We start from the raw sequence: 573277 nt of genomic DNA on the forward strand, positions 1-573277 counted from the left end.
AAAAAAAATATTTAAAAATTAAAAGTCATTTTCCCAAAAATGCTACCCCTCAGATTTGCTTGATATTTTTTCTCATGAAAGGCAATATAATTACCTAACTTTTCTTCATACATCGCAAAGTGGGCGCTTTTAAGGAAAAAAAGTTGTTCGAACAACAACTTTTTCATGTTAATTTTTTTTTAGCGTGTTTCACTCAAAGTCGAATAGTAATACGCGCACAACCTTATTAAAATCCGTTGAAACTTAATGAGCATAAAGATTTTGACCTTTTGATAATCTGGGCGTGCTTAAAACAAAAATCTAGCCTAACATTTGAAAGGGCCTAATACAGAGGATTTTCCTGCATTTCGAATGGTGTTTTAATAAATGAAAACTCTAGTGTTTTTGTTTAGTGCATAATTTATTTTCCTATAATTCTCCATACATAATTTGAGTTTTTCATTGATTATTAGTCTATCGGAAACAGAGTGAAATTTTTCGGAGTTTCCTTTGAATGTGAAAATCGCTTAGTAGAAATTATGTTTTGAGAAATAGGTACAAAACAATGAAATTTTTGTGTACCAGGTATAGTTTTTACATGACTGAACAGCTCCTTGAGTTCATCGGACATCTTTGTGTATTGATCATTTGATATGAAGCAGAAGTTTAATTTTGTTATGCTTGTATCTGTTTGTTTAACTGCCCAGTCATACAGTTCTTGTGGAGTTGTGATTGTGTTACCATAATCTCGAGCAAGACTTGCTCTCTTTGCCATTCGTTTGAGAGTTCCTCCAATTGCGTCACATGGGCCTTTCCCATGAGACGTTGCGAAGAAGTGCCATTCTGCTTCCAATCCATACTTGGACTTGAAGTTGCACAAACTGGCAAAATTCTTTTTATTTTTGTAATGAGCCGCTGCTCCATCTGACATGAAAGTAATTTTTGTGAAACTAATAGATTGTTTAATGAAATCTAACAATTTTGATATAAATAATTGAACTGCTATTGTATCATGGGTCAATACTTCTGAAATAATAATAAAGCTTAAATTTTCCAACTTGTTTTCTTTTATGTAGTAAATTTCGAAAGGATGTATCGTAGCTTGATTATTGTTCCAATGATACCCCTGTGCTGAGTTTTGAATAATAAATGAATAATTTTCAGAAAAGTCGCAAATCACTAAAATTTCACCGTTTTGAAGAGAATTTTTTTTATTACTTAGGTAAGATGATTGCTCTTTATGAATAAAATCATGGGTTAAATTACGTAAATTATTGCGGCTGCAATTGGGATTGTTTATGTTGGCACTACATTGCACCCTTTTAATAATCAATTCAGCAGATTTTTCCATTGTTGTATATATAAACACTTTTTCGTTTCAACAACTATGCAGCACTACACTTTCAACAACTATGCACTACAGCAACTATGAGCATTGTTGTGATATCACCAAACTTAAATATTAGATTATGTCGGTAGAAACAGACTGCGGTGCTTTAAGTTTATACCTTATATCTCTCATGTGACTACCTGCGTTGTTATATAACCAAATATGAATACTAAGATGAAACTGTCGGAAGAAAAACTTTCTATTTTAGTGTCTTCTTTCACGGTCCCTTTCATCCAATGAGAACCCCCTTGTATTCAAGGTAATTTTGTGGTTTTGCTGCCCCCTCGGAAGAGATGAAATTTTGCGCTCATTTTTATCAAAACAATCAAACCAAAATCAGAGATGTTCTATTTTTTAATTACTCGAGTAACAACTAATCGATTATTTTTTGTACGCTGTGCTGCAATTTTTCCACCAATGAGAGTGCAGCACATGTTTGAAACGATCGGTGATGATCCTGTGGAGATGTTAATGCTTATATCGGCATGATCTAACCGATTATAAATAGTTTACTTTTCGGTTCGTTAATCGATTAAACGATTATTCGAATGAAAATCGGACATCACCAGATGAATGTGAAACGTCATTTCAAATAAAAGGCCGTTCATAAATAATGATACAATTTGAAAGGGACCGGGGCTAATCACAAATTACGTCTCCATGGTAACTGAAATAAACACGAGTGGTCACCGGTTGATATAACTGCTATATAGCAGGTAACTTAACGATTATTTTAGGCATGCCTTAAATAATCGTTAAGTTACCTGCGCTATTATATGTATTCACTTGAGAGATGAGGTATAAACATATATGCATATTGCTTACTAATGGACACACCTAATACATAAAAATAAATGAATGATTATTTTTCTAATTAAATTAATCACAAATACATGAATTGAAATCTTTTCATGAATAAAACATACTAAGTGATTTTTACTTAGTTTACCTGTTGATTTGGAACAATTTGAGGGTGGTTTTATAGAAGTTGGATAGAGTGTATGCATATATTATAATACAATCCATCACAGGAAAGTGCAAACCATGCTGAGATGGCTGTTCCTCATTAGAACGTTTTGTTCTGAACTCTTATTGGACGATTTGCAGGTAACTTCTCTGTACCCTTTTCAAATGTTAGGCTAGATTTCGCCCAGATTATCGAAAAGTATACCCATAAAGTTTAATCGAATTTTAATAAGGTTGTGCGCGTATTACTATTCGACTTTGAGTGAAACACGCTAAAAAAAAATTAACATGAAAAAGTTGTTGTTCGAACAACTTTTTTTCCTTAAAAGCACCCACTTTGCAATGTATGAAGAAAAGTTAGGTAATGATATTGCCTTTCATGAGAAAAAATATCAAGCAAATCTGAGGGGTACCATTTTTGGGAAAATGACTTTTAATTTTTAAATATATTTTTTTAGAGTGTAGAAACCGATTTTTTATTTTATTTAAATTTTTTTTATAAAATTTCAGATTATTTGCTAAAAGTTCGCTATACATCACTTTTTTGTAGGGCTTGTCATTTTTAAGCTATATCGATTTGAAAAAAAATCGACAAAAAACTTTGACCCTTATCAAATGTTAGGCGAGATAAATTTTGAAAAAAATAAGTACACAAAGTTGCTTAAAATTGCTAAGTCTCCACACCCACAAAGTTCCATAAGGTTCTGAGAGGGTGCTGCCAACCACTGGATGAGTTGGCGTGAAATCCGTCAATGGCATACCTCGCATTATGTTTAAGTTAAATCGTATAGATTGCAAATTTCCGACTTATATGCGATGACTCATTTTTCCGTCGTACTGTATCACAAATTTAATCGGATTACATCGTAAGACTTTTCAAAATGGATTTGTTATTACAGATCAAATCGCATATGATGTTAAATCAACTCGTTTAAAATTAAACGAAAATATGCACGTATATGGCCTCCACTTTTGTACGTATAAGCCATTTCTTTGCATTCTTTACGACTTGTTTGTTTGTATATATGTTTGTATATCACGAAAACAACTTTGAATATACGTGCATTCTGGTTGTCTGGGTATGGTTTTTTAGAACTGCTCATAGACACATTTTTTTTATTTATTATCATGGATGATTTCTAGGTGGTATTTAAGTAATTAATAACTTCTAGACACTTTTAATGGAATTTTTGATGATCTTCCGAATCTTTAAATGGACCATCCCGTGGTCCCCAGTATAAACTGTCTGGTCAAAACTCCGATTTTATTGTGATAAGATGTCTATGAGTGCTTTCTAAAAAATCGTGGAGCTCAAGGATCAATTTCATGAATTGAGCACTTTTAGGGATGTTCCGGATCTTCCGGTGGACCATTCTGTAGTCTCCATATTCTTATTTCTGAACACAACTCCGAATACATTCCGACAAGACGTTTAGAGTGGTTCCGAAAAATCCGTAGAGCTCTAGGATCAGTTTAATGAATTGACCACTTTTACGGATGTTCCGGATCTTCCGGTGGACCATCATGTAGTCCCTCCGAATACATTCTGATAAGACGTCTATAAGTGGTTTGAAAAATCCACGTAGCTCTAGGATCAGTTTCATGAATTGACCACTTTTCTGATGTTCCGGATCTTCCGGTGAACCATCTCGTGGTCCGCAGGGTCCATATTCCAGTTACATATCCGAATTCATTCTGATAAGACGTCTATAAGTGGTTTGAAAAATCCACGTAGCTCTAGGATCAGTTTCATGAATTGACCACTTTTACGGATGTTCCGGATCTTCCGGTGAACCATCTCGTGGTCCGCAGGGTCCATATTCCAGTTACAATTCCGAATTCATTCTGATAAGACGTTTATGAGTGGTTTTGAAAAAACCACGGAGCTCTAGGATCAGTTTCATGAATTGACCACTTTTACGGATATTCCGGATCACCCACAGGATCAGACTTGTATCCTACCGGAAACTGAATCGTCCCAAAAGGTGGCCAACTTTCTGCTTAACAACTTCTCAGAAGACATCATGAAGTTATCTTTTCAAATCAGTGAGATTTTCAAATTTTCCACGAAAAAATTTCAACAATGTTATTGTTTTGTTGACATTGTTTGACAGTCCACTTGACCGAATAATGTCAATTTCTTGCGTGGTCTATGCTTCGAATTGTTAAGAAATGTCAAAGTGCATCTGGTACCACTAACACTGTTTATTTTCGAAAAAGCTTGCGTTCGAACGGGTTCGTACGAAAACTAGAATGCCGTTTTCGAACTCGTTCGAATCGTTCGTTCGTACGAACGAACGATTCGTACGAAAACGGGAATAGAGGTGATTATTTTGGCCAGACCTGGCATCATGCCATTACGCGCGATCGACGTTGGATTGGTACAGAGACAATAACGTTGTTTTTGTACCAAAATCCACCATCCCCCCAAATTCACCAGAGATTCGTCCGGTGGAAAGATTTTGGGCCATAATGAAGGCCAAAGTTCGAAAATCGTCCAAAGTGTTTAAGAACGAGCTGGAGTTGAAGAAAGAATGGATGAAAGTGACCAAAAAGGTCGGCTCCACAATTGCACAAAATGTAATGAGGGGTCTTAAGGGAAAGGTGCGGGCTTTCAGCGATGGAAAAGAAATTTAATAAAGTAATTATGCCGAAACATATGTATTATAGTTCATTCCCTGAAAGTTTCAAGAAAATCCGACTTAACATAAAAAGTCGTTAAATAAGACAATTACCGATGGAAATTGGCAAAATTTTCAATGAAAAATTCTATAATTTGCGTGTGTAAAATCGTTATTCTGATGTAAATAAACGGTTTGGTTGACGTTTCCTCTCGAACCCGCCTGCCACTCTACGTTGGTGGTGCATTAAAAAGGCCTATAGTAACATGTAAGACACAAATTGATCAGTGTTTGATACAGTATTTTATGTATTGGAAAGTCTTAATTTATGGTTGAGCATGAGAGATCAATGAATAGATGTTAAGAACTCTTCAACTTGGGTACACGACGTTAGGCATACGGACGTTAGGCATAATGTACGATAGGCATAATGGACGTTAGGTATAAAAGACGTTAGGCATAATCTACCTGATGAATTCCAGAAGGATGATAATGGGGACCGTCTATTGATTGCTGACATCGGTAACAATAATGAAAGAGCTTCAAGTTTTGGGACTCATGAAAACTTGCGACGCCTTGTTTGTTTCGGCAACTCGTCACTGTTCATGGAAGTATTGCTCCCTCACATCCGCAGACGGTTCCAGCTAGTTTTCATTTTGATGACAACAAAAACGTTGTATCGAAAAGTATGAGAGTAAATCCTTCAAACAGCAGGTATGTTTTTTGTTATTGAATGAAAAACCACAGAATTCACCATTCTTCATTTCATGAGCCGTTCTTTGAGGAAAAACTTGTCTTCTTTGACAATTGCAATATGTTTGTAAGAATTGATTTTTTTTATTTCTTGATGCGATTGATTTCAAAATATAGTTCAAAACTATGCTGAGTATTTATTGCCATATTACTTAACCGCTATCGCTACTAATTTTGGATCTAAGTACGTCACTGATGATAGATAATGGATTTCAAACTGTGCTTATTAACTAAACTATGTTTGTATAACTTGTATCATCTTTTATTCAACGCTTAGCTGAATTTAAGCATTGTTTACCATGCTCGAAACAGGCTAGAGTTGCACAGCAGCATGGTATGTTATGCCTAACGTCCATTATGCCTAATGACTTTATGCCTAATGACTTTATGCCTAACGTCCATTATGCCTAACGAATTTATGCCTAATGGGGTACACTCCTTCAACTTAGCCGTACGATAATGCAATTCGTTAAGATTATTACTAGTGTAATGTTTTCAGCCACTAAGTAATATTTAAATTTGTTAACACTGCATGACAATTATTGTAGGTTTTATCATCCCTATTTTTTCCATCAAATATTATTTAACACAGTAAGTCATGAGAATGAATCTTATTAAGAGGAAACGGTAAATAAATAGCCCTCATAATTTATGACTTTCGTTCATTCAAAATGCAATATCTCATTCATTCAAAATGCAATTACTTTGTGTCGCTAGGTGTTTCCTCTGTAAAAAGGATGAGAAACACGATGGTGTCCTTAAAATTAAAATTAAACGACACGTGTCATGAGAAAACTGCATTTAAAGTTTTCAAACAAAAAATATATTTGGCAACACTGTACAGAAATAAATATTACATAGGGGAATTTACGTATTCTCGGCAACCTAAGCAGCGACCTTCTTTCTATAGCCTTTTTCTCCAAGGAACGCACACATATGCAGTATTGGTTTGTTTACAATCTTTTGCTGCCAGCTGCTCTAACAATTTCAGTCGAAAGAATTGTCAAAAACTGTTTTGAAACGCATTTAGAAAGCACCAATCTTCTCTAGTGAGAGCGAGTATTGTCGGCAACCAGTTTTTCTTCGGCAACCGTTCCATTTGAACTGCATGTAAATCTGCTGTTCTATTATCGGCAACTCGCAATCAGCTACAATTTGTAGTGCGTGTGTTTCATTTCAAGAAAACCTTGCTAGATTGCTTTTTCTCAGTGGTGAAAATATAGTCAAATTGAAGCTGAAAGCATAAAGAATCGTTTGCATGCATTCAGCGAAGTGTTTTCGTAAGAAAATCCAGTGAAAATAGTGTTTCAATTTGGGTTGCCGAAAATAGTCTGGCATGCCGAAGCCGTCATTTCCCCTATTTAGATTCTTTGTCTAATTTCCTTATTAAATCAATACAAAATGCAATTTATAGCTGTGATATCCTGGAATTTGCTTGGTATTTCTTATATATATATAATGAAGATTATGAATCCTTGTCAGCAATTACAACGTCTATCTTTATTCATCCTCTTATACACACTGAAGTAAAACATATCTTCAATCTTATGGATACCACATCCTCCCATTACACAAATAGTATTGAAATAGTAAACTATAACCATAAAAATAGCAACTTCGATTACTGATTTATTTGATACCGTCATCTCCTAGAATCACTGAATCGATGTACCGCTTTGGTGGTCTAATCTGCCGTGGAACCCTACGCCGCTCTTCCTCGGAATTCTCCTTGTGATATTGTTTTGCTGATCCCACTTCCGGTAATTCCTGAGTGACGTGATCTCGTTCAGTTTCCACCGCTTCCTCTGGTAAATCAGATTTGTCATTATCCTCTTCCGTGCGCTGAACAAACTTTTTAAGAAATTTAACACTACGATCGAAAGTTTTGTTCGTTGACGTATCCATAACTGTCGCTCGTCCAGCCCCGACCAAATCCACAACCTTATATAACACGTTCTTATAAAAAGTATCTGCTTTATCTCTCTTCTGCTGCGCAACTAACACAATATCTCCAACCTTAATCTCGGATTCCTGAGCACGGCGACGATTGTCTTCTCGTGTGTTGCGATCAAACTTTGCAATTTGATCTCGGTCGCGAAGTTCTCCATCATCCTTATGTCTGATGTCCGTACGGAAATCTGGTAGAAAACCTCTGACTACTCTCCCAAACATTAGCTCAGCAGGTGGAACCTTCGTCACATGATGAGGCCATGAGTTGTATGCAGCTACGTAGTCAGCAAGGGCTTCCTTCCAGTTCTGCTTTCCAAGCTTTGCTATTGCCGTAATTTTGTTTATGCCTTGCATGCTTCTTTCAACCAGTCCATTTTCAGTTGGATTCAATGGCGTGCTGTGTATCATCTTCACTCCCCATGTTTCTTTGAGCCAAACCTTAAGCTCCACACTGTTGAACGGTGGGCCATTATCCGCCTTCAGCGTCTTGGGAATATAATATGTGTTAAAAACTCTTTTCAAAACCCTCTTGACAGCCTCTGTGTCAGTTTTTTCCATTGGGATAGCAATTAGGAAACGCGAATAATTATCAGTTAGAACCAATGCCTTCCAGTTGTGTAAATCAGATGCCGATGAGAAATCTATTGACACATATTCCCACGGATTAGTCGGCAGCTCTGTCATCGTAATAGGCGGTGGATGGCTGTACAACGTGACCAACTGACATTCAGGGCAACTCTTCACAAACTCTTCCACTTCACGGTCCATACAAGGCCACCACAAACCTTGCCTCAAAATGTGTTTCATTGTAGACATGCCTGGATGGCTTCGATGAGCTATGCGCAAAGCCCTTGTACGTAGTGCTGATGGTAACACCATTTTCTCCTCCTTCATCAGCATATCTCGCTGCAGGTACATCTTCCTTTGGAACGGTTGGTATTTCGTTATATCAGCAGGCCACTTTTCACCTTTGTTGAGCCAACTAATTACTGTCTGAAGTTCAACATCCTTCAGCAACTCGTCTCTAACCTGTACGTTGGTCAAAGCTAAGAGCTGATCACTGATTATGCCAGGATTCGCAGTAACCGAACACAATTCGTGAGCTTCTGCATCTGCACCGTATTGGGGGTCATCTCTTTGAATACCAATCCTCGAAGCGGCATCGGTTATATTATCACAACCTGCTACGTGCTCAAAATCATAACAGAAATGGTCTGTCCGGAGAAGCCAGCCCTCCGCTCTGGACATAATTCTTTTTCCTACATCTTTACAACCTTTGTTCTTCTTCATGAACATCAAAGCTTCACTATCGGAACGCAATATGAAACGACGGCCAAGGAGGTAATAGACAAATCGTTCCATGGACCAAACGATGGCAAGTGCCTCACGATGTAATTGAGGATATCTACACTCTGCACTTGTCAAGCTTTTGGATGCGCACGCAATGATGCGTTGTTGTCCAGAATTTAGATCTACTTGGACTAGGACAGCTCCAAGGCCCCAAGGCCCCAAGGCCCCAAGGCGAAGCATCCGTATAAAGAATAGTCGTATCTTTTTCATCGAAATATCCTCGTTTGACCAAATGCTTTTCGGCTTCATCTTTAAGGTCATCGAACACTTTTTGATACTCCTCATTCCATTCAAATCTAGAATTTGATGTTAGAAGATTTCACAATGGCTTGGTCCTGTGAGAGAAATTCTTAATGAATGGACTAATGAACGTTAGCATACCTAAAAAGCTACGTACTTCCGACGAGTCCTTTGGACTCTTGAAAAGCTTGATATCCGAGATTTTATTGTGCATCGGTAGTATACCTGAACCATCGATCGTGAACCCAAGAAAATCCACAGAAGTCTGGTTATACACCGATTTCGCCTCATTGATTGTCAAATTATTCATCATTAAAACATCTTTGACGTCAGTAACACAAATTTCCAGTTCTTCCAAAGTACGCCCGAAGATCAAAATATCGTCAAGATAGACGACGATATTTTTACAGTTCAGTAGAAGCGTCTTCATTACACGTTGGAATAACTCCGGAGCACATGACAGTCCGAAAGGTAATCTTTTGAACCGCATAAGGCCGTTTGCCGTCATGAACGTAGTAAAATGCCGTACTTCCTCGAGAGTCTCGACATGAAAATATGCATCCTTTAAATCCAACTTTGTAAAGAACAACGTACCACCTCCATTCGGAATTTCTGCCCAAATCTTTTCCAGGGAAGGCATTGGATACGGTTCTCGAATGATGGCCTTATTAACCGCTCTATAATCCACGACGATACGAAAATCATTAGCACCCTTCGGAACTAACACTAGAGGCGACACGTATGATATAACATCCTGCTCTTTATCCGCTCTCTCGATAATCCCCTTAACCTTCATGTCGTGTAGCCTCTCGTTCATGGCGTTCTCAAAAGCTTTTGGTATATTGTATCTTATAATCTCCTTCGGTGCTACGGAATGGTCGATTCTAAAACGAACTCCAGTGATCGGAATTTTTGGAAACTCCACGTCATTAGCGATACTTTTCTTTGATAAATCATTATGAAATCGTTCCCCAAAGTTTACAGATGATGTTGTACTGAATTTATCATGTTCAATACCATTGATATGCCTGTCATTCACCTGCGCATATCCAATACGAATCAAATTCAACTGGTATGCGGTTTCGTAGCCTAGAAGGGATAGCTGCGTTCCCCTGACCACGAAAAACTTAGCCAAAAGTGCAGTTTGATATCCGTTTGTTACTCCAATGAACGCTCTGAAGGAACATTCCACTTCCAAAGGTCTGCTATTAGCATAGCTTTTGAGGACCTCTTCCGGCTGTATCACAACGTCCTGAATTACAGTCCGGCAATTCCGTTTTATCGTTTCCCATTCATAGGTCGTGATTGCATTAACAGTGGCACCTGAGTCCACCAAAAACTTGAAATTTTCCGATCCTATCGTACACCGAACAAATCTCTGATCATCCGTTGCGTTTATGGCCTTCGCTTTTCCAGTGATTAACTGTAACAAGGTGAAAATCAAAAAAAAAAAAAATTTAAACAAACATGATTTTGTAATTCCATCACTTTTGACAATATTCTTATTTCGGTTGTTAAGTAATCATGCTATGCTAAAGTCATTTTATTGAGTTTATTACTGATTTAATTAAAAGATTGCTCGTTATCTACCTGATTTATTATTCCAGTTTCATGCTTCAGCTCCTCGTCCCGTCCCGTTCTCATTCGGTTACCTGCATTGGTCGAACTATTTCTCGACGAAAAGCACAGTTCTGCGAAGTGGCCCACTTTTTTGCAATTGTAGCACCTGACCCTGAACGCTCTGCATTCTTTCGGACCATGAACTCGTCCACACTTCAAGCAGCTACGATCTGAATTTTCTCTGGAACGGGCATTGAAATTGTTCGACCTGAATCCTCTGGACATATTGCGTGACCGTTCACCGATATCCTGATTACCATGTGTTCCTTGCTTCCGATAATGCAGCGCATTGACTGGTTTTACTTCAATAGCATAAGTTCCTTCCTGCTGCGATGTATTGGAACCCTGGCCTTCCGGCATCGGCATTTTAACCTCGTTCGCTTCCGCTCTTATGTAATCCAAATGTTTACCATAGTTAATGATACGCTCCAAATCATTTCCCAAAAAATCCGACATTTCATACAACTTCTCTGCAATTCCTGGTTTTGAGCGACGCAATAGCGCTTGAATAAATTCTTCCACTCGCTGTTCTTGTTCGAAATCACAGAACTTAGCTTGATTCTCCAAACGTAGTACCCAATCGATAAACGATTCCACACCATCCATACGCATGTCCCGGAACTTGATACGTTCCATCGTTGTGTCACAAGTCTGGTTGAAATATTTGTTGAGCGCCATCACCGTAGCCTGGTAAATATCTCCAGCAAAATCAAACACCGTTTTCTGCTGCATTTCAATAACGCTTAGCAGATAATCTCCAGCAAAAATCTTCAACCCCGTAAGTTTCATATTTGCATCATCCTGGGCCTTACAGGAAACGATACGCTCAAATTGATCCCGATATCTGATCCATTCTGCCTTTCGTTTGTTTGTCGGCAGTGATCCATCAAACTGCTTTAGTGGCCACGACCCTGTGAGAAATTCCGATTTTTCTTTCACGTTGTTCTGTCGGGAAGCAAGCTTAGGAATTTTTGCTGCTCTCACATTAAGTTCACCATCGGTGTCATCGGCTGACGAAACATCGGTCTCTTGCCAAACTCCACTCATCTCTGGAAAACCAAAAACAATCAACTTAGTTTGTAAACGTTTAGGAAGCACATGACTTGAGCATTACTTTTCAATGCTTTCAATCAAACCCGATTAACAATATTTCTCGGCACACCGTGAACAAACGAATCGAAAAAAAAATAACAGAAAACTTAACTCCGTCTGAATGGCTTCACACTCGACCAACAATTATACAGCAACCACACCGCATGCTTGCGCCTGCTCTCGCCTTCATTACTTATGACTGTTGCTTTCTCTTTCTACTCGATATGGATGCTATGTGGTTCGTTTCAACACGTTCCATTCTGTCAGATACGCATCGCATTTGTTTACCCCAGTGTTGTTAGCTTATGCCTTGTTCAGACTACAGAGTTATAACATGTTATAGCGCTATCTTGATAGTGGTTTCTGTGTTGCAATTATTTGACAACCGTTATAACATGTTATAACTCTCCAGTCTGAACAAGGCATTAGCAAGTGTTGCCAATTGATATTCCGCAAAAATTGTATAAAGTTTTTTTTTTATTGTTTACATATATGTATATATATACTTGGCTTGGAACTAAATTCAGCGCAAGTCTCACTTTCTCGCTTGGAGCTAAACTCAGCGTAAATCTTTTTTTTTTCACTTGGCTTGAAGCTAAACTCAGCACAAGTATCCTTTTTATTTACTCATTTGGCTTGGAGCTAAACTCAGCGCAAGCATTATTTATTTTTCCACTTGGCTTGCAGCTAAACACAGCGCTATTTTTTTACCAATTGGCTTAGAGCTAAACTCAGCGCAAGTATCTTTTTATTTATTCATTTTTCAACATACCTTTCTTTGGCTTGGAGCGTGAGCATATTGATATTTGATGAACTGGCATCCATGTCTGTGTTATTTCATAGCTTTTTTTATTTTATTTTTTTCACTATTAGATTTATTTTCGGAATATCGAATCACTTATAGATCACTACTTTTGATTTCAAAACCTTATTCTCCATTAGATGGTTCATATATCAGTGCTAACATTTGAAAACGGCACAAAAGCCATTTGTAAACAAATGGTTTGTGGGCCCTTTACTCACTACTTGAAGTACACCCACGCGACACAACAGCAACATCGGGTAGGGGAAATTTTCCCCTTCCTGACGATGCTGTTGGTTTGCGTGGGCGTTCTTCGGGTAGCGAGTAAAGGGCCCACAAACCATTTGTTTACAAATGGCTTTTGCGCCGTTTTCAAATGTTAGCACTGATATTAAGGCAGGATCGCCAATGTGATATCCTGGAATTTGCTTGGTATTTCTTATATATATAATGAAGATTATGAATCCTTGTCAGCAATTACAACGTCTATCTTTATTCATCCTCTTATACACACTGAAGTAAAACATATCTTCAATCTTATGGATACCACAATAGCTTCATTCGTTCCAGAGATACCTATGCACAAAAGAAAGTAGTGCTTTCTAAAAACATAATGAAAAATGGAAAATGTGCCCCTTGATCGAGGGATTTTGGTTTTTTAGAATTTGAACTTAAATGAAAATTCTCTCCAAATTTGGTCCAAATCGGAAGGGGTAAATTTCACCTTTGCAATTTTTGTGACCACTTGGCGCGGAATGACCCATTAAGACAAGCTACGATGAGAGCTGATATTGAAACCCAACTGGCAGAGAGTAAGCAGATAAATTAGTACACTTTTTAAAGTTTCGACATTGCTATAACCGGAACTCGCAACATGCTACCTGTGGCAATAAGGGCCAGGTGTGTTCCTGTAATTATTACAATGCAAGCTTTATCGCACATAAAACATTGAGGGGTCCTGCAAATCAACCACCCGTGACGATGAGGACGCCAATGACAGCAGCGCAAACCGGAGGGAGAAATTAAATCGTTTAACTTTCATCACCTTTCCAACCGGTTGCAACCCCGCAGGTCCGGTGGAAAGTCATTTGGTGTATAAATTGCCTCATCCTGTTTTCTTCCGAATCACTTCCATGGATTTTCTCTATTTGCCTTTAATTGTTATCTAGAGCTTGTGGGAGAGAGGAAGACGGTACACGCGAATGTATACTGTTCTCATCATTCAATTAATAAATTCGTTCTTATATGGGACTAATTTGATGAGGAGAGTTAAGACGGAGTCTACCAATTTCGAAAGCATCGCGTAGGTGGCATAGTTGAGTGTTCACTTCTTTTCCATCAACGGATTCAATTATTTGTCGTCAGTTGGACACGATGGAGAGCCGGGTTTTAATCACAAATTTCCTGACTTGGGTCGTCTACTTTTATTGTCTTACACGCTGCTTATAGTCAAAACACAATACAACTTACTCAGTAACTACACACACACATATATAGAGTGGTCTTCTTGAATTCGGTCGTAGATACCAACCAAATATTATCAGCTAAACTCCATTCCCGTCAGCAGTGCATCGCCGGTTTGGTGCAGCTGTTGCTGTTGATGGTGTTCGTTAATGAAGAAGTAGAACGTTGTCATTAGAACCGCGGTCGCCAGCAGGAATCCGGTGACCAAAAAGATCAACAGCACTAAGGTCAATCCAATCAACACTAGCCATACCACATGACGCGTAGCACCGCTGTTGATCAACTGTTCCAAATCGTCCCAAATATCCGGTGGGTGCTTCGGTTCGACGTGTAACTTGATATGTTGTGTTTCTTTGATTTCGTCAGTTTTCTCCTTCGAGGCTTCCATGCTGAAATATTGAGCAAACTGTTTTTTTTTTTGGAGCTTTGAATCAAAAAATTCTCACCTACCTGCCTGATTAAAGCAACCGAATGCAACTCACTGATCGTTGAGCTGGGAACGCCGCAACATGATCTTTTCAGAATACTGTTGATCAACCTCTCGTCAAATGAAACAGAACAAAACAACAAACCGAAGTACTTTGCTCCGAAGAATGCAATGTTTTATTTCGGCTTTTTGTTTACTACATGGTGGATTCAAAACAGTTGGTTCGTTGAGTTCAGATTAGATAGAGCAAAGCTGCACATCGGTCGGGTGATGCTGATAGCGTGGATTGGAAGCAATAAATTCGACAGTGAGAATTCATAAGGGCGTAAACGCGATGATCGATTCTCTTGGTCTCGCTAGAACTAACGTTTATCGGTGTGTTTGCTGCTGCTTTTGATAGCCAATACAACCTGTTACAACTCTGCATTGAACAAATTCGAGAACATTGTTTCACTTAGCTGTAGCTATGCAAAGAGAAAATCGATCATCGCGTATACGCCCTTATGCATGCTCACTGTCGAAATATTATAGGGAATTCTAAAACTGCGCCGTTATGAGTGAAGAGCCTCCTAGATGCAGGCGCACATTGAAATCACCACTTTGGAAACTAATTCTTGATGAACATTTCAAATGGTCCTATCTGCTTTGATCGGTTCTCTTCATCGACTTTCTCTTTCGCTAATATCTCAGCTGCAAAACCTTTCCCTGCTGTATTTGACGTTTTGGACGCTAGATAAGAACCTCCTTTATCAAACTATGTGGTAGAATTAGCGCGAAATCTGTTTGCATAGCAGTGGTTATGAAAAGAGAAAGTCGATGAAGAGAATCGATCAAAGCAGATAGGACCATTTGAAATGTTCATCGAGAATTGTTAAGCACTATAAGGATAGGCATAATATAAGAACTGTAGAATAGGAAAAATAAATTATAGGTAGGGGAAATGTTGGCTTCGGCAATACCTTAACCTATTATCGTCAGGGGGGTAAACAACGTCATTGAGAGCTCAATTTTGGCATGTGGATACATTGTGTTTTAGAGCATCTATTGGCTAAATTTGAGTGCTCTAGGACTTTGTTTACCCCCCTGTCGATAATAGGTTAAGGTATTGCCGAAGCCAACATTTATACTATCAAAATATGCTATAGGCTATAACAAAGTTGAACAATCACACTTCTCTACATGTTGACAACTTTCTAAAATTATCTTTTCTGCTCTTCACCTGCCGCATATTGAGCTTAATTGAATGCTTTGTATCTCTCGTAGAGAATCGTCTACCAATTGTAGTAATATGATTACACAAGTGTGAAATCAGCTAGGAAGCGTGCTCTCGTTCATGCAAATATGTACAACGTAAGGTCCCTTTGCAGTATTTATTATAAATTGCATATGATCGAGGCTTCGATTCGAAAGTGATTATTATTATTAAACCGGTACCCACTGTCTACGTAGACGAGGTGGCCGAGTGGTTAAGGCGTTGGACTGCTAATCCAATGTGCTCTGCACGCGTGGGTTCGAATCCCATCCTCGTCGAGTTTTTTTTTGTGTGTGAGTGTGTTCACTAGCGTTGCCAGATTGTTTTCTTCCAGCTTATCGGTATCAACAGTTTAACCACAGACAAACCGACATAACTCTTACAAGGAAATTCTTCAAAAATATCGTTAAGCGTATTTTGCATGCACACTAGCACCCTCTACCATGCACATTCCCAAGTATTGATTTGCAAACCGGAGCATCCCTCGTTCATACATTTGTTTCACCAGTTGCTTTTTCCTCGATCTGACAACAAGTCAGCGATGTCGGTTTGAGTAAATTTTGCAGAAATACGGATTCGTACACCCAACCAGGGGATGGGGGACGTCTAGTTCACCACCGTCTACTGCCCTCGACAGTGTGCCGCCAGCAGTGGACTAGCGGCTAAATTCAATCTGTCCACCATCACCCGTAACGGTTCCCGCTTCGTAGTAGGAGGATATCTAAACGCTCGCCATGTGGCCTGGCGGAACTACCAGCAGAACCAGAACGGTCGTCTGCTGTTCGACCACTCACAGCATGGGCTGTACTCCGTTTGGTTTTCGGATGAGCCAACATTTATCTCACCGGCGGGCAACCCATCGACGCTAGACCTGTTCCTGACAAATATCGGCTTGTCCAAGCCGGTAGCCTTGAACGAAGTCAGCTCCGACCACCAACCGGTGGTGGCTGAACTGGACTGCAACGTGGCTCCTGCTTCAAGCCTGCGGAAGGACTATCATCATCGCGTAAACAGGGCCCAGTTTATACGCGTGGTAGACAGGCACATTATCGACAACCCACCGCTTGATTCCGTGGAGGACATCGACCGAGCGTTGGAGGGACTCCACCAAGCCAACTTTTGATTCGCATGAGAAATGTTAGTAGACGCCATTTTCAGAGGACTGGATATCTGGGCAAACAACGTGAAATGGCCGATCTGAACAGGCAGATTGCTTCCAGAATGGACTCACTCCGAAATGAAAGTTTCGGGCGTGTTGTCCAGAATCTGGACGATCGCTCCAGACCATTCTGGAAGGTAGCCAAGGTCCTGAAAACTCATCCCAAACCCGTTCCACCTCTCAGAGTCGAAAATGATGACGATCGGCTTTTAATCACCCCACAGGAGAAAGCAAATGCGATCGGCGAGCATGTCGCTTCATCGCATTTGCTTGGCTCGACTATCCAAAGTCCGCTCGATGCACAGTGGCGGGCCTCCATACAAAAGTCGGACAAAACCTCATATGTTAACCGAAATGGCTAAAACTCACAGGTTAAGGTGATTTTGGTATCCTGAATGTATTTATGATATGAAACTTTTCATATATTTTGGTTTTATTATATTAGGGTGGTTCTAAATTATGAAAATCAGCTCATTTTGGGTTAAGTAAAAAGTAATCAATAATAAGCTATCACGATGTGTTAGTTGAATGGAGATTTTGATTTAAAGGGTTATTAGGGGGTTCTGAAATCATTATTGACATTGAAATTAACTTTAATTGTGTATTTTTTGCTCTTAGCGTGTGTGATGATTGCACTTAAATGAAAACACTCAATTTACTACCAGGATTAATCTTACACTTTATTTCAGCTTAAAAACCCCATCCGTCCGTTCACTCCTCGGCAACGACACTCTCTCCCCCTCTCTCTCCTTCCAACCTCCTCTCTCTCACACACCACACGTTCAGCCCTCTCTACCTGCATGAGGGGCAAGACCCTACATCCCACCCTTCTTTTAATAAACTGTTGAATTCAGTGAGGAACGTAATCCATAAATCTTCTTGGTTCCACTCTCAACCGTTTCGTAGGAGGCAATTCCATCTGTTTTCCCTCTTGTGCATCTTTCAACGGCGATTCGTCCGTCAGCAACTCTTCTCCACTCTGCTGCTCTCGCTCAACTTCCTTGAAATTCCCTGTTGATCCCTGCTCTTGATCCGTCTCTGCCACCTTAAGATGTACCACGTTACGTTTCAGTTTCTTGCCAGATATAGTTGACCGCAAGCTAACTTCCGCTCCCACTCTATCTGTTACCTCATACAGTTCCGGTGAGAAATCAGTGGATAGCTTATTGTCCTTTCTCATTCGTTTAACAAAAACCTTATCGCCAACCTTTATTGCATTCGGACGGGCCTTCCGTCTCGCATCTGCGTACACTCTCCCTTTCTCCTTCCACAACCGGTCCCGATCTCGTATTTCACCATCATCATGCATTATCGCTGGAAGCGTCGGCAATTTGCTTCTTATGCGGCGCCCGAACATCATCTCTGAAGGTGACTTCCCAGTAACAGGGTGATCCGTTGCGTGATATGCCAGCAAAAACTTCCTTAGTTCCATGTGCCAATCCTGACCTAATTCTTGAGCGATGCGCAAGCGTTTTAGAATAGTACGGTTCTGGCGCTCCACCTCCCCATTCGCCTGAGGCCAATATGGTATGGTATTTACTAATTCGATCCCAAACTCCTGACAAAATTCTCGGAATTCCTCGCAATCACCGCTAAGCTGTGGTCCATTATCTGCCCTTAGAACTCGAGGAACACCATATCTGCTGAACATTGTAACCAGTTCACCAACTGTGTCTTTCGCAGTAATCGTCGTCATTTCAGCCACTTCAACAAAACGACTATAATAATCAACTGCAACCAACAAGTATTGGCCCTCCGGCAGTGGCCCCAAGAAATCTATCGCTATTTCCTCCCACGGACCCGATGGCAGCTGTTTTCGACGCATTGGCTCCGGTGCATCGGGCGTGGCTACCAGAGTACAGGGCTGACATCTCTTCACGTACACCTCAATCTGCTTGTCCATTTTCGGCCACCAAACCACTGCACGCAAAAATGTCTTCATCATGCGTGTACCCAGATGACCCTCGTGCGCTATCTGCAGCACACGGTTACGCAGTTTATGTGGCACCACCACACGATCAACACGCATTAAAACCTCTCCAACACCGCATAGCTCATTCGCAAAGATCCGATAATCGATAGGCAACTCCTGCAGACTGTTGTTTTGAAGACTTTTCATAACCTGTTGGATTTCAGGATCTTGTTTAGTAGCATCCACTAACTCTCCCCATTCGATAGCCACAGCATCAGCAGACAAATTTGCAATTTCTCTAACCATCACTTCCTCCAATTCATCAAATGCAACCGGTTGAAGAGTGGTCAATCGAGAGAGAACATCTGCAACATTTGATTCTCCGGGAATGTAGGTAATGGAATATTCAAAACTTTGGAGCCGCAGGACCCACCGCTCTATTCTAGCGCATGGTTTAGAGCGTAGAGTGAAAAGATAGATCAAGGCCTTACAGTCAGTAAGCAACTCAAATTCTTTCCCGTATAAGTAAATGTAAAATTTCTCCACGCTCCATACTAGGGCAAGGGCTTCCTTTTCTGTATGGCAATACCGCCGCTCTGTATCTGTTAATGATTTGGATGCGTAACTAATTATGCGATGTTCTCCTTCCTCATCAACTTGTATAAGCATAGCACCCAAGGCTGACGGGCTAGCATCTGCCATCACAAGTGTTCGATCACGTACGTTGAAAAACCCTAGCGCGGCTGAATCAGTCAAAGCCTTTTTAATTTCTTCGAATACTGTGTCGTGTTTGACCGTCCACTTGAAAACCACTCCCTTCTTGGTTAAGTCCCTCAAAGGTTCGTCAATAGTGGCCAAATTGGGAATATAGCGATTTAGATAATTCGCTAGTCCCAAAAAACTACGAGTTTCGTTTGCATTCTCTGGCTTCCTAAATGAAAGCAGAGTCTCAACCTTTTGATGCGAAGGAATTATTCCGTCCTTGGTAATTTTGTGTCCCAAAAATTCAAGCTCAGTTACCCCTATAATACATTTGCTCCAATTTAGTTGAACATTCCGCTCTTTCAGCCTATGAAGTACCTAAACATGAATCAAATAAAATAAGTAATAGATGTTATCTAGTTTCTTTTATTTCAAACTCTGAATAAATTTCATATCCAATCGAATTTAATTTGTTTCAATATAAAAGCAAATTGGATACTTGACCAAAAAACAAAAACAACTGATCATCCTAACTTATCAAGGCGACTATCATGCTCCGATTTGTTCCTTCCCTCGATATAAATGTCGTCGATGTACCACCAAGTCCCGTCACAACCGGCAAGAATGGAGTCCATGGTCTTTTGAAAAATCTCTGGAGCTGTGACCAGACCAAAAGGCATTCGCTTAAAACGTAACAGTCCTCGGCTAGTGATAAACGACATAATATCTCGGGACTCTTCATCCAGCTCTAACTGCAAAAACGAATCCATCACGTCCAACTTACTCCGAATCATGTTGCCACCAACTCGAGCCAGAAAATCATCGATCAACGGCATGGGATGTCGTTCACGGAGGACTGCCTCATTCACCCTACGCAGATCCAAGCAAATTCTGGGCTCACCATTAGATTTGCCAACGACCACAAGAGGCGAAACCCAACTGGTTGGACCCTTCTTTTCCTCAATTATGTCCCGCTTAATCAAGTCGTCCAATTTCCGATTAACCGCGTCCTCAAGTGCCACAGGGAGTCTTCTCACTGGTTGGAAAACCGGCTTTACAGCGTGATTCATGTGGATATGAATCTGCAGCCCATTGATCTTAGAGAGTGCCTTAGGTGTAGCATCAACTTGACTAATGTTTACTCCAATCTTGAGTACTCCAAGTTCCTTGGCCATGGAATCACCCAACAAGCAACGTTGGCCGCTCTTGATCACAAAAAACTTTGCTTCAGCTTGCTTTTGTCCGATTACAATATCAGCTACAAACGTACCCAAGATCACCAAAGGCTGATCACTAGCATATCCTTTCAACACATGCTTACTGCCTTTCTCCGAAACTTTAACGCGCACCCCTTTTGCCTTCAGCACCTCCCATGCCGCTTCCGATACCAGGTTAACCTCTGCCCCCGAGTCGACCAGCATATCTATGTGAACACCGCCTACTTCGCATTCAATTATGTTCGAATCGTTTCCTGTGTAGAACGCATAATATGTTTTCTTGGAATCCTCTTTCTCCGATGCCTCTACCGAATAAACATCCTCCGACGATGTAGAATCCACATTCCTACCAGTAGTTTCAACATAGCGTATTTTCTTCGATGTTGGCCGTGTTTGTGTTTGATCCCCAGACTGTGACTTTCGAATACGGCACTGTGACTCAAAATGTCCCAAGCGCTTGCAGTGGTTACATATCTTACCTCGTGCCGGACACTTCGCTTCCGAGGAAATATGGCCACTAAAACCACATTTGAAACACTTCAAATGATCCTTATTCATACGAGCGTACGCCGCATTGCTCGACGCCGGAGTGTATTTCCTCTGCTTATGGGTCTGAATTTTGTACACCCGTCCTCTCTCGTGTTCTTCTTCGCGAACCATAGTGAAATCTTTAATTTGTTGTTCCACTTCTTCCAGCGATTTTCCGATTTCTTCTATCTCCTCCACCGAACGGTCTTTCTGCAGAATGCGCTTCCGTAACTCCTCCGAGCGGCAGCCTTCTGCAATCGTATCTATCAGCATAATATCGGATAAGATGCATCGCACTTTTTCTGGATATTTTTCGAACCCGCATTCACCAATCTGCTGACGCACACGGACAATGAACTCAGCAAATCGTTCTCCTTGTAGCTGCTTCAACCGTCTTAACTTGAAAAACGCGTCAAATGCTTGAATGGCCACATCGTAGTACTGCTTTTCCGGCGTCACATAGGAAAACTTCTCCGCATCTGGTAAGTTCTGGAAGAGCGCTTGCAGTTGCGGCCCACCGAAGTGCAACAGCTTTGACCGCTTTTTCTTCTGGTCAATAATGTCTTCCGATTCGAAATAGCATTCCAAGGAACGCTTCCAAATCACCCATTCTCTATGCAGCTTTCCTTTATCCACATCATTACATCTGAATGGAGGCAAAACTCGAGACTGTTCCATCTAGAACAAAATTATTCAAATCCATATACATAGGTATTAGTTTTTTTTTTTTTTAAACAAGCGTTCTGAGTTGAATTTAACTCGATTTGATTACTAAACCATCTAAAAAAATCAAAGTCAAAACTCAAACCGATATTACAACCCTGTCAGTATTCGAGTCTGTTATAAGCACCTAGCCAATTCTCAAACCACACTATATCGATTCCCTATCGAGCGCCTGAACCTTGTCAAAGTCCAATTCGATTCCCAAATCGATCATATAAACTCAGTCGATTCCCGAACCGACACTGCATCGATTCCCAAATCGATTATAGCAACACTGTCCACTAATTCGATTGCCATATCTATTAAATGACCTCGCTCAACTTTCCAATCAACAACAAATCGATTCCCAAATCGAATGCCTTATCATTGTATTCATCCAGTTCGATTCCCAAATCGATTCAATTTTAACTTGGTCGATTCCCAAACCAACACCGCATCGATTCCCAAATCGATTTCATCTAGTTTGTTTCGATTCCCAAATCGCACACATGAAGCTTCCGTTGTTTTTATAGCTCTAAAAATTCCAATTGGATTTTTTTTTCCGATTGCCACTTCCATTCTACAATCTTCATCACCTACTTCATTATAGATTCACATTTCACCCGATCTTAAACCAAGACAACTATTCCACCTCGATCATATTCCAAAAAAACAACAACAAATATTCGCACGTTGAACACGTCTCTCAATTCTGCTGCCACAATCCTCCTTTCCTTTCAGTTTTCAGAACACTACTCCTTTCATCAAAAACCCTCCGCACGAGTGTCAGCCATTTTGAAGAAAAATGCGTTCATCTCTTGCCGTATTCGGAAATTTGTTTTCCCAAACGTTTAATCACTTCTGGCTAATAAAACTTACCATCCCCTGCTTTCTCCTCGTCGCCAATTGTGATGATTGCACTTAAATGAAAACACTCAATTTACTACCAGGATTAATCTTACACTTTATTTCAGCTTAAAAACCCCATCCGTCCGTTCACTCCTCGGCAACGACACTCTCTGCTCCTCTCTCTCCTTCCAACCTCCTCTCTCTCTCACACCACACGTTCAGCCCTCTCTACCTGCATGAGGGGCAAGACCCTACAGCGTGGTCCAAAAGCTATAAAATCATATAAATTATTAAAAAAGTTCGATTACCTACGTTTTTCATTCAATGGATCGATTCAGCTACACACACATGTTAGCTGACAAAACTGATTGGTATTCTTAGGGACCGTCCATTAACCACGTGACTTTTTTAAGGTGCGAACTCAGAGTTAAGTTAATGCTGAAGTTGATGTTATATAAGGATTCATTTATTTTACGATTTACAATGGGATCAGATAGTCTCAAAATGTGAACTACGTAAAATGTGAACTGTCCCTTACCAATCTCATTTCAACGCTTTCATACATGCTCCTCTGAGTGTGGGCTATAATATACATTGATCTTTTTTTCTCACTTGTCGAAGAGATACCATACAGCGCGCTGCAGCGAACAAAAGAATGATGATACCTCATCTCATTTTACCTGTCGAAAGTGAAACAAATGTCAATACACATTCGCAATACCGAACGGAGTTGCTGATAAACAATCATCAGTGATCGGTGATCATATTGATAAAAAGTAGAGTTCCAGCAAATACTTTCAAATTGTTAATCACTCTTTGTGTGGTTTAGTGGAAATGTGCACAATGAAATTTCTAGTTATATTAGAAGTAATATTTGTTTATATTTTATAGAAGTTTACTTAAAAAGAAAAGACGTATTGGAGGGTGCTCTGAACTGTAGCGATGTACGTGTAGAGCAGAAACGCAAAGCTGTCGACCAATATGTGTCGCTATATGTTGGATGTGCGGTAGAAGGTCGTGATGAGATCGTTTCCAAGCTTTTTAAGGAGTTTCAACGAAGATGGCAGAGTGCGAATCGAAAAAAGGATCAGTTTTTGAAGACAATGGTTTGTAGTTATTGTTTCATGTTTTTTACGGTTGATTATTTTTTGCTTTTATTTAATTTCTTAGGTTAGAAGAGTTCGTCGTTTTTGGTGAAGCAACATCATCTTCAACAATGCGGAATGTAGGTGGTCGTCCTTCAAAAGATTTTGAAGACGTTTGTGATCGAACCAAGCGGCGAAAAACAGAAATGTTGCGTAAATCATTTACTCCGCAAGAACTGAAATTTGCTGCAGGAATGGATTTGCAAGCAGAAGGAAATGCGGAATCGTTACTAAAGAAAGGCACCTGCACCTGCACGACAAGCATTCCGATTGAGCATGCTTTGGCAATATATATCGACGCAAAACATTCGAAAAGAAAATAGAATATCATTCGCGCACCCGTTAAAATTTTTTATCCATTTTATGAAAAAATATCTTCTTCGAAAAATAAGTGCTTTCCATCACTTGAGCACTTTGAAATTACGAAGACTGTATGTAACATTCAATTACAAGCATTGCTGAACCACACTTGCTCTTGGTTGATTGTACTTGTTAAAGATAAATTTGAAAATCTAGTTCGTGAAGGTTTCAACGATTTCAGCCTTTTACTAAAATGGGGCTGTGATGGAAGTTCTGGTTTTAACGAATACAAGCAAAAATGTATGGATCCTAGCTGCTCCGACGCTCACATTTTTTAACATCGGTGGTACCATTAAGATTAATTACCGACCGGAAAGTAGTTTGGGATAACCCTCGATCGTCCTCTACGCGATACTGTCGCCCTGTTTCATTGAAATTTGTAAAAGAAACTGTCGAGTTAACAAAACAAGAATTTGAGCGCATGAATGACGAAATTTCTAATTTAGAACCATTCGAATTTGAAATTTCAGGCATGAAGGTGTTAATCACATTTGATCTTATGTTAACTATGATTGATGGAAAGACTGTTAACGCCATCACCAATACAAAATCTTCTCAGAGATGCTACCTTTGCTATGCTACGAGATCCAATTTTAACGACATTGAAGAAATGTTCAACAGAGCTATCATCTCGGATAATCTGGAGTACGGTATGTGTAGCTTACATTGCTGGATCAGAACATTTGAGTTTCTGTTACATATAGCATACCGGCTTAGCTTCCGAAAATGGATTAAATCTGCACATATGGAGGAGTACAACAATGCTAAAGCTCGAATTCAAAAAAGTTTTTTCCAGCAACTTGGATTACACGTCGATAAGCCTCGTGCTAAATTTGTAAATAGCAACGATGGTAAGATGGCATTTTATAAGACTGACTTTCTTTGATTTGCACGCTAGGATTCTTCAATATTAATTCCTTTTACCTGTTAATATTCTAATCGTATCGTTCTTATTATCTACAGGTAACACCGCGAGACGTTTCTTCAAAAATGCTGAGATTTCATCTCAAATCACTGGAATTGATCTTGATCTTATCATTCGATTGAGAACGATTTTGCAAGCCATTTCATCTGGAGAATCCGTTGACCCAGAAAAATTTCACCAATATGCAAAAGAGACAGCCAAACGCTATGCTTCTTTATATGGATGGTATTATTTCCTTTATTTAACGTCGGTCTCTGTTCCGCAATCTAGTGCCAATCACCGACGGACATCGATTGCCATCCATTGACGGCAATCGAATGTGCAGGAAGGCAGCTTCCACACCTGCGTAGGATATCGCACCCATTCAACACACATGGGCCGGGACCAACGGCTTTACTTCCCTTCCGAAGGAAGACGTAACCAGAGATTTTTATGCCTCAGAAAAATCCCACCGACCTCGGCTGGGATTGAACCCAGACCCATTGGCTTCTTTATATGGATGGTATAATATGCCTACAACGCTCCATAAGTTGTTTGTCCATGGGTATCAACTAATAAATAACGCATTGCTTCCCATTGGTCGTATGTCCGAAGAAGCCCAGGAAGCAATTAGAAAGAAATTAGGCAGCTAAGAGAGCATCACGCGTGGAAAGGTTCACGGAAGCAAACAATGAAAGATATATGTTGTGGATTGCTTGTTGCATCCGATCCCATTGTTTCAAGTTATCGCCATGGGCAAACGGTAGTGGCAGATGAATTGCCTAAAGAGGTGCAATATTTGTTGATAGTTGAAGATTGCGATGAATAAATGTTAGTTTGTTTAATAACTGTTTGTTTATAGAAATAAAAGTTAAATTTTAATAATTTTTTGGTGTCCCAAATTGATTACGTAATTGACTGTTTAAACGCTACTCAAACTGTTTATCAAAACTCTCAAATCACTTTTTTTTTCTGGAAACTTCTCCAAAAATAAATGGCTTAACAAATAAAGGCTAAATCATTCTTAGTCATCACTCTCCTCCTCTCCACCTTACTGTTTTTTTTTACCTAATATGTAACACTCACCTCCTTGTGGTCTTTTGTCCGTAGAAATTTTTTAAAATTTGTTAGGGCCGTGGTCATGACCCCCTCCCCCTCTGCCCCTCCGCGCAAAGAGTGGCCTATATACCAAAAAACTAGACAAAATTTCGCGTCAGATCCGGGATATGACATCGTTTTCTGATGTTTCCTGTAAAAGTACTGGCTCTCCTTAATACTTAGTATTTCTCCAAAATTGCATATAAATCAATATATTTGCACGCTGGAAAAACACTATAATTTTGCGAATGGATTTCAAACAAACCTTGAAATGTTTTGGTTATTTAAGCCCAAAAACACCTACAGTATTGTCAGATTATCCAAATTTTCCAATGTTTTACAACGAGCTCATGAAGAAAGCTCATAAAATAAAGAGAATAAAAATTGAAAAACTATCACACAAACCTCAACTTTGAAAAAATCCCCAAGACTCAATTTTTGACCAAATGACTTGAAAATTTGGGATTTTCTTAGTTGAAGTATCTATATTGAGAGAAAAATATAAGAAAAATAAAATAATGAAGTCAATTTTTGAGGTTTTGTCCGTCCGGCCACTGTGCGATGATCAGGTCGCGCAATGCGTTCAAAACCTAGATGTCTCCCCTTGTGTCGTGCCTCCGGCGGATATGATTACAGTACAACAGATTTGCTCAGCGCTAAACTGCATCAAGAACATGAAGGCTCCCGGGTTTGACGGTATATTTAACTTGATCTTGAAGAGACTCAGTATGAAAGTGCAGTCTCTTCTAACCGCAATCTTCAACAGATGTTTGGAACTGCACTACTTTCCAAGCATCTGGAAAGTAGCAATAATCATACCAATCCGCAAACCCGGTAAGGATCCAACATTGTCTTCAAGCTACAGACCAATAAGCCTCCTTTCAGCGCTAAACAAATTGTTCGAGAAACTCATTCTCAATCGTTTGCTCAAGTTTGTCGAGGAAAATAACATTCTCCTTCCGGAACAGTTTGGATTCAGAAAGGGGCACTCCACCAATCAACAGCTAGGACGGGTGATGAATAACATCCGTAGTAACAAAGCTGTATCCAAGTCCACAGCCATGGCCTTGTTAGACGTTGAAAAGGCGTTTGACAATGTTTGGCATGACGGACTTGTGTACAAGCTTTGTAACTTCAACTTCCCATTACATCTGGTTAAAATCACCCGTAACTACCTTCAGCAAAGGTCGTTTAAGGTATCGTTGAATGGTTGTCTTTCAGACACGTTTTCCATCCCAGCAGGAGTCCCGCAAAGCAGTCTTCTGGGCCCCTTGCTTTACAGTATCTACGGCAATCGCCGAAACTAAAACAGACTCCCTCTTGTACTACAATCATGGATGGCACAAGGGTTGAGTGGTCCGCCGAAGTAACCCATCTCGGGATGTTGTTTGACGAAAAGCTCCTATTCCGCTCGCATGTGGAGAAAACCGTAATCAAGTGTTCCGCCTTGGTTAGGTGTCTCCTTCTTCATTCCTTTATTTAATGTCGGTCTCTGTTCCGCAATCTAGTGCCAATCACCGACGGACATCGATTGCCATCCATTGATGGCAATCGAATGTGCAGGAAGGCAGCTTCCACACCTGCGTAGGATATCGAACCCATTCACAACACACATGGGCCGGGACCAACGGCTTTACTTCCCTTCCGAAGGAAGACGTGACCAGAGATTTTTATGCCTCAGAATCCCACCGACCTCGGCTGGGATTGAACCCAGACCCATTGGGGTGTTAGAAAGCAGTCACGCTTACCACTACACCACCGGCGCCGGCTGGTTAGGTGTCTGTATCAGCTGATTTGCCATAGATACCACCTCACAAGGGTGAACAAACTGGCTATCTACAAACAAATCATAGCTTCTGCGATCCTCTACGCAGCTCCGGTGTGGAAATCCCAGACTTACAGGAACAAAATCCAGGTCGCTCAGAATAGAGTGCTGAGGATGGTTCTTGATCGTCCTTTCGACACTAGAATAACAAATTTACACGAAGGGGCAGGCATTGCCAAAATAGATTCCAAAATTAACGAATTTAGCACTAAATTTACACAAAAATGTAATTTATCAGAACATGCTTTGATAAGCAATTTCTATATAGTAGATTAGGTGTATATAGTAGTTGTAGTTGTAAATAGTAGTTATAAGTAGTTTCCTTTTTCAAATTTAAAACAAACCAATCTCACCAAGGTGGTCATTCTCTAAAACAGGCCTGATAGGACTAGGAACTGTAATTAATAATTAAAATGTCAAATGTACTAAAGTTGAGAAGACGCATCACACAGATCATCACACTTGAAAATTCATACATGTAAACCACACAAACACAAGAAATAAAGATCATTTAAAGTCAAAGTCATGCCTTCGCATTAGTTGTGATTCACCCGTTCAACGGTAAACAGTAGTAGTGGCTAGAGTCGGTGTATAATGAGTCACGCCAAGAGTGAAGCCAAGTCTACCTATTGAACTGTCAAACCGGCTACCTATCGTGCAAAGTAAACAAACATTACGATGCTATGAGAGGTCAACGAAAGGTATTGCAATAAAATATAAAATATAATCGAAAGAAATGATCATAAACACGCAGTGAGCGTTAAATTGTCATGGGATACGTTTGGTAACGATCAGTAATGAGAATTTCTACTATTTTTTGTTAAGATGATTGGAAAAAATCACTGATATAATGATTTACAACAGCCGCTATTTTTTTTTGCTCGCTAGAAGTCATTTGAAGTTGATGTAGCAGTCCTCTGTTGCCAAGTGAAAAGAAAGGAAATCTTTCGCAAACCGTGATGCGAGTTCAACTGTTTTTCTCTTGGCGTGACTCATTATACACCGAATCTAGTAGTGGCAAGGGTGGCAAAGGATTTGGTAAAGGAATCGCCAAGTGTCACCGTGTGATAACATCCAGGGCCTGCCATTCGTCGTCTGGCTCGACGTGGTGGTGTCAAGCTCATCTCCGGTTTGATGTACGCCGAAACCCGAGGTGTGCTGAAGGTGTGCCGAGAAAATGTGATCCGTGATGCCGTCACTAAATACGCAGCTGCCTACACGTTATCATCATCTTCCAAAGGCTTTAAGCCTGTACTACCGTCGGCCCTTTACAGGGCCACCAACATTTTCCAAAAGAGTTCTGAACATGTCCCAACTAAAATTCATATCAAAAGGTTCTTTTCAGGGCAATCAAAGTCATACTAAAGAGTATAAACAGAGAGAACCCCGCTAAAATTCCTATTCCTACACAAAACACAAGCTCCTGCTGCAGTTCAGAGGCAATTAACAGTCAGCCTCAGAAGGTGTCATCAATGATGATCATCAAAAAGTGGGAACGAGTTAATGAAAATAACCACCCACAACTTCTGAAGCTTTTTCCAGCATAAACCCATGAAATACATCAACAACAAGTATTTCGAAGTTTGCTCCGATTCATTATCTCAATGCACTCACCTTTTAATCAAGCAACATATCATTTTGTTGGGTAGATCGTTTTTGGTACTTGGGTATTTTATTGTATTCCTACTATTACCATAAATAAATTTGCATAATGGGTTGCATCATTCGAGTACTTTTGAGACGACCTCTTACCTGAGATTTTAAGAAAATATACTAAATATACTGAGCAGCATGATTTCAATACTATCCATCTATCAAATCCCATAAAATACGGAAGATGTAGCTGTATTAGTTTTTCATGATTTGTGATATTCTCGATAACACCAATACCACCAAAATGGAAAACAAATACAAGCAAGTGATTGATTGATTGACATTTGGGCCTTAACAAAAATATTTATTATATCATACCACGTAGTCCTACGTCATCATTGCGTACAACCCCATTGGGCTGTCTCTTGTAGTTTTTTGAATGGCTGTATTTGCGTTCGATGGATATGTTGCATATGTTGCATTTTGTTTATTTCTCATTCATTGTGGGCTAAAACCATAATAATGAATTCAATTAGGCTAGAATGATATTATTGCTGAGATCTAGAGTCCACGTCCGGCCCGCACGTTGGGCAGCGCTGTTCCAGAGGATAGTTACATTGATTTTACGTCACAGATTAATAAAAATGTGGTGATATTGGGGTCATGCTCACTAAATGTTACTGAGCTGAATGATAACCTTACAAAAATGCTCAATTTTCCATACATATTGTTACATTGCACAGTGGTCCAGAATGCAGATTTAGGTGGAATGATATGTTTTGAGCCTGAAATTGAAACTTTAGACTAAAAGTCTCTTCTACAAAGTTGTTCCTTATAGTTAGGCCCTCATTTTTATGACAATGAATTCTAGGGTGGTTCCTATTATCATTAAAATTAAAAATCTAACTTTTTTGTTTGAATAAATTAAGGTATACATTCTTTGGCAAAGTTATAGCTGAGCTAATTTCAAGCAACTTTAATGAAAATAACTTTTTTGTATCTCTTAAATTGGCCGATTTAGAGCTATTTTCTTGAATTAAGTTAGGGTGGCTCTTAAAAAAACAGTTTTTTTGCTCTAGTTTTCTTATTTCAAATTTCTCAGCAAAGGTGTCTTGAGATAACTTTTAGATCTTAAGAAGGCGCAAGTTTTTGCTGCACAAAGCTTGTCAATATCTTTCGCCGGTCAAGAGTTATTGACGTTTTTATACTAAAAATATGCACTTTTCAAATGTTAATATCTCTGGTTGGGGCAAACAAAAACAAAGTTTTTTTCGGCATTTGAAAGGGCGTATGTTATTCTCAATAATATGACAAAATTGGAGGTATTTTATTTTTTAAACTCGTATAAAATCAATTTGAATTTATTCATATTTTTTACTATATTATAGAGTTATTCTTTTATATTAGAAGAGATACAGGCAGAGAGCTCAGCTATAACTTTGCCGAAGAATGTATACCTTAATTTATTCAAACGAAAAAGTTAGATTTTTGATTTTAATGATAATAGAAACCACTCTAGAATTCATTGTCATAAAAATGAGGGCCTAACTATAAGGAACAACTTTGTAGACTTTAGTCTAAAGTTTCAGTTTCAGGCTCAAAACATATCATTCCACCTAAATCTGCATTCTGGACCACTGTGCATTGTTATTTTCAAATTATTGTGCATAGATTCGATTGTTCGGTAAAGTATGATTAGTCTGTTAAATTTTTAGTAAAGTAGAGAATAAACAAAATAAAATGCATACAGTCAACAACAAAATACATTCTTCCACAAATATGATGAACACGACTGACTGTACAGTAATTAAATGTTCTTTAATTGTAGGGGACTGTACACATTTAAAGCTCTTTTGTTTCACAATCGTCTTCTAGGATTTTGGTGTTGGAGAAAACGGATCAAAAAGACTTGGTACACTTCATTTTCACATTTTAGATCACAAAAAAAAACATACGTTTTGTTGTATCCTTTCGTATACACCTTACAATGAATCCACACTTCATTTCAAATAAACTCATTTTATACACGCAAACCAAAAATCTATTGCAATGAATGTTAGTTCCGTTTCCTATCATCCTCTGTTCATGAACATCGCAACGAATGTTAGAAATTGACCATGCAGGCGATGTAATGGTTTTTTGTCTTTTTTATTTCGTGTTCCATCTACGCTTTCGACTTTACCAGTAAGCTTGTAGAACGACGTACATTGTAGAACATTGTAGAACCACGCACACACTTATCTCGAATCTCTCCAGCAGAAAAAGCATACGAAGTCGAGCATGCGAGACAATGAGCGCTTCATGTTTGCTTTTATGCTATCCATGTTCAGAAGCATGGAGAGAGCAGTGGAGAAAGCACAGGTCTGATAGTCGCAACGTCCGTGGTTCGTGTCCAGTCGGCAACCTTTTTTCTATTTTTTTCGACATAATTAATTTCACTCACTAATACACTCCACATTTTTCGGTCTCCAATTTTCTTACATCGGACCGCAGCTAGGTATATCGCATCCTCGGTTCATGCGGTCTCCACTTACATCCTCTGATGATGACTCCCACTTAATTGTAAGTGAATCTTACATCCACCGGTTGGGTGTAGATGCAACACGAAATAAAAAAGACAAAAAACCATTACATCGCCTGCATGGTCAATTTCTAACATTCGTTGCGATGTTCATGAACAGAGGATGATAGGAAACGGAACTAACATTCATTGTAATAGATTTTTGGTTTGCGTGTAATTCTGAGATTCACCACCTGGCCGGTCTTCAAACACTCGAGGAGCGAAAGACTTCCACGCTGGAAAGGTTCAGAATCGCCTGCCTGCGATCAAACCACCAGATCAAGTTTAAGTAGTTAGGTGCTCAAGTAGTGTAACCGTTCGAGAAATTTCGCTGAGGTTTTGTTCAAACTCAGTGGCTTAAGCGCCACTCTCGATTAGGAGAGACCACTGGTCGTGTTGAAACTTTGCCCGACAATTGAGACTTTTCTCTCAGAGGACCTCTTGAACGGTCGTTGGTTACTAACGGTAAAAAACTACTAACTTTCTGGAAATGCCAAGTCCTTCAGTAGTACGGGAATGGAGCGCATGGACCAAATAAATAAACCAAAGATATTACTCTGACTCACCCACGAAACGAAACGGAAAGAGAACGAAGGAATGCTTACTCAACTGAGCGGAAACGAAAGAAAACAGAACGTAACGTAGTAAGTGTGTTTTATTCAGGGAGTAGCATTCAAAACGTTCTAAAACTAATCTTCAACTTTTTCTTTAAACTATATTTTAGCATTCATTCGCATTGGATTTCTGAGAGGGGTGTACGGAAAAGAGCAAATCATGGCCATGAATTAAACATGCTCTGACATACCTGCGCAGGTTTTACTGGACGAAGCGATGAAACGATGACTGCTGACCGATGAGGGCTCGACGACTCGAAGATGGCGGCGATAGACGACCTTCCAGACGGGGTGGCGATGGCGGCGAAAACGTGATGGTGCCGCTCACGTGCTGCAGTATGGCGCGCAGCAACGGAGGGTGACTCGTACGCGGTATGGCCGAATTAGAGTTGCGGAGGGAGTGGCGGCTGGACGGAAGACTTCCGATTTGGAAATCGAGAGCTGAGCTACGACGAGAAGTCGTGCTGTCCCGGGAGATTCGCTCCGCAGAGATAAGAGGCCAACGTACCTTCGGACGGCTTCGCGTACTTTGTTTCCGCTATGACCGCCCGCGATGGAATGAACCCCCTCTCCCGTTGGTTTGAATCCGGACCGCGGCACGCTTTTGGCGACGCACTCACACGGTCCGAGCTCTCGCAACAATGGTCCACAGGGGTTGTAGTGGAAGGGACCTCGTCGACGGATGATTGGCGACCGTCGGAAGATATTTCGCTTCGAAGGTTAGCGAACTTCACCCACCTCCGTTTAGCTACCTTCGAAAAGGCGGGCCTTAGCAGGGCGTACGAGTCGGAGGAAACGTCCGTCTTCTACGAACGATGATGGCGATGCCACAGATGGAACCCCCGATCCGGCGTTGACGATAGCCGAACGGAACGTAACGTGTTTCCAGCCCGTACAAAAAAAGCGCAACGCGCTAGAAATCCAACGCGAACTCACATTAATTATACAATTCTAAATTTGAACAAAATTGAATAAAATTACCTTTTTTGTACAATTTCACTAATAAACGCACTGAACAGACTACGCGGAACTTAATTCGGACTTATGTCCACTGTACAAAAAGAAAGGAAAACGTTTAAAAAACCACTGGATGATAAAAACTCACTCACTACTATTTAATACCTTTTTAGAAACTTAACGCACAAAATCAATTTGATTAAATTTAACTCGAGAACGTAAAGTAATTCGCGCACTTCTGTTCACCAGCCGATTCGAAAACGAAATGGACGAGTCAGAATAATTTTGCGAGCAGGAAAATTCCTAACGACCTTTTCCTATTCAAATAGGTCATCTTTTAAAAACTCCCTCTTTATTCGAGAGTTGCGCCAAATCTTTCGAATGGCGACGGACTTCATGGCGCCTCCAGAAAGCATGCACAATATAATACAGCTCACTATAAGTTGAGCTTTTATGGCGAAGTTGTAGCCTAGACACAGTAAATATAGCAAAGTTGTAAAATCGACACAGCAATGGTCTGATTTTATTTCCACGGTTGAAATATTTCATTTCTAAGCAAACTTGAAATAAAAAATGATTTAATTGTTAATTAAATTAGATTTAATCGAAAAACTATAAACAAAAAACGTAAAACGTTACAGTAGGTAGGTTATCAAATTTTTAAATTCAAACCAAAACAATCCCACAAAGGGTATCCTGTAAATTAGCGCTAAACGCAATCATCACATTAGAATAACCAATTAACTAGAACAAAGATGAAGAGCCAAAGGCTAACCAATTGAAATGTTAAATCAAATGTTGAAACATAAAACCCAGAAAATAAACGTAAATTTTACTACTACTGTGCCTCAACTCATTTTCGCTTCGGACGGCGGGTAAGCAGGTAGCAGCAGCAGCAGTAGCAGTAGCAGCAGTAGGAAGCCGGTTCCTGTCAAGCGCGCAGCGTTCGAGTTTTGCACCTCGAACTTTGCGCGTCGTTCCCATTGAGATCACTGGCTGCTGGTAGCGGCGTCGCCTCGATGGTGCAAGCGCTCCTTGCCTGAATGATAACTACAAATCTCGATTACTTTTTAGGCTGTGAACCATTTGCCGAGTTAAATTTAACTCGTAGTTAAAAGTGACATTTCGAAAGTTATTTCTTATGTTCGAAAATCCCCGTGCTGTCGATCGACCGGTTTTCGAGCCACGGTCGTCAAAATTTAACTTTTTGTCTGTCAGAAATAACCACGCTCGGATAGCAGGGTTAATCGATAACTTTCCATCTGTCAAATTTTAACCAAAAGTTAAAATAATCCACCAAATGGTTCAGGGCCTTAGAAAGGACATATCAGCTTTTGTAAACAACGCATTTTATCGTCGGTTTGGCATAACTGGTTGCTCCCCCCACATACTAACACCACTATATATCAGGTAGGGGAAAATTTCCTCTATCTGATGGTAGTGTTAGCATGCGTGAGTGAGCTACCAGTTACGCCAAATCGACGATCAAATGCGTTGTTTACAAAAGCTGATACGTCCCTTCGAAAAAGTAATCGAGAAATACTTCTTGGGCTGTGTACCAATTGCCAAGTTAAATTTAACTCGTGGCTAAACGTGACATTTCGAAAGTTATTTTCAATGTTCGAAAATTCCGGAAATTGATCAGTTTTCAAACAGAACTCAGCCACGGTTACCAAAATTTAACTTCTAGTCGGTCCAAAATAACCACGCTCGTATAGCAGGGTTATTCGATAACTTATCTGTCACCTAAAACATGGCCGGTCCCGAGGGGGACGACACATCTAAATCTCAATTCTAGATGCTCAAAAAATCTAACCCTAGCGAATCAATCTTCGAAAAATCATCTTTCATTTCTCGCATCTACTTGCATCGTGCTTCATCTTTTTGCAGGAAATCTTCAAAATCGATATAAATCTTCCTTCTATCTACTCAGCGAGCGTGCAGCTAGCCACAGCAAAACACAATCTTTTCTGCAACGTAGATAGAGTCGTCCCCCTCGGCCGGTCCCAACTTCTGAAATCCCTCTTCTCCCTCAACTACTACGTTATTTATGAAAGTGCCCTAATCATTGGGCAACACTGCAAATGTATGCGAATATTTCACGATCAGAACATTTTAGCTTGAAATCCCTCCATTTAATTCTGGGTACATCTACAGGGTGATTCAGAATAACTGTCACCGATTTCACAAATATGCAATTCTCAATGGGTAAAATGGGTATATGTTCAAGTATTTTTGTTTTAAGTGTGTACAAATATCAGCTTGTATTGATAGTAGGATTTGAAATTTCATTCGTTTGTGATTTCAAGCAGCCATTGACGTCAAAATGGAGAATGGCATAAATCTTTAAAAAAATCGTGTGTTATCTTTTAGAAACTGAAATCGCTTCGAAAGAATGTAACATTTATTTTTGCATTATTATAGAGGTACAAAGGAACCATGCTTGGAAAATCCGTTCAATATCAGAGCTTAAACGCATCAACAGGACTCAAAAAGTGCTGGAACTAAAGCGTGCGTGCCAGCTGTGGTTAATTTTCATGACAAATGTGGCTGATAACTAAGGTAAAGGGAGAGAGATTTGGAATAAACTATGCTTAGTTGAAGATTATATATGTAGAATATCTGGAATATAATGATATCAAAAATTCATGCAAGCGTTCAATCGTTATGACCATTTTAAAAAGGGACAGTTATTCCGAATCACCCTGTATAATCTATTGAATGAATTAAAAAAAATCTTAATATGGTTTTTTTTTTAAGATTTTGTGCGTTTTGTGAACGCACATTCATTATTTTGCATAAGAAAACGGGAACGGGGTATTTCTGTGGTGATAAGAAGGATTTTCCTACACAGATTACAGTTTTCTGTACCACAAGCACTGCAATTATTATTATTATTTTTTTACATCAAATTTATTTTTATTCAGTTGTTTTGTTTTACCATAGTTTTACATTGTAAGTGATCAACATTAGTTATTCATTCTTTCCTAAAATTACTGAAAGCCATTGGCTAATTTATCAACATTGTGAACATTTGTTCTATTTTAAATTAATAAAATTTTAAATTTACTATCTAACTACATTACATTCTAACCAAACCTACTATTTACAAAATTATGGGTAAAGATTTCTAATTTTTTCGTACTCTGAATTTAGAGTCCTAGTTTGGTGCCAACTGGCGAGCGCAGTCATTCTCTGGTCGATTTGATCGAGATTTGCCAGCCGATGAACGTCGGCTATCCGTGTGCGCGGAGGCAGATTTAGAATCATCTTCAGGAACCTGTTCTGCAGGACTTGGAGCTTCTTCCGATGTGTTTTAGCGCAACCCTTCCATACCGGAGACCCATACTTCAGCATAGGCGCAACAATCTGCCTGTAGACAGCCAGCTTGTTGACGGTGGATGCTTTCGAGCGACGGTTGATGCTCGGATACAGACGTTTCAGCATGATGGTGCCTTTTTTGAGTCGGTCTTCCACGAGCGACCGGAAGAGGAGCTTACTGTCGAGAATCAAGCCAAGGTAGCGTACCTCGGGTGACCACTCAATTTCAGCGTTCAGAACCTTTATCTTTGATGACGGTTTGAGCCGGTCGGTGTTGCTATGCGGAAACACAATGGTTTGCGTTTTGGCCGCGTTCACACTTATCTTCCAGTCGGTGATATATATGCTGTAGGCATCCAATCCGTTTTGGAGCTTCGATACGATAGTGCGCATTACTTGTCCCTTGTAGCTGATTGCCGAATCGTCAGCAAACAGCGACAGTGTTGGTATGTCCGATGTGTACAGATTGTACAATATGGGTCCCAGGATGCTTCCTTGAGGGACTCCAGCGGGTACATCATACGGTTCCGATAGAGCACTGCCTACGCATACTTGAGACGTCCGACCGTCGAGGTAGTCCGAGATGATCTTCACCAGGTAGCTGGGGAAACGAAATTGCAGAAGCTTGTGCACCAAGCCGTCGTGCGCTTTCGGTCCCAAATTCTTCAGGACAATGTTGAAGAGTCCGTCGAAACCCGGTGCCTTCATGTTCTTCGAAGACTTGATGGTGTTCACCAGCTCATCAAGTGTGATTTTCCGGTCCGCCGGAAGCTCGCTAGGCTAGTAGACGCTTTCAAGCACCGGACCCTCCATCGGGCTGACAATATCTCGACCCAGATTATGCGAAGCCATTAAATGTTGAGAAATGAAGTTCGCCTTTTCGACGGCTGTTATGTGAACCTCATTATCAACTCTAAGAGGCGGCATGGGCTTTGGTTTGTTTTTAAGCACTTTTGTCAAACGCCAGAATGGCCTAGAGTAATTTGGTAAACTTTCTAAGGTCTTTTGCAAACTGCCTGTTCCTAAGTTTTTCCACCCTAATGGCAATAATTTTGTTTAATTTGTTATATAAAACTTTCCTACTAACGTTTTGCGTTCTTTGGAACTGCCTCCTAACACAATTCCTAAGAGATATTATACGCTTGGTCTCATCATCAAGGTTGGTAAACTTACATGTCACCGGGGTTGTCGGGATGAACCGTTGTTGCGCTTCGCCTATGTCATCGGAGAGCGCTTGCAGCACGCCGTCGATTTCTTCCGTCGTCGTTAACGCAGGATTTTCGACCACTCGATCCTCCATAAACCGCTGGAGTTGAGGCCAGTTCACTCGATGATAGTTTCGCCTACGATGCTGCTGACGTTGGTTGATGGTTTTATTCATGTCGAAAACCACCGGTACGTGGTCGGATGACAGCTCGGTAATGGCACGGGGCTCAGAGCAATCGTCCGCCATGTTGGTGAGAACGATGTCGAGGGTGGATCCGACACCGGCTGGTGAGTAGAAGGTAGGCGAGTCCGGATGGCCAGCACTGCTCCGTTCTTGTTACTTCTTGCATTGCCCCACAGCGAGTGGCGTGCGTTGAGATCACCGTCGAGGATAAACTTACCCTTCCGACGAGTCAACTTCTGGATGTCATTCTTGAGACGATCGATTGCTCCATCCAACTCCTTACATTGGGCAGGACAGTAGATGGCAATGAGTGTGATGAGACCATCCGGCGATGCCAGCTAGACTCCAATGGCTTCCACGAACGATAGACGAAAGTCAGGCAGCATCCTGTACTCCAGTCCTCTCCTGATGGCAATGGCAACGCCACCACCCCTCTGTGCTCGAACTCGGTCCAGTCTAGCAATTGTGTGATTTGGCAGGCTAAAGTTAACCTCCGGCTTGAGATACGTCTCGGTTAGAAACGCGACATCGTTGTTATGTTGGCGTAGGAAATCTACGATTCCACTGAATGGGCGTTCCAATTAAGAGCGTTGATGGTGAACGTGAAAGTTCGTTATGAAGTGCACCATCTGCACCATCATTTTTTGCATTTCACTGACAAGCGTTGTCAGATGACTGATTACCTGCGTCAGACCATCGGTTGGAGGGACCAATAGAACAGCGCCAGGCTGGGTTCCCCAGAATCCTGGAGGAGTGCTGCTTGGTTCGGCTTGCGTCGAATTCCTATACTGCCTTCTGGGCAGCGGAAGGGGAGGAAGGTTTGGTGTGCATCCTTCGGTTGGAGGAAGCGGTGGAAAATCATTTTCCAGATCGATTCCGGGTAGTTGCTTCTTTTTCTGCTGTGTCGGCTGGCTTGCTTTCTTCCGCAAATCGATGAATTCGGCCCGCTTGGGACACGATCGACTAGTCGATGTGTGGGCATTCCCGCAGTTGACACAGGTTGGCTGCTTGTCCTTCATGTCCACGATGCATTGGGCAAAGACATGTTGTTGGCCGCATTTAGAGCAACGCGATTTCATATGGCAGTTGCGCGCGCCATGTCCGAAATTCAAGCAGCTGGTACACTGCGTCACTTCACGGTGCACCGGCTTGTACCGCTCCCACTTGACGACGACACTGAGCAGCGTTCCGATGCTTTGAAGCTGCCTAATGTTTGTGGATCCGCCAACCAAATGCACCAGGTACAGTTGGTCGCGATACTTGATCGCCTCGTTGTGGCGTTTGATCACGAAAACCTTCATGGGTTGAAGGTTGTTGCGTTTCAGCTCTTCTTCCACAACCGAAACATCCAGCTCGTGCAGCCCGCGTAGAATGACCTTGAAGGGCTTCGTCGACGGCTCGTCGTGGGTGAAATAAAAAAAAAAAAAAATTTTTTGCAGTGTCTCCGCCAAAAAACTTGCGAATAGGGTAGAGCGCTACTTCGTCGTAATCGCCCATTTCCGTTCTATCGATCAGAAAAGATCAATAATATCAATGATTTCACCATGCACAAATCAATAATAGGTTTGTTCCGATGCGTTAGTTCATTAGCTACAACATAAATCCTGTTAGAGCGCATTGTATGAATATTTACGCTCATTGTTCTCAAAACAAAAGAAGCGTTCCTAGCGAATCCCCTTTTTCTACGTTTATCCGTAGGACGAAAAAAATCTAATGGCGTTTCAATGCGGTGGGACGGAATTGAAACTCGTAGAACGAATTTAGAATCAAGAAGCAGTATTAGATTTTAAACAATATCTCAACAATTTGTGACTCTTTATCAAATCCAACGGTACGTATGGAAAGGTGGGTAAATTTAGAAGTCATCTTTGACAGAAATATTCCATTTTTGGTTTAAATTCGTTCAGAAAAGAGAGGTAAAGCACGGGTTGTCCTTAGTAAGACGGAAATTAGATCAAAACCCTACATGGGAGACCACACCGAGTGCGATCATACTACGCGTCAGCACTGCAATTCTCAGACGGTTCCTCTATTTATGCTTTTAGATTAGTTATGAAAGTCCCTCCTACTTTGAAAATTATGCTATAGAACGGTTTATACAACCCCAGTTTGTTTGCTGATGGGGGCGAGGCATAACAAGCCGTTCGATTTCATAATTCTTCAAGTAGGAGGGACTTGTAATGCTTATCTCTTAGCATAGATAGAGGTACCGTCGAGTTTTTTTTCAGTGCTGGAGATTCTCTGCTTGTTCGTCAAGCAGTACAGTCCGGTATTTGCTCGCTCTGTCGAGTTGTTCGATAGTTATTCCAAACGTTTATTCGCGTCGTCAGTAGTGTCGGTCGCATCGTGTGATGGGAAGACAGCGCTCCCGGAGCAGGCTCCGTGAGAAAGCGGGAAAGAACAGTGGTGAGTGTAGCACGAGTGTACCTATTTCAAATAGGTACGCTACTCTTCCCACCGATGTTGGAAATACCACCACCGCCACGGTGAAGCGATCCAAGAAGAGGAAGAAAAACCAAGGCCAGTCCGATGGTGCGAGTGGACGTGATGACGTCACAGCAACGAACGCCAGCGACATCGGTGATTTCGGCGACACCATCGACAACGAAAATTCTGCCGGCCCGAGTGCGGCAAAAGTGAAGCTACCTCCATTGGTGGTTAAAAATGCTCATCTTAATGAGCTCATCGCGGATCTAGCGACGCTGGGCGTTAAAGCCGAATACAAGTTGGGCAGAGTCGGCACCAAGGTGGTGCTCCGTACCAAAGCGGAGTATGACTTGGTCGTCGCCCACCTGAGGACTTCCAAGGTGGAATTCTTCACCCACGACATTCCCGGTGAGAAACCATTCAAGGTCGTCATCAGGGGCCTACCAAACTTCGACCCGAAGTTTATCGAAGCTGAAATCAGGGACCGGTACAAGCTGGCCCCAAGTGCCGTCTATCGGATGACAAGAAGAGACGAGAATGTGAAGGCGTATCCGGATTGCCTTTTCCTGGTACACTTCCAGAAGGGAACGGTGACGCTCAACGCGCTGAAAGCCATCCGCTCCATTAATTGCATCATCGTCCGCTGGGAGCCATACCGTGGCGGCCATCGCGATGTGACTCAGTGCCAACGGTGTCTGAACTTTGGACACGGCACCCGGAACTGTAACATTAAGCCACGCTGCGGCAATTGCGCTCAAGACCACGCCACTTCCGACTGCCCTGCGGATGAAGCCGTGGCGTTAAAATGCGCCAACTGTGGTGGTGCTCACCAAGGTTCCGACAGACAGTGCTCCAAACGCGAGGACTTCAAACGCATCCGAAAACAGGCGGCAGTTAACAACCAACCAGGACGCAAGAAGGACAAAGTCCCGGCATTTCGGACGGAGGATTTCCCGCCTCTTCGTGCTCCTCAGCAAAGGCAAGCAAATTCGCGGGTGCATTCCGCTCAAGCAACTTCTGGTGATTCTGCTGGCCAAAGCTCTCCATCCCCCCCTGGATTCTGGAGACAACCACCAGCGCAAAACAACAACCCCGATCTGTTTTCAGCGGATGAACTGGTGGAAATTTTCGTCAACATGACCGGTGCTCTACGTAAGTGCCGCAATAAGCCCGAACAGATCCAAGTGCTCGGTAAGTTCATCATCCAGTATGGCGTCTAAACCGCTAACCATCGCTACTTGGAACGCTTGCTCTGTAAGAGCAAAACAGATTGAGCTTGCCGACTTCCTCCGCAAGCATAGCATCGACGTGGTTCTTCTAACCGAGACCCACCTAAAGTTCGGTGACAGCTTCTGGTTGCCTGACCACAACATTATCCGGCTTGATCGCACCAGCTCCAGGGGGGGGTGGTGTAGCGGTCATCGTCAGAAAGGGAATCAAGTTTTGCACTCTGCCCCACATCCGCACTTCTATCATCGAGGCCATTAGTGTGGAGGTGGAATCACCAACTGGAAACGTCCGGTTCATCGCTGTTTACTGCCCACGCCAGTGTACCACAAGCAACGGATTAGGAATCCAATTTAAGAAGGACCTGACCGCCATCACCCGTACTAGCTCCCGATTCATCGTTGGGGGCGACCTGAACGCCCGCCATGAAGCTTGGCGGAACTACCAGAGGAACCGAAACGGATGTCTATTGTTCGACCACGCACAACATGGACTGTACACAGTGCAATTTCCGGACGAACCAACTTTCATCTCTCCGGCGGGAAATCCCTCCACGCTAGACTTTTTCCTGTCAAACATCGGACTATCCAAGCCGGAGGCGCACAACGATCTCAGCTCCGACCACCAACCGGTGGTGACTGAAGTCGGTGTCAATGTGGTTCCTGCTAGAAGCTGCCTGCGTAAAGACTACCACCATGTCAACTGGGTGCAGTACGGACGAATGGTGGACAGCAACATCGATGAAAATCCACTACTCAACACCGTAGATGACATCGACCGGACGTTGGAAGGGCTCCAACAGGCCATATCCATGGCTGACGAGGCATACGTTCGACAAGTTCCTGTGAGGGGTAAGTTTGTTGCTATTGATTCCCACACCCAATTACTGATTCGGTTGAGAAATGTTCGTAGACGCCAGTTTCAGAGGACTGGAGATCTGGGCAAAAAACGTGAAATGGCCGATCTGAATAGGCAGATTGCTTCCAGAATGGACTCACTCCGAAATGAAAGTTTCGGGCGTGTTGTCCAGAATCTGGATGACCGCTCCAGACCATTCTGGAAGGTAGCCAAGGTCCTTAAAAATCATCCCAAACCCGTTCCACCTCTCAAAGTCGAAAATGATGACGATCGGCTTTTAATTACCCCACAGGAGAAAGCAAATGCGATCGGCAAGCATGTCGCTTCATCGCATTTGCTTGGCTCGACTATCCAAAGTCCGCTCGATGATCAGGTTGCGCAATGCGTTCAAAACCTAGATACCTCCCCCTGTGTCGTGCCTCCGGCGGATATGATTACAGTACAACAAATTTGCTCAGCGCTGAAATGCACCAAGAACATGAAGGCTCCCGGGTTTGACGGTATATTCAACTTGATCTTGAAGAGACTCAGCATGAAAGTGCAGTCTCTTCTAACCGCTATCTTCAACAGATGTTTGGAACTGCACTACTTTCCAAGCATCTGGAAAGTAGCAAAAATCATACCGATCCGCAAACCCGGTAAGGATCCAACATTGTCTTCAAGCTACAGACCAATCAGCCTCCTTTCAGCGCTGAGCAAATTGTTCGAGAAACTCATTCTCAATCGTTTGCTCAAGTTTGTCGAGGAAAACAACATTCTCCTTCCGGAACAGTTTGGATTCAGAAAGGGGCACTCCACCAATCATCAGCTAGTACGGGTGATGAATAACATCCGAAGTAACAAAGCTGTATCCAAGTCCACAGCCATGGCCTTGTTAGACGTTGAAAAGGCGTTTGACAATGTTTGGCATGATGGACTTGTGTACAAGCTTTGTAACTTCAACTTTCCTTTACATCTTATTAAAATCACCCGTAACTACCTCCAGCAAAGGTCGTTTAAGGTATCGTTGAATGGTTGTCTCTCAGACACGTTTTCGATCCCAGCAGGAGTCCCGCAAGGTAGTCTGCTGGGCCCCTTGCTTTACAGCATTTACACTTCCGACATTCCTCCCCTTGGAGACGGTTGCGTGTTTTTCCTGTTCGCAGATGATACCGCAATAGCCGTCAAAGGAAGGATGCCTCGCGAAATAACGAACAAACTTCAACGATGCCTTAACGCCTTTGCTGATTATGCCACCACGTGGAAAATCAAAATCAATACCACCAAAACACAAGCGATCATGATCCTCCATCGGCAATCGCCCAAACTGAAACCGGCTCCATCTTGTACTGTAATCTAATCATGGATGGCACAAGGGTTGAGTGGTCTACCGAAGTTACCTATCTCGGGATGTTGTTCGATGAAAAGCTCCTCTTCCGTTCGCATGTAGAGAAAACAGTAGTCAAGTGTTCTACCTTGGTTAGGTGTCTGTTTCCGCTGATTTGCCGCAGATCCCGCCTCTCAAGGGTGAACAAACTGGCCGTCTACAAACAAATCATAGCACCTGCGATCCTCTACGCAGCTCCGGTGTGGGAATCATGTGCACAGACTCACAGGAACAAAATTCAGGTCGCTCAGAATAGAGTGCTGAGGATGGTTCTTGATCGTCCTTTCGACACTAGAATAACAAATTTACATGAAGAGGCAGGCATTGCCAAAATAGATTCCAAAATTAACGAAATTAAGACTAAATTTGCACAAAAATGTAATTTATCAGAACATGCTTTGATAAGCAATTTGTATATAGTAGGTTAGGTGTACATAGTAGTTGTAGGTTAGTTGTAGTTGTAAATAGTAGTTATAAGTAGTCTCCTTTTTCAAATTTTCAAACAAACCAATCCCACCAAGGTGGTCATTCTCTAAAACAGGCCTGATAGGACTAGGAACTGTAATTAATAATAATTGAAATTTCACAGGAACTAAAGTTGAAAAGACGCATCTGACTTGATAAGTTATACATGTAAACCACACAAATTCAAGAAATATAGATCATTTAAGTCGAAAAAAAAAAAAAAAAGTTTTTTCAGTGCTAAGTTCTGAAATTCGACAGTGAGCGTTCAAAAGGGCCTACTTGTAATGTTTGATTCTCTTCATCGATTATCTGTTTACATTGCTACAGCTAAGCGAAACATTTCAAGCTGAACATTGCATTAGGTCCTAAGTAACACTAACAAGATTCTCTTCGTCGACTTTCTCCTTGAATTCACTCGGCCCAGGTATTTTCAAAGAAGTTTTTATCTAGCATCTAATACGACAAACACAAACGATTCTGTGCTCAAGTTATTAAGGCTGTGTTCCATTTGGTGAATTTTTACTTAAATTGGACTTCTAACTCAAAAACGACGAGAAGTCATATGGGACTGATATTATTGGCAGTTTACTAGATTGTAAATAAGGGAAATTTCCGCAGTAACGATCTTTCACATTTTAATGGGTACTTTTTATTTAAAAATTAGTATCCAAAAATATTAGAAAATACCTTCAAGATTAATAAATAAAGTGAAAGCAGCACTTCAGTAAAGAAAATAGTTACCATCGTACAGATTTGGAGCGAAAACAATACAATCTAGCACTTTGAGAGTATTAAATCAGTCACGAAAGCATTTAATAATAACACGCAATAAGAAAAAAAAAAGTGGGTCAGCAGGCACAAAGACACGAAAGCAATTAACGTATTCTCTTCAAATTCTTCGCTGCTCGAAGCAGCATAGCACCCCCCGCTAGTCCTGCAATCATCGTCAAGAACAGATAGAATGATCAACTGTTTACTACCCACATATTCCGACTCTAACCAAGCATGCAGGGAATTCATCCCAATTCGCAATCAACAGCGAGGGAACTTTCCCCCTCCGTCTGTGCGAAAAAGTATCGCATGTATATGCCTCCGCAAGGGCGCCGAATTTGTGATATCAGGAAATTTCCATCTCTCATCATTGGTGTCGGTCAACAACACCCAAACAAAGGAATAAAATCGAGACGGGAAGGGCAAAACGTGATTGGCACGACGCCGATGACGACAAGGGAGAAAACTAGGGCAATGACATTATTTTTCCGCCGACAATCAGAGCAATTCCTTCCCTCCTAACTTGTTTTTCCGGCAATCGTCGTCGGACGTACAATTAGATTGGGTGCCTACCTACTGCAGGGACAAACATTTCGGATTTCGCTTCGCGGGCACGAGGCAAAAGGATGGTACTCGATTTCGATTACAATTTGAGTTTTACGTGTTTTATTTTGTTCTCCATTGGGTTTTCTTTTTGTGTATGTGTATCTTTCTACAAGGTTTTACTTTTTGTTTGTTTTTGTTCTCCAAATAAGAGTTCAATACTCAGTGAGTTGTGAATAGCAGTTTGTTGCTCGCTGCTGTCATGGGAGGGAAGAAAGGGAGCAGAAGCCTTTGCCCGGCTCGTCGCTATTCAGACTGCTGCAGCATATCAACTTGTCAGTCGTCTCCCTTTTTCTTTACAGTTACTTACTTTGCTCGTATACAATAAAAAATAAATCATACTGGTTTACTGTCTCGGAAGAAAGCTCGCTTTCCTTAACTAGGATAATAGATAAACTACTGATGATAGAAGAGAGAGAGAGAGAGGGCAATCAATCTCTACGAAAACTATGAGTACTCACTACGGTTTACAGGAGCGAAATAGTATCTTTTTTACATGTTTCAATGGGGGAAGGAAAACTTATTTCGTTACTCGGTAGTCTTTGCTCTACGTAGAAGTTAATTGCTACTGAATCAAACTTTGTCCCTTGCCAATCGGCAGTCCGATTGGCGCATAATTTCTCAGTTCAAGAGTGCCCAATTATTTGTTAGCATTCGAAAAAGATCTATGCACTACCTACTAATAATAACTGCTTAATGGTTGACGGATTTTTCCGACTTTCACAAGTATTTACGTGTTTGTTTGTTTGTTTGTTTTTTTCCATCCATAATTTCTATTCACAAAACTCTAGGTTTGTCCATTAGTGTAGCACACTCTCGGTTAGATCAGTAATAGTTGTCAACTTAAATGAAGAACGTTTAGAATAAATCATATAACCTAAATGGTGAGTGACGTAATAAATAATAGAGTCGTAAATGAGAATTAAAATTATCCAATAAAGCCGCAAGGAATGCAGCACAATCGACCATCTGCACGCCATATTAAATCAGCAACGAACTTACAATTACCAATTTTGCTTTCGAATGCTCGATCGTTCGAAATAGGTACACTAAATAACAGCGAAACAGCCCAGATTTGATCTTAAATTTTGCTTTGTTCGATTGAGATTGCGTGTATTATGGTTTTTCATCCATCTTATAGAATGTCGTTACTGCGTTATATATATTATCCAAATAGCCTTAGGTAACTAATATTTACACATCTTTGTTTATCTCTGTGAAAACCTTTTCCACAAAAACAAAAAGTATTCTTTTGATTCATGCCAACTAACATACGAAGCCAAACAGCTACACACATTCGCTCTTCGACTCGCACTGCATACCTACAACTTACTATTCAGTTCTATGTTACAATTGTTGTTTGTAAGTGGTTGCTTTTTTGGGCAACTTTCTCTCATTCGTCTGCTGTTTTGGAGGCGATGGCTCTGGTGGCTTCTTCAGTTTTCGCTTAAGCACCGGTTTCCGCTTCTTTCGACTCTTCGGCGACGGCGGCAGCAGCAGCAGTGTCCAGTCTACCTCCATTCGCATCTTGCGCACTCGTTTTTCCCTCCCTTGAACGAGGCCTCCCATCTTGCTGCTGCTGGGCTCGACCGTCGTCAGCTCCTGCTGCAGCTGCTGTGGTGGCAGCCGTTGTGATTGCTGTTGTGATGATGGTGCTGGAGGTGGTGGTGGTGGTGATGATGGTGCTGTTGCTACAGCTACTTGTACCGTCGTGGACCCTGGATCCATCGCTGGATCCAGGGGATTGAAATTTCTGTTGCTGTTGCTGTTCTGATTGGTGCATATTTTGTGGCTGAAAAAAATGCTGCTGCTGCTGTTGAGGAGATTGTTGATGCGACGCCTGCGGTTGTTCAATGCCGCCAGGCATTGATTGTTAATCCTCTTGAAGGCTCTTGATGCGCTTGGCAGGGTTCTGCAGGTAGTCTTCGAAGCTTTCGGTTTCCAAATACTTCGGGAGCCACTTGGCCAGCTGTTGCTCGAAGAATTTTTCCAGCTTGTGGGCGCTCTTGTAGCTAATGCTGTCCTCCTGAAATAAGCGAGATGCGCAGACGGTTGATTATCAAAAGTTAGTATGAAAACATATAAAAGCAAGTGAAGTTGTTCTTAAACCCTATTAAATTAGGTAACCGGAGGTCACGTCCCACCGGTCACAGGTTTAGTCTTCCGATTCGTTGCGAAAAATTACCCATGACATTTCCAAAGTCAAAGCGATATCAAATACTAACAGTTCACAGGTACTACCCAACAAACAATTTAATTTAATTTAAGCCGATTGAATAAGCTCATTCTTAGCTAAAGAAGCAAATTTTTGCCTGAATAAGCTCTGATTCAGCTTTCAGTAGAGTGAGTAGAGTCTACGAGTAGAGTAGATAAGTGGACGAAATATGCGTATGAGTAAAGTGTAAATTTAGTTCGCTGATCGTCTGAAGGATGGTGTCCCAAATGTGGATTGCATATAAAAACAGGCTAAATCCAGTCAATCAAGATTCTTTGAATCTTCTCAGTATCAGATATGACCACATCCATATATTTATCAGTTCGCTGTACCACATCATATGTTCCCGCATATGGATGATGGAGTGATTGATTCACGGAGCCCACTCTAATGAACACGTGCGTAGTAGGGGTGTCAGCCAAGAACCCTTTTTGCGAGTATCGGTATTTCGGTACCGAGAAAATCAGTACAGGTAATCAGTCTTGTAAGCGGTCACGGTAGTCGACACATTTTCTATGATAATCGATTGCCTTTGCCTTCAACACTTGCAAAACAAGCTATCATAGTACAGTACCAAACTAAAATGTCATATGACAGGCTCTGTCATAATCGTCACCAATGTATGTATTTTAGTTTGTCTCATAAAAAGAGCTGCTGATGTTGTGCTTGTGTGAATTCTGAAAATTGCAAGCAATGATGTCCTAGTAATAAGATTTCAGATCAGAAATGGTTTAACTTACACCAAATTGAGGAACTAGAACGAAATCACACATGTCATATAATAGTTATTTGATAATTTTCTTTTTGCTCGAATGTTATTCTACCGTTTGTGTTGAGTGAGAGAGACGACGGTAGAACATGAGTGTACGAATACAAACAGACTGTCGCGCACGACAACGAAGTGAGTGTAGTAAAAAACGTCAACTGTTTCAACCCCTGCCGGTAATACCAGTACCAAGAGATTTTAATAAAATAAATGGATATCGAAAAAATAATATAAGAGAAAATATTTATTTAAAGGAGTTCGACTTGGTGTAGTGTTTCACATTCAGTTGTCGGTCACTTCATTAAATCATGTTTGCCACCAATAACCTAAGGGTATTGGGTTCTATTATCACCGTCACGTCACCTTACTTTCTTGTCACCGTGACAGAAAAGTGACAAAAAAAGTGACGCTCATAATCGCTCCGTTGACGTGACTCTCGTGAATAAGTGACAAAAAGTGACACTCGTAATCGCTCCAGTGACGTGACTCGTCATCAAGTGACAAAAAAGTGACTCGAAATTTATGAGGATTTCTTCTTCGGTTGGAAATTTAATGAAATAAGGACAAATTTCCGCTTCCAATGTGTTCAAAATATCCGCTAACACTACCGACATTATTGGTTGTGCTATAGCAACGAACAAATCGTTACAGGAGCGAGTACAACAGCTAGTTGTGTTTTCTAAACAAAGTTGGAACAAAGGAATAAAAATTAAACATCAAAGGAAGAGTTGTTGAAATTAAGATTAGTGTATGTTCCAAGGTGATGGAATGGATTGTGAAATTTTCAAAAGGCCGCACACGCAAACCAACACTATCAACGTGTAGGGGAAACTTTCCCCTATCCAATTATGGTGACGTCAACTCGGGGGCAATTTGACAGCTCCGGTATATTGCCAGTGTACCCCGAAAATTTGGTGCTGGTGGTTCTGTCAAACTCACAAATTTCAGAAATGTTATCTTAAAAGGGCGAATGCGGAAATGATGTACAGTAAACAAAATTAAAGTTTAAAATTCATCTTATTGTCGCGCGCTCACCAAACCGCACACGCGATGTTAGCGACATAGGAACTCCAGTGATGCTAGTAGTATGCACAATACAGTAGCAGCTTATGATATTTTTTTTTTGTGGGTACCGTATATGAGCAGTACAGAACCAAAAGCTTAAACATTTGATTTGTAAAAGAAAATAAATGATTGTCATCGAATTAATGGGAACAAATGAGAAATGAACAAGGATACTTTCGGTGTTTTCAACGCTTTTGCTATTATCGTCGATGATGAACAAAGAAAGCATGGTTTTGCAGCGAGTAAGAGCAACAATCAATACGAAACTAACGATTTTAAATTGGCTCACCACTTTAGTAGCCTATTGGTCCCAAGCAAACGATTAACGTACCCTATTCTAGTTGAAATTCTGTTACTACACTATGTTTGTTTTGATTCGCTATGAAAGTTTGACAGATAACATCAGGGGTGTGTGGATTCATGCAGAACATGCAGGGGTGAGTGAAATAGCTTGGGACTGCTTGGAACCGTTGTTCTGGTACTGAGTGAGCCAAAAATAATAATGATTTTCTTCGGGACCCAGTGGTCTTAGAGTTACCTCTATGGTAAGAGTGTACTAATTATACGCAGCTAGTACTACAAAATGCACAATTTGAGGTACTAACATAAAAGAGTACAACGTTAGTACAATGATAGTACAACGATTGTTCAACGATAGTACAACCATAGAGGTAACTCTAAGACTAGAAGGTTCCGAAATAACGTGCTCAACTTTTTGGCTCAGCTCTGGTACTTTCTTCGGTCCCAAGCTAATCAATTCACCCCTCGAAACATAGGAAAAACCAATAACCCCTCATTTTATCTGTCAAACTTTCATAGCGAATCAAAACGAACATTGCGTAGTACTAGAATTCCGACTAGAATGGGATACGTTAATCGTTTGCTTGGGACCAATAGGCTAGTCAAGTAGTGAGCCAATTTAAAACCGTTAGTTTCGTATTGATTGTTGGTACAACGGTGTCGAAGGCCTCTAATGAATTTAAGCTAATTCGATATTCGATATATTGTTCAATTTGTCTAAATTTTAAATATCTTGCTACAACGGATCTGCGACCATAACTTATGTGCAAAAATCATCAGAGCTCAATTTCAGCTAATATTCTAGAAAATTCTGATTAACAATCACTTCAAGCTAAATAATAGAGCATTTAAATATATCTGCTTCTTGAGGCTTCAAGTTTGGTGAGGAATAACGTTAATGATACGGACGGATGTAACAAAAGATAATCACTTAACTTAAAATCATAAATATTTTAGAAGCTCACTATAATTTTTTTGTGAGACACTTATTTGATTCATCAAGATGATTGTTTACTGCATCCTGCATACATGCTCATTAGGATTCTATTTTCAAGCCGTTCGTAATATTTTCCAACGTTGAAATATTTGTTGTGATTATTGAGTAATTTCAATTTAATTTCCGAAGTCTTGCATGTCAGAAGAATACACAAGAACGCAAGAACACAATAATAGAGAAACACGGGAAAGTAAACTTTTGTTTATTCATATGGCAAGCCTTTATCGCACCACTATGATCAAAAAAGAAATCTGTAGGCTGATTATATTCAACTAGCAAAGTATTTTTCTTGCCATTTGATTGTATAAGAAAATGAACCTCTATCAATCGGTTTCAATTTGTTTGGATTATTTCATTTCACCAATAATAAATTCGCTCTTGCTTGTTGTTTGACATCCACACATGGAGAAACAAAAAGTTGGATTTCCATAGAGAAATGCCATTGCGGCGCTGAAGGACAGTCCCTTTGTTTATGTTGTGTGGCGACATCTACTATTTGCAAGTGGGTACGTGAAACTAAGGTTATCTGTCACCTTGCCGGTAGGGTTACCATATGGTATCCTAAAGGAGGACATGTCCTCCTTTTCAATAATTGTTCTACAACCTCCTTTTGCGCGAAAATGTTCTCCTTTTTAATTCTTGCATTTTTTCCAGTAACATATTCATAAAATTGTTTTCAAAAAGCGTTGTTTGCAGAGCTTATTTGTTTAATTATGTCACAGCCTCATCTTATCTAGTAAATGCCATTTGATGGTGGGACTAGGAGTAAACTACAGATGTCAACCCCCCTACATTTAGGCTGCAATCCATTTGGTGAACTTTAACTTATATTTTTTTAACAGATGGAACATTTTCAAATAAACCTGCTATTCTACCAGACTTATTTCAGGCAAACCAGGAATCAATTTTGACAAACACCTCGAAAATCACACGATCGATAACAGAGAGATTTTCGAATATTATAATTTATTTTCGAAATGTCAAATATGAGTAAAAATTCAGAAAATGCCAGAAATAAGTCTGGTACATAGACGGATTTCACGCCAACTCATCCAGTGGTTGGCAGCACCCTCTCAGAACCTTATGGAACTTTGTGGGTGTGGAGACTTAGCAATTTTAAGCAACTTTGCGTACTTATTTTTTTCAAAATTTATCTCGCCTAACATTTGATAAGGGTCAAAGTTTTTTGTCGATTTTTTTTTTCAAATCGATATAGCTTAAAAATGACAAGCCCTACAAAAAAGTGATGTATGGCGAACTTTTAGCAAATAATCTGAAATTTTATAAAAAAATTTAAATAAAATAAAAAATCGGTTTCTACACTCTAAAAAAATATATTTAAAAATTAAAAGTCATTTTCCCAAAAATGGTACCCCTCAGATTTGCTTGATATTTTTTCTCATGAAAGGCAATATAATTACCTAACTTTTCTTCATACATCGCAAAGTGGGCGCTTTTAAGGAAAAAAAGTTGTTCGAACAACAACTTTTTCATGTTAATTTTTTTTTAGCGTGTTTCACTCAAAGTCGAATAGTAATACGCGCACAACCTTATTAAAATTCGATTAAACTTTAAGGGTATACTTTTCGATAATCTGGGCGAAATCTAGCCTAACATTTGAAAAGGGTACAGAGAAGTTACCTGCAAATCGTCCAATAAGAGTTCAGAACAAAACGTTCTAATGAGGAACAGCCATCTCAGCATGGTTTGCACTTTCCTGTGATGGATTGTATTATAATATATGCATACACTCTATCCAACTTCTATAAAACCACCCTCAAATTGTTCCAAATCAACAGGTAAACTAAGTAAAAATCACTTAGTATGTTTTATTCATGAAAAGATTTCAATTCATGTATTTGTGATTAATTTAATTAGAAAAATAATCATTCATTTATTTTTATGTATTAGGTGTGTCCATTAGTAAGCAATATGCATATATATGTTTATACCTCATCTCTCAAGTGAATACATATAATAGCGCAGGTAACTTAACGATTATTTAAGGCATGCCTAAAATAATCGTTAAGTTACCTGCTATATAGCAGTTATATAACAACGCAGGTAGTCAAATGAGAGATATAAGGTATAAACTTAAAGCACCGCAGTCTGTTTCTACCGACATAATCTAATATTTAAGTTTGGTGATATCACAACAATGCTCATAGTTGCTGTAGTGCATAGTTGTTGAAAGTGTAGTGCTGCATAGTTGTTGAAACGAAAAAGTGTTTATATATACAACAATGGAAAAATCTGCTGAATTGATTATTAAAAGGGTGCAATGTAGTGCCAACATAAACAATCCCAATTGCAGCCGCAATAATTTACGTAATTTATCATCAAGTCTCATAGAGAAAATACATTCATGGGGCTTTGATCATCAATTGGATGTAACAATGCGTATTTGTGAATCGTGTCGTGGAATTTTAGTGCACAATAGGACACCTCTCCCGAAAAAGAGGCGATCGGATGTAAAAGAATCAAGCCATGCTCGGAAGTTTGAAGAGCCGCAACCATCAACAAGTCATCAGCAATCAGAACATCAGGAATTTGATGATACACTAGGTAAATAATAATAACTTTAACTGTTTCAACTGTGTGGTTTAAGGATTGTACATCGAAGATACAACTTCATTTTCAACATTTTTTTAGAGCACGAGCTGGATGAACCGCTTATCGTACAAATTTGATCGATTGGTAGGCCAACCTCGAAGAACAATCTATCAAATTTTCACGACTGTACGATATGCAGTTTATGCAGCTCGTGCTCCACAAACATGGGGAAAATTCAGATGCGGCTTCGATGTACCGTAAACGGGGATGTCTTTGATAATGGAGGTAACTTTGATAATGCAGCTAATCCAAAAAGTTATGACTTAATGCTCTTCGTATTCATTATTTTGGAAGGGAACATCGGTTTCCTATCCAAAATATTGCGTACGATGTGCCTTAAGTCATAAATTTTTGGCTTAGCTGCATTACCAAAGTTACCCCTATTATCAAAACCACCCCCGTTCATGGTACTATCACCTTAACAGCGTTATATATTAATGTGTGGTAATATTTTTTTTTTCTTTAATTTTACAGATACAGATCCATCGCTAGAATCAATCCCATCAGCGGATCAGATCCAAGGTCCATATAATGTGGAACAATTCAATTGTATAGCTTCAACCTTACAGTTATCACCAATTTCATCGAGAAGTATGAGAAGTATGAATTATCGTGTTCAAAAATCTGCAGAGATCACAAAGGCAGTGCGTAAAAATATATTTGGGATGGATTCAGACGATGTCAACAAATCAAATGATTTTGACGAAATGATCATGCAGTTAAAGGAGAAATTTAATTTGCCTTCTACGAGTACAAATGACAAATTAAAAGTGTTATCAGTGCTCCCTAAATCATGGTCAGTGAATCAAATAGTTAATGAGTTTAATGCACCCCATCATACAGTGAAACAGATGAAAAGGCTAGTCAGAGAACAAGGTATTCTTTGTAGTAAGAAAGCAAGAAGTGGTCATGGATTTAATGATACTGAAAAACAAATTGTTTTTAATTTCTTTGACAGTGATGATATTAGTAGGCCTATGCCAGGAAGTAATGATTATGTTTCTGAATATCGAAATGGATATAAAGAGCATGTTCAGAAACGTTTATTGATGATGTCTCTTAAAGAGGCTTTTATGATTTTTGAAGAGAAATACAAAAGTGTTAAAATCGGATTTACTTCGTTCACTCAGCTCCGACCAAAGCATTGCATACTGTTGGATAGTACAGGTACACATAATGTATGTGTCTGTACTATACATGAAAATGTTAAATTGATTATTAATAGTGTAAAATTTGATTCATATAAAGAAATTGCAGACAAAATACTTTGCAGTAGTCCTATTAGAACCATAGATTGTTTTTATCGTACATGTGAAGAATGCATTTCCACAGATAGTATCGTGAGGGAACTTACATCAGTATTAGAAGCAGATGATATGGAAGAAGTTTTATTTCAACAGTGGTTGACTACCGACCGTTGTAATTTTGAAACTATTATTAAACCTGCAGATGAGTTTGTTCAATATTTGACGGAAAAAGTTGAAAAGCTCATAACCCATGATTTTATTCATAAAGAGCAATCATCTTACCTAAGTAATAAAAAAAATTCTCTTCAAAACGGTGAAATTTTAGTGATTTGCGACTTTTCTGAAAATTATTCATTTATTATTCAAAACTCAGCACAGGGGTATCATTGGAACAATAATCAAGCTACGATACATCCTTTCGAAATTTACTACATAAAAGAAAACAAGTTGGAAAATTTAAGCTTTATTATTATTTCAGAAGTATTGACCCATGATACAATAGCAGTTCAATTATTTATATCAAAATTGTTAGATTTCATTAAACAATCTATTAGTTTCACAAAAATTACTTTCAAGTCAGATGGAGCAGCGGCTCATTACAAAAATAAAAAGAATTTTGCCAGTTTGTGCAACTTCAAGTCCAAGTATGGATTGGAAGCAGAATGGCACTTCTTCGCAACGTCTCATGGGAAGGGCCCATGTGACGCAATTGGAGGAACTCTCAAACGAATGGCAAAGAGAGCAAGTCTTGCTCGAGATTATGGAAACACAATCACAACTCCACAAGAACTGTATGACTGGGCAGTTAAACAAACAGATACAAGCATAACAAAATTGAACTTCTGCTTCATATCAAATGATCAATACACAAAGATGTCCGATGAACTCAAGGAGCTGTTCAGTCATGTAAAAACTATACCTGGTACACAAAAATTTCATTGTTTTGTACCTATTTCTCAAAACATAATTTCTACTAAGCGATTTTCACATTCAAAGGAAACTCCGAAAAATTTCACTCTGTTTCCGATAGACTAATAATCAATGAAAAACTCAAATTATGTATGGAGAATTATAGGAAAATAAATTATGCACTAAACAAAAACACTAGAGTTTTCATTTATTAAAACACCATTCGAAATGCAGGAAAATCCTCTGTATTAGGCCCTTTCAAATGTTAGGCTAGATTTTTGTTTTAAGCACGCCCAGATTATCAAAAGGTCAAAATCTTTATGCTCATTAAGTTTCAACGGATTTTAATAAGGTTGTGCGCGTATTACTATTCGACTTTGAGTGAAACACGCTAAAAAAAAATTAACATGAAAAAGTTGTTGTTCGAACAACTTTTTTTCCTTAAAAGCGCCCACTTTGCGATGTATGAAGAAAAGTAAGGTAATTATATTGCCTTTCATGAGAAAAAATATCAAGCAAATCTGAGGGGTACCATTTTTGGGAAAATGACTTTTAATTTTTAAATATATTTTTTTAGAGTGTAGAAACCGATTTTTTATTTTATTTAAATTTTTTTTATAAAATTTCAGATTATTTGCTAAAAGTTCGCCATACATCACTTTTTTGTAGGGCTTGTCATTTTTAAGCTATATCGATTTGAAAAAAAATCGACAAAAAACTTTGACCCTTATCAAATGTTAGGCGAGATAAATTTTGAAAAAAATAAGTACTCAAAGTTGCTTAAAATTGCTAAGTCTCCACACCCACAAAGTTTCATAAGGTTCTGTGAGGGTGCTGCCAACTCCGAAGACGAGTTGGCGTGAAATCCGTCAATAGCAGGTTAATTTGAAAATTTTCTATCTGTAAAATTTAAGTTAAAATCAGGGTGGCCAGTGAATTTTCATTTTGAAATTCCCGGTTTTTCCCCCGGTTTTCCCGGTTCAAATCTTAAAAATTTCCCGATTGTTAATATTCAACAAAAAACGAAAATGTATGTATTTTTAAAAACGTGGCCAACTGTTAATTATTGGAGGTTATTTGTGGGAAAAATAAAAGCAAAATTACAGAAAGTATTTGTTAAAGCGGAAGGTATAAATGCAACTCTTTGAGTCACTTAATGTATTCAAAACATAATATTGATGTTTCGAGATACTTAAAAAAATCAATTTCGATACATCTTATGCATTCTTATGAGTTGTTGAATAATAATTGTCAAGGCTCTGAGACTTCGAACCATGTTAAGGGTCATAACAAATTACAGAACAACCTATAGAATATTGCGGACAAACCCTGAAATTTTTAGCAACATTTAAAAGTATTCAAAGTGTTGATTTCAAACGAATATTGAGGAGGATTCCCACACAATTTTCGAATGAGAAGTTCAGAGCAGAATTCCAGAATTATTCTGACATGCAGTCCTTAGAAATTGTTAGATGAATTTGGAGGGATTTCTGTCGAGTAGAATGCAAGTTCTAAGTTAAATTCTTATGTAATTTTAGAAGATTTCAAAAGAAGTTGTGAAAAGAAACATTAAGAAAAATTCCTACGTGATTCTGAGGAAATTTTTATGGGAATCGTGAGGAAAATGACAGATGAATTAAATGAAGAATTCCAAGAGAATTATGATGAGTATTCTACAAGAAACAGAGTTCTAAGAGTGTTCTGGTGATGATTTCAACCTAGTGCGAAAGATTCATCACAGAGCTCCAACAAAATTGATTGCAAAAAATGCTGATAATTAGAAAGAAATTCTTTAAAATACTGTAAGGGGTTTCTAAATAAAATATCGAAACATTGCTGCTGTTTTGAATAGATTTAAAAGAAAATTTTGAAAAGAATTTTAAAGTCTCCGAATAGGTTCAAGGGAGTTCTAAGAAAAATTCCAATCAAATTCTTAGAAGGGGTTTCAAGGAAATAAAAAAAACTCAACGGTAATTATTACGCGGAGTGTTTTTTGGTTAATTTCAGAAGAATTCCATGATAATTCAGAGCAGAATTCATATCATGAGCATTTTAAATAACGAAAAATTAAAACCCCGGAAAGAATAGTTCAGTTTCGGAAACAAATATTTGTTTCCACAGTCCAGTATCTTTAATATATTCCATGCATTTTACAAACTGAAATTGAAACGACAAAAATCAATATAAAGTATTGCTGACTTATTAAATTCTAAAACAAATAAGACGGGAAACTGACGAAAATTATGCAGCAAATTGAGCAAGAAATTTATTTGGCAAAGAATCACTCTGTATTTATGGTTTATTCTGAAATTCTGATGTAAAAAATGTTTCTATGGTATGGTTAATCTATTTTGCCCGGTTCTCTCGTCGGATTCCCGGGTTTTTTTTTCCGGTTTTCCCGGTTACTTTTTAAATTCCCGGATATTTCCCGGTATTCCTGGTTTTCCCGGATCGCTGGCCACCCTGTAAAATTCACCCAATGGAACACAGCCACACAGATTGAATCCAACATGTGTTCGATTTTGACGTTCTGGTTCTATGGGATTTTAGGTATTTCAAGCATAACTATTCAAATCGATGTATCTGATTTTGTAAACAATCACTTCAATCGGCGATTTGTGGCAACTGCATGCTCACTCACAGAAACTAACAACACCAGCTAGTGGGCGAACAAAAGCAGATACGTCGATTTGAATAGTTACGCATGATTTGTTTAGGCCGCTACTATACTGAATACCGTAAAATCGAATGTAAGGAATTCAAGCGCTAAGCGCGCCTGTTCGCTCCCACTATGGAAGCGGCCTTAGAGTCCTACACTCAAAATAATTTTCACATTAATGCTACGTGAAAACATACATAGATTTTTTCCATCGCACTTTTTACGTAAACGTTACGTGATTCTCATATGGAAGCACTCATTTGAGTGACCTTCAACGTCACTGGATTATCACGTAGAATTTACGTGATTCCTTCAGTACAGCTCATGGTGATTCGGTGGTTCATAATGATGTTAATTCTGGTACGATTTAAATAAAATGAATTCTTGATTTCGCATTAGGCTAAAATCCAGTCTTATTTTATGCATATGCTTTTATTTTGTCTAAAAATATATACATCGGCATAAAAACCAGATTGAAATAAAGTCGACCGGGACAAGGATCGGGGACGAGATCACACATATCCGGCACTTGATCTAACTCCATGAGGCTGCTGTATTCACACTAAAACAGACTAAATTATTCTCTATATGAATGTTTAATTCATTAAACTTACCATATTAAATTTTCCCACAAAGTAACATCTACAATAATCTGAAGTAACAGTGGTATGAAAATATACCCACTGAACTAGCACCATATTGTTTACAACTATGAGTGTCACTCATTTTTTTCAGACGTGAAAATCACTTAGGGTTTACGTGAAACGCACATTGAATGTGTGTATGGGCAAATCACGTAAACTTCATTAAAAAATGTAGCGGCTTCGAATGGAATTCCCAATCATATATAAGTGGTGCCATATAGATTCTACTTGGATCATGTAAAATTGACGGCAAAGCAAAAAGAGATACTCTACGTGATTTATCACGTAACTATAACGTGTCGATTATTTTGAGTGTATGCTGAATCAATTGTAAAATTAACAGGTTGCTTAGATGTTCCATTTTAGTTTCAATCAGCGATGACATGTATCCTGATTTTTGATCATGATAAAAGTTGGGATGGTTTTAAGGCCCGTAAAGCTGTAGTTTTCATTCAAATCAGCTAGACTAGATCATTTCCAAGTATCAAAAATGAATTATGAAGGCTAGGGCTAGTTTGATGCATTTTTCAGAAATATAACGAGAAGATGAATTGAATTGGTAACAATTACAAGTTATGAACAATCTCAATTTAATCATTGCAAATCATGAATTTTGTTATAGCGCACATATTATTAAAACGTTTGATAAAAACTCATTGTCCTCCTTTAATGTTAAAAAAGGGCATCATTGTCCTCCTTAATCTCCAAATCTCAAATGAAATGTCCTCCTTTTCAAGTTTTTGACATGGTAACCCTACTTGCCGGGGACTTGGGTGACGTCAAATAACAACTGCAGTAAAGAAATTCGGAGAAGCATTATTGCCGGAAGTCGTGCCTACTACGAACTCCACAAGACCCTAAGGTCGGATAAACTTCATCTCCGCACTAAGTGTACCATGTACAGGACGCTGATAAGACCGGTAGTACTCTACGGGCCTGAGACATGGATATGCAAACACTGAACGCAGTATCCAGAAAGTCGCTAAAGCTGGAAGGGTACAATGGGCTGGAACAAGAGCGCAGCGTGCTAGGTGGTTGGACCAAGTGGAGCAACTCCAAAAGCCCATTTCAAGAACGCAAGCATTCCGAAGCTATTTTCGTATACGATAAGCCCCGCTCCAATACATTTCAATGAAGGAATCATTAATAATGTACTGGAACTTTCAATCAAGCGGTATTGCTTGATTGACGCGTATTTAATGAGTTGGAAAAGTTGTTTGTATTGAAACGTTCTATCAAACAGTAGTGCAAAATTTGATTGACGCGAATTTAATGGTTTTAAAAATTGCTTATGATAAAATTACAATGAAAATTCAGGAACGAGCTCACCAAATTAGTATTCAGACAAGCACGGCACGCCTTAACTAATGGGACTCATTTCTTTCCAAGCTGATTTCACGGTCTTAATCACTAACACTGTCCCAACACGATTACTGAATACGTAAAAACTAAACTGGGCTATACATTTGGAAATAATTCAAACGAAAATTCTTCCGGGTGGCGTCGCGCCACCAGCCAAAACGCTGACAGAAGAGGATCGCGAAAAAAAAACGTTATTAATAATTAATCTTTTACTAAAAATTGTATTCACAAGGAGCAAAAATACATTATTCTAAAAATCCGTACGATTTTGGCACGATACCAATCGAACCCCGTGCAAAAAACGACGGTTTGTTTGGTTTTGTTGCTAAAATCGAACGGGTACTGTAGGGTCGGGTGAGGAAAGAGTGCCACCCACCCCCTATAATTTTGAAAATAAGCATGTTTTCAATAGTTGAAGATGCTAATTTCAAATAACATACTGTAGTGGAATTTTTATACGATAGATGGAGTAGTCGAAAGTATAGAGTTGATAGTTTCGTTAGAGTACGGCAGTGTGAAAATTGCATATAGATAGTAGAATAGCGAGCTAGGACAACTTTTAAGGAAGGTACAAATCGGTTTTTTCATCTCTCTTTACCAAACTCCCCCTTTGGAGAGGGATGGTGAGGGGTGTCCCCCCCCGCCACCACTGGCAAAAAGAGATGAAAGCCGACCGCTCAAGTACCAACGGGGGGAGGGGGACACCCCTCACCATCCCTCTCCAAAGGGGGAGTTTGGTAAAGAGAGATGAAAAAACCGATTTGTACCTTCCTTAAAAGTTGTCCTAGCTCGCTATTCTACTATCTATAAGCAATTTTCACACTGCCGTACTCTAACGGAACTATCAACTCTATACTTTCATCTACTCCATCTATCGTATAAAAATTACCACTACAGTCTGTTATTTGAAATTAGCATCTTCAACTATGTAAATCGCTGACTTCACGCAGAAGTAATACTAAAACAAATAGTCATAAAAAAAATGTTTTCAATGCTAATTCACCCATGAAACTATGAATGGTGTTCCTATGCAGCATTATAGCAAGTTCTGTCCAAAATGAAGTATTACAAAAATTGCAAAACATCATTTTCTGCTGATGTGTCAAAAATCGAAATTACTTATAATAATTAGACATCTTAGAATAAGGATTTTTGAATTTCCAAATATTGTTTCCTACAAGTACTGCATTGAGGTAAAAATGATTAATTGAAACATCAATAACAAAGAATAGATAAATATTCCCTGGTCAAAAAAAATTTTCTTAAAAATGAACCTCACACGGGGCAAAAGTGCCACCCCTATATTTATGAATCAAATTATACAAAAATGTAAAAGAAATGGCTTTATTTCCCATTTAAGACTTTGGTAAGCTTGTTTTCACCAATTTTGACAAAACCAGCTACATAAAATATCAACAACAAAAGTTTTCATTTGAATACATTGGTAAACATTTCATTTGTTATGTATTGCATAATATTGTAAAGTTCAATAGTTAAATTGAGTAAACAATAACAGCTGTGACTAGCTAGCATTATAAACAATCAAAAGGCTATTTTATAAACAAGCATTAATCGATTTCACTCAATTTGAGACGCATGGCCCTTTTGCCCCATATGGGTTGGCACTCTTGCCCCATTGCAGTTTCAAAAAAAGATCTGTGATGACATTTTGAACAACTTTTTACGAGATATAATTTGCATTACATTGCTGATGTATGAAGGCAATAATATGAAGTTGCAATACGGTGAAGAAACTCCTATAAATATCCACTATTTGGCATATATAGAACGTACAATTGTTAAGGTGGCACTCTGCCTATATAAGTTATATCTGCTATTATGTCGACCCTGCATATATAAGTTATATCTGCTATTCTTTCTAACGAAACTCTAAACTCTCCTAGAAATTCGCAGTTTGTGTGTGTATCATACTCGGAATAAAGAAAGAATTGATTATTTTTTTAACATTGAATTAGTCGTTTATTGAAGACTGGCCCTCGTTTCTTTTATCGAAGACATCAAATCAAGAAGACTGGCAACTCTGCCAGAATTCAAGCGACAGATACAGTAGTACTGCGCTCGAGCGTGAGGTTCTGAGGTTGTAATCTTTGCTATCAAATCCGTTCGAAGCATTTACCTTTACGCGGCAGTCTAAGTTTGAAATCTGTAGAAATTATCCATGCTCCAGAATAGTGTTTCCATTGCCCGGCCATTTTTGGTTTTCCGCGGGAAACGAGAAACAGCTGATGGCTAATATGTTAGTTCAGAAACCAGAAAAGTATAGAGGAATAGTTAAAGCAATTAATTTTCACTTCCACTTCCATTTGAAAAAAAGAGGCGAAAAATTATCTTCCAAAATGATAATAAAAGCAACCTCTTCATATGTAAATCGAAGGAGCGCAGAATGGTTTCCTAAACATAAATCTTAAAAAGAAAAATCGATTAAGGATAATGTAAACCGATTCAAAGCCAAAGTTCGATAACGGATACGTATTCGTACATCATTCGAATGAATTAAAAAAAAATGAACTTTCTCACATAACAAGACTGCGCAATCAGGACAAATAATTTCCAAAAAAGGTACAAAAGACTGAAAATAATTAGGACAATATGAGCGAAGACAACATATCAAGAAGACTGGCAACTTTGACTGAAGCCTATGCTCGAGCGAAGGTGGAAGCAACGCATAGAAAAATGAGCAAATGCACTAACCTTTCTTCTGAGGATTGAACATTTGCTGTCCAATTCGTTCGGAGCATTTACCTTTGAGCGGCAGATGACGCGATTGTGCCTGTCTCATTCCGGTCGTTTGAGAAAATGGAAGAGTTGCCAGTCTTCTTGATATGTTGAATTCGATATGAGTCTAATTTGACGCAAACATCATATCTAATATAACCTTTCAAAAGCATGACAAAATTTCACTAGTTGAACCGTAACATCGTTGAAGCTTATGTTCTTCCACAAAAAAACGATTTTACTATATAAAACTGATTTGTAACACGAAAACCGATAAAAACTGATCAACCAACTTCTGACAGGGTGTCCATTCAAATTCCCGGTTTTTTCCCGGTTTTTTTAAAAAAAAAGGCGTTCAAAAATAACGCTTTAGAGATAATGATAAAATTTTGTCAGCAGAATTCCTCTACAATATGCAGGACGAAAAAAGTGACCAAATAGTGACTTTAAAACAATAAAAAAAAATCCCAAACCACCATGAGCATCTTACAAGCATGTTTTTAAATAAAACAAATGGTTGAAGGATCTTATAAATTTGTTTTCGTAAAATCAATATTAATTGGATAATCAATACGATAATTTGTAAACTCCATTTTCTCACACAGTACTCACTTTTCTGTCACGGTTTTTTTGGAAGCCAACCGTTGAATTAGTTGAATTTAGATTCAGATCGCGAATTGGTTGAATTTCGGGATGTGAAAGATTGAACATAAAAATGTAATAGGAAATCTTTAAATTGAAAAAAAAATCTTGGATAAATTTCCTCAATTTTAAGATAAGCAATTTTAAAGATCTCGAATATAGAAACTTCCGTAAAACTTCAAACATAGATAAATTTTCATATCTCTGGACCTAGACAAGTGTTCTGGATCGTATAAATAATTATCATTATTCTTCATTCATTCTTCATTCCTTTATTTAAGATAAGAAATTTATTGATTCCGAACTTGTAGAAAATACAATTTGATGGGCTTGGAAAAGAACTTCTGAAAAAAGAAGATTCTACTACACGATTTTTAGATGTTTGCCGATACTAAAGCTTCCGGCCTTCAGATTTATCGACATTCAGGTCTTTGAACAAATCTCTAGGGCTTAGAAAGTTTCCAAGACCATTTTTCAACATATTAGGCCTGGAAAACTTTCAAGATGACGAAGAGATATAGGAACCAGAGTTTATTTTTTTCGAAACCTCAGAAAATTGGTGATATCTCGAGATCAAAGACAATGGAAAAAAAACTACAAGGGACAGCCCTATGATGTTGTACACAATGGTGACGTAGTACTACGTGGTCTTGTATAATAAATCTTATTTGTTGGCCCACAGCGACTCACGAAGAGCTATTTATTCCGATCTTCTTCCTCCTTCTATGGATGCTCATGTGGGCTGCAGCTCGCTGCTTGCAGGCAACCTTTCGTTGTGTACTGGAGAACAATGTTCAACGCCACGCGCCGAGAACATTGCCGACGACCACACACCACCACACACGGTGATTGGAACTGAATCCGATCAGCGGTTGAGGGCAACCTTGATAGCTAGCTGCTTGCGGGGAGCCTTTCGTTGTGTACTGGAGAACACCACCACTCACCACGGGGTGATTGAATAAACACCGTTTGGTGAGACCGGATGGAATTCAACTCTGTGTTAGAGAAATCGCTTTTCGCAGGAAACTGGTGATGATTTTAATTATCTAAGCAACAGTTGCGCAGAAATATTTCTGATCGAATGGTGATAAAATTATTGAAATTGGTCCAGGGGCAGCTGAGCTATTAACGTCCAAAATCTTTCATAATTTTGTTACATGTTCCATTTTCTGTTTTCATAAAGTGTACCCCCATATAGAAATCACAGACGTAGTCCTACGTCAAAAGTAGAAGGGTCTGTGCCTAGGAGTACGAACGGAAGCTAGACGTGGGCGGAATGGACGTGAAGAGCATTTAGTTCTTTTAATTGATCGATCATCTATTATCTTAACTCTTTCCGTTTTTGAATTATAGACGTACGAAATCTGCAGTATTTTTTTTTTTTTTTTAAGAGAAAGTTGATGAAGAGAATCAATCAAAATCTCCGTCGCAGCACGCACCCCTGCTTCCAAGTTTGGTTACACGACTACAACTGTGGAGAGCATTTTGTGTGGTCGTTGGGGGCGTGTTGTTCTGGATATGGACAAACAGGCACATCCAACTCTTTGCTGTAATAAGATTGTTGGCCCTGAAAAGGGCCGTTTTGTTGCCAAAATTGGTGATGATTTAACCTCCGAAACCGTACAGAGTACGCCTCTGTCGCTTAGAAGCGTAGATGACATCCATTGCCGCTTACGCTTGGCGGGTTCAGTGTAGGTGACAGCATCACGGATCTCATTTTCCAGGAACACCTTCAGCACACCTCGTAGATCAGACCGGAGATACGATTGACACCGACACGGCGAGCCAGGCGACGGATGGCGCCTTCTTTACCAAGACCTTTTTCTCCTTTGCCACGACCAGTCATTGTTGCTTGTTAGGTAGAATAGTGAACTACCTAACCTGCCACCACCTTCCTACTGCTGATATTGATGCTTCTGCTGCCTGCTCACCTAGACAACAGCGCTCTTTTATATCTTTTCAGGTTAAAGCAGAATAATGTGCAACCAAGTGGTACTCCATTATGACGACTGGGTTTGGGAAGAACGTTTATTTCATGAAAACAGTGATAAAATTATCACTTTTTATTTATACATTGGACCATGCTTGACATTACCACTTTTCCAATAAGTTCTTGTTAAAAATTATCAGTCGGAAGCATTGCTATTGATGCGTAGACATATTTCTGATCGAATGGTGATAAAATTATTGAAATTGGTCCAGGGGCAGCTGAGTTATTAACTTCCAAAATCTTTCATAATTTTGTTACATGTTCCATTTTATGTTTTCATAAAGTGTACCCCCATATAGAAATCACAGACGTAGTCCTACGTCAAAAATTGTATATCCTAATTTTTCTTGAAGATAACGGACTTGAAACAAATGCACTCTGGCCATTCTATTTAAAAATTCAAAAACCTTATTTTTCGGTTTTTTTTTTCTTTCAGTTGTCTAACCTAGATTTCCCAGTTTAATTGAAACAGTTAAATATGGTAAAATATACCAAGTACCACCACAATCACAAGTTTTATCGCATGATAAAACCCAAATCCTTACTTGAAGCATAGATTATTATTTCGCTTAGCTAAAGAATACAGTATGTAATATGTAGTAAGGTCAAAATATGTTATTCTCAATTTGGGATTGGAATTGAAAAGAGAAAGGCAAGGAATTTCTAATGATGATTTTTGAAATCAGTGTTGGCAAAATCAGAAATCAATTGATATTTTTCCGCTCTCATGCGCTCGCAATATCACGTGTGATATTGGAACAAAATATCATGCTTGATATTGATTTCACAAGCTCCTTTGATATTGCGAGACTATTCACAACGTGCAAATATCAAGCTGAGAGTTGACTCGACACAAAAATGATTCCACTGCACATCGTTTTCTTAGAAAAAGAAAGTATTGTTTGCTATCTCTTTATAATCTTCATCGATGGCAGACGCGAGGGACTGCTGCAAGCCGTTATGGAAGTTTCGGTTGCATTCGGGTGTAAAGCAAAAATCATGAAACTCAATCTCACCACAGTTTGGTGAGATTTGCAGTTGGTGACTTTTGTTCGCTTGATATTCCGAACTGCGATATCACAGCTTGTAAAATCAACCGTGGGCGTTGGTGAGATTTGATTTTTTGATATTTTCCCAACACTGTTTGAAATAGGTGGGCGTTGGCCAAATTTGGATTTTTCAGATATAATCCTAAATAGGACCTAGATTATTTAATACTCTAGTAACCTCAAGTCCGTGCTCTGTCACAATGTTTCATTGTGATTAATCAACACTCAAAGGGGTAAAATATCAAATTTAGGGTGAATTTGAAAGAAAGGGAACTTGGAGTGTAGAGCGCACTGCCCACTGGACGATTCTGAAGCCTGGCCAAGTGAGTGGGGTATGGGTTTATTTGATTGAACGTCATTTCCAATGTATATATTGATACATTCAAACCATTGGCATTTGAGATAAGACAGAGATAAGATGCGGAGGGCCCGCTTAGGGGAAGCGTAACCCATGTTATGGTTTCCATTTATTAAATAGTTCAGATAGGCTGGAAATGACAGGTTCATAGTGAGAAAATGTACCATATGGGGCCCGTTCACTGATCAAAATCAGATTCACATCGTCAGACCCTGCCCAAGAATAAGGGGATTGACGATGTCTTGTCAAGTTTTATTTTGAATTTGCGTTTTGCATTTAATACTCTAGTAAATCTCGCGTCCGTGCTCATTCACAACAGTGTGAGGTGTCAATGCTCACTGGGTCATATGTCTTAGACCAGTTCCAGATTAGTTTGCTATTAATATCTTCTGCATCGCAGTTCGCGATAGATTCCTAAATATGGGTTCTCTTTTCCGACCATAATAGTGTGAGGGAAGGGGGTGAGTTCTGGATCAACAGTGGAAGGGGGCCCATCGGTTTTTGTGGGCAGGCCGTCCAAAGCCCATTCCTCACAGATCGGGGGCTGCTCACGCAGACCAACACCATCTTCGTGTAGGTGGAAGTTTTCCCTATCCGATGATGGTGTTGGTTTGCGTGGGTGGCCTTCGCTTTGTGAGTGGGGGGCTTTGGAGCGGTTTGTTTACAAATGCTGATGGGCCCTTTTCTATTGTTGATCCAGAGTTAAACGTTCGATATGAGAGCGACTAGGGCAAATAAATAGGGAAGACAACACCATGACCCAAATAAGTAACCAATGCATGCGGCTCACACTTAACTTGTTCTATTTCTTTCTTTCTTCCTATCATGTACTAATATTAACTGCCTGAGGACAAATGGGAACACGACCAGAAACCAGAAACGAACAAGAAAAGAAGAATTAAACTTGCACCGGCAAGAGGAAGCAGACAGAAAGGATCATGCCGGTTGGAGACAGCCAATGTATACTGGACGAAGCTTGTATCTAGGAAAAGTTGTATGTGCAGGAAACCGTAAGTAGGATAAGAATCGTAAAAGGTGTGTGCTTGCTTGATAAGATCCTAACTTTACTTTAAATACACGGTAGGAATCGAATATCCATTTATGATTAAGGTTTTGCCCATTTTTCAGTGGGAGTGGCAATACTCATTGATGAGTGATTTATCGTACCCATTTATTAGTAACTGTTTGCAGCTAATGATTAATTGATTTACCTATACTTCACATCAGAACCTCATTTCCTTCAATTACTACTCCGTCGCAGCACACACCTTATATGGATCGCTAACCTTTATTTAGTTTCAGCATTTTCGACATTATAATCAAAAGGTGAGTTTTAAAAGTATAATTACCATGCATATAGATAAGTTAATGTACCAGAACCTGGACGGACACGAGCCTACCCAGGGGAGGACCCGGATACGACCACCCATGTGTGTCTAGAGTATCGCACGAGCTGACGAGTGCAACGGGAAGGACAGTAGGTGTATAGACTAGGGGGTTGGTCCCTAGATAAGCCTTCTTAGCGGAAGGCACAGCCTATGCACTGAACAATTACAATTACAATTACAATTACAATTTTCCCAACACTGTTTGAAATAATCTTAAAAGAACCTTTACTCATGATTTTGGAGTGAGAGGTATGGATTCAGATCTTTATGTTTTACATACTAGCTTCGGTATTCAAAGATGTCTTAATCTTGGTATCTGGTTAGCACAAAGTGCAGAAATTAATGTTTAATTTATCTCTATGTCCGGTGTCGAACATTTCCATGCCAAGCATAATCGGAGTTCGCAAGGAATTTGAGACGGCATGAATCTGCTTCTCTATCTTGAAGTAGCTTCGTAACAGGATATGTCTCGCTCTGCCTTTATCCTAGAACTGCTTCACTCGGAAAACTGTAGCAAAATAATTCAAGCAATGACACCATATGCATTCAAATGACCCATATGTAAGCTATCCTAGTAGGAATAAGAACAAAATCACCGCTTGATCCGGGAGCGAACAGATTGCGAGTAAGAGAAATGAATGTTGTTAGCAAGAGAATATAATGATGTTTGTGCTATAAAGTTGATTGATTCCAAGTAACATTACAAGTTTTAAAGGTTTTTCAAGGATTCTTCAAGACCAAATTATGACCTACAAGACTAATATAAAATCAAAATTGTTACTTGGGATGAGTTCCAGTAATAGTGGTGTACCTATAGTTGAGGTATGGAGTTGTGCCGGAATAGTGAGGAGGACCCGGGTATGATTATTTTTCATCGGTATTTCTCCTAAAATAAAACATATTTGCACATTTCAATCTTAAAATATGCCCAAAAGTGACGGAAAATAATTAATTTTCCTTAAGATTTTCAGTCCTTTGCACCTATAGTTGCGGTAGCGTTCCTATAATACCTAGTGGAACCCATAAGCTATGGAAAATCATGGACGAGAACGGCTTTCCTGGGAAGCTGATCAGACTGATGAAAGCAACGATAGACGGTGGGCAAAACTGCGTAAGGGTTTCAGGTGAACTATCCAGTTCATTCGAATCTCGCCGGGGACTGCGACAAGGTGACGGACTCTCATGCCTACTTTTCAACATCGCTCTAGAAGGTGTAATGCGACGAGCCGGGCTCAACAGCCGGGGTACGATTTTCACGAAATCCGGTCAATTGGTGTGCTTTGCGGACGACATGGACATTATCGCAAGAACATTTGAAAGGGTGGAAGAACTATACACCCGCCTGAAACACGAAGCAGCAAAGGTCGGACTGGTGGTGAGTGCGTCAAAATCAAAGTACATGCTAGTAGGCGGAACCGAACATGACAGAATTCGTCTAAGAAGTAATGTCACGATAGACGGGGATACTTTCGAGGTAGTGGAGGAATTCGTTTACCTTGGGTCCTTACTGACGGCTGACAACAATGTGAGTCGTGAAATACGAATGCGCATCATCAGAGGAAGTCGTGCCTTCTACGGGCTCCAGAAGAAACTACGGTCAAATAAGATTCACCCCCGCACCAAATGTACCATGATGATTTCGGCGTTAACAGGTAAATTATGCTTTTGGTACGATACTTTAGTTCAAATGCTACCGAACGAAGTCAATAAGAACACGTGACATGAATGCACCCAATATTCTCAAAAACATATGAAGCGCTCCGACCGAATCAATCTTTATCTTCATCCGATAGGCCGAAGTGAATTCATTGGCGTTTCAATCGTTAGGCCAAGTTTAGAATCCGTACGCCGAGTTTGGCGTCAAGAAGCAGTGTTAGACTTTTAACAATATCTCAACAATTTGTTTCTCTTTATCAAATTTTACGGTAAGGTAAATAATCTGGAAGCCATCCATCACTAATAATAACATTCCGTTTGGTACTAAACTACGCAAGATTCAGAAAGACTAAGTGCGGGTTGTGCCGAATAGGCCGGAAATTGCGTAGTTAACCCTACCCTGCGTCAAATATGGTACCTCCACGGTAGAACAACCAAATCATTTTCTTACCTGATAGAACAGATACACATTGTTGAACAACCGCCTGATGTCGGCAATGAACGACGCAACGTCAGTGTAGTGTTCGGGATTGGTCATCTCCAGCTTGTCCCGGATCATTATTAGTGAGATGGGGCTAAAATTGTGAAGACCATTTGTCAATCAAAGCTGTGCAAGTCAAACGCAAGAGAGAAAAAAAACCAGCAAACTTACTTGCACACAATGTCGTAGTATGGTTTGTTCAATTCCGGCTCCAGATGCCGGAACGGCATACTCGTTTCGTACTGACAGAACAGTTCCAGTATAATCCTCTGCAGGATTTTCAATTCCAGCGGGGTGATTCCTATGTTTCGCTTCTCGCCCGTCGGTTCTGAAATTTGAATTTGAAGGTCGTCGTCGTCGGTTAAAAGTGTATCCCGTTTGAAACTGGTCGGGGTGATCCTACCTGGCGGCAAGTCGGCAAAATTGTAGCACAGCAAACATTGCCAGGTTTCGCTCTCGTCCGGCAGACTATCGATCACCGGTATGTGACACGTCTGGTGGAACACTTTGGGACACTTATCACAGCACATCAACTCGCCTCCGTCCATACACACCGCACACCAATCCTCGTTCGGATCCAACTCCTTCGGGAGACTCTTGTCGTCCACGAGGACACTGGCACCGGCGCCCGCTACCAATCCACTGGTGTTGAGATCCGTCGAGCTGTGCACCTGAGGGGAAGTGGTTTTACCCCGGTGACCCTCCGGTAGCACCTGTACACCGTTCGAATCCAGCTTGGCGATCGTGGCCATCAGATCGTTCACCGAATCTTCGCACGTTTTGTCAATCGATTCGGCAAAATCCTTTCCGGGCTGTAATGGAATCGGAATTTCGTTGTTTGAAATGTAGTGGAGTGAGGGGAAAGGGGAAACTAAACCAACCTCATTCGTACTCGGCGACGGGGTCTTCGGATTGGTGGAACTAACATTGGGAAGCGCATTCTGTAGCTGTTGGAGGTGATGGTTTGCCTGTTGTTGTTGTTGTTGCTGTTGTTGTTGATGTTGTTGCTGCTGCTGCTGCTGCTGTTGTTGTTGTTGCTGCTGCTGTTGTTGTTGCTGTTGTTGCTGTTGATGTTGCTGTTGTTGTTGTTGGAGATGATGCACCATTTGGCTTGGACTTCCAGGGACACCAGGACCAGCGTTGCCACCGTTTATCATCATCGAATTACGCATTGTGTCCGGGGATTTCAGGGGAATCTTAAACGATTCATTCGGTCCGTTACCGAAAAGATGCAGACCTGATGGGCCCCCGAATCCTGCAAGGAAAAGGTAGATTGTGAAGTTTGAGGTTGAAGAAGGAGGAGTGTGTGATAATACCATTATTTTGCTGGCCCTGCATGTTTTGGGGAATGTGCCATTTGGCTCCGCCTCCAGCAGCGCCTCCTCCGGCAGTGCTCCCACTGGGATGCTGCGGTTGCATTTGACCGGGCTGTGGTGAGTTGGGATTGTAGCCTGGTGGAGTCTGCTGACCAGGATAGCGCATCGCTGCTTGTTGCTTTGGTGTAAGGAGAGTAGAGGTATTCTTTGGTTAAAATTAAAAGGTAGAGATCAGTCTTTTTGAACAGTCGGAGATATAGAATGAAAGGACCATTCAATTAGGATACTTACGTTTCCCATCATGTGTCGCATGGCAGCCGGAGGCATCGCGAATCTTTGGAAGTTCTGGAAGCGTGGATTGTTACCGCCCATACCCATGCCGTTACTGTTTGGGCCGGGTTGACCTTGATTGAAGTTTTGGTGGCCTCCTGCGCCGAGGTAGCCCGGAGGTGCACCACCCATCTGGGCAGCCATCCGATGCTGGGCAGGACCTCCGGAGCCCGGCGGAACACTACCCATGAAGTTAGCTGTGTTAAATTGATTATTAACATTAGCATTGCCACCCGAACTCGGAGCGTTGTTGGGCGAACAGCGGCTCGGTCCGCTCGGTTTTTGATGACTCAAAAGATTACGTAAATCTAGAGGTTTAGCGATATGAAGGCATATACACCGGGAGCGGGGGGATAGGGCAAGGAGGGAGAAAAGAAAACATGAACAAAAACAATGTTACGATAACGAAATGGTTATAGACCTCAACCGAAGATGATGAGCATGAGAAACGAAACCAGAACCACAACCAAATCCAGAGGTTAGCTGAGGATCCGACCGACTCACCCATATTCTGCGGATGTGTTGAGGAACTGACATGCTGTTGGGGTGGCATCCCGTGCGGTGGTCCCATAGGAAACCGACCGAAAGCACCTCCGGGGCCATTTTCCTGAGCAAACGTTCGTCCCATCGGATGACTCGGAGGGAATGGACCTCCCACTGAGACCCCTCCGTTGCCATTGTACATAGGTGGCACATTGGGGAAGCCACCGGGACCGTTGGCATTGTTAGAAGAAAGTGTTGTCATACCCGGACCGGGCATTCCCGGTCGCAGCGGAGGTGTAATGTTGGGGCTTGGCTGTTTGGAACGGTTCTGAACTGCTCCGGGACCTTGTGGACCGGCATTGCCTGCCGGTCCCGGAGGTGGTGGGTAGACTTTGCCGTCTACGAGAATGGTACCGATGCGAGCGATGACTGTTGAGGGAATAAGAAATGTTATCAATCCAAAAGATTGAGTTCATTAAGAACAATTCGTCCACCTACCATTCTGTAGTTCAGGAACATTCGATAGGAATAACTGCACTCGAACGGGTATTTCCGGGTTGGGAATATCCGCCCGCTGGCATTTCACCTTCTGCAAATGCCTCGCCAGTGTCTTTTTACTATACAAAACTGCACTGTCGCTGCCCTTTTCCAGGGCACACTGCACAAATTCTATGCAATGATCCGTGTGTCCCGACAGCAGTTGAAGCGCTTCCTTCTTCTCGTTCAATACTTGCAGCTTTGTGTCGCATACCTGGAATTGAAATACATACGTTAAATATAGTGTTTCATCCATCTTCCACCAAGAACCCACCTGATTTAATCGGTAAACCAGCTGCTTGCCCCGCATGTTGACCGCATTGGTCAGCTTCACCACCAGATCGGCAATCTCTTTGGACAGTTCCTTCTTCTTCTCCGTTATCAACGCCTGCCGATCGTCGATCACCTTCATCGCACTGGACAGCAGCACCTTCTTGTAGCTGATCTCGCTGAGCAGGGCCTGCAGGGAATTCCGCGTTTCACTTGCAATCTCGTTGGCGAATTTGTACTTGTGATCCCGGTGATCCACCAGCTGGCAATCGCGACACGTCAACCGATCGCATGTTTCGCAGTAGAGGGACAATTTTTCCTGGAAATAAAAAAAATAAGAAGAGAGCATAGTTACATTGGTTGCCAAATTTCACAAACAGGAGAAATGATGCGCTCCAACGCATGTCAACCGCGTGCAACCAAACCGAAAACGGCATGAAGGCGGAACAAGGAAGGGGTGGTTGCAATGTGGTTTTCTGGATTCCTATATTGTGAAAAGCCACACAAGTTTGCCCGGGCGAAAAACCGCTGAAACCGCGCTGTCATTTGCCCTCCTCCTGGCTGTGGTGATGCTGACGGATCCGACTATTGGTCGAAGGGGTGCAACCAACCACCTTATGGAACCGAGTGTGAGCGAGTGATACGGCTATGGCAGAGGAATGAGTAGGACATTTGGTTTCGCATAAAATATGATTGTAATTTTTTGCAGTTTTTTTTTTTTTATTTTTTTTTCCTGCCCCGCTTGCGCTTCATTGGCTGCGGTTTGTGTACGTATGGTATTTCAGTTTTATTTGGATATTCTTGTTGTGGCATTTACATTCTGTTGCATTAGTATTTTGACTAACACGATGAGTTTCAATTTTCTAATCATTTATCATGCTGAAGGTCAATTAAATCCTTTTGAGAATAATCATTCACGTTAAAGTCAGTAAAATGCTACAAATCCCTTTCTAAACAATAAAGGTCTAGATGCACATTGCACATGGCCCAATCTGCATTGATCGATTATGTAAATAGGTTTTTCTCTTGGTATAATGTCGACCATCCAAAAAACGGCTCGGGCTATTTTAGCCGGTATCTAGCAAACAACGATAAAGCACAGCAGGGATGTTTAAGCAGCTAAGCTAATAACGAAAGAGAAAGCCGATAAAGAGAATGGATAAAAGCAAATTAGACCTTTGAACATGTTCATTAGGAAATCTCGTGGCTTGCTATGCAAATAAATCCAGACGTACATAGCTAAAGGTTATGAACCGTTTGGCCGAATACCGTTTGGTCAAACAAGTGTGGCCGAAGATTATTCGGTCGAAACAAAAAGCGTTTAGTTACAATATAGGGTTCACCCCGTTTGGCATAATGCCGTTTGACATAATAGTCGTTTGGCATAATTGTCGTTTGGCATGATCCTTGGTACTTGAAGCTGTTGGATAAAAGGGTTGGGATTGCAGCAGGATTCGTTTTGGTAAACGATAAGCTGAATTGATGTCCTAACGATTCAATATCGCGAAGGACCTTGGGTTTGAATCAACGGTCTTCTGCTCAGTAAGCAAAATCGATCGCCACTAGGCCACCGAGCTCCTTATATACAAAACAATTACGATCAAGATACCGTTCAACTTGCAGGGCTGGTAGTGCTGATGCGATATAATAGTAGTGACTTTAGTGACTAAAATTACGGAAATAGTGACCAAATAGTGACTTGTAAATACTAAATAAGTAACCATTTATATGGTAACTTAGAAATTCAAATACGGTTTGATATTGAAATAAACTTTTTATGTTATGGAACTTAAAATCAAATTTCATAAATTCCTCTAATTTAATCGAATTACACAACGGAATCTCTTGCTTACGTTATACATTATTACTAGCACATATTAATTCCCATTTTTATGATCTTGAATTTGATTCTGCGTTCGAAACCTGTAAATATTTGATATATCTAGGTAGATAACTTTGATAATTTTCTATGAGCTTTTCACAGAATTTCATCAAAATGATGAAACTTTTTTAGAATAATTCCACTTCTCTTAAACTTGGAAGCAAATAAGCTATTACAAACATAACATTGCATTCTTGAAATTATTTGCAGAACAATCAACAAAATTCTTGGAAATAGATTATTTTCGTAGTTCGAAATGCTTAACATCAAATATCAGAATTAAATTTGACATTTTATACGATAGATGAGGAGATGAAAGTAAATAGGTTATAGTTCCGTTATATTGTGGCAGTGTGAAATTTGTATATAGAAAGTAGAAAGTGAACAAAGGACAATTTTGTTGATATTCTTAAATTTCACTCTATTGTAGTAGTGAAAAGGTGACTTAAGTGACTATTTTTAGGGAAATAGTGACTTTTTGGTGTAAAAAGTGACTTTTTAGTGACTGGCTTCAAAATAGTGACCAAGTCACTAAAAAATGACCTGCTACCAGCCCTGAACTTGTTGTTACTAGATTTCGATCCCGGTGGGTTGAAAAATCTCTGGGGAGAATCACCCGGTTGCGAGAGATATCATTCTCTGGGGTGAATCTCTGCTTGTCTCCTCGGAGATTTATCCTGGCACCACTGGAGAGATTGTTAGACACAGCACGAGAGAGTGTGAGAGTTGACTGTTCGCTGTTTGTCTGTTTATACACTCACTTCCGTGAGAAAGATGGCAGCGCAAAGGTGTTATTATTTCCCCAAATATTCCGGCAGAACTTTAGGTGAGTGAGTGAAAACATCAACGTATACAGTCTTCTGACAGGCATATTAGACGTGGCTGTTGAAGTTTAGCCGGTCATCGATCATCACTCCCAAGCGAGCTCCCAGATATTCAAAACAAGCTTTGAGGTTATGGCGTGCTCCTGACGGTGATATCTGCCCGCTGTACCGAATTACAGTTACTGGCCAATAGCACTTCCGTTTTGTGGTGGGCTATCTGCAGCTTCGCTCCTTGCATTCAGTTACCAATCATGTCGATCGCCTCGGTCGCTAACACTTCCACCTCTCGCCTGTTACCATCAAAAAGACATCGTCCGCAAATCCAACGGTCTCAACTCATTTGGGCAGCTTCAGTGTTAGCACGCCGTTGTACATCCCTTTCCAGAGCGTTGGACCAAGGATGGAGCCTTGTGGAACTCCCGCTGTGATCCTAATCGATCTCTGTCCCATGTCTGTCTGTCGACTAAACTGAATCAAATTTCAATAATGATGCGCTGATGCACTTCCCGTATTCGCACTACGAACTATTTAATATTCATGCAACTAACCTTTCGAACGTTGGTTGAAGTTGCTACTCAGTGTAGACAGGAGAATTCACTTCCAATTTATGACCATCAGGGCTTGTAGCAATCTTTGCTGTTAAAAATAGTGATTATAGTGACCATGTTGATGAAATAAGTGACCAAATAGTGACTTATAGTTGTAAAAATAGTGACTAAAAAGTGACCTAAGAGAAGAAAAGTAGTCGTTATGATGGCACACCAAATAAATGTTTGATGTTTTAGACTTATTCAACTAGTATCTCATGAACACTTATGTACGATATGAACCTTTGAAGTGAAAGATTCAATAGAAAGTTTATGGTCTACTAAATGCAAAAACCTGGAAAACCGGAAGTCTCGTTTTGTCTCGTTATTTTCATTCACACTTTGAACTTTATAGATGCACAGTGGATTAATCTTCAGTAATGCGACGAGGATCGGTAGCTCAGTGGTTACCGTTTCTGCTTACTGAGCAGAAGGTCGGGAGTTCAATCCCAGGCCCGTCCCCCTTCCTTGCAATGTTTCACTTTGCCTTATTCTATACCCACTAGATTTTAATGAAAACAAATTCTTCTTTAACACCGATCGCATCACTTATCACAGTGTGGGTCCTGATCTAAAAATAGAAATTGGATGAGTGCGCGCGCGTGTGTGTGTGTGTGTGTGTGTGTGTGTGTGTGTGTGTGTGTGTGTGTGTGTGTGTGTGTGTGTGTGTGTGTGTGTGTGTGTGTGTGTGTGTGTGTATGTGTGTGTGTGTGTGTGTGTGTGTGTGTGTTTGTGGTATCATAATCGCTCTACCAAAAACGATCCCTGCGTGTGCGTGCAACCTTTCCCCCACATCCAACATCCCAGTGATTTCCCTAATAAAAATTGTATGGTTAATTTGCTTAACGACGTGTTCTGGGTATCATCCAAACCATTTGTGGAATAGTTCAATGATTTGGGTTATCGTTCGTTTATCGTTATTTTTTATTAGGGTTCTCGTGCAAGCGCAGAGGATTTCTCGGTTTCCTCCACAGCGAGTACCACGTCAACACATTCCTTCCCATTCCCTAGTTGACCTGCATTCGGACACGGCCGGCGCTGGTATTGCTTAATATTAGATCTCCAGTTCTTACACATTGAGGATGAATGTTAGTCCCAAACATCATCTGTTGGTTCTCTGTGTAATTGCAGCTGATCTGGTAATAACAGAGCAGCAACCGTGGACGGTCAATCATGCTGCTCATGCTGCACAGTGGATTAATCTTCGGTAATAATATAAATAAAAAAAAACAGAGACTTGAGATGTTTTTTTTTTGGTTTTGGAACACGCATATTTCCTAGAAATTTTAAATTTGAACTAATTCTGGATTTAAAAGCAATGATACTTTAAAAAAAAAATTCAAGAATCTGTAGTCAAATTCCACGCACAGTTTTAAAGGCTTGTGGAGTTTTATTATAATTTCTAATGACCTCATTCCAAGGGAGTTCTGAAGGAAAAAAAAATTGGACAAAAACATCAAGTGCAATCTGCTTGCAAGGTAGTTCTGAGGAATTTTAGATTTCAATTGAAGCCTCATAGTTTTGCGAATTTCAAGGTAATTCCAAGGAAAACTAAAAGAAAATTAAATTCGGAGGATAGCTTCATCAAAATATTTTGAGGAATATTTCAATTTAAATCTCCCTTGAATATGGATTGTACTATTCCAAAGTTTTCAGAACTACTTGAAAGTTCCCAAATTTTTCCTGAAGTTAATTATACTGTCTTGAAGAACTTTTGTAGTTTGAAAAACTAGCCTGAGCCTTACAATACTTCTCATCAAATTCTTAAACTTCCCTGAACTTTTTAGGACTTCCTAAAGTTTCCTATTTTTTTTCTCCTGCATCTCAAAGGTTTAACAATTCGCTGAAGTTCTCTAAACTTCTAAAACATTTATGTGACTTCTCTTATGCAGGGCTGTTACAAGATTTTCGGCTGATTTCGAGTTGCCGATAATAGAACAGCTGGTTAACAGGCAGTTCAAATGGAAAGGGTGCCGAAGAAAAAGAGACTGCCGACAATAGTCACACTCACCTGAGAAGTTTGGGGCGTTGTAAAAACATGTTCAACCCCTGTTTGATCAATTCTGTCGATTTTAATTGGTAGAACAGCAAGCAGCAAATAAATGTCAACAAACAAACCTGTCATGTATGTGTGTGACGCTGAGAAATCGTTAATAGAAGTTAGGACGCTGCTTAGATTGACGAGAATACGTAAATTCCCCAACTAATCCGCGACAAAAAAACTGTTTTCATTGCCGAAAAATAGCATTACAAGCTTATTGCTTATAGCATATTAGATTTTTGCCTGCTCTCAACTTAGTGTTCTTTGAACTACTTTCATATTTTAATTGAGAGCTTTCTCTGCCTATACCATCCTATGCCCAAGAAAGTAGAGAAATTTTATAAAACCCGAAAAATTAATAGGGGACGGGAATCGAACTAAGTCGCCTCCAGCATGGACTTGCTTTGTAGCTGCGCCTTTTGTAACTATTTATTTTTTTTAATAGCATTGTATCATCTTCAGTTATTTAGGGAAAATTTAAATTCTGAGTAAATAGTGAAAAAAATAAAACACCCTTACATTTTGAGATGCTATTGAATAATATCGGCCTAGATTTGATGAAACATTATTTTTTTAAAAATTAATGCATTTTCATTTGAAATGCAAATTTTCTTGAAAATTAACCTTTGCAGAGACGTATTTTGCTGTCCTAAATGTTGTAGTTAATTTGGCTCTAGTTTTCTCAATTTTTTTCGATTTGAACCAAACACCCTGCACATAATCGAGATTCATAAGTCACACTTGTTGGTCACGTCGCGGTTGTGTATTTACACGGATATTCCTTGGGTTCTGTCCAATGGTGAGACATTTTCATATTTTTTTTTAATTTCTAATACGAACCTAGCACTTTTCGGTGTCAAATCATACCGAATCGTATATATGTGACTTTGTGGATCATGTACGACTTATTACTATGTACCTATACCGGAAATTATAGGTTTTAAAAATCGTCCAGGACATCAGTTGATTTGTTCTACTAGATCAACCAAGACTGCAATAATGTCTGTAGTATCGAAAAATGTACAATCAGATTCAAAGTGTCTATGTGGATCATGCATGATCTATTTCCGAGTAATCCAGATGTTGTAGGTTCTTCAAATCGTTCTGGAGTTCAGATAATTTGATCTACTAGATCAACCGAGATTGGGACAATGCCTCTAGTATCGATGCACAGTGTATATGTGGATCATGCATGAACTATTGTCATGTATACCAGATGTTTTAGGTTCTCCAAATCGTTCTGGAGTTCAGATGATTTATTCTACTAGATCAATCATGACTGAGATAAAGTCTGTAGTATCGAAATATGTCCAAACAGATTCATAGTGTCTATATGGATAATGTTTAATTAGTTCCACGTATACCAGATGAACTAGGTTCTCCAAATCGTCCTGCAGTTCAGATGATTTGTTTTACTAGATCAACAAAGACTAGGATAATATCTGTAGTATCGAAATATCGATTTGGAAATCCTAGAACATTTGGCATACACGGAAGTAGGTTGGCATGATCCACATAGACACTGCAAATTTGTTTGGGCATATTTCGATACTACAGATATTGAATTAGTCTTGGGTGATCTAGTAGAAAAATAATCTGATTTCAGAACCTATAACATCTTGTATATGTAGCAAAAGATCGGCTACAATCCACATAAACATTTTGAATCTGTTTGGACATATTTCGATGCTACAGACATTATTGGAGTCTTGGTTGATATAGTAGAACAAATCAACTGAACTCCAGGACGATTTGGAAAACCTAGAATATCCGGTATTCAGGGCAATCACTCGCATTTATACGATTCGTTTATGATTTGACAACGAAAATTGCTATGTTCATATTGGAAAAAAGGAAAATGTCTCACATGGACAGACCTCAGGGAATTATAATCCGGGACGGAAAGGTTACAATGAATTCCACAATTTTTGTGACAGCACAACAGTCCCTTCGCGATTTTCGCGACATCATTTAATGTTTCCGCGATTTTCACGACTGAAAGTTTAAATCCGCGACAAATCCGCGAAATTCGCGAAATCCGCGCCTGTTGTAACAGCCCTGCTAATGTTAACCGAACTGCTCTGAGGTTCTCTGTTCTTTTCTGAAATTCTCAAAACTTCTCTAAAGTTTTTGCAGTTCTAATGAAACTTGTTGCCCTGAATTTAATTGAACCGTCCTAAAAATGTTTAAGCTTCAGTGAACTTTTGAACCTATGCGAAGACTTCAATTAACTTCTTAACGTCTCTGAAGTTATCTGAAAATCTGGGAACTTCGCTGAATATCATGAAACTATCTAAATTTATTAGAAGTTCACTGGAATTCCTTGAAGATATCGCTGCTTGCTAAAAGTTCTCGCATTTTTTTAATTAATGTAACTTTGTTGATATTCTCTAATCAACTTAACTAAATTTTTGCACTTCTTAAAGTTTTTGAAATCTCCATGATATAACACTTACTTTTAAAATACTCTCACGTTTTCCGGATGTTCATATAATTTTTATCACGTCGCAGAAATTCTCTCGGAGCTTTGCTGAAGTATCCGGAGGTTTCTACAATTTCCATGAAATTATTTGAACCGCCCTTTGATTCTCTGATCTGTCTTGATGTTCTCGAAACTTTCTTGAAGCTCTCAATTCTAAATTTCTCTGAAATTCTCTGGACTTCTGTGAAGTTCCTGAAATATTTCTGAAATTTTCATAAATTCTCTGATGGTCTCTGTACTTCCCTGAAATTCTCGGAGCATCATAAGGGTTCCAAAAAGTTGTATCTGTCCAAGTCTTTCGTTCAGAGAGCCAAGGACCGGGAGGGACTGCATACGTACAAAGTGCAGAAGGCTCAAAATCGTGACCAACGGCAAAATACGGTGGGAACGTCACGGGCCCGGAAACTGTACACCCAGATGCTGACGAAGCTTCATTGTCTTGTCATGGATGATCAGACTTACGTCAAGGCTGTCTTTACGGCCCAGCACAAGTTTGATGTTCCGGTGGAAGTAAGGAAGCAGAAACTTTCAAAGTTTGCCAAGAAATACATGATTTGGCAAGCGATCTGCTAATGTGGCAAACGGAGTGCGCCGTTCGTGACTACCGGGACTGTTAAGCGTAAGGTGCGAGCGTACGGTTATGGTATTGAAGTTGAATGAAATACATATGCGAAAAGCTTTCTAGTCAGGGCTGGTAGCGTGTGCGTGATGTAATAGGTGACTTTAGAAACTCAAATTACGAAAATAGTGACCAAATAGTGACCTTTAAACAATTAAAAAGTGACTACGGTCCAATTGGGTTCTTTAGGGGTTTTAAGGTAATTGGATATTCGTAATATGCATCACAAATGGAACCGAAATCCCAAATTTCATCAATTTTGGAGCACTGGAACTGTTCTAAATAAGTGTGATTACATAAGCAAAAATCACCATCTTAGCGCCCCTCGGCGGTACTTTATATGAGAGTGAGCTGTCAATTTGATAGTTTTGTGTCAAACAGTGAAGTGATTAGTTTGCTTTAAATCTTGATTTAAAAATCAAGATAGAAGTAAATGGGATCGAAAAAAATATCGTTGTGCTCAGAAAACGAAGCCCTTTCAGAAGATGTATAGAAACCGATATATTATTCAAAATTAAAGAACCCAATTCTAACCTCTATTTCCTCACTCTGCAGATCACGAATTTGTCATTAGATCGCAAAATTGAGGCACAGAGAAAAAATTTCAAAGTGCCAATATTAGACAAAGTACCGATTTTTACAATTTTAGGACGGCAATTTTTGAAGATCTAGGATATATATGAAGCGATGCATTTCTGGAGAACTGCAGTCTAGAATTAAATGTATATAGATCTAAGTTAGCCATGAGCAGTCTTGTAAGCGGTCACGGTAGTCGACACATTTTCTGTGATAATCGACTGCCTTTGCCTCCGACACTTGCAAAACAAGCTATCATAGTACAGTACCAAACTCAAATGACATTTGACAGGCTCTGTCATACGACACTGTCGCCGGAGACCATCACGAATGTATGTATTTTAGTTTTTCTCATAATAAGAGCTGCTGATGTTGTGCTTGTGTGAATTCTGAAAATAGCAAGCAATGATGTCCTAGGAATAACATTTCTGATCAGAAATGGTTTGATTTACACCAAACTGAGGAATTAGAACGAACTCACTCATGTCATATGATAGTTATTTGATAATTTTCTTTTTGCTCGAATGTTATTCTACCGGTTGTGTTGTATAAGAGAGACGACGGTAGAGCATGAGAGTACGAATAAAAAGAGACTTTCGCGCATGACAACGAAGCGAGTGGCGTAAAAAACGTCAACAGTTTCAACCTCTGGCCATGAGCATATTAATAAAAGATCCTTCTCTTCTTTGTAGTCGATATAACGAACTGGTCGTCTTTTTACTTTGCTCCATTCCTCCCAAGAATAGAACATTCTGTAACACCTCGAACTTAGACAACTTTTCTAGATCGCAGTTTAAGAAAAAATCTCATTATTATTGCTCAGATGCAATGATCACGGACATAATACAAAATGGAATGCGTCTAGGACTTAAAATCTCGATCGTGAAAATTAGAGATTAAGTAATACATTTGGATTTTTTGTTTTTGTATTACCGGAATATTAGTATGGAAAAAATACAAAACAATTTAATGGACTTATAAAGGAACTCAAGAACCTGTGACATGATTTATTGTCTCGATGTTTGGACAAATAATAAAACTACCGGGGGTTAAAGATTATTCAAATTTCTGGCTTTTGAACCAATGTCGAGAGCTTGAAAATTTTCCTAGACCATTTTTTTACATTGAACCAACGGGAAAGGTAATTTTTACCTGAACATTCAGCCTTCAGGTAACCTCTAATTCAGGTAAACTCAAAATAGGAATTCAATAAGGTTCACGTGCCGCACATAAATGCAATGACATGGTAATGAATTCTACTGGATTCACTGGACCAGTCCACATTTTATGCTGGTGAAGGTTAAGTGAAATTCATGTAAGTATACAATGACTTCTCTCGATGATTTCTAAGAATTCAAGGCACGCCCACGCAAACCAACATTACCGTCGGGTAGGGGAAGTCTTACCCTACCTGATGGTGATGTTGATTAGTGTGGGTGAGTCTTGACTTTCAAGACATCATCGGAAGAAGTCATTGTTTACAAAAGCTGATACGCCCTTACTCCAGCTCTATCTTTAATTTCTTGTCGTATTCGTAATTCAAAAATGGCGATAGAAGAAAGTGCGCTTTCGTCGTTGTTGGACGATTTGGAATTTTCAAGCGTAAGTTTTATAACTTTTATAAATTAACACTCATTTATAAATTAAAAAAAGAAATTGCAGAATACGGGAATGGATTGTTCGAGGTGCTAAGAATCAACAATTAACCACTTCATTCGAGCAGTTAAAATGGCGTTTACTACCAATGGAACTTTGAAATAAAACATTATTTTGAGATTATTTCTTCTAGAATCACGAGAAAAGTAGCCAACATTTGTGCGTTTGATAGAAAAATAGAAATTAGTTGGTCCAGTTTTGGGAAATCGCTGGTAGAAAGTCACGCTAAAATTGCTTGATAAAGTGGTCAATTGACGAAATATAACGGTCCTACTATACGGTTAATGTACTTCAACTTCAAGATCATGTAAATTAGTGTTTTTTTCCTAGAATGCAATCATTCAATGACTCAAATAAATCGAAATATATATCTATAGTCTATCACCAATTCACTTTATCATCACTACAAAATCCAGTAACATTTACTCTGGAGTAACATTTACTAATTCCCGTAGCTTTTAAGTGATGCCAATTTGAAGATCATCGGAAAGTCTGATAAAATTTACGTGAAAATCAATTGATTTCTATGTGAATCACTCAAATGTAATCGTGAGCTTTAAATAGTTAACACGAAAATAGCAATGGAGTCAAATGCAATCTGCACAAATCTAAACGTACATTCAGCCGTGTTACCTGGAATGATTCGGCAAACCATGCACAAAACGCTCTCTATAAATTGCGGAAGATATCTCACACACTTCTTCCTCCATCTAAAGCTAATCACACGTCCCATCTTCGCTCGCCACAAGACCGGCAAGATCTAATTCTCCAATTTCAAACACGACCCACGAGGCACGTTCTCTCCGTGTCCCCGTTATGGGGGCAAGAAAGAACAAAATTAAACAACATTATCCGCTCCCACGTTCCTGCCACTTACTAGACGTGTTCATTTCCATTCACACTCTGTGTGCCACAACCTTCTCGAGCATCATCGCGCACACCCACTCTTGAAAGCCGTGAAAAATCACGTTCCGTTCCAACTTCCATCAGATCCGAAATGTATTCGTCACGTCCCTCTCTTTCTCTGCAAACCTGTGCTCGACCTACCTGCGAATGTATGTGACACATGATGTTCTTCCCGGGGAGGCCACTGCTGCCGGGCGTTTCACTGCTGGCCGCTTCCTTCGATTTGATCGTGTGCTCCTTGGTGATTTTCAGCCGCTGATGCGCCTGCACACAGCTATCACAGATAAATTCCGCACACTCGACGCACCAGGACGTGGCAATGGCGTCGTCCGAGCAGCTACTACACTTGATCATGTCCTTGGTGGATTCCACACTGCTCGGATTTTCGTCCGCCGTGTTTTCACTCAGGAACACGTTGTCGATGATGAACTCCATCCGGGATTCCATCTTGCACACAGGACAAAACAGGACCGGCGTGTTGTGCGGGAGGTCGGAGAATTTCTGCTTCAGGCATGGATCGCATGCCACGTGCAAACATTCCAGTAGCTTCGGACGATCGGTTGTGGCCAGGATCTGCTGACACCAGACGCACTTGGTCTGGATCGGTGTGTCATTGGTGGCGGTCTCCGGAGCGTCACCCTGCGGATGGAAAAGGGAAGAAGAGTGAAAGCTCATTAGAATATGGATATTTGCAATTTGATTGAGTGGAATTGTTAATATACCGCGAGGAATATGATTTGCGGAGGGGTCACAACCGGTTCTTGGTTGGAAATTATAAACATATTCAACGGGGTTAAAATTTGAAATTCCATTAAAATTGAATTTCAAATTAATACGTCTGCTGGCGAAGCGTGTCACGTCACGGTATGGATTGCGAATAGTAAAAATATTTTCACCAAGGGAATGTATGCACATGTTTCAGCGGCGGTGATGACGTGGACCAAAGAAAACATGGATATGCAAAATAAGGTACACGTAAGTGGAATATTTAATCAGCTTCAACCGATTGTCGTAGCCGAGTTGTCACGAATATAGACGAGTCATTGTTGTAGGCACATCCTCGAAGACAGGTCACCGTGATACGGGTCATACCGAGCAAACAATCCTAAAATCTCATTCAAACAAATCACACTCTGCTCGATTTCCAATCAATACTTTCGCGCTTCCTATGCGTTTAAATGTCAAGAACACTTTTTCCTTACTTTCCAATTCAATCACGTTCCCACATCCATCAACGATCTCCAAAGTACCGGTCGGTTTGCCGGGCGACCGTCCCCAATATTGATTGCACTTGTGCGCTACAGTTTCGAAACAACCCAAGCCAACACGCAAAATGACCGAGTGGGCCCCGTCCAAATTAAAAAAAAAAAAAAAAAAAAAAAAAAAAACACGCGGAATAAAAGCACGGCTGTTGACAAATGAGTTCGAACATTTTCTCTTGGTTATAGTTCTTATTTCGGAACGGTCAGCCTTCGTCAGTGATTTTTCCAATTCCAAACTGCACCAAGTTGAGTATTTTCTACATTTGGAAATATGCGTGGTGGTCTTGATGTTCGAATCGAGAAAAAAAAAAGGCGCAACATTTTCCCCCACGCCAAATTCGTACCGAACCGATATTGTCTGCTGATCCGATCTTGCCTTCCCGCCGCTCGTCCGGATTTGGGCGAGAGCAAGCTACTATGAAAGGAAAACATCCGAGCCACTTCACATACTCCGTCCGTACTAGGGGAGGAAGCTTTTGACAAACACACAGGTTGACAGTCGGCGATTTGTTGCCAAGTTTAGTCTCCCCACGGTGACACGGCGCGGTTCGATTTAATACGTGCAAGGTGGGATGTGACTCTGTGGTTGATTTACATTTGGAGTGATCTGATGTGGGTTGGTCGAGTGTTTCTGAGATATTTTTTCAGTATTATATACCTCGTAAGAATAATAATCTAACTGAATTCGTTGCGTGATCATTTACCGCACACTTAGTTTTTTTTCTTCTACCGAGCTCGGCTGTGCAAATCTCGGCAAAAATAAGTTTCACTGAGATCTCAGCAAAAGTGACATTTGATTGCTGAGTCTTGGATAATGCTTAGCTGAATCTCAGCAACAAATGAAATGTCTCAGTAATACTTTTGCCGAGATTTGCACAGCCGAGCTCGGTAGAAAAAAAAACTAAGTGTGCGTGTTGGATTGCTAATGGATAAAAGTCACAAACGCAGGGCTAGTAGTGCTTATGCGAAATAATAGTAGTGACTTTAGTGACTAAAATTACGGGAAAAGTTACCAAATAGTGACTTTTAAATAATAAATAATTAACCAATATGTATATAGTGACTCAATATGTATATAGTGACTTAGAAATTCAAATACGGTTTGATATTAAAATAAACTTTTTTATGTCATGGAACTTAAAATCACAATGACATCACAAATTCCTCTAATTATTTCGAATCTCACAGCGGAATCTCCTATGAAGAGCATTTGAAGGGATTTGAATGATTTCCTTTTGATTACGCTCCAGCAAATAGAATTTCCAGATTTTCTCGGATTTTTTTAAACTAATGAATAAACCAATGAAGCTACTAGCTTAAATATAGATGAATAGATCATTACACCGACAGCACTTTTTTTTTCAAAAATCTTGAATTTGATTTTCCTTTAGAAATCTTTACAATTTTGATATATCTAGATAGAAACTTTGATAATTTTCTAAGATCTTCATACAGAACTTATTCAGAATGATCTCAAGAATTGTTTAAGAATCATTCCCCTTCTCTTAAACTTTTTTTTATTGGGTATCAAGCTGGAGCTGCGTGACCAGAGATGCCAGATCAACGGAAATCTCCGTAGATCTACGGATTTTACAACGTCTTCCTGCAGGATCGAATTTTACAATCTAGAGTATAATCTGATTCTGAAGGGAAAGAAGCATAAAGTAAAATACACCTGCAACATTTTACTGATTCTGAAGGGAAAGAAGCATAAAATAAACCTCGTGCAACAGTTTGTGACTTGCAACAAAACAGCCACCAAATTCCGAGATAATGCTCCCGGGAAGGATTGGATCAACTCGTTTCTCAGTCGACACAATCTAGTTGCCCGGTTGTCACAGAATATTAAACGAAGTCGGGCCAAAGTAAGCCACAAAGTGATCAACGATTTTTTCATCAACCTTGCGGAAACAGTAGATGGCGTCCCTTCCGAGAATATAGTCAATTATGACGAAACAAACTTCAGTGATGATCCTGGATCAAAGCGAGTTGTGGTGCAAAGAGGACAAAAACATGTTGACAGAATTATGGACCATTCTAAATCATCGTTCTCTGTTATGTTTGCTGGAGCCGCCAACGGAAAGATGTTACCTCCGTATGTCGTTTATGCTGCGCTACACTTATATCCAACATGGATGGAGGGAGGACCGAAAGGCTGTCGCTACAACAGAACTAAATCTGGTAGTTTTTAAAATGCATTATTTATACCAATAGTTGATTGAAACTATTGTTTGCAGGTTGGTTCGACTCCGTGGTATTCGAAGATTGGTTTTTCAAAACTGCCGTTCTTTATTTTAACGGCCTTGAAAATGACCAACGAAGAATAATCATTGGAGATAACGTCGCCTCTCATCTCAGCTAACGTATCGTACAATTCTGTATGACGAACAACATCAACTTTGTACTTCTACCACCCAACGCAACTCACTTATGCCAGCCGCTTGACGTAGCGTACTTCAGGCCATTGAAGAGGGCATGGTCGAATACATTAGGGGATTGGAAAAAGCGTAACAACGGATGTGTACCGAAGCATATATTTCCAGGGCTCTTGAAGAAGACTTTGCGCTCGATTGAAGCCAAAAAAAGTGCTCAAAATATGAGAGCTGGATTCAAGGCATCCGGCATATACCCACTTAACAAGAATGCAGTGCTAAAAAAGCTTCCTGATGATGTTGATAAGAAAGATACCACAGCGAACACATCATTTTCCGAGCAACTGATCATTATGCAGAAGGAAGAGCGATTTGGAAAAGTTGAGGAACGGACCATCCCGCGTAAGCGACGGTTGATTGATGTGCAACCTGGCTCAAGTATAACTGAGGAAGAAGCACAACAACTACTGGCGAAAAAAGTAAAGATAAAAGTAGATCGAGATGCTGCCAACAAAACCAATGGTGGTTCCACGCACTCTTTAAATTCTGCTGGCACGATGAAAGTAAAGCCTACGAAGCAGAAGATATCACCTGTAGCTAAGAAAAAGCGCCGTTCATTCGTGGATAGATCGAACAAGGAAGATAATGATGAAGAATCAGCCAACCTTATCCCTGAGGTAGTTGTGAAGCAATAAGTTGCTTGGACACCACCAAAATTCGCTAAGAACAAACGCAAAATGAATCGAGGCAAACTTTCTGGTTCAAAGAAACTACGAATTTAATCGGTTTGGGGTTTGTTATATTATGCTGTATTTGATTAAAAAACATTTAAGACAGATCTGATATGATTATAATCATGAATTTTTCAGTTCAGTTATTTTGTTTTTTTTTATGGCTTTATAATACTATTTGTAAAAAATAAATAGTAGTTTTCTAATGTGTTGTTCAAGCTTGATTCCAGATTAAAAGAACTGTACATTTCTGAATCGGCGCATTTATTTAGTACGTCATCTAAAATTTGGGAATTTTCTCCTCTTTGACACGCTTTTTCCAACACATAATGCATTGCTGGTTTCGAAACAGGGATCCTCCCGTCTTCCCTAGGAGCGTAACATACCTAATGAATGGCCCCTTGTATTTGATAACTGTGTAACCTTCGACGAATGTTTCAACCTTGTATACTATATTTTGGTGTCAGATTTGCCTTATGAAATACCATTGTATTTAAATATAAATTTCATGCAAGAATTTATGAATTATATAAATTAAAACCTAATAAATTTATTTCTATTTGATGAACTCCAATGCCGTAAAGTAGAAAACATTTTTTTGATAAAATAGACCGAGGAAGTTGTGAACCGTTGTCATGCTTAATTTTGGAAAAAAAAATCATTCCAAAAGACGAGCAGCACGATAAAAATACTGAATGTATCGTCAAATGAGACGACTCACAACCCTACGAGTCAGATAGGAGTTATGCAGATAGGGTTTTTGAAATTCTACCTTCTAGTGCAGGGAATCAGGTGGCTCCACTGCTCGAACATTGCTGCAGCGAAGATTACCACCTACTGCTCGACTCGCACGAAGTGAGAAAAACCCGAAGGCGCGTAAATCACGTGATACGATCGTCATCGATGGGCTGATGATCGTATGATGATAATTGGCTACCTAAATTCAAACCCGGCACTTCTATATAAGGGTCCCCGATCCTTAATAGAACTCTCTTGTATCCTGGGAAGCGAAGAAGATTGGTGCATTTTAGAAAGTTAGTTCAGCAAGTGAGATTCAAACCCGTTATTCTACCGGTGTTAGAGAAGTTAAAGGACAGTCAGTAATATTTAAGTACTCTTGCCGGTTGAGTCTCAATAAAAAAAACGTTAAAGGAGCTTAGCTCCAAGTGAAACCTAACTCGCGAAGAACAATACACGGTAGTGCTCCCTTTAGTGGCCACGTGGTGGTAAACTGGACCTCCTTATCACTGACGTTGAGGCCAGTTAATATTCCGAGAGGTCGTCTTCCGGTTTGTGTAATTTAAGTCGACACCCTGAAGAACTGTCCGTGAAGTTTAAAACCGGTGAGACAAGGGGTCGCGGTGTGAGTTAGGTTGAATTCCTCTCGAAGTGTGTGAAGATTGTGCACAGTGAACCGCTTCCCAGATGCGCTGAACCGGTCGTACGTCAACACACGACCTAGCACCACGTTTTGTATCGGAACGGTATCAGCATCGGCCCTGGTAAGGGTGAAGCGATCCAGCGACGAGGAAACACGTGGCATCCAACGACAGCGGCGGCGGCGGTATCAGCGAGGCAAGCATCAGCAGACATCAGACAGTGAGTCAAACCCTTAGAACATTTTCCCTTTTCCTAAAATAAAAAAAAAAGTGCTCCAAAGTTTGATTGAATTTCCTATGAATATATTTTTTTGCTCGGTGTTCTTAACGTAACGCTTGTGTTCTAAATTTTGCATGCACCGAAAGAGAAGTTTCAGGTTGGGATTTTGTCGTTGGTTGGATTCACGTGAGTTTCTTCTAGTGCGGTTTGCCGACCCTGAAAAATTAGAGTTAAGCTAGCTCGGCTGGCTAGTGAAGACGTCCGCGTGTGTGTGTGTGTGTGTGTGTTTTTTTTTTTTTATATCTTTATTAAGGAGACTTTCAGTCGTTGGCTGGCTCGTCTCCGATGTGTGTGTGTGTGTGTGTGTGTGTGTGTGTGTGTGTGTGTGTGTGTGTGTGTGTGTGTGTGTGTGTGTGTGTGTGTGTGTGTGTGTGTGTGTGTGTGTGTGTGTGTGTGTGTGTGTGTGTGTGTGTGTGTGTGTGTGTGTGTGTGTGTGTGTGTGTGTGTGTGTGTGTGTGTGTGTGTGTGTGTGTGTGTGTGTGTGTGTGTGTGTGTGTGTGTGTGTGTGTGTGTGTGTGTGTGTGTGTGTGTGTGTGTGTGTGTGTGTGTGTGTGTGTGTGTGTGTGTGTGTGTGTGTGTGTGTGTGTGTGTGTGTGTGTGTGTGTGTGTGTGTGTGTGTGTGTGTGTGTGTGTGTGTGTGTGTGTGTGTGGGTGTATTTTTACACATGTTTTTCTACATTCATCGAGCATTATCAAAGTAACCCCAAATCAAAATACTGAAGTTCGGTCACAAAACTAAAAAAATAGTGCAAATGCTTTAATTTTCGTTCAACATATTACTAACGAATTAACTCTTCGATCCTCAGTACTTGTTTTAAAAATATAAAATTTGAAAAACAGTTATTGCTGTAAAAAATATTTAGAATATACTTTAAAAAACTATCAATGTTACCCCGTTTTACGGTACCAAACTAAAATGTCATACGACAGGCTCTGTCATATGACAGTGTCGCCGAAGGCCGTCACGAATGTATGTATTTTAGTTTTTTTCTCATAATAAGAGCTGCTGATGTTGTGCTTGTGTGAATTCTGAAAATACCAAGCTAATGTCCTAGTAATAACATTTCTGATCAGAAATGGTTTAATTTACACCAAATTGAGGAATTAGAAGGAAATCACATATGTCATATGATAGTTGATAATTTTTTTTTGCTCGAATGTTGTTCTACCGTTTGCGTTGTGTAAGAGAGACGACACTCTCTTCTCCGTCAGCTCTATGATGATCAGGCCTTCAACGTGTTCACCAAAAAGCACGAAACTACGATTAAAGCGTTGTTTTTCTTATTAGATTACGACACCACTGTACCACCGCTACTGGATCACAATGAATCAGATCGCCATAGATGATCTTGAAACCCCTGCAGTGGATCCTCAAATTGAGCTGGAAACCATTGCCGTGGATAATGAGACAGAATTGCAGCTTGGGCAACAGGAAATGCTCCTTTGGAATGAGGACAAATGGCTGGAGATCGCTGCCGCTCAAAACAAGGTTCCTCTGTCATTAATATATGACGAGCACAGCGAAGAGATAGCTTTTCCTGCCATATGTTTCGGCCAGGGGTTTGGGTGACATATTTCATGATGGCATCGAGTGAAACTCGTCATCAAGACAGGCCACCACAACATTTGTTGTATATGACAATGAAAGTTCTTCACCTTAGAGTTTCCGAAGGGCTGGGACCACAAACATTACACGTGTCAACCTTAAGGACCGCCTTATTCATGAAGCAGTGCATTGCGCGAAATCTATCATTCCTTAAATCAATACCGAATTCAGTACCGTATTGGCAACAAAGGAAGAGAAATTTGTTCACCATGATGCGACAATTGGGAAAGCCTACGATGCTCCTCACACTCAGAGCAAATGAGACGAAGTAGCCTCATTTGTTTATTATTTAAGACCACGTAGTCCTAAGTCACCATTGAATACAACCCCAGAGGGTTTTTCAAAAGTTATTTTATCGATTTATCATTTAACGTAAAATATCACCTTAGAACTAAAAAAATATATCACCGCCAACTAAAAAAAAATCCTTATAAATCCTTAGTCTACGGAATTGCATAGAAAAAAAATCTGGCATCTCTGTGCGTGACAGCTTAGTTTTAAAGACTTGACCCATTTGAATAAATTTTGCTTCTATCTTTGACAATACAGCAGAAGGACTAGCCTATGTTGGCAGCTTGAACACAGGATTCCGTGTGTATTGTTTCAAGATAGTTATGGAAAAAATGCTGTGACGTGTGCGCGTAGATACATCCGCGTAGTAAACCGATTGAATAAGTAAATCCGTTTCGAACGAAATATCTAAATTATGTAAGTTACGAAAACCGCGCGAATTCCGAAAGCCGTGCGAGACAACCGAAGTGAGAAAAAAGAGGCGTATCATCATTTAAAGAGTGCCACCAAAATAAATGTGATAGCCTATGTTGGCAAGTTGATTAATTTTGGTTTCATCCCTAGATATTCTACTTATTTACTACTGAGCTTTGTATCAAATTAGTTAATTTAACGGACGTATCAATCATTTCAAGATAACGCGATCGTACCGACCAAATGCTATACTACATAAGCTCAAAAGCGTTTGATAAGCTCTACTGAATTGCGTATCACTTCTGCGTAAGCTCCGCAGGCGTAGGTACGTTGATTCCGACAGCCGCCAAAGGTTTAACCTGCACCAAAACCGCTTAAGGAACGACCTCGAGTCAGTAAAACCGTCTAGAGCTAAACATCTAACTTACGTAACATACGAAAATCGCGCAAATTACGAACGCCGCGCGAGACAACCGCAGATAAAAACAGCTTGTTATCACTTAAAGAGTGTCACCAAAATAAATGTGATAGCCTATGTTGGCAAGTTGATTAATTTTGGTTTCCTCCCTAAGAATATCTAACTTATTTTACTATTGAGCTTTGTTTCAATTTAGTTATTTTACGGCACGTATCAATCATTTCAAAATTTCGCGACCGTACCGAACTAATTCTGAACTACATCAGCTCAAAACACTTTTGGCAAGCTCTACCGAATTGCGAATCACTTCTACATTAGCTCCGTAGACTTAGGCGTGTTGAATCCGACAGCCGCGAAAAGTTAAACATGCATCGATGCGTCAATACCACATAGAAAAAAAAAAACGATTTTACAGTCACGTAGGGTTTAGTTCACAGATTAACATTGACTGCTGTTTACAAATGTAAGTATTTGAACACTAAGAAATAAGTTAACTCAAATGCTTTAACCGCATATATCACACATAAGATTAGTTACAATACCATGTACAAAAATTGTGTTTAACATTGTTTCCTGAGTAATACTTCAATGAAAACAACAATGAAAGCTTGTCACGCAAATAGAAGAAGCACCGATGGGCACTTTCTGAAATATTTAAACAGTATAATTTCCTTGCAAACCCAAATAAATCTATCTGTGTAAAAAAATAAGAGTGATTTGCCGCCAGTATCACACCCAACGTCAGTGCCTATACGTAAGCGTACTACAACGGGGCTCTCAAACAAAGGAGTAACAAGTGTGATACTATCACTGCTGGACTAGATCTTTGGTTTTCTCATGCAGTGGTTTATCAGAGAGGGGAAGCTTAGTAATCCCCATTGCCTGCCATGGCGCCATTCTATCGCGGCATGAGTCAGCAACGCCGGCCATATACCTACCGTCGTCTCCAACACTCCACTATAAAGCATGAAATTAAGCCCGCCCACCAACAGCAAGGTGCAAAAACTAGCCAAGGGGAGGGGACAAAATCATGAGATTATTGAAGCGAATCCTGAAAGTAAAAGTAAATCTGATGACAGTTTGTAATTATCACAAGAAAATCCTTGAGAAATGTTTATAAATATCAAAATATAAGTTTCAAAGGAAAAAGTCAATGTAATTTTAGATTCTGTGGACAGAAATTCAAGATCCAGGATTAACATAAATTGTAAATTTTAAGAGAATTCCTGGTATTAGAAAACTGTTCAAGATTATGAGATTTCATTCAAAATTATAAGTGATAGGGTAGAGCGCTACTAAGTCATAATCGCCCATTTCCGTTCTATCGAGCAGAAAACATAAATTTCACCGTGCACAAATCAAGAATACGTTTGTTTCGATGCGTTAGCTCATACGATACAAAACAAATCCTATCCGACAGCGTTTTATGAAAAATTACACTCATTGCAGCGGTCCTAGTAAATCCGTAGAACGAACAAAATCCAATGGCGTTTCAATGCATTAGGATGGAATTGAATTTCGGAGAACGAATTTGGAATCAAGAAGCTGTGGTTAATTTTTAACAATATCTCAAAAATTTGTGACTCTTGTTAAATCCCATGCCTGTCTCTTCCTTTCAGTTTTTTCACGTTTCTACCAGCAAAGTTTACCGAACGTCTCCTATGGCTTTACTCTCCCAACTAACAAACATCGAAACTTCTATAACACTGCGCGCCTCTTCTTCTTGTTCCTGTGTGGTTGCTTTCTAGAACCATTTTTACTGGGTCGTCGTGCGGCATTCCTACGACGTGCCCAGCCCACCATAGTGGCCCAAGTTTTGCAATGTGGACGATGGATGGTTCTCCCAGCAACTGGTGCAATTCGTGGTTCATTCGCCTCCTCCACGTTCCGTCATCCATCTGCACTCCACCGTAAATGGTACGCAACACCTTCTGTTCGAAAACATCAAGGGCACGTTGGTCTTCCACGAGCATAGTTCAGGTCTCGTGGCCGTAGACTAATCAGCGTCTTGTAGACAGTCAACTTCGTGCGGCGGCGAATTGTATTCGTCCGGAACGTCCTCCGGAGTCCAAAGTAGACACGATTCCCTGCGATAATGCGTCTTTGAATTTCTCTGCTGGTATTATTTTCGGCGGTCACCAGTGAGCCCAAATACACGAACTCATCGACCACCTCGATTTTGTCACCGTCAATCTGAACTCGAGGTGGGAGGCTAACATTGTCTTCCCTAGAACCTCTTTGATGCGTTGATGGCAAGTCCAATCCGCCTAGCTTCAGCCTGATGTACGTTTCTGCCATCGTCTCAAAGTTCCGTGCCATGATTTCAATGTCATCGGCGAAGCCAAAAAGCTGGATGGACGTCCTGAAGATCGAAAGTCCATCACCTTGCCGTAACCCCCTTCGAGATTCAAAGGGACTCGAGAGTGTCCCCGATACTCGAACAACGCACATCACTCGATCCATCGTCGCCTTGACCAATCACGTCAGTTTAGCCGGAAATCCGTACTCGTGAATAATCTTCCATAGCTGATCTCGATCGATTGTGTCGCATGCGGATTTGAAATCGATGAACAAATGATGTGTGGGCACGTTGTATGCACGGCATTTCTGCAGAACCTGCCGAATCGCGACAATTTGGTCCGTGGTAGCGCGTGCACCCATGAATCTCGCCTGGTATTGCCCCACGAACTCTCTTGCAAATGGTGACAGGCGGTGGCATAGAATTTGGGAGAGTACCTTGTAGGCGGCGCTCAGCAGTGTGATCGCGCGGTAGTTGCAGCAATCCAACTTGTCGCCTTTTTTGTAGATTGGGCATACAACACCTTCCATCCACTCCTCCGGTAATATCTCCTCCTCCCAAATCTAGGTTGAATGATGAGAAGGGGGACAAATGGTCGAGTGATGAGAAAGGGGACAAAAGGTTGAATGATGAGAAGGGGGACAAATGATCGAATGGTTCAAAGAGGGACAAATGGTCGAATGGTTCAAATAGCATTCCTCGAATAAAAGGTCGAATGGCACAAAGAGAAACAAAAAGTCGAATAGACTAAACGTGGAATTGTGACAAAAGGTCGAATGATCCAAAACGGGACAAAAGGTCAAATGAAGAAATGCTCGAACAGGAAAGGAGACAAAGCGTCGATTGGAAAAATGGTCGAATGGCCCAAAGAGGGACAAAAGGTCGAATAGCAAGCACTAAGAAGGAAAGCAACATAATAATACCGTTTAGGACCTATTTGTACCTTCGAACTATTGTCATGCAATCTGGAAAGGTAAATAGATTTTTAAGTCATCTACAGTACAATGAATCATTCCATTTTTTGTCCATACCTGCTCGAGGTAAAGTAGTCAAGGTTGTGCTTAGTAGGACGTTAATTAGATTAAAAACCCTACTCACTTTAAAATGAATCATGATTGCAACTAATTAATGTTTGTGGTTTATTATTCACCTGCAGCGGGTTATTATAATGCATTCGCATTGATATATGGGAATAGGAGGGGCATCCACGTTTCAGCATGGAGAGTGCATCCGGGCCATTCTGGGTGTAGTTTGGGATCTTTGAGTCATTTTAGATTTAGACATTGCAGTTTGATACTATCGCCACACTATTCACTCGCCTCCTGGATTGCAGCCCGTGCACTTTGGACCTGTCCGCAAACTCAAAAACAAATAACCGCTGTACGGCGAATGACTAAATCTCAGTAAACATAGAATACCGAGTATTCAGTATTCATTATGTTTACCTGAACAGTCATCAAACGAAATTTCAAAATTGCTGATTATACCAGTCAATCAAATTACTTTCGCCATCCTCCTCCGTTCCACCTCGCGCACTTGCCGTCGGAAATCTCTGTGTGGAAACAGCAAATCTTAGCGAAAATCAATGAAACATCTGGATGTCAACGCATGAGTGCACAAACTGCTATGGAATCGGGCATTTTCTCCTGCATCGATTTCCAGGTGTTTCGCTGATTTTGTAGCAACAACTGTCAATAAAATTGGCTGTTGTAGATAGGTTAGTTTTTCGGTTTTTTTTTTTGGCTGCTGTTCGTATTTGGATTTTAAAATTAAATCTAAAAATCTATAAAAATTCCAAATGTGGTGGAAGTGAGCGGGAGTGATCAGGGTTGACAATGAATTTTTATTTTAAAATTCTTGGATTTTTTTTCCCGGTACATATCTCAAAAAAATCCCGGTTTTACATATTCAGTTAACTTTTTCACCACCAAATGACATGAAATGTTCAGATAAGTTTCCTAAGCGAGTTCTAAGCAAGAAAAAAAAATATGCCAAGGTTCAACGACAAAGTTGTACCCGTTTTCCAATGAGGAAATCCAAAAGTTGCCTTTACATTTTTTTCCAGTTACAAAACAGTACATTTAGCTAATTTTTACTAATTTGGTAAATTCTTGTTTTTTGTTTTTGTTTGACTTGAAAGGGTTGAGTTGATATGAGCATATGGGGGTTTAGATTTTTGCGAAGTGTTCTGTTATATCTGTCCAACCTTTCAATATTTGGAGATGTAATGATATTCACCTAAAAAATGGGTAGCCGCGATAGAGCGGGCGAGAACCAGAGGAGCCATGAACGAAGCCCGTCAACGGTACTCGGCTCTAGAGAAGGAAGTCAAGCGCTCTTGCAGACGGGACAAGCGAGCGTGGGTGAACTCCCTGGTCGACGAAGGGGAGAAAGCCGCAAACACTGGCGATATACGGCTCCTCTACGATATCTCACAACGCCTGAGTGGAGCAAGGATGAACCCGAGGATGCAAGTGAAGGACACGACTGGACAATTGCTTACCGACCCCACTGACCAGCTGGTCTGAGCACTTCGAACAACTTCTTCAAGTTTCGACGGCCAACCAGCCATTACCACCTCGGCATGATCCACCTAGGGTGCGGCGTATCACTTGCGTCAATTCCGAGGCCCCATCACTGCAGGAGATTGAAGCAGCTATCCGAAGCATGAAATCCGACAAGGCTCCAGGGATCGATCGCATATCAGCAGAGATGCTCAAAGCTGACCCCATGCTATCCGCACAAATGTTGCATCAACTATTCTGTAATATCTGGGACACCGCGACTTTTCCGACCGACTGGATGCAGGACATCTTAGTGAAGGTCCCAAAGAAGGGGGATCTGACTGTGTGCGACAATTGGCGAGGCATCATGTTACTGTGTATTGTTCTCAAAGTTCTGTGCAAAGTTATCCTGAATCGGATACAGGAGAAGATCGACGCGACTCTCCGACGGCAGCAGGCAGGATTCCGTGCCGGAACATCTTGTGTGGACCATATTGTCACGCTCCGCATCATCCTGGAGCAGGTCAATGAATTCCAAGAGTCCCTTTATTTGGTATTCATTGACTACGAAAAAGCTTTCGACCGTCTCAATCACGAGAATCTGTGGGGCGCCCGGAGACGCAAGGGAGTCCCGGATAAAATCGTCAACCTCATCGAAGCGCAGTATGAGGCTTTCACGTGCAGAGTTCTGCTCTACTAGCACAACGGTGCTCTGATATGCAGAGTAAGCTCAATGACCTAGCCGAACGCTCCTCTGTGGCGGGTCTTATAACATTAGGAAGGTAGCATGCAACTTACCTTTTTCCCTCAGGGGCTGCCTACTCTGTCGATCGGGAGATTACGTTGGGCCCGCGCCGTCGCTCGCTGCTCTCTGCGTCGTCGCAGGCGTCGGGGCAATTGCGGCAGGGATTCTCCTAGGAATCCTGCGAGCACACGTGGTTAGGCGTACTTCTTTTGGTTGCGGCGCACTTTTCGGACAGAGGTACGAAATTTGATTTCACCACTCGCGCACTAATGTGGACCGTTCTAACGGCCTGTTCTTTTCCGGCTTCTCGGACTAACACTAGGAGCTCGAAGGAGGCAATTATTCACTCCTTCGGCTACCACACAACCGACGAACACTCGCGAACTTAGGACTGTGCACCAGCTCGGTGGCAAATACTACGCACGCGACGTGTAGGTTTCGGCACACTTCGTCCGAACACCAGAGTTATGCACTACCGAGACTGGTTTTTGGATCTTCTGGCCAGGTTACAGGCCGTTTCACTCGCCACACTCGGCGTCACACACGCGAAAGGTAAAAATCCGTATTATATTTTCTAACTCGACTGAATAATTTTGCGCGTCCGTACGGTCACAAGGTTTTCCACAAAAGAGCCTCCTCAAGCGGTCGAGAGCCTATTTATCTCCTCCCTCGCTCGCAATGGGAGGACTGAACTTCCTTCCACGCACGTTTGCCAACCGTTGAGAAGGGGTGGTAGTCGTCTACTCGAGCAGTTTTGGTAGCGGACGGCGCTCAAATAGGCGAGTTTATTTTAAATATTCTAACAATTTCTAGATCTAGCTCCTATCTTACAAACAATTACAATAACAAGTATATTTTAATTTAATGGGACATGCTCTAATGTTACATTTCCCCCGGGGCACAATAAAAAAAAAACAATATTTATATTTTTTTTTTAAACAAACGATCGACGCTATTTAATAAATTATGAACAGATAAACAAAAGAAACAATTAACAAAAAATAGAATAAAAAAAATGCAATAAATATATATTTGTATCCAGAAAAAAATACTGAAAATTAATTTGAATACTAGTTTACAATGTTGATCTAAAATTTGAACAATGGGTTTATTTATAAAGGTGTTCGAGTCGGGTACACGCAATTGGGGGACCCCCGTGATCTGGCACGCCATCACGGTGAATCCAATAAAAGTTATTCGGAACTCATCGAACACCCGTTTCTCTGCCTTGAGATCAGAGCTACGCTGGTTAACTATTTATCTTCGTCCCACCTACGTAGGTATGTTGCAGCATCTTCATGTTAAAGGCTACCAGGAAAATCTTTCGGAAGTGGATCTCATCAATTTTTTTTTTTGACTCCGTCCCGTTCAATACAGAAACCTATAACCATTCACAAGCCCTTTTCCCCACTAGAATGATCGTTCAAGAACTCCCTAACCTTACCATCTTTTCTTACAAAAGATTTACTAGGCTCTTCTCACGATCGGCTTGATTTATTTTTGACTAATAAAACTTATTGAAGTATCGGCCGGCCATTAAAATATGTTTCTAGTCTTACATCACTCAAACGAGAAATAGCTCTCCTATATAGGCCTTTGGTATCACCTACTCCCACAGAGAGGCACATTAGACCTTACACATGAAGAACTAGACCACTGACAGCATACAAAAGACTCTCAGCACGTATGAGAGATAAAAGATACTGAGTGGTATGGGGTGTGAGCTTTTATTCACAGGCTAAGGTATCTCATATTAAAGAGTGATACGGTCAAAATTTGGTCAAGGGAAAACGCGTGTAAATCGGTGAAATCGTTTATTTAAAAAATCAAATTAAATTTCTTTTTCAAGTTCAATTAGTATAAAATTCAGGAAAAATATTCAGTTAGGCTTCCGCTTTTCCAAATCCGAATTGCCGGGCCTTACGCTTGACCCCTGCCATCAGATTTTGTACAGCCACCTTGTCCACCTTCTTCGCCGCAGAAAGCCAGTTTGCCTTGAACTGCTGCTCGCCCTTAGCAGTTTTTTTGGTCTTCTTTAGGTTCCGCTTGACAATAGCCCAGTATTTCTCAATTGGGCGGAGCTCTGGCGTGTTGGGAGGGTTCTTGTCCTTGGGAACCACCTGCACGTTGTTGGCGGCGTACCACTCCATGGCCTTTTTACCGTAATGGCAAGATGCCAAATCCGGCCAAAACAGTACGGAACAACCGTGTTTCTTCAGGAAAGGCAGCAGACGTTTATTCAAACACTCTTTCACGTAAATTTCTTGGTTGACAGTCCCGGAAGCTATGAAAATGCTGCTTTTCAAGCCACAGGTACAGATGGCTTGCCAAACCAGATATTTATTTGCGAACTTTGACAGTTTCATGTGCTTGAAAACATCTGCTACCTTTCCCCTTCCTTTTGCCGTATAAAACTCCTGTCCCGGAAGCTGCTTGTAGTCGGCTTTGACGTAGGTTTCGTCGTCCATTACCACGCAGTCAAACTTCGTCAGCATCGTCGTGTACAGCCTCCGGGATCGCGCTGTGGCCGTCGTATTTTGTTTATCATCGCGATTTGGAGTCACTACCTTCTTGTAAGTCGATAGTCCGGCTCGTTTTTTGGCTCGATGCACGGTTGTAGACGATACACCCAGCTTATTTGCGGCATCTCGGAGAGAGAGGTTAGGGTTTCGCTTGAAACTACCGGCAACTCTCTTTGTCGTCTCAGCGGCTTCCGGTTTTCGATTTCCCCCCGATCCAGACTTCCTGGCCGTCGACAAACGTTCCCCAAACACTTTAATTACATTTGTAACGGTTGATTTGGCAACTTTTAGCGATTTTGCCAACTTTGCGTGCGAGTAGCTCGGATTATCGCGATGCGCGAGCAAAATTTTGATACGCTTCTCTTCTTGCTTGGACGGCATTTTGACAACTGAAGAGTGAATTCCAAAATCAAAATAGGAGCAACATTCTACACACACACACCTTCAAAATGAGGGGTGTTCAGGTTTTTTAAATGCAAAATTGAAAGAAATACGTCAAGTTGATATTGACCAAATTTTGACCGTATAACCCTTTACATAACAAAGAACGGATTTTCAAATTTAAAGAGATAGATCTATCGATTGCAAGCGTAACGGTTTTCATTCAACTATGGTTTTATATGTTCTGCGGGCCAAATTCCAATTTTTTTCCCATCGTGATCCTCTAGTTCATAAGAACTAGTCCCGTGTTTGGCCACGACCTTACAGGGTAAATACATTGGTGCCAATTTTGCATTATAATACTCTCCTGCGTTGGATTGCTTGAAATTTCGCCGATACACTTGCTGACCCACTTGAAAATCTTCTGGCCGCGTTCGTTTACGCATGTTGTATCGCTGAGTGCCAGTTAAGTAGGCTTTAGTCAAGTTCTTCTTGACAATGTCGTAGACATCTTCGTTTATTTTTTTCTGTTTGTCGGTTCGATCATCGAGTGAATATTCTTCTTTTCGGCGCATCCTCAAATGGTCATCTCCGCTTATTGCGATCTCATGTTTTCTGGTCACAAAAAACGGTGTCAATCCAGTAGCTGAATGAACTATATTATTAAATACATGCTCGATGTCGGTAACTTTTAAATCCCAGCATCTTTGATCCTTCTGGCAATACGTTCGGATAGCGGCGTTAATCGATCGATTTAGTCTCTCTACCGGGTTTCCTTGACTATGGTGACGAGAAGTAGCCCAGTGTTTAACCCCATGTTGAACCAACAACGCCTTGAACTCTTTAGAGAGGAAGGTGCTTGCGTTATCGGTCAACACAATTTCTGGGATTGAGTTTCGAAGAAACCATCCTTCTCGCAGGATCTTACAAAGGTTTCCGGCTTCGATTCGGCGAACTGGGTGCATTTGACACCACTTACTGAAAAGATCCTGAATCACTAATATATGTATGTTTCCCGCTTTGCTTTTTGGCAGTGGACCTATATAATCCATCGCTATTATCTGCCAAGGGTGGTCGGCTATCTTCTGCTTGCCCATTATAGGTACTGTTGGAACCGTGGCTGGTTTACTCTCTTTACAAATAGTACATTTCTGGATCCATTTCCTAGTGTCCGACGCCATATGCGGCCAATAGTAGCGGAGTTGTAGACGACACAACGTCTTCTCAACCCCTCGATGAAAGCTATTTTCGTGTTCCTGCTCAACAATGCGCTGTCGGTTTCCGGGCGGCGGGATCATCTTCCACTCAAACCTCACATCAAAAGGTTCTTCATCGACCGAGACATACTTCCAAAGCTGTCCGTCTTCGAAACGGAAATCAGAATAGTTCTCCGGCTCTTCTTGTACCTTCTGAATCAGGTCTTCGTATGATGATGTACCTAGCCTAGAAGCTTGCACAGAGCAGATGCTGCGAGACAACGCGTCCGGTACGATGTTATCAATTCCTCGTCGGTGTACGATCGTCATGTCCAGATGTTGCAGATCGAGACTCCAGCGACTTAATCTGGACGATGGTCGCCACTTATTGTTCCGGATGTACTGGAGCGCTGAGGCATCTGTCACTAGCGTGAAGTGACTACCTTCGATATACCCTCGGAATTTTTCCACAGCTATAAGCACCGCTAGTGCTTCTTTTTCCGTTGCCGAATAGTTTTGTTGAGCTGCATTCAGCTTCTGGGATACGAAACTAATTACCTTTTCTGACCCTTCTTGCATTTGAGTTAGCACTCCGGCTACTGCTCGATCACTCGCATCCGTTTGTACTATAAATTCCTGTTCAAAATCGGGGTTGGTGAGAATCGGGGCTGCAATTAGCCTTTCTTTGGTGATCCGAAATGCCTCGTCTGCTTCCTTAGTCCATCGTATTATCTTCGGTTTCCCGGCGAGAAGATCTGATAACGGAGCTGTTATGGTGCTGAAGTCCGGTATAAAACGCCGGTAATAATTTACCATTCCGAGAAAGCGTCGGACCTGTCGGATGGTCTTGGGAGCTTCGAAATCTAGGATTCCTTGCACTTTTGAAGGGTCAGGTCTGAGCCCATCAGAGGACAATAGATATCCCAGAAACGGAACTTCGGATCTACAGAATCTAGATTTTTCAATGTTTATCGATAAATTGGCGTTTTTCCGCCTCTTCGCCACCTCTTCCAACAACCGAATATGATCTTCGAACCTGTCACTGGCCACAATGATGTCGTCCAAATAAACAAACACCCAGGGCTCCAGTTCTCCAGAACCAAGGATCTTATCCATTAATCTGGATAAGGTGGCCGGGCTGTTAGTTAGGCCAAATGGGAGGCGTGTATACTGAAACATACCTCGTCCTTGGATACAAAACGCGGTGAGAGGTTTTGATTTTTCACTCAACGGTACCTGAAGAAATGCGTCCTTTAGATCTATTGTACTTAGGTATCTAGTTTTTCCCAAACGTCCCAATATTCGACCGATATGTGCCAGGGGATAACTGTCTCGCTTGGTTCTAGCGTTTAGCTTACGTGCGTCCAGGCATAAGCGTACAGTTCCGTTGGGTTTCTTAATTGGGACCGCATTTAGCGCCCAATCGGAATTAGACTCTTCAATTACTCCAAGTTGAAGTAATCTATCGATCTCCTCGTTTAAAGCCTTGTGTATAGCGGGCGAATACGGGAAAGGGGAAACTCTTACCGGTGGTGAATCTTTAAATTCATCCTTAAGTTCTATCTTATGTTGGGTCAGCGAGGTTACCTCAAGCTGACCGGACATAGCTAGTTTGAACTTCTGCTTAACGTTATCTAGTGCCGCTATCTGTTCGGAGCTAAGCTCAACAAAATCAGAAGGGTTACTATCAGTGCATTCATCGACATCCACTAGAAAAATGGTTTCCTCACCTTTTCTTATGTGGAGGTCAAAGGCAAGAAAGAAGTCCATGCCAGCGATACACTCCACTGGTAGGTCTTCAACAATAGTGGTCTCTAAAACTTTGATTTCATCTCTGAACCGAAACGGTAGATAAATACTGCCAACAACCTTTAGTGCGTCTCCAGAGGCACTAGTGAGTTTCAAGTTACTCGGAAATATTTTGGTTTTAGGACCCCTCCATAGAGAAACGATTTCTGTGGAAACAAGTGTTTTTACACTACCACAATCTAAAAGTGTACGAATGGAACGACCAAAAACTGTTGGTTTGATATACGGCCGATTATCGTTGATAACTGCCAAAACTGTAGAAATGGGAATATCCTCATTGGTCTCTTCTTGAGAGTCGGATACTTTTTCATATCCACACGCCGTCAAAATGTCGTCTATTGATGAATTTATTGAATCGGCTGCCTCCTGGCAAACGGTTATTTCGAAGGATCCTTGTCCTTCTGACGCTGGCCGTTTTTTGAACAATACGGACAGCGGTGTGTTGGGAAACCCTGAAATCCACACACTTGGCAATGTATCTTGTACTGTTGCGAGCAGTGGTCTGTCAGATGCTGCTGACTACGGCAGTTGAAACAAACGAACTTATCGTTCAGTGGCACATGAGACCGTAGTTGGGCTTCCACTCCTTTACTAACGTCTTTTATCGCAGAGCTATCCTGAGACTCCGAATCGCTGGAACTCTTTTTCTCCGGCTTTTTGTTTCCATAAGATTTTCCTTCCTGATTAGGATGTTGTTGATCCTTTTTGAACGGTTGTTTGGTCGCCGGGTTGTTAGAGCTAGATTCCTGATTCGGTCGACTTGTCATAAACTTCCGTTGGTTTGAATATTTCTGAAACTCCTGTGGCGTTTGTCCACATTTGCGGTTATAGTTGTTCGAAAATGATGGCTTTCCGACAGCTTGTATCGCATTTGTTTGCGCATTGTTTTGGGGTTTCGAGAAAAGGTATGTGTTAGTGGCGTCAATCTCTTGTCCTGCCATCTGTAGTTCGAACAGGTCTAAAAACTCTCGGCCTATAAGAGCTCTTTTGTAGTCTGGGCGCAGATTTCGCCGCACCGCTTGTGCAATGTCCTCCTCTGATACTGGTTTTGCCAAACTTTTAAACTTCCTTTCAACGTCCAAGAAAAACTCCAGAAAACTTTCGTTCCTCTGCTGTCTTCTTTGATGAATTTCTAACAGTACGAAGTGGTCTAGGTCGGGATGCCGAAATGTGGCTTTGAGGCTTTCAATAAGTTCTGAATAGGTTGTGAACCTGTGTTTATTACTCATAAACCACATCTTTGCCTTTCCTGTAAGTAAGTTACCGAATGACCTCAACAACTCCGGTTCGGAAATCAGCTCTGATTGCGTCCAATCATTCACTTCCCATAGGAAAGTATTTAGACCTGCCCCTCTGTCTTCTCCCGCATATCGCATTGGCCATTTAACGACAGGAATGGTTTTCATTCGATTTGCAACAGGTATGAAATCCACATCCTGATAGGGATTTAAATGAGGAGTAGGAACAGGGGTGTTGCATCTAGGATTAATATTAGGGTAGTGGTTCGGATTCAACGAATGTATGTTGAATCCCCTAGGTATATATGGATTCAGGTTCGGAGTAGGTATCGGGATATTGTTTGACCGCGGATCAGGTCTTAAAAGATCGTCCGGGTGAAAATCAGATCTATTCTGAACTGAATTTGCAAAACGGTTCGAGGTGGGTTCTCTCGGAGGCCATCCAGCATAGGGGTTAACCGTTGGATTAGGATGGTCATGAGAGTAAAAGGGGTTCAAGTGAATCGGATGATGATTTGAAGGTTGACTAGTATATTGATCAAAATGTATGTGCGGGTTATTTACCTGGGTTGGTTGAGTTCCCGCAGCATCATATGGATTGGACCATTGATATGAAACCGGAGGAACATCTCGTGAAAATGTGGAAGAGTTCCGATTAGGTTGCGGTTGAGTTACCGGAAAATCATATGGATTGGACCATTGAGATGAAACCGGAGGAACATCTCGTGAAAATGTGGAAGAGTTCCGATTAGGTTGCGGTTGAGTTACCGGAAAATCATATGGATTGGACCATTGGGATGAAACTGTAGCAACACCTGGTACGAATTCGGATGCGTTACGATTCACTTGCGGTTGAGTTAGAGGATTGGACCATTGCGATGAAACCGGAGGGCCGCTCAGTACAGATGTGGATGGATTATGCTCTGGTTGTGGTAGCCTAACATTAGAGCTGTATGCTCGCTGGTCCTCTCGAGAATTGCTAATAAACTGCGATCCGGATCCTGGTACACTGCTTACGCTAACCGAACTCACTGGATTCACCACACTGGCTGGAACCGAAGTATTCACTCCCGTAGATCGCGACAGATCCAATAAATTATCTGGTAAATCACGTATCGTGTCGAACCGAACTTGCCTAGCTTGTTGTACACGCGACGCGACATGATACCGTGGTGTTGACCACGTAATATTTAAAGCACTATCTGAAGCGGTAGTGACAGTCGATGTATTCAAGGTTGGCATAAAACTGGTAAACGATGTTGAACTTGAATTTATACATAAGTTCTGTAAAAGTGGCTCAATTTCCGGGGCTATGTGTAAGGTTGGACCAGAAAGAGCTTGTGTTACCACCGGCGATATTGTCCGCGATGTGAGAACCGACGTCATCACGAGAGCCGATTTTGTCGCCACTGGCTGATCCAATGTATTTAAATCTTGAGTCTGTTCTGCCTGAGCAGCTAAGCTAGCCGCTCCCTGTAATTCCTCAGAAACTGAGTCCGAAACAGACACTGATAATGGTGAGTAAATGGCATTTTCATTAAAGTGTGTCAAATACGTTTGAACCACCTTTGAAAAAATCCAATTGGCATCATTAGCACGCCTACTAACGCCATATGTTCGTTTGAAAAGTTTCAAACGATGATAAAGATGCAGGAGAGCAGTCTTGGACATCAATGGATCAAAAGTATTAGCTTCTATTTCATTCCACACACGCTCTAATCTTTCTCTACACTCCAACATTTCACTTTCAGGATTACGGTTGTATGAAAAAATACGAACGAGCCCATCCGCTTCTTCTCGCAAAGCATTCTTGAGTTTTCTGCGGTTAACACTAAGGCTTCGTTCCCACTAGCATATTCCTAATCTCAAGTTCAAAACCAACCTCATCATTGGTCAAATAAACGACACACATCCCCGTCTGATATTCTCTATCCATACTTATGATAGAAATTGTTTGCCCACCGAACTGAAGTCAACAAAAATTGTCTACTTATGTGACCAAAGTTTGTGGTCTGCAAAAAAAACCTTGTTACGCTTGCAAAAAAAATAGTAGTGTAATAATAACGGTGCACCTGCACACGCTATATCTGGTAAGTAAGGGATAGAAACGGAGATCAGAAAAACAACTATTGTGTGACTCAGTATACCACTTCCCTATACATTGGGTCTACGCTTAAACGACATGCAAAAAAATAAACCTATTGATCGAAATGCGTGCTCTATATTTCAGCCTATTATCCGAGAAGTTCAAGGCCGATCGTGAGAGTGCCTTTTGCTTGAAAGTGTTAAATGATAAAAAAAAACCATTTCCGATAGCAAGTGCTATATTCTTTCTCTTGAATGATCACTATCTGTGGGTGCAATGGATCGAGCCCCACGTTGGGCGCCAAATATAACATTAGGAAGGTAGCATGCAACTTACCTTTTTCCCTCAGGGGCTGCCTACTCTGTCGATCGGGAGATTACGTTGGGCCCGCGCCGTCGCTCGCTGCTCTCTGCGTCGTCGCAGGCGTCGGGGCAATTGCGGCAGGGATTCTCCTAGGAATCCTGCGAGCACACGTGGTTAGGCGTATTCTTTTGGTTGCGGCGCACTTTTCGGACAGAGGTACGAAATTTGATTTCACCACTCGCGCACTAATGTGGACCGTTCTAACGGCCTGTTCTTTTCCGGCTTCTCGGACTAACACTAGGAGCTCGAAGGAGGCAATTATTCACTCCTTCGGCTACCACACAACCGACGAACACTCGCGAACTTAGGACTGTGCACCAGCTCGGTGGCAAATACTACGCACGCGACGTGTAGGTTTCGGCACACTTCGTCCGAACACCAGAGTTATGCACTACCGAGACTGGTTTTTGGATCTTCTGGCCAGGTTACAGGCCGTTTCACTCGCCACACTCGGCGTCACACACGCGAAAGGTAAAAATCCGTATTATATTTTCTAACTCGACTGAATAATTTTGCGCGTCCGTACGGTCACAAGGTTTTCCACAAAAGAGCCTCCTCAAGCGGTCGAGAGCCTATTTATCTCCTCCCTCGCTCGCAATGGGAGGACTGAACTTCCTTCCACGCACGTTTGCCAACCGTTGAGAAGGGGTGGTAGTCGTCTACTCGAGCAGTTTTGGTAGCGGACGGCGCTCAAATAGGCGAGTTTATTTTAAATATTCTAACAATTTCTAGATCTAGCTCCTATCTTACAAACAATTACAATAACAAGTATATTTTAATTTAATGGGACATGCTCTAATGTTACAGTCTCACCATCAACGTCAACAAGACCAAATCGTTGGATATCAACACGGGCAGCCCTTCCAACTTTACGGTAGCGGGGCAAGCAGTGGAGAAGGTCGAAAGTTCCCAATATCTTGGCAGCCAAATAGCGTCGGACTGCGGGACCAAGAGCAACATAAGTGCACGAATTAAGGGATGCCTTTGCGAGTTTACGAAACGTATGGAGATCCAACCAGATAAGTCAACGCACCAAAATCCGAATTTTCAACTCGAACGTGAAATTTGTGTTGTTATACGCCAGCGAGACGTGGTGTGTATCAGCGGAGAACACTAAAAAGCTGCAGGTCTTTATCAACCGATGGCTGCGGTATATAATTCGTGCCTGGTGGCCTCACAACTGGATCTCGAATGCCGAGCTCCATCGCCGATGTCATCAGAAGCCGATAGCAACAGAAATTCGAGAGCGAAAGTGGAGGTGGGTCGGCCACACACTTCGACGGGGCGGACAGACCCAGAAGCTCATGGCGGCGGAGCCTCAATAAGGAAATTAAGCAAGTCGATAGGAATCTGACCTGGGCCCAGGTCAAGGCAAAAGCGAGCAGCCGCCCAGGATGGAAGTCTTTCACGTTGACCCTTTGCACCGCTGGTGGTGCACAGGACCCTTAAGTAAGTAAGTAAAAAATGGGTAGGCCAAAAGCAACAATCATCAACAAACTATAAACGTCATAAAAATTACACGTGTCCAATATAAACTAAAGAATCTTAACTGCAAATTTCATGTAAAATGGTTAAAAAAGTTACAGCTGTTTATGAGTGTGGCATTAATTTCGTGTTCACCGTTTACTTAGAAAAATCAATTTGTATCACTTTTTTAAGCCCCAGATTTACAAACAAACATTTTTAAGGTCACTAGGCCGAACACTATCGGAAGGAGTAGATCATTAGACCAAAATGTAAGAAGTAAAATATTGGAACAACAATTGTTTTATACATCTTGAATGTGATTACAAATGAGATCTAGGGAAAATTCTTGGAGTCCTCGAAGCAAGAAAATATGTTAACACCGTAGTCCGTACTAATAGAAATAACATTTAGGAATTTAGGAAACTTTCCAACATTATGAGGCTTTAACTTTTGTTTAGGGTTTTAGAATATTTTTTTCTCGAGATTTGTGACTCATAAAAATCTTGTTGATCCTAGATTAGAAAAAGAAAAATGGAATTTTTTTCATTAATTTGGGACTTAATGAACAAAATGTGATGCTTTGAAAAATTTTAAATTCACATTTTACTCTGAAAAAATGGAAGGCTTCGGGATTTTGAAGAATTTTCAGGGTTCTAAAACTTTTATGATGTTTTTTTTTACTGAATACTGCCGAGAATACCTATTAAATTTCAGAGATAATATAAAAGGAATTTAAGTGTTATTTCCAAAGAAATGCTGAGGAGGATTTCTAAAAAAAATGTGAGAAAATCTAAGGAAGTTTTGACCAACATTAAAAGATAATATTGGGATAAAGTTCTATGAAATTCTGAGATGACTTCCAAGGAATTTCTGTTGAGAAGCAAGAAAGTTTTGAATTGAATGCCTCGGTGTTTCTGAGGGTAATTATGAGGGAATCAAAATGAGTGTTCAAAAAGTATTATAAGTAAGATACATAAATGACGTATCAAATCTGATGCTTCATGAAACGTAAACAAATTTTAAATGTTTGTTTACGATTGATGGAGCACCATCTTTAGACCATCTTCCCTTTGTAGCATATTTTTCTACATGACTCGTCACCCTAAAATGCTACGATTTTAAGAAAATGTTTAACAGAGTGTCAGGGGAGTTCCGAGATAATTACGAGTGGAATTTCAAAAGAATTTTCTGGTAAACTTAAGAATGATCGCATGATAATAACTTCAAAATTTGTTATGAAAATTGCTCTACAATGATGTTATGTCTAAAGAGCTGTAAATTGCTATAAGTGGCTTTCGTGATACAAGAGCCACGTATCACAATTGTTCTTAATCTTGTAAATAGCTTATAAATCTTAGTTTTGATTTTCAATTGTTTATTCGAAATTGGTTAATATGGAACCAAATGGAAAAAATAACACTTAAGGTGATAAATTAGAAACCTTTCACATTTATATATCAGGTTAGTGTGTGTAAACCTTGGGGGATAAACTGTCCTCTAACTGAGCTTTAAACTTCATATCAAACTGAACAAAAAATCACAAGAAACAGCACCAATCCAAAGATTTTAATCGGTTCTACTTATTCACAGTTTTGCGCTGTGAAAATGTTATACGCGTTTTGATTTGAGCCTTCATTAGCTCAGTCGTGAAAAGCACAGCTACAAGACAAGACCATGCTGCAGGTGGCTGGGTTCGAATCCCGGTCCAGTCTAGGAATTTTTCGGGTTGGACTTCTCTGGGCAATCGAGTATGATTGTACTTGCCGCACAATTAAACTAATGCAAAAATGGTACATGCATCCAAAAGCTCTCGATTAATAACTGTGGAAGTGCGTCTAGAACACTAAGTTGTGAGCACTCAATATGCTAATATACATAATCAGTAGGCTTGAAAAGCAGAGAAGAAGAAGTTTGGTTAAAAATCTCAAAAATTAATAATAATTTTCATGCTGTCTAAAACAAAGTCTAAGGGAGTAAAAACAAACGAACTGCTTTAAAAAACATATTCGTTCTACAATCTGACGTTTAGAAAAAACTTTGTGGAAAATTGTCTGAAAAAAAATCTACACCCAACCGGTGGATGTAAGATTCGCTTACAATTATGTGGGATTCATCATCAGAGGATGTAAGTGGAGACCGCATGAACCGAGGATGCGATATACCTAGCTGCGGTCCAATGCAAGAAAATTGGAGACCGAAAAATGTAGAGTGTATTAGTGAGGTAAATTTATTATGTCGCAAAAAATAGGAAAAAGGTTGCCGACAGGACTCGAACCCCGAACGTTGCTTTTATCAGACCTGTGCTTTCTCCACTGCTCTCTCCATGCCTCTGAATAAGGATAACCTAAAAGCAAACAAGAAGCGTTCCTTTCCTCTCACACTCGACTTCGTATGCTTCGACTTCGACTCCAGCAGAAGCTGGAGAGATTCGCGGCAAGGGTGTCCTCGTTCTACCATGTTATACATAAAAATCAAGGCAAATGCTTGCTTGTGTAGGTGAAAGCACAGACAGAACACGAAATAAAAAAGGCAAAAAACCATTACATCGCCTGCAAGGTCAACTTCTAGCATTCGCTGCGATGTTCATGAACAGAGAATGATAGGAAATGGAACCAACATTCATTGTAATAGATTTTTGGTTTGCGTGTACTCAGAATTTTAAGAAACAAAGGGGGATCACGAGTGTCCATCTACGCTACCTGTAAATCAACTTAAAAAATATTGGAAAACTCAGCAAACAAATTACTGAAAAAGACATCAATTTTGTACTGACTCAAACGGTAATTTTGCGATTGCATGGCTTCAAACATTTTGTGTATCCAAATAAAACATATTACATACTAAATACGCACAGGGCATCGTCTGCTGACCATTGCCGCGGGTATATCGTGGGAGTCCCAGGTACCCGGTTCAAGCTTTAGTTGGCGGCGGTGGCTCTTCTTGACCTTCTACCCCCTGAGTAGTTAGTGTGAATAAGGGCGTCTATGTGATGTTTTGCTGTACCTGTTGTGGACATTTAGTGCATCCTGTTCCCTTAACTTGTTGAGGACACCCTGTCTTGCCTCAAAAGTTACCCTTTTTGAAGTACTAGTCTTCACAACATAAAGGGCACCATTACGGAGCATGAGATTTGATCAAATTATTCGCAGTTCTACTTGTCCAACGCCCCCGGCTGGGTGAGGGATAGAGGATGACACACACACACACACATACTCAAACGGTAATTTTGCGATTTACGATGCTTTCGGTTAAAGCCAAAACTACTGGGTTGATTATTGAAAATTCATCTGTTTAAAAACCCAGAAATTTTTTTACCGACTACGGTAATCGAAACTCTATGTGTAGGTGGAATATCGAGTTTACTTCAACATATCTTTTATCTTTATCTTTAATTTAAAAAAATCTTTATCATATCTAGATGAACATTGATCGATTCCCTTCATCGACTATTTTTTGATAACCACGACTAGCGAACAAATTTCATGATTTTGTTTTGCCACAACGATTGATAAAGGAGGATATTATCCAGCGACCGAAACATCCAATACAGCTGAGTTATTAACAGAAGAGAAAATCGACGAAGAGAACCAGGGCAATGTAGATAAGATCGGAATCTATTGAAATATTCATCTAGAATTGTGCTGGATGCTACCCTAACAACCGAACTCAAGGAAGAATGGCAGTAATTGATAACAATAAAATTCATTTATGGAAATGTGTTTTTTTTTTCTCCGCAATGTTTTCTACATAGCAACGAATAGGACTTGTGCACTGGAGAGAAAATTTCCATATTAAAATCAACGTATGCATAAATTTCAGATCGAAGTGCTTCATTTGGTCATAAATATTGATTTAACTACCACTGAAACCAGTTGTAATAAAGGGGGTGCACAATGTTATTTGCACACAGAAAATGTCTTACCAAAAACTTAGTTTTCAACCGAACGTTCAGGGGGATTTTGATTCCGATCCAGTTAAGGAAAAAAACGCTCGGTGGCTTAATGGCGGCCAGTTTTGCGTACTGAGCAGAAGATCCTGGTTTATATCCCAGGCTGATTTACATCACTGAGTTGATGGGATCACATTATTTACTTACCATGCGTTAAAAGATCGCGTCACTTGTATCCTTATCTAAGAAAAAAAAACTTCCTTCCCGTAACAGTCGTGGAAATCCAGATTTGAATTGGGGCTCTAGTAACAACAGATGTCGATCTAACAATCCTTCTCCTCCTCGAAGACCGAACGGACGTGACCGGCACCGTTATTAACCATATAAAGTAATAAAGGAATATGTAAATAGAGAGTGGTTCTTCTTCTTCGCATATCAAGCTTATTGTTTATCGCATATTAGCTTATTTTGTGCTCTAAACTTAGTGTTCTAAATGCACTTCCACAGTTATTATTTGAGAGCTTACGATGCCTGTACCATTTTTGCATTCGTATAATTGTGTGGCAAGTACAATCATACTATGGAAGCCGAGAAATTTTCCAACCCGAAAAATTCCTAGACCGGAACGGGAAGCGTACCCAGCCACCTCTAGCACAATCTTGCTTTGTAGCTGTGCCTTTCGCGACTGAGCTAATGGAAGCCCAATCTAAAACGTATAACATTTTTACAGCTCAAAACTGTGAGTAAGTAGAATCGATTACAATAATTCGATTGGTTCTGTTTCTTTTGACTTTTTGTTCAGTTTGATATGACTCAGCTAGGGGACACTTGATCCCCCAAGGTTTACACATACTTAAAACTGATATATAAATGTGAAGGGTTTCAACTGTATCACCTTAGAGAGGTTGGCTCATCGCAAAGTCCATTTATTTGAATCAATATGGCCTCCATAGATAAATTTAAAAACCACGGCACTTTTCAAAGCACTAGTACCCAGACATGGACAATCATTTACATTCATTTCGTGCATTAATTTACCTTCATCTGCCCCTATCTTTTTGCATCAACAGAAATTCGTTCAATGATGTATGAAGTTATTGACGAATTTCACGCCAACTCAACAAATGGTTGGCAGCACCCTCTTAGATGTAAATGAAACTTTGTGGATGAAACTTTGCATACTTATTTTATTAAAAACAACTTGACCACTATTTGAAAAAGCCTAACTTTGTTTGGAATTTCTACAAAAAAAATATAAATCAAAATTGATAAGTCCTACAGAAAAGTTGTCAAAGGATGATTTGTAGGAAATTGTACTAGCTTTTATAAGAATGTCGATTCTCGATCTTTATTCAGCAAATAAAAGCAAAGAGCTAGGGTGACCAGTGAATTATTATTTTAAAATTCCCGGTTTTCCCGGTTCAAATCTCAAAATATTTACCGGTTTGGTAAATAATAATGATTGCAAAATCGCGTTATTTTCGAGGTACTTAGAATCAATTTGAATAACTTTTTTTAGGCTCAGGTCCTCTTAAGATTGTAAAACGGCAGAATTTACAAAGTACCAGAACTATTGATTTTTAAGGTCCCATAGCCGAACGCTATCGGGCTGGATGGGTCATTATACCGAATTTTAGACGGAGAGATAATATTAAGAAATTGTTTTAAAAATCTGGAGCGACATTTTTGTAAAGTACCGTGATCTGTGCGAATATAAATCTTAGAAAACAAATTTAATCTTAAGAACAATTTTAATTTCTAAGATTCTGAGGCCTTGACAAGTGTTTAGAGTCTTAGAATATGCATTTTTTTTAGAAATTTGTGATTTGAAAATCTATCCTAGATTAAGAAGAAAAAACAGGATTGGATTTTAATACAACAATATAAATCTGAAAAAAATTCTCAAAATATGGGATTCTGAAAATGTTTCTAGATCCCTGATGGAGAATTTTTTTTCGAGATTCCAGATTTGAATAAATACAGTCGCTGGAAAATTTTGTTCGCTTGGAAAAATGTTCAGGGTTCTAATAATTTGAAGAACTTTTCATAGATTTTGGTAAATTCAAAATTCCGAGAAGAACTCGAGCAAGCGAACAAAATTTTCCAGGGACCGTATTTTTCCAAATCTGGAATCTCGAAAAAAAATTCTCAATCAGGGATCTAGAAACATTTTCAGAATCCCACATTTGGAGAATGTTTTTTTAGATTCATATTGTTGTCCAATCCTGTTTTTTCTTCTTAATCTAGGATAGATTTTCAAGTCACAAATTTCTAAAAAAAAAAAGCATATTCTAAGACTCTAAGCCAGTGGCGTCGCGTCCACATGTGCAACCTGTGCACGACACAGGTGTAAACAATTTAAAAAATGCGTTTAGATTTTAATAGATTTTATGGTCACATTATAGCTGTACTTCTTGAATCCAGACCATAAGTGACCATGAGTACACTATTTTATAGTGTGGTTCAATTAAATATCTTCGACCTTGGTTTGCTTCAAAAAGGGTTAAATTCAGTTGGGATGGTCTGCCTGTTCTGATGAATAAAAAGTTAATTAATTCAAGTTCGCTACCCAGGGAACTATGAATTTTCTCTAGATTTTGACATTGACATTTTATTAAACTTCAGTCGAAAGAGTTAGCCTTTCGATAAAAACGATAATTCAAGCTGAACATTGCATTAGGTCCTAAATAAAATTGACAGATTCTCTCCGTCAACTTTTTCTTTGTATATCCACGGCCATGGAAATGCATTCCCAAGTATTTTCAGCACGCAGATTGATAAAAGAAGTTTTAATCTAGCATCTAAAACGACAAACACAACAAGAAATGGTTATGTGCTTAAGTTATTAACGAAGTAGAAAGTCGACGAAGATAATCGATCAATATTACTTAGAACTTAATGCAATGTTCAGCTGGAATTAGTTAAGTTTTGCAAATCCTCCTACTTCGGTTAGCGCGAAAAGGGCCATACAAGTTTTGTTTATACAAGATGTAGGTTCTTCAAATGTTACGTTAGGTAGTGATTAATATAGTGATGAAGAATATTTCCCTCGAATTCATGGAGCATTGAAAAATAAAACAAAAACTAACATGTGGTGGTAGACTATAACGAACAAAGCTTGGTGCACAGTTTAACAAATGAGGCACGCGACGCCTCTGCTCTAAACACATATCAAAGCCTCAGAATCTTAGAAATTAAAACGGAGCTCTGACAAGAATCACAAACTAATTCTAGGACTACGGCCTGACGAACTCTTAGAAGAATTACAAGGGAGTTGTGAGGAGAACTTCAAACCGAGTTTCTAGTTTATTCTGAAGAGAATTGTATGCGGATTGTGAGGAGAATTTTAATGGGAATTTAAAAAGAAATATAAACAGAATTTAAAGGGTTTTCTGATAGTAATTTCAAAGGAATACCGAGCAAGATTCACAAAAGGACTTTAAACAAGATCTGAGAAAAATGCCAAAGGAATCGTGTTCTGGGGTAGGTAAAGAAAAATGATGCAGCATTTAAATTACTTTCTTAAGAAAGTTTCAAGAAAATTCAGCACAGAATTCCAAGGTATTCTGAGGAAAATTCCAAAGTATTTCTGTGAGGAGAGTTTTGCGAAAGGTTAAATAATTTCAAAGGTTTAAGATGATTAAGAGCTGAATAAACCGTTTTTGAGCTGAAGAAATATATGTTTGCTTAATGAAGCTCAAGCTGTTATTCAACTTTCAATTTTTGTTGCAATATGTTAAGGTTTATTGATTTTTCCCGGTTCTCCCATCAAATTCCCACTTTTTCCCGGTTTTCCTGGCTTCTTTTCAAATTCGTCGTTATTTTCGGTTTTCACGGTTTTCCCGGTTTGCTGTCCACCCTGTTATCTAGAAATATGAAGCTGAAAGACAAATGAGTTTTCATATACTTAAACATTTTTCATTTCTTTTTTATGGATTTCACAGTGCCGAGGCCAAAGAAGCCCTAGTGTGTTATTGATCTATTTTTGAAAGTTCAGATTTTTTTACTGAACATATCAAAAATCCAGGAAGACGCCTTTTTTTCGTTTTTGAGATATGCAGTTGTGTTCGATAAAATAGCAGCGCATGCCGATTTTCATACACAATGGTCAACTTTGACATGATTTAACTTTGTTAACTTATGATCAATTGAGCTGAAACGTTCGCCAAAGAACTACAAATATGTTCAATTTTACGATTACAAAATATTAAATTTTTGGAAGCACCTGCCGGAAAGTGAGACACCAGATAAAAAATTTCAAAATAATAGCAGTTGACAGAACGTTTTGTCACGCAGTAAGAGGTAGAGCCATGGCAAACAACCATCACCAGCAATGGTCGCTGCTCACAGGCAAAACGTAAAAACTCGCTTCTGATGATGTAAAGCACAACGAAAACAATGAAGACTTCTGCAGTACGATGATGAGAAAAAGCGAAACGACAGAAGAAAATGAAAACAATGCCTACGCATTCCAAGTTCGTCTCGGCACGTGCGACTGTGTGAATTACAAACATAGCTGGCAAAATTAATCGGAAGCTGTTGGGTTCACTCACCAACACACTCACATAAGCAAGCAAAGCAGCAACTGCTTCAAAACGAGCACAGATCAGTGTCGTGAATGTCGGGAGTGACCAGATCGGTGATGGATCACCACTGAAGACGACATTCACCAGTTGCTTTTTACTTCGTTCGTCAACTTGACAAGCACATTGATAGGAATATACCAAGCGTTACTACCATCAGCTGTTTGACGATCGTGATTGTGATAGGTCGCAACTCTGCCTGAGTGTATGAGGCTGTTTATAAACCACGTAGACACTATGGGGGCTAGACTACGGTCCACACAAATTTCAATGGTCGATTGTCCACGCGATGGGAAGGGGGGTCTGAAACCTCTCAAAAATGGTCTACTACTGGTCATAAACTACTGAACAGACCATATATTGAGAGTTGCTCAAATTAATTCCTGGACTCTCTGCAGCTTTTCCAGGATTTCCTAGTAGAATTACCACCATGGAAACTTAACATCAGCCTTAAAATTAAAATTAAAATATTTTAATTTCAATACAGTGGGACATAGTTTTCGGCAGCACAACTCTAACTCTATCAAAATCAAATCCAAAATCAAGACCATTTTCTATGTGTCACAATTGGTTGCTAAAATGGCAAGCACGATCATACCTGATTCGAAACCGAAAGTTTCCCCGACCGGAACGGGAATCAAACCCATTGCCTTTATAACCGCATATTCGCCGGCTGCCGGGAGACTGCAATGCTTGCAGTTGTCAAAAGAAAAAAAAATCGCTCCATGCCTTCTCCACATTTAAAATACTATTCCCTATTGCCAAAACTACACAAACATAAAACAAATCAGACTTGTCATGGCAGATTGAAAACTACAAATCTTTCGTAGCGACCGGTGGGAATTGTTACTCGTTTTAAAATTCCCCCTTCCGTGCGATCAGCGCCGTTAATTTTCATATCATTCGATTGATGATGAACCAATACAACCATTCAATCAATTCTGTATAAACGAATTCTCACATGACCATAATTTGAAGAGCCCCTTCTCATTCGAAGCTCATTGTCACTGTCAATTGAGTCACTCACTATCATTTGATATACGACAGTGGAGTATGGAAGAAACCCAGCAAAAACGTCCCGAACAGACAAGCCGACCCGATGTCGGATCAATGTAAGGCAAATTTAAGGTCGATGTCAACCCAATGTCGTGTTGTTATCGGGTTGGGTTTATGTTGGGTCAATGACGGGTCAACATCAGGTTGGGGTTTGGTAGAAGTCAGGTTGGTGTCGGGTTGGCTTAGCTTTTCCGCCGGAATGTCGACCAGAGATCCGTATGTGTGTAGGTTACACTCCATTGAATGATATCAAGCGTTTCTCAAATGAGAATGATCCATGCCTTCGTCAAATGACTAAGCAACTGATATCACCCATTGGAAGGAGGCCCCCTTTGGTAGCGAATAGCTGCTTTCTCCTTTTCATCAAACATGTTTAAATGATTTTGAGAATTTACAGCACTGCGTGCGATAGATACAAGAACGAATCCGGCCCAACCGGTCCGATGCTTACTCATTTTAGCGCGTCTTCTCTGCATGATCACGTAACGTTTGTCCGCCATACCAGATGCCATCATTAATCCTTGCGTTGTTGATTAAAAATGTCGAAATTTCTCCAAGATAAGCAATATCTCCGTGTTGACTGATAAGATAATTCCAATCCCCATGGGCATACCGCAAAGGACAGTTGAAATTTAACGAAGATTACTCACAGCATGCTTATCTCGGTTTATTCCGGGACGCCGAAAGGAAAATCCTGACCAGGATAAGAAATCTAAATATGACCTGTTACCTTCGAAATGTGGACCGATAAGTAAGCAAAGCACTCGACCGGAACATCACATGCGATAAGCTCCTCTGGCCTGTGTAATTTGTTGACTATTTTACTTATGTTTACCTTCTGTCGGGCGGGGTTCAAGCAGTGGGATAATGATAAGATAACATGATCGTCAGGCGACCGCAGAGTAGACAGGCAAACAAATTTGTGCCGATGCCGGGAACTGCTGCGCGCGGGGTAGAAATTCGGAGGGAAACTTTTATTTTTGCGAACAATGGCAACGTCGCAAAGTGAGCTTTTTCTCTTGCAATTAAAAAGCACGCGCAGTTACTTGATAAGACTCTCGATTGCTGTTGCAAACACAATGTAATGGATAAATTGGAAGGGGTTATCGAATGCGATTAAATGGCCTACACTGTAGAAGTGCAAATCAGTCTGGCCGACGAGGGCTCTAGATTGGCATTTTAACTACACGGGTACCAATGTATTCAGGACAGACATCCATTCCATCATCATCGAACACTACAAGTAATTGTATTTACTGCAGAGACTATGCTGCTCGCTGACTGACAAACGAATACCAATTTGGCTGGCAGCGGACCTGCACTCACAAAACCTCATTCATCAGCATCAATCATCATCATCCATCTTGATCAGGGTTTATTGGAATTGATTTTTTTTTTCAGTATTTTGCTGAAGCAATAACAGCCTCAGCCAGAATTGATAGCATTTGTAGTGTATCAGGGTCCAATGATTGAATGTATGTCAGAGAATTTATTTTTGTCATCTCAATCAATCGTACCCAAACGGCAAATGGTTGGGGTTTCGATTGTAATAAAAGCACCGGGTATTATTGAATTTATTATCAGCTTGCGTCATTCTTGTGCAATTTGTATGGAAAATTTGGTGGACGGCAAGGTTGCTGTCATTAATTTGCTATATAGAAACAATGTTTTTGGGAATTACGAAACCATTAAATGGTATTTTGAAGATTACAAGAAGAAAGTAGGGTAAAGTACTACTTCGTCGTAATCGCCTATTTCCGTTGTAAAAATATCAATGATTTCATAAATCAATAATACGTTTGTTTCTTTGCTACAGTTCGAAAGCTACAAAACTAAACCTATTAAGGCGCAAAGCATGCATCTTTACACCCATTGTTCTCAATAACAAAGGAAGCACTCCTAGCGAATCACTTTTTCCTGCTTTCCTCCTCCGTATGACGAAGCAAATCCAATGGCGTTTCAATGCGTTTGGATGGAATTCAAACTCGTAGGGGACGACGGAGTAAGACAGCCAATATAGCTTACACAAAAAAAATCATGTGCACACTAGCGCCGCGTTCCGAGAAAGTTCTGAACTAATATGACCACCATCCGCAAGGACTTGGTCTATTGAAGACAGTAACCTTCTATATGGAGAAGATCTCGAGATACAGCTTATACATTATAGCGCCGCGTAGTGAGCAAATTCCGAACTACTGTCCAGTAAGATAAAGTCTGGAACGCGCAAAAATTGGTCAACTTTCAAATTTCTGTTAAAAATGCATGAAAAACCTGAAATGCTGCATTTGGAATTTGAGTGTATATACAATGGTTGCTATACTGAGACCGTTTGCTCTCCAGTTTTCAAAATAACGTCCAAGCAAGAGGAGCACCGTGTCAAAATTTTGCTCGCGCAGCAAGAGAATCCGACGTTCTCACACGCCCAGTTGGCAGAATTGCTGGATGTGGCCAAATCGACCGTGACAAACATTTTAAAAGTGTTCCTGGATCGTCTGTCGACCGCCAGGAAGCCTGGAAGCGGCGGCAATCGTAATCCGGACGTGACAGCGACGACGAAGAAGGTGGCGGTGAAATATAAGCGGAATCCTAACCTCTCCATCCGGGACGTCGCTGGCTAGCTCAATGTCATCCATACTACTGTGCAGCGGGCCAAGAAACGAGCCGGGTTGTCGACGTTTAAAAAGGTGAAGGTGGCCCGAAAGCTGTATACGAATCTGCTCACAAAGTTCGACTGTGTCGTCATGGACGATGAAACTTACGTGAAGGCGGATTTCAAGCAGCTTTCGGGACAGGAGTATTATACCGCATCAGGAAAAGGGAAGGTGGCTGAAATTTTCAAAACCATCAAACTATCAAAGTTCCCGAAAAAATATCTCGTCTGGCAGGCCATATGCAAGTGTGGTCTAAAAAGTGGCATTTTCATTACTACGGGAACCACCAATCAAGAGATCTACGTCCAGGAGTGCCTGAAAAAGCGGCTGCTACCATTCCTAAAGCAACATAATAGACCTGTGCTGTTCTGGCCGGACTTGGCGAGCTGCCACTATGGGAAAAATACAATCGAGTGGTACGATTCGAACAACGTGGTTGTGGTACCCAAAGACCACAACCCTCCCAACAGCCCAGAACTCCACCCTATCGAGTTAAGCAGAAGGCACGGCAGTACGGATTTGGCGAACCAAAAGAATAAACGAAAACTTTTTTTCCTTTAAATATATGAATTGAACTACCAAAAGAAAAATACGAAAATTTTTGTGATATGAATTTTGACTGAAAGAAACGATTTTTTTGTCGACCAATTTTTGCGCGTTCCAGTCTTTACTTCATTTAAAAAAATGTGATACATTTCTTATATGCCACCCTCTAGTTCGATTCAATACACCAAAGTATGAGTCTATGCATAAAATATGGTAAAGATTCATCATCGTTCATCAACGTTTAGGGGTCCCGCAAATGGATTGAAGTTTGCATGGAGATTCCGGTGAATTACTAAGAGAAATTATTGAATTTTACTTGCAGGGCTATTACAAGATCTTCAAAATTTGATCAGCGAAATCCGTGATTTCTCAAAAGAAATTCGCGAGTTCAAATACTTCGACAGACATAAAACTATTTTCATTGCTCAAAAATACCATTTGTATTACTACTACATAGCATTTCAAGCTTATTGCTTCTAAAGGGTGTCCCACATCAAATTGCATCACGTTTCTCTTGAAAATTTGGGTAGAAGTAGTTTAGGGTGTATTGTTCACACTGTATTTTTATCGCTGTCAGTTTTTCGAAAGTTGGAAAAAATGGTGTCACCCGAAGAGCAAGGTCGCGAATTGATTTTGCGTAAACACCTGGAAAATCCTCAACTCTCTCATCGGGACATTGGAAAACAACTCGGAATCGTGCAGTCAACGGTGAGTCGTGATTAAACGTTACTACAAAACTCTGCGGTCAGAATGGATGTTCTATTAGTGATCAGAATAGAATCACAAGCGTGTCGTGAAAGCATTTAAGCTGAATCCCAATGCTTCGGTCAGGGATGTGGCCAAAAAGTTGAATCTGTCCAAGTCTTTCGTTCAGAGAGCCAAGGACCGGGAGGGACTGCATACGTACAAAGTGCAGAAGGCTCCAAATCGTGACGAACGGCAAAATACGGTGGGAAAGTCACGGACCCGGAAACTGTACACCCAGATGCTGACGAAGGCTCATTGTCTCATCATGGATGATGAGACTTACGTCAAGGCGGACTTCCGGCAGCTTCCGGGGCTACTGTTCTTCACCGCCCAGCACAAGTTTGATGTTCCGGAGGAAGTAAGGAAGCAGAAACTTTCAAGTTTGCTAAGAAATACATGATTTGGCAAGCGATCTGCTCCCCAGTCGGCGCCGCCGGGATGTTCTGGGGCATAACATCTCTGATCACGCCTTCCTTCGGATGGGAAGTAAAGCCGTTGGTCCCCGGTTCATGAGTTGATGGGTCGATAGGTAGGGTCCAGGTGTGGGAGCTGCCTTCCTGGCACGTCGGTAGCATTGGTGCTCAGCACGGAAAACAAGACCGACGGAAAAAACAAACCAAAGGAAAAAAAAAAGCGATCTGCTCATGTGGCAAACGGAGTGCGCCGTTCGTGACTACCGGGACTGTAAACGGGGAGATCTACCCTAAGGAGTGTCTACAGAAGCGTCTGCTTCCTCTGTTGAAGCAACACGAGGGCCCTACGATCTTCTGGCCGGATCAAGCTTCGTGCCACTATTCAAATGTTGTCCTGGAGTGGTACGAAGCCAACGGGGTCACTTTTGTATCCGAGGGCATGACCCCCCCCCCCCCTCCTCCCCGCAACGCACCGGAACTACGGCCCATTGAAAAATACTGGGCTATTATGAAGCAGGCACTACGGAGGCATCCCAAAGAAGTCAAATCTGCGGAAGACATGAGGAAAGAGTGGGTTTCCGTATACAGAAGAAGCTGCAGCCAGATGTTGTACAGAACCTAATGAGTGGAGTTAAGCGTAAGGTACGATCGTATGTTATGCTTTTGAAGTTGAATGAAATAAATATGCCAAAAGCTTACTAATGGGTTATATTTTATTGTCTGAAAGTTTGAAAAAGATCGGTCAACTAGGTAATTTTCTATAGCGTTTTTGCCGTGATCCAATTTGATGTGGGACACCCTTTAGCATATTAGCGGTTTGCGTGCTCTCAACTTGGTATTTTTGAAGTGCTTCCACATTTTAATTGAGAGCTTTCCATGCTTGTACAATCCTATATCCAAGAAAGTCGCTAAATTGTCCATCCCGAAAAATTGATAGACCGGACGCGAATCGAACCCAGCTTCTTCCTGCATAGACTTGCTTGGTAAAAGCGCCTTAATCGACTGACCTAAGGAAGTATCATTTGTACCCTTTGAAAATAGATTTAAAAAATACAATGTAGGGGAAATGGCTCTAATGTTGGCCTATGGATCTAAGATTGGGCCCATCGCTAAAAATCTGCTATTTATCAATTTTATCTAGATGAACGCGTCTTTGGGACTGTACTAATGGATATTTATGGTCGCTATTGAAAATTTAGTCGACTGCTAAATTTATGTATGCGCCCAAATTAGGGGCATTTAGGCCGACATTACATCCATTTCCCCTATCATATTCAGTAATTTATGTTCTTGGTAGTATAAATTCTGACTATTTAGTGAACAAAATAAAACACATTATGAGATTCTAATGAATAAAATCGGCACAGCTTTTCTGAAACATTACGTTCAAACATTTATGTATTTTAATTTTAAATGCAAATTAACGTAAAAATGATTAACATCCTAAATCCCAATAAAAAATAGGGAGTATAGAATGAATTACCATGCAATAAATTTAATTTGAAGTTTTTCTTTTTCAAGAAAAATAATACTGAAATTAGTGTTTCTTAGGAGTACTTCGAAAGAGTTTTGAGAAAAAATTTAAGGTATTTCAACGAAAATTCCAAGAAAATTCTGAATTCCAAGGATGGTTCTAACAAAATTTTGAGAAAAATTTCTAAGGAATTCAGAGGAGTGTTACAAGGATATTCCGGTGATAATTTTTAGAAAATTTAAAAGAGATTTCTAAGGAAATTCTGAGGAGCATTTCAAATAAATAATGGGAATTCTGAGCAAACTAAAACAGAAATTCCTATGGTAATTGCATGGGAATTTCAGGAGAATACTAAGCACATACTGAGGAGAACTTAAAGTGATTTTATCAGGAGTATTTTTCAGGGAATTGCTAGAATTATTAGAAATATGAGGAGCATTGTGGAGTGAAAGTCAGGAAACATTCACAGCGTGAAAGTGTTCTGCAGGAGATTTTCAAGCGTATTATGGAGGAAATTATAAAAGATTTTTTTTTTCATGATCCTGGATTTAGAAAGATATTCATGGTTTAAGTAGTTTTATAAAAAAAAATTAAAAATTCCGTAAATGGAAGGGAGATTAGGGAACGTGAAAAGTTTTCATGTTCCAAATTCAGCAAAAAAAAAAATTGAAACGCCGAACTTTGAAATTTACTTGATACTAATCTGAGGCATCATTCCTCTAATTTTGGGATTTTCGAACTTTGAAAAATTTGTAGATCTCATAGTGAATTCCGATTTTTTCCCGATATTTTCCCGTAATTTTGGACATTTTTCTGGTTGTGCGATATACAATAAAATTAAGCATAAAACCGAAAGCCGAAAGAATTACTAGGTTAAATTATAGTCGCTATATTTTTTTTTTTTCCTTTGGTTTGTTTTTTCCGTCGATCTTGTTTTCCGTGCTGAGCACCAATGCTACCGACGTGCCAGGAAGGCAGCTCCCACACCTGGACCCTACCTATCGACCCATCAACTCATGAACCGGGGACCAACGGCTTTACTTCCCATCCGAAGGAAGGCGTGATCAGAGATGTTATGCCTCAGAACATCCCGACGGCGCCGACTGGGATTGAACCCAGGCCTGCTGGGGTGAGAGGTAATCACGCTTACCACTACACCACCGGTAGTCGCTATATTCATAGTCTGGCGGATAGAATTTTGATCTATCAAAAAGCGGAACCAATTTAATATATTGTAGACCAACAGTTGAAAAGGTACTATCAACTTTTATAAACAAAACGTTGAATATTCTTTCCTCGCCAATCTAAGGTAAATTAACAGCATCATCGGATAGGTGAAACTTTCCACAACCTAAAGTTGGTGTTAGTTTGTGTAGGCGAGCCTTGAGTACCTAGAAAACGGTTTTCTAAATTTTGTTCGTAATAGCTGCTGTGCTCTTTTTTGTTGTTGGTCGTGATTTGCTCGATTGGTTCCGCTACTTGACAGCTCAATTGGTTCCCGAGATTCTATCCGCCAGACTATGAATATAGCGACTATAGGTTAAATGGGTTATTGCTAAGATAGCAGCATTTATCCTGAGTCGAATTCGGACCTGTGTTCGTATTCTTCAAAATGTGTCTATATTTTAACTTCCCTGAAAATTTAATCAAGAATCTTTACAGGATTTTATTACAATATTCTCAAACATTTCCTTTTTAACCTTTTCCCAGCGTTAAGTTCAGATTTTTTCTAAAATAAGATTGAAATTCTCTTTGAGGGTCCCATAAAAATTATTAAAAACAGTCTAGAAATTTTCTGTAGATCCAATGTTCCAGATCCAAAATCCAAGAAATTCAATTCATCCTTAGATTTTCTTCGAATTTTAAAGCTTTTCTAGGAATTCGCTGAGGATTTCAGCTACAATTCTCTTTAAAATTCGTTATCCTAGTTCTCTTTTGAATTTCCAAACAATGCACTTAGGAATTTGAAATTTTTTTCAGAAGTAACTTGGTCTTCTCCTCTAAATTTTTTTTGCAATTTTGCTTAGAAATTTTCTTAAAATTCTCTAGAAATTTGATTTGTGATGCCCTTGGAGTTTTCTTTAAATTATCATCAGAATTGTTATAGAATTGTACGCTCAAAATTCGGTTTACTTGGTATTTTCCACGGATCCTGGGATCCTCTTCACAATTGATGAAATTTTCTAGAAAGACATTTAAAAATTTACTCTGAACTCGCACAAGTGACGTGAAGTTAAAGTCCACCATAATTAGAAGTTCTTTCCAAAACTCCTTTTGATTTTCTCTAAAAAAAAAACCTTGGTGTTTTCTCTAAAAAAAACCCATTCTAAAATTGTCTCCAAATTCTTTCGAAAAAAAATCCAGTCTAGTCCAAGAATCTTAAGAATTTTTAAAGGACAAAAATCTAATTTTTTGCTAAAAAAAAATATTAAGTAAATGGGGGTTATTCCGAGGGTCGAAGTGAATTTCGTCACTAGTGCAGTGAGAAAAGTCACGTCGTGTTCACGTGACTCTCTGTGCAAATCAAATGGAGAGTCACGTTACCACGACGTGACTTTTCTCTCGGAATAACCTCCAATTTTTTCCCGATTTGTCATCGAAATTCATGGGTTTATCCGGCTTTCCCGATTTCCCGAATCACTGCTTTGATATTTTATGAGATCTTAGACTTAAGCAATTTTATTTTTCTTCTTTATTATTGAGATTTTCAGCCAGTTAACTAGTTCATCTCAGCCTTAAGGAAATGTTAAACTTCAACTTTTAATGGTTTTGAATGTATATTTGATCTCTTAAAACTGATAGTATATCAAACACATCGGATCTGGCATCATGAACCTTAACGAAGGCCTTCCTGGCGGCTCAGCTTTGCGATTTCGAGGTCATGAGAGACTTTGTCGAAAGCCTTAGCGAAGTCAATGTAAACGGCGTCTACTTGCTGACGCTTTTCTATGCTGCCAATAAGAGTGTTGGTGTGGGACATCAAGTTGGAGATCGTCGAGCGCTTTATCATGAATCCATGCTGGAGCTCCGAGATTGTAGATTGCAGGGCTGGATACAACTTGTCATGCAGAAGACTTTCGATAACTTTGGCCAAACAATTAAGGATCGAGATAGGTCGGTAGTTTTCCACGCTGTGAATGTTACCTGACTTGAAGACCGGTGTAATTCATGCAAGCTTCCAGGAATCCGAAAAAACGCCATCCAGGAGTGAAAGATTGAAGATATACATAACGGGTGTGGCCAACGATGCTGCACTATTCTTGATGAAAACGGTGGAATATGATATGATGATGCAGAATAATGTTGTAGTTCGGTAACTAGTCGATGATTTGCTGCTGCGGAGGTGTTTAACCAATTTTGAAAACTCTTCGGAAGAAATCAACGAAGAGGTTTACAGAAATAACATCGGTGGAGGAGCTTCGATTACAGTTGGTGACGTCTGCCGGAATACCAGCTAATCTTTTGCGAGCGTCCACGAAATACCAGAACGACGATGGGTTTTCTTTGAAGCCACTCTGGAGGTTATCAATATACTCAAGAAAACGAACTTCATGCAAATTGTTGTACTCGGCTTCTGCAAGCTGCGCACCATACTTGTTTCAGCAGTCCTGGAGCGAAAGTAACGTTTACGGGCCTTACGCAGACGATTACGCAGATTACGCAATTGCGGATTCCACCACGGTTGTTGGAAATGCATAGAAGGTCTACGAGCCTTTACCGGAACAAAATCATGGATTTTTGTTTCCTCTGTTCGGGACCTAACACTACTGCGACCAGTAAATTGATCTATTGTAGTATATCCCGTGTCCTTAGTTTAGTGCATGTCGTATTACTCTATCACTATTGAGAAATTATGAAGTATTCGATTTTTTTACAGTTGCCACTCTTGCATTTATCGCAAGGATTCGACTCTAATTTAAAGGTCCCGCTATTTATACCCTTCGGAGTGTTGAAACGCCCTCCAAAGGCGTGCCCCTTTGTCAGTCAAAATTAGATTCCTTAGCAACAAAATTAAGGTATGACACCGATAATGACCATGCATCAGAACCCTAGTCTGAACCACTTCAAACTAGGGAGCAACGAATAGAAGATTAGGAATCACATAGATGAAGACAACTAACTCATTTTTTTTCCTTGTTTCAAGATCATCCTCGGTAGACAAAGCCGAGTCTTGTCGATATCAACAAGGACTAAGGTGTTTTCCTTGGATTACTGAAAAATTCTGTTCCCCTAGTTTGGAGTAGTCAGGACTAGGAATCGGTGATAGATCTTACATCCCGTAACGTACCACGAAAAGGTGATCTACCCACGTTACGGGGTAAAATCATGGGTTACTTTATAAATATTGTCATAGAATACGGACACGGCGGCATCAATGGTAGGTAAGTTAAGTAAGTGCACCAAATCTAACGCTGAGATCCTTGCATAGCATCGAAATCTCACTGTGAGAAATTGTACTCACTGCGTGCTGCTGGATACGATGACGGATGGTCACTCGAACGGATATCAACTTTCAAAACTAACGGCTTATGATGGTGATCAACTTTCAAAATGACAGATGGTGGTTCAAGCAGCTCAATAAGATCTGAATCACTGGCGAGCACCAGGTCGAGAAGTTTACCAATCGCGTTATGAAGAGCTTTTGACAGATACACGTATTTCGTCTACTACTTGCAGACTTCATCAGTGCCAAGTACTCAACACCAGTTAACAGCACACAGGAATTCGCAAATCAACTTCAGGCAACAGGAGAGATTCGGGAATGTCACAGCACTTTTTCCGAGAGTACCAGTAAAGGAAGCCATCAGCCTTTTAGAGAACTAGCTTCTGATGCAACGTGAGGATTCTACTTGGAAAAACAAAGTTCGGCCATATCTCAAGCTTACTCGTCTTTGTATGGAGAAAAATTATTTCATTTTCAGAGGGAATTTTTATAAACAAACCAAAGGCGCTCCTATAGGCAATCCGCTTTCTCCATTTTTATGTGAATTGTTCATGGCTAACCTAGACAATACTCTGGAGGATAGGAATTTGTTGCCCAAGTGTTGGATGACAGTTTTAGCATTTTTAAAAGGGAAAATTTATCAAAAACTTTGGAGGCCATAAGCAACGTTCACAAGGACATCAAATTTACTCACGAAGAAGAGAGAGACGGCAAACTCCCCTTCTTAGATCTTTTCATCATCAGGGAAACGTCTTCGTTCAATTTCGAAATCTATAGGAAACCAACAAACACAAAGCGAATAATACCAAGCACTTTCCCATCAACACAAAATGGCCGCTTTTCACCACATGGTTCACATGATGCAAACTCGTCCTCTTAGTGATACAGGCAAATCAAAGGAAATAGCTCACATTTTTTAAATCGCTAGACTTAATGGGTATCAAGAAAAAAAACAATTCAAGTGGTAATCTATAAAAGAACAAGGGATCATTTTAGGCGTATTTCGACAACTCTTACACCAGAAAAGGACTTTGGAAACACGGTTTAAGGAACACATCGCAGAGGTAAAAAAAGGCTAACAAAGAGATGGATAAAGGACTTCATTATGAATTTAAATCCAAGGTTGCAGAACATATCGTTACAAAGGGGCACAATTTGACAAAGGATAACATTCATATCCTGCGGAGTGTATCTTCGCCTTGGAAACTAGACGTAGACGTAAAGTTTAGAAATATTTAAACATAATCCATCAACATTGTTTAATAGAGATCAAGGAAACGGATACTCGAGACTCTTTAGCAAGCTACCTATGACCACACATCGTAGTATGCCTCTACCATTTGGAGACTGAATTTAGGTACCTGCTTAGGTAAATTGTGACATGGCAGTGGATTACCTATTTAGTACCTATTGATTAGTATATAACTCGTAGATAAAAGATGCATTCTTCAGTGGTGTTGAGTACTTGGCACTGATGAAGTCTGCAAGTAGTAGACGAAATACGCGTATCTGTCAAAAGATAAGCAATTATAACGGAATTAAAAGTAAATAAACCAACCCACTCAAAGCTCTTCATAAAGGGATTCCGTTAAGCGGTTCGACAAATTTAAAGGATCAATCGCGTTGATCCGATTGGTTAAGTCCTGCAGAGAGGAAGGACTCGACTACAGTAAGTTCCTGTTTAGATGAAGCATTGAGAGGGTAGAATCTTTGGATATCCTCATCGAAGTTCCAAGCTAGATTCGGCAGGTTGTAATCACCTATAAATATAGACGTATCATGAGGACTAGCCATTTCAAGAAGCTGTTGTACAGAGTCGGCGTGCTTGGTGTAGGTGTCGAGTGGGACGAACGTAGATGCAACAGATGTGGTAGTATAACTTGTACAGCAATTGGTTTGGAATTCTCGAAAGCAACCAGATGCACGGCAATTAAGACACCATCAACACTGGTGCGGGAATTCCGGTCACAGCGTCATAGCGTAATTTTTTTGACAGTTTAGCATTCGCGATGTCAGTATGAAGCCACGTTCCTGTGAAAACCACGACGTCAAAATCACAAGAAGGCAGTGAATGGAGCAGAGCATTCGCTTTAGTTCTCAAACCACGGCCGTTTTGATAGTAGACGGAGCACGGGTGTTGACGAGAGCAGTAGAAGAGATATTTGTTACGGCTGGCTCTAATGATGATGGACTCACAACCCCTTTATACTGGCTGTTTAATATGTCACTTGACTCTGGTGCATTCCCGCAGGAATGGAAAAAATCTTTTTTTAATACCCATTTATAAATCTGGTAAAAAATGTGATATCCGAAATTATCGTGGGATTGCCATCATCTCGTGCATTCCTAAACTATTCGAATCAATCATAAACAAAAATATCTTCAGCCAAATAAAACATAGCTTTTTTAAAGGTCGTTCTACCACAACAAACCTCCTGGAATTTGTTGATTAGAAGTGTATTATTATTTAACTGCAAAGGACAAGGGAAACCAAATAGAAGCTCTTGACTTCAGTAAAGCGTTCGATAGATTTGTCATTCCAATGTTGATTTTTAGATCAGAAAAAAATGGGAATTGAGATAAAACTCCTCACCTGGATTAAGTCATATTTAACGGGCTGTCGGCAAATTGTAAGATTCAGCGAGAAAAAATCTAACCCAATTCAAGTCACGTCAGGAGTACCACAGGGCTCGCACTTGGGACCTCTTCTTTTCATTTTGTACGTTAACGATATCTCCCTTATTTTGAAAAATCTCAGAGTGCTTATTTATGCTGATGACATGAAACTATTTTTAGAGATAAGAAATGATGATGATATGAATACGTTTAAGAATGAAGTTCATGTTTTTTATACGTGGTGTTGTAAAAGTTTGTTGGAACTAAATGTAAAAAAAAAATGTAATCTTATAACTTACAGTAGAAAACTAATAAAGCCAGATATTCGTATTACATTAGGTAAACAAATTATTCAAAGTTGTGATAAAATAAGAGATTTAGGAGTTATTCTAGATTCTAAACTAACATTTGTGGATCATTATAACATAATTATTCATTGAGCAGGCAATATGCTTAATTTTATAACGCGTTTTGGTTTACACTTCAAAGATCCTTACACAATTAAAACACTATATATTGCCTATGTGAGGCCAATATTAGAATATTGCAGTGTTGTTTGGTCACCTTATATGAAAAGGCATGAAGAACTAATAGAGTCAATCCAAAGGCAATTTTTATTATATGCGCTACGAAAATTGGGATGGACCCATCTTATGAAGCTCGTTGCTTGTTAATCAACATTCAGTCATTGAAAGAGCATCGAGATTATGCTATGGTCTCTTCCGTGAACATGCTTCGCAACGCATTGACTCAGCATATTTATTATCAAGACTTAATTGTTATGTACCTTCTCGTCAATTGCGTGATCGACATTTGTTCGCGGTAGATCGTCACCGCACTAACTAAGCGAAATATGGACCGATAAATCGGATGATGTCTGTTTATAATCTACACTGTGAAATTATAGACCTAAATATGTCGCCCCTAAAACTGAAAAAATATTTCCAAACACTGCGAAATCATAGATCATAAGTTATAATGTTATTAAGTAGTCTACGTTTTTGGTTGACGAATAAATAAATAAATAAATTGCTGTTCGACGGACCACGATCTGCGTTCAGCGCCGGCTTCCAAAAATGCCGGGTCCTTGCTCCTGGGTCCATCATCAATGTATGTATGTATATACAATCCAACTTCCACTGTCCGGCAGTGTTTTTATGGAAGAAAAATGTTTGCAATATAATCTATCATTATTATACTGATCTCATTGCAAACAATTTTAGCCCGGAAGTTGAAAGGTGATAGCTCTGTTGAGATTCAGTAACCCATTTCAGAATGTCTGGTCACTCACGTCCATTCCGAGGTTACTTTCACTTACAACAAGCCCCGCATACACGTAGTACCGATATAAAATGTATATTGGTACTGCGTGTACACTTCCATCATCAAAGCAATTCCTGCTTTGTAGATGGCACGTATTTAGTAGGATGCATTTCATATTTTTATATCTAGTTGTAATCAGTTAGATCTCACCGCTTATGTATTGTGTCCTCGACGTGGAAGCATCGTAGTCTGATCTGCAAATTCATCTTTCCCGGTTTTTGTCCAGGGGCAGAACGCCAATGCATCCGGAAGTGGAGGCGTAGCACCGGAACACACTAGCACGACGCTACAGCAACACAACTATTCAAACAAAATTCTAGCCCGGGAATTTTCACAATAATTCACAATATTAAAACACTGATAAATTAATCATAATGAATCTATATACACATTTTTTTTTTTGTTTAATAATTTATTTGATAAGGCTCAACCGAATTAACTTTACAGAGCCGAGGATTCTTGGTCACTATACAATACATCTTAAAACTATAGTCAAAAGGTACAACACAATAAACACTTTATCTTCCGCTATCCAAAAAGCCTCCTCCATCAGAACTGAAGCCGCTTCTAGTAGTTTCATTGTGTGGCAAATTTTTGTACGCCAACGAGGGTCAGAGCGCGTCCATTGCAGCAATGGACGCAAAACGTGGTCAGCACTCACACACTCATCACGAAACGGTTGCTTTCCGAAGTCGACGACGCATCGACCGAAAGAACTGCTGATGAAGAACAATGAGGAGGACCACACAATGGTTGCTGCCGAGAAAACAGACGATCGCGTGGCACACATCGAGAGTGGCCTGATTTTGTCGACAGCCGAGTGAACACTGGTATATACACATGATAATAATAAAAATGAATTACTTTTTGCCTTAGTACAAGCCAAAAAGCACGCGGAAAATACGGAATTTGTGACAGCGAAATTAAAACCGACCGTTTTCTCCTGGGTCCATCATCAATAAAGTCCCGAAATTCGATTTCTTGTGGCCGAGATAAAGGATTCAAAGCTTTCGTCTTCGATTCGAGGCTGACTCCCACCTTGTATGATCCTGGCGTCGGTAGTATTGGTACTCAGTACGGAATACATGATACACGGAAAACAAATCAAGGATAAAAAAAAGGTTCATATAAAACCATTAAATTTCGTTTTCAGAGAGTTACAATTTTATGATCAGTGAATATTCACTCTTCATGAAGAGTGAATATTCACCGATCATCAAATCTCTGATTGCGACGCTCCGAATATGAAATTTTCAGGTTTACAGGAGTGTTCCTCTATACTTAATTTCTTGATGTTGAGATTGCATATAAAATAAAACTTAAACGAAATTCTCAATAATTCTGTTCATGGGACTCTCCTATCCAAGGCTTGTTAGCTAGGGGAAGGCCAGCTTCAAGTATAAGCATCAATACCGATGTACCGAATACCGAATATTTTAATATTTGTGATATTTGTGAATGTCATACTTAGTCTGACAGTTGTTTTTTTTTTTGTTTTTGACTATTTTTGGTTTTAAGTGTACATTTGACATTCGTTTAATGAAAAATGGATTTCACACGAGAGGCAAGTTATTCCCTTCACTATTATTCTAATTTTTTTTTTGATTTGTATATTTGATTCTTTGATAAAAAAAAATGCGTGAAATATACGGGATTTACGTAGAAAACCCGGAAAAATTTACTTTCCTCAAAGGGGAGAAAAAACTAATCCTGAAGCTGATAAACACCATTCGTGATGCAGGCTTGGATCAATTCATGCCATCCAGCAAAACGAACAATTCGAAATCCGAGTCAATACATTCATTTGAAACGGAAGTGTTAGAAGGAATCTAATCATACTTCAAAGAACGGTATTCATTTGTTTGAATTACTTTTCCAACTATTTATCAAATGCTGTGGATCTGTGTTGATTGATTCCAATTGAATGTTAAATTTTTTGCCGGACTCGGAAATCTATCGGCAAGTGTATCTCTGTCGAAAGGAGTATACAGAATGGCAATCATTACCTGTGTTCTCAAGTTCTCAATTATTATTCCATATTCATTAATGAACACGCAGATGCACATGTAAAACAAGGAAAAATAATCGAAGTTGCCGCCTAAGCCTCCGTGCATCCTCGATGGAACACAACACTTGATCTTGCTGGCCGTCACCACCGAAATCCTCTCCTTGTCCTCCTAAATTCGACATTCCTTGGTACCTTGGTACATGATATCAATATACACGTTCCGTGGTCGTTTTCGCTTGATTCGCCATGAGCCTGGTGAGATTTGCTGCCGGATTTTGTAATGGACGAACGGCCAATGCCGAAGCCAAAAACGAAAAATTACGCAAAAATAATGACAAACAGAAAGCTGCATCAGTAAACATAAACAACAACGGTGAAACGTCATTGAGTGCACGGTGTACGCTATATAAGGTAAGATATTCCGGTAAATGACATTTGCATAGTGACGTCATTCCTATCCTTTGAGAGCCTAGGAGAGCCTTTCGCTGAACAAAATGAAGTGATTTGCTGTGTCTGCAATGTATTTACACTGTACAATTTGAGTTATTCCCCTGCAACCTATTGAAAGATAGCAATGACGTCATTAGTCGACATTCAAACTTGATGTTTACAACCGAGAGTATATTACCTTGTTTATGTATACCGTGATTGAGTGTATTCGTTATAGCTACACTGTTAAAATTGTTTACTTTGTAGCTTTCCATTTGACAGTTAATATCATTAATATTTATATTAAAAACTATAATAATTACTAATTTGAGCAATTTTTACACCAAATATTACTTCAGATCAAGTTATACTTCCCCTAGCTTGTTAGCCATTATAATTAAAGTTTAACGAAATACCCTTGAAAGCCAAAAGAGTGAGTCTTTACCATTTGTCGAATTATTTTAATTAAATCTCGACGCTGATGACGTCGACACACAATAGATGAAATACAAGGGTCTGTCATGGGAACAAATTCAATTAAGTGGCATTAAACGGTCAACAATCGCTCTTTTTAGCTCTTGAAAGTATTTTACAAACACTCCAATTCATAACTTCCATTATTTCAAACCATTCCCAAAGAGTTGCAGTATGCGCATAGTTTAAAAAAAATAATAAAAAAAATGTGAACAATTCCCATCCCGCGGCTCTCACACCGACTTCCCCTCGTAGATTGCACACTAGATATACACTCAATCGCCAACAAATGGTCCATCCGGCCATTAAACCCACTCATCAACGGTAATTTGTTTGATTGCTGTAATTGATGGAAATGGTAATGATTACTGAAATTGGATAATTCTGCCCCCTGTCCCCCTTTGATCACCGGTGGTCGGTGCTGTTCCAAATTGGCGTCCATTACCCTATCGCCCTTGAGATCCTGTTTCGCTTTTTACCCCACTGACTGAGAAAAACTTCTACCACCACACCACGGCCGATGCGACCGAGATTCATTCTCATTTCGCAATTCTCCTTGTTAGCATAAAAGCGTAAATTTCTGTCATGTCGGGCTATTTTCACAACAAAGCGTCAATTGAATTTGTTTTACCTTGCGAAACTTGTTTGTCAGCTTCAATAGAGTAAGGCGGTAAAGGGTACAAAGGAATAATATGCCATAAATCAGACATTTACTTCCATATTCAACCCGACAACTTATTCTTAGGGTTTTTTTTTAGGATTTTGAAGAACCCATGAAAAATTGATAACGGTTAGTTAGCCAAATGGACACAAGACAATTTTTTTTTCATTTGGACCGACCAATAGGTTCAATAGTCAACGAAAAAAAGTTTTCCTAATACAACTTTTTCGATTTATAGCAAACTTTTCCATCTTCAACAAAGAATGTCGTAAATTGGATTCACAAAAGTTCTATCAGCAGACCAACTTTCTTGTGCAACTTCCAATGCTCTCTTTCAACAGGGGAACTAAAAAAGCACTTTCTATGTGACAGTTTCCGTTTTTTACGATACTATGTAACAAAGTAATAAATACAAAAACTTCACCGCATGGAAAGTTTCAAAGTAATTTACTTCCATATAATACATAATTACGTAAACCATCAGAAACCTGCATATTCATCTCAATTCAATGGCTTTGAAAACAACAAAAACCCCTCATGATGAAATGCAGACAGAGAGAGAGAGAGAGAGAGAGAGAGAAAGCCGGGTGTGTAGTACTACTAGCCAAAGGTAGGAACCCGCCACCATGAGACGAGATCGAGAAGCTCTTGAAAAACTCTCTAGAGTGGAAGCACTATAAATCGTGCAGCAGCAGCCAGCAGAGCTAGCAGCTGTTATTCAGCGGTAGATTTCGTGGTGCTTCCACTTGATGAGGGTACCATCGCTGGTCGTCGCTTCGAGTGTGCCACGTTGCCAGATTTTCATCCAAGCTGCCGCCGTCGATTTTCAGTTTCTTGGTTTTCTTTGTCGATAGGAAATTAGCTTTCCGAGATAACAGCTCATACAAAGCCGGAGTACCTACATACGGGAATTTTTGCGACTGAATTATTCATAAAAAAAAAACCCACTTGAATTTAATGGCGTCGTTCGATCCACCCTTGATGATACCCGCGCTTTAATGGAATGAATGCGTAGAGTAGGCTTCAAGGGTTAACAAAAGGGTAGATCACTAAATTAAACATCGAAGTAAATGCCCTCGGAGTAGGTGAAGGGAACACCGAATGCCATATCCAAAATGTTCGTAATTTGTGCAGACCCGGTTTTGGTAATTACCAAAAGATACCGGAATTAATTGCTTTGCTCATTACCACAGTTGTTAAGTTCTGTATGCCGTTGGCTGCTTGGGTCGGTTGTACCGTTTCTGATGGAATGGTTCCGAACGATAATGGATTCTAGGGAAGGTTATTTTTTGCTGAGCCTCTCTTCAAGGTCGCTCTTAATTAATTATAATTTCTCTGTTGCTTATTTTCTTTTAGCAGAAATTAGCTACAGTTGTGGGAGCTGAGCATTTCTCATAATTCATTAGCAATAAGGATAATCTAATCGAAGTGAGTTGATAAATTGATTAAATTGGCATACGATACTAATAGCAACTGATCGAAAGCACAAATCGAACCAATAAATAATTGATTCAGTGGAAAAAATATAATCGACAAACTTTTCGACAAATTATTCTAATTATAACTGTTCGATGATAGAAGCCCAATTAGTCGAGTAACCAACGGTCAATGTTTCAATCATAATCTTTACTCGTAGCAAGTCCAGACTACTTTAAAGATGTTTTTTTCATACTTCTAAGCTTTTTTACGCTTCTGTATGAAGCGTTTTACCGAATTTGTATATTGTGTGGCAAAAATTCTAACTCTGCAATTCTCTTCAAAGTCGTAATAATTCATGCAATACTACCTAAATATTCCCCGAATAATTCTTCTTTTTCTTTTGTTCTAAGCATTTGCTAAGTATTCTCCCGAAATGTCCATGGAATTATCTTCGGAATTCTGCTTAGAATTCTCTTGAAAAAGTCCCCTTGAAAAATATCACCAAAATAACTATGGCAAGCACCTCTGAATTCTCTTGAAACTCTCCTCGAAATACAATTGAAATATTCCTAATTCCTCCTCCGTAGGAATTATCATAAGAATTTTCATTGAATTCATTTCTAAATTTCCATTAAATTCACTTTCTTACCTTACTGCTCAGAACTACCTTGGAATTCTCCATACATTTCACGAGCAATTCTTCTCGCAAATCTCTTAGAATTCTCCTAAAAAAAAAAGTTGGATTCCTTTGAAGTTCTCCAAGAAATAGTTTTACATTTAATTGCCATCCTTCTTAGTATACACTACATATTCTTCGAAAATTCCTATGGAATTAGTGTTTCCTGATCCCCACAAGGCCCTGCAGGGGTGGCCCACTGGATTAAATTCTCGGTTTTCCTGATATATATGCCCAACATATGTTTCCCGATTTTCATATAAAAAAATCGACTCTCACTAATCCTTATTTCGTTATTTTTGGTCGATAGTAAACATTTCAACTAAAAGAATCTGAAAGTTTCAAGCTTCTAGCAGTTTTAGTTTCTGAGATATCGGATATCAAAGTCAAAAAAGAGTAAGAAAAGTACAAATTTTGCCGCAAAAATACACTACCACTCAAATAAAATTTCATCCACTATTTATCATATAAATACCACATCAATATACATCGTTGGAAAGGTAATTTAATAAGCTTTCCGAAAATAAAATCCATTTGAAAATTTTATGGAGACAAAAAATTGAAAAAATAAAAATAGAAAAAAAAATAATTGAAAATTAATGAAAATTTAACTTTATTGATCACAAACTTTCGAGTCTCGCACATTCCCAGGCTAATTCTCAGCTCTGGATGAAGTTTTGATTGTACTCTAATAAGTACTGAAGAGTTTGCCTGCCCCAACCTGCCCCATTGGAAACATAAGTGATTTGAAAATTTTCGGTTATTATGGGAGATTTCAAATTGTACAAGACCCGGCTTGGAAACAAACTTTTTCAACAATTCAGTGTCAACATTTCAAAGGGGCGAAATTGCATTTGTAAACAATGGCTTAAGCTGTCGATTTCTCGTGAATAAAAGCTTACTCATGAAGATAAATGACACCAGCAGGTAGAAGAATGTATCCTTTACCAGCTAGCATTGTTAATTTGAAGCGATGGGCTTTTATTTGCGAGAAATCGATAGCTAAAGCCATTGTTTACAAAAGCAATTACGCCCCTTTGAAATGTTGGCACTGAATTATTTTGCAACTTTTGGAGTTATATTCGGTTGGTATAGTCGAAATATATTGTTAAAGAACATTTTCTAATATTTCATGACCAACTTTTAAAAAGGGCTTAAGCTTTTGTACAAAAAGAAGTCATCATTATCATAAAGTTCACTGTTGGATGAACGTAAAACTACATTCGTTTATGCTTTATTCTAAACTAAGTACCTGGGTTATGACGATTATAGAAGCATATGCGTAAGTATGTACCTACGCATATGCGCGGATGAGTTTAATTTATACCTAAGTCTGTACTTAACCTACTGTAGTGTCAATTTGAAGCCATAGTGTATTTTGTGTAGCTTTTATTTAAACTACTACAGTGTAATTCAAATTTACGGTTGAGACCAAGTGTGAGCATGGATAATAGAACCGTTATTAATCTATTAGACGTAAAATTCAGCCATAGTGACAATGTTCACAGAGCCATTGAATTCATTTGTGAAAATTATAACATCTCGGTGGAAAAACGTAAACGTCTAGTTGAAAAGATCCATAAAATCTTTACTAAATACATCAACAAATGGCATGAAGCTAATCGCACGAAAGAGCGATTTGAGTCGTATTTTCGGAATTGGCTTGATGGAGAATTTGGCAGGAATTTTCGAGGAATTCATCGAACAGGAGCAATGTGTTGCCTCAACCTCGGCCTCGGGAACAAAACGTGGACGACCTTCAAAACCTTTCTTGGATTTGAGTGAAAGAGGAAAACGTCGCGTCATCGATAAAGAAGCAGTTGATCCAAAATTCGATACCATCGAGAAAGCTTTGTTATTTGCAAGACGGACCACTTATAATCGAAAGGATTTTAATTTAGTTAAAGTTATTGGGCATATTTTAAAAAAACCAAAAAAGCTCTAAAAGCATACTGGCTCAACTAACTGATCAACGAGGAATGATGTCACCAGAAGAGGCTTTTAGTGTACTTATCGAGGCTGGATTGAGTAGATTTCAATACGAAGTAGTACATAGTGAATCACCTTCAAGATTTCCACCTTACTATGTGATCGGAGCAGTGAAAAAAATATGCGCCCCTCCTAGTGAATTCATCGAAGAAAGTGCATTGAAAATAAGAGTGAAACTCCAGGCGCTGATGGAAAATACAGTGAAACGAATCGTCCAAATAATTGATGCAGAGCTCAACGAGTATATGGATAGCAACGATCTAGTTTCTACGGAACTGGTTCTTCTATGTAGCTGGGGTATGGACGGATCAACTGGATATTCGCAATATCATCAAGTGCTTCCAGAAGGATGTCAGGACGATTCAGATGTATTTTCGTCCACTTTAACACCAATTCAGTTGTTCATGTACAATGATCGAAAGGAAATTATGTGGTTTAATCCCATGCCTCAAAGTATTCGATTTTGTAGGCCATTCATCCTTGAATTCATTAAAGAGAGTAAAGAAGTTATTCTGGCTACAAAACAGGATGTAGAAAAAGAAATGAGTGAACTAACGCCAGTGAAAATTGAACTCTCAAACGACAAGTTTATACTTGTTGATTTTGATTTTGTCCTCAGTATGATAGACGGAAAAGTCTTAACTTATATCACTGGAAATTCGTCGATGCAGAATTGTTCAATATGTGGGGCAACACCAAATGTAATGAATGATGCAGAGAAATTCGAGGAAGGATTTATATCAAACGAAGAAGCCTTGCATTACGGCATATCTCCACTTCATGCTTGGATAAGATTTTTCGAATGCCTTTTGCATATTGCATACAGAATGGATATCAAAAAATGGAAGGTAACGAAACCGTTCAAAGAACTATATGAACAAAGAAAAAAACATGTGACGACACAGCTTTACGAAAAATTTGGAGTAAGAGTAGATCAACCACGATCGGGTGGAGCAGGTACCAGTACTACAGGAAACGTTTGTCGAAGAGCATTTGGAAATCCCAAGCTTTTAAGCTCCGTGCTGAACATTGATGAAGAGTTAATTTTCAGATTCCGGAATATATTAATTGCTATTAACTGCCAAGAGCCAATAAACCCGGAAAAATTTGATGCATATTGCAAGGAAACATATAGGCTCTATCTTAAATTGTATGATTGGTACAAAATTCCTGCAACCGTGCATAAAGTTCTCGCTCATGCCGGAGAAATAATCATACATTCACCAGCACCACTTGGTTCATTAGCGGAAGAGGCAGCAGAAAGTCAACATAAACAATTGAAAAAATATCGAACCCATCATGCAAGAAAACGATCAAGAGTAGAAAATTTACATGATGTCTTTATTCGTGCCATTAATGAATCGGACCCACTGATCAGTTCCATTTGGATGACAAAAAGACGACAGAAAAAAGTATCCCTGGATTATCTCGACATCGTGAAAAGTTTCATGATATTTGAAAATTCTGTAAGTGATTCAGTAGTCGATACTAATAACTTCAATGCCTTGGAGGAACTTATGAAAGCAGTCGATGAAATTGAAGAAGAATTTGTTCATGATGATATTGTAACAGAGGAATAAAAAGAAATTCGTTGAAACATATTTGATTTTGATTATTGTATCATGGTTTTTTGTATTTTTTTTACAGAAGATTTGTTGAAAAAAATAAACATATTTAAAAAAAAAAAGGTTTTTTTTTAATTTTTTACGGTTTTCCCCCCAATAAAACCATGGTAGGTTGTCTTTGTTCAATAGATTTTATTCTCTGAAAACAAGCTTGAAACTGTAACCGTTATAAAATCGTAAATATTAAATTTTATTTAATCAAAAGTTAGGCCCTTTTCAAAAGTTGGTCGTGAAAATGTTGAAAAGTGATAACGCACACCTTATCCACCTAAAAAGCAAAAATAATAGCAGAAATTGTGAAAAAATGATAGAAATAATTTTGACCGCCTGGTAGTATGAAAATGCCCCATAGTGCGATTGCCACTTCGAGAAATTTCATATGGGCTTATTACGGATGTCACTTCACGGCGAAAACTTGTCACTTGTGGTAAAGTGATTCCCATTTGATTTGTACGTCATTCCAGCTCAAATGGGTACAGAATTTAAAAAAGTTGTGGTCGATGTCACCGATTTAAGCCAAACTTGGCCAAAACGCTTGTTTTGGCATTCTGAACAAACGCCTTTTTTAATTTTGCTCTAAAGTGTCTAGATCCACCCCTGGATTTCCGAGATTTTTTAAATATAATCTTTCAGAAGAGATTACTCTACAACCACATAAGCTATGCGTGATCTTAGAACGTCAATTTGAAGGTTTTTTAAATGTAGATTCTTATAGGTGTACCCACATTTTGTTTTTGTTATAGTAACTACAGTAAACAGACTGATTACCGGCAGGTATCCAAATATTATCAATATCACTTCCTTATCACCCTGTAGTGACACCTGTAATAAGGCTCATAAACTCACAAACCCATCATGCGCATTTTTCATGTTTCAAAAAATAAAACAAAAGATTTAAAGAGAGAGAAAGATTAGTAATTTCCATTTAATTCCACTACCTTATTTGCTTATCCGTAACAGATACGCGTATTTCATCTACAATGTGCAGACTTCTTCATAGCAACATCGCATTTTACTGAATATATATTAACCCAGGTATATTTTCACTTAAACGCAAGGTAAACTTAAATTTAATGAATATCGGTTTTAGCGACTTGCAGTCAATTTAATTGTTTGTAAGAAAGTTTGAACATACTGAGAGGTTAGCACATATCATCGGTAAGAGACGTGTGTGGGAAAATTTGCGAAAAATCTAAGGGCACCGGTGGGATTCTCAAATGTCATTAGCCAAATACATCCATAGACCATATAGGTCCACCTTTGTACAATTGGCAATGCACCCGTGTACTCAATGGGTATTGAAGGTTCGAATCCCACCGGTGCACTTAGATTTTTTTCGCAAATTTTCCCACACACACGTCTCTTACCGATGATATGTGCTAACCTCTCAGTATGTTCAAACTTCCTTACAAACACTTAAATTTAATTTCCTGTATGAGCGCTGCTAGAAAAGCCTTGTGTGTCCGTTTCCTTGATCCCTGTTGAGTAAAGTTGAATTTCGTTGTTTGTTGATATCGATGCTCTTTGCAACATCCAATTTCCATGGTGTAGATACGGTTCGTAAAATCGTGATGTCCTCCGTCGATAATTGATGGTCCTCTGTGAAGATGTGTTCTGCAACCTTTGATTTGAAATCATATGTTAGGCCTTTTTCCTCTTGCTTTTTGGCCTGATTAACCTCCGCTATATGTTCTTTAAATCTAGTTGCTAAAGTCTTGGTTTGTCCTACGTATACTTTGTTACAATGATTACAGCTTATTTTATATACACCTGCTTTACCTAAAACATTAACTGGGTCTTTAGTGGAGCCTAACAATGATTTCAACTGGTTATGTCTACTGGTGAAAACTAAATCTAATCCGAATTGTTATAACTGTGGTCTTAGCTTACAAGTTATATCTTGATCAAATGGAACGGACACTCGTTTCTAGGGTTCAGGTGCTGCGACGAGGGTAGTAAATAATCTCCTTTGTAGAATTCTCGCTTTTTTATCGGTGATTGCCTGGATTGTGGTCTCCTTGTATCCGTTGAGTCTCGCTGTTTCGAAGAAGTACTGAGTGGAAGAGTCTGCATCCGATGAATCATGTGGTGGAAGCCGGCCATTTTCTGCCGGAACGAATGGTTGGAAGTATATGGGGATAACTCTTTTGGTGCTTGTTGGTTTCCTGTAAACTTTGTATTCAAGCGAAGAAGATGATGACGATTCCCTGATGACTAGAAGATCGAGAAATCCGAGTTTCCCGTCTTTTTCTACCTCGTGAGTGAATTTGATATCCTTGTGAATTCTGTTGATCTCATCTAAAATTTGTGGCAGGGCTTCCCGTTTGGTAATAGTCCTTTATCCTTCAGGATTGTCTCCAAGTTTACCATGAAAAGTTCACACAGGAAGGGGGATTGGGGGTTTCCCATTGGGACTGCTTTTGTCTGCTTGTAGAAGTTACCTCGGAAAGAGAAGTAGTTCCCTTCCATACGAAGGCGGGTCAGCTTAAGGTACGTCCGAACCTTGTTTCTGCATGCTGCAACCTCTCGTTGTGTTAATAGCGAGTCCTCCAAATGGTTGATCGCTTCCTTGACCGGTACAGCTGTGACGTCGAAAGATACCATAATCTCGTCCTCGTTGTTGTCTCCTGAAGATTGTAGTTGCTGGGCAAACTCCTGGATGTTACTCACAGCTTTACTCTGCAACTGATTCGGCATACTCTGGAACTCTGTGACTAGCCACTTCGCTCATTTGTGGGTGGGGGAACCAACTGCAGACACGATCTCTCGCATTTTATTCACCGATTTGTGGACTTTGGGGAGACCTTTGAAACTGGGTATCAAAGGTCTCCCCAAAGTTCACAAACCGGGGAATGAAATACGAGAGATCGTGTCTGCAGTTGGTTCCCCCACCCACAAACTAGCAAAGTGGCTAGTCACAGAGGTACAAATAAAGTAGTGGAATTAAATGGAAATTATTAATCCTTATCTCTCTCTCTCTCTCTTTATACAGGTATTCCACTAAAACGCCCACATTCACCAGGAAAAGAATTAAGGATCCCTTAAAATTGATCTCGAAAATAAGTATGAATTGAATAAGCAAGAGCACGGTTCAATTCTAACTTCCACTTCTAACTCACTCAGCACTGTTTTGTCTACCTCGATTTTTTTTAAACAAGCAATTTACTATGTTGATATTAGGTGCAAATGTCGAATTGATTATTAGATCGTAAAATTGAGGCACGGAGAAAATGTTCAAATTCAAGGATTTAGACAAGTTTTAACAATTTTAAGACAATAAATTTTGAATATCTAGTATATATAGTAAAGGTGAATTTCAAGCTAGTTTTGGACAGACGCTTATGGGGATTATGAAGAGAAATCCAGGGTATTCTAAATGTGAACTTATTTCAAGCAGAAGTCTAAAGCAAGAGATCCGAACATACCCTGGAGCGATACTGGCACGGTAAAGGGCTGTTCATTAGACTGATGCAAAATTTGAAATTTTCGCTCCACAGTGTTCAAACGGTTCCAATTTGGTTCCTGATTAGCCTTTCAAAATTTGAAGTCATTTAGTAAGAAACTGACTTGGGGCAAACCATCATGGCATGCATAATACAGTGTTGCCCGCAAAACAGTTGCTTGATCATGCCATAAGATTATCAATCTCTTAAACAATTAATAACTATTTAATTCGATGTTTGGCTGAAAAACAATATTCCGTAAAGTTGTAGCTGAGAAAGTTTTCCATAGAATAGCTGTAGAAATTTTTAACGGTACAACATGGAAGAACGATAGAAGACTACGAAGAAAAAGTTTGGTTTCCTCATAATAATTCCCATATAAACTTCAAATGGTTTGTGCCCAGTCAGTTTCTTACCAAATCAGTTCAAACCTTGGGAGGCGAATCTAGACCCGATTTGGAACCGCTTGAGCACTGTGGAGCGAAAATGTCAGATTTTGCATTAATCTTATGTTCATTAACTACGTATGCAATTTAAAGGGGTTGACAATTATCCACGGCCCATTCAAATTTTAAAAATTGTGTATGGACAATTGTCTACGCAGGAGTAGGGGCAAGAATCTAAAAAAACTGTCTACGTAGTTAATAAACCCCCCCTACCACGATATCCGGCCTTCACTAGCATGGTTTTGCGTTGTAGCTGCACCTTTACCGACTAAGCTAAAGGAAAATTTCAAGAAATACATCCTTAGATTCTCTTCAAATTTTAAACTTTTTCGAATTTTTCACTGAAGCTTCCGTTCATTTTATTTTATTCGTTGAAATTTTTCTCAGAATTATCTTAAAATGTTGTTCATAATTATCTTGTAGTTTACCTCTGAATTCTTCTGTAAATTCACTTGGAACTCTCCTTAAAATTACCCAGAAATTATTTTCGAAATACCCTTGAAAATATCCTTGGAATTTCTTTAAAATTCTCGCAAAAAATAATTGGAATTGTACTCTTCAAATTCGTTTCTCTTGGTATTTTTCACGGGTTCGCAATCGTCATGGAATTTTCTTCAGAACTACACTGAATTCACACAATTGGCTTGGAGTTCTAGGCAAACCGTTCATCCCACAGCTCCCAAAGACATTTCCTCTGAAATGCCTTGGTGTTATCTCTATAATTTATTCTAAAATCTACTCAAAGTGGCTTTGGTAAAAATTAAAAAAATCAAAAATCCTCTTAGAAGTTCTTTCATGTGACTGTATCCTAAAAAAATTACTTTTTTCGAAGACAGGACGAAGTATACATTTTCCCGATTTATCATCGAAATCATGAGGTTTTTCCGATTTTTTCAGTGACTTCGAATTCCCGGCTTTTTCCCGATTTACCACATTTCCCGGTTCACTGGTCACCTTTGATATATCATATTTGATGACCATGTTAGTGACGTAAAAATAGGCTACCGAACAAGGTTCCGGGAACTCTTTCCAGAAGGCTGGTTTATAGCGGTTGTGAATTTAGGATTGATGGTCAGATGGTAACCAGACTAGCACCAATATATCAACAGGACACCCGAGTGACAGCTGGATTCCCTCCAGACTGCAAAGTCAAAAGTAGGAAAATTATCGGTTATGCTGGGAAAACTTCAGTAGTAGGAGATGGAGTGGATGGTTGGCCGATCAAGAGCTACCACCGGTAGCCAGGTTTCACTGGTGTGAATCCAAGGGTTGGGACGTACCAGGACTCGACTAGGCGATCAAGAACAGTTTCAGGGCGGGAACCTACTCTCCTATATCGGTGAGCGAGTTTCAAAGTACCAAGTACTGTGACTACCAAAACCAAATACTGTATTCCACAGGATCACATGCCACCGGGACGGTCGGCGTAGGAATTCTAAAGATTATCTCATTGCAATGTTCATTGACTAAGCTAGAGCCTGCTTTTTCTTATACTTCTCCTTTTTCTTTATTGCTTATGTCATATTAGCTTATTGCGTGCTCTCAACTCAGTGTTCTACATACACTTCCACAGTTATTAATTGAGAGCTTTCGATGCTGGTACCATTCTTGCATTACTATAATTGCGTGGCAAGTATATTTATACCAACAATCAATTCGAAACTAACGATTTTAAATTGGCTCACTACTTGACTAGCCTATTGGTCCCAGGCAAATCGAATAACGTATCCCATTCTAGTATAAATTCCAGTACTACACTATGTTTGTTTTGATTCACTATGAAAGTTTGACAGATAAAATGAGGGGTTCATGGATTTTCCAATGTTTCGAGGGGTGCATCGATTAGCTTGGGACCGAAGATAGTACCAGAGCTGAGCCAAAAAGTTCAGCTCGTTTCTTCGGGACCTTCTGGTCTTAGAGTTACCTCTATGCTTATACTCTCTTTTACCAGGACCAGGAAATAAATTATTAGAGTTTCACAAATTTTCTTCTACATTCATCGAGCATTATCAAAGTAACCTCAAATCAAAATACTGATGTTCATACACAAGACTAAAAAAAATGCAAATGCTTTAATTTCCGTTAAACATATTTCTAACGATCCACAGTACTTATTTAAAAAAATAAAATTTTAATAACATGAAAGAGAATATACTTTAAAAAAAACTATCAATGTTACCCCGTTTTACGGTAAGACATTTAGAGAGTCACTTATTCTTATTATTATTATTTATAGTACATTTACATACCAGCTGTAACTTAGTGTTAATTTGAGCATATGCCCTGATAAGTTGATGTAGTTTAGTGACAACCCAAGTAACATCAAAAATAACATTGCGAGTTTTATCGAAGTTTTAAAGCATTCTTCATGTCTGAACCAGGCTGTTCCAGCTTAAGGCTGATCACATTGCAAAAAATACACAAGTTGTGATTTTGACAGTTTTGTCCCATTCAATTGGTGCTTTGGGTCTCGTTTCCGTCAGTCTCATAGCACAAATCAGCAAAGCGAGAAAACGCGTTATAAGTTAGCTTCGTACCGTTGCTTCTTATGCAATGGGACAATTCGTTTGGCTGTTTTTTTTTTCAAAATTATCCAGATCAAGGCTGTTGAGTTTATCCAGTATTACAAAACTATGGGTGATTAGCAACTGCTTCCATTGCAAAACTGAGTTTTGACAAAAAAGCAAATAGGACCGACTTGCGGTGAGCGTCAATCTAGGGCTTATACATAAATTTCTAAGTGAAGTATTTTTTACATTATCTCAATAGCATCCAAGAATATCCATTTGTATTGTCCAGATGACGCATCGTTCCCGAAAAAAATAGAAGAACATGGGTCTAATCTTTCGATCCATAGGTCAACATTAGAGTCATTTCCCCTATAACACCAAGGCACTAGTCGAGTTTTGTCCTTCTAGATTGGTTTCCACGAGTTTTCCTGCCTTCCCGCGTTACTTTTGCCAACAAACTATGCAATACTCATGACCTGTAACCTGTTTCTAAATCTTCATGGGATCTACAAGACTATGATAAAACCAAATGTATTACTTAGGTAGGCTATTATTAAATTCCAACTCAATCTAGGTAATGAATCAAGATTGTGTCGAATAGCCTCACTTTTTACCTGGTCAACAGCTTTGAAAACGTTTTTTTTTTTTAGGGTCATGTTTACATTCAAACCAGTTTCAAAATGAACAGGGTTTACTAGTTTCACTGATTTGTATCCATTGGAACCAATATTGTTTTGTTTGTTTACGTATTGAGAGTTGTTTAACAGGTAGATTGAGGTTAGGGCAACGCCACTATACGAATGATAACGACTTTTTCGACATAAGTGATGTGCATCGTTTTTAATGTGATATTACAAACTTTGTTTTAACTGTGTAAATAGTGCTTACTGTTTAATTGTTGAAAGGGTAGTCTTATTGATTGTTACCCGGTTATGGTCCTTGATTATTATTATCAAAAAAGCACAAACCTGAAAGAGAAAAAAAAAACAATTATAATAAACTTGGGTTACTGATTCTATGCTAATTTCATATGTCTTTAAGAATATGAAAACCTGTAAGTATATACAAAATATATTTCCTGTTGTGAATTTTTAAGATGTCAATTTTATTCCTTCTCTTTGTTAACAAGTTGGCAATCATTCCAAGTTGTGGAACTTATGAAAGATCCTTTCACCGTAACATCCAAGTACATAAGCCCTCTGTTCAACTGCAGGTGTCAATCAATCCAATTCCAATCTGATAATCCCAGCCAATTTAATTTATGAACATCAGAACAAACGACCAAGCTTTACGCATGCCCGCAGTCGGATCAAAGCCTCGACTACTATATATGTACATAACATAAATACAACAACAGCAACCCTACAGCAACCATTTTCCAGTCCGTCTGATCTGATTGGAGATCCCTTGTCCGGACCAAAGCGAGAGGGACAACTGGCAGGTCATAATCCCACAAATGGAATAGCATAAAAGCGAGATAATCAAGGTCCAGGCTTTCGCTATTCAACTCTCTAGTCTGTAGCCATCACCCGCCGTTCGCCTTGAAAAGGGTACCGACAATCAACTCCCCTTTCTCTGTAGATAAATCTAAAGGATATCAAAAGTTGTATGTATGTACAAATTTTCAAAAGCTTTCTCCCCCTTCGATACTATTTTCATTTTCAATGAAGTTCTATGGGATACTTTCACGAAACTCTATACCCTGTAATCACGTGGCCTCCCCCTTAACTAGTTTTAGTATATACATATAGGTACAATCTTCCTAAAAAAAAAGATAAAACAACTCGGTCATAATCGTAAAAGACAACCGTCTTGGCATTATTTTCCGAATTACAAAGAATTGGGACCATCATCATCATCATCATCATCATCATCATCATCAGCGAAAAAGGTATAAGTAGCTGCTGCTGATGGTCGCCATTGCTTTTTTTCTATATAAGCTGCTGCTACTCCGCCGAACACAAGGGGCGATGAGGGTATACCGTATTTTTTTAAGAAGGACAGAATATAAATAAATAACGAGGCGAAATAATAATAAAAAGTGACAGCGACGACGGCGGTCGGTGGATGGCGCAGCACGCTTAAAACCGTGCGCTGTTGCCAATTTTTCGCATGGGCCCCTGGGTCTAGTCCATATGGAGTAGGTAAGGGACTTTTTTTTGTATATTGGTGTAATTCGATATCTTGGTTGAGATTGGTCGTTTTTCCAAGACGAGAAAAAAAGGAACGGATAATGTGTTTCTAACTCGGACGGATCTAGTTTCAGACTGGGTACGGATGGGTTTTCTCGTGAAACCATCAAGTGTAATGTGTAAAGGATATATGCACTATCTGTTTGTAAAGATGCAACGTAATTTATAGCTTTTCCTGATGATGATAACCTTTGTTCAATATCAGCTACATCCTAAATGTGACACAGGATAGATATTTAACGAAATTGATTTATTACACCACAAGGTGTTAGCATGCGTCTCCGAATTCGCTTTTTTTGTTTACATCTGCTCAGTAGATAGCAAAACAGTCTTTCATTAGTAAATTGTAATCTTCGGTGTCTAGCAAACAACAGATCCTGCCCAAATTATAAAGAATGCACCCAAAACTGGCGGTGCACTTTTCAGAACATTCTGAGATTATAACATTATAGAAAATTAAAGAACGCACATTGTCATGGCTTTATGGGATTATTTACAAGCTTTGTAATTATATTTAGAATATTTTTAATTATCTTAAAAGTTGTAATACAATCAATAGTAAAGTGAACAATATTTTGAACATTTTAATAATTCAAAAATCCAGAACACATTAAAAAACTGACAGTCCAAATCAATCATAGTTATGAAAATTTCGGCCTAAATTAGGTATAGATTCCAAGATCTTAACATTGAATATATCAAAATCTCGGACGTTCGGAAAACTCAGCATTGCCATTTTCAGGATTTTACGTTCTGTATTTTTATGATTTTAGAAAGAAACTGCTACAGTCAAACGTACATGCAGCCATTCCATAGCTAAACGATATAGTGATTCTCAGAATTTCGTTAAAAATTGTTAGTTTTGTCATTAGGGTGACCATTTCCATGTTAGGGTGGTCCAAAACATTTTTTTTTTTCAAAAATAGCTTTGAACCACTAGGCCGATTTGAAAGATCCAAATATCAAATGAAAGGTAATTAAAAATACTTTTTGGAAAAATATAATGATATTTAAAAAATCGGTTTTGAATTGAAAAACATTAGTTATGTTTGTTTTATATGTTTTTCATGGTTTGTAGATGGAGACCGCAATACGTTTTTTATATTTTTCTTTGAAAATTTAGGCTTTTTATATCGAAAAATCACCGATGTGCTTTTTTTTCGTTTTTGAGTTATATTTTTTTATGTTATCAAGTTTTGGATTTTCACTCAATACTCCTATGCGACGAGACTACCATGCATCTCCATCGATTTATAGCGACTGTGACATGGTCACGACGCATGGTAATCTAGTTGCATTTGATTTGTGTAAAAAGTCAGTTTTGAATAAAAATCGATGTTTTGGACCACCCTAACATGTAAATGGTCACCCTAATGGCAAAATAAAAAAAAAGGTCTAATATTTTGCGACAAGTATCAAAACTAACAATTTTTATGAAATTCTGAGAACCACTATATCGTTTTTCTATGGAATGGCTGCATAGCTCTGTAGACTATACTGCAAACAAAAAATAAAATCAACCGTTAAATGAGTGTTCTGCCTATTTATCTGTGAAAAAATCAAGATTTTCAACATAATCAAATTTCTACGTCTCGGAGTTTATCCAGATCTCGAATAAAAACAACCCTGATATAATTTTAAATATCTTGAAGAAGAAGGAAAATAAAGGGAATAGTCAAGAATCTATTGCAAACAATCGAAGGACAAAAGATCGAATGGATAGAAGGTCGAATTGAACTTAGAGGCACAAAATGTCGAAGAGACAAAAGGTCGAATTCACCTTAGAGGGACAAAAGGTCGCATTGAACTTAGAGGGACAAAATATTGTTTATAACTTTTTCGCTCTGAATTTAAAAGAACTTTAAAGCAAAATACTATGCAAACTGCTCATGATTTAAAGAAGGAATATATTCTAGAGAAAGGCAGTCATTTGTCTCCTAAATTGCCGTGACACGCACAGTAGCTATTTGTTATCATAATTTTCCTAAGAACTCCTCATGATTTTAAGAAGGGAAAATATTTCATAATTAGCCACCCATTTTATCCTCCAGCAATTTGACCAGCTTATCCATTTCGACCTTCTGTCTATTAGACCTTTTTTCCATTCCGACTTTTTGTCCTCTTCGACATTCTGTTCATCCGATTTTTTGTCAATCTAAGTTAATCGGTTTTGGGTCAAAAGGGCGAAAGACATAAGGTCTAAAGGGCAAAAGGTCGAAAGACAAAAGGTTGAAAGACAAAAGGTCGAAAGGAACAGAAGGTCGAATTGAATTTTGGGGGGCAAAATGTCGAAGAGAAAAAAGTCGTTCAATTAGGGGGACAAAATTTCGAAGGGACAAAAGGTCGAATTGAACATAGAGGAACTGCCGGCGCCGGTGGTGTAGTGGTAAGCGTGACTGCTTTCTAACACCCCGATGGGTTTGGGTTCAATCCCAGCCGAGGTCGGTGGGATTTTTCTGAGGCATAAAAATCTCTGGTCACGTCTTCCTTCGGAAGGGAAGTAAAGCCGTTGGTCCCGGCCCATGTGTGTTGTGAATGGGTGCGATATCCTATGCAGGTGTGGAAGCTGCCTTCCTGCACATTCGGTTGCCGTCAATGGATGGCAATCGATGTCCGTCGGTGATTGGCACTAGATTGCGGAACAGAGACCGACGTTAAATAAAGAAAAAGAAAAAAACATAGAGGAACCACAGACAAACAGACATAACACATTTAATATTTCTCACTGTAAAACATACGCTGAACAGATGGCGGTAGTGTGTAAACGTCAAACGCAAGGGAATTGACTATGCGCGCCACAGGTGGCGGTACTACCAACTGCGATACTTTTAAATTGACCGTTGAATGCTTGTTCGATGAACAACTTGCGAGTGTTATGTCTGTTTGTCTGTGGAGGAACAAAAGGTAAATGTGGACAAAAGGTCAAATGGAAAAAAAGATAGAATTGAACTTAGGGGGACACAATTTCGAAGGGACAAAAGTTCAAATAGACAACATGTCGAAAAGACTAGAGGTCGAATTCCCCTTAGAGGAACAAAACATTGAAACATTGAACTACAAAATATTGTTTAGAAAATATTCGCTCTGAGTTGAAAAGAACTCTGCAAAAAATGATGCAAATACTTCCAAAGAACTGCTCATGATTTAAAGAAGGAATATATTCTAGATAAAGGCAGTTATGGGCTGTTCATTAACTACGTAGACATTTTTTTTTTAGGATTCCTGACCCCCCACTCCCCCTGCGTAGATAATTTGCCATACAATTTTTTTTAATGAGTATGGTCCGCGGATAATTCAAAAAAACCGCCCCCTCCCCAAGTTTATGGATAGCCCCTTATTTGTATCTTAAATTTCCGTGACACGCACAGTAACTATTTGTTATCATAATTTTCCTAAGAACTTTCTGATTTAAAGAAGGAAAAATATTTCAGAATTGGCGACCCATTTTATCCTCCAACAATTTGACCAGTTTATCCATTTCGACATTCTGTTCATTTGACCTTTTTTCAATCTAAGTTAATCGGTTTTGGTGCCCTTTAGACAGAAGGTCTAAAGGGCAAAAGGTTGAAAGACAAAAAATCGAAAGGGACAAAATGTCAAAGGGAATAAAGGTCGAATTGAACTTAGGGAGACACAATTTCGACGAGACAGATAGATAGAATTGAACATAGAGGGACAAAAGGTCGAATGTAAAAAAATAAAATTGAACTTAGAGGGACGCAATTTCGTATGGACAACATGTCGAAAAGACAAAAGGATGAATTCACCTGAGAGGAACATTCATCTACAAAATATTGTTTCGAAAATTTTCGCTCTGAGTTTAAAAGAACTCTGCAAAAAATTATGCAAATACTTCCAAAGAACTACTAATGATTTGAAGAAGGAATACATTTTAGAGAAAGGCAGTTATTTTCCTCTTAAATTGTTATGACACGCACAACAACTATTTACTATCTTAATTTTTCAAAGAACTGCTCATGATTTAAAGAAGGAAAAATGTTTGAGAGTTAGCCACCCATTTTATACTCCAACAATTTGAATAGTTGATCTGTTTCGACCTATCTAATTTAATCGGGTTAGCGGCAAAAGGTCTAAAGGACAAAAGATCTGAATGGTCTAAAGTACAAATCATGTAAAGGACATATGGTCTAAAGGACAAATGATCTAAAGGACGAATGATCTAAAGGACAAATGGTCTAAATGACAAATGGTCTAAAGGACAAATTGTCTAAACGACAAAAGGTCGACAGACAAATGGTCGAAAGACAAAATGCTGAAAGACAAAAGGTCGAAATATAAAAGGAAAAAAGGTCGAAAGGGACAATAGGTCGAACGGAAAAAAGTTCGAAAGGACAAAAGGTCGAAAGCTCAAGAGCTGATGTAAATGTTCTGAAACTGATTTGTCATGATCTCAAACATAGTGTCAAAAATAAAATATTATTTTATACTTATTTTCGCTTCTTTGAAAGCTGCACGTTCTTTAAAAAAAATTTTTTTTTTATTTTACTGTAATTTTGAATAATTACTATAAAAATTACTATCTATTCAAAATACCCTACTTAGGAAATCTAATCAACTTATTTTAGATACTGTGATTGAAATTTGCATTTAAGACTTTGAGTTTAAAAAATGTTCAATTCAAACTATGGAAAACTTGTGAGTTTTCGGATTTAAAAAATTTATAAGAAATCAAAAGCCTATATTTTATTAGATTTTTATTTATTTTATACATGATCAGTTCTTTTGAAAAAATTCGAAAAATTAAGATAAGATTTAGAGTCTGATATTTTCAGAGGTTTTTCTTTCTTTCATACGTCAGCAGTGCTTTAATGTATAAAATATTAATACAATTGTGAAAGTCACTCTAATAAAGAAAACAATATTAATACAATTCACTCTTCTTTAAATTTTCAACATTTCAGGCATAACATTTGATAAGGGCACAAAAGCATTTGTGAACAAACTTTCTAAGGCCCTTTACACGCGAACCAAAGTACGCAAACCAACAGCATCATAGGATAGGGGCAACTATCACCTTTCCGAAAGTGGTATTGGTTTGCGAGGGCGTACTTTTGTTCGCGTGTAAAGGGCCTTAGAAAGTTTGTTTACAAATGCATTTGTGCCGTTAACAAATGTTATGCCCGATTTTACCCTTTCGACCTTTTGCGACCAATTTGACCTTTTATCCCTTCGACTTTTTGTTGTTTCGATTTTTTGTTCCTTCGACCTTTTGTCCTACAATCGCACCAGATATAGATCTGGCATTACAGAATAATAACCACTGGGGTCAAATAAATGCTGCATTAAAATGGCAGAGGGTAAGGACAGTTATCGAATTTAGTAAGTGAGCCAGTTATAGCACTAATGCTCCAGTTTTTGGCCCTATGGTCTAACTCAAATTTGAAATAAAATTGGATGGCTTTATTTGCGGGGACATATGATAAACATCTACGTTCTAATGGTAATAAATTTAGTAAAAAAAATGAAAATTAAGATAGGCCCAATTAAGGACCAAAAATTAGTTCACTTACCCTAAGGGGATAGTCAATGCAACAGCGATAATAACTAGAGGTGGTAAAATCAAGAAGAAGTCAAATTTCAAGATCTAGAGTTGAAAGTAAATCATGTTCGGACTTGAAAAACAACAAGAAGGTTTGTGATGCGATTTTTCACCGTGCGCGAGTTAGTGAATTAGATCAATCAAGCAGTTCTACCGATTGTGCTTTTTAAATCTCTAAAGTTGAGTTTATTTATTTATTTATTTGTCGTCAATCAGTGTAGACTGTTTTACAATTGTTGTCTTAAGAGCTATGTTTACAATTTTGTCTTTGTTTATATTTTTTATAATATGTCTTGAGAACAAGTTAAAACATTACTTCTAGCTGACGTTATGCGAGGAATTAAAATATTGCTTTAATTTGGTTTTTGTCATTGTAAAGTCAATGTTATCGCAGTGCTTATTATATGTATCCATCATTTGGTTCAAGGGTCCAAATTTGGCATAATTCGTACGATGACGATTTGTAGCAAATATATTTCTATTTCGTAAATGCCTAGATGGTGTATATAAATTTAAGGATGACAATAGTTCTATAGAATCAATGCGATGTGATACGATATCGTTTACGAAAGAAATCATAGCAAATTCACGACGCTCTTTTAATGTTTGGATATTTATGAGCATACAGGACAAGTTTAGACAGGGCATTTCCCTTGATCAAGTCAGTTGAATTAAATAGCCTTGAACGCGAATTGAACGTGTAAACCATGCCATTCAACTGACTTGAATTGAAAAAAATTGAACCAGGCTCAACTTTTCAAGCCAATTGCATTTAACTGAGTTGATCATTTGACTTGCCTAGTCTAAACCCAGCTTAAGCTTTTTCTAAAATTCTGATCAGAGCAAATTTTATCTATGCAACACGCTGTGTCGTCAAGCTAGAAGCGACGTTGCCATGTTCAATTGTTCATGCCATTCTTAGGCTAGCGTTCCATTTGGTGAACTTTCACACAAATTTGAAAAATGAAATTTTTTCAAATGAACCTGCTTTTCTACCAGACTTGTTTCTGACATGTTAGGAATCAATTTTGACAAACACCTTCTCGAAAATCGGACGATCAACAACAGAGGGATTTTCGAACTTTAAAATTTACTTTCGAAGTGTCAAATTTAAGTGAAAATTCACCAAATGGAACACAGCCTTAGATAAGGAGACTGCATAAAGTTCAAGATTCGTCGAAACGATAAAGGAACACGATCTTAATAGATTTTTTTTTCCAGGATTTAGACAGTTTTAAAACATGCATCAAAGTAAATTGAACCTTAAGCTTGAGGCTTCCTATACACAAACCAAACGGTAAATACATCAAATGGAACGAACTAGCGAAACAATATTTTTGAACAAAACACCAAAAGGATTTTTTTTCTAGAGCAAAACATTAGGTGGAAACCCACTTCATTAATACAATTAGCTAAAACTGACTTTAGAACCTTTTTTTGTGAAATCTTCCGACGGGCGCATAATCGAATCCGTTTAGGTGGTGATTTATTACAATTCTCGCATATCTAACATCTAGAAAAGCTCCTTTCGACATTCCGTTATTCCGTCATTCTATGATCACACCTTTCCGAATTCACTCCTCTCTCCTCTATGCAGCCTAGAATACCTCCCCGAAAATACTGACATCTCAATCCAATTAGCTCCTTTATCTTCAATGTCGAAACTTTTTATTGTTATTATTATGATTATCACCGGCTACCGCCAAGCAACCAGCATGCCAAGAGTGATTGAAAAGCAGTCAAGCTGATAATTTATTTTAAATTAATCCCCTTTTCCGATGCAGAGAGCGTGCGCCATGTGCCGCATGTGGTAGAAGTATGGGCATTTGGAAAGGTTTTGTTGTTTTCTATTGAATGTTTTGTTTTGGCTTGTCATGTTGCTCTTTGGGCCGGCCAGCAACCATCGGCCAACAGGGACCGGCTAAAGCGCGAGCGCTGTTGCCAATGTGTCTGCTGAAGGAAAGTTGCACCGAAACCGATCACGGACCGCTTGGTGGGATGAGCAAATACGGCAACAGTGCACACGCTACCGCCATCAAAGTTGAAACGGAATTTTCTCGAACAGTCACGTACCTACATATTTCTGTACGCCATTTATGGCTTCCTGCTGGCTCCGGGGGTATTGTGTGAAGCGACGGATGAAAGAGAATTGGTAATAAATTCCAAGAGCTACGGGAAGGAAAGTCTACATTATGGCCCGACCCTTGCTGTGGGGAGAAACTTGTTCCTCCGGAGGTCATGAAAATTTCATGTCTTAAGCTCTCTGCCGTACGAAATTGTACGAAATTTATGGCACATTTTTTTCTATCAACGACGCGTAAATAGATGACGAGATATACGACACTTGCCGGTAGACTCAAGCCAGTTGGGAAAATGCCAAAAGAGGGTTTATCAAAATTCGTCTGCAGATCTTTCAGAATTCAAATTTACGTCCCATTGTTCCAATGCCATGGCGTGCAAGTGATCGACTCTTACCATCGACTCATCCGCCGTAGGGTGCTCTAGTATCATGCTGCGTGCTAAATGAGCATGAACCGAGTGATATTTCCAAGAATAAAAGCATACCCAAAAATAAATAATGCGAAAAAGGCATTAAGCATGAAAACGAAGAATGTTCGTTTGAACTCAACATCCGTCCGCCCATTTCACACCCCTTCTCCTTGCACTCTACTATAGTTCATCGTCATTGAATGGCTGCAGCAACAGCAGCAGCCGCCACAAGCCGTGACGAGACAAGAGAGAGAGACACCGGTACTGCACACTGTTGCCAAGTTTTGCTTTTCCAACTTCCTACGAAAAGATTCCGATCGTATATTTTCCCCTCTACTTCCTCCCATTATTTCGCCTGCCTACCCGCTGGGAACGGCGACAACGGCGCAAAGTATGGCCGCAATCACGTCCGTCTGTCGTGTCTCTGACGACTCCCAACTCAAACGACTTAAAACATTAAGGTTAACAAATTTAAATTATGGGCACAATAAATGGCCGTAGGCAGAGAACCGGTCGGGGCATCGAAGGAAAATGCGACAACGTCGCAACGATTTAACACGTCCGTCCATTCCGATGACTGATGTTGTTTTTATTTTATCACAGACGTGGTGATTTCTTGTCTTATTTATGAAGGAGCTTTCGAGTTGATCCAAGCATGTGAACATTGCCACCCTACATGACGGCGGCGCTAACGAATATGACGATACAATCAACGCACAATTGAGGCGGGGGAGGTGTGTGTGTGTGTTTGAAATATAATGCTACCATTATTCTCTATTGAGTGTCGTTATCGGCTTTGCACAAATGTTCCATCGACAACATTGGTCTTCCCTTCCCTGGATTGCTTGTCTTGTTAATTGTGTGTACAATTTGTTCCTGTCAATTTGTTACCCACGCGAAACGTACGAAGGAGAAGAAAAGTTTGGTTAACGCGACGTTTGCTAGGGTGGTGCGGATGCACGGCTTAAGATATTTTATGCTTAAAGGATGCAGTAAGTTGGAGTGAGTATGTATGTGATTTAATAGCTTTTCTTTACAATATGTAACGGAAAAGGTAAGTATCATTGCTAGGTGGATTAATTTGAGTAAAATAGCTAAAATTAACTGTTGTGACTATATCTCCTACACCTAGAGCTCGATCCGGATGAAACGATCTTGTATGGAAGGATAATAAGGGAGTATCCATAAATAACATAGCAAATTTTTAACCAGTTTGAAACCACCCAGACTTAAAAACATTTCCAAATCTAGAATAAAAAAGAAATCTGAATCTGGGCCTTAGAATATATTCATGAACTTGCCTTTGCATTTTCCAGAGAAATATCCACGGAGCATTTAGAATAAGTTCTGAGTTCTGGGGGGTGCTCAAAGGTAGATCTGACTAGAGGTCAAGTAAATTATGATACGTAAACAAATATGTCATGTAAAATTAAGTGTTCCGAAACCGAAACATACGCAGCTCGACGAAAAGTGCGTTTTATTGAATTGATTTTATCCTTTCTTTGAACTGATTCTTATGTCATATGGGCTGCTTGCATGTGTCGGTCTCGAGGGCACCGAAATTTACATGGCTTTTGCTTAGTGTGGACATACCAAAGATCTCCCATTGATTTACATACTTCTCAAACAATTTTATCTTTTTCCTTCCACCGTTGCGATCAAGCTATGTTGTAGAGAGAGTCTGTCCTGACACTCGTCGCAAGCGTTTTGCCAATTATTCTTGATTTGAAAGTGCGAGAACTCGGTCAGAGAGGTGAGAAAAAAGAAGCGATATTGTCGGTAAAATAGGGTAATGGATGTATTTTGGCCCACCTGGATATATTTTGCACATTTTAATAAATATTGTGAATTTTAGAATATTGTGAAAGTTACATGACCATTATTACACTACTTAGTGTCTTCCATTTTCATTTCCAGTCAAATATTTCATTTAATGGTTTCGAGGACATCATTTCATTTGTAGTCTGTTGTGATGTACGGGGCATGGTGGCCTTAGAGTGACCGTTTTTGCTTACTGAGCAGAAGATCGTGGGTTAGGGGCTGTCCATAAACTACGTAGACAGTTTAGAGGGGGGGGGGGTTGACAATTATCTACGGCCCATACAAATTTTAAATTTTTTGTATGGACAATTGTCTACGCAATGGGAGGGGGGGGGGGCAAGAATAAAAAAAACTGTCTACGTAGTTTATGAACAGCCCCTTAGAACCCAAACCCCTTTACATTACGGAGTTGAGATAGGTTGATTATTTTTTGGGTATGACTCACCAGTGAAAGGTAAGAATTTTTCAAAAAAGCAAGTATTTTTGGAGAAATATTTCACTGCTGGCAAGATGGTTTCTTGTTTTTGTTTTTTGCAATTTTCCAATTTCCACTGTGAAAAATGTTGAATAGATTATATTTGTTACCGGATTACTGAGATAATTTCCTTATAAATTCACACAAAAATGTTTCCACGATACTTGGTTAACGAGCTATGAATTTTCAAACTACGCGATATCCAAAAGCCCCACCTATGTAAAAAAAAATCACAGCAATCAGAGACCCTTCAGCCCATTTTGTCGTATAATTTGAAAAATCATCAATATCCGAAAACAAAATTTCAACTGAAAATTTATTTCCGTCCTAATAACTAAATGAGCTACACACAAAAATTAAGTCTCAAATATTTTTTTTCTTTTTGATAAGTTTGCAATTTCAGAACCTTAAAAAGTTGCTATGTCAGAGTTCAAAATTATTTGTTTTACATATGTAAATATTGAATCCATTGAAATCTCGGTTCTAAATTTCAGAATGTCGGAAAATTCACAAATGTTTCCCATGCATACAATTTCTAGCACTGGTAAGGGGGGATCCATCCCTCTCCAACTGGGAATCAAAATATTGTTTTTTTTCAAGTCCGATTGGCTTGAAAATATATCAAGGCCCAGAATCTAGATATTTTTCTAAAGATCTGGAAACATACATGGTGACCAGAAAATCTAAATTTGCCATTTTCTGTTTTTTTTTTTCATTTCTACCCGAAATTTCGGAAATTTTCTCAGTTGTGCAATTTAAATTACCGAATCGAATTTATAACAAATACTATGAGGAGCTTTGAGTGTGTTGGTTTATTTCCTTTAAATTCCGTTATAATTGCTTATCTTTTGACAGATACGCGTATTTCGCCTACTACTTGCAGACTTCATCAGTGCCACTTGAGTACTTGGGCACTGATTAAGTCTGCAAGTAGTAAACGAAATACGTGTATCTGTCAAAAGATAAGCAATTATAACGCAATTTAAAGGAAATAAACCAACACACTCAAAGCTCTTCATAAAAGGATTCCGTCAAGAGGTTTTTAAATTTTAAAGATTGATCATGTAGCAAATACTAGCTGAGTGTGCCCGACCTTGCTCGGGATTCAATATTACACCCCCCCCCTCTTATCTAAGGGGCTACCCCCTATGACCTCCACATGCCAAATGTGGTTCCACTTGCTTGATTACTTCTCGAGTTATGCAGAAATGTCTGTTTCTTTTGTATTGGAGCTCCCCCCCCCCTTACAGAGGAGGGAGGGGTCTCGAATCATCATAAGAACTTTTCTCTGCTCAAAAAAATAAGATAGATTGGCCAAAAAGGCTACCAATGTATTTGTTTATGTTAACGAAGGGTAAATCAAATCAAAATTCGTATATGTTAAATGTATATTTCAGTATATTATTTTATTTGATGACAACAATGACACGTCAGACAAATGTTCTTGGAATATACAAAATGTTATTAATAATAACAATTGACTTTTATTTTAGTAAAAAGAACTATATCCGCGATTGGATTATATTTGCTGACCTTTTTAAACGCTAGATGGTGCTAGAAGCAATATTTTCCGGGCACCATTGCAATTAATAGAAAAAGCAGGAATGGATTATTAATATGATATATTTGATAGAACCGAATACGATTGAGCCGAAGACAGCCACATTTTTTCCTGGATCTTGAATTTGGTTTTGCGTTCAAAGTCTTCAAAACTTGTCTATGTTTTCTCTACCATGCAAATTCGCTTAAAACTCTGCACTGGATTTTATTGGATTGTTCTCAAGCATTTCTTTTAGCATTGTTTCCCTGCAAACTAAAGAACTATTTTCAGGCTTCTTGCAAAATAGATGTGATTCTCTTTGGGAATGCCTTAAATTTCTTTTTAACAGTCCAAAAAATTCATAAAACTCGTTCTTAGTTTCTCTTCGATTTTTTTTTAATTACTGAAGCTTTGTTCCATTTTTATTCAATTTCCTTTTATTCTGCTTAGAATTTAAATTTACCTCAGAATGGTCTCAAAATTTTGCTCAGAATTGGAATATCTTCTTCAAATTCGACGGACAATTCACTTCAAATTCACGTAGATATTCTCTGAAAAATCCTTTCGATATGCCCTTGCAATTATCATCGGAATTCCATTTAAACTCTTCGCAGAAACCCTTTAGAATTTTACTCTCAAATTGTAGAATTGTGTCCGTTTCACGAATTCTGGCGTCCTATTCACAATCGTCATAGAATTGTCTGCAGAGCTACTTAAAACATTTACACCGAACTCTTACAATTGACATGCAGTGCTGACCAAAACTCTCGTATGGCGGTAAGCTCTAAATTGGATTAACTTTCAATACAGACCCGAATTTGGATGATCTCCAAAATGTTTACTTATGGTGATAAACTCCAACCGGTATTATCCTCGAATTAAATCCCGATCAAGAATGTCTGGCTGCTTTGATATCAAATGCAGATCATTCAAACAGGGAGGACGGTATTAAAAGTTAATCCGAGTTGGAGCTTACCGCCATTAGAGTCGTGTTGATGAACTTTGATGTCGACATCAAAGCAGCCGGAGTTTCTTGATCGGGATTTAATCCGAGGATAATACCGGTTGGAGCTTACCACCATTGGAATTCTTCCCGAAACTACCTTAGTGCTATCGCTTGAATTCATTCTAAAATATTCTCAAAATTGCTTTGAATAAAAATTCTAAAATTCTCTTAATAGTTCTTCAAAGTGGCTTTATCCTGCAAAATTTTAATACCGACCCTATTTGCAATAACTTTTTAATAGTTTCTATACGAAATTGTTTTTCGGAATTATGAAATCAGGGTGGGCAGTTAATTTTTATTTTGAAATTCCCGGGTTTTTCCCGGTTCAAATCATAGAAAATTCCCGGTTGTTAATATTAAAAAAAACGAAATTGAACGCATTTTTAAGAACGTTCTGAAAGGAATTAAAAAAAAAGTGATTTAATAAGATTCCCAGATTCTGGGCTTTAAAATTTGTGTAAAGTCTGAAACTAGATCTTTTAAAAAAATGTGATAAATAACAATCTTCGTGATACAAGATTTGGAGAAAAAATAATTAATATGTGAGATTTTGAAAAAAAAATTCAAGAATACTTGTCGTGGAGTCATAATTGTCACGCTTTGAGACTTGAAAGCATTTTAAGCATTTTACAGAACAATCTATAGAATCTAGTGGACAAACCGTGGAGTTTTTAGTAAAATTTAAAAGATTTCAAAGTGTTGATTTCAAACAAATATTAAGAACGATTCCCCCACAGTTGTCGAAGGAGAGGTACTGAGCAGAATTCCAGAATTAATCTGACATGAAATCCTTAGAAATTGTTAGATGAATTTCTGAGGAGAAGAATGCAAGCTCTAAATTAAATTGTTAGGTAATTTCAGAAGATTTAAAAAGGAGTTGTGAAAAACAAAACTTTGCGGAAAATTCCTACGTGATTCTGAGGAGATTTGTATGGGGATCGTGAGGAAAATGACAGATGAATTTTAAGAAGTATTCCAAGAGAATTATGATCAGAATTCAACAAGAAACAGAGTTCTAAGAGTGTTATGGTTAGTGTGAAAGATTCATCACAGAACTCCAACAAAATTGATTGCTAAAAATTTACTGATAATTAGAAAGAAATTCTTTAAAATACTCCAAGGGGCTTCTAAATAAAATTTCGAAAAATTTCTGCTGTTTTGAATAAAGTTAAAAGATGTTTTTGAAAAGATTTTCAAAGGAATAAAAGTCTCCGGATAGGCTCAAGTGAATTCTAAGAAGGATTCCAATTAAATTCCAAAGATAATTCAACGGTAATTATTACGCAGAATGGTTTATTTCAGAACAATTTCAAGATAATTCAGAGCAGAATTCCAAGATAATTATGGAATTCATATCATGAAATTTTTGAACAACGAAAAATTAAAACCCCGGAAAAGAATAGTTCAGTTTACAAATGTTTGTTTCCAAAGTCCAGCATCTTCAATATTTTCTTTTAAAGACCATGCACTTTACATCTGCAATTGCAACGGCAATTTGCAATATTGCTGAGTGATAAAATTCTAAAAACAAAAGACGGGAAACTGAAGAAAATTATGCAGCAAATAGAGCAAGACATTCATTTGGTAAAGGATCACTCTGTTTTAATGGTTTATTCTGAAATTCTGGTGTAAAAAATTGTTCCTATGGTACGGTTAATTTATTTTTCCTTCTTTTCTTCGCGAATTCCCGGGGTTTTCCCGGTTACTTTTCAAATTCCCAGATATTTTCCGGTATTCCCGATTTTCCCGGTTTGCTGGCCACCCTATAATTAGTACTTGTAAGTTACAAGAAAATGTTGTAAACTAAGTGTTTGACACATAACATCTGTCATTATTGCTTTTAGTGCGTCACAATCAGCGATTTTATGATTCATGAGCGCTCACTCTGAGTGAACGCTCACGAGTCATAAATTCGCTGATTGTGACGCAGTGAAAGCGACAGGTTTTATGTTTCAAATACATACTTTCCTACCTCTTATTGTATCTGACAAGTACAAAATATAATTATAGCATCTAATGATTCCATAATTTCGAAAAACATTTTTTATATCGAAGTGAGTGGTTCATGAAAGTTCAGTACAAGAGTCATGAATTATTTTCATTTTTTTTTATTATTATTCGACGAAGTACATTTTCCCCATCTGTTATCGAAATTCATGGGTTTTTCCCGATGGCTTCGGTTTCCAGGCATTTCCCGGTTGTCCCAATTTCAAATATTGAATTTTTTGAATTTTCAAAAAAAAAATTCTGATGGAAAAAAATCAAAAAATCACAGGTCGCAAAATCACGAAGAATTATCTCATGCAAGAACTTGCATATTATGAGATATTTTGCTCAGGCTAAGGATCTCTTAAACAATTGGGTTCTTTAATTTTGAAAATGTATCGTTTTTTATACATCATCTGAAAGAGCTTCGTTTTCTGAGCACAGCGATATTTTTTTCGAAACCACACACTTTCATCTCGATTTTTAAATCAATATTGAAAGCAAAATAATAACTTCACTGTTTGACACTAAACTGACAAACTGACAGCTCGCTCCCATACAAAGTGACACCGAGGGGCGCTAATAAGGTAATTTTTGCAAATGTAATCATACTTATTTAAAATAGTTCTAGTTTACCAAAATTGATGAAATTTTGGGTTTGGGTTCAATTTTTAATGCAGATTACGAATATGCATTTACCTCAATACCCTTAAAGAACTCAATTTTCATGCGTTCACTTTCCAAAATCTTTATCTAATGGCCCATTCAGTGGCCTTTAACAACTGTTTACCCAGAAATATATATACTTTGAGATACTTTTGAGATTTTGAACTCGAGAATTATCTGTTTTCTGCAACTTGGATGATTTGTTGAGATTTTGAAATATTTTCAAAGATTTTCTTTCATGTTATACTGTTGAGTCATTCGTTACTTGTCCGGAGATGACATTTGAACTCGTGACTATGGCGTGAGATTTATGGATGTTAACCACTTCACCAGGGCCGCCCCCCTTTTTTTTAAAGAATGCTGATATTTGATCACTGTTGTGGAATTTCGGGCATTCATTTACATTCATTTGCCTGTAACTTTTTCCATCAACAGAATTCCGTAAAATAATGCATGAAGCTTTTGTAGATTTTCATATTAGCTAAAACTTTTGTCATCAATTCAAATCTATACCTCTTATGCATGACGAACTAGAGTGGGCAGAACTTGTTATTACTTTTCAGTGAATGTAATTTACATTCACTGGAAAAAAGGTGGGTTCTGTTCGCTCTGGTTCATCATGCATAAGTAAGAGATACAGATTTGAGTAATTCACAGACGTTGCAGCTAATATTAAAACCTACAAAAGTTTAATACATCATTTCACAGAATTCTGTAGATGAAAAAAGTTAGAGGCAAATTAATGTAAATTAATGCCCGAAATAAATGTAAATGATTTGCCATGCTTGATTGAAGGGATCTATTACCCCTTCCTGCCTCCCTCTGGCAACGTTAATAAAATTCTGAGCAAATGTGCCCCTGTACCGAATGTAAACAATTAATTTAAAGGGAGATGTACGAGCCTGCGGCATATTGCACTTGTGTATTAGTTTATAAGTATTCATCCATCCTCCGAGCAGCCATCATGCCTCTCGGCCAAGTAATAGATAGTACATTTCAAGTAATAAAGGATAACTGTGAATTATGTGTGCACCGAAAGTGACTTATCCGCTGAATTCATATCTTCTACAAGTCGCAATTCGTCGTCGACTGAATTCCGGAATAATGCAAACAAATACACAAAAGGGGTATCACCATTGGACGTGAAGTTAAGACTTGAGTGCGGTGGGGGGATACCCCTTACCATCCAGTTTGGTAAAGAGAGATAACGGAACTATCAACTCTATACTTTCATCTCCTCATCTATCGTATACAATGACCACTTTGTCTGTTTTTTTTTTCTCCAGAAAACATTATTTTTCTCTACAACTTTGCTTCAGACGTCATTTCAATCAGAAACGCCGTTTCCATGCAACAATTTTTTGAAAAAAATCTAAAAAACCATTTTGAAAATTTTACAACATCCAATATGGCCGAATTTAAGCAAAAATGTGAAAAAAATTTAACAAACAAAGTTTCATGCAAATCCGATCCGTCGTTTGGAACTGCTCAACTGTGGCTATTTTATTTTGTTTAGATTTAAAACTAACGACGTTCGGTTATTTCGGTTAATCTGACTACGTCGTTGAATGTTTTCGGAGCCCCGAAAAAATATTTCCCGAAAACTACAAACATAAAGAAAATTATGCTGCTATCCTATCCTGCATCCAAAACCCGGCTTCCCATGCCAAGCACCACCCTAGGGCCCAAAGCCCGCTCTCGGCAGGGCGCCAAAAACGGAATCGCCAATAATAATTTACGATCGCCCCCCTGTGTGCGTTTTCTGTTTCACATTTTTGTCCATGGCAACAAAGCAGAGGCGGTGTAGGTTGTCTGTCATGATGCCAGAGCCAGCCGTTGTCATCGGGACGCGCAGCGGATGAGAAAAAGAAGACCCGGAGCGCCCTGTTGCCGATGTGACCACAGCGCGGGGACGTGACGCGAATGAACCACCAAAAAGATCAAACAAGTAATTTATTTAATCATACCCTCGCGCGACTCAGATTGCGTGACCGATCATCATTAACAACAAACAACGGAACCGGCAGGGGTGTTGGGACTGGGTGGTGAATGAGGTGGAACTCTTGAACAGTGCGCCGGTGAGCACACTGTTGCCAAGTTTCGCATCCCGCGGAGAGTCGGAGTCAAGTGAGTGTTTGAACCTTGAACCAAATTGTTTGAACTTTTTTCTGACCGATTACCGGGTGGCTTACAGACAGCGCAGAGATGTCTTGTAGTTTTTCATGGCGGCGTTCCCGATCGACAGCGTGCGCTTTTCTCGCGCAGCGTACGATCGACGGCCTGAAAATGAGCCATGTGAAATGTTGTTTCCCTTTTCCAAGAGTTTCCGAGGGAGTTTCTTCTTTTATTTGTGTTGGAAAGCGTTTCCACTGCCGGTCGGTCGGCCGAGGACGGATGTGTAGCAGAACTAATTACACCCGAGAGCGAAAACGCAAAGCACCGTTTGACAGCCATGTCTCCACCGTCGGCAACTGTCAGCGATGAAGCACAACAACGTCTGTGCTTAGAACACAGGGTTATATGATACATAATACAGTTGTAATGCCGCAGAAAAAATTACCATAAGAGCTGCCCAACTAGCTATTCCGGAAATCTTCCCAACCTTATGTGATATGGTTGCACCTTTTCTGATATCGTTCGAGTATGGCAGCTGTATCTAGTAGTGTTTGTACGGTCTTTCAAATTTTTTTGGCGATTTTCCAATAAAGAAAAGCCCACTGTGCAGCGATCACGGATGCAAGAAGGCGTGAAAAAAGTGATGGCAACTGACATCGACATGGGGAAGATTGGTTCTCGAGAGAAAGCGAGATTATTGGGTTCGTTTCGGAAAGTCGTATGTGAAATTTCACTTGTTGGAAAAGTTATTTATTTTTTACTTTACCTTTAAGAGAAGATTAGTGCAGCTGACAGATAGACAGCTGCTTTGATTTATTTATATTTATATATTCATACACTTTCGTTCGTAGTCTGGTACGAGCCACAGTACATATGAACGACTCAAGCATGATGAACGTTCTCCTGGTACGGAGGACGAAAGGCATTTGCATGTTGAGCAGCAGAATAATCTCACTTGACACATGACACATGACAGACACTTTTGAAGAATATTGGGTCGGTCGTTCAAAGAACACAACCGTATGCGTAGGTAAAAGGAAAATAACTCTCGTTGCAGTGGCTTCCATTTTCTCACAAATTATTCGAAAACATTTCACATGCTCCACAAAAACCAATTTCCAGCCGCCCGAAATTGCCTAGTCATTGAGTTTATTGGCAAGAGTTAGGCCGATGACATAGTAACGCGTTTAGCGAAGCGTGCGCGTGCGCGTGTGCGTGTGCGTCTGAGCTACTTTGATGAGCGTCCATGCAAAATGCTTGGTAAAACGCTTCCACCTGTCATAGTAAACGCGTTGCGATGCGTCTGCAGTAGCGTCAAAGCACTCCTTGGAGTGTTTTCACGCGCGTGCACGCAAAAGACTGTTGTAGTGCCATTGAAATTAAATGGTGATCGACTAGATAATTGCGATTTCGGTCGAATTCAATAAACTGAATATGAATAATTACGTTATAAATAGCATCGGTAGATCGGAAGTCTAGAAGTTTAAGTACATTTTAAATTTAGCCGGCATTTTTGTTTTGTTAAATGTAACATATTAAATGTTAAACAAACTGTGTTATATTGTAATTGTTAAATGTTAATTGTTATATGTTAAATACTACATAATAAATTCTAAATTTCAAATGTTAAATTTATAATGCTTAATGTTCATTACCTAATGATAAATGTTAAATGTTACATGTTAAATGTTACATGTTAAATGTTACATGTTAAATGTTACATGTTAAATGTTACATGTTAAATTTTACATGTAAAATGCTACATCTAAAATGTAGCAATGTTACATTTTAAATGTTAAATGTTACATGTTAAATGTATATTGTTTAATGTTAAATGTTAAATTTTAAATATTATTTGTTAATTGTTAAATGCTTAATGTTGAATGCTTAATGCTAAAGGATAAATGCTAAATGTTAAATGTAATATGATAGATGTTAAATGTAAATTATCAATGTTAAATGTTAAATGCTTAATTATAAATTTGAAATTTTAAAATTTAAATTTTAAATGATAAATTAAAGTGTTAAATATTAAATTGGTTAATTTCAAATGCCAAATGTTAAATGTTATATGTGAAATGCTAAATGTTAAATGTTAAATGCCAAATGTTAGATGGTAATTGTAAAAATGTTAGATGTTAATTGTTAAATGTTAATTGTTAAATGGTAAATGTGCATGTTAAATGTGCATATTAAATGATAATTACTAATGTTAAATATTAGATGAATGTGTATGTCAAATGCTAAATGCTGAATTTTAAATGTTACATGTTAAATGTAAATTGTTAATTGATACATGTTACATGTAATTTGTTAAATAATAAATGTTAAATGATAATAAATGCTAGATGTGAATTGTAAAATATAAAACGCTTAATGTTTAATACTAAATGATTCATGCTAAATGTTTAATGTTACATGTTACCTGTAAATTGTTAAATGTTAATTGGTAAATGTTAAATGAGAATGTTAAATTTTAGATTTAAAAGCTGAATATGAATGTGGAATGCTCAATGCTTAATATTAATTGTTAAATGGAACATGTTAAATGTAAAATGTATCATGCGAAATGTAAAATGTTTATTGTTACAGGTTACCTTTAACATGTAAAATGATAAACGTTAAATGTTAAAAGCTAAATGTTAAGATTTAAATGTTAAATGGCAAATGTTAAATGTTAAATATTAAATGTAAGATGGTAAATGATAAATGCTAAATGTTAAATGCTAAATAATAAATTTTAAATATAAAATGGATTAAAAAATGGACAACATCGACCCTTATCTGACCGATGTTGTTCATTTGCCATCTTGTTAGTACCAACTTTTAGCAATCAATTTTGAGTGCCCTAGTTTACACGGAATTTTAGTAGATTCTACTCAAAATTGGGTAATTTAGAATTAGCGTGAAAACCAGCGGTTTTGACTGACAATAATGCGAGATGCGCTTTCAAAAACGCGTTGAGTATGTCATAGCACGCATCACTCGACGCTTTATTGAAATTCAGCAAACGCGAATAACACGCGTTGCTCGACGCTCCGCGTTACTATGTCATCGGCCTTACTCTTTGTCCGCAATTTCCCATCACTGAAGTAGGCAGCGTAACAACCCGGGCGATGCGGACTTGTTTGTTTAAGATGTCATGAGGCTTACCTAACTGCGGGTTGAGGTGACCTGAATCTCCTTTCCATGGCCGGGATTAATTCCGCCACCGACAGGATCACTGCACAAAGACTTACAAAAGTGGTTGACGTCATCCATATTTGAAGCATTCAATATTCGTCCGTAGATATGGAGCAGTTCGTATCGATTTTTCGGATAATCCAGCAAGGATTTGGAGATAAGGGTATGCAAAGATAACGCTAAGCCGGGTAATAGCAACAGGACCGAATCGATTCGACGCCAGCTGTGAGTTTTCTTCATTACTGAACATTGAACAGCAGGTGCGATTAATTTAAATCCCATTTGATTGTGAAACGTGTTTATTGGTCGCCGAGGTGATGTAAAACTGTCTTTAGATTTAGATCACAATGGCAGATACGGGACAATTGGCAACCATCGCTCGAAATCGACACAATGTGGGAATCCGATCGCCAATTTAATTATCAACAGTGGCATGGATTTCGGAAGAATTTGTGATAGTCCAGGTAGAATGCGAATGCGCTGTTTCTCTTATCACCGCAGAGATGTCACCATACAAATGGAGGAAACTAATGTCATGGCAGTTTTCCTTATAACATTGTCATGACATTTCCCACTCCACAAGTTTATATCACACGGGTAAATGGTAAGGTAAAGAAAGACCAGTCGAAAACATTACTGTTGCTGATTCTAAATTATTATAAATCAACCGAAAAACTAAATCTGCTATCAATTAAATCAATTTGATTGCTGATTTTCATTTTCATTTTCATTTTGCAGCGCAGGATGGGGCAGTAACAGCGCAGGTCAATCCAAGGCCGATAGTAAAGGAGGGGTAATGGCTGACTCGCCACATGCAGGCTACATGGTCGCCATGGGAAGGGATAATGATTAGATTGAGGTAGGTGGTTGGATGTTTTTTTTTTATTAAAATGGCCACGATGCTACAAAATTATATGAAATGTGTAAGCTGGAAATAGTTTGAAATTTGGATGAGTTCATGAATTCATTACTGAGAGTTCTGCTCTGCTTTGAATCAAATTTAAATTACTTAAAACTGACGATACTTCTCTTAGCGTGCTCGTCTAGATTCTAAACACCGAATACAAAAAAAAATCCATAATTGTGAAACCCTTGTATCCCAAAATTTAGGAATAATCTTCAAAGATGATAGTACACTGGAGTCGCTTTTTACGCGGGTGATACGTCCCACGTAAAAAAAAACCGCGTAAATTCCGGAATCCGCGTAAAAAAAAACCGCGTAAATTCCGAAATCCGCGTAAAAAAAGACCGTGTAAGAAAAAACCGCGTAAAAAGCGATATACCGCGTCAATTCTGAAATCCGCGTAAAAAAAAACCAAAATCCGCGTAAAAAAAACCGCGTAAATTCCGGAATCCGCGTAAAAAAAAACCGCGTAAATTCCAAAATCCGCGTAAAAAAAACCGTGTAAAAAAACCGCGTAAAAAGCGACTCCAGTGTAAATAACACGGAGCGGTTCAATGGAATATCCTACTCCTACTCCTGGATTGGTGACACGCGATATTCTTGACGCTTTGAATGAAACATTTCCCCAGACTTCGTGTTGTTGGTTTTCTTGAAGGTCTTGTGCTTAATGCTTGATTCGTCTTTCGCTTCGTTTTTCTACGGTTTGACTTTATGAATAGATACAAAAAACCAACGCTTCCCGCCCTAAAGCTCTAGACCGAGTGCAGAATCTTTGTGATGAGACTTTCCAAACCTGCATACACATAGAAATAAATCAAATTCAATAAAAGATTGATTAAAATACAGATTATTTCTACTGTGACTAAATTCTGTATTCCTACTAAAAACATCAAATGCTATACTTATTCATGTATTATTAGTTCAGAGCAAAAAAAATGTGCGGTGATGATAATTTCAGGGCTGGTAGCTATCAATGCTGTCAAAAATAGTGATTTTAGTGACCATGTTGAAGAAATAAGTGACCAAATCAGGGTGTCTACTCAATCCAAGGAATCAAATTCCCTGAGTTTTCCAGGTTTTTTCAGGTCGGATGAAAAAAATTCCAGGTGCATACAAATTATACACATTATTATTTTATCGAACCCCCCTGTTTGCTGGTGTTCACACTGCTTGCACATGTCGAAAGAACTGTCAATTTAGATTTAAAAACAAAACTGTATCAGGAATCAAAAGTAAATACTTCCATCATGAATTACCGGAAAATTGCTCTAGTTTCGGCAGACGTATTTGCTTTTATTATTTTAAATAAAATGAGAAAGAGAAGGTGAACTTTGTGGAGTAGGAAATGGTTGCTCAGGAGGAACACCGGCAGGGATTTGGCTCATCTTGTCCATCAAGAGCTGCGATATGAAGATGAAAATGGATTTCAAAACTTCGCCAGGATGTCGATACCAACTTTAGACAAGCTAGTGGGAAAAGTTGTCACTAGATATACATGATTCCTTGAGTTCTGAAAATTTCTGTTAACAACTCAATTCTGCAAGGTCTTCAAACCTTCTGACGTCCCTGAAGTTTTGTTTCTGTTCTCCGGTAAAATTTCCTTAAAAATCAACAATCTTTCCTGACAATCTGCAAATGTCTCGGTAGTTCTACAGATTTCTTTGAAGTTCTGTGTGTTCTTCAGAAGTTCAGCAAATTTTCCTAAAAACCTACAAAGTTCCTGAATCCCTGAAGATTTAAGATCCTTGAAGATCAACAATTATCTCTGATGTTCACAACATTTCCAATAATCTACAAACTTCTCGAAAGTTCTGTAATTTTCTCTGCAGATTTTCATGATTCAATGAATATCTGCAAATATCTCTGAACATCTATACAATTTTCTGAAGAATTAAAAGATTATCTAGAAATTTTTTAACTTTCCGGAAGTTTTAGGAAGTATTCTGAAGTTTTTCTAATTTTTCTGAAGCTGTGCAAATATCTCTAAAGATCAGCGAACTTACCTGAAGTTCTGTGAATGTCTTTCAAAATCCAAGAACCGCAGTAAAATTCTGAAAATTTATTTAAACATCTGCTAATTTTTGAGTAGATTTACGACCTACCCTCTAAACTTTTCTAAAGTTCCTAAAATTTATTTCAAATTCTGTAAAGTTTTCTGAAGTACTGTATTTCTGCTCTAAAGATCCACGAACTGCCCTGAAGTTCAATAAATTTCACAGTAGATCTCCGAACTTTTCTAAAGTTATTTAAATTTCTTTGTGGAGTCTTGATCTAAAGATCGGCGAACTTTCCCGAAGATCTGCGAGTTTTGCTGAAGTTTTGCAAATTTTTCTAAAAACGTACGAATTTTCTGACGTTCTACAGACTTCTCTTAAGGTCTACGGACTTCTATGAAGTTCTTTAGATTTATCTATTTCCGACTTCCATGGAGTTCTGCAAAATATTGTACTTTTGTACTTCACTGCGATTTGTTTTTGGAATTGAGGTGCTTTTCTGACATTTAACGAATTTTTATGAAGATCTCACATTTGTGTGAAACTGTGAAACTTTCCGTCAAAATCCTGCAAATATCTTCAAAGTTCTGTAAAGTTGTCTTAAGCTCCGTAGCTCTATTCCCAAGATCTACAAAAAAACTTGAGGCTCCATAAATTTCTCAATAGATCTGCAAACTTCTCTGATGTTTTGTAAATTCCTCTAGGGTTACCCTGAAGATTTGAAAATTTCCTTGAAGATTACCTAAAGTTGTCAAAATTTATCAGAAAATATTTGAGCTTCCTTGAAGTTTTAAATGTCTCTCTCAAGATCTACAAATTTTCCTGAAATCGTGTAAATATTTTTTTTAAATCCCTGAAGTTCTGCAATTTTTACTGAAGATCCATTAACATTTCTGAGATTCTTGTGATTTTTTCAGAAGTCCTGTGATTTTTTTCAAAGTTCTGTAGCTTTGTTCTGAAGATCTACGAACTTTTGTGATGTTGAATAATGTTTCGAGGATCTCCAAACTTCTGTGAAATACTTTATATTTCACTGTAGATTCTTGGACTTGTCTGAAGTTATGCGAATTTCCCTGAAGATCTGTAAAATTTCGCTTATAGTTTTACAAATTGATTTGAAATTATTTTTGCTTGCTTGAAGTTTTGAAAATTTCTTTGAACATTTATCTGAAGATCTACGACCTCTCTTGTGATTTTGTTTTTATGAATTTCTGTTAATAACTTTTAATTTGTTTGTAGTTCTGTAGATCTACGAACTACCCTGAAGCTCAACAAATTTCTCAGTAGATCTCCGACCCTCTCTGAAGCTCAAAAACAAATTCTATGTTGGGTCTCAGACCTGCTGTCTGGCATGCTTATTATTATACAATACATGCTTCGTATGCTTCCTTTTGACGGATGCCAGTCTCTCTTTTTCGGCTGTTTCCTCACAGCAAAAAAATAATTTTGATATCACGTCAAAGTGGATGCACTACAATCATGTCGAAAATATGGTGTAATATTACTTGCTAAAAAGGACAAAATTATCATTAATACAATGCATGAACTGACATTACGCTGCTTTTACTGCATTTGTTTATTTATGTGGTCATAAAAATTACATGAAATTTTCGACATGATTGTAGTGCATCTACTTTGAAATTATTTTTTTGCTGTGCTTTTTACGACGATTTTGATCCTCCACATACAAATCAGCGAAGAGCGAGCGTGACAAGACTCTCTGAATGAACTTGTCTCGTTCGCACACGTTGTCTTAGCTGTCAGATGCTTGTCAAGTTCAGTGTCCTTAAGAAACGTTTCGAGAAACTGAACGAAAAACTTCTTTTGAATTACGAATGAAGTGATAATTGGAAAATTTCCTGAGTGGAACCAAAATTCCCTGAATATTGTTTTTCCAGAAAAAATAAAATTCCCTGTAAATTCCCGGTTTTCCAGGTTTTTCCAGGTAGTAGACACCCTGCAAATAGTGACTTATAGTTGTAAAAAAGTGACCTAAGGGAAGAAAATTAGTCGTTCTGATGGCATACCAAATAAATGTTTGATGTTTTAGACTTATTCAATTAGATTCTCATAAACACTTAAACATGTACGATAGGAACCTTTAAAGCGAAAGATTCAATAGAAAGTTTATGACTAAACCTCCAAGCTTATTCTACCTGTAGAAAAAAAAACCTGAAAAACCGGGAATTCGCAGGAAATATTATTTTTCCTGAAAATACCTGAAAATATCAGGGAATCTTATCATTAGTCAGGAGATTTAATAATTTTCTTGTTAAGAATGCATTTTAAAATAAAAACAATTAATATTCCTAGTTATTTCCATTGACACATTGAACTTTATATATCCAGAATGGATTTATCTTCAGTAGCAAATAAATTCCTTGCACAGTTTTAAGGCTCATGGAATTTTATTATAATTTCTAAGGACCTCATTCCACGGGAGTTCTGGGAAAAAAATCTATGAGAAAAAAATCAACTGCAATCTGCTTTCATGGTACTTCTGAGGAATTTTAGACTTCATGTGAAGCCTAAGCCTAAGATAGTAAATTCCAAGCGATTTTTCATGAGAAATCTCCATTGAATATGGAATGGACTATTCTGAGGTCTTCATAACTACTTGAAAGTTCCCAAAATATTCCTGAATTTAATTAAACTGCCTTGAAGTTGTTTTGTAGTTTAAGAAACCAACCTGAGCCTCAAAATACCTCTCATCAGTTTATTAACTTCTCTAAACTTTTTCGAACTTCCTACAGTTTCCACAATTTTCCTAACGATTATGAAGCTTCTCTAAAATTTTAACAATTCTTTGAATTTCTCGAAACTTTTTTTAAAATTCATGTAATTTCCCTTCTCTGGAATATCGCTGCTCGGTCGATATCTGTTCTTTGTTGAAGTTTTTTTTTTGCTTAGAGTTTTATTAGCGAGATCAATAACTCGAAACTTCTCTTAAGTTTTTGCAGTTCTCATGAAGCTTGTTGTACTACCATGAATTTAATTGAACTGTTGTAAAAATGTTTAAGCTTGCGTGAACTGCTGAAGGAAGTGTTACTCCTACCCAGTGGGGTTTGCTTAACCTCAATCTACCTGTGCACCAACTCTCAAAACATAAACAATTATCAAAATACTGCTTGCTATGGATAGATATCGAGTAAACTAGAAGATTAAGTGTATTTTACAACCGATTCGAGTATGAATATGGTATTAAATCTGGTTTTGATAGTTGACGCACAGGTAAAAAGTGAGGTTACGGGACGCCACTGCTGCTACCTAAAGCTACACAAAATGTAAACAGCACTTGCAAAGTTTCTACCTTGTTTGACTCTATCTTCGATCCTTGTTTAAACCCTACCCGTGGTAATCCTACTTGGTCATGGACTTGGAAAATTCCTCTTCGATCCTTCGGATTACTATAGTAATCTGAATGAATTGAGAAAATTACTTGGAGTTGCCCAAGCAACGATTCACGCAACGGGATTTCTAATGATTTTTATTTAGTTAACTTCCATTCTAGTGAACTTAACAACCGTAAGGCCTTATTCAATTAGCTTCTCTAAAGTTTTAACAATTCTTTGAATTTCTCGAAACTTTTTTTTAAATTTATGTAATTTCCCTGCTCTGGAATATCGCTGCTCGGTGGATATCTGTTCTTTGTTGAAGTTTTTTTTTGCTTAGAGTTTTATTAGCGAGATCAATATCTTCTTCGAAGTTCTCGAAACTTCTCTTAAGTTTTTGCAGTTCTCATGAAGCTTGTTATACTACCATGAATTTAATTGAACTGTTCTAAAAATGTTTAAGCTTGCGTGAACTTCTGGACTTATGTTATCTCGAAAGTTCTCTGAAAATCCGGGAACATCTAAAATTTTCCCGCTAATTGAGTGAAACTAATGGAACTGAACTCCCCTGAAATTCCCTTTGTTTTTGGAGCTAAACTAAACTTATTTGAGAGGCTCCCGAAATGTCCATAAAAGTTCTCGGATCTTCCCTTAAGATCCATAGACTTTTATGTAGATCTCGAAATGTTTCTGAAGATCTCTGTACTTCTGTGAAGTCTTCGAAGTTATTCTGAAATTTCAGGAACTTCTTTAGGCTTCCGCAGCGAAATAATTTATATAGTTCTATGATTTTCACTGAAGTTCTCAAGATTTGTCTGAAGTTCAATTTATCTAAAATAATTTATAACTTCTTCAATAGTCTAGAGTTTCCTGATGTTTTTAAAACTTCCCAAAATATTTCACAATTTCCTTAAAATTCTCTAGACTACCCTGCCTTAGTATTTTTTTTAAAGAACCCACGTTTTACTGGAATTGATTGAATTGCCTTTAAGTTCTACAATTTTCCTTAAGTTTTATAAAGTTTATAAATGCTTACGGAACTTTGCCTTAAATCACTAATTTTCCTTGCAAGAAGTTTTCAATGATTGCCTTAATTTCTCTAAATTGATCAAATGTTCCGGTAAATTTTCTGATATGTATGTAACTTCTTAAGTTTTTGGATCAATCATAGAATTTTCGGAATATCCCATAATTCCGAGGAACTCCTTGCAAGTCGCTGAACATTTCCTTTAGTTAATTTTTCTGATGTTATCTGATCGTCCTCGAAGTACTCGAAACTTCACTGAATATAATGAAACAATCTAAAAATATTCAAATTTCTTAGAAGTTCTCTGGAATTTCTTGAAAATATTTTCTTGCTTGCTAAAAGTTCTCGCCTTTTTTAAATTAATTGAACTTCGTTGATGTCCTCTGATCAACTTAGCTAAATTTTCGAATTTTCTTTAGATCTTGAAATTTTCATGATGTAACACCCTTGAAATACTCTTACATTTTCCGGATGTTCATATAATTTTTATTGCGTTCCAGAAATTTTCTATGAGCGAACCGAAGTTCCAAAAATTCCTATTTTGGCAATTTCCTTGAAATTTTTTGAACTGCCCTTTATTTCTCTCATCTGTCTTGCCGTCTTGATGTTCTCGGAGCTTCCCTAAAACTCTCAACTATAATGAAGATCTCAGTTCTGCTTTAAAATAAATGGAATTCTCGTAAACACCTTTAAATTTCCCTGGAATCCTCTGGATTTCTGTGAAGTTCCTGTAATATTTCTGAAGTTTTCATAATTTTCTGAAGGTTTCGGTACAGAATCTTTTGGAACATCTGATGGGTTCTCGATTTTATTTCAGCACCTCATGGAACTATCCTGAATTTGTCTAAGCTCACGCTTATAGATTTTTAAACCAATTCAATAGTCTGGGCGAAAGTTTCGGGGACTTCCCCTTAAGATCTCTGGAATTCCCCAAAGAACTCTAGATCTAGCTTTTCTGGGATGAATAGACCTTTAAATATTAAAGTTTTCACATTTTTGTTAGTACGAAACGTCAAACGTTTTCTGTTGGTCTGCAATTGGTATCGATTTCGAGAGAGAGGGCCACTGCTTACTGTTGGCTGCGTTTGATGGGAGTTTGTTGGCGTTGTTGTTGTTCTTGATGTTGCTAGTGTCGCTGTTAACGTAGTTGTTGTTGGTGCTGCTACTGAGAGTAGTGTCTTCGTTTGCTGCTGCTGCTGCTGCAACGCCACCTCGCAGCAACGTTGCTTTGGGTGAGATTTGCGCTCACAATTGCGACATGTTTTCACTTGGTCTGGGTATGATACTAGTGTAATTTCGCCATCCACGGTGATGAATGACGGGATGGGAAGAATTTGTTTCATTTTTAAAACACGCACTCCATTGCTGAAGCCTGGAAAATAACTCTTCCAAACCTCACTGCGAATTGCTATCACCTCTCCATACTGGCGTATATGGTCGATGATAGCCACATTCTCCATGTCATCTGGGAGATCATGCAAACGTACATCGACGACAGCGCTGCTTTCGACATAAATTGGAATCGAGATCTTTTTCCCCTCATACTCCATGAAATGCTTCAGATGAGCTGAAGCGATTCTTCTTGCTACTTCGTTGCTTTGCATACCCAGGAATGCAACGTTTTTTACATTGTGTGGCTGGATACAATTAACCTGTGACATATCAAGTTGCAGTTCACTTTCTAGAAATCGTTTTCGATTTCCGAAATACACGGCCGCTTAGGAAAAATGGATGTATCCAAAACGACACAGTTTTCTCGCAAAGCCCGCATGGCTTTTACGCGCGTCACACAAAAGAAATCCGAGAATGGTATTATACGTCTGATCGTTTAAGGAGATGGATAGCAAGTGAGTGACTTGACCTTAAAAAGGGAAACTTTTAATGACTGGCTTGAAAAATAAAGTAACCAAGTCAATAAACAGTGACTCGCTGACTGTCCTGTGTAAAGGGGGCCATAAATAAAACGCACCGTACGATCTTCTGCTCAGTAAGCAAAAACGGTCGCCACTAGGCTACCGAGCCCCTACATCACAATAAACCATTACGAACAACAGCACAATCCGAATCAGTCCGCATCGTACTTTCTTGCCGTGCGGATTTATTTGCTTTTTGCTGAAGAAGGCTAGAGCACTACTTCGTCGTAATCGCCCATTTCCGTTCTATCGATCAGAAAAGATCAATAATATCAATTATTTCAGTGTGCACAAATCATTCAAATTTGTTCCGATGCGCTAGTTCATTAGCTACAACATAAACCCTGTTAGAGCGCATTGTATGAATATTTACGCTGATTGTTCTCAAAACAAAAGAAGCGCTCCTGGCGAATCCTCTTTTTCTACGTTTATCCGTAGGACGAAGAAAATCTAATGGCGTTTCAATGCGTTATGACGGAATTAAGAATTAAGAAGCAGTATTAGATTTTAAACAATATCTCAACAATTTGTAACTCTTTATCAAATGCAACGGTACGTATGGAAAGGTGAATAAATTTAGAAGTCATCTTTGACAGAAATATTCCATTTTTTGTTTAAACTCGTTCAGAAAAGAGAGGTAAAGCGCGGCTTGTGTTGGAAAAGTTCGCGATATTTCACGAAGTTCACCAAGGGAAAAGTTCACGAGTCATAGTGAGTTTTCGCGAACTTTTCCATCACTGCTTAGTAGGACGGAAATTAGATCAAAAACCCTAAGTGTTACTGCTACCCAGTGGCTTTTCCTTAACCTCAATCTACCTGTGCACCAACTCTCAAAACATAAACAAATATCAAAATATTGCTGGCTATGGATAGATATCGCGTAAACTAGAAGATTAAGTGTATTTAAATCTGGTTTTGAAAGTTGATGCAGAGGTAAAAAGTGAGGTTACGGGACGCCACTGCTGCTACCTAAAGCTACAAAAAATGTAAACAGCACCTTTCAATGCTCAATATAACCTGCAAAATGTCTACCTTGTTTTACTCTATCTTCGATCCTTGTTTAAACCCTACCCGAGGTAATCCTGCTTGGTCATGGACTTGGAAAATTCTTCTTCGATCCTTCGGATTCCTATAGTAATCTGAATAAATTGAGAAAATTACTTGAAGTTGCCCAAGAAATCAAAATGAAAATGAAATACCGTCCTGGCGATTCACGCAACGGGATTTCTAGTGATTTTTATTTAGTTAACTTCCTTTCTAGTGAACTTAACAACCTCAAGGCCTTAGAAAAAAGCTAGCCTTATGCTTTATGGCCGAATGAAGTGAGAACACTTCAGGAAGACTGGAGGAAATTTCCAAAACCTCACCCAGTGCCGTAAGTGCCAAGGATGGGGTCACGGGACCAAAAATTGTTACATGCCAGCTAAATGCATGAATTCTGTGAAGGAAAAAATATATTTAAATGTTCAAATTGTGATGAAAACCACAAATCTAATTTTTGGGAATGTAAGACTCGCAAAGCGATCCTACAATCTGGTTTTAAGCGACAGGTAGGAAACGCTTCACGTTTCCGAGCAGGGACAAATTCCGCTGCTGTTAACAACGGTTAGCGAGGAACAAATTCTACATTCATAGCCGTAGGTACAAACATCACCCCTGCTTCAAATTCTTCATACCCATACCTGCTCCCCTCGCTGCAAACCTGCAAACAATGTTCAACGAGTAAATGGAGCTACTTATGCGCATGGTAGAAATCAAAATTCTAGCTAATGACGTGCTATTTAACTTTTTGAGAGTTTATAACGTGCATATCACCGTTATAACTAAAACGTTCCTCAATCATAACCATAAGGTTAAAAGGGATGCAAATTATTTCATTCATCAAAATGATCGTCTTGATGGAGCCTGTGGTGGCGTTGCCATCATTGTTCATAGACGAATCAAACATCAATTTTTTTCTTCGTTAGAACCAAAGTTTTTGAAACTTTGGGAGTTTCTGTCGAAACAAAATTTGGACAACTTACGTTTCTAGCTGTCTATTTTCCATTCCAAAGCACAGGTCAGCAACAGAATTTTCTCAAGGGTGACCTTCAGCAGCTTAGGTCTGAATTCTTCATTATTGGTGCTTTTAATGCAAAACACCGCTCTTGGAATAATGCTCAGGGCAATTCCAATGGTAATATTCTGTTTGATGATTTTTCTGCGGGTTACACTATTCAATATCCAAACAGCCCAACATGCGTTTCTTCAGTAAGAAATCCCTCAACTATTGATTTGATCTTAACTGATTCGTACCCTCCCGTAAGTTTTGAAACATCCCAAAAAATAATTTCTAATCCCAACATCCCAACAGCTGATTGAGAGCAATATCGAACATTTATGGAATATAGATTTGATAACAAAATGCTTTGCAAACCAAAGATAAATTTCATTATCTCTTGAATCTCTGACTACTTCTATAGTTGAAGCAAGAGCTGCCTTAGTACCAAAATGCGAGGTTAAATTCGATTCAATTATAATAGACGACGATCTTTAGCTCTTGATCCGTCTGAAAAATGCCCGTAGGAGACAATATCAAAGAACAAGCGATACTGCCATGAAAGTTATCTTACGGATTTTTCAAAAAGCGATTCTCTGCCCTGAGGAACAGAAAATAATGTTTTGAAATTAGACCCGAGTTCCAAACCCTTTTGGAAACTCATAACCGTTTTGAAAAAGCCCTCAAAAGCCTATTCCAGCGCTTAAAGAAGGTGGGAAAATTTTGATCACAAATTCGGAAAAAGCTCAAAAACTTGCTAAGCAATTCGAGAGTTCCCATAATTTCAGTTTGGGTCTTACTAGTCCTATTGAGAATCAGGTTGTTCGGAATTAACTGAATATTTTCTCTCGGGAAAATGGTTTTGATGATTCTTGGGGGACTGATTTGGACGAAGTGAGATCTATAACTAAAATGTTTCATCATAACTGATAATGGAATTTTCTATATTCTCATCAAAAAAAAACTCCTAGAGAGTAACTTGCCTTTCTTGGTCAAATTAATTAACAGATGTTTTCATTTGGCATATTTACCTGATAAATGGAAAAATGCAAAAGTTGTTCGAATTTTGAAGCCGTATAAAAATCCAGCTGAAGATTCTAGGTACCGTCCTTTTTTTTCAAAATTTTTTTTTGAATAGAATGATGCTTCACATCAATACGAACTCGATTTTTGCAGATGAGCACCATTAAACTACTTAACAACTCTTAAGAGTTACCAATTTAATTCGTTCAAACAAATCTGAAGGCTGCTCAACTGTAATTGCTCTTCTAGACATAGAAAAAGCATTCAACAGTGTTTGGCATGAAGGTTTGATTGCAAAATTGAAAAAGTTTAATTTTCCACTCTATATTATGAAATAAGTTCAAAATTTTTTAACTGACAGAACTCTGCAGGTTAATTATCAGAATTCCAAATCTGAACGACTACCTGAAGTTCCTCATTCTTGGGAGCATTCTTGGGCCTATATTGTATAACATTTTCACTTCGGATCTCCGTGATTTTCCTCAGGGTTGCCACAAATCTTTGTTCGCTGATGACACAGGCATTTCCTCTAAAGGAAGAAGTCTTCGTGTTATTTGTAGCAGACTGCAGAAAAGTTTAGATATTTCTTCTTCTTATTTACAAAAATGGAAGATTTCTCTTAACGCTAGAGGTTCCTTTTTGAAACCTAGTAGTAGTCACATAGTCACTGAACGTCAGCGTGAAACGTGAGTGATTTCCAACCGGAGCCCAGCAGTCTTTACCCACCACGATTGACTGCATCCACCATGTCATCTAGCAATAATTTTACAAGCGCACCTATTTTGGTCACGTTTAAATGATGTTTCACGTTTTTTACATGTTTGAGATCTTAAGTTGGTGATTCAATCCCAAGCCATTGGAGTAGATAAGCATATCGTTCACAAAACTCACGTAGATTGTGATTTAATCGTTTTTTCTGAGGTATGGCCAAAACTGGTGCAGTTACCCTAGCAGGTATCCTAACTTTATTATTGGTCGGTTATAAGCGTGTCACTTTAGAATAAGAAGGGGTGGTGTATGCCAGTCGTGGAAACAAATTTCCCTAGCACAGACATCAAAGCCCAAGTAATAAATCCAAATTTTCGAATTGTGATTTTCATTATAGGGGAAATGGATGTAATGTCGGCCTAAATGTTCCTAATTTGGGCCCATACACAAATTTTCGAATTGTGATTTTCATGATACTTTAGAAAATGATCAATTGAAACTGCTTACGGTACTCGTAGAATCGAATAGATGTACAATCACGCGACTTTCGAGAAATGGGTTAACTGCATCGTTTTCGATGCGATATCACAAAATATTGTTTACTGTGTACATTACCCCATTTGATCATCCGTTCATTGGCATACCTGAAATGGAAAAATAAAACAGGTTAATAATAAAAATCGATTCAAAAACTTTACAGAACTACAATAGCAATTTCAACCGAGGTCATTGGAATGCTGATAACAGAAAAAAAACCTCACCCATGCAAACCGCTCTAACGAGATATCCCGGGAGAACCAGTCATCCATTATCGGCCGGTACCCCGGTGCACTGCATCCATTATTTTAACCGGATCGATTCACCGGAGAGCTTAAAGTTTGGCGAAAAATGTCGGCTGTTGGGTGTGGGGGTGTCGGAGAAGGACCAGGACCCGCACCACGACTAAGATGTATGACTTCCTCTCGAAATGGACATTGATTGATCGAGAGCTGATTGACAACGGCGATGACGTTGATTGATGATGCGCCTTTCTTCCCGTGCTGGTGCTAGTGTGTAGGTGGGTCGTCGTTGGCGAAGAAAATAAATGAAGAAGAGAGTATCCTTTGCCAGCTGAGGAGATGCCATGCAAGAAATGGACGACAGAGAATGATGGTTTAAGAAACCGGTGCATGCCAACTAAAAAGTTTCTTTCATCGTCAACACTCGCGCGATAAGGGAAAACTTAATCCGATGCATGTCGCAATGGAATGGCCTGTTCTTTTTGCTTGTGCAAGGGATTATTTGGATGAGGTTTTATCATAAACGTGTGCACATTCGTTTACTTTTTCAGGATGGAAGAAAATACTCCAACCGGTTTTATCAGTTTTTAATCAAACGTCAAACGAAGGAATTATCGAGCCTAAGAAATCTGGCACGGATGAATATATTTCAAGAGTTTCCAGCTCAAGGTATTCTGCGACCTCCATACTTGGCACTAATCCCAGGGAGAGCGCACTGTAATCGGATTGTGTCGAGTTTCAACCTGCGAAAAGCGACAAGACATTGCTCCGCACTGTGGCAGAGAAACACGATACACAAGACGGCTTGTTCGAATGCACTTTCATTCGTGGCAGAGCTCCAATTTCGTCTCTGAACTACACACGGGGGTTGGGTTATCAGACGCATTGATGCTGGCGATATCTTATTTCCAGTCGCACTACAAGAACTTGGCAACCGGTAGAAGTTTTTAATCAACTTTACTCTTCAGTTATGCCCATTAGACTGATGCAGACTTTTAAATTTTCACTCCACAGTGCTCAACCGGTTCCAAACCTCATTAGCTTCCCAAAGTTTGAACTTATTTAGTAAGAAACTGACTGGGTACAAACCATTTGAAGTTTATATGGAAATTACTATGGGAAGACCAATCATTGTCTTCTAGCCTTTTTCCATATTGCACTGTTCTATTGAGGAATTTTCTCAGCTACAACTTTGCAGAAGATCATTTTTCAACTAAACGTTAATTTAAACAGTTATTAATTGTTTAAAATATTGATAATCTTATGGCATGATCAAGCAGCTGTTTTGTGAGCAACACTGTGTTCTGCAGCGTGACATAGTAGCACAGAACAGAAGTGGAAGTATGAACGAATCATTGTATCAAAACGTGGGAGAAGAGCGATAATTCAGTGCCAACATTTCAAAGGGGCGTAATTGCTTTTGTAAACAATGACTTTAGCCGTCAATTTCTCGCGAATGAAATCTTACCTCTCTAAAATTACAATGCTAGCTGGTAGAGGAAACATTCATCTACCTGCTGGTGTCATTATTTTTCATGAGTGAACTTTTATTCGCGAGAAATCGACGGCTAAAGCCATTGTTTACAAATGCAATTACGTCCCTTTGAAATGTTGGCACTGAACTGTTGATGCGCTTCACACGGGTTTTCTATTGACACTCACACCATCAAAGCATGCTGCCCATATAAACTGCAGGAAAGCTTGCCTTCAGCGAGTGTTCACAAAAATAATATGGAGCCACATTTGGATCCGAAGTTTCATTTCTGTTCTGTGATAGTAGCCATGATTTGTGCGCTCTATTCTACGCGCCTGAAACACCACTGTTGCCTGATGAAAAGTTGCTAGGGCATAATCATAAGGCATTAGTGACTAGAAACATAAATAACTATTGTTCCTTACATTTGATCAAAATGTGGGTTTCAACAAAGTTGTAGCTGAGAAAATTTCCTAAAAAATTAAATCAGAGTAATATGGTGAATTGTTAGATGTATATGAACAAAAAAAAAGGTTTTCTCATAGTAATTTCCATATAAACTTTAAATTGTTTGTGCCAAATCAGTTCTTACCAAATGCAGGGCTGTTACAATCCGCGACTTCAAATACTAATCCGCGACAAATAGAAAACTGTTTTCTTTGCTTACAAATATCATAATCCCAATAAAAAATAGGGTGCATAGAACGAACTACTATGCAATCAATTTAATTTGAGGTTTTCATTTTCATACTGTACTGAATTACCGGAAATAATTCTTCTTAGAAGTATTTCACAAGAGTCTTAAGGATAATTTTAAGGTGAATTCCGATGATAATTCCAACAACGTTTTCAAGAGTATTTCCAAAGAATTTTGAGGAGTATTCCAAGGCTATTCCGCTGATAATTTTTAAGAAATTCAAAAGAGAGTTCCAATTAAGCTATTAGGAGCATTACAAATAATTAACAGAACTAAAAAGTTACTCCTATGGTAATTTCCCGGGAATTTTAAGAGAATACTAACAACAAGCCGAGGAGAACTCCAAGTTGTGTTTTAAGGAGTATTTTTCTGGGGATTGCTAGAATTATTAATATTGTGAAGAGCATTGCCAAATCGGTGGGGCAGTAAGAGCACAAGTCAATCCAAGGCCGATAGTAAAGGAGGGGGTAATGGCTGAAAGTGATTTAAGAAGATTCCCAAGATTTGAAATTTGTGTAGTCTATAACTAGAACTTTTCTTCGAAATTTGTGATTAATAACAATCTTCGTGAGGCAAGATTTGGAGAAAATATAATTAAAATGTGAGATTTTGAAAACAAACTAAGATCACAAATTTGAAAAAAAAATCATACTTATGAGTCGTGGAGTCATAATTATTGTCAAGGTTCTGATACTTGGAAGCATTTTAAGGGTTATAACAAATTACAGAACAATCGATAGAATCTTGCGGACAAACCCTGGAATTTTTAATAAAATTTAAAAGCATTCAAAGTGTTGGTGAGGAGATCGTGAGGAAAATGGCAGATGAATTTTAAGAAAAATTCCAAGAGAATTATGATGAAAATTCAACAAGACACAGAGTTCTAAGAGTGTTCTGGCGATAATTTCAAACCTAGTGCGAAAGATTCACCACAGAGCTTCAACAAAATTTATTGCAAAAAATGCTAATAATTAGAAAGGAATTCTTTAAATACTCCAAGGGGTTTTTAAATGAAATTTCGAAAGTTTATGTTGTTTTGAATAGAGTTCAAACAAAAGTTTTGAAAAGAATTTCAAATGAATCAAAGTTTCCGAATAGGTTCAAGGGAATTCTAAGAAGGATTACAACCAAATTCTCAGAAGGGGTTTCAAGGAAATTCCAAAAAGAATTCAACGGTAATTATTGCGCGAGTGTTTTCTGGATAATTTTAAAAAAAATTCCATGATAATTTAAAGGGCAATTCTAGAATTCATATCATGAGAACTTTGAGTATCAAAAAGTCCAATATCTTCAATATTTTCTTTTAAGGCCACTTTACACCTGAAATTGAAACGACAAAAATCAATTTGAAATATTGCGAGTCATTAAATTCTAAAAACAATAAGACGAGAAACTGAAGAAAATTATGCAGCTACTAGAGCAATACTCCATTTGGTAAATAATCACTCTGTTTTAATGGTTTATTCTGAAATTCTGGCGTGAAATTTGTTCCTGTTATTTTATTTAACGTCGGTCTCTGTTCCACAATCTAGTGCCAATCACCGACGGACATCGATTGTCATCCATTGACGGCAATCGAATGTGAAGGAATGCAGCTTCCACACCTGCGTAGGATATAGCACCCATTCAAACACACATGGGCCGGGACCAAAGGCTTTACTTCCCTTCCGAAGGAAGACCTGACCAGAGAGTTTTATGTCTCAGAAAAATCCCACCGACCTAGGCTGGGATTGAACCCAGACCCATGTGAGATGTGAGAAAGCAGTTTGTTCCTATGGTATGGTTAATTTATTTTTCCCGGTTCTCTCATCGAATTCCCGGGTTTTCCCGGTTACTTTTAAAATTCCCTGATATTTCCCGATTATCCCGGTTTGCTGGCCACCCTGGAAAATATCTAAACTTTTCTGCAATCTGCTGCAAATAACACGAAGACTTCTTACTTTGCGGAAATGCCTGTGTCATCGACGAACAAAGATTTGTGGCAACCCTGAGGCAATTCAGGGAGGTCCGAAGTGAAAATGTTATACAATATAGGCCCTAGAATGTTACCCTAAGAAACTTCATCACTAATAGGTAGTTCAGATTTGGAATGTTGATAATTTATCTGCAGAGTTCTGTCAGCTAAATGATTTTGAACTAATTTTATAATATAGAGAGGAAAATTAAACTTTTTCAATTTGGCAACCAAACCTTCATGCCAAACACTGTCGAATGTTTTTTATATGTCTAGAAGAGCAATTCCAGTTGAGTAGCCTTCATATTTGTTTGAACGAACAAAATTGGTAAGGATAATTCTACTCATTTTTTTTGTTTTCTAAAAGTTTACTTATTGAAGAAAGCAAACTTATTGGACGGTAGCATCAGCTGGATTTTTATCCGTCTAATTAATTTTTTTTTCATTTATTAGGAAAGTATACAAAATGAAAACATCTGTTAATTAATTCTACCAAGAAAGACAAGATACTCTCTAGGATTTTTTTTGATGAGGATATAAAAAATTCCATCATCACCTATGATGAAACTTTTCAGTCCCGAAAGAAAATATTCAGATAATCCCGACCAACCTGATTCTCAATAGGACTAGTTAGACTCAAACTGAAATTACGGGAACTCTCGAATTGCCAAGCAAGTTTCTGCGCTTTTTTCGAAATTGTGATCTAAATTTTACCACCTTCTGGAATAGGCTTTTGAGGTTTTTTCAAATTTTCTGTGAGCTTCCAAAAGGGTTTGAAACTTGGATCTAATTTCGAAACATTATTTTCAAAAGTGTTGTTCCTCAGGGCAGACAATAGCTTTTTAATTTGTTTTTGCAAATCCCGCCAGATAACTTTCATGGCAGGATCGCGTGTTCTTTGATATTGTCTCCTACGGACATTTTTAAGACGGATCAAGAGCTGAAGATCGTCGTCTATTATAATTGAATCGAATTTAACCTCGCATTTTGGTACTGAGGCTCTTGCTTCAACTATAGAAGTAGTCAGAGATTCAAGAGCATAATTAATTTCATCTTTGGTTTGCAAATGAATGTTTGGATCAAAGCTATATTCCATAAATGTTTGATATCGCTCCCAATCAGCTCTATGGTAATTGAAAGTAGAGCTGTTGGGATTAGAAATTATTTTTTGGGATGTTTCTAAAGTTACTGGAAGGTGATCAGAACCGAAGTCAACCTGGGAACCGATTGGCTGCAAAGTTGATATGGATCAGTTAAGACCAAATTAATAGTAGAGGGATTTCTTGCTGAAAAAAGGCTTGTTGATCTATTTGGACATTGAAAAGTGTAATAACCTGCAGAACAATCATCAAACAGAATATGTATTACCGTTGGAATTGCTTTGAGCATTATTCCATGAGCAGTGTTTTGCATTAAAATCATCAATTATGAAGAATTTAGACCTAAGTTTCTGAAGGTCACCCTTGGGAAAATTCTGTTGCTGGCTTAGGCATTGGAATGGCAAATAGGCAGCTAGAAAAGTAAGATGTCCAAATTTTGTTTCGTTAGAAACTCCCAAAGTTTCAAAAACTTTGGATTCTAACGAAGAAAGAATTTAATGTTTGATTCGACTATGAACAATGATGGCAACCACCACAGGCTCCATCAAGACGATCATTTCGATAAATGAAATAATTTGCGTCCCTTTTAACCTTATGGTTATGTTTGAGGGACGTTTTAGTTATAACGGCGATATTCACGTTATGAACTCTCAAAAAGTTTAATACCTCGTCCTCATTATCTTTGAGAGATCGAGCATTCCAATTCAAAATAGGGGAAAAGGCTCTAATGTCGGCCTAAGTGCCCCTAATTTGGTCCGATACATAAATTCAGCAATCGACTAAATTTTCAATAGCGACCAAAACTATCCATAAGTACCAATGACGCATTCATCTAGATAAAATTGATAAATAGCAGATTTTTAGCGATGGGCCCAATCTTAGATCCATAGGCCAAAATTAGAGTCATTATACCTATTTAATGATTTTAAATTCAGTTAGTTTTCAGCATATCAGTAATCATGTCGATTGATGATTTCTATAAAAATTCCATTTTAGGGGTAGTAATGTCAAAATTATCAAAATTTTCGTTAGAGTTATGTTGGCTAGAATTTTGATTTCTACCAGCTGCAATAGCAGCACAACAGTTAGCTCCATTTTACTCGCTGAAAATTGTTAGCGGCGAGGGGTGCAGGTATAAATAAAAGAAGAATTTGAAGCAGGGGTAATACGGGTACGAATGTAGAATTTGTTCCTCGCTAACCGTTGTTAACAGCAGAGGAATTTGACCCTGGTCGGGAACTTGGAGCGTTTCCTACCTGTCGCTTAGAACGAGATTTTAGGATCGCTTTGCGAGTCTTACATTCCCAAAAATTGAATTTGTGGTTTTCACCACAGTTTGAACATTTAAATTTAAAAAAATTCACAGGACCTTTGTGTGAGAGGAATCGCCACAATTCATGCATTTAGCTGGAATGTAGCAATTGTTGGTCCCTTTGACCCCATCCCTGGCACTAAAGACTATTTGGTTTGGTGCTAGCAGTCGTCGACTACTAGCACTGGCTGTGGCTTTATGAATTTTTGGTTGTTAATTATAGAGGTTTCAAACCTGATGGAAGGAGGAAATATGACTCCGCTTCTCGCAATCCAAATTCAATTGCGCTTTTCCAAGAAAAAATTGGACTTCGCTTCTCGTAATCCAAATTCGATTTAGCATTTCCAAGTAAAATATGACTTCGCTCTTCGTAATCCAAATTTGATTGCGTTTTTCCAAGTAAAATTTGATTTTGCTTCTCGTAATTCAAATTCAAATGCGCTTTTCCTGGTGAACATTTTTTTGGCTTGGTGCTAACCAGTCGTTGACAACCCACGACTACCCACAACTACACAATGCTCACGCTTGCGAAACAATCTACGAAAAGTCTTCTGCCATTTCATGGTTCAAAGAGAGGTTTGCTTACAAAAAGCTTGTATGCCGTTTTTACATGTTGAATTGTTCTCAATGATTTTTATAACATCAGAGTAACCGCTGGAAGCGATTAGCATGGTAACCGGAAAATCTCGTTTTCCTATATGACTGGTTTTCCCCGTTTTTTCCTGATATTTTGTAGTTTTCCCGGTTGTTCGATATACATTTAAATTATGTATTAAACCAAATGCGATTGGAATTGTACCCTCAAAATTCGATTCCCTTGGTATTTTTCACGTGTCCTGGAATCCTCTATACAATCGCCATGGAATTGTTCAAAGAGCTACTTCAGGGTGTCGACTCAATGAAGAAAAGAAAATTACCTGATATTCCCTGATTTTCCAGCAATTTTCAAAAATAAATCCAGGTGCAGTGCCTACTCGTTTCTGGAAACACAACCCCATCAGCTATTACCTTCCTCAAAACGGGAAGGAAACGCATTTTTTTAAATACACACATTTTAAACGTGGTAAACGCCAGGTATGCAGTTCAAGCTGTAACTGGGATCCGACCTGTGAAGGAAACTGCAACCATCTCGATATAAATCTACAAAAAAGGCTTGCGATGAAATGTTTTCAGCAAGTTCATGATCCGTTTCTTACATCGATTAACTCACTGACACGAGAAGAGTTCCTTCACATGGCAATTTTCTCACCCTTAGAAGTTCTTTTCTGACTGCTTCCGAACTCCACTTTAGGGGCATAACCAGTATAACCAGAAAATTTTGATTAGCAATTTCCCGGTTTTTTTTTTAGCGATATATATTCGAATTAAGCATAAAACTGAATGCGATTGAGATAAAATGGGTAATTTATAAGACAGCAGCACCTTTGCTGGATCATGAATTTGGTTCTGCGACACGTTCGAAGTCTTCGCTCAAAACTTTACAGGCTTTTATTTGATTGAGAGTTCTTTTCAGAATTCTTCTAAAATAAATTGGAAATTCTCTCTGGAAATCCCTTGAAAATGTCTTTATAACAGTCCAGAAATTCTCTGTCCAACACTCCAAAAAAAATTTAAAATTCGTCCTTAGATTCTCTTTGAATTTTAAACTCTTTCTAAAAATTCACTGAAGCTTAAATTTTTTTTAAATTTCGTTTGAAATTCTCCAAAGAGTTCCCATGCAATTCATCTTTATAACAGTCCAGAAATTCTCTGTCCAACACTCCAAAAAAATTTTAAAATTCGTCCTTAGATTCTCTTTGAATTTTAAACTCTTTCTAAAAATTCACTGAAGCTTAAATTTTTTTTAAATTTCGTTTGAAATTCTCCAAAGAGTTCCCATGCAATTCACCTCAGATTCTCGACTAATAATTGAAAAGGGACTATTATTTTTATGGGCAAAACTTGTAATCCTCCTTCCCTGCCAACTACATCGGACAGGGGAGATTCTCCCGCCGAGAGTTGTCTTCAAATTTTGCTCAGAATTATCTTGGAGTTCTCCTCTAAATTCTTCTGGAAATTGCATGGAAATTGCACGTAATTCTCTAGAAATTCCATTAGAAATGCGCTTGAAATTATCCTCGGAATTTCCTTATAGATCTTCGTAGAATTATTTTGGAACTATACCCTCAAAATTAGCATCCCTTTGTATTTTTCACGAATCCTGGAATCCTTTTAGGAGTTCTAGTAAAAACTCTCTTAGATATTTTCCTAAAGCTCCCTAGAAAATATTCGCTGAAATACCTTGGTGTTATCTCATTCTAAAATCTGCTAAAATGTTCTGATTTTTTTTTCTCCTAATAGTTCTTTAAAGTTACTGTATCCTGAAAATTTAGTTCAGTCCTAGAGGCTTATTCAGTCTTGTAAGCGGTCACGGTAGTCGACACATTTGCTGTGATAATCGACTGCCTTTGCCGTCGAAACTTGCAAAGCAAGCTATCATAGTACAGTGTCGAACTAAAATGTTATATGACAGACTCTGTACCAGAAATGGTTTTATTTACACCAAATTGAGGAATTATAACGAAATCACACATGTCATATGATAGTTATTTGATAATTTTATTTTTTCTCAAATGTTGTTCTACAGGTTGTGTTGTGTGAGAGAGACGACGGTAGAGCATGATTGTACGAATACAAACAGACTGTCGCGCACGACAACGAAGCAAGTGTTGTAAAAAACGTCAATTGTTTCAACCCCTGGGTATATTTTTCCAGATTTGTCATCTTTCGGTTTCTTCCCGGTGACTTCAAATTTCCAGCTTTTTTCGGTTTTCCCGGATAACTGGTCACTCGGCATTTTACATATGAAACACTTGTTTTTAATCCCATTATATTTGTTTTGCCTTGAGCACATTTTGAGACCTAGCACCGCAAGAAAATTATTCCGGATAATACGCTAATTATACTGGATAAAAGCTGATTCACGAGCGAATTCCTCCGTTGGGAGCTCATAAAAATAGCACTTTCACCTTCAAAATTCTGTAAGTTAATCCATCTTAAATGCAATAGCAGCAACATTACAATACTAAAACTTCACTGAGAAGCTAATTTTACGAGTTAACCAGGTTTCTAATGAATACCTAAAATACTTTTATTTATGCTGTCAAGACAATGCTTGTCTACGTATGTTTGAATCATTATTCAATCATAGAAGTGCTACTCCAAGCAATAAAAAAAATCCACCCAAGCAAAACCATTTTCCTCCAATTCTAATGTAGTTAGTTCTTTGAGCTAATCAAGAAAACAGTAAGGAATAATAACTAGGAGTATTCAGAAAAATATCATCTTCTCTTAAAGCTGGGTTTGGACCAGACCAGTCAATTGATCAACTCAGTTAAAACCATGTCATTCAACTGACTTGATCAACTCACTCAAATTTAAAAAAAAGTTGAGCCAGGCTCAACTCTTCAAGCCAATTGAATTCAACTGAGTCGAACAATGCGACTTGCCTTGTCTAAAACCAGCTTAACTCTTTACCATTCTTGCATTTACTCAGTGGCGTCCCGTAACCTCACTTTTTACCTGTGCACCAACTTTCAAATCCAGATTTAAGGCCATATTCATACACGAATCGGCTGAAAAATACATTTAATCTTCTAGTTTACTCAATATCTATCCATTGCAAGCAATATTTTGATAATTCTTTATGTTTTGAGAATTGTTGCACAGGTAGATTGAGGATAAGGAAACGCCACTGCATTTACTGACAGGCGTGCAAGGGATTGATTTTTAATAGACACAGCTGGATCGGTATAATATGTATATATATATAATATGTACATTCAAGTATGGCTACAATTTCCGCTTGAAACACTGTTGGAAAATGTCCCATCGCAACTGAAATACAAACATGTCCCGGGGCCAAAGATTCCTGCACCTGTTCGTATTCCAATCTGTGAAAAATATGATTGAGCCTTGATGAACGTTAGGATCACCATTTTCCCAATCCGAACGTGCCGTTTCACATACGTTGAAGGGAATTTCATAATTGTCCTCTGATTTTTTGAGCCTTAGAGCACTTCTTTCCGCTTGCACATGTTCATGCAAGGGCAGCAGATTGAGGATTGCTTCTAATGCTTTTGATGGGGTGCTACGCACCGCACGCGTTATTGCAATGCATGCTAGACGTTGAAGTTTTGCTAGTTTCCTCTGTGCTGTAGCCTCTTTTGATTTTGGCCACCACACTAACTTTATATTATTACGCTACTTTCGGACGGATTATTGATGTGTAAATCCACATTGTTATTTTTGGTTTCAAACCCCACTTTCTTCCAATAGTTTTGTAGCATGCCCACAGGGCACTGGTTGCTTTGTTAATCACAGAATCAAGCTGAGCATTCCAGCTTGGCGTCCAGATATAATGGATAGACCTCACCATTTGACAGCCAAGTGAACCTTAACATGATCATTCATATTGAATATACGTTTTTGAACCTGCAGCGCTTGAACGTTACTTGTTGGATATCTTGAAGTTCAATTTTGGGAAATCCTGGGTCATCTATAGAACAACACACACACACATACAAAGAAGCAAACGGTCGTCAATCAGACGCCTTACAGCACTGAAATTTACATATTTTGAAGAATTTTACTTTTTTTTTTTTTTTGTTTATTAATTTATTTGATAAGGCTCAACCGAATTAACTTTACAGAGCCGAGGATTCTTGGTCACTATACAATACATCTTAAAACTATAGTCAAAAGGTACAACACAATAAACACTTTATCTTCCGCTATCCAAAAAGCCTCCTCCATCAGAACTGGAGCCGCTTCCAGTGGTTTCATTGTATGGCAAATCGTTGTACGCCAACGAGGGTCAGAGCGCGTCCATTGCAGCAATGGACGCAAAACGTGGTCAGCACTCACACACTCATCACGAAACGGTTGCTTTCCAAAGTCGACGACGCATCGACCGAAAGAACTGCTGATGAAGAACAATGAGGAGGACCACACAATGGTTGCTGCCGAGAAAACAGACGATCGCGTAGCACACATCGAGAGTGGCCTGCTTTTGTCGACAGCCGAGTGAACACTGGAAGAATTTTACTTGGTGTCTCACTTTCCGTCAGGTGCTTCCAAAAATTTAATATGTTGTAATCGTAAAATTGAACATATTTGTAGTTCTTTGGCGAACGTTTCAGCTCAATTGATCATAAGTTAACAAAGTTACATCATGTCAAAGTTGACCATTTTGTATGAAAATCGGCATGCGCTGCTTTTTTATCGAACACAACTGTACATGCCAGGGAGAGCTATTGTAAGAGGCTTTTAACGTTCTGAATATGCTCAAAAAATAATTCATCTAAAAAATTTCTTAGAGAGCATCCATTAAGTCCGTCACGCTCTAAGGGGAGCGGTGGTTTACAAATGTGTGACAAGCAATTAATGAATTAGGTATAGGAAAAACGTGACAAAAGGGGGGAGGGTTAAGGGTTGAGTTTCCCTAAAATGACGTGACGTACTTAATGCATGCTCGCTTATGCTTGATACTCTTTCGACTAGTGTTTACATTTCCTCGTCTCCAGAAATAGAGAAACAGCTACTAGCTCATCTCGGTAGCTCCTGGGAATCGGGAAATACTGTTGTTTTTTTATGTCACCAAAAAATGTCCATTAGAATGTTATTTTTTTTAACTTTCTGAAGTTTATTTAATCTTTGCTTAGAAGCTTCTTAAAACTTTCCCCTGGAATTTTCTTCCACCTTAGTCCGTAAGTTATTTTTCAATTCCTCCCGGAATTTTATCCAAACTCCTTTAAGAAGTTTCTTTAGACGGTTCCGAAAAACTTCTAGATTTCGCCGGAAGAAGCTTTGGACTTTCTTCGGAAGTTTCTTAAAAACTACCTCACAATTTTTTTCCAGCGTCTCCAGGAAGTTTCTTCCTTCTTTTCCAGGAAATCCCTTTAAACTTTCACCGGAAGTATCATCGAATTCTCCCAGCAGTTTATTTCGTCTTTCGTTTCTCCATAAGCTTCTTCCGGAGGTTTTTTTTCGACTTATTTTGGAAGGGTTTTCCAAGCTTCTTCTAGTTTTCCCTGGGAATGGCCAATCCTGGAATTTTCTTCCCATTTCTTTTCTGGCTTTCATTGAAAGTTTTTCATTATTTGTTTATGAAGTTCCCCGGATATTGTTCCGATTTTTCTTAGAACTTTCCTTGAAATTTCCCCAGAAGAGCTTCTTTCTACTTTCTCTGGAGGCTTTTCGGTTTCATTCAGAAGCTAATTCAAACATTCCTCGGAAATTCTGACTTTCCTGGAAAGTCAGGGGTGAGACTCTCATATCTCCCAAGCTAAAAAAAACAGTCCAATCCAATACGAAATATCCCTTTACAAAGTGAATGAATCCTTCACAAGCGTCCAAAGGCTTTTGCAAGATCTTGCAAAGACTTGTGAGCGATTGTGAAGGACACGTATGCTTAGAAAATGAATAAAGACTGGAACGCGCAAAAATTGGTCGACAAAAAATCGTTTCTTTCAGTCAAAATTCATATCACAAAAGTCTTCTTCTGGTAGTTCAATTCATATTTTTAAAGGAAAAAATGTTCGTTTATTCTTTTAGTTTGCCAAATCCGAACTGCCGTGCCTTCCGCTTAACCCCTTCCATTAAATTTTGCACAGTGGTCTCATCGACCTTATTCGCCGCCGAACGCCAATTAAATTTAAACTGCTGCTCATTTTCCATGGATATATTAGTTTTTTTTTTAGATTCCGTTTGACCTAGGCCCAATACCGTTCGATAGGCCAAAATTCTGGGCTGTTGGGAGGGTTATGGTCTTTGAGCACCACAACCACGTTGTTCGCATCGTACCACTCGATTGCCTTTTTCCCATAGTGACAGCTCGCCAAGTCCGGCCAGAACAGCACAGGTCTATTATGTTGCTTTAGGAATGGTAGCAGGCACTCCTGGACGTAGATCTTTTGATTGATGGTTCCCGTAGTAATGAAAATGCCGCTTTTTAGACCACACTTGCATCTGGCCTGCCAGACGAGATATGTTTTCGGGAACTTCGATAGTTTGATGGTTTTGAAAATTTCAGCCCACCTTCCCTTTTCCTGATGCGACTCCTGTCCCGGAAGCTGCTTGAAATCCACCTTCACATAAGTTTCATCGTCCATGACGACACAGTCGAAATTTGTGGGCAGATTCGTATACAGCTTTCGGGACCGCTGCTTTGCCGACGTGTTTTGTTTGTAATCTCGGTTCACCACCTTCCCCTTCTTAAACGTCGACAACTCGGCTCGTTTCTTGGCCCGCTGCACAGCAGTATGTGGGAGACATTGAGCTAGCCAGCGAGGACCCGGATGGAGAGGTTAGGATTCCGCTTATATTTCACCGCCACCTTCTTCGACGTCGCTGCCACGTCCGGATTACGATTGCCGCTGCTTTCAGGCTTCCTGGCGGTCGACAGACGCTCCCCGAACACTTTAAAAACGTTTGTCACGGTCGATTTGGCCACATCCAGCAATTTTGCCAATTTGGCGTGTGAGAACGTCGGATTCTCATGCTGCGCGAGCAATATTTTGACACGTTCTTGGACGTCATTTTGAAAACTGAAGCAAGCGGTGACAAGCTGAAACAAGCGGTGAATCATACCAACCATTGTATACATACTCAACTTCCAAATGCAGCATTTCAGGTTTTTAATGCATTTTTAACAGAAATACACCAATTTGAAAGTTGACCAATTTTTGCGCGTTCCAGACTTTATTTCGTGTTGGATTGGTTTGGACTGGATTGTTTAGCCTCTTAGACTCATAATACCCCTAACTTCTTAGTCCAAACGACTAAATGTTCACCTTCGAAAAAGGCAAAAATATAAAATGATTTAAAATAATCTAATCTAATCTAATACAAACGCAGCCAGTACGAGAAAGCATCCTGGAAAATGATTAGGTTAGATGAAGTCTAATCATTTTTCTTGTTTAATTGATGTTTACAGCATATCTGAGATATGATATAAACATCAATACGGCCAGGCCTACTGCGTTGTATTTGCCGCAAAGATGATTCTTGCAAATTAATGGGAACATTTCTTGAATCTACAGGAGTGGAAGGATGCGTGGACATACCGTACCAAACGCCCCGACTTACTATGTGTAGTTGTGTGTAATGTTTAAATATTTGTACAACATCGAAGAATCATAAAATAATGCAATGGCAGGATCTTACCGAATTTTCTCCTATTCTTTTGCGCTTAAAAGTTTCGTTAGGTGCATCCGCTCCTTGTTTATCATGGGGTTTGGGATGCAGTTCCTCGTCATGGCTCGTGGTTATGTTCAGTTCGTCGCGTCCGGCCCAGAGCCGTAATTTTGACCGCATCCATCTGACAGTTTCTTACCGAACAGCCACTCCATTTTACTGGTTGTTTTCCGGATCAAATAGTGGTAAAACTGGTTGAATAAAGCGGAACTTCGGTGGTCTCACAAGCTAATCTTACACTAAATTGGATTCTAATTTGTTTTTCGAATCTGACTCTACTTGTAATCGGAATACCGGCCATAAATGCACTTGGAAAAAACCTTCTTTCGACAATAAAAAGAAAAACTATTTTTCAAAAAACTTATCGATTTTCAAAACTGGCAAATCATCTTCAGATAAAATTAGGAAAATCGCGACGAAAACATAATAAGGTCCCCCCAAACTGGCGCGTTTTTAACGCGGCGGAAAATTCGCCGCGTTTTAAATGCATGGCGGCTTACGGAAGCGCTCAAACCAACGCGGCAAGTTGACGCTCTTCGCGCGTTTCTTTTACGTTCGCTTTCGATTTGCTGTCTGCAGCGTTTTTACCGCATAAGAAGCGCGGTTTTTGTACCGAAAGTGATTTTCTGGTGATAAAAATGGCAAAAACGGAAACCTTAATAGAATTGTTTCGAAACTATTTTTTTTTCAAAGATATCTGAACTTGTAAATTTAATTTACTGCTCCCTAAAATTTTATCAAGATCTCAGACTGTCATTGGAATTTCTACATTTTTTTTTCTTTATTAAAGAGACTTTCAGCCTTGGGCTGGTTCGTCTCTGCTGGAATTTTTACAATATTTCCTTCTAAAAAAACTCCCTGAATCTCCCCGAAATTCTCCAAATTCTAGCATAGCTTCTATGTAGTTCCAAGAACTTCTACGAAATTCCTTGTTCTATTTGAAATTCGCTCAACTTGTACAAAGATCGGTAAACTGCTATAAACTCACTGCCCTTCAAAGAAGCTTCCGGAGGAGAAATCTAAGGTATTTGTGAGAATAGTTGACCCACGATTTGTACAATTGCATATGCTATGCTAAATCTAAAGAATATGTTAGTAAAACTACATTTATTTATAAGGAGAATTTAGAAACTGTAAGTTGAACTCCAAGGAAGGAGAAAACCCAAAGCGATTTTAGAAATAAATTCAGTTCTGAGAATAATTCCATTGAATTTAATAGGAGTATGACAAATGAATTCAAAGGTGAGTTCCGAAGAAGCAGTTAGCCGAACTAAAAAAAATTCTGAGATAATTCATCTGAAATATCGGGAGAATACTAAGAGCGAGCTCAATAGACTGTCCGAGAGTTCAAAGTTCTTCGAAAAAATCTAAAAAGATACCAGCATGCTCAGAAATTATCGTAAACACCCAAGACTTCAGTATAATCGTTCTTCTGAAAATATTCAACAGCTCAACACGCCACAGGTATGAAGTTCTTCACATTTCCCTGAAGTTCTACGAAATTCCTTGATATTCGATGAACTTCCTTGAACTTTCACAAATTCCTCGGAAGATATGTTTTTTAATCTTCAACTTGAATTTCTTTGATGATCTACGAACTTCCCTGAAGTTCTGTGAGCTTCCTTTATGTTTTGCAAATTTCTCTGATGATCTATCAACATTTCTAAAGTTCTGTGAACCACTTTGAAATTCTGCTCAGTTTTTGATGATCTCCGGTTTTCCTGAAGTTTTGAAAATATATCTGAAGGTATACAAACTTTGTTTGAAGATTTTCAAATGTCTTTGAAGTTATGCGAACTTCCCTGAATTTCTGTCTATGAAATTTCCCGAAGATGTGCAAATTTTTCTGATGACATGCATTCCAGGGGAAGTTAAGTTTTGTATTTTTTTCTAAAGATTGACAAACTTTCTTTAAAATTCCATGAACTTCCGTGATCACCAGTGGTGAGAAATCTGTAAATCTGTAAAATGAAGGAAATTGTCAAAATACTTCAACGCATTTTCCTCTGCTTGTAAAAAAAAAAAAAAAAAACTAGCAAAAGCGCCTCTTCTTCATCCGACGACGAATCCATTGCTCACGATCGCTATGACGCTGCGAAAAAAAACTGCCGCTTCTGTGTGGGTACCCACGCGAATATCGCTACCGCGGTTAACGCGATCTATTCGCTACCGCTGCCGCGGCGTAAAAAACGCGCCAGTTTAGGAGGACCTATATACGAGCAATTTGACAGCAGAATTTTTTCGCATCCGTTTTGAAGCAGAGCACACTTTGATCTTCTACTAGAACTGGGAGAATCTAAAATTATTTAAAATCGACAGTGAGCATGCATAAGGGCCTATACGCGATGATCGATTCTCTTCGTCGATTTTCTCTTTTGTTAATAACTCGCTAGATTTAACGTTTCTCGGTGCGTTTGCTGTTGCTTTTGATAGCCAATACAACCTGTTACTAATCTGTATTGAATAAATTCTAGAAAATTATTTCGCTTAGCTGTAGCAATGCAAAGAGAAAATCGATGAAGAGAATCGATCATCGCGTATTCGCCCTTATGCATGCACACTGTCGAAATAGTTAATACCGATAAATGCCGATTTTTTAAACATTTGATACCGATAAGCTAGAAAACAATCTGGCAACGCTGCCTACCACACCAGCCATACTAAAGTTCGCTACACAAACAGGTGCTGGTAGTGGAATAAATGTATCGTCTTCAGGTGATACGATACGTCACGCTTTTCTTGCTTTTTTTCTCTCCTTTGTATGTGTCAGTGAATTGATTATCATTGATGCTGTAGTGGTGTGAGTGTACATCATACACTACCGCAACTAACGTAAACATAGCTGCTAAAGTTCGTTATTATTAGGTCCAATGTGTAACAGTTAATAAAAAATATATAAAGGTAAAGAATAAGTTATGTCCATCTTACTGTAAATTACAACCTTCGTCATTTTTAAAAAGATAAAGATATCTCTTTATCATCCACTATTGAGACTATCACTACATTTCTATTCAATTTGCCAATATTATCGACCTACCACCTCCCAGGGGTGTCCCTTCATATACAGAAAATAATTATGCGCCCAGCTACTAAGACCAACATGTTAAGTCATCATAGTAGCTAATTGATTCAGCGTCACACTTTGTACACTTTGGTTACATACGACCTGTCCAAAAGTGATTCCAGAGCTCAAACCTCCAGATACACGGCAAGAAAAAAGATCCCAAAGTGACTCATTTTCACAAATCTCGGCACTATATTGCAGGAAGCTAAAAATAAGTAATGTGGGTCGAAGAGTTTTCATTTACTTGTGTTCAATTAGTATGGAATTGACAATTCGCTTCTACCCAAAAATAGTTAGTTGTACCCAAAAGTAGGTGAATGTGATTATACTCAAAGTCAAAAGTAGGCAAAAATGAACTGGCCGCTGGATATTTTTTCTTATCGTGTATGTTTTTGTTTTTGAATCATCCTTTTGCCGCCTTTTGCATATCAGCTGATGGCTTCGAGCAGTGCAACCAGAACGACTAGGTTCATTTACTTTCATTTTTTTGTCTTGAGAAACAAAATAAGAAATTGTTTTAAACATTTATTAGTGATGGTTTCTTAATTGAACACAGTTTAAGCAACTTAAAAAGCAATAAAAGCATTGTTTTAACACACTTTGTTTCAATTGAATCGACAACACTGGATACGATGATAGATGATTCGTACACACACCTTCGTAATGCGGTGTGTAGAAAAAAGGTAAACAAAACAGTTTCAGCTTGTAACATTATTCGCTGCTCGCGTTTTTAAAGATGCAAATGATATTATTTAAGTAAATATCGTCTTTAAAAGTGAATTAACTTGAAAGTGCTTGTAGAAGCAAGTGTCGTTATTGTTTTTAGTGTGGTTCTGAGAAGTGAAAGCTAGTGAAAACAGTAATTGAAATTTCATGCCCTGAGCAGAACAAAATCTGCTGATCGTACTTTTTAATGCAAATATTACCAATGCGTGAATGAATTGGTAATATTTTGGTGGAAAAGTATTAAAATATGTATCCAGATCTTATTCATACAATTCAGGCCCATTTTTTAAGGTATGTAATTAGTGATTTGCTGTTTTGTAGGAAGATGTATTTCGTACGCATACCAATTCACGTTTATTTAATGATTGTAGGGACAGCCATTGTTGCATGACGTGCCGTATCACCTTCAGTGTATTGGCCAGATAATCGATCGAGTTTTATGTTAATCATTAATCACACAATGTAGGAAAGTTCTGTCCGTGCGCGATCATAATGGTGCCGTGACCAGGGAAACTCACAGCCTCATCTACGACACTCAGATAACAATGTCAAAATTTATTTGTGAACGGACCGTACCTCTATCAGCACCAGCAATGCTGTTTTTAAGTGAAATTTCACATGTTTCAGGGTCGTTAAGAATTTCTGTATACCGCCGTAATGAGGCGACGCTTCTCTTACATATACCCTTTCGTGAAATCGCTTTTGGTAGCACCCACCGGTGACGATAGTCATCGTGATGATGATGACGATGATGACGACGATGAAGACGAAGGGTACGCGGAGGATAATGTAGCGTGATGGCTACATTTTTTTCCTGCTCACTGGATCCCGGGTAAATGGAGTGTGAAGTCTATCAGGGAAGGTATATGGATCATGGAGTACCCCTGCTTGCAGCTGCTATCGTGTGCTAGAATCGTGAACGCACGCTGCTACTGCTGCTCCGCTGCACTGGGAATTGATGCTCTTTTCAGTCCCCACTTGACATTAGCTACACATACACGAAAGACGGAGAGCGAAACGCTGATTCCCGGGAGACCTTTTCCGGAAAAGACGTTTCCCTTCAGTTAGTTGCGCGAGGAAACAATCTGACATTAAATTGCTCTTTGAGAAAGCATTTAAGCCCACGAAAGTGCAGGCAATCCGTTTTGATATCAGACAGACAATTAATTTATTCAGGACGACCAGTTCGTCCCCAATGACCTTTTTCGGTCTTATATTACCGGCAGCACACATTTACACTTTTCTGTGATGACGGAGGAAATAACTATGTTACGACTACACCGAGGGCGAATACGTCAATTACGATGGACCGTGTCAACGTGTATGTGTGTTTGTTAAAATATTGCACTTGTACAAAAGATACAGTCAGAGTAGTAGGAATTTACGATAATACCGCAGGTCGTAAAAAGTGGGACAGTAAAAGCTTTTACCGACGTGTCAGTTCTTCTTGTTTTTTTTTTTCATTTTGGATTTTATGACCCACGTTAAATTACTTTTTCGTGGTTATTGGAAGGTACTGCGCGTGAAGGTTGCCAAGCATTGGGGTTCTGGATATATTTTCATAAAGACTACAACACGAAGAACTTGAAAGTCTTGAGTATTAGGATGCGTTAGGTTTAGGTCTAGGGCTATGTACTTAATCTTAAATTTTGAAAGTTTAATGATCAATTAAATCAGATATTTGATAAATAAGTTAAAAATATCAAAAGGCTTACTAAGCCCAAGGCCATAACACTTCAGTAACCCAAACGAAGCAACTGCTGTCGACAAAATTGTTGTTATAATTCCAAAGATTCGTAGTTCTGTCGACCCATACATTTTCTATGAATAACACGTTACTTGAAAATAAATGCTCCGTTAGCAAAGCTTTCAAATGTTCAACTCCATTCTTCCAATTTTGAAGCACGTTGGAGTAGGTATCTTGAATCTCAAGGGCAGTACCGAACTCCGTTGGTAGGATCCTTTCAAGACGAACCTTCCACAATCATCTGCCGGCTTTCAATCGTGTCTGCCTACTTGACTTGACGTTATACGTACATTGTGCATATTCTTTGCTCTCGAGTTCGAAAACAAAAAAAGGAGCGCCAAAGGAAAACAGATAAGTTTGCAGCTCTCCAGGGTGTTGAGAAACTTGAACCACCATCATGCATACACATATCGCATCGTATCGTTGTTTTGTATCTGCACAACGGACAGGCTTGTTTCTGTCCGTATCTCAAGGGCACTTGTACAATTCGATATCTGAACGACCGATGACGCCCCGCCGCGAGGCCACAGGCAGAGCCGCCAAGAAAACTCGTTGTTCCACTTTCAAGGATATGCAATGAGTTGTGCGTCTACACAACTCCAATCTTCAACTGGCGTGCTTCAGTATCTAAAGCCTTTTGGGCCAAAACTCAATCTGCCGCAGGAAAGTGCACTAATAACGCGTTCAATTTCCTCTTGTCTAAAACTTATTTCCGGCATGGTCGTCGTTCCGTGGTGATCATCATCGTCGTCGTCGTCATCATCATCATCATTGCCTTCAATCCGTTATACTCTTCCTCCGAAAAAAAAGAGAAAGAACGATAAACCGAGACGGAAAGCCAAGAATGGAAATTGGCATCCAAAGGCACGCGGCGGGTCGAAAACTTCACGATCGAAAGGAAGAGAAGCAAAGCGTCAGTCAGTAATAGGAAGAAAGACGGAAGTTAATTTAACAGTACTACACTTTTTCACTTTCTCGTATGCATTGTTCTTTTTTTTTCCTTCTTGCTATTGATTGCCTACAGCAGCAGCAGCAGCAGCAATACTGATTAGAGTTTTACAACCCCCTCGAGTCATCTCATGGTTCCATGGCTTGTGTGGGTGTGCGATGGTGGTACGAGTTCCATGGATATATTGCTGCTATGGGCTGCATCCGGAAATGGCCATGTCGAGAGTATGATAGTGACATTCAGAGTGTTTACCGGATGTCTTATCAAATGCACAGTTCCAGTAAAAGCAATATAGTCAGAGAATATGTGCCATTGAAAGACATTCGACAACGAAATTCGTCAACCTCAAGTCACGATTTTCGGAACAAGTCAATTTACGAAAGTACACCATGAATAAAAATCATGGAATCGTGAACATTGCTCTGCAAAATAAACGTAACGCCTGCGCTACGTTGCACCGGGCACCAGCAAAGGCAACAAAAGTCATAGAAACTTGAACTCTGTTCTGACAATCATGATCTTGTTCTGGTAAACGTGATCAAAGTTCATGAGTTGTGCTTAATATCGTGAATCTTTGCTCGAAAACGGGAACATGGTAAATGGACTGTAAAACGTCAACATTTAAATAATTTTAAATGTTTTGATTGCGACGGAAGACTTGGCTGCAACAACCGAATGATGCATGTTTCACACACACACACACCCCAAATTGGCAGCAGGTATCTGTCCTGCAGATGGAGTGGACACACTTTCAGCTCATCAATTCAACGGATCTTCGGTCACCATGAACGCAGCTACCACCAACTTCATCATCATCATAACAAGCAACAAGCACTGATCACATCCCCACCGATGCTAGCTGCATCGGTGCTTGCTCACCTTCCCTCTCGCCATGCTATTTCTATGGTCCGAACTAGCGGAAAACATTCCTACCGCCTCTGGGGCAATCTTCAAAGTTTTCTGAATGCACTAATACACTATTCTCGACGAATCCGAGCACTCAGTAGGGATAAGTTTGGCAATAACATGAAAATGGCAGCTGCAGCTTTGCATGTGATCCATGTTCACGATTGCAGGTTCGTGGCATCACGAAATCATGATTTTATTTTGTATTTTGCTTAACGTTACGAAATCGCTAGCCGCACTGAACAGACGTGAGCTAAATTCACGTCCTCTTTCGGGTTCCCTGCTGAATATTGACTTCGCTTGACGCTCTTCCGGCATTCGTGCCACATGCCCAGCCCACTGTAGCCTACCGTGTTTTATAAGCTTCACAATATCCATGCCGTTATATACTTGGTACAACTCGTGGTTCATGCGACGCCGCCAGATGCAATTTTCCAGTTTACCGCCGAGTATTGTTCGCAGCACTTTACGCTCGAAGCCACCGAAAGCTCTCCGATCGGCCTCTTTCAATGCCCACGATTCGTGGCCATAAAGGGCTACCGGCAGAATCAACGTCTTGTACAGCGCGAATTTCGTTTTCGTACGCAAGCTGCGGGACTTCAGCTGGCTACGCAACCCGTAGAAAGCCCTGTTCGCGGCTTACAAACAAATTCGTCCACAACTTCAAATTTTTCACCATCTAGCACCACTTCACTACCAACACCACTATTGCTCCCACGAGTTCTACCGGCGACCATGTACTTCGTTTTGGTAGAATTTATCGTGAGAGCAATCCTCGCTGTCTCCCTCTTAAAAAGCGCGAACGCCTCTTCCACTGCTCTACGGTCGATTCCGATGATGTCGATGTCGCCGACAAAACTAAGGAGCATGTGCGACTTTGTGATGATGGTACCGGTCCTCTGCACGCCAGCTCTCCTAATCGCTCCTTCGAGGGCGATGTTGAATCGCAAGTTCGAAAGAGCATCTCCCTGCTTCAACCCATCTAAGGTCAAGAACGAGGCCGAAATCTCGTCTGCAACCCGTACACATGATTTCGAACCATCCAGCGTTGCACGAATCAGCCTAATTAGTTTCGTCGGAAAACCGTTTTCTTGCATTATCTGCCATAGCTCGTTTCTCTTTACTGAATCGTACGCTGCCTTGAAATCTATGAACAGATGATGAGTCTGCAAGTTGTATTCCCAAAACTTCTCAAGGGTTTGACGCAGGGTAAACATTTGATCCGTCGTTGATCGACCCTCACGAATACCAGCCTGGTATTCACCGACGAAGGATTGCTCAAGCGGTCTCAATCTGTTGAACAGAACACGTGATAATATTTTGTACGCCGAATTCAGAAGCGTGATTCCTCTGTAATTGGCGCACTCCAGTCTGTGTCCCTTTTTGTAGAGAGGACAAACGAGACCATCCAACCAACTAGCGGGCAATTCTTCCTCCTCCCATATCTTGAGCAGTATACGGTAGATCATCTAGTACAGCTGCTCACTTCCGTGTTTGAGAAGTTCGGCCGGGAGCTCGTCCTTACCCGCAGCCTTACTGTTTTTCAGCTCTCGTATCGCCTTTTTCACCTCTTCTAGCGTTGGTGGTTCCACAGCTTGACCATCGTCGTCGATGTGTGTTCTGTTTGTAGATGCTCTCTCGTTCTCTCCGTTCAGCAACGTCTCGAAAGACTCCTTCCACCTGGCAGCCACCATCGTTTTATCTGTCAGCAGATAACCTTCACGGTCATAGCACATGGCGGGAGACGGCGCTGTCTTACTCCTCACGCCATTAACAGTTGCGTAAAACCTTCGCATATCATTCTGCTCCATACTTTCTTGCGCCTCAGCAATAACGCGTTCCTCGTACTACCTTTTTTTCCTGCGATGGGTTCGTTTCTCGGCTGACCTTGCTACCTTGTACCGCTCTCTGTTCTTACGGGTACCAGACACCAACATCCGGCTTCTGGCGACGTTCTTCTCGCCTGTCACTCGCTGGCACTCCTCGTCAAACCACCCGTTCCGGGGGCGCCTCTGAGCTGTACCTATCACCTTTCGTGCTGTTGTGCTCACCGCTCCGTGGACAGCTTCCCACAGATTGTTGAGATTCTCGTTCACGTTGATTTCCGCTATCCGCTCATTCAGCTTCTGGTGGTACTCTGCAGCAACACCATCTACTGTCAAACGCTGGATGTTGAAACGCATCGATCTCCGGTTTCTCGAACTCGTAACGGTCGATAGACGCGCTCGAATTTTCGCGACAACGAGGTAGTGATCCGAGTCGATATTAGGACCCCTGAATGTCCTGACATCTACGACATCCGAGAAATGCCGACCATCCACCAACACGTGATCGATCTGGGAGCAAGTTTCGCCATTAGGGTGTCACCAGGTGTGCTTTCGGATATCCTTGCGTGCAAAGTGGGTGCTACTGATGGCCATATCACGAGCAGCAGCGAAGTTTATCAGCTTCAGGCCATTATCATTCGTTGCAGAGTGAAGGCTCTCTGTTCCAATTATTGGGCGAAAGAATTCCTCTCTTCCGACCTGCGCGATCTCCGATGACAATATTCACGTCGTGTTTAGGGCACTCATCATAGGTTTTATCCAGGCTTTCATAAAACGCGTCCTTCACGTCATCGGATTTATCGTTAGTCGGTGCGTAGATGTTGATCAGGCTGTAATTGAAGAATTTGCCACGAATCCTCAAAACGCAGATGCGCTCGCTAACCGGGTTCCACCGCATAACCCGCTTCATCTGTTTCCCAATCACTGCGAAACCAACTCCGTGTTCTGCTCTATCGCCACCGCTGTAGTAGATATGGTATTTGAACGATGTGTTGGCGATAGGATCTACCGCCCTGAATTCACGTTCTCCAGATCTAAGCCACCGTACTTCTTGAATAGCAGCCACACTCACATTCACCTTTTGCAGTTCACGGGCCAGAAAGCCCACTCGTCCAGGTTCATTTAACGTTCTGACATTCCAAAAACCGACTTTCCATTCATTGCCCTTATTTCGTTGCCGTTGGGTCAGTTGCCGAAAATTCCGTTTGTTTTTTTCTTCTTCTTACTTCATTTTTCTGAGTATTTTTATAATTCAGTATGCTACCGTACCAGGGTCGCGATACCTACATCGTGTTGATGGGGCTGCCATCTTAGATTTAGTTGACACGATTCAACATGTCTTGTTTCAGCCGCTGGATGCCAGACAGACGCTGTTTGTGCCGCACCTCCTGGTGGACAGACGCTCGGGTTATTGTGTAGATAGGGCTGCCATCTTGGATTTAGCTGACACAATACAGCATTTCTTTTTCAGCCGCTGGATCCCAGACAGATGCTCGGCGCTATCAGAGCTATTAGAGTTCTACACGCCTAAAAAACGGTTCTCTTTTTTGAGAACAAACAATCACGACATCGTGATCAAACAACTGCTTTAAATTCATTACTGAATTCCCAGAAACGTGACTATAGAAATCCAACTTTCATGAAAACAATCACGGCTCCGTGAACTCAATGCAGTTATTTCGTAACCCCTTTAAATCCAAAATAAAATCATGATATCGTGACTTCACCATAAACCTTTAGACAGAACGCCATAAACAAATCATTCAACTGTCATTTGCACTAACGCATGCCCAAACATTTTCACAATCAGCCATTCCATAGCAAAACGATATAGTGGTTCTCAGAAATTCGTAAAAATTGGTAGTTTTGTTTCTTATAGCAAAATATTGGATTTTTTGCCATTAGGGTGACCATTTGCCATTTGATTTTCATAGATATAATACTAGAAACGCGGATGAAATAAGAACACCACATTTCTTGACTTGCGCTTCACAGAATTCATTGTATTTTAAAGGAGTAAATGTTTTCAATTCGATGCCTAGACATATTAAACGTGCAACAACATTAGCAGAATTCAAGAGACATTGTATTTCACACGTTAAAACTGTCTTTTGAACAGTTATCCAGTGATTTTTATTTTTTTTTTTATGAATGGACGAAGTATGTATCTTGACGAAGTTATTTATAACGGATTATTTTGTATGGATAGCTGTCATAACGACTTTTTAATAATTATTGTAGCACTGCAAAAACTATTTTGTTCGCCACGATGGTGATGATGGATTTTTTTTTATATTTGAATTAAAGTAGTAGTTAAAAAAAAAAAAAAAGTAGTAGTCTACAAAGGTTTGAGCCTCGCGCGCGTATTACGGATATAGAGGACTGAATTTAACATTTGATAAAAAAAATGCAACTTTGAAGCTTATTTGGAAGATACTTTGAGTTAGTATTAAGTTTTCTGGCTGAATGTCGGGGGTTCGTGAGCATTCCTGACATTGCTGAAAATTATAATAGCATCATTGCGGGGTTGCTAGTGTATAGGATGCTTTGTTGATTGTTCATTATCTCTTGATTGCTTGTAATACTTATGAATATTCTAGGTGGACAAAAAGGCGAACTAAGAGGTGGACGCCTAAGCTTTTTCACATTTATGTATATTGCTGTGAAGCAACTGTAAAGTCTAGAGGGAATTTATATCTGTAACTGTAACCAGCTCGTTTTTGTTTGCTAACCTGGTTAAAATGTTTATATTTAATTATCTTAAAGATAAATCGTCCAGCTCAAACCTTTGTAGGGGTAAGAGGTGGGACCATCATCATCACCATTTCCATGTTAGGGTGGTCCAAAAATCGATTTTTTTTTTCTCAAAAATTCATAACTTAACAAAGATCAAATAAATATCAAATGAAAGGTAATTAAAAATACTTTTTAGGAACAATATATTAATATTAAAAATATGAGATTTTGTATTGAAAAACCTTGATGGTATTTTTTTCATGGCTCTCATGGTTTGTAGGTAGAGCCCGCAATATGTTTTTATATTCTATCTTGAAAATTTAGGCTTTTTTACACATTAGGGGAAATGGCTCTAATGTTGGCCTATGGATCTAAGATTGGGCACTTTGCTATTTATCAATTTTATCTAGATGAACGCGTCATTGGAACGGTACTAATGGATATTTTTGGTCGCTATTGAAAATTTAGTCGATTGCTGAATTTTTGTATGGGCCCAAATTAGGGGCATTTAGGCCGACATAACATCCATTTCCCCTCTATCACAAAATCAGCGATGTGTTTTTTCGTTTTTGATTTATATATATTTTTTTGAAGTTATCAAGTTTTGGGTTTTCACTCAATACTCCTATGCGGCTAGATTAGTGCAGTTTCGAACCCCTTCGGATACGGTGGTATTTAAGTTATTAAGTATTTTAGTATTAAGTAGTTAAGTATTTTCGCTAGAGTGACGTTTATTGGATCCGTTTCTTTGCACGGCTGTGTTTTTTGTAACCAGCGGTTGTACGTGTGCCTGCGAATTGCATTGCCTCCTGGGAGGCCGGTTCACCGTGTTCGGATGTCACGCTTTCAACGTGTAGTTCTATCGAGAGTCTTTCAGAGACGATAATTTTTGTTTAACTGCAGAAGGATATAAATCGTACTCTAATCTATGGGAGCTCTTCGAAATCGCCGCGAGGTCATGGATTCCTTTGCAATAAATCGGGTGAGATCTTTCCTTTATTGTTCTCTTAACATTCATTCCATTATTATATGACACATTATATGCTGGGTATGGGACGATTGAAGCGATTTGGATGGGGAGAGTGGAATTGCCAACTTCCTGTCGTTAATAGATCATGAATTGCAGGCAGGCTCTTCTTCCCCATTCATTGGGACATCCCCTCGTGCGATGGCTGGTACATTATCGGGTTGTAGGATTGTATTGTTGGAAGGAGATTCTCTTTGATCGCGTGGACTAAGCGTAAGTGTCTCTGCTTACAGGTTCACCTTCCGTTTTTGGCCCTTCATACAATGGTAAATTGAATACAATCAGGTGTTGTACTTGACCAAGCCGTACGAGGTGGACAGTCCACTGTCTAATGGTTGTGCCTGCAACAATGAGTGGTTTCCTTTACATACATACATACAATACTCTTACGCGACTAGACTATCATGCGTCTCCATCGAATTATAGCGACTGTAACATAGTCACGACGCATGGTAGTCTAGTCCCATAGTAGTATTGAGCGAAAACCAAAAACTTGAACAATTAATATCATTATATTTTTCTTAAAAAGTAGTTTTAATTACCTTCTAGGTACTTGATATTTTGATGAAGAAAAAAATTATTTTTGGAAAAAAATTGATTTTTCGGTCAACCCTAACATGGAAATGGATTTATCGGCATCGGTGGTGTAGTGCTAAGCGTGATTACCTCTCACCCCAGCAGGCCTGGGTTCAATCCCAGTCGGCGCCGCCAGGATGTCCTGAGGCATAACATCTCTGATCACGCCTTCCTTCGGAAGGGAAGTAAAGCCGTTGGTCCCTGGTTCATGAGTAGATGGGTCGACATGTAGGGTCCAGGTGTGGGAGCTGCCTTCCTGGCGTCGGTACGGAAAACAAATCAAGGAAAAACAAAGAGTCTAGGGGAAATGGATGTAACGTCGGCCTAAATGCCCCTATTTTGGGCCCATACATAAATTCAGCAATCGACTAAATTTTCAAGAGCGACCATTAGTACCGTCCCAATGACGCGTTCATCAAGATAAAATTGATAAATAGCAGATTTTTAGCGCCTCCCTTAGCTCAGTCGGTAAAGGCGCAGCTACAAAGCAAGACCATGCTGGAGGTGGCTGGGTTCGATTCCCGGTCCGGTCTAGGAATTTTTCGGGTTGGAAAATTTCTCGACTTCCCTGGGCAATAGAGTATGATTGTATGTACTAGCCACACAATTATACTAATGCAGAAATGGTACAGGCATCGGAAGCTCTCAATTAATAACTGTAGAAGTGCATCTAGAACACTAAGTTGAGAGCACGCAATAAGCTAATATGCGATATGCAATAAGCTTGAAATGCGAAGAGAAGAAGAAGAAGATTTTTAGTGATGGGCCCAATCTTAGATCCATAGGGCACAATAAGGCCATTTCCCCTATGTAATATTTACGACCAATTTTTACGAAATTCTGAGAACCACTATATCTATATACTAAGAAGGAGTATGATTTTCAAAATTAAAAATTTCACTATTTCTAAAACATGTAGTTGCTATAATTTCTATAAACTTCAGATCGCGTCTAGCCAAAACATCCCGAATGGCAGCATTAGGTTATCTAACTTGAGCCCGAAGGGAATCGTATAGATAAGATCTCCACGATGCTCAGCACAAGACCAAATAATGTGAATTGCGTCATGGTAACCTTGTCCACATTCACAGAGACTGCTGTCCCCCAGTCTCGACCCACCACCAACCTTTTAAACCAAGGATACTTCGACACCTTAGAGATGATAGCCATCGTCCCAAACTCCGTTCACTCCATTTGTTTTGCCAACTGGCGAGCGACTGTTGACGATACATGAAGAAAAAATCGTTGTAGGCGATTTGTCGATCGTAAATATCGCCTTCCATAGCGCCCACCTTTGCAAGCGAGTTCGCCTTCTCATTGCCCAGAATCGAGCAATGAGATGGGACCCATGCAAAGGTGATGACAAAAGATCTTTAAAATAGCCCACTTAGAAGCTCTCGTATTTTCATGAGACAATACGTGGAGTGCTTTATCGGCTTCATGGAGCGAATAGCTTCGACTAAAATTTGATTTATTACAGTCTTTAAAAATAAATTAGGACTAAAACAAAAGAACACAGACCGCGAGCGCACGCGAGAGTTCAATCATCCAGCGTCACGTAAATCACAGCATTCGGGTGGATCTTCAGATCGAGCAGTGTTTGACTGCCAGATCTGTCCTGAAAGCATTTGGTGGTCAAAAAAAAACAAAATCATGATATCATGAACTGCTAGTTCATATGAACTCATGAATTAGTTCCGGTAAACATGATGACGTAAATTGGATGTTCAAGAACTTAATCCTAAATGCGTGAAACCCTGTTCATCCGCGACCAACAATTTCGAAACGCTATAGAAAACACAAAATAAAATCATGATTTCATGATACCATGAACCCATAATCGTGATTTCGTTCCTGCAACCGTGAACTTGGATCACGAACAGAGCTGCAGCTGTCATTTTCAGTTTGTTTATTAACAGCAATACCGTGGAGCCTCGTTAATCTGAATGGCACTTTATGCATATTTCTAGATAGAGCTGGAATTAGGACGTAGCAGCTTTTGTAAACAATGACTTCTCTCGATGATTTCTCGGAACTTATGGATCTCCCTGGCAAATCAACATCACTATCGAGTAGAGGAAGACTTCTCCTACCTGATGCATATTCCGAGAAATCAACGAGAGAAGTCATTGTTTACAAAGGCTGTTACGCCCTGATTACAGCTCTATCTAGATTAAACGGGATTCATTTTTAATTTGAACTTCTAGTAAGTTACTATTACGACCATCAGAAAAGCGAGTTTTTGGTAGCCTAATTTTGCTGTTTTGTTTTGATTCTGCGTTCCGTTTCCAATCGTTCCATTTTGCTTTACCATGTGGTAGATAATGTTTGAGCAATTTTTAGTTTGCACGGCATGCAGATTAACGGGGTGCAAACTAAAAAGGGTTCAGATTACCGGGCGTTCATGGTGGGGCTATGTCATTTCGCTGAAGGACGTTTTGCCGAAGGACAATTCGCCGAATTTTAATCATAAATCAATATACAAATTCCGAAATCAGTACCATTCGAAAGAACTGCTCATGTTTGAAAGAAGGAAGCATTCCTACACGGTAAGAAAAAAGTACCCAACGGTCAGTTCACTTTTACCTACTTTTGACTAGTGTGTCTCATTTTCTCCTTCTAATGTTGTCAAAAAAGAAGGAGCAAAACCACCCAATAGGGGTAGTAAAGTGTGGGAACCCAACGTTGGGTATAATCATATTTACCTACTGTTGGGTACAACTAACTTACTTTTTGTTAAAAAGCTAGTGGAAAATTCCATACGAACTGCACACAAGTAAATCAAAATTACTTTGACCCGCTTTACCTACTTTTGGGTTCCTGCACTATAGTGCCGAGATGAGTGAAAAGAACTTAATTTTGGGTACTTTTTTCTAACCGTGTATACATCATAAATATTGATTATTTAGAAAATAACGAAATCAGTACAACTCGAAGAAGTCTCTTCTTCTTATTTCAAGCTTATAGCTTAGCGCATATTAGCTTATTGCGTGCTCTCAACTTAGTGTTCTAAATGCACTTCCAAATTTATTAATTGAGAGCTTTCGATGCCAATACCAATGCATGAATTTGTATATTGTGTGGCAAGCACAATGATACTCTATGCCCAGGAAAGTCGAGAAAATTTCCAACGCGACGAAAGATTCCCTCGACCGGACCGGGAATCGAACCTGCCGATTCGGTATTACCAAGCCGGTAATACCGAATCGGGAGCAGGCTGTTTTCGCATGCCGCTTTGATAACCGTTCGTGACCATAACCTTTGAAATTGTCATAAGTTTTTGGTTTATGTATTTCACGAGGTTTTATCTAGTTTGATGCTTGTGACAAACACAGTCGGTACAGATTATTATAAAAAAAAAAACAATGTATGCATATTGGAGCCCCGTAGCGTGGGTAGATCACCTTTTCGTGATACGTTATGTAAGGGATGTAAGATCTACCACCGGTTCCTAGTCCTGACTACTTCAAACTAGGGGAACAGGATTTTTTAGTAATCCACTTGCTATGCCTTGTTGATAGTGACAAGACTCGGCTTTGTCCATCGAGGATGATTTTGAAACAAGGAAAAAAATGAATTAGTTAGGGCAAACATACTTTTGAATATAAAAACCAATGAATGATCCATTAAATATTGGAAAACGTTCCATAAAAAACATCCAAATGATCCATAAAACATCGGGAAAAATCCTTAGAAAAGTGTGAATGATCCATAAAAATATCAATATGATCGATATTGTAAAAATGTACCGCTAAATTTCTAAGGAATGAGCATTGAAATTGTACGAATTACCCATAAACATATTGCAACTGATCCATAACACATTCAGCAGTGAACCTTAAACTAAAGAAAGTGATCCATAGAAAATCAAGTTTGTACACTTAAAAATATAGCCAGTTCGGATTAATGAAAGCAACTTCCTCAGCTTCAAGCTGCCCAAAACGAGACTGCTCTGAGGAAGTTGCTTTCATTAATCCGAACATTCTTGAAGAACAACATCGGATATAACCTCAAAATGTCAGAGGGATCAACACCACCGTTGAGTGAAGAACAGAACAGCGATCGAAACTGTACGCTTTGTGAAGGCCATTACCACGTAGATGATATAGTCCAGTATGATGTCTGCGATTTCTGGACCCATTATAAGTTGTGCTGGTAAGACAACAGCTGTAAAGGAGGTTCCGTAGACGTACTCGAAGTGCACAAATATGCTGAAGGTGCCGAAAGGAACCAAGAAGTCTGTCCCAAATAAACCACCTAGCAGAAAGAATAGTGCGAGGAGTGATACCGGATCCGAACCTGGAAAAGGAAGTACCAATGAGGTCAGCCTGGAGGAATCCCTCGACCAGTTGCAGCAGGAGAAAAGCGCAAAGGAGAAAGCGCTGGAGGAAGACAAATTTCTTCATGAAAAACGATAGGAGGTTGAGCGGGAGATTTTTCAAACCGAGAGTTATCTTCCGTGACTCTTTCAACAAAGATTTGGCTAGATTTTGGATTTAGGGATTCAATTATTATTCTAGTTAAGCACGCAAACGATGTAGAATGAGCTACTTACTAGTTTTCCTCTTTTTTTATCGTTCTTACTCCGACCTATCTAAGGTTTGGTTCAACGGAACTGTGAGTTCACAGTTCCGTTGAACCAAACCTGACGTCTGTCATTTCTGAAAGCGACCGTTACCGTAGCTCTCCGAATCTTCCACAGGGTTGTCGCTGGGCTTGGCGGTACAAGGTTATCCCGATATTCCGAACAGCCACACATTATTTTCATTTTCATTTTGCAGCGTTTGGTGGGGCAATGGGAGCGCAAGTCAATCCAAAGCCGAGGATAAAGGACGGGTAATGGCTGAATAGTCTATGCGGACCACTTAAACGCCATGGGAAAAGGAAGGGATTGAAGAGGCCGGTTATTGGGGGGTTTTGAGGAAATGACACATAGTGATGCTAAATGTAAAGAAACCGAAAATCCATCTCCCACTGATTCATCCTTTCACATATATGTATGTATATATACATATATACAAATTGATATTTTAAAGCAATAATCAAAATAAACAGACAGTACATGAAAAGGCTAGTTGCCAGTTGCTTTAAAGGCTAGTTGCCTCCCTAAGCGGACCCTCCGCATCCTAACTCTTCTGTTAATCCACTACTACTAGGTTACTAGGCCGTCTAAATTTTCTTATTTAAGTTCGTTTGATGATTATGATATCTCTAGTCTAATTTAATAAATAATTGAAATCTCTAATCTACCTACCATGCTTTATTAAGTACCTGCACTTGTGAATGTAATCTAAAATTTAACGTGTTTCAAGTTGTTTTTGACTTTGACCTATATTTAATATATATTAATTCGTCGAAGGTGACACCTTCAAGTGACTAAAATGCTTCACTTTGAACTTAGTTTCCTAGCTGATTTTTAAATTACATAGAGTATATGCTTCAACTACGCTTCCACTATGTCGCACCACAAAAATACGTATGGTTATGTCACAATACAAGCACGCCACAGTGGAAATCCCGAGCCATAGTTCAAACACTTATCCCAAATCAAAATGAAGCACATATAAGATTGATTGCAATACCATGTACAAAAATGGTGTTTAACATTGTTCCCTGAGTAATACCTCAATGAAAACAACAACGAAAGCTTGTCACGCAAGTAGAAGGAGCACTGTTGGGCACTTTCTGAAATATTTCAATAGTATAATTCCCTTTCAAACCCAAATAAATCTATCTACGTAAAAAATAAAATAAAATAAGAGTGATTTGCGGCAAAACCCGCCAGTTTCGCACCCAACGTCAGTGCCTATAAGTAAGCGTACTACAACGCGGCTTTCAAATAAAGGAGTAACAAGTGTGATACTATCACTTCAGGCTAGAACTTTGGTTCTCTTATGCAATGGTTCATCAGAGAGGGGAAGCTCAGTAATCCTCATCGCATGCTCATGACGCTATTCTGTCACGGCATGAGCCAACCGGACCTAAACCAACCGTCTCCAACGCTCCACTATGAAGCATAAGATTAGGCCCGCCCACCAACGTCCAGGTTAAAAAATTAGCCAAGGGGAGGGATATTCCGAACAGCCACACATATACATATACACGTTTTGGACACTATATTATTAATTTTGATCCATAAACCTTGAAAAATTGCTCCATTACTGCGTTACTATTGAGATTTGCTGTCTTGTCGTGTTTGTTTTAGGTAGAGGTGCGGAGCGATGGTCAAACGTCTACACAGTTCGAAAAAGTAGTGTAAATTTCTGTTCAACATGATTCAAATTTTTATCTGTGTAGAATTAGCTTCGTTAGCTTCAGCATCAGGCAACTTATGGTTCGCGTTCATGCGGGTACGGCAGTGTAAAAATTGTAGAGAGTAGAAAGCGAGCAAAGGTCAATTTTGAGGAAGGCACGAATCTGGTTGACCATATCCTTCACCAAACTTGCTCGTACCTTCGATGTGCGGAAACAGTTCTATCGATTGTTTCACACTCATGTCGCCATCTGAGTTAAGCATCTAGTCGATAGGTTTGGAAATTGCAGCTATTGTTGCCTCTACCGCTGTATGTGCTCCTGTCATCGTCAACTTAACGATCTCAAGGGGGCACGGGTAGGGGAGGTGCTTCTACTGTACCTTTCGACCAATGACAGTATGATTGATGGTAAGCTCACATATAGAGTTATGTACTTTAACTAATGATGTTTGTATTACTGCATGCGTGAAGTTAACGATTTACATAGTTGGAGATGCTTAACGTCAAATATCGGACTTAAAGTGATATTTATATAGAGTTGTACACTGCCCATAATCGCATATCAGTCCCATATGGATAGGAAATCAAGCAAAGATGGGACTGATATGCGATTATGGGTAGTATAGTTCCGTTAGAGTACGGCAGTGTGAAAATTGTATTTAGAGAGTAGAAAGCGAGCAAAGGTCAATTTTGAGGAAGGTACTGGCTTGGTATTGCTGGTATTGGGATTTCATGTGGGTTATTATTTCTATAATCCTACGGCATTGGCATTGGATCCTGGGAATAGTTGTTTTTATCTCTTTAAACAGATCTGCTATTCTTTGAACGGCTGGGAGACCGCAAGTGTCACTGGTTTTCTTTTCGTAGAGAAGGCACCATTGCTCACTCTACCCTACTTCCTTTTTTTTGTTTTTCAGTAGTAGTGATGCGACGAGTCACAACAAATTTCCGTCATTGATTTTTAAACGTCGAAAAAGCGACTACAGTTTATATTTCTTAGAAAAACAAACGTCTTGATCGTCAAGGACTGCTATCAGTCAGGTTTCCACGTAAAATCTAACCTTAAGTGCTAAGGTGCAGGTCAGCGTCAAAAATCATTCAAACTTACCAGTTGCCAAGGGTGGAGGCAAAGGTCAAGCTCTGCTGATAAGCAGTTGACCGTTAACCAAGTTCTTATCTACCCAGTAAACAAAATCTACACTAACTGTCTGTAGTAAAATTCCTATCACTAAATTAGGTCGTGGTGTTTGGTCTGGTCGAGAAACCGGAAGCATCAATAAAAGTTAGTTGATTACAAAAAAAAAACAAAACAAAAAAGAAACTTGGAAAGTTTTTAACGAGTTCAGTTCATGAAACAAAGTAACATCAACCGACGCACACAACTGACAGCGGCCTCTTCGGGTGGTAGTTCGAAACATTTCGTCAGTCAGTGGTAGGAGAAGCTAATTTCCGTCCCATTTACCAGAGCAAACAAATTACCCCATAAAATGCTATCGTTAATGTAATGTTATGTTTCTGCCACTGCCATTAACTCTATGCATTGCTACATTGCAAACCGGAGATGTGGATGGGCGGCGATGCTACTTCTAGGAAACAAATGCAAACACTCAACATCCCATTAATACTAATTGAAGCGTTTCAGTTCTAAACAACAACACTCCCAAACTGCCTTCCAGGAATTTTCCTCAATCGAAAATGTATTTGAATTCTTGGATGACCCCCGATAGACTCAACCAAAACGTGGCAACGTGGTAACAGTCGACTGAAATTGATTTTTTTTACGGAATATGGTAACAACCCGGCCATCTCGTTTATGGACAATTTAAATTTTATTCATCACCGTCGTTGCCATGGACCACCATCATTTCTCGCTTTGAGTGTGCCATTTCTGTCGCTCCAACACCGTTTTTGTCGTTTACATCTACTGAAATTTATATTTATAGCGGACATTTTTCCGTTCATTTACGGTTATTACTCTGGCATTTCAGACAAGGATAATAACAAAAAAAAGCTCATCAAGATTACGCTCTTAAATTTTGCTCTGATCCCCGAGTTGTTGTAGCTGGGTACCAACTAACTGCTATCACGATCTGGAAACCACGCAGCTTCCCAGAAGAAAAGCCATTCATTCTGATCCCAGCTGCCAGGAGAACGGATCTCTATAGGTACGGTGGGCGCACCCTGTTGCCGCATTTGCTCGAATAACAACGGCAACGGCGGGTTGGCTGAAGCGAAGCTGGCTGGCTGATCGGATCCGATAATCTTATTGTAATTTATTCATGTAGAAATTCCCTGTTTTACCCCCGGACTTCTCGCCTGATATGGTGGTGCATGTTGGTTTTATATTCAAAATAGGATTCCGGACGGTTTTTGTTCTTTTGTGCATGCACTCTCTGGAGCCTGCTTCCGAACAAAAACATGAATACACATTCGAATTTTTCGATTACCGTTTCGCTTCAATGCTGCTCCATTTCAGTCGCCGAGCAGCTTTAGTCGTGCAATCCGATAGGGGCCTTCATCTTTCGCAGAAGGTCACGTTCGCCAATCGGGCCCGGGGGAAGGCACACGGAGGTCTATCCAATATAATTAGCATCAATTCGAACGACCCCATCCATGTACGTGAATCGAAGTAATTCCGTTCGTCGAAACGTGATGAAACTCAACACTTGGATGATTCACCGGGTTAGTTTAAGAGCTTGTTGGCAATATCTCGCGTGCTCGTTCAGGCGTGACACGGACTCGATCCTGTGGCTGTGCGCAGAACGACGCTTTATGCGCCGCCTCTTGTTGCCAACGCCCAAAATGTATATACGAGACGAAACACATTCGCGGGCCCGGCCACGGAGAACCTTCAATCGAAAAAAAAACTGCTCTCGAAAAACATAAATTTTTATGATTGATGACTTCTAGGTGATGGTGAAAACGCAACTCACGTTCGTAAATGGTACCGCCGTCCTCCCCCCTCTACTTCACGGCAGATGCTCAACCAGCCAAAAAAAAAAACATAATCATTTATTATAAAATCTGCGCTGCCGCGTGCACTCCACCCGAATATTACCACACATTTTTTCCGGGATCCAATCTGCTTCCAAGGATGAATTGGATTTTTTGTTGGATTCGAAAAATGGAATAAATTATCGTTGCAAGTTTTTTTTTTTTTGTTGAAATAGCAAGTCCTTTCGCATCATTGCCTCGTTTGCCGGCAGTGGGGGAGTCATGTTGGTAACATCACAATATTGATTCGGCTACAATGGATGATCGATTAGATGTACATACCTGAAAAGAAGAATAGAGAAGAAAACAATTGATAAGATATGTGTTGTGGATCAATCACGAAGAATGCGCAATCAGTCATCATCTTCCTCAGTTTTACGAGAAATTCACATGTTCATTTTTATTCGAAAAAAAAAGTCTTAGATACAGCGAGTTATCACAGTTTCCTAGATTTTTTCAAGTCCAGTTTTGAGCAGTTCCAAATAGCAAAAAAAAAAATTTGTTATGGGCCATCATTCATATTTGGGCAAAAATTCTGCCATTTTGAATATTGCATATTTTTTTCAAAATGGCGTATTCGTCACTTCTAATTGACGTCTAGCACAAAGTTTTAGGAAAAAATAAAGTTTTTCTTTCACGGTACCTATATATATTTTTTTAGGTGGTGCTTGATGAAGTACGTCTTCTTGGATGTAATTTTCTTTTTGCTGTGTCAGTCACACGAAGTTGAATGGTATAAGCAGAGTAATATTGATTTTATATGACACCAACGCACACCATCAACATTAGTGGGTAGGATTTTTTTTTCTTCATTAAAGAGATTTTTAGCCATAGGCTAGTTCATCTCTTTTAGTGGGTAGGAGAAGCATTCCCCTTCCCGATGATATTGTTGGTTTGTGTGGACGACCCTCGGTTGACGAGAAAAGGGCATAAGAAGGTTTGTTTACAAAAAGCTTGTATGCCCTTTTCACATGTGGCTCTTGAATTATCAAGTTTTGGGCAATTATCAAGGGTAAATTGAAAAAAAAAAAAACACCATTTGATTTGGAGAAGGGATGGAAAAAGATGGCAGATAAGGTTGATGAAGTACTTGTTCGCTAACTGGGCTAAAAGCGCAGCCCAGTTAGCGAATTCCACTCGCTAACTGGGCTGGCTTGTCAAACGCCAAAAAACACTGAGGGGAGCTTCAATGGATTGTTTGATCGACGTTAATAAAAATGCATGTGCCTCACCAATTATGACAACTAAATGTCAAACTAAATGTGACGTCTATTTTTGACGTATAATTGCTACAGCCCAGTTAACGAAAGCCCAGCTAAAAAACAGCCCAGTTAAAGATCGCCCAGTTAGCGAACAAGTACTGTAGTACAGCTGTGCAAGACATGATGGACGGTATTCAGCGAAAAGTTCAAAAATTCATCCGAAAAGCTGACGAATGACCAACTTTGTGTGACCAAATTCTAAATGGAACAGACTTTATGGGGATCAGTGTTGGGAAAATTTAAAAAAAATCAAATCTCACCAACGCCCAAGATCACGCTTGATTTTCGTAGACAAAAATCAACAAGCAAACAACTGCGGTTGATTTGGCAAGCTGTGATATCGCAGCTTGGAATATCAAGCAAACAAAACTCACCAACTGCTAATCTCAACAAACTGTGGTGAGATTGAGTTTCATGATTTTTGCTTTACACCCAAATGCAACCGAAACTTCCATAACGGCTGGAAGCAGTCACTTCGTGTGTGCCATCGGTGAATACTAAAAAGAGATAGCAAACTATACTATCTCTTTCTAAGAAAACGATGTGGAACGAAAACATGTTTGTGTCGAGTCAGCTCTCAGCTTGATTTTTGCGCTTTGTGAATAGTCTCGCAATATCAAAGGAGCTTGTAAAATCAATATCAAGTATGATATTTTGTTCCAATACGCGTGATATTGCGAGCGCATAGGAGCGGAAAAATATCAATTGATTGCTGATTTTGCCAACACTGATGGGGATTTTGAGTAGAATTACATGGAGCTCTAAAGAAAGTCAGAAGGAATTTCTGGGAGCATGCTAGGGGAATTCGGCGAAGGATTAAAAAAGAATTCGACCTACGGCAAAATTAATGATGATATGACTACAATCCTGAAACTACGCCTAAACCTATGGCTTAAAATCTCTTAAATTTTGAGGAATCAATTAATCAAAGAGAAATTCTCTGTAGAGTTGCAAGGAATTATGGATAATAGTTCCAAGGGGATCCAATTCTTAATGTAATTCTAAGCATTATTTGCAGAATTTCAAGCTAGTTTGCAGACAGCTTCAGGAGAATTCCTCAGAGAATTCATAATAATTGTGAGGGATTTCTTAAGGAGTGTCTGGTAGGAAATTTTGAGCTTTTTTAAATTTGCTGAGTAGTGTTGCAGGAGATTCTGATGAAATCTGCAAGGGAACTCAAAGGTGAGTTTCAAGATAATTCAAAGAAAATTATAAATGATCCAAGAGATTTTGAGAAGAATTTTGAGGTGAATTCAAAGGAATTGTTGGGAGAATACTTTCTTAATTATTGATGACATACCAAGATTTTTTTTGGGTATCAAGCTGGAGCTGCGTGACAGCTTAGTTTTCAAGACTTGAACCATTTGAATAAATTGTGCTTCTATCTTTGACAATACAGCAGAAGGACTAGCCTATGTTGGCAGCTTGAACACTGGATTCCGTGTGTATTGTTTCAAGATAGTTATGGAAAAAATGCTGTAACGTGTGCGCGTAGATACATCCGCGTAGTAAACCGATTGAATAAGTAAATATCTAAATTATGTAAGTTACGACAACCGCGCGAATTCCCAGAGCCGTGCGAGACAACCGAAGCGAGACAGAAAGGCTTATTATCATTTAAAGAGTGCCACCAAAATAAATGTGATAGCCTATGTTGGCAAGTTGATTAATTTTGGTTTCCTCCCTAGATATTCTACTTAGTTACTACTGAGCTTTGTATCAAATTAGTTAATTTAAAGAACGTATCAATCATTTCAAGATTTCGTTACCGTACCGAACAAATTCTAAACTACATACGCTCAAAACACTTTTGGCAAGCTCTGCCGAATTGCGAATCACTTCTGCGTAAGCTCTGTAGACGTAGACGCGTTGATTCCAACAGCCGCGAAAAGTTAAATATGCATCAATACCACATAAGGAAAGATCGACTTTAGTCACGTAGGGTTTAGTTCATAGATTATCATCGACTACTGTTTACAAATGTAAGTAGTGTTGTAGTGTAATAAGTGTAATTAGTGTTCAAAGAAAAAAGTTAACTCAAATGCTTTACCCGCATATATCAGAGAAACAATACCAACAAAAGATTAAAAGTTATGAATTGTCACATACCTCTACTTTTACTTATTTCCTAAACTATTCCTCTCCTTGTTAATCTGCTCAATGCTAATGGTCTGCTTGCGTTTTCTTATTGAAGTTCAAGACATAGAAAGATTTATTCTACAACTTTAAAGGTTAGTTGCCTCCTTAAGCGGACCCCCGCATCAAAATTATTTTGTTAATCTACCTAATGTTATTAGACTTTCTGAAGTTTCTTTTTTAAGTTCATTTGATGATTATGATATCTCGTTAGTCTAATTTAATAAATTATTGAAATCTCTAATTCACCTAATCAATCATAACCCATGCTTTATTAAGTAGCTGCACTTGTATTTGTAATGTAAAATTAAACGTGTTTCAAGTGCTTTCGACTTTGACCTACATTTATTATATCTTAGTTCGACCCATGTGACACCTTCAAGTGACTAAAATGCTCCACTTTGAAGTTAGTTTCCTAGCTGATTTTTAAATTATATAGGGTATATGCTCCAACTATGCTCACACGCTTCCACTATGTCGCACCGCAAAAATACGTATGAAGCACGCCACAGTGGAAATCCCGAGCCATAGTTCAAACACTTATCCCAAACAAAATGGAGCACATATAAGATTAGTTACAATACCATGAACACAAATGGTGTTTAACGTTGTTCCCTGAGTAATACCTCAATGAAAACAACAATGAAAGCTTGTCACGCAAATAGAAGGAGCACTGTTGGGCACTTTCTGAAATATTTCAATAGTATAATTCCCTTGAAAACCCAAATAAATGTATCTGCGTAAAAATAAATAAAATAAGAGTGATTTGCGGAAAAACCCACCAGTATCGCATCCAACGTCAGTGCCTATACGTAATGGTACTACAAAGCGGCTCTCAAACAAAGGAGTTACAAGTGTGATACTATCACTGCTGGACTAGATCTTTCGTTTTCTCATGCAGTGGTTCATCAGAGAGGGGAAGCTTAGTAATCCCCATCGCCGCTTTTTGACACGCACTACGTTACTCGAAGGGGTCCCACCTTTTTTGCTACATCCCGAACCAAATTCGATGGACACCGTTTGAAAATGTTCTATATCTTTCTGTGAATTACAGGGATGATGGTTGGATGACCGGGTTTCCAACCACTCCTCGGCGCATCCTCGAACTTCTAACACCGAGAAATCTCTTTGAGAGTTGGTGCACAGGTAGATTGAGATTAAGGAAACGCCACTGAACTAAAGAAGAATGAAAATCGGTTCTATAACATTCCCCAGAAAACCATTCCTCCGAAAACCATTCCCCAGAATGCACCATTTCCCAGAAAATTATGCCATGTATTAGATTGACTATTTTTGTTTATTATAGTCACTCCTGGAATCTTCTTTCGCGTATATAAAAAGAATAGAAAAACTTCTTAATGGATCAAGGCGTTTTCCTTTCTTTGAAAATATAAGAAAAGGAAATAATTAATTCGACAGTGAGCATGCATAAGGGCGAATACGCGATGATCGATTCTCTTAATCGATTTGCTCTTTGCATTGCTACAGCTAAGCGAAACAATTTTCTAGAATTTGTTCAATGCAGAGTAGTAACAGGTTGTATTGGCTATCAAAAGCAACAGCAAACGCACCGAGAAACGTTAAATCTAGCGAGTTATTAACAAAAGAGAAAATCGACGAAGAGAATCGATCGTCGAATTCTTTGGATATACGATAAAGAAGGGAATATTCCCTTCTTTTAATATATGAAAGAGAACATCATTAATTCGTTAAATATATAATAAAGATGGGAATATTCTGTTCTTTGAAAATTTAAGAAAAGGAAATCATTAATTCTTTGGATATACGATAAAGAATGGAATATTTCCTACTGTAAATATGTAAATAATATGAAAAAGAAGGGAATATTCCCTTCTTTGAAAATATAACAAAAAGAAAGAATTAATTATTTGGATATACGATAACGAAGGGAATATTTCCTTCTTTGAATATATAGAAGAGAACATCATTAATTCGTTAAATATATGATAAAGAAGGGAATATTCCCTTTTTCGAAAATATAAGAAAAGAAAATAATTAATTCTTTAGATAAACGATAAAGAAGGGAATATTCCCTTCTTTGAATATAATATATTATATTATGCGACACTGCAACTACTACTATGTTAGATGTATGACTTGTCAATTTTCGCAACGCAATGTCTTTCAATAAATCACTCAATCAATTTGATGTTTCAAAAGGGCTTTGTTGACACATCATACCTTACCGAAAACTAAAGCACAACAATCCTAATTATTATTTCAAACCTATCAACATATTTAGCACATCTTTCCTAAAACTTCACTTGTTCGTAAGCGCCTGGTTGAAGATATGACTTTCGCTATTGACATTGTCTGTAATTAACAAATACACTAAATAGGAAGATTTATTATACAACTTCATAGGCTAGTCGCCTCCCTAAGAGGACCCCCCGCGTCCTATCTCTTATGTTAATTAGCTTTCTGAATTCTATAATTGAAGTTTATTTAATAAAAAACTGAAATCTCTAATCTACCTACACAATCATAACCCATGCTTTCAAACTACAATTTAACGTGTTTCAAGTACTTCTGGCTTTTACATATATTAATTATATCTTTGTTCGTCCCAGATGACACCTTCAAGTGACTAAAATGCTTCACTTTGAAGTTAGTTTCCAAGCTAATTTTAAATTGTATATTGTATAGGGTAAATGTTCCAACTACGCTCTCACGCTTCCACTATGTGGCACCACAAAAATACATATGGGTATGTCACAATAGAAGCACACCACAGTGGAAATCCCGAGCCACAGTTCAAACACTTATCCCAAATCAAAATGAAGCACATATAAGATTAGTTACAATACCATGTACAAAAATGGTGTTTAACATTGTTTCCTGAGTAATAATTCAATGAAAACAACAATGAAAGCTTGTCACGCAAATAGAAGGAGCACTGTTGGGCACTTTCTGAAATATTTCAATAGTATAATTCCCTTGCAAACCCAAATGAATCTATCTGCGTAAAAATAAATAAAATTAGAGTGATTTGCGGCAAAACCCGCCAGTATCACACCCAACGTCAGTGCCTATACGTAAGCGTACTACGACGCGGCTCTCAATTAAAGGAGTAACAAGTGTGATACTATCACTGCTAGACTAGATCTTTGGTTCTCTCATGCAGTGGTTTATCAGAGAGGGGAAGCTCAGTAATCTCCATTGCCTGCCCATGACGCCATTCTATCGCGGCATGAGCCAGCAACGCCGACCATAAACCCACCGTCTCCAACACTCCACTAGCATGAAATTAAGCCCGCCCACCAACAGCAAGGTGCAAAAACTAGCCAAGGGGAGGGGTTATCGTATATCCAAATAATTAATTCTTTCTTTTTGTTATATTTTCAAAGAAGGGAATATTCCCAAAAAGCAATTACGCCCAAATCTCAAATCACTCCGGATATAAAAGAAAACATCATTAATTCGCTAAATATATGATAAAGGAAGAAATATTCCCTTCTTTGAAAATATAACAAAAGGAAATAATTAATTCTTTGGATATACGATAAAGAAGGGAATATTCCCTTCTTTGAATATATAAAAGAGAACGTTATTAATTCTTTGGATGTATGATAAAGAAGGGAATATTCCCTTCTTTTAATATATAAGGAAAATATATAATCAATAGCTTTTCGCAAGGGATTCAGGGTAGTGACCATTTGGGATAATAACGAGTGGAATAATGTTATAAATTTGTAATCGGTAGTTCAACGTTCCATGCACCGTCCATCACGAGAAATTCTTCAACTCAGGTCGAACAATTCTTCGATAAGGTTTAACAGTTTCCGACTGGTTGAATTGGATTGCATAATAGACCCTTTGACTTATTAAATGATGAACGAAGTGCTCAAAAACTTGAAGGTTGTCATTTTATAAAGTGCTTAAAAAATGGTTTGGAATTGATAAATACATAGTTCCATAAAAGTAAACATAGTGTACTATCAATAGTAAAAAAAAAGAAAAGTGAAAATTACTAATTTCATCATCTTTTCTGGGGAATGGTACATTCTGGAGAATGTTTTTCTGCGGATTGGTGCATTCTGGGGAATGTTATAGAACCTGAAAATCAAACTTCATTTAAGCTTTCAGCATTCGCGCCAACTTTTGTAACAGGAGCACTTTTCACCTTGTGGGCACTTTATGAAACCTAATATTTTCCAAAATATTCTTCAAGCATTGGTCTATTGGACATGGGTATTAAATTTCATGAAACATGTTGAGTTTCACGTTGAGCGAGTTTCAAAGTCAGTAGGTTTAATTATAGTTTTCGTGTTGTACTTTGTACAACAACGCGAGTACTGAAAAGTTAAACTACATTCGTGATCCATCGTTACTTTGAGAACAAACACACGTGTTCTTCCGTGCGTGAGTGATCCTGGTAGTGCATGCTTCAATCTAGATCACTACACTGTTTCCGCAGCACATGGGCATCACATACCTACTTCAATTCAAATTCTTCCGAACTGAATATAGCAGCATAGAGATGTTCTACTACCGAGCACTGCAAACAACTGGTGCTAACCGTGCAAACAAAGCTGTTCAATACAAACAAGCTGCTATACCTAACCTCACATACTCTTGTCTAATGCTCCACCATTGGAAGACTGTATGCGCAAAGCACACAAAAAGAGCACTATGAGCTGATGACTCGCTGCTGCTGAAACATCATGTAACAAACAACTAGTCATTGTGCTTTCACTTCAGCTCCACCACCATACATAGTAGAGTTGATGTGAAGAAGTGAATGTTGGTTTTATGCGAGTTTATCGAACCATCGACACGGGCAGTCAATCACCACAAAACGGGTGTGTTTGCAAGAAAAGTGCGTGTAAAGTCGCTCGTACCATGAGAACTTTCGTTGCAGCAGGTTGTCCCATTTCACAACAACGGAGGGACGTCTGCGCTGTTTTGCATCGTGTAGCGCCGAAATTTCGCTCCTCCGCTTCTCATCAAGTTCATGGTCGTCGAACGATTAAAAATTGAACACCACCATGACAGGCGAGCAGCGAGATACGTACCGCAACCGGTCGACCGACATCGGCAGACATTGTGGTAACACGTGAAAATTGTTCAGCAACCACCCCCAGCCAGTCAGCCAGCCAGTCAGTGCATTTCACTCTCTGAACAACAGCCATAGGAAGGTGTATAGGTATGTACGAGTGACGACAGAAGCGCCTGCCTGGCCGTGCACGCCATGGCATCAAATTGCGATGCCTTTCCCTTTTCTCGCCGTCCGGTTTCTACCCAGCCCGATTACCGGGAGACCGCGAGCGCAGCAGAGAGAACGTGCTGACATGAAACCGGCTCCGGGAACATTAGGTAGGAACGTTTTCACTCTACTCGCCGAGCGAACGAGAGTTTGTTATTTTTTTTCTCTGTTCGTTCGTTGTTGTTGTTTTTGTTTTCGTTTTGTCCCAGCGTGAGTTGTGTCGCATTTCATTCCACGCCGGACTCTCGACTCAACAATGACGACACACAACCCGGCTTTCCCTCATCGGTTGTTGTTGTTGTCGTCGTCGTACATACAGATCAGTCTATCGCTTGTTGGTATAATAGCGCGGTGAAAAGGAGTATGCCTCTGTGTTCCCTTACTGTATGAGTATGGGGATGCGAGTGACGACGACGACGACGACGATGGTGCTGTATTGTTTACGCGGTGGCCCCTGGTTCGTTGTAGAAATGTTTGGGCAATGTAAACGAGAACGGCACATGGAATTCATAAACATAACACGGATATTTTGATTGCATTACTGGAGGAAACGCCAACCGGGGTGTGCTGCGGCAAATTGTGATAGGGAATTCCAAACCAGCATACGCGCTATAGTATCCATTCCAAACACATCCATCGCAGATTTAGCTTTTATCTTGGATGGTCGAAGTCAGAATATGCTTTGTCGGACGGAAGCGAGATCCAAGCGGAGCTTGGCTTTTGATTTCTCATCTGGAAGCTTCACAATCACTCCCGTCATGATTTTACTTTTCATCTCTTTGAAAGCACCCACCCTCTTTCTCACCCGGCGCGCAAATCCAGCCTGAAACTGACTGAAACGTGCCGTGGCGGAAAAAGCTCTTTTGTTCTCCTGTCCATCACGTGTCACGCACGCTGACACACGCTTGCTAGGATACAAATCTGGCAACTTCATGCTTCTTATTGCACATAATACAACCAGGGGCCTGGCTGGCGGCCACGGTAACGAATTCTCCCCCGTCGTATGAGATAGACGGTTTCGACAGACGTGTTGTTCAACCATTTCTCTTATAGCTCCAACCGACATTATCCTCGGATTAAATCCCGATTAAAAATGTCCGGCTGCTTTGATATCGACATCGGTGTTAATCAACACGACTCTAAGTAAACATCTTGCAGATCATCCAAACAGGGTCGGTATTAAAAGTTAATCCGAGCTGGGGCCGACCGCCATTATTGTTTAAACCTGTCGTTTTGAAACGTCAAGGTTTTGTTCGGCAGCATCTGCCACCAGCAGTCATCATGATACCGAAAGGATATACCGCAATTGCCACAGGATCACGTGTGTCATAATACCAACCATTTCACCGTTGTGCTTCCCTCTATTTGCGGTTAGAAATTTTCAAAATTCTCCACCAAGCCATGCGTGTGCAGCAGAGCACCGGGTTGAGCTCGTGCAGTTGCCACTGCTGCTGCTGCTGCTGCTGCTAAAGTATAGAATATCCTTAGGAACGAAATCGAACAACCGCAGCAGCTTCTGAGTCATACATGCTCAGACGGATATTGGCGTCCCCCGTGGTTTCACATCAGCACATGCACAGCACACGAACGACACACGTCGCTCATCCATATAGGTAGAAAAGAGAATCCAGTAGCGAGGATAGACGCTACCTGCTGCTTTTCCGGGGTTCTTATTAGTTTCTTTCGGCCCTTCTCGAGGTAGGGTGATGACGTAATGGTGATTAACTTGCGTTTCTCAGTGGGTGTTTGAATATACTATGTCCAGTTTCTGTTTGTCATGAGGTTATAAGGAAATTCAAGAATCTGTTAAACATGGCTCTTGCGAATTAGTTTAGTATTTTAGTGCTCAATAGGAGTTCCATTGGTTAGGATATCACTGATCAGCAACTTGGTCCTTGATTGACACGTAGACTGAAGTGATAATCTGGTACAACCTCGGGAGTTTTGCAGCGTGTTCATCGGGGATGCAATCACATTTTGGAGCACTAGATGCACTGGCTAAAAATACAATTAAAGTTTAATTTTATCCTTTAAAAAGAATGAACATCAATAGGATAAAAGCTGTAGACAATACAGTCGACACTCGCTAGTTGGGCCTCTGCCTGTTCCGCGAAGCGAGGCTGACCTTAACCCAAACCGCTTCAATTATAGTAAAACTTTCGTCGGCGATCACCCAGGAGGCGAATGCGTTGGAAACAGCGATGAGGACGCCACTACCGCGAGTACGAACGCTTTTGGATGAATTACGGTCTAATCTGTAGACAGTAAAAGAGCCGCCAAGCAGTCGCACTGAATCGACCCTCCCATCGAGCCAAGTTTCTGTGAATACATAAACGTCATATTCCCCGTCAAGCACAGCCAGATTAACATCGTTCAATTTAGTTATGAGTCCCCTGGTGTTCGGATAGTAGACTCGTAAACCGCTAGAGGGTTCGGTACGAGCCGTTTCAATTGTAACTTGTCTAGGATCCGAGCGGGAGAACGGTGAACTATCAGGCAACGAAAGATCATCTGGCGAAGAAAGGCTGGAAGTGGTGCCCATAACCGAAAGCGATAATGAACTGAAACCAAGCGGATCAACAGTTGAATTCACATGGAACATGAATTTATGGGATAGTTATGAAGGAATTCTGAAGAGAATTCGAATGGAATTCGACTAGAAGCTCCAGGTAATTTTGAGAAGTATTTCAAGATAATTGTTAGGAGAACTAAAGGTGAATTCCCAGATAGTTCTGATGAGACTATTATGTGGATTGAGAGGAGGGAAATTTGAAGAAATTTCAGGGAACATTGTATAAGGAAATTCGGAGGAGAATTCAAAGTGAATTTACCTTGCTACAACCCTGGCATTGTTCCTAATACATTGAAGTCTTTTTTTACACGATTTTTCGTGATTTACACGGTACGTTTTTAACGATTTTTCGACAACGATACAACATATCGACTTGATTCCAATCACATTATCCGTTTCAAGCTATAGGTAATCGAATGGCAAACTTAAAAAAAAAATCACAATTTTTGGTGTAAATACATAAATTTATAAAATTTGTCTTTATGGACCATAGCATGCTGTTATTGCAAATGGCATCAATATTCGATTTTTTTAAAACATTTAAGCATGTGAAAAATCAAAATCTCGTAGGTACATATCCACCGTGTAAAATAAGACCTGAGACCACAAATTATATAGGGGAATTTACGTATTCTCGGCAACCTAAGCAGCGACCTTCTTTCTATAGCCTTTTTCTCTAAGAAACGCACACATATGCAGTATTGGTTTGTTTACAATCTTTTGCTGCCAGCTGCTCTAACAATTTCAGTCGAAAGAATTGTCAAAAACTGTTTTGAAACGCTTTTACAAAGCTCCAATCTTCTCTAGTGAGAGCGAGTATTGTCGGCAACCAGTTTTTCTTCGGCAACCGTTCCATTTGAACTGCATGTAAATCTGCTGTTCTATTATCGGCAACTCGAAATCAGCTACAATTTGTAGTGCGTGTGTTGCATTTCAAGAAAACCTTGCTAGATTTCTTTTTCTGAGTGGTAAAAATATAGTCAAATTGAAGCTGAAAGCATAAAGAATCGTTTGTATGCATTCAGCGAAGTGTTTTCGTAAGAAAATCCAGTGAAAATAGTGTTTCAATTTGTGTTGCCGAAAATAGTCTGTCATGCCGAAGCCGTCATTTCCCCTATATTTTATTTAATTTATTTGATAAGGCTCAACCGAATTAACTTTACAGAGCCGAGAATTCTTGTTCGCTATACAAATAGACTGGCCCACAAAAATAAAAGTTCTAATTTTCCACGGGCCAACCCAAGATTTGTGCCATTACGTGAGAAAATCACTCTCTGCAAATTTCAGCTCATTCGGATGTAACACGTTATTTCAACCAAATCTCCTGCATGAACGTTAAACCAAAAGCGCCAGCCCGTGTAACGTTAAAAAGATCTGAAATATTCAGAGAGTGGTTATCGCACCAAAAGACACGAAGCTGGCCTGTGGAAAATATGAACTTTTACTCTTAGTGGTAATCTAGTTGATACGTTGTATAAGCTGCCTGTATTTTGTTGCAATATACGAGCAGAATGCACATAATTAACTAATACCTCCATGATACTAACTTGAATCGTGATGCTGTCTTCAGCAAAGTTGTTTCTTATAACGTGTGCTGAAATTCTGAGCTTAATCGAGTTTGCTGAATCAGTTCTATGCACGAAAGAGTGAAATAGCTGTCAGAAATAAAGATTTTAGTGACCATGTTGAATAAATAAGTGACCAAATAGTGACTTATAGTTGTAAAAATAGTGACTAAAAAGTGACCTAAGAGAAGGCACATCAAAAAAATGTTTGATGTTTTCGACTTATTCAATTGTTATCTCATAAACACTTATGTACGATATGAACCGTTAAAGCGACAGATTCAATAGAAAGTTTATTACCAAACCGACGGTATTAGTTACGGTGTCTATTAACTTAAAAAAAAAAACATTCCTTAAAATACCTGGAAGTTTCAAAGAATTAAAAAAAAAATCTTACCAAGGAAAATTTAAAGAAAATAATGAATTTTAAAATACAACCATTTATCTTTGAACTTTAAAGATTCACAGTGGAAATAAATTTAAAAAAAAATAATTTTTTTTTTGGTTTCTGAACACCACTTTTTTCTGTAACGTTTCCGAAGTTTTCCTAAATTTATAGAACTTTTGAAATTTTCATAGAATTAGAACGAAATAATTAATATATTTCTATGATTTTCACTGAAGTTCTCAAGATTTTTTGAAGTTCATAAAACTTTTCTTATAATTTAACACTACACTACGACACTAATTTAAAACTTCTTCAATAGTCTAGACTTTTCTGGTGCCTAAACGATTACTGAATTTCTTTAAAGTTTTCTAGATTGCCCTGAATTTATCAGTATTTTTTAAGAACCCGCAACTTTACTGAAATTAATTTATTTGCCTTGAAGTTTTGAAAATTTTCCTCAAGTATTATAACCATTATCAACACTCGCTTTTCCCTGAACTTATCTATGCTTACCAGTAGTTTTCTAAATTTGTTCAATAATTACTGGATTATTTTCTGATACATATTCATAATTCCCTGACGCGTCTGACGTTTTAAGATCAATCATAGGATTTTTGGAATACCCTATAATTCCACGGAACTCCTTGTGAGTTGTAAGTATTCTGAAGCTATCTGATTGTCGTCGAAGTACTCGGAATCTCTCAAGTTCGCTTGACACCTGTGAAGTTCTCTGAAATTCTAGCAACTTCATAAAAGTTCCTGAAAAGTCTCGGATGCTAAAAGAACTGCTTTTAAGTTCTTACAACTTGCAGTAAGTTTCCCATATCTTCAGCGTGTTAACTTCCCTTATGTTCCTGCAGTTTGTTTATAGAGCTTCACTGAAATTTTCGGCATTTTATTTCATTTCTCAGAACTTCTCCGAAGTTTCTATAATTGTTGTAAAGTTAATGGGACTGCATTGAAGATCTCTAATCTTTCATAAAATTAATTACGAACTTGAAACAAATCATTTATGTTTTTACTTAATTCTGGCACTTTGAATATTTTCAATATCTTGAACTTGTACATGGAATACGAAACTTCAAGACATTGAATACTTTTAGGCTTTGAACTTACTTACTTCGAAAACTCAGGTAATTTTATCCAAAAAAAATGAATAAACATCCTGTACATAGAGAAAGACGATTAAACGTCACAACGTAAAGAATAATCAATCTTGAAATAAATTTACGCTAAAAAAGTTGAAAATAGTGACTTATTACAAGAAAAAATGTCGAGTATTAGTACAAGATACTGAAGAAGTCAGCACATTTTAGACTAAATACGCGTATCTGTCAAGGATAAGCAAATAAGGTAGTGGAATTAAATGGAAATTACTAATCTTTCTCTCTCTCATTATAAGAAAAAGTGACTTTAGTGACTTGGCCTTAAAAAAAGAGACTTTTTAGTGACTGACTTGAAAAAAGTGACCAAGTCACTAAAAAGTGACTCGGTGAAGTAATGTTATTTCTCCATAAATTTCAACCAATATCCCCATATAAATTTTAAATCAAAAGCGCCAGCTCGTGTTAGATCCCAATGATCTGAAATTTTTAGAGAGTGTTTTTCTCACCTTATGGCACAAATCTAGTAGTTGGCCCGTTGAAAAAAATGATAAGGAATTTCCCCCATATAAATGTGGGCCAGTCTACTATACAATACATCTTAAAACTATAGTCAAAAGATACAACACAATAAACATTTTATCTTTCGCTATTCAATAAGCCTCCTCCACTGGTTTCATTGTATGGCAGATTCGCCAACGGGGGGTCAGGGCGCTTCTATTGCAGGAATGGACGCAAAACGTGGTCTGCACTCACACATTCATCACGAAACGGTTGCTTTCCAAAGTCGACGACACATCGACTGAAAGAACACAATGGTTGCTGCCGAGGGAGCAGACGATCGCATGACCTACTTCTGTCGACAGCCGAGTGAACACTGATAATCAAATTATAGATGATCATAATACTCTATGTAGCGCTTTAACTACGTATACTCAGCCAAGCAGGGCCCCTTTTGATACCTTCTTATTCCTTTCGAGAAACGAACCACGGCGAAAACTCTCTAATTTTCTAAAACAGATCGAAGTTAAAAAATCTTTGCTGAATTTCAAGCTAGTTTGAAGATAGTCTCAAAGGAATTCCTAGGACACTTCTTTAGAAGTTTGAGGGGTTTACAAGAAATTTCCGAAAGGAATCCACAATGTAAGTTAAAGGGAATTTTCAACATGTTTCCAAAAAAAAATTCATGTATCATTCCAGGAGGATTCGGAAGAAAGTTCCAATCGAAGAATCTGGAGAAAATGCCAAGGTGATTTCAAAAGATTCTGTCACAAGAATTTGAGGAAGAATTCCAAGAGTATTCTGAGAAGCAGTTTCATGGAATTCTGATGTGAATTCCAAGGAAACGTTAGGACAATACTACTAAGGATAATTCCTAGATTATTTTGAAAATAATTTCAAGAAAATTCTAAGCTAAGCTTTAAGGGAATTCTGCGGAATTTTTTTTAAAAAGTTACAAAGTTATTCAAACCGCTGAAAATTGGACATTGTAATACTTTTGAGGTAGGTATTTGGAATTATTTAGAAAAAAAATAACAAGTTCTAGGACTTGACAAATGTTTGATTTAAATTTAGATGAAACTCTGGCGCATTGCTAATTTGATTAGATCTCAGAATTTGTGATATCTCGTACTAATGTGGTGATTACATCTGTGCTTTTTGCGAGCGCTAGTGTACTGAAAAGTAGCCAGCATAATGTAAACAGGGCGTCAGCATCTACCAGCATGCGATTTCAGGAACAACTTAAATTCGTGCTAGTTGGTTGAATTGACTGAGCTAGTGAACTAGCATAAGTGTAAACAGCCCATAAGGGAAAGTTAAGAATTGCGAGCTTGAAAACAATACAAGATATCGGACTTAGAATTTGTATTTTTCAGAATTCGATTACTTTTTTTTTTTTTTTATTATAGTCACTTTAACACTCTTGGGTCATTCGTGACTTGTCCGGGGGTGAGATTTGAACTCGTGACTTTGGCGTGAGAGGTATGGATGTTAACTACTACGCCGGGGTCGCCCCCTAAATTCGATTACTAAATTCATAAAGCAAATCAACTTATTTTAAGGCTCAAATCAAATTCGCTGTTGTTTTCGAATCCCAGTTAACGAACGAATAAAGGCAGAACAAATTAATTCACTAGGAACGCTTCTTTTGTTTTTAAGAATAGCTAATGGAAATATTAATATTATGCGTTCTTATAGCCTCTAAACATAACTATCGTACCAAACGTCTGATTGATTCACGTCGATATCATTTGATATAGGGGAAATTGCTCTAATGTTGGCCTATGGATCTAAGATTGGGCCCATCGCTAAAAATCTGCTATTTATCAATTTTATCTAGATGAACGCGTCATTGGGACGGTACTAATGGATATTTTTGGTCGCTATTGAACATTTAGTCGATTGCTGAGTTTGGGCCAAAATTAGGTGCATTTAGGCCGACATTACATCCATTTTCCCTATTTGAAGATTTTGTTGCATACGCTGAAAATCTGAAAGCTGCGTTCTTCCCTTCCGTTAATTCAAGACCAACAATTGAAATGGCCTTAACTCCATTTTGTAAACAAACCTTGTAAGGCCATTTTCTCGCGAACCGAAGTCCGCAAAGGCAAACCAACATAATGAACAGGTATGGGAAATTCTCCTCTACCCGATTGTGGTTTAGGTTTGCGAATGAAGGTTTCGGTTCGCGAGACAATGGCCTTACAAGGTTAATTTACAAAATGGAGTTAAGGCCATTTCAATTGTTGGTCTTGAATTCTCGATTACTTTTTCGAAGGGACGTATCAGCTTTTGTAAACAATGCATTTGATCGTCGATTTGACGTAACTGATAGCTCGCCCACGCATGTTAACACTACCATTCAATAGGAGAAAATTTCCCCTACCTGATAGTGGTGTTAGTGAGCGTGAACGAGCTACCAGTTGCGTCAAATTGACGATCAAATGCATTGTTTACAAAAACTGATACGTCTCTTCGAAAAAGTAATCGTGGATTATAATTTCAAAATACTTTAAAGTAGGGTATACGTCCCTAACCTCGGTCTAATATGCAGCCATAGATTACGTTTTTAATCATAACTCATCAATTAATTTACCTGCAAACGATATTCTACTGCTAAATGGGTATGCTTAGATATGCTTATCATGTCGTTTGCTATCAGGAACCGCAAAAAGTTGAAAAACTTACTTTTTTTAAGACAAAAACTCACCAGGGAAATGTATGTAATATCGGTCTATTGTCCCCAAATTGGGTCTATTTATGGATGCAACTTCGTCCTATCCTGTTTGATTCTCAAAAAAAACGCTCTTGGTAACGTTTTCTTATGTATTTTTTTTTATCACTATCACTGTTAACTTAATACTCTTCATTCCTCAAAACATTTCTTAGAGAAAATTTTACGAAAACTACATTAAATCACTCAAGTTAAAAATTAAAAATTAAAAATTTCGCTTATCGTCTTTCGACCGCAGAATATCTAAATCAAAACATTGTGATGTTCATTATACAGATTTGGCAGAAAAAATCTCCCTTCCTGTTCGTTCCTTATCATCCAAATGCAAACCACATTGTTGACGTTACTCTTATTGCTATATGCTGTCAAATGAATTTCATGGGCCAAAGTTAGGAACATAGAAAAGAAATGTGTCCCTAAAGTTGGGTCCATGATTTACTTGTGAAAACGTTGTTAAACAATTAAAATAAACATAAAATATTCAAACAGTAACTGTGAGTTTTACGTCTAGTGTGTATTATCAGGTAATTCCATTCAATAAATGCCATAATCAGGCCATTTGATGATCGTCAGTGCAACCTTCCCATCTTAACCTTAGAAGTCATGGCGGCTAAAAACTCCGAACAGAGTGATATTCTCAACCAGTTTTATTACTTACGAGAGCTGAAAATGTATTGAAATGTTGTGATATAAATTGATTTGTGTGTGGTACACATTTATCAATCATCAGTGATCAATATTTTCCTTATTTTTTGTGTAATATTCCTTAATTAATTATTTATTTGCGTGATAGGCCGAATGAAAGGACTAGACCCACATTACATACCGTAACCCTATGTGCCAAAATATATATCCAAGCGTCCAAGAAGTTATCAGAGTCGATTTTCCGTCGGTTGTTGTATTTTTTCCTTTACTTGGTTGCTGATCCGGTCAAAATCTTTCGGAGGCAGTTTGCCCTACCTGCTACCAGAACCAAACTTCAAAGTGCATTTCTTCTCAAGCTGCTTATTCATCTCTGTCTACGGCTGTTTGTGAGAGGATTGCCCCTGAAGGATTGAGACTGACAACCAGTTTATTTGTTAGACTCAAATGTTCAAAAGAACTCCACGGAGCCGAGAAACATTATATAATTTTAGAATTACAATAAAGTATTAATGAGGGACGTTGATGATGAGCTCTTCTTACTCTTCCTTGGAGGTGACTTGAGTTTAGCTTCCGCTTTCATCCATGCCCTCAACTCTAAAGCTGGGTTTAGATAGGGCAAGTCAATTGATCAAGTCAGTTGAATTCAACTGACTTGAACGCGAATTGAACGTGTAAACCATACCATTCAACTGACTTGATCAACTCACTTGAATTGAAAAAAAGTTGAACCAGGCTCAACTTTTCAAGCCAATTGAATTCAACTGAGTTGATCATTTGACTTGCCTAGTCTAAACCCAGCTTAATTGTTTTTCCTTCAGCAGCGCCCACCGCTTGGCCTCCTCTGCGTCCGCTATCCGCTCTTTCTCGGTAACGTCCACTATGCCGAATTTGTAGTAGTAATGTTGCGGAAACACTTGTATAACAAGCTATGAGCATGAGCATTATTTGTATAATAAATTCTGAGCACATCCATGGTGATACTTGTATAGTTTTTGGATGTACTCGTAATGTATTATACAAATAATGCTCATGTTCATAGTTTGTCATACAAGTGTATCCGCGGCACAATACGCATCATTTTTGCACTTGAAAACAGCCGACTGCTGTTTCTTATTTTTTTTTTTTTTATATTAATTTATTTGTACGAGCCTGTATGTATGAATCATGTATAATGCAAATGATAACTCGGCTCTGTAAAGTTTATTCGATTGAGCCTAATCGAATAAACTTTACAGAGCCGAGTTATCATTTGCATTATACATGATTCATGTCTTAAATCTAGAGTTAAAGGAATTGAACCGATTACTCGCGGTCGTCTCGAGGTTAGTGGAGATTTACAATTTTTTGGATGGGGAAAGGGAGAAGGAGGTTTGAAATATGATTTATTATACAAATATTTAATTAATCCTAAAACATGAACTTATTTCTATTCATCTTGAAGACAAACATTAAAAAAAAAACTACACGCACAATACACAAACTAAACACAAGGTTAATCAAACTTACAATCTAAGGTTAGTATTCTTAAAGTAAACATATATGAGTTTCATAAACTCCAGATCACGTCTAGCCAAAATATCCCGAACTGGAACATTAGGTTGTCTACCTCGAGCCCGAAGGGAATCGCATAGCTCAGATCTGACTCCACGATGCTCAGCACAAGACCAAAGGATGTGATCGGCGTCTTGGTAACCTTGTCCACATTCACAGAGATTGCTGTCTCCCAGCCCAACACGAAACAAGTGAGCGTTTAACGAATAGTGATTGGACATGAGGCGAGACATCAGACGAATGAAGTCTCGACCCACATCCAACCCCTTGAACCAAGGACTCTTCGACACCTTAGGGATGATCGAGAATAGCCATCGTCCCAAAATCCCTTCACTCCATTTATTTTGCCAGCTGGCGAGCGACTGTTGACGATAAATGAAGAAAAATTCATTGTAGGCGATTTGTCGATCGTAAATATCGCCTTGCATAGCGCCCACCTTAGCAAGTGAGTCCGCCTTCTCATTGCCCGGAATCGAGCAATGAGATGGGACCCATGCAAAGGTGATGACAAAAGATCTTAAAGATAAAGCACTCAGAAGCTCTCGTATTTTCATGAGAAAATACGAGGAGTGCTTTACCGGCCTCATGGATCGAATAGCCTCGACAGAACTGAGACTATCCGTAAAAATAAAATAATGATCTGGTGCAAGTGAGGCGATCGTTTCTAGCGTATAATGTATTGCCGCCAGCTCAGCAACATATACGGAACAAGGAGCTTGAAGCATTCGAGAGGCGCTATGAAATTCGTTATAAATACCAAAACCAGCGGACGCCTCTATTAATGATCCATCTGTGAAGAACGATCTTGCGGAATCAACTTGGCCAAACTTTGCAGCGTAAATTGACGGAACAATCATGGAACGATGATGTTCTGGGATCCCACGAATCTCCCGCGTCATGGATAAATCAAAACTAACTGAATTGCCGAAGTCGGAGAAGCATACACGATGAGGATTATGCTGTGAAGGGCTGACATCCTGAGCTATGTACACGTAGTACAATGACATAAAACGAGTTTGAGGGTTTAGCTCAAGAAGCTTCTCAAAGTTTTCGATTACCAGTGGGTTCATAACTTCACAACGGGTGAGGAGCCTGAGGGACAATTCCGAAAACCGATCCGATAGTGGCAACATGCCCGCCAACACTTCGAGACTCATCGTATGAGTCGAGTGCATGCATCCTAACGCGATACGAAGACAACGATACTGGATACGTTCCAGTTTGATGATGTGAGTTTTAGCCGCCGACTGGAAGCAAAAACTACCGTACTCTAAAACCGATAAAATCGTTGTCCGGTACAACGTTAGAAGATCTTGCGGATGAGCTCCCCACCACGTTCCGGTAATTGTTCGGAGAAAATTGATCCTTTGTTGGCATTTTCGTCTCAGATACTCAATGTGGGATCTCCAGGTGCATTTGGAATCGAACCAGACCCCAAGATATTTGAAAGACAAACTGCTGTTTCTCTACGGCGCTTGCTTTCTCTCCACTCTTCTTCCAGGAAGACCGCTTCTCCGTTTGGCGAAGCACCACCAGTCACTACACCATCTCTTCCTCATTCCATTGTTGGTTTTCGTCTTACGTTCGTAGTTGAACTGACTGTTTCCGATCCTTTTGCTTAGGGCACGAATGCATCCGATGCCCCTCCATATTACAAAGGAAACACACATTTTTGTTCCCTTGATAGAATATGTTCTCCATTCGATTAAGGAAATCCAGCGATATGGGAATCTCCTTTTCTACATCCATATATAGACCCGGCACACCTGTAAGGATATCGAGGCCCAAGGCAGCTGAAAATTTCTCCCGTACTACACGCTTTACATCACCGTATTTCCCTAGCACCAATACTAGATCGTTACCCGGGACTTCTTGTGGGAGGTCGCACACTCTCACGTATTGAACGATGCCTCCAGCAGGCAACATACGTACCTCGAATGGAAAACTAATTGTTCACGGTTGTGCAGCAGACAATGTAGCATGGAAGCTTCTGATTTGAACATGATGAACATAGATTTCTCCTCCACTATGCGATATGTAGCGATCATCTCAGTGGGATCCGCGTCCAGTGATTTCACAAAATTCGAAATTTCTTCCACAGATGGTCTCGCACTAGTATGTGTGAAGCTGAATCTAATCGTCAGCTTTATTTCCACCGTCATCACCACGCAAAGCGAACGAACTGCAAACAATAAGCAAGAACCGCAACAATAGGTTGCTCTTGAAAGATCGACTAACGTGTGACTCACACCGAAAAAACGCACACCTGCTTGTGTCGACAGCTAAGAACGGACAGAGAGAATTATCTTCTCTGAATTCTAATGAAAACTCACTTGGAATTCTCCTTCGAATGCCCTTGGTAGTACCCTCGGAATTCCCTGGGAAATGTATGCTCAAAATTTGAAATTCTTCTCTGAATTCTTTTTACTATCCACCTGGAATTATCCACATAAATCTCTGGAATTTGCCTAATAATTAATTAAAAACTATACTCAAAGATCTCCAGAGAGAGTTCTTCTCGGAATTTCATTGAAACCCTCATTAGAACATATTTGGAATATTCATTGGAATTGGACCTGGAATCTTCCTCTCAATCGACATGGAATTCTCCTCAGAACCACCTACAAATTCTACTCAGAACTCTCATTTAGTTTCGCGTGAAGCTCTTCTCACAATCACTTTGGAATTGTTTTCACAATTCCGTTGGAGTTCTATTCAAAACTCGCTTCTTATTAATCCTGAAATGCCTTGGTTTTATCCCTTGAATTTCATTTTCTTCTTCTTCTTCGCTTTTCAAGCTTATTGCTTATCGCATATCAGCTTATTACGTGCTCTCAACTTAGTGTTCTATATGCACTTCCACAGTTATTAATTGAGAGCTTTCGATGCCTTTACCATTTTTGCATTAGTATAACTGTGTGGCAAGTACAATCATACTATATGCCCAGGGAAGTCGAGAAATTTTCCAACCCGAAAAATTCCTTGACCGGACCGGGATTCGAACCCAGCCACTTCCAGCATGGTCTTGATTTGTAGCTGCGCCTTTACCAACTGAGCTAAGGAAGGCCCGAATTTATTGTTAATGCTCCTAATTCTTCAAAGCAATAAATTCCTGAATATACAGTCCAGTCCAAGGGCCTTGACAACATTCCAAAGACCCGAATCTTAGTTATTCCGAAGAGAAGACGTTGTTGCTTCCGATTTGTCTTCGAAATTTATGGTTTTTTTTAAGGCGATTTCAAATTCCAAACTTTTCTCCGGTTCTCTCGAATTCCAGGTCTAGGGTCTTAACCTCAATAGAGGGATAACAAGGCACACATATATACGCCTGAATACCTCATTTATGCAGGATTTCTACTCGCCTTGCTGAGGATAGATATCGTTCGGGTTTAACCACGATAGGAGTCTTCTGTTACGTAGCGATTGCCCAACACACTTATTTTGAACCAATTTTTCTCAGTGTGCCAGTCATTGTATTGGCTTTTGTTCGCTTGTGAATAATGACATGCTTGGTAACCCGTTTAATTTGACAGTTCGAATGTTCTGTTATGAAAGAACAACAGAACAAGCAGGGGAATTCGAACCAAGGCGATGACAGGGTGTCCATTCAAATCCAATTTTTCAATTCCCGGTTATTAAAAAAAAAACCCAACCCAAAAATCACCGCTGCCTTAAACTAAAAAGGCGACCAAAAATAACCGTTTATAGATAATCCTATATTTTTTCAGCAGAATTGCTACAGAATTGCTCTACAATACGTCTATTTCGTAAAATAAAAATAGATGAGATTTGTATTGATATGTTTATGATCTAGATCTCCAACATCTCTCGCGTAACATTTGAATAGGGCCTATGATCAAAATGTAAACAAACCGATTTTTGATACCATTCTGTAGCACTGGTAATTAGCTACCAGTCGTATAGGAATGTTCCGCATTATCGATAAAAATCATTAAAAATAACTTGATTTTAAAAACGGCCGATCCACGAAATTTTTCCAATCATTCATGCTAAAACGGCCTAACCTCGGGCCTAACATATATTTTTTTTCGTTCGATGTGGTTCCATTCATAAGCCTAGCGACGTAGAAGGGCCGATGATTGAAAAATTTCAAATCAAAGCTAGGCCCTACTGCTTGAGGCAGGGCCGATGATTTATTTGACATTAAGAAAAGGCTTAGCAAAGGGCCTACAATTTATGATGACAAGCACAACGGCTTAACAAAAAGGGCCTAACCATTTAAAGATTCACAAAAAGGCTTATTACTGTGATATTAAATTTTTATCGATTTTCATGTATTTTTGAAAACGTTTCGCATGTTTTGGATGTTGTGTACTGAGATATAGTTACTATTGTTATTGTGAACAATATAAATGCCTAAAATACTTCAATTTATTTATATAGGAATTAAACACTGGCGGAAAAATTTACAATTCATTTTCTGGATTGTTTACATTTTGGACATAGGCCCTTTTCAAATGTTACGCGAGATCTCTTGGAATCATGAATTCGTATAAAATCAAAGAGTCTCCTGCAAAAAATGAGCCTTAATGTTATATTTGGATGTCGGAAAAAGCAAATCTCGGTTACTTTTTCGAAGGGACGTATCAGCTTTAGTAAACAATAAATTTGATCGTCGATTTGGCGTAACTGGTAGCTCGCCCATGCATGCTAACACCAATGACGTTTATATAAGGTCTGGGCCAAAGGGCTTATTGGTGTTAGTGAAATGTGCAAATGGTTAGTGGTGTTCGTATTATATTGCAATGTTTATCTTTTTACACGAAACAGCTGTTGGCAGTGACGTATTTCTATCTGTTCACAGTATGTTGGCAGTGACGTATATCTATCTGTTCGCAGATGTTCAGCAATGTTTACAACATTTTTGCTTCTAACACCAGCAAGCTGCCTGTTGGCCCAGACCTTATATAAATGTCATTGTGCTAACACTACCATCAGATAGGGGAAGTTTTCCCCCACCTGCAAGTGGTGTTAGTAAGCGTATGCGAGCTACCAGCTACTTCAAATTGACGATCAAATGCATTGTTTACAAAAACTGATACGACTCTTCGAAAAAGTAATCGAGATATATCAAAACAAGTTACCTAAACAAGAGAATTGCAGTATTAAAAGTGCTTAAAATCTTCCTGGATAGTTGAAGATGCTAATTTCGAAGATGCCAATTTCAAATAACAGACTGTAGTGGTAATTTTTATACGATAGATGGAGTAGATGAAAGCATAGAGTTGATAGTTCCGTTAGAGTACGGCAGTGTGAAAATTGCATATAGACACTCTGCCGTACTCTAACGTACTAACTATGTAAATCGTTGACTTCACGCAGAAGTAATACTAAAACATATAGTCAAAAATCTTCCTGGAGTTTATATCTTGAAGTTCTACAAGCTAAATAACATTTTCAAAAGATACAAAGATGTGTTACCAAAATAATTAAATTTCTCCAAGTTGTCTAGGAGATATTTTACAGGTTAACCATTTTGAGCACTTTTGAGCATATTGAGTTCATAACATCATTTAAAATTATCTATTTTGTTTAAAAAAAAGAGAGGGGTTGTGTCCAAAGCACGACCGCATTGTTGACGTAGGACTGCCACATTATTTTTGCTGCTCCATTCAATAATATATTAATAACATAATAAATGGGTTAGAAATCTAACTCAAAGTTTCTGAAATTGAGTGGGCATGGAATAAATTTTTAAACTAAGATTCAATCTTGGAAATTAGAAAATGAGCTAATTTATTATTCATTATTAGGTTCCAAACATGTTCACCCAACTTTCAGAAACCGACTGAAGTTAGTCATAGCAAAACAACTTTAGAAATCAAAGTGCACCAGACATCATTGATCTTTATGATGCTAAACTATGACAGACAAGTGGCTTCAAATTAAAAGTTATTTAGGGTAACTTAAATTCAGATAATCTGTACCTGTGCTCAATTAAAAATTTATAAGGTTTTTGTTAAATAAATGAAACGCCAATTTCATAACTTCCATTAATATTTGTCCTCTTTTCTATCGAGAGAGATTTTGCATATAGTCGAATTTGTGCAATACTGGCACAACTCAAAATCTGTGAATTTCCACAATCAGCGTTTTAAAATTTGGGTCTTAATTTCAGAGTTAGATTTCAGTTTTATGAATCTTTTCATTTCTATTGGACTGAACCCAGTGTGTTTCATTAATTCTATCAAATATCCGATCAAAAAATAAACAGTCCCTCGATTTTTACTGCTTTTGATTGGAGGTGTGCCCATTTGTCATGCAAAAATGGGTTTACGTTTTTGAGCTGTGACATATTGCATGGAAAAAAAATCAATATGCAAAAGGACAACAACATTGCATACTTATATGGATAACATACACGGAAAACAAATTCGTTAAGTTCAGATAACAATGCTAATAATTTCTTTCACATGAACGAAGATTGTTGTTTCAAAGAAATCTATAGTTATTCCAACAATAATTTGACAGCCAGCTTAATCATATCTACCTAATAGATTTAACTGTTCATCTTGTACTCAACTCAAACATAACACAAGGAGTTGGTTACTCTACACAGTGTGCCAAAAACAAACTTGGGCACACTCGGGCGCAGTCATTGGCGCTGTTTGGCACCCACGGTTACAATTTTTATGATCTTTTAATTTACGGCAACACTGAACATTTTCTGCGCCTGCGCAGTGTGCTTGTGTCATAATTTGTTATTGATGTTGCCACAATACAATCCAATTTTAAAAACCACAACCAAGGAATCAAAAATATCTCCAAAATAACAAAATGACAAGCGATCAACGAACCGAATGATAACGCTATGTCAGAAGTGGAAAGCAATAATGATATATGATATAATCTGCTTCCTTTTTTCTCATGACAAGCAGTCCGTGAGACACCGCTCACTCAGGGTGGTAGAAGGAAACGAGCAAATTGTTGGCAAGCTGCTTCACGAAGTAAAGCCGAAGATGATACACTTGTGTTAATGGGAATATTTTCGTTATGTCTTTTCTCGATTCAGATCAAGCTGTGTCCTCATCCATGTATATTGCAACAAAGCAGGCAAGCAATATATCATTGTCCTTCTACCGCTTCGATCGAGTTGTGTTACAGAGCGAGTTTTTCATGGTAGTCGTAGCAACCGTTTTGTCTGTATCGTTGGTTGCTTTATGTGTTTGGATTCGCTGACCACAACCGTCATCAATTCCCGCCAGCGATTCTCCAAAATCGAATTGAATTCCACAAAATACAGTCAGCGTACATTCTATTGTCTGTCCGAAGAATTAGGTACATGAAAAAATCAGGACAATCGTTTGCATAGCAACACCACTCAATCAATCTCAACACTACTGGCTCCAGCTCCGTTATTGAAGTCGTTATTCAGACTCCCGTTACCGGAGGAAAGTACGTCCCACAAGCGGTTCTAATCAACCTTGGGTCGGATCAACCTATGAATTCGCCCTGTAACGAAGGTAGATCATCTTTTCGTGGTACGTTACGGGTTGTAAGTCTTCATCTATGTGATTCCTAATCTTCTATTCGTTGTTCCCTAGTTTGAAGTGGTTAAGACTAGGGTTCTGATGCATGGTCATTATCGGTGTCATTCCTTAATTTTATTGCTAAGGAATCCGATTTTGACTGACAAAGGGGCACGCCTTTGGAGGGTGTTTCAACACTCCAAATGGTATAAAAAGCGGGATCTTTCAATTAGATCGGATCCTTGCGATAAATGCGAGAATGACAACTGTATCTAAACCGAATACTTCATCATTTCTCAATAGTGATGGAGTAATACGACATGTACTAAACTAAGGATACGGGATATACTACAATAGATCAAATTACTGGTCGCAGTGGTTTTAGATCCCGATCAGAGGAAAAAAGATTGGGGTTTGGTCTTCGATTAATTTGTGATACCTCTAAAAACAATAAATTAGGAAAACTTATTCTACAAAAATTGGTGGGGTTGTGTACAAGACATGACCGCAGGGTTGGCGTAGACTACGTTAAGCTGTGTAGTGAAATTCTCGTGCATTTTTTCTAGATATTAATTTAAAATACAGTAGAAGTAGCTTATGATTTTTAGCCTATGTACATATTTTGGATTTCTTCTTAGTAAAACTTAGTTAATTTCAGGACCTCATAAAAATGCGAATACATAAATATTCTGTTTCATTTGGTTCCTGAATTACAATCAGATATGAGTAAGCCTTTCTTCAAGTGATTCATTGAAGCGTCCAACAATGGCATGATGGCTGATATTTCCTATCACTTGAAGATTTCTAGGACATAAATCTTGGATGGTTGTGACATCACTCATGAAATTGAAACTCCTTGTGTACTGAACTGCAACAAACGTGAAGTTCAAGTTTCTTTGTTATAAGTTTTGTGAGAGCTGATATCTGTTCTCTTGATATTTTTCTATGGTAATGAGATTGATCCTCAGCGATTCAACTTCAAAACGCTAAAAATAAATGCACACCCAAAAACGGAGTGCACAATTTTGCATCAATGTTATGCAACATTTCATAGTTGATCGAGAATCGCAAAAAGCTGTCTACGTAGTTAATGAATTTGTGGTTTGCTTAAAATTTATTTCCTGGAAATAAGTGATCGTCAAAGTCCATGACTTTTTCGGGTTGTAGAGGGGTAGAGGTTGTTGTTAATGGAGGGAGAGGTTGTTGTTAATGGAGGGAGAGGTTTTTGTTAAGGGGAGGAGAGGGTTTTACATACATAACTTTCCAAGTCTCATTCCTCATTGTGGTGGTCATGGTCACGCCGTGATCCACTTTTAGCCGTTGACTTGGTCCTGCAGCAAGACTTAGTGCCACGCCGTCCGAAGCGGTAATGAGCAGAGTCAGGAAAGCAACGCTGGTTTATATCTTTTCAGGTCCAATAAGAATGATGTGCAACCAAGTGGTATTCGTTTATGATGACTGGGTTTGGGGAAAATGTTTAGTTCATGAAAACAGGGATAAAATTATCATTTGCGCATGTTTCAATAGTTTTTTGATTAAAAATTGGAAAAGTATTTATTTCAGCAGATTTGTTAAGTAATATCCTATCGACTGGCGTATTTGAATTTTAATTTCATCTATAAATGACAAAGTTACAAGCGTTTAAAACCTAACACTATTTCACCACACATATTTTTTGATTTGTACCCCAGTATAGTCGACAAAGACGTAGTTCTACGTCAAAACATTGTTGGATTATCAAAATCATCCCGGATATATGTTTAGAGATGAACTAGCCTAAGGCTAAAAATCTCTTTAATAAAGAATTAATAAAAAAAAAAAAAAAAAATCCCTGATATCTGATCTTGAAGTTCTGCAGACTCAACAAGGTATACGATGATTAGACTTAATTATAGAAGCCCCATAATATCATTGGTTTTTATTATTAGGTTTTCCAAAATGCCTGGAGTTCAGATCTTTTTTATTTATTATTATTAAAGTCAGCTGGACGATTTATTAGATTAGCGCGAGAGGTATATATTCAGATCTTTATGTTTTACAGACTAACCAAGGTATTCTACGATGTCCTGACTAATCTTGTGTACCTGGTTAACACAAATGCAGACATTATTTTTAATTTATCTCTAGACCAATCATTTCATGAGTTTAAAATTTCGTTGATTGTGTCCGGTGTCGAACATTTGCATGCCAAGCATGATCGGGTATGCAAGGAGTTTTAGATCGGTCTTTCTTTTAATGGCTTGAATCTGCCCAAGTAACAGTTTTGGTTTTATGAGGGTTCTGTACACCATGATTTAAACTTGTAGCATGCTTTAAAACCTCGATAAAACTTTCAATGTTACTTGGGTGCTTTTCTATCTTCAAGTATCTTCGTAACAAGTTATAGTATGTCTGGCTCAGGCTTTAGAACTACTTCACTCAGAAAACTGTAGCAAAAGAATTCAAGCATATTTCTTCCAATGAAACCAAACACACGGCAAAATCACCGTTTACCCCGTGCGCTAACAGATTGTGAAAGAAAAGAATAGATTTTTTTGTAATTTTGAAGATTTTTGATACTTTATCACAATGAAAGACATAATATGAAAGTTGTAAACAAAATAATATAATTATGTAAAATTGATTGATTCCATGTAACATTGCAAGTTTTATAAAGATTCTTCACGATTCTTCAAAACCATATTATGGTCTAAAAGACTATGATATTTAAAAAAATGCTACTTAGGATAAATATATGTATATGATTTTCCCGGTGCGATTTGTGTTTTCCCGTATTTTTCCCGGTTGGATGGACACCCTGCGATGATCCAGGGGCTGGACAAACTGACCCGATTGGATGATCCCCTTGAAATGGTGATGGAATTCCAAACCTTAGACAGTATCGAAACGTATCTGATGGCATTCGGAATTTACAGCCGCTGGGGAAAGCTGCTGCGAATGTTGAAATCGCCGTAACTCTTTCGGGAATCGAAATCGGCTACGGAGATCAGATGGCATCGAACCAGCACAACGTGGATACACGGTTTGAGGTGGCCAAGGCCTTGTACCTACTGAGGAATGCAAAGAAAGTGTTCGTCAGTGGTGCCACCGGCAGGTAGATGGATGCATTAAAAAATGCTGAAAAATGAGTCCACTTGCAGTTGTGTTCACCTATGTTGCCTTTCACCACCACTCCAGTATTCAGCGACCGTCACTTCAGTGCCACCGGAATGATCATATGCCCGTGGAGGGACAGTCGGCGAAAGCCAGAATCCCGCAGCCACAGTGCAATACAAGCCAACTAAAACTAGCATATCCGAAACAATACAGAGTACCTAGTAGTGACAAGCCGTTTATCTTCCTTATTCCTTCCTAGGTCGTTTTGCATCTCCCACACAAAACTACAGAGAAACGAACATAATTTTGGCATTTTTTCATATCATATCCGGTGCCTTTTGGAATTTGGGATTGATTGAGTGAAGTGTAATTATACATGCGATGTTGATCATTATCAATTACACTGCTTTTGGTCTGCATTGCGTGGAATGAATTACTGTTTCGGACAGGCATTAGGATGTGCAATGTTGGGGATGCTCGGGGGGAATCCAACTAGGTTTTGGACAACTAAGCGAAACATATAGGTTGCGTTTCAAAATGCAATAACATTGATTTTATACATGCGCTGAACACGTACAGTGTTGCCAGTATCTTATGAATGTTTCTTACGTGGGTGCCGAACTGTACCAATTAGTGCCCAAATCTGATTTCGACACACTGTGCGGAGTGACTAACCCCTTGGGATTGCTGACATTGCTTCTTCAGAAGAGGATTGCGTGTTCTCGCTCGAAAAGGTCTGTAATCTTTTTTGATGTGACCGATTGCGATATCCGTCCAGAACTTCACTATTTTTGAGACCGTCACCGGAAGCTGTGCTGGCTCTACAATGACTTGAATTGTTGATGTTCTATGTCCGTTCCGAAATGACAGTGATGTTGGGCGCAGAATCGTGTTGGCGCTTGAACTCGACAACGTTCAGGGTAACAACTAAACAACTTTCCTTGTGCCGAAGTTACGAACCGTGTCGACCATGTACCTTCGACTTTGGATGCACGGGTTTCTTCCATAAGGAATATTTATCGCAGGAACATTATCCATTCTTGTGTGTTTATAATTCATGCAAGTGTGGTCGGCAAAAGGACAGCCACGAGCCGGGTGCGAAAACCGGTGTTCTCTTAGTGACAAATCGTCATTGGCAGTCATATTGTTCTTTGTCCGTTTCGGTGAACGTTCTGTTTACAAACAGCGCAGCTCGTCATGCATTCAAGTGGGACCAATATATGCCCACTGATTATGTGGAACTTGGTCGCTCAACGTTCATTCGATCCCTAGCGTTCTATCTTGTTTAAACAATAGTATTTACAGATCGATAGAACGCAAAAAAGGTGATTATGACGAAGTAGAACTCTACCCTACCATGATCTATTATCGTCAATGGGGTGAATGTAGTCTTTGAGTGACCATTTTTTGCATGTGGATTCATCACGTTTCAGGGCATCGTTCGGTCAAATTTGAGCGCTCACCTCCTAATCATAATAAGAAAGGTACTGTCGATTATCGTTCGATACTATGCTGGTATCGTTATAGGGTTTTTTTTTTATATCGTCTTAATATGAAGTAGTATCTAACCCCGCATGTTACATGCTTCCTCCGTTGAATTAGTTGCAAGTCTGCAAATAAGCCGATCGGATTATCTCCTGCCATTAGCTTCCTTTCCTAGGAAGCGCGATCATAAATCTAGCAGCTTTGACCGAGAATGTTAGCAACTTCAATGTCATCCGGTGCATCCCCCGCAAACAAGCGCTACCTACCTTATTATCAGCGCTATCACACGGATTGGCCGTGCCCTTGTCGGTTCCTTCGAACAGCTCCTGCTTGATGTTCTCCGGCAGCAGCGGCAGGAAGTCATTCATCGGATCAACCAGATCGTCGGTCTCCATGTTTGTCCCGGTAGCGGCCGCGGCCGCTGCCGCAAGAGCAGCAGCAGAAGTGCCGGACCCAGTTGCTATTGGAGTCGAAGTAGTTTGCGAAGACATTCTTCTATTTCGTATATTTTCTTCAATAATGATAAAAACTTAATCCAAATTGATTATTGATTCTTTTCCACTTCAGCTAGACGCACGCATTAACACCAGCAAAAACACTCAATCGATGTTTTATTCAGACTCCCTTCAACAACCTTCAAGGTTTGTCGTGCCTTTTTTTTTTGTTTTTTTTTCTCCACCAATGGCGTAGATTCGCTTCCACCGGAGGGTGGCCTACTTTGGGTTTTCCACGAAAAAAATTTCCACCACCCAAAAATATACGCACACACCACCGCAGAATGCGCACTCACACATTCACACTGAGCAGCCACTCCAAATCCGAATGTTCCTCTTCGCTTCGCACTCCTCTGGTGCTGCGGAGCACACGTACGCAGCAGGCAGGGCAACAGCGACGATGGAAAGATGGCCGCAAAATTTCGATATCCCGAAGTGGATAGGGTCTTTTTTTTCTTCTTTCACCCCTGGGGAGGAGTTCGTCTTTTGCACAACAAACTTGCACCAAACACTCCCAGACACTGGAAATCCAATTTTCTTCCGTCGACGAAACTACCGTTTTCACGAAATTTAACAAGCTTCCTCCGGGTAGCACAAAATACGAGAAAGTAGCATCAACCGAAAGCTCCGGGTCTCAAGAGGGAAACTTTATTTTTTCCTTGTTGCCATTTTTCCCATCACAATCAACACAACACTACTCCCTCCGATGGCTGCTTTTTCATTGCACTAACATCCGTGGAACACACTGCCACTCGAAATGAAAAACCGATTTTTCCGGCACCAAATCTTCAGACTTTATTATTTTCCAGAACAGTGGGAGGGCAGCAGCCCCACAGCACAGCAGTGCGCACTTTAAAAGCAATAATCTCCACCAAAAAATCACACGAACAGACGACGGATGCACAACGACGCGACGTTTGGACCGCAGACACGGCGACGAACGAATGAATGGTGGATGATGTTTTGCGAGATGTGAGTGAGCGAAATAGCGACCGACGACCGACGACCCAAGCAAAGCGAAGCGATGAAGCGTGCGCTGAAAAGAGTGATGATGACACGCACACAGGCGTAAATCGATTCTGTTGCCCATGAAGCAAACAAATTCACGCTGCTGTCACTGTCAGTGTGACGCTGTCAAATTGCATTTAAACCTTACACGGTGTTTCGCGAAAACCCATTAATGGGTATAAAAATACCCATTTCCGCTAAAAGTGCCCCTCCTCATTTAATGGGTAAACTATGGTTTACTCATAAATGGGTAAATGGGTGGTCTGTCAATAAATGGGTGTTTTTTCACCCATTTTCTTATATTGTGTTTACCGTAAAATGGGTGAAAAAATACCCATTTTTACAAATGGAGGATGCAAGCGCTCGTTGATGTAAAAATGTTTTTAAAACATTGACAATAAATGCAGGTGTTCCGCTCAAATTTTTCACGAAACATTATAATACAAATTATCCATTGTATTGACTTATCCGTAAGCCTCTCCAACGTTTTGGATTCTAACATTTTCCGGAGATCGTTGCTGCGGACAGTAACTGTTAGCATCGAGGTTTGCATTCCCAATGAGCCGGTGACGGAAATGAGACGATAAAATTTCGAAGTGTTTTTTCACCCATTAATGGGTAAAAAATATACCCATTATTCAACCGTGAACTGATTCTTTAAATGGGTATTTTTTCACCCATTTTATGATTTCAAAATTCCCCCATTTTTTGACAGCTGGATACAGCGTGTACACGGTGTTTCGTGAATACCCATTAATGGGTAAAAAAAATACCCATTTCCGCTAAAAGTGCCCCTCCTCATTTAATGGGTAAACTATCCCGCATAAACGCGAACCATCACATGACCTTACCGATAATGGTTATAAATTGTTTATAATCCCTGCTAAACTTCAACTGAAATGGTTATGGAACTTTACATGAACGTTTGTGTGATAAAGTTTTAACCTTATGTATTATGGTTTTTTGGAAGCGGACCTTACAAATAATGGGTTGTTAAGAACCATTACCATTCCAAATTCTTGTTTTCTCCATACATTTTCGGAAAGAGAACTAGATTAGAACGTTTTTACTTATGGTTTGAGAACATTAATGGTTATGGTTATGGTAGTCAGTAAGGTCCATTAATGGTTTTGTATTATCGCTCAACTTTACGTGATATATATCGTGAATTGGTAATCAGTAATTTAGAAAAAAGTGGCTTAACTCATGAAATGAGTAAAACCAACTTTACTTATTAATGAGTATTTGACGAGTACTTCATAAAATGGGTAATTTTGAATCATCGTACTTTTTCGGTAATGTGTACACAGTACCCATTTTTAGAAAAAAAAATCTTTATAGGGCTCATTATCATCAATCATAAACACGTCAAAATTCCATTTAAAATTGATTAGGTTACTTTACTAGTTACTTTATTAAAGAAACTGGCTCGGCCATTGGCTGGTTCGTCTCTGGAGATTAAATTTAGTTGTGACAACGATGTGGTGCTACAGGTGCACCTTTCTCAACCGTATACGCAACGTATCTTGCAAGTTGCTCGGCCAGGGAAGATTATGTATCCTAGAAGCACAGACAAACAGACATAACACATTGAGTATTTCTCACTGTAAAACATCGTCGTTAAAACATTACCGCCATCTGTTGAGTACACTGTGGTGGGCACTACGCTGAACAGATGGCGGTAGTGTTTAAACGTCAGACGCAAGGGGATTGACTATGCGCGCCACTAGTGGCGGTACTACCAACTACGATGCTTTTAAATTGTCCGTTAAATGCTTGTTCGATGAACAACTTGCGAGTGTTATGTCTGTTTGTCTGTGCTAGAAGTGCAATAAAAAGTTTAAACAATATATTTGACGATTTATACTTCCACGTTGCGCCTGCCTTCTGCATTTTTAAAAATGGCGTCACTTCGCACTGAATCAATTATGAATAATGTTTACTCATTTTTATTGCAGAACATGTTTTAAAAAAAGGGGGAAAAGTACACATTTTTCAATATTACGAAAATAATCATTTTTTGACATTTTAGAACCAGTTCAAAAAATGAGTACAAGATACTCACTTAATGGGTACTCTGGAGTTAGCGTGTACTTCCCAAGGTGCGGATTGCTATTTCCCCCACCTGAATAGCAACCTCCGGTACGCAAGTAGCGTTATGGTAGACGTTGGTAAATGTGCCTTATTTACTCATTGGTACGGTTGCTCTAAGAGCAATTTCATCTCACTAACACACGCTCATCGCACCAATACGAACCTGCCTGGAGAGGACTATATGCGGACTAGAAATACTCAGAGGGAGGGATCGATGTCAATTATACAAGGTCTGGCCCAACCGGCTTATTGGTATTAGTGAAATGTGAAAATGTCTAGTGGTGGTCGTATTTCATCGCAATATTTATCTTTTTACTAGAAACAGCTGTTTTCTGTGATGACACGTCTGCTATTCGCAGTATGGAATGTTGTGCTGCCGTGACATCGGCATTCGCTTGCTCAGCAATGTTTACAACATTTTTGCTTCTAACACCAGCAAGCTACTTGTTGTTCCAGACCTTGTATGATTGACATCGGGGAGAGATGGGCGGAGAGAATGTTTTGAGCCAAATGAACTGTCAAAATCTGAGTCAATCGAACATTCCAATTAGATTTTTCCGAGAATTTCTTATTCTTACTAGAATAAATTTGAGAGTATTGCAATCGAACAGAAATTCAATCACCTTTATGTTTTGTGTGCTCAACTCAAACTCAACTAGTTTTTGGAACCAAAAACAATATTCTAACCACAGACAAACAGACATAACACTCGCAAGTTGTTCATCGAACAAGCATATAACGGTCAATTTAAAAGTATCGCAGTTGGTAGTACCGCCACCTGTGTCGCTCATAGTCATTTCCCTTGAGTTTGACGTTTACACTACCGCCATCTGTTCAGCGTACTAACCACCACAGTGTACTCATGGTGGTAATGTTTTAGCGACGATGTTTTACCATAGAGGTAACTCTAAGCGAGACTCTAAGACCACTGGGTCCCGAAGAAAATCATTATTATTTTTGGCTCACTCAGTACCAGAACAACGGTCCCAAGCAGTCCCAAGCTATTTCACTCACCCCTGCATGTTCTGCATGAATCCACACACCCCTGATGTTATCTGTCAAACTTTCATAGCGAATCAAAACAAACATAGTGTAGTAATAGAATTTCAACTAGAATAGGGTACGTTAATCGTTTGCTTGGGACCAATAGGCTACTAAAGTGGTGAGCCAATTTAAAATCGTTAGTTTCGTATTGATTGTTGGTTTTACAGTGAGAAATATTCAATGTGCACGCAGAAAAATTTACCGTCGAAACAAAAATATTTGAGGTAAACTTAAACGTAAACTCAGTTTGTTCTGGCCACAAACATAAATTATGTTGATTTCAAACATATTCTACGTTTGAATCCTAGTTTGAATCCATTGATAATAATGTTTAAAACAAAAATAATGTTACTTTTATTTTAAAAATATTCGTGTTGAAAATAAACGTGAATATTTTTGATTTATCTGAAAACTATATGCAATCAAAAATTAATATGTTTATTTTAAACATGCTTTTCATGTTTAAAATAAACAAACATATTTTGAAATTATTTTAGCATTTGAATGCTGAATAAATCAAAATAAAATGGATAGCAAATTAATGGAAATTCCCTCGGAAATTCCTGCGATTATGGAAAGTCTGTGGATGTTTGGATCCGGGAGGCCGTCGGGGTGGGTGTCCGATCCGATCCAGTTCAGTAAAACTGGTGAAACTTTGTGATATTAGCGTCATTTTGTCGTTTCTGACGCTGGTTCTCATACCGGCCTCTTTCTAAGTTTAGTGTTCGGGGATGATCTGTTTTTCTTTCGACGTCGGGTGGGGGGTGAGGATGATATGGGGATCGGTATCAGAAACGACGGATTGACGTTAATATTGTGATGTTCCACCGGTTTTGTCGAGCTTGGAACATTTGCTTGCGTGGGTTTCCGGACCTTCTACTTCGGTTTCGCCGCTTGCAGGCCGTTTTCGGTTAAGTTTGCCGAATGTAAACAAGAAGGAAAAATGGACACGCTAAAAATTGATTACCCAGATTATGTATTGTTGAAATAAACATGCTTTTGAATATATTTTAAACATACATATTTTTGTTGAAAACATGTTTTTAGTTTACTTTGAACTATGCATATTTTTATTTAATAAACATATATATTTTTAACTTAAATGAACAAAATTTGGTTCCGTGTGTTATGTATGTTTGTCTGTGTTCTAACTATATTGATTAATTGATCTTCGTTGGTTAATGAATGGCAACAAGAAATGTGCAAAATATTGCGATGCAATCAATTATTATTTTGCACGTAAATCGAATCAAAAATAAAAGTCATTTGAAATACTAGCTTTTAGCAATAAGGGTTGCAAGATAATTTAGGAAGAAATCCCTGCTGCCGAAATGTATTTTGTTTTCTCCGCCTATCTCTCCCTCTGAGTATTTCTAATGCGGACCATTAAGGCCCAAATGCAATATGGACGGAAGCGGAACGGAAACGGAAAGTTTGACAGTTGTCACAAATGGCATCAAGATGCCTAACCGAAGTCGATTTGATTCTAACTAAGTAGTTTTCAATCCGACAAGTAGGCTTATTCAGATCGGGCTTTTTCGCTGTCACTGCCGTTCCGCTTCCGCTGTCATTGCGTTTGGGCCTTTAGAGCACAAACGAAGTGACAGACGACTAACTGGCGAAGAAATCCATTAAAATAATGTGGTTCGCTGTTATAGAATTTTCTTGGAAGCTTGTGCCATCATCCACCAGATGGGTTAGTTTTTTTGTTTTGATTTGAACAAAGTTGATTTTGTGTACAATGATTCTTTGACAGTGTGCAAAGAGTGTATCATTTTTGTCATTTTTTTTATGCATTTCAGTTTTGAGTAGAGTGAAAGAGATAGAACCAAAACATTCTAATATATTTGGTGAAAATGCTAGTACAATCCAGTAGTAGCGTAGTAGTGTTGCCATGTGGTACAATCCAGTAGTAGCAACAATCAATACGAAACTAACGATTTTAAATTGACTCACCACTTTAGTAGCCTATTGGTCCCAAGCAAACGATTAACGTACCCTATTCTAGTTGAAATTCTATTACTACACTATGTTTGTTTTGATTCGCTACACGGTGTTTCGTGAAAACCCATTAATGGGTAAAAAAATACCCATTTTCAAACCATGTATGCAGCTGTCAAAAAATGGGGGAATTTTGAAATCATAAAATGGGTGAAAAAATACCCATTTGAAGAATCAGTTCACGGTTGAATAATGGGTATATTTTTTACCCATTAATGGGTGAAAAAACACTTCGAAATTTTATCGTCTCATTTCCGTCACCGGCTCATTGGGAATGCAAACCTCGATGCAAACAGTTACTGTCCGCAGCAACGATCTCCGGAAAATGTTAGAATCCAAAACGTTGGAGAGGCTTACGGATAAGTCAATACAATGGATAATTTGTATTATAATGTTTCGTGAAAAATTTGAGCGGAGCACCTGCATTTATTTTCAATGTTTTAAAATCATTTTTACATCAACGAGCGCTTGCATCCTCCATTTGTAAAAATGGGTATTTTTTCACCCATTTTACGGTAAACACAATATAAGAAAATGGGTGAAAAAACACCCATTTATTGACAGACCACCCATTTACCCATTTATGAGTAAACCATAGTTTACCCATTAAATGAGGAGGGGCACTTTTAGCGGAAATGGGTATTTTTATACCCATTAATGGGTTTTCACGAAACACCGTGTATGAAAGTTTGACAGATAACATCAGGGGTGTGTGGATTCATGCAGAACATGCAGGGGTGAGTGAAATAGCTTGGGACTGCTTGGGACCGTTGTTCTGGTACTGAGTGAGCCAAAAATAATAATGATTTTCTTCGGGACCCAGTGGTCTTAGAGTTACCTCTATGGTAGTAGTGGTATTGCCATGTGGTACACTGAAAAATTGCAATAGCAGGTTAGTCATCAAAGTTTTCGAGCCGCTCCGTCTGTCACTTCGTTTGTGCTTTAGAGTGTACATGGTTTGAAAATGGGTATCAGTTCAGCTTCGAACCTGTTCGGATACGGTTGTGTATAAATTTTTCTTCTGTTTTGTGCGTGCGTTCGCTGATTTTGCCAGATTAGCGCTGGCACTCTGCCTCCCGGACGGTTATACGTGTGTGATTGGTGGTTTTCTCGCTTTCCGAGAAGTTTTGGAATCGAAAAAGAAAACGTGTTGCATCATGTTTGCGTCGCTATCTGCGTTGTTTGTTTTTTTCTTCGCTTGTGCTCCCGGTACAGAAATTTGTGGCGTCGCGTGTGATAGTTTTTGATTTCAGTTTGTTTACGCGTTGTATGATTTTGTGAGCGGTCGCTTCGTGTTCGCGTCATGGAGCAATCGACTACATTCGACCAGAGGATTGATCCCCGTAGGGCGGGTCTATGATCGGAGCTACTACACCAAGCAGCTGCTTGCAAGGGATTCAGTTGGACTGATTTGGTGAGATTGTTCCTTTTTCTACTTTTGTCTATTTAAACTTAATTTCTATGAATGCGTATCGTTTGGAATCATTTGATTCGGATGAGACTCTTAACTTTTATTTGTTTACATTGTGTTTCAATCGGTATTCTTAAGAATTTCACAAAATAAGGTTTCAATATTTAAATTGAGCAGCTCGACTAGCCTGGTGGCTGCCGCTTTTGCTTACTGAGTAGAGGACCGTGGGGGATCCACATTGTAAAGATTCCCTATTTTCAGCTTTTTACAGGCTGGAGTTGTTGTTTGAACCATTTAGTTTATCAATTTAATTTATCTGTATAACAATTATTCACAAGCATTCTTCCAGGTCAATTCAAGAATAGTTTGATGATGATAAATCTTCCTAATATTCACATTACAGTTATGACCCGATCCTGTCAATCTCTCCGCGCATCAGACTGTTATTTTTCAATAATTCCACATAATTGTAATTTCATACCTTCCTCCTTCAAGATGAATGTTTAAGATACGCATACTTTGCTAGCTGACAAAATGGGGTCATTGCTGTATAATTATTCTCTTTTTGCAGCCTTCATTCAGACTGGATCTATTGATTTAAATTATTTGAGTTTTCTTCCAGCTCTTTGATGACGGAACATCACTAGATTTATACTGTAATGATTCACTCTTACAGCTTTCACCCTGGTTTTGTCTGTTGATTTGATTTATTTGAATTGGTTTTCAGCTCTTTGGTGTTGGCAGTCGCGGGCGATCAATTTTGCTCATGCTCATGCTCTATGTTCATTTTCAGCATTTCGATGATGGAACGTCTTCAGATTTATATTATAAGGGGGCTTATTACGGATGTCACATCACGGTGAAAAGTTGTCACTTGTCGTCACGGTGAAGTGATTCACATTTGATTTGTACGGTAATCACGGCTCTTATTCTGAGTATCACTTTCTTATCACCGTGTAGTGACACCCGTAATAAGGCCCAATGATACACCATTTGGTTTTGGCTTCGGGCAAATCCAAGTATAATGCATGATAACACTGATTCATTTAAAACCATGGTCGCATCACTTATCAAGGTGAATCCTGATCCAACGAACCCAACTTACTAACAAAATCTCCTTTTCTGTGTCTTTTGTTGGAAATTTCAGGGTTACATCTTCCTTATTGGGAGCTGAGGGGACATAGAGCTGCATCATATTGTATGTAAAATAATTATTATTTTCATTGCGGAATACCAGTTTTTTTATCCATATAAATGTATTTTCATTATTACGTATTTTAATGTTCTGATATATTTCATTTCTCCATTACATATGTTTACTATATATATAAATAAATACTGGGTTGGGAGGGAGCATCAGGGTATCATTTGACCTGAAACTGGACGATTGGAGTGGTATGACAACCGGAGTCTAGGAGGGAATAAACACTATCATTTTCTTTATCCTACCGATTCGATTGTGATGGTGTGAATTCTACTCCAACAGTTTCAGTGAGATTGACGCGCCCTTCTTAACAAACCATCCTGTAGGAAGCTTAATAAGTATTGCGAATTGCGTTATTCGATTTGTTGGATCGTAACGTTGGAAGGAGATTCTTAAATTTCCGTGGATTTCGCGTAAGTGTCTCTGCTTACGGGTCCACCCCACCGTTTTTGGCCCTTCATACAGCGATATTGTGAATTCAGATCGGTAGCTCAAATTGATCTTGCTATTAAGTGGAGCTGCATACAAGACAAGATCTTCGAAGGGATGGTGGCTACCTTACATACATACATTACATACATACATGGTTTGAAAATGGGTATGTTTTACCCATTAATGGGTTTTCACGAAACACCGTGTATAAACCTTAGAGGAAGAGGAGACTAAAACCGAGGGGCACGCAATAACCTTTAACTCCTACGCAAGCCTTTTTTAAGTACAATAATTACAGTTAACTACATGATTAAGTACTTTAATTACGAGCGTCGGAATTTTTTTGATTTAACTACTTTTAAGTACAAATTTCAGCTTTAATTACAAGTCGCATAAATTAAGTACATTAACTCCATTAATGTATAGCGAGAAATGTACTTAAATTACCCCCAGCGGTCGTTAGACCCTTTCGTTATTGGCCCGTTAAACAAAAATTTCACAGGCCCTTTTGCTACGTTAAGGATAATGTCAGCTCTGATAGATTGTATCACTAAGAGGAAATCTACGTTGGTGATTGGTGCCAATTCACATGCAACGATCGGTTCGTGATTGGAAATGTAGTCGGATTTCAATACTGCCGAGGTGTAGGCAGGGCAAAAACCTATACCATGGATCACGCCCCTGTCAAAGCGCCGAAGAATGCGACAATGAAAGGAATGTTTGTTTGTGCTTACTGGTTCAACCTAAGAAAAACGGATTTAATTTGGTGGATGTGAACGAAAACAGAATTACAATAGAAAATTATGTTAAGCACGTTTTGCCTTATTGTATTTAACCTCAAAATGTATGGTTAAGGAGAAGTTTACCGCACCGAAAATATAGTTTATTCGACAAAGGCGCAGAAGGCGGTAGTTCTTTCGCTGGCCATTTCGCAGGATCAGAATTTTTTTTTGAGGCTGGTAAGGGGCTGCTCATAAACTACGTAGACATTTTTTTTTGGATTATCGACCCCCCTCCCCCTGCGTAGACAATTGTCCATACCAAATTTTTTAAATTTGTATGGGCTGTGCATAATTGTCAAACCCTCCCCCTCCCCCCAAACTGTCTACGTAGTTTATGAACAGCCCCAAAGAGAAAGAGCTGAACGGACACTGGAGCTGGTGAATACTTTGGACATTCACACGCTGCGCTACTTCCGGGAAAAAATCGCAGCTAGTATGCAATTGTCTTCCCGGCACGGATAACTTGAGTGTGTCAAGTTGATCGGTAACGATCATTTCGTGTCCTGTGCACATGGGACTCATCGTTTCCTATCGGTTTGGAGTTCTGCCCATAGTATTGTTTAGTTGACCCATGGAAAGACGAATAATGGGGAGGCGAATTTCATAAGTGCTATCGCGTCAATTCTGAATACGGATGTGATCATATGATGGCGATAATACAAATAAAAGCACACAATTGGTTTGAATCATCTTAGTGTCTGCAACCAAAACCTGATTATAATTTTTGTTTTTGTTAATGAACTCTGCCTTAAATCTGTTAATTATTATTAGTATAATAATATTAAGTTTGAAAGAAATATTGAAATAATCGAAGAATTCACGCGTAACATCAGAAAATTAATGCAAATGCAGATACATCTTCCATTGAATCTGTTAATTCAGGCACAAGCTAATATCATCATCTGTCGAACTGTGCTGCGAGCATGGCTTAAAAGTCGAACATTTTTTGATCGGGAGGAAATTTGCTCGAGGAAATGCTTGAATTTAAGGAAATGTCACTACTAAGTGATTCCCATTTCATTTGTATGGCAATCACGGCCCTCATTATGAGTATCACTTCCTTTTAACTGTATATTGTCGCTAGAGTTGTAAACCGATATAACCCACTCGTGACAATCGATTTTATTCTAGTTCTGCATTAAAGCGCATTATTCAACGAATACAGTGCACTAGATACGACATTTTTTTGAACGTACAAAACAAGAGGGAAATCGATTGTCGCGAGTGGATTATTTCAGTTTCCAACTCTAGCATGGTGCGTCAAGAAATTTAGTATAAGTATTCGCAGAATTGGTCATGTTTGTAGTCTAGTAAAACATTAATGGGCGTATTTCGGGGTGTAAGAAGTGTTTCTGAACAAAATTGATTCATTCGAGTATGTGTTAAGGGTTTTCTTCAATTTTTTTAAATAGTTCAAGAATAAGGATTTAGGTACGTTTTTAATTACATTTGTGTAACTTTAATTACAATAATTACAGAAAATAAATTTTTAATTACATTAATTACGTAATCAAATTGAAATGCGTGTTAATTACACTGGCACTGCTTTGATTACGCGAAATTAAATTTAATTACATGAAATACTTAATTTTCAGTTTTAATTACTTAATTACATAGTTGAACACCTCGTACTTTAAATCCAACGCAGTCAAAAAGGCTATTGCGTGCCCCTCGATTAAAACCACAAACGAAGTTTGTTTGTGCTAATACAACCTAGCCACAAACGAAGTGACAGACGGAGCGGCTCGAAAACTTTGGTGACTAACCTGCTATTGCAATTTTTCAGTGTACCACATGGCAACACCACTACTACTGGATTGTACCAACAATCAATACGAAACTAACGATTTTAAATTGGCTCACCACTTTAGTAGCCTATTGGTCCCAAGCAAACGATTAACGTACCCTATTCTAGTTGAAATTCTATTACTACACTATGTTTGTTTTGATTCGCTATGAAAGTTTGACAGATAACATCAGGGGTGTGTGGATTCATGCAGAACATGCAGGGGTGAGTGAAATAGCTTGGGACTGCTTGGGACCGTTGTTCTGGTACTGAGTGAGCCAAAAATAATAATGATTTTCTTCGGGACCCAGTGGTCTTAGAGTTACCTCTATGATTGTACCACATGGCAACACTACTACTAGATTGAACTAGCATTTTCACCAAATGTACTAGAATGTTTTGGTTCTATCTCTTTCACTCTACTCAAAACTGAAATGTATAAAAAAATGACAAAATGATACGTACTCTTTGCACACTGTCAAAGAATCATTGTACACAAAATCAACTTTGTTCAAATCAAAACAAAAAAACTAACCCATCTGGTGGATGATGGCACAAGCTTCCAAGAAAATTCTATTAAAGTGAACCACATTATTTTAATGGATTTCTTCGCCAGTTAGTCGTCTGTCACTTCGTTTGTGACCTAGCGAGCGTACCCTAATAGCCATGTAAAATCGATTTGTTTATTATTTTCAACCACGAAATCAGCTGTCAAAGTGTTCGACTTGAAAGCGGTTTGTTTTTTATTTCCAACCAGTAAAATGCATGTGCCAGTGAAACTTCTCACTAATACTAACGGTGGTAGAGAACTCTATAGATAAATAAAAAAATAATAGTTTTTGCTAAAGCCCTACAGTAAAAGTATGGACGACTGTCACCACAAAACTGAAAAAAGCTGTTCCAATCGAGCAAAGCGGTGCATTTTGACGGTTCGATTGGAACAACTTTTGACAGACGTCCATACTTTTACTGTAGGGCTTTAGTTTTTGCACGGTCGTTTCCGCGAGAGAAAAAGAACACATCACAAACAAAAAGAAGCCACCTGTCTCCTCTTCCTCTTAGGAATAAAACTGATAAATTTTAAGACTTTTTTGTATTTAATTGTGTAGGTATACATTTTTATATGTTTGTAAATTTTCTCGTAATTTCGTTGTTTTATTGGTTGCGATATGTAAACTGCGTATCATGTCAAGACAATTTTTTTAGATAGTAAAAATACATTATTCAGAGCAAACATGTCCTCTGGCCCGAACATCGGTAATGCTTCCAACGGAACACATTACTATACATAAGTTAACGCACTACTCTTCCGCAGAAACAGACATCGTAATCGAATTGTTGGAAATCTACATCAACTCGATCCTGTTTGCGCGCCAACTGTACCCGGCTGGAATCTTTCGACAGCGCCGAGCCTACAACATTCCGGTGTGGATCTCGATCTTCAAGCCCTTGAACGACTATCTGGCCAAAACACTTCGGGCAGCTCGGGAGTTAAAACACCGCCGAAAACTGCACAAAGTCGAACTTCTGATACTGAAAGATGAACCCGAAACCAGTTTGGAGAGTTACGTGTTCGAACTGGAAGATCACGAATTTTCGTTAAATACGGACGAAAACTTGTTGGACCTGGAAGAGCAGATTCGAAAATCGTTGTTGAACTTAGACTGCCGTCTGAAGGGTTTGAAGAAGCTGCCTTCGGATACCACGTTCAAGATTATGCTGTACACAACCGAATCGGCCTTCGCTGGACTCGGCAACAATCCCCGGATGCAAAGCTTTCCGTTGGTGAAAGAAACGAGCCAGGACTTAGCACCGAAATTGCATCGGACCAACACTCAACTGTTGCCAGTTTCACATACCCCTAACGTAGGCCTTCAGTTGTACGTGGAGGAATATCTATGATGTATTGTAATGTGTAGTTTACGTTGAATAATAATTATTTATTAAAAGTTGCAAACCCATATGATCAGTCAATAATACCACCATAAGCATTTTTCTCAGAAAAAAAAAATCCCGGATTGAAGGACTATAAAATACTGAATTTAATTATGGCTTTCGCTTGAAATCTTTGTATTCACCCATATTCTTGTTTTCGTTCAAACCGCATTTTCCATAAAAGAAAACTATTTTTTGTATGGAAAATACGGTTCGAACGAAAACGACAATATGGGTGATTATTCCAACAGCTGCTAATGGAAGCAGCACAAATATCTATTTAAGGTTTCCTTAAGATTCAATTTCATTGAGACTCTTCAGTAGTTTATAAAAAAAAATAATCAGAATATTTTGGGGTTTCTGGAGTGCTTTTTTAAATAGGTCGTATGTAACAAACGTAAACAAATTGAGATTTTAGAGCTACCAGACAATTTCAGCAGATTTGGAGAAATGTCTTGTTTGGGCGGTTCTTAAAGGTTGAAAGAGATTTTAACATTAATTTCTCTGGATTACTTGCGAAATAAAATCATAACAAACTGTGCAACTATTGTTATATCGTAAGATCTTTTTATTATACTGGAGCTTACAATTAAATCTTTACATCAATAGTTATCAGTACTGTAAATGCCGATTATCGGAAACAACCCTCTTCACTCTCTTCCATTACCATTTATTCGTCGAACGCGAACGAGTCATTTTTCATTTCTGTTTTCTTGTTCTGCGACTCATGCCAAGCCTTGTTGATCATTCTTTTCGTTTCCGGATCGCCTCCATCGTACAGCTGTTGCATTATCTTCATAAGACCTGAGGACGGATCCGTTTCCGTGTCTTTCGTGCTCTTCGACACCCGTTCATCCTTCATGTCCTGCAATCGCTTCGCAGTCACCGTTAGATGGGCCCACTTTGTCGGTCTCGACTTGGCCAGGTAGATGGCAACCATGTCCGATTTGACTTTACGATAGCTCTTGGCCGGATCGATTTCGTTCAACAGATGGTTCACCGTGAAGACGTAGTCCTTGTTATTCAGATTGCTGACCATCACATTGAACGAGTTGGCGGTGAATTCCACGTTTACATTCTCTTCCGGCACCTGTTGGACCTCGTTAACCGTAACGAAAATTTTGATAAACTTATCGCTCTGATCCCAAGCGTACTCCTTCAGTTCGATCCGATAGCGTTTGACGTCGCCCGGAACGGGTGCCGGCGGTTTCGATGTTTCCCCAGAAGATTGTTCCTTATCTTTTGCGGCTAACAGTTCCTTCTGGTGTTGCAGGTCAGTTTCCAGCTTACGAATATCGATGGACAGGATCTGCTGCACACGGGTACGTTGCGTACCCTCGGACAGTCGTCGCAGCTCCTCCAAATCCAAGATCAGCTGAAATGTGAAAATCCAAATTTTATAAAAGAAAGCCTCACCCAAAAATACCCAGTCTCTCACATTATCGATTAGGTGCTGCGCCATAGTGTTTGTTCAATATTATAACTTTAGTGCAGGTGCTTTGAGATAGTTTCTTGCTTATAAATTTTCACGTTTGTTGTTGTTTGAGTGAAAACGCCTTAAAATTTAACTTTAGCTTGTAGACGAACTCACAAGCACGACTTTCTACGACAATCTGGAAACATCGTAAGATTTTGACAGAAACTACCAGATCGACATCCATGTCAAGGAGAACAGGTCTGGCAATTTTGAGTATGGAATACGGAAACATACTCATCGATGATTAAAATTTAACCACTTTTGACGTATAGAACTGTCAATATAAAAAACCTATTTTGTTAAATTGACTTAAGAAAGGATTTAATTTAAAAGATGGGCAGTTTTATCGCAATGATTTGTGTTTTCATCTCAAATATGAATTCTTTTTAATTCAATTGCTTTTTACTTTGAAAGAAATAAAGCATAGAAATATTTAATTAAATATATTTTAGTTTATTTATATGATGCTGACTGAAAGGGCACGGCAGATGGAACTTGAAGTATTGGAAGCGTTTTACGCAAATATATAGTTGGCTCAACGGCTGGTGATGGTGATGGTGGAAGTAGCCTTCCTTTCCGGCAAGTCTGACGTGGCTGCTGAAAATCAAAACACATCAATTAGGAAAATCGGAACTAAGCAAACTCTTCCAAAATTTCATCATCTTACCTCCATATCCTGCAGCTGGAGGATCCTTCCGATCCTTCCACTTCATAGCGTCACCACGGATGTCTCGATCTTATTATTTGTATCTTACAGAAGAGAAACAAGCGCCCCGGTGGATGAAAATGTGGGAAAGTTCAAGAAACTGCTGCTGCTAAATCTCATCCTATATCTACACCCCAAATTATTTCGGTGTACGGCAGTGTAGCACCCTCGGTAACACCGGGGTAGCTACACCGCAAAAACGAAAACGACATAACAAGAACAACATGTGAAAAGGGCATACAAGCTTTTTGTAAACAAACCTTCTTCTGCCCTTTTCTCGCCACCCATATGACACCAACGTAAATCATCAACATTACCCAGTAGGGGAAACTTTCCCCTTCCCGATGGTGTTGTTGGTTTGCGTGGGCGACCCTCGGTTGGTAAGAAAAGGGCCTATAAAGGATTGTTTACAAAAAGCTTGTAAGCCCTTTTCACATAAGGCTCTTGATACGCAACGTTTATACCACAAACGAAGTGACAGACGGAGCGGCTCGAAAACTTTGGTGACGAACCTGCTATTGCAATTTTTCAGTGTACCACATGGCAACACCACTAATACCAACAATCAATACGAAACTAACGATTTTAAATTGGCTCACCACTTTAGTAGCCTATTGGTCCCAAGCAAACGATTAACGTACCCTATTCTAGTTGAAATTCTATTACTACACTATGTTTGTTTTGATTCGCTATGAAAGTTTGACAGATAACATCAGGGGTGTGTGGATTCATGCAGAACATGCAGGGGTGAGTGAAATAGCTTGGGACTGCTTGGGACCGTTGTTCTGGTACTGAGTGAGCCAAAAATAATAATGATTTTCTTCGGGACCCAGTGGTCTTAGAGTTACCTCTATGGTACCAGAGTTGAGCCAAAAACTTGAACACTTTTCGTCAGGACCTACTAGTCTTAGAGTGACCTCTATGGTTCTATGTGGTTCTATCATAGAAGTAACCCTAATAAAAAATTACCTTACACGAATGATAACCCAAATGATTGAACTATTCCACAAATGGTTTGGATGATACCACGAACACGTCGTTAAGCACATTAACCATAACATTTTTATTAGGGAACTCTAAGACTAGAAGGTCCCGAAATAACGTGCTCAACTTTTTGGCTCAGCTCTGGTACTCTCTTCAGTCCCAAGCTAATCAATTGATGAAGATAATCGATCAATGTAGATTGGTCAATTTGAAAGGTGATGCGAGATTTTAGGACAATATGTCACTTTTGGGCATACTGACAGCGGTAAAACCATAGAGGTAACTCTAAGACTAGAAGGTCCCGAAATAACGTGCTCAACTTTTTGGCTCAGCTCTGGTACTCTCTTCGGTCCCAAGCTAATCGATTCACCCCTCGAAACATAGGAAAAACCAATAACCCCTCATTTTATCTGTCAAACTTTCATAGCGAATCAAAACAAACATTGCGTAGTACTAGAATTTCGACTAGAATAGGGTACGGTAATCGTTTGCTTGGGACCAATAGGCTACTAAAGTGGTGAGCCAATTTAAAATCGTTAGTTTCGTATTGATTGTTGGTAAAACTGACGGAAGTACCACAGACAAACAGACATAACACATTGAATATTTCTCACTGTAAAACATCGTCGCTAAAACATTACCGCCATCTGTTGAGTACACTGTGGTGGGCACTACGCTGAATAGATGGCGGTAGTGTGTAAACGTCAAACGCAAGGGAATTGACTATGCGCGCCACAGGTGGCGATACTACCAACTGCGATACTTTTAAATTGTCCGTTAAAGGCTTATTCGATGAATAACTTGTGAGTGTTATGTCTGTTTGTCTGTGGAAGTACGCTTACTCTTAGCTTACTCTTTCACACTTGCATTGCAGTGCTGAATGCTAGAAAGAGTAGCCTGTTGCAGTCATCCTCACCTACTATATTCCCCTCGAAATTCGTGATTACTGCCCCCGTGAAAATAAATGTATGCATTTATTTGACGTCATCAAAAGGCTTAGCAAAGAGTCTTCTATTTCAGATGACAAGCACAAAGGCTTAACAAAAAGGGCCTAACCATTGAAACTAGGGGTAAGACAGATTTTGATATTAGGTCGTATGAATAAAAGCGTTTACTTTACTTTTCCCGTAAGAAAAGCACGGGAAAGTAAAGTAAACTCTTTTTATTCATACGGCCCATTGAGTCATACTGGAGTAAATTTTGAGTAAAGGCCGGCGCACAATGGATACGTTTTCAGGTTTTTTAACAGTTAGCCCATGCATTATCTGTCAAAAAACCCAAAAACGTATGCATTGTGCGCCGGCCTTAACTCTGAGTAACTCGAGTTGCTCAATATTCAATGCACGGTGACATAGCAACCTGTTTGATTTGTGTGCATTCCACGATTGTCAGTCAAAGACGTTTGACAAGGAAAATCTACGTGCATCATTCAACAACATTATATTCCGGATTGCCATCGACAAAACCTGTGTCGCAGCATGCAAAATCTGTGTATGCTTATTATTGGTTGGCGATGATAATTATTGGATTTTCCAGTGAACATGGAGTTGTACCATAATTTAAAGTCTTGATGATACACATGGTGGGCATTCCATTGTGAACATTTTGGCAGATTGCATACCCACCAACAAGATTCAAAATGTTTCAGTGCCCCATAAAAGTTTCACTTCACATGGCATCAAATACTACGGCTTTGTGATTCCAGGACTGTATTTCCCACGATTGAAAACCGAAGTTTTTGATGGTAGTTCTTTTTGTCTTCCTTCGCATCGCGTTTCACTCGCGACTGTGGAGGGCAATAATCATTGAGGAGTTGCAGTTTTCCATGAAGAGCGCCTGTTAATATTAAAACCTTTTCACTATGTTTAAACCGGGATTGATGGAAAGATCGTTGTCTAGTCACATATACAAATTTACTGCTCTATCAGAACAATTAAAACTGGAATTCGCAACTCATTTTAACTTATTTATTTATGATGCTGAAATCAACAATTGAAATAATACATCCTTGGCAACCCATCATTAATCACGCGTAAACGGGTTCGTTTCTCGGGATCATATCAGAAATATCATTATTGTCCCACCATAGTAGACAAATTCACACTGAAAAGAAATACACACAGATTAATGAGTATTTGATGCAACAATACAAAATAAAATACGGATAGGATCACTCCGACACTCTGACAGATAATGTATGTTTATACTGATTTAATTTTTAATTCATGGATGAATATGAGACTGGTTTGATCACTTTTGAGTAAATATGAGTTACTCCAATTTACTCGTTGTGAAAATATTAACTCTGAGTACAGCCAACAATCAATACGAAACTAACGATTTTAAATTGGCTCACCACTTTAGTAGCCTATTGGTCCCAAGCAAACGATTAACGTACCCTATTCTAGTTGAAATTCTATTACTACACTATGTTTGTTTTGATTCGCTATGAAAGTTTGACAGATAACATCAGGGGTGTGTGGATTCATGCAGAACATGCAGGGGTGAGTGAAATAGCTTGGGACTGCTTGGGACCGTTGTTCTGGTACTGAGTGAGCCAAAAATAATAATGATTTTCTTCGGGACCCAGTGGTCTTAGAGTTACCTCTATGGTACAGCCGTCTTGCCCCTAGCATTGAAAGATTCACAAATAGGCTTATTAATTGGTGGAATTAAATTATTATCGATTTTCATGTATGTTTGAAAACTTTTCGCATATTTCACTGTACTGAGATACAGTTAAAAGTGTTATTTTATACAATTTACATGCCTAAAAGTATGAATTAAATTACCGGTAAAGGCCTGTATAGAGATCGAAGCGAAGCGAAAACCTCATACAAAATACTAAATTTTTCACCTGCATGAAAAACGCATTCGGCAAATTTTTCACTTCGCTTTGAACTGTAAACAGATACGATCCAGCGAAATCTAATTTTGTTGATCGTATCTTTTTCGCTTACGTTTATTTTTTCGCACATGCAGCGCTAGCGAAAAGAGCAGCAGCTAAGCGAAAAGTTGACGTTTCGAGAAAGAGCGTATCTGTCAGATTTTCACTTCACCGGAGGTGTTAACTGATCGATTTCGTTTCACATGAACTGTAAACTGCGAAAAACCTTTTTTTTTCACCTTTTTCGCTAGCAAAATTTCATGATTTTTCGCGTGCTTCAATTTTTGTTTTGCTTCGCTTAAGGTGATACGGCACGTCATGCAACAATGGCTGTCCCTACAATCATTAAATAAACGTGTTTTGGTATGCGTACGAAAGACATCTTCCTACAAAACAGTAAATTACTAAGTACATACCTTAAAAAAATGGGCCTGAATTGTATGAATAAGTTCTGGATTCATATTTCAATACTTTTCCACCAAACTATTGCCAATTCATTCACGCATTGGTAATATTTGCATTAAAAAGTACGATCAGCCAATTTTGTTCTGCTCAGGGCATGAAATTTCAATAACTGTTTTCACTAGCTTTCACTTCTCAAAACCACACTAAACACAATTACGACACGTGCTTCTACAAGCACTTTCAATTTAATTCACTTTTAAAGACGACATTTACTTTAATAATATCATTTGCATCGTTAAAAATGCGAGCCGCGAATAGTTTTGCAAGCTGAAACTGTTTTGTTTGCCTTTTTTCTACACACCGCATTACGAAGGTGTGCGTACGAATCATCTATCATCGCATCCAGTGTTGTCGATTTAATTGAAGCAAAGTGTGTAAAAACCGAGGGAAAAACCAATAACCCCTCATTTTATCTGTCAAACTTTCTTAGAGAATCAAAACAAACATTGTGTAGTACTAGAATTTCGACATCGCACGGTTCTCTTTGAAAAAGATTGCTACAAATTTGGTACGCCTATAATTCAAAAACTGAAAGAGTTGAGATAATAGATAATTGATCAATTAAAAGAACTAAATGTTCTTCACATTTATACCGTCCACTAGTGGTCCTACGTCAACCTTTCGTTCGTGTCCCTAGGCACAGACCCTTCTACTTTTTTTTAAAAATGATCAAGGTTGAAATTTACAGTAAGATGGACATAACTTATTCTTTACCTTTCTAATTTTTTTTCAACTGTTCCACATTCGACCTAATAATAACGAACTCTAGCAGCTATGTTTACGGTGGTTGCGGTAGTGCATGATGTACACTCACACCACTATAGCATCAATGATAATCAATTCACTGATACATAGAAAGGAGCGAAAAAAAGCGTGACGTATCATCTTAAGCAAACAATTTACAATTCATTTTGAACATAGGCCCTTTGCAAATATAACGCGAGACTTGTCTAAAATGAACCAAACAGGTCTGGGCTAAAGCCCTACAGTAAAAGTATGGACGACTGTCACCACAAAACTGAAAAAAGCTGTTCCAATCGAGCAAAGCGGTGCATTTTGACGGTTCGATTGGAACAACTTTTGACAGACGTCCATACTTTTACTGTAGGGCTTTAGTCTGGGCCATAAAAAAAGAAAACGAAAAAATATTGTTGACGATTTCTGATAAGAAAATAAGCGCGCGTTGCCGTGATGCGCCGCTCTCTTTTCCGGTGTTTGGGAAAAACAACCAAGCGCCACCATCCGGCTCTCTCTCTCTTTCTCACCGGATTATCCGGAAATTTTCTCCGGATTTGTGTGCGTATGCCGTGAAGCGAAGTGTAAACAAAATTTTTAATACAAAAGAGAACAATCCTGTCGAATGGTGGTGGGTGGTGATCCATACGTCAGTGGCACATTGCAGTGGCGAGTTCGTTCTCGTCGTACCTCGTTGTTTTCACGGTGAACACAGCAGCAGCTACCGTTTTATTAGTGCGAAACTAGTTTCCTAAATTTGCATTTTCTCCTTGTGTACGGTGAACCATTCGGTTTCGTTTCGATCTGGGATACAGGAACGCCTAGCTTTACTATACACACTCGGGACGCGCTGTGCAGAAAATTCCACACATCGCGGGAAGAGACAGGGTAAATCGATTTTTCACCCACCCGTGTGCACTGTATATCAATATAAGGGTAGGTATATACTGTTTAGTCATATTTCGATATGAGCTGGTGAAAGTTATATTTTCCTTTGAATACTGACGTAATTTAACATTAGAAACTCGATTATTTCCATACAATAGGACTCAAAGGAGGAACAAACACTCCCACCGTACATTTTTGCTATACACAATATTGCCTAGCCTACATTATATATAACAACAGCGCAATCTGCAAAGCTGCCATTACCAGCTGGTGGGTGGGCTTAGAGGGAAAAATTTAATTCATCATCGGTGCAGTTAAATTTTCCCCCGAGGGCAGAATAGAATATAGCTCTGAAAAGTTTAGATTTTCATCTTTGCCTTTAGTTGCATACGGTTATTTGTCGGAGGTAGAGCTCTCGCATTGTTTCGAGCGGGAGTGCAATTAGAAAAAGGCTTCAAAATAGGTCAGCTCAACAGTATTCGCTTCAACGAAGACGGAACGGCCAGGATGCACGAGGGTGAGATAGTGATAAAGAAGGTACAGGGGCATGTCCCGAAATCTGGTGCCCCGCGGGAGAAGAAATCTGATTCGACGATTACCTATCGTTTAACGCGGGACGACATCTCCGGAGGGCCGGTCAACTTGGACGAAATCGAACCGGGCCTTTGGCTAGGAAATGTGACGGCAGCAGCTGATTTGCCCACGCTGGAGAAGCTTGCCATCCGCAGCGTGCTGACGATCGATTCCTGTCCGCTGCCGGCGCACGTCACCGAGAATCCTAGCCTAAGGGTAAAATATATTCAAGGTGAGTAGTAAGGGACCGGGGAAGAGAGAGCAAGGCACTTTAATAAAAGATAAATACGAGCTCTCGTTTCATTCTTCTTCTTCTTGTTTGCAGCTTCCGATGTGCCAAGAGAGGATTTAATCAAACACTTTGATGATACCAACAACTTTATCAGGGAGAGCTTGGAGGAGGAGAGGAACGTACTTGTGCACTGGTGAGTGACTACGGAGGAATTTAAATTCGATTAAATTGCTTCTATTACGACCTAATGGGAAATACATTTTTTTTCCATTGCAGCTATTTTGGTGTGAGTCGCAGTGCCACTATCGTGATTGCATTCATCATGAACAAGTACAAGCTGACCTACGATGCGGCTCTGCAACGGGTCAAGTCAAAGCGACGTTTTGTGATGCCCAATCCGGGTTTCATCAATCAGCTGAAGCTGTTCAGCATCATGAGCTATCGGATCGATCCGCAGAATGAAAAATACAAGTTGTTTCGATTGAAGCTGGCGGCGGACAATGTGCGGAAAGGTAAGTGTTGGCATCTGTTTTGTCGAAGTGAGGCTTGGGAGGAATCATTAAACAGAATTGAGAGGCCTACTTATGAATGAGCATGGATTGGGATATCACGTCAGAAGAATAATGGCAGAAATGCGGGGTGTAATGAAATACCAAGTTTAATATCCGGCAGGCGGATATGGATGTAGACGTTGGTATGATATATTCAATTGGGTAGTTAACTGAAGCCGGTCGCTAATGGGATATTGTAATTTTAGCTACAGAGCACTTAAGGGTTTCGATAGCAAAGCTACCAAATTTGAATGCAATGTTCTTGTCGGTGGTCATGTTTTCAGCCGCAAAGATACCATTTGGTTCTTTTCGGGAAAACTTGAAGCACTATTTACCGTAAAAAATAATTAAACCAGAAGATTATCCAATTTATATCAGTAAATTTATTAGATTTTTTAAACATTATTTTTGATATTTATAGCCGTAGGCTAGTTCATCTTGTCCATGAAAGGTGGGGCCTCAGAAGGAGGACCCCCAACAGAGTAGTTTTTTACAGTGTTTACTTCAAACGAAAATTGGTTCCCGGCTCGATCGTACATTTACACAACATACTAAAGACACAACTTTAAAATCTGAATAAGACAGAGCTCCACACCGTGGGGACCGGGAGGGCCCCCACCAGACAGAGTTGGCCCAACAGCCAAAATGAATTAAAAAAGACTAAACTTTAAAATACAATGCAGCATCCTATAAAAAGCGCATTACTGCTGCCAGTGTTGAGGGATCATCACCCAGCATGTCGCGTATGCTATTTGGAAGCCCGTGGAATTCCCGCAGGTTCTGATACTGAGGGCATACGCATAGAATGTGCTCGATTGAGGCTGGAGTTCTACAACCGGCGCAAGTCCTGTGCGAGATCTTGGTGTGACCGGTTCTCAAACGCGACGCTATCTTCTGATCCCGCTGGTTCAACTGTTCTGTCCATTTCCTCGTTGTCCCTTTGATCCGTCTGATGAAGAGGGAGCGGTTTTGGGCCCACTCTGCGTCTCAGTACTTTGCTCACGATCCAACGCTTGACATCGTGTAACGGTACTTCGTTGGTATAGCGAGGGGCAGATGGTCTTGCCCCAGCCAGAAAGTCAGCTTCAGAGTTGCCTGGTATTCCGCAGTGCCCCGGAACCCAGCAGAATACCTTGTTTGGTGGCGAGGACTTCATCGTCGCCTGTACCGAGGGATGAGTCGGGGCCTCGGATGTCAGGGCGTCATACAAGCTGTGCAAATCCGTGAGAACCAGGATCGGTCGGTCGGAGAGCTTTGTAGCAGCGATGAAGATGGCAGCAGCTTCAGCAGAGAAGACAGAACATTGCGGCGGTAAGCTGCAGCTGGTTGGTGTAATGTTTCCGGCTAGACCGATACCGACCCCGGCCCGAGCGCGAGATCCGTCCGTGTATCGGTGAGTGTGAGTGGGGTATTTTCTCCTAACATTTCAGCTACAGTTCTTTTCATGGCCACAGAATTGTGTCCGGCTTTGAACCTGTCCTTAATCCGGCTTTCGATTTTTGGTAATGGTGTTTGCCAGCATTTGTTTCCATGCCAGTGGACCCTAGCCACTGGGGGAAGATCTTCGTTGGTAGCCGTGCGGAAGAGTCTGTTTCCCTCGTCGAGGAGGAAGATCCCTTGATTTCCGGATGTCTTCGAGATGAAAGCAGCGGCTTTGGTTGCGACAGATGCGGTTATACGGAAGCGGAAAGACAGGATGCCTGCGTCGATCCATGCAACGTCAGCGGGCGTGGATGACAGTAGACCAGAGACAATCCGGACGTAGGTGTTGTAGACTGGTGCTAACGTAGCTAAAAGCTAATCCATTGCGATGCAGGTTGTTGGAGGCGGAGTTTCCAGCGGTTTTCTCCGACAAGTTGGGCATCTGTACGAAGATGAAGATCAAGTTGGAGCTGAAGTCAGGCAAATCTCCCGTGTTCCGGCCGAATGCCCGGTCGCTTACGCGATGCAGTGGGCTGTGGATGATGAACTAGACCGACTGGAGCAGGAACAGATCATCACGCCAGTAGACTTCGCGGAGTGGGCCGCTCCAATCGTGGTGGTCCGCAAGTCAAGCGGGTCGATTCGGATATGTGGTGACTATTCAACGGGGTTAAATGACGGGTTACTGCCTCATCAGTACCTACTCCCGTTACCACAGGATATCTTTGCGAGTCTGGCTAACTGCACCGTTTTCAGCCAGATCGATTTGACTGATGCATTCCTGCAAATGGAAATGGATGAAGGCTTACGCGAGATGCTTACGATTAACACTCATCGGGGTCTGTATAGGTATAATCGTCTTCCACCTGGAGTGAAGGCGGTGCCAGGAGCATTCCAGCAAGTGATCGATACGATGCTCGCTGGCCTTGTTCGTACCAGTGGGTATCTTGACGACGTAGTAGTTGGTGGTATCGATGCAGCGCACCCGCGCACTCACGAAGGCTGAACACCGCAAGCGATGTATGCAGCAACTTCACCAAGGCCATCCAGGGATCGTAAGAATGAAGGCCCTCGCTAGAGGTTATATCTATTGGCCTTCCCTGGATCAGAACATCGCGTCGTTCGGGAAGGCATGCAAACAGTGTGCATTAGCAGCGAAATCTCCTCCACACGCAGCACCTGTTCCACGCCTGGTGGACCGTGGCAGCGCGTCCATATTGATTTTGCCGGAAACTATTTTTTACTGGTCATCGACGCCTACTCCAAATGGCCAGAGGTGATTGTAACTCGTCGCATCAGTTCAGTGGCCACAATCGGTATTCTTCGCAACCTGTTTTCTCGCTTGGGGATTCCAGAGACGCTCGTCAGCGATAACGGCCCACAATTTCGAGCGACGAGTTTCAACAGTTTTGTGCGACCAGCGGCATCCAGCCTATAACTACCGCACCGTTCCACCCACAATCTAATGGGCAGGCAGAACGGTTTGTGGATAAATTTAAGCGGGCGTTGCAGAAAATCCAAGCGGGAGGAAGACCATGGAAGAAGCGTTGGACATTTTTCTGCTGACGTATCGATCTTCACCAAACCGCCAGGTCACGGACGGCCTGTCTCCAGCAGAAGCAATGTTTGGGCGTCGCATCCGTACAAGCCTTGATCTTCTTCGCCCTCCAGTACACCCACCTCCAACGCAGCAAGCAGAGGGCACACCAAGAAGAAGCTTTGCGCCTCACGACCTGGTCTATGTCAAAATTTACAGCAACAACAAGTGGAGTTGGGAACCAGGGCCCTGCAGGGGTCATCTGCGAAAAGATTGGCCGAGTGATGTACTCTGTATGGGTAAACGATCGACGGCTGACAAGATCGCACGTGAATCAACTGCGTGATCGTGGGGTATCTGCAGGCAGTGATCCAGCTCACCAAAGTAAGCTACCGCTTGATGTCCTGCTAGACAGCTGGAATTTACCTACACAGAAAAAAAAGTTGTTGAATATTACATCCAAACTGCTGCAACCAGGTCAATCCATCGGTTGTGTAATATAACGTTGTACGATGTACATCGATTTTGCGAACAAAATTACAACCATTGATGTAATATTGTATCTGCTTTTTGCTATTACATCATTATTTCATACATCAGCTTAAATTACATTGATCGATATTACATTTTTTTTTGCTGTGTAGGTCTACTGCCCCAGTTGGCTCACCGTCTCTGTCGGATGTACCGACGCCTCAATTGACACCTAGATCTAGTTCGTCGAGTTCAGCAGACTCTCCGGATTTTAGCAAATTAACCATACAATTTTTATTAGGGTACTGAGTGGGCCCAACTGGCTATGGCGGAGACTGCCGCTTGGGCTCTCATCCTTGTACGTACTGGCGTGGGTCCGGTGGTGACGATGAGGATTTCGCCGGCCTAGACGAACACATATCTAGATAGAGCTGGAATTAGGGCGTAACAGCTTTTGTAAACAAAGGCTTCTTTCGATGATTTCTAGAAAGTCAAGACTAACCAACGCAAATCAACATCACCATCGGGTAGGGGAAGACTTCCCCTACCCGACGTTATGTTGGTTTGCGTAGGTGAGCCTTAAATTTCTGGAAATCGAGAGAAGTCATTGTTTACAAAAGCTGTTACGCCCTAATTCCAGCTCTTTCTAGATATATGTTTTTCGGTAGTTGACGGAAGACTCCGTTCATCGCCACGAGGAACAGGGTAACGGCGATAACCGATCCTTGTGGGACACCCGTTTCCTCGGGGAAAAGCCGGGATTTGGTGTTGCTGACTGCGACTCGGAATGAGCGGTTGGACAAGAAGTTCTGGATGAAGTGAACGATGGGTCCGTTAATGCCTCAGTCGATTAGTTGCTTAAGGACGAGGGGCACTATCTCGGTGTGCAAACCACTGTCGTAGGTGTTCTTGAGAACTAGGTGGACGTTCCGAAACCTTGTCGGAAAGCGTACTGTCGGTGATCAATGAAATTTCCAGCTTCGAGGTGTTGCTTCAGTCTTTGATTGACCATACGCTCTAGAACTTGGGCCATACAACATGTTAGCGCTATTGGACGGAACTTGCTGACTTCACGGGTGGCTACCCCGGCTTTCGGGATGGGAACTACCAGGCTTTCCTTCCATACTGCTGGGTACCCGTTAGTGAGCCAGAGCTTGTTGAAGAGGTAGCCTCTTGAGTAGAGGATATCCTATTTCGTCGGGTCCCGCCGACTTCCCGTTCCTGCAGCGAACGGTATGCTGCAGTTCCTGCCAAGAGAAAGAGTAGTTTAAACTGGTACTGGCGGTGTCGGTGGGTACTATGAAGTCTGCGATGGATGGCTTGGTTTTCTGGTTGAACTTGTTGTCATACTTGTCAATGGTTGCGAGCTCGGCGAAGTAGGTACCGAGTAGTTCTGCAAAATAAGTGCAAGTCCAAGTAGATGCTCACCTAATCAAACATCACGTATTGCTTGAATAGCTTGCTTGAGTTTCACCTTCTTCTGAAGATCTCGGAACATCTTCTTTCCTTTATTTAACGTCGGTCTCTGTTCCGCAATCTAGTGTCAATCACCGACGGACATCGATTGGCAGTCGATGACGGCAATCGAATGTGCAGGAAGGCAGCTGCCACACCTGCGTAGGATATCGCACCCATTCAAACGCACATTGGCCGGGACCAACGGCTTTACTTCCCTTCCGAAGGAAGACGTGACCAGAGATTTTTATGCCCCAGAAAAATCCCACCGACTTCGGCTGGGATACCTACTTGAGCACAGGAACCTACCTAACTACTTAAACTAAGTTGCCAAATCACGAATGATCTGATGGTTTGATCGCAGGTGATTCTGAACCTTTCCAGCGTGGACGTCTTACGCTCCTCGAGTGTTTGAAGGCCGGCCTGGTGGTGAATTCCAGAATTACTAGTTCGCGGGGGACTGTTAAGGATCATTCTGAGTATCTTGTTTTGGATCCTGTGAAGTTTTAGGTGGTGGCACTTAGCACAACTCTCCCAGATTGGCATACCATACTCAATAGCGGGCAGAATGATCTACTTGTGAACAGCAAGCTTGTTTTTGAGGGACAGGGTGGACTTCCTCTTTATCAGAGGGTAGAGGTGCACTTGGTGCACAACACCACATGGAATGTTAAAAATGCACAACATCCACATGGAATCGGAATAGCAATTCGCTATTGAGGGAGAGACCAAGGTAGACTACTTCACTCGACCATTCAATTGGAGTGGTATCAAGATGAACCTTGACGTTAGCAGGCGGAACAAGCCGAGGTGAATTCGAGTGTGATACAGAATGGTTTGTGTTTTAGCTGCATTGATACAAATCTTCCAGCTCTTGAAATAGTGGGACAGAACATCTAGGCCTGATTGTAGTTTACTCGTCAGAGCACGGATCACTCGACCCTTATAGATGATGAAGGTGTCATCTGCGAACATTGACAGGATACCACCACCCGGCATGGGAGGAACCTCTGATGCTACTCTGAGGGACCCCTGCATCAACGTTGAACGTATCAGAGGGGACATTGTTCAAGTAGACCTGGAATGATCTGCCCGACAAGTAGTTTTTGATGATCTTCACGAGGTAGATCGGAAAGTTGTATCGATGCAGTTTGTACACTAGGCCATCATGCCAGACATTGTCAAATGCCTTCTCAACGTCCAACAATGCCATAGCAGATGTTTCTGAAACGGACTTGTTCCGCCCGATGATATTAATAACTCTACTTAGTTGGTGGATCGTTGGATGAGCTTTCCCAAACCCGAATTGCTCCTTGAGTGAGATGTTATTTTCGTTGGAGAACTCCAGCAACCGGCTGAGTATCAACTTTTCGAATAGCTTCAAGATGGAGGACAAGAGGCTGATGGGGCGATAGCTTTTGGCACTGGTAGGTTCTTTGCCAGGCTTGTGTATTGGAATCACTTTGGCTAACTTCCAGCATGCAGGGAAGTAGCCAAGCTCCAAACATTTGTTGAAGATAACGGCAAGATGGTTGAAGAAGTCAATACTCAAGTTTTTCAACTCGAGGTTGACTACACCAGCCATTCCATACCCACGGCCCTTAATGTTTTTCGTGCTATCACCTCATCAGCCGATATTCTACTATCATCATGCACTACTACGGGGATGTCAGCGACTCTAGACATTCCCCTCTATTCTGCGAGTCACGTGACTCTCTCTCACCGGTGAGGTAACAATAGTCACCTCGTGTGAGGTGACTCACGAGGTGACAATTGTCACCTCACCGGTGACAGAGAGTGATTCACGTGACGCGCAGAATTAGAGGGATTGCCTCCAGTACGGCAGGCCCATGGGGGCTCACCATGGTTTGGCCAAGATTATGTGAAATCACAAAATGTTGGCCAAGAGCATTGGCCTTTTCAACAGGGGTTATGAGTAGGGATGGGTACAAGTTCTGGTCAACAGAAGGAGGGATCGGTCTCGACTTATTTTTCAAAATTTTGGTCATCTTCCAAAATGGTTTTGCAAAATCTGGGAGAGACCGAATCTTGTTAGCAAAATCGTTATTTCTGAGTTCCACCATCCTGGCCTGGATAATATTGGTTAGCCTATTGACAATGGTCTTTAAGTGGGGCAGCAGTTCAATTATCCGAATGATAATTTTAGTAAAGTGTGAGCTAAGTAAAAGTTCGATCATAACTAATTGCAAACTATTTCCATTCCGCTTTCAGCGAAACGCCTTCCGGTGAACTGCATGGATGTGGTCAAACCGGATCCGGCCATCACGCAGGAAATGCCCGACCCGATCGTCTATCGGTGTCGCAAATGTCGCCGAGTGGTCGCTACCAAGAGCAACCTGCTGATGCACAAGCTGAAACCTCCGGGTCAGTCACCTGCCAAGCACAATTCGCTGAGCGACGTGGCAGGATTCCACGACGACGAATCCGACAGCGAACATAAGGAGGAGGAAGTGGGAGAAACGGCTTGCGGTGGAAGTGTGGTGCCACCCGCTTCGTCGGTGGACGATCCGGAATTGAAGGGTAAGGAGCCGTCGCTGTCCTACGTTACGGAACAGATGCGACGTAGTTCGATCAGCAGTGATCAAAGCAATCGATCGTCGGAGAAGGACGGAATTTGTAGCAGAATCTACTTTACCGAACCGCTTGCCTGGATGACGGACATCTTCCACAATACGCAGGGACGATTGTACTGTCCCAAGTGTACGGTCAAGTTGGGCAGCTTCAACTGGGTGATGGGTATTAGACTATTATCAATTGATTTTCGGTTTGTATTTTACAATGTTGCTCTTTGATTGCAGCCACCAAATGTCCTTGTGGTGCGGAGATCTACCCAGCATTCTACTTGGTGCCGTCGAAGACGGAGTACTCTACCGTGGTGCAGAACGTCCAGGTGACGGTGTAATTTGGACGTAAGTAGCACTCGCCAGCGCGGGAAGGTAGATTTGCAAATTTCTGTTGTGTGTGCGTAAATCAAAAGCAGAATGCAAACCGAATCAAATTAATTCTTCCTGTTGCTGCGCTGATAAGCTTGGGTCACATTGACTGGTACATAACTCTGATTAAGGCAACGGGAGAATTACTTCTAGCACAAAGATGCATTTACTGCGCTACTTATACTTATACAATAGCTACTCATACAACTTTAACAAGTATATAATACCGAACAGTAATGCAACCGGAACCAAGCTGAACTTATTTGACTATCGAACTCATGTTATACAAGCGCTCCCATCACCCATCCCACAGGATTTTCCGTTCCAACCCTTGGTACAAAATTGTGCTACAAGGTCTTTTTGGTTAGTTACCACAGCTGCTAACAATAGCGACAATTTTAACGTAAAACTTTAGTTCAGTGTGGCGAATTTATCTGCGAGCCATTCACAAAATCGCAACATTTAAGATGCAATACTCGTTTTTTTTCGATACTGTCGATGGCATTTTTGCAGGATTATTTGATTCTAGACTGATCGAATCGTTCTCTCAAATAGTAAAAAGTAATTGAAAATAGGAAGAGTGCTCCGCATTAGTGGGTAGGCTTGTTTGAAAAATCTCTTGAATTCAGTTAATTTCCTTTTGTATTGTGTGTGGCAGGATAATTTCTCAAAATGGGATTATACCATCTGTTTTCTATTTATGGCCGTACGACTGCTCTTTATCCAGGATTCGCTCGTCAAGCCGCTGCCATACAATACTATCAAAGTTACACACCTGTGTATAATCCTTATGGGCGGGGTTGCATCGCACTTATGAGCGGCGCGCTTCGACCGTCACCAAATGAGAATTTAACATAAGCGCGACAATACCATTTACAGAAATATATACGGGGCTGTTCATTAACTACGTAGACAGTTTTTTTTGGATTCCCGCACTTCTGAAAACCGGAAGAACCGACTAGCGACAATCGATTATAATCTCGTTCTGTACGTTGAACATAGTGTCGGAAATAGTACGCGGTATAGCGCATCATTGTGAGGTTACAGCGTAATTCTTCCGACACTATGTTTAACGTACAGAACGAGAGTAAAATCGATAGTCACTAGTGGGTTATTTCGGTTTTCAAAGGTATCGATAATACAGACGAGAGGGTTGCTGGCTGCAATCGATTTAGCAAATCAACTCGACAACTTACCCCATGAGCACACGTTGATTTCTTGCTCTTAATTGGTTTTTAATTAAGAGCCACTCTATGCCTCATAGTGGCACTTTTGTGTCACCCGGCTATCCAGATTATATTTTGTTCTTTTTTAGAACCGATTTACCAGCTTTAAGGATTCCAGTCACTGCAGTTTCGTTACAAGCAAACTTAAATACTAATATCCTCCAAGTCCCTACATTTGACGCTAGAACAGTTGCGACACGATGGCATTAAGTATCGTCTTAACGAGTATTTCAGCTTACGGTATGTATAACTGGTCAACCCAGGATCTTCCACCAAAAAGCCGTCAGGTAGTTTACTGATTTGCCAAATGATTTCTCCAATATCAAAATCATTGTCGCGATCTATGTCTCATAAATGCAATCATGACTGCTAACGCCAGTGGGATACAGATGGTGATGGTGCCCTGATTTTGGGACAAAACTCGACGCACCCATCCCACACCATTCCTCGAACCATAAACAGCTTCCAAACGGTATATTCACCGATACCAACACCTATATCCACCCTTGAAAGACCACAAAGCCAATAATACAAACTTTTGTACTATCAACTAGAGAAGCAAAACCAAAAAACTACAATACTACATACAAAACTCGAAACTGGAAAGTAATATAAAGATACAATAACTTATTTACATCGTCTCGTATAAAAGTAGTGTGTTAACTAAACAAATAATCTTAAATAAGCTAAAAGCAAACAAGCAAAAAAAAAAAGTCATTCAGAATGGCATACAGGCAGGCAGTGAACGTGTCGTTTCATAGGAAATAAAATAAAATTGAAGAGGCATTGCTTTTCTTTTCATCAAATCGATGGTAGTGAATATACTCTGAAATTTAATAATCAAAAGGAAAATATGTATTCGCTCGTTGAGCTTTTGATTTCGTGGTTTTACGTTCGGTTTTGAAATATGTGTTAGATTTTTGATGAGACGACGAGCAGATGGTTGTAGTTTATTTGAGGAAAATCAAAAATAAATGGAACAGGTAGGAGGACGTTTTTGTACATAAGGTCAAAACGCTCACAAATCTACATTTACTCTTCTTTTGAAAATATACCTTACATGCTTAGATTAAGGAGGAGAAAATAAATACAAACAAGTTCAATTGAACGTTGGGAGGCTTCGTTATGCAGCATAGAATGTGAAAGAAATCATATAATGACTGTGGGATAGAATCAGACAGAACAATGTAACGCCGTAACACCGGGTAGGGTAAAACAGTAAACACTGGTCGCAAATCAAATCTCAATAAGAAGGAAGAAGGATAGTCTGCCCATAAAAGCATAACTGTCCCATATGAATAGGAAATATTGAATCGATCCAAGAGCTTTGTAACAGTGGCTCTGACAGCGATTGCTTGCTGGTATGCGGTGACTACAATCAACCTGGGATATCCTGGAGTTGGGCTGATGGCGAGATTCGACCTGTGAACACTGTTCCTTTACCAGTTGCTAGCTCATTCTTGATTGATGGCATGGATTTCCACAACCTGCATCAGAGAAATCTCGAGCGCAACCACTTAGGACGCATCCTGGATTTGTTCTTTTGCCATACGGACTTTCCTGTGGAAATCTCGAGATCTGTTTCACCACTCTTGCCAGTTGATCTTCATCATCCGCCACTAGTCGTCTGCTTACCATCTCTAGTTGATGACGGTGCACTGCTGCTGAATGCGAGTGATGAGCTTGCGTTAGACTATAGCAAGATTGATTTCGATGTTCTAATGGACTTCCTTTCCGTCACTGACTGGGATCTTCTTTTCGATGGACTGAATGCTGATGAAATGGCTGAAACGTTGTGTGCTGTGCTAAATAATTGGATGGATACAAACGTACCGATTCATCGGCCTGCTGTTTCTCCTGCGTGGAGCACCGCTTTGCTACGAAAACTAAAACGAAAAAGAAATGCTTCGCAACGTAGACTTCGGCGATACCGTTCCCTGGCAAATAAGCGTAGTTTTCACTTGGCGTGTAACGAGTACCGTAATCTAAACTCTTCGCTCTACAAATCGTACGTTTTACGAGTGCAAACTAATTTAAGGCGAAACCCCAAGAGCTTTTGGAGCTATGTAAACTCGAAGAGGAAAAAATCAACAATGCCTGCAAGCGTTTTTTTCAATGACGTTGAATCGTCGATAGGCGGGGAGAAATGTGAGCTTTTTGCTGCTCATTTTTCGTCGGTTTTTGCCGCAGAATCCATCACCTCGACTGAACTTGTCTCGGCTGTTTCGGATGTGCCTTCAAACCTTGTTGACATAAAAACTTTTGAAATAACGCCCGTTATGGTAACTAATGCCGCCAAGAAAATGAAATGTACCTTCTCGCCTGGACCAGATGGCATTCCTTCTGCAGTGTATTGTCGTACCATTGGAGCGCTTGTTGAACCGCTTTGCAGAATCTTCAACAAATCTTTTGTAGAGTCGAAATTTCCTGCAATCTGGAAAGATGGTTCCGGTACACAAGAAAGGAGATAAACGTGACGTTAAAAACTACAGAGGAATTACTAATCTCTCTGCAGCATCAAAACTGTTTGAGATAATTGTGAGTGGTTTCATTCTTGAGCACACCAAATGCTATATCTCTAGTGACCAACATGGCTTCATGCCTGGACGATCGGTTACCACAAATCTTCTAGATTTTACCACGACATGTTTTGAGCAACTGGAAAATGGGGCACAAATAGACGTCATCTACACTGATCTAAAAGCAGCGTTTGATACGATCAACCATGACATTATGTTGGCAAAGCTATCCAAACTCGGTGCGTCGGACCGTTTGACTTCGTGGTTGTGCTCCTACTTGACTGACAGGTCTCTGCGAGTGAAACTCGATTCCAGTACTTCCTCGTATTTCACGAACTCGTCAGGTGTACCACAGGGTAGCAATCTTGGCCCGTCGCTGTTTGTGTTGTACATCAACGACGCACTTCTTCTACTTGGAGATGGCTGTAAGCTTGCTAATGCCGATGACCTAAAGCTGTACTTCGTGGTGCGGACTGCTGAGGATTGCATTCATCTTCAATCGGTATTGGATCTGTTCGTTGATTGGTGTCGTCGGAATAAGCTTACCCTCAGCATTCCTAAATGTATGGTAGTGTCGTATTACCAACAATCAATACGAAACTAACGATTTTAAATTGGCTCACCACTTTAGTAGCCTATTGGTCCCAAGCAAACGATTAACGTACCCTATTCTAGTTGAAATTCTATTACTACACTATGTTTGTTTTGATTCGCTATGAAAGTTTGACAGATAACATCAGGGGTGTGTGGATTCATGCAGAACATGCAGGGGTGAGTGAAATAGCTTGGGACTGCTTGGGACCGTTGTTCTGGTACTGAGTGAGTCAAAAATAATAATGATTTTCTTCGGGACCCAGTGGTCTTAGAGTTACCTCTATGGTAGTACGGTAACTGATGATGGTTGGACCTATTTTTTCAATCGCTAGTTTAGTCAATCTTCGCTAATTTTTTTTAAAGATCTTTTTACTATCATAAAAAACTCCTTTTCTTCAATTTGCATGGGTGTTTTATTGAAAAAAAAACTTCAAAACAATTGAGTTTCAATGTGTTTTCAAAACAGTTCACTTTCCACGCATTAGCTCGTCATCATGCCTTACTTTCAAACATACAAAAAAGGAATATTTTTTACATATATTTTTATTTTCATGCAGTAAAATACTGCTTTAAGGTGTAAACAACACGTAAGTACGCGATTTACCTATTGGTTTCACTAAAATGTTTGAATAATTGACGAAATTCGAATAGATAATTATGATCATGGTTGGACCTACGCATGATGATGGTTGGACCTATGTGTTTCCTAAGACGGCCGCTAGGTGCGCTTCGGTTTGTGTACATCCTTCATGCGCAGCTGATTTGAAATTCGATTTCGTTTTGGCCGAGTGATAAGTTTCTTCGATTGAAAAAATGGCTAAAGAAAAGAGTTATACGGTCGAAAATCTTCAAGAGACTGTTTTTTTAGTAAGAAATAAATCACTTACCGCGTATCAGGCACAGAAAAGGTACAATATTCCGAAAACGACACTTCACGCAAAAATTAAGGGAAGCCACGGCAAGAAATATGGAAGGGAAATAGTCAGAGTTGTTTGGAAATGCTAACATGAAGCTTTAGTGTGATGATTTATTAGCTAGAGAATGATCTTTAGAAGAGGGTAGGTGGAAAGTTCCGTTAGAGTACGGCAGAATGAAAATTGAATAGAAGTTGAAAATGAGCGAAGGGCCATTAATGCGTCAGTTTTTCAAGATAGACGCACATTTTTGCCTAACCCGTACGATGTACGCGGGGACTTGAGACATACTTCAAGTCCCCGCGTACATCGTACGGGTTAGGCAAAAATGTGCGTCTATCTTGAAAAACTGACGCATTAATGGCCCTTCGCTCATTTTCAACTTCTATTCAATTTTCATTCTGCCGTACTCTAACGGAACTATCCACCTACCCTCTTCTAAAGATCATTCTCTAGCTAATAAATCATCACACTAAAGCTTCATGTTAGCATTTCCAACCAACTCTGAAAATCGTTAACTTCGCGTATGAAGTAACATAAAAAACAGTTTGAAGGGAAATAGTGTTGAGTGTTGATTTGGAGAACCAGCTAGGGTATTGGGTTTGTATGCGCGCTGCGAGAACCAGCTAGGGTATTGGGTTTGTATGCGCGCTGCTTCTGGCAGTCCCAAGACGAACAAAAAGATCTTGGAAGCTGCTAAAGACCTTGAGTCACTAGTTGGGCGTAAGTTTAAAGGAGGAATTCCATCGTCAGGTTGGCTGAAAGGGTAACCACCGATTTCCAAAATTCCAAGAAAGCGCGGAAAGAATCTGTTAATATGAATTTACATTAAGCACTTCTCATACACCTTCTGTGTGTGAATTAACTTGAAATAAAATGTTAACAAACTAAAAATTGCTAACTGAAACTTATTTTCGAAAAAAAAACTCCTAGGAGAAAAAAAAACTATAAGAGCGGAATTGAGTTCTGATGTTCTGTCATTTTAAGCCCCTAAATTCCCCGGGGGCACCCAGAACCTGCCCGGAAGTGGCCAATGTGGTCCAAGGCACTCAATTTTGTTATTCATCTTGTTATCGAATTTAGAATTATTGTGAAGTGTTGCATGATAGGTTTTATTCCTTCCATGTCAAAATTAGGTCCATGTTCCATATACCCTGGAACTTGTTCCTTCCATATCTCCGGAACCAGTAGACCGATTCCAAAAATATTCGATAGCTTTCAATGGGACCACAATACCTATATATTGACGTTAAAAAATTTCCAAATCGGGTCAATGATTTCCGAGAAAATGAGCCATGATGAATAGCTAATGCGTGAACTTTTTTAAAAACGAAGTTAAACTCAAATTTCTTGATGTTTTTAAATAGCAAATTCATAAAAACTGTATAAAAAGGGTTTTTTCATGATACCAATAAGCTCTAAACAAAGTTTTTGAACAAATATGGGCTAAACTAGCATTTGCAAAAATAGGTCCAACCATCATCATTTTTTAGGTCCAACCAAGATCAGTATAGGTCCAACCAACATCATAATTCTTTGCTGAATAAAAACGTTTTAGAAAATCATTTGTTCAGAATATTTAACTTTTTATATTATTATTAGAAACAAGAAAGGTAGATCTTTCCCCTAATCACGCATTTTTCATAATTATATGTTGCATTCATAAAAAAAATACGATATGAATGTTGACGTCGTGTGAAACCGGCCTAAATAGGTCCAACCATCATCAGTTACCCTATTACTCGTCCGTACACAGTAAGGGCTAGGTGTTAACTATAATGGAGATTTGTGTTGTTGGATGCAGGAGGAGATTGGAGGGCGGGTGTTTGACGCATAGAGCCTGTCAATTTCGCTTTCAGAGTGTCGAAGTCAGCGGTTTTATGATTCGTGAGCGCTCGCGATTCGTAGAATCGTTGATTGTGATTGCAAGTGGATTTAGCGGGTTTTGTGTGTCGAACGCTTGCTTTTTGGCCTCTTCTGGTGTCTAACGTGTGCAGAGTATCATTATAGAGTCTAGTGGTTTTGAGATTCCTGGTTGCGTAAAATATATTTGTGAGAATGTCTTTTTGAGATTTTGGTAGTCACGCTTTGTTTGAAGTTTATATTTTATTTCTTTCAGGTAATTATCGTAAATAATAGTTATTCAATAATAGATAGTTCATCCGTATATTCGTACTTTGACGCGAAGAGCTGTGAATTATGAGATGCTCGATGACTCTGGAGGGATCGATTTTGCTTACTGAGCAGAAAATCATGGATTTAACCCCTATCTCTTCCACAGCACAATAAATCGCCACCATCATTTGTATATTTGATATTGAACATTAACCTCGGAAACTATTTGCATATCAAGCGAAAACGTAGTCCTGTATTGTCGCGAAGCGTTATGGTGCTGAGATGCTCGATGACCCTGGAGGGATCGTTTTTGCTTACTGAGCAGAAAATCATGGGTTTAATCCCAAGCTCTTCGTCATGACTCTTAAAATTCATGATCACTAAACAAAATGAATATGTTCTTTAGATAGCCGGCTATCGAGAGATTAAATAAACAACAAATAAACAATACATACTTTTGGTTGCATCGCCAACTTGAGGTGAATCCTTACCGAATACCCTACCCAACCCTCCAACTCCGTAGCACTTATGAGGGTGTCGCTAAGTCGGTGGCCTCTCGTTAAGTAAGTACTACCTCAACATTTCCTTCCCTATCCCTAGTTATGGTAAAGATGGGCGTGGCCGGGAATAGCGACAGTGATGCTTCTGTTACTCTTGTTTAGATTGGAACCAATGTTTACTACCCAGCATTATTCCTGAAAGTAGTCTAACTGAGAATTTCAGAAAAGACGTCAGTGTCGCTAGTATCCAATCTACGAAGTATATCATAACAACGCTAACGCTAACGGTATAGTAGAAGGAATCCAAAACTGTGAAGCTAGTACCTGTACTCCAAGTTCGAAATGTTCACTGATGCCAGTTGTTACGTTTTTCTTCAGAACGGTGGAGCAGTATTGGAGACAAGCAGCTACGAACCGAGATAGTTGGCGCAATATTTGTACAGCAGGTCAAATCTGGACGGACTTCGATCTCGGTGTGGTACGATTATAAGTTCAACAAGCCATTTCTGGGACATTCGGATTAATTAACTTTTCCCACCCACTTGTCTGCATAGGTAACCGTACTAGCCTATAGATAAAAATAATATATATATATATTCTGTTTCTTAAAGCTATTAGGTATGTTTTTACAAAATTCGTAATTTTTCGTGCTCTATTGAGCACCTACGACACAATTCCATGTGCAGGTGTTTTGTTTCCGCAACACCCCGTTCTTATCTGTATAAGCCTTTTCTGGTTGCTGATGTTTATACATAACTACGATTTTGAGCCCAATTTACAGCTGGCTTTTGCAACTCAGTTTAACAGCGCAATACACTATATACTTTGTTGTTTTCGGCATAATATGTATGTGTGTGTTTTCTGTTTAGTCTGAGAATCTTCTATTCGTATAATAGCTATTAAAAAAAAAAAACGAAAAAAGTAAAAAATAACTGGATTCAAATCAAAACAACTACCTAACCGGACTGGACCAGTTAAAACTCGAACGCCTAATGAAGTCTTTCTGTACTAAATCTTACTAATAATTAATCTAAAAACAGTTTTGATGAGTTTCCATTTTCACACGCCTCGCACGCGGTACCAACGATTTGTAGAAAACCATTTAAAATCGTGTGTTTTTCACCACTATCACTCACAAGCATCCCTTATACAAAGTTAGTCACCACCCGCTGCGACTTTGACGAGAAAATCCACCCTCGACTCGGTTCTCACACTATCAGGTGTAACCTACCTTGCACCTGCCCGACCAGGACATTGCATGACGAGGCGGTAGAATCATATTTACGACAGTGCTGCCGCATCGGACGCCGAGGGACTGCAACGTATGGTGGCTTTCGTGGGTCTGCAGGGCTGCTAGTGGCAGTGCTCAGTAACGTCAACGATTACCGATTTTTTCCACCCGAACAGGAAGTAACCGAGGGCAGCACCCAGCACGACGGCAACGCACAGCCACGTGTTGTACGTCATGAAGATCAACATCAGCAGGAAACTCAGCGTTACCTGGAGGATGTGTAGGAAGGTTTGGAACAGGTGCATCGCCGACAGCATCGTGGGTCTGCTGGGGGAGATTGGTGGAAGAAGAACACAGAACCAAGAACAAAAAGATGCATGAGTATGGGATTAACTTGAAGAATGAAGGGAAAATTGAAATAAACACCACGAGGAAAATTGGAGTGCTATTGGATAAGATATACGTGTGGCTAGTGATGGTAGATAGCATTATGTCCAACTTATAATCTTAGGAAGGCAGCTGTTTTTGACAGTTTTGTGAGATAGGTGGTAATCGTTTTGTTGTACAGTAGGGTAAGGTGGGGCAAAATGGGACATCTACTTGTTTTATTTTTTGTTATTGCCAACATCACCTTGTTGCCGCAATCAGTGTCTGTTTTTAGCAATTACCATCACAAGCAATGACTAGCGCTTCAACCCAAGGGTAGATGAATTGGGTTTGTTTTGATAATGTTCACTGTCACGTACGAGCGGAATGAATGTTATTCCTCAACGCTTGAGTATCACATCAATTTCGTTTTGGGCAAAATTCTTATTTTTTAATATTATCGATCCCAGAGCCAAACCTAGATCTACAAAGCATGACCATGCTGGAGGTGGCTGGGTTCGATTCCCGGTCCGGTCTATCAATTTTTCGGATTGGAATAATAACTGTGGAAGTGCATCTAGAACACTAAGTTGAGAGCACGCAATAAGCTACATATGTATGCGAAAAGCAATAAGCTTTAAATGTGAAGAAGAAGAAGATCCAAAAACCTCAATATTATCATCAATTCAGCATGAGGTAAGAATTTTTCATCGATCTGAGTGTGACAAACAACACAACACGTTCTACAGTGCTATATTTATGTGAAATGATAGTAATCATTTTGCATTTGGTACTCAAAATCATCCCCACCAGATGAAGACGAATATTGATATTGATAACAACACAGGCGGTAATGAACATCCATCCACGAATGAACAAAAACAAACGTTGATTTTGAAACTCAGTGGTTGCCTTGATTAAGAGATTGCTGTCATGTGAAAATTCAAATTGATGCAACTTTTAAGGTTTCCTTAATTTTCAGCTAATTAGGGTTGATGCATATATTATGTCACGCTCTAAGGGGGAGGGGGGGGGGGGTTTAAGATTTTGTGACAAGCAATGCATTAGGTAATAGTCAGTTTTAATTACTATCAATACATAAAATATGTATAAATGATTCCAAAATATAAGTTTATTCACTATATTATGTTTCTAAGTGACGATCATTAGAGGCATCTGTGTATAAATAGTAAGAAATAATAAAATTTTCGAATGATTGTTCCAATTAATTATTTAACTTAAATTAAAAAAAAGTGAAAAATAAATTACGTAACCATTGCCAAAAATATGGCAAATTTTATATCTAATTTATAACAACGGTTGTTATATATGTATATTTTTGAATGCAATAGATTATATCTAATTTTGTAATAATTTTGCTATAATCATATCAATATCTGTTATAATTTTGTTATGATTTTTGTTATTTTAACAACTAACCAGCCAATGTTTATAACACATAAATAACTACAGTTGTTATAATTTTGTTATGCCTTTCTGATCGGGTAGGGGGGGGGAGGTAGCAATTTTTTGCTCGATTTAGCGTGACATAATTGTAGATCATATATTTTTATCAAACCATCATTAAGATTACATTGAAGCTGTTGATTTAGACGAACAGATAAATTAATAGATGTACTAGCTGACCCATCTTGCCCAATCTTACCCAACTTTTTTTTCGTTGTTAGTTAATGTTTCGTGTGCAGATAACATGCACTAATCGTACCATCTGCATCGCAACTACCTAGTTTACTTTTGAGCATGCTGCAAGCACAGTTTTCAGAAGTCAATTGAGCTGTGCTTTCTCAAGGCAGCTTATCCTTTTTTTACAAAAACTTATCCAGAAACTCCATAAACTATTGAACTCTATAAACCATATGATTATGAAGTCTTTACTGGTTGGTGGTTTATTTCGGAGTGATCTGTACATAATTGCATGACAGTCACAAAAATGGCCTTGAAACGTCAAAAAAGCGTTGAAAACACGTATTAGTTTGAGACCCGACAAAACAACGTCGAAATCTAGGGGTAAGCCAGCTGTACTCCGAGCTAATATTTTTAAATCGAGTAAATTTGAGTTACTCATAATTCTAAATAGAGCTGGAATTAGGGCGTAACAGCTTTTGTAAACAATGATTTCTCTCGATGATTTATGGAAAAAAAGGGTTAAACGTAACGAAAAATTGTGAGTATTCGCTCAGTGTGTAAAAAAATTGTTTATTTTGGCAACACACCTGAAAAATAATAAAAAAAAGTACGAAATTTCGAATGATGGGTCGGATCAGCTTATCAACTCACAGATTAATTCTGCACAAATGGTTTTCCGAAAAGTTGTCGTTTCGAGAATTGGCAAAAAACGTGAAGTGCAGTAGATCTACAGTGTTCAAGATTGTTAAGAAGTTTGGAGTGCAGTATTACAGAAGTCATTTCAATCCAAAAACTTACAAGCTTTTTTTTTTTTCTTTATTTAAGAGATTTTTAGCCTTAGGCTAGTTCATCTCTAGCTTACAAGCTTTCAAAAGTACTCAATATACCAAACTGCTCATGTTTAAAAGAAGAAAAAATATCCTAGAGTTATTATTCAGATTTCGCATTAATCACTTCAAGCCAGAGGCTCACAATTTTCCCATATTTCAGAACTTAAAGGATAACTCGAAAGAACTGCTGTTTAAACACGAAGGGGATCCTAGAATTATTTATTGAATTCTGATTTCGTATTCATCATTCTAATACCCCGGACCAGGCATACCAAAAGTACCGCCTCATGACAGTATTCCAACGGCTGTCGCTTTCTTTTTCCTACGACAGCCTTGAGATTGAGCTATAAGCGACAGCCCACAGTGAGGCTGTTATACGACATGCAACGTTGCCGTCTTGTGCAGTACACGACAGCTCGTTCTTAGTCATGTATTTTGTTCGTTCGGCTATGACAGCCTCGGATGGTCATTCGTAACGTTCCTCGTACATACAACAAGCAGTCCGTCAAACTGCCGATTCGTTGCTGCTGACTTTGAAATTTTGTTTGTATGTCGTAAGACTGCTACTACACTACCAGTGTTGCGCCGGAGCTTGTTCGGTTGATATCACGTTCGTGCTGCCCATTGCAAAATTTTCATCCGATATTTTTTTAAAAAAGCACGGTTTCCGGCGAAAAATATAAGCCTACCCGACACCAACCTGACTTCTACCAAACCCCAACCCGATGTTGGCCCGACATAGACCCGACATAAACACATAATTGACCCGACATCGACCCGACATTTGGCCGACGTCGACCGTAAATTGACCTTACATTGATCCGACCTCGGGCCGACATATCTGTTCGGGATCATTCTTCTGGGTTTCTTCCATACTCTACTGCCGTATATTAATTGTATATAATGTCTCGTGACAGCCTTTTCGTGACAGCCACTTGGGTAAGCTGAGGGATGTCGTCGGTTTGTGAAGGCTGTTATGACGACAGAAACATTGAGAACCTGGTCATAAAGAAATGTATAAATAAATACAGCCCATTCGGTTCACTACGTTCCAAGCACGATGATTTTAGCAAAGCGGGTATTAGGTTCTGCAGCGTGACGTCACAAATGAACTCAGTGTTAATAGGCTGAACCTTTTTGACAGTTCAGTGGTACTGTTTACAAGCACTTAGTCGTTTTTTCGAAAAAACAAATTCTAAAATTTCTGAATTTTAACTTGAAAATTGTCGAGGAACAGCGCGGTGAAAGGATGTTGCTCGTGGACAATGCAGAAGTGTGGTTTACATCTCACTGCAGTCTGAAAAATTATCGAGAAAATCTACCCAAGAAAAAAACGACTAAGTCCACGTAAACAGTACCACTGAACTGTCATCAGATTGAGGTTAACCCCGACGGTGCAAAACCTAATAGATGCGACTGTTCTAATACAGCTTTCATTCGTTGGTGCGTGCGCTGTTGCCAATACACTTCGAATTCAGATCTGAACGTACGGTAGCAAGCGGTAGTAAAGCACACGAAGCAACAGTCAATTCAGGTATAAACCAACTGTCGCGAGGAGGCTGTACTTTTTGGAAGCCTGCCCCGGACAGACTATGGCTTATATCATGTAAGACAGCCTTGCAATGAACACTCATACATCTAGTTTTCACTGGAAATCCAATGTATGAGTACTCATTGCAAGACAGCCTATATTACATGATATAAGCCATAGTCTGTCCAGGGTATAAAGCTGTGTCCCAATCGGTGAGTTAAATTATAACTCGTAGTTATAAATGACAGATAGAAAGAGCGTTGTTATTTATGACATAAAAAGTTTGATTTTGATAACCGTGGTTGAGTTCTACTCATAAACCGGTTACACAGCAATTTTGTAATATGGAAAATTACTTCGAAATGTCACTTTTAACTCCGGATTGAAACGTAACATGGAAAATTACTTCGAAATGTCACTTTTAACTCCGGGTTAAAACGTAGCCCTAGTCATGCTCTGCAAACTGTCTTCGGAGAAGTTGCTCAAAATGATATCCCGCATCTTTTGAAATACACACCTGGATAATCATTAAGCTAGTATTACACATCAAAATTCTAACTTTTTTCAGTTACGAGATAACGGGTTCATGTATATGATAAAGTTCCAGAGCAGTTGATTTTTATGACCATTTGCTGAAGACACATATTTTCTGCAGCTTAACTCTAAAGAGCCAAGGGTAAGTAAATTTGTATTATTCTTCTTTTTGAAATATCATTCAATCATCATCATTAGTATACTCATACATTCACACATTATTAGCCCTCCATTACTCGCGCTGTTGTACTTTGTACAACACACATGAGTTTTCCATTTTGTTTTTGATTAACCAATCGATCTGGAACCAACGAGCATTCCTCAATAAACTTGTTTTGATCTACATAAGCTGAACCTTGATTACAGTAAACACCAGTACAGTAAAGGGAAAATATAAATGGAAACCGCGTAAACTGTGACCATAGTACGTGGGATTTGACTTCATTGATTACATCGAGATCCTGACCAGATAGAAAGTTACTGTCTCCGACAAAGTTGTTCAGGAGCTCATTGCCTTGTCGCTTGTGGACAATAGTTTAGAATTTTCTCACTACGTAGCGCTAGTATACATGTGAAATTCTAGCATGTGATATATCTCGAAATGCTGACCAGATAGAAAGTTACTGTCTTTCACAAAGTTTTTCAGGAGGTCAAAGCCTATTGCTTGGTGCTCAATAGTTCAGAATTTGCTCACTACGCGACGCTAGTATAAAGGTGAAATTCTCATATAAAATATCCCGAGTTCCCAACCAGATAGAAAGGTACTGTCTTTGGCATAGTTGTTCAGGAGGTCAAGTTTTTTTTTTCGCAGGAAGACAGTAGTTCAGAGTTTTCTCACTTTGCGGCGCTGCTATACATGTGAAACACTTGCTTATAAAATATCTCTAGATCCTGACAAGATAGAAAGTAAATGTAGTCGGCAAAGTTTTACAGGAAGTCAAGATCTTTTTGTTGGGTGACAATAGTTCAGAAATGTCTCACTATGCGGCACTAGTATATATGTATGTGCCTTTCACGCATATTCAATAGCTTGACATCTTGATCAGAGAAAGTTGCTGTCTTGGGTAAAGTTGTTCAGGGGGTCAAGACTTTTTGGCTGGTAAATAGTAGTTAAGAATTTTATCACCACGTGGCGTTAGTATACATGTACACTTCTCGCATATGCTATGTCTCGAGATCCTGATCAGATAGAAAGTTACTGTCTACGAAAAAGTTGTTCAGGAGGTCAAGGTCTTTTGGCTGGTGAACAGTAGTTCAGAATTTTCTGACTGCGCTGCGCTAGTATACACGTGTAATCCTCATATATGCTACAGCTCGAGATCCCGAACAGCTAGAAAATTACTGTCTTTGGCAAAGTTGTTTAGGAGATCAAAGCTGTTTTGCTGATGAACAGTAAATAGTTCATAATATTTCCGGTATGCGGCGCTAGTGTGCATGTAAAATATTTGTATATGCTATAGCTCAAGATCAGGAAGTAACTGTCATCGTCAAAGTTGTACATTCGGCAAAGTGTGTTTTGCTCAAAGCACTCTCATTTTACGTCCAATTTTTGATCTCCTTAGGTTATCTGAATGGTTTGAATGGTATAGCATAAGGGTTCTACTACTACTTTTTATTTTAATTTTTTTTTTCAAGTCAATTCTGAGAAAATCAATCATGATTCTTCAGAGTAAATTTTGAAAAATAGTGTAACTTTGGTACACAAAATTTGAAAATGATATTGAGCAATTTGCCTCTTCGTATTTCCATTCAAAATCTTTTAAATGTTCTAAAAAGAACGAAAATCGGACGTTTTTAGGGGGTGTCCTTAAACTTATGATCGGGAGTGTACGGTTTTATAAATTTGTTCATTCAACTTAGCAAAAGTGCCTCACTCTCTGAGTTAGTCTCGTTGTCCGTGCACACGTAAATACAGGGATTTTTTTTGTTCTAGACCCCTCGATGAAATTAGCCTAAAATGAAAAAGAAACTCTAAACATTAATTTCGTGGAAGTTTCAGTGATATTGATCTTTTAAGATAATGTTTTCCATCTCAAATACGTGTTACCACTAATTTATCAGAGGTATACAAGTGGAGCGACTCACCCCAATTTATGTATCCACAAATCTGCCTGAAAATCTTCACCAGTAGAAGAAATCCAGAATATATTTGTCTTATCCCACTTAGGCTGATGTAAATTGTATTTTATTTTAATATATTTGATATGCGAGAATTGCAAACCAAGCTTTGAGAAATTTATGAACTACTGTTCATCAGCCAAAAGATCTTTATCTCCTTAACAGCTTTGACTAAGACAGTAACTTTCTATCTAGTCAGGATGTCGAGATATTTTATATGAGAATTTCTAGCGCCGCGTAGTGAAAAAATTCTGAACTACTGTTCACCAGCCAAAACTACTTGACCCCCTGAACAAATTTGCCGAAGACAGTAACTTTCTATCTGCTCAGGATCTCGAGCTATTGTATATGCGAAAATTGCACGTATATACTAGCGCCACGTAGTGCGAATTTTCAGAACTACTTCACCAACGAAAAGATCTTGACTTTCTGAAAAACTTTGCCGAAGACAGTAACTTTTTATCTCGTAAGGATCTAGAGATATTTTATATATGCCAGAATTTTACATAAATACTAGCGCCGTGAAGTGAGAAAACTCTGAACTACTGTCCACCAACGAAAAGGCCTTGACCTTCTGAACAACTTTGCCGTGGACAGTAACTTTCTATCTGGTCAGAATCTCAAGATATTTTATATGAGAATTTCACGTGTATACTAGCGCCGCGTAATGAGAAAATTTTGAACTATTGTGCACCAAGAAATAGGCTTTGATTTCATCAACAACTTTGTCGACGACAGTAACTTTCTATCTGGTCATGATCTCGAGATATATCACATGCTATAATTTCACATGTATTCTAGCGCTACGTAGTGAGAAAATTCTGAACTACTCTCCACCAGCGAAAAGTTTATGATCTCTAGAACAACTTTGCCCCAGACAGTAACTTTCTATCTGGTCAGGATCTCGAGATTTTCCATGTTGTAACCAATTAAGTCAAATCTCACGTAGTATGGACACCGTTTACGCGGTTTCCATTCACATTTTTGGGGGATTAACTGTGATAAAAGTCTAGCTTGTTTAGTTAAAAACAAGTTTTTTAAGGAATACCCGTTGGTTTCATATCGATTGGTAGCTCGGCTGCAAAATGGCAATGGGAAACTCACACTGTTGTACAAAGTACAACGCGCGAGTACTCGTGTTACAAAAGATGGCGCCGGTAACGGAGGGTTAATAAGAAAATTTAAAACATTATTTCGTGATTTTAGAACGAAATTGTCCTGGGTAAAACAAATTGACTACATTTACTTACTTGTGTTCTTGGAAGCATAGCACAATTACACGCAATCGAATACTCGAAATTCAAAGCAGTTGGTCACATAGCTAGGGTTAACTACCCCATTTCCGGCCTATTAAGCATAACCCGCACTTAGTCTTTCTTAATCTAGCGCAGTTTAGCACCAAACGGAATGTTATTAGTACTGATGGCTTCCAAATTTATTTACCTTTCCGTACGTACCGAGAAGTACGTGAAGAGAAACCAATAGTTGAGATATTGTCAAAAGTCTAACACTGCTTCTTGACGCCAAACTCGGCCTAGGGATTCTAAACTTGGCCTATCGCATTGAAATGCCTTCGAAACGTCAATGAATTCACTTCGGCCTATCGGATGAAGATAAAAATTTATTCGGTCGGAGCGCTTCTTTTGTTTTTGGGAATAATGGGTTCAAATCTTTATATTACGCATTCTCATTGACTTTGTTCGGTAGCTTATTAACTAAAGTATCGTACCAAACGCATAATAGACTTGTCAACTCTGAAATCATGGATTTATTTGATGTTTTCTGCTCGATAGGCCCAAAATGGGCGATTAGGCCGAAGTAGTTCTCTACCCTATTGGTGAACAAAATTTAACTCCAAGAAAACCACTTCAACTTTACTGCTTTGCGAGCAATCGTGAAAGTCTCATTGAAAAAGCGTTGCCAGATGTATTGCCTCTAGCATGAATTTAAGGCTCTGAACCATTTGGCGAATTTTTTTTACTTTTGGTTAAAATTTGACAGATGGAAAGTTATCGATGAACCCTGCTATCCGAGCATGGTTATTTCTGACAGACAAGAAGTTAAATTTTGGCAACCGTGGATCGAAAACCGGTCGATCGACAGCACGGGGATTTTCGAACATAGAAAATAACTTTCGAAATGTCTCTTTTAACCGAGGGGTGCGACACATCTAAATCTCGATTTTAAATGGTCGAAAAATCTCACACTACCGAATCAATCTACGAAAAATCCGTTTTCATCTCTTGCATCTAAGCCCATCTATTCGCATCGCTCTCCACCTTTTTACAGGAAATCTTCAAAATCATAATCAATCGTGTTTCTATCTATTAAGCGCGAGTGCATCTCACAACAGCAAAGCGGACATTTTGCTGCATCTTAGATAGAGTTGTCCTCCTCGCTTTTAACCACGAGTTAAATTTAACTCGGCAAATGGTTCACAGCCTAAGTTGATTAAAACAAGTAATTGTGAAGTTTGACTCATTACCATAGATGAGTGCGAGGGGGGTGACTCTATGTACGATGCAGGAAAAAATTCGCTTTGCTGTTGTGAGATGCGTGTACACTTAGTAGATAAAGAGAAGATTCATGAAGATTTTGAAGATTTCCTGCAAAAAGTTGGAGGGCGATGCAAGTAGATGGATATAGATGCAAGAGATGAAAAAAGATTTTTCCTAGATTGATTTGCTAACGTGAGATATTCCGACCATCTAAAAATGAGATTTAGATGTGTCGCACCCCCTGGATGAGTGGATGTATTTGATGGTGAATAAATAAAACAAAAAAGTATCATTTTAGTCCAATTAAAAAAGTCACAGAATATTGAATTAAACCGAAGACAACACATCAAGAAGACTGGCAACTCTTCCATTTTCTCATACGGCCGCTATGAGACCGACACAATCGCGTCATCTGCCGCTCAAAGGTAAATGCTTCGAACGATTTGTTAGCAAAGATTACAACCTCAGAAGAAAGGTTTGTTTATTTGCTCATTTTTCTTGCAGAACTTCCACCTTCGCTAGAGCGCAGCGCTACCATAGAGGTAACTCTAAGACTAGAAGGTCCCGAAATAACGTGCTCAACTTTTTGGCTCAGCTCTGGTACTCTCTTCGGTCCCAAGCTAATCGATTCACCCCTCGAAACATAGGAAAAACCAATAACCCGTCACTTTACCTGTCAAACTTTCATAGCGAATCAAAATAAACATTGCGTAGTACTAGAATTTCGACTATAATGGGGTACGTTAATCGTTTGCTTGGGACCAATAGGCTAGTCAAGTAGTGAGCCAATTTAAAATCGTTAGTTTCGTATTGATTGTTGGCGTTACTGTATCTGTCGCTTGGATTCTGGCAGAGTTGCCAGTCTTTGATTGATTTGAAGTCTTCGATGGCAGCAGTGCACGTAACCTGTCATTCGCTTTCCCTCTCATGGCGGTATGCTCCAACTCTGATCAACTTTTAATAGCGGCCCTGATTGAATGATCTGCCAAATGTTAGTTAAGGATCGTGTTGATTAACATCGACGTCGTCACCATAACAGCCTGACATTCGTGATCAGGATATAATCCGAAGATAATACCGGTTGGAGCTTACCACCATCAGAGGGTGTAAACACAATTTCTCACAGCGCACGGTCTAGTAATGTGAATTTTTTGTTTACAACATCCTTATGCACTAGGGTTTGTGACGGCTCATTTGCTGTTGCATAGAAAGGACAGAAGAAAAGAGATGGTTAAAGTTTCCTCACCATACCAGTTGATATTTATGAAACATGGACAGTTTTGTCGTGATGACGTGCACTGGACTGAATTTTACCAAATGATGATCGAAGCATATTTCAAAAACAAATTATTTACCCTTTGTAATGATCAATTTATCATGTTTTAAGAAATTTTTGGCATAATTGAAATGTACAAATTTGCTGAACACACCAATGCTTTTTATTGACGTCAATGTGATGTACAGTCCATCAAGCGTTATTGTGACATCATATTCAACGGCCTGAAAATATGTTGAGCGGGCCCTGGCGGGGTACCCCAAATGAATTTTTCAGCTAAATTGTATGCAACCAATTTATATTTGATTCAAATCAGCTGGCTCAAAAACAATTCAAAATGTTGGCTTTTGTTCTTATCGATTTTACACGTTTTAAACTCTCGTAGGTAGCTCAATTGAATTTTCATTTGGTTCCGGTGATTCACGGGAAGCGAACAAAGATCCGGTTGGATTCCATTATAAAGACCGAAAACGACGTTAAACACGCCATATGGGTCAACTTTTCCACATAATTCATTAGGACATAAGGTACTGAAATGAAACTAAATTGATGTATTAATTATACTCGTGAAAAATTTCACACAATCCCACGTCTTCCTGTTGGAGTGGTCCGTTTCCGAAGCGTAAAGCACCGTCACTGATCGCAACACTCAGAATTGTTCGCAAGACTTCACCGACCGCTTCTGAATCCGCGTTTTCCGATGGGTTGATCGAAGCGGTTTTCGATCGGATTGCTTCGAAAATATTGATTCGATTCAGGAAAATCATGTTTTTTGTCAAATTTGGCGAGGCCGGTAATTAATTAACAGTACTACGCTGCCTCATCTGATGCCAACTGGATATGAATGAGATGCGCTTTAATTGATTGAGATTGCCAAGCAGAGGTATTCCGGGAACGTTTTCCACTCAAGGCATTGTACCAATACTTTTTTTTGCATCAATATTAATTTCATTTATTACATATTACAATGAAAAATATATCCCTATGCGGAGATGCAACGTGCAAATAATTGCTTGTGTATCTTATTTTTTTAAGGACGAACAAAATTACAGGAATCGCACTGAACTTTCATAGCTGTTTAACCCCAAATTGGAATCAAGAGCAAAGGCAAGTACAGACACGATTATCGGGATGAATTATATTCCTGGGGGAAGTTAAATCAAAATCAAGTTAGTGGAAATGAAAGATTCAGTTAAACAAAAATGTATAGGTTAAGCAAAAAAAAAACATTCCAAACTAATAGAACAGAAGGGTTAAGAATGCACGGAGAAATTTTCAAAACAATAACAGCAAGCAGAGAAGTATTACGTTTCAAGAGTCAAGAATAATAAAACACCATAGGCAATCGACCGAAAGATAGAAAGAGAGAGAGAGAGAGTGTTTCTTTTGCAAGCGTCGTATGGAAATTAAAGTGCATATAGAAGGAGAAACAGCAAACTGCAAGTGCATATCTTTCGTAGAAACTTACGGTTGCTTATGGATCACTTCGCCAACCATGCTGCAGGGTTGATTGGTTTAACCGGAAACCAAACCGAATAGCAAATGTGGACAGGCGTCAGAGATGTGGAACACGTACAACCAAAATGATGCGGTGGTGAGGAGGTTCGTTGCCGTGACGATGAGAGTGATGACGACGATGATGATAACAACGACGACGACGACGACGACGACGGCAACAACAGGACCCATGGTTCATTCGAATGGAGAGAGAGAATGTGAGAAAAAAAGGTGAATAAAAATTATGAATGATAGATATCGTGCAAATATGTCTGTTTGCATCCTTTCCCCGCATCACGTATCACACCGGTAAGGGCAAACAACTCTATGTGTAGTCGTTTGCGTTATCGCACCGCGACACGGATCCGCAATGGAATTTCTAATTGAATGCGACTGGCACGTGCAGGTTGACCAATTCGACGAGTCAATCGAATGGAAATTTGTTTGGATGCTGTGCTATCAGGTTTGATAATATAGAACTTAATGCTAAAAAACAAAAATAGGAAACGATCACAGACAAATAGACTTACGAATCGGAATGCTGACTATACTTACCTTAAAATACACAATGGTTCTGTTTTATTTGTTATAATTATTCAAGACCAAGAAGCGGTTTTTTTGAAAAGATGTTTCCAGTTAAGCGACCAGGCGTCTCGGATTTTTTTTAATGAATACCAAAAATTGTGGTACCTTTAGAATTCCTAGGGTTTGTAGATGATTTTGATTGTAAAAATATTGAAAATAGAGTCGTCTACTATGTAAAAAAGGGAAAAGAGTTGTTACACGTTTTTTTGAATGGTGTGTTTGTAGTGTTTTGCAAGTGGCGTAACATCTTTAATCTAGATTAATGGGCACAAATGTTCACAATTAGCCACAATAAGTCATGGTTCCTATATATGGATCCTGAAGACAACGGAACGATCCTCAAAAAATCCGGAACATCCGTAAAAGTGGTCAATCCATGAACCTGATCCTAGAGCTCTGCGGTTTTTTTTAAACATTAGGAACTGTGATATAAAAAACATATTTGGGGTCATGACATAAACATTTACTTGGATGGTCATGGGACCGTCCTCCGGAAGATCCGGAACATTCGTAAAAGTGGACAACCCATGAAACTGATCCTAGAGCTCCGCGTTTTTTTTAACATTAGGATCTGTGATATAAGAATGAATTTGGGTCATGGACCCAGAAGGCCATTGGACCGTCCAGCGGATGATCCGGAACATCCGTAAAAGTAGTAAATCCACGATCCTGATCCTAGAGCTCCGCGTTTTTTTATAAACATTAGGAACTGTGATGATAGAAAGAATTTGGGGTTGCGACATAAACATGAACCTGGATGCCCATAGGACCGTTCTCCGGAAGATCCGGAACATCCGTAAAAGTGGTCAATCCATGAAACTGATCGTAGAGCTCCGCGTTTTTTTACATTAGGATCTGTGATATAAGAATGAATTTGGGTCATGGACCCAGATGGCGGAAGATCCAGAACATCCGTAAAAGTGGTAAATCCACGATCCTGATCCTAGAGCTCCGCGTTTTTTTTATAAACATTAGGAACTGTGATGATAGAAAGAATTTGGGGTTGTGACATAAACGTGAACCTGGATGTCCATGGGACCGTCCTCCGGAAGATCCGGAGCATCCGTAAAAGTGGTCAATCCATGAAACTGATTCTAGAGGTCCACAGTTTTTGAAAAACACTAAGAACTGAGATGATAGAATGAATTTGGGGTCGTGACATAAACATTACGCAGCTTCCCTACCATCCTCCTCTCCGCTATGTGTACTAACCGACTCTGCTAGCGCCCTCGCGGCACTGGAATCCGCCACCGCCCATCACCCCTGGATTCAGGCCATACAAAACCACACCCCCCCTGGCACCACTTTCATGTGGATACCGGGACACTGCGGAATTGCCGGAAACACAGAGGCAGACCACCTCGCTGCCATTGGACGAAATGGCCGACTCGCCAACACTTCGGTCCCCAGACAGGACCTGAAAAGTTGGATCAAGTCAACCCTCAGGACGGCATGGGACCGCGAATGGTTCGCCAGGAGAGACTTCTTCATCCGGAAGACCAAAGGGGTAACCCTTCCCTGGACGGATGTCCCAAGGTTTAACGACCAGAGATTCCTGTCCCGGTTAAGAACCGGCCACACCCGCATCACCCATAACATGGGGAGCAGCAGTGGCAGAAACTTCCGCCAAAGATGCGACACCTGCAGAACAATAATGACGGTCGAGCACATTCTAATAAGCTGCCCTTGTTTCCACGGACCACGAGAACTTTACGGGATCCCGGGCAACATCCGAGACGCCCTTCAGAACGACCCGGTAGCAGAGGCACAACTGATATGTTTCGCGAAGGAGGCCGGAATCTACAAGAGGGTTTAACCCATATATATTATGACAGTAGGCCCGGCATTCCCTGCCGGTAGCGGGTGCCAGGTCTCTCCTGGCAGCTGCTACCGGTGGGGCTCTGCTGGGGTCCTCAAAACAAAACAGAAAACACAAAAGATGACAGCAACATAGGACAGTAAGGCAAAATAAGTTCCCCTCTGGAACCGCAACCATCATTCAACTCCGCAAAATAAAAACTCTGTACCTTCTCTCCCTTTGGGATACCCCCTTCTGGGGTGTCCGGAGACGAAGCAGCCCAGGGCTGAAAGTCTCCTTAATAAAGATAAAAAAATAAATAAACATGGACCTTGATGGCCATGAGACCGTCCTCCGAAAGATCCGAAACATCCTTAAAAGTGGAAAATTCACGAAACTGATCCCAGAGCTCCGTGGTTTTCTTGAAAACGTTAGGAACTGTGATATTAGAATGAATTTGGGATCGTGACATGGACCCAGATGGCCATCGGATCGTCCTCCGGAAGATCCGAAAAATCCGTAAAAGTGGTCAATGTATGGAACTGATCCTAGAGCTCCACGGTTTTTTCGAAAACACTTGGAACTGTCATATATAAATTAATTTGCGGTCGTGACATAAACATGTACCTAGAAGGCCATGGGACCGTCCTCCATCGAAACTGATTCTAGACTTCTACGGTTTTTTCGAAAGCATGTGGAACTGCGATATAAGAAAGAATTTGGAGTCAAGACATAAACATGGACCCGAATGGCCGTGGGCCAGTCCTATCATTAAAAAAATCAATTCTTACGATGCGTAACACTTAGCAAATCCTCTTCGACATGAAATCTGTATTTTTTTGATCGCTCATGTGAAACCATATTCCATCTGCATTGATAAAATTATGTATAACATTTTCCAATCAACATTTTGTGAGTCCTAATTTGGACAAGCACCAGTGCAATTTGAAATCGCCTATCGGATATGCAATCTACGGACATATCTAGATAGAGCTGGAAATAGGGCGTAAAAGCTTTTGTAAACAATGAATTCTTTCGATGATTGCTAGAAAGTTAAGGCTCGCCAACGCAAATCAACATCACCAAGACTTTCTCTACCCGACGGTTATGTTGGTTTGCGTGGGCGTGTCTTGAGTTCCTAGAAATCATCGAGAAAAGTCATTGTTTACAAAGCATGTTACGCCCTAATTCCAGCTATATCCAGATATATGTGTAGCGATTCATTATGAAGTCGCTATTTGGAAGCTATTATTCGTAGCGTAGTAGTGAGAGTTTCGTACGCCGCAAAGTGGGACGAAATCAAACAAAATGGGACATGTCCAGTTGCGTCGGAACTATTGAGTGTAGCATTTTGATGTTTTCTAGAATATATCTTCTAGAATTTTTTGAGTACTTTATTTGAGTGATGGAAAATTTTGATTAAGGGGGGTATACACTCAGATAAAAAATAGATCAACAACTACGGAAGCATTGTAGGTAAAGTCATTATAAGCTTTGCTTGGGATGCTTCTCACGCTGAATGACTGAAAGGGTTAAAGAGTCAAATCTCATCCCGGGCAAGTCACGAATGACCTGAAACGTTTTAAACAAAACAAATAAACAATAATCATTAGTTCAACAACAGATGAACTTAAATTAAATTTTAAACATGGCGTTAACAGCAGAACATCAAGTTAAGTTGCTTTAATTTAAAAAGTTTTGACTGCGTAATGAAAGCACAATATGATATCAGACTTATGTTGAAATCAAAATGACTTTTCATTATGATAGGAGCTGCAAACTTTAATATCGATTTGCTTTCATTTTGTTAACCGACTTTGCTCGGGTCTCTCCATTTAAAGGATTTACATCCCTATTCATATTGTTTTAACACTATGTTGTAGCTGGCAGGTTAGCAGGTATTAGCAGCTAATCTGAACGTAATTTCGTTCAGCAACTTATACCCTACTGTTATATATTGAATGCATAGGTGGATCCAAGAGGATGTCTAATGAATTTTCTAATAAAGTATCTCAGTGTTTTGTAACGTTTTGCTGTTTTCATGACCATTTTTCTAGAAGTTGCAGGTAGAGAAGTGTTTCAAGAAAATTTTAAGGCGAAATCCAGAATTCCAAGATAGTTCTGAATTCAGCGTATTCTAAAGCAAATGAGAAAGAATTTCAGGATTCTAACGGAATTCGGAAGAGAATTATAAGTGAATTAGATATTCGACAAACTTAATGATCATATGACTACAATATTGACACCGAGCCTGGGCTTAAATATTTTAAATGTTAATCATTCAACCGGTCAAGCAAAGATTTCAAAGCGATTTTGTGGAGAGCTTGTACATTGATAATAACTCCAACGGAATCTTATTCTGAATATACCTATACTGCCCATAAACGCATATCAGTCCCATATGGATAGGAAATCAAGCAAAGATGGGACTGATATGCGATTATGGGTAGTATATATATGCAGAATTTCAAGCTAGTTTCAAGCTTATTCCTAAGAGAGTTCATAGTTGAAATCACAGAGAATTTTGATCCAAAGATGTTCGGTGTAGCGTACCAGGACATTCTGATGAAATTTCCAATTGAATGCAAAAAAGAGTTTTAAGTGAATTCTAAGAAAATTTCAAGAGATTCTCTTAAGGGAGTTTTGAGAAGAATTTCAAAAGAATTCTCGGAAAAGTTCCCTTGCAATTCTGAAGTAAATTCCAAGGAAATTCTGGAAGAATACTTTGTAACATCAGGCAAACCAAGAAATTTCTGAAGATTATGCCAAATGAATTTCAAAGATAATTATGGAGATAATTTCTATTGATTATCGATGTGAATCATAAGATTATTCTGAAATCCTGAAAGTTACTCTGAAGACAATTTTGAATGATTCTAAGGAAACCCTAGAGAAAATTACAAAGATATTCAGAGAAAAATAACCGAAGAAATAGTTAGGTTAATCCAGAAATTATAAATTTTCCAATATCTTGGTCTAAGGAAGCTAGAGGTGGGCAAAACCGCTCATCTGGCCGAGTGGATCAAACCATCCACACCATCCAGCTGATTAGAGGAAGCCGATTCTTTTGAACAGCTCTTCAGCTCACTTTAAATTTTTAGAAATTATGACAAATACAAAACCGGAAAATTAATAAGTGGTTTTAGTGCTTAAAACTGCATACAATCGTAAAAGTACACACTAAGATTAAATCACAAACCGACGTTTCCAAAAATTCCGGTTTCTGCAATTTCTTTGACATTTTTTTAACTGCCCTTTAATTCTCTGATTTGTCTTCGTGTTCTCGGAGCTTCCCTAAAACTCTCAACTCTAATGAAGATCTCAGTTCTGCTTTAAAATAAATTGAATTTTCTGGATTTCAGTGAAGTTCCTGAAATATTTCTGAGCTTTCATAAATTTTCTGAAGGTATCTATACTGAATCTCTCGGAACATCTTAAGGGTTCTCGATTTTATTTCAGCACCTCATGGAACTATCCTGACTTTGTCTAAACTCACGCTTATAGATTTTTAAAACAATTCAATAGTCTGGGCTAAAGTTTCGGGGACTTCCCCTATAGGATCTCTGGAATTCCCCAAAGATCTTTAGATCTAGCTTTTCTGAGATCAAAAGAACTTCATTAAACTTCCCACATTTTTGTTAGTACGAAACGACAAGACATTAAAAGAGTTGTGATCTTAGACTTACTAAAATGTTTAATGGATTGTCATGTCTTAAAAACGGTTGCGTTAAAAACGCATTTCATAAATAGCATTCTTATTATAAACCTGAAAATTATCACAAGGCCTATCCAGAAGATTGATCAATCTTGAAACAAATTCATGTTTAAAAAAGTTTGAAATAGTGACTTATTACAAGAAAAAGTGACTTTAGTGACTTGGCCTTAAAAAAAGAGACATTTTAGTGACTGGCTTGAAAAAAGTGACTCGCTACCAGCCCTGCAATTGTCATCCACTAGCCTCGAGAAGACCGCGAGTAATCGGTTCAAATCCATTAATTTTAGATTTAAGACATTAATAATGTATAACAAAAATGATAACGTGGCTGTGTAAAGTTTATTTGATTGAGCCTGTACAAATATATTAATCAACAAAAATAATTGTAATTAAATTAATTGCTTTTCCACGTCCATCGCATCCTTTTTTTTCTTCAAATTTGAGACCACAAAAGTCTTGCAAAAATATTTTAAATTTCACAATCCTATGCCTGAATTACCTTAAAAGTTTCCTATGTGCTTGGAATTTTCTCAAGAATTATCTTTGAATAATCCCACTGTTTGTGCAACTATCCACTAAGTGTGTACCTACCGTACCAGCCGTCCTGATATACACTACACAAACAGGTGCCGGTGGTAGTGGAATAAATGTATCATTTTCAGTGTATTGTATCCATTTTCAATATCAATATAATATCGTATGCCTCCGCCATGGCAGGGCGGCCAGACAATCGTTCGTCTTTTGATTTATAAAATAACACAACGGTGCGCGATCATCCCACAGTTTTCTACGAGTTCTTGTCAAAATTTCCCTTTAAATTCACTCTACAATGCTCTTCCAATTCCTAATCCCTTTGGCAAAAGCTGTCTCAAATTGTTCTCGATAATGCTCAACAACATTCTCTTGAAATATTTCTCAGAATTCCCACAATTGCCAAGGGAATGCCCACAGAATTGTCTTGAATGTTTTGATTTAACTCCATCATCGAGACTTTCAGTCTATGACTGATTCGTCTGCCTTGGAATCATGCTCAGAATTATCTTGGAATTCTCCTGAGAATACCCGGAACTCTCCTTAGCATTCCTTTAAGTATTATTGCAAAATACGGTTGGAATTCTCCACAAAATTTCCTGGAAATTCATTGAAATACTTCTGGAAATTGCTTGGAAATTCTCTTCAGCATTTTTCAAAATTCCATTGTTATGCTTCCAGAAGTTCTTAGTTATTTTCCTTGGAATCTTTCTCGTAATTCCCTTGGATTGTCTGCCGTGGAATTCTGCTCAGAACTATCTTGGAATTCTCCTGTGAATTCCCTGGACTCCCCCCTCAGCATTCCTTTAAGCGCTTTTCCAAAATTCGGTTGTTGGAATCCTCCACAAAATTTCCAATTATATTCTCCTGAAAATTTCTTAGAAATTTTCTTCAGCATTCTCCAAAATTCTAATGGAATGCTCCCAAAATTTCTTTGTAATTTTGCTTCGAATTTCATTGGAATCGTAAATCGAATTAGTGCTTTAAAAAACCTCGTTATTTGGGATTTACTTCGTAAAAAGAAAACTTGTTATTTGGGATTTACTTCGTAAAAAGAGGTTTTTAAATATATTGTCAAATACCCCACAATATGGGTATTTTTGGAATCAGGGTGACGTGTAGGGACCGTAAATCGATGTCTGATACCATTTTGAAATCCAAGATGGCCCTCCGGTCCTTACACGTCACACCGATTCTTAAGATACCCATGTTGTGGGTTATTTAACATTATTTTTCTGTTTTGATGTAACCGGAAGCCGCCATCTTGGATTTCAAAATGGCGTCACACATCGATTTCCAGTCCCTAAACGACAATCCGATTCCAAAAATACCCATATTGTGGGGTATTTTGCAAAATTTCCAACTTTTTATGTAACCGGAAGTCGCCATCTTGGATTTCAAAATGGAGTCAGACATTGATTTCCGATCCCTACACCTCACTCCGAATCCAAAAATACCCATATTGTGGGGTATATGACAGAATTTCCAAGTTTTTATGTAACCGGAAGCCACCATCTTGGATTCCAAAATGGCGTCAGATATCGATTTCTGGTCCCTGCACATCACCCTGATTCCAAAAATACCCATATTGTGGGGTATATGACAGAATTTCCATGTTTTTATGTAACCGGAAGCCACCATCTTGGATTTCAAAATGGCGTCAGATATCGATTTCTGGTCCCTGCACATCACCCTGATTCCAAAAATACCCATATTGTGGGGTATATGACAGAATTTCCATGTTTTTATGTAACCGGAAGCCACCATCTTGGATTTCAAAATGGCGTCACATATCGATTTCCAGTCCCTACACGACAATCCGATTCCAAAAATACCCATATTGTGGGGTATTTTGCAAAATTTCCAACTTTTTATGTAAGGGCCTGTTCATAAACTACGTAGACAGTTTTTTTGGGATTATTGACCCCCCCCCCTCCCCCTGAGTAGACAATTGTCCTTACAAAAAAATTAAAATTTGTATGGGCCGTGGATAATTGTCAACCCCCCCCCCCCCTAAACTGTCTACGTAGTTTACGGGCAGCCCCTAACCGGAAGTCGCCATCTTGGATTTCAAAATGGAGTCAGACATTGATTTCCGATCCCTACACCTCACTCCGAATCCAAAAATACCCATATTGTGGGCTATATGACAGAATTTCCAAGTTTTTATGTAACCGGAAGCCACCATCTTGGATTCCAAAATGGCGTCAGATATCGATTTCCGGTTCCTGCACATCACCATGATTCCAAAAATACCCATATTGTGGGGTATATGACAGAATTTCCAAGTTTTTATGTAACCGGAAGCCACCATCTTGGATTCCAAAATGGCGTCAGATGTCGATTTCCGGTCCCTACACGTCACTCCGATTGCAAAAATTCCCATATTGTGGGGTATTTGACAGAATTTCCATGTTTTCCTGTAACCGGAAGCCGCCATCTTTAATTTCAAAATGGCGTCACATATCGATTTACGGTCCCTATACGTCACTCCGATTCTAACAAGACCCATATTGTGGGGTATTTCACGGTATATCCCAGTTTCCCAAAATCACAAGAAAAAAAAACTCGTTATTTGGAATTTACTTCGTAAAAAAAAAACCTCGTTATTTGGGATTTACTTCGTAAAAAGAGGGACGTAAATTGAATACTGCGTAAAAAAGACTTCGTAAACGGAGGTTTCAGTGTATCAGAATTGGAGTTGGGCTTGAAGTTACCAAGACCTATTGTAGTGCTATCAGAATTCATTTGAAATTCTTGTCAGGCTGCCATTGGACTAAAAGTGTTGATTTGGGCTGTTAGTGGAATAAATATAAGAGCGAAAAAAAAAGAGATAAATTTCCACTAAGTATTTTATATCCATATTAGATACGAATTTCGACTAAAATGTGCACTATGCAGTCACCATCAGTGTCATAACTTGAAGTTTTTGTCAAAATGTCCTGTGTAAATATTGTTGGAATTCATCCAACAAAATTTCTTATTTTTTCATTATCATGAGAATTCTGCTTAAAATTCCGTTGAAAATTTCATCAAATTTTCGTTGGAAATTTCATCAAAATTCCATTGAATTTTTTTCTCAAAATTCTATAATAAACTCAGTAAAGGCACGGTATTACCAAGCCGGAGGTGGTGGGCTCGATTCCCGGTCCGGTTGAGGAAATCTTATAAGTTGAGAATTTTCTCGACATCCCTCATTGTGCTTGCCAACAAATCAGTGTTCAGAAATGCTCAAAAATTCAAATCTAATGCATGAGCCAGGAATTAAAAATGTCTTTAACTGACAAAATGACAAGCGATCAACGAATCGAATGATAGCGCTATGTCAGAACTGGAAAGAAATAATGATATAATCTTCTTCCTTTTTTCATGACAAGCAGCCCGTGCGACACAGCTCACTCGGGGCGGTAGAAGGAAACGAGCAAATTGTTTGCAAGCTGCTTCACGAAGTAAAGCCAAAGATGATACACGTGTGTTAATGGGATTATTTTTTTGTTATGTCTCCACCACTCCGATCGAGCTTTGTTACAGAGCGTCATGGTAGTCGTAGCAACCGTTTTGTCTGTATCGTTCGTTGGTTGCTTTATGTGTTTGGATTCGCTGTGCATGAGTTTATACGCCTACGAATTTTGGAATGCGAAATACAACTAAGGACAAGATTGATAGAATCCACAAATGGCACAATGATTTACAAGGCAAATCAGCCATGATAACGGCCATTTGTGGATTCTACCAAATTTGTTCTTAATTCACCATCATTGAGACTTCTGATTCAAAAATTAATTGCTTTATATTTTGGCATTTTGTCTTTGTTCTATGTGTTTATTGCATTATGGAAAACTAACAAAAGACACATCTGCATGTAATCGATTGACGTTTGAGCGGTTTGTATGAATTTTACTTTAGAAAGAATTTTTGACAATCTGAGTGTGAATGCGCAAAAATGCATGTTAATCTCAATCGTGAGTTTTGGTTTGCAAATTAACACGCGAATTTATTCTTCAGGCGAGCTTAAATAATAAGATTTGAAAATGATTTTCCGAACACTGCACAAAATATACAAATTCATGCAGTGGTTGGCATAGAAAGCTCTCAATTGATAACTATGGAAGTGCATCAAGAATACTAAGTTGAGGCCGGTAAAATATTCGTATAAGAAAAATAATGCATGTTCATAAACTACGAAGACAGTTTTTGAGGTTTTGGAATACAGTAATAACCTGGCTAAACAAGATTAAAACGGCCTAGAATTGCTGTAAAAACGTCACATTGGTCTAGAACATCACCAACAACCTAAAACTGACAACTCTCATAATAATCATAAAACGTTAAAATGGCCCTAAAAACGCCATAAATTGTCAAAATGGCCTAGACTTTCCAATCTGGCTGTATAATGCCGAAACGGCCATGACATTGAATATTTCAGCATAATTTTAAAATCACATAAATGCTGCATGCAATTAAAAAAAAACCTATCATCAAGTTGCCTGAATTTATGCGACCCACCTGAGGGCAGCCCACGATGCACCTATAGATTGAGAAACACTGGTCTAGGAGATATTGCCGGCAAATTCCATATTCAAATTTCAGATACAAATCTAGTTCTTCTCGGGCTAATTCAAGGAATACTTTAGGATAAATTACGGACCTCACACATTCCGCGCTTGGTTCATTTGTCTGTGATCAAACCCCGTAAAGCACGTGGGCCATATCCATGTACCAACCATCCCAGCCGCCACGACGATACTCACTGAACAACTCGGGAGGCGTCGTCACCGCTGCCGCCACCATTCGTCGCACTTTCATTGTTGTTCCCAACGGTGCCGTTTACGGGATTCTTCTCCGTCACCGTTACGGGCCGATACTGCAGTGCATTGTAGGTCTTCCAGAATAGATACTCCCGGTAGTATTTGAGTCCCTCGTACAGCGCCGCCATGATGAAAATAAGCAACATGGACCACAGCAGCCCGGACAGGCTGTCGATTTTCCACTGGTCGAACAGGATCGTCTCATTGTAGCCCCCGTGGAACTATTGAACGAAAACATTAAAACGAGATTGAATGAATGGGTACGAATGCGAATAGACGTGAGCAGAATCTAATTGTAAACTCAATTCTTACCGCCATTGACATCATCTGATGCATCATGCCACTATGTCCGGCATGACCACCTCCGTGGGCTGCGGCTCCCTGGTCCATCGTGTGATCCTGCAAGCTGTGCTCCATCGATCCGTGGTGTCCTTCGTGCTCGTCGTGCATTTCACTTCCGGCTGATTGGTTCATGTGGTGAGTATAGTCGTGATGCTCCGAGTGGTCCATGACAAGTGCCTGAAAACACGAAAAACGGGACAATACATTAGTCTAAAAAACGACCACTGAGTCACGTATTAAGTATGATATGAAACTTCAAACGGCATCGTCCTTATTCTGTGTTCAGACCCACATAGCAATCTGTTGTTGTTTTATTCAATGAAGTTTTTCCTGCACTGAAAATTGGCTGAGCATTGGCTTGCCAGTAAGGGATCATCCATACATGAAGTTCTTTAATTTTACTAATTTTAAACCTCCCCCAGCTCCTTGTAGCGTATTTTACTATTCCTAATACATAGCCGGCCACAACTACTGAAACGCCTCCCCCCTCAAATACTACGTCATTTATGCATGTTCCCCCCTCATCCACTTAAAATTAACCGTACACAGAGCTATCAACCAATTGAGTTTCTGATGTAGTGTGATGACCTCGAAGGCAGGAATTCGGTTACCCGACTATTTGTATACTTTTGTCTCGTTTCTGAAACTCCTTTCACTTCCCTCTGGTCAATCGGTTTGCTTGGGTAGGTGGGGCCTGTGAATGCCATGCCAGTCGTCATGGAACAGGAGTGCTATTCATTATTTGAAAGGATTTTCCTCATCTAAGATAGTCGAACTGGAATGCAAAGCTGGGTCGTGTTCTCCATTTTGCCAACATGCTGATAAAATAGCATTCCAACCACAAAATTTATGTTTAGTATTATTTGAACTAAGTTTGAAGCCAGAATGAGAGATCTAATGAGCACGATTTCCGAGAACTACACATTTTGCTGCATAGGAGCAAGGACCATATGCCAGCGCTGTCTATCTCAGTGACAAGAAGAAATATGTGAACTAGAAGATTTGGTGATTATTATTTCCAAAAAAGTTTAATTCTAGGAAATACCTGTCAATGGGTGCGCTAATTCAGAGCAGGAAAGCCCCTTTCTACATTTCACGCCCTCATCTGGCTTCTTTCTAAAGTTGTGCTCAAAAGGCGAACTGATGTACTTGAATGCTCGCAGCCAAGGTTACGGCAACGTATGATATTTGCCTCTTGGCTTTTTATGCAGCGGAAAATGATCAGTTAAAGCGTTGTTACGGCAAATTTCATGTTAAGGTCCATACAAAAACGTGACAAAGGGGAAGGGGACTTGAAAATTTGCATTTTGCGTGACGTAGTTGACGTTCCTTGTATAAAGAATACTTTTTGCCCTTCTTACAAAAAGGTTACACGTTATCATTGTCATGTCTCACTGTTCCCCACAGGTATGTTTTATAACAAAACAGTAAAATTGTGTTATTAAACAAACAAATTCATTTCATCACTTATGATTATAAAACCTTATAACTGTGATAGTAATAGCGTTAACTACCCCATTTCCGGCCTATTAAGCACAACCCGCACTTAGTCTTTCTTAATCTAGCGCAGTTTAGCACCAAAAGGAATGTTATTATTACTGATGGTTTCCAAATTTATTTACCTTTCCGGACGTACCGCAAGATTTGATAAAGAGAAACCAATCGTTGAGATATTGGCAAAAGTCTAACACTGCTTCTTGACGCCAAACTCGGCCTACGGATTCTAAACTCGGCCTAACGCATTGAAACGCCAATGAATTCACTTCGGCCTATCGGATGAAGATAAAAATTGATTCGGTCGGAGCGCTTCTTTTGTTTTTGGGAATAATGGTTGCAAACCATCATATCACGAGTTCTCATTGACTTCGTTCGGTAGCTTACTAACTAAAGTATCGTACCAAACGCATAATTGACTTGTTAACTCTGAAATCATGGATTTATTTGAAGTTTTCTGCTCGATAGGCCCAAAATGGGCGATTAGGCCGAAGTAGTTCTCTACCCTAAGTAAATTTAGATTGAATAAAGACTGTACTCGAAAAAAGAGAGACACATTGATTAGTATGTAACAGGCAGAATTTCATCACAATCTGTCAAGTGGTTATCGAGATGGCATCGGAGCACGAGTAGATGCACTAACAAATCTTGTGCGCCGTAGTGGAAACCCGAATGCGTCTCACAGATGGATCGGAAAACACCTGGGAATCTCCTTCATTCGACGATTTCTCGGGTGGTGAAGTCATTCAAGGAGACCCAAACGAACCAGCCGCGGGCAGACTGCGGCAGAAAATCGAAGACAGCTGACCCGATGAAGGTGTGGAGTCTGTTCAAGCGGCGGCCGAATCTTTTGAATCGCGATGCGGCGAAGATGGCGGATGTTTCCAGCTGGTTTGTCCAAAAACTATGAAACGTGCCGGCATCCACGTCTACAGGGTGCGGAAGGCACCTAACCGGAACGACAAACAAAACACGGTGACCAAATCCCACGCCAGAAAGCTGTACCGGGAGTAGATGACAAAACCGGGGTGCATCGTGATGGACGACGAGACTTACATCAAGGCGGACAAAAAGTAGTTGCCGGGGCAGGAGTTTTACGTTGCCAAATCACGGTTGGCCGAGGAGGTAAGGAAGAAGAAGGTGGATAAATTCGCTAAAAAGCTCTTGGTTGGTATATCATGACGGGTACAATCAATGGGCAAATCTACCGGACGAGTGCCTCCAGAAGCGCCTCCTACCCTTCCTGGGGTCTCACGGAGGCGAGACGCTATTTTGGCCACTACGCGCGGCCGGTGTTATACTGGTACAGAGACAACACACGCTATGTCTGAAGGCACTTTTTTTGCAACATTCATGTACCTCAGATTTTTCTTCACAGGATGTTAGTATTGATCCTAACAATCAAATCTGTGATGGTTTTAAAATATTTCATCTTGGGTTTTTTGAGAACAAGTGTTTTGAAGTTTACAAAGCCGATTATGAAGACGTATATGGACTATTGACCATACAACTATTACGAATTGTACAAATGCAGTCAAATAAGGTTCAAAAGTTGATTGCATTAATCCAAATGGCATTAAGGCCATCGTTCGGACATTTTGAGCCGTTTGTCTGTGATTTGGGTTGTTTTCCAGGAAACGTCCCGAAAATCCTGTGAAGGAAAGCGAATATCGGAAAACAAATTCCGTCCGATTGTAGCCAAGGATTTTGTTTTCCTAGTGGGGTAAAATTTGGGTGGAAAAGTGCATTCAACTTCAAGTGGTGTGCTTTTTCCGGGAAAGTGGCATTTCCACCCAAAGAGAATATGCACGTGAGTGTATATGTGCGCGCAAGGAAATGCAATCTTGCGCCTATGTTTTCCCGGGAATTTCCCAAGAAAGTATACCATATTTTTATACCAGGACATTCTGCAGACTATGCACAACATGATGGTATACATAAACATATGATTTTCGAAAATTTGTAGCATGGTTTTTCAATTTCCAAACCATGCGCCAAACATTCTCGCTGTAAATTCGTCACGGACATAGTAAATAAGCAATAAGCAATTACGCATTTGTTTTACCACGTTGCGACATTTTCTTGTTCCTTTGCTACCGGATCACATGTTCGTAGATCCACGAGTCCTTTTTCGCTAGTTCGCTCATCATATCAAATTGATCAGGAATTCTTCCGAAATGTCAATTGAAATTGAGATCTCCATATATTCTTTCATCATATCAAACTGAACAGGAGTTCTTCAAAATCTTATCTTATCTATCGAAGACTTACGACTTATGGGGAATTGAAATCGAATCCTGCATATTCCCTCATCACATCAAATTGATCAATAATTCTTCCGAATAATCAGAAATTATATATAAAACGTATGACTAATCGGAAATTGAAAATGAGTTCTCCATATATTCCATCAACACATCAAATTGATCAGAAATCCTTCTGTAGACATTCGGGCAGTTAGAATATATTTCAAAATACAAGGATGGTCAGAAATTCTCTAAAACTATCAAAAGTTATATGGAAACCCTTCGATTGATTGGAAATTGAAATCAAATTCTCAATTAATTCCTTGATCATATCATATTGGAATTATCAGGAATTATTCCGAATAATAAGAAATTAGATCGGAAAATGAAATCGAGTTCTCCATATGTTCCCTCATCACATCAAATTGATCAGGATTTCTTCCAAATTATCAGAATTAATATCGAACACGTATGACTTATTGGAAATTGAAATTGAGTTCTCCATATATTCCATCAACATATCAAATTAATCAGAAATCCTTCTGAAGATCTTCGGGCAGTTCGAATGTATTTCAAAATACAAGGATGATCAGGAATTATTTCGAAATTTCACCGAATTATCAGAAGTTATATGGAAACCCTATGACTGATTGGAAATTGAAATCGATTTCACCATAATGTGTACCCTATGTACCATATCAAAGTGTTCAGAAATTCTTCCGGATTATCAGAAATTATATTGAAGGTCTTCGACTAATAGAACAATTGCAACCAAGTTTCCATATATATCTCAATCAAATCAGGTTGATCAGGAATTCTTTCAAATTATCAGAAATTATTAAAAAAAACTTCCTGATCAGAAATTGAAATCGAGTTGTCCTTATGCCCTTACCATATCAAATTGATCAGGAATTCTTTCGTGTGACCAAAAATTGTATCGAATACCTACGAATGGTGGGAAATTGAAATCGAGTTTTATCAGGACATCTTCCGAATTATCAGAAATTATATCGAAGACCTACGACTGATCGGAAATTGAAATCGAATGATCCATATACACCCTAGCAAAGTGATAATGAATTCTTCCGAATTATCAGAAATCATATTCAGGGCCTTCGACTTATAGAAGAATTGTCATCGATTTTTCCATATAGGTATATCTTTATCATATCAGGTTGATCGGCTATACTTCCGAATTATCAGAAATTATATCAAACACATACGGCTAATTGGAAATTAAAATTGAGTTCCCCAAATATTCCCTCATCATATCAGATTTATAAGGAATTCTTCCGAATGAGCAGAAATTATAAAAAAGACCAATTACTGATCGGAAATTGAATTCGAGGTCTTTGTATATTTCCTCATCATATCAAAGTGATCAGGAATTCTTCCGGATTATCAGAAATTATATTGAAGGTCTTCGACTAATAGAACAATTGCAACCAAGTTTCCATATATATCTCAATCAAATCAGGTTGATCAGGAATTCTTTCGAATTATCAGAAATTATTTAAAAAAAAAAACTATTTCTGACCAGATATTGAAATCGAGTTATCCTTATTCCATGACCATATCAAATTGACACGGAATTCTTCCGAATTATCATACATTATATCGAAGGCCTACGACTGATCGGAAATCCAAATCGAGTTTTCCATATATTCCTTCATCATATCAAAGTGATCAGGAATTCTTCCGAATTATCATATATTATACCGAAGGCCTTCGATTAAAAGAAGAATTAAAATCGAGCTCTCCATATATATCCTTTTTCCATCAAATTGAACAGAAATTGTCAGTTGGTCAGTAAGAATGTATTTACAAAATGTAATAATGATCAGGAATCATATAGAAGACTTTCAAATAATTAAAAATTTGATTTAAACCCGTTGAATACTATCCAACAATGTCAGTTTGATAAATAATTCATTCGAATTATCATAAATGATACGAAGACCTACGATCGGAGATTGAAATCGAGCTCTCCATATATTCCCTGGTCATATCAGAGTGATCGGGAGTCCTTCTGATTATCTTTGGTCTGTAAGAATGTATTTTCAAAATTTAGCATTGATCAGGAGCCATGTAGACGATCTTCAAATGATCTTGAAATATAATTTGAATATTCTTACATCATATGAGATTGGTAAGGAATTCTTCCGAATTATAAGAAATTATTTCGAGGACTTCCAACTTATAGAAAAATTTATATTGTGTCCTCCATATATTCGCTTCTCATATCAAGTGATCTTCCGAAGATCTTTGGTCAGTTAGAATGTATTTTCAAAATATAAAAGGTTAGTCGAAGTCTTTCAAATGATCTTAAATTGAAATTCAATATTTTGAATATTATCGTCCCATATGAGGTTGATCAGTAATTCCTCCAATTTATCAGAATTTATATCGAAGACTTACGACTTACAGGAAATTGAAATCGATTCTCCATATATTCGCTCATCGTATCAAAGTGATCAGTAATTATTATGATGATCGTCAGTCAGATAGAATGTAGCAAAACTTCGAATATTCAAAGGATTTAATTTCAATTTCTGACCGTTTACAGATCTTCGACATGATTCCTGATCAACGCTATGTTATGAAAATACGTTCTTATTGACTGAAGATCTTCAGAAGAATTGCTGATATATTTGTTTTAAAAGGGGTGCTGGTGGTGTAGTGGTAAGCGTGATTCCCAAAAGTCCTGGGTTCAATCCAAGTCGGCACCACCGGGGTTTTCTGAGGAATAACATTTCTTATCACGCCTTCCTTCGGAAGGGAAGTTAAACCGTTGGTCCCCAGTCCATGAGTTGATGGGCCGATATGTAGGGTCCAGGTGTGGAAACTATCTCCCTGGTGCCGGTAGCATTGGTACTCAGTACGCAAAAGAAAATCGAAGGAAACAAACCAAGGATTTTTTTTATATGATAAAGAAATATAAAAAAAAATTTATTAGTCCAAGGTCTTCGATATAATTTTTGATAGTTCGAAAGTATTCCTAATCAACCTCATATGATGAGAGAATATTCAATGGAATTATTTTTAATGTTTAATCATTTGAAGATCTACGATTCTTATATTTTGAAATGCATTCTTACTGACCGAAGATCTTCATAAGAATTTTAAATAATTTCGATTTGATAAGGAAATATTATATCAATTTATCAATTTATTTATTTATTTGTTTAGTCGTTAATCAAAAGCGTAGAATACATTATAATATCATTACTTATGATCTATGATTTCGCAGTGCTTGTTAATTTTAGCGGTGAAATATTTAGGTCTATCATTTCACAGTTTTCATTATATATAGATATCATCTGACTTATCGATCCATATTTCGCGTAGCTAGTGCGGTGGCGATCTACCGCGAACAAATGTATATTACGCAATTTTCGAAAAGGTGCATAAAAATTAAGTCTTGATAAAAAATAACCTGAGTCAATGCGTTGCAAAGCTATACTGTTTACGGAAGAGACCATATATGTTATACCGATGCTCTTTCAATACCTGAATGTTGATTAACAAGCAACAGGCTTCATAAGATGGGAGAAGAAATGCTGTCCATCCCAATTAACTTATATAATAAAAACTACTTTTGGATTGACTCTATTCGTTCAATTGTGTAAGGTGTAAAGTGGAAACCAAAACGCTTTATAAAATAAAATTGCTTTATAAAATAAATGTGAATTGCCTGCTCTAAGAATTATTGTGTTATAATGATCCACAAATGCTTATTTAGAATCTAGAAAAACTTGAAAATCTTTTATTTTATATATTATTTATTTTATCAAACAAACTTTTACAACACCACGTCTAAAAAAAAACATATACTTCATCAACATGAATAAGCACTTTGAGCTTTTTCAAAATAAGAGAGATATCGTTAACGTACAAAATGAAAAGAAGAGGTCCCAAGTGCGAGCCCTGAGGAACTCTTGACAGGACTTGAAATGAATTTTATTTTATTTTTGCAGCATCTTACAATTTTCTGACGGTCCGTTCCCAAGTATCACTTGCAACATCGTTCTTGACAAATAAAAGTTGTGAATAAGTTCTATATTAATTGCTTGCAAAACGTCTTGTTTTAGACCCGTTGTATTGTTTTTGTGAAGTATTCAACCTTTCTGGTCAGGACATCTTCCGAATTAACAGAAATTATATCGAAGACCTACGACTGATCGGAAATTGAAATCAAATGATCCATATACACCCTAGCAAAGTGATATAGGTATATCTTTATCAATTTCCTCATCATATCAAAGTGATCAGGAGTTCTTCCGAATTATCAGAAATTAAATCAAATCAATTCTCCGTATATTCATCACATAAAATTGATCAGGAATTCTCCCGAATTATTAGAAATTATACCTAACACGTATGACTAATCGGAAATTGAAATTGAGTTCTCCATATATTCCATCAATATATCAAATTGATCATAAATCCTTCTGAAGACATTCGGGCAGTTAGACTGATTTTAAAAATACAAGGATGGTCAGGAATTATTTTGAAATTCTTCCAAATTATCAGAGGTTATATGGAAACCCTGCGACTGACTGGAAATTGAAATCGAATTCTCCATTAATTCCCTCATCATATCATATTGATCAGAATTGTTTACGAATTATCAGAAATTGCCACTGATCGGAAATTGAAATCGTGTTCTCCATATATTCCATCATCACATCAATTGATCAGGTATTCTCCCGAATTATAAGAAATTACATCGAAGACCGAATTATCAGAAGTTAGTTGGAAGCTTTACGGCTGATCGCAAATTGATATCGAGTTCTCCGTATATTTTCTTATCATGTCAAATTGATCATAAATTCATCTAAAGATCTTTTCAGTTAGAATGTATTTCAAAATATAAGGATCTCAGGAATAATGTCGAAGACTTTCAAATGACCAAAAATTGAATCTAAATCGTTTGAATAGTATTATTATTATTTAGCTTTATTAAGGAGGCTTTCAGCCTTAGGCTGGTTCGCCTCCACGTTTGAATAGTATCCCACCATACAAGAATGATCAAGAATTATTCCAAATTCTCCCATCCTATAAATTTTTTTCGAATCATCAGAAATTATATAGAAGCCTTACGGCTGATCAGAAAAATTTCCTCCGAAACACTTTTTATTGTAATTCTGGTTTATTGTAAGAATTTCAATCACATGAATAGTGCATCGCAATTTCTTAAAAAATAAATAAATAGGATGTCATTATCCAATCTCAATCTAACGAATTTGAGCGTGTGTGTAAAAACAGATATAGCAGGTGAAACTTTTAAATTCGCCACAGATTATGATTGTAATACTTCTATTGAAATATTCTTCCAAATAGCCGAATAAATATATAGTATCTCAATTTCCTCCTGAAATTAAAATTCATATCTATGGCATTTTCAATCAACGCAATGCTGATTTCATTCATTTCTGATTCAGAAAATGAGAGCATTCTGCTCGCAGTCATTGGTGTAAATGACCACATTGCAATTTATTTAAAAAAAAAATTTCTTAGAAATAAACCAAATAAATCAATTAAAAATCAGCAGAATCGCTGTCAAGATTTTTTACTTGGTCCAGTCACACGATGTTATATTTAAGATGTATTCATATTTGCTCACGTTTCTTAAACTGACATACGAAGAGATGTTGTATATAAGGCTAGCAAGTTTTCACCTAGTTTTTTTTTTATTAATATGTTATAAACAGATAATTGAGACATTCAATACCGAATTATAAATTCAAGATAAACAGCATGTCAGAAAATTTGAATACTTCACAAAAACAATACAAAAGGTCTAAAACAAGACGTTTTGCAAGCAATTAATATAGAACTTATTCACAACTTTTATTTGTCAAGAACGATGTTGCAAGTGATACTTGGGAACAGACCGTCAGAAAATTGTAAGATGCTGCAAAAAAAAATAAAATTCATTTCAAGTCCTGTCAAGAGTTCCTCAGGGCTCGCACTTGGGACCTCTTCTTTTCATTTTGTACGTTAACGATATCTCTCTTATTTTGAAAAAGCTCAAAGTGCTTATTCATGTTGATGAAGTATATGTTTTTTTTTAGACGTGGTGTTGTAAAAGTTTGTTTGATAAAATAAATAATATATAAAATAAAAGATTTTCAAGTTTTTCTAGATTCTAAATAAGCATTTGTGGATCATTATAACACAATAATTCTTAGAGCAGGCAATTCATATTTATTTTATAAAGCAATTTTATTTTATAAAGCGTTTTGGTTTCCACTTTACACCTTACACAATTGAACGAATAGAGTCAATCCAAAAGTAGTTTTTATTATATAAGTTAATTGGGATGGACAGCATTTCTTCTCCCATCTTATGAAGCCTGTTGCTTGTTAATCAACATTCAGGTATTGAAAGAGCATCGGTATAACATATATGGTCTCTTCCGTAAACAGTATAGCTTTGCAACGCATTGACTCAGGTTATTTTTTATCAAGACTTAATTTTTATGCACCTTTTCGAAAATTGCGTAATATACATTTGTTCGCGGTAGATCGCCACCGCACTAGCTACGCGAAATATGGATCGATAAGTCAGATGATATCTATATATAATGAAAACTGTGAAATGATAGACCTAAATATTTCACCGCTAAAATTAACAAGCACTGCGAAATCATAGATCATAAGTAATGATATTATAATGTATTCTACGCTTTTGATTAACGACTAAACAAATAAATAAATAAATTGATAAATTGATATAATATTTCCTTATCAAATCGAAATTATTTAAAATTCTTATGAAGATCTTCGGTCAGTAAGAATGCATTTCAAAATATAAGAATCGTAGATCTTCAAATGATTAAACATTAAAAATAATTCCATTGAATATTCTCTCATCATATGAGGTTGGTTAGGAATACTTCTGAACTATCGAAAATTATATCGAAGACCTTGGACTAATAAAAAATTTGAAATCGAGTTCTCCATATATTTCTTTATCATATAAAAAAAATCCTTGGTTTGTTTCCGTCGATCTTGTTTTCCGTACTGAGTACCAATGCTACCGACACCAGGGAGATAGTTTCCACATATCGACCCATCAACTCATGGACTGGGGACCAACGGTTTAACTTCCGTTCCGAAGGAAGGCGTGATACGAAATGTTATTCCTCAGAAAACCCCGGTGGTGCCGACTTGGATTGACGCCAGGCCTTTTGGGATGAGAGGGAATCACGCTTACCACTACACCATCGGCGCCCCTTTTTATAACAAATATATCAGCAATTCTTCTGAAGATCTTCAGTCAATAAGAACGTATTTTCATAATATAGTCATTCTATCTGACTGACGATCATCATAATAATTCCTGATCACTTTGATATGATGAGCGAATATATGGAGAATCGATTTCAATTTCCTGTAAGCCGTAAGTCTTCGGTACAAACTCTGATAAATTGGAGGAATTACTGATCAACCTCATATGGAGCGCTAATATTCAAAAGATTGAATTTCAATTTTAGATCATTTGAAAGCCTTCGACTAACCATCTTTATATTTTGAAAATACATTCTAGCTGACCGAAGATCGTCGGAAGAAGACTCGATATGAGAAGCTAATATATGGAGAACACAATATAAATTTTTCTATAAGTTGGAAGTCCTCGAAATAATTTCTTATAAATCGGAAGAATTCCTGACCAATCTCATATGATGTAAGAATATTCTAATGGTTTTATTTCAAGATCATTTGAAGATCGTCTACATGACTCTTGATCAATGCTGAATTTTGAAAATACATTCCTACAGACCAAAGATAATCAGAAGGACTCCCGATCACTCTGATATGACCAGGGAATATATGGAGAACTCGGTTTCAATCTCCGATCGTAGATCTTCGTATCATTTTTTTGAATGAATTATTTATCAAACTGACATTGTTGGATAGTATCAAATTTTTGATGATTTGAAAGTCTTCTATATGATTCCTGATAATTATTACATTTTGTAAATACATTCTTACTGACCAAAAATGTCCAGAACAATTTCTGTTCAATTTTATGGAAAAAGGATATATGTGGAGAGCTCGATTTCAATTCTTCTTTTAATCGAAGACATTCGGCATAATATATCATAATTCGGAAGAATTCCTGATCACTTTGATATAATGAAGGAATATATGGAAAACTCGATTTGGATTTACGATCAGTCGTAGGCTGATATAATGTATGATAATTCGGAAGAATTCCTAGTCAATTGGATATGGTCATGGAATAAGGAGAACTCGATTTCAATTTCTGGTCAGAAATAGTTTTTTTTTTAAATAATTTCTGATAATTCGAAAGAATTCCTGATCAACCTGATTTGATTGAGATATATATGGAAACTCGGTTGCAATTGTTCTATTAGTCGAAGACCTTCAATATAATTTCTGATAATCCGGAATAATTTCTGAACACTTTGATAGAGTACATAGGGTACACATTATGGTGAAATCGATTTCAATTTCCAATCAGTCATAGGGTTTCCATATAACTTCTGATAGTTTGGAAGAATTTCTGACCATCTTTGTATTTTGAAATATATTCTAACTGCCCGAACGTCTTTAGAAGGATTTCTGATCAATTTGATGTGTTGATGGAATATATGGAGAACTCAATTTCAATTTCCGATTAGTCATAAGTTTTATATATAATTTCTGATTATTCGGAAGAATGATGTGATGAGGGAATATGCAGGATTCGATTTCAATTCCGGATAAGTCGTATGTCTTCGATAGATAAGATAAGATTTTGAAGAACTCCTGTTCAGTTTGATATGATGAAAGAATATATGGAGATCTCAATTTCAATTTCCGATCCGTCGTAGGTCTTCAATATAATTTTTGACATTTCGGAAGAATTCCTGATCAATTTGATATGATGAGCGAACTAGCGGAAAAGGACACGTGGACCTACGAACATGTGATCCGGTAGCAAAGGAACAAGAAAATGTGGCAACGTGGTAAAACAAATGCGTAATTGCTGATTGCTTCTTTACTATGTCCGTGACGAATTTACAGCGAGAATGTTTGGCGCATGGTTTGGAAATTGAAAAACCATGCTACAAATTTTCGAAAATCATATGTTTATGTATACCATCATGTTGTGCATAGTCTGCAGAATGTCCTGGTATAAAAATATGGTATACTTTCTTGGGAAATTCCCGGGAAAACATAGGCGCAAGATTGCATTTTCTTGCGCGCACATATACACTCACGTGCATATTCTCTTTGGGTGGAAATGCCACTTTCCCGGAAAAAGCACACCACTTGAAGTTGAATGCACTTTTCCACCCAAATTTTACCCCACTAGGAAAACAAAATCCTTGGCTACAATCGGACGGAATTTGTTTTCCGATATTCGCTTTCCTTCACAGGATTTTCGGGACGTTTCCTGGAAAACCACCCAAATCACAGACAAACGGCTCAAAATGTCCGAACGATGGCCTTAAAGAAGTTTTCTTTGACTCCCAAGTAAGATCCATATTGATTTTGAACATTGTGATAAATCAATTAATATTTGTTGGTAGCATAATATCTTGCTTAATTTCTCTTCCCTCATAAAAGTAAAAGAGAAAGAAGCGAGCAGGACAGTCCGAGACAGCCACGTAAATCTCATGAAGAAAATAGAGAGCTCGCGTGTTGTGCTTCGAAAAGTGTATCTGTGAAAAAATGAAGCCACTTTAGGAGCGACGATCGTTGAAAGATTTTTACCGGAATTCAATAAAGGAGATAGTAGATATCCGAAAGTTTTTTGTCTTGTACTCAGCAGCTGGCGAAGGTGGTATTTACCACTAAATCATCCTGAGGGGCGGAAAATTAGCTTGGATTTTTAAAAATTAATAGATATGTTTGACTCGTTAATACAGGAATGAAACTCACATGAAGTTAGTTACTCTTGCCCAGTGAGTTTAGGTAGCCCTCACCTTGAATTACTACAGAGTTGCTAGAGCTTCATTGCAGTTCCCATATTTTGTCTATGGAAATTTTCAGGAAGGTTCAGCGACCTTCTAGGAAATTCTGCGAACTATAGGGAACTGGTGTGAATTTTAGGAAAGTACTGCAAACTTTAAATAATTTCCTCCAATGAAGCAGAAAAATTCAACAACTTTCAGATAAGTTCAGTGAACTTCAGGGAAGTTCTACAAACTTCAGGAAAATTATTCAAAAAGATGTGCTTCGATCTTCAGAAAAGCTCTTTAAACTTCAGGAAAATTATGCCAACTTCAGGGACGTTTTGTGAGCTTCTGGGGAGTTCAATGTCGTTCTGGTAAGTTCTACGAACTTCAAGAGAGTTTTGTGAACTGTAGCAACATTATATGAATTTCAATGATGCTCTTCAAAAAGTTCTTTAAACGTGAAGAAATTTTGGCAAACTTTAGGGTGGTATGTGAACCACAGGCAAAATTAAATAAAATTAGGAAAGTACTATGAAGTTTAAGAAATATCTGAGAATTTAAGGTAAAAATGACAAACTCAGATACGTTCAAATAACATCAAGAAAGTTTGAAGAATTTCATCGAAGTTCAAATCAAGGAAAAACAGGGCTTTGAATTTGGATGTAACTTCTATTGGCTGTTTCATCGGTCGTTGGTGGAACAACTCCCACTCTATGTCTTAGAAAACAGGTATAGTAGAAAGAATTGCTTGTGATATTTCTTTCTCTTTTACGCTTCCCTTATGAAATGTGATCGAGGACATGAGCAAGGTAAAAATGAGAGTTCGCCACCTAAAAGCTAGAAAAATGGGCAAGAAAAAGCTAGCCTTATGCTCCATGTCCGAGTGAAGTGGGAAGGAAGGAAGGAAGATCCTAAGAAATTTATATGTTCAAATTGTGGTGAAAACCACAAATCCAATTTTTTGGAATGTAAGACTCGCAAAGCGATCCTACAATCTCGTTCTAAGCGTCAGGTAGGAAACGCTCCACGTTTCCGACCAGGTATAGATTCCTCTGCTGTTTACAACGGTCAGCGAGGAACAAATTGTACATTCGCACCCGTAGGTACAAATATCACCCCTGTTTCAAATTTTTCATCTGTACCTACTCCATTCGCTGCTAACAATGTTCAGCGAGTTAATGGCGAATTAATGACATGACCTATGCTGCTATTGCAGCGGGTAGAAATCAAAATACTAACCAACGTAATTTTAACGGAAATTTTGACAATTTTGACTTAGGAAGCATTACTGCCCCTAAAATGGAATTTTTACAGAAATCATTAATTGACATGATTTCTGATATGCTTAAATCTAACTCCATGTTTGATGCTATTCAAACTGGGGTAAAATTTGCAAATAATATTGTCATGACTTTAAAATTAAGTGATGGATTTTAAAGCATTAAATATTTTAAATTGGAATGCTCGATCTCTTAAAGATAATGAAGACGAGCTATTTAACTTTTTGAGAGTTCATAACGTGCATATTGCCGTTATAACTGAAACGTTCCTTAAACCTGACCATAAGGTTAAGAAGGACGCAAATTATTTGATTTGTAGAAATGATCGTCGTGATGGACCCTGTGGTGGCGTTGCCATCATTATTCATAGACGAATCAAACATAAAATTCTTTCTTCATTTGAAACCAAAGTTTTTGAAACTTTGGGAGTTTCTGTTGAAACAAAATTTGGACAACTTACGTTTATAGCTGCCTATTTGCCATTCCAATGCGTAGGCCAGCATAAGAATTTTCTCAAGGGTGACCTTCAGAAACTTACCCGTCATAGGTCTAAATTCTTTATTATTGGTGATTTTAATGCAAAACACCGCTCATGGAATAATGCTCAAAGCAATTCCAATGGTAATATTCTGTTTGATGATTGTTCTGCAGGTTATTACACTATTCAATATCCAAACAGCCCAACATGCTTTTCTTCTGCAAGAAATCCCTCCACTATTGATTTGGTCTTAACTGATTCATGTCAACTTTGTAGCCAATTGGTTACCCATGCTGACTTCGGTTCTGATCACCTTCCAGTAACTTTTGAAATATCCCAAGAAATAATTTGTAATCCCAACAGCTCTACTTTCAATTACCATAGAGCTGATTGGGAGCAATATCGAACATATATGGAATATAACTTCGATCCAAACATTCCTTTGCAAACCAAAGATGAAATTAATTATGCTCTTGAATCTCTGACTACTTTTATAGTTGAAGAAAGAGCTGCCCAGTACCAAAATGCGAGGTTAAATTCGATTCAATTATAATAGTCTTAAAAATGTCCGTAGGAGACAATATCAAAGAACACGCGATCCTACCATGAAAGTTATCTGGCGGGATTTGCAAAAACAAATTGAAAAGCGATTCTCAGCCCTGAGGAACAAAACCTTTGAAAATAATGTTTCTAAATTAGACCCGAGTTCCAAACCCTTTTGGGAACTTACAAAAATTTTGAAAAAAAACCTCAAAAGCCAATTCCAGCGCTTAAAGAAGGTGGTAAAATTTTGATCACAAATTTGGAAAAAGCTCAGATAATCAGGTTGCTCGGGATTATCTGAATATTTTCTCTTGGTGATTCCTGGGGGACTGATTTGGACGAAGTAAGGTCTATAACTAAAAAGTTTCAAAATATGAAAGCTCTAGAATTTTCTATATCCTCATCAAAAAACTCCCAGAGAGTACCTTGTCTTTCTTGGTAAAATTATTTAACAGATGTTTCCATTTGGAATAATGCAAAAGTTGTTCCAAGCCGGATAAAAATCCAGCTGAAGCTTCTAGCTACCGCCCAATAAGTTTGCTTTCTTCAATAAGTAAACTTTTTGAAAAGATAATTTGGAATAGAATGATGCTTCACATCAATACGAACTCAATTTTTTCAGATGAGCAGTTTGGATTTCGCCATGGGCATTCAACTACTCATCAACTCTTAAGAGTTACCAATTTAATTCGTTCAAACAAATCTGAAGGCCACTCAACTGGAGTTGCTCTTCTAGATATAGAAAAAGCATTCGACAGTGTTTGGCATGAAGGTTTGATTGCTAAATTGAAAAAGTTTAATTTTTCACTTTATATTATGAAATTAGTTCAAAATTATTTAACTGACAGAACTCTGCAGGTAAATTATCAAAATTCCAAATCTAATCGACTACCTGTTAGAGCAGGAGTTCCTCAGGGTAGCATTCTTGGGCCTATATTGTATAACATTTTCACTTCGGACCTCCCTGATTTGCCTCAGGGTTGCCACAAATCTTTGTTCGCTGATGACACAGGCATTTCCGCTAAAGGAAGAAGTCTTCGTGTTATTTGCAGCAGACTGCAGAAAAGTTTAGATATTTTCTCTTCTTATTTACAAAAATGGAAGATTTCTCCCAACGCTTCCAAAACTCAACTTATAATATTTCCACATAAGCCTAGAGCTTCGTTTTTGAAACCTAGTAGTAGTCACATAGTCACTATGAACGGAGTTCCAATTTCCTGGTCAAGTTTTAAGATATCAATTGTTATGCTGACATGCAGGTTTAAAAAAACCTGTTTAAAATACTGAATTGCCAAGACAGGAACGATGTAAAAACACTTAGCTATATATCATAACAATTAAGGCTGGTAAGTTACTGTAGTAACTGGAGCACCTAGGTTAAAATGAAATGTAATTTATTTTGAATTTGGAACAAATAAAGAGTTAAAAAAAAAACAACCGAAGTTATTGCAGTTTGAAGCTTTACTTCCATTTATATGAGTGAGGAGGGCGAGATGAGATTGAAAAATTGTTTGTGAATAATTCATCTGAACACACCAAATCAATAAGATAAGAAACTCCGTAGTTATTTCAGTTTGGAGTCTGACTTTCATTGCTACACCGACAGTATATTATTATCAATAGACTTAATTATGATTTTCTTCATATTCGAGCAGAGTTTTGAAGAAAAACGAGAAAAATTTACTCAGTCTATAAGTGACTTGCGTTTTTGAAAATTTGAGTAAACGGATATAAAAAAAAAAGTCGTATTCAACGGCCGTGCACTTAATGAAGCACTTATTTTCCATCCGATGTCATTACGATTGCTTACGGCAACGTTTTCGAAAAAAAAAATCGCTTTGACGGGGCTATTTTATTTCACAAATGACGCTACTTCAGTATTGCCAGCAACAAAAATCCCCATAGCCAGAAATTTGGAAAAATTGAATGAGAGCAAACCAAGAGGGTTGTCAACATGTAATATTTCCTACTTACAGATCAATACTCCTGCGTTTCATTTCCTTGGGTGATGTGTATTAGATAAACTGCATTAATTGAAAAATTCCAAGATTGGATTTTTTGAAACGGTTGTGGAATATTGTTTACAGAGCTTGCAGTACGTCAACTACTGCTTACATCGCGAAATATTGCGTTGATCGATATTGATATTTGTTTGCTGTGTAAGCATGGGAATGTGCGAGCCAACTCTGAACGTGAACAACAATGGATTAATATAATTTGTTGAAAAGATCGTAAACAATTCAGTTATTTATGCATCAACCCACTCTGGATCCATAGAAGTAGGCTGCTCCGATTATTCGTGTTCCACAGGGAATTTTGATAAGCACATGACCTACGACACGTGTCGCCATAACGACCTATTGTGGCATTATTGCTATAATTCTTTCCTGCTATTATAAAACATAAATTTCGCAAATATTGCCAACCGCGACATTGCGGTGTTGATTTACGATCACCAGTTTTTTCACATGATTCGGCAGGTTGTATAGGTGCTCCGCGGATGCCTCGCGGATCTAAAGCACATTCACAACTTCCTTTCAGCAGAAGCAGGTTCCACCAGTAAGCGACTACAACTCAAGGTCGTCCAGTTTTGTCGATAAAATTCCTTACTTTTTTTTTTCGGTTTCACTAACTCATTCACAGAATGGCTGATGCACACTGATGTGCGGCAATCTTATTTTTTCAGGCAGCTGGCGTTTATTGGACACTATCATACGTTCACCTCGCACAACTTGTTGAATTGGCATTTCGTACCATCAGCACGTACGAAATCAATTTTTAGCAACTGCTGAGCGCACACTTAATTCTCGAGCAAATGGCCAAACCGACGTAAGTACTTTGGTAAACATTGGCTAAGTTTGTCGAAACTGTTTGGAAATGTCACCACGCAGGTCATGCTAGTGTGCGTGGGCGCGCTTACAGTATCGACAAATTGAAGTTTGAGCCCATTGTGTACACAATTACTTACGTCGATTTGACTATTCGCTCGAGATAATTTTTTTGTTGGCAAACTACGAAAAGAAAATGATCGATTTTCGCAATTATGTTTACCTCGTACCTACTAAGGGTATTTGGAATAAAGTGGAAACATGTCACGATTTCCGTTTGTTTCAATTTGCTATCGAGTACACCATTGCCAATTAATCTCGGCAAAGGCAAAGTACACACAGACAGACGAGTTTATTATGACCGAGCGCCTATTTGCACTGGTAATCAGACACAATAAATAAATACACTACGTGATCGGGTTGGCTAGCCCCGTCCAAACCGGCAAAGGTTCCACCTTCGGATTGTTGTTATTTTTATGCAATTGACCGGCAGCCCGGGGAGAAGGCGACCGGCGACTTTATCACAATTACAATGCATGGAATGATGGGATTCATATTGCCTCGGTGAGGGTGACCCCCACGCGGAATCATCCTCAACGATGCATATTTACAGTTGAAGCACTTCGTCCTAAAATATGCTTTTCTCCCGATTGATTTCACCTAGAACGATTTGAACTATAAAAACGTCATGAAGTATTGATTTTATCAACCAAGTTAATTTCAGGGACACCCTAAACTGCCACACTCTTGATTGATGTGAGTTCTGGTTATGGATTGATTGCAGTGTGTTTTTTTATAGCAGTGGTAGTAGCACATTTGTTATACAGTGCTGTTCGATACAATAGCAGCGCATGCCGATTTTCATACAAAATGGTCAACTTTGACATGATGTGCTGAATTTTTGGGAGCACCTGCCGGAAAGTGAGATGCTAGGTACAATTGTTCGAAATAATAGCAGTTTTTGATTTGAAAATGTATGTACTATAAATATTACTGCACCAGTTAAATTGAACTATTTGTAGTTCTGTGGCAAACGTTTCAGCTCAATTGATCTTAAGAGAACAAAGTTGTCAATTTTGTATGAAAATCGGCATGCGCTGTCATTATATCGAACAGCACTGTATGTGCGGACTTCTTGATAAGTGCAACATGATTTTATCTGGGCACATGGAAGTGCCCATATTGGATTTCGAATTGGTAATGAGCATGATTGACCTATATTGAATTTCGAATTTACGTACACTCACAGGTGCCAGTATTTTGTTATTTAATGACGCTTGGAATGTTCATGTCTCATATCGAAACAATTTACGTTACAGTAATCAAAACGAAACACGGACATGGTGAAGCATTCATTACAACGTAGAACTGAAGTGCAAATTACATATTGATTCTAACACACCGTTTGCATTCGCAATCGTATAGGGTGTCGCTACTACGACGTACATACTACACTTCACAATTAAATCATTTCCCCAATAAAATCGCTTATTGCACACGGTCGAGAGCAATTTTGTTTTACAGCAATGATAAATCTTGTCTGAAAAGTTAGCTAAGCCGTTTTTTTCGATTTTTGACGTATACAGCGGACGTGGGCTCCTTACAATGTTGCAATCATCCACGTATATCTTTAGAGGAAGTTGATTTAAACCTCACTGCACGTATTTAAATACAGTATCTTCCCGCTAATCCGGCTCTTATTAATCCGACGTCTCGAAAATCCGACATCACGGTCTCTTATGGAGCTTTTTTACATTGTTAGGTTTAAAACATTGAATTGTATGGATTTGACAGTCGGATTATCAGATGCACAGTGGGCCAGGAATTAAATCTAACAGGAAACAATTATTTATTATAGGGGAAATGGATGTAATGTCGGCCTAAATGCCCCTAATTTGGGCCCATACATAAATTCAGCAATCGACTAAATTTTCAATAGCGACCAAAAATATACATTAGTACCGTTCCAATGACGCGTTTATCTAGATAAAATTGATGAATGGCAGATTTTTAGCGATGGGCCCAATCTTAGATCCATAGGCCAACATTAGAGCCATTTCTCCTACGTCTTCAGTGAAGTTTCTTGGACTAATTAGGACTACAATTTGGTGGATAAAAATAGTTCAAGTTTTGGCCGCAAAGATGGCGTAGCGATAAAAACCCTTTAGAAGGGATGTAGTGGTAAGCATGACTGCCTTTCAAAGGGCCTGGGTTCAATCCCAGTCTTCGCCGCCTGGATTATCTGAGGCATAACAACTCTGATCACGCCTTTCTTCGGAAGGGAAGTAAAGCCGTTGGTCCCGGTCCATGAGTGTGGGTACTCAGTACGGAAAACAAAATCGACGGAAAACAAATCAAGGAAAAACAAAACTAACGATAGTGGACCAGGAATTAAATCTAGCTGGAAAAAATATTAGTGCTCTGGGATTGCATCCAATTAAGTTAACGACTTTACTGAAATTTCTTGGATTGATTACGACTACAATTTGGTGGATAAAAATAGTTCAAGTTTTGGCCGCAAAGATGGCGCAGCGATACACACTATCTTATTTCGCAAGATATACGTTTGCTGTCTTGGGCAACGTAGAATTTTATGAAAAGTAGTAGCCTAATTGATATAAATTTTGAATAAATGATATCATTTTGCGTTTACTTACGCGTTTTTTAGAAAATACATTCAGAAGATCATGTTTTTTTAAAATGTAATGTGATATATATTTTTCAGTACTCTAAAAATAATAGCATTGATCTGGAATAGATTGAACTGATCAGTACCGATTGAGGAAAAATGGTAAAAGTATTCTATGGAACGAATGTTCAAAAAATAATACCAAAACCTTAATTTCAGGCAAATTTTATAAAATTTAGTATAATTCAGTTGTTTGAAGATGTACAGCTTTTATATCTTGAGCAACTTTTCACAGAACTCCACGATCTACAACTTTGACTAAGACAGCAAACCTCTATCTTACGAAATAATTTTTTTTAATCGCTGCGCCATCTTTGCGGCCAAAACTTGAACTATCCAAGAAACTTCACCGGAGACGTCAACTCAATTGAATGTAATGAGCGTTAATATTATTTTCCGGCTAGATTTCATTCCTGGCCCACTGTGAGTTGTGATTTACCGTTCGTCAATTAGTGTTTAGGGTTCTACGTTTGTTTCGTCGTATGCGTTAAAACAATGGAAACAAAATGCTTAAACTAACTGTTTTTCATCACTTCACTCATTAGCGCCGCATAGCGAGACGAGCTGTAGTTAGACTGTTAACCGATCGTCTTTATAATATTGATCACCTACACAATATTGTTTGGACACAACACAACAAATTGGGATCTCGTGATAAAGTATTTGAAAGGATCTCGTGGTAAAGCATTTGATTTGACTTCACAGTCAAATTGTATGATGCTGTATACCATATCGATCATCTGTTTACTCGGCAGCAACCATTGTGTGGTCCTCCTCATTGTTCTTCATCAGCAGTTCTTTAGGTCGATGCGTCGTCAACTTTGGAAAGCAACCATTTCATGATGAGTGTGTGAGTGATGACTACGTTTTGCGTCCATTGCTGCAATGGAAGCGTTTTGCCCCCCGTTGACGAAACTGCCATACAATGAAACCACTGGATGCGGATCCCGTTCTGATGGAGGAGGCTTATAGGATAGCGGAAGATAAAGTGTTTATTGTGTTGTACCTTTTGAGTTTTACGATGTTTTGTATAGAGCACAAGAATCCTCGGCTCTGTAAAGTTAATTCGATTGAGCCTTATCAAATATATTAATAAAGAATATCATATCTAATATTTGTAAGAAGGGTTCGATCTCACCATAGCTGGATAAATGCAGGTTTAAATATCAGATCCGTTTTTCAGGGTTGCCAGTGAATTTTCATTTTGAAATTCCCGGTTTTTTCCGGTTCAAATCTAAAACAAACTCTCGGCTGTTATTATTCAGCAAAAAACGAAAATGTTGAAATGATTGCAATATCACATTATTTGCGAGATATTTAGTACCAATTTGAATAACGTTTTTAAGTTAGAGCCCTTTTGTGATTTCGAAAGAAAAAAGTAGAAGAGTCTGTGCCTAGGGGCACGAACGGAAGCTTGACGTAGGACCGCTAGTGGACGGAACAAATGTGAAGAGCATTTGTAGCAAATTTGTAGTAATCTTTTTCAAAGAGAATGTTGATTAAGAAAATCAATCAAAATCACTGCTTCCAAGTTTGGTTACAAGATTACAACTCTGGAGAGCATTTTGTGTGGTCGTTGGGGGCTTGTGGTTCTGAATATGGACAAACAGGCACAGATAAATTCTATTCCAACTCTTTACTGATATTAAGCTTGATGGCCCTGAAAAGAGCCGTTTTATTGTAGAGGACTGGCCACTTACGCTTGGCGTGTTTAGTGAGGGTGACACAACATGATTTTAAAGTCAGATATTGTTTAAGGAATTTAAACCTACATTGGTCTATTCAGCTTGACTGAGCCCCCTTAAATTTGGATGAATCTGTATAAATGTATTTATACAGATTTCTGTATACATTATTTAAAAATTACCTAAGCCGGTTAAGCTAATTTTGAAGTTTTAAAATACATATAAATTGGAGTCACAATGAGGGCATTTTTGGACCACTAATGGCACTTAAGTAAAATCAAAATGTGTTTCGGCTTTCGCTCTTACTTTAAATGATTATTTTACTGTTTCTATGACAGTTTTAAAAACAATTGCAAAACATTTTAACCGGTTTCGAGTGAATCAAAATATGGGTAAATTCATACACTAAAGCAAAATAACCATGGTTTAAAGGTAAAATAAAGCCGCACAAGTGTTCTGCACATACACTCAGAATTGACAGCATTAGAACGAATCAGGTGTGAAACTTAAAGAATATGTAAAACGTTCTCACCGATGAGTGGCAACTCGAAAATTATACATTGAAGAATTAACGATTTAGATATAAAATCGGCGGGATATCGTTTTTGGCTTAGATTCTCCCCATTTGGAATAATATTATTTGCTGAAACATAGCTAAATTACCGAACACGGCCATAAATTCTGGGTGTATACGACTCAGCAATTAGCCCCAGTATGTTCAGCTGTCAATTTTCACTCAATTCTGCGATCAACGAAACCCGTAACTATCGTCACAGAATCATGGATATATTGATTTGAGAAAAAATATAAAACTAGCGATAAATACACAAAACGTTTAATAAACTTTTGACGTAGGTTACGTCTTTGGGCAACATATTGGGGGTGCAATAAAAAAAAACGAAATCAACCACGTTACGAAAAGTGGTCAGGTTTTGACCACTTCTAACTCTGCTAATAGCGTATGACATTTTAATTCTAAACAAGCCAATCAATTGGAATTTTTTCAACGAATGTGCTAAAATGAACACTTTATCACTATTGAAAATTAAGCAAATTTCAAACTGTTACAACGGTGATCAAAATTATCACCGATTGCCTGCGAAAAGCGCTTTCCCAAACACAGATATCAAAATCGATTTTCATTCGGTCTAGCCGAACGGCGCTTATTCAAACATCGTGTGTGGTGGTGTCCGGTCGGTCGTCATCAGCAGCAACAGGAGCAGTGCTTTCGGCGCGAGGCGTTGAACATTGTTCTCTAGTATCCAACGAAAGCATGCTTGCAAGCAGCGAGCAGCAGCAGCCCACATGAGCGTCCATCCACCGAAGAAGGAGGAAGAAGCCGCACCGCTACTGATCGAATTCAGTAGCTCTGCGTGAGTCGCTGTGAGCCATCCATGCCAAGCGCGTCACCCTCGTTGCAAGCAACATACAGCTCGATAGCATCATCTGTGTTGAACACCCTAATAGCTCAGCATTACTCAACAATCACGACAAAGCTCTTTGATAATGTTCCCAGCAACCAAACGCTTATGATCAAATGCGTAACAGTATTGAAGTGGTACATACGAATTCTCACAATGATCGAATACCACATAACCTAGTCAATTATCCAGAAACACTTCGAATAAAGGTAAGGTTTTCTCCAGGACGCAAGAAAAAAGCAAACAAATCTCGAATTTATATGATTGATCGCGGATATCTCGCAATTGGAACATTTTAGCAAGAAATTCCTTAAATCAATTTTCGCTTTTTCATTATCTATTGAATAAACCAAAAATTCTGTGCGTTTTGTGCACGAAAATGCGTAATTTTGTCATCAGAAAACGAGGCGTTTCCGTGATAGGAAAAAGTGGTTTCCCTAACACAGTCGCCGAATATTGATACCGAGCACGTCATACTACGTCAAATTTAGCGTTGTGTTTTGGATATAACCTCTGCTTTTTTTTCCAATGGACAAACCCCCAGATGTGTGCCTTTAGGAAGGAATACAGTAATGACCCGATTTTGTTAGCCCTTCTCTTTCCATCAAATCTTTTTATCTTTCAATAATTCCACATAATCATAATTCCAAAGCTTTCCAATTCATCTTCAGGATGGACGTTTCTTTTTCTTCGCATTTCAAGCTTATTGCTTATGGCATATTAGCTTATTGCGTGCTCTTAACTTAGTGTTCTAGATGCACTTCCACAGTTATTAATTGAGAGCTTTCGATGCCTGTACCATTTCTGCATTAGTATAATTGTGTAGTAATCATATACTAGCCCAGGGAAGTCGAGCAATTTTCCAATCCGAAAAATTCTTAGACCGGACAGGGAATCGAACCCAGCCACCTTCAGCTTGGTATTGCTTTGACCGACTGAGCTAAGGGAGGCCCCAGATGGATGTTTAAAGTATACTTTTGTGCAGTAAGACCACTGAAAAAGGGCATGAGTTTCTTAAAACATTAGAGGGGCTGAGAAAATCGGGTGATTACTATATCACTCTCCGAAAGTGGAACCTTGATCGGGTTGAATCGACCGTGACCAGGTGGAAGAGTAGCGCATGGTCAGAGTGGTCCGGTGAATTTTCTAAAAACTGCTACGGAATATAACATATATTCGTTTGCCTAAGCAAGATAAGCAAGATATTTGTGGTGCAAGCCTGAACGATTATGATCGAATATAATGGTTGAATCCTTCCGCAGAGGTAATTCTATATGAATGCCTTTATGACTATAGTTTTCGTACTGATGTCGTCAACGTCAACGAAATTGAAAACATACCAAGGTGTTCCTAGTAGTCGTAGTGCTATGTTGTGATATGAGGGGCTTGGTGGCCTGTTGATGAATTTTTTTGCTTACTGAGCAGAAGGTCATGGATTTGATCCCAGGCAGTCTCAGACAGTTAAAGATCACCCACAACACGCTATACTGACTGATCAAAAAATGTTATTAGCTACTAATCCTTTCATGTGGGGTGAGTGTAATTTTGTAATATTTATGTTATGCGGGTAGAAAATCATCTCGTTAAGGTTTTATACCAAAAAAAAAAGTCATTCTGGAAAAACACAAGCAAGTTTATGCTACAGTCTATATATAAAACCGCCATTACATTTGTTGTAAGAAACATATACAGTGGATGTAAGAAATCTACACTTAAATATGATGTTCATGCCAATTGTTTTGCGTGTAACCACGATCACATGATTCATCAAATCGATTCTATTGAATAGCTTTATGTCACTCTGCTTGAATGATCGTCGTTCGTAGTGGGTTGTTGTGATGTAAGGAGCTTAATGGCCTATTAGCAACCGTTTTTGTTTACTGCGCACAAGATGCACATTACAGAGGTACGAGGGTCTGTGCTACACATTTTAGGTCATTTGTGACTGAGGGTCGTAGTTGATGACGAAATGCACAACGGAAAGAAAGAAGGAATACTGCTCTCTCTGTACGATGATCAGAAAACCCGTGGGCAGAGAATCGAACATTTAAGATTTTTTACAAAAAATCGGCCATTTTGGATCTTGTAATTTCATTTTTTTCACAATGATGTTTTCATAATTTTTCAATAAATTGTTACACACAAATTTCACTTCTGATCTAAATGACGTCTGAGAAAAGTTTTAGAAAAAAAATAAGTCTTTCTGGGAAAAATATACATATACTTTTTTTTTTAATTTTGAGTAAAAGTGTTACAAACTCAAATATCAAAAAGTAGATCTTAATTTTTTATAATTAAAAAAAAATTGAAACTTTTCAAACATTTTAAATGATGGACACTTTGAAATTGGCAAAAATCGATGAACTTTTGGCTAGTACGCTTTTCCATTTAATGTCTACACAGGAAACAATATTTGAGACAGTCTAAATCGTTATCTATGCAAAAATTCAATAAAAAAGCTTGTTTTGAATGTCCATTTTAAAGGGTCCATGGCTTTAAATACTTCAGCCCCGTAACGTGGGTAAATCACCTTTTCGTGGTACGTTACGGGATGTAAGATCTACCACCGATTCCTAGTCCTGACTACTTCAACCTAGGGGAACAGGATATTTCAGTAATCCAAGGAACACATCTTAGTCCTTGTTACTTTGTATGCCTTGTTGATAGTGATAAGACTCGGCTAGTTAATCTTCATTTGTGTGATTCCTAATCTTCTATTCGTTGTTCCCTAGTTTGAAGTGGTTAAGACTAGGGTTCTGATGCATGGTCATTATCGGTGTCATTCCTTAATTTTGTTGCTAAGGAATCCAATTTTGACTGACAAAGGGCGCGCCTTTGGAGGGTGTTTCAACACTCCGAAGGGTATAAATAGCGGGACCTTTCAATTAGAGTTAGTCCTTGCGATAAATGCAAGAGTGGCAACTGTAAAAAAATCGAACACTTCATTATTTCTCAATAGTGATGGAGTAATACGACATGCACTAAACTAAGGACACGGGATATACTACAATAGATCAATTTACTGGTCGCAGTAGTGTTAGGTTCCGAAAGGAAGAAAAACAAAATTCAATAGTTTGAATTTTTCATGAACTTTAAAAAATAAAATAAATTAAAATATCGAAAATACACTTTTTGTAATATTTCAGTTTTTAGCACTTTCACTTTAGCACTCAAAATTACTAAAAAAAAACCACTGTGTATATTTTTCCCAGAAACACATTTCTTCTCTAAATAACTTTGTCTCAGACGTCATTTCGATCAGAAATTAAGTTATAGTGCTACAATTTGTTAAAAAATGTCAATAACGCCATTTTGAAAAACAAATTTTACAAGATCCAGTATGGTCGTACTTTTGCAAAAATGTGAACCCATGACACACAATTATCCAAAGTTTCTTGTTAATCGGAGAAGGTCGAGTCAATTTTTTTATTTTTTTTTATCATATTCTGCCTAGCCCGTAAGATCTGTAAATGCTTCTGAAATTTTAAATTAAAATTTAAAACAAACAAATAACTAACCAACCTCAAAGGTGGTATCAATTCTTCAATTCATTCTAAGCTGCTGCTTTGAAAATTCCCAGATTGGTGGAAAATTTTCCTGATAATATCAGGTTTGCCAGCAGTTCAAGTTCCATGATTCGTTCAAGGGCATGCGTTCACGGAATCCGTGGAAAAGCAAGCATCGAATTAAATTTTCATATCTATACAAGATGATGAGATATGTCGCCTGGAAACGCGAACAGATGGAGCAGATACGCTGAACCCTGTCCTTGAAAGATCAATCGTTTATAAAAATAAAAACCATCGAATGTTAATACGAAATGGAACTGCAAGTACATTCAACCTATTATATCAACGAGGGACCTCTTTAATCTAAATTTCTGATTCCGTGAAACTTCAACAGCTTGCCAGACACAATTTTCGTATCTTTGTGCGCTGTTTCCGGGAAAGCTTGCATAAGCCGAGTGCGCTCGATTTTCGAATGATATCTTATATCAATTTTCATTGAATAATAAATACCGTGGAATAGGAGATAGGAAATCTGTTGGTAAATTGGAAAAATCAAAAAAACCAGCGGTATTTTCCGAATGCTAATACATACACCGAAACCATGGTGCGTGCATAGGATGTGCAATTTCATCCATCGCAAACAATAAATAGTGTTAGCGTTGCTACGATTTTGAAACTACAGGAAATTGATTGGCTAGTGTTGTTGACATTGATTTTACCATCCGGAAGAAGGTGGGCAAGCCATCTTCTCTTTCGTCAATGATTGAGCCCAATTCTATCGTGTTGTGAGGCCCGAACATCTACTCGGCGGTTTCCCTTCGTTAAGTCCGATTGTACATACACTAATTGAGGAGGACACTGCTCAATCTGTGTTGCTTGAGGGGCCAGAGGGAATAATGCTTCATATACCGCTTTCGAAAGCTATTCCATATCGCTTATGCTGATTAGACTATTATTATTCTGATATCTGATTACATCATTTGCATACGATCAGGAATGGTGGAAATTGGAACGCAATCTCCTCACCATGCCTGCATACAAACGATTTGGAAATTGAGACAACATTTTTGTGGCCGAATGCAACGGTTCAATTGCAAACAGGGTCATTTAGTTATGAAAAATAATTGACTCATCACGATAGATCCTTTCCAAAGCTTCTGATAGCCAATTCGCTATCAATACGGATTATTCAACGGGTTTCCGCTACACATCATCAACATTTCAACAACCGGGGATGCATCCGTTTATAATCCTCGGAGTTCGGTATGTTTCACATAACACTGTATTTTAAATGCCTAGTATTTCGGTACTCATGTGGGGCTCTGTGAATCTATTCAAACCCAGAACTGAATGTCTCTGGAAGGACGTATTATTGCTGAATGGAGCAGCTGCGCTATATCACATCAATTAGCACCAATTGTCTCTCATAATCAAAACCCATTGATACTGACGGTCCGGGTAGGACTGACATATTTCTGTGGACATCACCATCGTGGACGCGTTATGAGTGAGAGACTGTTAATATCTTCTGCATGATAGTCACATTTATCATGTTATAAATTTGTTCAGAAATGTATGCGCTGAAATAAAATCGCTAAACTTATGCAATTTAACTCGTTCGCACAGCACGTCCAACACCCCTTCGCATAACTCCAAACCGCACACTGACCCGCAAGGCGAACATAACCAGAGCAAACTAGCCATCCAATATGGTGACAGGGCGTACGAAAACAATCACTATCCTACTATCAACACTATCAATTCGATTTGCGGTGTACAATCACGGCCCGTACGTTGGTGTCGAGAGTTTGCAGCACACAATCGCGCGCCGTATCATAGTCATAGAACGTAGAATTTGCCGAACGACTGCGGGAGTGACTGAAAAGCATGCTCAAATCGTCGAGTAGCGCATTTTTGCGGTTACTTGGTGGCGTTGCACTGACACGATAAAGTGCGGGAAGGAATTTCATTACAGTTGATCAGTTGGGGTTTGGGTTTTATGCCGGAAAACTCTGCCGTTGCAAATGGCGACGGGGTGGCGTTTTCAGTGAGGTGTGTGAATGAAAGTTGAAAAGCGAAACAGCATCGGTGCTGCGGTGGATCTATTGACCATAAATTGTTAGATGAGAACGATAAATTGCATTTGAGAAGTGTGCATACATCAATTATTCAGCTAAACTGGGTGACTGGTGGAAGCAGTATTTGACAGAGTTCCGTATAATACGCAAAACTTATGCGGGAAATCGAAAAATAGAATCAACGTGTTTATTGTAGCATGGATGTGCTGCATAATGGGGCAAACTCTTTTTTTTTTCTAGGTTGTGGACACGAATAATAGGCCGTTCCAAACTTTCAAAGGTTGGTCGTACAATCACAGACAAACAGAAATAGCACATTGAATATTTCTCACTGTAAAATATCGTCGCTAAAACACTATCGCCACCTATTGGGTACACTGTAATGGGCAGTACGCTCAACAGATGGCGATAGTGTGCAAATGTCAAACACAAGGCAATTGACTATGTGCGCCTCGGGTGGCGGTACTACCAACTAAGAAACCGTAACGTGGGTAGATCACCTTTTTGTAGCCTGACTACTTCAAACTAGGGGAACATGATTTTTCAGTAATCAAAGGAACACATCTTACTTTGTATGCCTTGTTGATAGTGATAAGACTCGGCTTTGTCGTCCACCGAGGATGATCTTGAAACAAGCAAAAAATGAGTTAGTTAGTCTTCATCTATGTGATTCTTAATATTCTATTCGTTGTTCTATAGTTTGAAGTGGTTAAGACTAGGGTTCTGATGCATGGTCATTATCGGTGTCATTCCATTCATTGCTAAGGAATCCAATTTTGACTGACAAAGGGGCGCTCCTTTGGAGGGTGTTGCAACACTCCGAAGGGTATAAATAGCGGGAACTTTCAATTAGAGTCGGATCCATGCGATAAATGCAAGAATGACAACTGTAAAAAATCAAATACTTCATCATTTCTCAATAGTGATGGAGTAATACGACATGCACTAAACTAAGGATACGGGATATAGGGTTAACTACCCCATTTACGGCCTATTAAGCACAACCCGCACTTAGCCTTTCTTAATCTAGCGCAGTTTAGCACCAAACGGAATGTTATCATGTTATCAGATTTGATAAAGATAAACCAATCGTTAAGATATTGTCAAAAGTCTAATACTGCTTCTTGACGCCAAACTCGGCCTACGGATTCTAAACTCGGCCTAACGCATTGAAACGCCAAATAATTCACTTCGGCCTATCGGATGAAGATAAAAATTGATTCGGTCGGAGCGCTTCTTTTGTTTTTGAGAGTGCAAACCTTCATATCACGCGTTCTCATTGACTTCGTTTGGTAGCTTATTAACTAAAGTATCGCCCCAAACGCATAATTGGCGTGTTAACTCTGATATCATGGATTTATTTGAAGTTGTCTGCCCGATAGGCCCAAAATGGGCGATTAGGCCGAAGTAGTTCTCTACCCTACTACAATAGATAAAATTTTTGTTCGCAGTGGTGTTAGGTCCCGAACAGAGGCAAAAAAACTTGTTTAATATTTACGATTTTTTTAATCTCATAAAAAGGCAAATTTTTGAAATATTTTAATCCTTGGACAATTTTTAAAAACGTGAATTCCTTGGAATTTACCTCAGAATTACCTGGGATCTCTTTTTTGAGCTCCCTAAAGATGATTACAGGAACAAACTTGAAATTATCCATAGCATTCCTTTGAAATTTACCTAAAAACTTCGATGAAAAATTCCTTTAAATTTTCTTCAAATCTTCTTTGCAATACTCCTAATTGTACACACTTAGAAAAATTCTCGGAGGATTTTGTATGACATATTTGTTTACGTATCATGCATTATGTTAAAGCTGGATTCAGTCACGATTAAATTATTTAATTCTAAGCAGTGTTCGGAAATACTCAGAAACCTAAAACTCAAAACCCACGAGACCATTCCCGGCCAAATAGGATAAAAAATGTGACTAGACCTTCTGCGATATGCATTGAACTTTGCTTAATTGTGTGCTATGGGCAATCATTCACATTTTTGCAAAAATTCGGCCATTTTGGATGATGTAATTTTGACACTTTAGGATATAGAAACTTCTGTAATACCTTAAGATTCAACAAACCATCATTGAATTTTCAATCATCAAAAGCAGACATTTTGGTTGGCAGAATTTTGAATTTGAACGAAAAAAACTGCTTTTGATTTTTTGATGATGATTGAAAAAACAATGATGGTTTGTCAAACCTTAAACCTTAAAGCGATAAGAAAAAAATGTCATTATTCTGAAACTAGGAAAATTTTCCAAGATTACTTTACAATTTTTGCGGCCTGATATTTTTAACATTTGGAACGTCCTTAAAAAATCACAGTTCTTGGAAAATTAATATGCTTCTGAAACATTGAAAACATTTTATGATCTTGGACATAGAATTTTTTTCTAAAACCTGGACCTGGAAAATTTTTGATTCTTAAATACAAGTCCGGAAAAAATATTATGCAAGAAGATTTTTGATTGGTTTAATACTAAAGCTACTGGGTTACATTTTTTTTATTTAAAAGAGAGAGGAGAGAGAGAGAGAGAGAGAGAGAGAGAGAGAGAGAGAGAGAGAGAGAGAGAGAGAGAGAGAGAGAGAGAGAGAGAGAGAGAGAGAGAGAGAGAGAGAGAGAGAGAGAGAGAGAGATCGAAGAGCCGTCGCGGAAAGTACCGAAGTTCGTGTGAACAGTAAAGGGGTTCTTTCCATCAGTTTTTTTACTGTGCTTTCGACAAACGTTTCTACGTAGAAGGATGCTTGAAGCTCATCATGTAGCACATCCTTCCGATGAACTCCATCTAATGGAAAGGTCGCAAGATGCTGCTGGATCCCTTTTACAGACGCTGTGAACAGCAAAATGTCCAAATCAATCTAGCTCAGCAAACCTGACGATAATACAAGCGTACTAAAATAATATGTAAAATGGTTAGGACGGATCTCTTATAAATTAGCGCGAAGTGACAGATTGTTTCTTGTATTGACGATCATAGTCAGATAACTAGCAACAAGTTTTCGTCGTCAATAGAAACTAACAGAGTGTTTACTAGGGTTAAGGAATGCAATTAGTCCCATATTGCTATAATTCAGACAGATACATACAATGAACTATCCACGACTACAACTCTATATTCCCAAACTCGATAACTTATCATAAAGCCTGGTTACAAGTAAATGTGGACACAGGTTAATGCAAGCGTTTCTAAGTTATAGGAGGATTCTCGTGGACTGTTTACAAGAAAGCTATCATTATTAACTTATTCATTTATCCCTAATAAAAAATACCGTACCCGAACGATAACCCAAATGATGGGCTATACGACAAATGTTTTGGATGATATCCTGAAAACGTCGTTAAGCAAAATAACCATTTTATATAAATTTTATCAGGGATGTCATTTGAAAGCTGAACGAAAACCCTGCAATTGGGCCATTTATGATTTTGAAGCGTTTTAATGCGGCTAAGTTTTCATTTCATCAATGAAATCCTTCAAATTTCGTTGAAACTTGTTCGTATACAGGACTGAATCGATTTTGGCTAGGGGAAAGTAGGTAAAGGCGGACACAGTAGGAAAGATGGACACGGCTTCGGATATTTGGTTATACATCTTGAAGAGTTTATATTTCCTGCTTTTTCCTACGTGAATTAATTATTGTGACTGTCAAGCACACATCTGGTGAAAGACCGGTAGTTATTTTAATTAGTTCTCAAAAATTATTAACGTTTAAAAAACAGCTATCAAGTGGGGAAAGCCGGACACTCTATGGTAGGGAAAGACGGACACAGAGATGTTGAATTCATTTTGATTATGTTTGATGCCTAAAAATTACCTTCGAAAGAGCAACTGAAAGTCATGGACCAATCAGCAATTGGAACAGGCTTTGAATCGGTAAAGTAACGGGTTAAGTTAAGCTAAAGTTAAGTTAAAGGTTAGTTTAAGTCATGTTAAAGTTAAGTTAAAGTTAAGTTAAAGTTATGTTAAAGTTAAATTAGAGGTAATTTAAATTTAAGTTAAATTTAAAGTTAAAGTCAAGTTAAAGTTAAGTTGAATTTATTTTCTTCTTCTTCACATTTCAAGCTTATTGCATATCGCATATAAGCTTATTGTGTGCTCTCAACTCAGTGTTCTAGATGCACTTCCACAGTTATTAATTGAGAGCTTTCGATGCCTGTATCATTTTTGCATTGGTATCATTGGCAAGTCCAGTCACTCTTCTATGTCCAGGGAAGTCGAGAATTTTTCAAACTCGAATGGACTTGCTTTGTAGCTGCACCTTTACCGACTGAGCTAAGGGAGGTTGAATTTATATCAAAGTTAAATTAAAGTTATGTTAAAGTTTAATTAGAGTTATGTTAAAGACAAGTTAAAGTTATGTTAAAGTTAAGTTAAAGGTAAGTTAAGGTCTTGTGTAAAGTTATGTTGAAGTCACAGTTTAGTTGAAGTGAAGTTAAAGTTAAGTTAAAGATATGTTAAAGAGTTATGTTTAACTTAAAGTTAGACTAAAATTATGCTAAAGTTAAGTTGAAGGTAAGTTAAAGTTATGTTAAAGTTTAGTTAAAGTTAAGTTAAATTTAAAGTTAAGTTTAAGGTAGGTTAGTTATTTCGAAGTTATGTTAAAGTTAATGTCAAGTTTAACATAACTCTAATAGAGGTTAGTTAAATTTATGTTAAAATTAAGATAAAATTGCGGAGATGAACCAGCCTACGGCTGAAAATCTCCTAAATAAAGAAAAAAAAAAATTAAAATTAAAGTTTAGGTAAGTTAAAGTTATGCTAAAGTTTAATTAAAGTTAAGTTAAAAATAAGTTAAAGTTATGTTAAACATAAGTTAATGTTATGTTAAAGTTAAGTTAAAGTTATATTAAAGCTAAGTTAAAGGTAAGTTAAGGTTATTTTAAAGTTATGTTGAAGTCACAGTTTAGTGAAAGATTAGTTAAAGTGAAGTTAAAGTTCCCTGCCCTTTGGTTCAGTGAGGGTTAGGGTGCATTCTGCCAGGTTGGTCGAGGCAGATTTTATGTGTGGGTAAGTGATGAACATTGTTATGTGCAATTCACTTTAAACGGTGCATTTCATATTTCATCACATGTAGTTCCAAAGAGCCAGAACGAAATGTGGCACTTGCGAAGATCACTGGTTGATACGATATGACGGAACATTGATACTAATTGTATAAAACACAAGTAAATTCTTCCAGAAATTAGTTAAGATATTGCACAATGTTTTAACAATGTTGCTAGCCAACCAATTTAATATTGCATTGAAATACTTTAAATCTTGTTAAATTCAAAAGTTCCCTAATTTCACATCCGTTGAACCATTCTGAATGGCCATCCCGTTGTGGTTATAGCACAGCATTGTAAATAAGGCATATATCTATATCATTCCAATACCATGGAGTCATCAAAGTAAAAGTGAAAGAAGAGCTGCAAAATGGAGCACATGCGATACGGCAATGGAGTGATGCTCGCATTGGTCTTACGGTTATAAGACGAAACTAGAAGATCATCATACAAAGATAATGGACGTCGAAATATCGTAGAACACATCAGAAATAACATGGAAGACTTTTGGGAGACTAGTAGAGACTATCAGTGATGCAGAGAAGGACAACGAGTTCACAAATAGGCACGAAAATTGGACAGAAGGGTGAAGAAGCAGCGAAAGTTGGTGAGATTGTTTTAAATTTTTAATTTTTATTATTGCTCATATATACAAAACTATGCTGGGATTGGGAAGGAACCATTAGGGCACCTCATTGAAACGATTTGGATTAGGAGAGTGAAATTGCCAACACCCTGTTGTTAACATCTCGTGGGAAAAGGGCGGGCTCTTCTCCACACTCATTTGGGGTATCCTTCTGTTGGACGGCTCGTTTTTTGACCAATTGTACGATCATGTGGCTGGAAGGAGATTCTCTACCATCTCGTGGAGGCGTATAGGTGAATTTACCTATCGATCCACCAAACCCGTTTTTGGTCCTTCATACAGTGACATGTTGAGGACAATCAGAGGTTATTAAGCTTGATCAAATCAAACAGTTAGGAGCGCCCACTGCTATCCGACTTAGTTTCCGTGCTACAATGACAATTATCATACATCATACATCATACATACAGTTGAAGTGAAGTTAAAGTTAAAATAAAATTAAGTTAAAATCAGTTAAATTTAAGTTAAATTTAAGATAAAGTTAAGTAAATGTTAAGTTAAAGTTAAGTTTAAGTTAGGTTAAAGTTAAGCTAAAGTTAAGTTTAAGTTAATCAACGAGTTCAGCAAAACAGGAATCTGGCCTTGAATTCGCAATATCGACGACGATGCATTCACACCATCTGATGTAATCGATCAACCTGCTGGTGCTCACGTAAAAGCACTGCCTCATCAGGATCCAGAGGATGCCACTTCTCCATCGATCCAGTGTGAAGATAAAGGAGTTCAAGTGGCTCCTGAAGGCATCTTGGCTTGTTGTTCTGGAAATAGCAATGATTCAACAGCTAAACAAACGTTCAAAGTATCACCAGTAGCGCTACTGCCGTTGCCTACAATGGTAACCCCGAGGGTCAGCAAACGAAAACGTCAAGCAGAGAAAACAGCAGACATAGCATCTGATCAATAAGCCGTTACTTTAAAAAATGCAAAAGCTTCCAAAGACCTAGGGGAATTTACGTATTCTCGTCAATCTAAGCAGCGTCTGCACTTCTACTAGCATTTTCTCAGCGTCACGCACATATATGATGTGTCTGTTTGTTTACATTCATCTGCTGCTTGCTTCTCTATCCATTCCAATCGACAGAATTTTTCAAAACGTTTTGAAAGCGTTTTTACAACGCTCCAAACTTCTCAGGTGAGTGTGACTATTGTCGGCAGTCTCTTTTTCTTCGGCAACCTTCCCATTAGAACTGCGTGTTAACCAGCTGTTCTATTATCGGCAACTCGAAATCAACCTCATTTTGTAGTGCGTATGCTTTATTTGAAGAAAAATGTAGCATTACTGGATTGCTCGATCGTTCAAATATAATCAGATTGAAGCTGAAAGGCTAAACAATCGTTTGGACACATTCAGGGAAGTGCGTTGATGGGAAAACATAGTGAAATTAACGTTTAAATTTTGGTTGCCGAAAACAGTCAATGGGTGCCGAAGCCAACATTTACCCTATCTAATCCATCAAAAAGAAGCGAAAGCGATCGTCGAAGAAATCCAATCAAAAGCAATGCAAGACCACTCCGCTTGTTTCTTGCTAGATTTTGACTAAATCAAGAGATAATTTTGGTACGGAAATCTTCAGATAACATTAGTAATGCAACACTCAACCGGGGAGCGTTGGACAAATAAAACTGCGAATAATTTGATCACATCTAATGCTCCGTAATGGTGCCCTCTATGTTGTGAAGATTAGTTCTTTAAAAAGGATAACTTTTGAGGCAAGACAAGGCGTCCTCTACCAAATTAAGGAAAAGGATGTACTAATGTCCACAACAGGTACAGCAAAACATCACATAGACGCCCTTTTTCGCACTATCTATTCAGGAATAGAAGGAACAGAAGAGCCACCGCAGTCAACTGAAGCTTGAACAGGTTACCTGGGAAACCCTCAAACCCTTGCATTTATAAATGTATTTTATTTTAAATACTGGATTTTTTTAATGGATGGATCTCACCAAATTTTTAGCCTGATACTGTTCTTCTCCAAACATAATGTAATGTTATGCTGACCGCCCATTTTCTTCACTCCACTTTCTGAGTTCTATACACTTCTTCCATTCACAGTACCAATTCCATATACCAAACTTCCACTACCATCATGATCTTTGCTTTTTTCTTCCCCACTCTTGACTTCTGAAGCCATCGTTCATCTTCGAAATTCCTTCGTTCCAACAATATAGTTTTTCTCTCGCGTCCACTGTTTTCTACAACTTCGATACCGGACTTCACAAACCCTTCACAACTACCAAACTCATCTTTCACCACCTCCTTTTCCTCCAAACGTCGTCGACGGAACGGCAACACTCTGCCTCTACTAAACAAAAACAAAACGCTACTCCATTTCCCACTAAACAAACAAACGACCAAATCAAAGCCACCAAAACACTACATCAACCGAACAACCGTACCAAAACCACTACTGATAACGTTTTTCAATATCCAAAATCATTTACGCGAAAAAAAACCGAAAAATCGTGACAGTTCCTTAAAATGTCAACCGACCGCGGGCAGAGTCTACTCATTTTTTTCCGCAACCGGGGGGTGTGGTTTGTACTTAAAAGAATAGATACCCCAATCACGATTAATTAGGCAGTGTTTGGGGCTTGGTACTTGGCTTATTCAAGTTAATGACTAGGAGTGGAGATGAAAGTGCTAGTCACGCAGAATGGTTTGTGCTATGGGATGGTGTCCAATGAAATTGTGATTTTAGATAAATATAGCGTTGACTCTATTTGTAGCTGTTGAATCCGAGATTACGGCTGACGAACTGTTGGCCTATATCAAATCATCTAAAAACATGAAGGCCCCAGGTTTCGACAACATCCTGAATCTGGAACTCAAACACTTGAGTTCCAGATTCTACAACCATCTGGCAGACTTGGCTACTTCCCCTCGTGTTGGAAGTCATACCCATCCGGAAACCTGGGAAGGATCCGTCCTCTCCTTCAAGTTATCGACCAATCAGCCTTCTCTCAGGGTTATCAAAACTGTTTGAAAGAACAGTGTACCACCGGCTCCTAACATCTGCCAATGAAAACAACTTGTTACTCGAGGAACAGTTTGGTTTTCGGAAAGGTCGTACGACCGTCCACCAGCTGACTCGAGTAACAAACATTCTCAGACGGAACAAGTCTGTTTCGAAAACATCTGCCATGGCGTTGTTGGACGTTGAAAAAGCGTTCGACAATGTCTGGCATGATGGCCTGGTGTTCAAATTGCAGCAGTACGGTCTTCCAATCTTCCTAGTGAAGATCATAAACAACTATCTATCAGACAGGACGTTCCGAGTCTCTCTGAATGGCATCACATCGGATGCTTTCAACATCGGTGCCGGGGTTCCACAAGGAAGCATCCTTGACCCCATGCTTGGCATACACAGTTGTACACACCAACTGCTCATTTGTTAATAACTTTTTACTCAGTTGTTGAAATTTGTTTTTCATTAAATTTATTGATAGATTTGGATCATAACTTACTATAGATATGCCAAAAGTAGATAAATCTTAACATTTGAATCAACACCAATGAATTTTTACACTTAAAGTCCGAGATGTGCAGCGAGCATTTCTCACTTCATTTTTACAACGCATAAACAAATACAGTTTATTACTAGAATTAAAATCTACTTTTTTTACGTACCTATAACAAGCTTAAACTCTAGTTGATCTACTACTTCAAAAAGAACTATGTTTCGTCAACTCTGTGTAAAGTTATTAGCAAATGAGCAGTTCGTAACCAAAACTGTGTACGCCAAGCATGCTTGACCCCATTCTATTCAATCTGTTCACCTCCGATATGCCGGCTCTCCCTGATGGTGGATCGTTGTCTCTGTTCGCAGATGACACATCTATCGTCTACAAGGGTAGGGTCATCGGAGCTCTGACTGCCAAACTTCAGAGAAGCCTGGACGTCTGAATATTTCAACAGCTGGAAGATCCGTATCAACGCGGCAAAGACCCAGGTAATTATCTTTCCACACTCTAAATCTCCCAGACTTGTTCCGTCTGAGAATAACAAGATCTGCCTCAACGGCACAGTGGTGGAATGGTCCAAAGAGGTCGTGTAACTCGGGCTAACACTAGACAGCAAGCTTCTTTTCAGGGAGCACGTTGACAAAACGAAAACCAAGTGCAACATGTTGATAAGATCGTTGTATCCACTTATCAACAGGAAGTCAACCCTGTCCCTGAAAAATAAGCTTGCTGTCTACAAACAAATCATCCTTCCTGTAATGGAGTACGGTATGCCAATCTGGGAGAATTGCGCAAAATGCCATCACCTTAAAATCTTTCTTACACTCTTAAAATCTTTTAAACACTACGAACTAGAAATTCTGAGATCCACCTCCTGGCTGGAATTCAAACATTAGAAGAACGGAGAGTTTTCATCCTGGAAAGGTTCAGAGACACCTATCTGAGATCAAGTCACCAGGTCATACGTGATCTAGCACGTTAGGTTAAGTTATGTTAAGTTAAGTTAGGTAGGTAATCACTTTTTTCTAATTCAAACAAAACACACCCCTTAAGGGATATACTGTAAACTAGTTGCAAAACAAAAATATTAAATAGGCTAATCAACTAAAATGTAAAATCAATGTCCAATCTTAAACGAACAGAAATAAACATAATTTTAGTAGTTAGTATTTGTAGCTGTTCAATCCACAGGTGCTGTGGAGGAGAAGATCATGTTATACGACCGCTTGTCTACATATATAGGGTTTTGCGAAAGGTCAACAGTTATTACGAGTTTCGGCTGGTGGCGATATGTCACCCAATAGTATTTATGCAAGGTGTTCTGGTATATATGGTTTAGTGTTATTTTTCTGGAGCCTTGACTGGGTTGCGTCGACGGTAGTGAGTAATAACGTAATAATGTTCGATCGGTCCCAACAGACTAGTGGTTGGTTGGATTTCGGTGGCCTAGTAGTGACCGAAACTGTGTGGAAAAAACGTGGTATTGTCGGTAATATGTGACGTATGATCTATTCGGGTTTCAAAACATAGTTGACTACTTTCGAGGACGTCATATCATTTGAATAGCTTCGTGTCATCGGGCTTAAACGATGGTCGGTTTGCAGGGGATTTTGTTTACTGAGAAGAAGATCGTTAATCGAATCGCAGGCTACATTACCACATTACACAATTGATAGGATCACATTATTTGCATATACGGCTCTAAAAGATCGCAGCACTTTTAGCAGTGAATCCATATCTAATTTACCATTCCCACTAACAAAAACCCGAATTTATCCACCTATGGTGTGATCAGACCCTTCTTACTTATTCAAGTTTATTTATTTTATTGTCATTATCAGTGACCAAGCCCCCCCCCCCCACCCCCGTGTCATCCAGTGACGCTACGCCACTGCCTGGGGGTACCCGGAATATATCCGGGTGTAGTCTATTTGGTGAGGCTACCAATCACCTTATCATCGTATTTTAATGTGATTTAATGGGTTTTAATTCAATTCATATTCAAGCAACTTCCCCGGGCTACCCGGAACATGTCCAAGTGTGTCCAATGTGGTCTGGAACACTTAACACGACTTGCATTGATCTTATTTTTGAATGCTGTAGTAATTTGATGTGTCGCATGATGGTTTTGATACGTTTTCCGTTAAATCCAGCGTGAAGGCCCATATTCACCGGATCTTATTCCGGCCATATCTCCGGAACCGGTTCACCGATTCCAAAACCGTTCAATAGCGTTCAATGGGACCCCAAGACCTATCATTTGGCGCCGAGTTTGTCCAAATCGGTTGAGCGGTTGCTGAGAAACGTGAGCGCATTCATTTCGTTACATACACACACACATACACACATACACACGTACACACACACACACACACACAGACATGTTCCGATCTCGTCGAGCTGAGTCGAATGGTATATGACACTCGGCCCTCCGGGCCTCGGATCGATAGTCGGTTTTTCAAGTGATATCTATACCCTTCTTTGTAAGAAGGGTAAAACGTCTTTAGAGTTATTTCTCGGCCAGTCGGATGTCGAACTAACTCTCGTCTCCGATGACTGAAAGGTCGGTGCCGTTATTGTCAATATTGATTTTGAAAGCACTGATTCACCGCAGTTCTTACATTGACAATGGATTACATTAATACCAAGCCCTATTTATTTGATACTTTGCGAAAATTTCGCTGCAGCTGGTCGGATTAGCATCTACGAATTGTTCGAATATAATGATTGATCTTCTTTTGACTATTAAACATTATTTGAGAATTTCTCACAAAATAAATCAATTTTAGGACATAATCCGAGAGGCAACTTGCACTAATCTGCACAAGCTGAACCCTATTCTATTGACTTCCTAAGATTTTTCTTATGAGAGTCACTATGAATGATGCAGTTCGTGTAATTGCCGCTTTTTAAATGGACAAGAGATTTGTGGAACCCAACATGACAATACTCAGTCTGCAATCCATTAACTTCAGATCCGGATATTTTTTTTCTACAACTACTTTCTATAACTACAGGTTTAAAGAAACACATCTAAAATGCCGAAATCAGGGCCAACACAGACAAGAAATCTAAAGAAATTAGTGTGGAAATAGGGGCAATTGTGTCACCGTAACGATCGTGTGTTGTATTTGATATCGTGGAGATTTATGAGAGTTTGTACACCGAATTTCAAATTGTCATTACATTACATTAGAGCAGCAAACAAGATTATCGTCCTTTTATATCCACTTAATTAATGTTGGTATCCATGACCGAAACAGTGTGTCATTTCCACTAAAGCCTTATAAAATGAAACTGCAACGTGCAGAATCGGAACCCACCTAACTAATAATCAAAGATTTAAATAGAGCAAAGGAGACAAATCTATACAACTCTTTAATAAAGAAAATCCCCAAATGCTTGGTAGCCATCATAATGAAGTAATGAAATTGGGTTGTTAGCGAAATGCTAAAATAAAACAGCCAAAAAGGTTATCTTCCATTTAATTCCACTCAATTCATGTTGGTATCCATAACAGATACGTATTCCGACTACAATGTGCAGTCTTCACCAGTGTCATTCTCACTAAAGGCAGAATCTAACCCCCTAGCTAGATTCATGTTTATGCCTGTGATCTTGACATTTTTACCTAGGGAATTATCTCACTTTAAGGCGGATTAATCTCCGAGAAGACTACTTCATAAGAAGAAGATTGACACTTATAAACGTCTCTGCAGACATCATGTTGCTACAATTACGTAATTTAGGCACTTCTTTAAAGCTTGTAATGCTTTGCAGTAATTGATTTTAAATTGAGGAAAACAATCATGATTCAAAAATTTCACTAAAGTGGTATTTCACAGGTACGCGACAAGCTTTAATCATACACGGATCCAGTTTTATGTAAAACATTAAATTTCTCTCGACCTACCACCACCCGCTAGAACAGCAACAACATAATGTTTTGACTCAATTACACTCGATTGGTTCACAATTTTCCTCGAAATCAGGGCTAATTATATGAAAGCCTGAAGCCACTGCACTCGAACAGCACACTTAATGATAACATAACGGTTTGACATAACGGTTGAAAATCCACCTCGATTTGACCAAAATGTTTCGCTAATTTCTATTTCAGTTGGTTTCATCCTTTTAACTATTAGCTAATGTGGTATCCATGAAATCATTCACCCGATATAACTTGTCACATTCCGCCGTGGTAAAACGTTAACATACCGTGATTTCCACGTCAGCTGGTACTGTGCACCAAAACAATACCGCCTGCCTTTATTGTAACTGCGAACTTGACCTCCCCCAACACCAACACCGAAAAAGACGCGACCCGACCGATTGAACCGACAGCGGATGATAAACTGAACTGAAACCTCCACAGACGCAAAGCAGTGTGACGCTCCATTGATGTGGCTGTGCAACAGCTTCCATGTTGCGTCACATCAACTGGTGCAACAATCGGATGGCCTGATTTTAGGCAATTTAAAATGAACCTTGTTGTCAAATTGCTCCCACGGACGGGGAACTGTGGTACGAACCAACGGGTTGCATTTGCATATATGTGCCTTTGAACTAATCTAGAAGCTACTGAAACCATGTCTTAAAGTACTTCATTCGGCGATAAGCCAGCAGAAAAACAAAAACAAGCACAATTCCGTAGAATAGATCAAGCACTTAAACAAGCACATCCCACGCTGCAACGGAGACAAACAAAGCAAGACTCGATACGAATGACTCCATTATTCTATCAGTGTTCTAGTATTTACTCAGGAATTAACAACAGAATTGTGCACGCCGTTAGATTAGTTTTGTTGTTATTTCGATAACACGATTTGATTTTACTTACGTTTGAAGTTTGCAGAAGAACGAAACGTTGGTAATGAACCGAAGAAAGTCCCAGAAACGACTACTGTTAATCCAAGATTAATTCGCAATAAATACAAAACGAGACCGGTTCTTCGGCAAACTATTGCGATAAAGCTACTTTTTCAATAAACAGTGACACGCCGTTATCGACATAAAAAGCCACTTGAAGGGGTTAGATTTCCTCTAGTGATAGAGGTCTTATCGGGGTTCTTCGGTTGAAACACAACGAAAGCATGGTTAAAACATTGTGGTGCGGTTTGCTGCAAATCAGTCAATTATGTGTGAACTGGTTCTACTTTATCTTGTAGATGTGGTTTTGGAATTGCCTTCGCTAAGGAAGCTTGAAATGGCCATTAGACTGATGCAAAATTTGAAATTTTCGCTCCACAGTGTTCAAACGGTTTCAAATCGGGTCCTGATTAGCCTCCGAAAGTTTAAACTCATTTGATAAGAAACGGACTTGGCACAAACCATTTGAAGTTTATATGGAAATTACTATGGGAAACAAAACTTTTTGTTCATTTTACATATTGTACTGTTAACAAATTCTCTTGCTATTCTTATAGGGAATTTTTATCAGCTACAATTTTGCGTTTTTCAGCCAAACGTCAAATTAAATAGTTATTAATTGTTTAGGAGATTGATAATCTTATGGCAAGATTAAGCAACTGTATTGTGGGCAACACTGTATTCAGCAGTGTGACATGCAGTAGCCATGATTTTTGTCCTCTACACGGTAACCGCAAAATACCCAATAATTACTACAAAGTAAGCATTTTCGAGGGAAACTGGGACTACCCATTAAATGAGAAATTTTTTACCCATTTATGAGTAATTACAACTACAAAAACAAGTAGTAAGTATTCATTTTTGAGTAACAAATACTCATAAATGGGTAGTATTTTTACTCATTAAATGGGTAGTACCAGTCTCCCTTGAAAATGCTTACTTTGTAGTCATTATTGGATATTACCGGTTACCGTGTATTCTATGCGCCATAAACACCAATGTTGCCTGCTGAACAGTTGATTGAGCATAATCATAAGACATCAGTGACTTGAATCATTAATATTTTTTGTTCCTTACATTTGATCGAAAAGTGGTCTTCAACAAAGTTGTAGCTGAGAAAATTTTCAACAAGCTTAGCTATCATTTTCTAAAGTAGAGTTAACTTGTGAATTTTGAGATCGATATGAACCGAAATTATGGTTTCTCCATAGTAACTCCCATATAAACTTCAAATGGTTTGTGCCAAGCCAGTTTCTCACTATATGAGTTCAAATTTTGGGAGGCTAATCAGGGCCCAATTTAAAATTTTGCATCAGTCTAATGACCATGGTAACGTCCCAATGGCTTTTTTTGTTTATTTTTGCGGTTGATGTCTTTATATCTGCAAAACATAAAATTCACGGCCACAATATGACTGATGCGGTTGCAGGGCTGGCAGTGGAGAAAGTGGAAATTTTTTAATATCTTGGCAGCCATGTAATATAGATGGTGGGACCATCAGCGATTCTTCAAAATATATAGAGATTAAACCGGAAATTAGTCCGACTCTTCTATTCTTATATCCTGAGCGCCCCTAGTGGGCCAACGTAAAAGATTTTCATCCTAGGCGGCAGTTTGCTTCTGGCGACTGACTTGAGTGGGTTTGACTCTGCTGCGATGCTCAGATTAGTCAACTCACCAAAATCAGAATGTTCACGACAACGTATAGAAACCATTAATGGATCTTGTCGTTCAAAATTTTCCCACAAATTATTGTTAAACAAGTTACAATTATGTGATTCCCATAAAGTATATTCCCAGAGGTGGCGCAGTTCCTTTGGAAGGCATCGTTGAAATTTAGAATGGGAGAAGAGAGAAAATCAATTATTTCCAATAATTACAAGTAGTTATCAAGAATTCACGTGACCAAGTACATAGAAATAGTAAAAATTTGCCTTTTTTGGAACTTTTAATTTAAAATTTAATTGTTAACTTACTGTAACATCAATAAAATTGTTCATTCCCATACACTTTACTTTTCACCTTACTACTCTCTCTCTCATCATGCCATGTATTTTGATGACGTAAGACTTGTGATTTCCCTCTCACAGACTTTAGAATAGAGTACCTGGCACTTTTTTTTTATCTTTATTATAGAGATTTTTAGCCAATTCCATCTCTTAAGATAGTAAAAAAATTAAAGGGTTGTGTCCTAGACACGACCGCAGTATGACGTAGAACCACACAAAATTGACCAAGTGCCACGCTGTCCGAAGCGACAATGAGCAAAAGCATGACAGCAGCACTGTTTTATATCTTTTCCGGTTCAGAACCTGATAGGATTTCGCGCCGTTTTTTATGAATGGGGCGGAGCAAAAAGTTTCTTTTGTGCAGAATATGTAAAAAAGGATGGACTTTGGATGTTAATATAATTGCATATATAGAGGTACCAGATATGTTTTACAGTCAGTTGTTGGTAATTCATCGAGTGTATGTCTCCTATTAAGCAATATATTTTTTTTGAAAATGTTGGCTCTGCATGTAAAAAAATAATTGTTTATACATTATTAGAGTTTGCTTAAAATTTATTTCCCGAAAAAAAAAGATCGTCAAAGTCCATGTCTTTTTTGGGTTATTGTTAAGAGGGAGGGGGAGGGGGTTTTACATGCACGTTTTTTTCAAGTCTCATTCCTCATTGTGGTGGTCACGCCGTGATCCACCTCTAGCCGCTGACCTAGTCCTGCTTGATGCAGGACCTAGTGCCACGCCGTCCGAAGCGGTAATGAGCAGAGGCAGTTAGTTAGTTAGTTAGTTTAAATGATCTTTATTTTAGTTTAACTTGGACGATTACCATATAAATTTTTACTAAGTGATTTAATTGCTTTCTTCATCTTTAGGTATGGGCAAAATTCAAAATTTGTTTTACAGAATTAGTCCTAGACTTAGTACACGGTCGACCACCTTGGTGGGATTGGTTTGTTTTGTTTTTAGAATTTGAAGAGAAACTACTTAATACTACTATTTACAGCTTAAAACTAACCTACTCTACTATATACACTTAACCTACTATGTACAAATTGCTTATTAAAGCATGTTCAGAAAGATTGCATTTTTGAATAAATTTAGTTGTCATATCATCAATTTTGGAATCTACTTTGGGAATTTCTGCCTCTTGATGGAGGTCTGCTATTCTTGTGTCGAATGGACGATCTAGGATCATCCTCAACACTCTATTCTGTGCAACCTGGATTTTGTTCCTGTGGGTCTGAGCGCACGATTCCCACACCGGGGCGGCATAGAAGATCGCGGGGGCTATGATCTGTTTGTAAACAGCCAGTTTGTTTTGCCTTGAGAGGCGGGATCTGCGGCAAATGAGCGGATACAAACACCTAACCAAGGCGGAGCACTTAACTAGGGTTTTCTCTATGTGCGAGCGGAACAGGAGCTTCTCATCGAACAACATCCCGAGATAAGTAACATCAGTGGACCACTCGACCCTTGTACCATCCATTATTACGGTACAGGAGGGAGACGGTTTAAGTTTTAATGATTGTCTGTGAAGGAACATGATCGCTTGGGTTTTCGAGGCGTTGATTTTGATTTTCCACGTGGTGGCATAATCAGTAAAGGTGTCAAGGCATCGTTGGAGCTTGTTCGTAATTTCACGAGGCATCCTACCCTTGACGGCTATCGCGGTGTCATCTGCAAACAGAAAGAACACGCAACCGTCTCCTAGAGGAGGGATGTCCGACGTGTAGATGCTGTAAAGCAGTGGTCCCAGCAGACTCCCTTGCGGAACACCTGCTGGGATCGGAAATTGTCCCGAAAGGGAACTATTCAACGACACCCTGAACGACCTTTGCTGGAGATAGTTACGGGTGATTTTCACAAGGTATGGTGGAAAGTTGGAGTTACAAAGCTTGTATATAAGTCCGTCGTGCCAGACATTGTCAAACGCCTTTTCGACGTCTAACAAGGCCATGGCTGTGGACTTGGATACAGCTTTGTTACTCCGGATGTTATTCATCACCCGCACTAGCTGATGATTGGTGGAATGCCCCTTACGGAATCCGAACTGTTCCGGAAGAAGAATGTCATGTTCCTCCACAAACTTGTTTAGTCGGCTGAGGATCAATTTTTCGAACAGCTTGCTCAGCGCTGAGAGCAGGCTAACCGGTCTGTTGCTTGACGGTAGTGAAGGGTCTTTCCCAGGTTTGCGGATCGGGATGATTTTTGCCACCTTCCAGATGCTTGGAAAGTAGTGCAGCTCCAAGCATCTGTTGAGGATGGCAGCCAGCAGCGAGTGCACCCTCGCGCTGAGATTTTTCAACTCTAGGCTGAATATTCCGTCAAACCCGGGAGCCTTCATGTTCGTACTGTGTTTCAGCGCTGAGCAAATTTGTTCCTCTGTAATCCGTTCTTCTGGAGGGACGGCACAAGGGGAGGCATCTAACGTCTGGACGCACTGCACAACCTGGTTCTCGAGTGGACTTGGGATTGTAGAGCCGAGCAAATGCGACTGGGCAATGTGCTCCCCAATTGCATTGGCCTTCTCTTCGTTGGTGATAAGCCGTTCGTCATTGACTCTAAGTGGTGGAATGGGCTTGGGGTGAGACTTCAGCACCTTGGCAACCTTCCAGAATGGTCTGGAACGGTCGTCCAGGTTCTGAACGAGCCGCCCGAAACTCTCGTTCCGGATTGAGACCATTCTGGAAGCGAACTGCCGATTCAGATCGACCATTTCGTATTTACGCTGCAGATCCCCAGTCCGCTGAAACTGGCGTCTACGAACATTTCTGAGCCGAATCAAGAGTTTGGTGTGGGAATCAATTGCTTGAAACTTACCCCTCACAGGAACTCGTCGAACGCACTCTTCGTCAGCCACGGATATGGCTTGATGGAGACCCTCCAGGGCCCGGTCGATGTCATCCACTGTGTCGAGCGGTGGGTTGTCGTCGATGTGGCGGTCGACCACGCGTCGAAACTGAACCCAGTTGACTCGATGGTAGTCCTTCCGCTGGCACGGTGCAGGGGCCACGTTGTAGCCCAGCTCGGTCAGCACCGGTTGGTGGTCCGAACTCAGGTCGTTGACGGCAACCGGCTTGGCTAATCTGGTGTTTGCCAAGAACAGGTCCAGCGTCGATGGGTTGCCCGTCGGTGATGTGAAGGTTGGTTCGTCCGGAAACCAGACGGAATAGAGACCATGCTGGGAATGGTCGAATAGCAGGCGGCCGTTCTGGTTCTGCTGGTAGTTCCGCCAGGCCTCGTGCCGGGCGTTCAGGTCCCCTCCGATTACAAAGCGGGCATTGGTGTGGGTTATGATGGCAAGGTCGTTCTTGAACTGCTGTGCTGTACCATTGCTAACGGTACATTGCCGGGGGCAGTAGACAACGATGAACCGGACGTTTCCGGTCGATGTTTCCACCTCAACGCCGACGGCCTCGATGATGGAAGTGCGGTAGTGGGGTAGGGTGCAGTACTTGATGCCTTTCTTGATGATGACCGCGACACCGCCCCCCCTGGAGCTGGTGCGATCAAGCCGGACAATGCTGTGGTCGGGCAGCCAGAAGCTGTCACCGGTCTTGAGGTGGGTCTCGGTGAGAAGGCCCACGTCGATGTCGTGCTTGCGGAGGAAGTCTGCAAGCTCAATGTTTTTCGCCCCTACGGAGCGAGCGTTCCAGTTGACGATCTTTATGGGTTCACGGTCCATAATTAGCGACGAAGGAGATGATAGCTTGGAGCTGTTGTGTTCTTGTTGCGCAGGTGCGCTTGATGATGATGGCCTGGGCCAACAGTGTGACGATCTCATCCGTTGACAGCGGAGAATCGTCTGTAGCTTCACCGGTTGTACCGGCCAATCCCGGAGCAGGGGGATCCGTCGATGGCCCGGAGGCTTGACCGGGTACTGCAGCGGCAGCCAACTGGACAGCAGCCAACTGTTGGTTGAGCGGGAGCGGCGGCAACACTGGAATTGGCCGTGATTGGACCGGTGATAACGGAGGAAAGTTCTGCGCGTTGTTTTCTGGAACCTTCTTGCGACCGGGCTGGCTGTTGGACGAGGCTTTCTTCCGGATCTCGGCGTATTCGGCCCGCTTCGGACAGGCCTTACTCGTGGCCTTGTGGGCGGCACCGCAGTTGGCGCATGTGGGAGTGGCTTCCTCGATGCTGTCGCAGTTGTCGATCTTGTGGTTTTTGCCGCATTTGATGCAGCGGCTGGCCATGCGGCAATTCCTGGTGCCGTGCCCGAACAATAGGCAGTTCGAGCACTGAGTGACGCCACGGTGGGTCGGCTTATACCGCTCCCACTTCACTACGATGTGGAACAGTGTGCGTGTCGTCTGGAGATCCTTCACGGTTGTGGAGTTCTTCTCCAGATGGACCAGGTAGAGCTGGTCACGATACTTGATGGCCTTGCTGCGGGTCATCTTGTGGACTTCGACCGGCTTGAGGCCGTTCGCCTTAATCTCGTCCATTAAGGTGGTGGTGTCCATGTCGTGGAGCCCGCGCAGCACCACTTTCAGCGGCTTGGTGGCCTCGATGTCGTGGGAGAAGTACTCCAGCTTCATTCTGTCCAAGAGGGCCTGAACTGCGTTGAAGTGTTTTTCGGCCGGGACCATCAGTTTGTAGCCTTCCGTGCACCGTTGAATGGTGCAGCGAAGGCCCTGCTTAATGTAGAAATCCAGCTGCTCCCATAGCCCGGGAGGGAAGCCCTTCACATAGAAGGGTGGCAACTTAACTTTTTTCGGCACCGTCTCAGGGTCCGACTGCGGCTGGGCTCCGTTCTGCAGGGCGGAGAACGGATTGTTGCTCAGCAGCTTTTTTGCTGCTGATACGGTGGCGCTGCTGTCTTCAGGTCTGGGTCGTTTAGTTCCGGGAGGCCCCGGCTGCGGGTCCGCAACGCCTGTCGGGATGGGCAATGGGGTTTTCTTCTGCTTCTTCTGGGCTGGCTCGGTGGTCGCGCCGTCTCCTGGGAGAGTCTGTTTTCCCGGTAAACCGGCACTCGCGTTACCGCGCGATTTCTTACCCATGGCTGGGTCAGCGAGAGCGTCACTACACAACGCGGAGCTAATTCGACTTGCGAACGAACGAACGAAACTAGAGAGAATTCAAATCGACTGAACTGCTCAACAGTCTGGCAGCGAATGACGTTGAGCAGAGGCATGAGAGCAGCGCTGATTTATATCTTTTCAGGTTCAAGCAGAATGATGTGCAACCATGTGGTATTCGTTTATGATGACTGGGTTTGGGAAAAAGGCTTATTACATGAAATCAGTGATAAAAATATCATTTGTACATTTTCAAAAGTTTAATTACAGAAAAATTGGAAAAATATTTATTTCAACAGGTTCGTAATGTAATATCCTATCGATTGGCTTATTTGGATTTTAATTTCATCTATAAATGACAAAGTTACAAGCGTTCAAAACCTAACACTCCTACACCACACATATTTTTTGATTTGCACCCCAGTATAGTCGACCAAGACGTAGTTCTACGTCAAAAAAAATTCTCAGAAGGAGATTCTCAATCTTGGCTGTGGTACATTTATCTTGCTAGAATGAAAAGTTGTATAAAACAGCCAACAAACTGCAAATACAAACAAGGAACACTCAGATATTGTTGTAAAGGTTCGCCTCCTTCAGGAAGGTGATGAGGGCGGCTGCTGCCGGGGACTCGTCGCCAACAGGTTCCGACTGCTGATTGACTCCAAGCCGAAGGCAGCCCGAAGGTCCTCCAGCTCCGCGAAGTTCACGAGGATGTGCTCCACGGTGGCTGGCACTCCGCAGGTTTCGCAGGTCCTCCGGAATGGTGTTCCTCCGAAGTTGTGGGAGACTCTGCTGTGCCCTTGACACCACCCGTTGTTCTCTTAGGTTTGGTCGATCCTTCCGGGTTCCGGTAGTCGCCTTGATCTTCCGAAGGTGGTGTGTCCTGTTGTTCCTCCACTCGGTGTCCCAGGCTTTCCGAACCGTCCGCCTGATCCACTTTTGACATCTTGGAGCGGTACATTGCCGGTGGACCTGGCTCCAGTGTGGCCTGAGCCGACGAGGTGGTCGGCTGTTACGTTCCCTTGGATCCCGCAGTGACCGGGTACCCACATGAATACAGTGTTTCTGTTGTTAGGGCCGATATCACGCTGTGTGAGTCAGTTACGACTAATATCGGCCGGTTGGCCGGTAACTTAACCGCGTGAAGAATGGCCGCTGCCTCAGCTGAGAACACCGAGCATTGGGTCGGAAGCGATCTGCTCACAAGCAGACCATCTCCGGAGACCCCCATTCCCACTCCGCTCCTGGTGAGAGAGCCGTCGGTGTACCTAACTGCATGACCTTGGTAGAGCGCCCCGAGAGTTTTGACAACTGTCCGGCGTAAAGCCAGCGAGTTGTCTCCTGCCCTGAAGCGGTCCTTGATTCGGCTGTCAATTTTGTTCTTGTGCGATTGCCAACTTTTGTCTCCGTGCCAGTGGACCCTGGCCACTCGAGGGAGATCTACGTCGGCGGCCGTGCGGAGGAGAACGATCCTGTTGTTTCCCGACGTTTTAGCGAGAAAGGCAGCGGCTTTGGTAGCAGTACCTGCGGTGAAAACGAGCCGAAAAGGTAGGATACCGGCTTCAACGCATGCAGCGTCGGCCGGGGTAGAGGGCAGCAGACCGGAGACTGTTCGAACGTAGCCGTTGTACACCGGTTCCAGAATCTGGACGGCTTTCTCGGCGGCAAGGCATGTAATCTCTACACCGTACAGTAGGCGACTGTCGATGATGGCTCGAGCTACGTGGAAGCGGATTTCGCGATTGTTGGATCGGTGGGGGCGGGAGGTGGTCTTAATCAGGTTGGACCGACTGCGACAGTCCTTCTTTATTTGTTGGAAGTGCGGCTCAAAGGATAAATTCCGATCGAGGAGACCCTCACGGTGTTTTTGGTCGGTATTGCTTGTTGTTTAATCTTGATGGGCTGTCCGTTGTTGCGATGCCTGGTGGTACATATATGGTAGCGCACGCTCTAGCCGGCGAAAAGCTGGAAACCAACAGAGTCTGCCCATCTGAACACCGAGGAGACTGCCGCTTACGCTCTCAGTTTCGTAGTACCTGGCACTGAAAAAGTTGATGGTACCCTTATTTTTGCAATTAAATAGATTAACATCCGAAGCAGGCCTGCCATTATGGTTACTCCATGAAAAACCAGCTCTGAAAACTATTTATTTTTCTAATAAAAACAAAGTGGACGTAGAAATTTCGATCTACATGCTCATGAGAATGCATAAGAGAATTTTTGGACGCCCATACATATAGTGTGCGCTGATAAGAGCCCGATTTGGACTGCAATAAATCGTCATGAGAAATCTGCGGAACTTTACAGAAGTTTCAAGAATACCATGAAAGCTTCAGATAAAGACTGTACTCGAAAAAAGTGAGACACATTGATTAGTTTGTATCTTTTTAGCGAGTGGACAGCAGCGACATCTGATGGAAAATGAATGCAGAAGCTTGACTAAATGGTTATTTTTTTTTCCTTTATTTAACGTCGGTCTCTGTTCCGCAATCTAGTGCCAATCACCGACGGACATCGATTGCCATCCATTGATGGCAATCGAATGTGCAGGAAGGCAGCTTCCACACCTGCGTAGGATATCGCACCCATTCAACACACATGGGCCGGGACCAACGGCTTTACTTCCCTTCCGAAGAAAGACGTGACCAGAGATTTTTATGCCTCAGAAAAATCCCACCGACCTCGGCTGGGATTGAACCCAGACCCATCGGGGTGCTAGAAAGCAGTCACGCTTACCACTACACCACCGGAGCCGGCGACTAAATGGTTGATTGATGTTCTCTCTTCTCTCATACTGAATTTCAACGATTCCAACCAAGCAAACAGCACCAACTCTGGGAAAATTCTTTATGGGAACCACTTAATTGAAAGCGTGGACTATCCATTCATAAACTCACCCCATAGATTCACTGTTAATGGACAAGTTTTCGCAAACGTACCAGCGTACGTGAAAATAAATGGCTCATTAAAACGCCCACTGATAACGACAGCTGTAGATCATCGATTCATGATTAACGGCAATATCGATTGCTGGATGCTTGAATTGAGTTCGTTAAAAATGCACAATTTACACTAGAATAAGTTTATTTTTTATGTTTATGCTTCGGTTGGAAGCAAAACATCAGTGATCAAGCAATTTAAAGAAACCAGTTTGTCAAACCTAATTATTGCAATCAAATTATCACAGAATTCAATTTGACAAATTCAACACGATAAGATTTGATTCAAATCCCTACAGAATAACGCCATAATTTCGTTAGCTTTTAACTCCAAACATCCACGTGTTGCCAATCCAAGGTTCAACGTTCGCATCGCACTCAATCCAAACAGTTTCGTTGTCTTGAGAATGGTTCTAATGTATATACATTAAAATTCATTATTGCTTCGCAGGAAAGGATTCCCTCGAGGCCGTATTTCAATCACGTACTGTGCATGTAGCGCCATTGCAACCATAATGCAATTCAAAGCATATGGCGTGTGCGTGCATGGTGGTGTGCCTAGAATTGTCAGTGATAAATCTCCATCTCACGGAGGATTTCTGTATGATATCAGGATAAAGCCGACATTTTTGTTTTTAAAAGTCTTGACCATTCTCACGAGGAGAACAAACACAGTGCTGCAGCCATAAAATGCCTCCCTTAGCTTAGTCGGTAAAGGCCGTAGCTACAAAGCAAGACCATCCTCGAGGTGGCTGGGTTCGATTCCCGATTCGGTCTAGACATTTTTCGGGTTGGAAAATTTCTCGACTTCCCTGGGCATGCAAAAAGTGTACTGGCATCGAAAGCTCTCAATTAATAACTGTGGAAGTGGTTTCTATAGAACACTAAGTTGAGAGCACGGAATAAGCTAATATGGAATTAGAAATAAGATTGAAATGCGAAGTAAAAAAGAAAGGCATAAAATAACATTGTTTGCTATGCACAATTTAATCAGTTTACGGTTTACAGTACGACAAAACAGACTTTGATCTTAGCTCACGGGAGTAAATACTAGCATCTATTGTATCCTCAACGCAGCGTTGCCAGAATGTTTTAAAGCTTATCGGTATCAAAGGTTTAAAAAATCGGTATACATATATCGGTTTTTCTATTTTAATTAATTTTATATCTTTACCGCTTTTGAAAGTGAAAATTTTAATATTTGGACTATGATCGGGAAATTCCGGAAGAAAACTTTGGGGAATGTTTGAATTAACTTCTGGATGAAGCTGAAAATAACATCCAGAGATAGAAGAAAGAAGCTCTCCTGGAGAAAATTTGAGGAAAGTTCTGAGAGAAGTCGGAAAAACATCCGCGGAACTTACAAGACATAAATTGAGAAACTTCTGGCAAAAATTTAAAGAAACTTTCAGAAAAAATCGGATTTCACATTTAAAGAAAGGCAGAAAAGTTCCAGAAATCGGAAATAAATTCCAGCAGAGGCCATTTCCAGGGGAAGCCAGAAGAAGCTCGGAAAAACCTTCCAATAGAAGTAAACAAAAAACAACTGGACAAAATTCCAGAACTAGACGAAAGAAATTTCTAGGAGAAGTTTAATCGAACTTCCTGAAGAAGACGGAAGAAACTTCCCGGAGACGCTGGCAGAAACTTCCTAAGGTAGATTGAAAAAAAAAAATCTGGAAGGCCGAGCGCTTACGGAACAGTCGAAAGATACAAGGACATACTTCCGGAAGAAAGAGCTCCTGGGCAAGGCTGGTAGTACTGATGCGATATAATAGTAGTGACTTTAGTGACTAAAATTACGGAAATAATGACTTCTTAATACTTAATAAGTAACCATATATATGGTAAATAAATTTATGTTAGAATAATCTTGGACTTCTCCCCTGCATTCAATTGGAAATTAAATTCGTATTCTCCTTAGAATTCCAATAGTATTTCCTCAGAATTCTCAAAACAAAAATCCATCACAGAATAACTTTGAAACTCTTCTCAGAATTCCTTTGAGATTGAACCCTCAAAATTCGATTCCATTGGAATTTTTCTCGGAATTTAGTTTGAACTCTTTAGAATTCTCTTGGGAGTATCTTCAGAAATCACCCCACACTTCTTTTAGAACTATCCGCAGAGACCATCTTTGGAATTCACGGGATTTTCATGGAATTTTTAGCAGAGCTCTTTCAAGCAAAGTTTCAGTACTAAATTTGAATTCTTATTAGAAATGAACAAAGAATCTTCATCCAATCATCATAGAATTCTTCTCAGAACTATCGTTAAAATGCACTCTCAATTAAATTGGAACTATTTCCAAAAAATTTCGGAGCTGAATTTTGCGTCTCTAGTAACTTAAACAATAATCAAAAGCGACGTTCGTATGTGTTAAGCAATGTTATATAGTGTAAACCTGGGTTAATATTTAGGCGGAGATGAAAAAATCGGTCCTCAGAGCACTTAATTTTACATGAGACTTTCGTAGTCTGTACTTTAGTATTCTTCTCTGATATATCTTGGTGTCATCCTTAGAATCCTTTAAAATTCTCTTAAAATTTACTTTGAATTTTTTAAAGTTCTTAATCGTCCTTGAAAGACTTTTGAAAATCTATCACAGAAAAATGCCTTTGGAAAGTTTCCAAGGTTTGCAATTTATTTTCTGGGCAAGAGGTATATTTTCCCCGATTTTTATCGAAATTGAAGGCATTTCCCAATAGTTTTCCTTGTGTTCTAACGTTTTGCGGTTCACTGATCACTGACTTTAGTGAATATATTTAGGGAAATAGTGACTTTAGTGACTATTTTTGGTGTAAAAAGTGACTTTTTAGTGACCGGCTTCAAAATAGTGACCAAGTCACTAAAAAGTGACCTGCTACCAGCCCTGCCTGGGGGATGTTCTTATGATCCAGAATTTTTTTCAAATGGTCATAAAACATCTCTGAAGACCCCGCAATGCCCCTGAACTTTTTGGAACATTCCTGAAATGTACTTAAGAATATTCCATTTTTCCTTGAGCTGTTTTGAAGTACCGTAAAAGGGGGTATCTTTAATATTGCGGGTAACTTTGATAGTATAATATAAATAATAAATTTATTCGCTGTGCTTTTTCCAAAAAGAAACATTGGTTCCATATTGTAGCTTAGGGTATTTCCGTTGATATGGTATATAGTTTTTATATAATATGCGTTACATATTTTACAAAAATATTAAAAAAACATTTTCGTGTTTTTCGCCTTTTTGAAAAAGCAATCAAACCATCAAACCAGCCATCACAAATTCAATGTTGTATTCTTATTGCTTATGAAGTTTTCTGATTATATACTCATTCAGAGTTTCATATTTAAAGAACTAAATTGTTTGAGTTTCACTCATTTTTTTTTCTACATTCAGCATTATCAATGTAACCCCAAATCAAAATACTGAAGTTCGGTCACAAAACTAAAAAATAGTAAAAATGCTTTAATTTTCGTTCAACTTATTACTAACGAACTAACTCTTGGATCCTCAGTACTTGTTTTAAAAATATAAAATTTGAAAAACAGTCATTGCTGTAAAAATGTTAAGAATATACTTTAAAAAAACTATTAATGTTACTCCATTTTACGGTACCCTGATCATCTTTGAAATACTTGGAACTTCCCTGATTATAATGAGACTACCAGAATATCTCTAATCAACATTGAAGGTCTCTAGACTTTCTTGAAGATTACGAAATTTCTTAAGCGCTCTCCCAATTTTCTAGAATTTATTGTAATATCAGCAATACAAGGTTGCAAATACTCATTTCAGCTAAAATAATATTTTTCGGAATAATAAAACCAAAAGATGGTATGATGACATATTTTACTTGTAACTTACAAGAAGAGGTTACAACATATGCGTTTGAAACATACAACCTGTAAATTTTGCTTTCCATGAGTCACAATCAGCGATTTGCTGATCGCTGAGTGAGTGAGTAAGTGAGAGTGTGTGAAAAATCGCTGATTGTGACTCTCATGAAGTGAAATAAACAGGTTTAATATATCAAACACATTCTTTGCAACCTCTTCGTTTATCTTACCAATTCAAAATATGATCATAGCATCTAATTATTTCATAATTTAAAAAAAATGTTCTAGCTGAAATGAGTATTTGCAACCTTGGTTCTCTGATCTTCTCGATTTTTCTAATTTTTATGTTATCGATCCTGCCATTAATAAGCACGGAACTTCCCATAAAATGTTCTCACAATGTGCTAATGTTCATGTAACTTCCCTTACGTTTCTTAAATTTGCATGACCCCTCGGAACATTGCTGAAGTTTTCGGAAATTGTCTGAGTTTCTCGGAACTCCTTTAAAATTTATTGATCTGTCCTGATGAACTGCCCTGAAAACCATAAAATTTCCCAGAAAATCATAGGATTTGTGAAGTATCAAAAAAATATGATGTTTCCTTAAGTTCACTGGAGTTCGCTGGACCGGGCTTTAGAATTTTAACAGAAGTTATTGAAACATTCTTTAATTTATCGAAACTTGCTCAAAAGTCTGGACTTTTCTGAAGTTTCAGAACTTCTTAAAAGTACCTGCCGCTAGTGTTGATCCGCAATCAAAATCTGAAAGCATCTCTGAAGTTCCGAGAAATTTGAAAAAAAAAAACTGGCGGGAGAAGATGGAAGAATGAGGTGAATATAGGGTAAAATGGGGTTTTGCAGGAGTAACCATAAGACGGGGCTGGCATCATTCGATTCCTTGGATAATTCTACGATAATTTAGTGCATATAGGTTTATACATTATAGTACCAATTTAAATTTCCATTTGATTTATATAGGTTTTTTTAATTTGAGGGGAGATCGGGCAAAATAGACCATTTACTGAAATCTGACCAAGATGGGGCAATCACCATTCGATTCTCCGGGCATTTTTACTTAAGTACAGTGCAAGTACGTGTAATATTAATGACGCTAATCTATGAATCACATGATATATGAGTTTGTTCAAGTTTGAGGTGAATATAGGGTGAAATGGGGTTTTATAGTGGTCGCCACATGGTGAACTTCGCAGAATTCGATTTCTTGGATAATTGTACAATAGTTAAGCTTATAAAGTTCAATATTTTGTCCGTCAAATTCTGCTTACCGAGTGTTTAATCTTGTTTTTATAGGCCAAGGGGAAATCGGGTAAAATGGACCACTTATTAACGTTTGACTAAAACTAGCTCCATTTAACTCCCCAGCTCTTTTTACAAGGATAAAGTTCACGTTGGCTCAATCTAAGCGCACCAAGATCAATTTCTGGATGATAATTATATTTTTCTTCCAAAATTAGGGGTAAATCCGGCAAAACGAACCACTTCCCGAGGTCAACCCTAAACGAGACCATCACCAATCGATAGGCTATTTTGCAGGACTCCTACCGTGCGCCGTCTAATTAAGTGGGATTTTGAGTCGATTTTTCCCCACGCAAACGCTGCTTACTACCAAATGTATGTGTGTGAAGTATTCGTATTCTGATATCTTTGGAAACTTTCAGCAATTACCTGCAAAAAAGAAAGAAAGGAAAAGAATAAGTACAACAATTTAAAGCACAAAAGAGATATCAATAAAAGAAAACAAAATTGGAGTGCCCTAGTTGTGGGACAGCTTAAAATTGGGAAAAAGAATGTGCCAAGCAAACGGTAGGTGCGCACTCTTTTTCTCGCGTGTTCTTCGATGGATGCAACCAGTTGCCATGCAAACGCTCTGAGCACCTTCCAATCCTGTTTCCAAATGTTTGGCTACTCCGTTTTTGGGAGCATTAGAAAGAGTGAAGAAGACGAACATAGGAGATATCGAAGTGAGCTTTGAGTACTTCTTCCATACTGTGCACGTATCAACAGATGACAAAATTGCCAATCAATTCAAACAACACATTTGACTGACGGATGGTGAGATGAACTAACAATATCGAGGCTCGAGACAGCACGCGTTGTGAGCATGCTGCATCTGAAACTCCGACTACCAGAGTGGGAAACTTTTCTGATCGAAAACAGTTCACGGCGCTATCCGATGTTAGGGTGACACCTAAAATCCTCCATGAGCGACCTACATTTCCACGAAATACTACCATAACTATCACTCTTGTACCCGTTTTCGATTGAAACGGATTGAATATCTTCGCGAAAACTCAAGCCATTAGGACATTACTTTCGTGAGGTACAAAGCGGTTGACAATTTTCGGTAGAGAATGTGATACGTGCATTCCAACTTTCATGCCAAAATACTAATGAAACGTTGCAATTTGAGAAAATAGAGCCGTGCGTTACTAGGTTTTCAATACAGAATCAAGGTTCATTTTAAAAGGTTTACACATGTCACCCTAAGCTAAGCAACGGTAACCAAGTGAACGGCACTGGCCAAGGCAAAAGAAGGCCTTGAACCGTGATCGTTACTATGAGAAATATTGTTCAGTGCTCACCACGAAAAACTGGAGGTCGAGCTAACCGCAGGAATCGTTTTGAAATTATGCGATAGGCAAACGGGAGCACAACGTTCGTAGAAGGATTGATTTAAAATTATTGTATCCAAGCTCATCTCAACTATGGCCGACTGTTAAAATAATCACGTAGGAAATGCATGTTTGTTTCCCCTTTTTCACTGTGGGGATGATTCAGGTGTCCAAAAATCGAGCATTGTCTTTCTGCGATTCGTAATTCGTGTTTTTCCATCGGTAGAAGACTTTTCGACGGAGAAAAGTACCGAAAATCAGTCCTCTTAAGGGAAAGCCTAACGTCCAAAACATTTTTTCTGGCACGTTTTGATTTGAGACATTGGGACGGTACTAATGGATATTTTTAGTCGCTATTGAAAATTTAGTCGATTACTAAATTTATGTATGGGCCCAAATTAGAGGTATTTAGGTCGACATTACATCCATTTCCTCTATACTAAAACCCAAGAAAGTCAGTTTTTATAACCCCAACAAAAAATTACATAAGGGAAATGGATGTAATGTCGGCCTAAATGCCTCTAATTTGGGCCCATACATAAATTCAGCCATCGAATAAATTTTCAATAACGACCAATAATATCCATTAGTACCGTTCATCTAGATAAAATGGATAAATAGCAATTTTTTAGCGATGGGCCCAATCTTAGATCCATAGGCCAACATTAGAGCCATTTCCCCTATAATATATTTTTTCAATCCCATCTCTCGTTGGACTCAACAAAAACGAAAGGTTGATTTTTGCGGGTTTTGGAGTTCAACTTTGTATCATGATAACATGGTAAAAATGTTATTAAAATGATTTTTAGTATTTCGATACCCTTACAATATTTTTAGAAAAATCAAAATGTAATTATTTTTTCGGGGCGGTAAGCTTTACCTTAAGCATATAATTTCCAAAATACAGCTAATAGAGACGGACCGTTGCCGATTTTAAATTCAATCTCACTTTTCCCTAAATTGAATATATATTTTCTTATGTTTGAAGATGTTCCTGAAAGCTTACATTACAAGCTTCCAAATGACGTATAGAGTGATTGTTCGCGGTCATTAAAGTATAAAATATAGACTGACTGTAGAGATTCAATATAATATGTATTGTGGGTTTGAAGCTTTATTACAGAATGTCCTAGCAATGTCAATATCTACCCTTCATCCCTCAGTCTGCCTACTATGATTATGAATTACTACATGTCGGGCACCCTGGCTTGATTCTTCAAAATTGAATCTTCAATGTCAGGCATAACATTTGATAACGGCACAAAAGCATTTGTAAACAAACTTTCTAAGACCCTTTACAAGCGAACCAAAGTACGCCCACGCAAACCAATACCACTTTCGGAAAGGTGATAGTTGCCCCGATGATGTTGTTGGTTTGCATGGACGTACTTTGGTTCGTCCTTAGGGCCTTAGAAAGTTTGTTTACAAATGCTTTTGTGCCGTTATCAAATGTTATGCCTGATGTCTTCAACGATGTACTCCACAAGTTCTCTTTCAGATAATTTCATTTTCTGGACCTGAATCCGTTTTGATTGGCAATATTTGGCAAAATACCAGATGCACTTCTTCAAATGTCTGCGTAGATCGAACGTATTCACAGGTATAGCGAACATCTCCTTCAAGTTTCTTATTATTCCGTCGTAGTGCTCCAACATAAAATCCGGATGTGAATGTAGCCAGGCTAGAGCTTTCCCTTTGAGTTTTTTGATAACCACTAGCTTCATGACTAATTTGGCCACAAATAGCGCTCGTCTTGAATTTTCCAGTACAGCTACAAAATGGTACACACATCTTCGTTTCCCCAGCAAAGAATGGCAGCATCATCAAAATTTCGTCGGGTTTGAAACTTCCACAAACATTTTGTTGGTTGAAGTACAAGTTATCTTGATTCGGTGCATCTGACGATTGGAAATTTCGTGCGGTTCCTGAATTTCTTGTCCCACTTCATTAACTGGATCGCCATCTCCGATGTGATTCAACACCGGTCAGGAAACTGGTTGGACAGCGGCTGCAGCAGCATTCATTGCGTTGGAAACGGCGATACCTGCTTCAGAGAGTTCGCCTTTAGAAATTGGGCAACAATTCAAACCGGAAACTGAATGGACAGTGGCAGCAGCAGCATTCATTGCGTTTGAAACGGCGATACCTGCTCAAGAAAATCTGCCTTCGAGACTTGAATTACAAACGGATCCAGGCTCTTCACCAGTAGCAGCAACAGCAGTACTTCCTCTTGAATGTTCCAGAATTTCGAGAGTTTACAATTCTTCATAGACTTTTTTTGACTTCGAAGCAGCATGGGTGTATCCCACTTCTGAACTGTAGAGATTCAATAAAATTTGTCTTGTATGTGTGAAGCTTTATTACCGAATGTCCTAACAATGTCAATGTCCCAATGTCCACTCTTCATCCCTCAGTCTGCCTATGATTATAAATTACTACACTGACCAAAACAATTTTTAAGTTTGATCTTACCGAAACCATACGATGATGAGCATGTTGTCAAGTGGCTCTCTTGAACTTCAAGGACTCATAAAGATTTTAAAGATTTGTTCAAATTTTCATTAAGTCTGTCGTATGAGTCTCTGAAGTTCTTTTCTGACTGCTTCCGAAAACCCGGAATTAAAAAAAATCCGGTTTAGCGATATTCATTTGAATTAAGCATACAGCTAGATACAATTGAGCCGAAAGTAAACTGGGACATTTCTAAGACAGCAGCACCTTTTCTGGATTTTGAATTGGGTTCTGTTCGAAGTCTTCGCTCTATACTTTTTCAAAACAGGCTTTTATTTAATTGAGGATTCTTTTCAGAATTCTTTTAAAATAAATTTAAAATTCTCTCTGGAAGTCCCTTGAAAATGTTATTATAAGTCCAGAAATTCTCTGTGGAACACTAAAAAAAAAAATTTAAAACTCGTCCTTAGATGATTCTCTTCGAATTTTAACAATTTTTCCAAGAATTCACTGGGAGGATTCATTTTTAAATTGCTTGAAATTATCAGCAGAGTTCCCATGCAACTCACCTCAAATTCTCGACCAACAATTGAAAAGGGCATGAGCAAAACTTGTACTCTCCCTTCATTGCCAACACCATCGGGCAGGGGAAATTCTCCCGCTGAGAATTGTCTTCAAATTTTGCTCAGAATCTTCATGGAGTTCTCCTCTAAATTTTTCTGGAAATTACATGAAATTCTCATTAAAATTCTCTAGAAATTTCATTCGAAATACGCTTGGAATTATCATCGAAATTTCCTCATAGACCATTGCAGACTTATTTTGGAACTGTACCCTCAAAATTCGCTTCTCTTGGTATTTTTCACGAATCCTGGAATTCTCTTCACTCTTGGGAGTTCTAGAAAAAACTCACTTGGAGATTTTCCTAAAGCTCCCTAGAAAATATTCTCTGAAATACCTTGGTGTTATCCCATTGTAAAATCTGCCACGAATTCAGTGATGGAAATCAAGCGAGCATGATCCGGTTTCCAGTTTGTCGTAAACTGTACAGATCGTGATCTGCACAAACTACGACCAACTAGTCCTCTTCCACCTTGAAAATACGTTATTGCATAGGCAACTCACAGATAACAAATACATTGTTAGACAGAGTCTACGTCAGAGAAGTGAGTTACCCTTTTCGCTCCTTATATCCACAAATCGCAACATGTGCTTATTTCACGAGACGAGAGTGAGTGTCTCTCTGTGAGTAGCATTCTTTGGCAGTTTGGGGTTATAGAGCAATAGCGAATTTGTTTATTCCCAGGTTGGAACCAGTTCCAACCCAGTGCAAACCCGAACTTTTTGGCAGTGCGAAAGTCGACCCGTGCCAGGTTATAAAAACAAACGATCAAAGTGACGTTCGCTAGAAAACAAGCAGACCCTAACTTGATACCCAATCCAGGTTGGAACTGGATAATAAACAAATTCGCTATAAGCAAGCATCAGCAGTTAGGGGCTGACCTAGGCCCAGGCGAGTAAGAGAGGTGCCACAGTCGGAAAAAGTGTTAGTTTGTTTACTTAAATGAACCATGCCCATTTTGTTATGGCAAGTTTGCTATAAGAAATGCTCCTCGTGTTTATTAGCGAAATTCACATCAAAGATTGACTAATTGCGTAGGAAATCAGTTTGGCACGGCATTTGTGACCAGCATACACCTTCCGGTCGTATGAAACAGGTCAAAAACTGTCCAAATAAGCAGATAAAAATTTTTGTTTTGAATTTCTGTATAGCAAAATAGTGAACTTTTCGTGAACATTAACGGCAAAGAACGCACCAACACTGGGAGACCGTGAGTTCCTGCCCACCTGTCATCTCCCATCTCGGACCTAGGCGGGAAATATGACAGGCGAGTAAGAGCTCACGGTCTCCCAGTGTTGGTGAGTTCTTTGCCGTTAATGTTCACGGAAAGTTCACTATTTTGCCATACAGAAAATCAAAACAAAAATTTTTTTGGGCGTATTAGAACAGTTTTGGACCTGTTTCATACGAACGGAAGGTGTATGCTGGTCACAAATACCGTGCCACACTGATTTCCTATGCAATTAATCAATCTTTGATGTGAATTTCGCTAATAAACACGAGGAGCATTTCTTATAGCAAAACTTGCCATAACAAAATAGACATAGTTCATTTTAGTAAGCAAACTAATACTTCGACAGTGAGCATGCATAAGGGCGAATACGCGATGATCGATTCTCTTCATCGATTTTCTCTTTGCATTGCTACAGCTAAGTGAAACAATTTTCTAGAATTTGTTCAATGCAGAGTAGTAACAGGTTGTATTGGCTATCAAAAGCAACATCAAACGCACCGAGAAACGTTAAATCTAGCGAATTATTAATAAAATAGAAAATCGACGAAGAGAATCGATCATCGCGTATAGGCCCTTATGCATGCTCACTGTCGACTTCTTCCTACTGTGTCACCTTTCTATTTCCCGCTTAGGGGGTAGGGGCTGACCATCGGTAGGGGAGAACAGCCTATAATGCACCCCTGGGGTAAAATGGCCCCAGTGCGGTTCTTCGTTGCATTGCCATTACTAATTCTGGAAATATCATGAACCAGAATGTTAGTTCAAGCACTGAACTAGCAATGCTTATAGTTCAATTCACGAATTGACAATCGGAAAGCTATGAAAAACAGCGCAGGGTCATTTTACCCCAGGGGTGCGTTTTTCACTCACTCCGTCAACGCGAATACATGCGTCTTTCCTAATTCACAGATTGAAAAAAGCAACAAAAATGGCAATGATCATGATCTAATCACGGTTGGTCATCAGTTGTACATAATCCGAACAACTTCTTGTACTCAGCTGAACGCATTGAGATCTATAGTGTGTAGCGTGCACTCACCACAAGCCTCGCGTAGTATAAGTAATGTATCGTGAGTGCACACAGCAATGATGTTGTTATCGTCTTGCTCTCCTGAGATCTTGGTACCGTTCCGATTCAAATTTCGGACGATTCAAATTTCGGACACTTTCATTTTTTATTAAATATTACATCCAGTTAGAAACAAAGTAATAATGTTAGATGATCGTGGAGGGCACTAGTCAAAAAAATTTAAAATTTACAAGACATGTGGATCATATTCGACCGAGATAATCAACTTTTAAAAGTGTCCGAAATTCGAGTTTAAGTGTCCGAAATTTGAATCGGCACGGTAACTCACTGTTGTTAAGAGTCAGATTGCATCGCCAATTAATCTTATAGCATGTGTGTGCGTATTCATTGATCGCTAGAAGCGATTTTTGACATCATATGGAATGTGTACGCTGGAAATAATTTGAAATTTAAATGAGTTATTTAGAACTATTGACTACTGAGAGTTCTGCTCTGCTTTTAATCAAATTTAAGCTACTTAAAATTAACGATATTTTACATAGCGTGCTCGCCTAGATTCTAAACACCTAAACCCCATCTCTAAATTTGGGAAAAAAATGCTTAAAAAATTATATTGCATTATAATAACCCGGAGTGGTTCAATAGAATATGGTACTCCACAAAAATAACCCGATATTCTTGAAATACTTGACGTTTTGAATAAAACATTACCATTTCCAGAGTTTGTGCTGTTAGTTTTCTTGGAGGTCTTGAGCTTAATGCTTGATTCGTCTTTCGCTTCGTATTTCTACGAATTGACTCTACAAATAGATAAAAACAACGCTTCCCGCCTAATTAGCGGCGCCGGTAGTGTAGTGGTAAGCGTGATTACCTCTCACTCCAGCGGGCCTGGGTTCCATCCCAGTCGGCTCCGCCGGGATGTTCAGAGGCATGACATTTCTGATCACGCCTTCCTTCAGAAGGGAAGTAAAGCCGTTGGTCCCCGGTTCATGAGTCGATAGGTAAGGTTCAGGTGTGGAAGCTGCCTCCCTGGCGTCGATAGCATTGGTGCTCAGCACGGAAAACAAATCAAGGAAAAAAAAATACACTTTTGGTTAGCATCAACACTGATCTGGCAACATTAGTGTGCATCTTTCCAATGTTGTAAAGATCCACATCAGCCCTGGGACCTGGTAGCCTAATTGACCTACTTCAAGGATGATAGTGGATCAAGGGGCATAGTGGATCAAGAAATATACCTAACTTTTGCAAAACTTCCGCTTCCACATTGTTCCACATGTTTACTTTTCACTCCTTTGTTCTCGACCTTTCTGCTAATTATGTTTACAAAACAAAGTCAGCTGGTGTATGTAAATATCAAGGAAACACTGATTTCGGCTGGCCCCAAATTTTGTCGAGAAAGTCTAAACTTTTAAAGGAAACGCAATACCATAATGCCTAGAGGCAGCTGGATGTCTACACCGTGTCCAGGAATGCAATATTCGTATTCAACACATTTCATTTGGTGTGCCTCACTACGAATAGCATCCACTCCTGCTGAGTCGAGTATGTTGGTGCAAGCAGAAAGTAGGTTTCTAGCAACCGTTGAAACGTAATCTTTCGTGTCACCGGTTGCTTGGAATTCGACTTGCAATATCGCATTACCGTAGTTTCAACTGGATACTAAAAAAATCGAAGAGCTGCAAACAACAAATAACATGTTACGTATTGATGCGGTACATAGCAAACCTGTTCTAAGCCATTTTAAATAAAACATATATTTTTACCCGAAAGATCGCCACTTTAAGTTTGACCCATAATCTACTAAGATGGCGGTGAATGGAGGTATGAGAAACTGTGGAATTCTAAATAAAATCTTTGATAACCAACGGAAATTCGAATTTGCAAGTATTTTCCGAAAGTCTCAGACTTCTTCTCTGCTCGATTAATCTTTCAAAGGAATGTAGGAGAATTTACGTATTCTCGTCAATCTAAGCAGCGCACAGTGGGACCATTCTAAAAAAAAAAAAAGACGGTCAATACCTTTTTCTCCCCTTTATCGTCGTTTTAAAGACTTGGTGTCTTGGAAGAAGTTTCTCGTAATAATGGTCCGAGTCTTTTGAAATAATTACCTAAATATTTATTAAGCTGGTACTACACTTGCAGAAACTATTTTTTTTACTGGTTCGAGATAATAGCTTTATGTCTTCAGCAATGTTGTAGAAAAACAAATTTTATGAAACTTTGCTCAAGACACCAAGCTTCTATATCTTTATCTTTACAAGATTTAAGTGAATTCTTGACAGGAGCACCTTAAAATCGTTTTTTTGTCATTTTTTTGTATTATAATCTCAAGTAAACGGGGTGATATGTTCTACAAAGTTTTCAATATTCTCAAAATACACAATTTGGCTCAAGACAACGGTAGTCTCTATAGCTTTGTTTGGATTATAAACCGGTTTAAAGGCAAAAAATTACATTTTTTTAAATTTAAATTTCTTTTGAGTTTGCAGGTTTTAGCAGCCAAATTTGCCATGGTTTGATCAGTCATGATGTGCCTAAAATCTCAATCGGGTCTGGTCAGGCAATTACGTAATCGCGAACAAACACCATTCTCGTTTTACTTGATGCACCTGGTTTTTGCAACCAAACATTGCACAAATCGTTCCGCTTATAATCTCTCATTTTAACTAATTTGAAAACACACGACACGCGTACTACGCGAATTCCTCGCTCGATAGAACTGTCAGTTTCAATAACTATAAACAAATACAACCGCATCGGCTTTAAGCAGGTCATACATTTGCGTTGGTGTTGAGCAAAGTAATATTGTGTGTCGCAGGATAATGTTTATGACCGTTTGACTGTACCCATTGATTTAGCACACGGAGCTCTTTATCCAGGATTTGCTCCTCAAGCCACTGCCATAGAATACTATCTCAAGTGCATCCCACACGACAGTTTTTATTAACAATAATCGTATTGTCAAAACATTTTATATTGACGTCAATACATCGAGATTGACAATTTTTCTGTATTCACATCATCAATATGAGCGTCATCGTCATAGGCAGTATTGACAATATTTTTGCCCGTGTGGTGTGTGCTTCAGTCACACACCTGTGTACAATCCTTATGTGTGGAGTTGCAGCGCGCTACGACCGTCATCACATGAGAATTTAACATAAGCGTGACAATATGCAGAAAGAAACATATCGATCAACATTTTGAATAAACATCAATTTAAAAACATCTTGAAAAGATTATTGACAAAACCTTAGTGCCCGACCACACCCGATTGAGATTTTTGACTCGTTTATACTTCACATCATGACTGATCAAACCATGTGTATAATATGTTGCCTTTAAACCACTGTAAAATCTCAAACAAAGCTATACATACTACCGTTGTCTTCAGCAAAGTTGTGCAATTTGATGATATTTAAATCTATGCAGAACATGTCAAATCGTTTAGTTGAGATTATAAGACCGAAAAAGCCAAATCAGTGATTTTAAGGTACTCCTGTCAAGAGTTCACTTAAATATTGTGAAGATAATGATATAGAAGTTTGGTGTCTTGAGCAAAGTTTCATAAAATTTGTTTTTCTACAACATTGCTGAAAACATAAAGCTATTATCTCGAACCAGTAAAAGAAAATAGTTTTTGTAAGTGTAATACCAGCTTAATAAAAATTTGGGTAATTATTTCAAAAGACGTGGACCACTATTACGAGAAACTTCTTCCAAGACACCAAGTCTTTAAAACGACGATAAAGGGGAGAAAAAGGTATTAACCGTCTTTTTTCAGAATGGTCCCACTGTGCAGCGTCCGCACTTCTATTAACATTTTATGACGTGTTTGTTTGTTTACATTTATCCACATATTGCTTCTCTATCCATTCCAATCGACAGAATTGTTCAAGACTGTTTGAAAGCATTTTTGCAACGCTCCAAACTTCTCAGTGTGACTATTGTCGGCAGCCCCTTTTTCTTCGGCAACCTTTCCATTTGAACTGCGTGTTAACCAGCTGTTCTATTATCGGCAACTCGATATCAGTCGCATTTTGCAGTGCGTATATTTCATTTAAAGAAAAATCTGTCATAACTGGTTTGCTCAGTCGTAAAAATGTAATCAGATTGAAATTGAAAGACTAAGTAGTTTGAGTGTTTTGATGGGAAAATACAATGAAATCAATGTTTAAATTTTGGTTGCCCAAAAAAAAAGTCAATGACCGAAGCAGACATTGACTCTATCTGCTTTTCAGGGTGGCAAGTGAATTTTCATTTTAAAATTCCAGGGGTTTTTCTCGGTTTTCCCGGTTCAAAACTCAAAATACCCGGTTTTTTATATTTAGTAAAATTAATGATTGCAATATTTTCGAGGTACTTAGAATCAATTTGAATCAACCCGGGGGCAACTTGACAACTCCAGTATATTTCCAGTGTACCTCGACAATTTGGTGCTGGTGGTTTTGTCAAACTCACAAGTTTCAGAAGGGTTAACTGAATAGGGCGAATGCGGAAATGATCTAAAATAAATAAAACTTAAGCTTGAAATTCATCTCATTGTCGCGCACCAACCAAACCGGAACGCGCGTCGCACGTCAAAATTAACATAAGTGACATAGAAAGTTCAGTGATGCCAGTGAGAAATGTCTTTTTGGTTTTTCAGTTGTATGCATAATTCATAATCAGTTTTTGTAAAACGAAAATATGTGATTGTCATCGAATTAATGGAAACAAATGAGAATTGAGCGACGATACTATCGGTGATTTCGACGCTATTAGGTACTAGCTTAAAAAAGTACAGTGGTGAACTTTGTGCGTCTTTCGAAGGCCTTAAATGCATTAAGCTAAATATGTAATATATCATGCAATTTGACTAATTTTCAATTTCAATTCAGTATTACTTTACTTACCCCATAAGAGAAATACGGGAAAGTAAACATTTTTCATTTTACAGGTCCAGGACAAGCCTTCTATGCTCAAAGCAACAATATGAAGGATAATTAAATTCAAGAGCAAAAAATAACTGAAGAAAGCAAAGTATTTGTATTGCCATTCGATGATACAAGAAGATGAAACTCGGTTCAATTTGTATGGATTTATTTCACGAAAATTATAAATTAGCTCTTTTCATATGGCATTCTTGTCTGTTGTTTGACATCCACACATGGTGAAACAAAAAGTTGGTTTTCCATAGAGAAATACCATTGCGGCGGTGACTCGAGTCCTCTTATGGTTGTAAAGCGCCATAATATCCAAAGTACCAGAGTCATGGTTTTTTTTACGTAGAACTACGTCTTTGTCGACTATAATGGGGTACAAATCGAAAAATATGTGTGGTGTAATAGTGTTGTAGCCTTGTAGCATTGTCATTTATAGATGAAATTAAAATCCAAATACGCCAATCGATAGAATATTACTTAACGAATCTGTCGAATAAATACTTTTCAAATTTTTAATGATAAAACTAACTAAACTAAACTAACTAAAAAATGCGCAAATGATAATTGTATCACTGTTTTCATGAACTAAACGTTTTCCCTAAACCCAGTCATCATAAACGAATACCAATTGGTTGCACGTCATTCTGCTTGATCCTGAAAAGATATAAAACAGCGCTGCTTTCCTGCCACTGCTCATTACCGCTTCGGACAGCGTGGCACTATGTCCTGCAGCAAGCAGGACCAAGAGGGCGGCTAAAGGTGGATCACGGCGTGATCATGACCACCACAATGAGGAATGAGACTTGGAAAATTATGTATGTAAAACCCCCTCCCCCCCTTAACAACAATCTATCTACCCTCCTTAACTACAGCCCGAAAAATACATGACGATCACTTTTTTCCGGGAAATACATTTTAAGCAAACCACAATTAGGGGCTGTTCATTAACTACGTAGACAGTTTTTTTGGGATTCTTGACCCCCTGCGTAGACAATTGTCCATACATTTTTTTAAAATTTGTATGGGCTGTAGTTTATTGCCCCCCCCCCCCCTTTAAACTCTGTCTACGTAGTTTATGAACAGCCCCTTATAAGTAAAAACTTTCAGCCCCTTATAAGTAAAAACTTCCCCTTAAGAGGAGACATACATTCGATGAATTACCAACGACTGACTGTAAAACATATTTGATACCTCTATATATGCAATTAGATTAGCATCCAAAGTCCATCCTTTTTTACATATTCTGCACAAAAGATACGTTCTGCCCGCCCCATTCATAATAATGAGTATAATAGTCAAAAATGCATGACAAACATCAATTTTACGTGGTTCTACGGACACAACCCTTTAATTTTTTTAGGGTCGCATGGCGAACGCTATCGAGCAGAATGTGTCATTATACCGAATTTTAGATAAATTAATAAATTGTTTAAAAAATCTTGAACCTGGTACGGAGCAAGAAAACTTTTTAAAGTACCGTGATCTGTACTAATATAAATCTTAAAAGCAAATTAAATCTAAAAAATAATTTTAATTTCTTCGATTCTCAGGCTTTGACATGTGTTTAGAGTTTAGAATAGCTATTTTTTTAGAGATTTGTGAAAGTCTATCCTAGATTTAACGGATGTTCAATAAAAAAATGAGAATGATTTCAGTGCCGTCCAGCGCTCTTGTGAGAGCAGCACGGCTAAGTTGCGTCGTACGGCCCCTTCTCCAATATTCATTGAGGTTTATTGAAGAATAAACATTATGTTTTTAATAAAAAAATACTGAATTCGTTGAATTTTTTTTACTAGCTATATGACTGAAAAATTCTCATTTTTTATTGAACACCCGTTAGAAGAAAAAAACAGGATTGATTTTTTTTCCAACAATATGAAACTGAGAAAAATAGTCAAGATGTGGGATTTTGAAAAATTTCTAGACCCCTGATTTAGAAATTTTTTAAGAATCCAAATTTGGAAAAAATACAGTCCCTGGAAAATTGTGTGGTCTTGGAAAAATGTTCCGGGTTCTAATAAGAAATTTTGTTTAATAGAAGTTTGAAAATTAGCTCTGACAAGAATTCTAAACTAATTCCAGGATTGTGTCCTGACGAACTCTTAGAAGAATTACAAGGCAAATGTCGGGAGATCTTCAAGGAGAATGCCTGGGTGATTCTAAAGAGAATTGTATGCGGATTGTGAGAAGAATAACAGGTGAATTTTAATGAGAATTTAAAAAGAAATATAAAAAAATTTAAAGGATTTTCCGATAATAATTTCAAAGGAATACTGAGGAAGATTCAAAGGAGAACTTTAAGCAAGATCCGAGGAAAATTCCGAAGGTAAATAAAGAATATTTCTGAATAATTTAAATTAAATAGGGGAAATTTTGGCTTCGGCAATACCTTAACCTATTATCGTCAGGGGGGTAAACAAAGTCCTAGAGCACTCAAATTTGGCCAATAGATGCTCTGAAACACAATGTATCCACATGCCAATATTGAGCTCTCAAGGACGTTGTTTACCCCCTGACGATAATAGGTTAAGGTATTGCCGAAGCCAACATTTCCCCTACTTAATAAAGTTTCACGAACATTCAGCACATAATTCCAAGGAATTCTGAGGAGAGTTTTACGAAAGGTCAAATAATTTCACAGGTTGAAGATAATTAAAAGCTGAAAGTAAACATGTTTGAGCTTTAATTTTTGTTGGGATATGTTGAGGTGTATTGATTTTTCCCGGTTCTCCTGTCAAATTCCTGGCTTTTCTCGGTTTTCCCGGCTTCTTTTAAAATTCCCGGTTATTTCCCGATTTTCACGGTTTTCCCGGTTTTTTGGCCACCCTGGCTTTTGTAAACAATGCTTTTGATCGTCGATGTGGCGTAACTGGCTAGCACTACCATCAGATTCCCCATAAATTTTCCCCACCTGATAGTGGTGTTAGTATGCGTGGGTAAGCTACCAGTTACGCCGAACCGACAATCAAATGCAACTACAAACTTAACACTCACAAAAAGTCAGCTCAATTGGTTGAAAGACTGTAGACGGCATCACCCACCGCGCGAATCGGGGATTCCTGTATTATTGTCTTACAACAACTTACAGCAAAAGCAAAAAAGCGAGTAAGGGAACAAACCTAAAATATCAAAGAAGGCATGCTGGTAAAGTTGCGATTTCTGCATCAAACTATTTTTTTTTTCGAGCTTATTTTCATTTCTGGACCACTGTGTAATGCGTTGAAATTTGGATTTCGTCGGTTCTGCATGCTTCAGCTCAACCAAGCGGCCATTCAGCACTTGCAATAAAGTTGTTAGTTGAGACCTGCGCCTAGGCCCCTGGCAAAGTGAAAGCTGGTGACCGAGCGGACACAAGATTTTATTATTCGTTGTTATTCCTTTTACTGGTCAGGTTGGTCACCAGCTTTCACTCTGCCAGGGGCCTAGAATGTCAAGCAAATTTCCAACCCGAAAAGATCCCTTGCCGTGTATTTACAGGCTAAGTTTACGGAGACCCAACTAACGCTACTAACTCCACTTAAATGACCCGGTATCTCAACCCCAGGTCGTAATCGTCGTACCTAACTGTCAATCATTCTTCAGCAATGCCATCCATTCATTCCAATGTTACTCTCCAACAAATCCTACACCCAATCCAATTGCCAATGTCGAACGCAAATCACGACCGAACGTGCAAACGAAAGTCGGTGTTCCTTCTTGTGACCGTTAATTGTCTGGTCGTGTTAGCTCTAATACTTCGGCTGGCTGTGCCACATCGCAGTGCCTTCCAGTTGCTGGCCTGCCATAGTTATCGTTTTCTCTTTTTTATGATCTCTACGAAAAAAAAAAAAACAACTGACATGCTTTCATGGGCCGAATTAAGGCCAATTTAAGAGGTGGCTCCACGTTGGATTTTGTTTCGCTGATGTGTTCTTGCGAATTGTTCAACCAGCCACAGGTGGTCGAATTTAGCTCGTAATTATTGGAAAATCAACGTCGTTTGGGAAAGTCCGTGGAAAATGCGTTTGATATTGATTGCACCTGTAACTTCAAACCGGTTTGTTGAATCTTCAAAGTGTGAAAAGACTGAATTATTTTCGATTAATCGTTGGAAATTCAATGCACTTGCTCAAAAACATAAGCCACCGATAGACATATGAAAAGAGCGGCTTGTAGGCATACTTTTCGAATTTATTTTCTAAATATCTCGAAAATGGCTGTCGACTCAATGAAGAAAACCAAATTCCCTGATGTTCCCCAGTTTTCCAGTAATTTAAAAAAAAATCCAGATACAGTGTATCCATGGTTTTGTCAACACAACCTCATCAACTATTACTTTCCTCAGATATGTACTACCCAACAGACAATTCTAGTTTCAGACCAGCCTATACAGGCACAAATTAGCTGCATAAGGTAATTGTTGACTGTATAAGATAGTCTGCAGCCAAAATTGTTAGTTGGGTAGTGCTTTCTGGACATTTTTTAATGAAATAAGGGAACTGGCCTATGGATCTAAGAATGGGCCCATCGTTAAAAATATGCTATTTATCAATTTTATCTAGATGAACGCATCATTGGGACGGTACTAATAATATTTTTGGTCGCTATTGAAAATTTACTCGATGGCTGAATTTATGTATGGACCCCAATTAGGGTCATTTAGGCCGAAATTACATCCATTTCCGCTACCACATGGACCTCTAACCCATAAAGAGGGGTCCAGGACAAGCTCAAATTGAATAAAGCGTTCGATGCATTTTATAGAATGCAAAAAAGACAGACATCGCGTGTTGCCAAAAAATTCACAAATTTTAATCATGCTAAGCGCCAGGTAATAAGTTCAATTCATGATCAATAGCGATGTGTAAAGGAAACTGCAACCATCTCGATATCAACCTACAAACAAGGCTTGCTTAATCGCTTAAAGTTTTCAGCAAGTTTGCTGGATTTACTCGATGATAGGAGAAGAGGTCCATATTCACCAAAACTCACTATGACTGGCGAACTTTTCCCTTGTCGAACTTCGTGAAATATCGTGAACTTTTTCAACCCTGCATAGAAGTTCTTTTCTGACTGTTTCCCAGTTCTCCCACATCTTACATATAAAACACTTGTCTTTAATTCCTTTTTATTGTTTTCCCTTGAGCAAGATTTGAGACCCAGCTTCGCAAGAAAATTATTCCGGATAATAGCCATAAAAACAACGCTTTGTCCTCCAAAATTCAGTAAGTTAATTTCATCTTAATTGCAATAATAAAACTTCACTGAGGAGCTTATTTTTCGAGCTAACGAGATTTACAATGAAGACCTCCTTCTTCTTCTTCGCATTTCAAATCACATATAAGCTTATTGCGTGCTCTTAACTTAGTGTTCTAGATGCACTACCACAGTTATTAATTGAGAGCTTTCGATAAATGCATTAGTATAATTGTGTGGCAAGTACAATCATACTCTATGCCCAAGGAAGTCGAGAAATCTTCAAACCCGAAAAATCCCTAGACCGGACCGGGAATCTAACCCAGCCACCCCCAGCATGGTCTTGCTTTGTAGCTGCGCCTTTACTGACTGAGCAAAGGGAGGCCCTTAAGACCTAGAATACTCAATAAAGCCACTCTATGATGTCGAGGCAATGCTTGTCTACGTTTCTTTGAATCATTATTCAATAATGTGCTACTCCAAGCAATCAAAGAAAAAATCCACCCAAGCAAGACCATTATCTTAAATTTTCATTTACTAGATTCTCTGAGCTAATCAGGCTGTTAAGAACACAATAAGGAACAAGCGTTCTGAAAAAAAATCATCCTCTTCTCTTAACTCTTCACCATTCTTGATTTTACTCAAAAGCGCTCCAACGCGCCCAAAGGATCTACGTCGTCAGACGCAATTAGGTGTAACATCTATTAACTAACAACGTCTAGCAACAGTTCAACTCAGGAATGTTTCAACACCCAGTGGGAGCTGAATTTATGTCAGGCGCAAAACCATCAACATACCCTTTTATTTGAGTAATTCTTGCTCAACTTGCAAAACATGCAACTCAAGCATTGTGCAACCACCAATTCGCAACTCTATTTAAAATTTGAAATGAACAACCATCCTCAAACTACCGAGTAATTACGTTGTTTGAAACTAGCAAAGTTAGTCATACTTCTGTGATTAGGAAATATTTCCCTGAATTTGAATGAAATTCCCTGAGATTCCCTTCAAATTGACATTGCCTCTTTCCGAGGTAACTTCTACAAGCAGACGAAAGGAGCCCCAATGGGAAACCCCTTATCCCCCTTCCTGTGTGAAGTTTTCATGGCCAACTTGGAGACAATTCTGAAGGAGAAATGACTATTACCAAACCGTTGGTGGAGGTTTGTTGACGATATCTTCAGCGTAGTTAAAAGTTCCACAAATTTTAGATGAGATAAACAGAATTCACAAGGATATCAAATTCACTCAGGAGGTAGAAAAAGACGGGAAACTCGCATTTCTCGATATTCTAGTCATCAGGGAATCGTAATCATCATCTTCGCTTGCATACGAAATTTACAGGAAACCAACAAGCACCAAAAGAGTTATCCCCTATATATACTTCCAACCATTCCACTATGGGCAAAAATGGGTCCAAAATTACCCAAAATTCAATATCTCAACAGCACGCTGAATTTCGGCCATGAAAAACGACGTTTCCGAAGGGAAATCGTCCGGAGAATCGATTGTACGTGGTCCCATAGACCGGAGAGCCTTGTAGGTATGTGTTTTGGACCATTTTACCCCATTTTCCCCTACTTTTTGGAGGAAATGTTTTTTCACAGCTCTATTTTTCGTAAAACATAAGCACTTTATGCATGGTTTTAGAATACTATGTCTTTAAATAACAGCTCATAAGATATTAGGGGAATACGGGGTACACTTTATAGGGGAGTAAGGGGTAAAAGTGAAAATACAATCAATGTTTTTTAATACAAAATTCATTTTTTTAATATTATAATATTTTTTTTTCTGAAATTTTTTTTAATTAACTTTCTTTTGGTATTTTGAGTTCCATCACCGGCCAAACAGTTCAAAAGTAGTAAATTTTTAGAAAAATCAAAAAAAAAATTTTAGCGCCCTAATATATAAATAGTCACCCTAATGACAAAATAAAAAAATACGGGTCTAATATGTTGCGATAAGGAACAAAACTACCAATTTTTACAAAATTCTGTGAACCACTATATCGTTTTGCTGTATACAGACAACAAAAGTGAAAACTCTTTTAAAACAGATAGCAGTAAATTAAAACTTATTTAACCTCAATTAACTTAAAATTTCGAAAAAAAAATATCTTATTATTGCAGGCAAACAACCGCATCGTTCAACATTTTTATGAATTAAAGTAAATTTAGCGAGGATTCACTTTTACCCCTTACTCCCCTATAAAGTGTACCCTGTATTCCCCTAATATCTCATGAACCGTTGTTTAAAGACATAGTATTCTAAAACCATGCATAAAGTGCTTATGTTTTACGAAAAATAGAGCTGTGAAAAAACATTTCCTCCCAAAAGTAGGGGAAAATGGGGTAAAATGTTCCAAAACACATACCTACAAAGCTCTCCGGTCTATGAGACCACGTGCAATCATTTTCTCAGACGATTTTCCTTCGGAAAAGTTGTTTTTCATGGCCGGAATTCAGCGTGCTGTTGAGATATTGAATTTTGGGTAATTTTGGACCCATTTTTGCCCATAGTGGCATTCGTTTCAGGAGAAAATGGCCGCCTTCCACCACATGATTCATCGGATGCAGACTCTTCCACTCAGCGATACAGGAAAGGTGAAGGAATTACAGTACATCTTCGGAACAGCGAGACTCAACGGATACTATCTTTGGACGGGCACAGGTGAGTGTCAGTCCAAACGTTTACCACCAACCGAAAGGTGCTTCCTGTGTCCTCTGTTGCTTTCAGCCATACTTGACGTCATCACTGCTGTACTACTCTTATCATGACGGAGAAGAAAATGCGGTTAAAGGAGCTGAAAAGGAAAAATGTCATGGATTCCATTCAACGCATTAACGACTTCTTGCAGAATTTCAACGCGGAACGAGACACGAATGAAGTAGCGATACGTCTGGCTAGACTGGATACGTTGATGGAAGCGTTCGAATCGATTCAGGGCGAGTATGAAGCATTTGACGACACTTCCGAATTTGTGGCGGCTAATGCGAAGGTAAGGGCGAAAGTGGAAGAGCAGTTCTTTATGGTAAAAGGTGGTCTCGTCATGAAGATTCCCCTCCTTCCTCCAAACCCAGTGGATGGTCAGATCCAGCAAGGGACCCCAGCCATTGCTCATGTTACCGGCGTGAAGCTTCCTACCATTGAATTACCACTGTTCGATGGCGACCTTAATGAGTGGTTGACATACCATGACTCATTTTCCTCGTTAATTCACTCGTCACCAGAGATACCCTGCATCCAAAAATTCCAGTATTTGCACTCGGCCTTGCGAGGTGACGCCCTGAAGTTGATTGAGTCCTTAACAATTACGACGAACAATTATGCGGTTGCTTGGAACCCTTCTAAACCGCTATTCTAACATCTATTTGCTGAAAAATGGTCCACACGAAGGTGTCGGGAAAGTCTGCTATAGGTCTTCGGGTTGTTGTAGAAGATTTCCAGCGCCATGTAAAAAATATTGAATCAGCTGGGAGAGAACCTACAGCACATTGGGGTAGTCTTCTTGTTTAACTGTTGTGCTCACGAGTCGACGATCACACACTGAAGGAATGGGAAGAATTTGTTACACTTGGTCAACACGAAACGGATTTGCAGCAATTGCTTTAGGAGCAACCACTTCGCACGAAATTGTGCCTCCAATTTTGCCTGCAGACACTGCCAAAAAAGGCATCACTCGCTGTTACATCCTGGTGTCGATGCGTCAGGAACAACTAGCAGCAATCCCAGCTCCAGTGGTCAACCTGTTCGAACAATTCCCAATCCTCCAAAGTCCAAGGAACCATCTGCTACAACTTCTGTTTTTTTTTTTTTTTTTTTTTTTTATATCTTTATTAAGGAGACTTTCAGCCGTTGGCTGGCTCGTCTCCGTACAACTTCTGGTTATTCGAACACACTTTCTTCCAATTCGGTGATAGAACCCCATGGCGTGAACGTTTTCCTATCGACCGTCGTCGTCAAGGTACTAGATGGTTTTGGAAACGAACATTTGGCCCGTGGATCACAAAGCAGTTTAATGAGCGACCGGCTTTGTCAAAAGCTTCGATTGTTTCGGCATCGTATTGATCAGCCCTTTCTCGGCATTGGCGAATCTCCAATTCGAGCAGTTTGTTCGGTTACTACCGAAGTTAGATCAAGAGTCGGCGATTTCTCCATTATTCTCAATTGCTTGGTGCTTAGAAAGTTAACTGTCGACCTCCCGGTTGTGACCATTACTACAGCAAACTGGAATATACCTAGCGACATCACTCGTGCTGACCCTGAGTTCAATGTTGCACAGAAGGTGGACCTGGTCATTGGTGCGGAACATTTTTACGCAATTCTACAAGGTGGCCGGCTGCAAATTAACCCACAAAGACCAACCTTTGTTGAGAGTAGGTTTGGTTGGTTTGTTTCAGGAAAGTCTTCCGACCACCCAATGCACCAAGCTCTGGTATGTTGTACATCTACTCTAGAAAGCCTTAACCAGAACATCGAGAAGTTTGGGAAATTAGAAGAATTGGACAATGTCACGCTTTCACCCAGCGATCACCTCTGCGAGAAATTCTACAAGGAGACGGTCACAAGAGATTCCACTGGGCGCTACACGGTGAAATATCCCAAGGAAGAAGGTTTCCAAGCACTGATAGGCGAGTCTTTTACCAACGCAAAATCAAGGCTAGAAAGTTTAAAGCGGAAACTGGACAAAAACCCCATTTTGAAGGAAAGGTACCATGCATTTATGGCAGAATTTATCGAATTTGGACATATGCGAGAGGTACCTGCGGATCAACCTGATCCTGTTACCGTTTGTCATCTTCCCCACCATGCGGTGCTGAAAGAGTCAAGCACAACCACCAAGGTGCGGTGCATGTTTGACGGTTCTGCCAAAACAAGCACTGGATTTTCCCTCAACGATTCTTTGCTAGTCGGACCTGTCATCCAAGATGAGCTGTTGGACATCCTTATCCGCTTCCGCAAAAATTTGATTGTCCTGTTAGCCGACATAGAAAAACAAAATGTATCGGCAAGTTGGAATCCATCCCGACGATCGTACTCTCCTGCGTGTGTTGTGGCGATTCAACCAGAATGACTCTATATCACTGCGATTTATTCGTCATGCAAGAAAGGGAATGAAAGAAGCTACCATCACCCTTGTTCCTAGTGAACGTGAAAATGCAAGGGATTTTTTGGTTAAGATTGTCCAAACTGACTGCTTTAAATCCGAGCTGAGTCTGCTTTCGCATCCACTGGAATCGATTATTGTGGTCCTGTGTTTGTTAAGTCCGCCAACCGCAAGACTGCTCCTACAAAAGCTTATATTGCCATATTTGTCTGCTTCAGTACAAAGACTGTACATATTGAGTTGGTGGGAGATTTATCCACACCTTCGTTTCTGTCTGCTCTTCAACGCTTCGTGGCAGACGAGGTAAGCCCACCGATATTTATTCGGACAATGCCACGAATTTTGTCGGCGCAAAAAATGATCTGCATGCCCTTTACCAAATGCTCTTCAATACAAACGAAACTACTCGAATTGCTACCACCCTTGCAACTGAAGGAATACGATGGCACATGATCCCACCCCGTGCCCCAAACTTTGGTGGTCTATGGGAGGCCTCTGTGAAGGACGCGAAGAAACATCTAGTTCGTCAGTTAGGCAACACATCTCTACTGTACGAGGACCTAGTGACGATACTGTCGTAGATTGAAGGAGCCATGAACTCAAGACCATTGGCACCGTTCTCAGAGGACCAGAATGACTTCGAAGCCATCACTCCAAACTGGCACTGGCAGACAGAGTACTTGAAGGAGCTGCAACTGCAGTTTACTATACTAGCGTCAAGGTAATCTCAAGGTCGGCCAAGTGATGATTCTGCAAGACAACCTCCTGCCACCCGTGCGCTGGCCACTAGTGCGAATCTTGGAGTTGCACCCTGGACTAGACGGCGTAACACGTGTGGTATCTGTGCGCACATCAACCGGTGCGATGTTGACGCGAGTCGTGATGAAGCTGTGTCCGTTACCTATGACGGATGAGGAGGATCGAGATATGCAGGGGAATTCAACCCACAATCCCGATGATATCACAAAGGAGTCCTCGAAGAGGCTGTGAGTTGAATAACATGAGGAAGAGAAAAGAAATATCGAATTTGATTAATTTAGCTTAGATACTAGTGAAATGTTCCATTTCAGGTGGCCGGCTATGATAAGTTTTAGATTAGATTAGAATTAATTTGAATTTTTGAAATAGAATCCAACTACAATCAAGAAAATCGCAAAGAATAATTTGCCAATGAAACGCACTTCTGTGCAGTATTGTTAATCTTTTTGCGTTGTGATCAACTGTTCGGCAGTTCAATTTTGCATTTAAAAAACCTGAACACCCCTCATTTTGAAGGTGTGTGTGTGTAGAATGTTGCTCCTATTTTGATTTTGGAATTCACTCTTCAGTTGTCAAAATGCCGTCGAAGCAAGAAGAGCAGCGTATCAAAATTTTGCTCGCGCATCGCGAAAATCCGAGCTACTCGCACGCAAAGTTGGCAAAATCGCTAAAAGTTGCCAAATCAACCGTTACAAATGTAATTAAAGTGTTTGGGGAACGTTTGTCGACAGCCAGGAAGTCTGGATCGGGGGGAAATCGAAAACCGGAAGCCGCTGAGACGACAAAGAGAGTTGCCGGTAGTTTCAAGCGAAACCCTAACCTCTCTCTCCGAGATGCCGCAAATAAGCTGGATGTATCGTCTACAACCGTGCATCGAGCCAAAAAACGAGCCGGACTATCGACTTACAAGAAGGTAGTGACTCCAAATCGCGATGATAAACAAAATACGACGGCCAAAGCGCGATCCCGGAGGCTGTACACGACGATGCTGACGAAGTTTGACTGCGTGGTAATGGACGACGAAACCTACGTCAAAGCCGACTACAAGCAGCTTCCGGGACAGGAGTTTTATACGGCAAAAGGAAGGGGAAAGGTAGCAGATGTTTTCAAGCACATGAAACTGTCAAAGTTCGCAAAGAAATATCTGGTTTGGCAAGCCATCTGTACCTGTGGCTTGAAAAGCAGCATTTTCATAGCTTCCGGGACTGTCAACCAAGAAATTTACGTGAAAGAGTGTTTGAATAAACGTCTGCTGCCTTTCCTGAAGAAACACGGTTGTTCCGTACTGTTTTGGCCGGATTTGGCATCTTGCCATTACGGTAAAAAGGCCATGGAGTGGTACGCCGCCAACAACGTGCAGGTGGTTCCCAAGGACAAGAACCCTCCCAACACGCCAGAGCTCCGCCCAATTGAGAAATACTGGGCTATTGTCAAGCGGAACCTAAAGAAGACCAAAAAAAAAACTGCTAAGGGCGAGCAGCAGTTCAACCCTAATAAAAAATAACCATAAACGAACGATAACCCAAATCATTGAACTATTCCACAAATGGTTTGGATGATACCCAGAACACGTCGTTAAGCAAATTAACCATACAATTTTTATTAGGGAAGGCAAACTGGCTTTCTGCGGCGAAGAAGGTGGACAAGGTGGCTGTACAAAATCTGATGGCAGTGGTCAAGCGTAAGGCCCGGCAATTCGGATTTGGAAAAGCGGAAGCCTAACTGAATATTTTTCCTGAATTTTATACTAATTGAACTTGAAAAAGAAATTTAATTTGATTTTTTAAATAAACGATTTCACCGATTTACACGCGTTTTCCCTTGACCAAATTTTGACCGTATCACCCTTTATTTTAGCACTTTTGTTCTTTGAGCCTATAGCGCAGAGGTTTAGCCGGTCACCAGCAGCCATAATAAAAAAGTGTACCTAAACGCGATAGTGAATAAAGTTATTTTTCCTTGATTTCGTGGATTGCAAATAAACCAATTCGTTTGTAAAAATATACCTACGCACCGCATAAGGAATCAAAAATATCTCCAAATGACAAAATGACAAGCGATCAACGAACCGCTATGTCAATCGCTACGCTATGTCAGAAGTGGAAAGCAATAATGATATAATCTTCTTCATTCTTTTTCATGCGCATGGGCTACAAAATGGTGAGTTGACAACCTGGAAGGAGCGGAATACCTAGCCCTGGTCCTCACAAGTTCCTACTTCACGCCTCCTCGAGTCATATGATAACAAAAGACTACCAGCTGAAACATGGACACAGCTGGTTGGCGTAGCCTGGGCAATGTTGCCAGTCCGGCAATAGCAAAGTGAAGAGGTGCGACGCGAACACTGGCGCGGTAACCATAGTACGGTGATAGAGGAAATGCTTCACCAAACATGAGCGTCTGCTCACCATGGAGGTGCGGCTCAAAACGGCGTCTGTTCTCCATGTTAGGAGCGGCTGATCACCGTCCTAGTGCCAGCGTGGGACTCTAAACAGAGCTGTGCACGATGGTCCCCCGGCGAGACAGGGGGTTGGGGCAGGCCCAACAAGCCGCCCTGGAAAAAAAAACAAAGTTGCAAATACCGAAGAAAGAAATACGGATCGGAACAATCGGCACAGACCTACGCGACGAAATAAGGACTACGATTGGAAACTCGGAACATGGAACTGCAAATCGCTCGGCTTCCCGGGTTGCGATAGGTTAATCTATGACGAACTTCAACCACGCAACTTCGAAGTCGTAGCACTGCAGGATCTTTGCTGGACGGGAAAAAAGGTATGGAAAAGCGGGCATCGAGCGGCTACTTTCTACCAGAGCTGTGGCACCACCAACGAGCTGGGAACCGGCTTTGTAGTGCTGGGTAAGATGCGCCAACGCGTGATTGGTTGGCAGCCGATCAACGCGAGGATGTGCAAGTTGAGGATTAAGGGTCGTTTCTTCAACTACAGCATCATCAACGTGCACTGCCCACACGAAGGGAGACCAGACGACGAGAAAGAAGCGTTCTATGCGCAGCTGGATCAGGTGTACGACGGCTGTTCGCAACGGGACGTCAAAAACGTCATCGGCGACATGAACACTCAGGTAGGACGGGAGGCAATTTATAGACCAGCAATCGGGCCAAACAGCCTGCATGCCGTGTCGAACGACAACGGCCAACGATGCGTGAACTTTGCAGCCTCTCGGGGTATGGTAGTTCGAAGTACCTTTTTCCCCCGCAAGGATATCCACAAAGCCACCTGGAGATCACCTGACCAACACACAGAAAACCAAATCGATCACGTTCTAATCGACGGGAAATTCTTCTCCGACATTATCAACGTCCGCACGTACCGCAGTGCGAACATAGATTCGGACCACTACCTAGTTGCAGTATGCATGCGCTCAAAACTCTCGACGGTGCATAACACACGTCGAAGTCGAACGCCGCGACCCAACATTGAGCAACTACGGGACACCGGAGTTGCCCAGGACTACACGCAGCAGCTGGAAGTTGCACTACCCACGGAAGAGCAGCTTGGCGCAGCTTCTCTTGAAGATGGCTGGAGGGACATCCGTTCAGCCATAGGTAGTACTGCTGCAGCGGCACTAGGTACTGCAATCCCGGACCGAAGAAATGACTGGTTTGACGGCGAATGCAAACTGTTAGTAGAGGAGAAGAATGCAGCACGGGCGAGAATGCTGCAACACCGCACGAGATTGAATGTGGAGCGATACAGACAAGCGCGGAACAGACAAAACTCGGTTTTCCGAAGGAAGAAGCGTCAGCAGGAAGACCGAGATCGCGAGGCGATGGAAAATCTGTACCGCGTAAACGACACACGGAAGTTCTACGAGAAGCTAAATAGTTCGCGCAAAGGCTACGTGCTGCAAGCCGATATGTGCAAGGACTTGGACGGTAACCTTCTCACGAACGAGTGTGAGGTGATTGAGAGGTGGAAGCAGTACTATGACGAGCACCTCAACGGTGAAGCAGCAGAAAACGAAGGTGGCACGGCAACAGACCTTGGAGCACGCGCAGAAGACGACAGGCTACCGGCCCCTGATCTTCAAGAAGTTGAGGAGGAGATCGGTCGGCTGAAGAACAACAAAGCAACTGGTGTAGATCAACTACCAAGTGAGCTATTGAAATACGGTGGTGAAGCACTGGCTAGAGCGCTGCACTGGGTAATTGCCAAGATTTGGGAGGAAGAGATATTACCGGAGGAGTGGATGGAAGGTGTCGTATGCCCAATCTACAAAAAGGGCGACAAGTTGGATTGCTGCAACTACCGCGCGATCACACTGCTGAGCGCCGCCTACAAGGTACTCTCCCAAATTCTATGCCGCCGTCTGTCACCATATGCAAGAGAGTTCGTGGGGCAATACCAGGCGGGATTCATGGGTGCCCGCGCTACCACGGACCAAATTTTCGCGATTCGGCAGGTTCTGCAGAAATGCCGCGAATACAACGTGCCCACACATCATTTGTTCATCGATTTCAAATCCGCATACGACACAATCGATCGAGATCAGCTATGGCAGATTATGCACGAGTACGGATTTCCGGATAAACTTACGCGATTGGTCAAGGCGACGATGGATCGAGTGATGTGCGTTGTTCGAGTATCGGGGACACTCTCGAGTCCCTTTGAATCTCGAAGGGGGTTACGGCAGGGTGATGGACTTTCGTGTCTGCTGTTCAACATCGCGTTAGAAGGTGTGATCAGAAGAGCTGGGATAGACACGAGTGGCACGATATTCAGGAAGTCCATCCAGCTCCTTGGTTTCGCCGATGACATTGACATTATGGCACAGAACTTTGAGATGATGGCGGAAACGTACATCAGACTGAAGGCTGAAGCTAGAAGGATTGGACTTGCCATCAACGCATCAAAGACAAAATACATGAAAGCAAGAGGTTCTAGGGAAGACAATGTTAGCCTCCCACCCCGAGTTCAGATTGACGGTGACGAAATCGAGGTGGTCGATGAGTTCGTGTATTTGGGCTCACTGGTGACCGCCGAAAATGATACCAGCAGAGAAATTCAAAGACGCATTATGGCAGGGAATCGTGCCTACTTTGGACAGCGGAGGACGCTCCGGTCGAATAAAATTCGCCGCCGCACGAAGTTGACTGTCTACAAGACGCTGATTAGACCGGTGGTCCTTTACGGCCACGAGACCTGGACTATGCTCGTGGAGGACCAACGCGCCCTTGGTGTTTTCGAACGGAAGGTGTTGCGTACCATCTACGGTGGAGTGCAGATGGATGACGGAACGTGGAGGAGGCGAATGAACCACGAATTGCACCAGCTGCTGGGAGAACCATCCATCGTCCACATTGCAAAAATTGGGAGACTACGGTGGGCTGGGCACGTCGTAAGAATGCCGCACGACGACCCAGTGAAAATGGTTCTAGAAAGCGACCCAACAGGAACAAGAAGAAGAGGCGCGCAGCGGGCAAGGTGGATCGACCAAGTAGAAGGTGACCTGCGGACCCTTCGCAGACTACGAGGCTGGCGAACTGTGGCCATGGATCGAGTAGAGTGGAGACGACTTCTTCGGACAGCAGAGGACAACAAGGCCTTAGCCTGATTGGTAAGGTAAGTAAGCCCATGCGACACAACTCACTCGGGGCGGTAGAAGGAAACGAGAAAATTGTTGGCAAGCTGCTTCACGAAGTAAAGCCGAAGATGATACACGTGTCTTAATGGGAATTTTTTTGTTATGTATTTTCTCGTTTCATATCAAGCTATGTCCTCATCCGTGTACCGTTCCGATTCAAATTTCGGACACTTTCATTTTTAATTAAATATTACATCCATTTAGAAACAAAGTAATAATGTTAGATGATCGTGGAGGGCACTAGTCAAAAAAATTTAAAATTTACAAGACATGTGGATCATATTCGACCGAGATAATCAACTTTTAAAAGTGTCCGAAATTCGAGTTTAAGTGTCCGAAATTTGAATCGGCACGGTATATTGCAACAAAGCAGGCAAGCAATATATCATTATCCTTCTACCACTCGGATCGAGCTATGTTACAGAGCGAGTTTGTCATGGTAGTCGTAGCAACCGTTTTGTCTGTATCGTTGCAACGCGTTGGTTGCTTTACGTGTTTGGATTCGCTGCCTACGCGTGATTAGTGTCGAAGTGAAACCGAAAATTATAGCCCGTGATTCGATTCCCTGATAAAACAGAGATTATTTACAACCCTCACCGCAGCACCTGAACCCTTTGAAACGAGTGCCCGTTGATCAAATTGTCAAGATATTACTTGTAAGCTAAGACCACAGTTAAAACAATTCGGATTAGAATTAGTTTTCACCAGTAGACATAACCAGTTGAAATTATTGTAACAAAGTATACGTAGGACAAACCAAGAGAACTTTAGCAACTGGATTTAAAGAACATATATCAGAGGTTAATAAGGCCAAAAAGCAAGAGGAAAAAGGCCTAACATATGATTTCAAATCAAAGGTTGCAGAACACATCTTCACAGAGGACCACCAACTATCGACGGAGGACATCACGATTTTAGGAACCGTACCTACACCATGGAAACTGGATGTTGCAGAGAGCCTCGAGATCAACAAACAACGAAATTCAACTTTACTCAAGAGGGATCAAGGAAACGGACACACGTGGCTTTTCAAGCTATTACCTAGGACACATCAACGAGTAAGCAGCGGAGTACCTGGTCCTACAGGAAATTAAATTTAAGTTTACCTAGCTTCTAAGTGAAAATGTACCTGTGTTAATATACACAGAAAAAAATTCTGAATTTTAACTATCGCGTAAAATCTCCTTTCGTTTAATTTTGAGCTATACTTGGCATAAACAGTCAAATCGTTTGCAAGCTTGCATACAGGTATTCCACTTAGACACTACAGGTTATTATACAGGTATTCCACTTAGACGCCCACATTAATCAGGATTCTTCAAATTGACATTCTAATATTACGAATAGCTTATTCGGTTGTTATGTAAGCTCTTCTGAGAGATGAAATTTTTTTAAATCTCGAAAATCCAGGGTTCTAGCCTAGAGGGATCTAGAGATTTTAGAGTAAAATCAAAAAAGGCATTTGTTCACAATGCCAAAATAAGCGTTTTGGTTAAGTTTGGCTCAAATCAGTGACATCGACCACAGGTGGTGTTACCCACTTGAGCTTTTTTTTCCTTGATTTGTATTCCGTCGATCTTGTTTTCCGTGCTGAGCACCAATGCTACCGACGCCAGGGAGGCAGCTCCCACACCTATCGACCCATCAACTCATGAACCGGTGACCAACGGCCTTACTCCGAAGGTAGGCGTGATCAAAGATGTTATGCCTCAGAACATCCCTACGGCGCCGACTGTAATTGAACCCAGGCCTGCTGGGGTGAGAGGTAATCAAGCCTACCACTACACCACCGACGCCGCTACCCACTTGAGCTGGAATGATCCATATTTGAAATTTAACTTCGAAAACAGTTTATATTGGAGCCCCCCAAAAATATTTGCCCGGGCCACCCGAATCTTAAATCCGGCACTGATTACACTAGTTTACAGCATTTTTGAACTCGGTAAGGTGATGATCATTTCCAATGCAAAATCCTACGCTGAATTCAATGCCGTGGTCAGAAAAAATTAAAGTAGAGCCATTTTTGAGATATACAAAAATTTTGATTTTTTGAATTTTGGACAAAAGTACGATTACTAAAATGTCAATATCTTTGGAACTAGTGCACCAATTTTAAATCTTTTTTATGAAAATGAAGCTAAATAAATTTGCTATCGTTCACTAGAATATTATGTCTTAATTAAACATTTAATTTTGAAGTCATTTAAAAATTTACAGCACTTTTTTTTATTTTTCCTGCAAATTTTCCATAAAAATCTTGTTTTAATCAACATTTTTAATGGGATAAAAAGATTCAAAAAATCATTCCATAATTTATTCTTAAAGTCCACTCAAAACCGGAGAAAATAAGCCTTTAATGGATGAAATCGGTTGGAAATTGTCGATGTTATGAGCATTTTTGTAAAACACTTCAAAATGTTGCTGAAATACAACAGCTTTAGAGTTCCTTTTCTAGGTGTCGTTGTATGCATCCAAATCGCATGTAAAGTTTTCATGGGAGATTCTTTTCTCTACATATCAATTTGATTAAGGCATATCACGAGTTGATACAAAAGAAATTTATTTAGGTTTTATTAAAAATGATTGAGAATCGAATGACTTTGTCTTCGATGTTTTGAACTTGTTTCTCGAATCAGAAACCAACAATAGTCACCCATCATTGCTTCATCCCAAAACCCTTGGTAACGACGTTCCATCATCTTCATTTGTTGGTGAAAACGTTCGCCGTGCTCATCACTCTCGTCACCAAGATTTTCCGGGAAAAAATCCATGTGAGAATGTAGGAAATGTATCTTCAAAGACATAAAAAAGGATGAAATAAAAGGATTTGAAATTAATTATATGTAACAAAAACAATATTTTTGATTTATACCTATTTTCTCATAATTTTTGAGCAATTCATCGACGGCTTCCTCATAATCTGGGCTTCTGAAATATCCTAAAAAGGTTGTGACAAAACACTGGAACGATTTCCACGCTTCTTCCTCATCTGGTGTCAAAACTGTATTGAATGCGGAATCATTGAGCAGTTTTTTGATCTGTGGGCCAACAAATACACCTTCCTTTATCTTTGCGTCAGATAAATTTGGAAATATTTACTGATTTCAAGTACTGGAATGCCGGCCCTTCTTTTTGCAACGCTTTGACGAAATTTTTGAATAGCCCATGTTTTATATGTAGTGGTGGAAGTATTATGCGTTCTTTTACCACAAGAGGATCATTTTTAACGTTGTCTTTACCAATTGTGAAATTATCCCGTTTTGGCCAATCTTTTCGGACGTAGTGTTCCTTATGAGCTCGACTGTCCCATTTACACAAAAAACACATATATTTTGTGTATCCCTGTTGCAATCCAGTCAACATGGCAACCACTTTAAGATCGGAACAAATTTTCCAATTGTGTTGATTGTAATTTATCAAATTGAGCAATAGAGCCATTGATTCATACGTTTCCTTCATATTAACGGCATGAGCTAATGGAATAGAAGGTTTCTCATTCTCTTGATGCAGTAAAACGGCTTTCAAGCTCAACTTGCTGCTATCGACGAATAAACGCCATTCAGCTGGATCATATGGCTCACCAAACTCTTCAAACAAGCCGTTTACGTCATGGCAAAAACATGCCTTGTCCTTTGTAGAATAATATTTGTCAAATTTCTTGTGACGATTCCTGTGACAAGAAATTTTGACCTCCTTGCTCAGCATGTTGTGCTCTTTCAAGCGTGATGCCAGCAATTCGGATTTCTCCTTCGATAAGTCGAGATCTCGCACCAAATCATTAAATTCGGATTGTGTAAACAGTTTTGGGTTTCTTTCCAATTCCACCTCGAAGTCTTCCTCGCATTCCTCCTTGAATACCTCCTCACTTTTTGTAACGGTCGATTCAACAGAGGGCGCTCGTTTCCGCTTTGGATAAACAGGATACGGGACCGAACTTGAATGTGGAACAGGTTTTGTCATAGAAGCCACTTGTGGATACTCAACTGTTTTGTGACGTCCTTGTTGCTTAACTTTTGTCAAGCAGAAATAACAATCCGTTGCATGACAAAACGGTCGACGCCATATGGTGGGCATGTCAAAGGACAAATAGCGACTGACAGATAACAAATAAGTGAGTTAGTAAGTAAGACATTAACACTTATCAAAAATAGATGAAGTAAGATAATGTCGATCGAAAGAACAAAGCACTACCATGCTGTACATAAATTGTTTATATGAAAGTTATTCAAAAAATCAATTTACCTTGCGCCTGACATCCACCTAGCCAAGCACGTTTTGCACGAACTACATAATACTTTTGGAATCCACGGTTCGTCAAAGTCTCCAGGATCAACTTTAAAATAAAGCCTGTATGCAGTTTGCAACGAAGCAGTGAAATTGACCGATTTTGTAACTATATAGTTGCCACACGCGTAACAAAACTTTTGAGGATCATTTTTACACTTGAATTCACGTTTTGTCGTATACATCGTTAAGAAATGTTAAAGAAAGAAAGCTGTCAAATTGAGTTGGTTGCGTTAGGTTCTCGCCGAGCGGTCTCACAAACACTAGCGTAAATTATATTGTTGAAAATATCCCATTTAATTTTGCGTGACAGCTGGTAGTGTTAGTGAAATGCACCGTATGTGTACACGTCCGCAGAAAGGCTTACTGGAAGTGGTGCATGAACCTAGGAGCGGGACAACGGCCAATCTTGGAACATTCAATTTCCATGATTTTACAAAAAATTTCATAACTTCGACAATTTCCAACCGATTTCATCCATTAAAGGCTCATTCTCTCCATTTTTTAATGGAATTTAAGAATTAATTATGGAATGATTTTTTGAATATTTTTATCCCATTAAAAATGTTGATTAAAACAAGATTTTTATGGAAAATTCGCAGGAAAAATAAAAAAAAGTGCTGTAAATTTTTTAATGACTTCAAAATTAAATGTTTAATTAAGACATAATATTCTAGTGAACGACAGCAAATTTATTTAGCTTCATTTTCATAAAAAAAGATTTAAAATTGGTGCACTAGTTCCAAAGATATTGACATTTTAGTAATCGTACTTTTGTCCAAAATTCAAAAAATCAAAATTTTTGTAATCTCAAAAATGGCTCTACTTTAATTTTTTCTGACCACGGCATTGAATTCAGCGTAGGATTTTGCATTAGAAACGTTGGTCAACCACTAAAGTTCACACTTTTTATGTTGTTTTGTAAACTAGTGTTATTGTACCAAGTATACCTTAAACATCCATCTTGAAGATGAATGAGAAAGATTTGGAATTACGGTTATGTGAAATTATTGAAAGATAAAAGTCTGATGAATCGGGTCATCACTGTATTTATGTTTTGCTTACATATGTGATCCTAAAAAACAACGATAAATATGTTTTCAAATTTCTTATACAATTCTGAAAAAAACGTGATATATGCGAAACACTTTTCGTGATAAAACCGACAGTGATATAAACGGAGTCTGAAAAAAAACGAACCCAGATAAAGCCGAAACGCCACTGTATCAATTTCGAGAAATGTAGAGATGCCTGCACAAGCATGTAATCGATCACCCTTTAATTTGGTTACGTTCGATAAGCTTAGTTCTATCACAACTGCCCCGAGCACACGTTTCCGTTGTGCCCACTGGATAGGCTCATCTCCCCCGGACAGTAAATTGCGCATTTCATTCAAGCAGAAACTAACAGCGTACTCATCGTGAGTCGGTACATTTGGGGGACCAACCGATGATCCAGCTCTTCATCTTTTTCCGTGCTATTACGCCCTCACTGGAATGTTATGCCTGCTTTTAATTTGCTCCTACCATTGTACATTGAGAGATTTTTTTTTGCAAGCACAATGATATGGACGTCGAACAATTTCCCAACCAGAAAAATTCCAGGACCATGGTTTTGGCCCGACGATCCACATAAGTTGCTTACTTTTGCAGGGTTACAGTCATAGTGTTTGCACATTGTAGATATATACAGCCATGATTGTACTTGCCCAGTTCCAAGTATGCTCTCACAGCAGCAGTGCGAGAGAACTATGCGTATTTATAATAGAAGTGTAGGTATACAACTGCCGTTTCGTGTGATGCATTGCATAACATTGACTGCCGGTCCCCGTTCATTCGAGCTGGTGGTAGATGGCAAAACGTAAGTGCTCTGCAGCATACCTATGTAATATAGAAGCACTACTCTTTTTCCTCGTTCACTGCAAAGTTTGAGATTTTCTTCGGCTAAGACAGAGAAACTATCTTCTGTAAAATCTCCCGAGACAGTGCTGCCAATTTAATCAGCCAATTTGAAGCCTTCAAAAGAAAATGTACATGAACTGTTGAAGCGTTTGGCTGATCTTGTAACTTTTACGCGAGAATTCTTTGAGAAGAGCAACCACCTTGACAGCAGAAAGCTTTATCTCCATCTTCAATCAAGATTATTCACAACATTCCGGTGAAGCGTGAAACTAGTTGCAATTTCATTAGGCGCTTGAAAGCACCACTAATTCTCCCAGAATACGTCGCGGTACACACAAACGACACAGCCCTTTGAATGGGGTTCTTAAATTTTGGGAAACAAAACAACAACATCAATGTTTACGCAGTCAAAGCGATTAAAACGCTGTGGGTTCCATTCGCTGGCAGTTCTAATTCGTTTGCTTCAGCTCGTTGGCTATGATGAATCAGGAATCGCCAGACAATACATTGCAATGTTATAGGTTCCATGTTCCAAAAATCTATTTGCTTTTTGCTTAAAGAAGTTGTACCATAGAGGTACCATACTGCTACCTAAAGCTACAACAAATTTAAACAGCACTTATCAGTGCCAAATATTGTTTGGACCCTACCCGAAATAATCTTGCTTGGACATCGACTTGAAAAATTCCTCGAGAAACGTTTTTCTGCCGCCATGGCACCTAAACGAAAAAGAAAAGAGCAATCATGTGAACCCGTTTTCGGATGAAATTCATTTGAGCAATCAATTTGATATGCTCACGGATGATGAGAATGATCCATAATCCAGACAAAATTCCACTAAAACATTCCCGGCTTAATGCCAAGAAGGAAAAGGTCCCCCCGATTGGTGTAACGCATTCCGATTTCCATGCTGTTCTTACGGAACTTTTCAATTTCGTTAAATTCAAGTTTTCACTTTAAATTGGCCGTCGGGGTGAATGCCGTGTATTGGCTCCTTGGTTCAAACGTTCAAACGTCCAGTATCTTACTGAGAAGCAACACATGTTGCTGAATCCCTGGGTCAGATCAAAGATGAATTGACAAAATTACTTGGAGTTGAGGCAGTCCAAGTAATCAAAATGAAAATGAAATCCCAGGCGATTCGCGATGATTTTTATTTTGAATCACTTCAAGTCTAGTGAACTTAACAACCTTGAGGCCTTAGGAAAAGCTAGCCTTATGCTCCGTGTCCAAGGAAGAATAGGGAAAATTTCCGAAACCCCATCCAGTGTAAGGGCCTGTCAAATGCATGAATTGTGGGGATTCCTCTCACGCAAAGGACGCCTGTTCTGTGAAGGAAAATCATAAGGGGCCGCTCATAAACCACGAAGACTTTCCAGGGGGATGAAAGAGGTAGCAGAAAGTCTACGCTAGTCTATTTCGTATTTTGTTCTATCATATATTCAAGCAGTACAGTTCTCGATAATTTTTACAAACGGAAGTATCCAGTGCTGTCACGGTAAATTTAGAGCTGGTTACTGACTAATTTACCGTATCCGGAGAACTTTTTTTTTTTTTTTATCTAGTTCGTTTATTTGGGAGGCTCAATCGCGTTAGCTTTACGGAGCCGATAATTCATTGTTCACTGTGTGTAACAAAATTCACTTAATTCTATGTCTAGTAGGAGTTGGGCCGATTACTCGCGGCTTACTCGAGGTTAGAAGGGTACATTTTCGAAGGATAGGATCAGGGGAGGAGCTTGGGGTAGGGTTTCGTTGTCTCATCAGAGCGTTGTCGCCAGTATGAACGGTAGTGCTGTTCTAGCTTCGTCCGGAGTTCGACCGGCTATGGTGGGTGACCAGTGGGCGACGATGAGACTCATCGAGACGGGGGGACAAGACAAACAAAAACTAATAAAGAGAGACAAAAGACAAAAGGAATTAAATTCTTATACTAGACATTTGAAGAAAAACATAAACGGACTGCATATAGCAGAGATCACGGGTTGCCAACACGTCTCTGATAGGAACATAGGGTTGTCTTCCTTGGGCCTCGAGGGTATTCAAAAGTCGCTCTCTGGCGGCGTCATTATCCGTACATTGCCAAACTGCGTGTTCGATGTCATCGTAACCGTTTCCACACCGACAGATGTTGCTGTCCACGAGGTTTATTCTATTGAGATGAGCATCTAGCGAGTAGTGGTTGGACATAAGTCTACTCATCACGCGAATGAAGTCACGACTTAAGCCCAAGCCTTTAAGCCACGCTCTCGAAGAAACATTAGGAATAATTGAATGTAACCACCGTCCAAGATTTCCAGTGTCCCAATCGGTTTGCCAACTCGAAAAGGTACTCTGACGCACTAAATGGTAAAATTCATCGTGTGAAATTTGCCTGTCATACAATTCGCCTTCCTGCGCGCCCACCTTTGCGAGAGAGTCCGCCTTCTCATTGCCTGGGATTGAGCAATGTGAGGGGACCCATACAAAGGTAATCATATATGATCTTTCGACCAGCACACACATCTGCTCCCTTACCTTTGAAAGGAAATAAGATGAGTGCCTACCTTGTTTCATCGACCGAATAGCCTCAATCGAACTGAGACTATCTGTGAAGATGAAGTAATGGTCTGCGGGCATGTTGGAAATCATCCCCAATGCGAAGTTGATTGCTGCCAGCTCAGCAACAAAAACGGAACAAGGTTCCTGAAGTTTGCGGAAGGCGCTAGAGTTTTCATTGAAGACACCGAAGCCAGTGGATCCATTGAGACGGGACCCGTCTGTAAAATATCTTTTCATGCAATTGACTTGTTGGTACTTTTCAGTAAAAATACGTGGGATAATAATAGGTCGAAGTTGATCGGGAATCCCATGAGTTGCTTGTTTCATGGTCAGATCATATTCAATTGAGGAACTGCGATTGGTGAAGTGAACACGGTCTGGAGTATAACAAGGAAGACACATATCTGATGATATGTAGTGGTGGTAGATTCTCATAAATCGAGATTGTGTGTTCAGCCCAAGAATTTCTTCAAAATTAGCAATTATAAGTGTGTTCGTCACTCCGCATTTGATTAGTATTCTGAGAGAGAGCTCCCAGAAACGGTTCTGGAGGGGTGTTACTCCTGCCAGAACCTCGAGACTCATGTTATGCGTTGAGTGCATACAGCCTAGAGCAATACGCAGACAACGATATTGAATTCGTTCCAATTTTATTAGGTGACTTTTTCTTGCCGAGAGAAAGCAGAAAGAGCCGTACTCTAGAACAGAGAGAATAGTTGTTTTATAAAGCGTTATGAGGTCTCCCGGATGAGCACCCCACCATGTGCCGCAAATTGAACGGAGAAAGTTGATCCTCTGCTGACATTTTTGCTTCAAATACGTAATATGGGCATTCCAAGTGCACTTTGAATCAAACCAGACCCCAAGGTACTTGAAAGACAATGATTGGGTAATGTTTCTGCCCAAAAGATTAAGCTGCATTTGGGCTGGGTACCGCTTTCGAGTAAACACTACCAGTTCAGTTTTCTGCGGCGAGAATTCGATCCCTAGATTCATAGCCCAAGAAGACAAGTTATCTAAGGAATTTTGCTTTGGGGCAGGCCCATGTAGCTAATTCTGGAAGTTGTCAGTTGTCCAAGGGAAAAGTTCATTTGCTTTTCTGACAACAAATTGTACAAGAAGTTATTTAAAATTCCAGAAAGTCCACATCTGTGCAGATTGTCTGACAGAATTTCAATGGAAACTGAATCAAAAGCCCCCTTAATGTCCAAGAATACTGAAGCCAATTGCTCCTTGTGTGCAAAGGCCAGTTGAATATCTGTGGAAAGCAGCGCTAGACAATCGTTTGTTCCTTTGCTCTTGCGGAACCCAAACTGTGTATTTGATAGCAAGTTATTTGATTCGACCCAGTGATCCAGTCTCCGAAGGATCATTTTCTCCAACAATTTCCTAATGCACGAAAGCATAGCAATCGGACGGTATGAGTTATGGTCAGACGCTGATTTGCCAGGTTTTTTAATGGCTATTACTTTGACCTGTCTCCATTCAGGCGGTACAATGTTGTTTTCTAGCAAGGAATTGAATAAATCTAGCAAGCGTCTTTTAGCGATATCTGGGAGATTTTTCAGAAGATTGAATTTAATCATATCGCTTCCCGGTGAGGAGTTGTTCGATGAAAGAAGAGCCATAGAGAAATCCAGCATTGAGAATGGTCTATCCAGAGAGCCGCCGCTAGGAGACGCTTCTCGAAGAATATTTTGTGCTGGAACTGAGTCCGGACAGACCTTTTTAGCGAAATCGAATATCCATCGGTTGGAGTATTCTTCACTCTCATTGAAAGATGAGCGGTTACGCATGTTGCGAGCCACCCTCCACAAGGTGTTCATTGAGGTTTCTCGTGAGAGTCCCTCGACGAAATTGCGCCAATAACCGCGTTTTTTTGCTTTGATTAATTGTTTCAGCTTTGTCTCAAGCTTTGAATATTCCTCGAAGTAAGTGGAGGTTTTGTGTCTACGAAAAGCTTTGAAAGCATCAGATTTTTCTACATACAATTTTGTGCATTCTTCGTCCCAACCAGGTCTGGCTGGTCTCCTTTTAAAGGGTGCACTTGGAACTTTTCTTTTTTGTGCTTCCAGTGAGCACAAATCGGCTAGGAATCGATATTTTTCCAATGGTGGAAGCGCATCTATTGATTCGACACCGATTGTCACCGCCGTTGCATATTTCTGCCAGTCGATGTTCCTTGTAAGATCAAATGGAACCCGAGATGGTTCTGCAGAGTGAGGGCCACACTTTATTGAAATGATGATTGGCAAATGATCGCTACCATGGGGATCATTGATAACCTTCCACTGACAATCCAATGATAGCGATCTTGAACACAAAGATAGGTCGAGTCGGCTTTCTCGAGCCGGAGGTTTTGCTATACGTGTCGCTTCACCAGTGTTCAAAATAGTCAAATTGAAATCGTCACATAAATCGTAAAAAATAGCCGCTCTATTGTCGTCATATAGATCGCCCCACCCAGTACCATGGGAGTTCATATCACCCAGAATTAATACTGGGGATGGAAGAATCGAAACTAGATTCCAGAGTTGACTACGGCTAATGGAGGTTCTTGGTGGAACGTATACTGAAGCTATGCAAAGATCTTTGTTCTTCACATTTATTTGGCAAGCAACGATTTCGACGCCGGATAGAGCAGGAAGGGAAATTTTGTAGAAAGGGTAGCACTTTTTGATCCCTAAAAGTACTCCTCCATAAGAATCGTCTCTATCCAGGCGTATAATGTTAAAATCGTGGAAGTTGAGTTCTTTATCGGAAGAAAGCCATGTTTCACAGAGAGCAAATATATCACAATCAGAATTGTGAAGTAAAAATTTGAACGAGTCTAGTTTAGGCACTAGACTACGGCAGTTCCACTGTAGCACAGTGATCATATCTTCAACCTCGTTCGACGAATTATCCATCGAAAGATATGATTGATGCAAGGAGGGGCCATGAAACAGTCAATTGCTTAAGATATGATTCTAACGTTGGAAGCAAGGCAGAAACTAAGCTTCTTAGAGGGTCTTGTATGTTGAACATGTTTAATATGAATTCCACAATGTCCGAAAAAGCTAGCAAACCTCGTTCGGACTTGGATTTCTTTTGTGAAGTTTGAGGAGCAGCTTTTTTATTTTTTTTATCTTTGTTGGGCAATGGCGGAAAATTCTTGCTGCATCCAGGGATTGGATCAACAGGAGCCTTCGGTTTTGTTTTTTCATCCCCATTACCCTGGGAATTTGGCAATCGTCTGGAGGTGACTTTAGTTTTCTTACGGCGCACTTTCGGGGAGGGGCATTTTCTTTTTGAGGAACCGTCTATTTTTGAAGGTGCGTGTACCACCGTAGAATCACCTTCATCGGATGAGTCAGAGTCCGATTCTTCAACTGACAAAACCGAAAATTGGTTTGCATCTTGGACGGCTGATGCAGCCTTCAACATTTGAGCATATGTCTGCTTGGAGCGTCCAGAGATTGAACGCTGCACTTTATCGGAGTGCTGTTTGTACATCGGGCACTCCTGCAAGGGGTGAGGATTCTCGCCACAGTAAGCGCATTTTACTGATTCTTTGTGGCAAGAATCCTCTTTGTGGTTTTCACCACATTTGCCACAACGAGTTTTGTTGCCGCAATGGCTGGCCGAGTGTCCCAGCCTTTTGCAGTTGGTACAATTATATACCCTCTGTACAAACAACCGCACCGGAAAAAAAGCACCATCAATTTTAACAAAGTTTGGGAGAACTGAACCTGCGAAAGTCACCCGGAACGAGTCTGAATGTTTATAAATCCGGAGAACTTTGAGATTTGGGCGTAATTGCTTTTGTAAACAAACACGTCAATTGTCGATTTCTCGCGAATAAAAGCTCTACGTGATTGATACCAAATGATAGAGTAGGCATTCCTCTACCTGTGTGTGCTGTTAGTTTTCGAGATTGAGGTTTAATCTCGAAGTTCTCCGGATATGTGTGCACCCACCCACCTCGAATTCATGTGTCCCTCTAAATTATCGCCCATAATTGTAATTAAGGGAAATGCATACAAAACTAGAGTACGCAAGTCGGAAATTCTTTAAGTTCCTGCAACTAATTCATGGGACTACTTTGAAATTCTCTGATCATCCTCAAAGTAATCGAAACATCCCTGAAAATTGTGAAATTACTTAAAATTAAAATCTCAAAACTTCTCTGAAGTTCTCTGGACTTCCCTGAGGGTCTCAGAACTGCAGTTTTCGGAAATTCCCTAAGTTTCTAGTTAAGTCAATTGAACTGAACTGAGATCCATTGACAATTTTTGATGTTCTTGAAGCTACCCGCGCAATTATCAATAACATTTCTGGACTTCTACAAAATTTCTAAAATATGTATAAAGTTTTCTAAATTTGACTAAATCTCAAGGTTTCTCGAAATATTCCTGGAATTCATGGAGCTGTCCAGAATTAATCAAAATTAACCCTAACAAATATTTCAACTTCCCCTAAGTGCTGTCCTGCACTGGACCTAGGTTACCTGAGCTAGAGTCGGTGTATAATGAGTCACGCAAGAGTGAAGCCAAGTCTACCTATTGAACTGTCAAACCGGCTACCTATCTTGCAAAGTAAACAAGCATTACGATGCTATGAAAGGTCCACGAAAGGTATTGCAATTAAATATAAAATATAACCGAAGGAATGATCATATACACGCAGTGAGCATTGCAATTGTCATGCGATACATTTTGTAATGATCAGTAATGACAATTTCTACTATTTTTCTTTAAGGTGAATCGCTGTGACATCCTTATTCTCGGAACCACTTCGAAACTTTAAGTGCACAAATATCAGCTTCTACGACAAGTGCACCATTCAAATTGCTACTGCACGTTCGCTCCACTGCAGCATACATGAAGTAGCAAATTCAGGTGAAAAGGGGCACCGATTTCCGAGATGTGTGTAATTGAAAATTCGAAGTGGAAGTGCATGTATAGCCTACGTAGCGGCCATTTGTGGACTCTACAAGGAATCACCTTAAGATAATTCGAAAAAATCAGTGATATAATGATTTACTACAGCCGTTAATTTTTTTCCTCGCTAGAAGTCATTTGAAGTTGATGCAGAAGTCCTTTGTTGCTAAGTTAAAAGAAAGGGAATCTTTCGAAAACTGTGATGCGGGTTCAACTGTTTTTCTCTTGATGTGACTCATTATACACCGACTCTAACTTGAGCTTCTTGGAATTTGTAAACCATGGCCCACTTAGTAATGGAACAAACTCTTTTGCTTATTACAGCACTCCTAGTGGACGTTTTCGGAAACTTTAAATGTCTATTCGTTGACAACAACAATAACAGTATATTTTTTCAGTTCACAAAACGCTCTTGTTTTGGAGACAGTGCAAGAGGGCGAGAAAAAAATCGTGCGCACCCACATAGAAAATCCATCGTGGTCCGCGTTCAAGCTGGCTAAAGTGTTGAATTTTCCTTGAAAAACCGTATGATGCGTGCTCAAAACGTGCAGCGAAACCTTGACGACGAATCGGAAGCCTCAAAGTAAACGCCGGAGTGCGCAACTGCCAATCGTCAGCTCCATGGAAAGGTCGCGAGGTCCATCATGAGCAACCTAGGTATGTACGATCGCGATTTGAGTAAAAAGTATGATGCCGCCCGTAGTACAGGCATACCGCGCCAGTAGGAAACCAACTCGATCACTCAAGCAGAATACCATAGCTAGAACCCGTGCTGGAAAGCAGTATGACAACCTACTGACCAAATCCGGTGGGTGCAAACTTATGGACGATGAAACCTACACGCAAAGCAAAAATCTATTACAATGAATGTTAGTTCCGTTTCCTATCATCCTCTGTTCATGAACATCGCAGCGAATGTTAGAAGTTGACCTTACAGGCGATGTAATGGTTTTTTGTCTTTTTCATTTCGTGTTCTATCTACGCTTTCGACTATACCAGCAAGCTTGTAGAACGACGCACATTGTAGAACATTGTAGAACGACGCACACACTTGCCTCGAATCTCTCCAGCAGAAAAAGCATACGAAGTCGAGTATGCGAGAAAATGAGCGCTTCATGTTTGCTTTTAGGCTATCCATATTCAGGAGCATGGAGAGAGCAGTGGAGAAAGCACAGGTCTGATAATCGAAGCGTTTTTGGTTCGAGTCCAGTCGGCAATCGGATTCCTATTTTTTTCGACATAACTAATTTACCTCACTAATACACTCTACATTTTTCGGTCTCAAATTTTCTTGCATTGGACCGCAGCTAGGTATATCGCATCCTCGGTTCATGCGGTCTCCACTAACATCCTCTGATGATGAATCCCACATAATTGTAAGCGAATCTTACATCCCTCGGTTGGGTGTATGTAAAGGCCGACTTCGGACAGCTTCCAGGACCAAAATTTTACAAGGCGAAGGCTCGAGGAGGTGACCCTGGCATATTCAAATTTGTTTTTGCGGTCATTGCGGGATTGACGGAAATGAAAGAGCTGATGCACTAGCAAGACTCGGATCTTTTAATAAGTTCATAGGACCAAAGCCCTTTTGTGGCTTATCGGCTGCATCTCTTAGAATCAGTCTTCACGTAAACATGCACGGCGCTGAGCGTGAGCTCAAATTTCAGAAGTACAAGTTCATTCAGAGCGCGTGTTCTCTCTCAGGCTCATGTTTACACACGCACATCGAACTTGAGAGAAATGAACAACACCTGTGGATGAGCGCAACGTAAATGAACTAAGGCTTGATGTTTCGTGCTTGTGCCTGTGCTCGAACATCGAGGTTGCACTCGGAGGTTTTACGTGAATGGTTGGTTGGTGTTGGCGAGTGACTAGATGTTAATTGGGGTTTAACGTGTGTAATTTAAACAGAAATTTTGTCCGGTTTTGCGACAATCGTCAACACCAATATCTTTATGACTGCGCGCAGTTGCCAGTAATTCCATTAATTAAAGATTGCTTTTTAAAGACTTAAAGTCAGTCAAGCATTGCGCAATGTTTATAATGTAGTTCAATTTTAATTTAGTAATAAAGAACGATTGATAAAGGAAGTGGATGCAGTATTCCGAAATAAAGGAATGTTGGACAAAAGCTGCACACAAATTTGGAAAATGGTTGGTGGGTTTTTTTTCTATTATTGCTAAGTAATATGCTCATTTTATAGTTTCTATTTATTTAACCACATAAAAAATAAAACAACAAATCGAATCTATCAATTGAAAATCAAAATAACAAATAACGACTGAACCGAATAGTCATCAAATCATTGAGCATTTGTGAGGACATTCGCAGCCAATGTTGCTCCAGCTTGATTGCCGAGAAGCACCGCTCAACTGAGACTTGCGTAGCTGATGCGGACAATACAATCATTGATAGTGTATACAATTCTTCTTCTTTTTCGCATTCCAAGCAACCTAGTGTTCTAGATGCATTTTTATAGTTATTAATTTTGAGGTTTAAATGCCAGTCCCGCTAACATTTCGAGAATTTTCCCTACTTAAAATCACATGCTGTTCTTTCCATAAAATAAACATAATGTATATAGTGAAAAGTTAAATATAACTATGGAAATAAGTAAGCAGGTGCTGAAAACATTTAGAATAATACTAGGCTATCTGAGGCCCCTGCAGTCACTGTGTCCCAGCTGGTATCGCATAAGAATGTTATATGTTTGCCTCCGTAAATCGATGTTCCTACGTACCTCAATGGTTGTATTTGTCATTAAAATAAGTATATCCATTCACACAAGAAATATATAGTGAATTTCAAATAAGTCTGACCAAAATACAAATACGACCTATAAAGAGCTTTCTTATATAAATAAGCATTCTTATAGAAATCACCCCATCAAGAAATTGTGCGAACAATACAACACAAAACTTTTTTTTTAGTTGCAATTTGCTTTGAGAATTTTTGGATGGAAATGGCTGCCATACGACGTAGTGCGCGGATTACTACACTAAATATGTTTCTGCTGAAATATATATTTTTTAACTTTACAGTCTTACTTACCAATGATTACTTCTTGTGATAAAAGATATCTGAAAATGAAGAGCTTTGAGTGGGTTGGTTTATTTCCTTTAAATTCCGTTATAATTGCTTATCTTTTGACAGATACGCGTATTTCGTCCACTACTTGCAGACTTCATCAGTGCCAAGTACTCAACACCACTGTTGTTGAGTACTTGGCACTGATGAAGTCTGCAAGCAGTAGACGAAATACGCGTATCTGTCAAAATATAAGCAATTCTAACGGAATTTAAAGGAAATAAACCAACCCACTCTAAGCTCTTCATAAAGTGATTCCTTTAAGAGGTTCGACAAATTTAAAGGATATCTGAATAGGTAACGCTACTAAATCACCACTAAAATATTTCACGTTTGTCACACACACCACACGTTTACTCAAAAACAAAATGTTGAAAAAGAAACCAGCGTCTGCGCTTGGGTGCAAACATTGATGTTCGAGCGCTGAAGAAAACGAAGTGCGCGCATGAACTTTAAACATACGCTCGGGCTCATGTTCATTTGGCTGGGTGCATGCGTGAGTACAAAAACCTATTTGCTCACAAGCGCGATGCTGCAGCTTGAAGACTGCTTAGAATGGAGCTAAAAGCGTGGGAATCTTCAAAAACGGTGGAAACCTCTTTTAAGTTTCTGAATTTGTTGGTCTTGAAATCCAATCTTAAAATTTCCCCGCAGTTCAGGACGTCGTTTAAGTTCTCAGAACTACCTTGAAGTTTCCAGATCATCTTTGAAATTTTTGAAACTTACTTGAAATTACCAGAGCTTCCCACAATTTATTTGATGGAACTCCCAACTTCCATGAAGTTGTCTGCACTTTTTTCTTGGAACATCCGTAAAATTCCTACCATTTTTTTAAATCCTCTAAAATTAAAAATTAAAAAAAGAATTACTCTAAGTTTTATGAATTTCCTTAAAGTTAACAGCATTTTTCGGATATTCTTGGAACTGCCTTGAAGTTATCAGAACATTCCCGAAGGTTTCTGACCTTTTTCAAAGATCTTCAAACTTTCGAGAAGATTTCTTGCAGTTCCTGTAAAGTTATTGGAACTGTCATGATGTTCTCCAATCTTCATCAAGTTGACGAAATGCTAATCTGAACGTCAGTTTTAAGGATGTCAACAAACAAGCCGGAAGGTACTAATTTCTCTGCTGTTAACAACGGTCAGCGAGGAACAAATTCTACATTCGTACCTGTAGGTACAAATAGCTAGCCTGCTTCAAATCCTTCATCTGTACTTGTTGCTAACAATATTCAGTAAGTAAATGGAGCTGCCTAGGCTGCTATTGAAGCTGGTAGAAATCTAAATAAAAATTCTAGCCAACATAATACTGAGTGAATTTTTGATAATTTTGACTTAGGTATCATTAATCGAAGACAACAAATCAATAAGACTGGCAACTTTGCCATAATCCAAATGACAGATACAGTAGCGCTGTGTTTGGGTGAAGGTGGAAGCATAGCAAAATGAGCAAATACACAAACCCTTCGTCTGAGAATGTAATCTTTGCTATCAAATTCGTTCGAAGCATTTACCTTTGAGCGGCAGATGACGTGATTGTACCTGTCTCATAGCGTTCGTATGAGAAAATGGAAGAGTTGCCAGTCTTCTTGATTTGTTATCTTCGCATTAATGCTAATAAAATTGAATTTTTACAGAAATCTTTAATCGACATGATTACTGATGCGCTGAAAACTAACTCCATGTTTGATGCTATTCAAACTGGAGTTAAATTTGCGAACATATTGTCATGAGTTTGAAAATCTGTATAGGATTTTAAATCATTAAATATTTTGAATTGGAATGCTCGATCTTTTAAAGATAATGAAGACGATCTTTTGAGAGCTCATAACGTGCATATCGCCGTTATAACTGAAACGTTCCTTAAACCTGACCATAAGTTTAAAAGGAACGTTTCAGTTATTTCAGTTATCGAAATGATTGTCTTGATGGAGCCGGTGGACAACTGACGTTCATTGTTGCCTATTCGCCAGTCCAATGCGTAGGCCAGCAGATGAATTTTCTCAAGGGTGACCTTCAGAAACTTACTTGTCGTAGGTCAAAATTCTTCATTATTTGTGATTTTAATGCAAAACAAGGCTCATGAAATAATGCGCAAAGCAATTCCAATGTTAAGATTCTGTTTCATGATTGTTCTGCAGGTTATTACGAGGGGGGCGACACATCTAAATCTCAAGTTTAGATGCTTAACAGATCTCCAACTAGCAAATCAATCTTCGAAAAATCTTCTTTCATTTCTCGCATCTACTTGCATCGCGCATCATCTTTTTGCAGGAAATCTTCAGAATCATCGTCAATCTTCTTTCTACAGCAAAACACAATCTTTCCTGCATCGTAGATAGAGTCGTCCCCCTCGGGTTATTACACTATTCAATATCCAAACAGAACTACATGGTTACAGCTGCATTAATAAAACTAGATCATTAACGGAGATGAACTAGCCAAAGGCTACACACTTAATTTTTTTCACCGAGATTCCAACAATTGCCGAGACTCAGCTAACAAATAACATTTAGCTGAGATATCAGCTAACAAACAGATATTTTGCAGAGATATCAGGAAAATTAAATACCGAGGTAATCGGCTGTTGGAGATTTTACCGAGCTAGATTAAGTGTGTACAAATCTTCCTAATAAATAAAAACAAATTTCAAACAACGGGTACGCTAAAACAAGGTAAATTTGTTAAACTTGTGTGGATGAATTTACATTAATTGAAACCGAGCGTGCCACCCTACACACTTAGTTTTTGTTTTAACCGAGCTCGACTGTGCAAATCTCGGCAAAAAAAAGTGTTTCTGAAATCTCAGCAAACATTTCATTTGTTTGCTGAGAGTCAGCTAAGAACTATCCGAGACTTGATTGCTGAGTCTAATGACACTTTTGCTGAGATCTCAGTGAAACTTGTTTTTGCCGAGATTTGCACAGCCGAGCTCGGTAGAAAAAACTAAGTGTATAGGACAGAAAATCGAGAAAATCGCCACGCAAGTAGTCAAGCCACCGACCACGTAATTCTCCCGAGTACCAACAGAGGGCCGCCATCGATACGTTCGGTCGATTGGTAGCCAAGCCACCTACCGCTTAATTCTCCCAAAGGACAACAGAGATCCGCTCATCGATACGTTAGACCAATATATGAGGTAGGCCGAGTCGAGGCACGCACTCGATCAGCTACACCGTACCTTTCGCTGTGCAAGCGAATAACCACGTGGCTGGTGAGCGATTCACCGCCTATTCAACATTAAGTACACTTACCTTCGTCACATCCACCGATGGACACCGCGGGATCTCTTCGCTACTTCCGGAAACAGAACACAGTCAAGTAAGATCGAACCGTTGTGGTTGTAGGATCAAAGGAAAGGACTCGTCTAGAGGATTCCTAGCCGGGTACGGAATTTCCTGGAAAAATACTAGACACGCACCTTCGCGGTAGGGTTCGCTCCACCTGGCGTATAAGTGGACGTTGTATTTTCACCGAACCTTATCTTCCCCTTATCATTACAATGCTTTTGCTTAGCCAGAAATCCCTCAACTATAGATTTGGTATTAATGGATTCCTGCCAAGTTTGTAGCCAATTGGTTACCCATGCTGATTTCGCTTCTGACCACCTTCCAGTAACTTTTGCAATATCCCAAGAAATAATTTCTAATTCCAACAGCTCTACTTTCAATTGCCATAGAGCTGATTGTGAACAAAATTTATGGACTATAACTTCGAAGCAAATGTTTCTTTGCAAGGCAAAGATGATATTAATAATGGTCTTGAATATCTGACTACTTCTATAGCTGAAGCAAGAGCTGCCTCAGTACCAAAACGCGAAGTTAAGTTCGATTGAATTATAACAGACGACGATCTGCAACTCTTGAACCGACTGAAAAATGTCCGTAGGCGGCAATATCAAAGAACACGCGATCCTGCCATGATAGTTATCTGGCGGGATTGGCAAACAAAAATTAAAAAGCAATTCTCTGCCCTAAGAAAAAAAGTTTTTGAAAATATTGTGTCGAAAAGGTCCACGTGATGATGGAGTTTTCTATATTCCCATCAAAAAAATCCCAGTGTCTTTCTTGGCAAAATTATTTAGCAGTTGTTTCCATTTGGCATACTTTCCTAATAAACGGAAAAAATATGCAAAATTTGTTCCAATTTTTAAGCCGATAAAAATCCAGCCTATGCATAAATACAAAACACGCCAGAAAAATTTTCTCAGTGTACGAAGGTAGTGTGAAAGTTGCTGAACCAGTCACGCATCCACCCGGTGCACGTCGCTTGACAGCCGATTCCAGTTTGAGATTTTTTTGCCAATACCCCGGAAGCGAATGCGGAAGTAAAATGCAAAACCCACACACCACACTCATCGACACACAAAAGGGGCAGAAAAACAAGAAAACAAGAAAAACACCTCCGGAAGGAGTAAGTAGTGTTGATATGCCCAAACGATTCGGGGCTGATGTGAGTTTCGTTCGCAGGCAGTGATGCCACATATTTTCGATTTTCAATCTGTATTTTTATTGCAAAAAATCTTTTTAATCTGTATCTGACTGACAAAAATCTGTAAACAAATCTGAAAAATTTCTTATGATCTTAGTGGAGCTTTACGGAAATCTCCATTGAGTTAATTCATAGTTCAGAAGGACTGTGTCAAAAGTTAAGAATCTCGAAAAATTACTAATGTTTGCTTTCTAAAGAGTTTGACTATTTGGAAAATCTCGAAATCCTACAATATTTTTTTAAGTGATGTGTATCTTTTCTACAGATTGAAAAAAAACAAAAGATTAAGTTCCAGTTGTGAAAGGCGAATCTGTTTCCGACTGAAGATTTTCTTAATGAAGTAACTATCACAATTTTCTTGAATTTTATTTTTTTGTATGTCTGTAATTACGAAAACCTTTATCTGGACATTTGTTTTTTTTTTCAACTCCGTAATTTTTCAATAAGTTTTAACACAAAACTTTTACTGAAAGTTTAGTCGAATTGTATGCAATATTCCAAAGGATGTTCAACTCTGCAAACCATAATTCGTGATGAGTTATTAGTTGTGTCAAAAGCTGTGCCAAGCGCTCTACTGAACGTACCTATCAAGGACAACTAAAGTATGCTTATCAAGGTGTTTGGCAACCCTAAAAGTTATGACTTTTGTAATTTTGTTTACATTCTCAATTTTTCTGATGGATCATGGTAGACATTCACCTCTATTCTCATTAGAGCGTTAGCGGGTCGGGAGATGGAAGAGGAACTGCAAACCATCAAACCAATACGGTGTTCAAGCATAGTTCAATCCCACGCTTGTAGCAACATCGTCGAACCAGTTTTAAAGATGTACGTGTCTTCAAAGATATAACCCAAGTCTATCGTATCACTGATTATTATGTCTTCCCCTGAAGAACTGTCATACTTTGAAAATAGGATTCTCAGCCACCGCAGACTTCAGCGGAAGCGCTTTATCAGGCGCCTTAGATCTGTATAAAACTCGAGAAGATTCCGCCTAATCCAGTCCACACCAATTAAGACTAATGACTGACAATAATATCCGAGAAAAAACGCAGGAGAAAATGTGAAAATTTCCGTCCCGAAGATACTCGGCAAGACCGGGAGCCAAATCTGGCCGCCCCCTATGATAAGCTTGTTTTCTTCTTTATTGTTCAATATGCATAACAAAATTGTTGATGTACCTCAACTCTCGCAGAAGATCCTGCTCTGATCCTTCGTTGTACGCTTCGAGATTGGATACACACGACAGTATCAAATGTTATGTTCAAAAATAAGAAGTATGTTCTGGAATAAAGCCTCCAGTGGAACAGCATGTGAGCTAGAATGTGAGCAGCGTTGGAAAAATTTCACGATATTTCACGAAGTTTATCAAGGCAAAAGTTCGTGAGTCGTAGTGCGTTTAGGTGAACTTTTGCAATAGTGAATATGAAGATTCATCAAACTATAGATGCTCGATGCTCGTCGTTCCATAATTAAACCGGTCTACGCAGGATGCACGGATGGTACTCTTCTTTTCATACGAATAACAGCATAGTGCAGATGTTCTGCCATCCCCGTTGTATAGTTGAGATCCGTTTGCTTTATATTGATAAAATTGTTGGTGTGGCCATGGTGCATTTTTCACAATGATTTCATCCGTCTTGACTGCCGTATAGACAAGACGCTCTGGAGCGACCATGGTGTACATAGATGAACTCGACTGAAGTGAGGCCCTGATAGAAGCTTTTCTAGATGAAAACACGATCCGTGTGTTTTTTGCTGTGATTCGTAGTTTTGCTAGGTTTAAAGAGATTCACGATTCAGACAATACTTGCATAATTTTTCCCAACACCGGTGGGTATCTGTTTGTCGTTTACAACTTCTTGATTGAATCCATGTATCACCAGTTTTATGTATGACATTCTCTCACTAGTTTCGTTTGTGAGTAAACAAAGTATTGGCCCGAGTAGTAAACCTTAGAAACGATCGGCAAAATGTCAACACTCAACAGTTATGCCGTTTTATATTATATTGTTTGTGTCCAACTTGTCAAAGCGTGCCCTTATGTGCCGAACAATGTGTCATGCTGTGTTTCAGCGCAGTGTGCAGAGTTGATAGCCCCTTGCAATATCCTTCATTTCTGAAATTGTGTTAATCAAATATCAATATACCCAGTTGACTCTTCGACAAATAAAAAGGGAAACTACTATTTCTTCCAACGAGAAATCAGAGCATCTGAACATCAGAAGTCCATTCAAAAGATTCCAAGTCCATTCGAAGCTAAAACAATAATAATTTATTTAGTGAAAAAGACGATTTGGGTTTGATGCTCAGATTGAATTCAAGCTGTTCAAAAGAAAGAAAAGATTATTATTCGCAATTAAAAAATATAAAAAAGTAGCATAACATATTTTCCCTTTATTTGAAAAATCTGAAAAATCTGTATATTTTTCAAAAATCTGTAATCTGTATATACAGATATCTGTATCAAAATATTGACAAAAATCTGTATGATTACAGATAAATCTGTATATGTGGCATCCCTGTTCGCAGGATGTTTTTCTCCCGTTTCGTTATTTCCAACTAGGAAGTGCGGCAGCGTTCTAAAGCGCCCATTACACATGTCAATATATTGACAATAAATTGACATACTGACAATATTATTGAAAAGGTGATATTGATGATGATGATTGATGACAAGTATTGACGAAAAACTGATTTTCATTTCACTTTGTCAATATACGAATATTGACAACATCAATGGCAATACGTTTGAAGCCTTTTAACCTCAATGTATTAAAGTCAATATTACTTGTCTTAATTTCCCCACACAAGAAACATGGATCAGCTATAGTCGCTATATTCATAGTCTGGCGGATAGAATCTCGGGAACCAATTGAGCTGTCAAATAGCGGAGCCAATCGAGCAAATCACGACCAACAACAGAAAAGAGCACATCAGTTATTGCGAACAAAATTTCGGAAACCGTTTTCTCGTGACTAAAGGATCAGCTACACAAACTAACGCCATTTTTAGGTTGTGGAAAGTCTTTCCTATCCGATGATGCTGGTAATTTACCTTCGATTGGCGAGGAAAGAATAATCAACGTTTTGTTTATAAAAGTTGATAGCACCTTTTCAATTGTTGGTCTACAATATATTGAAATGGTTCCGCTTTTTGATAGATCGAAATTCTATCCGCCAGACTATGAATATAGCGACTATAGGATCAGCGGGTCAAAAGAGAAACGTCGTTACTGGACCTATGCACTGAAAAAAGTTTTCATATAGTTTCCTTTGGAAACGCACATGATATTTTTCCAATAACAAAATTAATGATTTTTATCTGAAATTCAAATAACGTATATGACAAATCACATAAACTTCATTGGACACATAAGGTTCATGTGATTTTGTGATGCGATTCCCAATTATGAGATCACATGAAAGTTGAGTGAAATTCTAATGGATATTTTCCATTGGAAATGTGATTTATTTTTCGAGTGTGGAAAATACTAACTACACACTGAATTCGGATAACCTGAGTCGGTTAAATTTTACCCGGTTTTTGAACTACTGAAAAAGTCGGTAAAATTTCAAATTACCATCACTCGTAAGAAATCAATAAAATCGACACATTACCATTGAACGGTTTTAAATAGGTCCGTACAATTTCGTAATAAATTTCAAAATTGTTGAATTGGTTGGTACTAGAAATACTCAGAGGAAGAGATGGGCGGAGAGAATGTTTTGAGCCAAATGAACTGTCAAAATCTGAGCCAATCGAACATTCCTATTAGAATTTTTCCGAGGATTTCTTATTCTTTCTAGAATAAATTTGAAAGTATTGCAATCGAACAGAAATTCAATCCCCTTTATGTTTTGTGTGCTTCTCAAATTCAACTAGGTTTTGGAACCAAAAACAATACAAAATGATCTTCGTTGGTTAATGAATGGCACCAAGAAATGTGCAAAATATTGCGATGCAATCAATTATTATTTTGCATGTAAATCGAATCAAAAATAAAAGTCATTTGAAATGCTAGCTTCTAGCAAGGGTTGCAAGATAATTTAGGAACAAATCCTTGCTGCCGTATTGTATTTTGTTTTCTCCGCCTATCACACCCTCTGAGTATTTCTAGTTGGTACTATCCTTTCACTCCACTGAAAGTTCCAATAAGAAACTGTCAATGTTTGTTAGAAGAGATGATTTCTCGACGGTTCCGTCAACGCCAATATCAAATGTTGTAACTTTTTGACAGGACACAGAAAATACACAGGACAACATGATAACAAATTAATGGAATTGAATCAAATCGATTGTCGACTGCGTGGAATTACCACTCGTGTTGAATAACCCACGTTCATGGTATGCAGGTTCCCATAAATAAACTATTATGCTGATGTTTTGGTAAACATTCCTAAAGGAAAAACTTACATATATTATTGAATTTGCGTTACGTGTAGGCATGTGAAACGCAGATAGTATTTATTTTATTTTAAAGTAAAAAAAAAACAAAATTACATGATTATGCTTGTGATTTTGTAGAAAATGAACATCGATATAGACGAAGCCTGGGTAGTGATTGGAAACTGTAAAAGGATACTTTTTTATTTAGTTTGATATCCATTTTATATCACACACGAAGATTTAAACAAAATGCCAACACTGCATGCGTGAAGGTGCAATGTGAGTCAGTCGGTCTAAATGAAGTACGTTCTCCCTCCTCTTGGGTAGGGGAAGAATATTGAGAAAGTGAAATAAAAATCAGTTTTCAACAATACTCGTCATCAAACCATCGTCATCAATATTATCTTTCAATAATATTGTCAGTATGTCAATTTATTGTAAATATATTGACCTGTGTAACAAACGCTTTAGTGTATTGTCATTAATGTTGTCAATATTTATATATTGATTATATTGTAAGGAAAATTGACAATACGATGTTTGTCAATATATTGACATATGTAATGGGCGCTTAACGGGATACGCTAGTGTCGTCTCGAGATCCAATCAGACCACTGTGAACGACGATCGGTCGACAAGGAGCGGCAGTAGGAGATCAGTTACATCTAGGCGCGAAGTGGGAAACTTCGGTCAGCCAGTTCAGGCAGAGGACCGAAGCGAGCGAATCACACCAGTATCCAAGCAGCGTTCCAGCTACCATCGTTTGTGTGGACTCGATCTCCGATTGGACCAGCTACGCACGACGCTTAGGCTCGCACAAAGTGGCAACACGACCCGGCCGTGGCTAGGCTCATGGCGAACACCATCAGTGACATCGGTCGGTGCAGCGCTGCGTGATCGGAGGATCCAATAGCGACGTAGGATAGAGCCCAAAGACGGTGACTGGGTGACTGACCAGCTCATTCGGGACGGAACAGGAGAGTAAGCTGCAGTACATGAGTGTTATGTGTGTGCGGCATTCTTCGGCGAAACCGTGGGCGAGTTGAAGCGGTGCACTGGAGGATGCAGACAGCAAACCGGGCCCCCGTGTTAAGTAGAAGAAGATGCTGTGAGTACGTAAGACGTAAGAACATAATAAGAACATACTGAAGAAGAAAAGTAGGGACGATGAAGATAGGAGTTGAAGAGAGACAAATACAATATGTCCTAGAATTATAAATTCGGCGTAATGCATGGGTTTTTCTTGATATTTGTTGTTTGGCGTCATTCAGCTTGATTTGAACGTACTTTCTTCGAGCTATCCGGAGCTGTCTGAGATTTTACATCCCCCTCAAAAGTTTTCCATTCAACACTGACGGATCCAAAGGCGGCGATACAGTCGGCGCAGGCCTTTTCGGAATAGGCGTCACCAAATCCGACGCCCTGCCAAGATGCTGCAGCGTCTTCTCAGCAGAAGACACAAATAACCATTCTAACGGACTCTGACAGCTGTTTATCTTCGCTGGATACGGGTAGATCCAAACACCCTTGGATCCAGAGTATCGAGGCGGCAATCCAATCCAAAAACGTCCAATTCTGCTGGATCCCCGGCCATGCAGGCATCCAAGGAAATATTATAGCAGACCGTCTTGCTGGTGAAGCTGGAAACAACGTTCCACTTGATATTCAAATACCAACCATGGACGCTATAAGGGAAGTCAAACGTGCTATACGACAACAATGGGACCAGGGCAGCATTCTTGGGCCTATATTGTCTAACATTTTCACTTCGGACCTCCCTGATTTGCCTCTGGGTTGCCACAAATCTTTGTTCGCTGATGACACAGGCATTTCTGTTAAAGGAAGAAGTCTTCGTGTTATTTGCAGCATTCTGCAGAAAAGTTTAGATATTTTCTCGTCCTATTTACAAAACTCAACTAATATTTCCACATAAGCCTAGAGCTTCCTTTTTGAAACCTAGTCACTATGAACGGAGATCCAATTTCTTGATCAAGTCAAGTGAAATATCTTGGATTAGTACTAGACCAAAAATTAACTTTTAAAGATCACATTGAGGGCATTCAAGCCAAATGTAACAAATATATAAATTGTTTGTATCCTCTTATAACTAGGAAATCTAAATTTTGCCTGAAGAATAAACTTCAAATATTCAAAAAAGTGTTTAGACAGGCCATGCTTTAAGCTATACCAATATGGTTTTGTTGTTGCACTACCAGGAAAAAAAACCCTTCAAAGGATTCAGAACAAAGTTTAGAAGATGATTTTGAAGTTGCCTTTCTGGTACAGTATTGCAAAAATCGTTGCAATCCTCAATTGCAACGATTAATTTCTTTTATACTTAGATTGTTTTAGTTTGTAGTTTTAAGATAACAAATATTATGCTGACCTGCAGGTTTATAAAACCTGTTTAAAATACGGAATTTCCAAGGCAGAAACATTGTAAAAATAATAAATATAAATCATAACAATTAAAGCTGGTAAGTTACTGTAGTAGCTGGAGCAACTAGGTTAAAATTGAAATGTAATTGAAAAAATAATAATTTGGCATTCCTGTTACATTTTTTTTAATCTTTATTTTTGAGATTTTTAGCCTTAGGCTAGTTCATCTCTTATTTCCTGAAGAAAGAAAATGGACTTTTGTTTTGCTTTGAACCGATTCCCGGTGGCCACTTGAGTTCAATCTGGACCGTTTCAGAGCAAATCAAAGTAAGATTAGTGTAGCTTTCATTAGCAACTAGTCTCATCAAGTTTAGTTAAGAATTCATCTTAGTCTTGGCTTCAAATACTACAGTATCCCTCCGCTTATCGGACACTCGATAATTCGAATCTCATTAATCCAGAAAGTGTTAAATTAAAAAGTATAAACACGCAATTTGAATATGTATGATTGGCCCTAGATACGCATTATTATACTCAACAGTAACTTAGTGAGTATGATTCAAGATATAAAACAACGAGGACGTAAATTTTCTGAAAGTATATGAAATCACTGTGCATTTTCCAAATACAATCTACTGCGAAAAGTCAAGCTCATTCTATTTTGTCGTGACAAATGCAAACAAATTGCCACTGCCGATACCTATGGGAAACCCATCGGAGCATATAAACCGGGTTGTACCAACTGGCAACACACGCTATCCAACAGCAACCGTACCGTTTAGAGTGTTGTAAAAAAGGCTGCTGCTGCAGTACCTATGTAGCTGCAAGAAATCGATTGCATCACCCTTGTCGTCGACTGAGAAACTGACGAGTTAGCCGCTCCGCTGAGTAGGTTAGTGTGGTCGTCTGTCTCACTGCCTGCGAACTTTGTCTCTTTCAATTTGTGGGTATTCACTGGAGAACACCCCTTCCTCGCCTGTTTTTTTTTTGCGCGAATTCTTCGGAAAAGATTTCAATTGACGATTTAAGCTACTAACTTACCTCTGATTTTCTTGTCGTCTGCTTTGAGCTCGTGCAGGGTCTGGTCTGAAATGATTACGGCATACACTTGAACTACACTCTACAACTTTCAGACAAACTATTCCGAAAATCCAAATTCGAGCCGCACCAAAACTTCGACCGTGTACCGTTTCTCCCCGTTCTTGCTTCGGTAACTTTCAGGGTCAATCGCAAAAGCGCTATCACCACACGAAACACTGCCTCTTGCCTGCCTGGTGCCAGCTCACCGCCGATAAGGGTTTATACAATCTTGCTTGTCTCAAAAGAAGGGCGTCCCGCTTTACCACCGAACGAACGGGACTGTTAATACTGATAACCACTCCTGTATATTGGGACAACGGGGCACTGACACTATGGCAGCTTCTTTTTCTCCGTCATCAGACAATGGATTCGGTAATCATAAAACGCACGTGAGAGAGTACAGGGATCGATTAGCCACTATACCTACCTATACTCCTCTGACTAACGGTACCACAATTCCGCCCAGAAAAAAAAAACAATAGCAAGCAAATAAAAACTTAAAAACACTAGAAAGCAGTTTTGTAACAATTTCGGGAGCGAGGGTTTCTGCGGGCGTATAGGAACGTAAGATGACTGTGGTGTGGCCTTGTTGCGTTTTATTTTCTGCGATTATCTTCACTACACTCAATTTTTTTCCCTTTCGACACCGTCAACGCACAGTTATTACGTCCAACACTACTCGCGAAATCTCGGCGACTGTGCTCTCGCGATTCTCCGCTACTCCGAGCTGTTGATTCCGTTCTCCGGAGTCCGGACACTCTTTCTTTTGTCGATTTTGACGGATTACCTCCAGAAAACTGACGGAACGAGTTGACGTTTCTCTTGTTTTCGTCCGTTAGCGCGCCCTAGTGGCTGGTTCTGAAATTTGCCAGTGCGGTTGCCAGACGACAGGGTGTGTTTAGAAGGTAGGACATGCCGATGTTTGTTAAATCCAAGTTTGAATCGACCACTTCGGTGCTGCAGTGGGAGCTCATGTATCAAACTGAATTGAAAAATCCAACTTAAACCAAGGGGGGGAGGTGGCTGTCCAATACGAAAAATCGTCGCCTACCTCGCATAACTGGTTCCAAACGTAAACAAGCCATAAGAAACCTACAGCGTTTGTTTACGTTTGGAACCAGTTTCATACAAAATGATCAGTAGGCTGATTTGACAGCACGTCCCCCCCCAGACTTAAACTCATGCGCGCCTGGTGGCAGGAATAAGCACTAACCGACGGTGATAAGTCTGTGACAGCCCTTGAAAATTTCATTGATTGTTTGCAAAATTATTTAATTTCAATGTAATTTCATGAAAATTTCTTGTCAGCATGGATGAATCTTGTACAAAATGCATAAAACTATTTTGTAATGCATTGTTCTTAAATAGAAAGCTACTTCAAGAGTTATAAATTACTGAAAACATGTTAAGGTTTGAAATCATCTGCCGATTAAACAACAGACAAAGTTGGCCGACTAAATCAATCGACGAAAAACTATTAAATAGGCCGATTGCTCGGTGTAGCACCAGACGAAAAACGATTTAATCTGCTGATTAATACACCGACTGAAATTAATTTTTAAGTGGCAATAGATTTAGTCTGTGGACGAATCGGGTGATTTGGATGATGTTTGTATATTTGGAAGATATTTTCGAAACAAAGCACGATAAAATTCAGCATTATATACCATTATTACGAGTACTACTTTTTTGCTCGGATCATGTTTTGACTTCCACAGAAACTCGCTAGAATAAATAGAAAATAATAGTTTTTTGGTTGAAATTTCAAAAATGTATTCAGTTTGACACATTATTTCGGACTTATCACCGCTGCGATTGCAGCGTCACGGTGGTCGATTGAAACATGGATTTGTCAATTGAGAAATCCAACTTAAACTCCTGCGCACCTGGTGGCAGGAATAAACACTAACCGGCGGTGATAAGTCTGTGACAGCCCTTGACAATTCTATTGATTGTTTGATAAATTGTTTAATTTCAATGTAATTTCATGCAAATTTCTTGTTAGAATCCTAGGGGCAAGTCAGCTGTACTCTGAGCTAATATATTAATATTGAGTAGCTGTGAGTTACTTGTAGCTACTCAAAAAATAACAAAGTAGCCTTAATTTAACTTTTTTTTAATCTGTCGTATTTACAAACAAAATAACGTCAGTCCGAGCGTCAGCCATCATGAACAGTTTTGTTAAAGAATTAGTTTTAGATTTCTGTATTAAAGAGACTTTCAGTTGCAGTTTTGTTTAAATACAAGTAAGTTATTTTTCTCTCTAAAACAAACTTTCTTTTTTAAGTATAGATACTGCTACAAACTGAAAACGTGTGTCTAAATTCCAACATCGATCATACAAACTCCAACAACTTATATGGATTTACAGGAATGATCAGGGAATGATTGCATAGTTCGTCATGCTATTATTTGAGCATCCGGTAGTAACGAAAAGGATGGTGTTTTAACTAATACTCTGCACTGATACCGTTGTTAAGTTTTACCCTGATTAAAACCCGTATTATTATTTCCAGATCATCAAGAGCTATTCCTGTTTTGTTTGCGTTAGTAGAACTACAAATATGCAAAAAATAAAGGAAAGAAACCTGATCAACTATGGTGAGTCTATGTACATGTAGTTACGGACCTGCAGCATTTTGAACTACCTGCACATCCCTGTCAAATGACCACCTCAAATTTAGACAATTAAAGCTGACTCACATATACACATCATATCGTCGTTCGAATGTGTTCAAAATTTTGAAATTGTCCTTAAATGCAATTATGAAGAAATAAATGATGATTTTTTATTTTGTTTTACAGCTTATTAGTTTCTTTCAGAAAATTTTCAATTATATATTACACTTTATCCATAAAAACTCATGGATTTTCATAAACTAATGGCACGGTTGTCGCTGGGGGCAAGACAGCTTTCGATCATAAATAAAACCGGAGTTAATTTTGAGTAACTCTGAGTAAATCACGTTGCTCAATATCTTATATACACATAGCAACCTGATTGTTATATTGAAAATAATGTTGAAAACTATGCTGTCAAGCAAAGTAAATTGAAGTGCTTTCTTGGAATTTCAATAATTTCAATTCTTAGAGCAATATAGTTTGCGTTTATATTTTGTTTTTAATTTCCAGAAACTCAATGAAAACCTCGATGAAAACGAAATTTACACAAATATTTAAAAATAATAGAGTACATACAGGAAGCTGCATGATTTTCCAAAAATATAAAAATACAGTGTCTTCCCATTATTGGTAACATATGATTTTTGCATGTTATGCTATCTATAAATTCATTGAAAGCTCATATTCGATAGAGTCAGTGTATAATGAGTCACGCCAAGAGAAAAACAGTTGAACTCGCATCACGATTTTCGAAGGATTCCCTTTCTTTTCACTTGGCAACAGAGGACTTCTACATCAACTTCAAATGACTTCTAGCTAGAAAAAAAAATTGCGGCTGTAGTGAATCATTATATCAGTGATTTTGTCAAATTATCTTATCAAACAATAGTAGAAATTCTCATTACTGATCATTAGCAAACGTATCCCATGACAATTTAATGCTCACTGCGTGTTTATGATCATTTCTTCAATTTTATTTTATATTTTATTGCAATACCTTTCGTGGACCTTTCATAGCATCGTAATGTTTGTTTACTTTGCACAATAGGTAGCCGGTTTGACAGTTCAATAGGTAGACTTGGCTTCACTCTTGGCGTGACTCATTATACACCGATTCTAATATTCGATTTATGATATTACTCGATCATTCTTTACACTGAGGAAATTCTTCATATTTCGTTTATGTGCCACACACATAGATTTTACAATTTGATTACACAAATGAAATTTATGTGTGGGACACATAAAAAGCTTCCATTCTGCCTGCAATAAATTTTATGTGTGGTCACACATGGCCATTATGGATAGTGTCAGATGAATTTCATTTGTAGGTTTATATGTATTTGTTTATATTATTTTGAAATATTCAGGCTGGTATTCTATTTTATACAAATAAAACTAAAAATCCAATGTACCATGATATATTAATTCTCGGTCACTACATACGGAACAGAAACGTTTCAAAGTGCTGTAAACGCTAGTGAAATGGGCGTAAAAAAAAGCGTTCGATGGCAACTGAAAATAGAATTGAATTCAAGATTAGCAACTCTAACCATAAAAATCATCCCAAAACTTACAAGTTGTCCAAGCCGCCGTGCTCAACCAACGAAAGCGCTGGGATGTAGGACATATCCACAGACCGGTAAACCAGGATATCCATTCACTTCCAGCCCCATCTAGGCATGTAATCCCACAAGCTGTTGATCAATTGGCATCAAAACTGAAACAAAATATTCAATTACTCATATTTCTCCAGGGAAATTTAATCATATTTACCAACAAATTATGATAACAGCTTCAGATAAAACAATATTTTCTAGAAGTAGTATTTCTAAAAAGAGCTTATGATCACCATTTTGAAGTTTGCTTTCCGTGGCCCAGCAGCCGGTGTATTTTTTTGCATGTGTGTCCACACATATTTTTTGCTATTTGCCACCACATATGATGTTCATTTGAAATACACATACTTGGTATATGTATTGCATATGAAGTTTATGTTTTGTTTATAAAATGTATGTGTGGAATGTTTTTTAAAAAGTATGTGTGTTTCATCAGTGTAGGGATCAGACGCTTGATATTTCATGAAATGTTGTGCTCTGGGCACAACTTTGAGGAAATAAACATATGAGGCCGTGTTTCCAAAAACGGTACGGCACTGTTTTTGGTTGTTGGCCATGGACTGATTATTAATGTTAAGGTTCCACAAAGGGTAAATAATTTGTTTACTTCTTCTTTTTGAAATATCCTTCGATAATCATTACCTGAATGTATTGGGAAAATTCATTGGAAGTGTATGTCCACACGCCAAAACTGCTCATGTTTCATAACTATCAACTGGTATGGTGACGAAAATTTAACCATCTTTTTTCTTCCTGCATTTATTATATTTCAATACAACAGAAAATGTGATGTATGTGTATACTAATGATGCTGATTAAAGAATATTTCAAAAATAAGAAGAATACAAATTTAAATGTTGAACCTTAACAAACTCCACGAAGCTGGCCAGAGCTGACCTAATCTGGCCTAGAATCAGCAGCTCACATAATATACCACAATAAGCAGTCAAAGACCAATTAATTATATGATTTGAGTAGTAGCTATACTGAAGATCCGAGAGATGTCGCCTCTCAGTGGTAGGAAAATCATTTTTACAGTATGGAGAATATCAGAAAATCCACGATTTGTGACTAAACATGCTTTCACAGAAGGAAACAAATAAACGAGTGTTTACCTTATCACCATAGTAACAACAATCAATACGAAACTAACGATTTTAAATTGGCTCACCACTTTAGTAGCCTATTGGTCCCAAGCAAACGATTAACGTACCCTATTCTAGTTGAAATTCTATTACTACACTATGTTTGTTTTGATTCGCTATGAAAGTTTGACAGATAACATCAGGGGTGTGTGGATTCATGCAGAATATGCAGGGGTGAGTGAAATAGCTTGGGACTGCTTGGGACCGTTGTTCTGGTACTGAGTGAGCCAAAAATAATAATGATTTTCTTCGTGACCCAGTGGTCTTAGAGTTACCTCTATGATAGTAATGTACTCGTGCAATTTTTGAGCATCTAAAACTGCCCATAAAGACGGTAATAAATAAAAACTGAAAATTTGCATGCATTTCCAAAAGGTTTCCTACCATTCCCATACATTCGAAAGTGACTGGCCCTCTGGATGTGGATGATGTCAAAAACAACAAAACATGATTAATTCTATTGACCACTAAGGAAGTTTAAAGCTCAGGTTGTACCGAGGGTTGTACCAACAATCAATACGAAACTAACGATTTTAAATTGGCTCACTACTTGACTAGCCTATTGGTCCCAAGCAAACGATTAACGTATCCCATTCTAGTTGAAATTCTAGTATACCAAGAAGATTTATCACGATTTTGAAGATTTCCTGCAAAAAAATGATGCGCGATGCAAGTTGATGCGAGAAATGAAAGAAGATTTTTCGAAGATTTATTCGGTAGTGTAAGATTTTTTGAGCATCTAGAATCGAGATTTAGATGTGTCGCACCCTCGTTTTTTACTGTAAATTTTTCAAATGCCATGATTTTCATTGTTGTGAACCATGAATTTGGGATTGGGATTTTATGGTAATGGACAAAAATGTCCAATGTTTTGACAATAAATAACATGGTTACAATAGGTCATATGAATAAAAGCAAGTCTTTACTCATGAGCAACCCAGTTTGAGGAAAGTAATCTGTTTGAGCATTTACTCAAATTCGTATGAACAAAGTTGTACTTTACTCGGAGTAAGTTCGAATTTCGAACATAGCTTTACCATAGAGGTAACTTTAAGACTAGAAGGTCCTGAAATAACGTGCTCAACTTTTTGGCTCAGCTCTGGTACTCTCTTCGGTCCCAAGCTAATCGATTCACCCCTCGACACATAGGAAAAACCAATAACCCCTCATTTTATCTGTCAAACTTTCATAGCGAATCAAAACAAACATTGCGTAGTACTAGAATTTCGACTAGAATGGGGTTCGTTAATCGTTTGCTTGGGACCAATAGGCTAGTCCAGTAGTGAGCCAATTTAAAATCGTTAGTTTCGTATTGATTGTTGGCTTTACTCTGTCAAAAAGCTGTTTGTTTTGATTTGATTTTCTTTGATAGAAGGAATATTTTTGGATGCAAAATAGAAGTGCCCGAAGAAGCTTTACGGGAAAATGGCTGAGGATTCCTTCAACGAGGAATATCTGGAGGAAAATCAGAATCAGAGTAAGAATTTTTTTCCCCACAGTACTGAAAAATGATTTATAACTTACGCCGTTTCCATTATTTTTAGGTGAGGATGATGAAAATGGGAACCAGACTCTAACGGAAGGCACAACTGCTGAGATAAAAAGTATTCAAGATGCGAAGTTCTGATATCCTTCGGAAAAACGCTGCTGGAAAAATCTCAAGTGCCGACGATGAAGCAAAAGAAAAAAACTGCCATGCATGAAGTGTGTATCCAGATCTAGGGGCAAGCCAGCTGTACTCAAAGTTAATATTTTTGCTCCGAGTAAATTTGAGTAACTCATAATTACTCAAGAATGATCAAAGTAGTCTGGCCTTATGTATATTCATCAACAAATACAAACTACAATGTGAATAAACATTATGTGTCAGTGGAGGAGGAGAATCAGAATTATTTTATTATATTCTTGATACAAATCTTTATTTAATCAATTGAATTCATTCACAGCATGAAATATAAGAATTTTGCTTTGAAGGGAAATAAGGTAAAAAATGCCATATCCGAAGATGGCTTCACATGAAAACTGTATCCGTATCACCCAGGTAGACGTAATTTATGAGACCTTCATGTGCTTGGCAAATCAGAGGTTCTGCACGTCTACAATTGCAAATTGCATCATCTCAAATAGGAATGAATAAGTTGAGAATTCAAGATTGATGTGAACTTGATTTGGATTTATGGAAACTTAAAATTTTAAATATGGTTATACAATGACAATGTATTGTTTTCTATTAATCTCGGGTCGAACTTAGTGACAATTGAAATGCTTATAGTTAATTTATCTGAAAATCATGACAACCAGCAACCAAATGGATTATGTTTCTATACTTCTCTGAATGCCCAAGTATTAGTGCAGAACTATGAGGTTACTGCCTCAAAGTTCTGTACTAATTCTTGGGCATTCAGACAAAAGTAGTAGTAGTAGTAGTAGTAGTAGTAGTAGTAGTAGTAGTAGTAGTCGTAACTTTGATGCCTTTCGAATATTCAAACTAGGGTCAATTTAACCAAATTTATCATATTTTGAATCTGCAAATGCTATGGTCAACGTCGACCGATAACAGCCTGCACTAGATTTGGTTGAAAACGGCTTACAAAGGATTTGAACGAAACAGTAGGAAGGTCATGTGATCTATCTATGGATGATTATCCAGTGTAAACCATCATTTACTCTCGTTATTTTCGACAATGAGAAGCTGCAGAATTTAGGAATATTTATCACCGTTGAACGTCTTTCTTTGACAGTTGGGGAATAAACACAACAAGGTTGCTGTGTTACCGTGCATCGCTTGTTGAGCAACTCGAGTTACTCAGAGTTGCTCAAAATTAACTCAAATTTTACTCATGATCAAAAGCTGTCTTGCCCCCAGATCCAGATGCTAGTCCAACACGGGATCAATATGACTGTTCGGCAAGTCATGAAGAAAATCAACAACATGAAGCAAAGGATCAAGGTAAAAACGGATCGCAGACAAACTGGAAACCGAAAAATTATTTTGAACGAGTTGGAAAGAAAGTTTTTTTGATTTAATGGGAGGAGTCGAAAACCCCAGTACTAGCAAACGTTCATGTAAGTACAATTACTGTTAAAATAAGTTGAAGGTCGCAAAATTTGAAGTAGCGGTGAATTTGAACTTGGCAAACGAAGAATCACTTACTGTAAATACTAGTTTAAATTAGTTAATATGTTGTTTTCTATTCATAAAAACATTTTTAACGTACCGATGGACTAAGTAATTACAAACAAAGAAAACTTCACGATTAATTCAGATGGTGGCTCGATTGGGGTCTCGGCGAAAAGTGGAAGTGTTACTCCGCAGACTACAGAGATACCTCCACATGAAAATACTTCTGAAGACGAATCCTCAGATGATCTACATGGAAGTGTTCTCAGAAAACAGGTGGGCCCATTATCTATAAGTTCTATGCACATGATCTAGAAGTCCAATGCTACCATTATAAACTGCTCCAATGCCTGGAATTTCAAACGCTACCGCCTGGAATGGTTGCTTGAAACGTGGGAGACTAATACGTATAACAGCAGTATGGACTTGATCTACATGTCTATGTCTATTATCTGCAAATCCTGTGAACTTATTTAGAACATTATTTCTGGTTTCTTTTCAGATGACACGACAAAGACATCCAATTCAAAGCATCGGTCAAAAAACGATTCTTGAAGAACAACTCAAACTGATAAAAGCTCAACAGGAATACACGGCGCAATTACAGACCCAACAAAATGAGCGCCACGAGAAAGAAATGGAGCTGTTGGTGCTCAAAAGAAAGCTAACGTTGTTGAAGATACGGAAGATTGAAGATTCCTAGACTACTACAATGCACCCTGACTTATAACGAATATACGTTATGCATGAGTACACCACCATTTAGAACGTATAGTTCGTCTAATTGAACATAGCGTTTGCAGTGCAAGATAAGACGAATTCACGTTGTATCTGGGGTACTCGTGTAAAACGTATATTCCTTATTAGTCAGGTAAGACAGTAGGCTACTATCATCAACAAAAATAAAACAAAAATCTTTTAGTTATACATGAGTATAAGACTTTGTATTTTCCTGGTTTAACAAACATGGTCACCTAGCAAATATGATGCAATAGCATCACGGCGTTTTTGTCCTCGTTGTAGCGCTGTATTTTCTATAACGGTTGATGCAGGAACGGCTATGTCGTACGTTGTAGTCTCATCTAGTTCAAAGTCCCTATCATTTAGATACTTTGCTGCATTGTGTAAAATAAAACAAGCAGCTATCATGCGAGGATTTTTTTCAGTTTTTACGCGTACCTTTGATTGTAAGATAGAAAATCTTTGTTTCACTTGACCAAAAACACGTTCAATAATTACTCTTTCCCTTGTGTGAATCACGTTAAACATTTTTTGTGAGGATGTTACAGGATCTCGATATGGTTTCATCATCCATGGGGTGAGTGGGTAAGCTTCATCAGCCAAAAGAAGTGCGCCAGATGCATTGTCCTGTATGATATCGAAGATATCAGAATTTCTCCATATTCGAGCATCATGTACTGAACCAGCCCATTCGCAATCAACACTTGTAAACTGTTCAGTAGCATTGCATGTTGCTTGTACATTGAAGGAGTTTAATCCTTTCCTATTGACAAATTCATCTTTGTAGTTACCTGGGCGTTTGATCAAAATATGAGTGCAATCTATGGCACCTATGGCGCTGGGGAATCGATATTTTCTCTGCCATGACTTCTTTTCTTGTTCCATCTCCACCGCTGTATTAGGAAAGTGTATCCATTCGGCTGATTTATCCGAGGGGGGCGACACATCTAAATCTCAAGTTTAGATGGTCAACAAATCTAACACTAGCGAATCAATCTTCGAACAATCTTCTTTCATTTGTCGCATCTACTTGCATCGCTCATCAATTTTTTGCAGGAAATCTTCAGAATCGTCATCAATCTTCTTTCTATCTACTCAGCGTGCGTGCAGCTAGCCACAGCAAAACACAATCTTTTTTGCATCGTAGATAGAGTCGTCCCCCTCGGATTTATCGACGATCGCCTTACAAACGGACCATATCGTTTTGCACACTGTAGTTTGATGGACGCCTAAATCTTCGCCCACACCTACCTGTGGGTGAATGAAACAATGTATAAACGCGCTCTCATTTTCACAAAAATTAAATGTTACCTGGAATCCGGGATCACCCACGTATCTTAAAAAACACTTCATCCTTTGTCTGTTTGATAATGCACCACCTCGGGTTTCTGAATTATCTTCCAAAAATGTTTGCGCCAAAAAGTCAACATTTTCTCGAGTAAACCGGTAGAGTTCCTCGAAGTTATCATCATCTCCCACTCGCCGAGTTTTATAAATCTTTACTGAACGATTCTGATTTTGATATATACCGTCAACGTCAACTACCATTGGAAATGGTAAATTAACAAAATCTCCCAAGTACATTTTATACCGTATATTTCACTCACAAAACACGCGAGTTCACCACTTCGATTTCATCTGAGCATGCCCAACAGGTGACTCAGGATTAAGTGAGTATATACTTGGTTCTTACAATTTTATTCATATGGATTTAGATGTTCGAAAACTAAATACTCAAATCTCAGCTTTTGTCATATCAACGTGAGCAAATACTCAAGTAAAAGGTTTGACGTTTGGATTTTAGCAAAGTAAAAGCTTTTACTCACTTTATTCATATGACCTAATGACAATGAAAATCATTGTATTGCTGATTGCATCTGAAACTGAACTGTCACAAAAATGCAAAAAGTGTGATAAAAGTGCACGTTTCCGTCGAATCGTTTTGATGTCTTTGGAGCACTTATTGCTTGCAGCATAAAAAATAAGTGCACCGAAGACACCAAGATGATTAGACGTAAACTCGCAATTTAATCATACTTTTTAATAATTGAAAACGCGCTGATTAGTCCAGTTAGATTTTTTTTACGGGTGGTGCTTCCATATATGTATGATTAGAAAAATTAAGATTTATAAAATTGTCCCAGCGGTTATGATCTTCCGCATTTTTAATGTGTGGTTATTTCAGCTGCAAATCAGTTCAAATCTGAAGATAATCGAAAAATAAGGCGACTCCCGATGGAAATTTGCAAGTTGTGCAATAAAATGTACGTTATTTTACGATTTGAAAATCGTCATTTATTTATTTCGTCAAGCAATATTATCATATTATGATGTAAACAAATGGATTGGATGACATTTCCTCTCAAAATCGGCTAGCGCACTCTTCATTGATGGTGCATAAAACGAGCCTATTGGTCCCAAGCAACCCGATTACCGTACCCCATTCTAGTCGAAATTCTAGTATGTACTACACTATGTTTGTTTTGATTCGCTATGAAAGTTTGACAGATAAAATGCGGGATTCGTGGATTTTTCTATGTTTCGAGGGGTGCATCGATACGCTTGGGACCGAAGAGAGTACCAGAGCTGAGCCAAAAAGTTGAGCACATTTCTTCAGGACCTTCACGGAGAACAAATTCGTTAAGTTAAGATAACAATCCTAATAGCTACTTTCACATGGAAAAATATTGTTGTTTGAAAGAAACCTATAGTTATTTAAACATAAATTTGACCATCAACTCAATCATATCTACCTAATAGATTCAACTGTTCATCTTATACTCAATTCAACTATAACTTTGATCAACTACAACAACCGTCAAATGTTATATAATTTGGTTTCAAGTGATCATCATAAATCCACATACTTTTAACTTGTGATGCGTAGAGCAGGCAATAAGACAGCTGGCTCTCACGCAGATGAACAAGGTTCAAATCTTAGTTGAATGTTCTTGTTCACCTTTTTTATGATTTTGCAGTTGTGTTTTTGAAATCGATAAAGAAGCAAAACAAACTTCCTTAATATGTCGATAATGAAGAGCAGTTTGTTTAATAAACATTGTACAATTTTGCTTACGCAACAAAAGTTTTCTTGAATCAACTAAAGCATAGTTGTATTTTGAAGTTTGACGTTTGTTCATCTACTGAAAAATATAGTTGAGCCAACCGAGGAACCAACTATGGGCTATAGTTGTTGCCCTCTATATATAGTCAAATCAACTATAGTTTCGGGTTATCTCTAAAACAATTGAACAATATAGTTATTTTGACCGGAAAAATAATTTTGTCTGCTATAATTTGTTCTCCGTGTTCTGACCATGGTGGGTATATAAATGGTAATACAGCTTTGTCACTATAGAGGCGAGGAGGTCGCGGGAGGGAAAAGTGTGGTTTTAGAGCAAATTGTAAACAAACTCGGTCGCTGTCCCATACAAAAATCCAACATGGCTGAATCATGAATTTGACACATTAGAACACCTATATGTAGTTACCTTGCTTCTGACTACCTCCTTCATATGTATACGGGCCTTGCTTCGAGCTGTGAGTGAACCAAAATGCTGTCACTTTGTACCTGTCAAACGTCTCGTTTTTTTTTGTTTACGTTTAATTGTGAAATATTCTCGTTCCCGTAAAAAATTGTTGTTGATTTTTGTGGTTTTTCGTGTTTAGTCTAGTGTTATCGTCTTTAGATCCCGAGAAACCCTTATTAAACATCCTGAAACCACCGTGAAATGGCGTCCAACGACGAAGATCCCTTCGCATCGGAGGAAGAGTCCGTTCCAGAATTTTCTGCCAGCGAAGACGAATGGGACCCAGCGAAAGAGGATGTGAAACGGCCGGTCAAAATAGGAAGGTAACGAAAAATGTTCGATTTTGTTGGAAATTCAGTGATAACTACATGGTCAATTGTAGAAAAGGAAAACTGAAAGTGAAAGCGGCTCCAGCCCGACCTACGAGAGTATCGCGAAGAATAGCGACCAGATTGGGGAAGGAACTGCCACCGGAAGATGAGCCTGAACAAGATGCGGTTGTTGTTCTACCGGATGAGGAATCAGCTTCTTCGTCCTCGGGACAGGAGGAAGAGGAAAAGTCCCCTAATAGGAAGAAGAAGCAGAGGGGGAGGCGACCGGCACAGAAAAAGGGTCGTAAACCGAAGGTGGTCAAGGATGAACCGATTAAGCTGACCACATTTACCGTGGAAGAGTTGTATAGGAAATATCGACCGGATTTGGCAGGTTGTTCGAAGAGGGTTGCACCGGTGCCGCGGAAAGTGGAGGTGAAGAAGGAGACTGAAGATGACGATAGTAGCGGTGATGATTATCTGGTCGATCCGGGAAAGTTGGATCTGAATTCGGAATTTTTCCAGTCGGTGGACGTGTCGGTTGACAAGAAGGAAGATCCCGGGATTCAGTTTGATTGCAATGTAGGATTGGAAATGCAGGAATCGGAAGAAGATGAGGATGAGGAGAAACCGTTGAGTTCAGTAAGGAAGGAGGATGAATGCAGCACTGATTTTAGTAAGAAGTTGATCCAACAAATTAATCAGTCGAGTCAGGATTGTGTGAATATGATAAAGCTTGCTGAAGTTTCGAAGCGAATGGAAAATGAGCGGAAGAAGTTGGAGCAATTACGGAAAGAGCAAGAACACAAGGCAGGTGCAAATGAGGAGGATGTTTCGGATCTGCTTGTGGCAGGAGAGAAGATCAAAGGCAAAAGCTCGAAGCAAACAGGAAGAAATGACTTTATCGCTGTTGATGAGAAAGATAACCGGGTCGAGGAAAAGACCGTTGAAATTACACTCAAATTTGAATCCGCCGAGACGGGTAAGAAGGAGAAGAAGAAAATTGACCTACTAACTGCCGTCAAGCGATTGATGAATCGCGAGAAACGCCAAAATCAAATCTACCTCCATAAGGTCTCAATTCTTTGCTGGATTGGTCATGGAACGTATCTTAATCGAACTATTTCCAACGCAGCACTGATGGAGCTGACCATCAAACGACTACTGCCCTCGGCAAGCTGCCGACCAAAAGGTCTAACGAACTTAAACTACTTTCAACAGGTTACCCACTACTTTCGGAAGGTGGTCAAGTTGAAAAACAACGACTTGTACTTTCGTTCCAGCAACCTGCCACCGCTTCAGTCAACTCTCAAATATCAACTCAAGCAGCGGTCGGCCTTTTCGAAGCGCGATTACATTTTGCTGTTCCTGCTAATGCTTCGATCATTGAGCATCCACTGCCGGTTGGTAATTTCACTGGTGGTCCCACCGAAGCTAGTTCCCACCAGTGAACTATATCGAATGAATCCTAAAACGAACGAAGAGCTGCAAGCGGAACGTCGTCTGATGCTGGATTTCCGGCGTGCACCGCGGCACAGTACGGTTTTCAAAGTTCGCGAAAAGCTCGTTGAATTGGTTAATAAAAACTCCCAGCAGGTTCAACGGGAAGCAGCCCGGAAGCGACGTCGAGAAGGATTTAGTGCAACGATTCCTCAATTGGACGGAAGCCATGAACATCTGTTCGGAAGTGTTCCAAAAGAGTTGCCTCGGAAGAAGCTGAAGCTAATGGAGCGCTCTTTTATCGATATCGAACGGAATGTGATTGCCAAGCCGTCGAAAAAGTCGAGCAAGGAGGAAAGGAAGTTTTCGGACGATTTGGACGAGGAAGTCCGGAGGCGTAGGGAGAAGATCTTGGCTGCTTATCGGGCTTCTAGAGAGCAAAGGGAACTGGAAAATGCCAGGGCGAAGGCTGAGGCTGAATTCCTCGGGGAGGGGACAAGTTCGATGCATGCGAGACCGCGGGGACGGTTGAGCGCGAAGGAGATCGCTCGGAGAAAGCGACCCGGCGTAGACCTGTGGATTGAAGTCTACTGCGAGCACGAGGATAAATGGGTCACGATCGACATCCTGAGTGGCAAGGTGCACTGCCTGGAAGACATTGTGGTGAGTATGGGTTTTTTTTTCTCTGAATGGCTGGACAGAGTGAGGTGAAACTCAGAAACTCAAATCTCTTGCTTGGAGTTTGGTCGCCTACGTGTATTGACTACGTTTGAATTACCGATGAGATTTCCCATTCCAACATTTATTGCTTTATATTCTGGCATTTTTCATTTCCAAACTAACAAAAAATTAATATTTTCTGGTGTTGCAAAATAAAATTTAATGAACTTTATTGTTATTCAAGCATTGTTTATCTGGACAGTACCATAATTTTATTCTTGTTAAATATTGTTCTGAGGTGTAACATGTAGATTTGAGGTGAGGTGTTGAAAATCTGATTACGAAGATTCTATAACTTTAGCCCGAATCGTTTGAAAATACTCTGGTTTTAAACCCAGTATTTGTAACTTTGTAGAAAATTTCTGAAATGGTTAAATATCTGGTATTCTGATATTAGATTCTGATATCTGATCAAACATTCAATTACCACAGAATTCAGAAATATCCAAAAGTTCTCAAAAGAGCTGCACATGTTTCAAGGAAAAAACTCTTCTCTAAAATATTTGATTCCGATATCTAATCAAACTTTCCCTAAGTCCATTTTTAATACTCATTATAACTTCATTTGTAGTAGACATGCAACCCAAAATAACTGCTCATGTTTAAAAGAAGAAATCAGGGTGACCACTGAACTGGGAAAACCGGGAATCGATCTTGTTTTCCGTGCTGAGCCTTTCCAAAATTTTCTTAATAATTCGCTTAGAATATTCCTCGAAAATCTTTTGCCAAATTTCCGTGGATAACTCGGAATTCCATGAGAATTATTCTCCGATTTTCCTTGAAATTCATTTCAAAATTCCTTAGAGAGGATTTCTCGAAGTTTTTTTTTTATAATAATATACGAAAAATTATTTTATGATCAAAATATTCCAATTTTATTTTAGTTTAGATAGTGTTTATTTTTGCATTATTCGATGGAAAATTAACAAATTGGCGTTTGAGCGGTGTTTACATTGGAATTAATTTTGGGCCTCGTTAATTTGAGTGCATCTCAAGCATGCGTGAGTGTATTCTCTCAGAAGAACCGAAGACAACATATCAAGAAGACTGGCAACTCTTACATGGCTTCGAACGAATTTGATAGCATAGATTACATCCTCAGAAGAAAGGTTTGTGTATTTGCTCATTTTTCTATGCGTTGCTTTCACCTTCACTCAAGCGCAGCGCTACTGTATCGGTTGGTTGGATTCTGGCAAAGTTGCCAGTCTTCTTGATATGATGTCTTCGGAAGAACTCAATGAACGAGATTTAAAAATGATGTTCCGATCACTGTACCTAGATAAATAACTCCTTACTCTACTAGAACACCGCCACCCACCCGATGTCCTACGTGCTGGCCTGGAACAACGATGGCTCGATGAAGGACGTCTCCGCTCGGTATATCTCCCGCCTGGGTAGTAAAAAGTCCAAACTCCGCGTCGACGACGCTTGGTTTGACCGGACTCTGCAACCCTACCGGGTTCGACGCCAAACGCGTCGCGATCGCACCGAAGACCTCAAGTTCGACAAACTGCTCAACAAGCGACCGTTTCCGGGGCAGATCGGAGAGTACAAAAACCACCCGCGGTTTGCCATCGAACGGCACCTGCTTCGCAACGAAGCCATCTACCCGCGGGATGCCATCGTTTTGGGCTACATCAAGGACGCACCGATCTACCCGAGGGACTGCGTGCACGTGCTATTTTCGCGAGAAGGCTGGCTACGGCAGGCTAAAACCGTGAAACTCTACGAAGAACCGTACAAGGTGGTCAAAGCGAAAGCCAAGTACGATCGCCTGACGGGCACCTCGATCACTGGTCTTCAAACGGAATTATTCGGAACGTGGCAAGTTCAGGACTATGAGCCTCCGGTGGCACAGAACGGCCTCGTACCGCGAACCGCATACGGTAATGTGGATCTCTTCAAACCATGCATGCTACCCAAGGGAACGGTGCACCTGCAGCTACCGGGGCTGAACAAAATTTGCAAACAGTTGCGAATCGATTGTGCCCAGGCGATCACCGGGTTCGAGTACAAGAACAATGCATGTCAAGCGGTGTACGATGGGTTCGTCGTATGCGAAGAGTTCCGAGATCAGGTCATTGACGAGTGGTATCAGGAACAGGTTGAACTCGAACGGAAGGAAGACGAGAAACGCAAGAAGAAGGTCTATAGCAATTGGAGGAGATTAGTGATGGGGTTGTTCATTAGGAAGAAGTTGAAAGATCGCTATAATTTCGATAATTTGTAGTAGGTAGTAACAATAGTGCAGCCCAGTGTCCTTATCTGTATTAATTTGTATAATTCCATTTATGTCGTACATATGCATGATATTTAAGTTTAACTGGGAAATTTTTAGTGTAAAAATATCACATCCTATTTTTCCATTTTTGCAGAAAATGTTCAACCTACACTCAAAAAAATTTTCACATTAAAGCTACGTGAAACGTCACGTTATCTCTTTAACGCCCCACTTCGATCATTTGCACGTGGCTCACGTCAATGTCAAATTAAATTTGATAAAATTTACGCGATTTTCATGTTCGTTGATGCTAAGAGAATTTCACGTAAAAATTAAGTGATAATCGTGTACACTCTACAACATATACACGTCCAATCTACGTGAAAAATCACGTAGCTCATTCGAATGCTTCAACTTTCATGTTCACATGATGGTAGTAAAATTGATAAATATATCATGTCATGTTCACTGGACCTGATGATGAATGTGACAACATTGTCACATCAAACTTCTATGAGTTTACATGATTTACATGTATGGAAAAGTTAAACAATATGGCGGCATCGATTTTATTAGTGGAAGAAGTGATTCAGCATACTGCAACTGGTTGAAGGTATTTTTATATTATTTCGCCTTATTTGAAATCCGTCATACACTGCTAATTAAATGTATTTCGATTTCGTAGGCTCATACAAGATACAATTTACGGGGATTTTCCAAAGGTCAATTTAGTCTGACTAAACAGTGCAAACGGATATTGCATCTGCATCGTCATGATCAATTAAGTGTTGGAAAAGCGAAATGGTTTTGGAACAATGTGGATCGGAATCTGAAAACGCGAAAGAAAGAACACAAATTTATTATGTTACTGATTTTATTAGCGACCGTCTCCTCTCGATAGTTTAGGTTTGATTGATAAAGAACACAAAACACCGCGCCAACTTGTACACGTTTTGTTGTTAGCTGTTGGCAGTACTGACACTGATGTGCGCTGTCACTTCACTGTCGTTGATGAAGAGGGATGCACTGATAATTTCAACACTCCTCCTCACTGTAAACCGTCCACCGCATCCGTAGTAATCCGCATTCCAATCCTTTCTGCAAACCGGCGAATTTTCTGCGTTCCCAAATGCGTCGTAAGTAGATCAGCAGACATTGAATCCGTTGGACAATACTTGAGTTCGATCTTCCCTTTTTCACAGAGATTCTTCACGTACTGCTCCTTGGTTTCAATGTGTTTGGACCTTCTCGTCGCTCGCTCTGATTTTAGGAATGAAATACAGCTTTGATTATCCTCGTGGATCACCGTTGCTTTTTTCTGTTCTTCACCCATATCCTTTAGTAAGGACCGCAGCCATACTAACTGCTGATAAGCTTCGCAAAGAGATACATACTCTGCTTCCATGCAAGAGAGTGTTACCGACGATTGCTTCCGACTTATCCAGGAAATAGTCGCTCCTCCAAATAAGAACGTTAATCCTGAAGTTGACTTCCTGCCCAATCCGCATCCGTGAAACCAACTGTAGAGTTGTGAATAGTGAGGAATCATGAGAGAGTGAGAGGATATGTCTAAGAGAGGTTATGATGAAACGAGGAGGCCGACAACAGGTCAGTCGAGAATGAACTATAGCTACGATCAGTTGCAAATAAAGAACCCTTAGTAAAGTGTACAGTAAGTGTGAGTTTTTAATATTCCGTTTGTGAAGCGTCTTCAAAGAGTCCCCACAGGATCCTACAAGTGGCGCAGTCGGTAGAATCTAAATAGTAAGTATTTTTTTCTCCTCTATAAATGTCGGCTGAAATGAATAAAATGACCCGAAATATGAAGAAATAGTGTTTTCTAGAAAGCATTGATGGTGGACATTTTTTCTTCGGTTGGATAAACATTCAAAGCCATTTGTTTAATTTGTCATTGGTGTGGCGTTAATGATGTTTGCGCTATTTAATTTGAAATCAGAGTGCATTTTAATAAGTAATATGTTTTGAGTCATGGTACATTTACCACCATGCCGCCATTTTATTTATCCAGTGTGCTGGGCATAGAGGTGAACATCCGATTGTGTATACATATACACACGTAGGGTTGGATAGAGGCACTGAAATGTTCACGCACACGGGAGTATTCAACCCGGTATTTTTCTTCGCAGTACTCCTGACAAGAGAATAACTAAGTCCACTAGTACAGTGTAGCACACGCACACACTCCACGAGACCGACGGATCCTGATAATATAGGAACAATAAAAAAGGTCTAGTACTTATGCATTGTAGTTCGAGTGTGAAGCAATCTTGAGACCGGTAGAGGCCGAAGCGCATGGGGAAAGAGAGTCCGATTCACCGTCGTAGTAAGTAAAAGTCCGATCGAACCGAAGCACACCAGAGGTAAATGAAAGTGAGTCCACAAAAACAGTGCAGCACACACAAACACACACAACCTCAGCGTGAATTAGCTTGAGACCGGTAGAGGCCGAAGCGAGGTAAAAAAAAATCGGACCGATATACCATATACACATAACGAGCACGGTGAGATCATAGAAAATAGAGCTTTCTGTTTGAGTCTAATACACACAACCGTAGCGTGGATTAGCTTGAGACGGGTAGAGGCCGAAGCGAAAAAAAAATAATAAGACCGATTGACTGTTACAACAAATGAGGGTCTGATAGAATCGAAGTACGTCAGAGAGAGAGAGAGGTGAAATGAGTCCACTTGAACAGTGCAGCACACACACAACGAGCCCGGTGAGATCATAGCAAACATAGTTTTCTGTTTGAGTCTGACACACACACCGTAGCGCGAGCCGTAGCGTATAGCAATTTTGAGACCGGCAGAAACCGAATCTGAAAAGTGAACCCGATTAAATCGAAGCATATCAGAGAGAGATGAGAGAGAAAGATGAAGTGAGTCCACAAGAAATGTGCAGCACACACGCAACGAGTCCGATGAAACTATACAAGGGGAGAGAACTTGAGTGTAGTTGTGTACCTATACATCAAAGCTTGAAAGTCATTATTGAGCTTGGCAAAAGTCTGCAGTGAGGGGAAATAGGAGCCAACTGGTCGTCGATGCCAAAGTATATAGAGCCCAACAGAAAACCTGTGCTGCTGTAAGAGTGAGATCGAATGAAATTGAATCCGAATAATACCACAGCACGCTTGACAGAGAGAAGAGTGAGTTAACAAACCAGTGTAGCACAAATACCACGAGCCTGGTTAGACAGAATTCTTTTAAGGTTCAATTTACTTTAATGCTTTTTGGAAAATTACAAAAGCAGTTTTTTCCGACACATTATTTCAGATTGCAAAAAGCTCGCACTATTCGATTCCTTTTGATATTTTACACAAAATGACGCGAGCTTTTTGCAATCTAAAATAATGCGTCGGAAAAAACTGCTTTTGAATTTAAAAAAATGCATCAAAGTAAATTGAACCTTAAGTCGATATAACCTGGCACTCTCCTGAGAAACAACTAGTAAGTGATATTGTGCACCTTTGAAAGTTTTCCTGCACTGTGGCTACTGCAACAAGCAGCTGCATGTCAAACGGATGTTATCAATATTTCGTCTAAAGTTCGCTGGAAGTAGCATTTTGGGTAAATCCGCAGCCAAGCATATAGCAAACAAAATCGAAACGTTGGTGTGTGTGTGTTCAAGTTGTTGTATAGGAATATTATGTTTTTGTTCACAATAAAGCATTGAAGTGTCGTCAATCGTTTCCGAGTTATCAATAGATGGGTACTACTAACTTAATTCGTTTGTTTTGCTTTCTTCGTTGTGCAGAATCATGGAGGATAAGGACTGGCCACTTCATTCCTTCAACGAGGCAGTCGACTCATCGGACCTCAGAAGGGAATGGGAAGAGTGGCATCGTTCGAGCTGATTCTGGAGATGAAAGGAATTAAATCGCAGCACGAAAAGCTAGTGTTGCTACTAGCTCGTGGAGGTCGTGGACTACAGCGCATTTACTATAATTTGCGCCCAGTCCCAGAAGAGATACATTCGGCACCGGTGATCATACCACTGATGCCGGTGGAAACACCTGAGTATGATAACGCCGTGCTTAGACTGATGAATTTTTTCATTGGAAAACGGAATATTCGGGTCGAGCTCGAAATGTTCCGCACTCTCAAACAAGCTGAGTCAGAACCGGTTAATCAATTTTTATTGAGGTTGCGTACACAAGCCACGCGCTGTGAATTTCACGACCGTGAAGAAATTGAGATCTTGCAGCAGGTGACGATGGGGGCGTCTGACGAACGTGTTCGCGATAAAGGGATAGAAGGAACATTCAACCTTGATGAGCTAACAAACTATGCCATGAACAGGGAGATGCTCGTTAAGCAGAAGGAGAAGGCCAAGGTATCAATGGATGAGCCCCCCGTTATTGCAGCTGTGAAAGAAGAGTGGAGTGGAAGAGCAGCGTTTCGTAGACCACCGCCAGGTCAAGTCAGAGATCGAGCTTTCCAATCCGGTACAAGGCGGGTGAACAATGAATGTGATCGATGCGGATCGTATCGCCACAGGGGTGATACTCCAAACTGCCCAGCATACAAGGCACGTTGCAACAGATGCGGAAAGATCGGCCACTTCGGTCGGAAGTGTTGAGGTGGCATGAACAAGCGTTATGGTTCTCGGAATACTTGGAAGCGTCCGAAAGAAGAAGCTAATGCCGTTGACCCGTTGGAGGAGTGGAACGAGGAGCTGCCACGTCGCCCGATTCCGGAGGACACCAACAGGTAAACTAGTTGCTTATGTTTTACGATGAGGGTTTGTAGGATCCTGGTGAAGAAGATAAACATAGTTGTGAACTCAATAAAGAAATATTAACTTCGATCCTTGTTTTATTAGGTTGAATTACATTCCAACAGCAATGGAATCATAACGTGCATGTTAGACAATTTCGCCGTCGAGTTCCTGATTGACTCTGGGGCGGCAATCAATACAATCACCAAAGAGGTTTGGAAGAAGTTAAAGAAGAACAAAGTCATTGTTTTCAAACGGAATGCTATGTGTGACCGTACATTCACTTCATACGCCAACGAGAAACCTCTTCGCGTTGTGGCCATTTTTGAATCACGAATTTCCAAGTGAGATCCTACAGACATCACGGAGCTGTACGTGGACGCCTCTCCAGTAGGTTTAGGGGCAGTGTTAATTCAACGTGATAATGCAAACAGACCTAGAATCATCAGCTTCGCTTCCAAGGGGCTGACGAATGCCGAACGAATGTATCAACAGACACAGCGCGAGGCGTTAGCCGTTGTATAGGCAGTGGAGAGGTATTATTTGTATTTGTTTGGGCTTCGATTCACGATCTTTACGGACCACAAAACACTCGAATATATTTTCCAAGGAAAGTACAGAGACGGACGACGCGCCTGCTCAAGAGCCCAAGGTTGGGCTCTACGCCTTCAACCTTACGATTTTCAAATAAAGCACATTTGTGGGGTGAGAAATATATCTGATGTATTATCTCGCTTGTATATGGTAAACAAGATCCAGCATTTGATGAAAATACACAACACTTCCTTTGTGCAATCGGAGAATCACCAGTGGCTATTACTTTGGACGAAATTCGGAACGAGACTGCTCGGGACTTAATACTGGGTACTGTAATTCAAGCCTTGAAGTCGCAAAATTGGTCAAAAGATCTGTTTCGGTACCAAGCTTTCAGCAAAGAGTTAGGTTTCATAGACGGCATCGTTGTACGTGAGGATAGAATAATCTTGCTATTAAAACTAAGACGGCGAGCACTGGATATTGCTCACCGCGGACATCCTGGGATTGTTGCTATGCGTAGGAATCTTCGGCAGTACGTGTGGTGGCCATGTATGGATCGTGATGTCTGCAGCGCTGTCAAAGAGTGTATTGGATGTACAGCTGTTAGTAGTCAGTGCTTGCCCGAACCGATGATTCGTAAAGAAATGCCCGACCGAGCTTGGCAGGAAATTGCCATCGACTTTCTGTCAGCTCAAGATTGCGGTACATTCCTTGTTGTAGTAGACTACTATAGTCGGTTTCTTCAAGTAGTAGAGATGAAGGGTACAACTGCGTCCAAAACAGCTGACGGGCCACCGTTTGCAAGTGTAGAATTTTCTAGCTTTTGTGGTAGCAGAAACATCGAATTGGTTAAAACCATACCGTATTGGCCCCAGATGAATGGGTTAGTCGAGCGGCATAACCAGGGGATCCTGAAGGCACTACGGATTGCCAAAGCTACTAAATCGGATTGGATGAAGGCTCTTGAGGAATACGTGTATATGTACAATACTACTCCTCACTCGGTTACGGGAAAAGCCCCTCTGCAATTGTTAACAGGACGCCCAGTTAAGGATCTCTTGCCGTCATTGCGGACAGACCCTAACTGGAGACGAGACGAACAGGTTCGAGATAATGATGCAATTAGAAAAATGCAAGGGAAGCTGTATGCTGATGAGCGTAGGCATGCCAGGGAGTCCGAGATATCGATCGGAGATACAGTGATGCTGAAGAACTACGAATCCGGTAAACTCGAGCCGAATTTCAAAATGGAGAAGTTCATGGTCCTCGCACGATCAGGAAATGATACGCTTATTGCCAACGAAGACGGAGTGAAGTACCGTCGACCAGTGGCCCACTTAAAAAAGTGGCCATCTTCCCCATCAAATACTTTCTCAGATTCATCTACAGATTCCCGTCAACCCTCGGAACAGCAACCCACCCACTCGTCCACGGAAGGAAAACAACCAAGAAACATGGAAGATGCAGTGGGCCTCGAGCAACGGCGCCAGTCATTGAAGCGATTGAAGAAACCAGATGACGATGACGATTTCAAGGAACATAGGGGCCCAACTCAGAAACGTCCTACTCGAACAAAGAGAACACCGAAACGATACACTTGATTTTTTTTTCTTATTATTGCTATTGAGATGTTTTATTTTGGTGAGAGTAGGAGAAGGATGTAGAGTTGTGAATAGTGAGTAATCATGAGAGAGTGAGAGGATATGTCTAAGAGAGGTTATGATGAAACGAGGAGGCTGACAACAGGTCAGTCGAGAATGAACTATAGCTACGATCGGTTGCAAATAAAGAACCCTTAGTAAAGTGTACAGTAAGTGTGAGTTTTTAATATTCCGTTTGTGAAGCGTCTTCAAAGAGTCCCCACAGGATGCTACACCAACCAGGTCTCCTCTCTCTCCAGTGAATTGCAACTTCCAAGACTTCGTGCCAAGCAGGTAGCGCACCACCCTCTTTGCGGCCGTCCAATCAGCTCGTGTAGGACTACTGACTCGACGACCCAAAATCGATGTGCTCACTGAAATATCTGGTCATGCATGTACCCGACCAAGCTTCGGTACATCGATAGATCTTCTAACTTCTCTTCACATTCCAGCTTCAAAAACCCTTCGTCCATCGGGATTTTCGCACATTTTGCATCTGACATTCCAAATCGAGCCGCCAACTTGTCTATGTATCCACGCAAACTCAAGCTGTATCTGCCTTTATCACGCTGGATTTCAATACCCAGAAAGTATTTTAGCTCCCCCAGATTTGTAATATCCAAATGCTTCTTCAATTCCTTGAAAATCCGCGCAGTAACAGCTTCATCAGCGCATCCCAGAACGATGTCGTCGACATACACTAGCAAATATGCTAACTTGCCACCGAATGACTTCATGTATAGGCATGCATCAGCCGAACTTTGACGGAATCTCATTCGAATCAGAATGTCATGCAGTCGTCGATTCCAGCATCTGGCACTCTGTTTTAGGCCATAAATACTGCGCTTAAGACGACAGGTTGACGCATGTAAAGTTCCTCCTGAAGCTCGCCGTGCAGATATGCAGTTTTGACATCAAGATGCATCAGAGGTATGTTATTCCTGCTCGCAATGGCAAGTAGCGTCCGAAACGAAGCTTGGCTGGTAACAGGTGCGAATACCTCCTCCACCCCGTATTGCTGCGAAAAACCCTGTGCAACCAGGCGAGCCTTATACTTAATATTCTCTCTCGACGCATCGTACTTCAATTTGTACACCCATTTGCTGCCGATAGCTTTTCTTCCAGCGGGTAAGTCTGTCAACTCCCATGTCCCGTTTACACCATGGCTTGACATCTCCTGCATGGATTTCTCCCAATCAGCAGCTCTGTTTGACTTTCTTGCTTCTTGTACGCTTCGCGGTTCTTCCATTGCCCGTATTAGCTTCCTCCGCAAACCGCCTTGGCGGTATACCCTTATTATTCCTCGCCGATCACCGCAGTATCGTGTCCTGACCGTCCTGGCATGGCCATTTTTCGGATTTTCCTTTATATGTAAATTATGTTGCCGTGTTTCCTCTTCAAAGCTATTCATACAACTGACTCTCTTTATTTTCAGCCCCTATTTAGTACAATTTTTTTGCTCTTCCTACACCTTTACTTTCTCTATCTCTCTTTCTCACTCTAGATATATCGCTGCCTGCACTGCTCTTATTCCCTACACGCAGTTCCGGAGAAAATTCTTCAAACAGCGATTCACTTGACGCAGCACCAAAGAACTTATTTTCTGAAGCACTGTAGTAAATCGTTTCCCCTTCATCTGGCCGCATCGTTTCATCCGGCTCTTCTTCAGTTTCCACTTCCGAATCTTCTTTAGTTTCCGTTTCAGAATTTTCATCCTGATTCGTTTCCGGTGGTGCATTGTTGCCAAGAGTCATTTCAACTTCCGTATTCTTCGGTTTACCCATTTCCCGCACCGACTCCTGCGAATCCATCTCCAGTTCGGGAAATTTAGCATCACAACTGATCAAAATTCTATCGGTGGTCGTGTTCACAAATCGATAAGCTTTCCTGTTCTCCGCGTAGCTCACGAACTTCAGCTTCATAGCCTTCCTGTCCAGCTTGTTACGCTTCTCATCCTGTACATGTACCCAGGCATCCGATCCTAACACTCGCATATGTCTATACATGGGCTGCTTGCCGAACCACAACTCGTACGGAGTAGAGTGCCTGTATTAGTAGAGTGACGACGACATGTCAAAATTGGAACGGCCGATTATCTGTCAGTGTCATTCCAATCGAGCAAGCGACCTTTCAAACGCGTTTGGAAAAAAGATGTTGACAACAAGTATTGTAGTTGTCAGCAAAACATTTATTTTTTTCGGGAAAAATATTTAGCTTTTCACTCAATCGCAGTAAGTATTTATTATAGAAGTGTTGATTTAATTATATATTTTTCTTTATGAAAACAAAACACAATTCTACAGGAAATGGATTAGACCTTGGGATTAGACATTTATGAAATTTATGTCGACATCAATCACGGTAAGTAGAAGCAGTTCAGAAGAAAAAATAGCTGGAAGTGGAATATGCCATCGGTCAGGACATCCGGCTGAGTAATGTGAGCGAGCTGGATAACTTCCTGGAAAAATGGTGCGACTCGTACGAGACACTACCGGCCTGCATAGAGAATTAGATCCATCCAGCCAACTCGGAGAAACAGAAGCGGCTCAAACACAAGGATTCTTACAAAGAGGAGATTGCTAATAAAAAACTGATCGAAGTTCAGGTCGCCAACGATTCGGATGAAGCCATGGTCACTGATTCGGAGCGAGAAATTACGGCGTACCTACTATGGAGCGAAAAGCAGCTCTTGGATTCGATCTTGAATGGATTTGAAACACGTCGTTCGTCTCGATCACTCGAATATTTCATTGGATACAGAATTAAGTGTATCGCTTTGCAGCAGTTTTATGAAAAAGATGTTTCGTATCTAGGGTAAGTGTATCTATTTTGGCACCATGTTCCTTAATGTGTGGTTTCAAAAATAAAACTATGCAGCCGTAACTAAAACAACAGAATTTAAACGATTTCCTTTGAAATCTCAGTTTAATAACGTTATGAGGTCCGGAATAAACTAACAATGGTTGAATCGTGTTGAATAATAAAAGTATATTGTTTGTTCTCTTTTTGAAGTTTAACATGTATGAAGTTTATCATCACAAATAATCACCTGACCTTTCTTTATTACACAGCCATTGATCGACTATCTAGTCTATTTTGATGAACCTTTTTGGGATGATGTATCTTAAGACGAAAATGCAAAAATCTTCTAATCAGTTTTCGTTTCAGATCGTGGCATAGAATCAGGTTTTCAGCCGGAATATTCAACAGTTGATGTTCAATTGTATCAAATACTTGATCATTTCTGCAATGGTTGATCTCATTTCTAAAAACGATCTCTAATTTCAAGAAAAATATGAAAGTCTCATTATTGACGTATACCAATGCCTGACCAGTAAAATCCTTCGAAACTGTGAATTTGTTGTAATGACAATCGGACGATGTTGCTATGCACTTTTCAATGCACTGTTGACATACCGCACCATGTTTTGCAACTTTATGTACGATCATACCAGCAATGTGAAATACTACATTCTTGTCCGCATCGTTCATTCTATCCAAAGCAGCCTGTGTTCCAATCGTAGTTAAGTTGTTTCTTAGCGGTACAATCTTTTCCTTTTCTTTAGCTTTGTTTTGGCTCAACTGTCTCACATGTGAAGGGAAATCTATGAGCCACTCTCTTTTATCTGAGCCATAAGACGATCCAGAGACATCAGAAAGGAACTGTGAAATGGTTACGGATTTTAGAAGGTTTTTAAATTGCAAGGCTGTGGGTTTTTTCTGTCTTATTCTGATCTGCGAAAAAAGATTTTTCACGCAGTCCTGCGTGAAGCGCGAAGTTAGCAAATAGCTGTAGCCCTTGACGCCTGCCATGGTTTCCAATTCCTTGTATATCCCACATCCAATTCAAAGATAAGTTTTTTGAAGAAATCGTAGAATTGCAGCGTCTCTTGGTAAATTTGCAAGTTTTCTGAAATAAAAGTAAACTTCATCTATATCGAAATGTATGCAATACAGTGGAATCCTATTATCTACTTACTTTTACACAATGCCATTTCCATTGACCTGTTTTTCGATAACTGAAACCATTTAGAACAAGCTTCAATGAAAAACGCCGTTGGTAAAATTTCAGGACGGTTTGCAACGTCACTGTAAAATCGAAGAGCTGCAGATACGTTTCGGTTGACATATTTTTCGGAGTTCATCACTTTCATGGCATCAAAGTTGCTCTTTTTCTTTTTAAATTCAACGTCTGCTAGCTTCAGGTTATGTGCAACTTTGAGTGCATTCTGATGTTCATAATAAACCAGGTCCGTCAGATGCTGGATGTTGATCTGGTTTGTACAGAATCCGTTCGATTCAACGCTATCAAGTGGAAGCCACAACACTTCGTTCTTCAGCCATCCTTGTACGGCTGACTTGAAAACATGGACGACGTCCGGCATAACTTCCAATTTCCTCAGCGGATCCATTGGATGCTCGATGGCATCACTTTCCATAACATCATTCTTATGGAACTTGAGATTTAAGCAATTCCACAATTTTTTATTATTCGGACCACAATCCGAAGTTAGAAAGTGAACTCTACAGCCGAATGATTCTACTTTACGGATAATGTCAAATGCTATTCCCTTCAGCTCATGTTCCGGAATACTATTACCCGTAAAATGATAGCCGACAGTTTGCTTCCATCTGCTTCTGATCCCTACCAACATGAAAACGAGACCATGACTAGCAATTCCGTTCTGACCTGCAATAGTAACATCGCCATAGAACATGCTGTCCGCAATACAAAAGCTCTTTGCTTCTTCGATGGACATTTGATCAAATACTAGCCCACAGTCAAGATCGTCTGAGTTCATTGTATTCAGTTTAAGCTGCAGAAGCTCTAGAACATCATCTAGTATTCCAGTACTGAAGTCCAAGTCCTCCATCCTTCGCTGGAGAGTTCGTTATGAAGGAATCGGATATTTATTCCGCTGATGCTCGTATCCTCTCGTGCCACAAACAAATTTGGTCTTCAGGCTCTCTGTAATTGTTTTGTCACTCCACTGCTTCGGATGCATTTTCATATACAGCAACATATCTACTTGGTCGGAATTGAACGTTCGATTCAGTGCATCGAGTGCGAGATCAGGAGTTGTCTTCTGCTTATCAATCACATGTTCCTGTCGCTTGATAACGCTTTCGAGACCCTTGCAGTGCTTCTTTAAGTCCGAAACTTGATGGCTTAGAACATTGACGCGACTAAAACGACAATTATTTATCAATATAAAATTGAAAATAACATACAAAGACATTCTTACCTCTCATATGTTCTTTTCGTCTTCGCACACACAGCTTGGTGTTCATCGTAAGGAGAACATCTGACTGGCATTCCGGATTCTTGATTAGGTTCCACGGTTGAAAAAGGATTTCTTGCTTGGTTTTCATGGTCCGAATCGTCCTCGGCGTGCAAATCTACAATCTGTGGTACGAACTCATACACTGGAACTGCCGTCCGTCGTCGCATAATTTTCCCCTTGTTGGAAGCAAAATATATATCGTCTGGCATAAAATGAAACTAAATTAAAAAAAAATATTACTGACACTTTGGTTTGCTGCTGTTGTTTTACGTACGCTGCACAATCGAGAGCATGCCGTGATTTCGTAATCATCCGGCAGATTACAAAATCTCTTCCAAGCAGCACACACATCATCGTCCACCGAAAAACGAAAGAATCAGATGTTCTTGAACCCCGCTGTCGTTTTGTTTGTACAGAATTTAGCGCAGCACTTCATTTCGAACAAATTCAGTAGCAACAACGAACCAAACAGAAAACGCGTGTGTTTTGAAACAACAGAATATCAACAAAACTCTTAGCTTTGCGAAAAGTCACGTGAAAGCCCAAACACTTTCAGTGTTGTCAGCTCAAAACTTCAGGGATGCCAAATATTTTATTTTCACTGGGATGACATGTCGTCACTCTACTAATACAGGCACACTAGTACGGAGTACAATCCAACTTGGCAGACGGTAGACGATTACAAATGTAACATGCTGTCATCACCGCTTCACCCCAGTATTTACTACTCAGCTTTGCCTCCAGCAACAGACACCGTGTCATCTCCATGAGAGAACGGTTCGCCCTTTCTCCTTGCCATTTTGTTGCGGACTATAAGGAGCCATCTGTTGCAGAGTCCAAATCCCATTTTCACTCAAGTAATTCTTCAACTTATTGCTTGAGAATTCGCCTCCGCCATCAGTTCGAAGGATTTTGGGCTTCATTCCGAACAAATTTTCAACCAGACTCACGTAACTGCGTATCACGCTTCCGATTTGTGCTTCAGTAGGTAAACGATAGTGAACTTACTGAAATCATCAATCATCGTCATCACATATTCGTTGCTGCTAGGAGTTGGGACATCCATCGGTCCACAAAGGTCGGAATGCACGAGATCTAGAACAGCTGTTGACCTCGATTTCGAAATCGGAAACGATGCTCTCGACAGCTTTCCCTCGCAGCAAACCCCACATACCGATCTAACACCGCAGTCGCTCATTTTCAAATATGCTCCCACCTTCTCACTGACGATCCTCTCAACTGCTTCCGGGTGGCGATGGCCCAAACGGCGATGCCAAAGATGCTGACACATGTTCGAATGTCCAACCGCTGACAAGAGGTACTGCTGGCTTGGGTGTTTTAAATAATACAAGCCCCCCTTCCGTTCTCCAACAACAACTGCTTTACCGTTACGTAATATTTGGCATCCTTCAGATTCAAAAATCACCTCGTATCCTTCATCGGTGATGCGGCTCATCGACAACAAATTACCTGCCAAGCCAGGCACAAACAATACATTTTTGATAGAAATGATTTTGCATTCACCGTTTTCGCCGATCACATTGATCAGCTACCAAGATACGACATTCACCTGCAGCAGCTCATCTTCAGTCAAGACGCTATTGTCAAAGCCCTTTGCTCAGTCGATCCATCGAAAGGTCCAGGCCCGGACCGTATTCCACCGTCTTTCGCCAAGAACTGCCCGTAAAAAAAGAACTATAAAGGTACAATGAAATGTATTGTAACCATACAATAGAATTTATTGTACTTAACATAAATTGTACTGTCCAAAACGATAAAGTAACCATAAAATTTATTGTTTCCACAATAGAATCTATGGTAAAGGGGGATATCTACAATAGAACAAAGGGGTTGTTATGTATCTTAACCATACAAAAAATCACTTTTTCCCGAACAAACTTGAGCCATTTTCCATTAATTTTATTGTTTTTCTATTGTTGAAAATTCATACTATATGGGATGTATTGTAGATCTATTGTAATAACAATATTTTGAATTTATTTATATGGTATACATACAATAAGATCGATTGTTTGCAATAGATTTCGTTGTGATTTTATTGGTATTGGTAATTGTATAGTTATTTTTTTCCGGGTGTGCCGCATCGTTGGCCACTCCCGTTATGTCTATTTTCAATAGATCGCTTAAGGATGGCGTTTTTCCGGATACCTGAAAGCTCGCCTCAATCACACCAATCTCCAAGTCCGGCAACATGCACAAAGTGGAAAATTACCGACCTATCTCGATCCTGAACTGCTTGGCCAAAGTTCTCGAAAGTCTTCTGCATGAGAAGTTGTATCCAGCTGTTCAACCCATAATCTCAGAGTTTCAGCATAGATTCATGAAAAAGCGCTCGACAGTCTCTATCTCTAACTTGATGACTTACACGAACACTCTTATAGGTAGCATCGAGAAGCGTCAGCAAGTGGACTCCGTTTACATCGACTTCTCTAAAGCTTTTGACAAAGTCCCTCACGACCTAGCCATTATGAAGCTAAATCGCCTTGGTCTTCCACCGTGGATCGTTTGTTGGTTAAAATCATACTTATCATCCAGGAAGACTTTCGTTAAGGTACGTGATTCCAGATCCGTGGTAGTCCATATACCATCGGGGGTTCCACAAGGGAGTCACCTAGGACCTCTCATTTTCGTTCTGTTTATTAACGACGTGTGTGATATGCTAAGTTCCTGTAAGTTGCTATATGCGGATGATCTTAAGCTGTACCGTGTGATCAAATCGATCGTGGATTGTTGCGCACTACAAGCTGATATAGAGCGATTGTCATCCTGGTGTCAGATAAATGGAATGCAAGCCAATGCTGCCAAATTCAAAGTGATTACCCTTACCCGCTCTCACTCTCCGATCATTTTTGATTACTCTATGAATCAATCGCCGTTGGAAAGGGTTAATGCCATTAAGGATCTTGGGCTCATCTTGGACAGCAAACTACGGTTTAACGAGCACATATCCATGACAGTTGCAAAGGCCAACTCCATGCTAGGATTTTTGCGCCGCAATACTGCACAATTCGACGACGTGTACGCCCTGAAAACGCTGTACTGCTCTATGGTCCGCAGTGTTCTTGAATATGAAGTACAAATTTGGGCTCCATATCATGCTGTTCATGTACTGCACATCGAGAGAATCCAGAAACAGTTTATAAAGTTTGCATTACGACGTCTGCCATGGACAAATCCAGATAGCCGTACGAGCATAGATGTGCGCTTATTGGACTGCAAACACTAACAAATCAAATCTTTCTCCAGAGGATGCTCATATTTGACATGATTAGTAATCATATTGACTGCAGTTGTTTGCTCGGGAACATCAATTTCCACACTCCAGCTCGCCGTCTCCGCAACTATTACTTTCTGTGGACTCCCGGACATCGTACTGCTTACGGTTATAACAATCCTCTCGATAGATGTTGCAGACTGTTCAATGATGTGTGTGATGTTTTTGATTTTAATATAAGTAGACCAGTTTTTAAGAATAGGATTAAGTCACTTTAAACAGTCTGTATGGCTAAAATGTCAAAGATGGTGGTTAAATAAATAAGTAAACATTCAGCTTACCCGTACCAATTCCTTTCGCTGGAATCTTCCTGCCATTCGCCAGACAAACAACCTCATTCGACTCCGAAAGCACCTCCAGGTTCCGCTTCGGCTTTCGTACAGAAGTTTTCCCTTGACGAACTCGAGCTTCAATTCATCAACCGGGCGACTTTCCAAGGCCGAAAGCAAAGCACTATAGTTCACGGGTACACTCGACAATATGATGTCAACAATCAGGTGATAACTTTTCACCGATCGCGTTCAACCTATGCACTAACTCGATTACTTGCATCAGGTGCTCCGACATGTCACCACCCGGCGTCAACTGCAACGAAAACAATCTTCGCAGAACGTGTATTTTATTGATGAGAGAGTCCCGTTCATGGTAGCTCTTCAATGCCACCCACATTTCATTCGCTGACGTGGCGCTCATGACGTGGCATAATCGGTCGTTTTCCAACGCAAGACCAATAATCGCACGAGCCTTTCCGTCCTGAGTCTTCCACAAGGGAGTTGGTGCCTCCGGCTTCGGTTGCATAACAACATCGTGCAGCTCCTCTCTAACCAGCAGCAGTTCTAACCTGAACTTCCAGCTTACCCAGTTAAAGTTGCTGAGCCGTTCCATCATGATTCTTGCATCCGCCATTTTGTCACCTCAACTCCCCAACAAACAATTGAGAGCTCTTATAAAACACCTGAGTTGATCAAACGTTGAATAATAGCTTCCAGAGTTGAACAAGAATGTAGTTGTATTGCATTTTTGGTTAGAAGCTTCAAAAGCTGCTTGGAGCACTCTTAAATGATTGTTTACGTTCGGTTTAACTATATGCTTTATAAGACCTACGATAACTTTTATAGCACCTTTGTTCAACTGATTGACAAGAGCTATATAGAACGTGAAATAAACGCATCAAAACAAACCATTGGGATCTCTTATACAACACCTGAGTTGATCAAACGTTGAGTAATAGCTTCCAGAGTTGTACAAGAATGTAGTTGTATTGCCATTTGGTTAAAAGCTTCAAAAACTGCTTGGAGCACTCTTAAATGATTGTTTACGTTCGACCAACCACAATTTTGTTGCTAAAAATAGCACAAGTGATAGGCAAGTTTATATGACCATAAGGCAATGATTATTCGACTGCAAGAGAAGTCACTCAAGATGAGCTTCATATACTTCTCTCATATGATCAAAATATGTATTCAAGAATAGAGCAGATGGAAACAGAAGCGGCTGGCAATCCGGGATCATGAGTTCGCATCCTGCTTCGAGAAACCCTCGGTGGAGTAGAGGTAAATTATATATAGGTGTTATTAATAAATGCAAACATTAATTTAAGACATATATCATATAATCAACGATAACATTTCTAGATAAATTCTCTCAATTAATGATTAGAGAGATTAATTGAAAGAATATTAATCAAAGATTAAACAGATGCTTGTTCCTACTTCCTCCATGATCACAGAATGTGAATTATGGCATAATTACATATTTTTTCAATGTGCACAAATAAATTGAATTAATAAAAACTGTACAAACAATTATTTTGGCGTACCACGACAATTGTTAAACTAATGTTAATCTGTGAATATTGTGAGTACTTACACAACGGTTATTAAGAAGTCATTAAAAAGTGCTATAAACGCTTTTCACCGCTTACTGTATAGTGATTATTTAGGAGTCATAAAAGAGTGTAACAAACGCCTCTCAAGTTTCCTCTCTACTAAATTTCAAAGCAGCTGTCAGGAAGTGTCTACAAACGTTGTATAAGAGCTTTCACCAAAACAATAAAGCTTGACTTTAAATATGTATCTATAAACGTTGTATAAAAGTTGCTTCTACTCCTATACCGCGTATACATATAATGTTGTAGTTGAACAGGTTCTCCAAACCAGTGTAAACAAGAGTTTTACAAAAGTTGTAATAAACAAATTGTACAGTTATTATTCAGCATGCAGTTGAATAAAATCACAATGGAAGCGTTTCTTCAACAAGAAATTGATTTTGGATAAACGTTTTACTGAATTACGTTAGACAACACCTTTGTGTTGCAGTTGTATAGGTTCTCCAAACCAGTGTAAACAAGGGTTTTATAAAAGTTGTGGTTAACACATTGTGCAATTATTATTCAACATGCAGCTGAACAAAATCAAAACGAAAGCGTTTCTTCAACTGGAAATTGTTACTTGGGTCGTCTGACTCGTCCGAATGAGAAAAAAGTAAAGGGTTGTGTCCTAGACACGACCGCAGTATGACGTAGAACCACACAAAATTGTTGTTTTTCATGCATTTTTGACTATTATACTTTATCTTAAAATTTTCAAGTATTTCAATGTTTCGGTTATGGTTGATTCAAAACAATTTACACATTTTCTTTACAAATATCCATGTGAAATTCCACATGATTTTCATTTGACCACACATAAACAGAATCCACTCAGAAGTACACATGAAATTTACACGCAAATGAATAGTATGTGTGGTCACTAGACTGATGCAAAATTTGAAATTTTCGCTCCACAGTGCTCAAACGGTGCCAAATCGGGTCCTGATTAGCCTCCAAAAGAGAAAACTCATTTTATAAGAAACTGACTTGGCACAAACCATTTGAAGTTTACATGGAAATTACTATGGGAAAACAAAACTTTTTGTTCATTGTCTTCTTGCCTTTTTACACATTGTACTGTTAACACATTCTATTGCTATTCTTATGGGAATTTTTATCAGCTACAACTTTGCAGAAGATCATTTTATCCAAACGTCAAATTAAATAGTTATTAATTTTTTAAGAGATTGATAATCTTATGGCAAGATTAAGCAACTGTATTGTGGGCAACACTGTATTCTGCAGTGTGACATAGTAGCCATGATTTTTGTCCTCTATTCTACGCGCCATAAACACCAATGTTGCCTGCTGAACAGTTGATTGAGCATAATCATAAGACATCAGGGACTTGAATCATTAATAATTTTTGTTCCTTACGTTTGATCGAAAAGTGGTTTTCAACAAGTTCAGCTATCATTTTCTAAAGTAGAGTGAACTGGTGAATTTTGAGATAGATATAAACTGAAATTATGGTTTCTCCATAGTAATTCCCATATAAACTTCAAATGGTTTGTGCCAAGTCAGTTTCTCACTAAATGAGTTCAAATTTTGGGAGGCTTATCAGGGCCCAATTTGGAACCATTTGAGCACTGTGGAGCGAAAATTTCAAATTTTGCATCAGTCTAGTGGTCACGCATGGTTTTTAAATGTACATATTTTAAGTAGGGGAATTTACGTATTCTCGGCAACCTAAGCAGCGACCTTCTTTCTATAGCCTTTTTCTCTGAGGAACGCACACATATGCAGTATTGGTTTGTTTACAATCTTTTGCTGCCAGCTGCTCTAACAATTTCAGTCGAAAGAATTGTCAAAAACTGTTTTGAAACGCTTTTAAAAAGCTCCAATCTTCTCTAGTGAGAGCGAGTATTGTCGGCAACCGTTCCATTTGAACTGCATGTAAATCTGCTGTTCTATTATCGGCAACTCGAAATCAGCTACAATTTGTAGTGTGTGTGTTTCATTTCAAGAAAACCTTGCTAGATTGCTTTTTCCCAGTGGTAAAAATATAGTCAAATTGAAGCTGAAAGCATAAAGAATCGTTTGCATGCATTCAGCGAAGTGTTTTCGTAAGAAAATCCAGTGAAAATAGTGTTTCAATTTGGGTTGCCGAAAATAGTCTTGCAAGCCGAAGGCGTCATTTCCCCTATGTGACTGACACATAGATATTGTTTTGTTAGGAGCGGTATTTGAGGGGTGGGGGGGGGGGGTTAGGAAAGGTTGTTGAGGGGTGGGGAGGGGGTTGGTTAGGAAAGGTTGTTGATGAGTGGGGGAGGGGTTAGGAAAGGTTGTTAATGAGTGGTGGTGGGGGGTTAGGAGAGGTCGTTGAGGGAGGGGAGAGATTGTTGTGAAGGGGGGAGGGGAAGAGATTGTTGTGAAGGGGGGAGAGGGAGAGATTGTTGTGAAGGGGGAGGGGGAGAGGTTGTTGTGAAAGGGGGAGGGGGTTTCATCATTATTGTGGTCACGCCGTGATCCACCTTAAGTCGCTGATTTGGTCCTGCTTACTGCAGGACCAAGCGCCACGCCGTCCGAAGCGACAATGAGCAAAAGCATGACAGCAGCGCTGTTTTATATCTTTTCAGGTTCAGAACCTGATAGGATTTCCCGCAGTTTTTTATGAATGGGGCGGAGCAGAAAGTTTCTTTTGTGCAGAATATGTAAAATAGGATGGACTTTGGATGTTAATATAATTGCATATATAGAGGCACCAGATATGTTTTACCGTCAGTTGTGTGTAATTCACCAACTGAATGTCATCAAACATGTCTTCAATGCAATTTTTTGTTCAAATTTGGTAAAACTTGGTTTTACTAATGATTGTGGTATGTTTAAAATTTATTTCCCGGAAAAAAGGGATCATTAAAGTCTGTCTCGTTTTCGGGTTATTGATGAGGGGGGTTTTAGAAGTGGTATTTGAGGGGGGGTGGGTAGGAGAGGTATTTGAGGGGGGGGGGTTTAGGAGAGGTATTTGAGGGGGGGGGGGGTAGGAGAGGTATTTGAGGGGGGGGGGGGGTTTAGGAGAGGTATTTGAGGGGGGGTAGGAGGGGTTTGATGGTGGGGAGAGGGGTAGGAGAGGTTTCATGGTGGGGGGGGGGGGGTAGGAGAGGTTTGATGGTGGGGGAGGGTAGGAGAGGTTGTTGAGGGGGGGGCCGAGAGATTGTTGTGAAGGGCGTGTGTGCTTTTCCTCATTGTGGTCACACCTTAAGCTGCTGATTTGGTCCTGCTTACTGCAGGACCAAGCGCCACGCCGTCCGAAGCGTTAATGAGCAGTGGCATGAGACCAGCGCTGATTTATATCTTTTCAGATTCAAGCAGAATGATGTGCAACCAAGTGGTATTCGTTTATGATGACTGGGTTTGCGAAAAAGGCTTATTTCATGAAAACAGTGATAAAATTATCATTTGTACATTTTCAAAAGTTTAATTACAGAAAAATTGGAAAAATATTTATTTCAACAGGTTCGTAATGTAATATCCTATCGATTGGCGTATTTGGATTTTAATTTCATCTATAAATGACAAAGTTACAAGCGTTCAAAACCTAACACTCCTTCACCACACATATTTTTTGACTTGCACCCCAGTATAGTCGACAAAGACGTAGTTCTACGTCAAAAAATCACTTCCAGTTTTCTTTCTGGTTCCCGGCCAATTTACGAATCACAAACGCGCTGCGTTCCTGGGCCTGTGGAACGATGTGGATCGGAATCTGAAAACGCGAAAGAAAGAATACAACCATCTGAACCATTTGGTGGATTATTTTAACTTTTGGTTAAAATTTGACAGATGGAAAGTTATCGATGAACCCTGCTATCCGAGCATGGTTATTTCTGACAGACAAGAAGTTAAATTTTGACAACGGTGGGTCGAAGACCGGTCGATCGACAACACGGGGATTTTCGAACATAGAAAATAACGTTCGAATGTCACCTTTAACCACGAGTTAATTTTAACTCGTGGTTAAAAGTGACATTTCGAAAGTTATTTTCTATGTTCGAAAATCGATCGACCGGTTTTCGAGAAGAACTTAGCCAAGGTTGTCAAAATTTAACGTCTTGTCTGTCAGAAGTAACCACGCTCGGATAGCAGGGTTAATCGATAACTTTCCATCTGTCAAATTTTAACCAAAAGTAAAAATAATCCTCCAAATGGTTCAGAGCCTTATATATAAATAGATAAAGAAAACAAAACACCGCGCCAACTTTACACGTTTTGTTGTTAGCTGTTGGCAGTACTGACACTGATGTGCGCTGTCACTTCACTGTCGTTGATGAAGAGGGGCGCACTGATAATTTCAACAATGCAGTACCAACATTTCAAAGGGGCGCAATTGCTTTTGTAAATAATGGCTTTAGCCGTAAATTTCTCGCGAATGAAATCTTACCTCTCCAAAATAACAATGCTAGCTGGTAGAGGAAACATTCCTCTACCTGCCGGTGTCATTATTTTTCATGAGTGAGCTTTTATTCGTGAGAAATCGACGGCTAAAGCCATTGTTTACAAATACAATTACGCCCCTTTGAAATGTTGGCACTGAAAGTCTTTTTTTACACGGGGGATACGTACCGTGTAAATAAAAACCGTGTTGTTTAAAAAAACCGTGTAAAAAAAACCGCGTTGTTTCAAAAAAAGTTAAATGGTTGTGTTCTAGACACGACCGCAGTATGACGTACAACCACACAAAATTGATGTTTTTCATGCATTTTTGACTATTATACTTTATCTTGAAATTTTCAAGTATTTCAATGTTTCGGTTATGGTACACTCAAAACAATTTACACATTTTTCTTGACAAATATCCATGTGAAATTCCACATGATTTTCATTTGACCACACATAAACAGAATCCACTCAGAAGTACACATGAAATTTATACTTAAATGAATAGTATGTGTGGTCACGCATGGTTTTTATAAGTACATAAGTTAACAACTTCCTAACAAGGATGTCGTTTTTAAAAATTAAAACTAAGATGTGAATCGGTTGAAGACCAAAACTAGAACTCATTTATTTCCCTATCAAAACAGTTTTATATTAAGAGCTATTGCATCATAATTTCGCAATGTTCCATCATGAAAGCAACCTCGATGTTCTCGATGTTTCCACGATGCGCTTCTGTTTATTTCACTAGGCATTGGTGACTTCGATGTGCTTTTGTCGGCTCTGCAGATTATGATTGTTTATGCAAACATTTCCTGTTGATGCTTGGATGGTTGAAGTTGCGTCGTTCGCTGATCGTTGATTCGTGTTGTTTCAAGTTCAATGTTGATCGTGTGATCTGGATAGTGCGTATTAATGATGGTTTATGTTTGGTGATACAGGATCAGTCAAGTTCGCTGCTGCTTTTTTAAGTTCAATGTTGCGGGTGCAATCTGGACGATGCGTATTGATGATGATTCATACTTTCTTAAGAGGTATGAGCTGTTTGATGATTCTTATTTCCTTAGGAGGAGGATGTTGATACTTTGAGAGTTGGAAACGTGAATTTGTTGGTCAATGGCAATTTATGGGAAGATACTTATGATGAGTCACCCTTTGTATAGGATGATGTTGATAACTCATATATTAAGTATGTGGCCGACACATAGATATTGATTTGTTGATCACGTTGCAACAATTACTGTGTGGAACACATAAAAACTCCAGAACAAGATCCTTAGGATGATCCTAAACAGTCCAGGACCCGGAATTATGAGATTCACCGCCTGGCTGGCCTTCAGCCTCTCGAAGAGCGACGAACGGTCTCCTTGGAAAGGTTCAGAGACACCTGTCTGAGATCAGATCTTCAGATCGTACGTGATCTGGCATGTTAGTTAAGTTAGACTCGTAGTTAGGTAGGTTATCAAATTTTTCAATTAAAACAAAACACACCCCCCAGAGGTATTCTGTTAACTAGGTGAAATACGCAAACACTTAATTACAATATCCAATGAACAAAGATGAAGAGCAATTGAAATCGAATATCAGGCATAACATTTGATAACGGCACAAAAGCATTTGTAAACAAACATTCTAAGGCCCTTTACACGTCAACCAAAGTACGCCCACGTAAACCAATACCACTTTCGGAAAGGTGATAGTTGCCCCTATCCGATGATGTTGTTGGTTTGCGTGTAAAGGGCCTTAGAATGTTTTTTTTTCAATCTGTTTATTTGTAAGGCTCATATGTCTAGAAAGACTCAACGGAGCCAAGTATCATGGAAAAAAATCAATTCAAATATTTTTGTCTGGTTCATTTTGCTGCGCTAGGTACAAAGCATCCACTATCTGCTTGTAATCCTCGATCAAAACACGTTTCTGCTGTTCATCTTCAATCCACGCAAACGACGGGATCTTGTATGGTCGCTGCATGTAGGGACAAATATAACTCACGGTGGTCAGGCTGCAATCACTATCACTGGAAGTTGGTTCGTTCGTGTTAACTTTTTTCGTATGGTTGATTGTTGTTTCCGATTTGACGGACCTTTGTCGCTTGTTCATCACTGCTCTATTGTTTATGTGTAGATCTGCATCAGTTGCCGGTTTAGGAAGAGAAGGCCATTGCTTATCTTTAGCTGCGTCCGCAAGCTTGCTATTGCCGTTGGTCTTCGTGTTGTTGTTGATATTACTGTTGCTGTGATTTTTATCGCTGCTGGTGTCATTTTTCGCCATCTCCGATTGAGAATTCTGTTTTTTTGCTGCTGCTACCGCTATTGCCACTTCGGAGCAACGTTGTTTCGGGTGAGATTTTCGGTCACAGTTACGGCAAGTTTTGACTTGGTTTTTGTATGACACCAAAGTCATTTCGTCGGAATCGGATGATTAAGCTTCATCCTTACGACGTGAACTCCATTAATGAAGCCTGGAAAGTAGCTTTTCCAAACTTCACTTCTGATTGCAATTATCTCACCATACTGGCGCATATGGTCAACGATAACCACATTTTCCATATCCGACGGGAGATCGTGAATCCGTACGTCAACAGCACTGCTGTCGACGTAGATGGGTAATGGAAACTTTTTCCCGTCACTTTCAATACAATGCTTCAAATGATGGGCTGAAGCAATGGTGTCGGCCGCGTCCTTGTCTCGCATACTCAGGTACACAACGTTCTTTACGTTGTGAGGCTGGATACTTGTTACAAGCGACATATCGAGCTTCAGCTCATTGTCCAAGAATGTTTTTATGACCGAAATACACGGTCGCTTGGGAAGGATCGATGTGTCTAATACGACACAGTTTTCTCGTAACATTATCATAGTAAAGTAAAAAGCACACGCTCACACGCCGCACAAAAGAATCTCGAATATAGTGTCTGGTGATAAAGCGACTGATCGGTTCGAGAGATGGATAGCAACTGACCTTAGAATGTTTGTTTACAAATGCTTTTGTGCCGTTATCAAATGTTATGCCTGATATGTCTTTCAAGCAATTTTTCTTTCTCAAATTTGAAAATTTTGGTGCAGGAAGAAATTAAAGGAGTAACTTCTGTTTTTACTAATAATTGTGGTTTGTTTAAAATTTATTTCCCGGAAAAAAAAGTGATCGTCAAAGTCCTTGTCTTTTTCGGATTATTGTTGAGGGGGGGAGAGCATTCCTCATTTCACGCCGTGATCCACCTTTAGCCACTGACTTGGTCTTGCTTGCTGCAGGACCAAGTGCCTCGCCGTCGGAGGCGACAATGAACAGCGCTGATTTGTATCTTTTCAGGTTCAAGCAGAACGATGTGCAATCGAACCTGATAGGATTTCCGCCGTTTTTTATGAATGGGGTGTAGCAGAAAGTTTCGATTGTGCAGAATATGTAAAATAGGATGGACTTTTGATGTTAATATAATTGCATATATAGAGGTACCAGATATGTTTTACAGGCAGTTGTTGGTAATCCATCGAGTGTATGTCTTGTTAAGCAATTATTTTTTGAAAATTTTGGCTCTGCATGTAAAAAAATAATTGTTTATAGGGGAAATGTTGACTTCAGCAATACCTTAACCTATTATGGGGGCAAACAAAGTCCTAGAGCACTCAAATTTGGCCAATAGATGCTCTGAAACACAATGTATCCACATGCCAAAATTGAGCTCTCAAGGACGTTGTTTACCCCCTGACGATAATGTGTTAAGGTATTGCCGAAGCCAACATTTCCCTACATAATTGTGGTTTGCTTAAAAAAAATTTCCCGCAAAAAAATGATCGTCAAAGTCCATGTCTCTTTCGGGTTATTGTTATGGGGAGGGGGAGAGGTTGTTAAGGGGGAGGGGGTTTCACATGCACGTTTTTTCAAGTCTCATTCCTCATTGTGGTGGACACGCCGTGATCCACCTTTAGCCGCTGACTTAGTCCTGCTTTCTGCAGGACCTAGTGCCACGCCGTCCGAAGCGGGAATGAGCAGAGGCAGGAGAGCAGCGCTGATTTATATCTTTTCACGTTCAAGCAGAATGATGTGCAACCAAGTGGTATTCGTTTATGATGACTGGGTTTGGGAAAAAGGCTTATTTCATGAAAACAGTGATAAAATTATCATTTGTACATTTTCAATAGTTTAATTACAAAAAAATTGGTAAAATATTTGTTTCAGCAGGTTCGTAATGTAATATCCTATCGATTGGCGTATTTGGATTTTAATTTCATCTATAAATGACAAAGCTACAAGCGTTCAAAACCTAACACTCCTTCACCACACATATTTTTTGATTTGCACCCCAGTATAGTCGACAAAGACGTAGTTCTACGTCAAAACCGTGTAAAGAAAACCGCGTTGTTTAAAAAAACCGTGTAAAAAAACCACGATATTAAAAAAAAAGCGTTTAAAAAAAACCATGTGTTTCACAAAACCGTGTCATAAACCCGTGTTATTTCAAAATTCATCATAACAAAAAACTGAGCAGTGTGCATGGAATTTTATTCGGTACTTGTAAGACATGATCACCTAGAACATATTCGTTCATGATAAAGTTCTTCTGGAGGTAAAGACCTTCCGAATGCTCTGTTCACACCATTTCGGAATTTTCTCTCATTTGTAAATCCTAACCATCTTGAAAGCAGCTGGCTTTCACAAAGCTGCTCCCGTAGCTGAGTAATGAACAGTAAAACCATAGAGGTAACTCTAAGACCACTGGGTCCCGAAGAAAATCATTATTATTTTTGGCTCACTCAGTACCAGAACAACGGTCCCAAGCAGTCCCAAGCTATTTCACTCACCCCTGCATGTTCTGCATGAATCCACACACCCCTGATGTTATCTGTCAAACTTTCATAGCGAATCAAAACAAACATAGTGTAGTAATAGAATTTCAACTAGAATAGGGTACGTTAATCGTTTGCTTGGGACCAATAGGCTACTAAAGTGGTGAGCCAATTTAAAATCGTTAGTTTCGTATTGATTGTTGGTTTTACTGAAGCGACGATTCGCTCACGCCTTTTGACCTTTTCCTTAATTTTCTTCTCAGTCATTCCCACTACCAACTGAGGCCTGTCTCAACTAGGCCTTGTATTCAAATAATTTCAGTTTACGCCAACACTCGTGCAGTAGCAGACCGTGAAATAATCGTCGTCGTACTTCGAATTGAGGCTTATCCAAGTAAGGCCGAAATGTGCAACCAGCAATGCAGACTGCGTTGCAGCAGATTATCTTCCAATGTGGAAAACTCCAACGGCTCAGCAAAAATCCAAAAAAGGGAAAGAAAATCCAAAATAACACTGGCTTTAGGATATAGATTGGTTGGACAGGTACTAACCTTGTACCTGTCGACAACAGGCCTTGTAATTTTTCAAAAATCGCCTCCAATGCAATCAGCTCCCCAGCAAATAGTTTTGGTTCGATACCACTAACCTCGGTTGTCCGTAGATTCAAGCATCTCTTCCTCTAACCACCCAGATGTACCAGTATACTTCCGTAACCGTACGCCACTATGACGTCACGCCGTCCAGCAGTTGAACTCGATCCATTTCTGCTCCAAGTACGTCCAAGCCCAAACCAAATCGTCTCGTCGTGGTAACCTTTCGTCTCAGGTGTGCAGATCCTCCAATCGTAGCCAACGATCACGCGTATCGAGAAAGGGTCAAAATAGTACCATATAGCACCACCAAAAAGATTTAAATTAACTCACCTGAGGCCTGTCAACAATAGGCCTTGCATTTTTAAATCCAAACTCCAAATCGGCTCTTCTGCTTTCAAATTGGATTTCCACAGCCGCTACAGTTGATGAACGAACACAGCTTACAATGCAATTGGTGTGCCTCAGGATCCCTTCCAGGCGTACGACTTGCACAATTTGTTGATACCGAGCCGTGCGACGTCACCAGCAGCAGTTGTATCCAGAGAACATGGAAGCAAAACAAACCTCAAAAGCACCAGCGAGATTGCGAGAGATAGTTGGAAAGCCACTCACCTGTGGCTTGAGGGATGCGGGCCTTGTATTAAATTTCCAACTGCAGCAGTCCCTCTGGTTGTCGCGTGACACTGTACGCGTACGATGGCTGTATTCGTCCGTCGTTGGCGTTGGAGAGAGAGAGTGAGTTCTCCAGCCGTTGATGAACCTGACAACAGCAGATCCGTTGCCACAAAGATGTCCTCTATCCGGCCTATTCTTCCTCCAAACAATACACCGCGGAACGCAATGGCCTTCTCCAACCACGAATCCTGGTCACGGCACGAAAATGTTGACCACTCCGTGTTCGTGGGTTGGAGAAACACAGTGGCTCGGAAAATAGCACCAGTAGTAGAAACTTCTGTTTCAAGTCTCAAAATTTTCCTTTTCTTCCTTTCCAAATGCGCACGATTACACAAGCCACCGAGTTAACTTGTTAGTCCTTCCTTCACTGCACAAAACACTTTTTGAATCACTTTATTGGTAAAAATAAAAAGGTTCACAATTTATTTCAGCGCTATCAAAGATTCACTATGGTACGCGTTTATTTGTTCGAAAAACGGCGAGATTCAACTTTATTGGCTACTAACTGGCCTGTTGTTTATTATCTGTTGTTTTGTATTGCATGGTTCGTTTCGTTTCCTATACTTGCATGTGGTCTATGTACATCTTTTCTATATGTGTTATCTGTAGTTATCAATGTTATCAGTGTAATAGTGTAGGTGTTGGGATGTTCAAATTGTCAGAGGTGTTTTTGTGTATAACAGTTATACTTAATTAACTTATTCTAACTTTAATTTTTAATCGTGGAACGCATGTATGTGTTGTTCTATTCCAGTGTCGTATAAATTCAAACTAACATGCTTCAAAAGAGATACATCCAAAACATTCTACTACATTTGGTGAAAATGCTAGTTCAATCCAAGTAGTGTTGCCATGTAGTACAATCCAGTAGTAGTGGTGTTGTCATGTGGTACACTGAAAAATTCCAATAGCAGGTTAGTCACCAAAGTTTTTGAGCCGCTCTGTCTGTCACTTTGTTTGTGGTAAAACGTTGTAGGTACATACATATGTGTATGAATTCCATATCTACGTGGTGCAAATGTGCAAACCGTGGTGCATCCTAATTTCAATTCATAGTGATAGCAATTTTTAACATATTAAGCAGGGTTTTAATCATACAAAACATGAAGTAATGAAATTGGGTTGTTAGCGGAATGCTTTAATAAAACAGCAAAAAAGGTTATCTTCCATTTAATTCCACTTAATTAATTTTGGTATCCATGACAGATACGTATTTCGACTACAATGTGCAGTCTTCATCAGTGTCATTCCCACTAAAGAACTTATCAAAATCTAACCCCCTTAAGTACTCATCCCCTAGGTATAAAAGTCAAGATCACAGGTATATAAATGAAACTACAATGTGTTGAATCGGAACCTACCTAACTAATTAAAACCAAAGATTTAAGTAAGCTAAAGGAGAAAAATCTATTCAACTCTCTAATAAGGAAAATCCCAAAGGCTTGGTAGCCATCATAATGAAGTAATGAAATTGGGTTGTTAGCGGAATGCTTTAATAAAACAGCAAAAAAGGTTATCTTCCATTTAATTCCACTTAATTAATTTTGGTATCCATGACAGATACGTATTTCGACTACAATGTGCAGTCTTCATCAGTGTCATTCCCACTAAAGAACTTATCAAAATCTAACCCCCTTAAGTACTCATCCCCTAGGTATAAAAGTCAAGATCACAGGTATATAAATGAAACTACAATGTGTTGAATCGGAACCTACCTAACTAATTAAAACCAAAGATTTAAGTAAGCTAAAGGAGAAAAATCTATTCAACTCTCTAATAAGGAAAATCCCAAAGGCTTGGTAGCCATCATAATGAAGTAATGAAATTGGGTTGTTAGCGGAATGCTTTAATAAAACAGCAAAAAAGGTTATCTTCCATTTAATTCCACTTAATTAATTTTGGTATCCATGACAGATACGTATTTCGACTACAATGTGCAGTCTTCATCAGTGTCATTCCCACTAAAGAACTTATCAAAATCTAACCCCCTTAAGTACTCATCCCCTAGGTATAAAAGTCAAGATCACAGGTATATAAATGAAACTACAATGTGTTGAATCGGAACCTACCTAACTAATTAAAACCAAAGATTTAAGTAAGCTAAAGGAGAAAAATCTATTCAACTCTCTAATAAGGAAAATCCCAAAGGCTTGGTAGCCATCATAATGAAGTAATGAAATTGGGTTGTTAGCGGAATGCTTTAATAAAACAGCAAAAAAGGTTATCTTCCATTTAATTCCACTTAATTAATTTTGGTATCCATGACAGATACGTATTTCGACTACAATGTGCAGTCTTCATCAGTGTCATTCCCACTAAAGAACTTATCAAAATCTAACCCCCTTAAGTACTCATCCCCTAGGTATAAAAGTCAAGATCACAGGTATATAAATGAAACTACAATGTGTTGAATCGGAACCTACCTAACTAATTAAAACCAAAGATTTAAGTAAGCTAAAGGAGAAAAATCTATTCAACTCTCTAATAAGGAAAATCCCAAAGGCTTGGTAGCCATCATAATGAAGTAATGAAATTGGGTTGTTAGCGGAATGCTTTAATAAAACAGCAAAAAAGGTTATCTTCCATTTAATTCCACTTAATTAATTTTGGTATCCATGACAGATACGTATTTCGACTACAATGTGCAGTCTTCATCAGTGTCATTCCCACTAAAGAACTTATCAAAATCTAACCCCCTTAAGTACTCATCCCCTAGGTATAAAAGTCAAGATCACAGGTATATAAATGAAACTACAATGTGTTGAATCGGAACCTACCTAACTAATTAAAACCAAAGATTTAAGTAAGCTAAAGGAGAAAAATCTATTCAACTCTCTAATAAGGAAAATCCCAAAGGCTTGGTAGCCATCATAATGAAGTAATGAAATTGGGTTGTTAGCGGAATGCTTTAATAAAACAGCAAAAAAGGTTATCTTCCATTTAATTCCACTTAATTAATTTTGGTATCCATGACAGATACGTATTTCGACTACAATGTGCAGTCTTCATCAGTGTCATTCCCACTAAAGAACTTATCAAAATCTAACCCCCTTAAGTACTCATCCCCTAGGTATAAAAGTCAAGATCACAGGTATATAAATGAAACTACAATGTGTTGAATCGGAACCTACCTAACTAATTAAAACCAAAGATTTAAGTAAGCTAAAGGAGAAAAATCTATTCAACTCTCTAATAAGGAAAATCCCAAAGGCTTGGTAGCCATCATAATGAAGTAATGAAATTGGGTTGTTAGCGGAATGCTTTAATAAAACAGCAAAAAAGGTTATCTTCCATTTAATTCCACTTAATTAATTTTGGTATCCATGACAGATACGTATTTCGACTACAATGTGCAGTCTTCATCAGTGTCATTCCCACTAAAGAACTTATCAAAATCTAACCCCCTTAAGTACTCATCCCCTAGGTATAAAAGTCAAGATCACAGGTATATAAATGAAACTACAATGTGTTGAATCGGAACCTACCTAACTAATTAAAACCAAAGATTTAAGTAAGCTAAAGGAGAAAAATCTATTCAACTCTCTAATAAGGAAAATCCCAAAGGCTTGGTAGCCATCATAATGAAGTAATGAAATTGGGTTGTTAGCGGAATGCTTTAATAAAACAGCAAAAAAGGTTATCTTCCATTTAATTCCACTTAATTAATTTTGGTATCCATGACAGATACGTATTTCGACTACAATGTGCAGTCTTCATCAGTGTCATTCCCACTAAAGAACTTATCAAAATCTAACCCCCTTAAGTACTCATCCCCTAGGTATAAAAGTCAAGATCACAGGTATATAAATGAAACTACAATGTGTTGAATCGGAACCTACCTAACTAATTAAAACCAAAGATTTAAGTAAGCTAAAGGAGAAAAATCTATTCAACTCTCTAATAAGGAAAATCCCAAAGGCTTGGTAGCCATCATAATGAAGTAATGAAATTGGGTTGTTAGCGGAATGCTTTAATAAAACAGCAAAAAAGGTTATCTTCCATTTAATTCCACTTAATTAATTTTGGTATCCATGACAGATACGTATTTCGACTACAATGTGCAGTCTTCATCAGTGTCATTCCCACTAAAGAACTTATCAAAATCTAACCCCCTTAAGTACTCATCCCCTAGGTATAAAAGTCAAGATCACAGGTATATAAATGAAACTACAATGTGTTGAATCGGAACCTACCTAACTAATTAAAACCAAAGATTTAAGTAAGCTAAAGGAGAAAAATCTATTCAACTCTCTAATAAGGAAAATCCCAAAGGCTTGGTAGCCATCATAATGAAGTAATGAAATTGGGTTGTTAGCGGAATGCTTTAATAAAACAGCAAAAAAGGTTATCTTCCATTTAATTCCACTTAATTAATTTTGGTATCCATGACAGATACGTGTTTCGACTACAATGTGCAGTCTTCATCAGTGTCATTCCCACTAAAGAACTTATCAAAATCTAACCCCCTTAAGTACTCATCCCCTAGGTATAAAAGTCAAGATCACAGGTATATAAATGAAACTACAATGTGTTGAATCGGAACCTACCTAACTAATTAAAACCAAAGATTTAAGTAAGCTAAAGGAGAAAAATCTATTCAACTCTCTAATAAGGAAAATCCCAAAGGCTAACAACCCAATTTCATTACTTCATTATGATGGCTACCAAGCCTTTGGGATTTTCCTTATTAGAGAGTTGAATAGATTTTTCTCCTTTAGCTTACTTAAATCTTTGGTTTTAATTAGTTAGGTAGGTTCCGATTCAACACATTGTAGTTTCATTTATATACCTGTGATCTTGACTTTTATACCTAGGGGATGAGTACTTAAGGGGGTTAGATTTTGATAAGTTCTTTAGTGGGAATGACACTGATGAAGACTGCACATTGTAGTCGAAATACGTATCTGTCATGGATACCAAAATTAATTAAGTGGAATTAAATGGAAGATAACCTTTTTTGCTGTTTTATTTATCATACAAAACAGATCACTAGCTTTCATGCTAAAAAGTACTGGTTTTCGAGTCAAAAGTTATTATACGTCGTTTGGTGACCCCCTAAGGTTACTTAAGTCAAAGTCTTTTTAAGTCAAAGTCTTTTAGATATTCGGGAGAATTATCAATCACGTCTCCTTACGTGCAGCCCATTCATCATTTTAGGACCACCGAAATCAGCAACAAACAGTTCGATTTATTCACTTTAATAATGAGAAAGCAAAACGACGAGGGCAAACACACTTTTGAATATAACTATATAAAACTAATTGCTTTGTAATGGAAGTTTGCTCTTGAATGAGGGTACATTACGGCACACACAAACTTGCTGATTATGATGATCCTCTAAATTCCGCCAAGTAGCGAAAAATTAAACGATTTTCAGATTTTACCTCTCAGAATTACATTAAGCTTTGATCGATTTTATTCATCGACTTTCTGTTTTGATAGCAGCTTTATAAACAGATTTCGCGCTATTTCTGCCACATAATTTGATAAAGAAGCTTCTAATCTAGCATCCAGAATGGCACACGCATCAAGGAATGTGTTTGCAGCTGAATTATTAACGAAAGAGATGAAGAGAATCGATCAAAGTCACTTACACCCCTTTCCTTCTAACTCCCTCAATTGTAATTGTTCGATAGAGACAATGAACCAGGTTTGTGTTGGAATTCAGCCATTTCCACTCTTGCATGGTATAATCTAGACGTGTAGAGGCCGGAAATCGATGATTCACGCAATTTTGGAATCCAATATGGCGGCTTCCGGTTTTGTGAAAAATTGTCAATTAGCCAACAATATGGATATTTTTGGAACCTAGACGACATGCAGAGGCCGGAAATCGATGATTCCTGCCATTTTGGAATCCAAGATGGCGGCTTCCGGTTTTGTGAAAAACTGTCGAATAGCCAACGATATGGATATTTTCGGAACGGGAACGACGTGTAGAGGCCGGAAATCGATGATTCACGCAATTTTGGAATCCCTTTTTTACTATGAATTTCTAAAATACCATGATTTTCATTGTTTTGTACCATGAATTTCGTTGTGATTGTATAGTGATGGGCAAAAATGTTCAATGTTTTTACGGTAAATATCATGGTTACAATGACAATCCGTTGTCTACGAAATAAATCGGAATGTGGAGTGTGGAAAGCGTTTTGTGCTCATAATATTACAATACTTCTCCTTTAAACAACACCATGATGACGTCATGCTCGTTTGGCTACTTATACTTTTCCTCCGCTTATCTATGGAATCTATAGTTTCTATACTTAGGACCTAATCGAATACAACATATCAAGAAGACTGACAACTCTTCCATCCTGATGAATGTGGGCGTCTTAGTGGAATACCTGTATAATGAGAGAGAGAAGGATTAGTATTTTCCATTTAATTCCACTACTTTATTTGCTTATCCTTGACAGATACGCGTATTTCGTCTACAATGTGCAGACTTCTTCAGTGTCTTGTACTAATACTCGACTGAAGAAAAACATCGCATTTACCGAATATATATTAACACAGGTACATTTTCACTTAGAAACTAGGTAAACTTAAATTTAATTTTCTATAGGAACAGGTACTCCGCTGCTTACTCGTTGATGTGTCCTAGGTAGTAACTTGAAAAGCCATGTGTGTCCGTTTCCTTGATCCCTGTTGAGTAAAGTTGAATTACGTTGTTTGTTGATCTCGAGGCTTTCTGCAACGTCCAATTTCCATGGTGTAGATACGGTTCGTAAAATCGTGATGTCCTCCGTCGATAGTTGGTGGTCCTCTGTGAAGATGTGTTCTGCAACCTTTGATTTGAAATCATATGTTAGGCCTTTTTCCTCTTGCTTTTTGGCCTTATTAACCTCCGCTATATGTTCTTTAAATCTAGTTGCTAAAGTTCTCTTGGTTTGTCCTACATATACTTTGTTACAATGATTACAGCTTATTTTATATACACCTGCTTTACCTAAAACATTAACTGGGTCTTTAGTGGATCCTAACAATGATTTTAACTGGTTATGTCTACTGGTGAAAACTAAATCTAATCCGAATTGTTTTAACTGTGGTCTTAGTTTACAAGTAATATCTTGATCAAATGGAACGGACACTCGTTTCAATGGTTCAGGTGCTGTGGTGAGAGTTGTAAATAATCTCCTTTGTAGAATTCTCGCTTTTTTATCGATGATTGCCTGGATTGTGGTCTCCTTGTATCCGTTGAGTCTTGCTGTTTCGAAGATGTACTGTAATTCCTTAACCTTTCCTGTATCGCTGAGTGGAAGAGTCTGCATTCGGTGAATCATGTGGTGAAAGGCGGCCATTTTCTGCTGGAACGAATGGTTGGAAGTATAGGGGATAACTCTTTTGGTGCTTGTTGGTTTCCTGTAAATTTCGTATTCAAGCGAGGAATATGATGACGATGACTAGAAGATCGAGAAATGCGAGTTTCCCGTCTTTTTCTACCTCGTGAGTGAATTTGATATCCTTATGAATTCTGTTGATCTCATCTAAAATTTGTGGAAGGGCTTCCCGTTTAACTACGCTGAAGATATCGTCAACAAACCTCCACCAACGGTTTGGTAATAGTCCTTTCTCCTTCAGGATTGTCTCCAAGTTGGCCATGAAAAGTTCACACAAGAAGGGGGATAGGGGGTTTCCCATTGGGGCTCCTTTCGTCTGCTTGTAGAAGTTACCTCGGAAAGAGAAGTAGTTCTCTTCCATACAAAGGCGGGTCAGCTTAAGGTACGTCCGAACCTTGTTTCTCCATGCTGCATCCTCTCGTTGTGTTAATAGCCAGTCCTCCAAATGGTTGATCGTTTCCTTGACCGGTACGCTGGGAAAAAGAGCTGTGACGTCGAAAGATACCATAATCTCGTCCTCGTTGATGTCTCCTGAAGATTGTAGTTGCAGGGTGAACTCCTGGGTGTTACTAACTGCTTTACTCTGGAACTGATTCGGCATACTCTGGAACTCTTTGACTAGCCACTTCGCTAGTTTGTGGGTGGGGGAACCAACTGCAGACACGATCTCTCGCATTTCATTTCCTGGTTTGTGGACTTTGGGAAGACCTTTGATCCTGGGTAGAATGGGATTGGCTTCCCGTATACGACCTGCTTCATCTCCTAATATCGATTTGCACTCCTTCAGTGCTTTCTCCACGCGTTTCACTATGTTCTGTAAGGGGTCTACTCGAAGCTGTCTATACGGTCCGTTGTTAATCTTCGTTGTCATTTGATTATCGTAATCGTCCTTGTCCATGATAACGACCGCGTTTCCCTTGTCTGCCTTTACGTAGTACTGGTAAGAAGTCTGCACATTGTAGACGAAATATGCGTATCTGTCAAGGATAAGCAAATAAAGTAGTGGAATTAAATGGAAAATACTAATCCTTCTCTCTCTCATTAAACTCTTCCATTTTCTCTTACAACCGGTATGAGACAGGCAGATTCGCGTCATCTGCCACTCGAAGGTAAATGCTCCTATAGAATTGGATAGCAAAGGATCCATCCTCAAAAGAAAGGTTTGTGTATTTGCTTCGCTCGAGCGCAGCGCTACTGTATCTATCGCTTGGATTCAGGCAAAGTTGCCAGTCTTCTTGATATGTTGTCTTCCTAATGCAATGTTCAGCTTAATTCGTATAGACAAATTTCTAAAAGCGTATTGAAGAATCAAAGTGGGTGAATCAAAGCAAAGCCAAAACTGGTCATGCGACACATAGTTTTAAGATCCGCAATTACAAAAATGATGATGTATTAAAAAAATGTCATGCAATTTGACAGATATCTAAGGGCCCATGCATTAATTATGTCACGCTAAATCGAGCAAAAAATTACCCCCTCCCCCCCCCCCTATCGTGACGTTTTTCCTATACCTAATGCATTACTTGTCACAAAATCTTAGATCCCCTCCCCCCTTAGAGCGTGACATAATATACACGGCGAATGAGAACGACCCAAATTTGAGTTTAATTCACTCGTAATCGCCAAAAGTGCAGGAACTCAGCGATGAGTAAATTTGCCTCATGTTTTCCCAGGTTTTTCCAGGATTTTCCAGGGAAAAATTCCCGAATTTGAGAAAAGTAAAGATTGGATTCACTCAGTCTATTGGTACTACTTCGAGACTGAATAAAATTTTCGTCAATTTCCTCATTTTCCGGCAGATTTTTTAGGTTTTCCACAGGAAACCATGAGACAAATTTTACTCATCGCTGAGTTCCTGCACTTTTGGCGATTATGAGTGAACTAAACTCAAATTTGGGTCGTTCTCATTCGCCGTGTATGCATCAACCCCAAACATCATTCCCATTTTCGCCCACACGGTAACCAGCGTAAACACATAAATGAGTAAAAAAATACACATTTTTCATATTTATATGCAGCTGTCAAAAAATGTGTATATTTGGAGATCCTAAAATGTGTAAAAAAATACACATTTTAAGTATGCAGTACCAGTCAAAAAATGTGTATTTTTATACTCATTAATGGGTAAAAAAAAACTTCAAACTTTGCTGCATCCTGCTTTGTTTACGCATGCCATTTGCTAAATAGTGAAGAACAGCAGGAAAGTGGAGGAGCTACGGTCCAAACTGGACAGTGCGCAACGATGGACATGCTAGAGGGTAGGTGATTTATACTTTTTTCATAGTTTTTACTTTTAGTTTAGTTTATATACTTCATATACTGATTTTTGTTTTTCTTCCCTTGATTTGTTTTCCGTGCTGAGCACCAATGCTACCGACGCTAGGGAGGAAGCTCCCATACCTGGACCCTACCTATCCCGTCAACTCATGAACCGGGGACCAATGGCTTCACTTCCCTTCCGAAGGAAGGCGTGATCCTCGGCGTGATCAGAGATGTTATGCCTCAGAACATCCCGGCAGCGTCGACTGGGATTGAACCCCTTTCCTGCTGGGGTGAGAGGTAATCACGTGCCGCTACTTATTTTTGTTGATGGCATTTCTTTTTTTAATAAAATATTATTGTATTCGGCAGTCTTTATTTTACCATTGACACAAACAAGAAAATTCTGATGTTAATAAAAAACCTAGTAAAAAACCATAATCTAGAAATGATTACTTTTTACACATTTTGCTGTAAAAACCGTCCTTGAAAAATGTGTAAAAAATACACATCTTTTGACGTTTGCTGGGTTTACACATAAATGTGTAAACGCAGTTTACACATTTTATGAGTAGGCCCCTTTTTTCACGAAATGTGTGAAATTTTACACATTAATGTGTTTACGCTGGTTACCGTGTAGGTCACTCAGAGCACAGATAACAGACGTCCAACTTCCACCAGAAACTTGTGTTTCCTCTATAAATTTTCCACTTTCGCCCAATTTCGTGCTAGTAACTAATACTTGAACAAGTGAAGGCAATGAGAAATTTAGTAAACAATTTGCATACACGATGGTAATAATTAAATTAATAATAAGTGTGTTTGTGAATGAAATAAATGACAGTTTAACAGTAAGACATAAAGAAATAATAATTGGTCGAGAAGGAATATTTAAGTAATTTATTACAGTGTAGAGGCTATCCAGGACACACTTCACAAAACGCATAAGGAAATGGCGTTGCGATCAATCGTTCTGACTAGAGTCGGTGTATAATGAGTCACGCCAAGAGTGAAGCCAAGTCTACCTATTGAACTGTCAAATCGGCTACCTATCGTGCAAAGTAAATAAACATTACGATGCTATGAAAGGTCCACGAAAGGTATTGCAATGAAATATAAAATAAAATTGAAGAAATCATCATAAACACGCAGCGAGCATTAAATGGTAATGGGATACGTTTGGTTTTGATCAGTAATGAGAATTTCTACTAATTTTTGATAAGATAATTTGACAAAATCACTGATATTATGATTCACTACAGCCGTTATTTTTGGTTCTCGCTAGAAGTCATTTAAAGTTGATGTAGAAGTCCTCTGTTGCCAAGTGAAAAGAAAGGGAATCCTTCAGAAACCGTGATGCGAGTTCAACTGTTTTTCTCTTGGCGTGACTCATTATACACCGACTCTAGTTCTGACGATGACGGAAAAACGCAAATGAAAAACGCTAACTCAGACCGGAAGAGTGAAGAGGGATGAGGAGAGAAAAAAATCAGTCTGTAAACTATTGTTGTGGAAGACAGTCGTGTGCACAACTGCTGCTGATTTAATTATTTTGAAGGTGAAATACGACAGTATCGATAAATTTTCGGATGAAAATTACCACTTGGCGCTACCGACACTTAGTGTCTAGTGTAAGTCGAGGTGTAAGTTGTGCAACGCCAGCGCCATCATGTTGTCAAAGAGGGTTTTAAAATCGAGAAGTCGGCGTTGGTGGCGCTTAAATCGAATAGGAATCCTTACACAAGTTTTTACAGAAATTTAGTTCGAGGAACAACGTCTGTTATCTGTGCTCAGAGTAAAGAGGCTGAATTGTTCGCAGTGTTCGGTCTCCCTGCGAGAATAAACACGCGTGCGAATGTGGCAAGCAAAATTCATGCTTGAGATTCTCATGCATATTCACGCACTCACACTCTCAACACCGAAACATCATTTCAAAATTTAAACTCATAAAAACCGCTCAAACGTCAATTGATAGCATGCTTATGCATTATAGAGTGCTGCAAAATTTGAAATATTCGCTCCACAATACTTAAACGATTCCAAATCGGATCCTGACTAACCTCTCAAAATTTGAACCCATTTGGTGAGAAACTGAGATGGCACAAACCATTTGAAGTTTGTATGAGAATTACTATGGTAAACCCAAGATTTTTGTTCATATCTATCTAATAATTCACCATATCGGTCTGCTTCAAAAGTTTTCAATTGTACTTGTAGGAAATTTTCCCAGCTACAACTTTGCTGAAGACATTTTTTTTTGATTAAATGCAAGGATCGAAAGTTATCAATGGTTCAATGCGCTGATGTCTTATGATCATGCTCAATCAACTGCTCAGCAGGCAACAATGGTGTTTCTGGGGCGTTGAATAGGACACAAAAATCATGTCTACTATGTCACACTGCAAAATACAGTGTTGCCTACAGAGCAGCTGCTTGATCATGTCATGAGTTTACTAATCTCTTAAATAATTAATAACTTTTTCCTGTCTCGTTTTACATAGAAACGAACTTTAGGAAAGTTGTAGCTGAAAAATTTTTCTATAAGAATAGTTATCGAACTGTTTCGCAGCTCAATATGGAGAAAGACTGGAAGGCAATGAACAAAAAGTTGAGATTTCCCATAGTAATTTACATGCAAACTTCAAATGGCTTGTGCGAAGTCTGCTTCTAACCAAATGAGTTGAAACTTTGAGAGGCTAATCAGGACCCGATTTGAAACCATTTAAGCACTGTGGAGCGAAAAAGCCAAATTTTGCATCAGTCTATTATGCATGTTGTATTAGTTTTCCAACCCCTGCTGCACAAAGAAGAGTAATAACAATAGGCGAATCCAATAGAAACTAAGCGTGATGAGGGTGGACATTTTCATCGTGAAGCATAGGAAGAGAAAAATATTTTCACCTCTCCTGTTTAATTTATCCACCCCAGGTGCTTGAAATCATCATCCACGTGCAATATTTTGTTTTCTGTATCGGGTTTGCAGTGATCCGGCTGGTGATTCCATATATTTTTGATGAGAAAAATTAAGATTTATAAAATTGTCCCAGCGGTTATGATCTTCCGGATTTTAAATGTGTGGTTATTTCCGATGTAATCAGTTCAGATCTGTAGATAATCTGGAAATAAGACCACTCCCGATAGAAATTTGCAAGATGTGAAATAAAATATGCATTATTTTGAGTTTTGAAAATCGTCATTGTGATGTAAACAAATTAATTGGATGACATTTCCTGTCAAAATTGCAAATTGCACAACTTGCAAATTTTTCATCAAAAATATATGGAAGCACCAGCCGGATCACTGCAAAATCGATACAAAAAAAACAAAATATTCCACGTGGATGATGATTTGAAGCACCTGCGGTGGATAAATTAATCAGGAAAAGTGAAAATATTGTCCTCTTCACGGTGAAAATGTTCACCTCTTTTGAGGGTTCTCATATTCACCGCCAGAGGCTGAAACGTTCGCTTAGTTTCTTTTGGATTCGCCTATTATTCCATACGAATGGGTAAGCGTGACACATACTTTGAGGAGTACCTATTCTTTTTCAGTGCGTTATGAAAGTTGAATATTCCAGCTTCACTAGCGTCTGCTCGGTAGCAGCACCGTATCAAAGTGGTGAGTAAAGGATTCTGCACAAAAATAAAGGACAGATTATACACGGCCGTTGAAAGCAACTCAAATTTGAGTTTGATCACTCAAAATTGCAAAACGTAGGTTTCTCATAGAATGAGTAAAATTTTCCTCAATTTTTCGAATGTGAGAAAAATCGAAAAAGGTTTCTTTTAGTCCATTAGTATACTCCTAGATTGATTAAAATTTTTGTCGATTTTCCTGATATTCGAGCAGTTTTTTGAGGAAAAGCGAGGAAAGTTTTACTCAGTGATTTTGAGTAAAAACCCACATAGTTTTGAGGAATCTCATTGGTTGTGTACCTACAAAGGATTAGCTTGGTGTTGGTGAATCAAATTTAGCCCCCGTGGAGAATAGAAAAACTATGAAAGTGATTTCAAAAAATTTCACTGGGAGGTTTGCTTTTATTTCTGAAGAGGATTTCAATTTTCTGTTGTCACATCATCTACTTTGAAAGCTTTTGGTTAAAAAATGCTAGAGCGCAAAATTTTGGCCTCAGGTAGGTCCTCCAGCAGGACCGTAGTCATGCTACACCTTCCACGGTTACGTTGCTGGCGTTGTTCTTCTTCTTTGGGGATAATGCTTTCGTCGGAGTAAATCTTCCACTGAACTGATGAAATTACATCTTCGATAAATCGAGCCAGCCACACGCTGAGATGCTGATATAACTCGTGATCGTGAATGGTTAGCGGATCTCCGACATAACTGCGGATGATTGTGAATATAACGTTTATCTTGTGTTGTGTCGTGGCAGCTAGCTGCGAGAGGTCGGTAATGCTCGTCTGCAGGAGCAGATGGGGAAGCTTGGTGAAAATTTTATCCGTCAGCCGGTCGAAGGCTTTTCGTTTGAGCATCGCATTGAATCTTTGAATCCTTTGGTCTTGGTATTGCTGGGTGCTGGGTGGTGAACGGCGTCCACTTGGCGGACGCGGAGTTGGGGTGTGAGTGCACTTTTTCAGGTGCACGCTTCCGGTGGGTCCCCTGTTAAAGGTAAACGTTCTATAATTGACGATTTGAGGAAATTTTAAATTTTACTCTACCGAATAAGTTCTTGGTCGTGCAGTTGTTTCTTGAGACTCTTCACATTTCGATCGTTGAGCAGGTTTCCGAATAGTTTCAGGTTTTCCTGCAGGCAGAGCGATTGCGAGCAAGCCAAGGCATCCAGCCGAAGTGAAGAAGTCGAACAGCGGCTTTGGCTTTTCAGCGACGGATGTAGCCTTTGGGACGAATCGATGGTTTGGGGTGGTCGACCGTTGGCTGTGGAATTCTTCAGAACATGAATTGGAGCTTGTGCTCTCTTCTTCTGTGGGTTGTTCGGTTCTGATATCCTCCTCGTTAATATCTTCCAGGGTAGGTGAATTTTTGGGACTCTCCATGATTTATTTGACTTAAAATTTGGATTCTTAACTTAAAATTTTGATTTTTGCTTCTAGCTCTGACGGATTTTCAAATTTAGGTAACGTTTCGTTTATTCGATGGCCTACTTTGTTGGAATCAGGGGGACGATTTCATCCCCGTTTTTTTTTCGATACACCCCCGTCACCGAAAAACTCTCGCTATGAAGCCGGCTCCGCGACGCATGATGCCGGTCTTTGATCCGTTTCGTAGGGGAGTAACGCTACGTCCGGTATACTAGGAATCCGCTTTGTTTGATGTTGTCGCGGAATGACAAAGAGTTTGGCGCGTGTTCGTTTGAGATTAGCCAACGGGTCTGTGGTGGCAGCAACAACAACGACGGACCCGGCTTTCGACGCCTTTCGAACGACGGCGTTCGCGGTCGACGACACAATTTTATGATTAGCACTCTCCTGTTCCTTTTTCATCTTATTCACCCCAGCCAGCTCGCCCCTAGGAAGAACAGATTTATGTGCTCCGATGGGGAAAAATTCCTGATCCTTGAAACGGGCAGTCGCACTTCCAAAGGCCACCTTTATGTTGCGACCTCGCTTCCGGCGCCGGATTGGAATGTCAATGGTGTGCATCCGCAGGGTGGCTGGCTGTCGGTATGGATTCCACGCGGGATTAAATGTGAAGTCGAACCGTGCGACCGGCCGGGTGACGACGGAAGGATGTCGTGCAATTGGCCCCGGCGTCGTCGTTGTCGGTATGCTGGTTGGCAGTTGATAACGACCGGGCGGAGGCCGCGGGAAGGGTTCCGCACAGTACGAATGGCGAATAGATGGCGCAACGGGCGGAGGATAGATTAATTGCTTCGCATGGCGTTGCTGGCGACCTGTCATAGGAACGCATGTTGGGTCCGGGATGTCAAATATGCCTTTGAAGTAACGATTCGGTCCTGGTTCGAGGGGATTGCGCCAGCAAAGAGTTGGTTGGGAGATGGCGAGTCGGAAGCACGCTCGATCGTTGGTTTTGTCGCCTGAAAGTGAATGAGTTCAAGGTTAGGAAATACGTCAAATGCTTGGTGGTTTATTGGTTTGTAGAACAATATCGTAGTGACACCATTCCCTCCATATATAGGTCGGTGGGATTTTTCTGAGGCATAACAATCTCTGGTCCCGTCTTCCTTCGGAAGGGAAGTAGAGCCGTTGGGCCCGGCCCATGTGTGTTTGAATGGGTGCGATATCCTACGCAGGTGTGGAAGCTGACTTCCTGCACATTCGATTGCCATCAATGGATGGATGGATATTAACTTAGTTTGAAATATGAGTTAAACATGATTCCAGTTTTGTGTTTTGCTGTGCAGCTCATTTTTATTAATCGAGCTCGGATTGCATCGTATTTCTCTAAAGCGAACCCCACACGGCAAGAAATATTGTCAATACTTAAAAGTATTGACAATAATATTGATGATGTGAATACAGATATATTGTCAATACCGATGTATTGACGTCAATATAAAATGCATTGACAATACGATTATTGTCAATACAAACAGTCGTGTAGAGTCCACTTAACAATTCCATCATTGGAAACAATCGTGTAATCGACCTTTTCTTTACCGATTTCTTTTGAACTGCGTACTGGGTCAAGAATTGCTAAGGAAAAGTAATTTCTTTTGCATTCCGTGTCCTATCCCGTAGCACGTAAAAACATCATTACTTTTTAGCTGCGTACCAGGCTTAAAGCCACAGACAAACAGACATAACACTCGCAAGTTGTTCATCGAAAAAGCATATAACTATGTGATATAACGGACAATTTAAAGGTATCGTAGTTGGTAGTACCGCCACCTGTGGCGTGCATAGTCAATTCCCTTGCGTTTCACGTTTACACACTGCCACCATCTGTTCAGTGTAGTGCCAACACAAGAGATGGCGGTAATGTTTTAGCGACGATGTTTTACAGTGAGAAATATTCAATGTGTTATGTCTGTTTTTCTGTGTTATAAGTATTAGTGCAAGAAAACCTATGAATTTACCTAAAGTTCTGCACTAATCCTTGTGTATTTGCATGTAAGAATAGGGTTTTATTTATAATTTGCGACCTCGATTGAAATAATTTGTTGTCAAGAGCAACTTAATTTTTTGAAGTTTTTTTGACGTAGGACTACGTCTTTGATTTCTATATGGGGGTACACTTTGTGAAAACCGAAAATGGAACATGTAACAAATTAAGAAAGATTTTGAACCTTAATAACTCAGCTGCCCCTGGTCCAATTTCAATAATTTTATCACCAATCGATCAGAAATATGGCTACGCATCGATAACGATGTTGATTGTGTTTACAAAAAGTGAAATTAAAAAAAAATATCATGTCTTCAGTTTTCTGGTACAATGTTAGACGATGACACGAGCTAACAAAAGAGACAAAGTCCAGCTGCCCTTAGCTGCTCTTATGAGAATCCCACCCACCTAAAATACAGGCAAAATAACATGTTTTTCGAGAATATTTCACTAAAACCACTATAAATTCCACAAATAGTTCAATGACAATTCGCACCTAGTTTGTTTCCGTTGGCATTATTGCAAAAACCAGAGCAAACATATGAAAATATATAAAAAAGTTAACAAATAAGAATGTTGGCTTCATATTTTTTTAATATACCCTATATATCCAAAACTAAACGTTATGGAAGTTTCATGTTTTCTGCAACTTTCCTTCATTTTAATAGATAAAAACTTTGTTGAAAACATCATACGTCTAGGATGCTTTATTCAAAAGTTAGATTCGCGCGCCATCTCTACGACCAAGTTGTGAACTAATTAAGTTATTCAAAAGAAGCGTTTAACTAATACAAACAACTTTAATCAAAACAGTATTCTGATTGGATGCTTCGTTCAAAAGTTATTAATTTTTTCCGAGAAAATCACTTATCTGCCCCAGTGTGAGACGGTCGGTAAATGCTGGGTAATGCGCAATACAGATCCCATTGAGATCACTAGCCTCTTCCCAGCAACTCCTATCCCTACCTCCCCGTGGTACCGGCCGGGAACTGTGAGCAACCTTAGGGAAGATCGGGTAACCAACCCCGGTGGGAACTTTGGTCATAGGCTGACAGGGATTTGCTTCGGCAAGCCTGAGCGTCTGTTCTCCAGGAGGAGCGGCTCACATCAGCGTTCTCCATGTTAGGGGCGGCTGACCTACGTCGGAGTGCCAGTGAAGGACTCTGAGCACAACTGTGCACCCTGGTCCTCCGAAAAGTTAGGGGGTTGGTGTCAGACCCTGCGAGCCAGCCGTAAAAATAGCATTGCAACGGGAAATCAGCAACAGAGGAATACGAACCGAGACCAACGGCAACGACCCCAGCGACGAAATAGGACTTGCGATTGGAAACTCGGCACATGGAACTGGCGATCTCTCCCGAATACTCGCCAATCTACTGAAGGACCGCGGATTCGCCATCGCAGCGCTGCAGGAGGTGTGTTGGACAGGATCCATGGTGCGAACGTTTAGAGGTAATCATACCATCTACCAGAGTTGCGGCAAAACACGCGAGCTGGGCACAGCTTACATCGTGATGGGCGAAATGCAGAAGGGCGTGATCGGTTGGTGGCCGATCTACGAAAGAATGTGCAGGTTGAAGATCAAGGGCCGATTCTTCAACTTTAGCATAATCAACGTGCACAGCCCTCACTCCGGAAGCACTGATGATGACAAGGACGCATTTTAAGCGCAGCTTGTCCGCGAGTACGATCGCTGCCCAAGCCACTACGTCAAGATCATCATAGGAGACCTAAACGCTCAGGTAGGCTAGGAGGAGAAATTCAGACCGACGATAGGAAAGTTCAGCGTCCACCAGCTGACGAACGGGAACGGCCTACGACTCATCGATTTCGCCGCCTCCAACAACATGGCCATACGTAGCACCTTCTTCCAACACAGCCTCCCCTATCGTTACACCTGGAGATCACCCCAGCAGACGGAATCGCAAATCGACCACGTTCTGATTGATGGACGGCACTTCTCCGACATTATCGACGTCAGGACCTATCGTGGGGCTAACATCGACTCTGACCACTACCTGGTGATGGTCAAACTGCGCTCAAAACTTTCCGTCATCAACAATGTACGGTACCGACGCCCGCCACGGTACAACCTAGAGCGACTGAAGCAACCGGATGTCGTCTTAGCATACGCGCAGAATCTCGAGGCAGCGTTGCCAGAGGAGGGCGAGCTTGATGTGCCCCCTCTAGAGGACTGCTGGAGTACAGTAAAATCAGCCATCACCGACGCAGCCGAGAGCACCATCGGGTACGTGGAAAGAAGTCGACGGAATGAATGGTTCGACGAGGAGTGCAGAGCGATTTTGGAGGAGAAGAACGCAGTGCGGGCGGTAATGCTGCAGCATGGAACCCGACAGAACGTGGAACGGTATAAACAGAAGCGGAAATAGCAGACCCGCATCTTTCGGGAGAAAAAAACGCCGCCTGGAAGAAGCGGAGTGCGAGGAAATGGAACTGCTGTGCCGTTCCCAAGAAACACGGAACTTCTACCAGAAGCTCAACGGATCCCGCAACCGCTTCATGCCGCGAGCCGAAATGTGCAAGGATAAGAACGGAAGCCTCTTGACGGACAGACGTGAGGTGATTGAAAGGTGGAAGCAGCACTTCGATGCGCACCTGAATGGCGAGGAGAACGTAGGCACGGGAGACCAGCGCAATGGAGGAAACGACTACGTCAGTACAGCAGAGGACGGAACTGACATAACTCCCACGCTGAGGGAAGTTAAGGATGCCATTCTGCAGCTCAAAAACAACAAAGCAGCTGGTAAGGATGGTATCGCAGCCGAACTCATCAAGATGGGCCTAGAAAAGTTGGCCACCTGCCTGCACCGGATGATAGTCAGGATCTGGGAAACAGAACAGCTACCAGAGGAGTGGAAGGAGGGGGTAATCTGCCCCATTCACAAGAAAGGCGACTATTTGGAATGTGAGAACTTCAGAGTGATCACCATTTTGAATGCCGCCTACAAAGTCACCTAAAATGCCCAAGTTCGTGGGAAGTTATCAAGCCGGCTTAATTGACGGCCGATCGACAACGGACCAGATCTTCACCGTACGGCAAATCCTCCAGTAATGCCGGGAATACCAGGTCCCAACGCATAATTTGTTCATCGACTTTAAGGCAGCATACGACAGAATCGACCGCACAGAGCTATGGAAAATCATGGACGAGAAAGGCTTTCCTGGGAGGCTGATCAGACTGATCAAAGCAACGATGGACGGTGTGCAAAACTGCGTAAGGGTTTCGGGTGAACTATCCAGTTCATTCGAATCTCGCAGGGGACTGCGACAAGGTGACGGACTCTCATGCCTACTCTTCAACATTGCTCTAGAAGGTGTAATGCGACGAGCCGGGCTCAACAGCCGGGGTACGATTTTCACGAAATCCGGTCAATTTGTGTACTTTGCGGACGACATGGACATTATCGCAAGAACATTTGAAAGGGTGGCAGAACTATACACCCGCCTGAAACACGAAGCAGCAAAGGTAGGACTGGTGGTGAGTGCTTCAAAAACAAAGTACATGCTAGCAGGCGGAACCGAACATGACAGGATTCGTCTAGGAAGTAATGTCACGATAGATGGGGATACTTTCGAGGTAGTGAAGGAATTCGTTTACCTTGGATCCTTAATGACGGCTGACAACAATGTGAGTCGTGAAATACGAAGGCGCATCATCAGTGGAAGTCGTGCCTGCTACGGGCTCCAGAAGAAACTACGGTCAAAAAAGATTCACCCCCGCACCAAATGTACCATGTACAGAACGCTAATAAGACCGGTGGTCCTCTATGGACACGAGACATGGACTATGCTCGAGGAGAACCTGCAAGCACTCGGAGTTTTTGAGCGACGTGTGCTAAGGACGATCTTCGGCGGTGTGAGTGGCGGTGAAGAATGAATCACGAGCTCGCTGCACTCTATGGTGAACCCAGCATCCAGTAGGTGGTGAATATTAGAATGTACACATGTTCGTCACTGACTGCTTTGTCATTGATAATTGACATGGTTTGCCTTGACTATGACTGTTAGCTCAAATGAGTGACCAAACCAGTATTATCAATATCACCGTGTATTGTCGAGATTTCGCAGCACTGATGCGAAGTCGATGAATCTGTGACCCAACGGGAACGACGTTCTCTTATGTTAGCAAGAGTTACGGAGCCATCTTCATCAGAACGGTTTTCCCTCAGATAGGATGCAACTGAATCGCTGGTTCGTGATTGTTCACCTTACACAAGCTGCAGAAGGTTATTGTGTCGTTCAAGGACGGTACATGAATGCCGTTTGCCTTTGGGAATTTCCGAAAAACATGCCGTACAGAATTTTGAAGTGCGCATCATTTTGGAGACCTCCTTCACTGAAGGCCTCCCACGCTTCTTCGTCTTATTCTGTAAGCCGCATAGATTTGGCAATGTTACACGAGCAGCTATACATCCGTCACATTGGCAATTCATTCCACTCCTCGTTGAAACACGTTGACCATGTTTATACTGATGCACTTCTATGAGCTGATTTTGATCACTTAGAGAGAAGGAACAACGACTACAATTTTTTTTTCGGATGGTACCAACTTTTTGCATCGATGTCCGATAGATAACGTAGTTTAATTAGGCGAATCGATTTTTCGGTTAGTTTTCGCAAATTAGTCTTCTTTAGACATAAAACACAAACTATGTCCTGATTTTCCTCGTGATTTCTTGGTTTCATTTGAGCACTTTTATAACCAACTACATACCTGTGTATCTAAAAAGCGGACTGGATTTGACACGGTGATTCCGAATGAACTTGTCAAAATTATAAACAAAAACAAACACGTTGAATTGAAACAAAGCAAACCTGTTGTCAACTTGCACACTGAAGTTATTCATTGAAAATAAAAGATAATAACAATAAGGTGATCCAAGAGACGTTTCTCAGTGGAACTGACATCTAGAAATGTAGAGTGTGTGAGTGATCTTGTGTTAAAGGTGCTGAATGTATACATAAACAAAGCAGAAGTTCATATGAGACTAATTTGCCAGTTCTACCATAGAGGTACTTCTACGACTAGAAGGTCCCGAAGAAACTTGCTCAACTTTTTGGCTCAGCTCTGGTACTCTCTTCGGTCCAAAGCTAATCGATTCGCCCCTCGAAACATAGGTAAATCCACTAATTCCTCATTTTATCTGTCAAACTTTCATAGCGTATAAAAAAAACATTGTATAGTACTAGAATTCCGACTAGAATGGGGTATGTTAATCGTTTGCTTGGGACCAATAGACTAGTCAAGTACTGAGCCAATTTAAAATCGTTAGTTTCGTATTGATTGTTGGTTCTACTGTGATCAGTCAAAAGTTCTTGGTAAAGAAAAAAGCCAGCTGATCGCAACTGTCTCGTGGACAGCCTTATTGTAATATTTCAGGAGAAAAAGTCAACCTATCAGGGTGGGGTCGGGTCCCTGTTTCCAATGACTAACCCTCTCTTTCGTAGCTCCATACCTGTCTAATTTAAGTCGATAGATGTGTACACGGATACAAATCTCCTTATACCTTTTGGCAAGTTTTTATTGCTGATTATTCATAAAATGTATAAGTCAACTAATAAGCAGACGCCTTGCAAAAAGTTAATAAAGATCATGTGTCAAATGAAATGTATAAGCGGTCACACATACCTTTTATGCATTCTTATAGGACCTATGTGGTTTGTCTTATGGAAAGTATAAGGCTGATGTTTTGGCAAAAATGTATAAGTGAATCACATGAATAAAATAATTGATTTTCGTTTCGTGTAGATACTGCAAACTACATTCTAAAGCCAAGGATCTTAAATAAAGAAAATAAAATTAAAAAAAAAGTTGCAATAGACCCCCGACCGATTAAGACAAACCACATAGGTCCTATAAGAATGTATAAAAGGTATGTGTGACCGCTTATACATTTCATTTGACACATGATCTTTATTAACTTTTTGCAAGGCGTCTGCTTATTAGTTGACTTATACATTTTATGAATAATCAGCAATAGAATGTAATGCTCTTCCCAAATCGTAATAATCGGAGCCGAATTACTTTCGTTCATCGACACATTTTATTATACCTGCTCATGTATTGCGGCCTTCTGCGCGCGCTTAAGCTAGTGGCAAACTCTCCCTCTCCATGTCTGTCTGACTTTACCTAGTCTGTCTTTTGTTGTCTTAAGGCTAAATTTACATCCTACTCACTACGCTCCTGAATTTCGCTGCGTTCGATTCGCCAGACGGACTACGTCAACGTCCTCTCACTCATACTCCAACGAGACTGCTCGGTACGAAATTCCTAACGCTGCTGTGCTTGAGTACGGATACGCCACACTGCGCCGGACGGACCACGTCGACGTCCTATAGCACACACAACGAAGCTCGAATTGACCTACGGTCGCTCGTCAATGCATTCACTGAACTGCCAACGCCGTCGATGTTGCGCACCGGCCTCGATGAGGCGACTTGGCCCGGAAACCACACACAAAAAAAAGGGATCCTGTATGCGGGAAATGTTGTGAGTTTTGGATCAATTTCATTTGCGGATCAGGTCAACAACCCCTTTTCGCTTCTTTCCGTACGATTGATCGAAATGATGGCGTTCTGGTCAGTCGCCGCACCTGCAGCGCGCTTTGTGGTAGCTATTTTACCGTGCTGCGAGCGATCGAATCGTGCTTATCTCCGTCTTCCAACTCCGTACTTTTGTTTGCCTGATATGAACTGCGAATCTGTCTGCAGCCGACATCGGTGGACCACCAGCCCGTAGCTTTTCGCGTCTGCCGTCGCTTATTTGCGGAATGTCTCGTCCTTGAACTTGCGTAATTTGTTTTGTTCACATGCACTTTGTAAGTTTTAGCAAATCTCCGACGACACGACTTTCCTACGGAGGACGAAGTATTTGTCGTTGCTCTCCGTTCGCAGTCACCAAAGCACTCGTTTTTTCTTTTCTTCGCCTGGGCGGAAGATCCAGTGCCCGTCGTGTGTGTGTGGTAGTGTGCGATCCGCTTTTGCGTTTCTCGCTTCGCATAGCAGGGTTGCGCTCAAGACTGTGCGAGGGGTGATGTAGCGGCAGTGTGTGAGGCGACATCTATATCTCGCTTTTAGTATCTAGACTAGTTGCCTTACTAACTATTTTTTTACTGTTAGCGATAACATTGCATGAAACTGAACTATAACGCTACAATAAATTTGCCAAACGGTATAAGGAGATTTGTATCCGTGTAGTAATAACATTTCCGATCAGAAATGGTTTAGTTTACACAAAATCGAGGAATTAGAATGGAATCACATTGTCATATGATCACAGAACAGAAGGGGAAGTGCAAACAAATCGGTGAATCAAAAAGTGGTTCGTTTTTCTGCTCAACAAGCGATGTGTTGTGGTAGCGTTCCCCACGGGCTTTCTATGCGCACTCACACTATCATAGCATGCTGCCTATCTTAACTGCAGGCAGAAACGACCTTCTACCGCTAGGTGCGCTAGTGTTCACAAATGACAAGTAGAGCCACTTTCTGATCCGAAGTTCTACTTTTGTAGTTATTTGATCATTTTCAATAGAAGTCGTAAGACATTTCTGATGCTGCCAATCGAAAATTCCAGTGGATTTCGACGGAGATTGCTGACGTTCTCGTTGGAGGAGCGTCCACTTAATTTTGGTGGAGGTTTCAGATGCTGTCAACGAATTTTCTAGTGGATTTCGAAGGAGTTTGCTGACGTTTTCAGTGGAGATTTTGAATGCTGCTCTCGGAAGTACTCAATTCTCGATTACATTTTCAGGGACGCATCTGTTTTTGTGAAGAAAGATTCAATTCCTTGAAACTCTGAGCACTCCCACGTGAACTAACACCACCATCAGAAAGAATAATGATCCCCAACAAGATGGTGGTAGTAGCAAAGAAGAATGCTAAGATAAAACAGTCGAAAGAAAAAAACTTTCTATTTCAGTGTCAACTTTCACGATTCAATGAATAATATGTGTTCAACTCGGTAGAGTTGAAATTTTGCGTATTTTTTATCAAAACAATCACACCAAAAGTAAGAGATGTCCCATTTTGTAATTACTCGATTAATAACTAATTAATAGATTATTGTTTGTTCACTGTGCTGTCATTTTTCCACCAATGAGAAGACAGAACATGTTTGAAATGATGGGTGATGATCCTCTGAAGAAGTTATTACTTACATGGCATGATATAATCGAATAAACAACGTGTATTCGAAAAACAATCGGACACCACTAGATGAATGTGAACCGTCATGTTAACATTCACCGTCAATATCAAATATACACGGCGAATGAGAACGACCAAAATTTGAGTTTAGTTCACTCATAATCGCCAAAAGTGCAGGAACTCAGCGATGAGTAAAATTTGTCTCATGTTTTCCCAGGTTTTTCCAGGATTTTCCAGGGAAAAATTCCCAAATTTGAGAAAAGTAAAGATTGGATTTGGTACTACTCCGAGACTGAATAAAATTTTCGTCAATTTCCTCATTTTCCGGAAGATTTTTTAGGTTTTCCACAGGATGAGACAAATTTACTCATTGCTGAGTTCCTGCACTTTTGGCGATTATGAGTGAACTAAACTCAAATTTGGGTCGTTCTCATTCGCCGTATAAGGGCCATCCATAAATAATGAGACAATCCCGAACAGAAAAAAAGCTTTTGCTTCACTTTAAATTATGCACGGCCAATCATTCCAACTCAGCGACTGAGATTAATTGACTCAGAGAATTTTCTTTCCATACGAAATTTACTCAGATTTGGAGTAAACTGCAGTTACTCACAAGCTATGCAGGCCGTGAGTAACTGCAGTTTGCCGTGTGTAAAAACCGCGTGGGGTCAAAATCACGAATCTAAAAAAACCGTTCTGACTGAAGCTTCATGCTATTTATTCCCGGAGCTTGATAGGATAATAAATACCACTACGATATCACATTAAAACTCAACAATACACCTACCGCGTCGTACTTTTGTCCCCACCAAGTGCCGTTTCGGATTATGAGCAAGTCGATCCATTTTCGTTAGAAGCTTCCTGAGCTCCACTTTGCTGTCCGCTGTTTGCCAACATCCGCAGACTACTGTCGGCCTAGGAATCGATGTAAATCGTTCACCTGGAAATGGTTAAAATATGATAAACGGAAGAGCCAAAAAGCGATCCCAAATCAGCAATCTGCCTTCCCTTCCTTCCAGGAGGACTGCGTCGTTTAAGGTTTATGGCACTGATTCGGAACGTGAGCTCTGAAGACCATTATTCAGACGATTGAATCCATTTGCTCTCGCCCGTGGTGGTGGTTATTTAAGTGTAAAGTGAAGGAGGGTTGCTGATTTTCGTTCGTGCATCATTTCGAAATGGGTGATGGTTGGCAAAATGCGCACAAATTACCTGTGAAACATTGATACGGCCCTTTGCTACCTGTTGAATTGCTAGCCATATCGGAGATGTTGTTGGTCAACCGGTACCTGTTTGAAGGGTTAAGAAGGAATGAGTTATTTTGGATTTTATGGAATAATTGCTGTTTGTTTAATTGAGGTATTAGGGAAATTGTAGAGAATAACTTACTTTAACTAACCTACACACTTAAAACAGATTGTCGAGCTCGGCAGAAAAAAAATCTGATCTGACACGTCAATTTATAATTTTGCTGATATTTCGGCTCTCAAGTTATAGCACTTACCAAAAGTAAATACGCACACTAGCGCTGCATAGTGAGACAGTTCAGAACTAAATTATCTAGCATTTGGAAAGTGTTGGTCATCTGAACAACTTTGCCGAAGGCGGTAAACCGCTATATGGCCAGGTTCACAAGTTATCCCGTGCTGGAAATATCACAAACATGTACCACTTTTATTCACCCCTCACCAACCCTCTCCAACGGGGGAGTTTGGTAAAGAGAGATGATCAAACCGATTTGTACCTTCCTAACGTTGTCCTTGCTCGCTTTCTACTCTCTATATGCAATTTTCACACTGCCTTACTCTGACGGAACTATCAATTCTATACTTTCATCTCATCATCTATCGTATACACATTACCACTTTAGTCTGTTATTTGAAATTAGCATCTACCGAAAGCAGACGGATCCTCCATTGTTTCGGACGGATCTGAAATCTGCAAAACTATGCTTCTACCATAGAGGTAACTCTAAGACTAGAAGGTCCCGAAGAAACGTGCTCAACTTTGTGGCTCAGGTCTGGTACTCTCTTCAATTCCAAGCTAATCGATGCACCCTTCGAAACATAGAAATATCCACGAACCCCTCATTTTATCTGTCAAACTTACATAGCGAATCAAAACAAACATAGTATAGTACTGGAATTTATACTACAATGGGATACGTTAATCGATTTACTTGGGACCAATAGGCTAGTCAAGTAGTGAGACAATTTAAAATCGTTAGTTTTGAATTAATTGTTGCTTCTACTACGTTGGATATGCTCTAGAAGGAAAAAGTCGATTTTGTTGAAAAATTCCAAAATTCCCCAAACTGCCCTGAACTGCGTCCTATCGAAAGATACTGGGCAATAATTAAACGTCATCGTAAGAAAGATGGAAGAGAAGCAAGATCTGTTGATCGCTTAAAAAAAATTGGTTTGCAGCGCAACGAAAAGTTAAGAAGAAAGATGTGCAGAATCTAATAGGCGTTCTTCAGAAATGAGAAGTGAAATCGGTCATATATATGTTGATTTTCATTTATATAAAGTAAACTTATGAATTTGTACGAAAATAAATATTTTCCTTTGAGAAACAGGTGTCTACTTTCATAAATGAACAGTCCTTAATCATATCGTCCAGCCATTTTACACAGAGATGGCGCTGTTCTGCTGGTAGGAAGTGATAAAAAATCCCCATATAGAAATTGAGAGAAGTGGGAATAATTCACTTTAGGTTCATATTCACGTCAAAAAAAGTGAACTACAACCGAAACAAATTAGTCAGGTACTTTGTCGTTCAGTTTTTTTCCCACAAATTATTTTTAAACAAGCTACTATAAAATAAAAATGATTTTTCTCCATACCAGTACTACCAGTCCCCAGAGAGCCAAAACATTTTAATTTGAAAGAGAAAACTCGCTCTCACGAGCTCAATTTCTCAACATGCCATGTATTTTGATGACACTCTATTTGTGATTTCAATCTTACAGACTACAAAATAGAGTACCTGACACTGCAAAACATGTCTGGTAGCTAGTAAATATCACGGCAGTCATGTGACAATGAGAAAACAGGTCTTCTCACTATCATGAGACGAAACTACCTATCATTAGCTTTCTTGTCACTTTCCAATGATCAAGCACTCACGAGAATAACTCTTATGCGGTTTTGACATCAACATTTCTAGTTGATTTATACTAACTAGTGGAAACTAACGATTTTAAATTGGCTCACTACTTGACTAGCCTATTGGTCCCAAGTACATCTATAAGCGTACCCCATTCTAGTCGAAATTATAGTACTACACTATGTTTGTTTTGATTCACTATGAAAGTTTGACAGATACAATGAGGGGTTCGTGGATTTTCATATGTTTCGAAGGGTGCATCGATTAGCTTGGAACGGAAGAGAGTACCAGAGCTGAGCCAAAAAGTTGAGCACGTTTTTTTGGGACCTTCTGGTCTTAGAGTTACCTCTATGTTTATGATGAATTTAATGATGAATTTAAGCAAGTAACCGTATGTAATTGGTAGAGTGAATATATTTTTAAGATTTCCTCAGTACAAGTAACTTTAATAGCAATAAATGAGCAAGCAATCACGATCATCACAACACTGTCACGTTCTGTTATGACAAAAAAATCTATGAGATTTTGAAGAAAATCTTTGTCATCGTTTTTTCATCCGATGATAATGACAGAAGTATCTCTGTAAATATCGCGTGAGATCTTTCATTGAAAACAACATTTGCCAGCCCTGGGCTGGTAGCTCTATATATGCAAGTTTAATTAACATCCGTAGCCCGTATTCTGCACAAAATATATTTTCTGCCCCACCACATCGATTGAAAACGGTGGTAGATCCTGTGGGCGCGACTTAGAAAGTATTTTGTGTGCAGAATATGTAAAAAAGGAAGGACCTCGGATGTATTTCAAACTGAACATTGCAACGCACGACTCGCAGCCTGCGAGATCTCGACCAACGAATACGCTTCCTGTCTCTAAAACGAGTGGTTTAAGCGCCACCTTCGAAGAGGACCGCTCGTTAAGGTTTGATTTGCCCGGCCAAAAACACAACCTCAGGGCGGGTTCATGAATGGAAGAGACCGAAATTTAGTTTGTGAGCGATTCAGCAGACTGAAATCCCACGAGGGATTGAGATCCTTACAAACAGAGGCCGCTTCAAACGGTCCTAGGCGAAAGTTGATGCTAACCGTCGTTCTACCGAAACAAAACAGCCCCACTCACATTTATCATCATTGGAGGAACTTTCCCTTTCAGATTTCCTCCACCGATCCTGACACGTGAGTACGGAGACTGTCCAACATGGAGTAAATTCAACTACAAAATACTTCAAAAAAAAAAAAAAAAATAACGCAGAAGAGAACGACCAAAATGTGAAGAATCTAGCCAACAAAAATTAACTAGGGGAATTTACGTATTCTCGGCAACCTAAGCAGCGACCTTCTTTCTAAAGCCTTTTTCTCTAAGGAACGCACACATATGCAGTATTGGTTTGTTTACAATCTTTTGCTGCCAGCTGCTATAACAAGTTCAGTCGAAAGAATTGTCAAAAACTGTTTTGAAACGCTTTTACAAAGCTCCAATCTTCTCTAGTGAGAGCGAGTATTGTCGGCAACCAGTTTTTCTTCGGCAACCGTTCCATTTGAACTGCATGTAAATCTGCTGTTCTATTATCGGCAACTCGAAATCAGCTACAATTTGTAGTACGTGTGTTGCATTTCTAGAAAACCTTGCTAGATTGCTTTTTCTCAGTGGTAAAAACATAGTCAAATTGAAGCTGAAAACATAAAGAATTGTTTGCATGCATTCAGCGAAGTGTTTTCTTAAGAAAATCCAGTGAAAATAGTGTTTCAATTTGTGTTGCCGAAAATAGTCTGTCATGCCGAAGCCGTCATTTCCCCTATTAATTTACGAAAACAACATTTATTTCAAGGCTAAATAACGGAAATCATTATGTGATTTATTCGTGTTCCTAACCTATAGGTCTATTCATGGCACTTGTTCCTTTACCATTTGTTCGTTTGTTTGCTAGCTCTCCCTAATCGTGTGCGGTTTCCTGACCTAGTTCTAGCGATTGCTAGCCTAACTTATTAATTTTCTTCGAGCTCATGTGTTTGTGTCACGGTAATCATTTTCGTCGCTGCTTCATCCGTATCGGCACAGAAGCATCCCTTTGTCGGAGTGAGGTCGGCAAAGTAGCAGCCTATTAAACGGTGGTGGTGTTGCAGATTGCATTCCGGACTGGTATGGTGCGGAAATTCCCAATCGAACCCTCGAATTGGTACTGAACTAGCGCCGATTGCCGGTGGCGCAAATGTCAACGAGGGGATCGTCGAAGACGAATAATGTTCGTGGGTTCACGTGGTTGATATTGGCGGATTTGGCCAGCGCTCTGCCAGAGAACAGTTAAACGGTGTCTCCCTTCCGAATTCTCCCCCGAACCGGGAACCTTGACGTTGAAGCGTGGGGTTTTGAGAGCGCGATTTAATTCCTTGGTTGCGATGTGCCAAGCAAAGCCATCAAGCGATGCGGTGCAAACTCCAATCTGCACAAAACGATCATGCTCAAAAAGCCGTCGAACGGCTGTTCGACACATTTCAGTTACATCTCCACACAAATGACATTATTCACCTTACCTTCCTACACATTTTGCACACACAATAAGTTGACCGCACGTAGCTTTTAACCTTAAGGCTAACGGAAAGGAACGAGAAATGTAACATTAAATTCAGTCTTATAGACTCCTGACATTTTTAACTTCACATAGGGTAGAGCGCTACTTCGTCGTAATCGCCCATTTCCGTTCTATCGATCAGAAAAGATCAATAATATCAATGATTTCACCGTGCACAAATCAATAATAGGTTTGTTCCAATGCGTTAGTTCATTAGCTACAACATAAACCCTGTTAGAGCGCATTGTATGAATATTTACGCTCATTGTTCTCAAAACAAAAGAAGCGCTCCTAGCGAATTCTCTTTTTCTACGTTTATCCGTAGGACGAAGAAAATCTAATGGCGTTTCAATGCGTTAGGACGGAATTGAAACTCGTAGAACGAATTTAGAATCAAGAAGCAGTATTAGAAGTTGAACAATATCTCAACAGTTTGTGACTCTTTATCAAATCCAACGTATGGAAAGGTGGATAAATTTAGAAGTCATCTTTGACAGAAATATTCCATTTTCGGCTAAAATTCGTTCAGAAAAGAGAGGTAAAGCACGGGTTGTTCTTAGTAAGACGGAAATTAGATCAAAAACCCTACCACGAAAAACACACCGCGACACTAAGTACACTCAAGTACTAACTACTCGCACTCCCGCTTCTTCCACGGTTCAAGCCAAAGTGAACGAGTAGAAGTTCCAGAACCCTCAGATAGGTGTGAATTCAACGGTCATCGTGGCCGGAAGTACGTCAAATTATCGAAGTAATTCAACGACCTTTCAAACGACAATTTTCATCATCTTTCCCTGTAACCATTTAATGCTACATCTCTACCGGTTATGCGGTTATTCTTTTATATGAGAGAACGGCTTAAAAGGACTCTAACGAACAGGTAGCGTATTCGGGTCAAATGGAATGAATTAGCTGAACGTATTGGGGAACTCGTTGGTTTTTGCATGACAAGTGTAACTATATAGAAGTGGACGAACGTTTCTTGGCGGTGAATACATTTATGAATTTAATTGTAAAAAAACGAAAGCTCATGCAATTGTATGGAAAATTGTACAATTAGGAATTCTGTGCAAACATATAACTAAATAAATAAATGAAAAAGCGTACTTGTAACATCCTAAAGCTGACATCACACTGTTTGACAAAACGCCAAATATTTTCTGCGTTAACTTTTGCCAAATAATGCAATTTGGCAAAGTTGTTTGTCAATGCTATGATAACACTATGATAACATTTCGCAAATATTTGAGCAAACATTATTTGGCCAAAAATGAAATAAGGTGTTTTGACCAACGGTCAACAAATATATTTGACATGTCATCACATTTTTTGCAACTGTTTGCATTTATATATTAGGTTGTCTCTTTGTCATTCGTTCGCAGCTAAAGTTTGATTGTTGTTGTGTTGCTGTGAAGTTGAAATCGAAGAAAAAATAACCAGAAAGAATTATTCTGAGTTTGCTACAGTTATGGGAGCAGCATATTTGTTGCTGGAGGAGAATGAATCGAAAAAAAAAATTGCGTAGTGTTTAAGTCCAGGAGTGGGTGAAGAAACGGCAAACTGAAGGATGTTATGCAACCCTTTTGAATGAGTTGAGGAGCGATCATCCAAATTTGTTCCGAAACTTCGTGAGAATGACGGCTGCTGATTTTGACTATTTGTTGCATTTAGTAGCTCCGAATATTCAAAAACAGGACACGTATATGCGGAAAGCGATTACAGCCGGAGAAAGGCTGGCTCTGACTTTGCGGTACATGGCTACCGGCGAAAGCTTCATGTCGCTCCAGTACCTTTTTCGCATCCCACAGCCAACTATTTCAAACATCATACCCGAAGTCCTGGATGCCATCTATCTGGTTTTGAAGCAGAATTTCTTAAAGGTAGGTCGCATCAGAAGGGTTTTCCAAAAAGTAGTGAAAATTTGAAATAAAGAATCCAGCCCTGCGTGAATTTAGCCCATATGTTGATAGCTTGAATACCATCCGGAAATCATTCTGTTTAATGTAGTTACTGTATTGTCAGTACACCTATAAAAATCTAAATTAAAATATCTTCAATATTGCGTACCAAGATCAAAAATAACTTGCTTGGTTGTGAAGTAATATCTTCTTAAAGATAACATATCTAAAAATCTCAAAAATCCAGGGTTGTGCCCAGATGGATCCAGGCACTTAAGAGCAAAACCAAAACAGTCGTTTGTTCAGAATGTCAAAATAAGCGTTTTGGCAAAGTTTGGTTCAAATCGGTGACATTGACCACAGGTGGTTTATACACTTGAGCTGGAATGACAGTAGGACAGTAACTTTCAATCTGGTCAGGATCTAGAGATATTTTATAAGCGAGATATTCACATGTATACTAGCGCCACGAAGGGAGAAAACTTTGAACTACTGAACACCAACGAAAAGATCTTAACTTCCTGTACGACTTTGTCTTGGACAGTAACTTTCTATCTGGTCAGGATCAGGCATGGAAAATCATTTGCATTCATTTCGTGCATTCATTTACATTCATTTGCATCTAACTTTTTTCTTGAACAGCATTTCGCAAAATGATGTGTAGAGCTTTTGTAGGTTTTGTTATTAGCTACAACTTACAAGTCAAATTCGTATCTCTTATGCATGACGAACCAGAGCGAACAGAAGCCACTACTGTTTTTCAGTGAATGTATTTTACATTCACTGAAAAACAGTAACAAGTTCTGCCCGCTCTAGTTCGTGATGCATAAGAGATAAAGATTTGAGTTATGACCAAAAGTTGTAGCTAATAACAAAACCTACAAAAGCTCTTTAAATCATTTTGCGGAATGGTGTTGATGAAAAAAGTTAGAGGCAAATGAATGTAAATGAATGTATGAAATGAATGCAAATGATTTTCCATGCCTGGTCAGGATCAAGAGATATTCACATGTAGACTAGCGCCACGAAGTAAGAAGGATCTAGAGATATTTTATAAGCGAGATATTCACATGTATACTAGCGCCACGAAGGGAGAAAACTCTGAACTACTGTCCACCAGCGAAAAGATCTTGACTTCCTCTACAACTTATAACCATTGTTATAACTATGCGGCTTATAACCGGCTGCGATCAAGGTTAAAGTGACTTCCTCGCTCCACTCTGCCGTCACTTTTTCCGAATTCATTTCGACGTCCCACATGGACTTGGAGCTCCAACCAGCGTTGCCAGAATATTTTAAAGCTTGTCGGTATCAAAGGTTTTAAAAAATCGGTATTTATCGGTTTTTACTATTTTAATTAATTTGATATATTTGCCGTTTTCGATGGCGAAATTTTTTACTTTCGGACTATGATCGGAAATTTCTGGAAGAAAACTCCGTGGAATGTTTGAATTAGCTTCTGGAGGAAGCTGAAAACAACATCCAGAGAAAGAATAAATAAGCTCTCCTGGAGGAAATTTGAGGAAAGTTCTGAGAGAAGTCGGAAAAACATCCGCGGATCTTCCAAGAAATAAGTTGAAAAACTTCTGGCGAAAATTTAAAGAAACTTTCAGAAAAAAATCGGATTTCGGAAATTTGAAATAAATTCCAGAAGTAGCCATTTCCAGAGGAAGCCAGAAGAAGCTCGGGCTTTAGAATTTCGACAGAAGTTATTGAAACATTCTTTAATTTATCGAAACTTACTTAAAAGTCTGCACTTTTCTGAAGTCAGTTAGTTTTCTTTACTATGGAGGCTTTCAGCCTGAGGCTGGTTCGCCTCCGGTGTTTTCTGAAGTTTCAGAACTTTTTAAAAGTTCCTGCAGCTAATGTGGATCCGCAATCAAAATCTAGAAGCATCCCTGAAGTTTGTAACCAGTTGGTTACAATCCGTGGATTTTCGTTTGTATGAGTTGTTGTTGTTTGGAAAATTCACGTATTTTAATATCAAAGACAGAAGGCAACACACAGCCGCGAGAGGGTTAGTACCGCTGCAAAAACACTTGAACGATACTAAAGGGAGAAAAATCGTAGTCTTAAGCTATAAATGGAGAATAATCGGCAAAAGGCATGCGAGTGGCTATCTTCTAAAAGAAAAACCTTCTAATTGGCAGAAGTAATCAAGCGTCCGTGTAGACCGGTATCGTAAAGTGTAGTGCCATTTAGTGTACCCCCCCCCCCGCTTGTGGGGTTTCTGGGATGTTGGACTGCCTCCGTTCAGGTAATTTACTTTTTATTATCCTGACGGAAATTTCCCTGAATTATGACAGTTCTCAGGACCTCGTACCGTAAACAAAACGGTTTTACACGGCTCGGCTCGGATGTCAAGATGGCTTCCGAGCCTAATAGTAAATGATCCTCGCTCGTCCGTCAGCGACGATTCCCTCAGGCCGGTGGCCTTAATTGCCAAGGAGGGTCCCGTCTCGGCTCGACCAAGGTGGCCATGCCACGGTCAGCCGATTTTGTCAACGACGGAAGACGCCTGCCAGCCAAACGAGCCAGCAACGCCTGCTGAGCTGTATGTGGCTGATGAACGCCACCAGATCCGCCATTCTCCCAAAGCTGCAACAACACTGTCTGCAGCCCGCGCCGCAAGTTTCCGGCCACACGGTAGTGCAGGAGCAGCCGTGTGGGCCAACGCCAGCGTCGCGACGCCGTAGGAGATCCCGCTGCAGCGGTGAGTACAGTGCAAATTTTAAAACCCTCGCCTAAACGCCACATATATGTGAAAACCCACACCCACACGCCACAGAATAGGGCAAATAAATGTGTTATAAAATGTGAATATTCCTGTGTTTCATACTTTGTCCGCGTAGCCCCTCCGAATACCCAGTAACATGCCGGCCCTGCGACACAGTTCAGGGGTCTCATGCTACTGAACTAGTTACCCGGGAGTGTCTGGTCATGCCATAGTCACAAGTTCCGGGAAGAATCATTCGAGCGAAGGCTGAAGAAGCTTCCAAGAGAAGTCTAAACAAGTTTCCGAGAGGAATCGTCAAAAGAAAATTCCAGGGGAAAGTTGGAAGAAAATCCAGGATGTTAAATAATGTTTAAAAAGTATTTCCTGATTCGCCCGGAATTACCAGAAAGAGCCATCGACTGTTTATCGATTCATGGGTAGCCAAAACGGTGGGGAAATTGAAACATTAATCGAAAGAGTATCCATAAGACATTTTTGATGATGATTTTTTTAGAATTTTTAAGTCTTAAAAAATTTGAGATATTCAAAAAGATACAAGTCTCACACAATAATTTTCTCCGAAATTCTGAGCGCAGGCAGGCAATAATCATTTTGATTATTTAAAAAATCGGTATAAATCGGCATAACACCTCAAAAATCGGTATTCTGAGGAACCTTATCTGTGTATCGGTATCTAGTTCAGAAATCGGTATAAATACCGATAAATCGGTATATCTGGCAACGCTGGCTCCAACACTCTTCACATCGTCGAAAGTAGTCAGTTTTGCCATCATCAAAATGCTCACAACACAAAAAAATTGATTTATTTTCGGGAACCGCTAATTTCACAATTATTTGTTGATGTTTGCTACTCAAGAAATTTCAGAGTGTCAAATAAATTATTCGATAGTATTGAGCAAACATGCTGGACAAACAATAACAAAAGGCATCACACTATTTGACAAAATGCCAAATAATTGAAATGTCAAATATTTGCCATAGCAAAAATTGGTCAAATATATTTGGCCATTATACTTTGGTCAAATATATTTGTCCAAATTTGCCAAATATCTGGCGTTTTGTTTTTTGATGATAGCTTAAGTAACATTGATCGATTCTCTTCGTCGACTTTCTCTTTCGTTAATAAATTGAACACATAACAGTCTCTTTTTGTGATTGTTGTAATAGATGCTGGATGAAAGCTTCTTTTATCGATCGGTGTGCTTAAAATACCTGGGAATGTTTTTACATGACCGTGGGAATGCAAAGAGGAAGTCGACGAAGAGAATCTGTCAATGTTTCTTAGGACCTAATGCAAAGTTCAGCTTGATTTGTTGTGCGGAATATGTAAAAAGGAGGGACTTCGGATGTTAATCTAAATTAATATATATAGAGGTACCATATATGTTTTGACCGCACTGCCCTCTGTTAACAATTTACGGAACTAAGTGTATGGGTAATTTCTGATAGATGTAACCATTAAGAACAGCAGTGACATCTGAAGAAAATTAACGCAGAAGCATGGTAGCATGATTAATTCTGTCATTTAGCAGCATGTCTTTACTAGGAGCATGCAGCTTCTGAAAAACATTGTATTTTATTAGATATAACCAGTATATTTACCAACACAATTTTAATTATTTCCTCCTCCTCCTCCTCCTCCTCCTCCTCCTCCTCCTCCTCCTCCTCCTCCTCCTCCTCCTCCTCCTCCTCCTCCTCCTCCTCCTCCTCCTCCTCCTCCTCCTCCTCCTCCTCCTCCTCCTCCTCCTCCTCCTCCTCCTCCTCCTCCTCCTCCTCCTCCTCCTCCTCCTCCTCCTCCTCCTCCTCCTCCTCCTCCTCCTCCTCCTCCTCCTCCTCCTCCTCCTCCTCCTCCTCCTCCTCCTCCTCCTCCTCCTCCTCCTCCTCCTCCTCCTCCTCCTCCTCCTCCTCCTCCTCCTCCTCCTCCTCCTCCTCCTCCTCCTCCTCCTCCTCCTCCTCCTCCTCCTCCTCCTCCTCCTCCTCCTCCTCCTCCTCCTCCTCCTCCTCCTCCTCCTCCTCCTCCTCCTCCTCCTCCTCCTCCTCCTCCTCCTCCTCCTCCTCCTCCGACGTGGACGGTGGACGTATGCAAAGATGCTTGCGACCTGGCTTGCGACTGGTGACTGAAATCTAAATCTTAATTTCAGTGCCAACATTTCAAAGGGGCGTAATTGCATTTGTAAACAATGGTTTTAGTCGTCGATTTCTCGTGAATGAAAGCTCACTCATAAAAATGAATGACACCAGCAGGTAGAGAAATGTTTCCTGTACCAGCTAGCATTGGTAATTTGGAAGGGTGGGCTTTTATTTGCGAGAAATCGACGGCTAAAGCCATTGTTTACAAAAGCAATTACGCCCCTTTGAAATGTTGGCACTGATTTGGTGTGTATGAGTTCATTCTTTCCAGTACTTTATTCAAGGCCTGCTAGCAATAGCAGAGCAGAATTGAAGCTTACTTTAGGATTTAGACTTATTATTATTACTTGGATAAACTAATAAAAATGCTTTCAACTTTCAACAGTCCGTGATAGGGAAAAAAAATGAAATTTCTTAATACGACATGATCCATATCGCATACGAACCTGCCAGTTTATTTCCTTTCCCACTACAATGCTGATGTACCCCGGTAAAATGCCATTTCCATATCCAGTAGAGGCATGTACCTGCCTGGACTGCAAACAGAACATATATCCCGATGTAAAAGTAGCAATTGCTGCTTACAGAAACGCAATTCCGAACATTTGGGAAAGGTTCTCGGAAAGCAAGATCCATGAAATAAAAAGTAAGCAAAAAAAGTCAGACTGGAGCAAGATAAATATCGTTCAAAGTAGCTGTCGGAAATTTCTTCCCCGGTGATGAAGGTGGTGACGTCGGTCGGTTGGAAGAGGAAAAGTGAAGCGCTGTCTGTCCGACTCCGGACAGGCAGGGGGTGAATCTATGCTCTATCACCACGTGTGATAGGGTTGTGTACAGACAGCGTGCTCGAGTTGAAGAGGGTCCCACACTGCTGCTGTGTGTAAAAAAGTGGAATATAAATTATGAACGGATGATAAAAGGCAATAAAAATAAAAGGTAAATTTTATCGAGTGAGGTTGATCTATTGGCTTGTAGGTAGGTGTAGCATATCCTTTTTTTTCCCCTTCACTAGCCACCGCAGCTCCGATTTGGTGTGGGGTGTTGTCGGTATTAAATGGCTCCAGCAGCTCTTATCGGTTTACACTGATTTATTTACCTGTTGGGTGCAAGGGTCCATTCCTTGTGGCCATTTCGCAGTGATTTCCGACACAGCAACTTGAAAGGGTTGGGCAATGGTTTCTTCTTCTCCGCCTCCGCCGGTCTAGATCGGTTTGTGTCTCGCTCTAAATTGACATTGATATGATCTAATCGGATGGAAAATGAAATTCGTGAAACGTTTTGTGAACAAGGGGTATTAGAGCTAGACGGATTGGATTATCAGGTGTGTTTGTGTCTGTGGAAGGGAATTAATCTAATTGCGATGATCTGCTGAAGCCAATCGGGATGACGTTTTTTTTGGAACGCTTTCTATGGAAATCCACCGCAGCTGTTTGGGTGGAAGGCACTGGTGTCGTTAAAAATAATCGTGACGATAAATCAAGCATATGAGTATGCGTTCAGTCCTTTTTCATTCCACTCAATGATGGTGAAAATGGTTTATATTTCATGCGTTTTTGGTTCGGTGAATTTTTTAACTTGTGGTCTGACTGGCAGTCGCAATCAGTTTGTTGGAATTCTGCGGGTGGTTAACAAATTTTTTTGTTAGTATTGGATTGTGAGTTAGTAACAACGCGACCCGCTTCATTATTCAGCAGATTCCCACCATCACACCAGATCCCAAACAATAAACACTTTCATCAATTAGCCGAGTCAGCTAATTGTATGTCAAGTCAGACGATAGCCAGATTGGATCACTTTCGCTGGAATCACGACGATTATCGATAGCATGATGTCACCAGACCACCCAGCAGGAAAATCACCAGAACGCATTAGCAGCATTAGTAGAAACATATAAACACCCGCATTGTTCCCACACTAACCAAGAACTAACTTCGTAGCATACGTCGAATTTGTAAATTAGTCTTAATCGATCAGTGAATAAAAGAGGAGCATAGCTCCTAAATATTTTTTTTTGAGTTTCTCTCCGGAGAAGTTCTTAATATCTGAATATCCGTAGCGAGTTGTAATATGAAGCGTTTATTTTAGTAATTTTAAAATAGTTAGCATCGATGAATCCAAAACAGATTTCTAATGAAATAAGAATCAAAAAGAACCAAATCATCCAACGCCAAAAGCTCTTCATAGAAGTATCCGATAAGGGTTTGTGATTCAAAAATAGGACATTTACTATGTTTCAAATCGTAGAAACCTTTCCAGCAACATCGGTTCTAGAATGTAACTAAACTTGCAAGCTATATAGGTAAAACAATAAAACATTTCAATTCCCGCAAGATTGCTCTGAGCACTCGTGAAACTCATCACAAACTGACACACGAACAGACGGACGGAGTAAATCACACATCATTTCGTTCCGGCAGATAAAATTGCCACTAAAAATCTACACCACTCCCCCAACATAGAAGGGGGAAAATGAGTCTGCTATCCGATCCAGATCTAAAAAGGACTTCATCGTCATCCATAGCGCTTTACCTGTGTGCAGCTCAACCTCCACAACCTCCGTCTCCGTCTCTGTTCGTGGTGCGTCCTGCTCATTGCAGTGCACGTGGGTCGTTGAAACAAGAGCCAGCGAATAAAAAACTATCAACTTGAGATCCTTGTGAAATAAACCCATCTTGAACTCGTCTTCGGGGTTGCTCGCTCGGTTGAATATCACTGGAGGTGGATCGAGTGAGGTAGATAACAACATCAGCAAAGAGGTTCAAGATAGTTCCGTTTCTTACACTTAAGAAGGGTCAAGATTTCCCGAAAATTTCAATTTGTGTGCTGTGCACTAGTTTGTAATAATTAGCTTTTAATCAGCATTACATAATGCTGAACAGTGAATGACTTACCCAATGGTATAATTCTGAGCTAAGCTTTGTCGCTTGACCTGCTGAATACGGCAATGTTTTACTTAGGCGGAATATAGGATAACACAAGACTCTGTTTGCCTTCTAAAGGGTGTACCGTTTAAAATCCGCACACACTCAAATTGCTCTAGCTTTTGATCAGTTGGGAAAAATTAATTTATATTTTGCGTAGACATAGTTTAATGTGTATTGTTTACACTCTGTTAGTTGATTTCAAGCTGAACATTGCATTAGGTCCTAAGTAACATTGATCGATTCTCTTCGTCGACTTTCTCTTTCGTTAATAACTTGAGCACAGAACCGTTTCTTGATGTGTTTGTCGTATTAGATGCTAGATAAAAGATTCTTTTATCGATCTGTGTGCTAAAAATACCTGGGAATGTCTTCACATGACCGTGGGGATGTAAATAGAAAGTCGGCGAAGAGAATCTGTCAATGTAACTTAGGACCTAATGCAATGTTCAGCTTGATTTCATCCGCTGCGCAAAAGGGTGAGAATAAGGATCTGTCGCATTCCACGGTGTCTTGTATCATAAAACGGTTCGCAGAACGTCTGACTGTTGATCGGAATCGAAGATCCGGGAAAAAAACCGTCAGGTCAACGAGAACGATCACAAACGCGTGGTTGGGGCCTTTAAACGGAAACCGAACGCTTCAGTTCTAGATGTGGCTAAAAAGATGCATGTGAGCAAAACTTTCGTGCAGAATTCCAAAACTCGAGCTGGACTACGTACGTTTAAGATTCAGAAATCCCCAAACCGTGACGAGAAACGGAATACCGTCGCTAAAATCCGTGCCCGGTAGTTGTACGACCAGAAGTAAACGAAATCACACTGCTGCGTAATGGATGACGAGACATATGTGAAGGCGGACTTCAACCAGATTCCAGGAAAACCTGTATGTGACTGCCAAGGATAAGTGTGATTTTCCCGAGAACCTCCGGACACAGAAGATGTCGAAGTTCGCCAAGAAGTTCTTAATTTGGCAAGCGTTTTGTACTTTGTTATCGCAAGCACCATGAATGGACAGGTGTATTTGGAAGAGCGTCTCCAAAAGCGGCTTCTCCCTCTCCTGAAGGCTCATGACGGTCCGACGATCTTCTGGCCGGATTTGGCATCATGCCACTACCCACTACACGAAGGACGTGCTAGAGTGGTATAAGGTGAATGATGTCGATTTCGTGCCGAAAGATCTGAACCCCCAAATCAAACTGGAGAAATCTCGCGTCACTTTACAAAAGTCCTTAGTAACAAATGTAAACAAATCGAGCTAAGCGATACAAACTATTGCTCTTCTATCATTGTATGTGGTACAAAAACACCAATTCAAATTTACTTTAATTTATTTAAGATAATCATAGGTCAAAAATGTCCAATGCACAGTTTGAAATGATGGGTACGTGATTGTTACTTCGGTCATTCGGACTACCTTCCCTAATAAAAAATAACCATAAACGAACGATAACCCAAATAATAGAACTATTCCACAAATGGTTTGGATTATACCCGGAACACGTCGTTAAGCAAAATAACCATAATAATTTTATTAGGGTTACATGATTGGTGCTCATTTTCTAAAGGCGGGGGCAATCTAAAGTTAGGTACATGTAGAACAAAATGTCCAAATGAGTGTTACATTTATTATATCATTAACATCGTCTAATGTAACATGTCCGATGCACAACTTGACTAGTCAAAACGTCCTATGTGTGTTTTCCTATATTGTAGCATAAAATTCAAAGTAAAATTGTGAAAGTAACTCCAAAATATCCAAAGAATACAATTCAGTGCAAGGCTTGATTACAGATTTATTTGGAATACAGCTAAAATCATTCATATTTGAGAGAATATTGAGGAACATATAGAATAGGTTGCAGGAGATTTAGATAATTGTGTAGTTCTAAGTACTGCTCGATGCATTGAAAGATCTTTGTGTTCTTATGAACTTCTAAGGCCTGCTGGAGTTTCAGAAGTTCCTTAGTTTTGAACGAACTTGAAATCTTACTGTCAGAGTTGCTTCCATCACTTCCGTATAAAATAATCTTACACTTCTTAGAAGATCCGATAGTTTTCTCATATCCAAAATGGGGTTCACTAGGCCAAATTGGTCATTACGATAGATGTTCACTTTTTATGATAAGGCTTCTGTACAGATTCTGTATTCTTCTGGTTCACTTAACGTTCGGTAGCCCAAACATGCATTTCAAATGGGGATTCTTTTTAATTATCGGACAGGTTTGAGCCGAAGGTTCTATGAAATTTCGCCCACAGGTATAATTCATGATCATATGAACGTAACATATGGGCTATAAAATGGTGAGTTGACAACCTGGAAGGAGCGGAACACCTAGCTCCGGTCCTCACAAGTTCCTACATAACGCCTCCCCCAGTCATATGACAACAAAAGACTACCAGCTGAAACTCTAGATACTATAGATTCCATAGATAAGCGGAGGCACACAAAGTTGTTTTGGCAACCATGAAAAATAAATGATCTTACTGGCATCCGTGAAAAAAAGTTCATGCCATCATAGAGCTCTTCGTTGAACAGTTTTGTTTTGTTTTGTGCGCAATAGGGTAAATGTCGGCTTCGGCACCCATTGACTGTTTTCGGCAACCAAAATTTAAACGTTAATTTCACTACGTTTTCCCAACAACACACTTCCCTGAATGCATCCAAACGATTCTTTAGTCTTTCAGCTTCAATCTGATTGTATGTGTACGTCTGAGCAGTCCTGTTATGGCAGATTTTTCTTCAAATGAAGCATACGTACTCTAAAATGGGGTTGATTTCAAGTTGCCGATAATAGAACAGCTGGTTAACACGCAGTTCTAATGGGAAGGTTGCCGAAGAAAACGAGGCTGCCGACAATAGTCACACTCACCTGAGAAGTTTGGAGCGTTGTAAAAACGCTTTCAAACAGTTTTGAAGAATTCTGTCGATTAAAATGGATAGAGAAGCAAGCAGCAGATGAATGTAAACCAACAGACACGTCATATATGTGCGTGACGCTGAGAAAATGCTAATAGAAGTGTGGACATTGCTTAGATTGACGAGAATACGTAAATTCCCCTAGTTCAAAATGAAGTGCAAAGCAAATCTTTGCAACAATGAACCGAGGAATGGTTTGCTTTATCTTTCGTTCTTCCGTTGTCCGTAAAATAAATCGGAATGTGGAGTGTGGAAAGCGTTTGGTGCTCATAATATTACAATACTTCTCCCTCAAACAACACCATGATGACGTCATGCTCGTTTGGCTACACAAACTGACAGTTCGTTTGGCTACATTATACTTTGCCTCCGCTTATCTATGGAATCTATAGTATCTATAGCTGAAACATGGACACAGCTGGGTGGCGTAGCCTGGGCAATGTTGCCAGTTCAGCAAATGCAAAGTGAAGAGGTGCGACGCGAACACTGGCGCGGTAACCAAAGTACGGTGATAGAGAAAATGCATGGAGGGCGGCTCAAAACGGCGTCTGTTCTCCATGTTAGGAGCGGCTGATCACCGTCCTAGTGCCAACGTGGGACTCTAAACAGAGCTGTGCACGATGGTCCCCCGGTGAGACAGGGGGTTGGGCAGGCCCCACAAAAAAAATATAAAGTTGCAAATACCGAAGAAAGAAATACGGATTGGAACAATTTGCACAAACCTACGCGTCGAAATAAGGACTACGATTGGAACTCGGAACATAAAATTGCAAATCGCTCGGCTTCCAGGGCTGCGATAGGTTAATCTATGACGAGCTTCAACCACCCAACTTCGAAGTCGTAGCACTGCAGGAACTTTGCTGGACGGGACAAAAGGTATGGAAAAACGGGCATCGAGCGGCTACTTTAGCGGCTTTAGGACAATATTTTTTTAAATTTTGATCCAAAAACCTTGAAAAATTACTCCACTGCATATCTACTTAGATTTACTGTCCTGCCCGTATATTTTAGGTAGAGATTTATGGATCAAAATTAATAATATAGTGTCCAAAACGTGAATAATATACATCTAATTTATGGATCATGACTGTTCGGAATATCGGGATAACCCTGTACCGTGTTACGATGTAGTTTGTTTACTTGGTATTGTGTCGTTTGAAGTTGACCGAAATATGTACATACTAGTATAGAAGCAAGAAAAGCAACTGCACTAGCTCCACCAACGGGCAATTCAAATTGCACCTCTCAACTGTCGAACCAAATAATCGATCATCGATAAAAGGCCTCTTCGCAAAGCAGCGAGATAAAAGCGGTGCTTCCCGATCGCAGCGCGACGGAAAAAACACACACACGCACAAGACACCGGCGCTGCCGTTTCACAGCAAAGTTCATTGCACGTATAACCGCCATTGTGGCATCACGCGATTGAGCAGTGTTAGGAACTTCCGACACTAGTTGCCGAAAAACAGCGTATTCCACACCCGGTAAAGCATTGGGCTTTCCGTTCGATTTTGGCTGACACCAACCACACGATTTGGTCGCAGCACGTACTGGTTCAATCCAGTGAAACAGCGGGAAAAGGCAGCACGTTTCGGATCCGGTTTGGTCTGACCGTGAGGAACTACCGATCGCCACACCAACAGCTCGTGAACCAACGGAATCGCACACGGACTGATCATAGGCCAAACTTGTTCGGTCGAGAGATCCAGCGAAGGAAGCACGTTGTCGTCACAGCGTGGGAATCGCTCGGACACGGAAGGCAACCGAAGTGGAAGGAGAAAGAAGCGTCCCATACGAGGGGCGCTTTTCTCTTTAGTTCGATCTTCAAACTCTCTGTGCGAGTGACAGTTGCGATCGTTCGGCGAGCGACGGACTAGGTGACGGCAAGCAACGGATACCCGGGTGACGGCCGCTGGTTGGACCGCACGGCGAGTGGCACTCCTTGCGCCACAACGGCGAACGACGGACTGGGTAGTGCTCGAAGGCGGAAGTGCACGACGTCGACCCGCAACAGTGAACTCTGTGACGAACAGCAATTTCACTACCACACGGAAAGGGCGATAGGTGCGCGTCAACAGCTAGCTCCGAAGATATCTGGAACGAGTTGGCGCGAACGTTCGGCAAGTCGCCGGTCTGACGACGGAGGGAAGCCGATAACCCGGTACGTCGACGAGGCGCATGGGTGCAGTGAGGCCATGAAGCAAGTCCCTTAGTGGCAGCAACGACGGCGAGCAGGAGAAAATGTGAGTACGTTCCAATGTACGTAGTGGGCGGAAGCTTTGCGACGCCGAAGAAAATAAGGAAAAGCCATGTAGTTTAGCGAGCCCTAGTTAGGACCAGAAAGAGGATTAAGAACAGGAGAGAGAGAGAGAGAGAGAGAGAAAAGGAGCAGTGGATAGAAAGGGGGAGTATGTGGGAAGTGAGAATACACATTTGTTGATGGCATATGTTCTCAAGTTTTGTTTTATTGGTTGGTGCACATTGCCCTAAGTGTTTTGATTGGTCCACCCTATGGTAGTTCTGCTCTACCGCTACCGGGGAACTGTAACAACCACCAAACCCAGCGACAACCCTGTGGAAGATTCGGAGAGCTACGGTAACGGTCGGTGTCAGAAATGACAGACGTCACGTTTAGTTCAACGGAACTGTGAGGTTATCCAAACCATCTTGAACACGTTTTATAGCTAAATTAAGTTAATTGCCTAAATTTGTTACTATAACTATCGTTGAATTAAATTTAAGTGATTTGTAATGAACTAGCTACTGAAGTAGGTTAGTTGAAGGAGGAGTTCGTGAAAATATTGAATTTAATAACTCTAAATTTGCTTAATCTAGATACTTCAATTTGATCCTAAAATTTGGTAACCTACAATTTGTTCCTAAACGCTATATACTTGATTTACCCTAAGTAACTAGTAAGTATCTCATTCTACATCGTTTGCATTAATCGTTAATTGAATCCCTAAATCCTTAATCTAGTCAAATCTTTGTTGAAAGAGTGATGGAAGATAACTCTAGGTTTGAAAAATCTCCCGCACAGCCTCCTATCGCTTTTCATGGAGGAATTTCTCTTCCTCCAGCGTTTTCTCCGTTGCACTTTTCTCCTGCTGCAAATGGTCTAGGGATTCCTCCAGGCTGCCCTCATTGGTACTTCCTTTTCCAGATTTGGATCCGGCATCACTCCTCGCACTATTCTTTCTGCTAGGTGGTTTCTTTGGGACAGACTTCTTGGTTCCTTTCGGCACCTTCAGCATATATGTGCACTTTCAGCACGTCTACGGAACCTCCTTTATAGCTGCTGTCTTACCAGCACAACTATAATGGGTCCAGAAATCGCAGACATCACACTGGACCATATCATCTACGTGGTCATGGCCTTCACAAAGCGTACAGTTTCGATCGCTGTTCTATTCTTCACTCAACGGTGGTGTAGATTCCTCTGACATTTTGAGGTTATATCCGATGTTGGTCTTCAAGAATGTTCGGATTAATGAAAGCTAATTCCTCAGAGCAGTCTCGTTTTTGGACAGCTTGAAGCTGAAATAGGTTTTATTAAACTAATATAAAGACTAAACCAATCTTAATGCTTATAATGCTAAGGAAGTTGCTTTCATTAATCCGAACATGGCTATATTTTTAGGTGCGCAAACTTGATTTTCTATGGATCACTTTCTTTAGTCTAAGGTTCACTGCTGAATGTGTTATGGATCCATTGCAATATGTTTATGGGTAATTCGTACAATTTCAATGCTCATTCTTTAGAAATTTAGCGGTACATTTTCAATTGTATTGCTAAATAATAATACTGATATTTTTTATGGATCATCCACACTTTTTTAGGGATTTTCTGCGATGTTTTATGGATCATTTGGATGTTTTTTATGGAACGTTTTCCAATATTTTATGGATCATTTATGGGTTTTTATATTCAAAAAATATGTTTGCCGTACTATGACGTGCACCTCAACGGTGATGCAGCAGAAAACGAAGGTGGCACGGCAACAGACCTTGGAGCACGCGCAGAAGACGACAGGCTACCGACCCCTGATCTTCAACAAGTTGAGGAGGAGATCGGTTGGCTGAAGTTGGCTTGCTGCAACTACCGCGCGAACACACTGCTGAGCGCCGCCTACAAGGTACTCTCCCAAATTCTATGCCGCCGCCTGTCACCATTTGCAAGAGACTTACAAGCAGTACAAGGCAGGATTCATGGGTGCCCGCACTACCACGGACCAAATTTTCGTGATTACGGATTTTTGGATAAACTGACGCGATTGATCAAGACGACGATGGATCGAGTGATGTGCGTTGTTCGAGTAACGGGGACACTCTCGAGTCCCTTTGAATCTCGAAGGGGGTTTCGGCAAGGTGATGGACTTTCGTGTCTGCTATTCAACATCGCGTTAGAAGGTGTGATCAGAAGAGCTGGTATAGACACAAGTGGCATGATCTTAAGGAAGTCCTTCCGGCTTCTTGGCTCTGCGAGGACATCGACATCATAGCACGGAACTTTGAGACGATGGTGGAAACGTACATCAGACTGAAGGGTGAAGCTAGGCAGATTGCAACTTGCCATCAACGCATCGAAGACGAAATACATGAGAGGAAGCGGTTCTAGGGAAGACAATGTTAGCCTCCCACCCCGAGTTCAGAGCTCATGTATTTGGGCTCACTGGTGACCGCCAAAAATGTTACCAGCAGAGAAATTCAAAGATGCATTATGGCAGGGAATCGTGATTACTTTGGACTCCGGAGGACGCTCCGTTCGAATAAAATTCTCCGCCGCACGAAGTTGACTGTCTACAAGACGCTGAGTATACCGGTGGTCCTCTACGGTTACGAGACCTGGACTATACTCGTGGAGGACCAACGCGCCCTGTGTTCGAATGGAAGGTGTTGCGTACCATCTACGGTGGAGTGCAGATGAGTGACGGAACGTGGAGGAGACGAATGAACCACGAGTTGCAGCAGCTGCTGGGAGAACCATTCATCGTCCACATTGCAAAAAAACTACAAGGGACAGCCCCCCGCAATGATGACGTAAGACTACGTGGTCTTTTATAATAAATCTTATTTTTTAAATGCAGCAAGAGCTTATGTTTTGTGTAGGAATAGGAATTTGAGCGGGGTTCTCTCTGTTTACACTATTTAGTATGACACGCTTGGCAATGATCTATTCCGACCAATAGCGGTGCAGCTTCTTCCTCTTTCTATGGATGCTCATGTGGGCTGCAGCTCGCTGCTTGCAGGCAGCCTTTTGTTGTGTACTGAAGCACACCACCACTCACACCACGGTGAATAAACACCGTTTGGTGAGACCGGTTGGAATTCAAATTTGAAATCTGTGTTAGGGAAATCGATTTTCGCAAGCAATCGGTGATAATTTTAATTATCATAGCAACTGTTTTTCAATAGTGACATTTTGAAAAATAATAATGTCTTAAATTTAAAAGATGCGTAGATATATATCTGATCGATTGGTGATAAAATTATTGAAATTGGTCCAGTGGCAGCTGAGTTATTAACGTTCAAAATCTTTCATAATTTTGTTGCATGTTCCATTTTCGGTTTTCACAAAGTGTACCACCCATATAGAAATCACAGACGTAGTCCTGCGTCAATAGGGTGACTATGGTGGGCAGGGCACGTCGTAAGAATGCCGCACGGCGACCAAGTGAAAATGGTTCAGGACAACAAGGCCTTAGCCAAATTGGTAGATATCTTGAAGTGCTAGGGCATATCAGCCATCATGATGGCCATTTGTGGAGGTCTTAAGAGTTGTTCAGCTCTAGCCTAGGCGTATTTTATAGACACCCTCTGATCAGTAAAAAACCAATTGTGAGAGAAGCCTATCATCGCACCATAGATGGATTGATCACAGTTGTTTTTTTTTTATTATTTCATCAGATTCGCTCCAAGTCTGATACTGTGCAGCATCAAATGTGACTCACACAAAGTTGAAACTACGAGTATTTTTCTCAGCTCTGATGGATGGGATGGGAGGCGAGGGAGGACAGCTGGGCGTCTTTCATCAATTGGTTCGTCTAGTGTTCTAAGAAAATGATGTGTTCGTTTTTACTTAAGGATAGGAACAGATCTGCCCCCGCTCATAGGCGTACACAGGTAATGGAAAAGTCAACAACAGTTTCATTGCAAACAGCTTTGTGACGCTTGTGCGAGTGTTTATCCATATCTTCTGCAGATGGTTCGTCACAGCTTGGTATGAGCATTCACGTCACAGCGTTACAAAGGGAGAGCGTAAGCAATATGATGCTACAGTTTTATTGAGCCAAGCAGGAGAATGGGGAGTACTTGGCTTTCCTTGCTTTTTATTTCATTCGGTTCCTCATAAGACACCGAAAGAATTGAATAAACGGTTTATTCGATCATGGCAAGACGTAGAGTAACCTCGCAGCATTCTATGTGTGTCTTCGAGAGTCCTTCCGTCTTTCGTTTCTTGTCTGCGAGATATATGAACCTACGAACCAGAAGAAGTGTGCAGGGAAGCCTTGCACAGCTTAGCACCAGCAGCAGGACAGTCAGTGATATAAGAGTCCACTGAGAGGAGGGAAGACACCAGTGAAAGCCAGATGATGGATGGATGCTTTATCAATATCGAATAAGACGTTCGTATCTCCGTTCGTTCGCCTGTGCAGAGTAAGCGAACAAAGTTAGTTGAAAGTCACTGCTCGAGGATGATCGATTTATCAACAACTGGATGTTATGTTTTATTGCTCTCCTGTCGTTGTCGTCGCTGGGATGCAGTGTCTTTTTCTGGAGGGTTCATAAAAGTAGGACAGCTTTAATCAACAAAACGTAAGTTCATCAATCTCCTGAATATTGGAAAATAATGGATGCAGTAAGTTTATGAAATATTAACTTCCATCGAACCGGACCAATCACATAATCGTAAGCCGTGTTCGGTGACCGCAGAGACCATAAACTCAATAAAATTTCATGGCACCCACTTTACGATGCTCAATTTTCTCAAACCGAACAAATTGATATCCCGAAATAAATAAAAAGTCATGAAATTCAAACACTTTAACTTTTCCAATAAATATCGTCTCCAACTTCCATCAAACAGCCAAACGACATGGCCGGAATGTTTGATGTCCGCCGTCGGAGAATTAAGCATCACACGGTAGTGACATAAATTTTTAATCAGTTCCAGTTTAGGGGTTTCACTTTCGACCAGGGGAGAATAATCTGGAAACGGCAATTTGTCTTAGAAGGTGATCAAAATTTTGATAATGTGGAGTAACGTTCCGATAGGGCAGTTATTTTCACAATTTCATAATTGGGTTTCTGTTTTGGATTAATATTTTGTCTTCAGGTTGCAATTTATTTGAATTTATGTTTACTGCATTAATTCGAGATCCTGCATAGATTGAAGGCTGTAGTCTTCGGCATTTGGATAACAAACAGTTACGAAGTTAACCAGGTTTTTTTTTCATCAGATGGGAATATTGTGCATTTTTATTACACAATTACTTTCAGAACCAGATTGATGGTAAAATTAGTCGGAAAAATCGAGCCGAACAACGGAACTTATTTTGAGGTCTTAAAAAATAACTATTTTTATGTAAAAAATTACGAAACATTTACGGTTAATGACGGGAAGTGATCTATTTTGCAACATTTCCCCTAAACTTACCATTGATCTGAGACAATCCTGGTATGATACTCAAATCTTGATAGGTAATGTCTCGGAAATATTTCCAAGCTAAAAGTGATTGCACTGCAGTTATTGGTCTATTTTCCCCTAATTGCCCCTGTTCTGATTGAAATTGAATTAACTGTAGAGATGTTCCAGGCAAAAAATGAATTTTGGATTGTACTTCTCCGATTTGTATGAAGCTTTGCTTGATTGGTTGTTATGGACAATGATTCATATTTTTTTTGCTGAAAATTGACCAATTTGGATCTTCTAAAATTTTCTAAATGGTGATTTTAAAATGTTGTCAAAAAATTTGTAGCACGGAAATGGCATTTCTGGTCAAAATGTCGTCCGAGAAAAAGTTGCAGAGAAGAATATTGTTTTTCGGGAAAAACAATAATTTAATTTTTTTATTATTTTTTTTTAAAGAAAATATAAAAAAAAAATATATAAAAAAACTCAATATCTTAAAATGTCCTTTTCCGATTTTTTAATTTTTATTGTAAAAAACTACAAGGGACAGCCCTATGGGGTTGTACGCAATGGTGACGTAGGACTACGTGGTCTTATATAATAAATCTTATTTGTTAACTGCAGCAGGAGCTTGTGTTTTGTGTAGGAATAGGAATTTGAGCGGGGTTCTCTCTGTTTATACTCTTTAGTATGACGCGCTTGACATAGATGATTCCGATCAATAGCGGTGCAGCTTCTTCCTCTTTCGATGGATGAAAATGTGGGCTGCAGCTCGCTGCTTGCAGGCAGCCTTTCGTTGTGTACTGAAGCACACCACCACTCACACCACGGTGAATAAACACCGTTTGGTGAGACCGGATGGAATTTAACTTTGAAATCTGTGTTAGGAAAATCGCTTTTCGCAGGCAATCGGTGATAATTTTAATTATAAAAGCAACACTTGCACATTCGTGCAATTTTCAATGGTGACATTTTGAAAAATGATAAAGTCTTAAATTTAACAGATGCGCAGAAATATTTCTGATTGATTGGTGATAAAGTTTCTGAAATTGGTTCAGGGGCAGCTGAGTTATTAACGTTCAAAATCTTTCATAATTTTGTTAAATGTTCCATTTTGGGTTTTCATAAAGTGTACCCCCATATAGACATCACAGACGTAGTCCTACGTCAAAAAACTATGACCAATGCAAACTTCTAGAGTGTTCAAAACCATGGACACTTGAAAATTGACAAAAGAACAAGCACTTTTGGTCAAGTTTTTGAACTTATTATTAGTTCGGTATTATTTGTATTTTTTCACAAAAATTAGTTAAAAATATCTCAAATATTGTTTTCTGAGTATACATGATATAAAAAAACGTTATAATTTTAAACATTTCAAAAGTTTGCATTTCCAATGAGCTTTTCTTGAAAAAAAAAATCAAAAATCGGTCATAGACATTTATGAGGTATTTGGGTTCTGAACTTTTTTATTAAATTTTTACGTGGAACTAATAAATTTTTTTTTGTATATTTTTCTCTTTTCTCAATGTTTCTCAACAACTTTGTTTCAGGCGCCAATTCAATCAGAAGTGCCGCTTTCGCGAAAAATATTAAAGACGCCATTTTGAAAATTTAACAAGATCCAAATGGCCGAATTTTAGCAAAAATGTGAATCAATGCCCATAATAAACAATTATGCAAAGTTTCAGGCAAATCGGCAACTATTGCAATACGTGACACGTGAAGATGATGATGATGATGATGATGATGATATGGAACTACCACTCACTGTAGCAAGACAACTGTTCGTGTGGGCTAAACTCGCTGTTAAACTTGATCAAGTTTAATAACCTCTAATTGTACTCAACCTTCCACTGGAGTTCGCTTTGAGAATCGTTCGAGAACTGTTGTGTGTTTTTGCTCCGCTGCGTGCTTTTTTTATTTTATTTATTTTTAGTTCGGGCTGTCTTTGTGCTGGCGTGGAGTTTTTCGGTGCTCACATTTGAATAGCGGATGCGTCCCTTCGAGGGAGTAATCGAGATTTATTTTCATCGTTTCCCATTTGCCAGTGGGATGACCTCGATCGTGTGAGGCATGTTCCTCGGTTTTAACGGTTAGTTGCCTACGATTAATGCATTATGATTTTTTTTTGTTCATGTTGAAGCATGATTCGTTAAGAAAATAAAGGTCGCGATCGAACATGCAAGCTTCGCACTTGACCGATTAGTTCTTGATGTGTTATTAGATGTGTCCTCAACACGATCATAAGGGAAGTGGATGAAGACTGACGGTAGTCACGGCGGGTCGTGTTTGATTATGTCGTTTGGTGGTTTTGTTCATGCTTGGCATGCACAGTTGAACACCAACTGCTCATTTGTTAATAACTTTTCACTCAGTTGTTGTTTTTCTTTAAAGTAATTGATAGATTAGGGTCATAGTTTACTATAGATATGCAAAGAGTAGGTAAATCTTAACATTTGAATCAACACCAATGATTTTTTGCGCTTAAAGTCCGAGATGTGCTGCGAGCATTTCTTATTTAATTTTTACAATTAGCAATTTCTACATATGAAGGAACTGCCATCTAATATCACTTTTTTCTTCATCGCATGAACGTGAAGGGTTTGGAGAAGATTCCCCTTTAACGCATTTGAAACCCACAAACAACAACAAGATCCCTTAAAATTCATCTTTTCTAAAACACTGGCTGTACAGTAGGGTGCTTCATTCTGAAAAAAGTGATGAATTTCTGATGGGTCACCCTCCAGTTCGATTCATCGCCCCAAAATATGAACCTGTGCAAAAATTGGTAAAGATTGATGAAGGTTTAGAGGTCGCGCCAATGATTTGAAATTTGTATGGGAATTACTATGGAAGAATTTAAAAAATCGCTTATATCGCTATAACTTTGCTTCTACTTGTCCAAATGTCGAAAAAATTTAGTATGTTATTGCTATGGCAATAAACAAAAAGCCTACAGTTGCTACGCTCAGTTTTGCAGCGTATCAAGAATTATAAAAATGTGAAAAAATGGCAAAATAGGGTAAATTGACAGATGAATATGTACAATAGGGTGCTTCATTCTGAAAAAAGTGATGAATTTCTGATGGGCCACCCTCCAGTTCGATTCATAGCCCCAAAATATGAACCTGTGCAAAAATTGGTAAAGATTGATGAAGGTTTAGAGGTCGCGCCAATGATTTGAAATTTGTATGGGAATTACTATGGAAGAATTTAAAAAATCGCTTATATCGCTATAACTTTGCTTCTACTTGTCCAAATGTCGAAAAAATTTAGTATGTTATTGCTATGGCAATAAACAAAAAGCCTACAGTTGCTACGCTCAGTTTTGCAGCGTATCAAGAATTATAAAAATGTGAAAAAATGGCAAAATAGGGTAAATTGACAGATGAATATGTACAAGGCAACAACGCCAATTTCATCGCAACAACAACAGGCTTGTTGATCATTGTCATGACAACCACATATTTTTTTTTTTCAACGTTTGGACAACTACAACCAAAGTTAGAGCAATGTAAACGAAAATCAATAATTTCCCATACTAATTCACCAAAATCTCCATACAAAATCCAAATCATTGGCGCGACCTCTAAACCTTCATCAATCTTTACCATTTTTTGCACAGGTTCATATTTTGGGGCTATGAATCGAACTGGAGGGTGGCCTATTAAAAATTCATCACTTTTTTCAAAATGAAACACCCTAATGTACAAGGCAACAACGCCAATTTCATCGCAACAACAACAGGCTTGTTGATCATTGTCATGACAACCACATATTTTTTTTTTCAACGTTTGGACAACTACAACCAAAGTTAGAGCGATGTAAACGAAAATCAATAATTTCCCATACTAATTCACCAAAATCTCCATACAAAATCCAAATCATTGGCGCGACCTCTAAACCTTCATCAATCTTTACCATTTTTTGCACAGGTTCATATTTTGGGGCTATGAATCGAACTGGAGGGTGGCCTATCAAAAATTCATCACTTTTTTCAAAATGAAACACCCTACTGTACAGCATATCTTTGGATTAACAGAGCTTTTGTTTCGTTACTGATTATTTCACTTCTAAATTCATCCTTAAATATACCACCATGCATTGTACCTACGAACGAACCCGTTACCTAGCAAGTTTTCCGTATAATTTTAACATGTGCTCTGTCTAGGTAGTTATTCACTTTGAATAAACAAGCCTATACCAGCAGAAGCATAAAATTGATATGGATTATGTGACTGTGTCAGCTATGTATTAATGGAGACGCAAAGTAGTCTACACACTTAGAAAAACCTAATTTTACACGTGACAGAATCCATCTTTGACATAAAGGATGAGACGTAAACAAACATGTCACGTTTAAGTGCTCCGAGATTGAAAAGATAAAAAGTACATTTGATTGAGCTGAATTTAGCGTCTGTTATGACTCAATTTTATGTGAAAATTGACGCTCGTATATGTCAGTCTCAGAGCAACTAAATTTACATCAGTTTTTCTAAGTGTGTAGTCGTATTGGAGTACTGAGCGAAATTTCTAAACATGATAATTTCAAAAAATCGTAGCTCAAAAACGAAGAAAAATACCTCGCTGATTTTTTATATGTTGTGTAGCAACATAGTCTACAAACCATGAAAACCAAACCATGAAAACCATTAAAAAAACAAATACAATCCAAATTGCTTCGAAACAAAACTCCAATTTTTAATTTTTTAATATTTTTTCCGAAAAGTATTTTTAATAACCTTTTATTTGATATTTAGATTATTTAAACCCACTGAACCATTCAAAAGTTGTGATTTTTAAAAAAAATATAATTTTTTGAAAAAATAGAAAAAAACGATTTTTTGAACCACCCTAACATGGAAATGGTCGCCCTAATGAGAAAATAAAAAAAAATACCGGTCTAATATTTTTCGATAAGGAACAAAACTACCAATCAACGTCACCTTGTATGATGTGATATGGGGGGCTTGGTGGCCTTAGAGCGGCCATTTTTGCTTACTGAGTAGAACATCATGAGTTCAATCTCAAAGCTCCTTCACACACGAGATTTGTTAATCGCTTTATTTGTTAATGTGAATACATTGTAATAACAACAAATCGATCATTGGTGTGTTGAATAAAAGGAGCTCGTTTGCCTAGTGGCAAACGTTTTTGCTTACTGAGCAGAAGACCGTGGATTCAATCCCAACCCGAGCAAAGCTGAAGATCAAATTGAATTAAAAATTTGCTGTTATGATGTAACCTATTTTGAATACTCCAGTTGATCTCATTTTGGTTGACTTAACGGTTAACACAGCAAAAATGAGAGCAAAATGTTACACTGTTGAATCAAACGGAAAACTAATCCTGCTATCAATTAAATCAATTTGATTACTGATTTTGCATGCATGTTGTTTAACTGAATACGGGCCTGGTGTAAATGGTTTCATGCTTCTCACGCTGGAAGACTTGAGCTCAAATCTCACCCCGGGCAAAACACGAACGACCTAAAATGTGTTATACAAAACAAATAAACAATAATCGTTAGTTCAACAACAGATGAACTTACATTAAATTTTAAACAAGACGTTATCAGCAGAACTTCAAGTTAAGTTGTTTTTATTTAAAAAGTCTTGACTGCATAATGAAAGCACAATATGATATCAGACTTCTGTCGCGGCAATTGAAATCAAAATTAGTTTTCATTGTGATAGGAACTGCAAACTTTAATATCGATTTGCTTTCATTTTGTTAACCGACTATGCTCGGGAAGCTCCTTCGTCGTATAGGATCGTTATGATATCAATTCAGCTTATCGTTTACCAAAATGAACCCTGCTGCAAATCCCAAATCTTTTATCCCACATCCCATTGATTCCTCGTGGAAGTGCAGAGGTGTTCTCGGCTTCCAATAAAGCGAGTGTCACGTCAACACATTCATACCCAACTCCTTTTTTGACCTCCGTTCGGGCGCGGCTGGCGCTGGTATTGCCTAGTTTGAGATCCCCCGTTTTTACACATTGAGGATGATTGCTAGTCCCAAGCATCGTCTATTAGTTCTTTGTGTAATTACAGCTGATCTGGAAATAACAGAGTAGCAACCGTGGGCGATCAATCATGCTCATGCTCCTTTTTTAAACTCTATTTGTTCCAAATTCAAAATAAATTACATTTCTTTTTAACCTACGTGCTCCAGCTACTACAGTACCAACCTTAATTGTTATGATATATATCTAAGTGTTTTTACGTTGTTGCTGCCGTGGAAATTCAGTATTTAAACAGGTTTTTTTAAACCTGCAGCATGTCAGTATAACAATTGACATCTTAAAACAAAAAAACTAAAACTAAATCTTTTTTTTTTCTTTTATATATCTTTATTAAGGAGACTTTCAGCCGTTTCCTTAATAAAGATATATATATAAAAAAAATAAAAAACTTAATCTTATCTATATATAAGGGAACTAATCGTTGAAATTGAGGATTTGATTAGTGATTTTCACCACAATTTGAACATTTAAATTTCAAGGATGTCCCTTCAGTCGTCCTTAGCGTGAGAAAAATCACCACAATTCATGCATTTAGCTGGCATGTAGTAGTTTTTGGTCCCGTGACCCCATCCCTGGCACTTACGGCACTGGGTGAGGTTTTGGAAATTTCTTACTGAAGTGTTTCTATTTCACTCGGACATGGATCATAAGGCTAGCTTTTTCTAAGGTCTTAAGGTTGTTAAGTTCACTAGTTTTGAAGTGAACTAAATAAAAATCATTGGAAATCCCGTTGCGTGAATCGCCAGGACGGGATTTCATTTTCATTTTGATTACTAGGACAGGCTCAACTCCAAGTAATTAAGTCAATTCATCTTTGATCTGATCCAGGGATTCGCCACTGGGCAGACTTTTCAAGACAACCTTGAACAGACGTTCAGTTTTGGTGTCGTAATTAAAAAATGTGTGTTGCTTCTCAGTAAGGTACTTGAGAAGACGTTCGAATCCGTCCAAGGTTTCCGTCAATACAGGGCATTCACCCCGTCGGTGAAAACTTAAATGGAACGAAGTTCAAAAGTTCCTTGCGAAGAGCATGGAAATCGGAAGTGATTACAACAATAGAGGCTTAGAGGGAACATCTTTCTTTTTGGCACTAAGCCGGGAAAGTTTAGTGGAATTTTGTCTGGATGATAGATCATTGTCATCATCCGTAAGCATATCGAATTGATTGCTCAATTGAATTTCATCAGAAGGGAGATCAAGCGATTGCCCTTTTCTTTTGCGCCTAGGTGCCATGGTGGCAGAACCAAGTATCTCCAAATCGACTTCCGAACAGATTACTTTAAGAATCCGAAGGATCGAAGAGGAATTTTTCAAGTCGATGGCCAAGCAGGATTACCTCGGGTAGGGTCCAATCAAGGATCGAAGAGGAATAATAGTCGAACAAGTGGATCGCAAGAGAGCACGATGCGGACTGATGGGTTTGTGACTTTTTAAAATTACCCACTACCAGCCCTGCTAGCTTCAATTTGTTTTCAATTATTAATCGATGATCATAAAATAGTATTCAATCGATCAGGAATTTATTTCAATGTTTGAGCATGTACAAATTAACGATTCTACCTACGATGCAGGAAATATTGTGGTTTGCTGTGGCTAGCTTCGCGTACGCTGAGTATATAGAAAGAGGATTGATGACGACTCTGAAGCTTTCCTGCAAAAAGTTGATGCGCGATGTAAGTAGATGCGAGAAATGAAAGAAGATTTTTTTAGAAGATTGATTCACTAGTGTGAGATTTTTCGAGCATCTATAATTGAGATTTAGATGTGTCGCCCCCTCGCAAATTAAGCACTATTCCGGTCTTATTAAAAACAATAATAATAAAAAAAATCTGGGGTCTTAGCGGTTATTTAAATAAGTCGTGGATCTTACGAGTTCCTTTCAAATAAATAAATATTGCTTAACCTTTTAAGGGTACAAAAGATGAAATTAGCAAACTATTGCAAGCTAATTGATCAAAATCGGACAAGAATTGATAAAATAGCAATATCCATTTTTATGGAGAATATGGTTGCACAGACAAACAGCCGTAACTCTTTGAAAAAGTTTTTCTTGAAAACATAGTATCACAAAACATAGGACCTCAGTAGCGACATCTTTCAGGCTTCTCGCGGAAAACAAGCTTGCTTGTTAACTCGCAAACAATATTGCATAAAAGTTCTATAGAATGCATAGAAACGTCAAAGTGATCCGATGCCAGCGCTGCGGCGAGTAGTTCGCGGAACTGATTATATTCAAATCAACCGTTAAATGCGTGAACGAAGATACACAATGAAGAGTTACGTCTGATGGTTGGTTACGCACGGATTATCAATAGGAAGCTGCAGAATGTATTTATATTTCATGAATTCTCCAAATCTTTTATCATCAGAATATTGGAGAATACATTTATTTCCTTTTAGTCAATTTAGATTTAACTTCCATGCAGTTCTATGAGGAATTGGGGTAAAGTGGATAGTTTTTCAAGTTCTTAACATTCTATGAGATCCGTGAAGTTCGATCTTCCATTATCAAAAGAAGTGTGTAGAATACATTTCTAGATAGAGCTGGAATTAGCCATAGTTACAGCTTTTGTAAACAATGATTGTTTTCGATGATTTCTAGAAAGTCAAGGCTCACCAACGCAAATCAACATCACCATTGGGTAGAGGAAGACTGCCCCTACCCGATGATTATGTTGGTTTGCGTGAGCATGCCTTGAATTCCTAGAAATCATCGAGAGAAGTCATTGTTTACAAAAGTTGTTACGCCATTCCAGCTCTATCTAGATTTATTAAATAAGTTCCGTATTTTAACTCGATTTTGTACACTTTTACACACTTTTTTACAAGAGTTTTGAGATTAATTTAGAGTTGGTCTCAGAAAGGTTGAGATTGGGGTGACGTGACTGACGTGGAGATCATTTTAGAATTGTTTATTAATTAATTCGTGCCTTATTAAAGAGACAAAACATTAGCCAGGAGGTTATTATTTATAAAACATTTTATTTAAATTTTTTTAAATTTTCTGTTTTTTTTAACGGAAATTAAGGGGCCTACATTAAAGATTTCTTATCATAATAGACTCTCTCCGGGCACTGCTTGCTATTTCAATGTCGAAATTGGACCCAATCACTGCACCAGCTCAATTCCCTGACCATCAAAAATAAAATGTTCGACTTTTCACCGACAGTTCCGGAATGACTCCCAATAAACTCGCTTGAGAATCAATTGAAATCTTAACCCTTGTGTACCTTCACAATGCAGCCGAACAACTGCCTCGTAAAGCACCGACCCAAACGCTTTATGTCGACAACTAAAAGTTTAACTACGCTCACTTTTGGCTACGAATTGCTGCCGTTTGCGAATTTCCCAGACCCAGATTGATGCGCATATAGAGAATTATTCTGGCTCAATAAAAATACCGTTTGCCATAAACCAAGAACTGCCATGTTTATGTGTAAACTGCACAAAGTACATACCTCTCTACATAGTTGAAGAGGAGAAACCAAAGAGGGTGATCGCTCATAAAAGTACCTTTCCAATTTGGCAGTTCGCCATAGTTTGTCATCCTCTTGAGCAACTGTCGTCGGCGGCGTCCGCTACTGTCGACGACTTCCCGGAGTTCGTCACGTCCCAGCACACGGGGGTTGGAGAGTTCTGAAACGATTATATGCGGTGAGAACGGGGGAAGAAACTGCTATGAGGAAAAGAATAACCAACTGTCAGTCTGTTCCGCGCGCGCCAGATGAGAAAAGGGAAAAGGGTCGAATGGCAATATTTTTTTTTCGGGGAAGAGGCATTAAAACAGCTGTGTGTGTATTGTAGTCTTGGGGGTTTTGTTCAATTTCGATGATACCTACCCAGCAGAAAAGGGGGTTGGTGTGGGAGGTGGGGTGAGTAAAAAAACAAATTTTCAACTCTAGCACGACGACGATGACGACGACGGTTGGCCGGTGTCGCAATCAGAAAGAGATTGACTAAAAGTTGCAATAAAAGTTTCTTTTCTGTTCGACTTTTCCACGAGTTTGACGGGGTTGGTGAAGTCCCTGCGATGAGAAGTAGAATTGCGAAAAATAAACTTCTCCCCTTTTCTTCAGCGGTAGGTAAGGTGTGTAGGTAGTTTCTGATCGTTCTCTTCCACAGTATAGAGTTGTTTATTGTTTCGATTTCCTTCCGCATCGTTTCCCCTGGGGGTCAATGCTAAAAGGGGGGAGGGAACACCTGGCTAGCTAGGAACGACGAACGGAAACATTTACAGGCGAAGCAGATGGGAAATTTAACGAAAAGGAAAATAGCTCGCGTTCCAATAGACTGTGGCCTGGACGGGAAAAACGGGGTTGGCAGCAGATAATTTTCACACTAACTTTTATACACAAACAGCGGAACGTTGTATCTGGCTGGTGTAAATATTTGCCTGGCGAGTGTTTCACTATCGGCAAAGTGAACGTATCCTGGGAGGGAAGGCGACGTCGGCGGTGGCGGGGCCATGATTTTTCCGCAGTTTTCTGTGTTGATGGCCTGTGGGCAACAAACTGGAAATTGTAACAGGAAGTGATATGAGTCGGTGCGACGTGAACTGTTTTCCGGAGATGGATTTCGGGCAGGATAAGAGTGCAATCTTGATAGTTTATTAGGGAAGATTTTTTTGTGATCTCAAATAACTTACAACAAAGATATTGTTTGAGCCTGTTGACATATATTGACCTCGGTTGCTTATGTCGTTTTCGTTTTTGCGGTGAAGCTACACCGGTGCTACACCGCCGAACACCGAAAAATTCAGGGTGTAGGGGAAAGTAGGTAAAGATGGACACTGCAGGAAAGATGGACACTAACCGTAATTCGTAAATAAAAGTTTCATGTAATGTTTCAGTGACGGAACAACTTTTGATATAGTGTCGCAATACTTTTGGGACTCACTGTTGATATCGAAGACGCTAACTGTCAAAATTATAAACAAAACAAATATTTTCTTCGTGGATACGCTAGTGGAAGTAATTTTGCGTCGACGGACTATTGCTTCTAAGTCATAACGGTATTGTGTTTCTGCGTTCTTTCTACGATAACCAGTTATCCTGATCATCGACCACACATCTGGTGAAGAAACGGTAATTTTTTGGATATTTAGTCAAGAGCTATGGACGTTTTAAAAATAGTGATAAAGTTGGGAAAGATGGACACTCTAAGATTTGGGAAAGACGGACATAAAGGTGCTGAATGAATCTTGATTGTTTTACTTATTTCGATTAACAGATGCCTACTAAATATGTTCGCAAGAGCAACCGGAAGTCGTGGACCAACCAGCAGTTGGATCAGGCTGTAAAAGCAGTGAAAAACGGGACGTCCGTGAAATCAGCAGCTATGAATAATGCTATCCCACGGACTACACTGATGAGGCACCTCGCGAGTCCCAATCTCTCTCCACGGCTAGGACCACTTGCTACCGTGTTCAATCAACAACAGGAAGAGGTACTGGTACAGCATCTCCTGGACTTGGAGAAAAGATTCTACGGGATTACGATGACCGATGTTAGAAAACTGGCTTTTGATTTGGCAGAAATGAACGGATTGCAGCACCCATTCAACAAGTGTACCAAGCTTGCTGGAAAAGCCTGGTTAAGCAATTTTCTTAAACGAAATCCAAAATTGTCGTTCCGGATGCCTGAAGCTACCTCTGCCGCCCGTGCCAGAGGGTTTAATAGGGTATCTGTGTCAGCTTTTTACGATTTGTTGGAAGCAGCGCTCACCAATCCTAAATTCACGGCAAATCGCATTTTCAATGCTGATGAAACTGGCGTGTGCACTGTAAGTTTTGTCTACATTTTGTATTTAATGAAAAAAAAAAATAAATAGGTTCATCTACATTTCTCACAGGTTCCCCCTAAGAAACGAAAAATTGCGGCGTTAAAAGGCAAGAACCAGGTAGGTGGTATAACATCTGCAGAACGCGGAGAAACAACCACGGCAGTAATGTGCATGTCAGCAAGCGGCCAGCACCTTCCACCGTTTTTCATTTTTGCTCGCATGCGGATGCACGATGCTTTAAAGAAAGGGGCACCATGTGGATGTAAATTCGCATGCAATCCGTGGGGTTAAATGACAGTGGCAATCTTCAACGACTGGTTCGACCATTTTTTGGAACATGTGAAACCATCTGAAGATAAGCCTGCCCTGCTTATCTTTGATGGACATTCTTCACATACGAAGAACCTACCTTTCACACAGAAAGCTAGAGCTAACTTCGTCACCGTTCTGGTCTTGCCACCCCATTGCAGCAACAAGATACAGCCACTGGATGTGTCTTTTATGGCACCTTTCAAATCGTATTACGCATCTGAAGTGGAGCGATTCATGCAACAGAATCCAGGAAAGGTAGTCGGTCAATACGACGTTGCAGAGCTGACGAAAACGGCATTCATCAAAGCAGCCACTATGAGTGTGGCCGTGAACGGGTTCTGCAAAACTGGAATCTGGCCTTGTAATCGCAACGTTTTTGGCGAGGATGCTTTTGCTCCGTCACTAGTGACTGATCAACCTGCTTGGGCTGAGGTACCTCGCGAAGGAGAAGCGCATCAATCGGATCCTGGACCCACTTTAGTTCCATCGGATGGAGATCATCTCCTACGTGAAGATAAAGTCGTTCAGGTGCTCCCCGAAGACATTATGGCCCAATGCTCTGGAACTGATAGCTCTTCAACAGCTGCAAATACACCGTTGTTCGATGTATCACCATCGGAAGTACTGCCATTGCCCAAAATGATAACCCCGAGGGTCACCAAAAGGCAACGCCAAGCAGGGAAGGCAGCTCACGTAACATCTAATCAGTATGCCGATACCTTAAAGAAGGCAAAAGCATCGAAAGACATACAATCCATTAAAAAGGAACGGAAGCAAAGATCGTCGAAGAACCCCAAGAAAAAGTAATGCAAGGCAGACACCTCATCTGACAATCTGTGTGACAAATGCGGTTGCCAATTTTCGGATTCGGATGCAGGCATAGGATGGACAATGTGCTTGCAATGTTTTTCTTGGTTTCACACGGGATGCCACGTTGCTGCTACAACTGTTTGCCACAACTGCTCTTAGCTCACTACTTCCTGCTACTTGATTTTGCCACTGAAACATGAATTGATTTGAATATGATTTGTTTGAACTATGAATTGAATTTTCGTTAAGTTTCTGTTGATAAACAAGTTTTAAAACACATCAAAATGTTGTATTCATTCATTAAGAATCGAAGAACATTCAAGTAATATTGAAAATAAGCTTACTTTAGCACACATAACTCAGTTTCTGTGAGTGTCCATCTTACCCTTCAAAGTGTCCGTCTTACTCATACGTTATGTCCATCTTTCCCGACCATGTGTAGAAACTACGATTTTGAGACATTTTTTAATTATCATAGAAAATAGAAAACTTGTTAAAAAATCACCGGTGTATGTGAGTATAATGACAAAATGTGACCTTAAATCTCGCATTGTACGGTAAGTGCGAAAAATATATTATTATTTGAACAGATTTTGCAACTTAACCTTAAGGTGTCCGTCTTTACCTACTTTCCCCTAGCTATCGGTTGCACCTTTGTTTACAAACAAATGATGATGAGCTGTCAATGACTCACGCTTATTGCTGCTTACACTACACCGGTGTAGTGTAGCAAAAACTAAAACGACATTAGTAAATATCGAAAATTATCAGTGTGCTATTCTATAATAGTTCAATAAGCTATGATGTAATGGATGTATGATAAGAACTTTATCTAGGAGTTTTACCTCTATAGATCAACTGTATTGGTTGAAAATCGGTTTAAGAAGACAAAAATGTTTACGCTTAAACCGCTAGTTTTAGGTTTGTGATGTCTTTGGGATAGTTTTTATTTATATATATTTTTATGTCAGTGAAATTAATGTAATCCATATGTTTATTGAGTTCATTACTTGGAAACAAGAAGGCAAGAGAACATGGGCTTTGATGGAAGATTGTTTACGAAAATCGCGAAACAAATCCACTGTCTACTGGTAGGAATCGAACCCACACTTCCGTACACTAGACGGGCATTGTTTGAACACCGTCACTTGTGCTCCATATCCGGCAACCAGGGTCCTAAATCAACTATCTGACGATGAAGGGTATGACTTTCCACTGGCTGCCCCCATTGTCAAGAAGGACTTTTATGTTGGCGGTGTTTTAACTGCAGCCGACAGCATCGAAACACTAGTCGACACAAGCATCCAACTGGACGACCTACTAGAGAGAGGGGGTTTTAATCTGCGCAGGTGGAGCGCGAATCATCCTAGTTTCCTGGAACACTTTCCAGACGAACTCAAGGAGAATCAATCGTCACTAGAACTTTATCGCTCCTCATCCATCAAAACACTTGGTCTTTTATGGTCCCCGAAAAACGACGATTTTGCGTTCAAAGTTCCTGATCTTCCACAACTACAACGAGTTACCAAACGCATTGTCCTGTCGGAGATGTCGCAGCTTTTCGACCCTTTGGGTCTCATCCGTCCAGTAGTCGCCAGCGTGTAGATGTTCGTTCAGCGGCTAAGGCAGGAGCACTGAATTGGGACGATGAACTTCCAGAGACTCTTCAATCTTGGTGGCTGTCCTTTCGAGAATCGGTCTGTGTCATTCGAGATCTTCGTACAAGCTGCACTGCATTGTCGACGCTTCTTCGAAAGGATACGCAGCATGCATCTACGTAGCATCCCAAGGGCTGATCGCCACGCAAACAAGCAATCTTCTCATAGCGAAATCCCGGGTCGCTCCAATAAGCGGCTATTCCACGCCACGTTTGGAGCTCTGTGCTGCTGTTCTGGGAAGTCAGTTGGCAGACAGCATTCATAAAACCACTCCAATCGATTAGCAGAGGTACTCAAAACCTCAGAAGGCTCCCCAATGGCGTCACGTTCCAACGCTGTAAAATCCTTCCGATCGAATTTCTCGCGGAGTACAACCCGAGGACATCAGCGATGATGCACTTTGGTGGTATGGGCAGAGTTGCGACCTATCACAATCACGATCATCACACAGCTGATGGTAGTAACGCTTTGTACATTCCTATCAATGTGCTCGTCGAAGCTCTCTCCATGACCATCCATCAAGTTGACGAAAGAAGTAATAAGCAACTGGTGAATGTCGTCTTCTGTTGTGATCCATCACCGATCTGGTCATTCCTGACAATCACGACACTCATCTGTGCTCGTTTTGAAGCAGTTGCTGCTTTGCTTGCTTATGTGAGTGTGTCGGTGAGTGAGCCCAACAGCTTCCGTTTAATGTTGCCTGCTTTGTTTGTAACTCACACACTCGTGCCTGCCAAGTCGAACTTGGAATGCGTAGGCATTGTTTTCATTTTCTTCTGTCGTTTCGCTTTTTCTCATGATCGTACTGCAGAAGTCTTCACTGTTTTCGTTGTGCTTTTCATTATCAGCAGCGAGTGTAACGTTTTGTCTGGGGAAGCAAGTCCCTATCTTCAATATTTCTTGAGATATTCAAGGTTTTGATCCAAAATTAGCACTATTTCCAAGGTCAATAGCTCGAAGTTGGGCAAAATTGCTCAAACCAGGTTGATTACATTTAAAAGTATACTTAAAATGCAGCTCAATTCATACCCAATCATAAGCCTTCTTTAGTATTCTCTACCAATCTGCTTATTACTGGATTATTACTATAGGGTCACGACTTCCCGTATAATTGTGCTACTGTTGTTATTTTTTTATGAACATAAAAAACAACATTACTACCTCAAATGATTACTACCCTGCCCATGTTTGCATAGTTGACGTAAGAGCCACAATGACCAAAATCCACTTTTTTGTTTCTACGCATTCTTAACCATATAATACACAAACTCCACATGCAAACTCATTTTTTTTTGTTCAGAAACATGTGAGTAATATTGAGAAAACGATTTGGCGTAAGTGCCGTTTCAATGCAAAAATGACGTCCCTCCATACAGGTTGCAATATTTCAAATATATAAATCCTGCTATTTGTCACATGTACACTTGAACCCATATTATTATTATTATTTAACTTTATTAAGGAGGCTTTCAGCCTTGGGCTGGTTCGCCTCCAATATTGAACCCATATCATTCAAGCTGCTTTTACACGCTTTTGCATTCTCAATATTCAGCATACACACGTGGTTCGTCAAACACGCCATCAAGCCGTTTAACGTACTGAACCTTTTCTTATAGCGTTCGAGGCGCTTTCACTCTTCAAATATGATAATTTTTGTATTAACCTGTTCTGAAGTATTGAACGATTTGCAAATTATTTTCTTTGAAAATTTTTCTTCATATTTATGAAATCACAACAACGTTATATTCAGTTCAACATATGATATATTTAAGTCCAAGTTTACATCGATTAAATCAACACCGCCATTCTAAACATCTTCACCTGATTCAGTCTCTGGCAAATTTATCCAATAGTCACGTTTCTCCTCCGGCATCAAGGGCAAAAGCTTTTTAATAATAATATCCTTCTGAGATTTTTGGATTCCACTTGCTTCTGTTTGGCGTTGAAGCTGATCAACCAAATTGAATGACGGTTTGGAAACCTCCTTCAGCTGTTTTTTCGTCAGTATCTGTAGTGTTTTCATTTCGTCGTTGTAGTTATAGGAATATTGTATGTCAAAAGAACCTCTGGTAAAGATGACATGTTTGATGTTTGCCATCTTTGGTGGGTCTTTGAGCTTAGTTAGTACAGACTGTTTAAAATGGAATAAACATTCAAAGAAATCCTCCGGTTCCATCACAAAAACTTGTGGCTTAATGTCACTTCCAGATTTTTCCACGCAGTCAATGAAATCAGGGAAACTGTAAGCTTCTCCTCGAGGGACACGCTTCATCGTGCGCTCAATCGATGCATGAAATGAATCCGCTGACATATAAGTATGCCCGGGCTCCAGATACTTCAAATTAATTTGATGGGTTTCAATGGCCGGAGAGTTGATAAGCAAGGCCAGCAAATTCCAGTTCTTATTTTGCGCCGAGCAGTTATCAAGCCACAAAGTGATAACGAACTTGGACCCAAAAGAAGAGAAAAATTTGTAAAAAACTTTGGCAATGTGATAAGCTTTTCGTCCTGCAATCACATCGTTCCACAAAAAAGCATAAACGGGACCCAGTGGAGCAAACGTTTCATTGTAAGCAACGATCCTTTTGCAAAAAATGACCTCCTTAAAGGATTCCATTCTTGGAAGCTGAACCACCTGCATTAATATGATGAGTAAGAAATTGGACTCGTAAATCCATATTTATAAGTTACCTTTTGAAGATCGACCGAGAAAACCGATCCGTTCATCGTCACGTTCGACCGATCGCTGTCGTACTCCTCCCGCCCCGAAATTGCCCGTGCGATATGATCCTTCCAATTCAAACACATCTCGCATGCGGTCCGGTTTGTATAAGATCCTTCTTCTAGCTCGTTGTTGTCTGTTTTAGTAGAGTGTCCAGTTTGATTTTCGTGGATGTGATGGGCATGGCACCGTTCACATTCTTCGTGTCCAAGCTGTGTGAATTTTATGTTCAATGCCTTCAACATTTTGCAATAAAACCCATAACTGCAACTTTCTTCCTTTTCATCCAACTGGCGCTCGTTAAATAGACCGTACATTTTCTGGGCCGAAAGGTCAGACGGCAGATAAAGCGCGTGCGGTGCGTGCTCTCGGCGATAATGCGAGTTTGTCGGTGAGTAACGGAAAATGTCTTGTTTGACGGTATCTTTAAGAGTTCTAGGCCGGGTGTATCTTCCACGTTTCTCTGCTGGTGCTCCATCCTTATGCGCTTGGTCGTGGTATCGATAGATCATGTTGCTAAAGTTAGCATGATTAAAGATTACCTTAATTAGATATTTATTGTTATTAAGAAAATACGAACCTGCTTTTGATATCGTAGCCCAACGTATTCAGGAAGAATGCGCAGCATACATCATGTGGTACTCCTCTTTCGTCTTCAAGTTGGTAATCGTAGGAAAATTGTCTACGAAAGTTCTGGGTAGTAGGATTCACCTGGCCACGCCGTCGTTTTACAGGGCTACGCTTGCTGAACTGCAAAACGAACGACTTTTGTTTCGTTCCCGACAATCCCCAGAACCATGAATTGATGTCAGATCTTCTGTCACGTTCAATTTTGCCGCAACACACTGTTCTGCATCCACAATCTTTCAAAATGGGCCTCCGGTCAGATAACCTTTTTTCCCGGCGCTCTGTTTTTTTCCGAGGTTCGCTTTGTTGGTGGCCTTTGCCTCGGTGCGGCTGCTACGGCTGGCTGTGGTTGTATATCGTCTGTAATCGCAGTCGGCAGATCCGGATCAATCTCATCTTCCGAGTCGGAACTACCATAGGTCAGCAGTAAATCCAGGGCACCTCTTCCGGACATTTGAATTCTTCCAAATTGAATTCCTTTTCACTATCACTGAATCTAACGAGCTTTGGAGAAAATCTGTCAACGTGACCGTGAATGTTGATACTACTTTAAACACAGTAACCTGGTTTTTACGCCAAGCTATGCGAATAAACCTTCAGCAGAACGTATGTTTGTTCGCATAACCTGGCGTATGCGTTTTTGAGATGAAATAATTAAGCAATAAATCATAAAAGCCCAGCGGCCCACTTCTGACCGTTAATCTTTACCAAATGGACAGATTATTTGAATGAAATTGTTACAAAATATTGCTTTTCGGCTGCATACAACAAAAACGCGTTTTCCCACCAGTTACGTCGTGGTTACGTCGACTATAAGATTAGGGGCAGTACCTATATCTGAATAAAGTTATATTGCATCAACCGTTTCATATAATATCAAAGAAAAAAAAATATTTATCGTTACACATTTCCTCGTCACTTTCAGAATTGTCGCTTACTTTCACCATCGGTTCATGCATCGGTAGATGGAACTAGAAGCTACGCAACCCAATTTTTATTTTGGTTCCCTGCGTTTCTCCTCCAAATATTAAACAACTCATGTTTGTCAATAGTTTATAAATATTTAAAATAAAACATTTGAAAGTTTCAAACCGCGATCAAAACAAATTGCACTTAGCTGAAGAAACCAAAAAAAGATATTTCAGAGCTCATTATCGTAATTATATTCAACCGATCACGTTCGAAAGCCAATGACACATTGCTACAGACACCGGGACTCAAATAGTGGAAGGAACAAGGACCAATATCCGTTCAGTTAACCGGTTACTACAACAAACACCGAGAATCACATTCCGGGAAGAACAAGGACCACTGTTCGTTCAATCAATCGGTCACTACTAGCGACTCACCTGCCACAAGAACCACTTTTTATTCAGTCAGCCAATCACTACAATAGACACTACGAATCACTTTCTTGTCATGTCAACCGCTCACTACAGTTTCTTTGGTATCATAACTTTTACCACACGAGCAACGCCTACTTTTTTTTTCAACGCCTTCTTCGATTTAACCGAATTCGATTTTTTTTCCTTCAACACCAATAGTAAGTGACGTATGAAGGATCCTCTATGTATAAATGCTAGAAAACGATTATCTGTACACGGTTTACTATGGTTTGGTAATAAGCAGATCAGCAGAGAATACTAAAGAAGACTAATGATTTGGTATGCATTGCGCAGCATCTTAAGTATACTTTCAAATGTAATCAACTTGGTTTGCCCAATTTTGCCCGACTTCGAGCTATTGACCATGAAAATCTCAAGAAATATTGAAGATAGGGACTTGCTTCCTCAGACAAAATGGCGTATTTAAAAAAAAACAAACATTTGTGTAGAACATACAAATGTCAAAAAAATTACTTCCTGAAAAGTTATTTGCAAAAATTGATTCTCTGAAGGCTCTTACCAAAAAAATGACACATCTCTGTAAATATAAGAGATAGAGGGTCGACAGCAAAAATGTTTGTTTTAATATTGTCTAAAACTTTGCTCAAGACACCATTTTGCTACCTCGAAAAACAAAAATAGTAAATTTTTCAACGCCCGCATAAAATGGCTAAGCTCAGAAGAAGGGGCTTTTTAAGTGCACATACTTCTCCGAAGACACTATATGGCTTAAATGGACCGTTTTCGCATAAACTAAAAAAACGCACGTTTTGGCACTTTTAGACCACTGTGCGATCGAGGACAACAATGCCTTTAAATTTCACATTCGAGTTGCACAAGGAGCAGCCTTCCATCAGGAACTGCAATATTTACAGAACCACTCCGCTCAAGGGCATTGACGTGTTGATCGACGACGCACGGCTTCTTCGTTTGAACGGCCGCCTTGCGCAGTCACCTGTCACCTTCGACAATCGCTTTCCGATCCTGTTACCTGCCGATCATCATCTCTCACGGTTGATTGCCAGATCAATTCATCATCAAACTCTGCACGCCGGACCAACACAATCGCTCGCGACCATCAAGCAGCGTTTCTGGCCGATCCGTGGAAGAGACCTCGCTCGAAGAACAGTCCATCGTTGTGTGACATGTTTCTGTTGTCGTCCGCCATTACCTGCTGCGCGCATTACACCATCTAAAGTTTGGAACACTCGGGGCTGGATTACTGCGGGCCGTTTCTCGTTCGTCAACTCGCGGGAAGGGGCGCTTCGGTCAAAGTCTGGGTCACAATGTACGTGTGCTTTGCCGTAAAAGCCGTTGTGCTGGACATCGTCGCCGGGATGCCAGCTGCTGCGTGCGTCAATTCGTTAAGGCGCTTTGTGAGTCACGTCGATCGCGTTCGCGTTATACACTGCGACTACAGCAACTCGTTCGTCGGCGCGTTACGCGAAATAAAGGAGATCCTACTGCAACTCGTCCAGCAGCTGAAATTCAACGAATGGGCTACCGAATGCCTGGAAAGAGGCATCGAGTTCCAGTTCATACCTCCGAGAGAACCAGATTGTGGTGGGCTTTGGGAAGGTGAAGAGCTTCAAGCACCATCTCGCCAGGATCACCTTACCACTTTGACGATCTTCGCACAGCCGTTGCTGAGGCGGATGGCATCATGAATTCACGACCCTTAACTCCACTTTCCAATCATCCTGAAGACCTCTCTGTGCTCACTCCTGCACATTTCCTGCTGGGTGAACCAGCTTTCTGGCTTCCGGAGCCAGATCCCACTTCCAGGCGACACAGCGAGCCATGAACGACTTGTGGAAGCGCTGGTCCAAAGAATACATCGGTTTGCTGCATCAGCGTCCAGCTAAGTGCAGGAAAATCCCTACCGACTTCACGGTCGGTGCAATGGTTTTTTTGAAGACCGACAACGCTCCGCCCAAACAATGGCCTCTCGGGCGCGTTGTTGCGGTCTAGCCGAACAAGGACAACATCGTACGGGTTGTAGACGTTGGCACTCAATCCGGAATTCGTCGTAGTGCAACAACGGAGCTGTATCTGCTACCAATTGATGACATCCCAGGTGACTCAGTAGCGGGATCGATCAAGCCAACTCAGCTGACCAATGCACCTACCTCTTCTTCTGTTGGTTGAATGCTGCGCTTCAACAGGGGCCGTAATGTTGCGGCTTCCAAACAGTTACCTTTACACAACTTTACTAAATTACTTACTTGATACACGTACCTGTAATATTTGTAAATTGAAGGAACGAGTTTATTTACTCCCTCCGAAATTCACCTTAGTCAATACTACCGCGTGTGCATCGGTCTCCCACAGTCCGTTAGAACATTCTCCGCCGGTTTTCGCCCCTGTTGATGGTTTTGCCGACGGATTCGGCAGTGGAAAAATCAGGCATGTCGTGACTGGCCGAAGTTGGTTGGTTGTCTTTATTAAGGAGATTTTTTTGATAGTTAGATAATTCCAAGAACTTCGGCAGAACTTCCCTGAACTTCGGCAGCCCTTCAGTGAACTTCGGCAGAACTTCTCTGAACTTCGGCAGGACTTTGCTGAACTTCAGCAGAAGCTCCCTGAACTTTGACAGGCCTTCCCTGAACTACGGCAGGACTTGCCTGAGGTTCGGCAGGCCTTCCCTGAACTTCGGCATGAGTTCCCTGAGCTTCATCAGGACTTCCCTGATTTCCAAGAATTGAAATTAAATGACTTCCCTGAACTTCAGCAGCCCTTCACTGAACTTCGGCAGCACTTCGCTGAACTTCAGCAGGAGTTCCCTGAACTTTGGCAAGACTTCCCTGAACTTCAGTAGAACTTCTCTGAGCTTCGGCAGGAGTTCTCTGAACTTCGGCAGGAGATTTCTTTTATATGGCTTTCTCAATCTAGGGTAATCCAAACAGTCAGTTTTGCATTTCCCTGTTTGGATTACCCTAGAATGGGAAAGCCATATAAAAGAAATCTCCATACGTACCAGTCGAAAAATCTAATAAATACTTCGGCAGGATTTCCCTGAACATTGGTAGGACTTCCCTGAAATTCGGCAAAACTTCCCTGAACTTCGGCAGAACTTCAAGCACCATCTCGCCAGGAACCAGGAACTTCGACTGAACTTCTCTAAATTTTCGCAGAACTTCCCTGAACTTCAGCAGGACTTCCCTGAACTTCAGCAGGACTTCCCTGAACTTCGGAAGGACTTTCCTGAACTTCGGGAGGACTTTCGACAGGACTTTCCTGAACTTCATCAGGACTTGGCTGAAGTTCAGCAGGCCTTCCCTCATGAACATCCTTTGGTTTGTTTTTTCCGTCGATCTTGTTTTCCGTGCTGAGCACCAATGCTACCGACGTGCCAGGAAGGCATCTCCCACACCTGGACCCTACCTATCGACCCATCAACTCATGAACCGGGGACCAACGGCTTTACTTCCCATCCGAAGGAAGGCGTGATCAGAGATGTTATGCCTCAGAACATCCCGGCGGCGCCGACTGGGATTGAACCCAGGCCTTCTGGGGTGAGAGGTAATCACGCTTACCACTACACCACCGGCGCCGTTAGGCCTTCCCTGAACTACGGCAAGTCTTCTCTGAGCATTAGTAAGACTACTGTGGACTTGGAATCTTGGAATTGAAGTTGTCTTTTCAGTTGTAGAATTATTATAATTATACAATAATATTGTGTTTACGAATATGTTCAAAATTTCAATACTTCTCAGTTTTCTAATTTGCAATGCTTGTTGGTATTGGTGCATTTCGAATTTAGGTGTGGTTTGAATGGGTGTGGATTCAGTATCATCGGAAAAGCATTAACTTTCACAGTGATCGCGCTTTGACTCCGGCTTCGACTCCGGCTTCGACTCCGGCTTCGACTTCGGCTTCGACTCCGGCTACGACTCCGGCTTCAAATCCGGCTTCAAATCCGGCTTCGACTCCGATTTGACAAAATAATTAAAATTTTGCTACAACGAATTTCGGTTATTTAAGAATTTAAGACAAGATCAGGAAAATAAGTAAAATATACAACTAAATATTAGTACTAAGATCAAACTCGTTCAAGAATCTACTGAATCCAAATTACATTGGGATGCCTAATTTCGAAATAGAAAGAGTTTTATCGCGATATCAGCGTATCACGACATCGCTGCGGCACTAGTAGACATTTATGTTCTTAAGTGTTAAGTAGTTTTTTGGACTAAGGAAAATTGGTTTTGCCTAAATGTAGGCAAATTGTTTAGACTTTAATTTTGAATTCTCGTTGCAATTCACCTAATCTAACTCGAGTTCTGTGTTTTAATGAAGAAATGAAAATAGTTTTTTATTACTTGTATTCGAATCGCTGGAGGTACCTTGTCGTTCCATTTAATTTGAAAACACCAAAATCCCAGGAGAAGCGATGTTTTAACAGTGCCTGCCAGTTGAGACAAAAACAGAATTTTACTTTTTTTCCAACCATTCAACCAAGCCGAATGTGGATCAGCTTGTACAAATTTGTCACTCACTTGGGCACCAACCCGAGCCCAGCTAGCTGCTGCAAAACTTTCATATCTCTCTTTGCAATGGGTTGTCCTACCCTGCCCGCTCCGATATCGTTCCTGCAGGCAAAGAAACTTTTATCCCACACGCTTTGGTTTTGTTTTTCCTCGCTCTAATATTTGTATTTTTCGACGAAAATACGACCAGCAAAAAAAAAGCACTTGGTTGACGAGGGGATATACATTTTGTTTTTCAAATGAACTAGAAACATGAGTAGTTTGCAAATGTTGTCTTCTTGTTTTCCTCACAGCACGGGGGCCATATTGGGGTTCGTGGGGTAAATTGCACCAGGTAAGGAAATCAAGGTGGTTTCTCGCTAAAATTAAAAGCAACAGTGAATATCATGTATTGTCTAAATTCTCTTAAGCATTATTTAGTTGTTTATATTTGCAACATAGGGGAAATGGATGTAATGTCAGCCTAAATGCCCCTAATTTGGGCCCATACAAAAATTCAGCGATCGGCTAAATTTTCAATAGCGACCAAAAATATCCATTAGTACCGTCCCAATGACGCTTTCATCTAGATAAAATTAATAAATAGCAGATTTTTAGCGATGGGCTCAATCTTAGATCCATAGGCCATTTCCCCTACATGAAAACTTTGAAAACATACATTTAAAAGTGCTTTTAGAAATTGGTAAAATAATCTGGAAATGTCACTATTTGGGGCAACAATGGGACAATCTGACTCTCCTTGCCGTCTTATAAATGATGATGACCAATTGAGGCAGAAGAACGTCTTCGTTTTTGACAGCCTCCATTTCCGATCGTAGTTGTTCAAAGGTCCATGACCGCTTGATAGACTTCGGAACGTTGCGGGCAATTTCTGAAGAAAGAATAGAACGTAAACAAAGCTTGTTTACTAAAGGATCATTTTGCCCCGAATGTATGAAGAAAATTTTGTTGATCATAAATTAGAAATACATATTAAAACTTACCAGTATTTTATCAGAAAGATCTGATCTCAATCAAATGGGTGATATCTTTTACCGACGCTGTTTAAATCGCTAAAAAATCAATGCGAAGGACAAAATTACTCTACATCCAATGCAAACTGGTTTTTGTTTATAATTATATTATCTGCTAACGTAGAGCTATCAAATTAATACGATGTCCAAAGCAAACATAGGTTAAACATGTAGGGTAACTATTTTGTTGTAAACATGTATTTTCGGCTTAAAATGCAGGAAGTGCATCTTGCCCCAACGGTGCATGTTACCCCAGGTACCCCTACATCCGAATCATATTCCATTGTAAATGTCGATGGACGTCCTGCTGGGGGAGACGAACAAGTCCAGAAGTGAGAGGTTACAAACATTGTATCGCTCGGCTCTTCTGTGTGACAATTTGATGGGAAAAGAACTCAAATAACGAACTCGAAAGTTAAACACGGAAATTTACAAGCGAAACTCAAATAGAAATTCATCTGCATGGAGAGAGGTGAACAGACGGGGACGTGACTTTACGGAACAGAATCATCCCTGGTCTCCCTGGTGGGTGCAGTGGTGGCAGAGAACAACGAGTAAAACTTTCGCCACCCGACCGGGACAAGTTTGATAGATCGTGAATCTTTGGCTATGAACGTGCATGTTCTTGCTTTTTATTTTTGGGTGATTCCGACACTTTTGAATTTTGCCCGAAGAAGTTGAACGCTTGTTCCAATAGCAAAAGAAATTAAAAAAGGAAAGCAAACGCGCCTCGCAGCTACTTGGCCGGAAAAGTTGCATTCCGATTTGGTGGAACAGTTCGAGCAAAAGTTGCTCCATCTCGCACTCGGTAGTTCGATGCCAAGTGATGTATGAGGGAGTTCAATATTGGAGCAGAGAAGCCGGTTTCTTTGGATGTGGTTTTCTGATGGAATCGGAAGAGATTTATTGCAATCCCGGAGGCACTGGACGGTACTATCTCATATGGTTCGGTTGTGGGCAAAACAAAAATCCATTTAGACTTGGGAATTGTGGAATTAGGATTAAATTTCAAAGATTTGTATGTTGATTTATAGAGAAAACTGATGAATATTATGTCAATGTAAATTTTGTGTGTCATGTTTCAGTGGCTCGTAGGGTACCATAGCTAGAGGGGTGTAGCAAGTTAGCAACAATATTTTTTTTAAAGTTTAAGATTCTTGAAAAATGTTCAAGCTTCAAATGCTCTAAGCGTCATTTTTTTACGTAGGATTACGTCGTTCTCGTTCGGGAAGCATGCCAACCCAGGGAAATGTAACGAAATGGTACGAAATATGTCAAGCAATATGTCATTCGACAGGGAATAGATTCAGCATTTTTTTAGTACAGTACAAATAGTGAAAATAGTTAAACAATTAAGAAGTTTAACGCAAATTTGAATACCAAAATTTCCTATACATGTGCTTAGATCATGAGGAGTATCACCTAACACAGTCATCAATCGTTGGTATTAAACAAAACAAGTGAAAGCTCCATTTGTATCTGGACAAAAGACGTATTCACCTGGTGCACCACCAGTCGACCAGAGGAAAGCGAGGGGGGCGGCACATGTAAATCTAGCGAATGAATCTTCGAAAAACTTCTATCATTTTTCGCATCTACTTGCATCGCGTATTATCTTTTTGCAGGAAATCTTCAGAATCGTCTTCAATCTTCTTTCTTTCTACTCAGGGCCAACGTGAAAGATTTCTTTCCTCGGCGACTGCTCGCTTTTGCCTTGACCTAGGCTCAGGTCAAATTCTAGTCGACTTCCTCTATTTCCTTGTTGAGGCTCCACCACCAGAAGCTCATAGGTCTTTTTTTATACAGGGGGGAATCTGCTCGCAGACACCTGAGAAGGAACTCAGGGTGTGGGGATGGGAGAATTTCACTCCCGACCCACTAAACCTTACCCTGTGCGCTTGGCCCTTGACCTCCCCGGCACCGCCCGAAGGCATTACTTCGTGGGAGGGGCCGCTGTAGCGCTATGGCGCCTCTCTAGCAATACTCTAACGATCTAGTCGGGCAGTAGGTAACTGCTGCTCGGCTCGCCACTGTCGTTGTAATACCGAAACTATGTGGGTGACCGCAGTCACCACCGCGCTCCAGTTCTCGGTGGTACCACATATCCTAGGAACGATGTTATCCGGACTGGTATCCGCTCCGCATATCGCTAGCATAGCGCTCGATACTGGCTCGAAACGTGGACAGGCGAACACAACGTGTTCGGCGGTCTCCTCAACACCAGCACATGTGGGGCAGATGGAAGTACTTGCATGTCCGAACCTATGCAGGTAGCTCCTAAAGCAGCCATGGCCTGACAGGAACTGTTTCAGGTGGAAGTTTACTTCCCCATGGCGCCTGTTGACCCAGCTTGATACAGAAGGTATCAGGCGGTAAGTCCACCTCCCCTTTGTGGAGTTTTCCCACTCCGATTGCCATCTCACGGTCGACACAACTCGCGCGTTGTTGCGCACCCCTCGAACGGTCCTCGCGTCATAGCACACCACATCCTCCTTAATGATAAGGCTGATTGGCATCATCCTTGCTATGACACAGACGGCCTCTCTCGAGATGCCACCCTCAAGCACATTAGCCTGTGTGTGCTCTCTAATTTCTGTCTGTGGCAGTCAATATTCAGTACCGCAGCCCACGCAGGGCCGCCGTATCTGAGGATAGATACTACGACCCCAGCGAGGAGCCTGCGCTTACTGGCATTCACTGCCGAGCTGTTTGACATCATACGGAATAATGCCCCCACAGCCATAGACGCTCTCTTGCAGGCGTACTCGACGTGGCAGCCGAAGCTGAGCTTATCGTCGAGCATAACCCCCAAGAGTTTTAGAGAGCGCACAGACCTAATTGTGCTTCCGCCGACTGTCAACGTCGCATGCTGTACTGACATGCGATTGTTGACTACGACCACTTCCGTCTCCAGTTTCCTAGTTCTCATCCATTCCTCCACAAGCCTGACGCAGTGGGCCGCTGTCAGCTCTACCTCCTTGAGAGATTCCCCGCAGACTACCAGCGTGACATCGTCGGCAAAACCTACGATTTTCACGCCTACCGTGAATTTTATCCTCAACAGTCCATCGTACATGACGTTCCATAACACCGGGCCCAGGATGGAGCCTTGTGGCACTCCTGCGGTGACTCTAACGCATTTTTCGCCATCTTCTGTGTCGTACGTCAACACATGATTCTGGAAGTAGCTTTCCAGAATCTTATACAGCCCTCCGGGAATTTGGAACTGGTGTAGCGAGCGGGCTATCACCCCCCAGCACGCGCTGTTGAACGCGTTCTTCACATCTAAGGTTAGCACCGCGCAGTAGCGAATGCCCCGTCGTTTCCGATGGACCACCTCTGCCGTCTGGATGACGTCGCGGATGGCGTCCGCCGTGGATCTGCCCTTACGGAACCCGTACTGGTTGCTTGACAGGCCGTCTACACCTTCGGTGTAGGCCGACAACCTGTTGAGGATGACCCTCTCAAGCAGTTTCCCAGTGGTGTCCAGCAAACAGATGGGTCTGTATGCTGACGGGTCCCCAGGGGGTTTTCCTGGCTTCGGAAGCAGCACCAGCTTCTGCCGTTTCCACGCATCTGGGAAGACGCCTACGTCCAGACAAGTCTGAAAAACAGAACGGAACATGTCTGGATTTTCCGCAACGGCCGCCCTCAGAGCCACAACTGGGATCCCATCTGGGCCCGGGGCCTTGCCCACCACCAGCGACCTGGCAATACCGCCAAGTTCACTGTTCGTCACTCTAGATACTTCTCCCTGACCCGCACCTGGGATCCGCGGCCAGGAGTCTACGTCCCTACGCGGGAACAGGAACCCAACGATCGGAGCCAGTACCGCTGGTGATCTCTCCGGGGGTGCCGTCACGCCGTGGGTCTTTGCCATGACCACTTTGTAAGCATCCCCCCATGGGTTCGTGTTGGCGCTGTGGCATAGGCTGTCAAAGCACGTGCGCTTGCGTCTGGCGATCTCTTTATTGAGGGCTGCCTTAGCCGCTCGAAGAGCGACACGGCGTTCCTCCCGAGATTCAGTCGTACGAGCTCGTTGCATCCTCCTTCTCGCCTGGAGGCAAGACGCCCTGAGGATAGCAATCAACTCGCTCCACCAGTACACCGGTCTATGGCCATGCCTGGGATAGGCTCTCCTAGGCATGGTTGTATCGCACGCCCTTGTCAGTGCTGCTACCAGTTCTTCCCCCGTCAGATCCGGGGTTATTCGCTCCCGCCTCAGTGCTTCGCCGAAGACCTCTTCCTCGAAGAACGACGTCCGCCAGCCTCGAGCGCAGGAAGAATTTCCTCCTGCCACTTACCTCTCACCTGGCCGCACACTGTACCGAATCGCCTGATGGTCACTATGAGTGTAACCCTCATCGACCCTCCAGTGTAGGTTGCCCTCCAAACTCGGGCTGCAGTATGTCACGTCGATGACGGATTCTGCACCATTCCTTCTGTAGGTACTGACCGAGCCGGTGTTGGATAGTACAACGTCCAGCTTAGCCATTGCCTCCAGTAGGATGCATCCTCTCTGGTTGGTGTGGTGGCTACCCCACTCCACCGCCTATGCGTTAAAGTCGCCCGCAATGACCACCGGTCTTAGGCCGACAAGTACCGCAGTGAGTTTGTCCACCATCTGCGAGAATTGCTCGATAGACCACCTGGGCGGAGCATAGCAGCTACTTAAATATACTCCATTAACCCTGGCGATCACGAATCCCTCGCTCGAGTTGGACACGACTATCTCCTGAATGGCGAAGCTCCCCATCGTGCATATCGCCGCCATCCCCGACGCGTCCGTGACCCAATTCCCGTTGCCGGTTGGGACGCGGTACGGATCGGAGATGATTGCGACATCCGGTCCCCATTCCACTGCCGATTGCCACAGCAGTTGCTGGGCAGCCGAGCAGTGGTTCAGGTTCAACTGCGCTACCTCGAACATGGCTGAGCATTGCTCTTTGCCTTAGCAGCATTGCTCTTGGCCCCCGGGCAGCGTGGGCCACCTGCCATGTGGTTGGTAGGGGTATTCCCCTTCTCCGCGCATATAGTGCACCTCGGCGGCTGTTGGCAACCTCCCGCCTTATGGCCCTCGGAGCCGCACCACCTGCAAAGCTTGCTCCTGTCGGTGTTCTTACAGTCACGGGCCACATGGCCCTGACCGAAGCACCTAAAGCAAGCCGTAACCGGTCGGGGAATACTAACGGGGCATGAAGTAGTTCGCCTCCTCGTGGTGTGCCCTAGAAACGCTAATTATCGAATCCAAGGGAGAGATATTGCGGCTAAACGAACTACCGCAGAGAAGCCCTGCACAAACCCTCGTTGTGCAAAGGCAGGAGTGACGCCGGGTTCTTAGAGTGCTTAGCACACGCAGCTGGTAAGCGGTCACATCTGTCCTGTATGGGTTCTGGACAGTTGGCTGGCTATCACGTCTGCTCTAGAACTCAGGCGAACAACGAACAGCGAACAACAAGAGGAAGGCCCTGCACAGCTGCTCACTGTGCAGTAGCGAGTGTCACGTCGGACACAACATGACGTAATGCTTTCGGGTGGTTCCGGGGAGGGCTAGGGCCTAGAGCACAGGGTAAGGTTTAGTGGGTCGGGAGAGCTACTTCTCCCATCCCCACACCCTGAGTTATCTTCTCAGGTGTCTGGGAGCAGATTCCCCCCTGTATAAAAAAAAAAAAAAGACCGACCAGCCCACTCGCACCCTCCCTGCGGCTACCGCCTTTCTGGCCTCAGCTGCAGAGAGCCTGACGGTAGCCACTTGGGTGGAAAACAGTCCCTTCCTTAAGGTAATCGCTGTTTGCGGTACCTCAACTTGACACTGTTCCCGGAGCGCCGTGACTATCTCGGTCGCCTCCGTCACTTCGTTCAGGTCCTTGACCTGGATGGTGGTAGTCGAGTCTAGCGACTTCACCTGCACCCCAGCACCAACGACCTCCTTTGCCAGTTTCTGGTAGGTTGGTCCCTGGTCTTTAGCACCACGCTTGAGCACCAGGAGCATCTCGCCTGTACGAGTGCGCCTGATGCTCCTCACGTTGCTGCCCATCTCCACAAGGCGCTCGTCCGTTCTCATTTTCTTCAAGACTTCCGCGTATTTCGACGCTTCCGTCTTGAAGATGAGAGTTTCGCCCTTGTTCCTGTTCCGGGCAGCACTGCTCTTGGGGGCAGTTTTGTCCGGGAGTTTCGGGGCTTTCGGGGGTTTCGGGGGGGCGCCCTTCTTACTGCCCTGCTTCCCGCCCTTGGAGCCACTACTTTTCATAACTGAATTTCTATTGGCTATTCCAGCCCTCTTTTGCGGTACGTCCACTGATGCAGTGGACTGATGGGCCACCGCCACACATTCCACCTGTGCAGAGACTTTCCGTCTCTTAGGGCGTGCCGCGCCCTTTACTAACGAGGGTGAGGGCCGATCGCGCTTCTGTCCCTGCGTAACGGCAAAGTGGAGGGCCTCGCTGGACATCGTGTTGTTGCCCGCCAAGTTGAAGGCGTCCGTCTGGGTAGACTTCGGCTCCTTCTGTTCCGCCCTCTCTGCGACCTCTAGTCGCTTCCTAAGCCGCTCGTGGTCGTCCTGGGCCTCGTTTACGGTTGCACGGAGCTGTCGCAAGGCCTGCTTTAGGTCCTTCGCGATGTTGCTCTTCGTGCTCGTGAACTCTATGATGGCGTCGAGCTGTCCCGCGATTGCAAGCAACCTAGGGAGGGGCCCAAAGCTATTCATGGTTCTGATTAGCCCGGGCCAGTCCTTCGGCTGCTCCTCCGGCTGTCCACCGATCTCGGCCGTTGTCTCTGCGTCGCGTGGAGATTTCAGCCGTTTGTTCGGCTCACTGTGTTGGGGAGATCTGGATAGACCACCCTTCGCGAACGGATTCGTGGTCGCCTCCTCGGCGACTTGTTCACTGGGGGTTTGGGGTTTTGTGCTTTTTTGATGACTTTTTGAAATCATCCCGACTGTTGGGTCCCCCTTAGACCGCTATCCTACCGTGCAAATGGAATAGTCGCTGATTGATCCCCATGGGTGCCTATGCGAGCAGTAAGGTCCATGACGAGGGTTGACATAGGCCTTCATGGGGCGTTATGTTCAGAGCCGGATCGCGTAAGACGGGAATAACTCAACCGAACCTATTCCCACCGCAGCCCCAACTGGGTGGCACGGGAGGAACGTATTCTAAGGCTTGCCAGGGGTTTATGGGACGGAGACGAAAAAGGCATTAACTCAAACGTCGTTTCGGTCGGTTCCACCCGACTTTACGAAGAGGATGAAATACCTTGGCCCCAGCCCGTAGCGTGGTTTATGATAAGTTTCCACTCTGTATCCTACATAATGCCAGTGTGTCAGTATACATACTTGCGATCTTACTGGCATCGATCGCAAGGCGCCGTCCGGCGCGTCCCCTCGTTTGTGGTTCGATTAGCCGACTGGATCGTTTCCAGGGTGCACCACGAGGAGGCGAACAACTTCACACCCCAAGCTCATAGGTCTACCTCTGCTATGATGTCCTACCGGGTTCCAACCCACCGCTTGCTTGCAGATTTCGTTTCTGCCTCTTTGTAGTGTGTGGCCGACCCACCTCTACTTACAGCTTTCAGAATCTCCCCGAAATTCTATGAAGTTCTCAGAAATTCCTCAGAAAGTTTGAATAGCAAGTTTGCGAAATAATCTCAAGTTCTCTGAAGTTCGCAGAAATTATTTAATGTTTGCAGAATTCAGTATCACCTAACACAGACATCAATCGTTGGTATTAAACTAAACAAGCGGAAGCCCCATTTGTATTTGGACAAAGGACGTATTCACTCGCAGGAATTCTTAGAAATCATCAGAAATTGTCTGGAATTCACACAAATTCCCGATAGTTTGCAGAACATCTTTCAAATTCGCAAACATTGTCTGAAGTTTGCAGTGTTACCGTTTGGGTACTTTTTCCTGTGGAAAAAAACTCGAGCAAAGCTACAGCAGTGTTACAAAGAGCGAGCACTCAACCAAACGAGACAGCAATCCACTAGTATACTGCTATTCGGTGCGCTCAAGTCTGAGAACCATGAAAGTTTGCTATCAATAATGATTGAACTAATGTTTGTTTGGTTGAAATTCGGCATTGCATCAGAAAATCCAGCATCATCCTGGAATCAATGTTCTCCTAATCACTGCTGTCTGGATTTGGTTCTTGACGATGCACTGAACCGCTCTGTGGGCGTGAAGTTCTAGAGCACGAAGGTTCTCGATAGTCAACACCGACTTGATCTTACGATCGTGAGGACGTGACAGTCGGTCCCAACCCGAAAACGTTGTCTGTGGTATAAATAAATCAGTAGCAATAGCTTTATCTAGTTGAAGCAGTGCTACAACTGCTTCCTCACATGAAGTGAGATTTGCCATCTGGTTCGGGCCTCCTCCCGTCTCACGTGCCTCAATACGGATGTGGGATAATTTCCTTTTGGCTTTCAACTTGCAGTCATTCCATACTTTTGTAAATGAATCACATTAACAAACAAAATAAGCAGTAACACAATTCTGGCCTAATTTGAGATTTGGGCATGACTGTTGAAAGAAAGTACTGATCGATAATTTCGGAGTGATTCGAGATTCGAGTGTATCTCAAGGTGTATCTACTTTTGTAAACATTCAGTACTTACTTTCTGCCATCCAAACATAGACCGGATTGGTGGCCCCAGACTATTTAGGTTTTTGGTTAGCCCGATCCAGACGTCACTAATTTTTTTTTCTATTTTAATTCACTGCTTCCGCATGTGTCATGCCTTTGGCCACCAGAAAGGTATTTCAATGGAACACATTTTCCTTAAATCCTACGTTATTATTAAGCCTTGACCAGAACCTTAGCCATGGGCGATGAAAATATGGATGTCGGCATGTTCTTCAGCTCTTTCGTGACCTTGGCGATCAGCTGCTCCTCCGTTTTGGCCACGAAATTATTGGATCCTCCGTTTGAGGTTCGCCCAAATGTTTTCTATCGGTCGCAACTGGGGGACGTTGCGAGTGTTGGTGGTTGTTGCGCTTCGCCGGAAAGATGTTTTTCACCAGCACCTTCAGCCGCTGCTCCTGAGTGATTGCCTGCTTCAATGTTTGTCCTGTGGCTCCGACTTCCTGGCCCGAGGCGCGGAACGAAGAGGCTACCTTGCCCTTGGTCTTCCTCTTCAGCTTCTGCTGCACTTTATGGTCACACAGCACCGTCGGGCGGATGGAGCCAGGTTTCCGAACGACGCTCTCGCCTTTCTCCAGAAGGAAGAGGATGTTGTAAATGCCGCATCGGCTATATCCGGCAGACACGAAGTACCTCACAATGTCCAACTTCTTTTGCTCCGGGGTGGAGCTAGCAGTACAAACAAACCATCAAGTGTAGTTTCTTGACTGCCATGGCTGCTGCAAATCAACTAATAACGCTGTCATTTTTTTTCTGTACACAACAGGGTTGCTATGATTGGCGATGCATAGGGGGATTCACCACCAGGTGACAAGGTAATCGCGTGAGAAATCGGTAAAATCAGTCCATTTGGCCACTGAACCAGAAAAACCGAGGAATCCGCAGAACTTCCCAGAAACTCAGAGAAATTCTTTAAAGTTTGCTGAAATTTTTGAAAGTACGCATAGCTTATCTGCAGCTCGCAGAACCTTGCTGAAGTTTACATAATTTCCCAGAAGTTTGCAGAACTTCTTAAAAGACTGGCGAAATTTTCGTAAAGTTCACAGAAAGTTGGTCAAAATTCCCTGAAGTTCACAGAATTTTTCTCTCATACATAAGAGTCAATATTGATCACTCTAACAGCTTTGTAGACATCCTCTTGAAGTCCTGAAGATTTTCTCTACTAAGGCTTTAACTTCCACTCAAATTCCTTTGATCATCCTTTGGAAATTGTGAGCCTGAGCACCAATACTACCGACGCCAGGGAGGCAACTCCAACACCTGGACTCTACTTATCGACCCATCAACTCATGAACCTGGGACCAACATCCCGGTGGCGCCGACTGGGATTGAACCCAGGCCTGCTGGGGTGAGAGGTAATCACGCTTATAACTACACCACCGGCGCCGCTATCTCGTTCGTTGCTTCTATCTGGAGCGTTCTGACTATTAAATCGTCCAGGAAACTCTGCAATTCGTCCAACACCGTGAACAGTTCTTGAGTCAATTAAGATCACCCTAGAATTAGTTTAGCCTCAGAATTGTACCTGTTTTTTCCTCGGAGCTTCTGGTTATCATCGCTTCTGGGAGCTTCTTTGGTAGAAGTTCTACAGGTGTACATCAGTTCTACATTGTACATGAGATCGCTTCATCAAAAGTCCCATTTGGTGATTTTTATATCTCGTTTCGTATTTCGTCCTCCAAACTGAATCCTTCATATCCACTCAGCAATAATGTATGTAACCAAATTATGAAAGATTTTGTACGTTAATAACTCCGCTGCTTCTGGACCAATTTCAATAATTTTATCATCAATCGATCAGAAATTTTTCTACACATCTGCTTAATTTAAGACTTTATCATTTATCCAAATGTTACTATTGAAAATCGCACGAATGTGTGACTGTTGATATGATAATTAAAATTATCACCGATTGCCTTCGAAAAGCGATTTCCATAACACAGATTTCAAAGTTGAATTCCATCCGTTTTCACCAAACGGTGTTTATTCAATCACCGCGTGGTGAGTGGTGGTGTTCTCCAGTACACAACGAAAGGCTCCCCGCGAGCAGCTAGCTATCAAGACTGCCCTCAACCGCTGATCGGATTCAGTTCTAATCACCAATGTGGTGGTGTCCAGTCGTCGGCAGCACTGCTTTCGGCGCGTGGCGTTGAACATTATTCTCCAGTACACAACGAAAGGCTGCCTGAAAGCAGCCAAGTGCGTCACACTGATTCCAAACAACTTACAGCCCACCAGCCTCATCTGTGTTTGACACCCTAATAGCTTAGCATTACTCAACCATCACGATAAAACGGTCCTTTTCAGGACCACCATAAATTTGTAAAAGAGTATTTTTTTGACATTTGTCAAGGTCATCAATCGGATGTCAGTTCCCATATCAAGATAGAGCTAGAATTAGGGCGTAACAGCTTTTGTAAACAGTGACTTCTTTCGATGATGTCTTGAAAATCAAGGCTCGCTCACGCAAATCAACATCACCATCAGGTAGGGTAAGACTTCCCCTACCCGACGGTAATGTTGGTTTGCGTATGGGTGCCTTGAATTCCTAAAAATCACCGAGAGAAGTCATTGTTTACAAAAGCTGTTACGCCCAATTCTATCTCTATCTATTTAGGTATGTTTAAATCTAACATACCATGTTCTTGAAGGCAACATGGGGGTGCAATTTCTGATTTTGATCCAGAGACGATGGATTTTAATTCTTAATACGTCAATCGATAGGAATTTTTTCTACGAATGTGTTAAAATTAAGACCTTATCATTTTTCAAAATGTCACTATTGAAAATTGCACGAATGTGCAACTCTTACTATGATAGTTAAAATTATCACCGATTTCCCTAACACAGATTTCAACGTTGAATTCCATCCGGTTTCATCGCGTGGTGAGTGGTGGTGTTCTCCAGTACACAACCAAAAGCTGCCTGCAAACAGTGAGCTGCAGCCCATATGAGCATCCATAGAAAGAAGCCGCACCGTTATTGATCGGAATCAGTAGCTCTTCGTGAGTCGCTGTAGGCCATCTATGTCAAGTGCGTCATACAAAGGGGCTGTTCATAATCTACGTAGACTCTTTTGAGGGAGGGAGTTGCAAAATGTCGCAGGTGTAATCATCTGGAACCAGCTCCCTCCAGGAACACGACACCAGACAACGATCAGCGCATTAATGGTAGCGCTCTCAACAATAAAGCTACTTTCACTACTGACTTTTTATTGTTGTCCTCAAGTTTAAAAACAAATGTTGTGTTTTCCTTGACTTTAGCCATGGTGTAACCGACGTTAAGATAATAAATTACAATTTCAATACAACGCAAGCAATGGAAGCATTTTGTGTGTGTTGAGTATGCTTAAATGGAGGGGCTTCAGATGTGAATGCATAAATCAGGTTGCAGCCCGGAAAAATACCATACAATCACAAAAAAAAAAATGCATAAATGAGGTTCCATATAGTATGAATTTTCATCAATAGAAAAACCATTAAATTGATTGTTAAAGGCTCAATTTTGTTCGGAAGAAAGTGATTTTTTGTATGGTTAAGATACATAAAAACCCCCTTGTTCTATTGTAGATTTCCCCATTTACCATAGATTCTATTGTTGAAACAATAAATTCTCTGGTTATTTTATCGTTGTTTACCATACAATTAATTTTAACATACAATACATTCTATTGTATGGTTACAATACATTTCATTGTACTCATAGCTAGCATCTAGCATCTGGGTGGAAAGCACTCTCCTAACAAAGACGTCAAGTCCGACCTTAACAGTTAACTAGTTTTAACACTTCTTCAATTTTAGCTAGACGAAAGTGCAGATGCTGGCGAACAGCCGTTGACAAAGAAGCCTGCATTGAATGTACGAAACGACGAACAAGCGAATCGATCAAAATATTACCGTAATCCTGCGTCAACAGTGCGGTCGTGTCTCGGGCACCAGCCTCTAAATTTTGTTACATATTTTTATCATCCTCGAACTGCTAACATAACTGAGCTTTACAAAAACAGACTTGTTGGTCATTGTCAAAGAAGCCACATATTCAATATTGACAGCGTATGGACGACAACTAGAACCTAGTTAAAGCGTTATTTGCTGGGCTGGTAGCAATCACTGCTGTCAAAAATAGTGATTTTAGTACCATGTTGAAGAAATAAGTTACCAAATAGTGACTTATAGTTGTAAAAATAGTGACTAAAAAATGACCAAAGTGAAAATAAATGTTTGACTTATTCAATTAGTATCTCATAAACACTTTTGTACGATATGAATTACTAAGGATATTTTAAAGAAAATAATGAATTTTAAAATACAAGCATTTAATTTTTCTCGTTATTTTCATTCACACTTTGAATTTTATAGTGAACTAATCTTCAGTAACAAATAAATTTAAAAAACAAAAACTTTTTTTGGAACATGCATATTTCCTAGAAATTTTACATTTGAACTAGTTCTGGACTTAAAAGCGATAATACTTCTAGAAATTTTCAAGAATCTGGAGTCAAATTCCATGCGCAGTGGAATTCTATTATTATATCATAGGACCTCATTTCGAGGAAGTTCTGGGAAAACATCCTTCAGAAAAACATCAAATGCAATCTGCTTTCAAGGTAGTTCTGAAGAATTTTAAATTTCTTGTTAAGCCTGATAGTTTTGAGTAGAATTTCAAGAAACCCTGAATTAAATTAATAGCAAAGTTTAATGAAAACTCTGAAATTTTCTGAGGAGCACAACTCCTTGAGAGCAAAATTCCAAGGGCCTTCTGAGGATAATTTTGTGTTTGTGGGAGAAAACGAATCCAGAGCATAAGTCCTTGGAATCTTTTTGAAAATACTAAAAGGAGGATTACAATTGAGAATAACTCCAGAACATCTTCAAAAAAAATTCGGAATATAAATTCAGGAGGGTTCAACAAACAAATTATGGGAAGAAATCTAAGGAATTTGTGAGGAGAAATGCCAATGAATTCATAGGAGACTTTCAATGTGAGTAGAATTCCAAAGGAAGGAGTGAGATTCAAAATGAAATCTGAAATGAATGAATATTAGGAGAATTTTTTCAAATGGTTTCTTATTGTGGAGAATTTCGAGGTAATTCCGAGGAAAACTAACAGAAAATTTAATTTTGAGGATAGCTTTATTGAAATGTTATGGAATATTTCAATGGAAATCAGAATGAACTGTTCTGAGGTCTTCAAAACTACTTGAAAGTTCTTAAATTTTTCCTGAAGCTAATGAAACTGCCTTGAAGTTCTTTTTCAAGTTTGAGAAACTAGCCGGATGCTCACAATATTTCTCATAAAATTCTTAACCTTCCCTGAATTTTATATTGCTTCCTAAAGTTTTTTCAATGTTTCTAACGATCATGGATCTCCTCTAAACGTTTAACAATTCGCTGAAGTTTTCTAAACTTCTTTAAAATTTATGTGACTTCTTTACTGTTAACGTAACTGCTCTGAGGTTCTTTGTTCTTTTCTGAAATTCTCAAAACTTCTCTAAAGTTTTTGCAGCTCTCATGAACCTTGTTGTACTGCGCTGAATTCAATTGAACCACCCTAAAAATGTTTAAAGCTTCAGTGAACTTCTGAACGTATGCGAAGACCTCAA

The 573277-nt window shown here is 39.7% G+C and overlaps 11 protein-coding genes, 1 non-coding gene and 2 pseudogenes across 22 annotated transcripts; 4 read left to right on the forward strand and 10 right to left on the reverse strand.

Moving 5' to 3' along the window:
- Window positions 1-10812: 10812 nt before the first annotated feature.
- Window positions 10813-11658, reverse strand: LOC135701232 (uncharacterized). Its single transcript, XM_065222006.1, has one exon. The coding sequence runs from the start codon at window positions 11656-11658 to the stop codon at window positions 10813-10815; it is 846 nt and encodes a 281-aa protein (XP_065078078.1).
- A 4444-nt stretch (window positions 11659-16102) lies between these two features.
- TRNAS-GCU (transfer RNA serine (anticodon GCU)) lies at window positions 16103-16184 on the forward strand. Its single transcript has one exon. It is a non-coding gene; the product is annotated as a tRNA-Ser (tRNA).
- Window positions 16185-46542: 30358 nt separating this feature from the next.
- LOC135701214 (transcription intermediary factor 1-alpha-like) lies at window positions 46543-258378 on the reverse strand. Of its 4 annotated transcripts, none has more exons than XM_065221983.1 (12): window positions 257181-258378; window positions 86187-86684; window positions 74477-74791; window positions 74164-74416; window positions 73687-74094; window positions 73144-73379; window positions 72853-73030; window positions 72418-72791; window positions 71940-72348; window positions 71708-71864; window positions 71507-71630; window positions 46543-48485 (listed from the first exon to the last, which is right to left on the reverse strand). In XM_065221983.1, exons 1-12 carry the CDS (start codon window positions 257403-257405, stop codon window positions 48333-48335), a joined length of 3330 nt encoding a protein of 1109 aa, XP_065078055.1. In that variant the 5' UTR covers window positions 257406-258378; the 3' UTR covers window positions 46543-48332. The 4 variants fall into 4 exon arrangements, with proteins under 4 accessions (XP_065078055.1, XP_065078054.1, XP_065078053.1 ...); XM_065221982.1 differs by having other exon boundaries at window positions 72853-73057; XM_065221981.1 differs by having other exon boundaries at window positions 73144-73490.
- An 11962-nt stretch (window positions 258379-270340) lies between these two features.
- Window positions 270341-271128, forward strand: PolZ2 (DNA polymerase zeta subunit 2). Its single transcript, XM_065221961.1, has 2 exons — window positions 270341-270427; window positions 270486-271128. The coding sequence occupies exons 1-2, from the start codon at window positions 270406-270408 to the stop codon at window positions 271070-271072; spliced, it is 609 nt and encodes a 202-aa protein (XP_065078033.1). The 5' UTR covers window positions 270341-270405; the 3' UTR covers window positions 271073-271128.
- A 600-nt stretch (window positions 271129-271728) lies between these two features.
- LOC135701203 (calcyclin-binding protein) lies at window positions 271729-272709 on the reverse strand. The gene is made up of 2 exons (XM_065221962.1): window positions 272544-272709; window positions 271729-272480 (listed from the first exon to the last, which is right to left on the reverse strand). The coding sequence occupies exons 1-2, from the start codon at window positions 272565-272567 to the stop codon at window positions 271776-271778; spliced, it is 729 nt and encodes a 242-aa protein (XP_065078034.1). The 5' UTR covers window positions 272568-272709; the 3' UTR covers window positions 271729-271775.
- A 6283-nt stretch (window positions 272710-278992) lies between these two features.
- On the forward strand, window positions 278993-288918 carry MKP-4 (MAPK Phosphatase 4). 2 transcript variants are annotated; one of them, XM_065221963.1, is made up of 6 exons: window positions 278993-279295; window positions 279406-280052; window positions 280146-280245; window positions 280329-280564; window positions 287721-288245; window positions 288308-288918. In XM_065221963.1, exons 2-6 carry the CDS (start codon window positions 279755-279757, stop codon window positions 288409-288411), a joined length of 1263 nt encoding a protein of 420 aa, XP_065078035.1. In that variant the 5' UTR covers window positions 278993-279295; window positions 279406-279754; the 3' UTR covers window positions 288412-288918. The 2 variants fall into 2 exon arrangements, with proteins under 2 accessions (XP_065078035.1, XP_065078036.1); XM_065221964.1 differs by having other exon boundaries at window positions 278993-279247.
- Window positions 288919-296856: 7938 nt separating this feature from the next.
- On the reverse strand, window positions 296857-438966 carry Ctr1A (Copper transporter 1A). 7 transcript variants are annotated; one of them, XM_065221987.1, is made up of 6 exons: window positions 438644-438966; window positions 438178-438222; window positions 321588-321794; window positions 321219-321496; window positions 309810-309839; window positions 296857-297868 (listed from the first exon to the last, which is right to left on the reverse strand). In XM_065221987.1, the coding sequence occupies exons 3-6, from the start codon at window positions 321783-321785 to the stop codon at window positions 297664-297666; spliced, it is 711 nt and encodes a 236-aa protein (XP_065078059.1). In that variant the 5' UTR covers window positions 321786-321794; window positions 438178-438222; window positions 438644-438966; the 3' UTR covers window positions 296857-297663. The 7 variants fall into 7 exon arrangements, with proteins under 7 accessions (XP_065078059.1, XP_065078065.1, XP_065078058.1 ...); XM_065221993.1 differs by having other exon boundaries at window positions 296857-297865; window positions 438178-438966; XM_065221986.1 differs by having other exon boundaries at window positions 438178-438966.
- Window positions 438967-447680: 8714 nt separating this feature from the next.
- Window positions 447681-449111, reverse strand: LOC135701233 (putative nuclease HARBI1). The gene is made up of 3 exons (XM_065222007.1): window positions 448776-449111; window positions 448627-448715; window positions 447681-448383 (listed from the first exon to the last, which is right to left on the reverse strand). The coding sequence occupies exons 1-3, from the start codon at window positions 449046-449048 to the stop codon at window positions 447681-447683; spliced, it is 1065 nt and encodes a 354-aa protein (XP_065078079.1). The 5' UTR covers window positions 449049-449111.
- A 2037-nt stretch (window positions 449112-451148) lies between these two features.
- Window positions 451149-455753, forward strand: LOC135701206 (DNA repair protein complementing XP-C cells homolog). The gene is made up of 3 exons (XM_065221965.1): window positions 451149-451317; window positions 451377-453408; window positions 454769-455753. The coding sequence occupies exons 1-3, from the start codon at window positions 451196-451198 to the stop codon at window positions 455693-455695; spliced, it is 3081 nt and encodes a 1026-aa protein (XP_065078037.1). The 5' UTR covers window positions 451149-451195; the 3' UTR covers window positions 455696-455753.
- A 7783-nt stretch (window positions 455754-463536) lies between these two features.
- Window positions 463537-464595, reverse strand: LOC135701234 (uncharacterized). Its single transcript, XM_065222008.1, has 2 exons — window positions 464178-464595; window positions 463537-463619 (listed from the first exon to the last, which is right to left on the reverse strand). Exons 1-2 carry the CDS (start codon window positions 464593-464595, stop codon window positions 463537-463539), a joined length of 501 nt encoding a protein of 166 aa, XP_065078080.1.
- Window positions 464596-465664: 1069 nt separating this feature from the next.
- Window positions 465665-466533, reverse strand: LOC135701236 (uncharacterized; annotated as a pseudogene).
- Window positions 466534-466582: 49 nt separating this feature from the next.
- LOC135701237 (uncharacterized) lies at window positions 466583-472087 on the reverse strand (annotated as a pseudogene).
- Window positions 472088-497179: 25092 nt separating this feature from the next.
- On the reverse strand, window positions 497180-498091 carry LOC135701238 (uncharacterized). The gene is made up of 3 exons (XM_065222009.1): window positions 498010-498091; window positions 497756-497972; window positions 497180-497696 (listed from the first exon to the last, which is right to left on the reverse strand). The coding sequence occupies exons 1-3, from the start codon at window positions 498089-498091 to the stop codon at window positions 497180-497182; spliced, it is 816 nt and encodes a 271-aa protein (XP_065078081.1).
- A 180-nt stretch (window positions 498092-498271) lies between these two features.
- On the reverse strand, window positions 498272-551601 carry LOC135701239 (uncharacterized). The gene is made up of 7 exons (XM_065222011.1): window positions 551485-551601; window positions 544576-544729; window positions 543746-543868; window positions 521825-521972; window positions 509499-509575; window positions 509074-509226; window positions 498272-499092 (listed from the first exon to the last, which is right to left on the reverse strand). The coding sequence occupies exons 1-7, from the start codon at window positions 551599-551601 to the stop codon at window positions 498272-498274; spliced, it is 1593 nt and encodes a 530-aa protein (XP_065078083.1).
- Window positions 551602-573277: the final 21676 nt, after the last annotated feature.

Source organism: Ochlerotatus camptorhynchus, unplaced genomic scaffold, assembly GCF_037179485.1.
Source record: "Ochlerotatus camptorhynchus isolate MF236.1 unplaced genomic scaffold, CSIRO-AGI_Acam_v1.1 ptg000151l, whole genome shotgun sequence".
Taxonomy (NCBI): domain Eukaryota; kingdom Metazoa; phylum Arthropoda; class Insecta; order Diptera; family Culicidae; genus Ochlerotatus; species Ochlerotatus camptorhynchus.

Excerpts from the sequence above, each read along its gene's own strand:
- LOC135701239 (XM_065222011.1), bottom strand. The coding sequence starts at position 551,601 with ATGTGTTTGAATTGGAAGGATCATATCGCACGGGCAATTTCGGGGCGG. Across the intron at positions 544,730-551,484 it reads TCTCGGTCGATCTTCAAAAG|GCCATCAACACAGAAAACTG; the intron begins GTAACTTATAAA and ends TGTTGCCCACAG. Across the intron at positions 499,093-509,073 it reads GGGGACAAAAGTACGACGCG|GCGACAAAACCAACGATCGA; the intron begins GTAGGTGTATTG and ends ATTCACTTTCAG.
- LOC135701214 (XM_065221979.1), bottom strand. The coding sequence starts at position 257,405 with ATGTCTTCGCAAACTACTTCGACTCCAATAGCAACTGGGTCCGGCACT. Across the intron at positions 86,685-257,180 it reads GTGATAGCGCTGATAATAAG|GGTGACGCTCCGGAGACCGC; the intron begins GTAGGTAGCGCT and ends TTCCATCCGCAG. Across the intron at positions 71,865-71,939 it reads TTTTGCCGACTTGCCGCCAG|AACCGACGGGCGAGAAGCGA; the intron begins GTAGGATCACCC and ends TTCAAATTTCAG.
- LOC135701203 (XM_065221962.1), bottom strand. The coding sequence starts at position 272,567 with ATGGCGCAGCACCTAATCGATAAT. Across the intron at positions 272,481-272,543 it reads CGCAGCACCTAATCGATAAT|CTGATCTTGGATTTGGAGGA; the intron begins GTGAGAGACTGG and ends TTCACATTTCAG.
- LOC135701233 (XM_065222007.1), bottom strand. The coding sequence starts at position 449,048 with ATGTACTTGGGAGATTTTGTTAATTTACCATTTCCAATGGTAGTTGAC. Across the intron at positions 448,716-448,775 it reads TGGGTGATCCCGGATTCCAG|GTAGGTGTGGGCGAAGATTT; the intron begins GTAACATTTAAT and ends ATTCACCCACAG. Across the intron at positions 448,384-448,626 it reads GCGATCGTCGATAAATCCGA|CGAATGGATACACTTTCCTA; the intron begins GGGGGACGACTC and ends GGATAAATCAGC.
- MKP-4 (XM_065221963.1), top strand. The coding sequence starts at position 279,755 with ATGCACGAGGGTGAGATAGTGATAAAGAAGGTACAGGGGCATGTCCCG. Across the intron at positions 280,053-280,145 it reads AAGGGTAAAATATATTCAAG|CTTCCGATGTGCCAAGAGAG; the intron begins GTGAGTAGTAAG and ends TCTTGTTTGCAG. Across the intron at positions 288,246-288,307 it reads CAGCTTCAACTGGGTGATGG|CCACCAAATGTCCTTGTGGT; the intron begins GTATTAGACTAT and ends CTTTGATTGCAG.
- LOC135701234 (XM_065222008.1), bottom strand. The coding sequence starts at position 464,595 with ATGCGAGTGTTAGGATCGGATGCCTGGGTACATGTACAGGATGAGAAG. Across the intron at positions 463,620-464,177 it reads GTTCTTTGGTGCTGCGTCAA|CAATACGGGGTGGAGGAGGT; the intron begins GTGAATCGCTGT and ends GGTTTTTCGCAG.
- LOC135701232 (XM_065222006.1), bottom strand. The coding sequence starts at position 11,658 with ATGAAACTTACGGGGTTGAAGATTTTTGCTGGAGATTATCTGCTAAGC.
- LOC135701206 (XM_065221965.1), top strand. The coding sequence starts at position 451,196 with ATGGCGTCCAACGACGAAGATCCCTTCGCATCGGAGGAAGAGTCCGTT. Across the intron at positions 451,318-451,376 it reads CGGCCGGTCAAAATAGGAAG|AAAAGGAAAACTGAAAGTGA; the intron begins GTAACGAAAAAT and ends GGTCAATTGTAG. Across the intron at positions 453,409-454,768 it reads ACTGCCTGGAAGACATTGTG|AACACCGCCACCCACCCGAT; the intron begins GTGAGTATGGGT and ends TTACTCTACTAG.
- PolZ2 (XM_065221961.1), top strand. The coding sequence starts at position 270,406 with ATGTCCTCTGGCCCGAACATCG. Across the intron at positions 270,428-270,485 it reads GTCCTCTGGCCCGAACATCG|AAACAGACATCGTAATCGAA; the intron begins GTAATGCTTCCA and ends ACTCTTCCGCAG.
- Ctr1A (XM_065221987.1), bottom strand. The coding sequence starts at position 321,785 with ATGGACCACTCGGAGCATCACGACTATACTCACCACATGAACCAATCA. Across the intron at positions 321,497-321,587 it reads ATCAGATGATGTCAATGGCG|TTCCACGGGGGCTACAATGA; the intron begins GTAAGAATTGAG and ends TTCGTTCAATAG. Across the intron at positions 309,840-321,218 it reads GACGCCTCCCGAGTTGTTCA|CATGGTTGGCGAAGTGATCC; the intron begins GTGAGTATCGTC and ends TCAACCCTGCAG.
- LOC135701238 (XM_065222009.1), bottom strand. The coding sequence starts at position 498,091 with ATGGAGAGTCCCAAAAATTCACCTACCCTGGAAGATATTAACGAGGAG. Across the intron at positions 497,973-498,009 it reads ACAACCCACAGAAGAAGAGA|CCAACGGTCGACCACCCCAA; the intron begins GCACAAGCTCCA and ends AGAATTCCACAG. Across the intron at positions 497,697-497,755 it reads CACGACCAAGAACTTATTCG|GGGACCCACCGGAAGCGTGC; the intron begins GTAGAGTAAAAT and ends TACCTTTAACAG.